General features: G+C 38.5%; 1 protein-coding gene and 1 long non-coding RNA gene across 2 annotated transcripts; one reads left to right on the top strand and one right to left on the bottom strand.

Annotated features, from left to right (window-relative positions):
* The first annotated feature begins 35,104 nt into the window (after nt 1-35,104).
* Nucleotides 35,105-91,208, top strand: LOC123833311. The gene is made up of 3 exons (XR_006788205.1): nt 35,105-35,198; nt 38,020-38,089; nt 91,081-91,208. It is a non-coding gene; the product is annotated as an uncharacterized LOC123833311 (long non-coding RNA).
* CPA6 (carboxypeptidase A6) lies at nt 52,940-302,971 on the bottom strand. Its single transcript, XM_045861448.1, has 11 exons — nt 302,856-302,971; nt 199,682-199,757; nt 126,842-126,966; nt 118,298-118,412; nt 116,144-116,245; nt 113,398-113,502; nt 91,772-91,882; nt 91,196-91,286; nt 62,227-62,429; nt 58,355-58,439; nt 52,940-53,127 (listed from the first exon to the last, which is right to left on the bottom strand). The coding sequence occupies exons 1-11, from the start codon at nt 302,969-302,971 to the stop codon at nt 52,940-52,942; spliced, it is 1,317 nt and encodes a 438-aa protein (XP_045717404.1).
* Nucleotides 302,972-437,369: the final 134,398 nt, after the last annotated feature.

Here is a 437,369-nt window from a genome sequence, read left to right on the forward strand (position 1 = left end):
GGATATTACCTAACTCTGGGTTGCCTGGAGCAAAAGGTAGGGTAAGACTAAAATAAAGCTGATACTGCCCTGACTAGTGTGGCTCAGTATGGTGGGTGTCATTCTGTGAAGTGAAGGATCACCTGTTTAATTTCCAGTCACAGCACATGCCTGCATTGTGGGTTCAGTCCCCAGTTGGGGTGTCCACAGTCAGGGCATATACGGGAGGCAGCTGAGGCCAATATTTCTCTTGGACATTGATGTTTCTCTCCCTCTCTTTCTCCCTTCCCCTCTATCTGACAATAAATAAAATATTTTTTAAAAGCTATAAAATAAAATAAAGCTAATGTCCTTAGAAGATAAAAGGAAAGGTAATATTTTTAGTCTTTTATTCACAAGTGAAGGGGAAGGGTTTGGGGGTACCAGAATCAGGTAATTTTTAAGTAAAATGTTGAGTATATTTCCCTCAGGGGTGTCCAACCTTTTGACATCTCTGGGCCACACTGGAAGAAGAAGAAGTTGTCTTGGGCCACACATTAAATACACTGCAACACGTAATCACAAAAAAGTCTTACAATGTTTTAAGAAAATTTATGATTTTGTGTTGGGCCGCATTCACAGCCATCCTGGGCTGTACGCGGCCCGTGGACCAAAGGTTGGCCACCCCCGCTGTGTGTTTCCATATTATCGTTGTTGCTTGGTGCTTATCCAGCCTATTTAAATAAGAAACTCAGTCTCAGTATTCACTTGCATTTCATTCATTGCTGTTTTCAAAACATTCAAATTCTATATTTTTGAAATGCTTGTCATCCTCTAAATTTAAAAGTAGATTTTTCTTATACATGATTGCTTTTCTGCACCCACTTTTGCTTTCCGGTCTGCAATCTAACTTTACTATCAATTACCCCTAATCATTTTCCTTTTCATCTATAACTTTGCTACATATTAGTTGCCTTGACTTTTCTCTTTGGGTAATATTATCACTTTGATTTTAATAACAAATAATATAAGACTTCAACCTGTGTTTTAGCATCCTGGTTGAAGTGTTTTGTTATCACCCTTTGAAATATAGATTTTAGTTCAGTGTAACATGAAAATTATATAAAATCTGAATAAAATTTTAATGAACGCTGAGTAGATCAGATTGATGTTACAAGCCAATATTAGTTAATATAAAAATAATACCATGTTCACTTGACAAAGAAAAAAACTGATTTTTCAAGTAGTCTTTCACATTATGTCTCAGTGCTATTAGCTTTCAACATATTCCGTAATCTGACCCTTCCCTGACTTTCAAAGTAATTTCTCAAAAATAATGGTAATAATTATTAGTGTTTATATAGAGTTTATTATGAGTCAGGCTCAGTCACACTAATGAAGATGTTTCCATTATTATCCCTGATGTATAGATGAAGAAACAGAATTTAGGTAACTTGCCCACATCATACAGTTAATGGTGGAATCAGGATGACAGTTTGGCAATTCTGGTTCCAGAGCCCGTACTCTAAACAACCAAGCTATATTGCCTCTCTAAATAGTCTTTTCACTGGGGGGAGGAGGGGGGAGGTGGGCTGGGATGTGAGTAAAAGACAGAAAACTGTACTTGAACAACAATTTAAAAAGTTATGAATGAATAAATAAATAAATAAATAAATAAAACTCTAAAAAAAAAATAGTCCTTTCTTGCAACTTCCTTTCCTGCCCACTGCCTCCTCCCTTGAAATACCCTAGTAGGTACTCAAGTTCCAGCTCATTCTTCTTCCTCTCTTTTCTCCACATACCCATACAAGATTTTCTGTACCAGTATGCCTTTATCTTTCTGCAATCCAGAGAACTCACTGCCACCTTTCTTCTGTTTGCTCTTCGCAAAGGCCTCCCAAACTTCAAAGCCTCCTTGAAATTCATCCCCTCCTAAATTTTCTTCCTCTACCTCCAACAGCAACAATCCTTCCCTCTCCATTCTTTTATAGCATCATGTACCTCATACCTAATTATACATCCATGATAGTGTTTAAACAGATTGCAGATTTTTGAAGACCAGGGATATAAGAAAAGACAGAGGCACAACTTAGGAAAAGATGGAAAACCTTGCTTAAACAGAGAAACATCAGTTTTGCTGAGACCACAATAGTGACATGACTAATATGAGAAAGGCCATCCCAAAAGTAAGTCAAGTCTGCTTACTTGCTTTTCTTGTAAGCTAATTTGATATTCTTCTTTTATCAAGTCTGCTTGTTTTTGTCTTGTTTATTAAGGGAAATAAATGAATAAAATGTATCTTCAAACTCAGAGGTCCTACCCATTCTTAGGCAGGAAAAGTATCAATACACTGAATAGGGCAGATAGAGCAGGAGCATGACAGATTAAAGAATTTCATTTAGAAGGAAAACATAAGAGGAGAGAACAAGATTTTATTGAATAAGGGACTATATTGTGGTATCTGATAATTGAAGTGAAGATCCAAAAAATTAGAATGTTGTTGCAGAAAGAATTACAATTCTAGAGCCAGAAGTTGGAGGTAATAGACTTTCCATGGATTTTAATATAAGTACTAATATTTTACAGAACAATAAAACTGAAAGCCTAAGCACTTAAATTTCCTCAAAATCTTTATGTTATATAATTTTCTAGGGTGTTACAAAGTACTTACTTTGAGTCTATGGTACTATTCTCTTCTTTACTGTTTACATTGTTATCATTTTTTCCTATATAGTTATACTAATGATACCTACTACATATTAGGTGCTTACTCTTTATGATACCCTTCACAAGTATTAATTCATTTAATGCTCACAGCAGCTTCATGTGTATATGTTATTATTCTTCTTTTACGAATAAGGAAAAAAAGGTTAGAGAAGTTAATTGCCCAAGGTTACAGAACCAAAGATTAATTGTCACTTGCCGAAGTTCATGAATGCTTTTAACTATTGTTCTAGCCTGTCTTTCTTAGTTGCATATGCCTATCTATCTCTTTGAAAATGAGTTTTTACCAATATTGTACAATAATTATTTTAAACTGTTTTCAACAACTAGTACACTAAACTGAATGTTAAATATTAATTGCTGTATGGCATTAATTTTCTGGCAGTCAGGTTTTTCAAAAAAATTAAAAATAAGAATTTTTGTTAAAAGCTTGCCTTTTAAAGAAATTGAATTGTAGTTTGAAACCTCCACACACAATATTAGGCCCAAATGGTTTTACTTGTGAATTTTAGCAAACATTTAAAGAAAAAAAAACACAGCAATTCCATCTCTTCCAGAAAATAGAATACTTGTTAACTTGTGAGACCACCAAAACCTTGAAACCAAAACTAGATAAAGGTAATATGAAAAAGAGGACTACAGACCAATATCCTCTATGAACATAGGGATAATAATCCTCAACAAAATATTATCAAATAAAATTCAACAATATATAAAACAACAATACACCACAACAAATGGGGGTGTCATGCTGGGAAGCAGGCTGGCTCAATATTAGAAAATCAAGCAATGTAAGTTACAACACTGATGGTCTAAAAAGTTAAAGCTCATGATCACATCAGTTGATGAGGAAAATGCACTTGACAATATTCAGTGTTTATTCAAGATAAAAACCCTCAGCGAACATCCTCAATGTGATTAAGGACATCTTCAAAAGAACCATCTAAAGCTAACATCGTACTCAACTGTGAAAAAATTCAGTGGTGGAAGCCTGAATGCTAAGATGAGAAACAAGGTAAGGATGTCCCTTTTCACTACTCAAATTCAATATCATTCTGGAAGCCCTAGCCAGTACAATGAAGCAAGGGAAAGAAAAGGCACACAGGTTGGAATGGAAGAAACAAACTGTTAAAGGCAGTTGGCATAATTGCCTATGTAGAAAATCCCAAGGAATCTTAGCAACAACTACAACAACAGCAAAAAAGTCTCTAAACTTCTAGAACTTACAATTGATTTTAGCAAGTTCACAAAGGTTACAAAGTCAATACACACTTTTTTGCATTTTTATAAATTATGAATGTATAATCAGAAAACAAAAATTTTAAAATCCCACTTACAATAGAGTCCCAAAATAAAATGCTTAATTGTACATCTAACAAAACATATGTAGAATCCTATGCCGAAGACAACAAAATACTAATGAAAGAACTCAAAGAAGGCCTAAAAATAAATGGAGAGACATATCATGTTCATAGATTGAAAGACAATGTAAAAATGACAGCTAATCTTATAGGTTTAACACAATTCAAATACTGTAGTTATAGAGAAGATTCTAAAATTTATGTGGAAAGGCAATGTATCTAGACTAGTCATAACAGGTTTTATTTTAAAAGAATAAAATTGGATGAATCACAATACTCAATATTAACTTTAATATGAAGTCGTGGTCATCAAGACACTGTGGTACTTACTGGCTAAGGGATGATCAAATCGATCACAGAACAGAACAAAAGTCTGATGCGGACACCGGCCCCGCAGTGACCACAGTGTTATGGATGAGAAGAAATAAATTCACATGGACTACGGGGTCCTGTGGAGGAAAAGGAATCTGCAACTTCTCTCTCAAGAGGAGAACGCCCCACTCTTGCCTTGACAGGCTTTTATTGGATTCAATTTGCATAGGAATACAAGGTGTATACGTAAAGCTCATTAATCATTGTCAGGAAGAAATGATTAAACAATAGATAACATACCAAGAACTCTGAGGGCCTATTTTGAGTCAGGGTCAGATAGCTAAAGGGCCATAAAAGGCCATAAAACTTTGGGGAACAAACTCACTTCCTGCTCAGACCCTTATCATCTAATTGAGAGCATTCTAAACAAAGCAGGTTTCATAGGATTTCACATTTTCTTTCTTAGGCCTGATTGCCCTAGGGAACCCACCCTTTCCAGCACAGGGCTGCACCCACTACCAGCATTGTTTCAGGCTTAAGACATTGCTTTAGCCTTAAGTCAGGCAGGGGAGGTAAGGCAGCCAAGAGATTAGGAGACTTCTTGCAGACAGAATGAGGACTCAGGCTATGTCAAAGCCAAGGGGCAAGGGTCCATCACCCCTTTTCTGTAGCCCCCAAGTCCTTCCCTGGGGGCCTCCCGTGATCATGCCTGTCTTAGGTCGTCCCTCCCTTGAGGAATCTTACCTGTCATTGGCTAACCAATGAAACTTTGGGGGCCAGGCAGGGTGAAGTAAAAGGAACAGAGGCGGCACCCCTTCCAGGGAGATAAGCTCTGTCTCCCTAGTGGCTTATGGTCCAAAGGTCACTCACTCAGCATTAGCCATTGGGGGGTTACAGCTCCTGAAACCAGGCAGGGCAGTTCCCAAAAAAAGTCCATATATAAACCTATAGAAATGTAGCTAGTTGATTTTTGACAAAGATTTGAAAGCAATTTAGGGGAAAAACAGATAGTCATTTCAGGAAATAGTGGTGAAACAATTAGACATCCATAAGTTAAAATTTAAAAAACCCAGTCTCAACCTAAAGGTCATACTTTATATAAAATGAACTCAAATAGGTCATAGATCTAAATGTAAAATGTAAAGCTATAAAAAACTTTCAGAAATAAACATAGGATGAAATCTTCATGAGCTGGAGTTCGACAGAGGTTCTTGGTCATGACACCAAGAGCAGGATCTATTGAAAAATATTGATAAATTGGACTATGCAAAATTTAAAACTCTTGCTCTGTGAAAGACACTGTTAAGAGAATAAAAAAAACAAACTACAAAATTAAGGAAAATATTTGAAAATCACATATCTGATAAACAGCTTGTATTTAGAATACATATTCTTAAAATTTTCAAAACCCATGTTCACATGTATTTATGGAAATTCTATTCAGACTCAGTAGAAACTGGGAAAAACTCATATGTCTTCCTCTGAGTAAATGAATGAACAAACAATGATACATCTATACACTGGAATAATATTCAGCAAACTCAAAAAACAAATTATTGATAAATGCAATGACTTGGATGAATCTCATCCAAGACATTATGCTAAGCAAAAGAAGGCAGTCTCAAAGGTTTCATTCTGTATGATCCATTTCTATGGCATTCTCTAAAAGGGAAAATTATGGGGACAAAAAACAGTTGTCATCAGCTGTTGCATGTGCAAGTAGGAGGTGTCTATAAAGGGATAGCACATAGGTTTTTCTGGAGGGGGAGTGGTAGAAATGTTTTGTATTCCTGATTATGGTGGTGGTTACATGAATTTATACATACATGTGTTCAAATTCATAGATCTGTTCATAGGAAAAAGTCAATTTTGCTCTATGATGCTTTTAAAAAACCTTCTACCTTTAACAACACCAACTGTTAATTTTACTTCTATGAGACTAGTAAATCAGAACCCACTGGGTATAAGGTAAAGATGACTAATTCTGGAGATTTTTAGGTAATTGAGAGAAACACACGTTTGCTATATCAAGCAGTATTGGGGGAAGAAGGGTCTGGTTAGTAAAGAGGCTAAATATTCCAGATTGACCGTGAATGGAATTTTCTAGGTTATTATACAAGACTCCAAGCTATCCATGAACACTTACATATTTTCAAAGCTCTTTTTCATGATTTACTACTGTTTCAACCTGAAAGCATCTGTAATTTCCTAACATACAATTCATAACCCCAAGGGAATCCCTTACATATTAGAAAATGCAAACATTGTTTTCTTTAAAAACAATATTTAAAATATCATCACTGATATGTAAAGGCTTATTTTTTTAAATATTTAAGAAAGAAAATTTTGGTTTTTATTATAGCAATAATAACTATTTATTCTTCTTCTTGTGTATAAATGTTTTTCCCCCAGTGGCTGGAAAACAGGACTGTGATTTGTTTTCATTTGCAGTTTTTAAGAGTTGCCAGTTTCAATTACATTAATTTGAGGCTAGTTCAACTATAGCACATCCATTTAATGGTTCACTATGTAGCTATCATAAAGAATGAGGATGATTTAACATACTGATATGGTCTCATATGTATTATGTATAAAAAAAGCAAACTTTCAATAGTAGGCATAATAAACTATCTTTTGTGCATAAATGGGAGAAATTTTATGCACTGTATTTACTTAAATTTGCTTAGACTATCTCTACTGGTGTTCACGGGTGACAGTTGAGATACATCAATGGTGACCATTTCATATCTCTCACATTTTGAGACCTGTGAATGTATTGCCTATAATAAAAATAAATTAAAATAAAAATTATTCCCTTTTCAAGCAAATAGTATTTATGTATTTTTTTAATTGCCTGAAAAAAGAATAAAATAATCCAATTTGCTTCTTGGGGCCCAACAGTCTCACTCAATAGAAATGCACTGATGAATAAATTTCTCATTGCACAAAATTATCTGATTTTTTTTCTTCACAAAAAGAATATGTAGAATGTGTAGGATTCTTTGAATACTCTAATACCTTGCTATTCAAAGTATTTTTTGAGAACCAGTAGCAGTGGGAGCTGTCTAGAAATGCGGAATCCTCGTGCTCTACCGGAGACATCACAAATCAGAATCAGCACTTTAGCGAAATCCCCCATGGGGACTTATGTGCACCTGAAAGTGTGAGAAGTACTTCTCCAGCAGGCAGGAGGAAGACAGTACCAATAGCCCTGAGATATTAGGAAAATTGACGTTCTATCAAGGTACAGAGAGAAAGGTCACTGAGCAGGCGTTGGTGAAGTTTGTTAAAGAACCAAAAGTATCTTAGGAAAAACATAGAATGTAAAGTCAAAAGGGAAATCCTAGCTCCTGGGTGTAAATAAGATTGTAATACATTTTCTATTTAATCTATGAATAACCCAAGAATATAGAAATTATCATTGGAGATTCCCAAAGAGATGCTGTTTCAAAAGCTAAGTCCAAATAAAAAAACTCTTGATAAGAACCTATCCACTTTCAATCAAGTCTCCTTGCCTCTGGCCTTTCCCCCATCCCACCACCATTTATCTAATAGTAATGGATTTCTTCTCAAATGGGAGTTAAATCATATCACAGCTACATTCAACACCCTTCAGCATCTGCAGTTTTTACTCAGAGTAAGAGCCAGAGTCCTAATGCAGACCCCCAAGACTGTACACAATGCACTGACCTCCACAGTCACTTAACTACTTTCTTCTTGGCTTGCTCAACTCCAGCCATCGTGGCCTTACTGCTACTTCCTGAACTTGTGAAGCATCTCTGCTTCAGATCTTTACATTTTTCCATTCCTATGATCCTCTTCATTCAGGTCTCTGCTCAAGAGTCATCTAATAAGCAAGGCTTTCCCTGACCACACTACATAAAATGACTTCTCCCCACTCCTCTCTCGCTCTGCTTTTTCCTAATGATTACCATTTGTCACACTTTTTGTTTTTATTTATTTATTTTATTTCTTTTTTTAAAGATTTCATTTATTTTTAGAGAGGGGAAAGGAGGGAGAAAGAGAGGGAGAGAAACATCCATGTTGATTGCCTCTCACATGCTCCCTACTGGGAACCTGGCCTGCAACCCAGGCATGTGCTCTAGACTGGGAGTTGAACTGGTGACCCTTTGATTCACATGCTGGCACTCAGTCCCCTGAGCCACACCAGCCAGGGCTACACTATTTGTTTTGATTTTGGAGTGTTTGTTCCTCACTTCTAGAAGATAAACTCCTCAAAGTTCAGGGCTTTATTTTGACTATTGCTATATTGCCAGTGCCTAAAAGAGGGATTGTTGTAACATGAATGAATGAATGAATGAATGAATGAATGAATGAAAGATTCTGACATAGTCTACTTAGGCTAACATAACAAAATACCATAGATTGGGTGGCTTAAACAACAGAAGTCTATTTCTCACAGTTCTCTCTGCAAGCTGGAAGCCCGAGATCATGCGCAGGCTAATTTGGTTTATGGTGAGGACCCTCTTCTTTGCTCACAGATTTAATCACCCAATAGTCACATTGTGAATTAGGGCTTCAAATATGAATTTGAGGGGAACACAATTCAGCCCATAGTAGATCCCTTAACCAGTTCACTCATACAATCATTAAGAAAATTGTCCCCTTAGGAAACATTTAAAAAAGTCTTGTCCCATTTAAGGTTGTATTTAGTATTTATTTTTATGTAATTTCCCCTGAACAAAAATGCTGCAGCCAGGAGATGTCATCAGATATGATTTTTCCTGGTCTGTGTAGGGGTGGCTCTGGAGAGAAGCCTCTCACAGTCGATAGTCAGGTGTCCCTGAACATGTATTTTTAAATACTGAGGGGAAAACAAAGGCCAGGATATTTGTTGTAGCTACCTCTCAATGCCTTATCATCCTTGACTTGGGACTTGAATGAAATATTACTTTATAAAATAAGGTAATTGCAGCTGTTCTGAAATGCTACATGCCTACACCACAGAGTAGTGCAGAAATCTTTCCTGTTTGCCAATTGCTTCTGCAGTTGTGTAAGTATTAGGAACAACCTATAAAACAAATGCATTTAAGCAAACTTTGCCTTTTTTCTGCTATTGTAAATCTCTTTACCATAGGAGTTGGCTTTCAATTGATCACTAGAATTATCTATGGACAAATATCAACATACAGATGCCCAGAATAACAAGAGCTCTCTGTCCTTGACCAAACTCTAGTCAAATTCTTCTTTTCAACTAGGCCTCAACCTTAGCCTGTAAAAACCACAGACTGTCAGCATAAATAATTTCGTCCATCTCCTGCCTCCTTACCCCATCTTCCACATGCACACACTATGAGACTTGAAAAAAACACTAGCATGGTTTCTAGCAGCTCAAGTCTGCATTGCTTGGATACCACCAGACTCCTTAAATTCCTACCTGAGAAAGTTCAAGATTGTCAGAAGAGTTTATTGTTTGTTCCTGCCAAAACCTGGTGATAGGCCCCTAAACCTCTTGGAAGAATTATGCTTTCTTAGCTCCTCTGCAATGTAAATCTGTACTACCTAGATTGGCTTCTCAAGAATCTTAAGGGTCTTTCTTTGAAACACAAACATTCAAGGGTCTAACTTTCCCTCCCACACCCTGTGCAAGAGGGTGGGGGGGGGCTAACTTAGGTGGGTGCAGTGCTTTAACCTGCACTACTGCCTCCTGTTTTAAAAATATCAGAAGTTTACTCCTCCTCAGGATAAGAGCCAGTCAACAGACTCTGATGCCTGGTCACATGGACCCTTCACACCTCTCAATGCCTTTTCTTTAGCATATCCAACTTTAAGAAGTCTCTTGCTTTTGTTTTGACAAAGTTGATTTCTTCATCCTGGGCTCTCTTCCTACTGCAATAGTTATTACTGAATAAAAATCTATCCTTACTGCTTTAACTAGAGGCCAGATTTATTTGTCTTTGACCAGACCAAGCCCAGAGATTCTGTTTCAGTAGGCCCAGGGTGAGGCATAGCTGTCAGGATTTTATCAAACATCCGAAGAAGAGTCTTGCGAATAAAAGCTCTACAACAGTGGTTCTCAAAGTTGGGCATTTGGACCAACAGTATTATCACCTAGGAATTTGTTATGAAAATGCACTTTAGAAGCAGGGCACCTGAAGATATGTTGAGCGCATTCATGAAAGTCCAGTTTTAAGTCCTGAAACGGTTCAGAAGGAGCCTTCCCAAAATGTGCAGCTTTGGCTTGTGGACTATTTTGAGCAAAGGCAATCAAGACCCAGCAGATTAAAAAACAACAACAAGTGTTTACCTCTCCTTTAACCATCTAAAAGAATTTATTGGGTTGGCTAAAAAGCCTGTTTAATGTTTTCCATAAAATAAGAGACATTTTTTAGCCTGGCTGGTGTGGCTCAGTGGGTGGAGTGCTGGCTTGAGAAACAAAGGGTTACCAGTTAGATTCACATTCAGGGCAAATGCCTGGGTTGTGGGCCAGGTCCCCTGTGGGAAGTGTGAGAGAGGCAACCACACATTGATGTTTCTTTTCTTCTTTCCCTCTCTTCCTCTCTCTCTAAAAAGAAATAAATAAAATCTTCATAAAAAAGACATTTTTTATTTGCACCAAAAACTTTGTTGATTTGGATATTTTGAGTGTGTTGGCCATCTCCCATGCATTATAACATTGATTGTTCTCAATTAATGTCTCCATTTGATCGCTATCAACTTCAACTGGTCTACCTGACCATGGAGCATCGTCCAGTGAGAAATGTCCAGCATGGAACTTCATAAACCACTCTTGACACATTCTGTCAGTCACGGCACCTTCTCCACACACTACACAAACCTTTTTTGTGTGTGTTTCAGTTGTGTTTTTACCTTTCTTGAAATAATAACACATGATATTTCCAAAGTGTTGCATATTTTCTTCCAACTTAAGCTACACAAATAGCTTAAGCTACAAAAATAGCTACACAAAAATTCACAAATTTTGGTAAGATTTTTTAATGCACGCTGATATGAGAGCTGTCACAATACAATCTACCAAGATTGTTTTAAGTGAAGTTAATGACAACTAAGCTCTACTAGAGCCATCTCATGGAAGAAAACAAACAAACTTTTTCGCCAGCCCGAAAGAAAGATGGCCTGGCCCAGAAAGAGAGTGATCCCCAGAGACAACTATGAAGAGTGTGGGCCAGGTGTGGGTAGCCTGTGGGGGCTTGGCAGCACCTTGGGAGATCAAACTCCTCTCAGTGCCTCTTCCCTCTGTGTGGCCAATATTTGTTTATCAAACATTTGCTCTCCCCATTTCCTAAAAATCATCTTTCTCTGCATTGAAGTCCCAGACCCTACTCTCTTCTCCTTAGTTCAGGATGGCATAGAATGCTCAAATGCCTGACTGCCTGTGGGTCTCCTGTTCCTATGGAGGCCCTGCATGTATGTAATGAATTTTTCTCTCCTGTTAATCTGCTATGTCAATTTAATTATTAGACCAGCCAAAAGAAGCTGGAAGGGTAGAGGCCCTGCTCCATGTCTACTGAACACCAGACTCTGGGTGTGGGCTCAGTGATGTGTGTTTCAACAAGACCTTGCACTGATTCTGATGGGCTAAAGCTTGAGCACTACTGCTGCAGGTGGTTAAATTTGCTCCATGAACTACAACTAGGACTTGGTTAGTTCACTGTGACTTGGAGCCTAGTAATGTCAATAAAAATTAACATGAAGAAGGTGTCTGCAAAATTTCTTACTCCTGCTCCAGTCCTTCCTTCTCTTGTTTCCACTGTTTTCTCTTAAAAATGAGAGTAAGAAGGATTGTGATCCAACAACATTCTTGGAAACCTTCATTAATCTTGAAGTTATAACATAACTTCTAAATGACAATGAAAAAAATTGACCATTGAAAAGAGTAAGTAAAATGTAGAGCTTGTAAAATGGATTCTCATTCTCCTCCCTGTAAAAATTGCTCAGCATTCTAAAATGTGCCTTTTGGATAACATTTTTGTAACCGAATATATGTTTCAGAGAAAAAGACTAGAAAGAAAAATGATGGTATTTTTATATGATGGTATTTATATATTGCCTCTCCTTTCTACTTTTATAGTTAAAGATTAAGTATGTCTGGTTCCAGAATGTGCAGCACTGGGCTTTTGTTAGCCTTTTCCTTCTCACTACCACACAGCAGAAAGTGTGGAGGGACACTGACAATCATTCCTTCCTGATGCAGAAGAGAAGATGCTTGAAAGCAAAAAGGATTTTTTTTTTCTACTTTGTCTCTAGCCAGTGACAGGGAATTATGGATCTTTTAATCGCTTTATCTCATTTGCAAATAGAAAAACACATTCCACAAAAAGAAGTCTCTCCTGGAAATATTTGTTTCAGGAAAAAAATGGTATAAGAAAGCTTCGTCTTGGGAAGATGTATTTTCTTGTTTTTCTAAGTTAAATAGTATGGCAAAATACAGGATATGGTAAATGAAAAAACTTTACTTTTTTAAAAAAAACCTGATTTGAGGATATTTTTTAAAGTTGATTTTAGTAAGAGAGGAAGGAAGCAAAGAGAGAGAGAAAGAGAGAGATAGATGGAGAGAGAAAGAGAGAGAGAGAAAGGAAGGGAGAAGCTTTCAAAGTATAGAAAATAACCCTTATCTTTAGAAACAAATCTTGGCAAAAGAGATATCTCTTTGTATTTCTTCCATTAGGGTTTTTATTTTGTAAACATGTACTAGTTTCTAGAGCCTTGCCTCACTTAATGGCAAACTGACAACATAATTTGGGGAGATGCTATTCTTGAAAGGCATCAACAATTTCTTTCGTATAAGAATTATCAGACCCACTTTCTCTTCAAACAACCAAAAGCATTTGAATGGAATTTACTTAGTTTTTTACTTAAAAGCTTCCTATAACTGGCTTTGAAACTCTTCAATAAACTGCCTGAGAATCTCAGATCTGAACAGCCATTGCCTCGTTTGTCTGAGCATTAAAGCCAGCAGGTTAAACCAGTCTTCCAGAGTCTGCCCCATCACCCCTCCTCCCTGTCCTCCAACACATTTTACGTGACCAAGGTGAGTTCAGTTGGGAGGGGTGGGGTGGTCTTGAGTTATTTCCCTGTACTTCTTTCTCCAGTGATATTATCTACTACTCCATCTTGAAATCCTTGAGCCATTTCTACAAGCGTCATTACTACACTGCATTAAGCAACTGGCCCTGTTAGCTAAAGCCTTTAAAAAAAAAACAACAGTAGCAGCAAGTAACAATTTTAGTAAAATTAGTTAACTACAGTCTGAGACATAACTGTGAACCTACCATATTAAGAGTGGTGGTAGGGTGGAGGGAAAACTAAACTTTTCGAAACCTTGTGAGTCTGCAAAATTCGTGGGAAGTAGAAGCTGGAGAAGAAATCTTTGCCTTGTAAAAAATACACACACACACGTGTGTGTGTATATATTTATCTATACACACTGCCTGCTTGCCTGCCTTTCATAAAGCCCTACATGCCACACTTCATGGGCATAGGAGTATAAGTAAGAAAATGTATTCGTCTTAAAAAAACTGACAGTGGAGTTAGAAGGGAGGATTCAAACATGTAAAACAGTAACTGTGAAGCAGGATGAAATAAGTAATAATATAGGGATAAATTTTTGTATAACTATGGGAGGAAAGAAGCAAGAGTGACCAACCATGGTTCTTGCTTGAATGGAGTTTTGTGTAGCAGTATCCAGGAGTGGACAAACCCCAGGTTCAAATAAACACTCTCATCTGAGAAAGCAAGACTCAAATGGAAAGGATTCAATAATACAATGCATATGAAAGTTTTGGCACAGGGTTTCAATTATTGACTCAAGAAGCAGTTGGCATTTGAGTTGAGCCCTGAAGTATAAAACAAATTTAAAATGCCGAGAAGGGTATTCCAGGCTGAGGTAGCAGCCTGGAGAAAGACAGGTGGCAGTTTGAGGCTCAGGAGGGAAATGGGGAATGAAGAGTTGATGGTGTGCTTCCAACAACAGGTGCCTGGAGAGAGAAAATAAGATGTGGAAGTTTTGTTAGACAAATCCCTGGTAGTTTTGTGTAACATGTCATGAAGTTGGGAGCAAACAAGGAAAACAGTGGTTATTTTTACCCCTCCACCTCGTCAGACATGTCATCAGCTTTTCTTTGGTTCACCTGTGATCAAAAATTACCAGAGAAGAGTAAGGAAAGCCACATGCCCAACAAACAAGGACATGTTTGGGGTGCTCTGGTGTCTTAATTAAGGAATTGTGAAATAGTCCGTTACACTCTGCTCACTCCAACCCCTCTCCTACTCCTACTGCCACCATCTCTTCCACGAGTCACCATTAACTCCACCCACCATGTCTGACAACCTCCCTCCCCCACCACCTCCAAATGCTGGAGTCACCACCACAGCCACCAAGCACAGCAGAGGAAGCTCATGTGAGAGAGATGTGTCAGACTGTGTTGCACACTGTCCTGCCTGATAATGCCATGCTTCGCTCATTCACAGAATTATGTGGAAAGGATATGTGTCAGCTGAGGGACCCAGGTGGTGTCTTGTGCTCTGCAGATCCTCCATAAATAACTATTAAATGAAGTTTTAATGGTTTAGGAAGTGAGGATTAAAATAAACTACCACTTTGTGTGAATCTTCCTATGTCAATTTTCTCAACAAATGACATTAAGAACTTTAAGGAGCAATCTTGGCATTGTTAGTTTTGAGCCTAAATGCTGAAAAGTTTCTACCATAGCCCTCATTACTATTTTGTATTATATGAAAAAAAATAAACATAAAATTTTCTTAATTATAAAGGTAAAGCATATACATCATATAAAACTGAGAAAGTATCAAACACCTTCCCTTTCAAAAGCAACCTCCCCAGACGATAACCAGAATCACCCATTAGTTTCCTACTGTTGTTATAACAAATTTCTGCAAATTTGAACCTTAAAAAATTTGGTATTTTATAGTTCTGGAGCTCAGAAGTCTGAAGTGGGTCTCAATGGGCTAAAATTAAGATGTCAACAGGCTCTGTTCATTCCGGAGGGCCTAGGGGAGACTGTTTACTTGCCTTTTCTAGCAAATTGAGGCTTGTCCCCTTCCTGCATCTTCAAAGCCAGCACCTTTGTCTCTCATAGGTCCTGGAGATTAGGATGTGGACAACTGGGGAGGGGGGTGGTGATCATTCTACCATACCCTTAATTCAATATTCAGAAACAGTAGTCATAAACACTTCATTATATGACTTCCTAATCTTTGTTCAGTTCACATACATACAACTCTACACTGTATGTAATAGACAGTTTCCCACTTTAAAGTGGGGCAAAGGCCATGTGGGGAATGGAGTTTTCTGAGTCACCAGACTGTTGTTTCAGTTTTCTGAATATCATGTAGGCCATTCTCTACTTCGAGCTCAGTTTATGATCAGTAAAGCTACTCTGAATGTGATAAGTAAACATGGAAGAGTCAATAAAGGAGGCCCCACCTGTTCCCTTTTCCCCATTCAGGTGTCCCAGGAAGTGGAATGAATGTATTAGTGCATGCTGAATTAAGAGCTGGCTGAATTTATCAAGAAAGTTTTAAAAGTTCCATTCTGGGAAGAAGCAGGGTAGTTCCAACGAAAACAGAAGCCACTGGCAGTAGTGAAATGTGGATATGTTCTCACTTGTAACACAGCCTTGCTTTAATCATTCATCAGCCTACCCAGTTGTGAAAAAGAGAACTTGCTTACATACACCTTCTAATAATTTGTATCTGGGCAACTGTTTCCTTCTTCCTGCAGTGCCCTAAGATTATACAAATATAAAGAATAATACTCTTGATATCAGATATTTTTCTCCTGGCAGGTCACCATGAGTCACCACCGAAGATTTTTATAGGATTGTCTTCACCTGCAATTCTGTAAGTATGGAGTTGAAAGCAATATAGCAATTCATGCTCAGAAGAAATTTCAAAATGGCAAAATCTCTTTGAGTAATCAAGTGAAAGCAAGAAAGTCACATGGAGTTTACTTTGAATAACTTAATTACAATTGCAAAGCACATGCTGTTTATTTATAGAGTACCTTTTTCCAAAGGACGGTAAATCACTAAATAACTATGTTATGTCTTAAAAGACAGGTAGGAAGAGGCATTTTGGTAAAGTCTATCTTACCTGATGATAATGGAGGAGGGTCTCTCATTCCAACGTTTTCCCTTTTCTTCCCAATTTTTGTCATCCTTGTAGACCCCTCCAATTCCAAACCAATGAAAGGATGTGCAGCAGCAGTGTGTGATAGTAGTCACTCATTGTTTTAATCCAGATGTGACCTGGGCTCTCCCTGTCCCTTAAAGTCTAGATAAAATGAAATCAGCACCCCGCCAACTCCAAAGCTTGTTTCTGATTTCTGGAAATTACTAGGGAGTTTGTACTCTGAAAGTCACCCCTGGCTTCAGGTGTTTTGTTTTCTCAGTTTATGAACTGTTTCAGTGTTTCATGTGATTTACTTCTGTCCAGCAACATATTGACCCAGGTGTCACATTCAGGCTCTTCCCTGGTTTTTAAACACACCTCAAACACACACACCCCCCACTCCCATGAGGTGGTTTGCATGGTAAATAGACTTTACTAAAGACTCTCTGTTTCCATTTCTCTCTCTTTTTCACCTGCTGCCCCACTTTAATGTCATCGTCAGTTCAGCACCTCCTTCCTCTAGGAGGCAAAACAAATTCCTCTGGTTTTGTCATGCAGAACCAGTCAGCCATTGCTTTCATTGAGTCACTGCCTTCCCACAATCCTCTGGTGCTCACCTCCTCCAAATGGCTTATCAGGGCATTTCCTCAGGCACCGTTCCAGAGAAGAACTCTGGGGCTAGCTCTTAGGATCAGAATTTCAGACCTGCATAACTCATTTTTAACCTCCATTGTTTCAGCCCAGAGATGACTATTATTTCTTTTATTCAACAATATATTTTGCATGCTTATTTTATGCCAGGCATTATTGCTGAAGCTGGAAACCCAGCAAAGCGTAAGACACAGTCCTGGCCCTCACGGAGTTTCATTCAGTCTCCTGCAGGAGAAATGTTTTCAACAAATGGTGATGTGAATAATCATTAACAACTTTAGTAATTACCACAAAGGAAAATTTCTGATTACTAGCTGGAGGGCCTTGGCAGTGACAGTACAGGGTGAAAGGTAAGGGAAGGCTTCCCTGACAATGTTTAATTTGCCCAGGATTAGAAAAGGCTGGTTTACCCCTAATTCAGTTGTTCTTTTCTCTTCAAATTCTGTCTATGAAGAAATAGCCAAAATAGGAAGTATGACATATGTTGAGTTTCAGTCCTGAATTAACTGATAATTCAAGGAACACTTATGGAGGAGCTTCCACGTGCCTGGTACTGTGCTGAAAGCACATGCACCTTTTATGTAGACCAGAGTGGGTGACAGAAAATACACAAAAAACAAAGAAATGTGGTTTTCAGGTACTATGAAGTAAAGTAACTGGAAAGAGGTGGCAGGGTAGATGGTCAGAAGGACCTCATCAGGTTCAGAGGTCCAGAAGACGAGGAGTTTTTAAAGAGTGAGCCTAGCTAAAGGAAAGTTGTGTCCAAAGGTCCTGAGGCAGAAATGACATTGTTGGCTTGTGTGACAACAGAGAAAGGTAAGTGGGACTAGAGCAAGTGACAGGAAGAGGGGTAGGAGGATCTTGGTGGGGAGCCAGAGTCCTGCTTAGGTCAGGTTTTGTGGGCCATTGGAGGAGTCAAAGATCTTTTTAAAAAATTTCCAGCTCCCGCCTCCCCTTTGGTAACATCAGCTTGTTCTCTATATCTGTGGGTCTGTTTCTGTTTTGTTTGTTCATTTGTTTCGTTTTCCTTTTAGGTTCCATGTATAAGTGAAATCATATAGTATTTGTCTTTCTCTGACTTATTCCACTAAGTGTAATGATGTCTAGGTCCTTTCATGCTGTCTCAAATGGCAAGATTTCATTATTTTAAATTGCTGAATAATATCCCATGGCATATTTATACCACATCTTTTATCTCTTGATGGACATCTAGGTTGCATCCATATATTGGCTGTTACTAGTAATGCTGTAATGAACATAGAGATGTATATAGCTTTTCAAATTAGTGTTTTTGTTTTCTTCAGATATATGCCCAGAAGTGGGATTGCTGGGCCATATGGCAGCTCTAGCTTTAATTTTTTTTTTCAGGAATATCAATACTGTTTTTCATAGTGGCTGCCCTAATTTACAGCCCTAACAACAGTGTGTGAGGGTTCCCTTTTCTCCACATCCTTGGCAGCACTTGTTATTTAGGGTCTTTTTTATTGTTCAAGAGTTAAACAAAGTAATCAGTAGGGGAGTTACTTATTTGATTTATGTTTTAAAAAATCATTCTGGGTGCAGGATAGAGAATAGGTTGTTTATCACAGTGGTGTTTTATAATAAACAACCTAAACATGTATTGATGCAGAATTGGCTAAAGAAAATCATAGTATATCCATACAATGGAATACCATGAAGCCATTGGAAATGGTGCATGTCAATATATTGACATGGAAAAATGTCTGTATTATAGTAACTGGGAGGAAAAGATCAGGTTGTAAAATAATAAATGTATGGAAAAGTCTGGAAAGACATAAACAAAAGTGTTTATATTGTTTATCTCTGGGTAGTGACAATATAAAATTGCCTCTTATTTTTTGCTCATACCTGTATTTTCTAGTTTTTCCACTGGAGGAATAAAAATAAATTCATGAGACATAAGATAAGAATGCGGCCTGACAGTAATGTGGCATTTTCATTTACTGAGAAGTATATTTATAGCTTACTTCAAAACTTCATGTTTTGAAACACCACATTTCAAATGTATTCATAAAATTTATAATGAAAAACTGAAAGTGTGATAACTTTAAATATTGTTTCTTAAAATTAATGTTCATAGTATTTATTTTAATCCTGCACATGTTATTGTCTTCAATCACACATTTTCTCAGATTCAATGTCACATTCTTTCCCAAGTGCTGACTTTTGGGAGCACTTCTGTGTTGCCTTGCTTTATTTTTTGAGTTAGGATTAGGAGAATATTTCTATTATTGTTTCACTTAAAATTTCCAATAGAAGCAATTTGAAGAATGGGAAACTAAGCCTCAGAGAAATACAGGGTTCAGCACAAATAACGCCCCCTTTTTATTACAAAATCTTTTATTACAAAATCTTCTATTACAAAATCATAAGCATGTAATTCTGTAACATAACAATATTACACTCAAGCACACCATGTGACATTTTAGGTGAAATGTTCAAATCAAAACTATTAATTATTACACCCTTATTATTACCCTATCAACCACACTCAAGCAGGTGACCCTGCTTGACCCTGGACCCTGGGTTACTTCAGCTGGACCCTGTATATCTGAGCTCCTAGTACCATTGTTGCTCTATTTGTTGCTTTTCTACTTTTGGTCTGAGAGCATTCTGTAATTCTAGATTTACAATTAATTCTTTCTGTTCAAAGGTTTTGCCACTGGGTGATGTTTTAAGTCTCTCAGATATTAACTGTTCAATAACCGTAGCACATCTGGCCAGTACTTACGACTTTGGGACTGCAGCAGCATGGGGTTAAATTCCCTGACATCTTGGTTTTTCTCAACTCCCTTTGTTAAGTTCAAAGGAATCCTTTGAATGTTAAACTTTATGGCATGTTTTACAACAGAAGTTCACTGCAAATGTAATCAGCTTTTTGGTTTATATGCTTCCAAAAGCTGAAGGTTATTTTTTTTCCCCATTGCTGTTCATTACAGTCTTTTTGGAATGATTTTTCTGTCACTGTTACAGAAAATAACTTGGATTTCCGAGATCCTCCAGTACTTTGTATCCATAGCAATTTTAAATGAACTATGTAGAAAATATATAATTTACTAATATGCAAAGGGAAAAGTATAAGTAAAAAGCAATTTTTTCAAGCCAGGCAGCTTTCATACTTTTGGATGCAGTAGCCATGGAGATGCCTCTCCATTAGACTGAAGTGTTGGTAGAGGTCCTTTGCACCTGTTTCTGTAAAAAACAGTTTTTTTTTAACTACACAGCTATGACTGTATTATAATTTGTTTATACAGACTATCTACAAGCTGAAGACAGCTTGATTTCTTGTTCTTGTTCCTTATTTGTTTTTTGCAAACCATGTGTTATACCATGTGCATCAAAGGTACAGTTCAGCTGATATAATCATAATGATGGATTCTGACTTTAGTAGACTATGAACTAATCATAGTCATGAGATTTATTTATATTATGATTTATTTTAAACAACCATGTTTAACAAAGAAGTACATTACTGGACTGCTTAACCATAGAAATGCTATACCCTTGGTTCATCTCAGAATCTCACAGTAACCACTAGCATTTTTGTAATGTTTATGATTTCTAAAGTCCCTTCACATACATCATGATAAAGTGTTTCCAAAGATGTTATTAAACTTTAGGTGGTAGATAAGGTTATGTGTGTGTGTATGTGTGTGTCTGTATATGTGTTATCTCATGAAAACCTAACTTTTCAGCTACCGTGACCAGTTTTAAAGACCATGTGACATAGACTCACTATGCTCATAACTGCTAATGAGAAAAATATCAACTTAGCAGGTTTTTAATCTAATCAGTAAGCACGTGCTGAAGAACTTCTATTTGTAGGCACCTGCATGGAACTTGAGGGATACAAATACAATTAAAGTTAACTTCTGTTTTCAAGAAACTTGCAATAAAATACTTTTTAAACAATTAATCACAACATAAAATGGAGTGAAAAGTATTTAACAGAGGTATGCTTATAGAAATAAAGAGGAAAGAACAAAGAATTTTGACAAAAAAGGTCAAGGAAAGCTTTACAAAGGGGTAGAATTGATCTAAGTTTTGACTGAACAATAAACAACAAAAAAAACTTACCAGAATTTTCGTTCAAAGAGATCTGCTTAGGAGACTATATATATTTTCATTTCAAGGACATGATGAGTAATCAAAATATCTTAGAAATTGCCTCTAGATCCTTTTTCTGAGTCACACTTTGCTTTTTAGTATGCTACTCACTACGCACCTCAGGCAGATAGAGTCTTTCTCCCTTCAGAGGTCCTGATGCTTGTCTGGAGCCTGGGACACCCCGGCTTCTCCTTTCATTTCTTTGTGATTTGTGGAGAGCATCAGAGAGGAGGAATGCTTCTGGCAATTGGCAGACCTTTAAGGGAGTTGCTTTTGTCTGCCATGAGTCTAGTGACCTGTCAACGTTCAGAAACAGTTGATGTGAAGAAGGCAGGCCTAACTCAAGGAGAAATATTTAATCCTGGATAAAATATGATAAGAATATTCAGTAACATGTAAAAGGAGATTTCAGTCATTTTCTCTAAATTTTGCCTCAGGGAAAAGACAAAAGAAAGAAGATCTGCTATTATTTTGCATACAATTAAAACAAGCTAGTCTTCTCAGAGAAGCTCTTGTTGAAACTGGGAAATAGGACAAAACCTAGCTACCAAACTCGATGTTAGATGTGTGTCTCACTATGCCACCAGGGGATGGGAAAGGTTTTTGTTTTTTGTTTTTGTTTTTGTTTTTCTTATTAAGCCATAGAAGACCAACGGGCACATTTAAAGTAAATTGAGAGTATATTTTAATATCATGGAAAGCACAGTAAGGAGAGTGGAAAAGAGGGAATAGGTAAGTAAAAGAAATAGGGAAGGTAGGAGGGAGAAAAAAAGATAAACAAGTAGATAAATAAAATAGGAAGGAGTTAAGCAGTAGAGGGAGAGGAGAGAAACTATAGTAGATGGAAGAAACAGGCTCACATTGAGGATGCTACAATTTTATCGCTGCTTTCAAAAGTGCTAACCTACATAGGATCTTCAAGGTTACTTATACCATTGTGAATGGGATTCCAACAGAAACCCACAATGGGGGAAACATTTCCTGGGATAATGTTTATTGAAGTGGGTTTTTGAACCTGGTGTTCTTGAGGAAGGTGAGTCCTTGGGTCAAATTTGATAATTTCCATTTGGTCATAATCTTCTACAATATTAACATAAGCATGTCATGAATCACCAGGGTCACTTCTTTATAACAGAATAGTGTCCAATAACATCATGGCAATATTTACTTTTATATTTGTTTGGATAATTGTAAAATAGCACTGGGTTACTTTAATTCTCATGGGCTAATAATAAAAGAGTAGTGGTCAAATTAGTAAATAATGTATTTGTTCTAAGTGAAGGTCAAATGAGTCGTTCTGTGCTTGAAGAAGAATGACATTTGAATGGGGAAAAGGAGTGGGAGACGAGTGATCTCTGAGGGAGGACACGAGAGCAGGGACACCAGATCCTAAGAGAGCCCACCTTATATGTGGGTACCACCTTCCTACTGCAAATGGCATTTTGGTTTCAGCAAAATGGCATATGCCATCACATTAATGTTGTTAATTTGAATTTTATTTACTTTTCTAGTTTTGTTGGTATTTACTTTGCAAATTTATTTTAAATTGTATGAAGGCCATATGTATAAGATATTTTGTAACTTGTTTTCTGTTTTTTACATTTTTAAATAATAACAGAGTAAACACAAATTATGGCAAGTCTATGAGTCTGGAGGATTCTTATGTTTTAAAAGGTGTCTGTTCATTACTCAAGTTTGAGAAACTGCTCGAAATTACAGTGGGAGATCAATATTGCCCCAGTGGCTAAATAATATCAAACCAATAATATTAAACTGTAAAGTTGTATGAAAATTGAAATATGTTTGACTATTGGCTTTTACTATTACTTCATAGGCACTTTGTGTTCATATTCAATTACTATTTGGGAGCAATGAGTCTTAATATCTTTGCTTTAATTTTTTTCTCCTTCTAGTAGATTTGAAAAATTGTTAGTGATAAAAAGTATTTGCTGTTTAAAATGTCCATTCATTATTTCAATAATATTTATTGAATGGAAAACATTGCCAGGCAAAATAGTTACATAAATTTATATATACTTTTTATCACATATGTAAATACTAAGATATATTTACATAATATTTTCATATAAGTATAAATATAAATAAACATGTATATTTTTATGTAAACTAATGATTATTGACTGATCAATAGATAGAGACAGACATGACATGATTTTGGCCTTTAGAAGCTCAAAAAATATAGCAAGGGGGATCAGTCTGTGAAAACCTAACAACAAAACAATGGAAATTCTGCTATAATAGGTATGCACAATGAAGCAAAGGGGAGGACAAAAAGGAATTCACTTGCACTAGGACTTATTTGTGTTATCAATTAGGATTTTCACATTTCAGAATAGGAGGAGAATGTCTGTGTAGGGATTTTTTTCCCTAGCGTTATTGAGATATTACTGACATAAAACATATGTAAATTTAAGGGTACAATGGGATGATTTGATACACATGTATTGCAAAATGATTACCACAATAAGATTAGTTAACAACTCCATCCTGTGTAGGGTTTTAAAATTTACCTCATTTTGCAAACAGGCCCACAATAGTGTTGAGAATATGATAGAAGAGTTTGTAACATACAATAACAATTATATAATGTACCAAGGAAATGTTGAAATGTCTCCTATTCCATAAACTATAATTTCATTGTATGATAAGTTATATAAATAAAATACAGTGAATAGCATGATGCATTAGGCATATTATCATTTCAATCATTCATGAATTTAAAAACTGTACCTTCTATGTGCAAGATATTATATAGGTACTAATGAGAAATCAAAAATTAATAATGCATCTTTATTGCCTCAAGGAAATTATACCCTCTAAGGGAGGTAAAAATATACTCAAGGAGAATATTTTATATTCACAGTAGTTTGTGCTAAGTGTTCTAAGAACTATATAACCAAATATGAAAAAGTTCAGAGAAAATGTTTAGTCTAGCTATCAGGGTTGACTTTTTGGGAGAATACTGTGTTGAGCTTGATCAAAAGGGATGAGTGAAATTTGTATAGGTGGCATTCACAGAGAGAGGGTGTGTATTCCAAATGTGAGAATTCTTTGAATCTTATGAGCTCATTTGCAGAGGTGGGGAAGGGTAAGTCATATTTCAGAAATTGTAAGTACTGTAGCTTGGTTTGAGTATAAAGTACATGTGGCACAGTTGTACGAGATAACTTTTGAAAGACTAGTTAGCAATAGGTCATAGGTGGCCTGAACCTCAGAAAAACAAAAAGTTGTGCAAATATCTACTGAAGGTTTGTAATATCTCAAGAGTTGGAATTCAAAGGTGAATGAGGTGAAGCCTGTGTCCTTGGAAACCCAGACACACAATCCTTGATGCCTTGGAGACAGGTAGTGATTATAAAATGTGAGGGTGCATGCTGTAATAAAAAAATAAATGCAAAGGGCAATGAGAACAATCACTGGGGTAGTCAGAGAAAACACCCGGGAGGAGACAGTATTGCAACTGGGTCTTGATAAATGAGTGCAGAAAAAAGAACATAACCTTTCTTCTGCATACAATGTCTTAGACACAACAAAGAGCTGACTTAGTCCGAGTGTGGTCGGTCCCGTGTGACTTAAGGAAAAATTATTGGAAGTTGAGGCTGGAAAGAAGGAAGGGGTCAAAATGAGGAGGGCCTTGTAGATTGTGGTAAGGAATTTGGACTGAAGTCTTCAATTTTTTTGGTTTATGGCATACCACATACTAGAATTTTTAGTAGGACAATGGGAAGGATTACAGATCTGGAAGCACTAAATAATCCAGCAGCACTCACAGCACAAGCAATTGTATGGTATAGTTATGGTCTCACAGTGTCTACAAAATCATCCACAGTTACTTCATTGTTCACTTGGTTGACCTTCAGCATGTTTCTTCGGAACAGAGCGTTTTACTCCCAGACAGTGCACTCTTGAATACTCTGAGGCGACAATGTTCTCACAAGTTCCGGTTAGCACAAGATAGTTCCCTTGGCACAGACTGGATATTGCACTAAGCCTCTTTCCTCTTACTTGTAGCAAGTTGCACTCTAACACCCACATGTTGCTTGGCATTCTGTTCGACAGAAACTACTGTTAAAAGTTTGAATCCTGGAACACCATAATTTACCTATTGATCCAAAGGTGGTAAGATGTTTGCAAAGCATGCAAAGTACAGAGGCAGAGTGCTTTGCTTTAACAAATGAAAACCATTGCTGAAAGAGTTTTAAGCAGATAGACTCTACAACCAAAGTAATGATATGGGCAGATTAATTGAACTGCCATGTGCAAAATGGGTTGGAGGGAGAGGCTGGGAGCTCAGAGACCATTTCAGGCCAGAACTGAAGTTTCAGTAGAAAGGGAGATCAGGGGCCATTTTATTAAGGAAATATAGTATTTAACAACTGATTGAGTAGAGAAGGAGTATCATGATGGATCTGATATTTTTATACCTGGGTAAACAGAAGAATATGCTGTTAACAGAAATTGGATAGTTAGGAATAATGGCTATTTGGGATTACGTGAAAAATCTGGCTCAGGGTAAATGAGTTTTAAATGGCAGTTATAAATTAGCCACCATTAGCGATGTCTTTAGAATATTCTTATCATTCTAGTAAATATCTGGAGAAAGTAAATATTGCCCAATAAAGCAATTCAGTGTATTCTGCCTTTTTACTTTTAGTGTTTTACATATAACTCCCTTTAAATATAATTTTGTTTTTTAAAAGCTGATTTACCTATAATTTTTGGGGAGCCCATTAATATAAAAATGTGGCCAAACAGTATAGGCCTTAAGAAAGAGTATTCTGGGGCCTCCACCTTTGGGGAAGTGGGCAAACCTCTAAACTACTACTGTCAATCTAGGGATTTTAGTAAGTGTACTTCTCCTCAGAAACATGTCTGTAAGTTTGTTTCCATGGTTCCTGCCTTTACAGTCTGGGGTGGGGCATGTGCAGACATGTGCAACACAGAACACAGAAAAGTACCAGCCTCTAGTAGGGAAACTTTAAGCTAAGTGGTAACTAGATGACTCTAATTTTTGAACCCTATTATTTCTCTTACTACAATTGAGGAAGTTAAAAACAACTTTCACTAGTTAGTTATTTCCCCATCTTGAAAAGACGGAAACAAAACTGCCAGAAGAACCCAAACCACAATTTAGTGGACCCAAACACAAACTTGAGTGGCTGGGTAAAAAAAAAAAAAAAAAAGGCTTGTTGTATGATACATAAGAAAACTTCTTAGACTTCTGGTCAAGATAGAGGCATAGGTAAACACAGCTCACCTCCTCTCACAACCACAGCAAAAATACAACTAGATTACCAAACAAATATCACCCAGAACTATCAGAAAATTGAGCTGTATGGAAGTGTGACAACCAAGGAATTAAAAAAGTCACCTTCATGGAGACAGGTAGGAGGAGTGGAGATGCTGAGATGCGCAGAGGCACAGAGGCAGGAAGATGGGGAGATGCGGAAAAGGCCATCCCATATCTAGGTGTGGTGGACAAATATTGGGAGGGTATACCTTGGGAGCAAGGAATCCCAGCCCCACAACAGACCACCCAACCCAGGGTTCCAGTCCCAGGAAGACAAATCCCCACAACTTCTGGCTGTAAAAAACCAGTGGGATGTGAGGTTGCAGAAGAAACTGTGGGATTCTCAGGAACCTCATCTTAAAGGGCCCCAAATGAACTTAGGACTTATGCAAACTCACTCCATCTGGGATTCAGCACAAGGACAGCACCTGAAAGGGCACCTGTTGCTGCCTACAGGGAGAAATTGAAGTGTCTAGCAGCAGGGTGAGTGCCGGGGGGCAGCTTCCTCCTGGACAAAACTCCAGAGGATAGGCAGCATCATTGTCCCTTTTCTGAGCCCTCCCCCACACAGAGCCACAGAATAGTGACACCATATTGGAGACTTCATCAACCTGGTTCACACAGGTTGCCCTGCCCAGGTGATTACTTATGGCTCCACCCCATCCAACTTACAGGTGCACTTTTCTATAATAGGCCAAGGACAGGGAGTAGAATAGGGAGACCTTAGTCTTCTACTAAGGCAGGAAGTCAAAGCAGCTCTACCTAATAGATAGAAACAAACACAGGGAGGCTGCCAAAAAGAGGAGACAAAGAAATATGGCCCAATGAAAGAACAAAATAAAATTCCAGAAAAAGAACTAAACAAAATGGAAATAGGCAATCTATCAGATGCAGAGTTCAAAACACTGTTTATTAGGAAGCTCAAGGAACTCATTTGGTACTTCACCAACCATAAAACAGACCCAGACAGAAATGAAGGTTACACTAAGTGAAATAAATAAAAATTAACAGGGAATCAATAGTGGAGTGGATGAAGGTGAGAATCAAATGAATGATTTGGAACATAAGGAAGAAAAAATTATTCAATCAGAACAACAAGAAGAAAAAAGAATTAAAAAAATGAGGATAGGCTAAGGAGCCTCTGGGACAACTTCAAACACCCAAACATTTGAATCATAGGGGTGCCCAAAGGAGAAGAGAAAGAGTAAGAAATTGAAAACATTTAGAAAGAATAATGAAAGAAAATTTCTCTATTGTGGTAAAGGAAATAGACATACAAGTCTAGGAAGCACAGAGAATTCCAAACAAGATGGCTCCAAAGAGGACCACACCAAGGCACATCATAATTAAAATGCCAAAGGTTAAGGATGAAGAGGGTACTTTTTTCAGATTTACACATTTATTTAGACACCTGAAATTATGACAGTTTATGACTGATAAATGGGATGTGCAGACCCAGGCAGGGGCTCCCTATGAGCTGAAGTGAATAGGAATGGCAGGTAGTACTCAGACAGGTGAGATGAGTGAGAGAAGGTTGCTTTTGCTTATTCCCTCCTTCCCCTCCTTTCACTCCAGTGTGGCTTTATTGTTTTGAGAGCCCCCAAGGCCAATCTCATGGGCATAGGTACAGATCTCACCGTGTGCTAAGGAGGGAATCTTAAAAGCATCAAGAGAAAAGCAGATAGTTACCTACAAAGGAGTTCCCATAAGACTGTCAGCAGAATTCTGAAAAGAAACTTTGCAGGCTAGAAGGGACTGGCTAGAAGTATTCCAAGTGATGAAAACCAAGGACCTACAACCTAGATTACTCTATCCAGCAAAGCTATCTTTTAGAATGGAAGGGCAGATACAGTGCTTCCCAGACAAGGTAAGGATAAAGGAGTTCATCATCACCAAGTCATGATTATATGAAATAGTTAAAGGAGCGTATTTAAGAAAAAGAAAATCAAAAGTATGAATAATTAAAATGACAATTAATTCAAAACTATCAACAACTGAATCTAAAAAAACAAACTAAGCAAACAAGAAGAACAGAAACAGAATCATAGAAATGGAGATCAGCTGGGAGAGAGAAAGTGGAGAATGGGGGAAAACGTACAGGGATTAAGAAGTACAAATTGGTAGGTACAGAATTGACAGGGGGATATTAAGAAGAGTATGAGAAATGGAGTTGCCAAAGAACTTATATGCATGATCCATGGATATAAACTAAGGGGTGGGGATTGCCAGAATGAATGGGGGGTACTGCGTAGAGGGGTGCAAAGGGAGAAAAACTGGGAAAACTGTAAGAGCATAATCAATAAAATAGATTGAAAAAAAGAAAAGAAAACTCCACAGTCAGAGGTTCCAGATTTCTCTAGGTGCTGCGATGATGTCTTTGTCAGTGGTCCTCATTGCATTACCCAGGTACACAAGATGGCACGGGGGGACTTCATTGATATTCCTGCCACTAAATCAATTTGCAGCACACAAAACATCAAAACACACATGCTTGACAGTCTGGAACTGTAACTGTATTCCCTGCAGACACTGCCATGGGGAAAAGGACTCTGACTTGCAGAATAAAAGAGGTGGGTGGGGGAGAGGGGTTGTTGATACTGGTGACTTGTTTCTTTTTCCTGAGTAATTTTGTTTTCAACAGCATTTGCACCTCCCCCTTTCAGCCACTGCTGAACCCCAGGTTCTCTAAATAAACTATCTAATTACTAAAAGCTAATGGCTCAACACAATTGCACTTTTTCCTGGCCCCTGAGCTACCATGAAGGTATTGGTAGAGTAAAAGTTACAGTTTGACACATGAAACTTTAAAGTAGAAGTCATCATGTTCTTCCAACTTTGCAGTAAAAAGGGCAGATGGGTGCCATTGGCAATGACCAACATGAAGACTTGACATTGGTCATTTCTGCATTTCCCAGTCCTCTGTGTCAGTAGTAGAAGCAGCACTGAACTCCTGGGTCCAGCCTCTGGCGATTATCTACTCTCTTCCCAGAGCCCAAGATACAGAGCTCCCAGAGCTCAGACCATACTAGTCTGAGGCACAACAAGGGCAGTACAACACATCTGACAAAAAGTAGAAGGAGAATATATCTATATCTATCTGTATCTATATCTACACCTATATCTATACCTGTATCTACACCTATGTCTCTATCTCTATCTCTATCTCTATCTCTATCTCTATCTCTATCTCTATCTCTATCTCTGTCTCTAATCTCCTTTTCTCCAAATGTCAGGAGACTCATCTTTCCTCTCCTGTTGCTTTGATTAATGGTATTTGCATGGGGCTAGTTTCCTACTTTTCAAATGTAAGATAAAATTAAAGCAGATTACAATAAAATAAAACATACAATGTTCTCTCTAGCCATCTCAAATCTTGAAATGTTCTGACAAAACATCTAGCTGGTTTTTTTAACTTTCCACACAGATTGAGCCCTGGAGCCAGGGTGTGAGGGGAATGATGCTGCTTGGAGCCCAAACCTGTCATACTGTAACCTTGGTGTGGCCTCACAGGTCACTGCCATCAGAGACAGAGGGATGGATCTGCCTCCTTCATTTAATAGGAGTCCATTTCCATCAGGAACTCAACATAGCCCACAGACTATCTGAAAAATAAGATGCATATTTCAACAATATAAATCTGATTTCAACTATTAGAGACTTACTGTTCTAGTCTTTATCTAAATACAAATGTTTGGCTAGTTTTGAACTGAGTAAAATAAGTAATTCCTTCTTTCTCTACCATTTGGACAGGAGGAAGGATGTGGTTCTTGTGTAGCTCATTACTGGGGTAACTGGCTTTTATCTTGTAAGCCAACTGATTGCCTTTGGCTAGAGAGCTGTCTATTGTTTTATAATGTCTTCACTTTTGGGTTTTCTAACAGCTGCTTCTGTTAGTTATTTTGCATTTTCTCAATTTCCTTTCATGATCTCAAAACCCAGTAAGATTCTGTTTATTCATTTATTTTTTTTCCGCTTATTAATGTACTGCCATACCTCCTGGCTGCAAAAAGGTTATAAAATTACTAGGAAAAAGTTCAATAATTAATGAAGGCTTTATTTCCCCTGCTTACAACAGTCAAAAAAAATCTTACTCAAAATCTAGAAATGTGGAGTTAACCTTGAATTCTTGAGAATAGAAAACATATGCTTTAAAAAAAAAAGAAAGAAAGAAAACATATACTGTGGACTAGAGAAAGAACACTTTAAAAGTTGATTTTTCTTAAAGTCTAGCAGTTAACAGGATTATGCTGGCCAAATTTAATTGACGTGAGGAAAAAGTGAAAGAGCCTAATGCTGTCAGTCTTGGATCCTCCAAGGTTTTCAGAACATTAGTCATTTAAGGAAGACTCTCCTCTGACAATGAAAGAGCAGTTTAATTTTGTCAGTTTCATTTAAATAAACCCGCTTTTAGTTAGGGGAAAATGGAGCAGTTATCAGAGCAGATACCTTTAGTGAACTGGAAATATTTTATTTATTTGATTAACATTTTTTCTGAACATCTCCTATATGTCATAACCCATGCCCTCATATAAGAACATTACATTTTTTTGAGAAAATATTATAAGATCACAGATATAAGAGGTCACAGACCTTGTCTAGAGAGATGGGGAAATATCAAAGTCTATGAGGAATCTGGGATTTTACCCTACTTGCAAGCTAACAAGCCAGCCTGGTAATATTTCATGGATGCTGACAGAAGACATGAGACTCCTAGGCCAAGGAGAAATGACTTTACTACTCACAGCACAGTGGGCAGGGCCAACATGATGTCTGTAGCAGGCCCCCTTGCACCTCACCCCACCCCACCAGGTCCCATGGTGCACTCAGGTCCCATGCCAGGACATGCCACAGGTTGTGTTACAGAAGAGGAATGCTAAGCTTCTATAGTGAGTGGCAAGCAAGATGCTCCTTCAGCCCTCAAGATTGCTCTCTGCAAGCGTGGCTGTCAGAGATGGTTGGGGTGAAGAGTACCCAGGGCTTTGTGTCCCTGGCATCCCTGGCCAAAATGTACAGGAGGGCTGGTCAGGGTCCATGATTAATGACTTCTAGCAGAAACTTCACTGAGAAGACATTTAGGTTGGAATGAATCGATATGTGGTAAGAACCAGAAAGACACATTCCAGTCAAAGGAAATAGCATTTGCCAAGGCCCTGAGGTATGAGAGATACTGAGACATTTCAGGAACAGTGGAGAGTCTGGCATGATTGGCATGGTGGCGATAAGGTTGAACCAGCAGGCTGGCATCCAGCCAGCAAGGGCTTTGCATGCCATCGAGATTATGGTGCATTGGCTTTTTGTTTTATTTGTACTTACTAAGGTGGGAGCTTTAAGCAGAGATATGACATGATTGAATTTTGTTTTCTATTATCTAGTGATAATGTGGAGAATAGGCTGGAATCAGAGATAAGGTACCTGAGCCTTTGACTGGGTATTCCTGGAACATCTCACTTATTTTATGTTCTTTGAACCCTTGCCCTTTCTTCCTCCCCAATTTTTCTTAGATTTCAGGCCTTATCTTACCCTATGTCCCATTCTCAGCTGCAAGGGCCCCACACACTCGCCTTCACACCTGGCAGCCCTCTCCCCTCTCCCTTTAACTCACATTGAAAATGTTCACATATTTGCTGCTATACAGTAGGAATATTTCTATTTAATTTAATGAATTTTCCAGTACTTTTAGAGTTGTAGACATGTTGTTTTCTGGGAATTTATCCACTGACTTTTTCATATGTCAACATTTTAGTAAGAATTTTTACTTGGCATGATGTAATTTATAACTCCAAAGTCTGCAAAAAGTAAATTATAACATTCAATTTATTACAATAAAAAACAACAAATACTTTCAAGTAGTATTAATTATTATAAAAAGAAATCATATGAAGATAACTATAAGTATAATATTTAAATAATTAAAAAATGGACTAATTATATTGAACAAAAAATCAAGACACAAAGTGTTTTATTTTATTTTCTGTGTAATTTTAAGACCATTCCAAATTTTGCAATGCATTCTGGGGAAGAAATGATGTCACCATTATTTTTAACATCCTTTCTGTGAAAGTGCTCTCAATCCTTGTATTAGTTTCCTATTACCACTGTAACAAATTACCACAAATTCAGTGGCATAAAACACTATAGTTGTGGAGGTTAGTAGTTTATCATCACTATTTTTAAAAATTTGTCAATTACAGTTGACAGTCAATATTATTTTATATTAGTTTCAGGTGTACATCATAGTGGTTAGATATTTATGTAATTTACAGAGTGATCCCCTGGTAAGTCTAGTACCCACCTGACATCACACATAGTTATGACAATATTATTGACTATAGTTCCTAAGCTGTATTTTATATTCCCATAACTATTTTGTATCTGCCAATTTGTACTTTGCCATCATTTTTACTGGGCTAAAGTCTAGATGGTGGCAGGATTGGTTCCTTCTGAGAGCTCTGAGGGGGAGGATCTGTATTGTCACCTTTTTTGCTTTCTAGTGACCCCTCTCTCCATCTTCAAAGCATTTTGCTATGACCTCTGTTTCTGTTGTAACATTTTCTCTGCCTCTGGTCCTCCTTCATCTCTCTTACAAGGACCATGTGAGTACATTGGGCCCTTATAGGTAATTCAGGATAATTTCCCATCTCAAAGTCTTTAACCTGGTCATACCTGCAAAGTCCCTTTACCCATAAAAGGGAATATTCACTTGTTCTCAGGATTAGAATATGAAATTTTTTTTCATATTTCTATTTTTTTGCGGGGAGGAGGGTCATTATTCAATGTATCACAATCCCACTTCCCACTGAAAGCACCGTTCTTTTCTTTTTCCATAACTTTACTTGATTTGGGGTTATAGATAATTGGATTTCCTAAACATGTCATTCATGCATTGCTCTGTTTTAGAATAGATTTAGAAAAATATGTTCTCAGAGCTGGAGGTTTCTGAGTAAGTCCTCCTTCTCCATGGAATGGCTCATCTTAGAATATGCCAGGTGGGTTGCTAGCTCAGTCCCTCACTAAGTGCCCTACCTGTCTGTGCCCTACCCACACCCCCTCATCCTTCCCATTTCAGGCATCATGCCTCCAGGCTGCTGGTATCTGTATCTCTTTGCCCTGGTCTCAGAGCCTGTTCTGTCTGTTCTGGGACAGGCTGTGCCTGCTGCAGAAATGAACACTCCCAGCCCCCAGCCCCCATGACTAATAAATGGAGCTAGTGTATAAAGATCCCAGTGTCTTCATTTGTTTATGGTAATTTGTTTTATTGAGATATAATTTACATAACATAAACTTCGTATCAAAGTATAAAATTCAGTTCCTTTTCATATATTTGCAATATCATACAACCATCATCACTATCAACATTTTTATCCCCCCCCCCGCCCCTGCAAAACCTCCATTTCTCTTATGGGGTTACTACTCCCAGTTCCTCCTTCCCCATCCCCTGGCAACCACTAATCTACTTGCTGTCTCCATGAATTGGCCAATTCTGGACATTTCCTGTAAATGGAATCATACTCATTTTTGAATGGACAACTTCAGGGCATATGTTCAGTGCTGGTTTTCAGATTTCCCCAGCAGGATTAAGCTCATTGCCCACACTAGTAATTGGTAATGAATTGGCTGCCTTTCCTTGTCTCACTTCCCTACCTACCCACTAATGTGTCCTTGAGTCACCTCTCAAATAAAGAGCTGGAACTCATATCCTTGCTCTAGGGTCTGCTTCTAGGGAAACACAAACTAAAATACCAGGTATATCCAGGTAACTAATCCACTCATCAAATATACATGGAATGTTCACTCTGTGCTTGGCATTATCACTCAACACTGAAGAGTGGCACAAAAAAGCCACCCCTGCTCTCATGGAGGGTTTTTAAGTGGGGAGGAAAGGCATTACACAACTTACAAGTGACGTGAGTGTTCCAAAGGAGTGGGTGCGATCTGAGGAACACACAGGACTTCACCAGGTGAAAAGGGCGGGGAATGTGTTCCTGGCACATGGACCCACTCCAAGATAAGGGTGAACACAGTTCTCTGGGGAATTGTAAGAAAGCCGTGTGGCTCTTGAAGAGAGAGTTGGAGAATAGCTGTGTGAGGTACTTACACATCCCTTCAAGGAAGGATTTAGTGTCCACCTGTGGAGCCTACAGTAGTCAGCAAAACAGCCTACAGCTGTCAGCTGTTTCAGGCCTACTTCTCTCCCAGAGCCACCTTGCCCAAGGTCACTCCCTTCCTGGAGCTGCATCTGGTGGCTGAGTGGAACAGGTGTGTGGAGGCACAGCCATCGGGCCCTGGTGGGGCCATTCTCACAGGCAGTACTCACTCCAGAGCTCCTGGCTCCGTTTGTTGTGGCTGCATTGCAGTTTGATTGCTTCCTCAGTCCAACCTGCTCCTGCTCTCGACTTTCACGGGGGTTCATCCTCCAGAAACATCATGTTCCTCAAACTCTGCATCAGAACTGGCTACTGGAGGACCTGATCTTCAACAGCAAAGAAACAGGAAGGCTGAATGTCATATGTAATAATACTATGAGGTTTCTCTCCTCAGACACGAAGGCAGTGCAGATTGTTGGAACCTGATAGGGATGGACTCCACATCTGGTGAAGTAAAGGAGAGTGACTTCGGAGTCTTTCCTGAAGGACTTGCAGGTAAGTTTGCCTTTGAGACATTCTGGAAATTCAAGAAGAGCTGGAGTAGACTGAGGATTTGTTATGAGCTTTAACATTTTGGGGTACATTTAAAATGCATTTTATTCTTTCTATGTATTTCTCTAAATTTGTCCCAAATGATAACATTTGTATATGTCTATGTAAATTAACCATACCTTGTACTAGTGATATATCTGCTTGGATTTATATGATCTTTCATGCCCGGATCCCTCAGGAATGCGAGCAAAAGAGAACATCGTAACAATGTTTTTTCCATGGAGGAAGATATTAGATTATATACTGCTGGCATTTTACATTTTATGTTCTGTCTAGGTAGTAGACTTTTAAAATGATAATTAGATGCTACTCCAGTGGGTACTTTGAAAAGCACTGAAATATTAAATAACTTGAATGTTTAACTTATATTAGCTAGAACAGGGCTATCTCCATTCCTCTGCCCTTACCTTAGGGTGGACCAGTATGGTCTAGTTTGCCCCCAAGGTATGGATACAGGAGCCCCTGGGAGGTACAGGTACAGGAGCCCCTAAAGATCCAGGCATGTTACGGATATCTGTCTTCATTACAGATGTCTGTGAGAACATAGGCGGTGGCGTGACTCCCATCACTAAATGACTAGAAGCTGTATGGATGGTCATTGCCACGAAGGTAATTGCACAGCACCTGTCTTACACAGCCTGGGGTGCTGGAGTCACTCCCTATCCAACACGGCGCCCACATGCCCCTCACAGGCATCACTTCTTGGGTCTCCTGGCCCAAGGGCTTCTTGATTTGGGGGCCCCTTGCAGAAGGCCATCAGGGGTCCCTGACCTGAGCCACCCTTTCTTGTCCCTCTAGTCACTTCCTCAGGTTCCAATGCCTCCCCTGAGACCAGATAAATGTCCAGTACCCTCCCCTCTCCTTGAGGGAGAGCAATACGGTGCTGCCTTTAGGACTTTTCAGGCAAGTTCAGATGAAATAAATAAATAAAAATACAATATAAGCCCTCTGCCATATAGCAAAACATCTCAAATATGTGAAAATGAAAGCAATTTCAATGAAGTTCTAGAACAAACAAAACTAATCAATAGTGATAAAAATCAGAACAATAATTGCCTCTGGATGGGGGGTAGTGGACTAGAAAGGGCCTTGAAGATCTTTTCTAGAATGAAAGAAATGTTCTTTACTTTCATGGGGTGCAGGGTATGTCTTTGTCAAAATTCACTGAAGTGTGTATTTAAAATCTATGCATTTTATTTTATGTAAATTTAAAAAGAACTAGGATGACAGTTCAAAAATGAAAAAGAAATGGCTGCATAAAATAATTCAGGAAAGATTTAGATTTCAGAATTGTTTGGTTTTAATTTTCTGACTTGAAGACCCACTATCAGCACTCAGCTCTGCTAAAGGATATAAAAACGTTTTAATCAGTAGTTAATTATTTGTATTATAAACAAAGACTCTTGCATGAAACAGAAAAATATTGTTTTTTACATTTCATAAAGTTACCTAGATGAGATTTGGTATGCATTTTTTAGCTTTTGTCTTCAGCTGACACAATATAGCAAGTTCTTGAATAAAGTGATTCGGTCAATATGGTTTCCCTACAACGTTGATGAGAAAAACCAAAATGCTCATCTGGGGCCACTGTCTATTTGCACGTTCTGACCATGTCTGCATGGGTTTTCTGTTGGACTCCAGGTTCCTCCCACATCCCCAAAATGTGCACATGAGGTGAATAGGTGGGTGGCTTTATTTATGTCCCTGTCTGAGGGAGGGTGGGTGGCCCTGGGATTGACGGGTGTCCTCTCCAGGTTGGGTTCTCCCCTTGCACCCTGAGCTGCTGGGACAGGCTCCAGCCACCATGACCATGAACTGGAATAAGCAGGTAGGAAAATAATTGCATTACTTGTTTTTATTCTTCTTACATGTATGTCTAGTTCATATTGATTTGACTGCTTAATATTAGAAGTGTTCTGGGTCTTTAGTTAGAGGTTTGGTAATGTTTTTGTGACTAGAAATATGCTTTAGGAACTTAAAGCTCTTGTTATCAATTGGCCTATGGTAAACTAGGTTTTGTTATATGTCATTTTACTTAAAGTTGCAGTTTCCAAGAACCATTGAGGATGTTAAGTGAGGACTTACTGTATTTCTCCCTACACTGTGGCCACAAAGTTTAGAAAAAATAGGTGACTCTGCTTTATTTGCCCATGTTATATGACCACCAGTTAGTGTATGCTCTTGACAGGCAAGGGAAGGTCCCTTTGAGGCTGACTGTCGCATGACCCTGGAGTGGTGAGAGGGTTGTAGGGTACTTTCTAAAGCTGAATTGGATGGTGCAGTTCTGTGGAGTATGCTGAATGCTGGCCAGACCAGAACACCCTTGGGTGTGGATGCCAGAAAAACTCAGGATTTTGGATGAAAAGTTCAATCAGAGTATCAGATAAGCAACAAATAATTTGTTAGTATAAGTGTTCATGAGGATACTTAGATATCCCTGGCATAAGTGGGATATTACATGGGACACACCTGCAAAGGGTATAATTACACTAAAAACTTACTTTTTTAAAATCCAAAATTCAAATTTAACTGGTGTTCTCCTATATTTTTATTTGCTGAGTCTGGCAATTCTGTGCTTGGGGTATGTTGAAAGTGCAGGGTTTTTGTTTGTTTTTCTTCAGTGAAAATCAGAGACGAATAATCTGAGCCTATGGTTCTCAAACTTTAGCTTGCATGAGAATCACCTGCAGAATTTGTTAAGACAGTTTCTGATGCAGTAAGTCTGGGATAGGCCCCCTGAAATTCTCACTTTTACCATTCCCAGGCATCACTGATACTGCTGATTCCGGAGATCTCATCTGAGAGCTACTGAACGGAGGCGATGCATCACACAGGTACATGCGACAGTTGCTAGAAATGCTGTGTTGCTGTGTTCTGTTCATCGCCATTCTGCCCAGCACACTGAACTATGCATCACTAATGAGAGACAACACATCAAATGCTACATATTGTCATGTAATATCAACAAGCCATTTATTATACATAGTTGCCTCTGTTTCCAGGCTTCATGGACACTCTAGAGGTGAGTTATTTGCCTCTGCAGTGAATGGATTGCCTTTTAATGAGTATGAAATTAAAATTTCATATGAAAATTAGAATAGGATTAAAATTTCCATAAGCCCATAAAATAGTAATAGCACAGAACCTTTGTTAAATTACATACCAAAGTAATATTTAACAAGATGAGACACTCAGGAATTTTATTTATCTTTTATTAAATACCACCACAATTTCCATGGCAAATTATATATGTGCAAAGCATTCATGTAGCCTCAGGACTTTTGGAGTACCCAGAACAGCATTGTCACATCAGGCCTTTTTCCAGGGACCTGCTTTTCTTGGAGGAAGATACGATAGAAGAGGAATTTGCTTGTGCTTTTGAGAGAACAGGAATACACTGAAATTTTTTAAGTAACTTGAAAGCTGATATTTTATATTTCTACATCAAGATAACTGTTTTTTTCACTTTTCTATTTATTGCCTTATTAAAATTGATTTGGATTACTCTTTGAGGGAGAGAAATACATAGGGAAAAATGAAAAATGGATACTAGAATATTTCATTGGACATCTGAGTCCTTTGGCTATTGTTTAATCTACCACATGTACGTGTTAGGATCTAAGGACTACCTTATTACAGATAAATACTAAAGTATTTGTGGATGAAATGACATGATAGCTAAGATTTGTTTAAAATGCTACAATAAGAAAAAGGTTGGAGGAGGAAAGATGAAATAAGTTTGGTAAAATAAAATATTGATAATTGTTAAAACTGGATGATGGAACCATAGGGTTTAATATCCTAAATTACTTTCATGTATTTTAAAATTTCTATTAGTTAAAAAAGAAGACAACTTGGCTTATAGTCTCAGTTTTGCCACTAATTGGACCTAAAAACCATACTGAAATCATTGAAATGTTCTGTGCATCAATTTTTAGAAATGATTACATTGCAATTAATCAATCATTAAGGTATTATTGAGCAAGGCTTTCTGTGTCGGGAGCACTCTAATGGTTCCCAGGGATGTTGTCAGGTTACTGGAAAGTGTTACATACTTTGAAAAACTTAACTTATGTTTCAAGTATTATTATCACAAAATCCATTGTTGAAATTTGTTGAGTACAAATGCTTGTAGCACAGATTTTGGTAAATGAAGGTTCCTGAAGACATTTTGTTCACTTTTAAGAATTTGGGCCCTGGATGGGTAGCTCAGCAGGTTGAATGCCCCTCCAGTCAGGGCTCATACAAGAATCAACCAAAAAATGCATGAATAAGTGGAACAACAAATTGATATCTCTCCCTCCTCTCTCCCTCCCCCCTCCTCTCCTTTCTGCCCTCTCTCTCTTCCTCTCTCTTTCTCTCCCTCTTCCTTCCTCCCTTCCCCCTCTCTAAAATCAATAAATAAAAATTAAAAACAGAATAGTTATTCAGGTTAGGTATCTGCTGAGAGAGTAGCTGCTCAGATTCCTACATGAGACTAGGACAGAAAAAAGATGTTATACATCTTGCCTCTTTCTGTGTTTTCGAAGAAAAAGCAGTGACCTTTAAGACTTCTAAATACCATCTGTATCTACTACACTGTAATATATAATTTAATTTGGACACTTTTGCGGTCAATTCCCCAAAAGGCAGGTAAATGTACAGAGACAACCTTAAACATTAAGAATATGCAAGCTTGTATGTCTCTTGCTGTGTGTGCACTAACCAGCATCAACAGTTTAGAAAATTGAAAACAATCCAGATATGGCTGTGTGGCAAACTGCCAGAATAGGGATGACAATATCTCCCTTTTTAAAAAATTGTCGTTCAAGTACAGCTGTCTCTATTTTCCCGTCACCACTCCCTCTGCCCCACCTATCCTCACTTCCCACCCTCGATCCTACCCTTCTTTGGTTTTGTCCATGTGTCCTTTATACATGTTCCTTGATGAGCCTTCCCCTTTTTTCCCCATTATCTCTCTCCCAACTGGTTACTGTCAGTCTGTTCTTTATTTCTATGTCTCTGGTTATAATTTGCTAGCTTGTTTGTTTTGTGGATTAGGTTTCATTTTTATATGAGATCATATGGTGTTTGTCTTTCACTGCCCAGCTTATTTCACTTAGCATAATGCTCTCTAGTTCCATCCATGCTCTTGCGAAGGGTAGGAGCTCCTTCTTTCTTTCTGCTGCATAGTATTCCATTGTGTAAATGTACCACAGTTTTTTGATTTACTCATTTACTGATGGGCACTTAGGTTGCTTCCAACACTTGGCTATTGTAAAAATTGTGCTGCTATGAACGTTGGGGTGCATAGGTTCTGTCCCCCTTCTTATTTGTGGACTTGAAGTCATAGCATGGGTCAGGTCCAGAAAAGGCTAGTGGCCTGAAGTTTTGGGAACTGGACAGTGTGACTGCATGCCCAGCTGTTAGTGAATTGGTTTACTGCCCACTCCTGAACAGCACTAAAGAAGTGGGAACAAGAAACAACTATAAACTAGGATGAGGATGTGTCTTATACCCAGCGGAGTAGGGTAGACCTAGGAGTCATAAGACAAGTCTAGGGTGTACTTATCCCCCTAAATTATTAGACATTCTTTCCTATGGTTGCTAAGCAATTACTCCCTGCCTAAAAGTGCATTTTATGCAAAGAGGGTTAAACTCCTTTCATAACGTGGTGTGTTTGAGTTAACGGTGTCCCCTTGGTTACAGACTGAATGTTATCCACCCTCCAAGTCCTGTGTTGAAGCCCTAACGCCAGGCATAGATGGACTTGGAGATGAGATCTCTGAGGAAACAGTTAAGGTTAGATAAGGTCATAAGAGTGGGGCTTGTCCTCTCTCTCGTCCCTCTATCTCCCTCTACTCTTCTCCTCCCTTTGCCCCTCCTCCTTGCCCCCTCTCTTCCCCTCTTCTCTCTCTGCCTTCCCCACTTCTCCATCCAACTCCCTTCCACTCCATATCCATGAAAGAAAGACAAGCCAGGAAGAGAGGCCTTAGCATGAACTGAATTGGTTAGAACCCTGATCTTGGACTTTCAGGCTCCAGAAGTATGAGAAAATGAATGTTGTTTAAGCCACCCAATCTGTGGTGTCAATATTTGTTTTGGCAGCTTGAGCAAACAAATACATCCTCCAACAGATAGCTGAGAGCATTTCCTCCTTCCATGCACCAGAGAGATCAGTTTTTATAGGAGGAGGTGGAGAGAGAAGTCTAGAGCGTGACACCTACCTATCTGGGAGGCAACAGAGGGTGCTGGTTATCCGGAGGACATGGAATTTGCCAAGAGAGAAGTCATTGATGCAAGCTTTACTTTCTTTATTTAAAGTTTTGCTTGTGGACTCTCTTGGCAGGAGACAGTACCAACCACACAATAATCACTCCGTAAACCTTTGGGTAAGTACACAATTGCCTTGGAACATAGATTTTTTTCCCCTTTGGCAGATAACTTGTTCGCCATATACACAAAATGGTTAATGTATCCAATTACTTTTTTAGTCTTGTTAGTTCAGGTTTTTAAGAATAATATCTTTATGACCACAGAGTACCACACAGAGATATTTCTTCCTACATTAAAGTCTGTATTTAAATTATCTCTTCCTTTTATGTGAGATATTTATTGATTTTTTTTTTTTTTGGTAAATTGGCTTACTTTGTCAACAGTGTGATATAGGAAAAGAAACAAATTTCTTTTAGTTAAATAAGGGTCCAGTAGCTTGAGTATGAGAAAAGTGGATCAAGAAAAAATCCTTCTCTGGCCATTGTGGCTCAGTGGGTTGGAGCACTGTCCTGTAACCAAAAGGTTGTGGGCATGATTCCTGGTCAGGGCACACAGTACCTATGTTGTGGACTTGATCCCTCGTCTGGGTGTATATGGGAGGCAACCAAGGAATGCTTCTTTCTTTCTTTCCTTTTCTCTCTAAAAGGAATGGAAATATGTCCTTGGGTGAAGATAAAAAATATTTTAAAAATTAAAGGAAAAATCCTAATAATCAGTTACCCATAGTCAATGAAGATGTTTGCATGCTTTGATTATATTAATACTTTTCCTTCCAGTAAAAAAAATGTGCCCACATTCCCTAGTCCATGTTTTTATATGCTATAAAATTTAGAAAACTGTGCTTGGTATGGACAAATGCAGGGCTTGGGCCCTTCACTGATATTTTTCATATGTTACCTCCTTTAATCCACACATTACACCCATAATACGGGTCTTGTTATCCCTATTTTGCAAACAAAAACTAAAGGAGGTCTCCCCTGGAGAATGACATAGAAACCCAGTACTGCTAACCTGAACCTCTTTCTCTTCTAAATATAAAACCAAATATTCTTCTTGTCTTATTGTGCCTTCTCTTGTAATGGTCTCATTTGGCAACTACATTCAGAATTTTGAAAGCACCTTATTCCATGGTCTCTCATGCCATTTTCATTAATATTTTGGAAATGAAACCTTACTTTGAACTAAAAGCCACTGATTAAAATGTACAAGTAACATAATCCAGCACATCATACCTGGGCTAAACATGAAACTACAGTAAGCCTGGAGAAGTGAGCCATTGTTCTCATATGCAACCCCATAAGAGTTTTAATACAATGTTTGTATGGCACCAGAAATTGGTGCTAGCTGATTAAACAGAAAAGTTCATTACAATATATGGATATTAATGGGACAACCAGCTCAAAGCTGAGAGTCTAGGGATGCTGGGCAACTACAGGCTGCAGAACTGGCCAGAGATTAACCATGGCCACCACTGCTACTACCTCCACCCCACCACCACCATTTCTGCAGCATGAACTTGCCTGCCATTTTTGCTACCCATATGGACTCTGTGTGGTGCTTCTTTTCTCAAGTTGCTCTTTCCCTTTCTTTGAAATTTCCTATGTTGATTTAAAAAATTGTGTTATAAACATTCGATATGACATCTATCCTCCTAGCAAGATTTTAAATGTATAATCCAGGATGGTTAACTATAGGAATGATATACAACACATCTCTAGAACTTACTCATCTTGTGTAAGTGGAACTTTATACTCATTGGGTAGTAACTCTCACTTCTGAACCTATTCTTAGAAGAGCCTAAGTCACATTTCTGTATTCTGCAAAAGATACTGGGGAACCACATTTTCTGGGTTTCATCTTGGGAACATGGGATTCTTCTTTTTTAAAGATTATATTTATTTTCTGAGAGGGGAAGAGCGGGAGAAAAACATCGATGTGCAAGAGTAACATCAAACGGTTGCCTCTCTCATGCTCCCAACTGGTGACCTGGCCTACAACCCAGGCACATGCCCTGACTGGGAATCAAACCTGGCAGCTTTTTGGTTTATAGTCCAGGGCTGAATCCACAAAGCCATGCCAGTGAGGGCTGGCAATGCAGGATTCTTAAGATTTCATATTACCTAGACATGGCAAGGGCATTCTAAGGTCCTAGCTATTCAGGAACTATGTTAAATGTCCAATACAGATTTTAATATTTATAAGATTGGGATCCAAATGGTTTATTATCAAATAATGATGTATTTAAAAGAATATGGCCCAGTAATTTCAAAATCCTTGTTGAACATTGCAAAAAATCTTCAGCAATGATTCTTAAAATTCCCTCTTTACTCTCCTATACATCACTCATGCCTCCTGTCCTCAAAGTCCCTGGGAAAATTCCCGTTCCTTATCTAAGGATCCTCTCGCTCCCCTCTGTTCTATCTTTCCTCCCAATTCCCCATGCAAAAGCTCAAGAACTGGGTTAGTAAGGAAGAATCTGCCTTGGGTGGAGGCAAAGGAGAGATTAAGACAGACAAAACTAAGAATTCTCTCTAGCCCTGAAAGGGAAGGAGGAGAAGGGAAAGATGGTGGTGCACTAAAAATTTGTATCCAGTCATAGGGACATTTTAATAGTTATTTTCAGAGCTATCCTTGGAATAGTTGACTATCTTAACCAAATATGCACATTGCTGTGAGATCTGTGGTCAAAATGTTGACTGTGACTCAAATATCTTCCATATGAAAGCAACTAAACTGAAGATAATAAATACATAAAGTAGAATGGACTCCCAAGTATTTTAAAAGAAAGATAAAGGCTAATGTTCATATTTATGAGTCTAAAAAGTCAATAATTTAGTTTTGAATTCCCAGTACAGAATTGATCCTTTAGGGGTCAATTTTCCTTAGAGTTATATTATTATCACAAATAATTACTTGATTCTAGGACCCCCTTAGCTAGCTCAGTGCTACCTCTTCAGTACATCCTCATGTGTCTCCCATGACAGATTGTGACAGGTGCAGTGACCCTTCAAATACTCATTCTTTTATGAAATTCTGTTGACCCTGGCACAAAGCCATTGAACTGTCTATTCACATTTGCTGCTTTACCAAATGAAAATCTTACAGTTTTTCAGACCCGTATTGCTTGAGACAGATAACTACATCTAAACACATCTAGCAATACAATTTCTGCTCAGCAGACAGCAGACAGTCTCCCTCAGAGTATTGAATGCAGCTTTAAATTACTGAAGAATGCTACCTAGTGTATCAGGGATCTGTGCCAAAAGTATAGCTATAATAGAAATTCAATAACTGAACCTAATACCAGTCATTGGGCCATAAATTTTTTTCTCCCAGAACATGTACACTGGGCAGCTGGCTCACTTTCTAGAGAGGCTGGGTTTTCCTGTTGCTTTGCATTCTTCCCAACCTGGGGAAGCATTTACTCTTGAGTCAGTTTGAAACTTAGGACACACTCTTTCTGTGTTATGTGGGAAGCTATCACTTTCGTTTAACTCATAACTAAATTATACAGTGAACTGTACTCCAGAGTCTATACACTATGAAGTCTAGAGTTATCATTTGATGTGCTTCCCTCACCTTGCCTGGCCTGGTGGAACAAGGATGGATGCCCTGGGCAGAAACTCCCACAACTCCCACTGGGGAAGGAAGTTGTCCTAGAAGTCCTGCCTGCAGAAACATGGTGGGGGAATTGGTAGCACACTGAAAATGAGGAGTTCAAGTCTGCTGTAGAAGGTCTTCAAGTTGCATTTATGTTCATGCATTATTCAAGTACCTTAACAGTTTTCAGAGCCACTTGTTTTGTGAAATATATTAGGTATTCAGTATAGCCATTTTCAGGTTTATTATGCAATATTCTGATTCATGAAAATATCCTATTAAATGCAATTGCTCTGGTAATTACTTCACTTAATCTACAGCATACTTTAATTAACATTGCAGAAATCTGATTTAATCAATTAGGTTTGATCTAGTATAACTTAGCTGTAAATACTTTTCATGATGCAGCAGCCCAAAATAATTATCAAGAGCTAAGGTAATACATGACACTACCTAAAACTGACAAATTTCCTATGTTAAGAAAAGGAAGCCACATTTTGAATATAACTTTATTTAAGAAAGTAAACTATAAAAAATAGATAATTTTGTTCCCATTACTAGTCTATTAAAAACAACCTCATAGGGAGTGTTAGAATATAAAAAAATATGCTTTATTTTTGTGACTATTCCCCAACAGTTAGCCTTGAGAACAAATGATTAAACTCCATCAAAAGTCACTGTTTTTTGGCTTTGTTAATAGACTCGTCAATATCAATATCTCATGATATTTGTTTACTGTTGTGGGTTATTGTTAGTTCCCCTCATCCCCCCCTAAAAAGGTATGTTGAAGTTGTAATTCCCCAGTGCCTCATAATGTGACTTTATTTAGAAATTGGGTCACTTCAGATGTAAGAAGTTAAGATGAGGTCATACTGAAGTAGAGTGAGCCCCTAACTCAATGTCTAGTGTCCTTGTAAGAACACCACCATGTGATAATACAGAGACACAGAGCAAGAAGGCCATGTGAAAGGAAGGCTGAGTTTGAACTTGTACCTGTCAGTCAAGGAACACTAAAGATAGCTGGCAACTGGCCAGAAACTAGGAAGAGAAACAGAAGGATTCTCCTACAGGTTTCAGAGGGAGTGTGGCCCTGCTGGCACCTCGATTTTAGAATTCTAGCCTCTAGACCTGTGGGACAAATTTCTGTTGTCTTAGCTACCAGTTTGTGGTAGTTTGTTATGGTAGACCGAGGAAACTAATACACTCACTCAAACTAAGTTGAGAGCTATAACTCAACATAACCACAATCTATAAAATTACTCTTAATAATAGTATATGGGGAGGAAGTATCTTGCTAAATTAATTTTTTTATCCTCACCTGAGGACATGCTTACTGATTTTAGAGAGAGGGGAAGGGAAAGGGAGAGAGAGAGAGAGGGAGAGAAACATCGATCAGCTGCCTCTTGTCCTGACTGGAAACCTCACCTGCTACTTAGGCATGTGCCCTGACTGGGAATTGAACCTGCAAATTTCGGTTTGTGGGACAACACTCCAAACAACTGAGCCACATCTGCTTGGGTTAAACTAATTTTTAAAATGCATGTGCTGTTTTTAGTTTGGTTAACTTACATTCCTGAGCAAGAATCAACATAAATATAATGCTTTTTGCTCCTAGCACCTCTCCACACACATAGCACTGAACAGGGTGTCTTGAACATAAATCATCCAGCAGTACATTTTCTGGCTTATTTTAAAAAGATTAGCCTATAAATATTAAAATACCCACTTATAGAATTTGAGCCTTAAATATATAGTGTTACTAAAATGTGAAAATAATTTACATGAGCTTCATCGAGGCAAATTTTATCTCAAATCTGTATGTGATAATAAGGAAACTATATGCCCAGCTAATTTGTGGATTATTCAGATTTTCTGTTGTCCTCATTTTGAGTTTGAAAAAATATTTTTAGAATCTATGCTATATGAAGGGCAAGAAAAAATAAAATAATATAAATTTAAGTTATTGATGCTAACTTACTGACAGATTTTATTACATAGGGCATAGAATAGATGGAAATTAAAAATATAAAAAATGAGCCCTGGCTGGTGTGACTCAGTGGATTGAGTGCTGGCCTGAGAACCAAAGCATTGCTGGTTTGATTCCCAGTCAGGGTACATGCCTGGGTTGCAGGCCAGTTCCCCAGTAGGGGGCAATGAGAGGCAACCACACATTGATGTTTCCCTTCCTCTCTTTCCCCCTCACATCCTTTCTGTCTAAAAATAAATAAATAAAATCTTTAAAAAATATATAAAAAATGAATTTTGGGGGTTATCTGTAAATTCTTATTTCAAGAGTTGATTCTTGTTTGTTTGTTACAGGGGTGATAATGTTTGACGGAAGACATAAGTATACACCAGCAAAGGATCTGGACCCAGACAGCAATCAGAGCAGGGGCTCTGCAGCTCATTCCCAATCAAAGGGAAAAGCTTCCTGGCCTCAGTGGTCCATGAAGGCCACCAGATGACACCAGTCAGTTGTGTGCATCTTTGTTAGGTCCTTTGACAAGCAGCACTTTCCCAGTATCGGAAGTCTTCATGAACTTCCAGTCCTTCTGGTTGTTCTGAGCACTTTGGCTTTTGCCTGTTCCATGGGTAGAAATAACTAGCTATACAACCCTCCATTCCTGATCATTTCTGAGCATTTACTGCTTGATGGGATGAATTAAAGTTTAAATTCCCAGGTGTACTATTCCTACGCAGGACTGAGTGTCAAACCTACCTGAGATCCGTTCCTAAAAACACATAACTGGAGCCACAAGATAAAAAGATAAATTAGATTTATAGAACATAGAGAGGATTAATACTTCCTGTTTGTCTATGGTACTCTAGGTTCTGTGTTAGGCATTCCACATATAATCTCATTTACTATTGTTAAATTTAATTTTTATTTTTTAACTGAAACAATGTATATGTTATAAACATCAAAAACTGGATGGTGAGTTGTTGGGGAGTCATTAAAAAATGATCTTCCTTTAAGGGGAGTATACTCTTTGTGTGATTAAAAATAATAAAACCAGTCAAATATTATGACAAGTCTCATGTTAAAACCAGCAGTCTTCTCCTCCATCCTTCCTTGCTCATGATCCACTTTCATTAGTTCAATAATTCATAATCTCTTAAATTATTTCTTCTAGTATTTACCTTCTTATTTCTAAACTAAATGCAAATGCTGATATTTCTTGATTGTTTTTTTCAGTTTTAGGTGTTGTCTATTGACTTCCTGCTACAGCAGATAAGGGTTTAACTATCCTATACCTCCTCTCCTTACACACATTTATTTCTTCCTGTCCTTTCAATATATTTATATCATAGTTTTTGGTTAAATTAATATTTAGGGCTAACATTTAACTCTAATATAAATATTATTTATAGCTAAGTCACATGGTACACTATGATTATATTTCTTCCCTTATATTACTCATTGTTTTTATCAAAGTTAACAATTATATATATATATATATATATATATATATATATATTTGTTGTTTCCTTTGTTTCTGTGCTTTTATTACTAGTTCACACCCAAACTGTCTGATGTAAGTAAATATTGCCTCTGAACATGTTTGTGTTCTGTTTCATTTTCATCTTGGAGAATTTCGTCTGAAGTCTTCAGTTCTCCTCCTGTTCCAAGTTAGTTTTACTGTAAGCCCAACATACAGTGGTTATTGGGAATTTTCTCTTCACCATTATCTTTAGATTTTTTTTCATGACTTTCTCCTATGTTGGATTTCTTATTTTCTGAGATCCTACTTATTTCTGTTGATTTACTCCCTTATTTTGATAGAGCATGTTCTTCACAAGTTTCCTGAGAAAGGTAGGGCCTCAATTTTATAAAAATATTCTACCCTGACATTTCATTGATTGTTTTGCTAGGTGTAGATTTTTAGGATAGAAAATGTCCTCAAAACTCCAATATATTTCTTAATAGTTTTCAAGCTTCAGTGGTGCTGTTGAGAAGTTTCATGCTACTCTAGTCTTCATTCCTTTGTGATCATTTTTTTCCCCTCTCTGAATGTTTTTAAGCTTATCTCTTTTGTCCTGGTGTTCATGATACATCAGATAAATCCTTTGAGAGGATTTGTATTTTCTCCTACCAAATACTTGGAGAATATAACCAATCTGGGATTAATCTGAATTAAATTCTTGGTTAGAGCTTTATCAGACCATTTAGGTGTAGGTTTCCCAAGTTATTCAAAAGTAGCTTCTTCCTATGGAACCTTTCAAAAGCTGAAATGGCATTAAATAAAGAAGGGATTTCCTCAGGGCACATCTTGCTAATGGATGCACAGAATAAATGGAGATGAAGCACAGATAATCACAGACACAGTTCAGAGGTCTAGTGGCTTGAGGCTGAGATGTTGAGTGTGGCTCCTTGGGAAGGAGCTTCGTGGGGCTGCTCATGATGCAAAACAAACACAAAATGCTATGTTCACTTTTCATCTTTATTTGAAAATCCTCTTCAGATTTCTTTTGGTTAGTGAAAATGAGTACTAACATAGGTCTTTTGTAAAAGCCACGTGGTATAAAGTGAACTTTTGAAAAGAGGGGGATTCCTGTAGGCTGAATTCGAGCCACAAATCCTGGTGAGGGTTGACGTGTGGTTCCAAATTCTCAGTGGCAATTTTCCCCCTCTTTATTTTTGCCAGAATATGAAATTTTTCATTTTCCATGTGGTCCATTGGAGGTAGTATGGGGGTTATTTGTAATTTATCCTTGGAATTCCCAGAATTCTTGTGGAAGAATCTGCTATTAGACTTTCCACTTTAGAGGAGCCTTGGGCTTTTTTGTCTGCTCTCATTCTCCACAAAGCTGTGAAAATTAGTAGGTACTCACCTGGTGTGACAAATGCTCTCAGGATAATGGTGCACCACTTAGCTTTCTAGGTTCCTGCCTTCACTCAGTCCCTGGCCTGAGATTCCCTTACTTTTTTGTCTGGAGTGTCACAGATGATCTAAAAAATTACATTTTGTCCAGAAGTTTTAGTTATTTCCAGCAGTCCAGATAGATATTTTGTCTTTCAAAACCTCAATTTTCTTATTTGAAAAGTGAGGATAATAGTAGTATCTACTGTAGTATTTGAGGAATAATGTGAGATTATTACATAAAGCTCTTAATGCTGTGTCTGGCACTTCAATTCATGTTTTCTCCTATTTTGAAAGTGGTATTTTTTTCTTTTCCAGTAAGGATGGCAGTGTAGGTAGTAGACATGGCTTGCCTCTGCACAGTAACAACAAAATTACAACTAAAATATAGAACAACCATCACTCAGAACTGACAGAAATTGAGTTGATTGGAAGTGTGACAACTATGGAATTAAATCACATTCAGCCAGATGGTAGGAGGTGTGCAGATGTGGAATGGGCTTGTCCCACTTCCACATGTGGTGGATAAAAATTTGGGAGGGATATCTCAGGAGCAAGGAGTCCCAGCCCCACACAAGATGCCCCAGCCCAGGGTTCCAGTGCCAGGAAGATAAATCTGCACGATTTCTGGCTGCAAAAACCACTGGGGATTCAGTCAGTTGAAGAAACTGCTGGAGCCCCAAGCAGTTCCTCTTAAAGAACCCACACATGGATTCACCTACTCAGACTTACTCCCTCTGGGCTCCAGTGACAGGGTGGTGGCTTGAGGGGCACCAGTGGCATGCAGGGGGAGGTTGAGGTGTCTGGCATCAATGGGAGCAGCGGCTATTGTCCCTTTTCTGGGATCTCCCCCCATCGAGCCTGCAGACTGGTGCCTTTTTTAAGATTCTATCAACCTGGCTAACACTGTTGGACCTGTCTTGGAGATCCCAGAGACTCTGCCCCACCCAATTTACAGGCCCACTCAAGCTGCTTTTCCATATGAATAGCCTTGGCTCATGCTTCACAACTTCCTAAATTCTCTAAAACAGACAACAACTGGCCTCAGTGAGCCCCAGGCCAGGAACTAGCTGCCTAGATTCACAGCTTGGCTTCCCCTGGAAATCTCCAAGGCTAGCACAAGTACTAGCCATCTCAGATTGTTGTATAACTCAGGCAGGGTGCCTCCTGGGTAAAACACGGGTGGGGGCTGACCTTGGCTTTACCCGCCCAGGAAATGCCAGGGGCCAGTACATTCAATAGACAGCTACAGACCACATTGCAGCACCTCCACTCCGTTCCTGCACAGCTGATCCTCCATGGAGCCTGGAGGTTGGTGGTAAGTGGTCACAGCCAATCCTTGCAGCTGACTGGCCTAGGTAAATTCCTCCCATTGATCTGCCAACAGCAACCAAGTCTCAACTACAAGAGGAGGATGTACTCACCCCACACTAAGGGTGCACCTTGAATACCCAGCTTGTGTGATAGGGGAGACTGTGCAACTAGATCCTACAGGACACCTACTACATTAGGCCACACTACTGAGACATGGATTCAAAGCAGATCTACCTAATACATAGAAACAAACACAGGGAGGTGGCAAAAATGAGCAGACAAAGAAACATGGCCCAAATGAAAGAACAGATCAAAACTCCAGAAAAAGAGTTAAACGAAATGGAGATAAGCAACCTATCAGATGCAGAGTTCAAAATACTGTTTACAGGGATGCTGAAGGAACTTAGTGAGGACCTTAACAGCATAAAAAGGATCCAGTCAGAAGCAAAGAGTACACTAATTGAAATAAAGAACAATTTACAGGGAAAAAAACAGTAGAGTGGGTGAAGCTGAGAATCAAATCAATGATTTGGAACATAAGGAAGCAAAAAAAACAACCAATCAGAACAAGAAGAAAAGAGGATCCAAAAAATCAAGGATAGTGTAAGCAGCCTGTGGGACAACTTTAAGCAATCCAACATTTGCTTCATTGGGGTTCCAGAAGAAGAAGAGAAAGAACAAGAAATTGGAAATCTGTATGAAAGAATAATGAAAGAAAACTTCCCTAAATTGGTGAAGGAAATAGACATGCAAATCCAGGAAGCACAGAAAGTCTCAAACATGACAGATGCAAAGAAGCCCTCCCCAAGACACATCATAATTTAATACCAAAGATTAAAGATAAAGAGATGAGACCATGGGTGTGGGAGAATGGGTGAGAGGTGAATGGCTTAAGAGGTGCAAATAGGTAGTTACAGAATAGCCATGGAGGTGTAGAGTACAGTATAGGAAAGGGAGTAGCCAATGAACTTACACGCATGACCTGTGGACATGACTAAGGGTAGGGGGATTGCCTGAGGAAGTGAGAGGTGCTGAGTGGAGGGAGGTAAAGGGGGAAAATCAGACCAACTGTAACAGTATAATCAATAAAATATGATTTTTAAAAAGTGTTATTCTCAGAATCTAAACACAAGTGTTCTATTTTGTTATATTTTTATAGATATATGGTACACTAATACCATGGGATAAAGCTGTGAATACTCCAAGGTCTTAAAAATTTTTTATTTATTGTATTAAGGAATATAGTTCTTGCCATTTCAAAAGTTGCCATTTTAAAAGAACCAAGTGATTGAACATCATTGGTAGATCTGAATTGAGAATAGGTGATTTACTGAAGTGACATTCTCAATTTGTACATTTCATGAGACAAAAATAATTGGAAAATATCCCCCACCTTAATCCAATGAGACTCTAATGGGATATAAAATAAATGCTTTTGCTTACAAAAAACTAGGCTATGCTCTTATTTATTTTTTACCATTTTTTAAATCACCACAGAGAGTTGAATTGCATGGGAAATTCCTTTAAAAGTCTAGAGATATATTTACTCCAAGCAGTTGCCCCTCTCTTTAAAAACAATTTTCATCCATTGTCAAGTAGCTCTTGTGCAAAATCAGCTTTTCCTCTGGCGGTTGACCTGACCCTCAGGTCCTATCAGGGACACTTCTTGAGTAGGTGCACTGTGATATTCTTCACAGCGAGCATGGTCTCCGTACAGGTGGGTTTGATGAGAGCCTCTGGGAGTAAAAATCCAAAATGCCCAGTGTCACGTAGTTCAAAAGCAAATGTGTAGGGTATTCCATTTTTGTAGGCCCAATCCATTGAGCTACCAGAACTCACATCTAGAAGTTAAAAAGAAAAAAATCAGTTTCACTAAAGAGTCTGTATGTATAATTTTCATAAATGTATATATTACTAAGCTACACTGTCCTTTCAATAAACATCATATCAACCAGAATGATTTAACAGTAGTTTGTTGGCATTGAGCTCATAGACCTTATAAGCTGTATCCACCATCATCTGTGAGGACCTAGTCTACGTGTTGATTCTTTCCCAGCATAGTGACCTCAGATTTCTCAGCCTCAGCTCCAGCAATATTTGTCTCCCCCTGCACTTCATTCACCCATCACCAAAACCGTGCCGTGGGCTTTTCTTCCTCTTATCACTCAGTTCTTCACTTTCAAGGCCTACAATATTGAAATTCTGTTCCCCCAAACCCTCCTCATTTCTTGTACTTTCCCTATTTTTTTTTATTCCTAATAAACTTGGTTTTTTGCCTTTGCTTAAGTTTGTAGTTCACAGACTCTTCCCAGCCTTATAATTTCGTTTTACTCTCTACCTGGCCCTGGTTAATTAATTCACTAAATTTCTCACCAGACCCCAAATAAGACTCATCCATTCCTTTCTCTGCCTTGGTTTTGCTAATTCTCAATCTCTGGCCCAGTTTCTCCGCTTTCACACCTTGTGAGGTAGCTGGAGAAAGTCTTTGCTATGAATTCATACCAATCACTGAAGTCTTTCTCTGTTCCCGAAGAAGCTCTAGGCTCCTTTTTCTAGACCTCTACTTATGGAACTTTTCTCATTCTCTTCTAGTCCTGCCCTTCACATTCCCACTGTCCCCATACTCCAAAAGTGCAATTAGCTTATCACCTCCTCTGCTGACATCACAGCTCTCTGACTTCTCCCCTTTAGCTCAGAAGAAGAAATGTTGCTCATCTTTTACACATGTCATCTTTTGATACCATATGTCACTGTCTTCTCTGCTGGGGGGTGGGTCCCTTCTCCAGGCCTTTGTTTCATTAATTAACTGCCCCTCCCCATTTGCAGCTTCATTGCCCAAAATGTTCAAGCACCATTTTTATACAGCACTTCCGTTCTATCATTCCTCTATATGCCATCCTCTTGTCCTTCCTGTTGTAAAAGAGAATTGATATATATAGTTCCTTCTACATCCTCTGTCACTTTCAATCTGGTTCTTGTCTCTACCTGTCTATGTTCTTGAAGGTCAGCAGTGACAGCAGGCCTCATCTCTCCCTCCTTCTCCTCCAGATCCCATTTGCAACATCTCAATAGCATTTAACCTAGTTGACAGTCCTTCCTGACAGCTCTTTCCTTCTGACTCTGGTGACCTCACATGCTCCAGCTTTTCAGCAGAGTTGAAAGTGCAGGCAGCAGAGGTGGACTGTGGGCTTGGCTATATCCAATCCCACCATCTGTGGCTGCTCTGTGCCTCGGTCGACCCTTTTGAAAGAGGGATGATAATATTTACTGCCTAGGGTTGTTGTAAAAATTAAGTTAGTGTGCTTAGCCTACAATAGCTGATATTATTTTGTATCTTTATACCCCTAATGTAATTTTCAGCCTCACATGCTCTTAATAATTTTTGAATAAATGATTACATGCTGCATAGAAGAATCTTGATATACTTTTCTATACTTTTCTTCTGAGATTTATATGGTCTAGCCTGAAATATACTATTACTTTAAAATTTTCAGAGCATGTTCACCTACTCAAATAATACCACTTTTTATGCTATTTTTACCAGGACAAGTTAGAGACAGAATTATTATGACAGTTAGATGACTCTGCTGTTTCTCAGGCTCCCTTGGCTTCCATTAATGACAGAAGGGAGGTTGTGGCTTCATTGGCCCTTTGGGTTAGAGTACAAACAGTAGTCATGGGAGCCAAAGTCAGAGACAATATGTGCCAACAGTTAGCTCGTGGTAATGTGACAGCCTAATTTCTATGGCAACATGTTCTTCTTGGTAAATATCAGACTATGACTGTGCCTTGATATCAAGCTGCAAAGGTGAAGTGTAAGATTTTTAAAAATTAATGTCTTAGAATTGTTAATATGATGGGTATTCATTGGTAATGTAATTTTCCCCATTATTTAAATTTAAAATTTTTTTCTTTTTTCTTAAAAATGATTTTATTTATTTATTTTTAGACAGAGGGGAAGGGAGGGAGAATGAGAAGGAGAGAAACATCAATGTGTGGTTGCCTTTCTTGTACCCCCTATTGGGGACCTGGCCCACAAGCCAAGCATGTGCCCTGAATGGGAATTGAACCAGCAACCCTTTGGTTTGTAGACTGGCACTCAATTCCCTGAGGCACACCAGCCAGGGCAAAATTTAACAAAAATGTTTCAATTACAGTTGATATTCAATAGTATATTAGTTTCAGGTTTACAGAATAGTAGTTAGACATTTATATGCCTTATGAACAGATCCCCTCTGATAAGTCTAGTATCAACCTGGAACAATTACAATATTGTTATAATATTGTTGATTACATTGTCTATGCTGTACTTAACATTCCTGTGACTATTTTGTAACGGACAATTTGTACTTCTTAAACCCTTCCTGTTTTATATCCAGCCCCCAAACTTTCTCTCATTGACAACCATCTGTTTGTTCTCTGTATCTATGTGTGTTTCTATTTTGTTTATTTTGTCTTTTAGATTCCACATATAAGTGAAATCATATGTATTTGTCTTTCTCTGTCCAACTTATTTTACTTAGCATAATATCCTCTAGGTCCATCCATGTTGCAAATGGCAAGATTGCATTCCTTTTTTACGGCTGAGTAGTATTCCATTATACACCTATGTGTGGTGTGTGTGACCTCCTCTTTATCTGACCACCTACTGATGGACACAGGTTGCTTCCATATCTTTGCTATTGTTAATAATGCTGCAGTGAACATTGGAATGCACGTATCTTTTCAAATTAGTCTTTTAAGTTTCTTTGGATAATACCTTGAAGTGGAATAGCTGGATTATATGGTAGTTACAATTTACTATTTTTGCAGAATCTCCATACTGTTTTCCATAGTGGCTGCACCAATTTGCAATCCCATCCACAGTGCAGGAGGATCTTCTTTTCTCCACATTCTTGTCAACAGTTGCTGTTTCTTTATTTATTGAGGACAGTCTTTCTGACAGGTGTGAGGTGATATCTCATTTTGGTTTTAATTTGAATTTCTCTGATGATTAGTGACGTTGAGAATTTTTGCACATGTCTATGTATGTCTTCTTTGGTTCAATGTCTATTCAGGTGATCTGCAACTGCTAGCTGCCTGTGCTGGGCTTGGAGGTGCCTGGGAGAGACTATGCTGTGAATCGAGGTTGGATGCCACTAGCGGTGGGCTTGGGACCACTTAACAATAGATACAGAGCATGCCGAGGCCAGCCACTGCTTGTTTTGGGTTTGTAGACCTTTGAGAGATTTTAGTAATGTCTGCAGTATGAGCCAAGTCTGACTACTTGTGTGGAATAGCCACTTGAAGTGGTTAGGGCTGGTGTGTGAGTTCCATCAGGGTCTCAGGGAATTACCAGGGTGGGGTAAGTGGTATTGGCCAGGTTGGTAGAGACTCAGATTTGTTGCCTGGGTGTACATGCAGGCTAAGCTAGGGTAGGGTTCAACAAAGGAACCACGGCACCTGCCAGCACTTCTGTCCTTGGAGAGAGCTGCCCCTCTAGCCTTTGCCTAGAAGCCAGTCAATTCATTTCCTCCCCATGAGTCCCTGGTGCTTTTCAGCTGCTGTCCCTTCCTTGTTTGTGAGTGTCTGTCAGTGAGTCTGTGTTTGGGCTCTTTAAGAGGATGTCTGGGCCTGCGGCAGTTCTCTGTATCACCTGGACAGGTAGGTCCCTGCTGATTTTCACAGACATATGTTGTGGGGGCTCCTCTTTTTGGCACAGGTGCTCCAGGCTGTGGAGTCCAGTGTGGGCCGGGGACCCTCACCTCCAGCAGTGGCCTCTGCAGCCAGGATATCCTTCCTGACTTGTAACCTCCATACCTGGGTGTGGGACCAGCCCATCTTGTGTCTCCACTCCTCCTACCAGTCTCCAAGTGGTTTCTTCTTTATATCCTTAGTTATAGGACTTCTCTTCAGCTAATCTTCAGTTTTCTCTCAAGGATGGTTGTTCTGTAATTTAGTTGTAATTTGATGCGGTCATGAGAGGAGGTGAGCAAATCGTTTACCTACTTCGCCATCTTGACTAGAAGTCTGTAATGTGATTTTTTAAATACTACATTCCCCCTTTCATGGTGGCTTTATTGAAAAGCATTTCTAAAAAGATCAGCATGAGACCACTGATTGTGGAGTTTGAAAAAAGTTCTGATACTTAAGACATAGTCATTACTAGGATAAACTTACTTGATAAGTAGTGTTAATTGACAAACCAAGCTCTTCTTTTGAAGGCTGAAGAAAGTAAACAGTTATGAACATAATAATAGGTACATTAAAGACATCAGGAAGAATTTGCTACCCCACTATAAAGCATAATTGGATATCACTATCTGTACACATACACTTGACCTATATGTGTGCATAACTTAGCATGCATACATAAACATTCATAATATTCATAAATATTTAGGATTTTTCACTAGAGTTTGGAAGGCTGTGGGACATGATCTAATCTGATTTCTCATTTAACAGTTGTGGATACTACAGCCCAGGACTGACGTCTTGGCCAGGATTGCATCCTGACTAGTGGCAGAATTACGACTAGAACCTATGTCTCCCGATTCGTTGTCCAAGTTCTTTCCATGTACCCAATTGTTCTTAATTAAAATATGTACTTTATGTAAGAAATATTTCAATCACCTTTTAAGGGGAAATTCAGCTGAAGATGTTATGTAAGAAATGGAATTTCATAACAAGAATAGTGGGGGAAAAGAATAAAAGGGAAGCTCTTTTCAGGCTGAAACATTACTTCGTGATTTCCTCAAGGCCTATTTCCAGGCTTATAGTACTTAGAATTGCTTAAAGAGCCTATTTTGGTATTTTATACTGACATAAGAGCTCAGTTCAACTTTATAGTTATTACTATATGACTAAAATATTCTCTGCTTCAAACTTATTTAAATTTGTACAGTGATTTTTGTCAAGCAGTGTAAAAATAATCAGATATAAACTCCTTTCATCTTCCTTGGCTAATGTGGTAGTCAAAAAATTCACTTTAGTGGGGGACACTCATTCTCTCTCTTTTTTAAAGGGAAGTCATTATACAGGATATTGGTTCAAGAAATGACTCCAACATAACATGCACAGGAAACTTACACAATGTGCTGGAGGCGGGTCCATATCTGTACCGTACCCCATATACTGATCGAAGTGCATTCACAGCTTTATAAGCTGCAGATTCCTGTGAGGGAAAAATGGAGAAATCATACCACTTACATCATTGCATTGAAACCTTTGGAAACACTGGCATGTTGTTTGATCATTATCAGTCATTAATTTGAAGAATAAGGATAGACACATTAGTTAATAGCCATATCTAATAATGTTAGGTTACTCTTTGTCACATGCTGCATTTTGCAATATGTTTTAGAACACATTTCCTTCAATTGATCTTCACAACAAGCCAGTAATCAGTAATATTTCCATTTTACAGATGAGGAAAGTCTCAGAGAAGTTAAATGGGCAGGCTGGGGTTACCCAGCAAGGCGGATTGAGTTGGGATGAGGGGATAAGTACTCATATCTTCTGGTGCTGATGTAGAATTCTGTCTTCTTCACATTAGTTCAGGGACACCTATTTCCATAAATTACAAAGTACTTGATAGGGCAGGGCCCCTCTCAGTATTTAGCCATGTACCTGTACATAATAGATGCTTAATCAATATGTTTTGCATCAATGTTGAATGAGCATAGGCCAGCAACAGTATCAACATAATCTTATCGATCCGTAAGTACATACTTCAGTGGTGATGTACAAGGTATTTAAAAGACATGTGGATCAATTAAGAAGCTCTTTAATTCAGTAAAAATGACTTGTCTTATGGTACGTGTTTATCCCTAATGAGAATGGGAACAATTTCAAAATGCTCCATGACTTCTGAAGTTACATATGCTTCTGACAGAGCTAGCTAGTAGTTCCAAGATGTAGAAATATTGAGGTGAAAGTCTTCCTACCAAAGCCTAAACCAGAAAAAATATTCAACACAGTCAAAATCCTAAAAAGTAAGTATTCTAACATGAACTGGAATGATACTGACTACTCCTGAAGACATTTCAAGTGGTATAAAAGTACACATTTCAGTAAGGAGCTAGAGAAGTATTGTATGTCCAGTGGGAAGCAAAGAAGTATGTTGAAACCAGTATACAATGCTCCCATTTCAATTTGCCCATGAATAATTTAAGTGTGTCAGTTGAAGCACTCCGGGCGATAGGGGCTGTGTATTAGACACAGCTTCATCTTACCATCCTCACTTACCTCAGGGAGGCATCAAACAGTACTTGTAGCAAATGCCGCCCTTTGTGGATATTCAGGGACCAGGCTCCAGAACCTGGCAGACAATTTATTATTGATTTCAATGATGATGACATTTTCCTCTCGGGAGCCAACAGAAAAGGAATGTAAACACCATCATGAGGTATCTTTATGGAGAAGTTTCTAATATTTCAACACCATATCCAATGGTCACAGAAATATTCTATAGTGAGGGCAGCTATTTCTACATTTAAGAGATTACTGCATTCTGCTGGTGCAGAGACTTTTGTTCATCATTATTTCAGGTGACTGAACCCAAGGGGAAAAATCTATTAAGAAAATAAAAATATATCCACTGTCTATTTACGTAAAACATCCGCATGGTTTTAGGCTTTTCAACTCACTGCACTTCTTCCCCTTGGTGCGGGTGCATGTGGATAAGAGGTTCAGATATATCCTTCCACAAAAAACTGAAACTTCAGCAAGTGTTCTTACAGAATTATTTTTCCAGTTGGCACAGCTAGACACCTACTTGAGAGAATTTAAGTGCTTCCTATTTTCTCCATTTCCTTCTCTTTCCAATTGTCCAGAAGGGCCCAGGCTTCACTTATCAGACCTCAGCCAAGAAAGGAATATATTTTTAATTTAAATATTTCAATATTTAAAGCAACCTAATGAATGACTTGAAAATGTTAGCAGAAACTTAGACTCCTACATACTGATGGAATGCTTTTGAACAATTTTAATAAAATTTAATGGTTTCCAGTTGACATTCAGAGACTACCTAGCTTCTGAGAGTTGTAATCCTGGTTTCAGTGATTTTGCTGATATGTAACCCAACAACAGGATTTCTCAACAGTGGCACTGCCAACAGTTTGGACTGAACAATTCTTTGCTGTGGGAGGCTGTCCTGTGTATTGTAGGATGGTGAGCAGAATCCTTGACTTCTATTCACTAGATGTCAATAGCATCCCCTAAACCTATTATGACAATAAAAAATGTCTCCAACATTGTCCAGTGCCCCTTGAAAGCACAATTTATCTTTGGTTGAAAAACTAACCTACTCTTTATACCATATCCTCAAACCCAAGGCAAAAAGAAAATAGGCTTCATTCCTAGTGGGAAGATGAATTTTCATGTAATAGTTTTAATGTAGTGCATACTCCATATAATGTTTTGTGATTCCATTAACAGACACTGCCCAGTTTAAAAAGGACTGGATGTTTGCCTGTAGAAACATTGTGAAACAAGGTGGTTAGGGTACCAGACCAACACCAATGACAACAAAATTCCTGTCTGACTCTTGGAGTAGCTAAAGAAGAGCACTGTCAAATCAACAACCACATTCATGGTATTTCTTTCCAAAATTTTTATTTTTTTTTATTTTAGAGAGAGAGAGGAAGGGAGAGAAATGTCCACTTGTTGTTCCCCTTACTTATGCATTCATTGGTTGATTTTTATACATGCCCTGACTAGGGATTGAACCCACAACCTTGACATACTGGGACAATGCTCTAACCAACTGAGCTAGCTACCTGGCCAGAGCCTCATTCACAATATTTCTCAAGAGAGAGAATTTGCTCAGAATTCTTGCTAGGAATGCCAAGAACATACTTCTTCTTTCAGATGGAAACCTTCCCCCAGGCCTTCTCTTGACTTCTTCATGTTCCCTATTCCTTCCAGTCCTGAGCCTCTAGCTCAGGAATTCCTAAAACCCCAAGCAACTGGCACAGGACTTAGAGTTTAAGGTATAGAGAGAAAGGAGATAATTCTCTTTTATAAAACCTTTTAAATTTAAGTATAACATGCATACAGAAGACTATACAGATTTTAAATTTATAGCTCAATGAATAATCACAAATTGCACATCCTTGTGTAATCCCATCCAGGTCAAGGAACAGAACATGGAAAGCAACCCAAGAGCCCTCCCAAGCCTATTCTCAAGCACTGCACTCTCCTTGTTCCTCACCTCTAGCACTATACATTGGTTTGTTCTGGTTTTGAACTTAATAGGCCTTTAGATACTATAGGCTCTGAACAAGGCCCCCTTTAGAAGGAATTATGCCCATAATGGATAGCTTGGTAGGCTACTGAGATGAAGAGAGAAAGGAACACTACTTTTTCATTTTTAAGTAATCTTATGCCAGAAAGGCTGTTGATTCTCAGCACTAACTTGTCAGATACATGCCCAGAGACTTAGTAGCATTAAGCAAATAGCACTTATAAATTAAAACTTTCTTTTAATTAATGAGAGTCAGACCATAATTTATGAGCAATTATTTATTCAATAAAGTTAATCATAACTCTGCACATGTGACTGAAGCTGTAATACCAAATCCATCCTGACATTTTCTGTATAACCTCTGGTAAGAATGTAAATAGGTTTGAAAGGATCACATCTGAGAAGCAGCGGAGCACAGTGGTTAAAAGCAACAGCACTGGAGCTGGATTTGGGGTTGCATCTTGGCTGTGACACTTAGTAGCTGTGTGTTCTTAGTCTAATTAGTATTTAATTTGTCTAGGTCTCAGTTTCCTCCTTGGTAAAATGGAGATAGGAATAGTTTTTCACCTTATATAACAGTAAATGAGCTACTAAACATAAAATGTTGATTAGAATAAACACAATATATGTTTGCTATTTTCATGACTATTTAGCATCATCATAGCATTAGAAAAGCATGAAACCTAGCACACAGGTGTAGAGGTCAAATACTTACCACACAGCTAAAATTGGGGATTGTTGCATATTTGTAAGAATAGGGATACAGCAACATCTGAGCATATGCATGAAAGGAGAGGTAAGCTCTAATGTGCTTCTTGTGTTTTCGAAGGAAGTTAGCTACAGCTTTTACTTCTGGTTCAGATTCTGGGAAAGGTCCACAGTATGTATCATCACAAGGGTGCATAGAAGCTCCTTCAGCTGCAAGTTAGAAAAGAAAATGTGGTGGGTGAGTGGGCAGGCAAGAAGCAAGAAATACAAATATTCATTATTAAACTGTGATTTTTCTTTTATTTCTATAAGCATAGGGTATTACTAAGCAATTTGTCTAGTCATTCATTTATAGAAATCAATTATTGAAACATCCAAGGTGGTTCAAGCCTCCATGTATAATAGGGGGGTGGCCTGAACAGGAAATAGATACTGATTGTTTAAGTGAGCCTGCAAAAACCACTTTAAAGAGATAGCTCTATCAGTTGGAGAACTAGTTCTATGTGCTCCCCTACAGAAGGTAAGGCCTCTTGCTTATACACTCCACAACACCTGTATTTTCTCTCCATAATGCTTAACACAGCTGTAATTAATGTCAACATTTGCTTATTTATCATTGACCTGATATGTACACTGTTTAGGTACCTGGGATACACTGGAAAACAACACAGAAGCACTCTGCTCTAACAGAACCTACATTCACTCTAGAGTCTGTTGGACTGTAATGCTCTGTGAAGGCAGGGACTGTGCCCTTCTTGCAGGGCACCTGGTGATTAGAACAATAGTATGGCAAGTGTTCAGTGAATATTTGTTGAATAAATAAATATCAAATCAAAAGAAAAGGCTAGACATCTATACAGGTGTCTGGCGAGATACAAATATTGATGTAGCAAGAACATGGAAACAAGGCAAATACTTCTGCAGAGCATACCAAACCAATTTCTATTATATTATTAGATCAGCAGTAACCAAACAAGTTTTGTAAAACCCATCTTGGGGATTTGATAGGGTTTAGTTAAGAAATCCTCAAAACAAAATTTTGATAATTTTGAAATACAAAATTATGTTATACAGGTCTATGAAGAGGAAGGAAAAATAAGATTCACTGCAACAATCACACAATATTAAGGTTCCAGCAAATTTTGGAAATAATTATATTTTTCATAGTTATCTGCCATTCTGAGCCATTATTATACCTCCCATACCCCTAGAAAACTATAACTCTTTCCATAAACAAATGGAAAATGTTTGGTGATCTTGTGACATAGTCTAATTCTACTTAACATGAAGAGACAACCAGGTCAAATCAGACTACATATGGGGGCAGTAAGACTAGTTTATGTTATGGGAGAGTTGAGGTGGGGAACTGAAAGAAAAATTGTGGCTTTCCTCTGTTGAGTCTAATTCTGGAGAATCCTCTGAAGCAAAATGGGATATGGATGGAAATGAGAACATAATGTAAAAACTGTAGCCAATACTCCAAAAGGAAAAGGAAAAATAGAGAGACATCTGATGAACACTGACGTAAAACACTGGAAAGCAGGGATCACAAACCGAACAACTAATTCCAGAGGGAGTGGAACTGATGAGCTAGAGCAACAAGAATTTATAATAATCCCAATAAGTATTCTCAAGAGCATATAGGAGGGCATTAGAAACATTAAACAGGGATAACAAGTTATAAAAAAGAACCAATCAGATATAATAGAAATAAAAAATATTCCTGGGTTGAATAAATGCAGTTGATGAGTAAATTAATGAGATGGAGTGGGTTTTGAAACATTCCCAGAGGCATTAATAAGAAACAAAGAACTAGAAAAATTAGAGAAATATTAAAGGGTAAAAAATTAGAGTAACTATCAACATATGATTAATAGGGCCCCTAAAAGAGAAAAAATTAAACAGAAGTTAAATACTTGAAGTACTGCTAATTAAAATTTCCCCACAATTAGAAAAAGATTGAATGAACTTATTGTGTATCCAACAAGGGAAAATATCAACTCACTGACATCCAAAGTGAAATTTTAAAAAAGGAAACAATTCTGGAGAGACAGAAGTAGGTCATCTATGAAGGAATAAGAATTAAATTCACATTTACCTTTTTAATAGCAACACTAGAGTAATATTTCCAAAGTATGTTTTTAAAAGAAATTTGAATCTAGACTTTTATATCTAACTAAACTCTCCTTGAAATGTGAAGCAAAATAAAGATTTTTTTTTGGCATGAAATCCCTCAGAAGGTATACTACACACAGACATAACTTATAAACATCCTGAGAGAAAGTGTTCCAACAAAATGATGAACAACTCCAGAGAAGATACTTGATATGAGAATTACTGGAGAGTAAGCCATTTAGTAAGATTTATTGTCTAAATAAGCTATGTCCCAAGGGAAAAAAAAGTATCAAGTTCTAGAATATGAAAAACTGATGGAATGGTGGAGGGTGAGGGACCAGAAGGAGTAAAAGCATGCCAAGTGGTTAGTGTCTTTCACAAAGGAGATACAGCTATTGATTAAATTTAGAAATTGATGGAGAAAACCAAAGCTAAGCATGGGTTCTAATAAGTTAGGAATAACCACAAGAAGAAGAAAAATAGAACACAAACTTCACAGCTTGCAGAAGTAACTTTGACCCATTCAATGGAAAATAGTAGAGAAAAAAGAAGAAACATTTGAAAATAGAGAACAGGAATTAAGGTGGCAGAAATAAGTAAGTGTTAATGATGAATTAACACATAATAAGTGACTATGAAAAATACTAACAGATGAAACTCACTGATACAATGACTGATATTTTCATATAGAAAAATAAAGATCCAGCAATATCATGTCCACAAAAAAAAGTGGATATATCAGATGTCTGCTTTTATTTTTTAATTATAGTTAATATATTATATTAGTTTCAGGTGTACAACACAGTGATTGAACATTTATATAAATTATAAACTGAATACCAAGATAAGTGTAGTAGCCATGTCTCACTGGACAAAGTTGTTATGATGTTGTTGACGATATTCCCTGTGCTGTGCATTACATCCCCATTATTTATTTTATAACTGGAAGTTTGTACATCTTAGTCCCCTTTACCTTTTTTGCCCATTCCCCATCTCTGGCAACCATCAATTTGTTCTCTTCTCTGTGTCTGTGAGTGAGTCTGTTTCTGTTTTTTTTCTTCATTCATTTGTTTTGTTTCTTTAGATTTGATGTAAAAATGTAATTATACAGTATTTGTTCATAATACATTGTAGAAATATCTATGTTGTTACAAATGGTGAGATTGCATTTGTTTATGGTTGAGTAATATTCTAATATATATATATGTGTATACCACATCTTCTTATCCAGCATCTATCAGTGGACACCTAGGTTTCTTCCATATGTTGGTTCTTGTATGTAAGGAATGTTCTAATGAACATTGGGATGTATATGTCTTTTTAAATTAGCATCTCCATTTTCTTTGGATAGATACTCATCAGTGGTATTGCTGGGTTGAATGGCAGCTCTGTTTTAAATTTTTTGAAGAATTTCCATACTATTTTTCATAGTGGCTACACCAGCTTACAATTCCACTAACAGTGCACAAGGGTTCCCTTTTTCCACATCCTTGCCAGCACTTGTTGTTTGTTAATTTATTGGTAGCTCTTCTGAAAGGTGTGAAGTAATACCTCATTGTGGTTTTAATTTGCATTTCCTTGATCATTTTTATTTTGTAATTTAAAAATTTTTTTATTTTTTTATTGTTGAATTGCAGGTGTCTCAAATTCTCCCCTGCCTCGCCCACACCCCTGCTCCCTCAGTCAGCCCCGACCCTGTTGTCTGTTACCATGGGTCCTTTATACATATTCCTGGACTAGACCCTTCCCCTTCTTTCCCTGTTATCCCTCTCTCTCCACCCCTCTGGTCACTGGCAGTTTGTTCCTTATTTCCATGTCTCTGGTTCTATTTTGCTTGTTTGTTTTGTTTATTAGGTTCCACTTATAGGTGAGGTCATATGGTATTTGTCTTTTGCCACCTGGCTTATTTTACTTAGCATAATATTCTCCAGTTCCATCCATGCTGTTGAAAAGGGTAGGAGTTCCTTCAACCCTTCTGCTGTGTAGTATTCTGTTGTGTAAATGTACAACAGTTTTTTGATCCACTCATTTAATGATGGGCTCTTACGCTGTTTCCAGAACTTGGGTATTGTAAATAATGTCGCTATGAACATTGGGGTGAATAGGTTCTTTTGAATTGGTGATTCAGAATTCTTAGGGTATAATCCAGCCCTGGCTGGCATAGCTCAGTGGATTGAGCGTGGGCTGGGAACCAAAGTGTCCCAGGTTCCATTCCCAGCTAGGGTACATTCCTGGGTTGCAGGCCATAACCCCCAGCAACTGCACATTGATGTTTCTCTCTCTCTCTCTCTCTATCTCCCTCCCTTCCCTCTCTAAAAATAAATAAATACAATCTTAAAAAAAAAAAGAATTCTTAGGGTATAATCCTAGCAGTGAGATTACTGGATCAAAACTTAGTTCCATCTTTAGTTTTTTGAGCAAATTCCATACTATTTTCCACAGTGCCTGTACCAGTCTTCATTCCCACCAATAGTGCACAAAGGTTCCCTTTTCCCAGCATTCTTGCTAGCACTTGTTTCTTGATTTGGTTGTGATGGCAATTCTGACTGGTGTGAAGTGGTATCTCATTGTGATTTTAATTTGCATCTCTCTGATGGCTCGTGATATTGAGCATTCTTTCACTTGTCTATGTGTCCTCTGTATGTCCTTGGAAAAGTGTCTGTTCTGGTCCTTTGCCCACATGGTAGGACACAAAACAAGCCTTAATAAATACAAAAAAATTGGAATCATATCAAGAATTTTTCTCAGACACAATGGCTTGAAACTAGAAACCAACCTCAAGGAAAACACTCAAAAACATTCAAATTCATGGAGACTAAATAGCATACTATTAAACAATGAATGGGTTAATAATGAGATCAAGGAAGAAATCAAAAAGTTTCTGGAAACAAATGAAAATGAATACACAACAGCCCCAAACATATGGGACACAGCAAAGGCAGCCCTGAGAGGGAAGTTCATAGCAATACAGGCCTACGTAAAAAAAAAAAAAAAAAAGAAAACTTTCAAACAAACAACCTAAACTTCCATCTACAAGAACTAGAGGGACAACAACAAACAAAGCCCAGAGTGAGCAGAAAGAAGAAAGTAATCCAGATTAGAACAGAATTAAATGACAGAGGCTAAAAGAACAGTTCAAAGGATCAATAAATCCAGGAGCTGATTCTTTGAAAAGATAAACAAAATCCCTGATCATTTTTAAAAGGGAAAATTTCAAAAAGTTTTAAAGAGATTGAAGGATATTTTAAAAATATATGTTATTTTAAGTAGGTGTTAAATTCACACAATTCAAAATTTTAAAGTCTTAAAATGATTGTATTATTGATATGCAGTGAAATGTTCTACCCCTGGACTATACCCCCTAACTTTACAATTGTATTTTTAATTTTCATAGATTTTTGCCAGATTGCTTACTAAGATTTTTACTATTTACATGTCGACAAGTAGTGTATAAACTATCACCTCTCCTTAATTTCTACAAACAATACCCTTCATGTTTATCACCTTTAAAAATATTTTCAATTACAGTTGACAATGTTATATTAGTTTCAGATGTACAATAGTGATTAGACATTTATATACCTTACGAGATGACCACCCTGATAAGTCTAGTTCTGACATGACGCCATATACACCATTGTAATGTTGTTATAATGTTATTGACTATATTCCCATCAATTTTTATCATCTTAATTTTTGCCAATTTAATGGCAAGATAATTTTTTTGGACATCAATTTCTCTGTTTTGATTGGCCTCTTCTCTGAATAGCTCATTCATATCCTTAGCTCATGTTATTTTCTTGGGCTGTTTATCTTTTCCTTACTAATCTATAAAAGAACTTTGTATAGATATTTGTCATCTGCATTGTATTTTATCCTCAAATTTATAATTTTTATTCAATTGTTTATGGTAACTTTAATCATTTTAGATCTAAAATTTTATATAATCACTATGTTTTTCTTTTTAGATAACTTTTGGGTTTCTTGTGTTAGTTAAGACATTTTTCCCTATTTTTAGAGATTATACATAATGCATAGATTTTCTTTTAAGAACTTTATCATTTTACTTTTTTTCAACCAAGTTTTTAATTCTTTTGGATTTCTTTTTATACATATGTAATATATGGTTATACCTTCAGTTTTTCTATATGGATAGCCAGTTTTGTCAGCATCATATATTAAATATTTTATCATTTTTCCACTGAATTGAAATACTACTTTGGTAATATGTTAAAGTCTATTGCATGGGTGGATCTATTCCTAGATTCTCTGTTCTATTCTCCTGATCTATTTGTCTCTTTCTATATTGTTACCCTGTCAATCCATAGTAGCATTCCAGAATGCCCCGATATCAGGCAAGACAAGTTCCCCTTACTGTCCTTTAATTTTGCAATTTTATTGCCTTTTTAGGATCTACTTTTTCATATAAGCTTTATGATAATTTTATCAATTCCCAAGAGCTGAAAACATAATGAAAAACCCTATTGAGATTCTAATCAGGATTGCATTCAATTTCTACTGATTTTGGGAGGATGTTACTATGTTGAGCCATGTAATCAAAGGACCTGTTATGCCATTCCTTTTGCTCAGATTGTGTTTTATGTTCATTCATATTTTAACATTTTTTAGTATATTTTATTTATTGTTGTTACTGTTGTTGTTATTGTGAATTGAGAACTGTTTTTCAAATGGCCATTTCAGAGTGCTGTAGAAGCCCCTTCATGGAAGCATCAGTGTTCTTCCTATCCGTTCCTTTCTTCCCTCCACCTCTACCTCCATCTAATGTAACTGGAACTAGTTCCTCAGGCTTTCCCCTTAAACTCCATTAAGAGACTTACATGCTACCAAAATAACATAACCCATTGAGTAAGTTTTACATTCAATCTTACATGCTATATAAACATACTGTTCTGATAAGTTTCCTTACAAATTATGCCTACCACATATTTAGGATAATGAGTAATAGCTCTATTGACATTTCCTCAGAAAATCAAATACTCTTCTAAATAACTAAACAGTCTAAGTTGCTAAAGATAAACTATTTGCTTTGTTCAAAGTGTCAAAGGGGACATTTAATTCTTCAGCATTTTCATTTTTCATTTTCTGTGTGGATTGTAACTATTTCTAAGCTACTCCTGAATTTCATGGAGGCTAGATACTTATTTTTTCTCAACTTAAAAAGGGTAGAATTGCTGTCTTTTAGACCTTATAAGGGAAGAAATACAAAACTGAATGCTTTTCTCCTCCAAGACTGAGTTGCAAGAGGGATAATTATTTTGGAAAATGAGACCGCTGCTACAAGTTCCTTTTGGAGTAGGGAGCAGTTAGGGCTAAAGGTAGGGATGCGGGTGGTAGATATATAGCCCTGACAGTGTAGCATCAGTGGGACCCTCCTGGCAACCCAAAACTACTAGCCTTATTCTTAGCATCCTCAGTAGACCCAGCAAACACTAATCTTTGCGGGGTAGGTTTGAGTTTTTTTATAACATTCCATACTAGCACAGGTGGTACAGCTCCAGCATAGGGTGGGAAAAGCAGTGGAGTATAGAATATAGAATAATTCTAGAGATGATTGTGTCTGCCTGTAAATCTGGTAGCACTTATGTTGTGCTGTAGATATTTATTCATATGGACTCTTCTCTTCTTTAGAGGGTGAGCTCATTTGTTTTAAAGATCATGACCTATTATTCCCAAGTACTTAGTAGAATGGATACCTTTGCAATTCTTTAAATGTTGCTGAGTGGATAAGTGATGCTTACCCTACTTAGAGAAGGTGCTTACACCTTGGCCTGTTTCATTGGACTGTTTCTTTGATTAAACAGCTAAACCCCAGTTCATCTCTATGGAAGGCTGAGGACATACTAGGGCAATGAAACCAATAAAGTATCTTCAAATAGCCTGTCAGTCCATGAGAACATTCTATTACCTAAATATTTCTTGAATAATTTCAAATATGAAACTCTGAGTTTACCTTAAGTTATAATAGGTATTTAAACAAATGTAAACAGTTTCAGAAAGGAAATGAGGTCCTTAAAATTCTTATATAGAGGTGATGAGCCCCATATTCTTCATGCACAGGGGTACAAATCCTCTTTGGCCCTCAATAAGATTCAGAGTGATGGCTTCATGAATAAGCTTTAAATAGGTCATAGCAGAAACAGGGCCATTAAATTTCCTCTTAAACTACACAAAACTGTATTTGTGTGCTGGTAAGCTTTCTTCCAAAGAATGAATGGAGACATATTTGCAACTAGAGAGAACGGTTTACAATACAGAGGCTTTGAGGAGGAGACAGAGAGAGCAGAGGTGTGTGGAAGATGGATGTCAGCCATAAAGGGTATAGGCTGGCCAGCAAAGCTGGGCAAGAGGCAGCAGCTTCTAGAGGGCCAGGGGGTGACGTTACCCAACTTTTCACAGAGCCTGACCTCCTGCTTAAAATAGTATTCTCCTTTGGTTTTTGACACCTATATGTTTTCCAGCCACTCTGTTCTTGCCTTCTCAGTCCTCTTTGTGAGTTTCTCTTCCTCTATCAGTCACTTAAAAGGAGGAATATCCAACTGCTTTGACTTTAGTCCATTGTTTTCAACTATTTCGTTCTTCAATGAATATGGCTTCTTCAACAACTACTTACATATTGATACTTTCATTTATTCAACAAGTTTTTACTATGCGCGTACCACACACCACACACTGGGATACACCGCTGAACAAAACAACGGGTCCTGCCTTGTGGAGCTCACATTTTAGTGGTGGTGCTAGGTGTGGGGACAGGGGGAAATAAACAATAAACATAGGAAATAGGTGAATTACACTGTGTGGTAGAAAAATGCTGTGGAGAAGAGGAAAAAAACAGAGGAGTGTAAAAGATTGGGAATTCTGGGGAGGTGGGTTGCAATTATAAGTTGGCAATGAAGGTTCTTCTCAGAAACTGACTTTTGAGCAGACGTAAAGATCACAGGTGTCAGCCAGAGCATCTGGGGAAGAGTGTCCTGTGCCAAAGTTGTCTGCACACCCATCTCTGTACTCACTGGGCCTAGCACAGTGTTCACTCAATATGGGGCACATAATAAAATAAAGCAGCATTTTATTTCCTAATTATCATGTGCAAACTAAACTGCATAATATTAGGAAGGGCCATGCCTCGATTTAATGCTGTTTGCCTAAGAAGCACATTAGATACTGGAATATGCTATAGCATTTTACAGTTTATTTTACGGCTTGGCATCCTGCCAATGTTATTTACCACAGATTAAGTATTGATTCAGCAGAATGGGATAGCACATTCAAAATTCTCTCTGCCTGTGTTTTTCTCTGAGTTTTTGCCTTACTCATCTCTTATACCAACCCTGTCTTTAAAAAATACAAAAAGAATATGAATAGTGGGGCCTCTAAAAAGGAAATAAATTAATTCAGGTGGAAAGAAAGCCACTAAAATGATCTAATTTTATTTATAGCCTTTGGGGACACTATTCCAGCTTTACTAAAATGCAGAGGGATAGCTCACAAGAATTATCGAACAGTATGTCCCTTTGTGATTTTAAGCAGCTGTGTTGGATACACAATTTGAAGAGTCCTGTACAGATCTGGCCTCAATTACACAGATTCTGATCAGAAATATCTGCTGCACTATAGAAGATCAAGATAGCTGAAAGGAAAAGCACTGGACAGCATCTCAAGAAAACAAGTAAAAAAACACCCAGAAAAAGATTTAATACCCTGGAAACTACGATGAAACAGGCTTTTAAGGGAGAGGGACAAGAAGCATAATACCTGAAGTTTTAGGAGCATGAGAATCTAAAGCTGACTTGTTTCCCCCTAGTTTAGAGGAGACAATACATTGTTTCTGGAACTAAGACAAAATTCATTTGGCCATTGTCACATGCAGAACAAGAGCAGAATATATAACAGATCTCTGCTGTGCAGAGGAAGAGATTTTAGTCTTGTCAAATAAAACAGCAAACATCTCTGTTCTGAACATTTCAGCAGTTTAACTTCTGTGCTACATACATCACCTCTTTAGCTATTGAGTACTGAGATGTGAAACTCTACAGGGACCTCATAAATCTAGAAAGGAGACAAGATGCACACCTGGGAGGAAATTTGAGGACAAGGCAATGTAGGTGGAATAGAGTGGTAAAGGGTGCAGTGCAGACTGAGTCCACGGGGCACAGAAGTGGGAGAGGGAGCAGGGGGTTTAGGAGCCCTGAGGAGACTGCAATGGCAGAGACCTGGTGGGACTCAAGATGGATGGGATCTGAAAAAATGGGATCTTAAAAGTAAAGGACAAAACAATAAAGATGTTATTGCTTCTATGAACCTTTGTCCTTCCTTCTCTCTCTAAAACTGGGATTGTCAAATGAAGAAGGATGGTAAAATCAGGAAGGATTGTAAAGTGAGGAGGAAGGGGGTCTTTAGAGGACAAATGGAGAGGAAAGGGGCTCTAGAAGCAGCAACGGACTGAAAAAAGTTACAAGACCGGGCTCCAATAAGAACTCGTATTGCTAAAGAGCTCAGTGGCGGTCATGTCACAGCTCTGGCTGCATTTGTCCAGGGCAGGCCAGGACCTGAGTCAGTGGTTTTCACATGGTGCTGTGTTGCTATCAGTTGTGTTTTCGGGCAGGGGGGTATCATACAGCAGCTAGTCACAGGTTCTAAAATGATTTAACTCAGATAATTGGTTTAGTTGTCCTATAAGTAACTCTTAATTTATTCCAATATGCTCTTATAATGGGGGAGAGAAATGGCTGATTAGAGTGGGTGTGCTCGGAGGTGCCCACAGGAGTACGCTCTCCTCATCAGTTGGGTGTGGGGTAGTGGGGGAAAGAAGCTGAGAACTGTTGGCTAGAGAATGATTGCTAGGACTCTTTCCAGCATTGATAGTTCACGGTTCCAGTCCAGATGAAAAAGAATCCCAATGTAATTACATACTCACTTTTCCTTAACATCCTTAGATTCTGTTCTACGGATGTGAGGGTAAAATTCAGTGATAAATGTTGTGTGACTTGATGGATGTTTTTGTTCATAGAGGCAGTCTCGGAGAATGGATTACAATCTAAAACTTAGCTGGCAAGTTGTTTAATTTTCAGAACATATTGCCCTTAGATAAAAATTTCCCTTACTGCCTAAAGTCCTCCAACCCCTTTCCAAATTGGTTTCTGCTGTTGTATTACAAATCTTGGTGTAGGGCTCCTGATTGACCAAACAGAAATCATTTACTGCATCCAACAATCTTCAAAGAGCTATGAAAGCCATTGTTTTAATTTCTCTCCAATACAGCCCACCCACCTGCTATTGTCTAGTCAAAACTCTCCTGGGGTCTTGTAGGGGGTTCTCTGACTCCAGGTTCTTCTTCAATCTGATCCTCAGAAGTTCTGAATTAATTTTACTGCAAACATTAATACCCAATTTTTTGCCTAAAACTTTCCGATGGCCAACAACTGCCTTCAAGATAAAGGGACAAGATTAGGGGCCTTTTCTCTACAACCCTTGTGGCTGGCTGAATAATGGCCCCCAAAGATGGTGAGGTCCTAATCCGTGGAATCTGTGAATGTCACTTTATCTGGGAAAGTGACATCTGCCTTTGCAGATGTGATAAATGAAAGTTCTTGAATTGGGTTGATCCTCCTGGATTATCTGGGTGGGTCCTAAATGTAACCACAAGTGTCTTATAGGAGGGACATTTCATTACACACAGAAGAGAAGGCTTGTGACAGGAGTGGAGGGAAGCTGAGGGCTGATGCTCCATCACTGGCTTGAAGGTAGAGGAAGAGGTCACAGGATAAGTGCTCCAGGTGTGGCTGCTAGAAGCCAGAAAACACAAGGAAATGATTCTCCTCTAGGACTACCCCTGCTCCCCCATCAAGGAGTGTGGTTTGCCTGACCTTCAGCCCACTAAAATCCATTTTGAACTTCTGGCCTCTAGAACCTTAAGAAAATATGTGTGTTGTTTTAAGCCACCACATTTGTGGTAATTTGTTAGAGCAGCAAAAGGACACTAATATACTCTTATAAGCACCTTTTATCTCTACACAGCATTTATCACAGTTTAATGTAATTGCATTTTTACTAAGCTGTCAATCTTGAAGGCAGGAATTATGTCTTTTTCTTGTTTATATTTCTTACACCTAGCATACTGCCCTTTAAATATTTATTAAATAAGCTAATAAATTTACCAGACTAGAGGATGCCTCCAAAATTCTTCTTTTTTTCTCTTTTCTCTCTATTAACATTCTTTGGTTTGGGGGTCAAAGCTCTTTACCTGGATATGTGGGGGATTTATTTTTTGGGCTGAAGATCTCAGAGTCCTCTTTAACTCCCACAGTGTCCCCATCTCTCCCTGTCCCCCTCCAGTCACCGTGTTCCAAGGCTCTGCCTTCCCGAATCTTCTCCTACCTCTCCTCTCTGTCTCTACCTAATTTTGGCATGCATAATCTCTCACCTGGACAACACCACAGCCTTTCAATTGGTCTCCCTGCTACTACACGCTTTAATCCATCCTTCACACTGCTATCAGGGTACTTTTCTAAACCACAAATAGATCGTGTTAGATCATGTTATCTCCTCCAAACTATTCCCAAACCCTCATTGGCTTCTCACGGGTAACAACATCAGTGTGAACCCCTCAGCATAGTGTCCAGCATCCACCAATGGACTGTTTTTAGGCTCGTGCTCTTTTCTGTATAACCCTCTCAGCAGCCGCAGCCCCACCCCTCCCAGAGCCTGCTTTACTCCATCAATTCCTCCCACACCTTTTTGCCTTTGTTTCTCCTCTTCCTTCAGCCTAGACTGGCCAGTTCCTCTTGAAACCTGTCAAAATCCTTTCATGCCTGGGAGGCTCAACTCAAAAGCCGCCTGTCTGCAGCTTGCCCACTCTCACCCCAGTAGAATTTCTCCTTCCTCTCTCCTCTGTGAGCGTGACACTGTCTCATGCCTCTAGTTGTCAGCTCTCCCTTGGCCTCAGCTCACAGCTGGTTGTTTACATGCCAGGCTCCCTCACTTCCCAAGAACAAGAACTGAATAGTGTTCCTATTGGCCTGGCATTGTGCTTTGCTCATAGCAGGGGCTTGATAAATATTTACTGAGTGAATTGCTCTGTCCTACAGCAAGGTCCCTTATAGTCTGTCACATCAAAATGGCATTTATGTTTTGGAGCTGAAGGTCAGTTTTATTACAATTGAAGGTTATAATAAAAGGTAAGAGCTTGCACAGGAGCCTGATCCACAATGTTGTTTTCTAGGTTTCTGGCATACACTCAAAATATATGCAAATAAAATTATACCCGAGAATAAGAATATACCTGAGAATGATAATATATAAAAAGAAAAGGGAATCAATTAATTTTGAATCATATTACTACTTTGTTGCCAATGCACCTTCCCAATCTAAGGGTGATGAATGAGATAAATTAGTGCTATTTTTGTCATGGAACTTGCTGGAAGGCCATTCTAGAATCTCTCAAAATTGCACAGACTAGAATGGCACGCCAGAACCTCATTTTAAATAGATGCCAATGTAAGAAAACGGTTATTGTATTCTAGTGAAATATGTCACATGAACTAAAATCTTTTTGCTGATATACACTTTCTATTTTTCTATATAATAAAACAATAAATTTTTATAAAATGCTTTGAATCAGTGTAAAACTTTGCTTTTTCTCTGTATTTCATATTCAGCCCTTCTAGGGGAATATCAAGAGAAGTGATGGAGGACAGTGCATTTGGTGTTTTTCAGGTTGGATAATATATAATTGAGTGGGCACTCTAACTTTGCATCTCCCACCCCTGTTCCATTTGGCAGGGGTGGCGAGTGGAGTCAGTGAGGCGTGATGCCGAGAGGATCACAGTGAGACTTCTTCGTAGACCTGTGATCCGCCTCCTTTAGGCCCCACTCCCCCATGTTTTACTGATAATTAAGCTAAATAACAAAAAATAACATGAAAGGAGAAGTGCTTCAAATGGTAATAGTGCATTCTGAACCTTGACTTTAGCTGAAATTGCATTTCTGGTTTTTCTTTTTTAAGAGAAGAATAGTAACTTTTTAGTGTTTTTAAATTTTTTGAGTGGCCAATACATGTACATGGTTATACCATGTAAATTGCTCCCCCTTCACCTGTCTAGCCATCAATTTCTTTTCCCCAAAAGCAGTCACTTTTACTACTTTGTTGTTTTACGCCAGGTTTAGTCTGTGCATTTATAACTAAAAAGCCAGTTTTACTATGTCCATCTTTGAAAAAAAAATTTTTACACAGAGAACAATACTATTTATATTTTTAAATCTTAAATCTTGCATTGTTTAGCGCCATGTGTATAATCCTGGATATTTTTTCATACAAGTACATAAGACAGCTGTATCATTTTGGCTCTTTATATTTTACTGTATAATTGTAGAGTAATTTACTTCACTAGTCCTTTGTTGATGGACACTTGGGATACCTCTAACCTTTTGTTATAAAGAGTGCTGCAATGAGTATCCTGGTATGAGTTCTTTTCTACACATGTAACTATAGCAATAGGATAAACTTCTAAAAGTAGAATTACTGAATTAGTCAAAAGGATGTGTATTTTTTTGTTTTGTTGACATTGCCAAATACTCTTCCACAGAAGTTGTACCTATTCCCACTCTCAAAAGAATGTATGATATTGTCTGTTTTCTCATGAGCCTCTGCCCAGCAGTCACTCCAGCCAGATGAGGAGCCAGCTAGATCCTCCCGTTTCCCTCAGAACTTCATTGTCTGCTTATCGCTGGGGCCTAAGTGAATGCTGCTGTTTCTGAACTCTCCGTTCTTGCCACACCCTCTTGGATGCTGGTCCTGCTGTGTTTACTAACCTGTCCTTTCACTGACACTCCTGCTCCAGTGACACTCAGATCAGTCATTTTCTTCCTGGCTTTAAGAGCTCCTACTTATCCCTCCCTTGAAAGGCTTCTAATTATCCAGTGTTTTTTCAAACTCTTCCATCAAAACACCCCTAACAGGCAAAGTCAACATAGACTGTAAGTCCATAACCTCTTTGAAATCTTTGTTTTACCTTAGAAATCATGTGGATTGTCCACTCCACTCAATTATATGTATGTTTGTTTTAACATCAAATAATTCTCCTCCTGAAATCTTCAAGTGAGATTGACATGGCTTGAAGGTTTGCTATGACTCTTTGTGACTCTCTTTGTGACATAACTCCATAGACATATAGTCCCAGTTCAGTTTGACAAGCACGGCTTCTAGAATAAAATCTATAGAACTCAGCACAACACTGCATCTCAGCATGTCCATCACGAACCTGGGACCTCTCCTGCCTCATTTCTCACCAGCCCTTCCAGCCTTCCTTCCTCCCAGCCAGGCAGGGCCACCTGACATCCTCACACATACCTCCTTCTGTTTCATGCTACATAGTTTCCTCAAGGACACACCTGTTTCACCTACCTGGATGCCCTTTTGACACTGAATCTTTTGTTCTGTTTACCTTCTGACCCACAGTTTAGCCTACTTAAATCTGCAATCATCTCTTCTATGAAGATTTTTCTGACTTTATCAAGTAGAACTGGTCCCTTCTTTCTTTACATTTTCACTGTATCACATGCATTTTTATATATATCTACATAGGTACAGCATGTATATTTCTACACAGTATCTATAACATTTTATTTTATTTTTTTCTTTCTCTTCTTTTTCTCTTCACTCCTTTCTCCTTTCCCTTTCTTCTCTTCACTTACTCCAGCCTCAACAATTTAAATCCTGATGAGGAAAGGAAGTGTGCTGGATTTGCTTCTGTTTCCCAAGTGCCTAGCACAGTGTGGCAAACAGAATGTATGCAGCACAGTTTTGGGTTTTTTGGGGTTTTTTTTGCATGAATGGAAGAATGTTTGGTATTTCTGATGTGTCTGGTCAAATTGCTTTCTAATGCCTCCAGGGATACATATTCTCCCAGTTTTACCATTGCTTCCAGCTTAGGGTATCACATTTGTTAGGTTATCACATTAGGTTAAACATTTTGAGGAATAATTTAATAGATGAAATGTTACCTTGTTTTATTTTAATATAATTTTTCATTAGAAGGGTTTGCCCATTTTATCATGTTGGTTTATTTTCATGAATTGTAATTAAAAAAATGTTTAACCTCTAGAGTCTTGGAGTTTTTTTTTCATATTTCATATGGGCTCAATTATTTTATTATGTAAAGTTTGATTCTGAAGTGTTTATATAAAAATGATAGTAAAACTTTATTTCATATATTTACTGCAAATATTTTTTCTTGCATGGTTGCTTATCTTAGTTTTGGTTCCTTAAAAAAATACTTAGTTCTTTACTTAATAAAGATATATCCACATTTGGAATCTATTATGATATGAGGGGAAATTTATTTATAAAAGATTGTGTATTTATTCTTACATGTTTAAACTTCAGTCACCTTCACAGTACTCTCCATTTGATGCAATACACCTATTTGAGACATTTTCCCACTGCTCTAAAGAGTTTTTGAACTCATAGATTTTGATGCCTTTTAGGGCTTCTCGTTTTTTTTCCACCTCTTCCACATCTGCAAAATGTTTCCCTTTGAGGACATTTTCATCCAGAGAAACAAAAACAAGTCACTGGGGGTGAGATCTGGTGAATAGGGAGGGTGGGGTATGGGGGTCCTGCTGTTCTGGGTCAAAAACTGCTTGCTGACACTCAGCAAGGTATGGGCAGGTACACTCTCGTAAATCATGAAATTGGCAAGTGTGTTGAAAGAGTCTTCAAAAAGAATTCACCGAAGCCAAACACAGCCTCTCACAACAGTGCCAGCTGGTACACTGATGCAGATGGGTTCCTAGAACACTCACCTAGTGAGGGAAGCCTGTACCACAAGGGGCCCACCCTCCAGAAGGTAGTTCCAGGGTTTCTTTGGGTTCCTTCTCATATATGTCGTAGTTGTCTAAAGATGCGGTTAATTTATATTTTGAAAACAGTTCTTTCAAGTGGGAAAGTGATGTGGACTCTGGCCTGCATTGTCCGAGGCATTATGGATGAAAGGGATGGCGGCAACTTCTTTCTTGATGGGGAGCAAGCCTCAGAGCACCTCAGCCACTCTCTCAAGAGGAGAGCACCCAGACCCTTGCCTTGACAGGCTTTTATTGGATTAAATTTGCATAGGAATACAGGGTGTATATGTAAAGCTCATCAATCACTGTCAGGCAGAAATGATTAAACAATAGATAACATTCAAAGAACTCTGAAGGCTTAATCAGAGTGAGGGTCAGATAATTAAAGGGCCATAAAACTTTGAGGAACAAACTCACTTCCTGCTTGGGCCCTTATCATTTTAATTGAAGGTATTAGCAAAGTAGGTTTCATAGAATTTTATTCATTCATTCTTAAGCCTGATCGCCTTTCCAGCACAGGGTGGCACCCACCTTCAGCATTGTTTCAAGCTTAAGTCATTGTTTCAGGCTTAAGTCAGGCAGGGGAAGTAAGGCAGCCAAGAGATTAGAAGACTTCTTGCAGACAGAATGAGGACTCAGGCTATGTCAAACCAAAGGGGCCCCCAAGTCCTTCCCTGGGGGCCCCCCATAATCATCCCTGTCTTAGGTCATCCCTCCCTTGAGGAATCTTACCCATCATTGGCTAACTGATCAAGCATTGGGGGCCAGGCAAGGTGAAGAAAAAGGAGCAGAAGTGGCATCCCTGCCAGGGAGATAAACTTTGTCTTCTTAGTGGCTTATGGTCCCAAGTTTGCTCACTCAGCCTTAGCCATTGGGAGGTTATAGCTCCTGAAACCGGTCAGGGCAGTCCTCAAAAGGAAAGTATCATTTTTTAAAGATTTTGGATAGACGTTTTTATTATTTTGAAGGAGTCTCTCTAATTTAAATGAAAAATGTTTCAATTACAGTTGAAACACAATATTATATTAGTTTTAGGTGTACAACATAGTGATTAGACATTTATATAACTCACAATGTAATCACACCAATAAGTTACACATAGTTATTATAATATTATTGACTATATACGTATAATTTGAATCTAAATATCTGCACTCAACAATCCATTTGGTAGAGTAGCCAGAATGATTATCTTAAAAAGTTAGTTAGATGATATCACCTTTCAATTCAAAACTCTTCAGTGATTTCCTGTCCTATTCTGAAAAGAATCCAAAGTCCTTCCTAAGATGTTCGACATATATCATCTTATATCTGGCTCTGCTCTGACTTCATCTCTCACCCTGCCCTGCTCACTCTGTTGCAGTCACGCAGCCCTCTTGTTCTTCTTTGAACACATCAGAGATGCTCCCAACCCGAAGCCTGGACACTACCATTCCCTCTGCCCCCTCTGTCCCCAGACCCCCTTCACCCTCTCACCTATCGCAGTGGTCTTCCTTACACACATACAATAGCTAACTCACCCCACCCCTGGCATGATCCATTATTCTCCTGTCATTATATTTTTCTTCACAGAATGTATGACAACCTTTGTTTTGTTTATTGCTTTTTCCCAACAACCAGCTCAGTAACTAGTAGCTGAAAAAACGAGTGAATAAATTCAGGCATGTATCTGGTAACCTCAGATGACCAGTATCACAATGTATTTGCTATTTTTTCTTATGATGTAAAAAAACTTTTTTCTTACAACTTACAAATACTACCATCATAATGTCATTTATGACTATGGTTTGAATGTTTGTCCCCCCTGAATTCATGTGCTGGAATTCTAATGCCTAATGTGAAGGTATTAGTAGGTTGGGCCTGTGGCAGTGAGTAGGTCATGAAGTGGAGCCCTTATTAATGGGACTAAAGACCCCATAAAAGAGATTCCAGAGGTCTCCCTAGCACCTTCCACCATAAGAGAACACAGTGAGGAGCTGTCATCTATGATATGGGAAGCCCTCACTAAACACTGAATTGGCTGCCTGGTTCCATGATCCTGAACTTCCCAGCATGCAGAACTGTGAAAAGCAAACATGTGCTTTTTAACAAGCCACCCAGTCTCTGGTATTTTGTTATACCAGCCTGAAGTGACCCAGACAGTCATTTTGGGGGCACCAAATAACTCCTCCTGGACCACTAGGGTTCTGCAGACCACTAGGGTTTTGTGAGGGTTGGGAAGTGCTGCTTTAGAAGACAGTATTATTCAGTGTAGGACAGCATTTCAGGTAATTATAAAAAGCAGTGGATAAAAAGAATATCATGGTTTTCCTATTTCTGTATGTAAGAATAGCATGCAAAAGAGATTGTTTTAATAATAGAAAGTTACTTCAAAACAAATGTGGATTAAAAATAAGCATATAGATTAAAAGGGAATTGGGAATCTGAACACAAGGAAAATCATTAACATTAGTGACCCAGAAGGAACATAAGGCTGCAATGCTTATGAGATGTTAAAAATAGTCACAAGAACCAAAAATTCAAAGCAGTTAGATATGCATGAAATTTACAAAAATAAAAAAATAACACGACTTGTCAAATGCAAATGATATGGCTGGAGGAAAATTATCAGGGCGATGTAGTTTGTTTTTGGTAAACTCAGAAATGCAATAATGCTGAAAAGCAACCAGCATAGTGAAAAAAGAAGTAATAGATAAAAGTTTTAAGAACCTTCCTTGTATGCCCATGGCAAGACCAGAGGCCTTCTCAAGATTGAGCAGACTTGGAATGTTACCTGCTTAAACAGGTGCAATAAAATTACAGGGCTTCAAAATCACTTCAAATTATGTGACCAAATGAAATATCAGTAGCCCAGTGTCCCAGGAGCTGAAGGAGTGATTCTGTGACCTCTATCACTTAAAAATTTTTTAAAATGATATTTACTTCAGTGACTTACAAAAATGAGCTATTTGTAAAAGGTTTTAAAACTCTGCAACATCATTCTGAAAGACTTTAACAAAGATATTTGTTTGTAATGTTGGAATAGGTGTCATGAGTAAACTAAGATATTGTCTTTCACATGACAATTATTACGTATTTACCCACAAGAATGATCAGAGAAATAAAACAAGATATCATTTTGTGTATACACACAAAATCAGTATCAAACATAATTTAATCTGTGGTTACAAAATGCTGATTTTTATAGCAGCACAATTTACAATAGCCAAGTGCTAGCAGCAACCAAAGTGCCCACTAGTAAATGAGTGGATAAAAAAACTATGGTACATTTACACAGTGGAATACTATACAGCAGAAAGGAAGATGGAACTTCTACCCTTTGCAATATCATGGATGGAACTGGAGAGCATTATGCTAAGCGAAATAAGCCAGGTGGTGAAAGAGAAATACCATATGATCTCACCTATAAGTGGAACCTAATCAACAAAACAAACAAGCAAGCAAAATATAACCAGAGACATTGAGATAAAGAATGAACTGACAGTAACCAGAATGGGGGGGGGGAGGGATAATGGGGAAAATAGAGGAAGGACCATTAAGGAACATGTATAAAAGACACATGGACAAAGCCAAAGGGGGTAGGTTTGAGGGTGGGAGGTGGGGATAAGTGGGGCAGGGGCCATGGTGGGGTACAAATGGAGACAGCTGTACTTGAACATCAATTAAAAAAACCCAGAAAGCTGACTTTTAAAAGTATTTGGGTATATCTTGCATAAGAAACATGAAACATAAAACAGAGAGATGAAGAGTTTTTCATATAACCGGTATCTGGATTAGCAAAATGTGTTTCCATAGCAAGAGAAGAAAATAAAAGTGTTTTTTTTTTGTATTTTCTTTGGCTTTAGACACAGAAGGATTTTCAGTTCTGTCTTAAAACCTTCTATCCTAGAAAGAACAAAATTTGCAAAAACATGTTGACAGTTGACAAATTAGAGGAGCACTAAGAGGAACAGACAATACATTCTTTGGCTGAGTAATGCTAAGAAGGTAGAGGTAATAGCTACTAGTATTTCTAATTGGTACATTATTTTATAAGACCAAAATAGTATGGATGATAATTGAATATGAAAAGGTGAGAGAGATAGTAGCAATAATGAAAACGAAGAAAAAAAAGAAAAATTGAACAGAATGTCAGAAAGAGCTTATGAAACTTCTTGGTTGAAGTAATAGGTGTGCACTGGGAAATGAAATATTTCTGAGAGGCTCTGCATTGGTTGGGGCTTCACGAAAGGGCACAGAATCCACTGTGGCTAGTTTAAGCGCAGAGGATTATTTTTTGAAGGTGTTAGGGTCTTTCAGAGCCATTGGGTAAGAAACTTTAGTTTGAGCCTTCGAGAAGCAATGTGCAGGTTACCAGGAGGAGCTTTTCTAAGACGAGGAAGTAGCAGATTCAGGGAAGAGTGGTGATGAGGAAGCTGCCTCAGGTAAACCATACCCCTCACCATGGTGCTGCTCAGCAGGGACAACAGAAGCCACCAGAAAATGACCCCTATCTTCCTTCCATATTTAAAGTGTCACATGAGGGCAGCTAAATGGTAGAACACACCCAGACCCCTAGTTCTAAGGGGTTCTAGGAAGTGTAGTCTTTATTTTTTCTGGCCTCCGCAGTAGAGGAAGTCACACTAGAAAGAGGTAGGAATGGATGGAGAGTGCCAACCAGGAGACATACTACAGACTTCATTACAAGAGAAACTTAAAGAGAAAACACCTAAACCAACGAGAAAACCAGAAAAATCAGTATGAACCCGTTTTTCCTAAGTTTCAACATCCATTGTCAGCTTTTCCCAAATTTCACCAGGGCTATATTATACAAGGATTTAAAAAACAACATTTGGAACCAGAGTAAGAAGTACCTTAAAGACGCATATTTTTATTTGGAAACTTAATTTGAAACTGTGACAGTATTGCTCTGGTGCTACTTGTAGGAGGCAGCAAATAAGAGAGAAAGGTGCCTGGCACTGGTAGATTCTATATGATCAGGTACAGGTGGGATTGTGATGATGATAGAAGGCCTTAAAACCATCACCAAGAAGTCAGGCCAACACTAATTCTCATTGTGTTCATGTCTAAATTGATAGCTGGGTTTTCAGGCAGTGTGGCAGCATTGTGGCAGATATGGTGATAAAGCGCCTGCTAGAAACACCTCTAAGCATTCAATAAATCAATGTAAATACACAGCTGAGTTCTCAAAAATGTTCCTGAAGGAACAGACTGGTAGAGAGAGCTGGAATGAGAACAGCTGAAGCAAAAGCTGTAACCATTCTCAGGCTTGTTTCAATGGCTGAATGCGGTGGCAGAAGGCCTGGATCAGGATTTAGATTCTCAATACGCAGGAGGGGGAGCAAGACCCAAGCATACACCTGGGGCCCTGAAAGAGCGACACTTTCAACTGAAGTGTGGGCTGCAAAGCAGTCTTCCTCTGTGGGAAGATATCAACCTCTGGCTAGGAGAAAAAAGTCTCTCCAGAGAACTGGTAATCATACACCTGACATTTCATGCAGATTCAAGCTACCAGCTTGGTAACGAGGTGTCCCAAGATCATAAATAGTAACTGAGGAATCCTCCTCTCCTTTCTTCTTATCATATATTCCCCATCTCTCTCTCATCTGTGTTTCATCATTTGATTAAATAGGCCCAGTCTTATCATTATTTTGATATCAACTACTCCTTTGTGGACACGTGTTGTTCAGCTCTGACCAAGTGGAGTGACTGATCATGATAAGTTGGTGCCCAAGGATCACACTAATGACTAGAAACAGAGGCACTGGAAACAGATTTGGCTTCTCATACTGGCTCAATTTTTGTGTAATTTGAAGCATGTTTCCTAATTTCTCTAAATATTAGTTTCTTCATCACTAAAATAGGGATAATACTAGCATTGACCAATGGGAAATTCATTTTAAGAACTTAACACATGCTAAGCACATGGTGAATCTTTTTAAAAAAATATTTTATTTATTTATTTTTAGAGAGAGGGGAAAAGAGGGAGAAAGAGAGGGAAAGAAATACCAATGTATGATTGCCTCTCATGCGCCCCTTACTTGGGACCTGGCCTGCAACCCAGGCATGTGCCCTCATTGGGAATCAAACTGGTGACCTTTTTGTTTGCAGGCTGGCACTCAATCCACAGAGCCACACCAGCCAGGCCCACATGGTGAATCTTTAATAAATGTTGGCCATGTATCATCCTCACCAGAGAGCAAACCCTGTATGATTTAAATTTCTAAATCTTTAGGATTCTATGCCCTTTACTCTCTGTTAAGTGAGCATAATAATTTAACTCACTGATTCTCTGATTTTAAAATTTCTCTATTGACTTCTGCAGGAGGTTTTAGGTGATTAATTATTTTTTTACACTGAATTGGTTATAAAACAAATAGAACAAGTCAACAAATTTTTCCCTTTATATTTCTGTAGAATCCCAAATAATTCCTTGGGCATTAGATAAGGACTCATTAAATCTTTCAGAGCTTTCTGGTACAACTTACAGCACCTTGCATTACAGAAGGTGCTTATACATTTATTTTGATTTAACATCAGATTAATATATAATGTGTTGGAATCACCCTTAACAGAAGTGGCAGGAATTTTAGGGGTCAAGTTCAACCATCTAGCTGATATCTTATTCCATCTATCTGTCATTCTCAGACTCAAGTTATCCAACTCCTGTCTGTACATCTTAATGATATAAATTCATTGTCTTATAAGGCAGTGTATTCCTGTTGTGAGTTCTATGCCTCTGAAAATTTGATGAGGGTGAGTTCTCTCCCTGAGCTCACCTGGAGGCCAGTCTCAGCACTTTCTCACATCCCCAAATAGCAGGTCCAATTACACAAACCATAGTCGGTGAAGCAGATTGAACTGAATATTATCAATGATGGTGGGTATGCAATACTGATGAGGATTTAATTAAACATTTAATTAAAATCCTCATTAGACATCTTTGAGTTCCACAGTCCCTTTCTAGATATTTTAGCAATGTTACCTCTCTTTTTTAGCCTCTCTTTTTGCCCCAAATTTAGTCTCTGAAATTCCTATATTTTTATAGCAATTCAGCTCAGGTTTTCAGCTCAAATAGCTCTCTCTAAACCAAAGCCCTTTGTGGGAAGAACTCATCCTCTTAGAAAGATGGCAGTGACCTTCTATTCTTCCACAGACACTGGCTGAAAACAACCTGTATGGAGTAATTTCCCTCATCATCTCAGGTGATCTATCAAAATATTTGTCCAACTAAACAGATCTCCCCTTTTTTTTTGGAAGAGTAAGTGGGTTTGGGCAGGAGAAGGGCATGTGTGGAGAGGGACATAGTAACTGGGCTGTAAAAAAATATGGTTTTCCCTATATTATGCCTAATTTACAATATTAGGTGATTGAGTGTTCTAAAAAAAGTAGTTATATTTCATTAAGTGCCTAACTTGCTCTAAATGGCAATTAAAATTTTTTAGAACAGCTTTATGGAGTCATAATTCACATACCATAAAATTCACTATTTTGAAGCATACAGTTTAATGCATTTTAGTATATTCTCAATCATCGCCACTATATAATTCCAAAACATAGGGGCTGGCAAATATAGGTTTACAGTTGAGAGTACATGAAGTGCAAGTTATTCTTGTGCTATTATTTAGTAATTAGTATAGTATGCATTATTATTAACCTACTTTTTCCCATCCCTGTGTTTCTATTTTCTCCAAAAGAAACCCCTTACCCATTGGCAGTCACTCCCCATTGCCCCCTCTCCCTAGCCCTTTGGTAACCACTAATCTACTCTCTCTCTCTATGGACTTGCCTATTTCAGACATTTCATACAAATGGAATCATATAATATTTGTTATTTTGTGACTAGCTCATTTAACTTGGCATAATGTTTTCAGGTTCTTTCATGTACCAGTACTTATTTTTTATGGCCAAATCATATTCCATTGTATGGATACACCATATTTGGTTTATGTACTCATTAGCTGATAGACATTTGCATTATTTCCACTGTTTGGCTGGTATGAATAATGTTGCTATAAACATTCATGTGCAAGTCAATGTATGACAAATGTTTTTATTTCTCTTGAGTATATTCCTAGGAGTGGAATTGCTAGGCCTTATGGTAACTTGGTGTTTACTTTTCTGAGGAACTATTAAACAGTTTTTAAAAAATTTATTTTTCTTTTATTGATATTTTAGAAATAGGGGAAGGGAGAGAGGAAGAGAGGGAGAGAAACATCGATGTGAGACAGAAACATTGGTTGCCTCTTGCACACACCCCTACTGGGGACCGAACCCACAACCCAGGCATGTACCCTGACTAGGAATTGAACCCATGATCTTTCGGTTTGCAGGAGAATGCCTAACCAAGTGAGCTTCACTGGTCAGGGCTATTAAAAAGATTTCCCAAGTAAGTGGCTGCATCATTTTACATTCCCACCAGCAATTGGTAGTGTTCCAATTTTTCCATACCCTCACCAACACTTGTAATTGTCTTTCTTTTTTATTACAGCCATCTTAGTAAGTGTGAAGTGGTACCTTGATGTATATTGCCCTGATGGCTAATGATATTAAGCATCTTTTTATGCTTATTACTATTTGTGTATCTTCTTTGGAGAAATGTTTATTGAAATTATTTGTGCATTTAAAATTGGGTCATATGTCTTTTTATTGTTGAGTTGTAAGATTCTTTTAATATTTTGAATACAACTCCCTTATAAGATATACAATTTTCAAACATATTCTTTCATTCTGTAGGTTGTTGCAATAGTAATTTATGTTTAGGCAACACTTGATTTACAAAGGGACTAAAGCTTAAGTATGGATATCATCCAAACCTTGCTTCTCTTCTGGATTTATTCCAATTTGGAAAAAAGCATGCCCTGGCTGGTGTAGCTCAGTGGATTGAGTGTGGGCCTGTGAACCAAAGGGTCACCAGTTCATTTCCCAGTCAGGGCACATGTCTGGGTTGCAGGCCAGGTCCCCAGTATGGGGCGTGTGAGAGGCAACCACACATTGATGTTTCTCTCCCTCTCTTTCTTCTTCCTTTCCTCCCTCTGTAAAAATAAATACATAAAATCTTTCAAAAAAAAAAAGAGAAAAGCAGTGTTCACAGCATTGTCTAAAAAGAGTGCAGGAAAAGATGGGAAGAAAACCTACTGTGCCTAGTAGAGAGTATGTGCTCAGTTAACTTTTCAAAATGAATGCATACAATTGATATATTTATTCCTGGTTCCCACCACTACTCTGACTTCAGTCCCTCTGCTGGACTTTCAGAGCCATGATATTCATTTCATGGTCTGAAGGCAGAGCTATGAAGTATTGGGAAGATGTACTTGTTTCCATATGTATGCTCTAAGCTCTCTACTCTATATTAAGTGCACTAAAACATAACACTTATGGGTCAGAGGTTTTGTGGTAAAAAGCAGTTTTGTGTTATACACTTTAAGTTTGAGACTCACTGACTTAAGAGAAAGAAGCAGTTGTTTTCCACAGGCTTGGGCATTTCCATATCATTTATACTACAGATGCTTATTTGGAGGTTCACTTTGGGATTTCACTTATTTCAATGCCCTTAACCTAAGAGTGGTTTCCTCAGTGAAGTTCACTGTCCCCTTGACCAAACCTGTAGCTGTCGGGAGATGGGTCTGATGCTGTGAGGGAGGAAGGCCACATCTGCCTGCCAGCCAAGTCAGCTGAATCTACTTGGGAAATGTTTAGGAGAGATGATCCCAGACAGGCTGTCTGCATTTCCACATCACTTACAATAGTCTATCAAGGTCATTTTGCAACTGACATATGTCATAGTCCCTTGTCAACATCTTGAGTGTTGACTTACAGAAAGAATCAGAATGATTCAAAAATGGGAAGAATCAAAGGAATTCTAGTTGGGACAGCAGTTGAAAGAAATCAGAGAAGGCATATATATGAAGGAAACAAGCTAGGCAAGGGAAGAAGAACCCAGGGAAGCAGGACAGTTATTTGTAACTGGATATAAACAAGAGTCTAACCTTACACAGGCAGAGCTGGCTGGACTGCTAATGTTACTGAGCTCAGTTACCCACTCATGGCACTCAGTCAGATGGTTGTGGGCTTCCTGTGTATGACACATGTATGGGTGTGGGTAGTGGTCAACTAGTGAAACGGGACGCATACCTGTGAGCATGTACAATGGTCCCATAAGAGAGGGGGAAAAGAGAATTTTAAAAAATCAGCAGCCTTAGGGAGTTAATGTGAATAAGCTTATTGTCTCAGTCCAGATTGACGAAAAATATCTTAACACTAAACAGTCATCAATAATGCCACTTTATAGTATCTATGCAATGCTTTTTCTTTCCCAGTGGTTCATCAGTACAATACTCTCCTGAAGGAAAAGGTGATTTTACAGTTGACCTGAGGCTCAGAGGTGAATTGACTATTCTGGAGGGGGAGAAAGGGAAGGCCACTGTTTGGAGCTAGGGCTAAATTAGGCATTAAACATGTGTCCATTCCTTTAATTCCTATAAGAGCTGTTTGAGGTGGGTATTATTATTATTATTATTATTATATAGATTATGGAAAATTATCCAACTCTTTTGAGCAATAATGGTAGAATAAAACCATATCTCATACTCTAGAGCCATATTCTTTTTCTACTCTACCCAATTCTTATTTGCCAATTCTAACTGATGGAGGGAGGTTCCCCAGAGGAAGATGTGGGAGGAGTCTAAGCCCATGTCCATTCTGTCTGAGGCTGGTGGGGACCGGAGGAGTAGCATGTAATACAGAGCCAAAGTGTCACAGAGTGAGTGATTTGTAATAGGCCTCATTTCTAAGAGACAAAGACTTTCTATTATGCAATGGTTGATATTTTGAAGGAGTTAAGGTAGGACTCTGCCTTTTGATACCACTTCTCTTTTCCTTCCCTTCTGTTGACAAGTATAATACCAGTGAAGGACACCAAAATATGTCACCAACAAATATGCCCCCTTGGCCTAAAAATTATTTTGAGCTGAAGACAATGAAGCAGCAGAAACTGCAAGGAAAGATCTCTGTACCTTCCCCTTTTCTGCCTAAAGACACGCTATAAATTCTCCTTATCTTGGTGATAGACTCTATCAGCACCTGTGCACCTGTGAGGAATCTAAAGCAACTTTACTCCCTGAGTTTCCTCCCACATATTTATTTTCCCACAGTTTGCTGCCCTTGGAAGCCTAAAACTGCTTACCTCTGTCCTGCCATTTCTCCTTAAACATTTTGCTCTTTGTTGGAGATGCTGTGTAAGCCAGAGTTCTAAGTTGTGATTTTGAGTTACTTTTCATGAGATTTCTCCCATGTGACATGCATGTACATGTTGATAAACTGTTTTTCTCTTGTTCAGCTGTGTTTCTGTTTAAGAGTCCCAGATAAAAACTCAAGATGGGTAGAGGTAAAGTTTTGCCCCCTCTACACGAGCTATGGCTAATTCTCTCTCTCTCTAGTACTCTACTTGCTTTTTTATTTTGCAAGTTCCCTTTCTCAAAATGACATCATTTCCTTGCTTGAAAGGTATGTACCAATGAAACAGGTAATGTAGCAGAAATATATTTTCTGTGTGTGTGGCGAATTAGTGCAGAGCTGGCAGATTGGTGGGTTCTCAACAGGGATCTGGCAGCTTTGGTCATCATAGACAGATGACAGCAGGATCATTGCCACTCTCAGTGAAAGGATGAAAACAACCAGATTTGTACCGCAAACCAAACTTCTTGTTTCAGCTTCTGAATGACAGAAACTGTATTCCTTAGTTTCCTGCTTTTACATCTGTGTTTAAATTTTCAGTTTTCATGATTGGGTTGATAGATTCTAATCTTTGTTGTTTACATATTTAAAAGCCCTTTCATTTTGTTTTTCAAATTATAGCTACAATGTACATATTCATGTTTTTCTCTGTTAGGTTTCCACATATAGAAAAACATCAGCCGTACATTAGAGCCCTAACGAGCTCATCAGTTCTGAGTGTAAAAGCTGTGGAACCTTCGGATCTGAATCTCAATGAGTCCCGGACTTACCGCACCACTTCACTCTCCAGTTCCGGTTGGCATCCACTCCGCGGCACCGAAACCTTGAGTTCCTTGACCTTGTTTTTCTCCAAAATCGATCCTAGAATGTAATTAAAAACATAGTTGAAGAAAGAATAGTTATAAGATTATTCACAAGCATTTTAGTAGCACAATCAATTAGTGAATGAATCCCAGCACTGAAGGGGAGAGTTCCTTCTGGAACAGACCAATTCAGGGCGTGGGAAGAAGACTGGATGGACACCCGGGTTCAGGCTCCACTCTCTGCCGCAAACTTGCTGTCTCTTACCTTAGCTCAGCCTCATTTCTTTACAGGCAAGTCGAATAAGCTGGACTGAACTAGTGATTTTTCACAGTTTATTTTAAAAGAAATATTTATTTATATGAAATTTATGCAAAGCTACGCATACAAACAAAATCAAAAGGTTGCTATGATGGGGAGGAGTGGAGGTTTCTTTTGTAGCTCTGGATCACTGGGCTGGTGTCCAAAGCTTCCTTCCTGTTCTGTGACAGTTTCCTATGATTTATTCAGTCTCTCTCTTTGATTGAATAGGCAAAGTGACTTACACTGGTCCAGCTGAAATGGTATCCATCAACATTAAACACAGGCATGATATAGAAATACAGATGATTCATCATTTTTCTCATGATTGGATCACTCCTGTAGGTTAGAAGAGCCTAAAAGACAAAGGTGACAGTTTTCTTATAAATTGATTCCAAATACAGATTTAGAAAAAAAGAAAAAGAAAATCCTTTCCATGGAAATACTAAACATACTGGGTTAAAAAGCAACAACATAATATGAACTATACTCTTTGACATCATATACTTGTATTCTTTAATGAGACTTTTATAAATTCTATATTATGAATAATATTTTAGCAAAGGTGGCAAAACATTAATTGGGCAGCCTCTTGCCCAATTAATGTTTTTCAGATATGGCTGTATTTTAGGTTAAGAAAGCAACAATTTTGTATAATCAGTTCTTTATAAGATTCCATTCCATTGTGGACAAAACACTTAAATATAGTTTGATATCTTTACATGATATACAAGCTGGTTATGTATGTCACTTAATTGTCTGTCTAACTGGTGCCAGATTTAAGCCTTAGAACTTACTGCCCGGATGCTTGGTTCTTTCCTGGCTTTTCTATAAAAACCTTGGTGAACAATATAACATCTCTGTCATCCTGTTCTTGTGACTGGGTGTTACTTCTGCTGTATCTGACCTCAGGTCTAAAGATTCTGCTTTACAGATTTTGCCTCAGTTGAAAAATGTTGAATATACTAAGTCAAGTTAAGACATTTTGAAATACCATCCCTTTTTTAAAAGTTCTTTTTGATACATGTTTTTCTATGTATAAAGTATCTCAGAAAAACATGTAGGAATTTTATAGCAATGGCTGCCTCTGGGGAGCAGGACTGGGGGACAACATACAGGAAGGAGAATTACTTTTAATTTTACACCCATTTGGATTGCAATGGAAAATAAAATAATTCTTAAATATTATGTACCTACTTCCTTGGAAAATTTAATACTTAAAATTTCAATCTTCCTTTACACTTAATTAAGTAGAATTTCTGAATCCATAGTAAGCACACTCTGTATTTACATGGTGAGAATTCTGTTCATAGAGAGCAATCCAATAATACAAGTTATTATTAGAAACTATTACTATATTAGATAGGATACTGAAAACATAGGGATATATTTAAGAACATAAGATTTATTAAATACAATTCTATTAAATATAAATATCTATGGGATCATCACAAGTTGATAAACATTAATGTGAATCTCTCCTGTTCTCTGTTATTTAAGGCTCAGTAATAATTTGTTGGCCCAATAGCTTTAGTAGAATTTTCATATATGTTTGAATTTCCATTAATTGTCTAATGTTTCAAACTAGAAGAATATCTCTGAGACATAATCAATTGTCCATACCTAGAAATTCTGTTTTCATTTAACGAATGGAGGCTCCCAAGTGCTTGGAGGAAGCCTGTAGAGGATGGCAGTGACAGAGCTGTATGGTTAGTGACATTCCCCCCCTAAAATGGCTTTCCATGCCTCTTTAGAAAGGAAGACAGAACAGATGGGAGAAAAACGAGCTGGTGAAGCAAGGCAGAAAAGGATAGGAAAAAGTCGTAATTTATCCTACCGGCACTGGAACCTTGGCTCATTTGTCCCATTCCAAACTGGGGAAGTCTCACCTTTCCCAAGCGTGGATTATGGGTCATGTCAGCACCTAACCACCAGGCCAAGCTAGAGATTTTCCTGAGAATGGTCTCTTATCCTGCCTTCTCCTCCTTCAATGCAAGTGACCATTATACTTTCCTATTTAAAAGAATATTTCTAACTTTCTTTTTAAAATTACAATATATTTTAAGTAAATAAAGTACAGAGAAGAATATCATATCTATGTGCCCACCAAACACATCTTTCCATATTTATCAAATCTTTTGAGACATTGTAGATAAAACTAAAGCTTCCTTTTAACCACTCCCTGATTCCATTTCCCTCCCCTCCACCAAGGTAATCACTGTCCTAAATTTGATATCACCTTTCCCATGCATGTTTTGTTTTGCTATGTATATGCGTATGTAGATTCACGAACAATATATATATGTATGTTTTGAGATTTCACACATCAAGATGTGTCTGCGTTCAGTCCGCTGCTCTCCCCAGTATTATATTTTTGACACTAAGTTGATCATTTATTTATTGTAACTAGTATTCCATTATAGGTAAACAAACAACATATTGATCTCTTAATTTTTTTTAAAGATTTTATTTATTTATTTATTTATTTTTTAGAGAGGGAAGGGAGGGAGAAAGAGAGAGAGAGAGAGAGAGAGAAACATCAATGTGTGGTTGCTTGGGGACATGGCCTGCAACCCAGGCATGTGCCCTTACTGGGAATCGAACCTGTTACACTTGATCTCTTAATTTGTTAATGAACACTTAGGTCACTTCTGATATTTCATTATTACAGTATCGCAATGAACATTTTTGCACATTTTTTCTAGATGTGTGAGAGTTTTTGATGTTATATATGTAGGAATGGATTTGCTGAATCATGGGTTTACATACCTTCCACTTTACTAACTTGCTGTTTTCTTTCTCAATCAGAAATACTTTCATTTGCAGTGAATGAGGGTCCCCATTGCTCTACAAACTTACCAACCCTTGGTATTGTTAAACTCTTAATTTAAAAAATTTAAGAGTATGAAGTTGTTTTGTTTCTTTCTTCATATTTTCCTGATTATAAATTATATTAAATAGCTTTTTATATAACAGGCCATTCTAAATATAAATTGCTCACTTATATTTTTACCTATTTTTCTATTAACCTCTTCTTATTTTTCTTATATTCTGCTATTAGTCATTTGGTTATATGCATCATGAATATCTTCCTTTCTTGAAACTTATTGTTTCCTGTTTTCATCATGTCTTTGTTGTACATATTTTTTTAAGTTATCATCACTAAATGTATATGTTTTCTTTAAGAACTTATCTTTGCCTGGAGATCATAAAGCTATCCTATATTTTCTTTCTTTCTTTTTTAAGTATATTTTATTGATTATGCTATTACAGTTATCTCATTTCTCCCCTTTATTCCCCCCTGCTCTGTACACTCTCTCCCACACACATTCAAAAAGTTGTTTTCAAGCTTGTTTTTCAAATGTAGGCCTTAAACCTCCTAGAAATGATTTTTTTTACTTGATGTGAGGTTGGGATTTATTAAATTATTTTTCCTTTAGGGAAGACCAGGTGTGCCACTGTATTAATTTGGATGGTTTGTCTTTTCCTTAATGAGTTCACACATTCTCTGTCAAGTGTCAAGTTTTCCTTCGTGGGAGGAATTGCCCTAATGCACTTCAGTTTACATCCAGTCACCAAGCCACACCAATGGATACACGGAGTCTGTTGAGTCTGGTAGCATGTGTCTTCCCATGTTATTGCATTTCAGAGCTGTCTCGGCTATCTTTTACCCTTCTCTCTTCACATTAATTTTAAAGTCAAGGTTGAGCATATTAAAAATGTTCTGCCCTATCCTAAGTTGTTTTCTAATTTTTTGTCATTAACAAATGTTGAATTTTAGCAAATAATCTTTCTTCATGTATTAAGATCATATATTTGTTGTTATGGTCAATTTTATTAAGTAATTTTTCTACTGTTTAATCGTTCCTGCATGACTGGTGTAAGCCCATTTGGTTATAATATATATTCTGACTACATTGGCTGGGTTCATGTTGCTAGTATTTACATTTATGTTCCTGAGTGAGATAGGCCTATGGTTTCGTATTTTGTCCTTGTCTGGTGTTGGTTTCAGTGTTACATCTCTCTATTGTTACTTGGGGAGTAAACCATGCAGGCCTAGAGCAGAAATTAATTACATATAAAATAAAAATACAATAGGGAAGATATATATCTTTGCCTTCTTTTTCATTGATTTTTCTTTGTTTCTTTCTTTTGTTGACACTTTTTTCTTCTCTAATTTCTTGAATTGAAAGGTTAGCTCATTAATTTGGAGACCTAATTCTTTTCTAGTATATTTATTTAAAACTATACATTCTCCTTCAGTACTATATTAGCTATATACTAGGTGTTTTGATATATAACAGTTTTGTTTCCATTAAGTTGTAAATATTAATTTTTTCTTGATTTCTTTAAACCATGAGTTATTCATAATTTTTTTATGTTCAACTATGTGAGTTTTCTTCTTAAAGTCATATTTTATAAATAATTTCTAACAACCGCATTATAGTCATTATAGTCAAAGAGTATGGTCTACGTGGTACAGATTCTTTGCTATTTCTTAAACCTTGCTTTGTGGATGAGCATGTAGTTAAGTTTTACAAATGTTTCAGTTATGCTTGAAAGGAATATGTATTCTCCAATTATTGGGTATAGATTCTATATGTGTTTATTAGGTTAAGTTTATAATCACACTGTTTATATCATCTATCTTCTAATTAAGAATGTTGCCTGTATGTTGTCTTAGTAGTTGAGTTGTGAAAAAATTGACATTATTAGGTTTGTCAATTCTGTCAAATTTTGTTCTATATGTAATATATTGAGGCCATTTATATGGCTCTTCACTTCCAAATAATATATTAAATAAGGAAGTTGTTCTCTAGGATTCCATTTTAACATGGACTTAATTTCCAAGACTTGCCAGAATGTGTCCTTCCTCTGACAAATGACAGGGTGTCATTGTATTACATATGGCATACTTGTGATTTTTGTAGTTCCAGAAATTGTAGCCGTTCTCCTTCCAGTCAGACAAAGCGAGAGTGGCCATACTATGAAGACTACTCAGTATTGCACAGGATGACTGAGAGACCTCCCTGATCAAATGCTTTAAGTAATAGGACATAGATGATTTCTTTTTTATGGTTTAGGTGGAGTTTCTAGAAAAGAGATGACTATGTGACTTTCTATTTCCTATCCTTCTGACAAATGTTAACCATAAAGGGGTGCACTTTCCTTCTAATGGGTAGGACTCTTTTTACCAATCCATTCACACCACCCATATGCACAGAAAAGGAGACGCTTACTAATTAAGTTCCATCTGGGCTTCACAAGTGTAATGTCTCAACTACTATTATTACCTATCAGGAAGACTTAGGTAGGTCATGATCTGAAAGCCAGTCACAAAACAATGCACCACACGCCTCAGTGTGGCAGTCTTTAGGTATTGCACTCATCTTACTTCAATGTATTTAAAACTTCTTCACTAAAATGGATTTTCGTTTTAAAATAAAAGATATCAAAGAAAGTTTGGAGTATTACCTTCTGCTAGGAAAATGATATATTCACTATTAGGTTAACATTTATTTGGTTGGATGTTGCTTTTTTAGAACCCCATAACAGCCTGGAACATTGGGGCATTTTTTTCATTCTTGTTTAAGATCAGTGTTACTGGCCTTTTAAAGTTAGTTTCAAAATTTTCCATTATTTTTGTTTTTTCTCTAGAGTCATTATGGAGGACCTGAAAATAATAATCACACATTCAGTGGAGGAGAACAAATAATAATCACACATGGAGAAGTAGGCATGCTCCAGTTGAAGCCGAAGGAAAGGCATAGTCACCAGTCAAGTTGAAGAATATCTTCATCTGGACTGGAGTGGAATATAATTATTTAGGATGGAAAGAAGTTGTAGCATCTAAGTGGGTGCATCTTGACACAAAGGACATATTTAAAATTTAATGCTAGGAGAATCAATTAGGGCAGGAGAGTTTCCAGGGAAATTTTTAAAAGGGAACTTAATCTATAAAGGTATTCACCATCATGCCATGAAGAGCTTGTTAAATGCAAGACGGTAACTAAATAATGGTTTGAAGGCAAAGTGAGCAAGAGGCTCTGTCAGTGAAGGATGGAGAACCAGAAAATCACATGCTAATCTTATAGATTCTAGTTTAAAAAATTAAAAACAATTTTAATTACAATTGACATCAAATATTATATTAGTTGCAGGCATACAGCATAATGGTTAGACATTTATATAATTTACAAAGTGATCCCACTGATAAATCTAGTACCCACCTGATACCATACATAGTTACTATAATATTGTTGACTATTTTCCCTATGCTGTATTTATAATACATCCCTGTGACTACTTCGTAACTGCCAATTTGTTCTTTTTAAATCCCTTCATATTTTTCACCCTGTCTCCCAAGTACTCCCAGCTGGTAACCATCAGTTTGTTCCCTGTATCTATCAGTGTGTTTCTGTTTTGTTTATTCATTTATTTTATTCTTTAGATTCCACAATTAAGTAAAATCATATAGTATTTGTCTTTCTCTAACCAACTTATTTCATTTAGCATATTGCCCTCTAGGTTGATCCATGTTGTCACAAATAGTAAGGTTTCATTCTTTTTTAAGGCTGAGTAATATTTCATTGTATGTAAGTACTGTTACAGGGTGCAGCCAAGAGGGGGGACCCCAAATGGGCATTTGAAATGGGGTCCAGAACTTAAGGTGTCCAGGAGATTTTAAGATGTCTTCCCCCTCCCCCCAGGGTGTGTGTTGGGGGAAGAGGCAAATGGAGCAGGGCCATTGAGAGCTGTTTTGCATAGCAACAGCCTTGCAGCTACCCTCTGGCGTGGTCATTTAACATATCTATAGCCTTTGGCTGGTTGCATGGATATGTTAAATAGCTGTGATCATCTCTGAGCCAGGGGAATGGAAGTAACTTCCCCACCAAGACGTGACTGGGGGCAGATCCCCCAAGCTACAGCGCCTGCGTGGGAGCTCGGAGAAGATTGGCTTCAGGACATGGGGCCACACCTGCCCAGACTCATGATGGCAGCCCAGTAAACCTGGAAGGATATGAGTTCTGGCATGTGAAGCCGAGTGTGGGAGGAGTCGGAAATGGGGCTGCAGAGGAAGATTGGCCACGGGGATTTAAAACCCAGACTTGGTGGCCATTTAGGAAGGAGAACCATGCACAGCCCTGAGAGAGAGAGAACCATGCGGCTTTAGCAGAATGGGGAGGACCTCAGCCATTGAGAGGGGAGAACCACGTGGCTTTGGCAGAGTGGGGACTCTCCCCTTCCCTCAGCCATTGAGAGGGGAGAACCATGCTGCTTTAGGAAGGAGAGCCATGCGCAGCCCTGAGGGAGGGAGAACCGTGCTGCTTTAAGAGGAGAACCATGCTGCTTTAGGAAAGAGGGCCATGCGCAGCCCTGAGGAGGAGAGCCATGCGCAGCCCTGAGAGGGAGAGAACCATGTGGCTGTGGAGGTGCAGAGAGGATCACGGCCATTGTAGAGAGAGCCACACAGCTTTAGCAGAGTGAAGACTCCCACATCCCTGAGAGGGAGAACCATGCAGCCTTGACAGAGTGGGGACTCCTGTGACCCTGGGAGAGAGGACCACATGCCTGTGCCAGAATGCGGACCCCCACAGCTTTAGAAGGGGAACCACCACCTGGTGTTAGCAGAGATCCCGGCGACTCAGCCGAGGGTGCCGGGAACCCAGGGAGGTCTCCCAGTCGAGATGGAGGACTAACTGGGAAGAACCAGAGGACTGCCTGAGCCATGGACTTCTATTTCCTTTCCTGAGATACGGTACTCTGGACTGGGCAAAGGGGGAAGGAAGGAAGGACTGTGTGTGTTTGTGGGTGTTTTAAGGGACTTTAGGATTTTTGATAAAGACATTAGGTCACTACTTTAAGTTTGTATAGCATTAAATAAATGTTTCCTTTCCTTTTCACGAATCTCTGGCATTGAGAGACATCTTTCCTCTGGCGGTGGACATAACGGACCTGGGGCCTTCTTTCAATAATAGTATATTGTCTCAGGCCACCCCTTGTTGTGTTCTGTAACAGTACCACATCTTTATCCAATCATTTATTGATGGGCACTCAGATTGCTTCCATATCTTGACTCTTATAAATAATGCTGCAATGAACATAGGGATGCATATATCTATTCAAATTAGTCTTTTGGATTTTGGGGGGATAAATACCAGGAAGTGGAATTGTTGGGTTATAATGTAGTTTTATTTTTAATTTTTTGAGGAACCTCCATACTGCTTTCCACAGTGGTTACACCATCAACAGTGCAGGAGAGTCCACTTTTCTCTACATCCTTGCCAATACTCGTTCTTGATTTAGTGATGATAGCCATTCTGACAGGTATGAGGTGATATATGATTGTGGTTTTAATTGTATTTCTCTGATGATTAGTGACATTGAATGTCTTTTCATATGTCTATTGGCCATCTAAACTCTAGTTGTTTTTATACTTAATTTATACTTAGAACCACACAGAGATGACTGATGTAATAGGACAAGTTGTTGGGAACTGCCCTGCCTGGTTTCAGGAGCTGTAATCCCTGCCCCGCCATGGCTAAGGCTGAGTGACCTTTGGATCATAAGCCACTAAGGAGACAAAGCTTATCTCCCTGACAGGGGTGCCACCTCTGCCTCTTTTACTGCACACTGCCTGGCCCCCAATGCTTGGTCGGTTAGCCAGTGATAAGTAAGATTCCTCAAGGGGGGGATGACCTAAGACAGGCATGATCACGGGGGGCCCCAGGGAAGGACTTGGGGGCTACAGAAAAGGGGTGATGGACCTTTGTCCCTTGGCTTTGAAATAGCCTGAGTCCTCATTCTGTCTGAAAGAAGTCTTCTAATCTCTTGGCTGCCTTACTTCCACTACCTGACTTAAGCCTGAAACAATGTTGGAGGTGGGTGACACCCTGTGCTGGAAAGGGCAGGTTCCCTAGGGTGATCAGACCTAAGAAAGAATATGTAAAATCCTGTGAAACCTGCTTTGTTTAGAATGATCTCAATTAAATGATAAGGGTCCAAGCAGGAAGTGAGTTTGTTTCCCAAAGTTTTATGGCCATTTAGCTATCTGACTCTGACTCAAAATAGGTCCTCAGAGTTCTTTGTTATCTATTGTTTGATCCTTACTGCTTGATAATGATTAATGAGCTTTACATATATATCCTGTATTCCTAGCAAATTGAATCCAGTAAAAGCTTCTCTAGGCAAGGGTCAGGGTGGTCTCCCCTTGAGAGAGAAGCCGCAGCATCCTTTTTCCTCCACAGCACTCCATAGTCCATGTGAATTTATTTTGTCTCATCTATAATGCCGAGGACACTGCAGGCTGGTGTCCGAGTCAACAGGTGATAATTGAAAATTTGTATCTATTAATCTGCATTTGCTAATAAGAGATACAGATAAATATTTAAAATATTTGTGTCACCAGGAAGAATATAATATTAGAAGCACATCTGCCCTACTCTTTCCTAGGTAACACTACTTGACATTTTTAGAACTTATATGCTGAGATAGCCTAATGACAATGGTTGGTTGCATTTACTTAGGACCAACAGAGTGGGGGCCAGGATGAACTCTGTGGTATTGTTAAAATCTACTATGTAAGGATCTTTCATCTACCAAAAGGAAAGTACAAGCATCCTCATTTTGTGTGGCTTTGCTCTACACAAATTTCAGTTACCATGGTTCAGTTAAATAATTTCATTCCTCCAACCAGTACAGTTCAAATTGCAGTTACCACTGATTGATTTTTAGTACACAGACCATTATGTAAATAACAGATGGGCATCAAGATCTGTGAACAATTATATCACTTCTTTTAAAGTCTGTCTTTGGGGCATTGCTTTCTGAGCATCTGCCACTCAGGTCACACGCAGGCGGAAAAGTGTGTAGCTGTATTGCCTCTCTGTCTCCTAAACCTGTGTAGCATTTTACAAAAATGAATGATGGCAAGAAGAAATTGGTCCACCGAGATTAAAGTTCAGCAAAGAAATAAAAACTAATAATGTAGAGGTGAAATTTGAATCAAATATAAATGAAGTTGTAGAAGAAATAGATAACCACAGGAATGTTGGCACTTCCAACATTTAATATGTGCAGCCAGAGGAACTTAGTGAGAACAGACTTGCCATAAAAAAAGAGAAAAGTAGTTGTGATGAAAAGTAGGAAGATGTTCTGGAAGAAATGATGCTATCAACATCTCACATTAAAGAAACACACAGATATTTTACAATGGTGAAAGGGCAAAGGAAAGAAAATATTAGAAGCTGGTCTACAATAAGAAAGGAGTACGGCAATTTGCTGAGGCATAAAAAGGAGGACAGAGGAGGGGAATCTGTAAAGTGTCAGCCACGAAAGAAAGATGCTCACTTCACGTTGTAAGTTATGTAATGAGAATGCACTATCAGAATCACCTGTCGTAAGTTTTTATTTTATAAAAAAATAGATCATTTTAATTATTGATATTTCTAATTGTTTAAATTATAGCATAATAAATATTAGGTTTACTATTTTTTGGTTGTTTCCCTACATATTTATAACAGAGTGAGAGAGTTTTTTAATCTTTTGGTATAAATACATAAAGGTAATAGAACAAACACAGCTTTCTGCACTGATTATTAGAACAGATTTCAATGGCATCAGCTTGCACAGTCACTTTTACAGCCCTGCACCACTGTGCAGAAAAATCGAGGACTGCCTGTACAAACAGTGCTCAGAACATTCTCAAATATTGGGTAGTGGAGTACAAGGAATGAAATGTATTTCAATTTAATTAAATTGAACAAACATTAATATAGACCTTGCTATGTATAAGACATTATAAATTGGATAAAAAGGGAGAAGCTAGGTTGGAGGATGCAGACTATTAAAGGAAAGACTAGGGATGGGGAAAAAGGATGGGAGAATATGGGGATTTAAAGGTACTAAAAGGCTGATAGAAAAAAATAAAAATATTATAATTACTTAGAATGGTAGGGAGAAAAGGAAGACAATTTAAAAAATGCAGGTCAGTTTATATGATGAAGTGTTTTTTGATTGTGCAGTTAAGAACAAAGACTTAATTGCTTACTTAACTGAACTCGTTAAATATTTGTTCTGGGCTTAATAACTCAGTTATTTATTCCCTGTCTTTTGGCATGTTTTATGCATATCATTTAAGTTCTCTTCTTTAAAAGGTTTATTTTATTTTTAGTGATACATTTCTTAACCAAAACTTCAATGGAGTTTTACACCTTTTGAAGGTTTATGTTATATTTTTACCTTTAATAACCAGCAAGACCTGTAAGACTGAAAAAGATGATTATCCAAAAGGAGTATTCCTTGGAAAGCTTCTGGATAGTGGGTCAAAGCTCCTCCCCTTTCTGGAAAGCCTTCCAAGTTGGAGGGCTTCTTTTACAACTGCAGCTCTAAGTCTTCCTGAGAGCTCTGTCCTTTATACACACTCACCAGAGCCTCCAAATGTTATGACTAACCCAGCTCACAATCATCAGCTGGTTCCTAGAAAAGAACTCCCTTCCCTGAAAGTCTCCTATTCCTATTTTTGGCTATTTGAATTATCTGCATAGTACATCTGAATCATATGCCAGATTTTGGTACCAGGATTAGCCACACTGGTAGATAGGAGGGGACATGTAACGGGGGTGGTTTTCCTGTGTAATCGGGCTGGGCCAGGAAGGCTGAGGTTTCACACTATGTAACAGCAGAAGAATATTGTGGCTCACCAGGGAAACAAAGCAAGATTTTTGTTTTTTTTCTGCTCTCCTTCTCCTCTTTTTTTCCTTCCTTTTCCTTTCCCTTCCTCCTTTCTTTCTCTTCTGGTTTCTTTCTTTTTCTCTTTTTCCACCCTGCCTTCCTCTTCCTCCTTCTTGTTTTCTTTGAAGGTACTACCTTTCTGTAACAAGATCAAATTAGATCCACTTCTATATTATATTTAAAAGTCAGGAAGAACTTTCCATTTCAGACCATTACTGTCCCAAATTGCCTCTGGATAATCTTCTCACAAACCCTTGCTTTATTTGTGGTCTACCACTGAAATTAAATAGCACAAAACCACTGCTTCTAAAATACCTGTAGGAATATATGCATCAAGCATAAATGAATATAATTTGAGAATAAAATGTATTCAGTTTTGGCTGGGTTAAATTTTTTTTTAATGATCACATTTGGTTCTGTCTAATATAAAAATATTGCAAAATTGAAAAAAGAATGAACAAGAAAATCAAAATCACCCACAATTCTTTCAGCATTTAATGTATATGTATATCAGACATAGGTTTCACAACACTGAAATGATAATGTCCACACTGGTTTTTATTTTATTTTTTGGATATAGCAGCATGCTATGGATAGTTTCTTATATCACTAATTATTCCTGTAGAATATTTTATGAAGTCAGGGCTATCAATCATTTCCTTTATGACTTCTCCTTTGCTTTTATGCTTGGAAATGTCTTCCTCACTTTGAAATCAAATAAATATTTTCCTGAGTTATTTTCAAAGTATTCTATGAATAACAACTCTGGTCATATTTTCCCCAGCAATGTAAAATAATTTGAGGCAAAAATTAAGTGCTATACATAACTCTGGGCCATCTAGCACTGGCCATGGCTTGAGATACTCAATTCAGGAGATTGGTAATTTCAAAGTCTCAAAAGTGGACAAAGCCCCAAATAGCCTTGTTCAATTGGAGATGATCCTGAGAAATGAAGCAAATGCTATTCCAATATGTACTGGCAACAAAGAATTAAGTGACCTTTCCACAGTCAAAAGTTTTTTAAAAATGGGCTGCTGCTTAAAATTACTTGGCTACTTTATATCAGGTCTGTCTGGAAAAAGTCCAATGATTGTTAATATAATGAGAATTGTTTGCATGGAATCAATGTAACCTGGCAGCCAAGGAGAGTGGATGGAATGTGCATGCATGAACAATGATGACTGCACTGTACTAGTCGGTGGGGAGACACCATTGAGTGAGCATGTGTACTGTGTGACCATCACAGTCAAAATGACTGAGTAGTGCAATGAATCTGTATCAAATTTTGTGTTAAGCTGGCCCATTCTTCCACAAAAATTATTTGGATGATTGAGAAGGCCACAGCTGTGGGCAACTGTTAATGGCAGCTTCATCATGACAAAGTGCCCACTCATGCCTCAAGTCTTGTGCCAAGTTTTTTGTGAAACATCAAATCACCCAGGTAACTCAGCCTTTCTACAGCCCGAATTTGGCACCTTGAGGCTTCTGGCTTTTCTCAAAACTGAAATCACCTTTGAAAGGGAAGAGATTTCAGACCATCAATGAGGTTCAGGAAAATACAACAGGGCAGCTGATGGTGGTTGGGACAACTGTGTGAAGTCCCAAGTGCCTACTTTGAAGGGGGCTGAGGCGTCATTGTCCCATGTACAATGTTTCTTGTATCTTCGTGTCTGTTTTTCATATTACATGGCTGGATACTTTTCTGGACAAGCCTTATATGTCAATATTACTACCCCTGAACTTGTGCTAGAACTTTGATGGCAAACTGATACAATCTCCCATCTTTTCCTGTTTCTTCTTATCAGATTAAGTAATAAAACAAGAAAAATACTTAGAAACAGTTTGTTTGTCTTTTTAATGGTGGGCAAAATCACTGGAATTTATTCCTGGATGTCTTCGTCCCAAATTAAGTCTGTGAATCAGGTAATCAATCATTTGGCTGCTTAATGAATTTCTTTAACCTCTCATCAGAGAGTAGTTCATTCTTTTGGCCCAAGAGGATAAAGTTGTAGGAGAGCAGAGTTTTCGATGGTCTTGCTTCTCCCTTCTCAAAATCCAGTGAGGTAACAATGCCTGGCCTGGTACACGGTAGGCACTTAGTGATTAGTAGTTGAGTAGATTAATCATTTAACCTGATTAATGTGGTGGTGTGTTGGATTCTTCCCTTTAAACTAATGATACTGCCAACACTTCAACTGATGCTCTCCCAATTTCAATGATTTCATCACTCTCTTGGGCATCTTGTCACCTTTGACCAATTTACACTTTTGTCCCCATATTAAGCCAATCACCAGTTCCTAAAAACCTCCTTCATAGGTGCCACCTTTTGTGTGTCTCATAACCCCAGTAGAATTGTAAATACATTTTGGAAAGGGTTAATGTCTTGTACATGACAGTACAGTACTCGTATCACTACAGGACTTAGCAAGCTGCTTTCACAAGAGAAGAAGTGCTCAGTAAGCTTTGAGTAGGATAAATGAAGGAATGAATGATTTTTCCTTTGGACTCTATCTATGCTTTCTTTACTTTCCAGTCCTACGTCCACTCTTCCTGTCCATGCCTAGATTCACTCTGGACTGTTCCTTATATGGACTTGTCCATATATCATTACCTTTCATCTTTAAACTCTCTGACAATGACATAGGCTTTTTACTATATATCAGTGTTTTTTTAAAGTTTGCTTTATGGGACCAAACTCTGTCTTCCAAGGCTAACTATAATTTTTCAGTCAGTCTCATACTGCACTAGAATCTACTCATACCGATTATAGGCTTGGTCTCAAATCTATAACTGCACACACACCATGTTCTCAACATTAGTCTTTTCTCTTTTTTTGGACACTCTTTGATCTCCTTGATCAAATGTTTACTCCATAGTCAAGGCCTAACAAGACTCACCTCCTCCACAAATCTTCTCAAAATTTGTCTTCTTCCAAAACCTCATGGTTTCTCTGGTTCTTGAATTCCTTCAGTTACTATAGTCAGTACAATTTAACCCCCAAAGATACACTGTTTTATGTTGCTTATTATTGATTCCTGTGCATAAATATTTCTCCTTAAATAGAATGTAGACTACCTGAGTGCAGGGACCATGAACTATACTTATGCTGACTTTCATAATGCTAGCAAAGCACTGAAAATGTAGTGCACAATAAGAAATTATTGGACTGATCAATACAGATATCTTCTAGGGAAGCCCTATTTAACTCTAAAAATAACAGCTTTATTGGGAAATAATTTACACATCTTATAGTTCATCCTTTTAAAGTGTACAATCCAGTGTTTTTAAAATATACTCAGAGCTGTACAACCATTACACCTATATAATTCTAGAATATTGTCATAATCCAAAAAGAAATCCCATATATTTTAAGTATCAATTCCCCAACCTTCTCAACTCCTTCATCCACAGGCAACAACTAACTTACTTCTGTCTTTATAAATTCATCTACTTTGGAACATTCCATACAAGTGCAATCATGTAATATGCGGTCTTTTCTGACTGGCCTGTTTCACTCAGCATTGTTTTTAAGGTTAATCAATGCTGCAGCATGTGTCAGCACTTCATTTTTTTTCCATTCAGGTGTAATTAATGTAACACAAAATCCACCACTTTAACATGGATAGGCCAGTGATTTTTGGTATAGTCATAATGTGCAGTTATAATTACTATCTAATTCTAGAATTTTCCATCACCCCCAAAAGAAACATCATACCTGTTAGTAGTCATTCCCAATTCTCTTCCTCCTTCACATCCTGGCAACTACTAATCTACTTCTTGTTTCTATGGATTTGCCTATTCTGGACATTTCTTATAAGTGGAATCATACAATATGTGGTCTTTGTGTCTGGTTTATTTCACTTAAGCGTGTCTTCAAAGTTCATTCTTGTTGTAACTTTTATTATACTCCAGTCCTCTGATTGCTGAATAATGCCCCATTGTCTGGATATACCATGTTTTGTTTATTCACTAGTTGATGAACATTTGAGTTGTTTCCACTTTTTGGCTATTATGAATAATGTTGCTATGCGCACTTATATACAAGTTTCTGTGAGGATATACATTTTTATTTTTCTTGGTTATAGATAGAGGGGTGAAATTTGGGGGTCACATAGTAACTCTATATTTAACCTTTTGAGGAACTGTCTTTCACATGTTTTTTAACTTGGAAGTTTTATTTGCTTTATACTTTAACTTTTAAGTCCATTACTGTTAAGCTTTGTGAGTGTCCCTTTTCCTGAGTATCTACTTGTCTATTTTCTTTCTGCCCTGCCCTCTGCCCTCAGATTGAAGTCTCTACTCTCTGGTAAATACTCTCTGTTCACTTTTGTAGAAAGATAACCTCCGAGTTCTGTATAATTATGTCTTTGATGAATTTTATGCCTATATCAACCCTCTTGGCTCATGATAAACTTAAGAAAACTGACCACCAAAAGGTAATGTTTCTTAAAACTCTTTTGCTTTCATGGTGAAGGGGCATCTGTAGTATACATTACTACATCTGTAGTAAGTCCACCATGTCTGCACCCTCTGCCTCCACCAAAATCCTCACAGCACTGTAAATAGTGATGGTCCTGCTAACTTGGTATAAACAAGCATTGAACAAGAGAAGGACTTTGCAATCCAAGTATACTCCATTTGTTTCTTTTATTTTACTTACAAGATATAAAATTTCATAATATAAATACTAGAAAAAAAGAGAGGTGGCAAGTATTGAAATCAAAACTTATGGCTCTATATTTTTCAACATAATTAAATGATTTTTAATTAAAAGACAAAAACCCAAAGTTCTTTTTTTTAAATTAAATCCTCACCCAAGGATATATTTATTGATTTTAGAAAGAGAGGAAGGGAGAGAGAAACATCAATGTGAGAGAGAAACATCAGTTGCTTCCCATATGTACCCTGACCAGGGATCAAACCTGCAACCTAGGTATGTGCCATGACCAAGAATCAAACTCATAACCTTTTGGTGTACAGGGTGATGGATGACACTCCAACAAACTGAACCACTTGGCTAGGGCAAAGAAAAAGAAAGATAAAAGCCCACAATCTTATTATGCATTTTGCATTTTAAAACTATCTATCAACCAGCAGTTGTAGGTGGAGATGATGAATTCATTTGAGCAATTTTCAAAATAACAAAGTAATCAAGCCTATAGCACCAGAGTAGAAGAGTGGACATCCCTACCTTGTTCTTGATTTTATGCAGAAGCATTAGGTCATTTACTTTAAAGTATAAATGTTTGCTGTAGGATCTTTGTAGATGTTCTTTAAAAGGTTGGGAAAGTTCCCTTCTATTCCTATTTTTAATTTTTTTATCATATATGTGTTGAGTTTTGTCAAAGCTTTTTCTTTATCAATTGATAAGATTATGTGATTTTTCTTTGTTTAGCCTGTTACTATGGTAGATTACACTGATGAACTTTCAGATGCCAAACCAGGCTTGTGTCCCTGAAATAAACCCCACTTGGCCATGGAGCATAGTTATTTTTATAGATTGTTAAATTCTGTTTGCTAATATTTTGTTAAGGATTTATGAATCTATTTTCATGAAATATTAGCTTCTAGTTTTTTTTTAACTGTCTGTCTGATTTTGGTATCAGGGAAATTACTAGCTTTGTAAAATCAATTCAGTGTTCTTCTATTTTCTAAAAGAAATTGTGGTGAATTGGTGTTAATTTTCTTGGAACATTTGGTTGAATTCTTCAGTAAAACCATCAGGGTCTAGAGAGTTCTTTCTGTTCTTTTTCTTCAAGTTTTAAAATTATGAATTCAGTGTCTTTAATAGTAATAGCAATATTCAAATTATCTGTTTCATAATGAGTTTGGTAGTTTGGGTTTTTCAATTTATTGATCCATTTTGTCTAAGTTGTAAAATTTATATACGTGTAGAGTTATTCATAGTATTGTCCTATATCCTTTTGATATCAGCACAGTCTGTTTCACTTCTAATATATGTTATTGGCAACTTTTATCTTCTTTTTTCTTTGTCTTCCTTGCAGGAGTTTTGTTAATTTCATTTACATTTTCAAGAACCATCTGCTTGTTTACTAATTTTCTCTGATTTTGTTTTCAATTTCATTGATTTCTGCTTTTACCAATATTAATTACTTTTGCTTTCTTTCTATTCTTCCTCTAGACTCTTGAGGTGAGAGTTTAGATTATTGTTTTGAGATTTTCCCCTCTTTTCTAATGTATATATTTAATGCTATAAGTTTTTATCTCAGTAGTGCTTTAACTGTGTCCCACCAGTTTTGGTATGTTGTATTTTCATTTTCATTCAGTTCTTTCTGCTACCAATATCTTGGTTGATTTCATTGTGCTCAGAGAACCCAGTCTATATAATTGTAATTATTTTAAATTTATGAAAGTCTGTTTTTTGGCCCATGATATGGTATATCTTGATATATGGTCCATAGGGGCCTGAAAAGAATGTGCATTCTGCTGTTATTGGGTGGCATGACCTATAAATATTTAGATTCAGTTGGCTGATGGTGTTGAGTTCTTTCATATCCTTGTTGATTTTCTTTCTAATTCTCTTCATGATGATTATTTAAAAACACCAAATTGCAGATACTACTACTAAACATTTATGAGGTGCTTATTATATGCCAAGCACTCAAGTCTTCAACATGCATTGTATCATTTAACCTTCCCAGTAACACAATGTGTCACATATTATTATTACTGAGGTTCAAAGAGGTTAAGATCACACTGCTATGAATGGCAGAGCTGGCATTCCAGCCCAGGGCTCTCTATTAAATGTGTGTGCATAACCTCTCTGTAATCTGCTGTTCTATCAGAATCCCAGAGCACTTGGTACATTTTCTTCCAGTTCACATCTGAGTAAGGATGTAAACATTATAGTGGGGGCTGCAGGGAAAGTCCCATCAAGGTATAGTAGGCAGCCTCTCAGCTAGTCTCCATTGATTCCCACTTCTTGGTACCCAAGCTCTTACGTGAAGCCCTCCGTTTGAATATGGTCTGGACCTAGCAGTTCACTTCTAATGGACAGAATATGGCAAAAGTGATGGGATGTCACTACTGAGATTAGGCTACAGAGAGACTGGTGTCCATCTTGGGCCTGCTCTCTCCCCCATAAACTCTGAGAGAAGACAGGTGCTGTACTGTGAGCTGCCATGTAGAGAGGCCCATGTGACAATGAACTGATGTCTTTGGCTTACAGCCAGGGAGGACCCACAACTGCCAGCCACCACGTGAGTGACTCTGAAGTGCATCCTCCCCTGCACAAGCGTCTAGATGACCCAAGCTCCTGTAGCCTTGTGAAGGATCCTGAGCAAGAGGCATCTGGCTAACCTGTGCCTGGATTGCTGACTCACAGAAGTAATCTGTTGCTTTAAGCTGTTGAGTTTGGGTTAAAGCACCCACAAAAAAGAGAAAGCAAAGTTAGGAAGACAATCTCTTGGCTTCTGACACTTCCCTCTCCTTTTGGGGCTGGGACTCCAGGGAACTAATCAGGAGATGGTAGAGACCACTGACAGACTGGAGTAAAAAATGTGAGGAGAGAGGCCCTCTGTCTTATTTACCATGTGTCTGAGAGGACCTCCCCTCAGGTGTTCCTTGTATGCCAGTAAGGAGCAAACACAGGAGGGGATAGTCAGAAGTATATGACTTGTCTCAGCCAAGAGAAGGATAGACATATCATCCTAGAGTCTCATGGGAGGCAGAGATGGAGCCCAGAGATTCCCCAGTGTCCCCAGAGGGTCCTGGAAATGAGATGAGTTGGGAGCCTGGGAACTGGTCATGGGACTTTGGGAGTGAAGGGGAGGTGACCCGTGGAAGGGGTACTGCTTAGGGCCCCCCTTGGACCAGCCACCCCTGCCTTCTTTGGGAGACTGAGGGTTTAACAAGGAACGGAATTAGTGCGTAAGAGATGATGCTCCAGTGCTTGGCAGGTTTAAGGTTATTTAGATCTTTTGAGTCCCTATTCCCTCTGTCCCCAGCACCACCATTAGTGGAAATGGGGACTTTAAAGCAAATGAGACTATTTCTTACCAGCCTGTAATGTTGACCCAATCCAGTCACTGCTACCACATGGCTGTCACACCTTGGCAGCCCCACTGCTTCCACCAGGCCACCAGGACAAGTGGCCTTAGGACCCATTTTTTCATTTCTGGTTGTTATCCTGACTCAGAAAATGTAAGTGACAAAGTAGAGGGGCAAACAGTGGCCATAAACAGTAAGAGTGAGAGGGGTGTGGAAAGGGTAGCAGAGGGACATAAATGGCTGTACATGCCTGCATGCCTGGTAATGGCCCCGTGAGAGGGGGGAGAGGCCTTTCCTTACTTATCTTTGGTGCAATGGAGCCTAATCTTAATTGATGCTTGTTGCTATTGCGCCAAAATCAACTACTATCTATTGGCAGTCATCATAGGTGCCTCATTCTTTTCCTGTGGTTACACTGTGTCTTCCTCTTCCTTGGAAATTCAGTTGAGTTACAGAGCTGAGTTACAGAGCTGCCATATATGGCTGCACAGGTTGCACATTGCAAAAATCCAGGTGGTGCCATTCATATCGCATGAGATGACTTGACAAGTCATCTCTCAGAAATCTTTCCACATCATTACCACTGGATTCTCATTATTCCCATCCAGTAACAAATATCTGAAGATCTACTAGGTGCCAGGTGGTGTTCTGGGTGCTGGGGACTTGGCAATGAACAAGATAAATAGAGTCTCTGCCCTTGGTACAAACAGAGATGATGACACCATAAACATATAAAGTAAGTTTAGGCATTATAACGAAGAGGCTGCATAGGTGGGGGAGAGGTAAAATATTTCAGAGATAATTTCTTATGTCCTTCAATAGTATGCAGGATCATAGTGTATAAACCATTAGTGCTCTATACTTAACCAGTTTTTCCCCCCTTTTGAAACTTGAGACAGCAGACAATATGTTGTGTGCATACGATGGATATTTACTACAAGGTAATAGGGTTAATTTCTTATTAGCTGTTGCATTTGTCCTGCCAGGGTAAAACGGTATTTTAAAGAATAGGCATTGCTCAAAATGCTGAGTGGGAATAGTTTGAAATTTTTATTATTACATAATATTTATAAAATGAAGGATATTTTTATGGGTTTGGTAGTGGCAGAGGCAGATTTTACAAATTTAGTACATCCTTGACATTTGTGAGGGATATTTTCCTAGACTAGGAAAGTCCTCAAAACCCAAACCCCACTACAGGGCACATAATTTCTCCATAGAACGTAGTGAAATAAAACTGAAAATGCAAAATATCTTTTGTATGCTTAATGGTTCTCTATAAGTACAGGGTTAAAAATACTCATAGGGTTATTCTCTGGCTTAGAACCTTCAAACCCTCAGACTTCTTCATTTTCACTACCAGTACTAGTGCTTGTTTTCTTTTAAGAGTTTTTTTAAAAAATAAGAAGTCAAGGTTTAAAAAAACCCATGAAAGTCATTACATTCTTGACAATGGATAGAAAAATATCCAAATATATTAAGGTGTTGGTTGATGAGGCTAGCCCACTCCCGGGATAGGGGCCCACTAGATACACCAACCTACAGAAGCCTTTGGAAAATGAGAAATCACTATGAGTCATTAACAGTTAATCACTGAAAAATGCTGAGATTGAGAATGTTAAACCCACAGAGGTTAAAGGTCTTTCATATCTAAATTACTGATCCATAGCAGGAGGGGAAAAATGCAATCACTTGCTCATCTCCTTATTGTTATAGCCTATGTGAGATCATTTTGATAGAGGAGATAGATGATAGAGAATTTTCCAAGCTGAATGTTATATGAGAAATTGCTCTGGAACACCATAAATTTGATTTTTAGCCTTTTCCAAATATCAGTTGCTATGGTTTGTTCCTCATTTGTCACAAAATCATAAATAGTCTGAATCTCAGGTTTCTTCTCTTTAATGATGGTTGGTAATTCCAACCTCCAAGGGCAGAGGTGAGGATAAATGGAGCCAGGGTTATGAAAGTTCTTTCTAAACATGAAAGCAACCCACAAAATCAAGGTGTTATCATCCAAGCAGGTATCACTGGCTTCGCATTCCCAGTTTTGTTACCTGAGCAGAATAAAAACACATGGGAATCTCCGACTAACTGAAATGGACCTTGAGTAAAGGGTTTAACTTACTTCTTTTACAAACCACTGACAAAAGGCAGGACCAATCCATTCTCTTGCATGAATACCACAGTCCATCCAGACAGCTCTTTTGTAAGCTCGTGATCTCCTGCCCAGCTGAAAACAAGAGTATTCTTAGTAACCAACACAGGCTTTTATTTTTGGATTTACTGACCAGCATAATTTAATAAGGTTTCAGCATAATTCTTCACTATGTTGTTTTATTAGGTAACCTGTAAAAAAGGAGAGATGCCCTATCTATTACAGAAGTCTGGGGTTGTTTATGCAGAAACAATACATTTATTGCCTTAATTACAAATCAAAGAACTGGAAAATACACAAAGAAAATAACAATTCCTTAAATAGGTTTGCTTCTCTATTTTAATATAAACATGAGAGGGGACCCCCAAAAACCCTGGAATTATCTTCTGGAGGGAGGGCCGGTTGTAGTACAGGCTTCCTCCACTAGGTGAGTGTTCTAAGAACCCATCTGAATCAGTGTACCAGCTGGCATTGTCGTTAGAGGCTGTGTTTGGCCTCAGTGGATTTTTGTTTTGAAGGCTCTTTCGATGCATTTGCCCATTTCACGATGGGTGATTTAGGAACACTCCTGCACACAACACTCTGAGTGTTCAGCAGCAAGCAGTTTTTGACCCCAAACGGCATGACCTCCATACCCCACTTTCCCTATTCATCCCATCTTGCCCAGAGTGACTTTTTTTTTCCCAGATGAGAAAAATCCTCAAAGGGAAACATTTTGCTGATATGGAAGAGGCAAAACAAAAAACAGCAGAAAGATGAACAAATTCAGAAACTGAGCAGTGGGAAAAAAAACATCTTGATAAGTATATTACACCAAATGGGGAGTATTACTTTCAAGGGGACCGAAATTTAAACATATAATAATAAATACACAATTTTTTAATAAATCAGTGTTTTTGGGTGCCCCCTTGTATGTGACTGTTAAGTAAAAAGCCAAATTTTCTGTCTCTCCTCTATCCAAGGAATCAGAAGTATTCCCAAGGAATCTTCCACAAAGATTTAGCTCTGTTTTGTAGGTGGACAAAGTCAAATTTGATTTCAACGCAAAATGGAAAAACACAAAACAACTTGAATTGTGGAGCTGGCAAATTTTTCTCTATAATTCTATTATAAATGTTACTTATAACCTGGTTTCTAACCCAGTAATCAATAGGTGGCTCTTAACATATTTATTGGGGCCTAGTTTTTATTTATTCATCAATTCACTCAACTAATATTTCAGGAAAACCTTTTCAATGTCAGACACTGTACTGAGCACCAGAGATTCAAAGAGGAAAATACAGGATTTATATGATAGTGAGGACAGCAGACATATGAACAATTAATCATTATGATGTGAATATGCGTAAATTACTTTGGGAACCTGGGGGTATTCTAGAACATGGGAATGCATCTAATTTTCCTGAGAAATAAAAGGAGTCTTCTCGAAAGAGGAGACTTCTTCTTGAGCACTTGAGTGCTTGAGCAAGACTGGAAGTTTGCCAGGCAGACAAGTTGGAAGAAGGCATCACAAATTTGGAAAAGAATCTGAGCACATCCTATTTGAGGAACTGCTTTTCCATATGAGGGAGAAATGGCAGATGCAGAACACATGAAATTCCTGAGTCCTACATGAAAGAGAGAAGGCTGCATCCTGAGTTCCATGGGAGGAGTGTGTGTGGAGTGGAAGGAGGGAGGAGAGCTCACACTGACAGCAGTATGGAGATAGCTGGGTTAGAGGATGAGAGGGTCTAGAAAGGAAGTTCAGTACTGATACTATTATTGCAATAGTCCAGAGATGAGTGAGGACAAGGAAGAAGGTTGGTGCACATCCAAAAAGCTATTTAGAAGGAAAAAAATGAACATTCCTAGTGGCAGATTTAAAGCAAGTGGTTAAAATAGAGGAGGGGAATTAGGATGGTGCTCATGTTTTTACACTGGGAGCAGAGTGGTGCCATTCTGAGGAAAGGTGCTTTTATCACTGTTGACATGAGGATACAAAGCAGCCAATGATATATGAATTTTAAAGCTCTAGAGAGGGGACTCCACTGAATAGCAAAGTCTGGAATGATGGTTGAAACCATGGAGTGGATGTGTCCATCTCAAGATTGTTCATAGACTGAGAGCACATCTGAAGATAGAATCCTGAGACTGCCAGAGCATAAGGAAAAGCTGAGGGCCAAGGATCCAGAGAATGAGACCTGTGGGATGGTCAGAGAGATGGGGAAAAAACTAGCGGTCATCATTGACCTTGGCAAGAGAAGGTTTAGAGGAACGGTGGGGGTGGGAAGGCCAATTAGTCAAAGTCTGACTAAGAGGTGAGAAAGTGCAGGGTGATGTTTTATTATAAGCCTTTTGGAGTGTTTGGCTGAGAAGAGATGGAGTGCTGTAGACCAGGCTAGAAGAAAATGTAGGGTCACAGGCTAGGAATGACGCATACCTTCTTACATATTTATGTAGCTTTGCATTGGTTCATCTTATGCACCACCAACTCACACATCATTTTGAAGGCCATTATTTTTAGGTGCATTAATAACTCAGAATATGTTAGTATTCTCTGGAATACTCAGTGGTGAAACTTCAATGTGAGTTAAAAACCTAAGGGCAAACTTTTCCTTAAGTTATTGGATAATGTTAAATATTAGACACTATGACACCATTCCATTTCTTGTCCCCACATGTCAAAGTTGGAATGATTGTTTAGTAAATATTTTAGTTAATAATTTCCTAATTTTACCTTTAAAATGAAAAGAGATCTTCCCTCATATGATTTTCCAATAGGGAACATGTGAATGAGGCCTGAATGAGTATTATTCAGATTATGCATCCAATTTTGAATCTAAAAGCAAATAAATAAAAATCATGTCAGACTCTCATAATTACAGAGCTTTCAGAGAACAAAAGGCAAGAAGACAACAATAGGTCTCAGAACTCAAAGAGCACACTTGGAATATAAAGCTGAACAAAAACCAATTTTCTATTTTAATTTTCTTCAGGATATTTAAAATTACCTTTTATTTTCTGCCTTTACAAATAGTAGATTCAAGTCTTTATATTGTTCCCTTTTTAAAGAATACCTTCTATTACCATTTATCATTAGTATCTTGATGGCAGAGTTTTGCAGAAAATTAATCAATGTGTTCTGGGATCCTTTTGAAAATCAAAATTTACTTCCATTTTCCTCCAAGTAGTTAAGAGGAAGAGAAAGAAATTGGCTTCAGGAAAATCATCCAAACTACCTGAAAGCCCAATATATTGTAATTTGCCACTGAACGGAAGATGCAAAGAAAAAGACATTTTTTAACATTTAAAGATATTCACTCTATGCAGCCATACATCAGAGGGCATAGTCTGAATAAATTCCCCAGTAATAGCAATGCATTTACATTGGCCCTTTCACATACGCTTCTCTGTCATCAGGAAAAGGTATATTTGAGATGGGTGAATGAGGCACTTAGGAAGATGGGTGACATTTCTGACTTAAAAGCTGTATGAGTAAGGAAGTCATACGAGAGCATCCCATTGTTCCATGATGTGAAAGAAAGAGTCTGTGCTGAAAAAATAGGTTTTGTGAAGTACCATATTATTTTCTTTCTGTTCTTAGTCTAATGAGTGTACACACACACACATACACATATCTATATAGATATATTTTAAAAATTTGACTTTTTCTAGTGAATGTTAATAGAACTTTCATGTGCTAAATTATCTAAAACATTTCCTTGTTGTAACATAAAATACATAGAAATAATTTTGAAAGGAAAGTAGACCCAAGAATTATCAAGAGAACCAAGAATTCTCTTAAGAATATAACAGGATCTTATGAATGCTTTGTCTGGCATTCCTTTGCTCAATTCAGAAGAAAAATGGAGAATGTATGTACACATTCATTCTGTCCTCTACTATCTATTTGGAGGGCTCTATTTGCTTGCCACTAGGAATACAGTGGTGAATAAGAAGTGGCCTGTGTTCATGGAATTTGCAGCTTATTAGAGAGAAAGGTTTTGATGAAAAAGAATCATACATCCATGTGCTATGGTGCATAAAATATGGTGGTAGTTGGAGGTGGGGAGTGGAGTTCTGATCCAGCCTAGGAGAGTAGAAACAGCTGTCTTCCTCCATAAAGCTGAGATTTGAAGAATGACTAGTTGTTGTCTAGGTGAACAGTAAATGATGTGTTAGTGGGAATGAGATTCCTGTGCTTTCCAGGTAGAATAAAGAGCAGCATGCTAATAGGCCCTGAGGTACCACAGATGAAGCTTGGCCTTTGGGAGGTCTCAGATTTGCAAAGGGTGTGGGGGTAAGAATCAAAGTTTACTCTACCCTTCAACTAAATCATTGTCCTCAAACTCTGGTTAGCCCTACCTTCCATCAATATATGCATAAAGCTTTTAAGTTAAGGTCTTTATAACTACAATTATAACAACATCACTTCACTCTTCAAGTGCACTTCCCATGACCTTCATAGGGGTGAGTGGTGTAAAGCAGATGAATTCAAATTATTTTGCTACTTCTTACATAGCAATTAAATGCTTAATGGAATAGAGGACTGACCTGAGGTGCCTAGACAATATACGGAGCTGTATTTGCCCTGGCCAGGTGGCTCAGTTGGTTGGAGCATCATCCCTTACAACAAAAGCGTGTGGGTTCCATTCCCAGTCAGTGCACATATTTAGGTTGAGGGTTTGATCTCATGTATAGGAGGCAGCTGATCAATGGTTCTCTTTCACATTGATGATTTTTTTTCTTTTCCCTCTCTCCCTTACTCTCTTTCTAAAAATCAGTAAATACATCCTTGGGTTAGGATTTAAAAAGGAAAAAAAGAGCTATATCTATTTTGCATATAGTCCCTGCATAAAAAAATACAATAAAAGCTCCTTTGATCACATACTTCTTCTAAGGAATGATAAACTTCATAATTATATTCAGAGAGGGATCTTCGATTTCTCTGGGCTTGCAAACTGCTTCCCTTTTCCAGTGCTTTCTGAAGATCTTCTATGAGGATCCTGGATTTGAAATGATAGACACAATGAAAATGAAATGGAGATAATATAAAAATCAGGTAGTATCAAAATAAAATTATGCATCTATGAAAGAAGGCAGCAAAGAGAGACATTTTTAAGATTACCAAATGTTGAGAGAGTGTTCATTTTCAGGAAATAAAAGCTGTTAAATAAATTGTGTAGTAAATATAAAATGTACAATTGTAAACAGATGTTTCCTAATAGTAATAATAATAATAAATAATAGTAATGGTAATAATAACCACTGTTCATTGAGCAGCTATAAGAACTGAATGATGGGTACGAGCATTCGTATTTATTAGGTGACTGCCAGGCACTCGGCACTGTCCTGTGTATATCACACACTGTCCTATGTATATTATTACCTAAGATTATATGTAAATAAAATTGTATTGTTATCTCCATTTCACAAGTGGGGAAACTGAGCCTCAAAATGGTGAGGAACTTGCCAATGTCACTCTACTAGTGAGTGCAGAACCAGAATTTGAACTTGGAAAGTGAACCCAAATTTGAATTATTTGACTTCAAGTCCAGTGTGACATTATGAGAACTGAAACAAGATGAAGTCTTCCACTCCATCGCCACATCCTCCTTTCCTGATGCTTCTATCTGTTCCTGTCCTTCTCATCACTGAATTTTTTCATGTCATCACCCAGCAACCTGACCCAAGACTCAGAAAGGAAAGGGAAAGAAAGAAGCTACAGTTCTTAAGAGCAAACTGAAGAAATACACAAAGTGGAAAAAAGTGAATTTCACTTCCTGCCACAATGCCAAGAGAAGAAAAGCTCAGCTAATCAAAGTGGATGCATTTGGAAAGTGAAGGCTAAAGGTGGGGGGTTGGGGGGGATGGGATTCCAGGGTCACTGTAGTGAGTGGAACCAGCTCAGCTATAGTGATTAATGTTCTTGGCGAAACATCTGAGCTGGATACAGGCTTGTCTCCCTAATACTCAGCCCTGTCCTCTATCAGCAGTCCCCAACCTTTTTGGCACAAAGGACCAATTTCATGGAAGATAAATTTTCCACAGACAGGGTCATGGAGGATGGTTTTGGGATGTTTCAAGTGCAGTCTGATGACTTGGGACATTCAAACTCACCTCCTGCTGTGCAGCCTGGTTCCTAATAGGCCTGGACTGGTACTGGTCAGTGGCCCAGAGGTTGGGAACCCCTGTTATAACTAGAGGTAACTAGTCATGAAGTTGTACCTTCATATGGAATGTTTAAAAATGTTGAAGAGCCAGGTTCTAGCCAAGGTGGAGGTGTAGGTAGAAACACTTCACTTGCTTCCTTGCACAACCAAAAGAAGGACAACAATAAATTTAAAAACAATAAATAACCAGAACTGCCAGAATAGCAAAATGCATGGAACTCCAACAACCAAGGAGTTAAAGAAACATTTGTCCAGACCAGTAGGAGGGGTGGAGAGGGGCAGGCAGGCAGGTGGAGAGGACCTGTGGCAGGGCGATGGACCATGGGCAAGGAGGGGCTGGCTGCTGGGGAAACTAAAGACACCAAAACTCTAGTTGTAAAATACTGTGGAGACTGTGAAGGCAGGAGAAAGTCCAAGTCTCACAGGAGAGTTTGTTGGAAAGTGGGGCTAGAGCAGAGAGAGCAAGTGGCTTTGTTATCTGTCTGACCCCTCCCCCACAAACAGTGCCACCAGGCAGCGAAGAGGATTGCTTTGCCCTGGTGAACACCTAAGGCTCTTCCCCCTTACAACTTAACAGGTGCACTGAGACAAAGAAATATGGCCCAAATGAAAGAACAGATCAAAACTTCACAAAAAGAGCTAACCGACAAGGAGATAGACAACCTACCTGATGCAGTGTTCAAAACACTGGTAATCAGGATGCTCACAGAATTGACTGAGCTCAGTCTTAAAGTGAAGGCAACACTGGGTGAAATAAAGCAAAACATACAGGGAACCAACAGTGAAGGGAGGGAAACTGGGAATGAAATTCAATGATTTGGAACAAAAGGAAGAAATAAATATCCAACTGGAACAGAATGAAGAAATAAGAACTCAGAAAAATGAGGAGAGGCTTAGGAACCTCTTAGACAACTTTAAGTGCTCCAACATCTGAATCACAGGGTAGCCAGAAGGAAGAGCAAGAAATTGAAAACTTAAGTGAACAAATAATGAAGAAAAACTTCCCCAATCTGGTGAAGAAAATAGACTTCCAGGAAGTCCAGGAAGCCCAGAGAGTCCCAAAGTAGTTGGACCCAAGGAGGAACACACCAAGACAAAACACAATTAAGTTACCCAAGATTAAAGATAAGGAGAGAATCTTAAAAGCAGCAAGACAGTTACCTATAAAGGGGTTCTCATAAGACTATCAGCTGATTTCTCAAAAGAAATCTTGCAGGCAAGAAGGAGCTGGAAAGAAATATTCAAAGTCATGAAAGGCAAAGACCTACAACCAAGATTACTCTGTCCAGCAAAGCTATCATTTAGAATGGAAGGGCAGATAAAGTACTTCCAGACAAGGTCAAGTTAAAGGAGTTTATCATCATCAAGCCCTTATTATATGAAATGTTAAAGGGACTTATCTAAGAAACAGAAGATAAAAAATGATGAACAATTAAATGACAACAAACTCATAACTATCAACAACTGAACCTAAAAAATGAAAGCAAAAATTAAGCAAACAATTAGAACAGGAACAGAATCACAGAAATGAAGATCACATGGAGGGTTATCAGTGGGGAGGGGAAGGGGTAGAATAGAGGGGAAAGGTACAGGGAATAAGAAGCATAATTGGTAGGTACAAAATAGACAGGGGGCGGTTAAGAATCGTATAGGAAATGGAGAAGCCAAATAACATATGTACAACCCATGGACTTGAACTAAGGGGAGGTGCTGGAGGATAGGGGTGCAGGGTGGAAAGGGTATAAAGGGGAGAAAAAATTTGCTATTATTATTGGGATAACTGTAATAGCAAAATCAATAAAATATATTTAAAAAAATAAAAATGTTGAAGAGTCCCTCAGCAATTTTTCTGGGTCTGGCAGATAGCTAAAAAGTTTTGCTTTCATATCTTATCTTTCAAAAGAACTGTGCTTAGTGCTATAAAATGAACCTGTAATGACATCTATAAATGAGTTTCAAGGTTGATTTATATAAGCCACTTCATAAAAAAAATTGTCTTGAATTACCTGAATAAACACTTTTTGGTCCATGAGGAAGTAGATTAACTTAGGGTCATACTGGGTATAGGACAGTCCTTTTGATTCACTCATATATTTACTAAGTATTTTACCCATAGTGGACAAATACTTAGGAATTTATCATTAGCTTACTGTTCTTTTTGTTTCAATTTTTTACTTCAGAAATAGAATCATTAAATATTAAAATAAGATGGGGTGACACAGAGTTGGTAAACTCGCTTGGTAGCTGCAGTGACTCAAATGTGAGTGGAGGATTAGTCTTCCTTTCTGTATTAGTCTTTCCTTTCTTCCATCAAGGAAAGAAGTTATAGATCAAAGTAGGCTTGTATGGACTAAAAACACCTTCAAATATGGCCAGTGTAGGTCTTAAGAACCATATGAACCTTTATATCAATGTCCAAACTTCCTTTGTTGTGAGAGAACGTGGAGTGATAAGAAAGATACAAGTTCATTTAGAGCTGAAGTAGTTGGTTATAAATTGTCAACACTTTCCAGTTACTGCAGGCATTGTTTAGATAGGTTTCTAGTACTATCTCTCCATTTCTCTAGTACTATCCCTCCAGAAATGGCTACTTTTCTCTATCTCAGGAAACTAGGGAAAAAATGTAAATAGATTTGTCAAAGCCAGCAATCTACATAAGAATCCCAGGTGGTTCAGTTTTGGTTGGAGTATTGTTCCATACACCAAAGGGTTGCAGGTTTGATCCCCAACTGGGGAGAATACAGGAGGCAACCAACTGATGTCTGTCTCTCTGTATTTGTCTCTGTCTCTGTCTCTGTCTCTCTCTAGGAAAAAAAGAACAGAAAAGAAAAAATCAATAAACATATCCTCAGGTGAGCATTAAAAAAAATTTCCCTCTGGATTTTCATTTTAAAAAGATAAAACACATAAATACAAAAAATAAAAAGTTTCCAAGGGTATAAAAATGTTCAGAATGTTTCCAAAATGGAGTTGTAGTGTATTGTTTTTAAGGTATTTCCAGTGAACTGACTTTCCAAACACAAGCAAGTACAGATAACTTGTTTCCTCTCAAGGTAAGAGCAATTCCTCTCAAACATCACTAGAAAGTTTTGAGGTTCTGCTGCTGATATTCTGTTTGTTTGGCAGCTCTTGGTAGAATGAACGTTGTAAAAAGGGGGTGAGAATTAGGACACAAAGACACATACACATAGCAGGAAGACGATGTGAAGAGACAAAGGAAGAAGGCCTCTATGCACAAACCAAAGAGGCCTGGGACAGATCCTTCTCTCACAGCTCTCACAGGGGACCAACCCTGCCACCACCTGGATTTCAGACCTCTAGCCTCCAGAACCATGAGGTGATGAAATACTTCTGTTTTTCAGTCAGCCAGTCTGTGGTACTTTGTTATGGCAGCCCTAGCCAACTAATACAGTTCAATAATTTAGACTGTATCTTAATACAGGCCCTAAGAGACCAACCTGAAAATTAAAATAACTGTGATGTGGCCCTGACCAAGTAGCTTAGTTGGTTTGAGTGTCATCTTGGTACATTAAGGTTGGGGGTTTGATCTCGGGTCAGGGCACATATAAGAATCAACCAATGAATGCATAAATAGGTGGAACAACTAATTGATGTTTCTGTCTCTCACTCTCTCCCTTCCTCTCAAATCAATCAATAAAAATAATAATAATTGTGACATGGCAGGTATAGTCCATTTTCCTCATCAAGTTGTTGATTGGAAACTTGTCAGTTGATGAGAAGACCATTAAATGGAGCCCCCAAATGTTTTTTTTTAAACTGTTGTGTTTTAGTTCTTTGCATCTTATTATTATTCTTACCCTGATTGTGTGTGCTTCTATGTGGAACTTTCCAGGTGATGTCATCACTTAGTACAAAACCACCCCTTCCAAGCTTCCAGGATGGAAGGGGGGCTTCAGAATTTCAGATTCCATGACAAATTTCTACAGGTTTTTAATTTATAAAGTGACTGAAAATTTTTATGGCAGAATGAGTCATTTCATCTGTCATGTCATTAAGAGGGCTTGATCATTTAGGGTGCTAGATGCATGGGGTCACATTATCTTTGCTTTAAAGATGACTCTAGCTATACATTATATATAATTGTACAGAGTAAATAATAGTCTTTTGAAAACACCCTAGGCTATAATAATAAAAGTCAATTAAAATGATCTCTACCTACTGGCTCCGTGGAACTTAACGGACTCTTATGTATTATTATCTTGGCTCTAACAAAATGAACAATTCTAAATAATTGTTCTCTATGAAGAGACAACTGGATTAAAACAATGTTTTAGATTCAATTCTCTGTGACATACAGTGTGATATTTTATTCTATGTTAGTTCCACATGACCTATATTTAATAGCAGGAAATAGAGATTTGTTAAAATAACTGGTATATTCTTTTATACCAAATAATAATTAATGAAGCATGTGAGTTGTTACTGAGCACCTATAGATATAATTACCAAGCTCTTTCCTGCCAGGCATTCAGGAAATCAAAGCTACAGCAATGACTAAAAAGTGTGCAGTATGAAAAATAGTTTTATGCACAGCTGTGTCTCTACCCTATTCTAGAAGCACAGATAAAATGTCTTACTGAAAAAGAAAATCAGTACTTTAATAAGGCTGCAGTGATATTCCTGGCAGGGAAGTATTTGTATGGACCAGGGAGGGATGTCACTGTCACATTATACCCCCTGCCCAGCCATCTACAGAGACTAGAGACTTCACCAGTAACTCCAGAGCCATGAGCCCATCCCAGGCCTTGCCAGACATCATTATAGATCTTTGTGCTTGCTTTGGCAGCATCAGAACTTACTAAAACGTTGGGTAGTTGAGGGTAGTCATTGACAATCATGCCTCTCAGTCTCCTGGGATTCCAAACAAAAGGTAAGTCACTCGATCCAGTCTCATTAATTCACTACACTGCACGTCAGATCCTCCATTGATTACTCATCCCTCCACTACTTTCTTTTACCTTGCACCTGCTGGAATCCCCCTTTCATTGTAGATAAGCTCCCTACACTCTCCAGTCTCTTCAGAGAACTCTCTTCTTCTATTCTTGCCATAATAGAAATTGGACTCTCATAAGGATGCAGATTTCTTTTGTGGCTTTCTCTTCTTCTACCCACCTACCAAGGGGCCAGAAGTGAGGGAGGTCAGCATGCTCCTGGACCCCCATTTCGGCTTCCCCCCTAATCATCTAACTTCCAGGAAAAGCTCATCCCCCCTTTATCATCAATCATACTATTCCTCGTTGTTTTTTTCCAACTTCTGGATATGTCCGATATTCCCCATCCTGTAATATTCTCTCTCTCCCCACCGCTAATCCTATCATTCGCCAAGGAGACTGAAGACTGTTATGATGATTCTCTGGTGATTTGGCTTACCCATTCTTGACCGTATTGGCCTCAGTAATCTCCATTACACTTTGGCCATCTCTCCCATGGCTACCCCCTGAATCTTGCCACCAGCCATACATGTTCTACACCAGAACTCTTAACATCCAGTAGCTAACATTCTGTCAAAACCTACTTCCTTCCAGTTGTCCTCAGTCACACTATACCAGTTTTCAATATAAACACCTTCCTCCCCTCCTCTATTCTTCCATTTTGTCCCATTATTCCTCCCAGACTTTCCTCCTTTCCTACCCAGATTAGACTCGATGGATGGATACTTGAGCTAGTGTCTCCCTAGGAACTTCAACTTCCTTGCAACCTTGACCTTTCTGTGTTTCTGTCCAATGAAATCTCAACTATGTCTCAGGGCTACTATCTCTCTTCTCTGCAACAACTACTTTTATTGGTTGCTACCCTAGTTTTTCTCTTGGAACACTCTTCAACCCTTGTTTTTTCACTTTCATTAGATCATCTTGCTTCTTCATCCAGAAAACTTAGCAATCAGTTATGATCTCTTTTAACTGGTCTCACATTTACCTCTTCCATCTTAGAGGGTAAGGTTTCTTCCTAATATTCAAACTCACTCCTCCACTTTTGCATTTTTTCCTATCTCATCACCTTCTTCTTCTCTTCTGGTCTTTCCTCTCAGCCTACAGACAAGCCCAAATTGCCCCTCCCCAAACAAATCCCATATCTCAAGCAGTCATTGATGGTGCATCTCCCTGTAGTCACTCCTCATTCTCTGCTTCTCTCCTTATTCTACCTTCTAAGAGCAGTTGTTTTCTCTGCGCTCCATGTTCTCACCTCCTGTTCCCTTCTCTATCTCCTGCTCCTGACAATTTAATCCCACCATTAGAGTTACTAACACAGTTTCTACTGCCAAATCCAAGGAATCTGGTTAGTCCTTTTCTTGCTGGTATCACTGCAGCACTTGGCACCACTGGTGCTCCCTCTCTCGAAAGTCTTTCATTTCTTCTTTGACTCCTGTGACTATCTTCCACTAACTCTATTCCTACCACTCTAACTAGTCCTTTAAAAACCCTCAAAATATCCAAATATCCAAATCTGCTTGAATTTACCTCCTCAGTCACCCAAAGTAGACTTGGCATTATCCTTGACTTCTTCCTCTTGTACCTACGCCAAACTAAGTGTGGAGTCCAGGTGATTTTGCCTCTGAACTATTTTATTAAATGCTCTCCTGATTCCACTACTCTGGTCACAACTCAAAGCATCACTATCTCTTACCTGGGCCATGATTGTAGTTTCTTTCCAGTTATATGTGTGTGGCTCCCTTGCTTACATCCTCGACTTATGCAGTGCCACTCTCAGGAAAAAGTCTGAGTTCCTAACCCTGTACATCAGTCTTCCCACAAGCTACCCCACTTCTCCAGCATTTTTTCTTTCTATTCTTTGATTGGCACTTTGTACACTAATAACACTGAACTACATCAGTTTCCTGCATATACACTATGCTGTTCTTCCCTTTGCTGGCATTGTTCCTTTTGTGCGCAGGGTTCTGACTCTCATCCTCGGCCTAAGTAAACAACTCCTGCAGAAAACTTCCTCTGTCCCTGCCTTCCCACCCACCTTCTCAACACCACTAGGCTGCTGTCCTTTCCTCCCCTAGGAAAAACCTTCTGTGTTTATGCTTACCACTTGGTGATGATGGTGAGATAATATGTCCCTTTCCCTGTTACATTAATAAGCTCAAAGGTAAATATAATTGCTATATGCATGTTGGATTTCCCAATTCAATAAACAGTACCTGAAACATTGTCACTAGCACTCAATAGGTAACCTAAATGTAGTTACCGTTCAGTTCAACTTAGTACAAATAAATTAAGCAATGAAAAAATGCTTACTTGTATGGGATGTTGGCTTCCTGTAAGAAGTCTAACAGAGCTCGGGAACCATTTTGGGGAATATGGACATCAGTAACTGTCCCCTTTGAGACATAGGAGATACTGCTGGGCTGCCACAGGTCCACCTGTAGTGCAGGAACCAACCTGTAATTCACATTCAGTGTAGGTGGGGAAAGATCCATGCCACAATGTCAAACATGTTATCTCGTTTGCATTCAGTAACATAAGCACATTATGGAATTAGACTCAATGCTTGCTTCATTAGGGTAAAATTATTTGCTTTTGAATTTGTTCTCCAAATTACATCATATCCATATAAAATTTGATCATAATTTGTAATAGTTTAAAGACCAATTTATGAAAGCTACAAGGTAAAAATGAGATAACATAGTTCTAAGTATTATTTTGATAATTTACAATTACTAACTGCACAAATATTTGAATAATAATGAGGAAAACAAATATAGAAGTTACCCTTTATCCTACTATACAAGCAAATTGTGGCAGTTTAACAACATCTGGTAACTTTAAATGGAACACTCTCCAGGTACCTCCTCCTTCCCCAACACATGCCTTTCACCAGTTCCTACCAGGTGTTCACATATCCATAGAAACATCCCTTTCTCAGGGAGGACTTGTAAGGTAGTTCTCCTTGTTATGGTTCTTAGAATACCTTGTGCTTTCATTGTGTAACTTCCTCTTACCAGAATGTAAGCTCCATGAGGGCAAAGAATTTGTCCACATGGTTACCACCCTATTCCAAGTGCCTAGAATTGTGCTTTGTGCATATTAGCAACTCAGTTGTTATCTGTTGCATGTGCATGTCCCCACTTAACAATTCACTGTGTGTTTACCATGCATTCACTGTATAGCAGAAAAGCAGGAGCCATGTCTATTTGGCTCACTGTAGTGTCCCCTATGTTTTGTCTAGTGCTCTGCACCTGGTAGGAGCTCCACAGTTATTGAAAGAGTGACTGTATGTTTGCAAACAATATCTCCACTAAAGGGCTAATATCCAAAATATATAAAGAACTAACACAACTCCACAACAACAAAGGTAAATGCAAATCAAAACTGCAAAAATGCAATAAAATACAACCTTACACCTGTCAGAATAACTATTATCAATTAAGACAAGAAAGAAGTGTTGGAGAAGATGGGCAGAAAAGGGAACCCTGGACAATGCTAGTGGGAATGTAAATTGGTGCAGCCACTATGGAGGTTCCTCAAAAAGTTAAATTCTTAACTTTTGTTAAGAGCTACCATGTGACCCAGCAATCCCTCTTCTGAGTATCAACTTGAAAAATTTGAAAACATTTATTCATAAAGATATATGTACTCCTCTGTTCACTGCATCATTATTTCCAACAGTCAAGACATGGAAACAACCTAAGTGTCCTTTGACAGATGATTAAAGAAGACGTAGTACGTATATACAATGGAACACCACTCAGCCATAAAAAAGATGAAATATTGTGTTTTGTGATGACATGAATATATCTTGAGAGCACCATGCTAAGCAAAATAAATCAGATGGAAAAGGACAAGAAATGTATGATTTCATTCATGCATGGGATATAAAACAAAAAGCAACAAATGAACAAACAAAGCAAACTCCTAGACACAGACAACAGGATGGTGGTTACCAGAGGGCAAGGTGGGTGGCGGAGGGGTGAGGATGAAGAAGGCAAAGGGGGTAAAATATATGGTGACAAAAGGAGACTAGACTTTGGGTGGTGAACACATAATACTATACCCAGATGATGTGCTATAAAATGTATAATGTGAACTCACATAATGTTATTAAGCAATATTACATAAATAAATTTAATTAACAACAACAATAACAACAAAAGAAAGAATGAATGAATGAATGACTGCACTCAGCTGGGAGGAAGGGAAGCTTTATCTTCTGCATAAGCCTGGAACTACACTCAATTTAGTGCAATTTCTACAGTCATGTCTGTCTTCTCTCTGCTTTGGGACTCCTTTTTCCTACATTTCCAGCCTTGGCTTGTTGCTAAGCTTTTATCAGATAAGGTTGAGTTTATCTTCACTTAGGTGTCAGTGTCTGCATTCAGTTAGGAACTCTGTAAGACTAAAAATACTTTGTGACTCAAGGAAAAATACACCTTTAGTGATATAATTTAATCTGGAACAGGGTAGAGAATCCTTTATTTTGGGGACAAAGAGCCTACCTATTTTCTTTCAAGCTGCTGACTCTTCTGGTAACTGGCAAAGGCAAATCTGACTCAGCAAACATCCTAGCCCAACAATAATAGAAAACAGAACTGTGGGGCTGGTAGGGATGCTGAGAGATCATTTGATCCATCTGTCAGCCCTTGGGCAAGGATACATCTAGGATTCAAACAAACTGTTCCCAATAGATACAACTAAGCCACATCTTTTTAGTCTCCAAAATAGGAGAGTTGGCAACATATTAATTTAACTTATATCCACATCTAATGAGATAGCAGACATTTGTCTTAATCTCTTACATTGCACCCCAATTTCATTTTTTTCTTGTTCCATTCATCAGCTGGTTTCTCGCCTTTAAGACATAAAGGATGTTGGTATCTTTCATTTTTCTTTATATGTCAGATTTTCTAATCCTTTAATCATCTTTGGGAATTACCAGACTTTCTTTTTTCTGATTGTGTTGTTTTCTATTCTTATATCACTAATTAAAAAACTTTGATTACAGTTGACATTCAATATATTAGTTTTAGGTATACAACACAGTGACTAGGCATTTACATAACTTAGGAAGTGGTCATTCCAATAAGTCTAGTACCCATGTGACACCACACATAGTTATTATAAAATTATTGACTATATTCCTTATGCTGTACTTTATATCTCTGTGACTGCTTTTCTAACTGACTATTTGAACGTCTTAATCCCTTCCCCTTTTCACCCCACAACCTCCCTCCCAGCTGACAACTATCAGTTTATTCTACAGATATCTTTTTGATATTAAGGTTTGCTACCATACCTTAATGCCACTGGAGATGAGAAAATAGTGCTATACTCATAGGATAAAGAGCTACAGGAACGTAAAAGGATATGAATAATGACTCTGAAGATGAGTGTGTAAGTGTTATTTTCTGGAGTGCATGCTAAAATAAGAATCCTCATCCCACAGAAGAGAGTGACTTCCCCATAGGAAAGTTCCCAGAAGCAGTGCGCCCTCCAGCATGACCCAGGGATGCCACCTGGCAAACTAACCTGTCGTCAGAAAGCAGCTGATCTAAAGGAAACCAACTAAAAGGAATCTTCAAAATCAGGCATCGTATTTTGTAATATTAGGAAAGTGAATTCTCATATTAGGAAAGTAAATGAAAATGAATCATTACCTTTTCCCCAGTAATATTTGGCAAAGGCTGTTTGGATAAGTGATGTGGATATTTCGGTCTGGGTGGCAGGCATGTGCCTATATCTTGGTATGGGGTAGAAAAATAGTCATGTGAGATTTGTAATGTTTCACCTGCCTTAACAGATGCTTCTAATCTTTTCAATAACTCCTGAAGATAGGAGCTAATTTTAGATTTCTGAATGAGAAGACTCAGGGTCATAAAGGTCAAGTCTTTTCCCTATGGATGATCAGCTATAAAACAGTGACACTGGGTATGCCTAACTCAGGTATCCATAATTAGCTGACTGGGTAAGTGTCTCAGGATCTTCAGATAATATCTCAGAAGAATAAGCCACATTCAATGTCCTGACTTGGTGTTTGAGGGGTCTAGGTGATGGGTTTCATACCCTGCTCTTTTCTGTCAGGGGTTATTTGTCCTATAAATTAATATGCAGATATTTTAAAGTTCCAATCAGTCCACTATGGGCAGGTTACCCTCAGTCATTTCCATATGGCCATATCACAATTGGATGGAGTGATAAACAGTTGCTGAACTGCAAAACTGGGTGACCCTGGATTATGATGACAACAAAGTGTTGCCAACCTTGTCAGGATAGTCTAAGGCTGTTTGCCAACCATCGCTGGCTATGCAGCAAACAGCCATTTAAATCCAAGGAAAGGATGCTCCTTTGTACCACCTTCTAGCCTTGGCATCAGGTGGTTGTTCCCATGAGTTCCTTTCCTATGATTACCTGTCAAATATCGTCAGACCTATTTAAGAGGTGGAGGCAGTTCAGCGTAAAGGTCAAGAGTATGGATTTTGGAACCCAATGACCCTGAGCTGGTATGCTAGCTCTGGCAGTATTGGCTGTGTGATTTTGGGTGTAGTTTTAACATTTCTGAGCCTCAGTTTCCTCATCTGTCCTGTGAATATAATTGAAAAAGCTACCTACAGCCTTTTCTATAGGATTAACTGGAATAATAGAAGTAAAACACATAGCAGACAGTCTGCCACACAGTGAAAGCCACATATTATTTGTTCTTCTTATTTTTATTATTTTTAGAAAGCATAAACAAAGAAAAGCTGGAAGCAGTAAAGATAAAGTTATATTTTACATGTTTTGGCTAAGATGAAGAATACAGTGAGACTGTCCTCTTGTTCAGTGACATTAAAACCTATAACTGGCGTTAAGGAGGATGGTAAAGCAATAAATAAACCACAAATATGAAGAGAGCTGGACTGTGTTCTAGCCCAAAGGCAGATAGCTACATTTGAAGCCACTCTAATGTAGCGGTTAACTCCCTGAACTCTGAAGTCTGAATCCCTGGGATTAAATTCAGGGTCCCCCAGTTAGCATCCATGTGATGTGGGGCAAGTTCCTTAACCATTCTGGGCCTCACTTTCTTCATCTGTTAAATGAAGATGATAATTCTTGGTTAATTAGTATTTGCTAGTCTTAGTGGTTGTTGGTATGTTATTATTATTATTATAGGATTATGGAGATTATAGAAAATGCAGTGATTAAGAACAGGAATTCTAGAACCAGACAGGCTGACTCTGAATCCCAGCTCTGTTACTTATTAGCTCTGTGACTTTGGACAATTTACTTTAGCTCTCTGCACATTGGTTTCCTCATTTATAAAGTGGGGTTATGAACACTTTATTTTTCATAGATTTGTTAGACTTAAGTAAACTAATACATATACAGTGCCTAAATCAGTACCTGGTGACTAGGAGACGTTCATTAAATAAATAATTCAAAATTCAAAAATAATTTTTTTGCAATATAAAAACAACCATAGTACAGTGTGGCTCTAATTTCATGGCTCCTCCTGTTCTTGTCCTATGCCCACTTATTGGCCTGGTGCAGTCTCCATGAAGCACCCACCTGTCTTTTAGGCCCAAGGCTGATTATACACCTTGTTTAGGGGTCACTGGAATGTGATCAGTGTCCTCCAGCAGCTTCAGGGTGAGTCCCGTATGTGGATATGGAAATACACGTGAGGTGTTCTTTCAACTTGGTAACAGATGGCCTGCCTCCCAGCTTCCCAAAGTAACACAGAAGCACAGGATAGAATGGTCTTGTTCTATATTTCCTCTTATTTTTTATTGGTTTAGAAAAGTCTTAGCAAGTTTTCTGAGCAAGGAAATTTGATATTAAGTTTGTTGTCAACTAGTGTTTGATTACATTTACACAATCATATTAATTCATATATTAGCACACACAAAATTTTAATATACTGAAAAGTGTCCTTTCGTGTTTACCCTTAAAATTGTCTTTTTTGGCCTGGGTCCATATAAACTTCTTGAATCTTCTTTCAGAATCTGTGTCTATCAACTGTGGGGAGGCTTCTCTGACCACCAGGTTTACGTCAAACACCTTTGTTATCTCCTTTCATAGAACCTTAGATACCTTACTTGTATCATTAATTGTTTTATTACTTTCCTCAGGCTCCCATAACAAATTGCAACAAATGAGATGGTTTGAATTCAGAGCTTTTGTTTGTTTGTTTGTTTGCTTGAAATTCTGGAGGCCAGAAGCCCAAAATTCAGGAGTCAGCAGGGCCATACTCCCTCTGAAGGCTCTAAAGGAGGATCCCTCCTGGTTCTTCCAGCTTCTAGTTGCTTCAGGTACTCCTTGGCTTGTGGCCACTTTATTCCAGTCTCTGCATTCGTCTTTAAATGATCTTCTCCTGTTTGTTGTGTCTTTTCTTCTGTCTCTTCCAAGGATACTTGTCACTGGGTTTAGGGTGCATCTGGGTAATCCAGGATGATCTTAGGTTAAAAATCCTTAAGTACCTCTGAAAAGACTTTTTCCAAATTACGTCTCATTCATAGGTTCCAAGGGTTAGGGAATGGGCATATACCTTTTTGGAGGCCACGATTAAACAAACTCACTAGTATTATCATATTAATGTCTGTTTTCCCAATTATCTACACCAGAGTAGAAACTGGATTTCCCCACCCTGCCTTCATCATTATATCCCTAGTTCTTAGAACCATGCCTGGAATACAATAGGCACTAAATATTTTGTAGAAAGAATAAATGAAGCCATGCATTTATTTTTTTCCTCTGTCTTCAAATATATATTCTCTTCAAGATTGCTCCAAAGCATTTTTAGGTTCCTAATTCTAGTTCTTTTTACCAAGAAATTGATAAAGTGGCCACTTAAATTTTGTCTACTCACCTGATTCTCAACTCACAAGTCCTTTGTTTTGAATTTTTATTACATTTAAGTGTAATCTAAGAATATGCTGCTTCTCAGGTCACAGTACTGAATCCTTGTGGTTTGATGACCACAGTGGTCAATTCAGCTATACAGTTAAATGCTTGTTTTTCACTGTATCATTTGTTTTTGCTCTACATCTCATGACTTGCCAACATTTAAAATATCCATGGGCTGCTGAAAGGGAGACTTGGCCAGAGAACATGGTCTCCTATAAACCAAAGGCATTTGGTAGGCTGTTAAATTCCCAAGGCTAATTTTACCTAACCCTGCCTTGTCTTTCCAAGCCCTGAGCATTTTTTAAGTTATCACTTCCCTAAAGCACAGCCCCAATAAAGCCAATAAAAGGCCCCAGGAATTTAAGCAATTAAATTTCTTGTGTTTCACCATTAAAGAAAGATGAAAAATACATTAACTAACAACTAATTAGGGATTAAAATAAATTAACTAACAATGAATTAGGGATAAAAATAATAAAAAATTTGTGGAGGCTCCATATTGGAATAAAATTTAAATCGGTTCAAAAGAAAGCACTGCTTATAAATGTTAATAACACAGCAATTAATACTATAACTTGAGTGCTAGTCATCATGTAAGGGGAGGGTCTGGGTAGATCACTGGAGGGTGGGGAGAAATCCCAAGGCAAAAAAAAAAAGTTTGCCCTTCTCGAGATGGGAGGATCCTTAGGAGGAAGCTGTGTAAAGAAGTTAGCAAAGCAACCGAACAGCAGTGTGACACAACTGGAAGCAGCTTGCATAGAGTGTTAGCAAGGCTGAAAAGACCACAACACATGTGTAACAAGGTGATGCCCCAGTGGAGCAGAGACATGGTGCCCCTGTGAGGCTAAAAATCCCTCCTACCCATTTATGGATCATGGCAGTGGGAGGCCGAGACACAGTGCAGGCTGATGTGCATGGTGGACATTGGCCCAAATTGGCTGGGAATTTGGTCAATTCCACCTCATGTGGGACTTTAAAAAGAGCGTGTGGAAGCTTGCTCTCTTTCCTTTCCCTCACAAGCCCAGTCAGGGGTTGGAGGCCAGAGCATTCCTGGGCTGGTGGGCCCTGGAGAATGTGTGGTCTGACAAGCTCCGTGCCCCTCCACAAATGCAAGAAGCAGTGGGAGGTGGAGGAAAAGGGCAGTATGCTGTGAGTAGGTCGCTGGCCTCCTTGAGTCCAAAACATGCCTGGAGCCAAACTGTGACTGGGAACCTGCTAAGTTACCTGTATTTCCCAAAGGACTGTATTTTTTTTAATAGGTGAAGGTATTTCAGGTGCATCCTTAAGCTAAGCTGACAAGAGGTGGTGGGGTTATTTGCCTTCGGGTGATTTAAAGGAAATAAGCTTTGAGGTAGAAGCCCATTGTTCTTCCAAAATTGTGTAGCCTTTAAATAAACAACCCCTTTCCTTTTTCATCAGACCTCTATCTCTGGAGTTTATTGGCAGTGGGCAGCAGAACCCCATGTGGCTATATGGTAACAATCAGAAAAACATTATTTCTACAACATGAGGAAAAGGTGGGAAGCCCTGGAAAACCTTTGTTTTGGTGTCCAAGTTGTTCCTCTAATTCTCTTTAAGGCTAATTGCTGATTGTAATAATTGGATAGCCAGTCTCATTTATCAAAATAAAGCATGCATATTGGAAAAGGGAAAAATTCTTAACATTTCCCCGAACTATTAATTGGTTCATTCACCAACTTGGAAAGACTGTTGAAGGCTATCAGTCAAAGACTCAGAACATAGGGGTAGTCAGAAAAAGTTTGGCTTATTGTATCAGTGCAACAAGGAGTAATCTCAGCATGAGGGTGTTAGAAAGAACCTTTGGGGTTCAGGTTCATGTTAGATGATTTTGTGAAGGGGATAAGGTAGTGGTATTTTTTTTTCTGGATTAAATACTATCCAAAAGAGAGGTAATTCTATCATTGGATAGCTTAATAATTTTATCTAGAAAATGGGGGAAATAATGTGGGGCTAAAGCTGCAATTGATAAAGAAATCATAGTCACTTGTATTAGCCAAAAAGGGTTTGGTCATTCTTCTGTCTGGACAATGTTATTTTTTGGTCTGTTTAGTCATGATCACCCTAGTCTTGTTTTTTTTTTTTTTTTTAATTTTTTAAATCTTATTTCATGGTGGACACAGAGTGGTCTTGTCTGAAGTTGGTGTTCTATAAAATGATTTATATTCACTAGCAGAACACCAAGTCTAGCTGTGGGTGTGTCAGGTCTGGTGGCCAGGAGCTGCTTTCCCGCTTTTCAGGATAATCACCATTCTACCTAGGTTGTGTGATAACTAACAATATGCCAAGTGAGGTCTGGGAACTCTCAGCATTACCAGGCCAGGGTGACTTGGAGGTGATTTGGGGACTAGGAAGTTTGGGGTTATATAGGATGGGGGATGTAGAGTTGTGCTGGTCCACCCAGGAGAAATTAGGGAGTCCATCATACCTGCCTTTGACACCCTGCATCTTTCTATACCACCTATTATTTCATGTATCACCATCTTTTTCATGTAAAAGAGTCAATACTACCTTATTTCCTGCCTTCAAGGTGACTCCCATAGTAGAGGATCTGAAACTTAGTAGACACACAGGAAATTTATTAGATTAGAGGAGTAATATTTCACTATATTTTGCCAGCTTAAAGTAATTCTATACCTGAGAATCGAGTTGGCACTTTTAGCCTTTAGCTTTACAAAATGGATAGGAATTATGAGAAATCACCTGGTACATCACCTGGATATTCATTAATAAGTATATTTGAAACCAAGAGCTCCCAGGCTGCATCCCATAAAGTAATAAAAACTCTCCATCCTCTTTTGATGATTTATGGTTTTAACATTGAGGACTTCTCCATGATACCTGCTTGCTACATTTAGAAGTATTCCATTTGGTGTTTGAATGAGTATGATAGTGCATTTACATTTTAAAAACCTGGTTCTTTTCTGAGACGTAATACTCACTGAAAAGCACTTCAGATTTTGTTGTGCATTTCCTTTTCAGATTCTGGCTCAAGAACTCTACTATGTATTATCCAAAGAAATCAAACAAAACATCTTTGGTTTATTGAAAAAAATCCCCAACTTAGGAAGAAAAAGAAATGGCTTCTTCCTGGTTCTACCTAAATTTCAACATGTCACATTTCAGAGCCTTAATTTTTTAAATTAAAAATTAAGTAGTTAAACTACATGACTTCCAAGTACCTCTTAAACCATAATTCTGCCAAATTCAATGTGCCTTTCTGAGTATAATAGCTTACATTGCCCTAGAAAAATCTTTTTCAAATTTACCCATATTTTCTCCTTATTCTGAAAGTCAGGATTACTCTCTCAGAAATTTAGCACTAGAATCCTCTTTCATGGACTTATAGACCAGTATTGAAAAATAATATAAAGCAAGAAAACTATTCAATTTTTTAGAAGTTATTTTCAACCCCTTTGCTGAAAGCAATTCCCAAAGTGGCTAAGGAGAGGAAATGGAAATCAGCATATTATCTTCTTCAACATTAATTGCCACCTGTATGGTAAAGGCCAGTGAAGGATCCTCAAAGTGGAGGGCTGAATGATCGAGCAACTGGATCATCAACCTTTGAACAATCCGGAGGATCTGGGTGTTGTTCTGTCCCTCAGTTATTTGTAAGAACAGGCTGATTTCCAAAAGACCAAGCTATGGTAACTACCCCACATCCATTCATTTTTTTTCTGAGCAGCTACTGAGACTCAGCCACTGAACTACAGGCTGAGGACACAATGATGAGTAAGACACAGCTCTCCTCTGAAGGACTAAGCAGACATTACATGCTTAGTCTACAGAGAGAAGACACATGAAGACTATTCTATTACATTTGGGGAGGAAGTTTGGGGCATCTTCCCAGGAGAGGTGTTACCTGTGCACAATACTGAATGACGAGTAGTAGTTAACCTGGCAAAACTGAAGGCAAGTGGAGTAAGAGGCATCATTTTGAGGCTTCCATGCAAGGTGGGTTGGATCAGGGATAGGCGAGTGAAAAGAGAGTGACAATGTTGAAATTTACCTGAGCCCTGTGATCCTGGAACTTGGTGAAAGTTACACTGCTCCTCTGTGTTCTAGCAATGGCTTACTGCAAGGGATCACCCTCTGCATAATGACATAAGAAGGGTCCATGGATTCCACCCTTCTTTGTCTAGGACAAGCCCAGACGTAATTCCTCAGATTCCTGTTCTTTGCCTCATAAATAATTAGCTAAACTGTTTTTTCCTACTGGACAATCTGGACAAAATGCCTGCTGCCTTGACTTGACTAGGCATTAGTTAAGATTCTTTCTTTCTGCCAGGCCCCTTAACTTTTACCCATGCTTAGCCTGAGACAAAATACATCTTCTTCTGAGCATCAACTGACCTCATGATGAACATCCTCTGATCTACTGTCTGTTCATCCCAGTTCCCTATTCCTGCTTCTTTCTAGCCTTGTTCACTCTTCTCCATACAACAAAGCCCTTTTGAGACTTAGATATCTTCAAATCAGTTTGTTCTCCCTATGGCAATAGTCTCTCTTTTCCTTCACTTGCAATAATTCTTTTCAATAAAGCCTCTGCTTACCTAAATCAGATTTGTTTTTTATTTGATGCTACTATATAAAAGCATGCTCATGGTTTATTTGGAGAATGAAAGCACAGAAGTTCTTTTAACCAACTTTCATGTAATGGATCCTGATTTAACTAATAATGATCTTCTATATTGACAGGACTTCCTGTTATAAGATGTGAAATGAATATATTGCCATCCCACCACTCCCGCATAATCACCTCCAAAATAATAAGGAGAACCTAACAGATACTAACTTTATCTTTGATGAAACTAGCTGTATACCAAAGCAATAAAATATGAATATTGAAAGCAAATAGAGAATAGTAAATTACTTAACTGATCAGAAAAATTTCAGATTTAACCAGCCAGGGATGAGGTATGGGATATCAATGAAAAGCAAGTTCATGAGCTCCACAGAAGCCTGGGCAGGCTCAGGTATTGGTATTACTGTGAAATATGGAAGGTGGGAATGAAGGAAGGTGATAAAAAAACAGAGACCTTTGAAAATCTGAAAAATGGCTCTAAATTCTCAATGCACAAATATCACTCTCAGGTAATGGGCCCTTGCCTATCCCTCAGAGAAACATTAGGTTGGCCAAAAAGTCCATTTAGTTTTTTCTGTAAAATAAAAGACACATTATTTCATTTTCACCAATAACTTTATTGGTTTGGATAGTTTGAGTATGTCAGCTATTTCCCACATGGTATAGCATTCATTGTTCTTAATTATTGTCTTGATTTGATTGCTGTCAACTTCAAGTGGACTACTCAACTATGGAGCATTGTCCAGTAAGAAATCTCCAGCATGAAACTTTGCACCACTTTTGCTACATTTGATCAGTCACAGCACCTTCTCCATACACTGCACAAACCTTTTTTTTTTTGAATTTCAGTTGCGTTTTTACCTTACCTGAAATAATAAAGCCAAAAGTGTTGTGTATTTTTTTCCATCTTCAATATTAAAATGACTACACAAAAATTCACCAATTTTGATAAGTTTTTTAAAAATGGACGCTGATATGACAGCTATCACAATACAATCAAACAAAATTGTTTTGAATGAAGTTAAAACCAACTGAGTGCTACTAGAGCCATCTTACAGTAAAAAATGAACTTTTTGGCCAACCCAGTATGTTTTCTGGAGAAATTGAAACAGAGAGGCTTTGAAGTGGTGATACAGAGCATAGAAGAGACTGGGGTTGGATGGAAAATGGGTAAATTAAGTGAAAATATACATACCACCTGGCTGCTTTGGGTTGTCAAGGAACATGTATAAAGGACACATAGACAAAGCCAAAGGGTGTTACGATTGAGGGTGGGAGGTGTGGATGGATTGGGAAGGGGAAAGTGGTGGTGGGGAAGTGGAGACAAGTGTATATGAACGACAACAAAAAAATGTAAAAAAAAGTATATGGATAAAGTGTTCGATTTAACAGAAACACATAAGTACTACTAATGTGAACATACCCAAAATACACAGGAAAAATTGACAATATCATAAGGATTATAAATTATAAATCCTCGGTTATTTCTCAGTAACAGAAAGATCATACTTCCTTCTCAAGCACACACAGAATTTCTTGAAAATTGGCTCAGTATCAAGATACAAAACAAGTCTCAACAAATGTCAGAAAATGTATGTCAATCAAATATTCTGTGATTACAGCATAATTAAATTTAGAAATCAACTTCCGGGCAAGATGGAGGCATAGGTACATCCTGTGCCTCCTCGCACAACCAAAAGAAGGACAACAACAATTTAAAAACAAAACAAAAAAAAACCCAACCAGAACTGACAGAAAATTGAACTGTATGAAAGTCTGACAACCAAGGAGTTAAAGAAGACACATTCATCCAGACTGGTAGGAGGGGTGGAGCCAGGCAGCTGGGCAGAGAGGACTCACCACAAGGTGGCAGCTGGATGACAAGGCAGCAGTGGGTGGACCCGGCCAAGTGGCGGATAGTGGACTGGGCAGTCCCACATCTGCACACAGATAAACTGGGAGGAACAACTGGAAGACAGATCATGCAATCCAAGGCCCTAGTGAGGGGAAACAAAGCCTCAAACCACTGATTGAAAATGCCTGTGGGGATTGAGGCAGCAGGAGAAACTCCCAGCCTCACAAGAGTTCACTGGAAAGACCCACAGGGTCCTAGATTGTTCATAAACCCACCCACACAGGAATCAGTACCAGAAGGGCCCAATTTGCTTGTGGGAAGCAGGGAAAGTGATGAAATCTGGCAGAGAGTGGAGCAAGCGCCACTGTTCCCTCTTGAACTCCTGCCCCACGTACAGTGTCACAACGCAGCGACGTGAGTTGCCCCACCCTGGTTAACACATAAGGCTCTGCCCCTTACTATGTAACAGGAACATTAAGACCAAAAAAAAAAAAATGGCCCAAATGAAAGAACAGATCAAAGCTCCAGAAAAGATATGACTAAGTGATGAAGAGATAGCCAACCTATCAGATGCACAGGTCAAAACACTGGTAATCAGGATGCTCACAGAATTGGTTGAATTCGGTCGCAAATTAGATGAAAAACTGAAGGCTATGCTAAGTGAAATAAAGGAAAAAGTACAGGGAACCAATAGTGATGGGAAGGAAACTGGGGCTCTAATCAATGGTGTGGACCAGAGGAAGAAAGAAACATTCAACCAGAAAAGAATGAAGAAACAAGACTTCAAAAAAAAATGAGGAGAGGCTTAGGAACCTCCAGGACATTATTAAATGTTCCAACATCCGAATTATAGGGGTACCAGAAGGAGAAGGGGAAGAGCAACAAGTGGAAAACTTATTTGAACAAATAATAAAGGAGAACTTCCCTATTTTGGCAAAGGAAATAGAGTTCCAGGAAGTCCAGGAAGTTCAGAGAGTCCCAAAGGAGTTGAACCCAAGGAGGAACACACCAAGGCACATCATAACTACATTACCCAAGATTAAAATGAAGGAGAGAATCCTAGAAGCAGCAAGATAAACAGAGACAGTTACCTACAGAGGAGCTCCCGTAAGACTGTCAGCTGATTTCTCAAAAGAGACCTTATAGGCAAGAAGGGGCTGGAAGGAAGTATTCCAAGTCATGAAAGGCAAGAACCTACATCCAAGACTGCTCTATCCAGCAAAGTTTTCATTTAGAATGGAAGAACAGATAAAGTGCTTGTCAGATAAGGTCAAGTTAAAGGAGTTCATCATCACCAAACCCTTATTATATGGAATGTTAAAGGGATTTATCTAAGAAAAAGAAGATAAAAAATATGAACAGTAAAATGACAGCAAACTCACAATTATTAACAACCACACCTAAAACAAAACCAAAAGCAAACTAAGCAATCAACTAGAATAGGAACAGAACCACAGAAATGGAGATCACATGGAGGGTTATTGACAGGGGAGTAGTAGTGAGGAGGGGGAAAAAGGTACAGAGAATAAGTAGCATAAATGGTAGCTAGAAGAGAGACAGGGGGAGGTTAAGAATAGTACAGGAAGTATAGAAGCCAAAGAACTTATGTGTATGACCCACAGACATGAGCTAAAGCAGGGGAATGTGGGTGGGAGGCGATGTGCAGGGCAGAGGAGAGTGAAGGGGGGAAAATGGGAAAACTGTAATAGCATAATCAATAAAATATATTAAAAAATAAAAAATAATAATTTAGAAATCAGTGACAGAACCTATATACATTTAGAAATTTAAAAATGCACTTTAAATAACTTGTGGATTACAAAAGACACAGGGGAAATTAGAACCAAATCAAAACTAAATACAAACTTTCTAAGAGAGAAATTTATGACCTTGAACACTAAAGCTACAAGAGGATACAAAAATTGATGAGTCATATATCTAAATCAAGAAGTTAGGAAAAGAATAGCATAACCTACAAAAAAGTAGAATATAGGGCATAATACAGCTAAGAGATAAATTGAAATGAAAAACAAATGTAATTGTGAGAATCAACAACACACAAAACTTGGTCTTTGAAACATTTAAAATAGAAAAAGTGTTAGCAAATGTGCATAAGAACAAAGGAACGAAGACTCAATCAATATTAGCAATGAGAACAATGTAAACTCAGATTTATCAAATTAACAAAAAGTGGATACTATAAATGATCTTAAACCAATACATCTGAAAACAAAAATGGAAAAAAAATCATAGGAAAACATAATTCACCAAAATATAACTTAAAATCATCTTAAGAATAAATAAAAAATCTGAATGGGTCATTATCAATGAACACACTGAATTAGTAGTTAAATACCTGCATCCTTCCCAGCGGTGGTGTGCCCCCAGCCTCATAAAACAAGACAACACAGCAGCAGGCTCAGGGGAGCTCTGACATGTACACAATGCACAATCTCAATCTTACTTCAACTCTTCCAGACTTTACAGAAAAAAAAATGCTTCTAAAATAATTTCATGAGGCTACTATGAATTTTGATAAGAAAAACCAGGCAAGGATAGCATGAGGAAAGTAATTATAAGCCAATCTTACTTATGAACACAGGTGCCAATCTTAAAAATGTATTTTAGTAAGCCAAATATAAAAAAATACTAAAATCATGACTGAATGCAGTTGTAGTTTAACATTAAAAACCTATGAATGGATTTTGTCATATTAATAGTAATTTACTAAAGAAAAGAAACAATATGATCATATCAGTATACTCAGAAAAGTAACTTCTAAAATTTTACATCTATTTAATTGTAAAATATCTATAGAAATTAGTATTAAAAAGTATATTTCCTTAATCTAGTAAAAGGTATATACCAAACACCTGCAAACATTTATATGCAGCACTAGTGTTCAAAGCATTCATTTTAAAGTCAGATACAAAGTAAAAGTGCTCTAATACCAATTCCATAGACTCATACTAAGGGTCATTGCTAAAGCAAAAGAACAATTAAAAGGTTAGTGGCATTAGGGATATATCAATATAAATACAAAGTTCTGTCCATAAAGTAGCCAGCCATGTACTATGAAAAATAGAGATATTTATTGAAGAAGATTCAAGATATGAGAAACATTGTATGTAGTACAATGATGCCCCAGTCCCCTTCAAAGTAGGCACCCTGGGACTTCACACAGTTTCCCCAATTGCTATCAGTTGCCTTGTGGTATCTGTTGCCTTCCTGAATCTCATCGACAGTCTGAAACCTCTTTCCTTTCATAGGTGATTTTTGTTTTGGGAAAAGCCAGAAGTCTCTGAGTACCAAATCTGGGCTGTAGGGGTAGCTGAGTCACCTGCTGTTTCACCAAAAACTCTGCACAAGATGTGATACATGAGTACATGAGCCCTTCCAACATGAGTGGGCACATTGTTGTAATGAAGCTGCCAATCACTAGTTGCCCATAGCTGCAGCCTTCTGAATCATCTGAATAGTTTCTATGGAGGAATGCTCAAGCCTAAAGCAAAAGTGACACAGATTTATTGCTCTGCTCACTCAGTCATTTTGAATGTGATGGCCACACAGTGCACATGCCCACTCAATGGTGTCTACCACCCCCACTGACTAGTACAGTGAAGTCATCATTGTTCATGCATGTGCATTCCAGTCCACTCTCCTTGGCTGCCAGGTTACATTGATGTCACTCAAACCATTCTCATTATATTAACAGTGGCTGGACTTTTTCTGGACAGACCTGGTATATATACATGTATCAATATAGCTGTGTATTCATTGGCCTTGAAATTTCTTCACAAAAATAACAGTAAATGGAAAAGCAAATTATAGAATAGTAGGAATAGGTGACATCACCAAAATGGTGACTTTAGCCTTTGTCCTCCAACAAAGACTGGTGATTAGACACCCATGAACAGAAACAAATGTGGGGGAACTCTGGAGTACATTTAAGAAAGTTTAGCAACAGGTGGAACAAACACCATGAGAATAACTGCACAAAAAGAGAAAGAAGATGGCTTCGTGTTGCCAGCATCAACCCATCCCCTTGATCAGCATCAGGAGGGTACTTCACAGATAAAGGAGTTCTCCTCACCAGGAAAGGAAGGGCTGGGGGAGTGCCCAGCTTCTTCAGTCTTTTGGGGTCCCACACTATGATCCTGCTTCAGTTTCATCTCAGGCTGACAAAGCTGAGGTGCATAGAAGTGGTACAAACAAGGAAGAAAAGCAGGGGCTACCAACTGCAGCTGTGCAGTGGGAACAATCAGGGCCCACAGTGACCTGTTCTATAGATAAACCCAGCAGCTTTTTCTGCTGGAGAAGGAACCAACTGCCAGCACAGCAGCCACACCTCCTGCAGATTTCACCAGCTTCTGCCCCACAGGGTCACATTTGTTGATAACAGCTGCCTGAGTCCCTCCTTGTCTCCCCTTCTCCCACTGGAGGTTGGGAACTGCACTTGCAGTCAGCTCAGGTCTCTGTGGCTGTGTGAATATAAGGTACCAGCTTATGACTGACCCATAATGCTGTGTATATACTTATGGCTGCACCTCTAGCTATATGCCACTGAACTGACACCTGTCACCAGCCCCTACTGCAATGTGAACACCTTGGGAGAGATTGTGTAGCCATGGGAGAGCACACTGACAACCAGGGCTTCTGCAGCTATTTATGGACATGATTAAGCTCTATCTTCTGTCACTAATCTGTAGTATCATACTCACCTGTGGTTAGCCTCTCTGGCTGCACACCTGCACATCCCAGCCCAATTCCTGTCACCAGCCTCAACTGCAGTGCACATGCCCAGGGGGAGATTGCACAGTCATGGGAAAGCATACTGATAGCCAGGGTCCCTGCAGCTGCCAGACAGCCCAGAGTTGGCCCAGGCCCTTCTGCCTGCCCTGGCCCTCACCACTACGAGTGTGTCTGCATCCGGCCCCTGCCACTACACAGGCACATGCACCCGGCCACCACAGCCAGTGTGTGCCTCCTACCAGATCTGGTCACCACTGCTGACTGCCCTGAACTTTAGCCACTGCACCTGGAGGTACTGCTAAGAACTCCAATAGCCCTTGTAGCCACTGTGGACATCTCACAGCTCCCACCAGGGACCACACAGTTGTTGATGCCATGGACCCCAGTGGCTGGAAATGAAGAGCCATAATGCTGTCCTGCACCTGGCGCCACCACCTGCCCTTGTACTTGGTGCTCTGCACCACTAGACTCAGGGTCACACATGCCCTAGCATACCCGCACTTGCAAGTTAGAATCTTCCCTTACTGAAGTTAGTCCATAAAGTCTGGAAAAAGTGACTGCCTCTTCAAAGGTGCAGGCACCTATGCCTACAGGGATCACAGGGAATTAGGGAAACATGACTCACCAAAGGAATACAGTAAAACTCCAGTAACTGGCCCTAAGGAAATGCAGGTCCAGGAATTGCCCAACAAAAAATTAAAGATAATTATTTTAAAGATGCTCAGAGAACTACGAAAGAATACAAATAAACAATTTAGTGATATTAAGAAAACATTAGATGAACAAAATGGGAAGTTAAAAAAATAGAAAACATAAAAAGAACATATTCCAAAGACCCATGGATGTGAACAATAATGTGGGGATTGCCTGAGGGAGTTGGGGGTGCTGGAGGTGGGCAAAGGGAAAATGATTGGGAGAACTGTAATAGCATAATCAGTAAAATATAATTTTAAAAAATTTTGGAGTTGAATAATACAAGGACTAAACTAAAGAATTCAGTGATTTCAATAGCAGACTTGACCAAACCGAAGAATTAGTGAGCTAGAAGATAGGTCAACTGAAATTATCCAATTAGAAGAGCAAAAAGAAAAAAGAATGAAAAGGAATAAAGAAGGTTAAATGATTTATGGGCTACCACAAAAAGAAATAACACATCACGAGCATCCCAGAAGAAGAGAGGAAGAAAGGGGAAAACATTTATTTAAAGAACAGTGGTTAAGAGATTAAACCTGGGGAGAGATTTGGACATCCAACTTCTGAGTTCATGGAACTAATAGATTACTCCATAATTTTGATCTAAAATGATCTTCTCCAAGACATGTTTAAAAACTGTCTAATATCAAAGGCAGAGAATATTAAAAGTATCAAGAGAAAAAATGTCTCTTAAAAAGGAACCCCATTAGGCTATACTAGTGGATCTGTGGCATAGAACTTGCAGTCAGAAGAGAATGAGATGATATATTCAAAGTGCTAAAGAAAAAAAAAAGAACTGTCAACAAAGAAAACTTCACCTGGCAAACTTGTCGTTCAGATAACAAGGCCAGATAAAGACTTTCCCTAATAAAAGCTGAGGGAATTCATCACTAAACCTGCCTTACAAGAAATGCTGAAAGAAATGCTTCAAGCTGAAACAAAAGGAGGCTAATTAGTAGCATGAAAACATGGAAATATAGACCACACTGTTAACAACAACCATATAGTTATAACAATTATAACTATAGTTAATAATAACTATGGTATTGTTATAAGTATAGTTAACAATAACTATGGTATTGTTAACTATATTTATAAAGTTATAAACAACTATAACTTTTAGTTATAAGAAATATAAGTTCTGGGTATCTAATGCATAGACTTATAATTATAGTTAACAATATCATATTATACACTTCAAAGTTGCTAAGAGACTAGATCTTAAATGTTCTCAACACAAAAAAGAGATGGTACTTATGTGATGTGATGGAGGTATTAGGTAATGCTACAGTGGTAATCATTTAGCAATATGTAATTATGTTAAAAGAACAAATTGTATACCTTAAACTTATACAAAATTCTATGTCAGTTATCTCTCAATAAAGCTGGAAAAAAGAATAGTTAGTAGAGTATGATGCCATTTGTACAAAAGCAAATATATATATAATAAAATTATATTCTACATACACGCACAAATTGGGATGAATACAAAAATAGATAGGAGGAAAAGACCCATAATTCAAGCCATTTGAATCCTACAAGAAGATGTTTGATTTCTGGTAGAGAATGCTTCCCAACTCTGCCATCTACAAGAATTTTTATCCTCACCTGTTCCTTTCAAGTCTTTTATACATTCTAGTTAGAAATCTGCCTGCTCACCGGGGACAAGAGACTGGTACCTTCACAGGAAGATGGGATCAGTCAAATGTAAATTAAGACAGAATAATTTAATATCACAGAGACATTCAAAATTTTTAATGCAAATATGTTTAGGATACCACTATTAAGTTATCTGAACCTAACTACTTAATAAGCATAACTGTTGGGTATTTTTTTTTCCACTTGGCAATGTATCAAGAACACTTTCCAGTCAATACATACAGATCTATTCCAAAGTGTGCATACCAATAATTTGTTGATGAATTTGGGTCCTTAGAAAACAAATTCCAAAAGTGCAACTATTGCCCTCTCTCTGAAATATCTGAAGACAGATTTCTTTGTGGCATATGTTTTATACATGTTTTATATTCCTGAAACTCTTCTAACTCTTTTTTGAAGCACCTAGGCTGGAATAGATGATAAATTTCTGGTACTCTGGTTTTTCCACAGTACATACCTGGGCACCTATTAGATGCCTAGCTTTTCTTGTTAATTGACTAAGCTGGTGCTTCCACTCTGTTGGTGGAACTTTAAATCCAGGAGCCTCTGCTGTTGAATAAACCATATACATTCACGGAAGATCATGCGAGGCTTTCCAATGTGGTGTGGACCTGGTTCTGTTTCCACCTTGCTGTTGCTGACATGCCTCTCCTCCTTCCTGTGCTCTGGATTGTCTCTAAGGTCCAGGAAGACCTTAATGATGATAGCTACACATCAACGTGGCCTGCTGGCCTTACAATGCTGAAGTGAATGCAGTACTCTGGAGGCTTAGCCTATGATGAACAGGCTCCATTGGTATCAACTGACAGTGCTTAGATTCTTGTGTTAAATATTTCTTTGAGATCACCAGCTTAGGGATTGTGTACGACGATGTCCCCTTTTCATTCCTCTACATAAATACATGCTCCCATTAGCTGTTCTTACTCACTGGGTTGTTATTACATTGATAATTTATTGCCCTCTTTCCTATATCTAGTGGTCACCAAATATGTATCATAAAATTCATCTTTTATTGACATTTATTCTAAATTGCATGAGTGAGAAAAGATGGGCACAATGCACAAGCACATATAGACGTTTTTGAGGCTGAGCATGTTGAATTTAATAATTAGATATTTTAGATGTATATTTGTAAATGTAAGTGTTAGCACTCCTGGGTGCTGTTCCTAGCTAAAAAATGACTTATTCTAGGATTAGTAGAAGTTGGGCTTCATTTAGGTAAGATTTTCTTTAGAGAGTAATAGAAATGATGCTTTTGTTAATCTGATTTCTAGTTAAACTGGAACAAAAAAATTCAATCACATAACTTTGCACACTCTGAATGGGACCGACAGTAAGTAACTGGTTGCCCTTACAAGCTCACCTCCATCACTCTATCCTGGAGTCAGATCATCTGTCAAAGGCAAGAAGATGCTGTAGCTGTAGAAGGGGAAGAAGAAAGACCACATACACTGACAGCCAAGTGGTTCTTTCCATAGAAGATAACTGCTAATTTTTAAAATAATTAACATTTTTCAAATGTCCAGCAGTTTAAGATCTTTAAACCACCAAAACCATTCATTTCTGAAGTGATAGTTCCATTCACATGACTCTTACACCTGGGCAATATTAGAAAGTTATATTTTTATAAGAAAAAGAAATAAAATGCATTAGAATCAGAGAGAAAAATATAAAACTATATGTATTTGTAGATGACATATATCTAGAAAACACTGAAGACTGTAATAAAGATCTGGTAGAATAAATGAACTGAGTAAAGTTACAGGATACAAAATCAAAATGCAAAAATCAGTTGTTTTATACACTAATAACAATAAGAAAGAAAAATTAAGAAAATAATCCCATTTACAATTGTATCTAAAAGAATAAAATACATAGAAATAAATGTAACCAAGGAGGTGGAAGACCTATACACCAAAAAGTATAAGGTATTGAAGAAGACTCAAATAAGTGGAATGATATTCTATGCTCACACATTGGAAGAATCAGTTTTGTTAAAATGTCTGCACTACCCACAACAATGTACAGATTCAATGCGATCCCTATCAAACTTTCAATGACATTTTTTACAGAACTAGAGCAAACAATCTTAAAATTTGTATGGAAACACAAAAGATCCCAACTAGCCAAAGAAATTTTGAGAGAGAAGAACAAAGCTGAGAAATCATACTTTCTGATTTCAAGTTGTATTATAAATGAATAGTAATTAAAACAGTATGGTATTGGCATACAAAGAGACACATAGATCAATGGAACACAGGATAGCATGCCAAGAAATAAACCCATGCACATATGGTCAATTAATTTATGACAAAGGAGCCAAAAATATACAATGGGGAAAGGACAGTCTCTTCAATAAATGGTGGTGGGAAAACTGGACAGTCATATACAAGAATGAAACTGAACCCTAATCTTGTACTACACATAAAATCAGCTCAAAATGGATTAAAGACTTTACCATAGACCTGAATGCCCAGTCAGGGGATAGATGCACATCACAGGTCAATGTCTAAGGTGTAATATCCTTTAATAGTAACAGGTAGCACTTGCCTATGTCTATTCCTACAACGCCTTCCTCCTCCCAGCGCCGGACATGGGAGACAACTATTTTCTACTATGTCCATTTATATTATCTAGCAACAAAACTTTATATTACAGCTTCTCAAACTTTAGGAAACATCAAACTCATCTGGATATCAATTTGGACAAAATGAGGATTTTTGGGACCTACTGCCAGATACCCTGACTTCAAGAATCCTGGGTTGGTGCAAGGGAATCTGTGTTTGTAAACAGCTGACTAGGCAATTCTGAAATGCAGTCATCCTTTATGCATTCATGGGGAACTTGTTCCAGAGTGTCCACAGATACTAATATCCACAGATGCTCAAGTCCCTTACATAAAATAGCATAGAACAATGCATACAGTGAGCTCCCTTTATCCTCAAATTTCCAACTGCGGATTGAACACTGTTTTTGATCTTCGGCTGGTTAAATCCCACAGATGTGAAAACTGTCGGTACAGAGGACCAACTGTGGTTGGTCTGAGGACCATGCTTTATGAAAGTCTTCTGCATTTAAGGACTGTTCTTTCATGTAGTCATTAATGACAATACAAAATTTAACTATAGTTCTAAGACATTGAAAGTTTCCCTGCTAACTTTGTACATCAAGAAACCCATAGCAGCACTTAATCACCTGCTCATTTTCAGTGACTCTTGGAGAAAGGTCAAGTCTTGCTATAGTTGGAGAGGAAAACTCATTTATTTGGCTGCAGGAAAGGATTTGCATATGGGTATTACTGTAGCAATAGGAACAAAATTGATTCCCAATTTGTCCTGAATCAAATCTACACATTATATGCATTTTTAAAAATGTTCAAATGCAGATACAGTGTGTTCTAATAGAATGTACATTTCTGTAATTCAAAGTAGCCTCAACATGATTGGTACTTAGCCTATTCAGCCTGCTGTGACAGAATATCAACAGTAATTTATTTCTCACAATTCTGGAGGCTAGGAAGTCTAAGGTCAAGGTGCTGGCCAATTCAGAGTCTGGTGAGAACATGCTTCCTAGTTCATAAAGCCATCTCTTCACTGTGTCCTCACATGGTGATGGGACAAGGATGCTTGCTCTCTGGGGTCTCTTTTATGAGGTCGCTAATCCCATACAGAAGGGCCCCACCCTCAAGACCTAATCACCTTCCCAAGGCCCTGTCACAGTAGGGATTATGTTTCAATATGAATTTTGGGGAGAGGGGACACAAACATTCAGTCCCTAGTGGTAATACAGGGTAATGTCAAAATCCTAAATTTTCATTGGTTCATACAAGATTTTCCCGGTGCACTGCCAAGTGACAGAAGCTGAACACAAAGGGTAGCAGAGCACAGGAAGGCCCAGAGGAATACATGACCACTCACGATCCCACTCACCCCATATCCTCACTGTTGTCTCGGCTTGGCCACTGCTCTGTCTTGGAAGTAGCCTTTGCTTGGTTTTCCCTGATTCTTCTGAATGTTGTCTGAATGTTGTTGCTATAAAGCCCATTGGCTTCAACCCTTCTGTTACCTTTTCCATCAAGTTGCTGTTATTTACTGCAATAAATGCTCACCATACCTATATTAACTGTCATATTTATTCATTAGAAATTCAGTATTTTATTAGGGGTTTTTGTTGTTAGTATTCTGCTTATGAAACTGCATAGGTTTAAGTGGTCTGTCACTAATCCAGTTTATCTCAAGAGCCTTGTTATTTTTAGTGTGTAATTATGTAGAATGAATGAAAAGAATGTAATTTTCTAGAATACATATATTGCATTACAGCAAAAACAGCTACATTCTTAAACAAAAAGGAAATGATTTTTCTATGTGTTGTTTCAAATCATTACATTCTTGTTTATTGCCATGAAGAGGAATGCTGAAGAGTGGACAGGTTCGACTTTGAATTTGGAATCACTAGGCCTTGGTTTCTGCACCACAGCAGGGAGTTTGGTTTCTGAATCATATAGCTTCTTACAGTGGCAGAGTGCTGCTCAGTTTCTGACAAATGTGCAGTTAAAGACCCAAGAATCAAACCAGGTACTTGACACACACACAAAAAAAAAGTATGGAAAGAAAGAGGTAGATTTCTTCGGGGCATCCTAAAGTTGTGAGGATCACAGGGGGTTTCTGGCGGCATCATGTATAAGAATGAGGATTTTTACTCCACTATTATTTTTTTAAACCATTTTACCAGTTTAAGTATAAAGTTTAGTAGCATTAAATATATTCACACTGCTGTGAAATATATTTACAGAAATTTTTCATCTATATCCATTGCATAAGCCTCCTTTCCCCCCACTACTACTATTTAAAAAAAAAAATTCCCGACTATTTGCCAATTGAGCAGGTGGTGACTGTATGCATATATGAAATGACCTTTACATGAGGAGTCATGAAAGATTCAGAAACCCAGGGTAATTCACTTTAACCAGGTTGGGAATAAATCCAGGAAAAGGGGGAGCTATTTTTAATCTTAAGAGCAGAACTGTGGTCAGGATGCACTGTCAGAATTCCAGGTGTATCAATTCATAATTCCCAGAAAGGAACTCGGATGCCTGTGAAGCTGGCCTGAGGCCTTTCCCGGCAACTCCAGAGCATCTGCTGCTTCCTTCTGTTGTGTTCAGCAACGTCCTGGTCCGGCACACAGAACATTAACTTAGGACCAGGGTGCCCTGGCCCTGGCTTTCCTGTTAAACAGCAATGAGTAGGTAACAAAGTTGAACCCATAGTACAAAGCTCACGCACCTAAACTAGATTTCCCTCGCCCTCAAGAAGTTCACTTTTTCTGAATAATGTCAGTGAATAATCACTTAGGGATATTTAGATGACCTTTTCCTTAACACATCATGCTGCTTTAGGCTTTGCTAAATGTCTAATCTGTATAATTATACCAGGACAAAATCTGTTTGGTCTTCTTTGATATGGATTGTACATATAATCCACTCCTTTTGTCATGTATATCTCTGACAGGTAACTTTAAACTTTCTTCCACTAACCCCCAACCTCCACCTGGGTTGGAGCAGAGCTTACTCTTACTCCCCCTCCTTCCCTGCTCTGCTCTCTTCATTTAATGACACTATAAAAGGGGAGTCTTCTGACCTTTTTATGATAGAAGCTATTTGCAGAGACTGTAGAACCATTTTTCTAGCCATCAGAGATGAGGCTAAATTATTTTAAAGCCTTCCTGATTCATATTTTATCAGTAAGGCTGACTTTTGCCTATATACTTAAATCTCTTTTCATGTTCTTTAGAAATAGTGATTTAATTAATGATTTTAGAATACAACAATTTTTAGAATAATGAGATTGTATGATGATAAAGCACTGGTCCATGTATAAGTGATTTTTCTTTCAAATGTGTAGCACTTCTCAAAATGTAATTAATTAGAATTATATATACGGGATGATGGGAGCATAATGTAGAAAAATGCAACATTGAAAATGCTCATTATTTTCTCCGTGAAAACCACAGCTTCTCCCATGTTTTTCTTTAAGTTGTGAGGTGTATTACCCATATTATAATGCACACAAAACACCCAAACTATAAATCTAAAAGTCACTTTTAATGTCTTTAGCTGGTCTATCTCCCAGTTGGTCCTGAGGTAGATTCCCTCTCTGAATTGTCCCTGAGTTTCACTCCCATTGCCTGAATCCACACCTTCACCACTTCCCTGCTGGTCCACTTCATTATGCTGCTGATCCACGTGCCTGGCTCCAGTCTCTCTCTTCCACAATCTGTTGCTTTGTACAGTTGCTACAGTTACCTTTGTTCAGTGCAGGCAAGCGCCCACTGAAAAATCTCTAATGTTTTCTACTGACTAGAGGATAAAGTCCAAATGCCTTGACAGCACAGCCAAGGCCTCTGGTAATGCACCTTGTCAGTCACATACAGTTTAGTCACACCAACAGACTTGTCACTCTCTGACTCTGTCCCCTGGCACATATGGTTTTCTTTAAAAACAAAATGTTATTGTGCTTTTTCCATTACCATTTAGTCCCCTTATACCCACTTTCCCCCATAATCCCATGGACTTTCCCCATGTACTGTTGTCTGCATCCATGAGTCCTTTTTCCTTTTTTCTCAGTTCCTCCCCACTAACCTCTCCACCCTTAGGTGTCATCCTGCTCTCTATTTCCCTCAGTCACTCTCACATGCAACCTAAGAAATAGGTGCTATTACAACCCCCCATTTTCATAGAGGCTTCTGTTACACTGTACTATTCCAACCACTGTTTGTGGGACCTAGGAGCCTGCTCTCTGCAATCACATGACCTGGGTGTAAACCTACTTCTGCCACTGATTTGCAGTGGAGCCATACAAGATTTTCTTTACCGGAACATCCTGCTTACTTCCTTACTATCTCCCTCAGACCCCTAAACGTAGCAAGTGTGAGGTTGATCCCACTTTTGTGGGGGACCTGAGGCTTTCCCAACCTTGGGGTCTAATGTAAGAAAAAGAGTACACACATGTATTCTCATGATTTTGTATGATGACAACAACGGAGCCAGGGCATTGCAATGATTCCTGGCAAGTAAGAGGCAGATTTACCAAGTGGCAGATTTACTACTTGGTAAATCTGATTTATTATTGCTCAGTGCCATCTACTGAACTATTGTTCATTAAACTTTCTCATTCTGGCAGAGTGACTATGATAGTACGGGTTCAATAAAGGTTTGTTGAATCAAAGAATAAAATCTTATTTGTCCTTAAGCTTGGCACAAATGTCATCTCTTCCGTACACTCTGTCTTAATTTTCCCAGTTATTTGCTGTCTCTCCCTTTTTCCAGAGTGCTTTGTAGACACATTTAACATGGCACTTTCAACACTACCTGCTAATTGTTGTTTATTTGTGGACCTGTGGCCCTCAGACTTCAGTGGACAGCAGAATTAGCTTGCAGGGCTTGTCAACCTTGCTCCCCGAGCTCTGGATCCAGTGGGCCTGGGGTGGGGTTGGAGGCTTTACCTTTTAAATAAGTTTCCAGGTGATGCTGATGGGCAACCTCTACAAGAACTACACCCCATTCATTCTAAGCACGTTCCTGGTTCATGGTAGGTGCTTAAATATGTAGATTAAACTGAAAAAGAATTAAGCCTTTACCTATTGAAGGACATTTTTTTTTTCCAGTGTGAGGCCATTGTGAATAAAGCTTTTATGAACATTTGTGTACGAGCTGTTGTGTAAACACAAATTTTCAGTTCTCTGGGGTGAATGCCCAAGAGTGCGATGTCAATTACTCACAAAAGGCCATTTGGCCTTTATTTGAAAATAACCTATATTCCCATATTTGGCATGCAACTAAACACATAACAAACTTATCTGCTATTTAAAGAACTGGAATAGAGGGTATCCATTTGAATAATCTTTCATGTATAATGTAAGGAGTTGCCTTTGCGCACATCTGCAGGCCCCCAGGGCTCGTGAAGAAGCCTGTCACGCCTGCAGCTGATGAAATGGTCCAGTGCAGGGTTTCAGTCGGCATTTCTGATCATCTGCTATAATAAACAGACTGCTCCTTTAAAAATAAAGGCATTTTTTCCTTTCTTTCATCTGTATACTTTATTCACAACATACAAACACACTGCTTTTTTTTTTTTTAAAAAGGCCTCTTAGTTTCCTTTCTTCCAAATCCTTTCAAATTAAACAAACATGGTCGTGCCGTTGATAATGAAATGCTTTTCCCCTGGCTATTAAAACCACCAAGCTTACAAGTGGAGCACTAGAGAAACAAGGCCGCATACACGCAAAAGTAAATGGCAATTCATAAATAGAACAGGAGCAGCAGCAGGCTACTTACTAAAGCCTGGGAGAGTGTGGGTCGAACACAATTCAGTGACTGGTGCTTTGCTAGACAAATGCTAATGGCTTAGTGGAGGCTTTGCCTGTGGCTGCAGGACTCGGATGGCATGGGGATTGCATCTAACTCCCCATCTCATGGCTTTCAGTAGATAATGTTACTCACTCTGAGGAATCAGTCTATAATAGCTGGGTGAATACAAAACACTAATTAAGGTGACACCTGTCTTAGTACTTTTGAGTAAATTGTAAAAGAATGAATAAAAGGCCAACAGAATCTCTGAGGAGAAGGACCCATGTCTCAATGATGTGGCAGGATAAAGGTTATCAATTTGGTTAAAATGATAAACTCCATCAGAAGAGTAATATTTATACATATATTTTTAAATCTTCACCTGAGCATATGTTTATTGATTTTGGGGAGGGGGGTGGAGAGAGAGAATGAGAGAGGGAATGAGAGGGAGCAAGAGAAAAATCAATGTGAGAGAGATACATTGACCAGATGCTTCCTCTACACTCCCTGACTGGGGTGGGAACCCAGAGGGGAAAAGCAGAGAAATCAAACAACTTCAGGTCTAAAGAGTAATGATCTTACGAGTTCTCAAGGTAATTTCCTATTCGTTCAAAACACAAGGAGAAACCTTTTGGCTATATAATTATATGAAGGATATTGATTATACAATAGCTAAAAAGTAGAAGTAGTTTTATGAGCAAACAGGAAATAACCTGTAACAATCCTCTAATTTATTTCTCAGGCACTTGCAATATCAGTCCCCCACAGCCCCTTTAAAGCTTGTCTATTTTTCATGCATTCAAATGGAAAAAAACAATCATTTTCCTCTTGGGTCTCAAGATTCAGAAGTGACCCAATATTCAACTCACTCATTTTTCAAGTAAATATTTTAACATCTTGCAACTGAAATATAATGTAGCCTTTTAGTCCCAAAGGAAAACTGCTAAAAGTAATAAAAGTAAACAGAATAATGACTTGGGCTTGTATCTGATTCAGGTCCCCCAAAGGTTGCTGAGTGAATAAAATAATCATTTGTGATGGAAAGAGAGAGACAATCTTGATCTTCAAACCTGAATCTTTGACTTTCTGCAACCTCTGTTAGATTCCTGTAGAATGTGTGCGGGTACTTATCTATTATGGTGACATATTGTGGTATAATAAAAAAATAAACACGTGATCTTTGTGCCTGAGTCCCAGCCTAGAGCGCCTAAAACGCTCGGAATATGTTGTCTTTTGTATGGTGATGAGAGGAGTTGTGAGTGCGGGAGGAGAGTAAATAGCTTCAGGACTGGGACTGGTACCCACAGAACCCAGTGCCCTGATCCTTGGGCAAGGGAGACAGGCTGGAGATTGAGTTCAATCACCAATGGCCAATGATTTCATCAATTGTGCCTGCTAAAGAAACCTGTATAAAACCCCTGAATGATGGGGTTTGGGAGCTTCCAAATCAGTGAACATACTGAAGTGCCCAAAGAGGCCATGGAATCACCACCTCCCCATATCTTGTCTATACAAGTACCTATTCCTGAGTTGTGCATTTCTCTGTCTTTTAATTTTAACATTTATTTATTTATTTATTTATTTATTTATTTATTGTTCAGTTACAGCAGTCTCACCTTTCCCCCCAATTTTCTCCCCTACCCTGCCCCTCCCTCCCCCCACTCCTATGGTCAATACTCTCCCCCACCATTGTCCTCTATTCATGAGTCCTCTATTCATGTTGTTTGGCTTGCCCCTTCCCCTTCTTCTCCCTGTTAACCCCCTCTCCCCTCCACTCTGGTCGCTGTCAGTTTGTTTGTTATTTACAAGTCTCTGGTTCTATTTTTCTCATTTGTTTGTTTTGTTGATTAGGTTCCACTTATAGGTGAGATTATATGGTATTTGTCTTTCACCACCTGGCTTATTTCACTTAGCATAATGCTATCCAGTTCCATTCATGCTGTTGCAAAAGGTAGGAATTCTTTCTTCCTCTCTCCTGTGTAGTATTCCATTGTGTAAATGTACCACAGTTTTTTGATCCACTCATTTACTGGTGGGCACTTAGTCTGTTTCCAGCAATTGGCTACTATAAATAATGCTGCTATGAACATTGGGGTGCAGAGGTTCTTTTGAATTGGTGATTTAGGATTCTTAGGGTACAAAAAGTCCCAGTAGTGGGATCATGGATAAAAAGGCAGTTCCATCTTTAGATTTTTGAGGAAATTCCATACTGTTTTCCAGAGTGGCTGCACCAGTCTGCATTTCCACCAACAGTGCTCTAGGGTTGCCTTTCCTCCACATTCTTGCCAACACTTGTTGTTTGTTGCTTTGTTTATGATGACCATTCTGATTGGTGTGAAGTGGTATCTCATTGTGGTTTTAATTTGTATCTCTCTGATGGCTAGTGATGTTGAGCATCCCCTCATATGTCTCTGGGCCATTTGTATGTCCTCCATTTTTTAATTGGATTGTTTGTCTTTCTGGTGGGGAGTCATATGAGTTCTTTATATATTTTGGAGATTAAATCCTCATTTATTGTATCATTGGCAAATATGTTTTCCCATATAGTCAGTTCCCTTTTCACTTTGCTGACGTTTTCTCTAGCTGTGCAGAAGCTTTTAAATTTGATATAGTCCAAATTGCTTATTTTTCCTTTATTTCCCTTGCCCTAGAAGATGTATTGGTGAAAGTACTGCTGCATGGAATATCTGAAATTTTACTGTCTGTGTTTTCTTCTAGGACTTTTATGGTGTCACAACTTACATCTAAGTCTTTTATCCATCTTGAGTTTCTTTTTGTGTGTGTATGGTGTAAGTTGGTGGTTTAGTTGTACACTTTTTAATTAATTGGTAAGCAAAATACATTCCTGATTTCTGAGTCATTCTAGCAAATTGTTCAACCTGAGCAGGGGGTCATGAGAACCCCTGAATTTGCAGTTCACTCGGCAGAAGTGTGGGCAGCCTGGGGACCTTATTTGCAGCTGATGTCTGAGGTAGGGACAGTCTTGTGGGACCAAGCCCTTAGCCTGTGGAGTCTGCTGACCATGGGAGTTAGTGTCAGATCAGAATTGAATTGAATTGTTGGACTCCCAGTTGGTATTAGTGAATTGCAGAATTGGCATGGAAAATGACACACATTTATTGTCAGGAAAAGAAAAAATGTACAAAGTAGTGGGAATTGCTTTGGCCAAGGAAGCGTGAGGTGATGTGCTGGGAGTCCCTGCCAGGCAGAGCCTTGGTGTGTTTCCCCATCTCTCTCCATGTGTCATAATAACCAGCAATGTTCTGAACTGAGGCTGCTCCTTCAGCCCTGGTACCAGAGTGGAGACAATGCTGAGCAGAGCTGCAGATGGACCATGAGAAAGAAATAAACCTTGTTGTTAAGGTTTAGGCATAACTTGTCTCCACAGCATAACCTGGCTTATTAGAGTTCAAGGGATATAAAGTAAAGGTTAGAGTAAAGGAAATTAGACTATGCAATTGTGGGAACTGGGGAACCAGTTGCTCTGAGGGTATTGCCTCTGGTCTCCTGGTGGGCCTGGAGCCACCACTGGCCAGCAGGGCTGGGAGGGAGGGGGGACAAAGTAGAACCTTTCCGTCTCTAACTGCCTCTGACCCTCACTACATGGGTACTTGTGGAAGGAGCTGGCATTCTGTGCTACAGATGTGCATGTGTACCTGCACAAAACTTGAAGAAGATGAAGAAGGAGATTCCATGGGATCTGAGAAGCTGTGGGCCAGACTTCTGCTCCCTGAACATGGTGAGGGTGAATGGGAAGGTCAGGGACCAAGTGGGTGAGCTGTGGCCACCTGGGCCTCAGGGCAGGCTGGCTTCTGCTTCACCTCTGCCTTGCTTATCTCCAGAAATTTTTCCTGTGACCAATCATAACTCAGAACTGGATGGGAATTCTGAGAAGCTTAGCTACATTAACAAATAGGAACACACCATTGCTTATGAAGACACACCAGGTAAAAATGCAGCCTCTTCCCGAATCCCAATCTGGACTCAGACTTTGGTGAATGGAGAGGGACCATTTTTGTACGTCAGCCTCTTTTTGCTTCCTTTAGCCCAGGACCCAACAAGAGCAAGGCTAATGGTCAGTTACCTAGGCTCTTGTCAGAGGACTATATCTGATCTTGGCCCTTGAGATTAGCACTTGGACCAAAGAAGAAGAATAAGTCTCTCTCCTCTTAAGACCTGAAGCTGAGCTTTACTAAGCCATCTCTGTCCTGTTTCTTTACCCTGGTTCTGCCAGACCTTGCAGGGGTGTTGGGGGCAGGGAGAGAAAAGGAAATGAGGAAGAAATTTTACTTCTGTTAGGTCCCATTTATGGTTCTTCACCTGTCCCATTAAGCTGGTACCTTTTTGAGGGTTTCATGTTATCTTAACAGGATTCTTTGCTTTTGGAAATAGGGACAAGTGGCGAGGCTTGAGCACCACCAGAAGTTAGAAAGTGTCTCACTGAACTGACTCATACCAAGGTTTGTTGGATGGTTACTCTCAAAGGACATCTGTGTACCCCAGCTCCCACCAGTTGAACTGCATGCTCAGCAAGAATTAGTTGTATTTACTCCAAACCCTGTTGATGTCCATTAGACCAATAAGTTATGAATGGAAGTGATAACTAGAGTTTCCATTTCACTCCTGAATGAAGCTGCTGCTGCCCTTTCTGTATCTCTGACTGTATCAGTTGTTTCTAACAGTAGCAGTTGGATCCAATTTGCAGTTTTGTTCTCCCCTATCAGAATGGGCAGCCTTGTGCAACATCAGAGAGCTCAGCACCATCTGCCCTCAAACCCTCCACCCTCAGGTTTGCTCTCAGCTCCGCAGGGTGTCTGCTCAAAGCGCCCTGGGCACCAGTGTCAGCAGGCAGTGCTCTTCCTCCAAGACTGAATGAATTCGGGCTCTGTGCGAGCCTTCCTGCAAGCTCTGAAGCCTAGTAATCCTAATTTATTCTCTTTGCTCACAAGTCCAGAATTAAGTATAGAATAGACACTAGACTTCTAATAACAGCTCTAGAGTTTTGGGGAAGACCATTTTCAAAACTAGTTTTATGTTATGGCTAAGTCTGTCCATTCCTGGAAGAAAGAATTTTTCTCTAGATTATACCACATCTCCACATCTCTTAATGGCTTCCCACTATCCTCTGAACAAAACCTCAAGGTTTCATCCTTTCCCTCCAAAGCCTTGTGTGAACTTGCCCTGGGTGGTATCTCTCAGACTTCATATCTTAATTGCTCTCTCCCTTCTGTTCACTACACTCCAGCCATCCTGGCTTTATTTCTGTCTATCAAACAACTAAGCTCAGCTAGGCCAATCTGCCTTGCAACTTACAAAGATCTTTGCCTGGAATTTCTCTCTTGAGACCTTTTTACAACAGGTTATAGCATTCTCACTTTTTAAAAAAGGCTTTTTCTAAACTTTCAAAGAATCCCATCCCATTTTCTCTAATTTCATAGCATTTGCCACAATCTGTAATTACTGTCTTCATTTGCCTATTTTCTTCTCCATGACTGTAAGCTCAGAAGGGCATCTCTTTTGTCTATCTCGTGGATTACCCTCTTTAAATATCTAGTGAATAAAAAATGAATTTAGCTTTTGGGACTATCTAAAATATGCAAATAAATGCAAATTGATTACTTTTATGCTTCAAAGGAATCCAGAAACACAAAGTACCTAAATATAACTGTTTTCTTTTCCTAAACCAACTCCAAACAAGTGGACAACTATTTCCACAGGATGGGGCATTCGTGTACTGCAGTCAGTCATCTGGGAAAGACCTCAGCAGCACAGGGGGCAGCACAGCTTTGATGCAAGACCTTGTCAATGCAAAACACCATCAGAGTGAGGAAGAGCTGTTGTAAACTGTCTGCCAATGTGCTTCATCCTAGCAAATGCACAGCACAGATCCTGCAGGCCGATGTCTTCCTCCAGCCTGGTCGGTCACACTTCATCATGAGGCTGAAGGTGTCCACAAACGTGCCCTGAACACAGGCTCAAAGGGGAAAAAGTATAGTCTTCTCAAGTAAGCACAAATTTCAAGCAAAGTATGAGTCAGTAAAGGACCCACAGACAACGGGGTGGGGATTGACTGTGGGAACAGGTGGGGTGAGGGGGTGGGCAGAAAGGGGAGAGCAACGGGAAAAATTGTGGCACAACCGTAATTGAACAACAATAAGAAAAAAAAAGTCAGTGAAATTGGTGAGATTTCCTTTCAACAAAGCTTTGTCAAATTATATCGGCACAAGAAGTTTTTCCAGGTGATATTGACTTACCTTGCTTTCCAAAGTACATGAGGCCCACCTGAATCAGAAGGTTGGCTATTACGGTGTCCTGGCACCAATGCTTGTAGTCTGGTTTAATACATCATGGTTTTGGAGAGTTGCATTTCATTATGAGCCAGCTGAAATTTCTCTTTGCCCTCATACACTGGCACATTTTTGCTATACCATAACTATACAATCAATGACATTTGTTTCTAAACCATTTAATGTTTGTGTATGCATGTGACCTAAGGAGACTGATATGCAACTTTATTTAATTATTCAGAGAATGATTTACCAACTGATATATTCTCCAAGTCTTAGACTTCTCCCACTGAAAGTATTTACTGCCCTCTCCACAAGCACACCTCTAAGGAGACTGTGTGGAGGAAGTGAACAAGACAAGTCTCCCCTACAAACTCAGTCTCAGGACAGGACTACTAGCCTGCCCACAGATCCCTGCACTGCTCCATAGCCATGATGTCCTATAATTGCTTCCTTGTCAGGTAGCAGATTGAGATGGACAGTCATGTAGCACTTGAAGAGGGGAATATGCTCTGAGAAATGAGTTGCTAGCCAATTTGGTTGTTGTGCAAACATCATGGAGCACAGTTACACAAACCTGGACGGTCTAGCCTATTACACACCTAGGCTAGATGGTTCAGCCTATTGCTCCTGGCCTACAAACCTGTAATAAAAATTGTAACACAATACCAACTGTAACACAATGGTATGAATGTGTATGTTGAAACATATCTAAACATAGAAAAGATTCAGTAAAAATAAACAGTATAAATATTACAACCAGATGACAATCTTATGAGACTGCCATTGTATATGCGGTCGTCTTTGACCAGAACACCATTATGTGGCACAAGACTGCGTAAGTACATGATCTTCAGATTTCTGCTCATGTTCTGTCGTAATTTTATAGGAATAGTAGAACTGATTTTTCTCTACTATCAATATAACAAGTCTATTCAAAGATTTCAAGTGTGGAGAAACAAGCCAGCTTTCCTATTTATTCTACTGTTTATCTTTTTAAGGCCTTGATAAACCTTAGCATAAATCCCTTCTGTATCACAGCTCATAGCCATAGACATCATACTCTGAGTCATCCAGAGAAGGTGGAAAAATGGGAAACTTCTCTGCACCCTCATAAACACAGAGTTCTATACTAGGGCTCTCTATTGCTGGTGATTTAGACAAAAAAATTGTCTGTTTCCCAGATGTACTTTTTGGCAGGGCTCTGCTTCTAAACCATCACACAATGAAATGGAGCGAACACTGTAATTATGAAAGAAATACCCTCTAAAGGTGCTTGCTAGACTCCATCATTTATGACACATAGTATTATTAACCTGATTTACAGTCTCCCTCAGTGGGACAAAGCTATACACTCACAAATTGTTTTTCTCAGACTTCCTTATCCTTTAATACAGGTATGTGCTAGGAAGAAACACAAAGCTTTCAAAAGGAAAAGACTAGTTAACAGTGTTCTTTGAGGACTTGGATCTTCCTAGGGGTCCAGAGCAATGGCCCCTCTGGATGGGAAATCTTTATATTATATAATAAACTATGTTGTTATTGGTGGAGAGGAAAGGCTGAAGGTGAGGGGCCCCTAGAATCACTGATCATTCTTTCTCTCCCCACCACTCTTCTCTACTACTAGAAAAGCCCCACATTAGGGAAAAGGGGTTGCAATGGAGGAAGATGAGGTTTGCTGACTTTTCAACTGTCCCTGACTTTTTATTTGGGTGTAGACTGACATCTGAACAGAGCAACTGACACCTAGTCTGTAGGTCAAATGGAAATGGACTGATAGGCCAGGTCCTACTTTCATTTAGATCGCTTTCCTCCTTGTGCATGACTCAGAGCCTTCATGCTACCCTCTGCTCAACCTCATTTGCCCAGATATTATAAACAAGAGCATTTCCCTAGCTATGCTTAAAACAAATAATTATCATTTGGAGAGTACATGCAGCCACACAAACCCCTGATTATTTGAAACCCTGTTATACACAAGCAAATGTGGAAGATTCTACATAGATGACCAAATACTTTCTAAATTTCCACTCTCAATTCTTATTCTAATTCACCTTATATCCTCGTAGAACTATCCAATTAATCATTCTCTCAAAACACTTTCTGTTTCTCCCACACCCCAAAATGTATAATTACTATAAATTGCCAGTAGAACAAAACTCCCAAATTTTAATCTCAGTGATTTACAGCTCTCCATTAATTTAGTGAAAAATATGTGTCAGGAACTCCACTAGGCATTGCCAAGGATACAGAATGAGCATAATAAGATTCCTGCTTTCAAGGAATTTACAGCCTAATTGGGAGAACATATGTACAAAAACAACCCATGAGGCAGACTATATGAGCCACAAAGGAGACATAAATAATAATGACAATTATATACCAGGCATTTACCACTTGCCAGGTAGTCCACACCTTTAACCACAAACCTGCACAACAACACTATTACATGGAGGTAGGTGTCTCCACTTAGAGCTCACATAGCACTATGTATTCAGGATCCCATTTAATCCCTATAAAAACTCATTTTATAAGTAAGTGTTGGTGATTTGCTTGAGGTCACAGAACTAGTCAGTGGCTGCTATGGTCTGAATGTATGTATGGTCCAAACACACGTGTTAGAATCCTTATGCCCAATGGTATTTGGAGATGGAAACTTTGGGAAATATTAGGTCATGAGGGAACAGCTCTCACAAACACAATTATTACCCTTATAATCCTGTCAGAAGGCTGAGAAAGCCCCTTAGCCCCTTTCTACCATGTGAGGACACAGTGAGAAACCAGCAGTCTGCAACCCAGAAGAGGGCCTTCACTAGAACCCACTAGCTTTGAACCCTGATCTCAGACTCCATTTCCAGAACTGTGAGAAGTAAACTTCTGTTGTTTATCAATCACCAAGTCTGTGATATTTTTTGATAGCAGCCTGAATAGACTAAGACAATGGTGGAACCCAGTTTCAAACTCAACTCCAAAGTCTTTTTTCTTTGGACTAGGCCATGTACCTCCTTGGGGGGAAAGAGCTAGAGAAGGTCGGCAGCTTGCCAGGGTTCATCAGACTCTTTAGTGGCAGTGAGGACTAAAAGATAAATTCATCTTACTTCAAAGCACATATTCACTTCCTTTTTCTCTTTTTGCTCTTCTTCCCTTTTCTTCCTGAACAATTTGGCCCTACAGACATGAGGTAGGGCAGAGCAAGGGAGGTTTTCCTGTTTGGGTTGGGATGTGGAAACCCAGAACGTGGGCAGGGTGACAAGGATGTCTCTGTAGGCAGGAGCTTGAGGAGGTGAGGAGGGTGCCACTGGAGGAGGGAGGGGAGTGTGTGGTGTCATAGCCTGGGCAGGCTCAGGAAGGAGTCCACATGGAGGGCTTGGCCAGGCGATGGGTGTTAGAGCCCTAGTGGGGTGAGGGGAGTTCCCATGTGGATGGGTACTCAGTCTGAGTGTCAGAGCTTGGGAAAGCTAAGACGGCTTTCTGTATGGGATAGCAGGGGCCTGGCACAGGGCCCTTATTTGGTATATGTATGTGTTTTGTGTGTGTGCATCAAGGCAGGGGAGTGGTATGAATGGGTTACATACAAGGATTGGTTAAACAACTAAATGTATATCAAATAATGGGAGGCTAGTTTCTTAATATCAATGAAGAGAGTTACAAACATGGAAAAGGAAAAATAAAAATAAAATAAGTAAACATAAAGTAAAATCAAAATAGATATTAATGTAAACTCATGGTTTTAGATATAAAAGTAGATACAGAAGTAAATGTGAGTGTACATGTGAATGCCTGGATGTATATATGTGTGTGTGTATAAGCATATGTTCCCATGCTCTGTCTATCCCAGCTTTAGTGAGAGCACCTGGTGGCCAGACCTCAGCTTCTCAATGCCATTTCCCCCCTGAAGAAACCAGGACTCTTTGAAGAAATGGCTAATTCCAGGGCTGGGCAGGGTAAGTACTAGTTGAATTGGGAACTTTCTCTTTCATCAGAAAGACAATAGCTAAAAAATAATAAGAATATATCAGCAAGACACATAAGCCAACTTAATGGGGCTCCCACCAGCCTCATATAGGAAAAATATGGCATCCATATAGATCATGATAATTGATTAAATCTATTGAATAAAAATAGAAAATATTTAGTTCCTATTAGTACAGATAATCATATACGTAGATAAATTAAAAGCTTTATGAGGAATGGGACATTATGTAGTTTCAAAGCAATTCTCTACAAAGCACTTAAAAATAGCGGAGAAGCCTGGCAGACTCCTCAGTCAACAGACCCCAGTGAACATTGTCACCACGGGCACCCTGACACTTGTCCTGTGATAGGGCACAGTGAGCACACGGTGACATTCTGGTGTTCCTGCCACAGAAGCATAACCAGATTCTATTCACGAGGAAGCATCAGACAACCCCAAATCAAGATATAAAACAGCTGGCCTGAAATCTTAAAAGCATCAAGATCACGAAAGTCAAGGGAAGACCTATTTTCAGACTGAGGGGAACTAAAGAAAGAGGACAGTTTAATCTAATAGTGTGATTCCGTAACCTATGCTTTTACTATAAAGGACATTTTTGGAGAAGTGGCCAAAGTTGAGTGTGGTCTGGAGACTAACTGGCAGTAAGGTGTCAATGCTACTCTCTGGTTTTGAGGGCCCTACTGTGGTTATTAGGAGAAAACCCTCATTTGGAGGAAATATACTCCAAAGTGTCCAGAGTAATGGGACAAACTTTCACATGGTTAGGGGAAAAAGCCCTTTGTATTATGCTGCCAAGTTTTCTGTAAGTTTATAGCTGTTTCAAAAAATTTTTAAAAGTTATTAGAAAGATATATACTCCCTTGTACTATATTGTGCAAATGTCTTTATGGAGGAGATGGAACTTGGGGAGAATTTAGACAGAAGAGAGTGCTAGGAGGAAGCCTTTTCATGTAAAAATAGTGGTGTGTTCGAACACATTTAGTGCCTCCTGCCCCGTTTTTGAACAGGGAAATGGAAAACTGGCTAAGATGGGCACTGGATCCAGACAGGGATTCAAATGCTGAATTTGTTTATAAAAAACTATGTGACCTTTGACTATTTGAGTCCCGATTTCACTATCTGTAACAGAGAGTAAAGCTGATGTTTGTGTGTGTAAATTAATGAGTTTATATATGCAAAGGGCTCAGCTAGTTCCTGCCACATAGTAGTGCTAGCAGTGATGACAAGGTATGACCACTGTGATGGTGGGAACCATGCTTAAGGGAAGGTCATCTGCCTGCACTGTGTAGAGGGGTCGGGGCTGGTTCAGAGTGACCCTGAAGGAAGGCAGAGCAGTTGGGAAGCCATTATCAATCGTCCAGATAAGAGTAGAATAATGGCTGTCAGAATGGAAGGACTGGCAGATGAGTGTTTGTTAGGGTAAATTCTCCAGACTTAAAACAATGATTAGATCCCTGGAAGGTTAAAGATGGCTCTGAGATGCAGTTTCTGGCAGAGAGAGGGGGGCCATTATTGATTAGGGGAACCAAAACTTACTGGGGTTCCTTGCAAGAGGACACTAAGTTCAAGACTCCCCACAAAGACCCTTCTAACCTCAGAAGTGGAAACAAAGATACAGACACACTTGAAGGCTTATTGTGTCTTCTTTCCTCTGGCTGCACCTTTATTCTTTCTGCCCCATACTCTTTTCCTTCCTTCCTGCACATTCCACTTAGGCACTCAAAGCTCTATAGTTGTTCAGGTCTTATTCAGATTCATGCTTTAATGTTGAAAGAATGACATGACTGCCCCAGAAGAGTTTACCGTTGGTGAGACAGAATACACATATAGGAAACAGAAAGAACCATGTAATTGTCTCTAAATCTAGAAGTAATGCATGCTGAAGTCTATGGTGGTCAAACCATGATTTTTCTCTCTCTTTGCCTATTACTCTCATGTTATGTCCCCAGAGCTTATTATTATTTTCTGGAAGCCTGTGCTTCTATTAGAATGCAAGCTACACAGTAGCTGTTCAGACTATTCTTGGGTTTGTGTGTGTGTGTGTGTGTGTGTGTGTGTGTGTGTGTTTTGAAGATAAATGACTACATCTAAGGTGTTAGTTTATTTAATTCAGTTCTCATGTGACAACACACCCTTTAACAAAACTGCATTCTCTTATATGAGTGTGTTTTCAAAGTCATAGGAAGAGCAGCAGAGAGTGGAATCAAGTGCACAGAATGTTCTTGCAACCATCACAGAAGTAAATGTTTACACTCCCATTATCCATTAGAAGGGACACAGCAACAATTTGGTTCCAGCTACAATTTGTACATAAAGCAGGTTTTCCAATTTAAAAAGTTTTAATTCAACTCATTTTACACATTAAGTATGATGCCAATGTATTTTAATTAGTGATTACAATTGCCAATATAATACTGTTTTTTTTTATTGTAAAATGGCCCATCATGCAACAAAATGCACACCCTGACTCAGCAATGATCAGATAATCACTGCAAACAACAATGGGAAACACTGGCCTTTAAAGGAATTTTGTAAGGGTTTTTGACTCAAGGTCAAAAAATATTTACTGAGAGATGAATGGAGAGTCACAGTGCGGTCTTCTGAATCTTTTAGCATATAGCATTTGGTCAGATCAGTCACATCATTGGAATTAAAGCCAGAGATGGATATGTAGAGCAGCATGACCCCCAAACAAATACATTGGATAATGGAGAGCAGGTGGCAGACAATTAGAAGGCCTGGGACCATGCCATGCTTTTTTTCTTCTTCTTGTTTTTTTGCTGGTCTTGCTCTGTTGTTAGGTAAGCTGTAAACCACTGCAGAATCCTCCTCCAAACCCAGATGTCAAAATTGTGTGTAAATACTTCAAAGGGGAAAGAATGGAAGGATAATGGCACATACAAAAACAAAAATGACAAGGAACATTCCGTTGGCGGCGTGTGATTGAAAAACCCCACACAGATCTGGTGGAGTGTGCTTACTTCTGAAAATGACACTCACTTTGAAGTCCGGCCTTTTAGTCAGAGCTCTGGTAGGCAAAGGGCCTCCCTTATTGCTGACATGGCGCATCAAAGGAAGCACCTTGCACTCCATGGGAGGTGTGTGGCTACACAGACCCTGCAAACCGAGCAACAGAGCAGCTAATGGATGTGGAGCCAAAGTCCTACAAAAAACATCACTGTTTTTGTTTTTCAAAGGATGGACTGCTTTGAAAAAGGCCGTTAGGAATGAAAATTCAATGGTGCTTACGTGCCAAATTGCTACTTGTTTTTTTCTCTGGGGAAAACAGAATGAACAAATCATTAGTTGGTATTGATCAACTACCTGGAGTCTATTCTGCAAATGTGCATGATTTGTAATGCAGGTTTGTCTCTGGCACCCTGACTCTCAGGGAGATCATATCTGTCTCTGCAACGTCATCTTTGCTTTGCCAGAGTTTTTGGACACTGCCAGGCTCCTCGTGCATCACCTTGGAGAATGCCTTCTGCAAATACTGGGCTTGTATGGGTCACCATAATAAGTGAACCCTTCCTTTACTGTTGCCAAGACCACATTAAATTTTCAGAGAGAATTTCACTCATAAATGGTTGCAGCTAATTCATGATTTCTATTTCTCTCTCAGACACCCAAATAGATTTTGAACAGCCTTCCAGAAGAAATGCAAATCCCTACCTCTCTAGATTAATAACTCAGATCTCAAGGGGGACAGCAGCCACTGTTTCACTGTTCTGCTTGGCACCCTCATTGCTCCCCACTAATGTTTCAAACTACCCTTGGTTTAGTTTTCCTGTAGAAGAGCATCTTCCTCCAAAGAGAATGCTGTTTGGATAAACCATCATCTGTCTGGACTTAGCTCCCAGTGCTGACCTTGTAGTCATTTCCCTCATGTACTGGGATGGGCACCTCCTCATAGTCTACAGTAGGCACCCCACTTGCAGACAACACTCTAGAAGCTATTATGTCTGTGTCTGACACCCAAGCCTCCACCTTCTCAACTCCAATGACCTGAATTTTTACCCCTCTTCAGATACCCACTTTAAGGACAACACCTTGTAATGCCTTCAAAATCTTTTTTTTAAAGATTTTATTTATTTTTAGAAAGAGGAGAAGGGAAAGAGAAAGAGAGGGAGAGAAATATCAATGTGTGGTTGCCTGTCATGTGCCCTCTACTGGGGACCTGGCCTACAACCCAGGCATGTGCCCTGGCTGGGAATTGAACCAACGACCCTTTGGTTGGCAGGCTGGCACACAATCCACTAAGACACAGGGCTGCCTTCAGCCAAGGCTGCCTTTGAAATCTTACATCTCAATTTCCAACTCTTGGGCTATGAATTCCTAGCTATGCTTTCACCTTTCTGAGTTTTAAAATCATTTAGATATCTAGTCCCTATATCCCTCTGCTTTCTCCAGACTTCTGTTTCCCCCTTAGCTTTGATTCTTTCTTTACCCAAATGGGACATTGTGATTGATAGCACTGCAAATAACCTCACCATATCACTGCATGTTGTTATCCCCTCACCAACAAATCCCAGCTCTAGACCAATCCTCCAGGTGACCCTTTCCATCCTAACACCCAGATAAACAGAGCTGCTGGAGAGATGGAGGGCATACGTAGAGTGGTTTCTCTAATCTCAGCAGGACAATTAATGCTGCCCTCTTTCATAGTCCTCTTTCATATTCACTGGAGATACTATGGAGATGCTCAGGAATGCTGGGAGGCACAAAGTTGTTCCTCACAGAAAAATGGCCATTCGGAGTAGAGGGGGACCACTCCATAGGCTACTCAATAACCTATCCTGTGGCCTGGCATGAAAAGGTGAGTCAGACATCCTGCACTGGAACCTGAACGTAAGAACAGAAAGAATCCATCAGTTGGCATCTGAAGAGACTGAGGAAGGGGCAAGACATGTAGAGAGCAAGAATCACAGCAATAGTAGGACCTCTTCTCTCCCCACCTCTTCCTTTATAAACGTGCATACCATTTGTTATTTAGACAATGAGGTAAAGAGAGGGGGCAACCCAGTGTGACCCCTCTCTCACACTGGGTGTCAGACAGGTGGGCTTCTGGGGGAGATCCAGGTCTTGTGGAACCAGAAGCACATATAGTTCTGAGGTGTCATCTCAAAAAATACAAAATTAATATGGTCACAAAAGCAATTCAAATGGATAAAAAAATTGTTGCTACTTCATATTGAGCTACATGGTTGGGCAATCAAATTATTTTTATATGGCAATCACTGACTTATATATGTATGCATGTATATATATCTGTGTGTGTACGTGTGTGTGTGTGTATCACCCTTAGAGAGAGAGAAATGCCATTGAAATACTAGGCTCTTCAGGTCACTTAACTGAATCAGTGGCAGTTTTGCAAAGCAATTCGTCTGAACCATCAGACTTAATCAGGCAAAAATGCTCTAAGACCAATCAGAGGTGTCCAACCCACGGCCCACAGACCACATGTGGCCCAGGATGGCTATGAATGTGGCCCAACACAGAATCATAAATTTACCTAAAACCTTTTTTTTGCTCATTAGTTTTTGTTAGTGTATTTAATATATGACCCAAGACAACTTTTCTTCCAGTGTGGTTCAGAGACGCCAAAAGGTTGGACACCTCTAGGTGCTCCCTCAGATCTGATATGACACATTGGTAAGCTTAAAGCGCATGACCTTTTCACACAGATATGCTCACTGCTAGAAGTGCTACAGGTTTATGCTCTGAAAACACAAATTCTAAAGACAAGGAATCTTACTCCACATGATTTATATTAAAAACATATGGTACATTTGTCCTTGTATGGGCTTCACTACCAAGCATATTTCTGACAGCAGAGAATGTCTGTTTTGACTAGACATTTGGGAAGTAAATCTTTTGCTTATGATTATACATATCTGAGGAAATGAAGAATATTTTACACAGTAGCTTCTGGTTTCACACATTTCAAACCTTGTTTCTTAAACACTAGTTCTGGTACCGGGCACTATGGGATGAGTTTGTATCACTTTACGTTTCCCCTTGCCACAAAGTTGCTGTGTTGGCATACTGGGTGGAAGGAGACAGCTAGTAGTAACTATAGAACAAATAATGTCAAGTCCTATAAATATCGTCCCACTTAAAGCAAAATGAGTGTATCCCAAATTCCACCTCCCTTCAGGGACTCTCTCAGATGGCGTGGCCTTTCCTAGGACAAGAGGACATGAGTGATAGGGGGGAAATCTAAGTTAAAGTAAGTTAAAAATCTTACTTTTCCAATATGTATGGGCTTGTGAACACATTGGGAATGGCTTTCCAGGTGAGGGATTCCAAAGATTCCATTTCATTAGCTTTGTAGTAAATTTAGCTTTGCACCTGGACTCTTAAGGCTTGCCTAGCACATAATCTGGAGGGTCCTAGTAGGGAAGATTGGCTGCTTCCATATACTGATTGAAGAACAAGCATCTTCCTTTTCCTTGTCAATGACCACAAAGGTAGAAAGGGTATTCAAGATCCAAAGAATTAGGATCAGTGTTTTTTGAGTCACATGACATTAAAATCCCTTGAGACCAAAAGGAAAGGAAGAGATTAGGTATTATCTGGTTTTAGTTCTCACAAGAAAGTAACTTAACCCCAGAACAAACCGATCTCATTTAAATAATGTGGACAAGGTCAAGTATGTATCATCAGGTAGAACCCCTCGGCAGTGTTTGTATTCCTACCCAGGGGCTATATCCCCACCCCAAACCCTTGGCCAGTCAATTGTCTGCCCAGTATATCAACTCACTGGAGGTGATGAAGTTGCTCCACTTAGAGCAGGGCTTGGCCAACTTCCTCTGTAAAGGATCAAACAGGAAATGCTCTAGGTTTGGTGGGCTGTATGGTCTCTGCTGCAACTAAAGGACTCCACCAGTGTGGATGTGATGATGGACAACATGCCAGTAAGTAGGTGCCACTGTGGTCTATTTTGGATGCTGAAATTTGAATTGCAGATACTTTTTATGTGTCACAAAATGTAATTGTTTGCATTTTTTAACTATTAAAAATATAAAAATCATTTTTAGTTTAGAGGCTATACAAAAACAGAGACCAGGTCAGATTTTGCCCCAGACTAGTTTTTGCTGATCTCTGCTCTAAAATGTGCTCAGGAAAGATTTGAGAAGAAGGCGATGGCAGGTTCAGATGGACACCACTTTTCTGACCTGCATTTCTCTGCAGCGGTAATACTGTGTATCAGCTATTCTTTGTCATTATGCTGAATGTCTAAAACACCGTTGTGTGTCTGGTCCCTCAAAGGGCTCAAGTGCAATGTGATCACCTTCCCTACCCATGGCTTTTGATCAGCTATTGGTGGTTTGAGTTGGTTTTGCTATTGCTTTGGATCAAGAGCATATGTTATAGAGACACAGCATCAATGCAGGCTCATGGATGCAACCCAATTAGTTCAACGCCACTGGCAGCTATGTGGGTTGCACCTATATTGTCAAGGTGGATTGGCCACTCCAGTCATCTGCACCTGGTGTCTTCTTCCTGTCATTGTGTTCCTTATGAGTCTCATTGTGAGTATTAAAGTCCGAGAGGCTTTTGCATAGAAAGGATTATTCCTGGTTACTTGCATTTTTAAGATATCAATTTAGTAATGGTATATAATTTAAAACATCCTTTTCAAGGGAACACTAGTGCACTGTTGGTGGGAATGCAGACTGGTGCAGCCACTGTGGAAAACAGTATGGAATTTCCTCAGAAAACTAAAAATGGAACTGCCTTTTGACCCAGCAATTCTGCTGCTGGGATTATACCCTAAGAACCCTGAAACACCAATCAAAAAGAACCTATGTCCCCCAATGTTCATAGCAGCACAATTTATAATAGCCAAGTGTTGGAAGCAACCTAAGTGCCCATCAGCAAATGAATGGATCAAAAAACTATGGTACATTTACACAATGGAATTCTACGCAGCAGAGAGAAAGAAGGATCTCCTACCCTTTGCGACAACATGGATGGAACTGGAGAGAATTATGCTAAGTGAAATACGCCAGGCAGTGAGGGACAAATACCATATGACCTCATCTTTAACTGGAACATAATCAACAAAAGAAAAAAGCAAATAAAATATAACCAGAGCTACTGAAATTAAGAACAATCTAACAACAGCCAGAGGGGAGTGGAGAGAGGACAGTGGGGAGAAGGGTTTTCAGGAACTACTATAAAGGACACATGGAGAAAACGAGGGGGAGGGTGGAAGCAAGGGAGGGAGGTGGGTTTGGCTGGGGTGGGGGGGAGGGGTGGAGAGAAAATACAGACAACTGTAATTGAACAACAATAAAAAAATAAATAAAACATCTTTTTCATTAACTTTTAAGTGTAGCATATAACTCTTATTATTCCATTTATAAATCTGTGTCTAAAATAAGAATTTTATCTTCCCATGTTCTTTGATTGTTTGGTTAATTTGAGTTTCACAGGATAAACATCCTTAAATAATAATCAGCCTTTAATTTATCAAATTAGTTTAAACATTTTACATCATATTTATCAATGTATTCCATAGATTTCACTTCAAATACCTGACCAGCAAGTTTACTTCCTAAAGAAGTAAATCCTTTCTGTATACTTAAGTTAAACTTACAAATTATAATGTTATTAAACTTATAAAGACTCAAGTTCTTCTAAGCTTTCCATTATTATTTATATGTGTAGTTAAATCTCTTCTCAACTTTCAACTTAAAATCCCAAGTCTATAATCAATTACACATTTAAGTTGGAATCTCCCTGACTAATCCATCAGGTTCTCTATCACGTCAAATTTTCTTAAACACCACAAGCACAATAAATACCAAACACATACAGATTATCCCAGTGATTGTAAAATTTATATCTAATTTAATCCCCAAAGTACAGATACTATGATTTGATTTACTTTCATTCATTCTTAATTTTAAAGCATCTAGGGTCAAAAAGACCTTATCCTTTATTTTAAGTCGAGGGTCACCAAACTACACACAGCCCAGTGCCTGCTGCCTGTTTGGGTATGACCTGAAGCTAAGAATGGTCTTTACATTTTAAATGTCAGTAGAAAAGAATAGTATAAGAAGATTTTAGCTTCCATAAGTAAAGTTTTACAGGAACACAGCTATGCTCATTTGTTTACGTATTATCTATGACTACTTTCAGGCTAGGATGTCAGCATGGAGTGGTTTAGAGAGACCATATGGCCCCAAAACCTAACATATTTACTCTTACAGAAAGGTGTTTTTATTTTATTTTATTTTTTTTAGAAGTCACAAGTACTGCTGTGCTTGAATTTCAAAAACTCAAATAAAGGGTCACTGTAGCAAACAGTTTTGCCTGAAGGGTGTTTGAAGACTATGGGTGAAGAGCTCGTTTTAAAGACTATTTAACCTCCTCCCTCCTGCATTTATCCAGAGAACAGCAAACAATAAAGACCAAGGAGAGGAAAGTAAGGATGAGAAAGGGCAGAGCAATATGGGGTGGGAAAAGTACCTGTGTGAGTTCTCAGAACAGACTTATTCCTATATTATTTACTTATTAATTATTGTATTTATTATTATTGTTAACCTACTTTTACACACCGACCCACCAAGACACAAGATATAAAAGTGTGTGCAGCTCGAGGAATGCTGGGGGCCAGTTCTCACAGCGCAGCAGGGAGGAAGTGCCCTGGGACCTGCGCCCTGTGCTCCAGGTCTCACAAGAAAGCACAGGCTCACGTTTCAGTCAAGCCTAGAGCTCCCATGTAGGGGATTCGCTTTCTTTCCTAACTGTTTGAGACTGTTCACCCATCTTCCCCACATGTTACTCATCTTGCCTTGACAGTTTAACTAAATACTTTAGCTAAGCCTTTCTGGGGTAAGCACCTCAAAATTCAGTTTAAGCTTAATTTACACCTTTCCTGTCATCACATCAGGAGGTCTTACATGTAATATTTGATATATGCTTTGATATCAATAGTTTATAATTTGAATTCATAACTTTTCTCATAAGCAATCTTTCCACAGCACTTCTGAGTCAGAAGTAGAGTCATAATGAAGCAAAGTGTCATCCAGATGAGAACAGAGAAAGTTCAAGCCCTTTGGCTGTCTTTAGCTGTGCCTTTCAATGAACTCCCAAAAAGAATTGTTGAAATGCCTCCAGAGCATAAGTTAGAGTCCAGTTTTCATTTCCAGAAAATCTAATATCTTAAAACTAAAGTAAGGAAAGATACTTGAACTAGGAGGGAAAAATCTGTGTGGAGAGGAAAAATAAGCCAGAGGGTTGACATAAATTTAATTCTTTATTATTACACTGAAATCATGGCAGAAAATTTATAGCCCTTCCATTGCTAAAATAATACTTTAAAACATAGTTATATTTTTTTCAAAAAATGCTCAATGAATGGGCAACTCAAAATGCCCTCTGAAATAGAAAATTATTCTCAAACAAAATCATATCAGTTTGCTCACTCTAAATGTCAAAGGCATCTTGCTTTTGAGTTTCCTTCCACTTTAGTTCAGTTCTAAAGTATGATTTGTTTATCAAGATCATGAGTGATGGAGACTGGAAGCCAGAGTCACATTGAAGACTGATGTTGGGGAGCCATAATTATGGGACTCTATAGAGAAACTTCAGGGTAGAGAGCTAGGGATGTGGTAGTTGTATAGTGTAAATATTTTCTAGCCCATTTCAAAAGTTTTATAAGTCAATTTTGCTTTTTGTAATTTTCATTAATTTATTTTTTTGTAGTGAAACATTTGAGATCTATTCTGTTAGCAAATTATTGAGGTGGCTTTGATCAAATCCTTTTTAAAAATTAAATGAAAAAGTCAATTTACTTTTTAAAAAGGGTTTGATCAAAACTACCTCAGTCAGTGGTTCCAGGCAGCCCAGCACACTCGCTGCAGAAGGACTCTGCGCTAATGAGATTACACCCTGGCTAATGGTGAACATACTTCCTTGAAAGGACCATTACACAGCCTTACAGGCTGTGACATGGAGGGGGAGTATAGAAAGAAATTTGATATCAAAGCAACAGCTATGGGGCTACAGTTTATGAAAATCCAGTATTATGAACCTTTGAAAGCAACTGTCTGGAGGGGCAGAATAGAATCTTTAATGGGGGATGGGTGACAGCTTTTCTAAGCCTTTTCTGAACCTCAAGCTTACCTTGTGAAGTCTTTTAGGAGCTGCTGGAGCCACTTCCTCATTTTTATGCAGTATTGATAAGGAGAAACTGATACAATGTTTTCAAGTTTTAAAAACATTTTTCTACAAAATAAAACACCAAAACAAGTGTACAGCTTCTTTAATTATTACAAAGGGAAAATCCATGTAACCATGACTATATTTGGAAGCAAAACCTCTGCAGTACCCCTAAAGGAGACCATTCTGAAATTTTCAGCAATCATTTTTAATTTTTTTGTTTGTATTTTTTAATCATATAACAAGTTCTTTCTAATTGTCTCACCTATTCTTTGACACTTTTACTTAATATTCTTGTCATTTCTCAGGTTGCTTTTTTTGTTGTTTGATTTTTTTTCTCTCCATTAGTTTGGAAGTTATACTTCACTTGAAGAACATCACTGTTTAACATTTCCTCTAGTGAATGTGGTTGATGAACTCTCCTAGTTTTGTCGTACATATTCCACCCTCATTCTTGAAAGATACTTTTGATGGGTATATTCTTAAAGGTTGGCAGTGATAAAGTGAATTTGCATATTGGGACCCTACTGGCCCGGCCCACTTTACAAATGGAATTCTAGGTCAGCCTGCACATACAGGAAGCACTTGTGAGGTGTTTCAAGGAAGCACTACTTATTTCTAGTTCATGCTTACTCCCAGGACAAAGGCTTTTAGCATCTGGACTGGGAGCACAACAGGCTGCCTGTGAGGCTATTAAAGGGCCACTCAAATCTAGCTGTTAATTCTGAGTCAGCAAATACCTCCAGAGCAAAAGTAGCTACAGATTCTGGGCTTACATTTCTGGATTTCATCTTCTCCATGATTTTCACACTGTGATTCCTAACGATCTTGTTTGCTTTTTGAGGTTTGGAGAAAACATTTATTTTTAAAGCAGATTTAGTTGTCTTGTGTGGGAGTTTTGGTTCAAATTACTGGGGCTGCATTACTCAGGTTGTACTTTTCTAGGTTAAATATTTTATTCTAGGTCAGAATATTAAAGTTTATGTATTATAAAATTAGTTGTAAATTCAGCCCTTGGTAATATGTGAAAACAAAACTTTGACATTTCTATATAGCAAGTAACAAAGTCTGCTTAATATAAGCACAAAATAATTTGTTGACATACACAGGGTCCAGCACAAAGAACTTCCCTTTTTATTATAAAATCTTTTATTATAAAAATCATAAGCATGCAATTATGTAACATAACAATATCACACTCAAACACACCATATGATATTTTAGGTGAAATGTTCAAATTGCTGTCCATCTTGTACAAGATGTTCATATACCCTACCAACCACACTCAAGTAAGCCTTTCTTCTGCCAGACCCTGTATATTAAAGTGTTAGATCACATTGGACTTGATTTGGGGATGAAATGCATATTAAAACATAGGTGGAAATTTCTTTCCCTCTTATGGCATCAAAAATAGACAAAACTTCTTTCATGTATTGATATTTAAGATTCTTGAATTTTGCACTTAAAAAGCAATGATTTAAAAAAAAACAGATGTAATTGACATATAACCTAATGATTCAGATGTACAACCTAATGCTCAATATATGTTTATATTACAAAATGATCATCAAGATCATTTAACATCCATCACCACACAGTTACAGGGTTTTTTTTCTTGTGATGAGCACTTTCAAGATCTACTCTCTTAGCTAAGAGGGGAGGCCATAGCAATGAACACCTATGTTAAGATTTCAAACAACCTAATTTACACCTCAAAGAACTAAAAAACTAAGCCCAAAATTAATAAAAGGAAGGAAATAATAAAGATCAGAGCAGAAATAAAACAGAGACTGAAAGACAATAGAAAAGATCAACAAAACTGAGTTACTTTTTTGAAAAGTAAAATTAGCAAAGCTTTAGCTAGACTTATTAAAAAAAGAGGCTTATCAAATAAATAAAATCAGAAATGAAAAGGGAGATGTTACAACTGATACTATCAAAATAGAAAGGATCATAGGAGACTAACAAATAATCATATAACAAAAAATTGGACAACCTAGAAGAAATGAATGAATTCCTAGAAATAGATGATCCACCAAGACTGAGTCATGGAGAAGTAGAAAATCTGAATAGACCAATTACTAGTCAGGAGATTGAATCAGTAATCAAAAAGCTCCTAACAAATAAAACTCCAGAATCAGGTGGCTTCACTGGTGAACTCTACCAAACATTTGAAGAATTAATACCAATCCTTCTCAAATTCTTTTAAATAATGGATGAGGAGGGAATACTTCCAACTCATTTTAAGAGTCCAGCATTACCCTGATACCAAACCAGACAAAGACACTTCAAGAAAAGAAAATTACAAGTCAATATCCCCATGCGAAAATCTTCAACAAAATATTAGCAAATTGAATTCATTAATACATTAAATGGGTCACACAGCCAATTTACTTTTTAAAAAATAATTTTGGTTTCTAAGTAAATACATTTTTTTTTCTAGATAGTGAGATAAGAGATGTTTCAGGCTATTTTTTTTTTACAAGTCCTTTCCTATGTTTAACACATTGCATATATGAATAATCTATATTGCTAATAAAGGAAAAGCAAATGTAGAAAATATTATCATAATAATTACTGTTTTTATTATTATTTTAAAGCACTAGGGCCATTGTAAACTCTTCTATAACATTATTAAAATCAGATATGTGCAATTTATAGACCTGGGGGAAATTATCTTAAAGATAATTTTTATCTGAATTATTATCATTATAATAGTCCACATTACCTCATATTTTAACATCAATGTACTTTATGTTACTTGGCTTTCACTAAAGATTCTTTATATTTAAACATATAATTTCTTGCATTACATATACATATGTAATTACAGACACATGTATATATATAATTATTTGTAAAAATACCATTACATAATCTGTAAGTTTCACAGTGGTCAAACAGCCATGGTGAAGAGTGAGAAGTCACTACATTGTTGCATTAACTATGCTTTGTAACTTGGTGCTTTGACCAGGTTTCTCTAAACTTGATGCTTTAACATTTATCCTGCATGCATGTGCTGAATACACTTTATTCTGGGCAACCTGATAATATGCTTGAGTCACTTTGTGTTGCCTTCCTATCGTGTTGTGTTGGCTTCCTGTCTCCCTGGGAGGAGTTCTTTTCCTGGGGGTGTGCTTTTCAAATACAAACCAACCAATCCAGAGTCTATACACCAACCACTTCCCTTATTGGGTTCTCAAACTCTTGACTGCTTTACAACTATTCTAATGACCCCAGAGCCCGGCACTGGACAACCACAGACAGCCCCCTGTGCCTCAGAGTCTACTGAAATTATTCAAATGAGCCAATTCTAAATTGGTTTATCCTATCTCATCTGTTCTTTCCTGCAAAAACACAATAAACTGTATCAAATGGTGTTCAGTATTATAAGGGTACAAAGCAAGAGGCAGTTTTATGTCATATGAACATCTAGTAATACTAATTTAGACACATTGTGATCTTTCCAATTCAAAATAACAAAAAAAATGTTTCTTCAAAGAACCTCATTTTGTATGAACAAAGATTTTCAAGAGAAGGTCATGAAGACATACCTTTTGCTGATATTACAGTATTAACCAAGAATTTTTATGTAATTGAACATGGTCTGATACTTTAGAATTCTGTCAAACATTACTCTCTATGGAGAACAGCAAGACTTTGGAGCATAAAAGTACATATATGTACATAATGAAACCTCTAGAATATCCTGTAATTGCTGTAAATGGAGAGAACTAATTACAAGACATCTGTGACATAATTTAGAGCTGAGTACAAGCCCTTATTTGGAATATCAGATGTCCTGGTCACACCTTTGCAAATGTTACAGAATGTGTAGTATACTAGTTATGTTGGCCTGTGTAACATACATGTAAACATCTCATAATAATGAATTTCTCACTTGGAAGAAACTCTCTGTAGTTCAACCTGTAATATCACAAACCTGCTACGGATATATACTTTAAATACCACACATAAAATGATATTTTCTACTTTTTGCTAGATTTACATTCCCAAATTTGTGTAAGTGATCAAATCACAGTATAAGAAGCTCCAATATGTTGTTCAGGTTCTTTGATAGAACTGGAAATATTTTGTATCATGTATTTCTTGAAACAGCTTGTTAGCTGGCTGAAGTTTAGAAATCTGCCACACAGAATTATTTTGGCAAAATAATTTACTATGGCCATAGTAAATAGGGTATGATCTGTATTTTTAAGCAATACTATGTTAAGGTTAAACTTTGAAAGTTGTTCTTTTGAAGATATGTACAAATTGTTTTAAATTTGTGGGCCTGTGAAAACATAGGATATACTCTGATACATCAGATATCTCCTTCAAAAATTGGAAAGCATCGAATGTACAGAAATAGAGATTCTCAGACATTTCTGGTGGGAGTGGCAATTGATAAAGTCTCTATGAAGAATGATTTGAAAAATATTTATAAATCAAAGTACGTATCCTCTTTGACCCAGGAATTCCATTTCTGAGAACTTATCCTACTTTTACATACATGAAATGAATTTCTTAACAGGTTCTTGACAGTAACAATGTTCTTAATAGTACAAGATTGGAGGCCATCTTAATATTATCAAAAGAATGGTTAAGGAAAATTTGGTATATCCATACAACGAAAGACTATGCAACTATAAGAAAGAATAACAGATCATTTTCTGTTTTGTATGGAATGATTGCCAAGATATCTTAAGTGAAGAAAGCAAGTAGTAGAACAGTATATGTAGCTTTGTTATAGTTTATGGAAAAAGCCAGAAGAGAAATATATATCCATATATAGGCAGACCTCAAAAATATAGAGGTTCAGTTCCAGACCACTGCAATAAAATGAGTATTGCAATAAAGCAAATCACAGGGATTTTTTTGTTTCCCAGTGCATATAAAAGTTGTTTGCCCTATACTGCAGTCTCTGAAGTGTGCAATAGCATTATGTCTAAAAAAACAGTATATGTACCTTAATTTAAAAAATACTCATTGCTGAAAAATGCTAACCATCATCTTAGACTTTAGCAAGTCATAACCTTTTTGCTAGTGGAGGATCTTACCTTTAATTGGTTAAAAAAACACATTATCTGTGAAGTGAAATAAAATGAAGTGTGCCTGCACAGAGATATATTTATCTTTATCTAGCCCCTCACTACAAGCCCCTCCCAGGTTCGTGTCAAATGTCTCTGTAAGAAATGGGTGACACTGGTTGCCTCTGTGGGAAGAACTGGGCGACTGGAGAAAAGAAGAGGGAGATTTTTTGTTGTCTATTTTCTAAACATTTTGAATTTTAAATATTACTGATATATTGTTATATATTAAAAAATAAAGAAACCTAACTTTTTATAAGTCCATTTTAACTCTACATATGTCAAGACAAAAAGAAATTACTTGTTAGCAGAATAACTCTGTGTATTGAGATCCAACACCTTAAAGATTTATTTCCCTTAAAATAGAGACAAAAGCTGACATCTACGAAAAGGCTTCTCCTCTCCCTCATCTCATCAAGGTCAACACGAAGGTATGTTCATTGCCAGACCTTTGAGAAACAGAAAGAAGAACAAAGTTGGAACATAACTGCCCAAATGGAGAGAGGTAAAATGAGTTCAGGTCCGCACCTCAACTGAATGTTAGGAAATTATAGCTCATTTCCATTTGAAGACTAATTATGACTCATGTTCCTAGCAGAAAATGAGACAAAGCCATCATAATACCACTTATCATTTCTTTACCTGCTTGGGAACCATGAGGATTAAGTTAACTAACATTTTTAAAGAATTTGGAACCCTTTGGTAGCAAAGTGTTATATAGTTTTATAATCTTGTACTTTCTATAGCTTAAATAAAATGCCAAGGTTCTCATTATAAACAAGAAATTACGTGGGACACAAAACGTTGGGTAGCCACACTGGAAAGAGGTAAGTTTTTATTTGTATGGTTTGATCTGGGTTTTATCTATTCTATCCTTAAACAAAACGTTGTTAATTTCAGGGATCATTTCATTTCTATGAATTATCCTTCTATACTGTACAAGAATTGCATTCTTGATATGTTTCCAAACTCATTACAGAGGGCCACTTTGAACTTGCAATTACATTTCTGCACTCTTTACCTCCCAAGTAGAAATGGGCAGGGGCTGTCCCAAACTGTTTTAATTTTTGCAATTCTTTTTACAAAATTCTTTAGGAGAAAAACTTAGAAGTTCATTTAACTCCTCATTAAATTACAAACACATTTATTCTTGAAAGAGTTCCTTCTGCATTTTATTATACTTCTATGATTTTCCAACAGGAATGAAGAGTATTACTAGAAGGAAGAAAGGGTCTATAAACTTAAAATGGATACTAAATGAAACCAACAGTCCCTTAAGCATCTCTGTAAATTTTTGTTAAACAACATTAAAGATAAACATTTGTAGAGTCTTTGAAGAGTACTGGGAACATTCAGATCTGTAATCAGTATTTACTAAGATTTCCTTTAAGATAACCCGGGGTTGTGGTCATGCATATTTAGTAAGATGGTCTGAAAATAATTTCCAGGCAAATCTGATTTGTCATTCCACCCTCCTTTTGAGACTAACCAAAGTTCTTGAATCACTGAGCTTTAAGTCACCTCTAGAGCCTCCCTGCTAACCCCAGATCAAACTGAACCTAAATTTGGTAATTGTTTGGTTTTGCTTTTCTTTTGCCTTACCAGTCTGTACCCTGACTCAACTTGAGCCTATGGGTTTCACTGACATTTGTCATCCATTGGATTAAAAAATGTACTATCTATCTTTTTAAAAACCATATTCTTTGTTCACAAGACATGCAAGTTAGTATTTTTATGTGGAAGGAGTGTGTGAGTAGTGATTTGGTTGGAAAGAGTGAAAGGATGTTGAGAAAATGTCAGTTGTCAATATCAAACATGCCTGGTGATGATGGAGGTTGTGTGGGGTTAAGGCAAAGAGAGCTACAATTTATTAACCTTAGGTCATCCCAGGCAAGTTGGCTTGTTCCCAAATGAGAACATGTGTTTGAGTAAGAAAACCAGAATCTGAGAACAGATTGAGAGAACAACAAAGTTTTTCAAGGGCTCCAGATAGAGAATGAACACACCTACTTGTGGATGTTGTAGAAAGATTTGGATGAGTTAGCATCTGAGACTGGCCCTTTTGACAGGTTGAAAAAGAAGGGGTAGACATTCCCAAAGGTGTGTGAATAACAGCTTACCCTCATCTTTTTCAAACCTTTGCTCAAATGCCATCTTTTTAATGATGTCCTCCCTGACTATTGTATTTCAAATTATACCCTATGCCTCTCAATCTTTTCCCCTACAACTCTGATCCTGTGATATGATATAGTTTTACTTTTTTTTCATTTATCTCCCCTTATAGAATATCTGTTTCATAAGGAGAGGGATTATTGTTGGTTTTATTTATTGCTATAACTCTCAGTTTTCAGAGTGCCATCTGGCACATGGTAGTCACTTAATATTGGAATACATTTATACGTTTGTATAAACAAGGCTTAAGTCAAACATGTAGGACATATTTGGGCAACAGTGGATAAGCAAGTTTGGCTAGATTGCTGAATGAAGAAACTTGGATTAAAGCTGCAGAGGTTCTACAAAGCTATCTCTTTTTTGCTCTAGATGACCTCATTAATGTCTCTAAGCTCCTTGCCCCAAAGTCCAGTTTCTATCCACAGCACAATGTGTAAGTCATGCAATGCCCAACTGTGGTCATCAATGAAGATTCATCGAGGGAATGAGTATGTTTTGTAAGTATGTTCCCAAGCTATACTACTTTTGAAGAATTTAAACTTCTGTGATATTCAGTGGACTCACAGGACTTCAGTATGCCCAGGAGTCCCAGAGATGGGGGTGAGTTTTAGAGCTACTAGTTCTGTCAGGGAACCACTAGGTACAGCAACACATAGACCAGGAATGAACATTGGCTCAAACTCAAAAATTTTCCCTTATTTCTGAGACAGCTGTTCCCTGCTGGTGGGAAGCCTTCCATCATGTGGTGATTTAGGGACCAGGCTCCCTTCATCCTGCGGCTCCACTCCCCACTAAGACCTGGTGACATCATTGCACAGCCTGTGGGTAGGGCCAGAGTGTGAGCAGGGTCACAGGGCCTTGATCTGCTGCATTCTCCATTTCTGTTTGTACTCCACTGGCTGGAACTCATACAACATGTTTGCTCCTACTGGTAGAGAAGCTAAGAAATATAGGCCCTAAAGAGTTAGATTTTTGGTGGCTAGTTAGTATGTTTTTTTAGTCACTAGATACCTGCTTAAGGGGATCGCCCAAAGCCTTCTTCAGTTAGCATAGTCTTCTTCAATAGGCTCAGATGTGGCTCATGACACTTTGAAATGTACAAGTTAAGTGGTGGGTTATCTGCCCACTGCACCTCCTCTTGCCTCAGGTGCAATGGTGAGCAGTGATAGGACATTCACAGTAACATCCCCTTTGAACAGGGGAGAATGGGGAGTGTGTGGAATCACTGGCCTGTGTAATGATGGCATCTACTTGGGGGGCATGGTGAATTGGTGCAGCCACCATGGAAAACAGTATGGAGGTTCCTCAAATAATTAAAAATACAAGTTCTATATGACTCAGCAATTCTACTTTTGGGTATTTATCCCAAGAAACTCAAATCACTAAATCAAAAAGACATATGCACTTTTATGTTTATTACAGCATTATTTATAATAGCCAGAATTGAAAGCAACCTAAGTGTCCATTGATAGGCAAGGAAAAAGTGGTATCCATATTCAATGGCATATTACTCAGCAATAAAAAGAATGAAATCTTACTATTTGTGACAACATGGATAGACCTGGAGGGTACTATGCTAAGTAAAATAAATCAGACAGAGAGAGACAAGTACCACATGATTTCTGTATATGTGGAATCTATAAACCAAAATAAACTTGTAGATAGAGGACAAACTGATGGTTGCCAGATAGGAGATAGTTTGGGAGGATGGGTAAAAAAGGGAGTAAGATGTGCAAAGTGTTATTTACAAAGTAACAGGGATGTAACATATATAGTCAATAATATTGTAATACCTATGCATGGTGTCAGATGAGTACTAGACTTATTCGGGTGATCACTTCATAAGTTATATAAATGTCTAAGTACTATGCTGTACACTTGAAATGAAAATCACATTGTATGTCAACTGTAATTAAAATACTAAAAAATTATGTATTAAAAAAAGACTCTGCTCTGGAGCAGTGAAGGAAGGTCTTTGGTTGTACCCAGGCTCTGCTCAATGGGAGGAACTACTTGTCCTCTCACAGTTCTCCGTAGTCCCCTCTAGGAGGTTTTTCTGTGCTCGTTTTTCTTCATGGCCACATTTGAAGTGTGTATTGATGAGTATGCGCTCCTTGGAGGCAGGTGGCTTTTGCAGCCTGCTTCTGGCTTGTTCAGATCTGTGGTCCTGAAAGTTGTAAAAGGCTTTATCCAGCAAAGTGGGTTTTTCTTGGGTGGGGGTGGAAGTTGGGTCCATGATATTTTGGGTCATCTGTCAGAAACTAGATAGGTTTCTGGTCTATTTTCTTCCATTAAGTTTCATTTGACAGCAACCACATCCGAAGTTTCTCAGGTGTAATTCTCAAATCTGTTTTGTTATCATTTTTTGTCTCCTGGACCTTAGGCACTGCCACCTCTCTTCAAATTAATGGAATCCACTTTGAGGGCATTTGAAACAGCTGGTTTGAGTGGAAAGGTGGAAAAGTAATTCCCTTAATCGAAATCACTTTGCAAACCTAAGAAATCTTAATGTACCTTTTTTTGTTTTGCTTAAGAACTTTTTGAGTCTTGTTTAGAAGAATTCTGGTTTTCTTGCCCTTTTTTATATACACAGTCGTTTTTCATTTTTGCTTGTAAACTCATCAATCCCCCCTAAATTCAGCTCTTTCTTGTAATAATTTTCTGTAAGCAGTGAGAAGAAGCAACATATGCAACTACTTTCCTTAGAACTATAGGATCAGGAGACACATTTTTTGGCTTCTCTGTTCAGCTGATTCCTACTTTTACCAAATGTTACCAAATGTTCTGTTACACATAACACTGGTCTTTCTTTCTAGACTGTGATATCTATGCTCCTTCCATCTACTGCCCAACTGCTAAAGCTAATGCCACATATTTTTTTATTTATTAAGGAAGCACTCTAATGTACCATGTGATTATGCTGAAGGGTAGAAGAATATGCCACCCTAAAATATGACTGTAGGAGCTCAGGACATGCCACTACAAAATGTGCTGCTTTGGTATATTGATACTTTTGAGCTGTACTGCTTGAAAAACAGCAAATGTAGGGAGAGGCTTTCTCTGAACTGCCTTTATTTGCCTAAAGACAGATTCCCTAGAAGGAACTTGACTGTTATAAAGCCCCTTTCTGGGAGTTTCATCAGCCAGGGAAGACTGACTGTTATCACAGAAGGGGAGACTAGACATTGACTCCACATCCAGATGTATTTTGTTACAGACTATCATGCTTCCATTCTTCTAAGGACCTTCCTTCTTTCCTAAAAATTATTTACTCTCCCTTCTTTCCTAAAAGAAAGAAAATCCTGCCTTTTCTTTCTCTAATAAGATAATATTTAAGTCTGAATACTAAACCATCTTGGGGAATTATTTATTTTTCACTGGCTATCTCCCATGTAGATGTGAGGTACACATGTTAATACACTTCAGTTTTTTTCTCTTGTTAATATATCTTTTATTACAGGGGTCTCAGCTAAGAACTAAGAAGGGTAGAAGGAAAATTATTTTTCCTCCCTCCTAATGCTCAAATACAATACAATGACCCAAATACAAGAGAAGTTTATTCCTTGGTCCCATAACAGACAAAGGTGGGTATTTCTTGAGAGTAGGCAGCTTTCCTCTCCATGGCGACTCAGGGATCTAGATGTTTTCCATGTCATGGCTTCTCCATCCTCTTAGGGTCCTGTTATTACTGTCATCCAGGCAACAGAAGAGGAAAGAAAACATGAGGGAAAACTTCCTTTTTTTACAGTCTTGGCCAAGAAATGGCCCATATCACCTCTGTGTACATTGCACTGATTATGCTCAGTGGCATGGCCACAACTAACTAGCTGTAAGGGAGGTTGGAAATAGAGTGCACAGGGTGAAGAAAAGACAGGATTTCATTGCATAACTGTCGACCATACAGAGGAATCTCTGAAAGCCCAAAGTCCTTACATCCTAACAGATACACAACTTATACACTGGTGACTTTACACTGTTTGTTCATTACAAGCTCACATTTTACTGTGATCTTTAATTTTCCCTTCTGTGTGACTTATAGTAAAAAAATTTGTAGACATTACTTTGCACTTATTCTTAAGATAAATTTAATTTCTGAGTCCCCCCCCCCCTTTCTCTTAGGAAGAGGGGAGGAGTCTTGCATGTACCCTGACAGGGGACCAAACCCACAACCTAGTCAAGTGCCCTGACTGGGAATCAAATCAGTGACCTTTTGCTTTGTGGGATGATGCCCAACCAACTGAGCTATGCCAGTCAGGGTTGAAGTTACCAGGAATTTTGATGACAACCTTTTACAATAGATGCTTCCTCCTTATCCACTGATGTCATCTTCTGGCTTCATGGACATTCTTTAGAGACTATTATTCACAGGCTTGATGAAGAAAAAGTTAGATATCATTGGTCAGAGAATTACATTTTATGGCTTATGTCTCATATTTTTCATCAGAGATTAAATCCACTTATGGGTGTATGATATAGACCTTATTTGTACAAATTGTTAAGGGATAAATTACTCTAGGTAATATCCTCTTGTGACAGTCAGCATTTCATATGCTGTGTATTATTCATCTTGATCAACCTTGATCAATAATTGATCCCTGACCAATAAAGGCTCTTATGCTACTGAAAGAAATTGGGTGACCCTAAGATATTTTGTTATTCTAAAATCAATGTTGTGTTTTCTGTATAATATATTACTTATTTACCCTAATATTTTTTCAAATACAGTCATACCTTGGTACTCATTGGCTTCAGAACTCATCAGACCCTGTACTCACTGAATTTTGATGAGAAAAAGATGTTTCAGTACTCAGCGTACTTGCTTGGGACTTGGCGCACTTGCTTGGGACTGGTATGAATGACCTGTAGCCCCACAGAAGAAAATGCTTCATCGTTTACTACTCATGGGTTTTGGCACTCATCATGAGTTCTGGAACAAATTAACAAGTACTGAGGTACCACTGTACATGATAAACAATAAGACCTGTGACATGGAGAGTCACCTTAGAATTGTTAAAATAGAAAAGTCACTATTTCTCCCCCAATCTCTCAGCACCTCCTCCATTATTCACATATTCATATTAGAAAAATATTTTTCTAAAACAAGCTTAGATGGTTTTAACTCATTATTAAGAAATAAAAAAGCAAAGTGGGTTGCTGGAGGTGGCAGGAGAGATGACTGCCTGCCCAGGGCCATACCACTTTTGGACAAAATTGTGAAGTGAGCCCTGTTTGCCTGTGGCATGCTCCTGGCTCACCTCCATCCAGACTTCCCACCTTAGCCCATCTACTTTACCCTTGTCCTTTCTTATTCTCAGCTGGATAATACAGGCACACCTCATTTTATTGGGCTTTGTCTTATTGTGATTCACAGATGTTGCATTTTTTACCAACCGAAGGTAAGACTCCTCACTAAAAAATATTGTGACTTGCTTTATTGTGGTGATCTAGAACTGAACCCACAGTATATCTGAGGTATGTCTGTGATTTCAGCAAAAGTTTTTTTAAACATGATAAAGATTTCAGGTAAAACTTCTTCCTTAGGTTTTCCTCAAAAATTAGGAGTAGATTTATCATCTGATCCAACAACCCCTCTATGGCTATCTACCCCCCAAATTTGAAAACATTTATTTGTAAGAATATATGCACCCCATGCTCATTGCAGCATTATTTATGGTGGCTAAGACATGAAAACAACTGAGCTGTCTTTCCGTAGATGATTGAACCAGCTCTAGCCTGCTGGCACACCAATGAACTTCTCCACTACTCAGTGGATCACTGAATCTGGAGGCCTGAATCTCAGCCAGGAGGGTTGGGTGGGGGAGGGAAAGAAGATCTACCAAGTTCTTAGTCTCCTCCTTTTGTTCTCTTCCTCATTTTCAGACGTAGTAGCTCTTCTCTGAAATTGTGTTTTGTCTCTCATGCCTTTTAATAGTTAGCCATCATTTGCTATTTACTACTACTTTATATTAAAATTTTCCTGTTCAAATTATTGGTGTGGTTTTTGTCTCCCAACTGGGCCTTGACTAATTTTAGTGCTCAATGAAATTTGTTGACTAACTGAATGGGCTTCCTACCCTAAGCTGGGTTCTGGATATGGTGGCTGGAGATTTTGGTGAGGGAGGGATGGGGCCACTAAATGAGAGGAGAGGAATATATCCTGCCCTTCCAGTGTTTATCCTCCATCCACTAACTCCTTGCCTGAGAGCCTGAAACTGCTTTCTCAGTGTATCATCCATCACACTAGTGCCAAAAGGCTCATCCTGGTCCCTTAACACAGATGCATCTCCTGCCTGTGCTGCCAGCATCATCCCTCTGCAGGAGTGGGCAGTCAAGACTTGTGATGCCACCTCTCAAAGATCACCAATCCCTACATTGGGTCAATGTCTTTGCATGGCCAAATAATGTTCCAGAATGTGTACCTTCTCCTTTCTTGCTTCTTAAGAATATAATGCTGATTCTTAGCCCAAATCAGCACATTTTTTAAATGTGACTGAAATTGTGAGAGAAGACAACACTCATGGTCAGATAGCCTCAGAGCAAATGCAAATATCAGGAAGAGATCTAAGAAATGTATTTTTGGGACCATGGGAATTTAAATCACTCCACATTTATACAGCTAGAAAAACAAAATGGTAGAAAATAGAAAACTTCTTTAATCAAGCAAAGTCTTTGTGGTTTTGGCTGATGAATATGCAAAAGCTGCCCTGAATAATTTTTACAGCACAGAGAATTGCCACATTGGCATCCATAATAGCTGTTTTTAGGTTATAAGAAAGAAATGGATTTGTTAATCAGGTAGTATGTCAGAGGCTTAAAGAAATACAGACATTTTTGATTATACAGAACAACAAATTGACTCCTAGGCAAAACACCTGAGCTCTGATTTTCAAATTAAAATATTCTGGTAATTAGCATTATTGTATTCATTGAGTTAGTCAACACTGGGAGGCACAATCTGAAAGTTATTAGAAGTCCTCACTGAAAATTGCAGATCTTAGAGAGAGTTTCCTCAAGAAACAGATCTATCATCAAGCTCTTACAGAAATTCTACTTCTTTCATAAACTTCCTTAGTCATTGTGGGGAGATATAATTTTCTCCACCTCATACCCTTAGTACTATCTTAACTCATCATTTTTCAGTAATTTGTATTCCTAACCTTGATTTTGCTTTTTTGATCTTGTTGAAAATTTATTCAGTCAGATATGTTTTTGATCAGAATCCAAGTGAGAGTTGTTTGTATTATAATCATAGGCAAGTAGATAGATAAATGAATTACATTTGCTCATTTATTCAAGGTTTGTTGAGTGCTGACTACAGCCAGACATCAAGGAAAGATAAGTCAGACATAGATCCTAACCAACGAAGAGTGGTAAGCAACCTTTGTTCTCAGGGGGTTCTCAGTCTAGTAAGACAGACACAACATATGCACACATAGCTACAGTTTTGATAGATGTGTTCAAAGCTTCAGGTTAGCACAAACATGGGAAGATCAGTTCTGGATTTCCCTACTTTACAGATTAGGAAAAGAAGGCATCGAGAAATTAGGTTATTCACACACATTCCTACAACTCAGATGTGGAAGAGTCTAGATATGAACACAGGAAGTACATCTCCAGGGGCCTTGCTTTTCCTAATCACCCTGCTAATAGCTTTCTACATTTGACCTCACAAGACCTCACATAGTTAAATATTTAATAAATACATCTGGATGGTAATAGTCCCTTTGGTCATTAATACTCATTTATACTCTTGTGCCCTGATATCAGCCATTAAGACAGACCCACTTTCACTTCAGAAAGATTACCTCACCTATGGTATGAAGAACAAATAGGAATCAGAGGTGAGATGACAGAAAGCAATTTGGGAGACTGGTTCAATTCAGGCTCAAGACAGTAAGGGTCAGAACTAAGGCAGTGGTGGTGAGAATGCAGAGGAGAAGTTAGGGAGCTGCTGTCTTCCATGCTGGATTTGGTAACTGGTTAACGAACGTGTGAGTGGGGGTTGGAGTGAGGTGGGGAATAGGAGGCATGGAGAATTATAAAAATGACCACAAATTCTTCTCGAGTCTGTGTTCATGCCTTGTCATCATCCCATCAAGAACTGGAGTCTGCTTTTTCACTCCTTGAGTCTGGCTGGCCTTGTGTTGGGAGTGAGTGTTTCACGGTATAGCCTTTCCCATAAACCAGTCTTTGGTCCCTGCTCAGACTGCCCAGCTTTAAGAACCAAAATTGCCACACCATTTGTGTGACCACCAGTACTACAGGTGACACTGGCACCAGGAAATAACAGGAAGCCAACACAGGTGACTATACTGTTCACTCAGCTTTTATCAATGCAGGCTCACTCCAAATCCATACTAACCTAATCACAATACTAATCACTCAGAAACAGTCAGTAATAACATCACACAAGAGAATTGAGGAATAACAAATGCAAGTCCCAGAGTCTCTATATACGGGTCTGGGAAACAGCACGGTAGGCAGGGGAGCTGGCAGTGTCTTGCAAAGAAGAATCTTGAGAACTCAGTTGGCAGCAAGGTAAATGAAGCTCTTGGTCCAGCAGGGCAGAGCCTTCAGCAGCACATTAGTCAGGAGATCAGCACAGTGTGGAGAAGCACTTTGTGTGGAAATTTGCTGTCTCTGTAGTGGTCTGAAACCTGCCTTGGTTGTACCTTTGAGGGTTGTGTACTCCACCCCTATGAGTCTCTTGATAAGTATCTTGGCAACCCTGCTGCCAAATGGGGACTTTCCCCAGGAGCCTTTCTGTGGGTGGTCCTGCTCTGAGACTTGACTCTTCCGATCACATGTGCAGATATCTTAGGTGTGTCTCCTTGCCAGACATGTGTAGTGTGACTTAGATGGTTTCCCTCTTGAACCAAAGTGTCATGGCTGACTGGCAGCCATCTTGGTTCACATGAATGACTCCACTTTGTTTTATATACTTTATACTATCCTGACTGGACCAGTGCCATTTTATTGGCCCTGCTGTCCACTCCCTGGGACCTCCTTTGGCTGGTGGAATGTAACAGATGTGATGTTATTTGAGTTCCATACTTGGGTGCAAGGAGCTTTGTGAGTTTACTCTCTCTTACTCTGAGATCCCTGTGACCCCTGAGTAAATAAGCTGTGCTAGCCAGCTAGACGGCAAGAGACATTCTCCAGTTGTCCTGTCATCCCAGCTTTTTGCCTGTCAACCACTAGACATGTGAACAAGGTAACGACAGATGATGGCAGCTGCATGAATGAGCCCACCTGAGATCACCTTCTGTGAGGGACTCTGATGGACTTGGCCTTTCAAACTGTCCAGTTACACATACTGCTGTGGGAATAGCAGTTACTAACAGCCAGGAAGAGCAACTACTACTTCTAAAGTTTAAAATCTAGTCCCAAAGCAGGCTGTTTTAACAGCAAAACAAAAGTCTTATAAACAGAATGGAAAGTTAAAATACGATGGCATTAGCCCAAGGTCATGTTGTCAGCCTACTTGAGTAAATTAAATAAAGGATCACTGGGGTAATAATAATAATGATAATGATAATAATAATAATAATAATAATACTGTAGAGGATTTTTTACTTTTGAAGGACAGTTTCTAATGTACTTCTTTTTATCCCCACATATTGTTTTGTTTCTCTTAATATGTTTTTTGTTATTGAGTTTACTAACTACTAATAGCCATGCAGAGGGGGAAGATCCCATGGTATATCTGAAATTTATATTTCTGAAGTTTAATCCATAACTGCATTTGGACATTTGCCTTGATTATAAGCAGCTTTTTCTCTCTTTCAAAATGCCAGGGAAATCAAATGTAATGTTGCTTCATTACTTTACAAAGCCTTTAACAAAAAGATATTGACAGATCAAAGTTTTGGTCTCTTCTTCACTTTTCTCTCTCAGCATCATTCATAAGACTTCTGTGTATCTGCAGGTAGCTCTGAATCACTGTTTTTTTAAGGCCATTGTATTTGACTTTTATTGCTAAATTACCATAAATTTAGCAGCTCAGTTTTATTATTTCACCATTTCTGTAGGTCAGAAGTGACTTGATTTTCTTCTCAGAGTGTCATGGGGCTAAAAAGCAAGGTGTCAGCTCAGGCTATCTTCTTATCTGGTACTTAGGAACCTCTTACATTCTTACTGGTTGTTGGTAAAATTTATTTTCTTGTGGTAGTAGGACTAAAGACCCTGTTTTCCTTCTAGTCAGCTGGGGGTAGCTCTCAGCAACTAGAGGCTTCCTAGAATTTCTTGCTACATGGCAGTTCTCTGCATGGATGTTTGGTTTCCTCCAGGTCAGCAGGAGTGCATCTGTCTAATTCCTTCTTTTGCAACCAGCTGGAGAAAACACTCTGTTTTTAAAGGACTAACATGATTAGGTCAGGCCCACCCAGATAATTTTTCTTTTTCAAGGTCAATTGATTTGGGGGCACTCCTATTTACATGTGCAAACTTTTTTTTTTATGGCAGGAACCAGATTGGTGTTTGATGAAATACCTGAGAAAAGGTATATGTATACCAGGGCCAAGAATCTTGAAGGCCTCCATAGAATTCTGACTGCCATAGCCCTGATTAAGACATCCTATAATAGCACAATCAGTTGCTAATGAAAATGGGGACAAGGACTCACACAGCATGAATTCTATCACCCATCTTCTTTCTCACAAGTTTCCCAGTCAATTAAATTGTTGGATGTTGGAGCTTGCCTGCTCCTTGGGGCCATGGGTGTCTGAAGAGCACCAAGGAGGGTCAGAGAAGAGGGCAGTCAACTATAGCACAATGCTGAGAAGGGAGGCTACACCTGGGGAAGGCAGCAGCGAATTTCACATCCAAGCAAAGGAGAAGTGTTGAAACCTTCCTCACATGACTTGAACCTTCACTCAGTGATACCTGACAAGCTAGCTAATATTTTGAGGCTATGTTTTAGTTTGAAACAATGACATACTTTAGAATAGAGGGCAGTTGTTTTTTTTTTCAATCATATAACTCTCGGATGAGAAAAGTGGAAACAGAAGCATCATTACTTTTTCTTTCAACAAGGATGTGTAAATTCTATGACGGGAGCTTGTTCTGTGATCTTACATGAAGCCATTTCTACCCCTTCAGAGCACAAACAAAGGCTTTGTGAAGAAATGTGGGCAGAACATAGTGTTCAGATGCTAATTTTAGTCACCTGCAAGCTGTCCCACTTTCACTGTAACTTTATTTAAATCATGGCTATGCTCTTAATCAAAAATTTAATTGATTATTGCATTCTCAGTCCAGTTCTCTGGGGGCATGGTTTTCTGTTTAACTTTCTTGTTTTAATTCTTCAGCAAAACCACAAAATTTAATTAGGAAAGTAACCAGCTTTGTAACAATTCCACATCTAATTAGCTATGCTTTGACTGTAACTTCTCAGATTCTGTTCGACATTACACATATATTTTGTATTTGTTCTTATTTCAGATGAGATGCTGAATTTACAGCCTATGCATGTAGTCTAATCACTTTTTACTTTTCCAGAGCTCCTTAGAGATAGCCAGTGAAATCAGAAAACTTAAAGCATTCATATGTGCTATTAAAATAAGAGCCATCAAAGGCCGAGATGGAGGATTGTCACCCTACTCTGTGTATTAGTTTGTTATTGCTGTAGAGCAAATTAACCACAGCAGCTTAAAACAACACCCACCTGTCATCTCCCACTTCTATAGGTGAGGGGTTCAGGCACAGCTAGCTGGATTTTCTCTTTGGGGTCTCACTGCACCAAAAGCAAGGGGTCCACTGAGCTGTGATTTCATCTGGACCTTGGGGTCATCTTCCCAGCTCATATAGTGAAGACAGAATGTAGTTCCCTGTGACTGTAGGACTGTCACCTCCATTTCCTTGCTGCCTATCAGCTGGAGTTGACTCTCACCTTCTAGAGGCCATGAGCATTCCTGATTATGTGGCTCTCAAGGACAGTGCACAATGTACTAGTTGAGTTCTTCTTTGAGGCCAGTAGGAGCACTTCTCTGGGAAGAACTGGAGAACTCTCTGCTTTAAAAGGGCTGCCCTGTTCAGGTCAGGCTCATCCCAGGTAATCTCCTTTTTGCCACATCACATGTGTCAAGGGAATGACTGTCCCACCCTACTCACAGCTCCCACTCACACGGAGAGGAGGGATTACACAGGGCGTGCGCACAGGGTGGGAGAAACATCTTGGGGCCATCTTAGAATTCTGTCTACCACACTGTACTTTAGGGAAAAAAAGGCAACTGTAGGCTTCCTGATGAACCCTCCTCCTTTCTCCTGGGAGGCAGTGCACGGGCGGGCGTGCAAAGGAGCTGTTAATAATGGCTCCCATTCTGTCCCATCAGCTCCACAGGGCGTAAAATCACAGCCACTCATATTCTTCTTCTCCACAGGCTGCTTTGTCTGGCTGCCCAAATTTGCCACTTTTAGTAGTGCAGGTGAATCACTCAATGACAGCATTAACATTTAAAAAAACATCAAGTTAATATGATGCTTTAAATCAAAATTTATTTAATGCAATGTCTCAAACTTCAGCCCAAGAAAACCATTTCTTTAGTGAAAGTAAATGAAGAGATGTGTAGAGAAGAGTTAACATAGCAGGCACAAAACTTTTTTCTTCCTATTTTTTTATTGTTGTTCAAGTACAGTTGTCTGCATTTTCCCACCACCACTTTCCCCTGCCCCACCCACCCTCCATTTCCCCCCCTTTGGCTTTGTCCATGGGTTCCTTATACACATTCCTTGACGACCCTTCCCCTTCTTTCCTCCATTACCTTCCTCCCTCCTCCCCTGTGGTTACTGTCAGTTTGTTCTTTATGTCAATGTCTCCAGTTATATTTTGCTTGCTTGTTTGTTTTGTTGATTAAGTTCCACTTATAGGTGAGATCACATGGTATTTGTCTTAAACCTTTACCCTTAGAAAGACTTGCTTGCAAGATGGGCCCTTAGCTGGTCTCTGGGAACCTAGACTTTGGGAGGGTTCTTACCACTCCCACTGAGAAGAGTGGCTAACTGTGCCTGAGCTGTGTGTATAAGCAACATAGTTCATGTTGAGCACCTGCTTTCTTTCTGAGAGCCTGGAATTTTAGTACATGCTAGGCAGAGGGGTCTATAGGACTAGGCCCCGGTAAAAACCCTGGGCCTTAAGTCTCTAACGAGCTTCCCTGGCATACGATATTTCACATGTGTCATTACAACTCATTGCTGGGGCAGTTAAGAAGATCTCGAGTGATTCCACTGGGAAACACTCCTTGGAAGCTTGTGCCTGGTTTGTTCTGGACTTTAGCCTGTGTGCTTGTTCTCTTTGATGATTTTGCTTTGTATTCTTTTGCAAAGTCATAGCTGTGAGTTGGACTATAGACAGAGTCGTGATAGTTCTCCTGCAAATCACTGAATCTGGGGGTGGGGTTGGTGACTCAAAAATAAAGTAAATGAATGCACGATAATATTCACACTGAGTTTGGGCTCCACTGCCCAGCACACTTGACCTTCACCCTTTCCACCATGAGGATCATCAGAGTTAATAGACTAGAGGCAAGGGGCAGCCTCACCTGGGTTCTAGAGTGCTTGGCCCTGTCTAGATGTGTGTTCTAATTCCACACCGCGAGTCAGGGCAAGTTACTTAACCTCTGTCTCTCCCAGGTTCTTCATCTGTAAAATAGCTATAACAACAGTGCCCACATCACAGAGGTGTTAAAATGAGGCAATTTGCAGGAAGCACTTGGCACTGTGACAGCACATAGTGACTATGAGGGTCTGGTTGTAGCTCTGGATGTAATTCTCTGTGGGGTGGAATCCTTAGAGCATTGTTGACATTTTAGTATCAACTCCCTTTCTCCCTTCACTCTCCTCCCCTCTTCTCACCAGCCCCTTTCCCTCCCCTCTCTGAGAGTCATCTAAGCTCCCCCACATCCTAACCATTTCCTACCTTCTCCCCTCCCCTTATTTCGGGACTAAAGGAACACGATATGCAGGAGTGTTTTAAGTGTGTACAAAAAAGGGCCCAGTATAAATGTGTTGTCACATGTCCAGTGTCCCAGCTATATTCAACACCTTTTAGTTCCATCCACTGTAATTTACAAGAGTTTGGAAGTAAACCTCACTGTCCTGACTGACATAATTTTATTGCTTTTGATAATGAAAAATGATCACATATATAATGATGCAATTTCATAACTTTGTAAGGCTTACAAGGTACTATATTTGAAAATTGGGGAGGGAATCCTAATATTGAACCAAATACTGGACCCCAAGGTGTGAAGTGGCTCTTTTATTTTTCCAGTGGTGTATCCAAAACACAGCTGCAATGGAGATGGAAACTCCTACTTGAAACGGGCTTTACTTCTTTGTAATGTTTGAGGCCCTGGTGGACTGTTTAGATAGATAGTGTTCAGATGCTGCTGCTGAAAAGACTGTAATGTGTTGATGATCAGACATGATCAGAGGAAGGTTAAAGTCACTCTCAAGAGAACAGACTCCTTTGAGGGAGAAAGGTGGTTTGGGAGGTGCCCAGCAAGCTCAGTCTCTCTGGAATTGGATAAAAATTCTAACAACTTGGGGATAAGCCCCTGCCTTCTCACTCCAGGCCTTTATAATGAGACACCAACCTTAAATTGAGCATTGCATGGGTAGGGGCTGGGGAGGAGGAGAAAGAAAGAAAATCAATAAACTAGATGTTCAAAACTTTATTTGCAAATAAATTCAATATTTGAAGGGAAGATGTCAAAGAGAAAAATCAAACCAAAAACAGAAGACTCAAAGTCTGATCATTACAAACATTCCAGAAGCCACTGAGTCCATCTCTCCTCCCTTATTCTCCATCCCCTAATGTCTTCTTAGGCACCATCCAGGTGGGATGGTGCTCTAGTCATCCAGGACACGTTTTTCTATTCCATGTTGAAGATGAATAAGTCCTCCTTAACAATCTGCTTTGCTCTCCATGAAAATGAAGTGAAATCAGCACATTTTATGGGCTCACTCTCTTCTTGGAAGGTTGGCATGGAAAAGAGCCTATTACCACACTTCTCGTCATAGCTCTTTAGCTAAAGTCAACGCTCAATTATATGCAGTCATGGGGAATGAGAAACTCTCCAACTCTAAAATCCATAAAATCCATCAAAGATTGAATAATCAGAGCCCTTCAACCTTTGCCAACAACATTTTCTTATCAAACCCACTGAAACATAGCAAAATTAATTAACTTCAATTTCTAGCCTTTATTTTCCTCAAGTCACTTGTGCTTGAAGTTTTAATTAGAAGAAAAGTGTTTAGATGATCAGCAGAGAGATTTGAAGAGGGAAAAGTGAATCTCTGGAAAATTACAAACTAAATTCACTCATTCATTAAAAAACAAAACATTTACTGAGCTTCTAGGATATTCCAGAAATCACTGAGAACACAGTGATGACCAGAAACACACAGGCTCTCTCATGAAGCTTACATCCTAGTAAAGGAGATGGAAAATAAATAAATAAACTAGTATATATAGATAATGGATCAGGTATATAATAATACTTTGACTAACTTAATTACCCTTTACAAGTTCTTTCAGTTCTCTTAGAATTTTCTTTTCTTGGCTAATTAATTCCAATTATTCAATTCTAGTCAGCAAAGCCCTGTAAACACATTATAAACACAGTGAGAAGTGAGTGGACACTCTTACCTTAAGCTGGTGGGATATTTTCTTCAGTACATATACTTCCTCTTTTGTACTGGGGGTAACTCTTATTACCTTATCACTGTAAGAAAGAAAAAAATGGTGATATTTACCTTTCAAAAATAAATATTTGTTCATCTCTATCTTTTTACTTTCAAAAAACTGCCTCTGCATTTAAGAAGAAAAACAGCAAAACTCTAGACTGGCCAACAGGTATTTTATCCAGTTCTTGTTACTCTCTGATTGCACTGGTCTTTTTGTTCTCCTTCTTAAAACCATTTGTTTTTTTTTTTTCATCAGCTTTTTAAGATTAAAAACTCACACCCAGAGAAAGGCCAAAAACACAGGAAGAGTGGCAATAAGGAAAAGAACTTTCATGAATACCTCAGATCAGATACTGAGAAAGAAAAAAAAATTTTTGAGACAGAAAATTCTTGATGACAGAGGAAAATAATATGCTTAAAAAACAATTTAATGATGAAAAGGAATGTGATGTTCGATGAGAGGACATATGGAATCCATAGACTATGGAACATTCCTGGTTTGGATTCTTCCCACACTGAGAACAAAAAAGATGAGCCCATCTCTATGGGGTATCTTGTTTCTCTAGCACGGAGCTTCCCAACTGACATGTGGGACCAAAGTGGAGGGCCACCAATTGTTTACAGGTGTGTCATGTGACACTGATGGCTGTAACATTTTTAAAGTGATCATTTTAAAGCAATTTTACAGCCATTAAAATTTTACCACAGTTGAAATTATTTTTGAACACTCTCTTGGAGTCTTCCTGTAAAGATCCTGAATTGATTAAGGAGACAGGAGGTGTCATGCTATCCATTGGGGAGTTGTCTTTGGTAGTGACCTCTCCCTCAGGTGTGCCAGACAGGAATTATCATTCTGTAGCATGTCATAATAAAGACCGGCTGGGAAGTACACTCTAGTGTATAATAATCACAGCTGTCAGTGTGTTTTGCATAGAGTAGACACATTAAATACTTATTAACAATTGGTACAAAGGAGATCATTGAGGATTCTTGGCTTCCAGAAAAAATGTAGGAAAAACTAAATGAAGAACAACATAGGTCAATATTTTTCATAACTATGGCATTTTACAATGACTGAAAATAAAATAGAACATCATTAAAACCATACACGTAAAGCACCAAACAGAAGCTCCAGCCATTCACCCCACGACTTCTCTATCTACCTGAAAGGTGTACCAGAATCAGGATGCAATTTGCATGCTTTTCCATCCATGGTTTTACTTAGATAAATAGCAGTCTCCAAGGTGAGGTAACATTAATAGTTAGGTCATTGGTGGAGGTTACCAGATTTTATGGACACTGATTCTTTAGGGCTATGTGTTCATTTCCAATCACTTTAACTTTGTTATTTCAAATGATCCTGTTAAACCTTTGGTAGGCCTATGAATTAAAAGGTCTTTGGCTTGCTGATGATAATTTAGTATGTTTCAGGCACTATTACCCTAATTGGCTTTGGAGCTTTGGTTTCCTTAAAGCCACGCAAAACAACCTTTCAGTATTTTTTTCTGGAAAGAATGAAGTAAGTAGAAGGAAAGAAAAAAATCAAGTCACTATAGTACAACTCCAAATATGACCTTTAGAATTTAAATATAATTGTACTTTTTCTCTTTTCCATTTCCGATACACAATACACTGACCCTTGTTTGTCCTGGCTTCATCAGGCCCTGGTCTTTCCTGCTCTCCTGCTTGACACAATGTAATTCTTGGCTGAGAAAGACATTTCCTCTGGGTAATAGGGTTGTTTCTGAGGGATGGATCACGTGACACCTGGTGGGAACAGACCTCCATCCGGTCCCTGTCAGCTCCCCAAGAGTGTGAAGAAAGCAATCTGTAGCTGTTTTACAACCGTGGGAAAATTAAAAAAAAAATTTAACCCTGAAAGTGATTACTAAACCCCACATTTCTCATTTTTATTAAAAAAAAATCACTTCATCTCAGCTTGTAGAAATTCTCAGGTACAACTTGAGAAGTGTGTTTATTACTGTTTGATTTCTTATGAAAGAACAGAGAATAAAGAAAGCTATTTAGAAAGATCCATAAAATGTCTTACTCTTTTGTAAGCTAATAAATTACAGGAGTAGACTAACCAGTAACCAAAACCCAACAGGAACTCTTCATACAGCTGTCAAACCAAATGACCCCCAACTGCCCACTTGTCTCACGAAACGGAAAGCTTACTCTCCCTAGATCTGACAGTCAGCCGTTTTAGAAGCAAACGATAATTTGGTACAACAAATAGGTTTCAGGTAGTGAAATAGCTACTGGAACTTAGAGAAACTAGCTGTGAACAGGTATCAAAGAAGGTGAACTGAGAGGCTTTCTAATTTATCAGTTTTTTCAACCTCTAGGTGGCAACATAAATTTATGACCCCTTGATTACCCTTTGTGATTAAGATCAAAGGTCTGAGTATGGCTGAGGTTAGAGAGACTCTGGGCAACCAGCTGCTCATTCCTACGTGTGTTTGTAACTAGATATTTCTCACTCAGATAGCCTAGAGCAAGTTGTCAGAACAGGTGTTTTTAATTACGGTTTAAGGATGCAGTATAGAGGCAGGATGTCCCAAATAAGTAACCTCCTAGTAATTACATATTTGAATTTACTCATGATACACTTAGATTTTGTCCCCTTTCCTTACAGAACAAATGTTGTTGTGTTACTATAATACTAGCACCAAGTCGGTTTGAAGTTAGATTACTAATCGTTATGTATGGTAGGAACAACACAGATAAGATAATTTTAAATAAATGCAATCAATTTAGAAAGTGTGGAATGAGAATGTATGCATCCAGAGAAAAGAATGTGGCAAGAGTACACCGTCTCTAACTTTCTGTAGTCTGTCTGGGCCTCTGTGTCCCCATGGAGGGATGAACTCCCACTCGCCTTTTCATTTGACAGCACCCAGCGGTTTGAGTTTGATGGCTTCCACATTCACTGCTGCGCCTGCACTGTGGGACAGCTGTGGGAGAACGTCTGTTACTGGCGACGCTAGAGTGCTCCTCAGCCTGCTTTTGAAAGACCTGGATGTGAAGCTCCAGAGTTTTCCTCTGGCTCTGGAATGACCTTTCACAACTGATCCCATCATTAAACTTGAAATTTCTTCTCTATGAATCCATGCTTGTAAATATCAAAATGTTACAGAGAATACGAAATAATGAAGTTCCCCCCCACTGCAGTTGTCTTCCAGCCTAGACCTTCCATCCTCCCCTAGAGCCTTGTTAATACTTCCTTGTGGTTCCCTCCAGGCTCTTTACTCTGCATTGACCCAGTACCCACTGACATAACAGTCTCTTTATGGCATTTTAAAATAATATGTTGGTTTTAAAATACTACTTTTAAATAAACAGCTGGTTCTATATACTAATAATTTATTTTGGAGTTTTATACCTACATTCATGCAGAGTTTCTTGTTAAAATGAACTTTTCATAAACTTTAAAAAATGCTTGTTTGAATCACCCTTGTATGATTTTGGTGTCAGCATTACGCTTGCTTCATGGAAATAACTGGGAAACTTTCCCTCCTTGTAGTATGCTTTGACCTTTTAAATGACACAGAAATTATGTTTCTGATGGTTTTGTAGAATATACACACAAAATTTTTTAAGATGGGAGTTCCTCTTTTTTTTTTTTGTAATTTGGGGGCTAGATATCTACTTTCTTAATTTTACTGTGGATATTAGTCCATTCAGTTTTTTTCTCCTGGGCATTTGGAGTTAATTTTGGTAACTTACATTTCCTGGAAAATCATCCACTCACTTGTATAAAATAGTAGTTAACATAAACTACTAGTGAACATATTATCATTTAAGGCATCTTATCTTTGTCTGTAGATTTGTCTTGTTTTGGTGTCCTAATGTTACCTGTGTTCTTTTTTAAAGGCCTTAATCATAATTTCCATTTTTTTATTTCATTGGTTTTTCTTAAAAGAATCATTTTGTTTTTATTGATTGTCTCTTTAGGTGCATATGTCATTAATTTCAGTTTCTATCTTTGTTCTGTACTTCTTTCTTTAGGTCTACTATATTACTCATGTTTTAATATGTGACATTCTTATTGATGTTCATGGGCAATAGTTCATTAATGTCAGTTTTTAATTCCTATTTACCAAAAGTTATTTTATTTTGAAGAATGTTAAAAATTCTACACATACCTATTAAATATTTAATTATGTTATCTAGATCTTCTCTCTCCTTATTTCTTATTCACTAAAATTGATAATTTTTCATAGAATTTTATTTAACATACCTACTGGGATTTTGGTACTGTGAACTTATTTTTGAATTCAAACACTTTGATTCGTGTAGTTTGATGATATGTAGCTATATAAGCATCAATAACTACTATAGCCTCTGGATGAAATAAAACTTTTATTCAAAACATAACATCTTTTAAAAAAATCCTGCTTTGGCTCATTTAATACTCTTTCCTTTGAATTCTGTTTTTTCCCAATATAATTACTTTTTGCTTTCTTGTTGTTTGGCTGCACAGTTTGCCTGTCTCTTGTGCTTTTTGTTCCTGATGTGTCTCTGGCAAACATCACAATGCTAGATTCTACTTTTTTTTTAAAAGATTTTATTTATTTATTTATTTTTAGAGAGGGAAGAGAGGGAGATAGAGTGAGAGAAACATAGAGAGAGCGAGAGAAACATCAATGTGCAGTTGCTGGGGGTTATGGCCTGCAACCCAGGCATGTACCCAGGCTGGGAATCGAACCTGCGACACTTTGGTTCGCAGCCCGCACTCAATCCACTGGGCTACACCAGCCAGGGGTAGATTCACTTTTAAAAACCCAATGAAAGACTCTCAGACTTTTCACTGCAGAATTTTACTTATTCATATTAGTTATAATACCTGATTTGAGTGGATTTATTTATTTATTTATATTTGTTATGGGTTCCTGTTTCCTGTGTCTCACGAAGTGTGGATAGCTGAATTGTCTCTCTTCAAAATTCATATTTGAAGTCTTAACCCCAAGAATCTCAGAATGTGACTACATTTGGACAGAAAGTCTTTGAAGAGGTGATTACGTTATTATAAGGTTGTTAAGGCCGACCCTAGTCCTATATGACTGATTATCCTCATAAGAGGAGGAAATCTGGGTACAGACATACACAGAAGGGTGGCCGTATACAGACACAGGGAGAAGGTGGCCATCTACAAGCCAAGGAGAGAAGCCTAAGGAAAAAAAAACAAACAAAATAGCAAAACAAAACAAAACCCCCCAAAACAAGCTTGCTGACACCATGATTTCAGTCTGCTAGCACCAGAACTGTGAAAAAATAAATTCCTGTTGGTTTAAGTCACCCAATCTGTGGTCCTTTGTTACCAGAGTCCCAGCAAACTAACACACCCCCTGATGGTCACAGCTTAGTGGTTATGTCCTGGGGAGCTATTCTTTGATACCTGGTTGATTTTATTCACCTCATTCTTATATTTTGTCAATACTCACTGTATTTGTTTAATGCCAGTATCTCTCATTAAGCTCTAAAAGCAGGACACTCAGTACATTTTGGTTAGTTCTGTGGGAGTCCTGCCTTGTGATAGTGTGTTTATAGCACGGTTCAGAACTTGTCTTGGGGCCCCAGAGCCAGTTTTTTGCTTTAATTGCAAATGCTGCATCATGCAGAGTGTAAATTAGAAGCCCTGGCCCTGCACGGTAGAGGTCTGGGGCATCCTCTTTCATAAGTACCTCCAACCTCTAAATCTCTAGAGGACTAAAACCTCCTTCAGTTTTTCAATGATAGAGCAGAATTTTCTTGACATTTTGAGGCCCCCTGCTTTATGTAGAGACTTGCTTCTAACTCTGCCTTCTCCCAATACAGGCATTGGAATCCCAGCCTCAGCCTCGAAGACCCCTTTCAGAATCCAGACTCCAGAATGACAAGGCTTCAGCCTTTTCTTTCCACTTTAGTTCTTTTCCTCTCCCTAAGTGTTTGGCATCTTCCTTCCTTCCTTCCCTCCTTCCCTCCTTCCCTCCTTCCTTCCTTCCTTCCTTCCTTCCTTCCTTCCTTCCTTCCTTCCTTCCTTCCTTCCTTCCTTCCTTCCTTCCTTCCCAGCTCAGTTATCCATTAAAACAAATAACAGATGGTAGAAGCACATGCTGTGCTCTGGAGATAAGTTGCTGGTGCCAGCTCTGTGACCTAGTACAAGGTTTTAATTTCTCTGTGTTTCAATCCTTCTAGCTATGGATTGGGGAAACTGATACTTAACTCAGGGGTTATTGTGAGAATTAAGTGAGTGTGCATGTCAACTGCTTAGAATAATGCCTGACACATAGTAAAAACTATATAGATGCTTGATATTATTATTACATTTTTTCACTTTATCTTGTATTTATACTTTGAAGGTTCCTGACTGTATCAACTCAGTTCTCCATATTCTCTCATATTCTACCCTATTGAATGGAAGAATAAATATGATCTCCTCAAGAGGAAACTACTTGTAACAGACATCCTGGGAGGCCTCTGAATGTATAACATGTCCATAGCCCCTCTTCAAGTGTCCTTTGTTTGATGTATTGTAAGTCCTTCCCCTGCGACTACAGCTAATTTGACACCTGACTTAAAGGGAGTCAGTGGCCCTGACCAGTGTGGCTCAATTGGTTGGAGCGACATCCTTTAAACCAAAAGGTCACGGGTTCAATTCTCAGTCAGGGCACATGCCTGGGTTGCAGATTCGGTCTCTGGTCAGGGTGCTTGCAAGAGGCAACCAACTGATGTTTCTCTTGCTCCCTTCCTCTCTCTAAGCATCTCTTCAGGTGAGGATTAAATAAATACAATTAAAATTAAATTAAAAAGTCTGGTCAGTTGGCCATAAGGTGGAATGACAAGTGACTCCATCCCATTCCGGCTCATTGTACTGCACAGTGACTGGCAGCTGAGTTTGCACTTGAGACATAAAAGAAAATAATCAGTGGCTTTGCAGTATCAGGAGTAGTGGCCATAGATTCAGGGCCAAGTTCCCATAATCGCAAAATTCTCAAGCAGGGAGCACCAGCACTTTGCCCTGGTTTGGAAATAGTCCCCTTTCTCCCCTGTGTTTCCTGATAGAAAATGTCTATCATCTCATGCTTGCCTTTTCAAACTTAATGAATGCACTCTTACTAAGGACGCTCGAACTCCAGGCATTTCAGTTTTTCATTCCTATCTGCGAATTACTGGGTCTATATTCTCTGAACCATTCCCCCCCCCCCCGCGCCCCCATTTAGGAAAAAAAGTAAAGCAAGGTGGGATTCTAATCTGGGCTCCACCACTTGCGGTATGCTCTGGGCCAAGGTGCTGAAACATTTAGAGCCAACGATTCCTAATCCTTAAATTGGGAAAAAATCAATACATTGTTGCTTAAGGTTTTTGTGAAAATTATTTCATTTGGTCACATGTATTAAGGTCACGTAAAGTGCCAAGCATGGTGCCAGGTGCTAGGGATATAGCAGTTCTGCCTACGGTGGGCTTACACTCACATTCCCAATGGCATTGCAACCTCTCAGTGCACAGTAGCTACTGTTATTACCTCTATAGGGAAGTGTTTTTCTCATTCTCTAGAACTTAAAGCTAAAAGCAGATGCTTCTCCAAGTGTGTTTCGCTGTGAACATCAGAACCAAGAAAACATGATTTTATTATGGATATATTTCACTTTTTTTATTGTTTCTTGTGTTTTTGTTTCTTAACCTTTTCATAAGCATTTAAAATCTCATTATTGATCAGCTTCCTGATATGGGACTCATTATTCTATTCCTCTCTTCTCAAGCATCACTTTGGCATCTGAGAAAGACACATTAGTCTTATTCCTAAGATAGCAAGCAATTGAGGGCATAGGACACTTTACATAAAATAAAAATATTGAACATCTTTTCATATGTCCATGAGCCATCTGCATGTCTTCTTTGGAAAAGCATTTATTCAGGTCCTTTGCCCATTTTTAATTGGATTATATATATTTTTGGTGTTGAGTTTTATAAGTTCTTTATAAATTTTGAATATTAACTCCTTGTCAGATGTATTGGCAAATAAGCCCTCCCATTCTGTGGGTTGTCATTTTATTTTGTTAATGGTTTCCTTCACTGTGCAAAACTTTTTAGTTTGACGTAGTCCCATTTGTTTATTTTTTCTTTGGGTTTCCCTTGCCTGAGGAGATACATCAGAAAAAAATATTGCTATAAACAACATCTGAAATTTTACTGCCTATGTTTTGTTCTAGGAACTTTATGTTTCTGGGCCTAACATTTCAGTCTTTAATCCACTTCGAATATAGTCTTGTGTGTGGCATAAGAAAGTGGTCTGGTTTCATTCTTAAGAATGTATCTAAATGCAAATTAAAACCACAGTGAGATGTCACCTCACACTGGTCAGAATGCCTATCATAAATAAATCAACAAACAATAAGTGCTGATGAGGATGTGGAGAAAGGGGAACTCTTTTACACTGTTGGTGGGAATGCAGATTGGTGCAGCCACTGTGGAAAGCAGTATGGAGATACCTCAAAAAATAAAAAATGGAGCTGCCTTATGACCCAGTAATTCCACTTCTGAGAATTTATCTGAAGAAACCTGAAACACTAATTTGAAAGAACATAAGCACCCCTATGTTCATTGCAGCATTATTTACAATTGCTAGGATATGGAAGCAGCCCAAGTGTCCATCAGGAGATGAGAGGATAAAACAGCTATGGGACATTTCCACAATGGAACGCTACTCAGCCTTAAAAAAGAAGAAAATTTTACCCTTTTTGACAACATGAATGGACCTGGAGAACATTATGCTAAGTGAAATAAGCCAGTCAGTGAAAGACAAATACCATATGATTTCACTTGTATGTGGGATCTAATGAACAAACTGAACTAACAAGCAAAATAGAGACAGTCTCATAGATAGTGAGCAGGCTGACAGCTCTGGCCTTGGGGCGGCAGGACTAGGGAGAGGAGGGGTCAAGTTAAAAGGAAAAAGGATTCATGGACATGGGCAATAGTGTAGTGACTGGGGGTGTGGATAAATGGTAATGGAAAAGAATACAATAAAAAATAAACAAATGTTTTACCACTTAAAATTTTTAAAAAATAATTTAAAAAGAAAAATAATTGCAAAGAAAGCCCTGCATAGATGTTCTCTCTATTGGTACAAGCTGTACATGTTCAATTTTCAATACTTCTACAGACACAATTTATCTGGATATAGAAAGGGATCTCTATGTGCCTTGCCTTTCACAAGGAACCAGGTTAGAGGACATTGTAGTAGCTGCTTTTGGCTGTGCCTCCAAATCCACTTCTCCTTCTTAAACCCTGACAGGACTGATTTGCTCAGATATTCACTCCAAACCCACATTAGGAATGAGTCTTGATCAGCCAGTCAGAGCTTAGATATTTCTGGCAGTTTTGTTAGTCTGAGATGAACATATGTTATAAGCTGGCCTAATCAGATTTAAGGGAAGAATTATCATCCTATGGTCGGGGGCAAAAATTCACTCTCTTGTAGAACGTGAACAAGGAAATGTGTGGCCCTTTACACACAGGGATGGGCAAAAGTAGGTTTGTGGGTATGTGAAACAGAGTTTATTCTTGTATTGTTATTTAGTAATTATTGTGTTATCTGCATTACAACCGCAAACCTCCCTTTGTCCACCCTCGTGTAACTCTCACCACTGGCAGCAGTGAACCGTGGAGGGAGTGGGCCTTAGGGTAAGGCAGGTTCCATGGGCTGCTGAGTAGACAGACAGAAAAAACCTGGGTCTTCGGTGGTTTTGCTGAATCAGGCAACCTTTAAGCTTTTCCTTCCTGCCTCTGGACTTTCTGTTATTTAATATAATAATGTCTTCATTGTGTAGGCCAGTTTGAGTCAGGTTATCTATATGTAACCAAGAGCACCCTGCACAGTAATAGTAATTTTACTTGGCTTGGCTGGTTTAAAGGAATGGGATAAAGAAAACCAATGGAATAAATAAATTTACTGTCAAATCAAAGTCTTCCCAGGTGGGAAAACACACACTTGGCATTCTTTCTTTCCTCTTTGAATACCTTTCTCTAAAACACTCTTTAATTTTGATAGCCACTTAAAATGCTGTAAGCTTTCAGAAGGGAAGATTTAAGCCGCTCTATAGCTAAACTCATCTCATATTCTTGAGAAAAACGGACCATTTAAAATATTTGTTGAGTTTTCTAAAATCTTGTATTCCATGGAAGGGTTAGTCACAGAATGTTTACTTAAAAAAAATCTCCCACCCGAGCACAAAGAAACTCATTAGGTAATCCCATATAGAAAAAATTAATGTTTGCATGTAGATTCTATATTATAAAGTGCTTGGGTCTCAGAGGTGCATTTCCTTTGTAGCAAGATTGTGTTTTGAAGTACATGAAAAATTTCATTAAAAAGCAATAAATAAGAGACAACTTGGATGAGAATCCTCGAGAGATAAATGGACTCTCCCCTCTTTGGTCATGGTTTATAGTTGCAATATAAAGTACTCAGAACATTGAAGAAGCTCCCTGTGACAGTTTGTTTAGGGCATGATTTAGACTTCACTCTTGGATTAAGGTTAGGCAGAAGTGATGACTTTCTCCCCCACCCCCTTTGGTTGCTGCAGCTATTTTAATAGCAGAGAAAAGAAAAACACACCACCTCCTAAGCCTTGCTGGTGAACTTCACTTTATAAGAGGAATTTTCTCAAGAGGTTGAACACCTGCCGTGGTATCTCACATGTAGTGGATGATCAATAGATACTTGCCACATTACATTAAAATTTCTTTTTGTAAACTGCATTTTTTAAATTTCTGAAATTGACTTGCACTCTCAGGTTTGAGAATCTCCTCTCCCAGTAGCACAGGTATGGAAGGAGAAAGCAATAAAATAGAATGCTGTCTTTGCATTAATTTCTTACAGTAAGATAACAGCTTCACTATGTCTCAAGGACTTGAAATATATTGTGTGGGATCATTATATGATACTTCAATTTAGACCTTTCTTGTAGTATTTAAGAACAAACCATTTCATTCAACAGATATCTATAAAGCAAGTCCCTGGTGGGGAGAAAAAAAAAAGAAGTTACAAAGCATAAGGAAACACCTTTCAAAGATGTATAAGATAGTTGGTTACATAAAACATAAATAAAACCTTATATTATTATAGTAATATAAGGTAGCATATAATAAATGTTTAATAAATTACATAGAATTATGTATAAAAACATATGGTCCTCCTTGTATAAAAGAAAGTATAGCTGTGATCAGAGAAAACCACAGGGGAGGCCTTTGATAATTGAAACTGAGAAGATTTAGTTCCCAGTGGATTGATAGCCATCGGCTCATATTAGTTTAGTAGTTTTGAAATTTGAGTGTGCATGAAATTCGCCTGGGAGTCTATCTGCCAGAATAATTTGATGTGTTAAATATATTGAAATCACCTTCCCATACAAAACACTTACTTAGCAATACTGGAATATGTATATGTGTGGTGTACTTTTTAAAGGTTTTGTTTATTTTTTAGAGAGAGGGAAAGGGAGAGGGGTATAGAGGGAGGGAAACATCGGTGTGTGAGAGAAACATCCATCAGTTGCCCCTTGCACTCCCCTAACCAGGGACCTGGCCCACAACCCAGGTATGTGCCCTGACTGGGAATTGAACTGGAGACTTTTCGCTTCGCAGGCCTGCACTCAATCTACTGAGCCAAACCAGCCAGGGTGTGTGGTGTACTTTTTAATGTGCAGGGGTAGGGTGGCAATAGAGGAAGTCAGGTTAAGCATAAGAAGCCAAAAATGCTGAGATAAGCTAACACTGAGGCTAGTGGTTGCTCTGGCTAAGAGACATTAATTCCTGATGCCCCAGGGTTTGAGCAAGGTGGGGATTCAGATCAGAGACCCTTATAGAAAGCCTTAATGATAATAACCTCAGTGAAAACATAACTAGAAAGTACTCCCTATGGAAGGAAAGAGTAGAAAAACTTGTGTCTTGAACCTAGATCTGGATATAAAAGAAAATATAGTCACCACTGAGAGGTTAAAACCACACACTAGTTATCTAGTAGGGTCTGGAATGAAATTCAAACTATCTATATGGTTTAAAAATCTACCAACTTTATTCTCTCAGCTGTAGAGTGTACCTGCTGATGGTTCAGAGTTGAGTCCACTTTAAGGAATGGTCTTCAGCAGAAGCAAGGTGCTTCACCTAAGATTAAAACCCTTTCCCATGGGCAACCCTTGTGCAAATGCATGTTTATGCTGTGGCACGAAGACCTGACTGCTGGTCTCAGTTTGCGAGGTTGCTGAAGGGCCGACCCAGCTTTCCTGTTCCCCATGAAATCTGTTATAATTGGTGCAGTCCAAGTCTTCCTCTATTCTCAGCTTCCTTTGTTTTCTTAGAGATGAAAACTCTTTTTTTTCAGAGATCATTTCCTAGGGGATCTTGATCAGTGACCTGACATGCCCCTGGGGTCCTAGCAGAACAAATACAAATCCTTTCTAGAGGAATTCATTTTAAAATTAGTCCTCGAGGAATTTCCACTGCTATTGGCAGGGGGATGTTAGGGGGTGGAGGGATGGAGAAAAAAAAGTGACTCATGGACAATGGACAACAATGTGGTCATTGCAGGGGGGAGGGGGTATAAGAGGGTTAAATGGCAATGGGAAAAATACAATAAAATTTTTTAAAGAATAAAAAAATATAAAACAGTCAAAAAGAATTCCCACAAATAAAGTGGCAAAAAATGAGCTCACTATCAAAAATTATAAAGCACATAGGAAATGAACCACCAAGAGCAGGAGTCAATAGAAACAACCAAGAGCAGCATAAGACCTGATGTTGAAATGATCAAATAGAGCAAAAGCAGGAAAAGTTTTCCTGTGAAGGCCTAGATGGTTAACATGTTAGGCTTGTAGACCATACAGTCCCTATTGCAGCTACAGGCATATCTCATTGCATTGAACTTTGTTTTTTTCTTTTTAAATATATTTTTTAATTTTTTAATCACAGTTGACATACCATATATTAATTTTATGTGGGCAACATATTGATTAGGCACTTATATAACTTACAAGCTTTTTTACATTGTACTTCACAGATATAGTTTGTTTTTGTTTTTATTTTTACAAATTGAAGGCAAGACCCATCAACGTGCTTTATAGCTGTCCTAGCTTTACTGTGGTGCTCTGGACCTGCACCTGCTGTGTCTCTGGGGTACACCTGTACTCAATTCTGCCACTGTAGGGTGAAAGCAACCAAGACATTATGAAACAAATGGGTATGACTGGGTTTCAATAAATCATTATTTACAAAAACAGATGCAGGCTACAGTTGGGCCTGTGGCCCATAGTTAGCCAACTCTGAGATAGAGTAAACACATACATTTAATAGTCTAATGAGATGAAAGAGGGGGTCCAAAAGTAGGACTAATGAACAATAGTCTGCAAAGATGACTAAACTAAGCTTCTATAATTGAACCATATAGTAAATAGAATTAGAAACTTAATTCTTAATGGGCAGTTAAATAGCATATTAAATACAGCTGAAGGAGAATTAGCATACCAGAAAGTATTACCTAAGGAAATTACTAAAAATTTACAGAAAGAAATAGTTAAAAAATATGAAAAAGTTAAGAGATAGTTAAGATAAAGTAAGATGATTTATGTTTCTACTCTGCACACATCATACTCGGCAGTGAAGTGCTCTAAGCTTTTTCCTTTGATTGTTTATGGTCATCATTTCTATTCAACAGAAAGAGTTCAATAAGAACAAAACACAAAAGGTAGGGAAATTAAACACAGGGAAAAAATCACAAATTTTCATAGACGATACAAACAACCACAAAGAAAACTGAAAAAATCTGTAGTTATACAATTAGTGAGATAATTTAGCATTGCAAATCAATATATAATTAAAATTCAGAAAGTCATTTGACTTTTTATAAATTATCAATACAAAATATTATGTCAAAATATACCATCTATAAAAATATAAGGTAGCTAGTAATGCATACAACAAAACATATACAAGTTATTTATGAAGAAAATTATAAAATTTTGATAAAAGAGATTAAAGAGGACCTAAATAATTAGAAATACAGATGCCCATTTATAAGAAGATAATATTATAAATATGTCTCCCTCAAATTTAGGTTTAATGCATTTAAATCAAAATGATGCCTCAAACAGGTACTGAATTGTGGGGCTCGTTTTTTTTCCATTTTTTTTTGTCTCTGGCTAATTATGTACAATGTCCTTTACTTAAAAGTCATGAAAGTATATAATAACTTAATATTTATAGTGTTAATGGTTAAATTAAACATGCTCTTAATAAAAATGTTAATCCATCTGCAACTGATAAAAAAGATTTCATCTTTATTTGGTGTGTGAATTGGGTAAGTTAAATCTAAGCTATATTGGAAGAGCAAAGGATCACGGTTAGACAAGTCACTTCTGAAGAAGAGTAAGGTGAGTGATTTGTTCTAACAAATATCAAGACTTCTTATGCAGCTATGGTAATTAAGACAGTATGAAATTGGCATGAGAATGGACAAATAGATTAGAAATAGATCCTTACTTGTGTAGAAACTTCATCAGTGACTGAGGTGGTGTGGCAGGTCCGTGGGGAAAGGATAGGCTCTAATGAATAGAACTGGGACAACTGGTTATCCATGTGGGGAGAAATTAACCTGGGCCTTTATCTCTCACACACACATCATGTCAGGTCAAGCTGGGTCAAATCAAGCTGGACTAAGAAGTTAACTGTGAAAAGTAAAACCTTAAAAGATTTAGAAGACAAAAAAGAGAGAGAGAAAGACTTAGAAGACAAAACATCTTCATGAACTCAGGGTAGAAAAGGATTTATTAAACAAGATGCAAAAATCATAAAGGTTGATTAATTCGATTATATTAAAATTGGAAACTTCTTTTCATCAAAATATACCATAAAGAAAATCAAAAGTCAAGCCACAACAGAAGACATTTAAGTATCAATCAATTTTGGAATATGAAAAAGATGCATTACTTATGAAAAATGGGCAAAAGATATGAAAATGCAATTAACAAGAAACAAATGACCAAAAATATGAATAGATGCTCAATATCATTTGTAGACAGGCAAATGCAAATTAAAACCACAGTGACAACTACCATTAAAATCATTTCAAAACTACCAGTTTTTCAATTAAGTTTGATAGTATCAAAAAATGGCTATTGAAACTCACATCTTTGCTCGATAGAGTATAAACTAGTGTAGAACTTTGGAAGAAAACAATTATGTGTTAACTGGTGAAAGTTAAACCTACCCATTCCCCATTTCCCAACAATTAAATCCTTGAAAACACATGTGCATGTACAACAGGAGAATCACACAAGAACGTTCACCATAGTTTTATTTCACAATCACAAAACAAAACTAGAAACAACCCACGATCCCATGAACAGTAGAAATGATACATTGTAGCTCTCCAAAAAATGGAGTTCTATACAGCAGTTAAAATAGATGGACTGCCTTGGCTGGTGTGCCTCAGTGGTCTGAGTGCTGGCCTGCAAACCAAATGATCGCTAATTCAATTTCCAGTCAGGGCACATGCCTGGGTTGCAGGCCAGGTCCCCAGTAGGAGGTGTGAGAGAGGCAACCACACACTGATGTTTCTCTGTCCCTCTCTTGCTCCTTCCCTTCCCTGTTCTCTAAAAAGAAATAAATAAAATCTTTTAAAAAATAAAATAGATGAACTATGACTATGTACACCAACATGGATGAATTTTGCAAACATATTGAATGGGAAAAGCAACTTAGAGAGGAATTTCTAATGTGTAATAAATTTTTCATAAATTTCAGAATATGGCTACAGAGATTATATGTTATGGAGATATGTATATGTGGTAGTTTTTTTAAAGCAAGGGAACAGTGAAAACCAAGGAAGAGGTAACCTCAGAAGAAAGGGGAGATGAAAGAGACTGCAAGCAGAGTGGGGGTACTCATGGGAGGATTCAAATGCACTGGTAATAGTTCACATTTTAAGCTGGGTAGTAGCCTCACAGGTGTTTGGCAATCATTTGTTTAACCATACATATACTTGTATGTTCTCTTTTACATATGATATTTTATGAAAGAGAAAGACTAACCTGTGGTACTGGTGGGAAATGTGGATACTCAGGCCCCGTTCCCATAAATTTTAATTCAACAGTTCTGAAAAGCGTCTCTGGTGACTCCAAAGCAGATAAGTCCATGGACCACAGAGACACAGTATAACAAGGTGAACTTTCCACACTGAAAGAACTAACACCAATCTGGACAGAGAAAATGAGAGCTGGTGTAGCATTATGAGCAAAAGCAATATTATTCACTCTTCATATCAAGATGCAGACAGAGAGTGGGGGTGGCATCCAGAGGCTAGCATGGGTGCTAGTGTAAACCCATTTCAGAATAGCCACCCAGGTGCTGCAGGTGTGCCTGAGGTGAACTAAATGGCTGGTTATGTGTTGGAGCTTGCACAACACCCAAGGGTAAGGTAACTCTGGTATGTGAAGTCCTGGGTTGAGACAGGTACCAGCCAGCAGTATCCATCACTGCTGCAGATGCTCGAAACACGAGAAAACATACACACGGATGACGAGTCCTGTGGAGGAACAGGGATGAAACGGCCACTCTCTCTAGTGGAGAGCACCCCGTTTTCCCACCTGAGCAGGCTTTTATTAAGAATACAAATACAGTTTGTGAATTACAGTCTGGCTGGGAAGATAAAACAAGTAGTTATCTTTCAAAAGGGCTGGCAGATCTGCTGCTGGGATTCTGGGCTGAGATTTTGGGGTTTTATCATTTAAAAAGACTAAAGGATTTAAAGTTTAGTTTTGATTCCTGCCTGTGCCTTTATGTTCTAATTAAAGAGCACCCTCCAGCAAGCAGATCTCACAGGATTTTGCATATTCTATGTCTCAGGCCTGATTACCCCGGGGGTCCAATGACTCTGGTCTGGACTGCACCACCCCTGTTATTTCCACAGGCCTGAGTCGGGCAGAGGAGACAAAGGCAGCTGGGAGACTTGGATTTCTCAAGGACTCAGGCTTTGACAAAGCCGAGGGGGCAGGGGTTGATGTTGATCACTCCTTCATTTCCACAGCCCCCTGAGTCTCTTCCCTCAGGGCATTCCCATATGATCGTGTCTGTCCTAGATTCATTCCCTTTCCTAGAGAATTGTTACCCCTCATTGACTGCCAATCATGCAAAGGGAGCCAGGCATTAGAACAGGCAGCATTCATGCCAGGGAAATAAGTTTTGTCTCCTTAGTGTCTCCTGGTTCAGAGGCCTCTTACTCAGCCTTAGCCACAGGCGCTTACAGTTTCCTGAGACCAGGCAGTGTGGACCCCAACACTGGGCTCTGTGTGATCTGAGGCAAATTCTGTGCCTTTTGCACAGCAGAGCTCTTGCAGTCTTGTTTCTAGATGGACCAAGTTCAGGTCTCTGTATCAGAACTTGAAGAGAGATTGCAGACTGTGGGGACTTTTAGGTTTGGGGGATGGTATTTGCCCAGGAAAAGCTAACAGTGAACAAGGGGAACAAAACTTGTTAGGTTGCATGTATTAGGTACAATACGGTGAAATTGTGATGGCAGCAGTAGCAGAAAATGAACAGGGCTTGTTGGCCCACCTGACCTCAAGCTGGAGTACACACACCCCTAGGAGTACCTTGAGACTGTCCAAGGGCATAAGGACATTGGTGTTTTCAGTGGAATGAATTTCTAACTTTTTAGCATTTATATGTACTCTTTTCCAAAACAGGTCTGCCTGAGAACACACCTGTAGTTGAGGGTAAGTTGCTGATCTAGTTTTTCCTTCATACCCCATCCTTCTGCATCATCACACACCTCCTACTTTTCAGAATAATGGCAAAACCTTAATCCATCCTTTAACTCAGTACTGCTCTAAGGGAGGGGATGAGGCAGACTCTGGCCCACAGAGTCTGCGTGTTGTGACTGAAGATGAAAATAAATGCACAGGCTACAGCAATCTTGTGGAGAAAAAGGGATGGCATGGCCACTCTCTTAAGGGGAGAGTGCACTGACCCTTGCCTAGACAAACTTTTATTGTTTTTCTCAGGTTTTACATTAAAGAAGGATTTATTATCTATTACATAGAATATTGTTGCCTACATTTTAGGTTCAATCAAAGAAATGAAAATAACACATGCAGAAGGGAAAGGTGGTGAGCTGATCAGCTCCATCCTTGGGAAAATTCACACAGGCTTTGGAAACTACCTTGAAGATAGGCAATAAACATCTACTGTTTCAGACCAGGGTGAGGGAGTTTTAGCAAAAACAAGCCATAACAGTCTGTATGCATTTTTCTAGGCCTGATTCCCATGGGAAAACCTGGTTAGAGGGTTTGGCTCCTGCCTACCACATTGCTTCTGTAGGTTTTCCATACAGAGCTGAGTCACATTTGCCAGACATAAAACAAACCGGTCCCCTACAAGGGGAGAGTTCTCAGGGTCATCCAATAAAGCAATGTGCAGGCACCATAAGGCTGTGGTAGGACCTCATGCTTCTCCCTCTCATCATATCAATTATCATGACAGTAAGTAGGGCATTAGAGATAGGATGGGACAGTCTATATTCAGATATATCATAGGGTGAGGAGCAGGGGCAATGACAATCTGCCTCTAACAACCTTGTTGCCTCGGTCATCTGTTAACAACCAAACGCATTGCTCCTGAAGAGGGGATCCGAAGAGTAAACAAAGAGAGCATTAGTCAAACTTATTGAATATGAAGGCATAAATTTCATCCAGGTGACAAACTTATGGCCAAGCTTTGTATATTATCTACTAATATAGTCTAGAATTCAACTGAAGAAGGGAGAGGGTCATGAAGGGGCTGTGTGTTAACAAAAAAGTACAAATTGAAAGATTTGGCTGATTGGGTTGGCAATGAAGTTCCCCTTTGCCAATTAAGGATACAGCACACAGCTTCCTATGTAAGCTATATCTGTAGCTTCAAGGTTTACAAAAATACTATTTTAAAACACATAACACCTTTTCATCAGATACTGTTGCATTGGCATAGATGTAATGAAGTTAATATTTCAACTTTCCTAGGTTAAACAAAAATGTGTAGGGGACACACTATTTTCCTAAATTCTTTTCTTTTGGAGGGCACCAGCAGAGAGGTCAGGAGACACCTTCCTTAGCTATCCAGGCTGGTGTCTTCTCTTGGTGAGGATGGTAGCTCCTCAGGCTGAGCATGCCTCCCTAGTTGTTGTGAAGTTGTCAGGAGAAAATCAGAGGCAGAAAGGAAGACATTCTTGTTGAAGGTGAGAGAGGAGCTCATAGTTCTTACTTTAAAATACTAATATTTGGTCCATTGGGTGAAGCAAACATATTCGATCATTGACCAAATACCCATTACTGCCATTTTTCTAGGTGCTGGAGATACAGCAACAAATAAGGCAGGTTGTTTTCTGTTGTCATCTAGCTTACATTACAGTGAGGGAAACAGATAATGAGAAAACAAATTAGTAACATCATTTTAGGTTGTGATGAGAGCTGTAAATAAAACATGAGGTGATTTGGCAGTAGTTCGAGATGGTGGGGGCTGCTATTTCAGATTGGGTGGTCGAGGAAGGGCAGGTTGGTCCTCTGACTCAACTTCTGAATTAAAACCTGGGTGATAATAAGCCACATGGCTCTAAGCAAAGAAAACCCAAGTGCAAAGGCCCTGGGTTGGAACACGCTTGGCCTGTTTGAGGACAGGAAGACAGTGTGTCTGTAGCAGAGAGAACAAAGGGACAAATGGAAGGAGGCGATGTGTGTGGCCAGGAGGGTGGGTCATATGGTGGAGCCTTGTTGGTGCCGTAGGGAGTTTGGCTTTTACATTCAGTACACAGACTCTCCGAGCTTTTTAATCAGAAGAATGATATCTGATTTATATTTTCAAATGCTCACTCTGGCTGCGGTGTGAAGAATGGACTAAGAGGGAAGGAAAGAGAGTGGGGGTCGGGGGGAGGGGGGCAAGGTGATCAGCAGGATGACTGTCACAGTCTAGGGTAGAGGTGGCTTGTCTAAAGAAGCAGAGCAGAGAAGCTAAATCCGGTGTATGTGAGGTAGAGCCCACAGATTCACTGCTGAATTGACATAGTGAAAGGAGAGTTAGGAGTCACGGGTGACTCTCAGGTTTTGCCATTAACTGAGATAGAAGAGACTGGAGGTTGGTTTGGCCAGAAATATCCAGCTCCTTTTTCTTTCTGGATCTGTTAAGTTTGAGATGCTATTCGACTTTGATATGGTGATGTTAAGGAGTCAGTTGGTTGTATGAATCTGTGGCTCAGCAGGAAGCAAGGGCCAAAGATATAAATTTAGGAGCCAACAACATATGGTTAGTATTTTAAACCATGATACTCATATCACTTGTATTGCCTGTCTAGGTACTACATACACTGTTTAGAGACTAGGTGAAATCTCATAAATAGAATTCAGATCTCCTGGAAGTTGTTTGCCAGGCTTTCTCTTTTCTAAGTTATTCCTTTATTCTGTTTGTGAAATCAGGCTGTGAGTTTTCAGCAGAGATCAGAGGAAGCACTGCAATGTCTGGCAGACAACAACACAGCCGCCGTGTCACGAGACATGCTCACACGCAGAATGTGATTTTGGCGTCAAGGTGCCCCTCCAAATGACTCAACTCCAAATCTCAGTCTTGAGCAAGTAGAACCTAAATCACATCTGGGACCCACCCAGGTTCAAAGGCTGCTGGGGTTTTCATAGCCTCTGCTGGCCAAAAAGTCATACTAGAAGGAGGTTGGAGTAGAGACGCTGAGTGAGCCAATGCAGTGTTTGCCCCACTGCTGAGAAAACTGTGGGCACTGGCTTTTAATAAGACTGTAATGCTCTAAGAGATTTTAAGTAATTTTGGGGAAATTTTTCATGCAGAGTTTTTTTCTTCTGGTGTGTTAAAGGGATGAGCTGGCTACTGAAAGCAATGGAAAAGCTCCCTTGGAAGTGATGCACCAGCTTCTAAATCAGCCTTTTATTTATTGACCAAAAATCAGAGTTGATTGAAATGGCCGTGAGAACAGAACTGGAGGCTATAATCAATGAAACTGGGAAGACAAACCAGAGCCTGTTTACATTCACACCAAATGTGTTCCTGATTCAGAGAGTTTCTTTTCTGATGGTTTTAATTTGGGTTGGTAAAGACATTTTTTTAATTTGTAAGCACACTCATATTGTGGTATGTGAATTGTCTTTACTTCTTTGGAGGTGACTGTGTTTTGCTGCTTGATGGCTGTACAGTTGACACGGAATGCACAATGGGAGCGCAAGCTCCTGTGTTCACTGCGGCTCTCTTCACAAGAGCTGAGACTTGGAAACAACCTGAGTGTCCACTGGCGTGTGAGTGGGGAAACAAAATGTGGTGTGCTTATGTGTATGTGCACAAATATACCTTTAGTATATATACACATGCCCATACATATACATACATATGCACACATGGAACATAGTTCAGCCATAAAAAGGAAATCCTGTCATTTCTGACTATACGGATGGGCCTTCAGGGCATTATATTAAGTGAGATAAGTCAGACAAAACAAAGACGAATACAATAGTATTCCACTTGTACTCAGAATCTAAAACAGCCAAACTCATAGACACAGAGAGTAAAATGGCGATTTCCAGGAGCTGAGGGGTGGGAGAATGGAGGAGATATTAGTTAAAGTGTACAAGCTTTCAGTTTTAAAATAAGTTCTGGAGATCTAATATGCAGCATGGTGACAATAGTTAACAGTACTGGATTGTGTGCATAGCAATTGAAAATTGCTATAAGAGTAGAGCTTTAATGTTCCCATCATAACAACAACAAAATGGTAATTCTCTGAGGTCAAGGACATGTTAACTAACTTTGTTGTGGTAAATCTTTCATAATATATATGTGTATCAAATCATCACATCATACACCTTGAACTTAAGCAATGTTGTATGTCAATTATATCTCGATACAGCTGGTAAAAATTGGAAGTACAAGCATTGAATTTTTTCAAGCAGAGACTGAGCTGCATAAAACTTTAATAGCTTTAAATTCCTGTATTTTCTCTGCTTAAAAATTTAGGGGGGGATGTTGACAAAGATGTCTGGAACTTAAATCATATTGGAAATATCTGAATGCAATGTGAATATGAAATTATTTTTGTTAAGAGTAATTAGGCTTATAGTAATTGTCCAAGCTGAACAGTCTGCAGGGAACTTTTCAATTATAATACTTGATATATTTATTTTAATCCCAGAACTAATAAGTTATAATGATGCCCAATAGTTTCTGAGTTATTACCAAGTGTTTTCTAAATGCTGTACATGCATGATCTCATTTATTCCTCTTATGATTTTTTGGTAATTGGCCGTATTTCAAGGTAGCATATTTAATTGTTTCTATTTTTTAAGGACTGAGTAAACAAGAGCACTGAGAATTGGGGTTGAATTTCGTTAAGGGTTAATTAGTGTCTTAGACACTAAGAAGGACACTTTATCAGTAGTTTGCCCAAAATTGTTTATTATGTCTAGAAACAATAGCTGACATGAGAACTGTGTACCTATATCACTTGTGATATCACTTGTTCTTTTGACTCTGAAAATTTCTAGGAAACAAGAGCCACCTTGAAGTTTAAGCCTAGTCTAACTAACAAAAAACTCCTTGAATGGCAATGGTGGTAGATACATAAATGGAACTGACTGATAGGAGAGGGGAGGAGAGAGGGGGATCATGATGGAAAGAAGAGGAAGGGACTAGGTAAAGAGCATGTATGAATGACCCATGGGTGTGGACAGCAGTGTGGGAATTGACTGTGGGAGTGAGGGGTGTAATAGGTGGAGGAGGGCAAAAGGGGGAAAATTGGGACAACTGTAATATAGTAACAATAAAAAAAGACTTACAGGAAATGGCAGATCTGTAAACAGTCCTTAGAGAAGGGAAAGCATCAGTTGCGGGAAAATAAGAATTAGTAAAGTTTAAAGAGGGAGACAGGTTTTGTTATTTCCCCATGTAACCCAAACCCGAGATCTGCTCTTTTCTTTTATTTTTATTTCCTCTATTAAATTTATATGATGACTCTATGTTTGTATGGTTTAGATTTTTTGAGTTTCTTTCCTGTGGGAAATACTGAACTTACTTTTCTTTTTTGGCAGTGGGATTATCTGGTTCTATAAATGTAACCAATCCCAGAAAACTTCTGTTAGGGGTTAAAAAATATGATTATGTGGGCTCTGGTTGGTGTGGCTCAGTGGACTGAGTGCCCGCCTGCAAACCAAAGGGTCACCTGTTCAATTCCTAGTCAGGGCACATGCCTGGGTTATAGACCAGGTCCCCAGTAGGGGGAGCCATTGAGGGGAGCCCATTGCACATCGATGTTTCTCTCCCTTTCTTTTTCCATCCCTTCCCCTCTCTAAAAATAAATAAATAAAATCTTTAAAAAATATATGATTGTGTAATTACCATATCAGTTAGGATGTTTTTTGTTTCCAAATTAACAAAAAATCCACTTCACATTGGACTGAACCATAACAGGAAGTTATTTGCTTAGAAGTGAAAAGTCTAGCAACAGGTCAGCCGAATATACTCAGGGCTGTAGCTTGACTTCTCTCCAGTTCTCTTAGCTCTGTTCACTCAAGCCAGCTTCCCTTACTGTCACAAAAAGGCTGCAGCAGTTCCAGGACTTACACATCTATCCAACACATTGCCAAAAAGAAAAGCATACTTTCTTTTCCAACTACTTAAAGAAAAAAGTCCTAAACTTCTCTTGATTTGGATCAGGTAAGATACAGAGCCTGACCTTGATCTAATCACAGTGCCATAAGAATGCTAGGTGCTGACTGGTTCATGATATCAAGACTCACTCCTGCAGCTGGGGAGCTGGTGGTAATGATGGGGGAGATACCAAAATATCCATAGCTGCTTCACAACAAGGAAATGCAATGTTCACGTATTTAAACCAAGAGATGATCCCGCATGCATTTGCTTTCAATGCTCTTGTCCAATTACCCTTCCCTAATTGTGCACAGGATGGTGGGGCGCCAGCTGGGAGTTGTTTGGTAGGTTTTAATGTACAGTGGTGGCAGCCTGCAGGGGTAGGAGTTGAATAAATCTTGTCAGACTCCTACAAAGCCAAAGCCTTTTGGAAAAATATACTGAGGATCCAGATTTTTGGCATTTAGCAGAAGCTCAGGAATAAGTTTAATTAAGAACAATCAAGGAGGGGATGTTAATATTAGCAGTCTAAAATTACCACACAGAGGCTGAAGACGCATAGAATTGTCAGCTGTGTTTGATGGCAAAAACTAAACTCCTCGTCTTTTCTTTGTCTCTACAGAAGGAATTGGCCTGAAGCTTAATGGCTTTGTGATTATATAAAGGCCTTTATTTTTTATTAATACCTATTCTTCAGACTGTATTTTTTAGTGCCTTGTTACTAGGTACTTACTTTTCCCATTGGGTAAGTAATATCTGTGTGATGTAGGACTTTTTGGTACATGGATACCAGAGCCTGAGAAGAAACCCAGGTGTAAGATGTTAGGAGACTGGGGAAATCTGGAATAGTAGTCGGTCTCTGGAATGTGATCTGCTTTATTTGGATTACAGCAAACATCAGACCTCAGCCTCAACCCGCACTAGCTCTCTCCTCCCCACACCACTCAGCTCTTCCTTCTACAGTGTGATGTGGGTTGGAGCAGGATTGAGGACAATGCAGGCAGAGCGTTTTGTACAGGATGGGGGCCAATCTATACAATCTGTGACAATGTCCTTTTCCAAGCAAGGCTGAAAAGAGTCCTGTGGGCATTATGAAATTACTTTGACACATCAAAATTGGCCTCTTCCTTCTTTATATGACCCCCAGGCCTGAAGGGCTTACAATAATAGGTGGCCAGATCCATCTAATTTTCTGTTTCTGCACTTTGGTTTCCAGTACTGGCTTTTTTTATTACTAGCCCTGAAGCTCGAGGCAAATGATTTCACTTCTGTGGTCTTTCTATAATACGTGGATAATGCTGCCCCTTCATAACAGCACCATCAGTAGGATCAAATTAGATAACATAGAGGCATTCCTTGAATATCATAGAGTCACACCATGTATGGAGTTATTCTTTAATCTCCCAAGCGCTTAAAATCATCTGGAGTGTTTCAACTGTGCAGTTCTCCGATGTGCCCAAGGGGTTCTTTGTTCTAACAGTAATTCTCATTGCAGTGTGATAAAATTTGATTATTCTAAAAAGCAGAACCTGGTGCTTCCACTTTATAAAATGAGATACTGGGGAAACAGCATATAAAAGTCCTTGGCTGTTATCATCCAAGTGGAATAGTAGTTAAATTTCTGATAATAGGGATCTGACTTCACCATTATCACAGCTTCTATGATTTTACTTTCTCTAATGAGCTAAAGAGAGATAACACCTACAGTAAAATATGTAACTGTTAGGAATCAGGAGAAATGGATTTTGGTGGATAGACATGGGGACATGTGTCTCTCTTGGGATTAATGCTAAAGCCCCATTTTGGTAGGCCATGAAAAACATTTAAAGTCCTTACTCTAAACTGCTTCAAAACAACATTTTATGCTGCTGTAATTCTTTTGTTCTGCATCAGTCAGGATCTCTGAAAAGAAAGATAGCCCTCCTCTCCATCTAATCTTGTGAGAGATCAGATAGTCTGGCTCTGACGCTGTTCAACAGTTCCTGACAGAGTGGAGGATGAGCTCAGCTGGAAATGGCAGGGAGGTTCCCTCGTGACTCTCTGTAATGGTGTGACTAAAAGAAATGTTTAATCTCTGCAGTCCTGACTGTAAATGACCACCACTGTGTAAAGTGAAAGGCAGAAACAGTGCTGAGGAGCTCATGGTGGCAAAAATGGAAGGAAGTGACTAAAAAGGATTTTTTTTTTAAAATTATAATAAAGCCTCTTTGTAACAGAATCTTTCCCTTAGTTCACCCCTGGCTCCATTTCCCCCGAGGTTATTTCTTATCCATCTGCCTTCCTGGGCATAAAATTCTTGACACTGATATTACCACAAGGCATATGGGCTTTGGTAATATGTTGGAATCTCCCTCCTAGTCACTGTAGAAGCTGAGAAGTGAACAATCGCAGGCAGTTGGAGGAATTATTATGATTACTGTTATTTTTTATGCCTCCTTTGCTCAGACTATGAACAGGGTTGGGTGAGAAAAGGAGTCTGGAGAAAAGCTGGCTGAGATGTTCCTTTCTAATTCAGATCGACCAGAGGCAGAGCTGACTTTTCCTCGCGGCCCGTTTGATTTTCCCATGAAACCTGTGCCCCTTCCAAACATTGTTGGCTTGAAGTAGTTTGTCTGAGACATTTCTATGGCCAGTATTCCATTCTTCTCCCTCTGAATATTCCCACAAATGTGGGGGGATGGGAAACATGGGTTAGTACAGCAGTTAATGGTTATGCCTGAATCTAGGTCATTCATAATTTAACATTTATCTAGCGCACATCATGACAAAGAACTCAGGGGACTCTTGCTGAGAGATACCACCACGTGTCGACTGTTATAAACCCGACCTCATGCCATCAGGTCATCAAGATGGGTTTTAAGGCTTGGCTCTGTCACTTAACCTCCCTGATGTCTGGTTGTCTATGAGACGGTGAAACCTCACCTACATGACTGAGCCTGGGGGGGACTAAATGGAAACAGAAATGAAGTCTCTTTGTAAAGCAATCAAATGCCACATAAAAATGAGGCTCTGTCTGGGTCTACAACCTTTATCTTTTTAAGGATGATCTTTATGAGCTCGGCGGTGTTCCTTAATGGTCCTTCATGGACATACACGTTCCTGAACCTAGACCTCTGGATCTACGTGACTGTTCCCAAGTAGGCTGGCCTCAAAGACTGGATTGGGGAAACTGAGGTAATATGATGCCATTTCCTCCTTTCCTCTCAAATATTAATATAAAACCAAAAAACAAAAACTACAAGCTCAGCTCTATGCCATCTCCCTCTCCCCATTTCTTATCACTAGATTTATTTGCTCAAACAAATGGTGTCTCCAGAGGATGGCACAGATCATGACTGCAGACCTGGAGGAGGCTGAGGAAGAGGCCAGCAGGGGAAGGATGAGTGAGTGATACAGAGAGGCCAACCAACACCTGGTTCTTTGCAAAGATAAACAAAATTGATAAACCTTTAACCAGACTCATCACGAGAGGTCAAGAGTACAGGCCTCTTCTTTCATTTGCCTCCATGAAGAATAGGTGAAATCAAATAAAAAAGTAACATAAAGATAGTTAATGATAGGAAGTCACAGTGGTAAAAAAAATTATATTGCATATAATCCCATGTTGCTGAATAGTACCATATTTTGCCATGTAAAATAAGCACATTTTTGCCCAAATTTTTGAGGGGAAAAATAAGGAGGTGCATTATACATGGGTATAATGATTACATACCATGGGTATAATAATAGGTATAATAATCCCATGTGTAATGCGCACAAACTGTGCGTGTGCATTGTACATGGCAAATATGGGTAAATATAACCAATTTTTTTAAAGAATTTATTTATTTTTAGAAAGGGAGACCAGAGGGAAAAAAGGAAGGAGAGAAACATTGATTGGCTGCCTCTCACACACTCCCAACTGGGGACCTGGCCCACAACCCAGGCATGCGCCTTGACTGGGAATGGAACCTGTGACTTTTTGGTTCTCAGGCCAGTGCTCATCCACTGAGCCACACCATCCAGGGTGCAACAGTTGTTAAACAGGACAAAGAATTTTAAAAAAACCCACTGACTGGCCAAATAAACAAACACCACATGCATAATGTATCTAGTAATTTTAAAAATACCCTTCCTTACTTTCTCTAAAATGTGAAAAATATCAGAAGAGCTAGCTTTATAAGCAAACAGCAAACATAGACTCTTCCACCCCGTCTTCCTTGCTAAGGGTAGGCTGCCCCACACCCAATACTCTGTGGTTCACTGGTGTCTCCAACAACCAGCCCCACTCTCAGTTCCTGGTAAGCCTTCAGCAAGTATATTTGTTGGATCAAAGTTTCTTTAAACCTTGGGAGTTCTAAAAGTGTTCTGTTTGCTTTTTTTAGAATATCAGTAATGCTCAGGATAACTAAATGGCTCTTCTATATACCCCACCTTGTCTGTCCCATCCTCTGTCCCGACTCTATACAAGCCTTCATGGCTCAGTTGCATCCACAGGAGTCCTCCTAGTGGGCCTCCTACTCCACTTCCTACTAATGCCTCTCTGCTGTCAATAGAAGGGTCTTTGTGAAATGCAAAGTGGGCATGCATTCCTTCATTAAGCCAATATTCACTGAGTTCCTGCGTCCTACCAGCCACTCCTCTAGGTTCTGAAGATCCCCTCTACCGACTTCTCACGACTCTCATGATGTATGGAGTTACATAGTAACCGGCCTCCTCTCCTGCCTTCTTTGCCCATGCATGCACTGACTCTTTAGCCTTATCAGACTCCTTTTGTTTTAGAGAGTGGTGTGTGGAATCACCCCTTTGTTGCTCCCTCTACAGTGAAAACCCTTTCCTGCCTTGTTGGCCTTGTTACAGGATGAATAAGGAATACCTATTCTTTTCTTGCACCTCTCACCTCCTCTCTTTTTGGTCCAGACATACAGGCTTCCTTTTTGCTCTGGAATGGGCCAGGACTCTCCCTACCAAATGGAAGCAGATACATAACAGAGTTCAAGTTCAGATTACACAAGTTATCAGGGGTTGCTGAGATTCCCTTGATTATATTATGACTGCCAGTCATCATTCAAACTAGAGAAATTGCTAATTAAGAGATAAAAATGCAATCTATGTGTAACTACCTAAAATGGGGAAAATATACTGACCTATTGATTTCAGTTAAAATTAGCTGGAATCTTTTAGGATGTAGTTTATCTTGGAAACAAATGGGATAGGTTAAGCTAATATGGCTATTCTAAGATAAATAAGTCTTTCTCCTTGATGCATACTAACAAAATATTATCACTTTCTTCCCAATCTCTTTCAGAGAGTCTCCTCACACTTGGATTATTATTGAAAATACATTATACATCAGAGAATGTCAAACCCACACTTTAATAAACTACAAATGTAATTATGTTTGCAAAACAGCCCCAAGGTCCTACTCTACATTTCAACAAGGTATTCAACCAGCTGAATGCTAGAAGCAAGACTTCACATTACCCAAACAGTCCTATTCATGAATTCTACCAAAGCAATTTATTTTCACATTTATCATAAGTGATAAATAGATCACATGTTGTTATCAAGATACAAAGCACATTTTATGGTACATTGCCTTTTCTTTTCATTGCATTTCTTTTATTGCTTGGAGATTTTCCCTACTGATAAGCCAAGATGACTTTCTAAAAATGAACTGGAAAGGATAGCAAACTTTAAAATATCATTTCCCTTTACTGTGGGAAAGTTTTATTTCTATGTCAATGTTTTAATAACTCAGGTAGGAAGCAGTTATAGAGGCTTGATAATTTCAAACCTAGTTTGGGGTCAGTAAGAAAGCCTCAATTGTCTGACTTTATTTCTTATGGAGGCAGTATAGCATGATAGAAAGACTTTGATTCAGAGAACCTAAGTTTGAGTTACACAGCAGCATAAACTTGGGAAGATCACTTCTGAGCCTCAGATTTCTCTGAAGAATAACACATCTAGTAAGAGAGCGGTTAGGTTTAAATGACCTTACTCACCAGTGTAGTGTTTGGTATGAGGTAAGGATTAAACATTTAATGAACTATAATGATGAAAAGCTTTCCACCTTCCCCTGATCTTACTTATTTGCAAAGGAAGAGGCCAGACTGCCTTTGTTACTCATATCACTGAGTAGATGAAGTTGATAGGATGACTTGATTTCATTAATTTCCCAAATAATGGGGGTTTTCTGGAAAAAGGCTTATCATGGTTCACTTGAGAGTTTAGTGACATTGGCATTAGTATTGTTGCAGTAATCTGGATTAACGACCCCTAGTTGTCACAGAATTCTGAGATTGCTGGGGACCTATACAGCTTCCACACATAATTCCATTCTAAAGGGAGAGAGCTTTTTGTATAGCTATATTACTTCAGCTATTCTGGGAAGCAAACACTAGTTTACTCTTGTATTTGGTAATTTATTCAAGTACTCCTTGCATGTGCACCACATACCACACACTCTTTTAGGCAAAAAGAAAAGAGCAGTGGTCAAAAATACAAAAATCCTTGACCTCTGTCAGGGAGCACATATACATGCATAACAAGTAAAGCTTCCAGTCTGCAAGATGGCAGGGAAGCTACATGTCAAGAGCAGGATTTTCTCACCTTGGAATGTGGAACTGGGATGAGCTCAAGTGGCCAGCAGAAACAAACCCCAATTCCACATTCCAAGGTGAGAAAATCTGACTCAGTTGTTTCGGGTCAGGTGTCAACCCAGCCCTATCCTTAACATTGGTACAGGACCCAAGTCAAGAGTATAAATATTAAAAGTTACAAATCAAAATAATAAGATGAGGTTTTGTTCTTTTACCTTGACAGGCATACCTTCCCAATAGCCTGGAAGTCCAGGTTCAAATGTAGAATTACTGGACTCCATGGGTCACTATGCCTGAATGTAGCGGTACAGGGAGAGCTGGCCCCCTAACCTGTTGCCAGTGTGCTGCCTTCTCCCACCCCTGGACCATAGATATACAAGCTCTGAGCCCATACAAATACCTGCCCCTTCTTACCACTTAAGCCTAAGGATGCAAGGATCATGTAGGCCCTACCAGTGGGCTTAAGGCTATTTGAGCTTGGGTCTCAGGACTGTGGATTCCAAGATAGTCAATGGAAAAGGCATACTTTGAGTGAGATTTGGGTGCAGGTGGAGATGGGCCAGAGCATGACAGCTCAGGCATGGGTCCTCTTGCCTAGGAATTAAGATGTAAAACCAGCTGTAATGCCAGGAAAAATTATTACTCAGTTGTACTTAAGTAACTATGATTCATCCTATTACAAAGTTGGTTGAGTGTGTTAAAGAAAAGCAAAGGAACCTTATACTCAGAACTTTAGTTTTACTGCACACTAAACCAAAAGAGATAAAAATTCCCTAGGTACTACCTGTGAAAGGGGAAAACAGAAGGAAAATGGTCAAAATAACACAGTAAGTCATAAATAACTTTCTTTGCTTCTGAAGTTAAAACTGGTTATTCTTACCCTCTCCCTCCCCAGTGAGCAAAAGGTTCACCTTTAAAGGTCAAGTATAGAGTATTGATGCCAGTTCTGTGGCTTTGTTCTACAAGATTGCTATTTCTTCTCAGGAAAACAAAACAAAACAAAACAAAATAACTACAACACCTGAAAACAGTTCAGGTTAAAAGTGTGTGCTTTCATTCTATTACTTTTCACTTCAGCTTCCTTAATAGGCAAGTCTGTGCACAGCTGAGATCTCCCAGACCTTCCTTGACTGATTCTTTACATGAAGCTGTAGTTTCCTGTTCTCTGACCTCTGTTCCTACTGCTGAAATTGAAGAGTATGACACCAACAGAATGAAAAAGTGACATGGGAACGGATCTCTCAAGAAAGAGAACAAATATCTCCAAGCAGAAAGACTGAAGAGAGGGAAAAATACAGTTTGTATAAAACTACTTTGAAAATGTTTTAAAAATGATAATGAGATATTTTCAAAGTAACCATATGCTCCTGTGGTTTCTCTTTGCCTAAATGATAAAGTCCAAATTCATTGACATTTTCCTGTTTTTGATCTTCTTGCTTCTTTCTAGTCTCCCATGTATATATTTTTTCCTGTTATGGATCTGTTTTTATTGCACAATTCCTTTCATTTTAGAACCTCCGGTGGGCATCTGTTTGCTACAGCAATAATTCTCAAGTATACAGGCCATAAAGTTTGAATATAAGTTTTAGAGCTGAAAAAATATGGGTCTTCTGCTACTGACAAGCTGTGGGATTCTAGACAAGTAACAAAACCTTCCTAGCTTCCAGTTTCCACATATGTAAAATGAAAATAATAATGGTGCCTATCACATTGGGTTGTGGATCAATACATGTAAACTCTTATGGCAACACCTAGCAGTTGGCAACCTTCCATAGACAACTGACAGATATACGTGACCTCTTGGGGTTTGTGCTTGTCCCCCACCCCTATAGGCTCATCTTTTGATCTATCATTTTTCCAGTCTTACAATTTGCATTTCAGAACTACTGAACTACTTAGTTTATGGAACATGCTATACTCTTCCTTTAAAGATGGCAGACTTATATGTTTAAAGAACCAAGCTACATATGACCTCTTCAGGTGTTCTTTCTGTTGCTCAAGCACAGGTGACAGTTCCCTCTTCAGTGCTAGTTCTGTACATCTCTGCTACACTTCCCTAGCAGAGAGGACACAAGTCCTTGCTTGGTCAGGAGAGTCACAGAAGTGGGCACAAGGTTTGCAGCAAGCCCCCCAAAGTAAGCTGTTACCTATTCTCTCAGGAAAGCAGGTCCAAGGAGACCTCAGGAGAGAGGGCTAAAGAGGGTCACTCTTGCCAGTGAAGGCCCTTGGTAGTGACCAGTGAAGCTGGGCAGAGGGTGGCAAGGCCTGGAAACTCACAGCCTTGGAACTTAGACAGAAAGTTCCTGTTGACTCCTCATTACTAGGGATGGGAGCGAGGAAGCATCTGGTGTTGGTGGTTCAACAAGTGGCAGATCTTTGAGGGACACTGAGGGAGACCTTTCACTCCAGAACCCAGAGTAGCACTGCAGTGAGGCAGCTGATGCTGTGGGGCTTCTTGCAGCCCTGCTGGGGAGAGGTGCTGCCTGGTGGTGTGACTGTGACCTAGGCTTGTGTCACAGAGGACCCAGGGGAGGACTACAGCCCTGCCATCCAGGGCAATGGCGGAAAGGGAAGGGCCAAGTTCAGGTGACAGGATTTGGGATCTATGGGTCTGTAAGAATAGTTGCAACTCTTGGTTGTTCTCAAATCCCCAAAACATTCCACTGGTTGGGGCCTTAGGCCTGAAAAATATACTTACTGCTATCTCTAGAACAGCAGGGCCTGAGGAAATAGCTGATATACATGGCATTGTGAATTATAGGGTTTACATGTCTGTATTTCCTTTCTTTTTATACTGTAGGAGCCTTGAACATAGTATGTGGTCATTACTGTCACCAGTGCCAAGCAGAGCAGGGCCTACGTTAGATGTTCCATAAACATTTAATTATTTGGAATCAGAAAAACCTATCATCTGGCACCTGAACAGGCTCTGGATTTAGTGTACTTTCCTATACAAGGCTTATTCCATCATGGCTCAGCCTAGAGGTCATTGCCTTTTCACTGTTGAGACCCTATATATTGTTTCCTTCAAGGAAATCAGATTTTGAAAAATTTGGTTTACCAGACTATAATTACTAGCCATCTGTTTCCTGTTTTTATTAGACACATTTAATTGCCAGCAAAATCTTAACAGATAAATCTTCTTCTAACCATTTAACATAAACTAGTCATGATATACCATGAACTAATCAATTACCACACTTAATAGCCAAAAGAAGACTTTGGAACTTTGGTCTGCGCCGTTTCGGATTAGGCATTCTGAAACCCTGAAGCCTGATGGTGGACTCCCATTTCTGCTTTGACAGCGTCCGAGTACAACCACCAGCTCAATGTGCCAAGGAAGGGTTTGCGATGCCCAAATCATTTTGGATCAGAAGTGAAGACCTCCTATTCAACAGTGTCACAGGTGGCTCGGCAAGTGGGTTCTTGATTCTCAGAAAGGACTCAGAGCTCACCTAGTTAAGCCCCTTGGCCCCCAAGTCCTTCCAAAACAGGCGAAGCAGGCCTGGGTGGACACAGGATCTAATCATTATCAGAGCTAGAACAAGGATGCAGGTATCCTAACTCCCAGCCTGCGGGAAAGTATGCTAGTATTACCCAAATTTCCTTTCTAATTCCCTCACAAAAGTTTATAAATAAAAGAATTTGAAAGCTGTATAAGGTCTTAGAGGACTATGGGTCCACATTCACACTTCCACTTTATAGGCTTATAAAGGGAGACTGTGAGGTTAGGTGATTCATCCGAGGGGGAGCCTCAGAGTTAGGAGTGAAACTGGGGTTAGATTTCCAGTCCTCCGACCCTTCCTCCAGTTTCTTTTGGTGTGAGAATAATTGTAAATCAGTGTAATCCCAACTGAAGACAAGGTACTCTTCAGCTTTAAATGATGGCAAGTTGCTTGAAATGAAGATCAATACGGCATGCCCAACCCCTCCTCCCACCATGGCTGCCATAATGGGCTGCTCTCTTTTAGAAAGAGCTCCGTGGGTGCCAGGCATGAGGGGTAGAAAGATGAACTGAGTTGGTTCCTGTCTTCTAGGCCCCTGGGAGGACATGAACTTCTTAAGTAGTAACCTGTTCAGTCAGCCATTGTTACGACGATGAATCAAAAGGTAGTTGTTGAATGGTATGGACATGGTGCTCTTCTACACACTCAGAGGTTCTCCAGTGTTTGAACTGAGTTGGCACAGGTCATGCACACTTTTCCCCCCCGCATATTTGCCACATTACTAAAATCGCCCTCCTTGAAGACTTATTGCAGAAGACTCTATATGCATATGCATTATTAATTAACATTAGTAATCTAGTTAAAAAGCCTTTATTCAGCATGGTTTTCCCCATGGTTTTATAAAATTATAAAAATTTTAATTTATTCATTTTTTGGCTAGGAAATTGTTTTTGTTGCAATATACTGGTGTGATGTATTTTGTCAAAGTACTTTCAATAGCTTCCAATGGATTACTATATTCTTTATATTCACTTCCACAGTTCATATAGCCAGAACCATAAAAACACATTCACACCCAATAAAGGCATTAACATTACAGTTCCTCTTCTGTTGTCCATCACTTACACACTCAAGTAATTCTCTACTGCTTTGTGAGTGTGAAAGAACTGCTCCAATTAAAATGAGTTAAACAGCTTCTCTAAGTTATGATAGTTAGGATTATTTATAAATGCAGGGCTAGCTATTTCTTCAAATTATAGTAGCTGCACTTCACTTACTTCTTATTTCAAAATGAATGTGCCTCAGTGATATACAGCATAGCCCACAAAAGATATGCTCCAGTAGGAAAAAAAGATACCTGTTGGAAGGTGTGATATACTTTTGTTTCAGAAGTTCCTTTGGAGATTTATGATCACAAAATCGTCCAATATTCAGTCATTTAAAAATATTTCTAGGAGCATTTGAGATCTTGCTTTTCAACAAATGTCATCAGTTTTGGCTCAAATTAGCTAATAAAAATTCAAGATAAAGTATTTCTAAATGTTTACTGGGCACATGACATTTTACCATGTATGAAGTGTGCACTAACAAAGCACATAATTTTGAGAGGAAGTGAACATGCAAATTCACAATTACATTACAATATGTTTGCTGAAATAGCTTACTATGGGAGCAAAGGAGAAAAGAAAAGCTGAAAGTTCCTGGGAGGGAAGTTTCTTCAAAGAGGCAGTTTGAGCAAATGCTGGAAGACTAGGTGGCTGCCTGCCTGTAAAGGATGGGGCCATGGTCCTGGAGGAAGGATCACTCTTGTCAGTGAAAGGATGGATTGGAGGCAGACCCTGAAAACCAATACCTTTGTCAATCAGCTTTCTTCCTTGTTGACCAAAGATCTATTGCCAGATCCCCTAGGAAATCACCCAGGAAAGATACTCTGAGTTACCATCTAATTTATTCCAGTGCTAATTACAAATTGACTGTTTACTACCACATTCTTAAATAAACATATTTATTATTTACAGCTAAAACTAGCCCTTTACCAATATGATTCTTCTTAAACACGACAATATTATTTAACCATATATTGACAAGTGATTATTTTTTCAGAGGTTTATTTGCATGAAGACTAAAGAAAGAGGTGGGTTTAAGAAATGATTAGATGGATAATTTGATCCATTTATATGCGTACACAGACCCCACAACTCAGCCCAGGAATGAGAAGTAGGCAACAATCATTTTCAAGCTGCCAAGAGCAATATTATAGAATCTATGCTGAGGTAATAGACCTCTTCAGGAATTTAATTTAGAAATAATTTTAATTATTAGTTTAATAATTAAACTACCTTAATAATTAAAATTATAAACTAAATCTAGTTGGTCAGCTAATAACATCCTCCCTCCTTCCCTCCTTCCTCTCCTTCCTTCCTTGTTGAGCATTGATTACTTCCTAGAGTAACAGAAGGGCAGACATTCAAAAGGGACTAATGAGTTTCCCACAGACATTAGTGCTTCTTGCTTGTAGTAGTGCAACTAAGAGCAAAAACGAAATACAAACTAATATAAGGACAAAAAACATAGCACCTGGGAACCATATAATGTGGAAACCAAGAATGCTCAGCATTTGAGTGTCTCTAAATAATAACTGACAACAATTATAGTTGCTCATGCTCACAAAAGGCTAAATATTGGCCTAGCATTTAGTTAGGATGTGTTACATTTAGAATGATTTTGTACCAAAACAGCTAAAATAAAAATATTGATGTTTATGTTGTTCTCAGCTCCTGCAAAACTAGTCTATGTGGAATAACATTGTTTGAGGGGTCTGAGGAATTGCTCCAAGTACTTATCCATGATACAAAATATATACTATTAGCAAAGTTAACATAATATTATTAAAACCAAGGCTATTAACATATGAAATCACTGACAAGCCATTGATTACTGGTGTAGACAAACCTCACTCTCCCAGATATAGAGCTTCCTGAGATATGGGAGTGCAGTAGGGACAGTTGAAGAGAGAAGAAAAAAACAAGAATATCACAATTACAAGAAAAACCAGTACAGATCAGAATATCTATTAATAGTTGGATCAAGGTATTATTTTTGCCTACTAGCAAGGATGTGAATAGATACCTGTGTCTTTGTGTGTATGTGGGTGTGTCTACTCTACAGAGAAACAAGTCAATATCAAGTATCTGTTGTTACCCACTGTTTTCCTCAAGTTACCTGAATTGTTTTGAGAGCTGGGAAGCAATCTGAGGTATCCTGAATGAACATGGGAATAAAGGCAGGGGAAGTAGCAAAGAAATCTAGTAGGCGATACTGGAAATGAAACGTCAAATACCAATTTTCATATATACATTTTATCTGCATCGTCATGGTTCTGAGTGTTCTGAGAAAGGAAACACTTGTATGTTAACAATTCATCTATATACACAAACACAAACCCACACATGGTTTACCCTCTTTGTCCTTTTTATAATCCAAGAGGATAGTTGGGAGATATCTTCAGTTTTATTTGGTGAGGAAAAACAAGAGTTTTCTATATTTGATGTGAGTTCTTATTCTGACTGGTGGTTGCAGTTGCCATGGAGTCCAGAGCTGTTTTCAGAATGATCTATCATGTAATCATGAAAACAGGCACCTTGAAAACAATCACCTCAATCTTGCTTCTAGCTCACAGTGGTGCCCAGCTCATAAGAGGTGCTCACTTAATATGTATATGTATGTGTGTGTGTGTGTATATGTAAGTATATATATATGTATTAAAATCTGCCTGCATATTTTTTCATTTGTCTATAACCATGTACCTCCTTCCTCAGCCTGGGTTTTATGTTTCTCTGACACCCTTTTACCTCCTTCATCAGGCACTACCCCTTGCCCCCCAGCTTCTGGGACTGCAGTGGCTCTTCAGGAAGATCCTTCCCAGTGGCATCACACTGCTGTATGCATCTGTCTAATACTAGCAGAGAGACAGTGTTTTGGCTCCTTAATGTCAGCTAGCATTCTGTAGGGTTCATTGGTGATGCCAACAAAAATGACTAAGAATCAGGCTGAAGTACTTAAAGTAAAAAAATAACATAAGATAGAATACTGCTGCTTTGTTATATGCCTTCATTCTAGTCTCATATTTTATGTATTTGTGGCATTAGCTTTGCCAGCTGATTAAAGAACATGATGTCCTTGAATCTGAAACCCACCAGAGTATAATTTGCTATAGAGGAGACTATGGGAGAATTTTTTTTTTTTTTACTTTTGCATTACTAATAAGACCATTAACAGCATTATTTACAATACCCAAGTGCTGGAAATAGCCTAAGTGCCCACCAATAAATGAGTAGATCAAAAACTATGGTATATTTACACAATGGAATACCATGCAGCAGAAAGAAAGAAGGAACACCTACCCTTATCAACAGCATGGATGGAACTGGAGAGTGTTATGCTAAGTGAAGTAAGCCAGGCAGTGAAAGACAAATGCCATGTGATCTCACCTATAAGAGGAACCTAGTCAACAAAACAAACAAGCTGGCAAATTATAACCAGAGACATTGAAATGAAAAACAAATTGACAGTGACCAGAGGGGAGAGGGGAGAGGGATAATGGGGAAAAGAAGGGGAAGGGTCAAGTCAAGGAACATGTATAAAGGACCCATGGACAAAGACAATGGTGGGGGTGGGGAGGATTGAAAGTGGAAGGTGAAGGGTATGTAGGGCAGTGGAGAGTAATGGGGGAAATATGGGGACAACTGTAATTGAACAATAAAAACATTTTTTAAAAAAATCATTTGACATTAGAGCTTCTCCCTTGTGTGGAGCAGAATATTATCTAGGCTTTCTTCAGCACTGCTCTTCAACATGTGTGCTTACCTATATTCTAAAAGAGTTTTAAAGAACCATCTGCTTATACTTTTAAAAGTTAGTGCCTCATAGTTTTCATCATAAGTTTAAATAGCTGCAATGGATATAGTTTTTCAGTGTATTGTAAATACTGGAATTTAAAAATACATCACACTTTTAAATGTATCAAAAGGAATCCAAATTTCATGTAACTGAGAAATTTTACACCCTTTTTCTTTTTGAACCCATATTTTCATTCTATTTCCTGTAAAAAATCTTTTTCTACCACCTACAAATCTTCTAGATCACCCTTTTATACTTCTGTGCAACCCAAAGCATTTCATTTCATTCTTTTCCCTGCTCATTAAAAGGCACTGCTATGTATCCACATCTCAAGCCAGTAACCAAGAAGTCATCCTTTCTTTTATCTTCCTCATTCATCCTTTCTGTCATTAATTCCTTGTTACTCTGCCTCCAGTATCAAGCCAAAGTCTCTCCAACTCCCCCAGGGGTCTGCCAGAATTCCTGAGAGGAAGTTTGCCAGAGAGCATGTCTCATTTAGAAAGCATCATTGATGAAATGCCAGTAACCTAGGCACCAAACCAGTCTGAAGTTCAGCTTGGAACAAAACTGAGATGCTTTATTCCAAGTCCCATTAAAGGATGTTTTGCTTTGAAAATTGATGAAATGCCAAACTAGAGTCTTCCTTGAACAAATAAGCCCTAAATGCCTCATTTACATTAAACATATAGAAGTTTTTAGGTACTGCAGAGGAAGGCATTATTTCATTAAGTTAAAAAATATAACTTTTTATGTAACAAAGGGAGTTTCAAAAGTTGAAAGTGACTTGGGAGCTATAGCAAATTCTGCAGTAAGAACAATTCAGCTAGATGTGATTTGAAGGTACAGGTACACTGGGCAGCTAATGAAATGGAGCCCAGCAGGAAATATAAAAAGATGAACTGTGGAAAAGGCAAAAGGAGACTGGGATGAAAGCAGGGATATTATTGCAGGTCTTAATTTTTTTGTCTTGTTTTCCTCACATCCGTCTGCTTTTCTACTCTCTTCAGCAGCAGTGAAACAGATCTTGAAGGGGCAAAATACAGGATACTCAACTTTTCTGATACTAGCGTAGAAGACAATTTCCCATTTGGATCTGAAGGGTCAAGATTATATCAGTTTAACTTTGCACTCTCTTTGAGTTATTTTATTATTTTTATCCTCAGAAAATAATAGCATTTTAGCACAGGGAACAAAATAGACTTAATTCAGTAAAATTCATTTAACAAAGACAAATCGAGTGCCTCCAGTGCACCAAGGCATTGAGAGGCTGGTGCTGACTAAAGACACTATAAGGAGGCAAAAGACATACACAAATGCCTTTCCCCTTCAGAAGCTTTAAATAAAATCATTGTATAGTAAGTCCTCACTTTACATCATTGATAGGCTCTGTGACTTTAAGCGAAATTATGTGTGATGAAACCAGTTTTACCATAGGCTAAATGATATAAACTAGAGTTACTGTGCTATATTATATGTACCATTTTATATAATTCTCAGAAAAACCCCATGATGCAGGAACTGTGAACTCCACTTCATATTGTGAAATCTGACACTTGAAGGGTTAAGTTCAGTGTTATATAGCTTGTGAGTGGTAGAGTCAGGATTTGAACCGATGTCTGATTTCATGGTTCAAGCTTAGGAGATAGGTTGTATCACAGATCCTAACAGCATTCTCCAGAAACACAGTAGAGAAGGTGCCTGCCGTGGCTACAAGCTTATACTAGAACTCCAAGATCACTTTAATGCGTAAGTCCCACAGCTGCCATTAAAGCAAGAAGCCGATTATTTTGCTAAAGAATCTAAACTGAAAAACTACTTTTGCCTGGCATCATATTCATACCAGGAATTTGACTCCAGATAAGTTCTTGTGAACCTGGATAGAGACTATATGACTAGCTTTCTCTGCTGATTTACTGAACATTTAAAGCTTCCATGCAAAGATACAATGACAGTGGTGCTGGCTGTGGGTATGTTTTCCCACCAGACACAGCCTGCTCATTGCTGGGTTGGCTGCCCTCCTCATTCCTGCTGGGACCCTTCCCTTTCCCCACCATGGAGGGGAAGCATGCCTGCAATTCTGGAAGCTACGTTAGTGACTGGTGTCCACTGGAGCTGGTTTTGCTCCTCTTTCTTCTTATCTCACTCTCCCTCAAAACTTATATTCTAGTTAAATTCTTCCAATTCAATTCTTATCATCCTAGTAACTTGTCCTTTCACCCCTCCCCTGCTCCACCAAAACCAACTCCAACCTGCCCACAAATTCTTAAGGATCCAATTGCCTAATTCCCTCAGCACTGTCAGGAAACCCTTCTCTGGGGCATTTGTCTTAAAAGAAGAAATTCCTCAAACCACTGGAATGGCTTTTTATTTATTTATTTATTTATTTATTTATTTATTTATTTTTGCAGTGATAGTTGAGTCTAATTTGAGCCATTTTGGGGTTTGGGAAAGGGACTTTGTGCAAATGCTCCAATCACTTTCCATCCTGAGACTGCAAGGCCTCTTTGCCCTGAAACGTATTTGCTCCTTTGGCAAATTCAAGGTCTGTTCACTTTAAGATGAGCAAACTCTTATTTTTCTGCTAAGAGCCACATTCCAAAATTACAGTGCTCTCTCTCAGGTATGGCATGACACACTTCATTTCTATGTCAACTGGATCACTAGATGAATATTTATTGGTCTTTTGCTTTTTCATTGGCTTATGGGAGTATTAGCAGGAGGAAGTGAGAACATTCCTTATTAGTTCATCGGCACAGATATGGTTCTTTCGGATAGCTCACAGACGCAGGGGGGCAGCTCTCCTTTCACTTCGCACCACATGGCATCCCACAGGGTCTGCACTTATAAGGTTCAACTTGCATTCAAATAAGGCTGAAAAGAAATCACATCTCATTTACTAAAATACCAAGCTCAGACAAGTCTACATCTTTCTTTAAACCCCTGCGCTTAATCTCTGTGACTGTTTGGACATGTCAGATATTTTATTTTTTAAGATGATATAGTAACTCTGCAGGAACTTCAAAAGAGGGGGGTTGGCTTGTGTCAGACCACTCTGCTTTGGAGAGAGGATTACTGTATTGCCATTTAGTTTGCAACTTGGACACTCAGTTACATTATAAAACTTTTATAGATTAACTGCACAAAAATAACTGGCACCAGTTGTAATAGATTCATTTGAGTTATTTTTCCTAGACAGGCTTTTACATGCCTAGTGGACATTCCTTTAGAGCACTGAACTTTAGCACCAGAAATAGCAAAAGAGTTACTTAAAGAGTTATAGTAGTTATGAACTATTATAGAGTTATGAACTCTATTTTATAAAAGTATATTGCTATTTAAAATGTGTCCAGTATAAGAGATTTTGAATGCTTTGAAATGCTTCGAAAAGACTTTGAAATTCATATTTATTACTATTAATAAAAGTATTAGATCAGAGCCCTGGCTGGCATAGCTCAGTGGATTGAGTGTAGGCTGCGAACCAAAGTGTCGCAAGTTCAATTCCCAGTCAGGGTACATGCCTGGGTTGCAGGCCATGACCCCCAGCAACTGCACATTGATGTTTCTCTCTCTCTCTCCCTCCCTTCCCTCTCTAAAAATAAATAAATTAATTTAAAAAAGGCATTAGATCAGGAGTATTTGACATTCCAATTCTAGCAACACTTCTTCCCTAGTACCAAGGAAGATGGGCATGGCATGTATCTGTATCTACATCTATGAATCTCCATCTCCACATACTGAACTGCACTGCACTACTCCTGGGTATCACTCACACTGAGGTCTGTCAATGATGACCCCTTCCCAGGAATTGTGTAGGATATAATCTTCTTAGTTTTCCATAGAGGACCTGGAATCTTCCAATATAATTCTTAGTTTTTCACGAGAGGTACTTACTATTTATCAATTCAGAACATTTGTGAAGAGAGAAATACTTTGCCATCCATAAATTACCAATGAATGAGTTATTAGTGTTCAATAGCAGCTACTCCACTCCTTCATACTCATTCCTGTTGAAGGCCTCTCTTTATTCACTCTCAAAGCACTGTTTATCTTGCTGCTAGTGAAGGGTAAGGTACACTGGGGTCCAGAACTGGACTTCGACTGCAGTTTCAACTGTACCGGTATAGTGTGCTTGGAGCAGCAGGAGCAAGCTGCCCTGGAAATCACTGTCAGTGACAACACTGGGTACATGTAGAAGTGTAAAAGCCAACTCACAAACGAATGTTTGGAGCACAATCTGCATCTCAATATCTTTCTGTGTGTTATGTGTCACATGCATGTGATATACATTTGTTTGTGTATTTTTGCATATATATGTACATATGTTATTGTTTGGGAGTTATTATCATTATTCCACTAGAGAAAATAATCAAGTGCCCAGGGTGGTTAATATCTAGACAACAATGGATAGCCATCCAGAACACATCAGTCTTGACTTTCTATTTCACATAATGCACAAAAATTAATTCTGTGTGGATTGTAGCTGTGAGGAAAGGATAAGATTTAAAAAACAACAACCCTTAAATATTCCATATACTCAATAGAAATGCATCAAAATGTTCACCAGAAGACCCAGACCAAGATGTATTAAGCAGTAATATTTGTCATCGCCCCAGTCTGGAAACAAGCCAAGACCCGTCAACAGCAGAATGCACACACTGTGGTGTGAGAATGAGTGAATTCCAACTACGTGCATGAACACAGACACCGCTCCACACAATGGCAAGTGAAAGACACCCAGACATAAAAAGTATGGTTCTGTTACTATAAAGTTCATACACAGATAAAAGTATGCTATGATAAATGTTAGGATGCTAGTTATTCTTGGGAGGAGGGGCAGAGACTGCATGAAATTCAAGGGAGCTTCTAGGTGCTGGTTATATTCTGTCTTGGTCTGATTATTAATAACACAGGTGTGTTCACCTCTTGAAAAGTCATTCAACTGAACATGTATGGTTTGCACCGTTTTTTGGTATATTATACTTGTGTATTATATCAATAAAAAATTCACGTAATAAGCAGCCCCAAACATTCCAAGAACTAAAAGCATTTTATGTACATTCAATCCATGAGAGCTTATTATCTAAAAGGTCCTTGGTGTTAACCTGCTTTTTACATTTAGAAAGGACATTTTTGCCCAAATTAAACATATACTTTTGTGTTAAAAATCTTACTTGATATTTGGAAGGGAAAACACTCTTGAGACATAATACTTCTAGGCATCTGTGTTGAATGATTTTAATGTCTCTGAAAGTCTTTTTATTGATAATGTGCTAAGCCAAACATTTTCAATTTTATATCATGGACTCGAACACTACTATGCCTTTTACTCCTAAAAGATCAACAAATACTTACGCTAATCACTCTGAAATTTGGGATGTCAGAGTAGAAATCACTGTCTTTGTATATAGTGAAGTTGCAAAATGCCCAGGGGTATCCACAGCTGTCATGCTTTCAATGGATAAGAAGCCACAATCAAAAACTGCTTAGCTAAAACAGCCTCCCCAAATTAAGCAGCATGCTACTGAGTTTTTGTTTGTTTTTGTATAGTTGGCTGTCTAGTTCTTGGAGAGCATTTCCTTGTATAGTTCAGCCTAATATTAGGCTTAGATCCAAGGATGTTAGGACTTAATTGCTCATTTCCTCTGTAAGTGGTTCAGCATGTTATTACTTGGCTACAATTGTTGATAGTGATCAAAACATAAACTTAAAGGTGGGGTGTGCTAGGGACTATGTATTGTTTTTGATGGTAGCCATGGTGGTTGAGGCACACATATAAACTGACTTGCATGCAGGCTGGACTTAAAGCTATTCACTGTCCTGTTCTAAAGATTAGTATCTTTATGCCTATTTTAGGTCAGTCTGAACAGAGGGCTAGTTTAGATTTGAGTTAGGAATGTCATCTGTATCCAACCACACCAAATGTAATTTAACTTAACAAATGTTTTAGTGTTTGCTATTTCCAAGGCTAAGAAGTAACCTTATAAGCTTTTATATAGTTATATAAAACCATGTATATATATGTATGTGTTTCATATGAAGCTATAAGAAACACATACATATATATACATGGAAACATCTATCATCAAGAAAGAAGTCATTTGGGTATAGATTCTTCTTTATGTGCTTTTATTTTTAAAAATATTTATCCAGACACGACTTGTCTCCCAAGTTCTAGTCCTATATTTTCATCTGTGTGCTAGGTATTTCCACTCTGAATGGTCCTCTCTTACCTCAAAAAGAGCATATCTAAAACTCAGCCCTGTACCCTCAGACCTAACTGGTTTCCTACTTTAGCAATCATATGTACCGTCAATCTTTCAGTTACCCAAGGTCCAAAGCTTTGACTCTCATTGTAGTGTTAGTTTGCGTTTGTCTAATGGTTAACCATGTTGAACCCTTTTTCACGTGCTAAGGTGACCATTTGTATGTTTTCTGCGCCTCAGTGTTTATATCTTTTGCCTTTTTTGGCTGGGTTGTTCATTTTCTTATTCTTGAATTTTAGAGTTTTTAAAATATTCTGGATACAAGTCCTTTATCAAATACATGTTTTATAAATATCTTTTCTCAGCCTGTGGCTTGACTTTTAAAAATCTTAACAGTATTTTTCCAAGAGCAGAAGTTTTTAATTTTAATAAAGTCAATTTTGTTCTTTCTCTTTAAATAGGTGGCACTTTGGTATCAGATATAGAAAACTTTGTTTAGTCCAAGGTCACAAGGATTTTCTCCTGTGTTTTCTTCAAAAAGTTCTATAGTTCTAAATTTTGCAGTTAGGCTTAAATCTATTTTGACTTAGTTTTTATAAATGGTACACTGTATGCTTTTTAATTTTTCTGCACCAGAGTATCCAGCACCATTTATTGAAAAGACTTTCTTTGCACCTTTGAAAAAATTCAGTTGACCATATTTGTGTGGTTCTATTTCTGAACTGTGCACAGGGTGCTATTGTTTTAATCATTTGTATCTTCCCCAATAGCACATTGTCTTGATTACTATAGCTTTTTAAAAAGCCTTGAAATCATGTATCATTAAGTCCTTCAACTTTGTTCTTTTTTTAAGTATGTTTTATTGATTATGCTATTACAGTTTTCCCAATTTCTCCCCTTTTATCCCCCTACCGCCCTGCACCCCACAACCCTCCAGCATTCCCCCACCTTAATTCAAGTCCATGTGTTGTGCATATAAATTCTTAGAATTCTCTTTTTCCCATACCATTTTTGACCTCTCCCTGTCTATTTTATACCTACCAGTTATGCTTTTTATTCCCTGTACCTTTTTCCCCTATTCCTCCCCTTCCCCTCCTCACCGAAAACCCTCTACATGATATCCATTTCTCTGATTCTGTTCCTGTTCTAGTTGTTTGCTTATCAACTTTGTTCTTTTCTTTTTTTTTCTTTTAATCATTGTTCAAGTACAGTTTTCTCCCTTTTACTCCCATTCCAGCCCACCCACCCAACCCTCCCCACTTCCCTCCCATTACCACCCTCCCCCTAGTTTTTGTCCATGTGTCCTTTAAATTTGTTCCTGGAAACCCTTCCCATTCTCCCCTGAAACTCCCTCTTCTCTCCCCTCTGGTCACTGTTAGCCTGTCCTCTATTTAAGTGTCTTTGGTTATATTTTGCTTGTTTCTTTGTTTTGTTGTTTAGGTTCCTGTTAAAGGTGAGATCATATGGTATTTGTCTTTCACTGCCTGGCTTATTTCGCTTAGCATAATGCTTTCCAGCTCCATCCAAGCTGTTGCAAAGGGTAGGAGCTCCTTCGTTCTTTCTGCTGCATAGAATTCCATTGTGTAAATGTACCATAGTTTTTTAATCCATTCATTTACTGATGGGCATCTAGGTTGCTTCCAGCACCTAGCTATTGTAAATTGTGCTGCTATGAATATTGGGGTGCATAGGTTCTTTTGGATTGGTGTTTTAGTGTTCTTAGGATATAGTCCCAGCAGTGGAATTGCTGGGTCAACTTTGTTCTTTTAAAAAATCATTTGGCTTTTCTAGTTCCTTTCATTTGAACATGAATTTTAGAAGCAGCTTGTTAATTTCTTTTATTTTTTTTTAAAGATATTTGCTAGGATTTGATTGGGATTGCACTGAATCTATAGATCAATTTGGGCAGAAAAAAATTTGCTGTCTTATTCATTATTCTATACATAATACATTTTTTTCCCTTGAACCTCTTTGAGGATTTTCTCTTAATTCCTGGTTCTAAGCAATTTGCTTATGTTGTAACTTGGATCAGTTTCCTTCATGCTTGTGCTCCAGGTTCATTGAGTTTCTTGGATCTGTGAGTTTAAGTTTTTATCCAGTTTATAAAAGTGTTTGGCCATTATTTCTTCAAATATTTTTTCTGCCCTCCCTTGGCCATTGGGAACTTCCATTACATGTATATCAGGCTGCTTCATGTTTTCTCCCAGTTTAAAAATTTTCTGGTCATATTTTTATTTCTCTGTGTTTGTCCTCAATGTCCTCAATGTAATGTCCTCAAATGTAATGTCCTCAAATTTATTAATATTTTATTCTGCATTATCTAATTTCATATTCATCCTATTCAGTGTATTCTTTTAAAATTATAGATGCAGGTTTCATCTCTAGGATTCTAGTTTGTATCTTTTTAGTATTTTCTATGTCTGTAGGTATGCCTGATCTTTTATTTACCTCCATGGACATATGGAATACTGTTATAATGACTGTTATATTCTTGTCTATTTATTTGATCATTGGTAGCATTTGTGGGTCACATTCTATTGATTATTTTTTCTCCTTATTATGGCTCATATTTTCCCACTCTTGCACGTGTGCTAATATTTGATTGGATGTCAGACATTGGGAATATTGCATTTTTGGCTCCTGGACATTTTTTGTATTCTTGTAAATATTTCTGAGCTTTTTCTTCAGAAACTGTTAAGTTACTTTGGAATAATTTGATTTTTTCAAGTCTTGCTTTACAGCTTTGTTAGTCAGGATTAGAGCAGCCCCCATTCTACAGCTAGCTTTATTCCACTACAGAAGGTAGAACCTTCTGAGCACGCTCCTTGATGTTCTGTGAATTATGAGGATTTTCTACTTTGTTCCTTGGGAAGATAAAGTAGAAAAACTATTCCTTCCCTACCTGAGATACAAGGATTGCTTTCTTCTAATCCTTTGGGTGGTTCTCATTCCAGGTTTGGGTATTTTCTTCACATACATTTGTTTATTAGTACTTACCTGAACATTTAAGGGACCCCTCTGCCGATCTCTGGAACTCTGTCTCTTTCTTTCCTATACTCTTCCTTGTACTTCCTTTCTTATACTCTTCCCAGTAAGCTCTTGCTGCCTTGGACTCTGTGGTTTCCTCAACTCAGGCAGACTGCTAGGCTCACCTGGTTTCCTAGTTCTTAAGCTGCTGCCTGGAAACCACTGCCTGGCCGATGAGCTGGAGCAATCACAGTGCTGGCCTGTGTGTGTCCTCTCAGTGACCACTGCCCTGTCATATCTGATGTTCAATATAGGAAAACCATAGTTAATATCTTGTTTTCCTTAGTTGTTTTAGGCATGAGGTTATATCTAATCCCTGCTTCTCCATCTTGGTCAAAAGTAGAAGTTGCCGTGCTTTTTTATTTATTTACTTTGTACTGTGCCTTTTTAAAACTTTTGTGTGAATCTTTGTTCAGCTCATTGATCACACTGTATCATCTGACACCTGAAACACTGACCATTGTAGGGTATCTAGTCAGTCTTCCTGTCCTTGGATTTTGCAATTAATTCACTCCAACTCAGTCACAGTAAATTTTATATACTTTCTCCTAAACTAGTGAAAACTCCCTTGTGCCTTCAGAATGCAATTCAAATTCCTAGTCTGGTATGCAAGATCCTCCACAATCTGACCTCCACGTATATTTCCAAACCTACTTTGTGCTATTCCAGCCAGGCTGAACTAAATAAGGCTTCCCAAGATTCTTTGTACATAACAGTCTCTTCACCTTGTTATTATATTCCCCCCAAGAGGAATCCTTTCCTTTATGTCTATTCTTGGTAAGCAGAACAGTAATTTAGTAAGTAACTTAACAATATATCTAAGTAACTTAACAGCTTCTCATAACAAAGCTCAGGAATTCAGGTTCTTTTCATTCATAAAAATTAGTTTTTGATGAAATCTGATTTTTTTTCTCACTAGGTGATATATACCATTTGTTATCAGAAGTTTGTTCTACACATCATTACCCTCATGCTTAAGTTTATCACTGTGTCCTGCATTTACTAAGCTCTTGTAGGAGCTTAGTAAATAGCTCATGGTCATTCTCTGTCTCATTCATATTCTCCCACTAAAAATGCAAATATAAGCTACCTATCCCTGATAACCTGCCAGCTCCACAAATTAGCTTCAAAGGAATGAGCTATAGGGACTTTCCCTTTAAGATCTCAGCTCTCATTTGCAACAACATGGATGGACCTAGAAGGTACTGTAGTAAGTAAATTAAGTCAGACAAAGAAGGACAAATACCATATGATTTCACTTCTACATGGAATCTATAAAAAACAAAATGGACAAAACAGAAACAGACGAAGAAATACAGAGAAGAAACTGATGGCTGCCAGAAGGGAGAAGGGAGAAGGGTCAGGGGATAAATGAAAAAGGTGAAGAGGAATAAGAGGTACAAACTTCCAGTTATGAAATAAGTATCATGGGAATGTAATGATGTACAGCAGAGTGAATACAGCCAATAACACTGTAATCACTTTGTACAGTGACAGATGACCACTAGACTTATTGTGACCACTTTATAAGGTATGTAAATGTTGAATAACTATGTTGTATACCTGAAAATAATATAATATTGTATGTCAACTATGCTTTAAAAAAAAGTTCTCACCTCCTTTACCATTTCCCCCTCAGAAACAGATCACGAGTAGCCTCACATATGGAATGATTTTACGACAGGCTGTGGAATGCCAGTGAAACACTTGATTGCCGATGACACAGCAGAAACACTTCAGCCTCTCTCCATCTCAAGACTGACCTGGTGCCTGGGAATTCAGGACTCTAGTACAGGTCCCGGTCAACTTCAACCCCAGTGAAACAGGAACTTGTGCACTCTCAGCAAGTGTGGACACCCCAAAAGCAGAGGCCTTTTTGGTTGGGGTATCCAGATATAGCAAGCAGTCCTCAGTAGCCTAAAGAGATTTTTTCTCTTGCTCCCATGCTGAGATTCTCAGCCATCTTCCTAATGTAGCTAGCCCAGTGGCTCATAACATGTTTTTTTTTTTATTGTTGCACGTATTGAACAATTAAAATGGTTAACTACCATGATGAAATTACAGCTCATGGCGACTGTAAAAGAATCCACTGTTGTCATTCTTACAGTCCCTCCTAACTTTCCTGGTTTGTGGTGGATGCCATCACCTCCTCGAGTTCCCCTGAGATGACCCAAGGCACTGCTCTTTATCCTGGCCATTCCATCTGCCTGGAATGGTCTTTCCCCAGACACAGGCATAACTTCCTCTCTCACTTTATTCATAGCTCTAATCAGCTGCCATTTTATTGACAAGGTCTTTCCTGATCTCACCAGCTAAAATAGCCCTCATCTTCCACCATTTCCCTTTATTTCCTTATCCTGTTGGATTTCAATTTCATTATAGCATGTATAGCCACTTGAAACATTTATTGGTTTGTCTGTCTCTCCTTCATCAAAATATAAATGAAGTCTGTGTTCTAGAATAATGACTGGCATATAGTAGATGCTCAAAAATCTACGTTGAATTAATGAATGAATGACTGGCTAGAATACTTTTCGCTGATCACTCTCATTTAGATTCATGAAGCGAAATTCTCTGGTTAACACACAGTCATTTTGGTTTCAGCAGAACATTCCACAACACCCTTAAACCTTCTGACTTCTCTCACCAAGTAGCCAACATGAGTGGTTCAACTCATGAGTGGTTCATGAGTGGCTCGACATGAGTGGCTCAGCTCAACTACCTGTTTGAGAGATAACACCATGACCTCATAGGAAGCCCTCGGGACCTTCTGTTGGTCACATTTTTCCTTTTGCCTGGCTGCTAGCACCGATCTGTCATTTACTGTATTTTGCCGTGAATAATGTGCACTCACATTTTCAGCCCAAGCCTTCAGAGAAAAAAATCTTTCATTTTAATTAAAAATTTATTTATTTATATTTAGAAACAAAACCAATGATTGTATTCCAGGGCATTATTTTTGATACAAATATAGTTCTTGCTTTCTAGAGTTACACTTTTAATGCATAAACATGAATAAAAGAATTTAAAACATTTATATAGATACAGAACTACTGATGTATAATGTGCATCCTTATTTTTCCTTCAAAAATTTGGGCAAAAAAGCATGCATTATATGTGGAAAATACTCAACTCTCATATAAAAGCTGGTCCAGAGTATACGAACGTTAATTTTTTTTTTACATATAGATACATGTGTGTAGACAAAAAGGAAGTAAGAATTACATACATATAATGGGGAGGAGGTTAGTGAGGACAGCAGAAATTATGACCTTCTGGGTCCAGGGTCAAGTCCTGCCTGTCCACAGCTCCAATCTAGAAGGTGCCAGAGCCTTCGCCCTTGAGAGTGTGTAGATTCTCAAGTAAAACTGTAATAAAACAAAACAACTCAATTTTGTGTTTACATGTTTGACAGTTGTGCTCCAAGTGGGGATGCTGTGATTTCAAACCATATGAAAGAGCAGTTTACATGCAGAGGTGGTTCGTACGGGACATGTTGGGTGAGGAATAAACTTATGAATCCAAGTTTAATACATAAGGGGATAGGCTGGGAGTGGTTTTTCAAAATATACAAGATATGGTGAAATCTAAGAGGTTGGGACAGGAAAATACATGGAACTGACTTTTATACAGTATTGAAGAAGTCAGAAAAGGAATTCTGAAGAACAAAACACAGTTAAACTAAATTCTACAGGTAATGGTTATCCATGTATGTTTTTACTCTGGGCTTTCAGCCTCCGGGTCAGAGGCCAAAAGAATCCTATTATTTATTCAAAGTTGCCTTTACCTCTCTGGGCTCCAACTTCTCCTGAATTCACATAAATAATAGGAATTTCCCACAAGATGCCTTAGTGGACAGAGGGTACCAGATAATTACAGTGACCAAGTTATCCTGGAGTGTGCAGGACTTTTCAGTACTAGCACTAAAACTCCCCTGTCAGGGAAACCACTCAGTTCTGAGCAAACTGGGATGATTGTCACCCTTCAGATATCGACCTGTGGGCTGACCAGCCCCAAGTTAACAGACACAACCCAGGAAGGTTTTCTGGGGTTTTATGATCATTTCCTGATGTACTGAGAGAAAAACAATGACTCTGAGTCAGAGTCAGAGGATCTGAGCTGGTGGGGTAGCTTTGGGGTCTGGCAGAATTTTCTTTTCTTTTCTTTTTTTAAAGATTTTATTTATTTATTTTTAGAGAGGGAAAGGGAGGGAGAAAGAGAGAGAGAGAATCAATGTGTGGTTGCTTCTCACATGGCTCCCACTGGGGACCTGGCCTGCAACCCAGGCATGTACCCTGACTGGGAATCGAACCTGCAATGCTTTGGTTTGCAGCCTGCACTCAATCCACTGAGCTATGCCAGCCAGGGCTAGAATTTTCTTTTTTATCAGATTCTATTTTTGTTGTTTTTTAGCCCTGTGACCTTTTGCAAATCACTTGACTTGTTTGACCCTTGGCTAATAGGGTTGTTGGTTGTACAAATTAAATATGCAAACATGGAAAGTACTTAGTGCTGTGCCTCATATTTAGTAACTACATATTTAATAAGCTGTGACAGATGGAACCTCATCATTATCATTGATGTGGGCTTTGGAGGCAAGGGTTCAGGTTCTGGCTCTTCTGTTGTCTATTGCATAAGCTTGGAAAGGTCATTTCACTTCCTTCAGTCTCAGTTTCCTTATCTGTAAAATGAACATAACTATAGCAGCTGTCCTTGTTCCAAAGGGTTATTATAAAATCAAGTGAGACAATGTGGGTTCGGAGCAAAGTAAACAGTAAAGCATGATTATAATGCAAGATTCAGGAGGTACTACTGTGCCCATGCTGAATAAGGAACTGGGCCTCCTGAAATAAAATGGGTAACAGCAGTTATATTTATTTTAAAAGCGATCACTTAACACACTATGTGTAGTTTTGGGTTTTCCACTTCAATAAAGACAAAAAAGACTTCAATAGGTCTAGAGAAGGGCAACCAAGACAGCCAAGAAGACAGAAAAGATGTACGATGACCAGATGACTCATGTCTAGGAAATTAATGAATGGTGTAAAAAAGTTAACTCTAGAATTGTTTGTCAATGCCCCACAAAAGAGAATACTCCTTGATTTTTGAGACAGCTTTTAGGGCACATACAAGTACTCCTCCTTAATGTGGCTATTAACTCACAGACTCATTAACCCAGGATTCAAATCCTAGAAACAGGAACAATCTCATGAAGTTCTGATTATCTTACTGTAGACTTCCTTCCTATGCATGTGTTAATTAATCGATTACAGTTTGTCCTTAATTCTGAGGTTTGTCCTAAAGAAAAGACTTTCTTTTTTTTTTTAAGATTTTAATTATTTATTTTTAGAGAGAGGGGAAGGGAAGGAGAAAGAGAGGGAGAGAAACATCAATGTGTGGTTGACTCTCATGCATCCCCTACTGGGGACCTGGCCTGCAACCCAGGCATGTTCCCTAGACTGGGAGTAGAACCGGCTACTCTTTGGTTCACAGGCTACCACTCAATCCACTGAGCCACACTAGCCAGGGCCAAAGAAAAACACTTTCAACATCAACTTGTTTATTTCCAGTCCGGAAACTCTTTCCTATCCCATCTTTCATGACATTGTACAATCCTATCCTAGTATTTTTTATTTGTTCAGATGAATGAATAAAAGAATAAATAATTCTAATATTTATTTTTCTGTTTGATCATCCATCTATCACCTATCCATTCAACCATTCATCCCTAGAACAAATTCTTGTGATCCTGGCATAGTGCTAGACAGTGCAGATAGATATATAAGATCCAGTGATTAAGGAGGCCCCAAGTACAGGCCCATCTTAGAAGGAGAATATTATCTATAAGGACCCAAACATGAACTAATAAAACAAAACTCCAAACAAATCTTTGGCCCCAACTCCAAGAGTTCTTTGGCTGGTAGAGAATAATTCCCTTGTGAACTAGTTGCACTGGAGTGTTTAATTAGCACATCATATTTTTGTCCTAACAGTCACTTGTGCAGGGATGAAAACAAATTTCAAGAATGAGAGAGTGGTGAAACTTGAGTGTGATGAAGGCATATTTCACTTGTTAAAGTGTGAACTAGTGCTGGAAGCTGCTTGAAAATATCATTTATTTTCATAAGCATAAAATAATGCATTTTACCACCGTACTTTCATTAAAAATGGTCTGTAAAGCATTTTAATGACAAATAGTGAACATTTTTCTCTAATTAAGATTTTAACAGTGAAGCTTATCTTTCTTGCTATAACTTAATTACAAATAAATTATGTCTCCCTTATGTATATTATTTCAAAAGTGAGCATGCTAAATGATCTTTCATTAAAGTTAGTATCACACAGAAATGCTGACCCTTAACTGATGGGCTTACTAAGTGGCAAGAGCAAACATGGTCCTGTTAGTTAGGAAGTTACTGTTATTTCTCCACTATTAAATCATAGGACTCCATAAAAGTGTTGACCTCATTGCCACTAACTGGAACACAGATAATCACTGCAAATTAATATGCAAGGTAGTTCACATGTAATCTTTATTATCTGATCAATGCTGGAGTTGTAAAAGCAGATAGATATTCACTGCATCATACCAATTAGCTTAGACCCACAAGCCTAGGGCACAAAAGACTCAGTGAGGGGCCAATTCACACAAGTAGGAATAGGAACCTAAATGAAATCCTCATGATGATGCAGAACAGCACCATTATTGTCTCTCTCTAGTTAGAAAAGCTAATGGCTGCAACCATATCAGTGCATTGGTGACTGTGAAAAGACTGCCCTCCAACAGGAAAATAACTGATACAGAATTCCTTCTGTTTTCCATGTAGCATTTGTAAACTGGGTAACCCAGGACCACTGTTATTTTATTCTGTAACAGTACCTTAGGGAAAAATGATAAGATGCTGCTACAGAATAAAATAAGAGATGCCCCCATCTATGTCTTTGGTAAAGCAAAAAAAAAAAACAAAAAACAAAACAAAACCAAAAAAACCTTAATTAGGACTATTCTCAGTCCCCCAGTGCATAAACTACCAAGGAAAACAGGGCAAGTATAGAATGTAGAACATACCATGGGCCATGTTGGTTTACTTTTGGGAGTAGTGGAAGGTGGTAGAAGGACCCTGACACATTGCAAATCATCAAAGTTACTGACTGAATGGAGGGTCTTACATGTAGATGAGTTCCTGTTCTAGAGAACTTTGGAAAAGCTCCTTAAAAGACTTGTTCCAGAAGACCTGTTTGAAGACAGATCTAGAAGACCCAATAGAGACCTACTCTGGGATGTCCTCTACAGTATTACTTTCCAAAACTTCCCACATCATGGCACACATAGAAAATGATGGTATTTGTATGAGACATTTGGGTAAACTGAGGAATTTGGAATCCTGGGTGAGGCTGAGGTGACAGCCTGAGGATTGGTGAGCTAGATTTCCCAATACATAGTTTGGAAACTCTGTTCCAGAGGAAAAAAATGAATGAGTGATACTGAGGGCCCAATGAGAGATCTAGAATATATTAGGTAATATAACAATAACAGAAATAGCCATCATTCATTGAGTACTATATGCCAGCTACTATACTCAATTTATTTTCATCTTTAAAATAATCCTATGGTCTATATTCTGGTAATGATAGTATAAATTGGTCATGTGATTCTTCTCCAGAGAAACTGGACAAAATTTTTAATGTCAATCATTTCAGGGTACTGGGAAATAACGAAAGATAGGCAACCACTTGAGAAGTGTTTACTCATGAGAAACTGTTACTGTATTGACTGAGAACTGTGGGTTTGCAGGGTTTTTGTCTTTTGGTCTGGGAACATTTCCATCCTCTACCAGCTACCAGAATCCAGTCAGCAACCTTTTCGTTTGCAGAATGATGCCCAACCCATGGAGCAACATCAATCAGAGCTCACTCTGTTTTTAAACCAAAGATTGTGAGGTTTAATAAGTGAAAAGTATGACATGTATTTAGAAAAAAGGCAAGTCATTAGAAACTGATGTTGAATGGGCCCAAATGTTGGATTTAAGACAAAGATTTCAAACAGCCATTTTAAATATGTTCAAAAAATCAAAGAGAGTCATGTTCAAGAAAATAAAAAATATATACTAATAATGAGTAAAAATAGTGAATACTAAAAAAGAAGGAAACTATAAAAAAGAGCCAAATGAAAATTTTAGGGGTGAAAGTATAACTAAAATGAAAAATACATTACATAGACAGACTCACAAACAGATTTGAGATGATAGAGAACAAAAAAAAATCAATGAAGTGAAGATAGATCAGTAGAAATTATTTACTAAAAAACAGAGCAAAAAGACTGAATAAAAATAAACAGAGCTTCAAAGATCTGTGGGTCAATATCAGATTTTGCAAAATACATGTAATTAAAATTCCACAAGAGGAGAGAAAAGATCAGGAAAAAATTGAGGGAAAAATGTCTCAAACATACCCAAATTTGGTGAAAAACATTAACTTACAAATCTAAGAAATTCAATAAACCCCAAATAGGGTAAACCAAAGGAAAAACAACTGAACATATAAGAGTCAAACATTTGAAAACCAAAGATAAAGAAAAAATCTTGAAAGCAGCAAGATTAAAATGACTCACCACATATAGGAAACAATAATATGAATAATGGCTAGCTTTTAATCAGAAACAACAGAGACACAGATACTGAAATGGCACATTCAATGTGCTTAAAATAAAAAAAAAACTGTCAATTAAAAATTCTCTTTCCAGAGAAATGACTTTTTGAAAATGAGGGTGAAATAAAGACATTTCAGATAAATAAAAACTCAGAGAATTGCTAACGGACCTGTGCTACAGCAAATACAAAAATAAAAACCAAACCAAAACAAAGCAAACAAAAAATACCCTTAGGCTAAAGGGAAGTGAAACCCAGAGGTAATTCAGATCTAGAGGAAGGAATGTAGAGCACTAAAAATGTGAAACTATAGGTATAGGAATATGTGATATGTATGTAATTATACATGTATATATATACACAAATACACATGTCTACATACATATATTTCTACTCTCACACAGTATCTCTTCCTTTCTGAAATTGTTTAAAAACTATATGACTTCTTAGAGAAAAAAAATTGTATTATTGGGTTTAAAATTTATATACATGAAGTAAATATAACACTATAACAAAAAAGAATGGATGTGTTCATCTATACCAATGTCAAGTTCTGTATTTTACAGTAAAAAAAAAAAAGCCAGTATTACTGGTAACTTGAAGTAGATTTTTAGAAGTTAAAAAATGCATATTGTAAAGGCAACAGATTAGAACTACAAATTTAACACAGAAATTAAAATGGCATTGCCAGAAGTTAAATGGCATTTTCTTTGTCTAGTTCTCTATTTTATAGAATAGAGAAATAGAGAAAGAAAAGAGTGATGAGAGAATTATAAAATAATCAAATGGCAGGGCTAAATCCAATCTTTTTTTTTTTTTATTAATCATTGTTCATATACAGTTTTCTCCTTTTTACTCCCAATCCAGTTCCCCCTCCCACCCGCCCCCCTTCCCTCCCATTACTACCCTCCCCTTAGCCTATGACCATGTGTCCTTTAAGTTTGTTCCTGTGAACCCTTCCCACTGTCCCCTTAAATTCCCTCTTCTCTCCCCTCCGTTCACCATCAGCCTGTCCTCTATTTCAGTGTCTTTGGTTACATTTTGCTTGTTTCTTCGTTTTGTTATTTAGGTTCCTGTTAAAGGTGAGATCATATGGTATTTGTCTTTCACTGCCTGGCTTGTTTTGCTTAGCATAATGTTTTCCAGCTCCATCCACGCTGTTGCATAGGGTAGGAGCTCCTTCTTTCTTTCTGCTGCATAGAATTCCATCGTGTAAATGTACCATAGTTTTTTGATCCATTCATTTACTGATGGGCATCTAGGTTGCTTCCAGCATCTAGCTATTGTAAATTGTGTTGCTATGAACATTGGGATGCATAGGTTCTTTTGAATTGGTGTTTTAGTATTCTTAGGATAGAGTCCCAGTAGTGGAATTGCAGGGTCAAAAGGCAGATCCATTTTTAGTTTTCTGAGGAAGTTCCATATTGCTTTCCATAGTGGTTGTACCAGTCTGCAGTCCCACCAACAGTGCACTAGGGTCCCCTTTTCTCCACAACCTCTCCAACACTTGTTGTTTGTTGCTTTGTTTATGATGGCCATTCTGTCTGGTGTGAAGTGGTATCTCATTGTGGTTTTAATTTGCATCTCTCTGATAGCTAGCGATATTGAACATCGTTTCATGTGTCTTTGGATCCTCTGTATGTCCTCCTTGGAGAAGTGTCTGTTCCAGTCCTTTGCCCACTTTTTAATTGGATTCCTTGTCTTCTTAGAGTACAGTCGTGTAAGTTCTCTATATATTTTGGAGATTAGACCCTTGTCTGAGGTGTCATTGGCAAATATGTTTTCCCATACAGTTGGTTCTCTTTTAATTTTCATACTGTTTTCTTTAGCTGTGCAGAAGCTTTTAATTTTGATGAGGTCCCATTTGTTTATTCTTTCCTTTATGTCCCTTGCTCTAGGGGACACGTCATTAAAAAAGTCTCTTCGTGAAATATCTGAGATTTTCTTACCTACGTTCTCCTCTAGCACTTTAATGGTGTCATGTTTTATATTTAAGTCTTTTATCCACCTTGAATTTATTTTTTGTATATGGTGTAAGTTGGTGCTCAAGTTTCATTTTTTTTGCACGTGGCTGTCCAGTTCTCCCAACACCATTTGTTGAAGAGGCTATTTTTATTCCATTTTATATTGCTGCCTCCTTTGTCAAATATTAATTGACCATAGAGACTTGGGCTTATTTCTGGGCTCTCTGTTCTGTTCCATTGGTCTATGTGCCTGTTTTTATGCCAGTACCAGGCTGTTTTGATTACAGTAGCCTTGTAATATAGTTTAGTGTTGGGTATTGTGATCCCTCCTACTTTACTCTTCTTTCTCAATATTGCAGCAGCTATTCGGGGTCGTTTATAATTCCATATAAATTTTTTGAAGTGTTTGTTCTATGTCTGTGAAATATGCCATTGGTACTTTAATAGGAATTGCATTGAATGTGTAAATTGCTTTGGGTAGTATGGACATTTTGATGATATTAATTCTTCCAATCCATGAACACGGTATATGTTTCCATTTGTTTGTGTCTTCCTTGATTTCTTTCTTCAGTGTTGTGTAGTTTTCTGAATATAGGTCTTTTACCTCTTTGGTTAGGTTTATTCCTAGATATTTTATTTTTTCTTTTTGCTATTTCAAATGGGATTTTTTTCCTTGATCTCTGCTTCTGCTGTTTCATTGTTGGTGTACAGAAATGCCTTTGATTTCTGGATATTGACTTTGTATCCCGCTGTTTTGCCAAATTCATTTATTAGGTCAAGCAGTTTTTTGGTAGAGTCAATAGGATTTTCTATGTATACTATCATGTCATCTGCAAACAGTGACAGTTTTGTTTCCTCCTTTCCGATTTGGATGCCTTTTATTTCTTTTTCTTGTCTGATTGCTGTGGCTAAAACTTCCAGTACTATATTGAATAGAAGTGGTGAAAGTGGACAGCCTTGTCTTGTTCCTGATCTTAATGGAAAAGGTTTTAATTTTTTGCCCATTGAGAATGATGTTGGCTGAAGGTCTCTCATATATGGCCTTTATTATGTTGAGGAATGCTCCCTCTATTCCCACTTTGCCGAGTGTTTTTATCATGAATGGGTGCTGTACCTTATCAAATGCTTTTTCTGCATCAATTGATATGATCATGTGGTTTTTGTCTTTGCTTTTGTTTATGTGATGTATTACATTTACTGACTTGCGAATATTGAACCATCCTTGCATCCCTGGAATGAATCCCACTTGGTCATGGTGTATAATCTTTTTAATGTATTGTTGGATGCGGTTTGCCAGTATTTTGTTGAGGATTTTAGCGTCAATGTTCATCAGTGATATTGGCCTGAAGTTTTCTTTCTTTGTTGTGTCTTTATTTGGTTTTGGAATTAGGATGATGTTGGCCTCATAAAAAGAGTTTGGGAGACTCCCATCTTTTTTGGATTTTTTGGAATAGTCTGTGAAGGATAGGGGTTAGCTCTTCCTAAAATGCTTTGTAGAATTCTCCTGTGAAACCATCTGGTCCAGGGCTTTTGTGTGTTGGGAGTTTTTTTATTACTGCTTCAATTTCTTTTGTTGTTATTGGTCTGTTCAGACTTTCTGCTTCTTTTTCATTGAGTTTTGGAAGATTATATTTTTCTAGAAAGTTGTCCATTTCATCTAGGTTTTCAAATTTTTTTGGCATACAGTTCTTCGTAGTAATTTCTTACAATCCTTTGTATTTCTGTGGTATCTGTTGTAATCTCTCCTCTTTCATTTCTGATTGTGTTTATTTGGGTCTTCTCTTTTTTTTCTTGATGAGTCTGCTTAAAGGCTTGTCTATTTTGTTTATCTTTTCAAAGAACCAGCTCTTGGATTCATTGATCCTTAGAATTGTGCTTTTAGTCTCTATATCATTTAATTCTGCTCTGATCTTGGTTATTTCCTTCCTTCTGCTTGCTCTGGGCTGTCTTTGTTGTTGTTCCTCGAGTTCTTGTAGATGTAGGGTTAGGTTGTTTGTTTGGAAAGTTTCTAACCTTTTTAGGTGGGCCTGTAACGCTATGAACTTCCCTCTCAGGACTGCCTTGGCTGTGTCCCATAAGTTTTGGGTTGTAGTGAGTTCGTTTTCATTTGTTTCCAGAAACCTTTTGATTTCTTCCCTAATATCATTCTTGACCCATTCATTGTTTAATAGCATGCTATTTAATCTCCATGATTTTGAGTGTTTTTGTTTTTTTTCCTTCGGGTTGGTTTCTAGCTTCAGTCCCTTGTGGTCTGAGAAAATGCTTAGTATGATTTCAATTTTCTTGAAATTCTTGAGGCTTGTTTTGTGTCCTATCATGTGGTCTATCTTTGAGAATGTTCCATGCACATTTGAAAAGAATGTATATTTAGCTTCTTTTGGATGGAGGGCTCGGTATATATCAGTAAAATCCATTTCATCAAGGGTATTGTTCAATGCCACAATATCTTTGTTGATATTTTGTTTAGAAGATCTGTCCATTTTTGATAGTGGGGTGTTAAAATCTCCCACTATAATTGTGTTGCTGTCCATATCTTTCTTGAAGTCCTCTAAGATTTTCTTTATGTATTTCGGTGCTCCTATGCTGGGTGCATATATATTTACAATATTTATGTCTTCTTGATGGATTCTTCCCTTGAGTATTATGAAGTGACCTTCTGGGTCTCTCTTTATGGACCTTTTTTGGAAATCTATTTTGTCTGATATGAGTATTGCTACCCCAGCTTTTTTTTCTTGACCATTTGCTTGGAAGATTTGTTTCCAGCCCTTCACTTTCAGCCTGTGTAGGTCTTTTATCCTGAGGTGGGTCTCTTGTAGACAGCAGATATGTGGGTCATTTTTTCTTATCCAATCAGCTATTCTATGTCTTTTGATTGGAGCATTTAATCCATTTACGTTTAAGGTTATTATTGATAGGTACTTATTCATTGTCTTTTATGTATGTGTGTTCCTCTCTCTCTCTCTCTCTCTTTCTTCTCTCCTCCTTAAAGCAGTCCTTTTAGAATCTCTTGCAGAGCTGGTTTGGTCGAGGTGTATTCTTTTAGACTTTTTTTTGTCTGGGAAGCTTCTTATTTGGCCTTCAATCTTGATCGAGAGCCTTGCTGGATATAGTAGCCTTGGTTGCAGACCTCTGGTTCTCATTACCTGAAGTATTTCTTGCCATTCTCTTCTGGCTTGAAGTATGTCCATTGAGAAGTCAGCTGTTAGCCTTATTGGGGCTCCCTTGTATGTTATTTCCTTCTTCTCCCTTGCTGCCTTTAAGATTCTCTCTTTGTCTTGAAATTTTGTCATTTTAATTATGATGTGCCTTGGGGTGGGTCTCTTTGGGTTCCTCTTGATTGGGACTCTCTGTGTTTCCTGGATTTGTGTGACTTTTTCTCTCATCAAATTAGGGAAGTTCTCCTTCATTACTTGTTCAACTAGGTTTTCGATCCCTTGCTCTTCTTCTTCACCTTCTGGTATCCCTATTATACGGATATTATTACGTTTCATATTGTCTTGCATTTCTCTTAATCCCTCCTCATTCTTTCTGAGCCTCTTTTCCTTTTCTTGCTCTTTCTGGATGCTGTTTTCTACTTTGTCCTCCAGCTCGCTAATCCGATCTTCTGCTTCATCGATCCTGCTTTTCATTCCTTCTACTGTGTTCTTCAGTTCAGAAATTGTATTCTTCATTTCCTCTTGACCTTTGTTGAGAGTTTCTATTTCCTTTTTCATGTTTATATAGTTTGCAGTGAGATTGATGTAGTTTCCCTCTAATTTCTGAAAGCTCATTGTGAGTTCATTGAACTTCCTGGTAATCATTGTTTTGAACTCACTATCTGATAGTTGGGTTGCCTCTATTTCATTTAGCATTTTTTCCTGAGGCTTCCTCATTTCCCTTCAGTTGGGGGGTTGTTTCTTTGTTTTCTCATTGTTCGTGGGTTTCTTTGTTCTTTTTGTTTGTTAATTTGAACTGTTCTAGTTCCCTGTATTTATGGTGTGAACTTCTGTGGTAGAATTTTTGTGTGTTTCAGTGGTGCAAACTCCTTCGTGTATCCTGGTGGTCACAGCTTCCCCCTACTCTTTTTTGGGATCAGTTGGAGGAGTAAGGCAAAATGGTTTAAAACAGCAAGATAGTATACTATGATATTTACTTTAGCAGCCAGTAGAGAAGAGATGGGTTATCCTTTGGCTCCTTATAGTGTAGCCGTGATCCTCCAACCCCCTATCCACGTTTTAGAAAGGATGGAAAGAAGGTAAGACTCTTATTGGGGACAAGAGGATTGTTAGTTGGATCTAGAAAGCTGTGAGGCTGTGGGAGGTCAGCTTCTAAGGTAGGGTTGGACTAAAGATTAGTATATAGGAGTAGTGAGTAACAGAATAGAGACAACCCCCCACAATAGTATAGTTCAGAAAATTGCAAAGTGGGCTGAGATCAGGTAGGGGGTATTGAGAAGCATTTACACTTGTATAGACTAGGTCTTACTAGCAGTAATAGTAAAGTGACAGTCTTGTGGCAGAATCGATGAGGTCTAGATAACAAGAATAAAGAGTATAGAACCTTGAGAAGTGTATTAATGGAACGCAGATGAAGGATAGTAACTTATCAATATCTTGTGACTGAGATACCAGGGGGAACCTATCAAATGACAGTATAACCAGCTAAGCAAAGAAGATTATACAGAAAGAGAAAGAGTACCAAAATATTATTAAAATAAAAAAATGTCGTAAAAGTGAGAAAAAGATAATACAAATTTACAGTAACTTGCAAGATTAAAACAAAAGGAAAGAAAAGCAGAAGATGTGGTGCAGGAGAGCTAAATTTGGAGTGGAAAGAATAATATTAGGTTGAATGGAAGAGAAACATAAGGGATTGCGATATAAAAATAATGAGAATTGAAAAAAAAAGTCACATAAAACACAAGATAAAATCAGTCAACCAACAACAGCCAGAGAAACCAATAAAAACCAAACAAAACCAAAAAAACAAACAAACAAACAACAAACAAAAAAAACCTCTTGTTGGTTTCTAACTGGCCAGATCAGTTTTTCTGATCTTGCTAGCTTCAGCTGGCTGAGGGGCCTTTGAAATGCTTCTCTCTCTCACAACCAGAACTCAGCAAGTCTGTCAGGTACCCAGGGCGCTCCAAGACACACTGGTGCGAGAGAGTGTCTTCCCGATGAAGGTGCAGGAGCCCAGCCGTTTCCAGCTCAGTGTTCCCCGCCAAACGGCTCTCTGACGGAATGTTGGCGCCTTTCCCGGCTCTCCGGTAGGGCTGGCTGGAAATCTCTGAGCCACCACTGAAGGAACGCGCCCAGCCCCTCGTCCCTCCTGGGATCGCAGCGCGCGATTCCTGCCTCCCTATGGGGCGCAAGCCGAGCGCAGCCGGCTTGTGCTCACTACTGCTCTGCACTTCCACCGGGCTAAAGATGCCCCTGGTCCTGTTGGCTAGAGGCTCTCACTTCTCAGCCTCTGGGCGGGATTTCATATTCCCTGGGCGATTTTTTCTCAGTCCAACTGGCCAATCTGTTCCTTCTAGCAACCCGTTCTCCCCTGGAGTTGCTCACCCCCGTATTCGGGGGGAGGGAGGGAGCAGCAACTTCCCTCTCTCGGGATCCCTGGGGCAGAGCCCGGAGCACCGGGCGGGCCTGGGGTCTGCGCACCCCAGAGCCCGCGCTGATTCTTGGGCCCCTTTTTGTCCTGTATCCGTCTTCTTACCGTCTGGTTTTCCAATAATTTCTGATGTCCTGCTTTCAAAAGTGATTCGGCAACCCAGCCCACTTGCTCTGCCTCTCCACCGATCCGCCAGTTTCCCCCCTCTTCACAGAAGCCGAGAAAAACGCTGCCTACAGTAAGGCCGCCATCTTCCTCTCCCTAAATCCAATCTTATAAAGAGTATATTAATATAAATAAACTGAACATTCTAGTCAATAGGCAAAGATTGTATGAGATTTAAAAAACAAAATACAGGCAGATGTACTTATAAAGACACTTTAAATTCAAGATACAAATGAAAAAAATAGACTTTAAAGCAAGTAAAATTACTAGAGACAAAGACATATATTTCATAATTTTGAAGGGTTAATGTAGCAAGAAGATATAACAATTATAAATATATAGATGTCTAACAACAAAGCTCCAAAATACATGCAGCAAAACTGACAGAATTAAAGGAAGAAATAGACAAATCAACACTTATAGTAAAAGATTTCAAAACTGTCCCCTCAGTAATTGATAAAATTAGTATAAATAAAAATCAATAATAATAGAGAAGACCTGAAAAACAATATTGACAAACTTGACATGTATAGAGAGCTCCATAAATCCAGAGTAGAATGTGCATTCCTTTGACATGCACATGGGATCTGCACCAATATAAACATATATTAGTGCATAAAAAAACTCCACAAATTTCAAAGAACCAAAATAATACAGAATTTGTTCCCTAATGACAATGGAATTAAATTAGAAACTAATGACAGAACAAACTTTGGGAAATGCCTGCATATTTGGAAATTAAGAACAATCTTATAAATTACAGAGAGAAGTAGAATGTAATCTTGAACTGAATGAAAATAAAAACACAGTATATTGAAACGTGGCATAAACCTAAACTAGTTCTTAGAAGGAAATTTAGAACTTTAAATGTTTACTTTGAAAATAAAAATGATTTAAACAAATGATCAAAGACTCAAACTTAAGAAGCTAGACAAAGAAGAGCAAATTAAATCCAAATTAAGTAGAAGGAAGAAAATAATCATGAGGTGAAAATAAGTGAAAAAGGGAAATGATAAAAATCAATGAAACAAAAGTTGCTTTTTTGAAAAAATCAATATATTAGATAAATGTTTAGCTAAACTGATCAAGAAAAAAGGTATCAGGAATAAAAGAGGGTATATCACTATAGATCCTACCAAAAAGAGCCTAATACAAGAATATTATGAATAACTTTATGCTGACAAGTTTGACAATTCAGAGGACAGGAACAAATTTCTCAGACCAAAATTACCAAAACTGTCTTAAGAAGAAACAGAAAATTTGAATATATGGGGTTGGCAAAGGTAAGTTTACAGTTGTGATTATGTGAAACACAGAATTTATTCTTGCATTATTATTTATTAATTATTGTATTATTTATTTGGATTATAGCTGTAAACCTACTTTTCCCCACCCTTTGTACTTTTATCAAACAAATAAGTTAAATTAGTAATTAAAAACCTTCCCATGAGAAAGGCCAAAGCACAGATACAATCACTGGTGAATTGAAACAAATATTTAAGAAAAAGAATACTAATCTTAAGTAAACTTTTTCACAAAACAGATTTATGAGGTGAGTATTGTCTGGATATGAAAACCAGACAAGGACTAAAAGAAAAAAGAAACAATAGACAAATATTTCTCCTGAATATTGATTGAAACATATTTTTAAATTTAGTAAGTCAAACAAAACACTTGAAAGAATAATATACATGACAATGTAGGGTTTATTCTAGAAATAAAAGGTTATCTTAATAGTCAAAAAATCAATGAAGAGATCCTATCAGTAAAAGAGAAAGAGTAAATGATTACTTAAAGAATGAGGAAACTTATTTGACAAAATTAACACCAGTTCCTGATTTTTAAGTCTTAACAAACCAGAAATAGATAGGAATTCCTCAACCTTATAAAAAGCACCTATGAACAGCCATGTTATGATAAAAACTCTCAAAACAGTGGGTACAGAAGGAAACTACCTCAATACCCTGAAGTCCAATAATAAAAAGCTTAATGCTTTTCCTCTGAAGTCAGGAACAATACAAAGATACTCACTCTCATTACTTTTATTCAACATAATACTGGGAATTCTAGCTAGAGGGATTAGTCAAGAAAAAGAAATAAAAGGCAACCAAATTGGAAAGGATGAAGTAAAAAAAAAAGATGCAGTCACTATTTGCAGAGACCATGATAGTATATCTAGAAAACCCTAAACACTTCACAAAAAAACTATTAGAACTAATCAAACAATTCTGTAAAGTTGCAGGACACAAAATCAGTGTACAAATAAATCTGTTGCATTTCTATATACTAATAATGAACTAGTAGGAAGAGAAATTAAGAAAACAACCTGATTTAAAATTGCATAAAAAATAACATACTTAGGAGTAAATTTAATTAAGGAGGTAGAAAAACAAAGAAATAGATCAGCCCTGGCTGCTGTGGTTCAATGGGTTTAGTGCCCGCCTGTGAAGCAAAGAACTGATGGTTTGATTCCCACTCAGGGCACATGCCTGGGTTGTGGAGAAGGTCCCCAGTAGGAGGCAGTCAAGAGGCAACCACATATTGATATTTTAAAAAAAGAAATAAATCATATTAACTATTGCACACTGAAAGCTATAAGATATTGATGAAAGAAATAGAAGAGGAAAGAAATAAATGGGCAGATATTTTGTGCTTATGAATTGGAAGAATTAATGTTGTTAAAATATTCATACTACCCATAGCAATATACAGATTCAATACAATCCCTATGAAATTTTCACAAAATTTTTCACAAAAATAGAACAAACAATTCTAAAATTTGTATGGAACCACAAAAGACTCCCAATAGCCAAAGCATCCTGAGAAAGAAGAACAAAGCTGAGGCATCATGCTACCTGATTTTAAACAATATTACAAAGCTATAGTAATCAAAACAGTATGGTATTGACATAAAAACAAACATAAAATATGGAACAGAATAGAGAGCGTGGAAATAAGCCCATACATATTTGGTCAATTACTTTGTGACAAAGAAACAAAGAATATACAATGGAGAAAGGACAGTCTCTTCAAACGAATGGTGATGGGAAAACTGAGCCATGTGAAAAGAATAAAACTGGATCTCTATCTTACATCGTATACAAATATCAATTCAAAACACATTAAAGACTTGAACATAAGACCTGAAACCATAAAACTTCTAAAAGAAAACATTGTCAGTAAGCTCCTTGACATTGGTCTTGACAATGATTTTTTTGGATTTGACACCAAAAGCAAAAGCAACTAAAGCAAAGTAAACAAGATGACTTACATCAAACTGAAAAGCTTCTGTAGAGCAAAGAAAACCATCAACAAAATGGAAAAGTAACCCATGGAATGGGAAAATATTTGTAAATTATATATTTGATCAGGAGTTTCTCTGGAAAATATTGAGAGAATTCCTACAGTTCAAAAGTTGGAAAAGGCAGAGAAAAAGATTGTCCTTTTGAGCCTCCAGAAGGATTCAGAACTGCCAACACCTTGACGTTAGCTCAGTGAAATTGATTTCTATGACTTCTGATCTTAAGAGAATACATTTGTATTATTTTAAGCCACTTACCTTTAATTAACTCAAAATAGATCATAAGTCTAAATGTGAGAATTTTAAAGCTATGAAATCTCTATTAAAAATACCTAGGGAAAAAAAATTGTGACTTTTGGTTAGGGAAAGATTTCTTAGATTTTTTTTCTTTTCTGACTGTGCTTATTATTGTATCATAGAAGAAAATGTTTGGTAAATTGAACTTCATCAAAATTAAGAGCTTTGCTCTTTGAGACATACCATTAAGGAAATGAAAAGGCAAGCGACATTTGGGGAGAAATTTGCAAAATACATCTAACAAAAGATTCACTTCCAAATATATATAAAGAACTCTTAAAGCTCATAGAAACAAGGCAAACAAGTTAATTTTAAGTTGGACAAAATATTTTAACAAGCCTTACCCAAAAGAAGATATGTATCTTTTATGAATAAGTAATTCATAAAAGAAGATATATAATTTGAACAGATGCTCCACAGGAAAAGGCATATGAATGGCCAACAAGGCACAAAAAAGCACAAGATCACTGATCATTAAGGAAATAAAATTTAAGCCAACATTGAGAAACCACCACATGCCCACTAAGATTGCTCATGTTAAACAGACTGGTAATACCAAGGTTCAGTGAGGATGCAGAGCAACTGAAGCCTTCATGTACCGTTGATGGGAACACAAATGGTAAAGCCACTTTGAACAGTTTGACAACATCTTATAACATCAAACATACACTTATCATGTAGCCCAACAATTCTATTGATATGTCTAGGTATCTATCCAAGAACAATAAAAACCTATGTTCACAGAAATATTTATATGCTTAGTAGTTACAGCATCATTATTCACGATGGCCAAAAATGAGAACCCAAATGTCCATCAACTAATGAAGAGGTTTTTAAAATGCAGTTATATCTACACAATGAAATACTACTTAGGAATAAGAGGCATGAACTACTGGTACAAGCAACAAACAAAATGAATGGACCACAAACATCGTGCTAGGTAAAGACATTAAGCACAAAAGACTATATACTGTGTAATTCCATTTATATGATATTCTGGAAAAGAAAGCAGACAGATGGTTGCTGGGACCAAAGGTATGGTTGGAGACTGACTGAAATAAGGCCCCATGGTATTTTATGGGATGATGGAAATGTTCTAAAATGGGATTTGGTGGGTTTTGACCAACTGAAGATATTTACCAAGCTCACTGAGCTATACATTGCATGTAAATTATACCTCAATAAAGCTGTTAAAGAAACCCACACTATTCTATGCAAGTAGACATTACTCGCATTGTACAACTGAGAAAACAATCTTAGACTGGGTAATTTACTTAAGGTTAAGCAGGTGGTCATTGTCAAACCCAAGTCCATGTTGGTAATCATTGCTTTATGCTGCTCATTGGGGCACGGGAGGCACTAGGGACACCACGATGCTGGTGGGAGCTCCCAGAGTCAGCAACCCCCACTGGAGCTGAAGCTGCTGGGGGCTGCTACCCTTTGTCTGTACCAGGAAGTAAGGAGAGTCCTTACTCTCCTTAAATACACTTTGAGGTATTGCTGAGGCAAAGTGTATTTCTGCAGCTCTCTACTGTGCTCTTATGGAGAAAAAAAAAAAGGTACACGAAGAAGGTTAAAATTCTGTTTTTGCCACTTAATAGTCATAAACCCTTAGGCAAGCCATTGAGCTTCTTTCAGCTTCAGTTCCTTAATCTATTTAAATGACATAAAGACATACCACCTTGCCTTTTGAGTTGTTTTGGGTATTGCATTAAATAAATAACATAAAGGACAAGCTCCTTTGCAGAGCCTGAGTAAAAGTGAATTCCCTTCCCTTCTCCCTCTTGAGGAAAAAGCACTCAGTCCCACTGTTTAATAAGCAGAAGGAGGATTTTGATTGATTTTTAAAAATGTTCTTCACATGGGAAAAATAAATAGAACTTTTGTTTTTTAATCAGGGACCCTCCTGGGCATTTGAGTTAGCTGGCCTTCAACTTCTACCCAGGATATTTCCGTCTTGGAAAAAAATGTGCATGAAACTCATTTTATCACACAGTTATTTCCTTCTCTTACTTCCTTTCTATGAAGTCTGACCTATAAAGCTATTAATACTTCACAAGTGTCAATAAAAATGGGAAGAAATTACGCACTATGTGTGTGTAACTTGCAGGTATACAAAAGACCTCATATTATTTGAATCACGGCTTCATGTTAGGAAGTAAAAGAATACTTGGATCCCTATACTAATAAAATGAAATCCTCAATGACTGTTTCAGAAATGTCAGGTGTTCATTCTGTTAGGCCCGGCAGATGACATCCTGGGAGAAGTCACTAGGTGCAAGATCTCAGAGGTTCTCAAGTTTTGAGATTAAACTTAAAGAGCCCAAAGTATCTTATTATTTAGTATGATTTGAGTAGATAGTAATGAATGCCATCCCTCTGCATTATGTGTGTTCTATGGGGCTTCTCACGCCTGACTTTGTGTGAAGATAACCCGAGGTGCTGTTAAAATGCACAGAGCCAAGGTCCCCACACCACAAATTCTGATTTCATGCACCTGAGGGAGGGCCCAGTCATTTTTTAAAACAAATAACCCCTGGTGATTCTGGTGCAGGTTGTTCTGGACCATATTTGACTCACATCCTATGTATTTCTCAAGATCTTTGTTCCTCAGGGAAATTTTTCATGATAATTAAAGTTCAAGTTTTCCCAGTGTGCCCTTTGAAATAGTAATTGATGTTATAAAATAGGATTTATGACCAAATAAGTTTGGGCACACACTGAGAAATAATCATTAAGTTTATAATAATCTAATTTTACACTTGCTTTTGTAACCAGTTGGCACATGTGAATATGTTTTCTTATTGTGTCAATACTGAATAATTATTTTCTTGTTTTACTTCCTGTTTCTTCTGCAGGTCTCCTCTCTCCAACTGGATTTGTAAGATTCTGAAGACAGGTGTATATATTTGTAAGTTCTTTATGCCACACGGGGCCTACATGATAACTGGTGCTGCCTAAGAGCACCCTGTGCCCAGGAAAGGCGAAGTCCCTGATACACAGGCTGTTTGAGCTAAACGATATCACAATAGGATTAGCTGCAAAAGGCAAGGATGGTGCCCAGACACTTTATTACTACATTCTAGGTCCAGTTCCTTTTCGTTTTCCAAACATGGCTTCAAATCAGTTTCCAGAGGAAACCACAAAGACCAGAAGCTCATGGCAGGCCATTCCACCTGAAGTAGGCAAAGCAAGCTGATCCCTTGTTGAGATAAAAAGGGAAAGACCTGAAAGAATGCCATAGTATCAAGTACTATGTGACTATAATAACTTTTCCTATTACAGCATGATGGCTTCTGGGCACTTGGAGCCACATATGTGTAATAAAGAAGGGGTGAAATAGACTAATTAATTAGTTAACTAACTAACTAACTAACTAACTAACAACTAACTAACTAACAATTTTAAGTCAAAGCAGGCTCCTGCCTAAAATTTGAAGTGATATTTATACTCTTACCTGAGTTGGACAAGCTTCAGAGGATAGAGAGTCCTCTAAAACCGTGGGTAAAAATTTGTATTTCCACTTTGGAGGAGCAAGTACATCACATTCATCAGAGTCACATAGAGACCCACAACTCAAAACACTTACCACTCTCTGATCTAAATATTTTATTTTGGCTCATACTATGATGAGGCCTACAAAATTAGGGTTTTTCTCATATATTTCTCCACATGACTTTTTTAGTCCATTTTGAACACTTCAGTATAGTAGTTTTAATAGAGAGCCATTGTTTATGGAACTGAAGCTGTGACGTCTTTGCGGGTCTTTGCAGCCAGATATTTATATATTTACTTAAAGTGGCTCACGGCACAGGCATGGTTACAAGTTGAAGAGCACACATTTTTTCAGTTTTATAAATGCCAGGCAGTTTATACGGTCTGAAAGAAAAACTATTTCTGGTGATTAACCTCAAACTCTGTTTTTCCTAAGCTAATATAAACCATTGTTTTGAATCAATACAGCTATTTTCTTCAGCAATCATTGGGTGGCATTGCCCTGGACAAAGGAAGTCTTTTGCAATCTGGGGGATTCACAGAAGACTTAATGGAATAGATGTTGAAATTCTTTTGGTATTTTTTCAGAGACAAATGAATCATTAGAGCTGCAACTCCAAGGTTTGAAACAATGTGTTATAATCAACAAAATGTATGGTGAAAGTCAGGGCAATGTTTCCTAAAGGATGATTTTTACAGCACAGGTCCTCTGTTTTCATCTTCCCTTCCAGGGACTTACTTGTTATGGTATAAAACATCAACAACTAAACATATGGACAAAAGAAAATGTACAGCAATTTTATTTCAAGTGAGCTGCATTGTATACGTTATCTGGGAATGAAAATACCACAGAATTAACAGGTATGTTTTAGTGGCCCTAATAACAACACACTACCATTCAAACATAAAATTCTGATCACCCCTTCTCTGCAATCATGGATTTGTGATGATTTGTCTCCACGTTCTCCAACTAGCCTTCTTTAGCCAGGAACACATAAAGACAAGACGATGGCTAGAGATATACATATATTCTATGACAACAGAATATTGTAAATGTGTTAATTAGTGCTAGTGGAAATGATTATTCACTCAGACACAAAGCACATCCCAGGGGAATCTCAGAGGAAACCTGGTGTACAGGAGAGGGCATAGACTTTTCAGTTAAAGTCATTCATTTATTCTTTACTCATGTATTTATTGTAGGCCCCTTTTGTGCTAGGGAATATGATAGGAAATTCCAGGTACCATCCCTGCTGCCTGGAACTTTATAGCCTCCATTCTAGGGGTGCTGTTGAGCACTTACACATCAAAGCATTTACTTTGCTGAGCCTCAGTTACCTCCCCTGTGAAGGGAGAGAATATTACTCATTTCTTAGAGGGTTATGAAGAGTATGTGCAAAAACGTTCCTGGTTCAGTATCGTACAAACAGGTAATATTTAAATTTGAATTGTTATTAGAGAGCTCCTTCTTAGTTTTGAAAGGATAGCCAATGACTGTGAAAATCAGTCAGAGAACTGTCAGAGAACACATTTCCAATTCTTTGAAGAACAAAGAATGTAACAGCCCTGCGTAATTGGCTCCATGAAAGTATTCTATAGTTTAGTGAGGGTTTTATTTTGAAAAACTGCACCTAACCTCAAATGCCCTATATAGTAAGAGAATGCAAAAGCACCCAGGGGTTTAAATGGACCAAAACCAGAAGTTAGGAATGTGTGAGACTGTGGCTAGAACCAAAACCACGGGGGGGAAAGAAGAGAAGGCTCATTTATGAAACTTTTCCTGGGAAGAACTGTAACTCCCTGTTAAGAGTGGAATGTTTTTACTTCTGCATCGGGATTATTGCAGACTCTGAACTGTGGCTGAAGACTTGGGTTAGTGGCTCCCAATCTTTTTTTGACACTCGAACACCCACTTTTCCCTCTTCCATGAACACCAGGCTTGGAAAGATCATGTCTGCCATGCTCAGGAGTGTGCAGGCACACAGAGATCACTGTGTAAGTGTTTGCTCTTATTGCTACAGCTGCTACCACACTGAGTTTATTCAAATATTGTCTCCATTGTTTATCAAAGAAAATTATATATTACAAATATTTCTCATTTTGACAAACAAGGAACATTACTACTACATCAAGTTAATATCACTTTAGCCCAAATCACAGAAATACAAGGTTCTCATAATCTTGTGCAGCTTTACCATGGTAAATAAACAAAGGCCTTTCAGATATACTAGAGCTTTACAGAACATCTGGAACCACTGTGTGACCTCGATGGGTCCAGGAAATCCAAGTTCAGAACCACTGGGTTTGTTGTGAAGGTTCCGTTCCTTTCTGAAAAACATTTCAACTCATGATCATTGAGATTACTTAAAGAGTTGCAGTCATTCAATCATTAATGTTATCGTAATGATTTTAAAAAAAGATGAATAAATACTTCCTACAGTAGTTAGTTTATTTAGAGTCTGGTCCACAGAGAGCCCCATCTCTGCACTTTCTCTCTGGGGCTTGGTCCAGTCATGTGATCTGAATTATCTGAAACTGTGTCCCCAGCCTTAGCTGGTTAGAACATGGTCAAATAGACACCAAAGGCTTTCTGCCCAGAATTTAGGATTTCAACTGTGATGCAAAGAGACTGCAAACAAAGGTTCAGAGAGCACAGGGCTCTAAGGAAAGTCCGTGGTCATGCCTTGCGGTCCCCAGAGTCCTGCCTGAATCCTTGCAACAAATTCACCATTTTGGTCTAAAGTAGCTCATATTGGTTTCTGTTACTTGCCAACAAAAAACCCTTAACAAATACACAATTCACATGCTAATTTGTTAGAAAACCCAGACTATCTATGATAAACAATACAGAAAATATCAGATCCATTAGGTTTTCTACAGAGAATCTGAACCAAATGTATGATAAGTAAGAGCACTCATTTTCAGAGCCCCAGGATACAGGAGCAGGGGCTGTTTGGGCTGGGATCCCACTCACATTAATCCAGTTTGTTGAAGTGGGCACCCTCTCTCCTAAGCACAGGTATACCTCAGAGATATTGTGGGTTTGGCTCCACAGCACTGCAATAGAGTAAGTAACGCAATAAAATGAGTCATAATCTTTTGCTGGTGAAGGGTCTAGCCTTTAATTTGCAAAAAAAATCCAAAACATCTGTGAAGCACAATAAAGCTAAGTGCAATAAAATGGGGAGTGCCAATATCTATTTGCATCAGCTCACTGACACAAGCCCAAGAAGGCTCCCGGTCTGGAGTGGGGTGGGATCCGAATCGTGTACCCAACAGCAGTGTGTGTGCATGCCTGTGTACACACACACACACACACACACACACACACACACACCCCTGAAAGAGAGGGAGTCACTTTACATAACCTGTTCTCAAAGAGGGATGTCAGATCCCAAGGAGAAAACTCAGAAGAAAGGGAAAGCATGTCTGTCTGTTGAAGAGCCAGTCAGGAGTGACACCCCAACATCAGGTGGGAAGTGGTAGTTGAGGGAAAGATACCCCAATCAAAACCCTGGTGATATGGTTACCCCAAGGAGAAACAGCATGGTAGACAGATTCAGAAAGTCAGGCAATACTTGGGGGTCCAAGAGGACCTGAATTGGGACAGATTCTAGATCTCTCTCTCTCTCTCTCTCTCTCTCTCTCTCTCTCTCTCTCTCTCTCTCTCTCTCTCTCTTCCTCCCTCTCCCTCCCTTCCCACTGCCAGTCCTTTTGACCTGGTGAGTGTGCAGCAACCCACACTGACACACACATTTGGGTAAGTACCTGGAGTTGTGATGGGAGCGAATCCCAGCCCAACCTGCATGGAGATGGCTTGGTAGCAGGGAGTGGAGTTGTAGTCATTCTGGGGCTGAGACATTTCAGACTCAGCAGGAGCAGAGCTCCCTGACCCAGGCCTTGGCACAGCTCAGGTAGGGAGAAACAGTGCACCTGGACAATTAAAGCTGCCACCTTATGCCCTGGCAGGTCTGGCAGCCTCAGGAGAGCCACTAGTCTAATTTGCAGACACACATTTACACCCTCAGTGGACTGCCAGTATTGTTGGGCAGTGGCAGGGACAATTGTGTCAGGAACTGAGGTCAGCAAAACACATGGATCAGCATGGCTTCCCATGTTACTGCAAAGCAACGGGACACCCAAAATACATTTCCGGTGCCTGCAGATTCACCAAAGAGGAGGGCATTATCTTGCATACAGGAACAAAAGATAACTAAGATCTGTTTTGGGAAGCTTAACCTGGGAGCAGGAACCCTCCTGAGGGCTATGAAAGGTCTTTCTAGCAGGCCAGAGGGTGTCACTGAAACAGAGATGTTAGGATACACGGAAAAACTCCCCCCCATCCCGAAAAGTAAACTCATTTTATAGACTAGCTCCTTTTCTAGGGGAAACTCACTTTTCAACAGCCACATTGATTATTTTAATAGAGGAAATAGTTCTACCTGAAGTTGTTTTTGGTTTGTTTGTTTGTTTGTTTGTTTATACATGAAAAAGCCTGAAAACAGAACCTAGTGAGTAACTTGTCTGCAGCTATATTTGGCCATGTTATTTCCTCATTTAAAGTTTTTATGAGTGACTACTAGAAGTCATGTACTCCATGAATGAGCTCATGGCTCAGCTTTTCAAAAAAGAGGAGGGAAAACAATCCTTTCCCTGCTCTAGCATTTAAGCTTGGTGGAACCTGGCACATACACATTTGGATAACAAGAATTAGATAGTTCTAGGCAGTTTATAGGCAGCCTGGGAATATTTCATCCATTGTTTCTAAGGTACAGATTTATAATTGCAGTTTCTATCATAAACATTGGATACACTGAGCATTGCTAAAGTGCTTTCCAGCCTCCAAATGGCATCATTCAGTTTATCTTAAATTTGAAGAGAAGATAGATTTCACAATATACTGGCTAGTGGAAGGCTACTATCACTGTCTATATTAAATTAGCTTCTGTATATAATTCCAATGTAGAGCTGCATTCAACTGCTATTTATTTCTGTTTCTCACTCTTAGCAAAAGGACAAACATGAAATTCAGGATGTGGTGATTATTAAATGCTAGCCACCAATGAATATTAATCCTGTTGGTTTTACACAAGCTCCACATTCAAATAATTGTGATCTCAAAATCATTTTAAAATCTCTAGGTTAAAATTGTTGTCTAGGAATGGGGGTTCTTTAGAAGGCTGTCCTTTAATTATTCAAAAAATCCCTGAGTTTGAATCTGTCCATAAATATTGTACATCTGCTTACTATTCATGAACAAGAGGCATCATGGCAGGTGGTTGGGTACACAAGCTGCCCAAGATCTCATCACCCACCTCCATTCTAAACAGAACAGGATTATCCCATAGGTGGAGGACTAGGGATATATCAAAACAGAAGAAAACATTATTGAAAGGTAATTCACTCTGACTGAGGTATCATGTCCAGAGCATTGGGGTAGAAGCACCATCCTGATGGTGAGGACAGACAAAGCAGGTGTGTTTACATGGTAAGAACTTCCCAAAGGTCTTAGGGTTTCCCTTTATTCTAATACTGAGCTTTAACCTAAAATCTGCCATAAATCCCTGTTAACATTTAAAGCTTAGAATTAAGTGCCTCCCTAAACTCAGTTATTTTATTGGCCAAAGTGGCAGCTTATGATAGACTGGGCTTACTGGAAATACTTTACAGAAATACTTTACAGAAATATTTACAGAAAATACTATAAAAACAGAGTCATTATATTCAATTAGAGATGCATTTGTTAAATATTTAATATGCATCCAGCACTCAGAGGATCCTGTTTTTACTCTTAATGAATTGATAGTGTCATTTTGGAATTTAAAAATATGTACATTTTTAAAGTCCAGACTAAACCGAGCACCTAACAGAAATGAGGAGCTACTGTAGACTTTTGATATCAGACAGCCACCTTCTCTGGACCAGAGCCTCTTTTAAGTCGCCAAAGAAAATACTACCATTTGGCACCTAAGAAGAGAAGATATAGGGGCTTCAAACATTTTAGAGCCACGCTGTGAATTTTCTCTTGAGTTCACAAAAAGCTGCGGCCCTGAATAAGTTCACTGACTCTTCTGGGTCTTGCTAAGACCAAACCCTGGGGTCTGTGAGAAAGGTAGAATCTTGGGTCCCAGCCCAGCCCCACTATATCAGAATCTGCATTTTCAGAAAATTCTCAGGTAATTTCAATACACATTAAGTTTGAGAAGCTTGGCTATATGTTTTCCATAATTCATCTACCATAATTCATCTAATTCATTTCTCTCTTTTAAAAAATATCTACTCTGTTCCTGTTTTATTGATGAAAACTAGCCTCTCTCTGCAATATTTAAAGTAAACAAAGGGAAGAGATTATTGGCAGCTTTTAACAAATTTCCCACTTCTGTTTTCCAGAGTATATTCCAACCAATACCCATACCAGCTATGTTTATCTGATTAGACAGGATAATAAATGTACCTAATGATAAACAAAGTTGATTTAATTAAATGCCTGATTACCAATACATGTTAAAACAGTTGATTATTTCAACATGGAAAATGTCCTATGTCACACAAAACTGCAAATGCCTTCTTTGCTATGGCCAATTTGACTTAAAATAGTGAATATAATTCCTTAATACACTTATAGAAAAGTTATGGATTTCCAAATTTGTCCTTTAAGATAAATGAAATCTGCATTGGAAACAACAGTCTTGTTTAATTCAAAATGTTTCAGTTTGGTTATCTGACATATGGCCTCTTTGACCCTTCTGATGAAAAAACTGAATGTTAGAGAAGAGAGCCATGGAAGAAATCACTAGTCACCAGTGAACTGGATGCATCTTGACCCAGTGATACTAGAATTGGGCCACAGATTGAGGGGAAAGTGGAAAAATGGACACTGCAACTTTCGAGGGCATGGTCTTTATCTTATTCATAACTATATCCTCAGCCAACTCTTTACAACTCCTTGAAAAATAGCAACTGCTTCAAAAATATGGGTTGAGAAAGTGCATAAACGATAGCCATAGCAACAACAACAACAAAGCCCTTCCACGAATGGCAGAGAATTAGAAACAAAGGAGGAGCTGACTGGGTCCCCATGGAGCAGGGCGCTGCAGCCCTCACCGAAGGGAGGAAAAACCCAAACCAAAATGATCTCAGAGCACAGGTCAATAAGAAATATTCTCTGCTCCTTCTGATTCCCCTGTTTGTCCCTTTCCTTCTGGAAACTTTTCTTTGGTCTTTGAAGGACGAAATTAGAAAAAATAGCTTACAACAGAGGGAATGGCGGGGACTTTGAAGCCAAGCAAATCCGAGTTTGGATGTAATTGCCTGAAGGGTGTTTTCAATCCAAATTGCACAGATGAGTGAAAGGAGAGCAGCTGTGCAGGGAAGAAAGCGGGGGAATGCTGGAAATAAGCACCACAAAATAAGAAATAATAAAGATACTGAATTGCCGGAAGTACCCTTTTTTCTACTTAATCCTTATTGCTTTATCCCTAAGCGCAAATATATCAACCACATGCTCTTTGAAAAAGAGTAAAATGCTTCAAAAAGCATGTAACACTGACAATGAAAACTCCCCACCAACCCACTCCCCAGAGTTATCCATTGTAAACCGTATGGTAAATATTCTTCTTAGAATATTCTTGCTGCTTTATAATTTAACATTTTAATTATGTATTTGATATAAACAAAGTGCTAATAGTTAATCATTGAATAGTGCCTCTTCCCACAAAGATGCACACTTCCTACCCTGGAATTTGTGAATACTCCTTTGTATGGCAAGAAAGGACACTGCAGACGTGATTGAGTTAAGGATCTTGAGATGTGAGATCAGCCTGACTGTCTGGGTGGATCTGAAATGCAGTCACAAGTGTCCTTCTGAGAGAGGGGCATGAGATTTGACACGTACAGAAGAGTGGAGAAGGTAATGTGACTATGGAGAAAAAGTCTGGAATGAGGAGACCACAGTCCAAGGTCACCAGAAGCTGGAAAAAGGAAGGGCAAGATTCTGCCCTGGAAACTCCAGAGGCAGTGGAGCCCTGTTGACACGTTGGCTTCAGCCTCGCTGGCCTACTGTCAGTAGAAGCAGGCCTTGGGGAGGTAAACACTTTTGGGACTTGTAAAATGTGAAAAGACACAAAGAGATGGGATGTATGTAAGTGTAACACTCATTAAATTCTTTTGCCTTTCAGAAGACTTATATTTGCATTCTCCCAAGAAAGCCTACTTAGGTTCAATCTCTGAGTCTACCATTTTCTAGAATATTTAACCTATTATTAAAACTACACAATTCCTAATCAATCCTAGTTGGCATAATTAAGAAAACAATGTATCTATTCTAAAACTCAATTAAGGGTTTTAAGAATTTTCTTTCTTTCTCTTTCTTTCTTTCTTTCTTTCTTTCTTTCTTTCTTTCTTTCTTTCTTTCTTTCTTCTTTCTCTCTTCTCCTTCCTTTCTTTTTCTCCTGTTCTTTCTAAGCTAATTTGGGCTAAAGAAAACACAGCTAGATAAAATAATAATTTATTCTTCTGGATAAGAATCAGGAACACAGAATCTGCAAAATCTTAGGGAAACATTTAGGTCTAAGGAGGACCAGGGGTTATGTACTGTCTGTGGTAAGGTGTAGGTATGCACGTTAGAAAATCCCTCTAAAGAAATTTATCAAACTGGGAAGTCAGAAAAATTCCTCTGGCAAGAGTCTCTTCTCTATATCACTATCTGGGCTGATACCTTTCCCTAAATATCAGATTATTTGAACAAAGACAGGTAAGGGTTAAATTCTATTCACAGTTCTTGTTTGAACCCTCCATGGAGGGCAAAAAATCTGAGCCCAGCTTTCAAATTTTTCTTTTGGCTCTTTTTTTTCTTTTCATTGTTTTGGGCAAGTTGAACTGAGAATCATGTTCAGACAATAGACCAGGCTCTAAATCTAATCAAAATCTTTTTTTTTTGAGAATTTACTATTTTTGAAGCACTGGGAGAGTCATGAAGTAGTTGAAGTTTTGCTCTAAAGATGCTTTGCTCTAAAGATGCCTTGAGTTAACCAAGAAAAGCTGGTAGAGGAGAGAAATGTCTTTGTGGGCGTGTTTGGTCATGATAAAGCTAGAACTTAAAACTAGAAGCTGAAGGGCAGGGCCTTTCAGATAAAAGGACCCAGGTGAGGTAAACAGTGTGGGCATGCTATGGTCATGTCTGGGGAAACCAGAAGGCCATGCTGATCAGAACAGAGATTTGTTTTGAAGTGAAAAGAGTTCAAGTAGGAAAAGGAAAGAGCTGTAGAGGGCCACGTTGTAGGTAGCTCTGGATCCCAGACAAACGGATTTTGACATAGTTCCTGAGATGGCACAGCCCACGGTAGTGTTCAGAATCATCAGGGTGATATAACAGAAAGCCATTTCAAGGAGATTAATTTGGTACTGAAGCACAGAATAGATTGGAGGGAGTGAAACTGGAAGCAGAGAGGCAAGTTTTGGGTTGTGATGGCCACACACACATAAAATAATGAGTATGGTATTTGAGAAGTGAAACCATGGAGGAGCTTATGAAAACCAGGAGTGAAAGGACTTGGCGAGCCACTGAACTAGGGGAGAAAGAAAAGTGACAGAGGTTTTCACTCAGGGTGGTTGAATTTCTGTAACTTCAATGAGACTGGGGAGAAGAGGCAGGAAGATTGGTATGTGGACTAAAGAGGATAAACTGCCTTACAGAGGTTGGCATCCACATGGAAATGTCCAGCAGCCAACTAGACATATGTGACTGAATTATTGGTAAGAAGCCAGAACTGGAAATAAAGGCATGAAACTCATCAGAACACAGGCAATAGCTGAAGCCACGAAAACAATTCACGTCTTTGAGACAGGTTGTACAGAGCTCATGGAGACAGCCCTGAGTGAGAGAACCTAAGCCAGGGGGAAGGGTGGGAGTGGATTGGGGCAGGGGCCCAGTGATGGAGACTGAAGAGACGTGGTCAGACAGAAGTGAGCAATACCACATTTAGATAATCTGACCAACTTCTAGGAAATAGAACTTAAAAGAAGGAAGGCATGATCTTTGGTAACGTTATAATTGTATCTCTGCATTGTGCTCCTTAAACTTAACAAATGTCTCACTCTGATTTGTTTGAATTAGGGATGTTGTGCTCAGTTACAACTTTGCTCTGGCTTTTCTTCAGACTGTTGATCATTTCCTGGATGACTTCATTCTCTAGTGGAGCAGAGCGTGCTTTGTGCAGCCTACTCAACTCAGCAGACGTCGACTTCAGCTGATCTTTCCTTTTTTAACTGCACAGTTAGAAGGTAGCAGGTAATACTGTCACCAAACATTTGCTAAGCACCCTACTATGTGAAAGACCTCATTTTAGGGGCTGAACAAACATCTTATTCACTTATACTCTCCCTTTCAACACAAAAGGTAAGCATTACAAATGTTTAAATAAATCAAATGCAGGCTGGGAAAAAAGTCTTAAATCTCACATATGGAGTTAATGGTGCCAAGTGGCTTGTTTTTATAAGCCCAAGAGCTTTTAAAAGCTGAGCACTTGGGCTACACCCATTAGGTTACACAGTCCCCTCAGACTTTGTTGTATGACATGTGGTACTTTACTGCCTTCGAGGCTAACTAGAAATACCACGCGTGCCATTTGCTTTGTCTCTGTTTTTCTAAAAGGTTCCCTTTCCATTTGGTCTTTCTTTCTCTTTAAGTGGTGATGTTCTTCAAGGGTTTCAGATATTGAAGGTCTGGTGTCAATAGACTTTTCTTTTGACTTTTAAATAAGTCACACATCCATTACCCAGAAAAGAAGGGGATATATGCTCAGATGTGGACACCAACTTCACTTGCAAAAGTTTTAAAGGGTAGTGTTGCCCAGAGGACTTTTAGTTTTTGATACAGAGTATATATTATGCATTGTGGCTAAAGACTAGGACACAGCCAAAATCCGGACACTGACTGAGAGGGTCAGGTGCAGATTAACAACAGAGGCTCAGGGTGACACTTTTTTTAATGGCAAAGCTGGGTATGTTACCTAAACAAAAGCCCGCATCAAAGATTAATGGCTTCAAGTGTATGAAAAAAAATGAAATTTTGCAAACATGCTTGAATTTTACACATCTGCTTGCTGTGCAGGAGGGCTTAGCCCTAAAAGGCTTTTTTTATGTAGGAGCTTTACAAATGTTTGCTGCCATTCCTGCCTATGTTACCTTCGGCAGGTATCTTGACCTTCTTAGTTGATAAATTTCATCAGTGGTTCACAGACACTATTCTATAGATGAAATGCATCAGAATGACTTGGTAATCATTTTTAAAAATTGATTCGGGGGTCCAGTTTCTGGATACTCTGATTCAGTATATTTGGGATATGTCCAGGGTGTTTTTATTTATGTTTGTTGAATCTGCAGGTAGTTCTAATAAGCGATCAGCTCTGAAGTCAGCTCAGTTCTTTCTAGCTGCATCATTCTGTGACTGGGAGATTCCGTGATGTAAAGCAGGCTGTGATCCAGGATGAGCTCACGTTTTCCATGTGCTAAGTGTGGGCCTCAAGGCACTGAGTCTTTCCCAAATGAGAAAATGATGGTCCTTCTCTAGTGGGCTGAATCAGACACTAATTTATGGACTTTAAGTAGAGCAAATGGAAAAATTGCAGGGGGAACATCATCACCTTGCCCCGTGATGCCCTTAATTTCATGGGCATTTGAAGCATTTGATTTTGTCTTCTTTATTTTCCCAACATGTGTTGGAAGGAGAGATGTCATGAACACAATGGCATCCCCAAGACATGTTAACCTAACTGAACCCAGGTGTCCTCTCCCCTCATCTAGCTCTTCTGACATACATAATTACATAGCAAAATTAAATCTTTCATGTTGCTATCTCAGATCATTTTAATATTTAAGGGAGAAGGGAATATACCCTCACAAAAGACTACTGCCACCATCTCTTACCCATCTCCCAAAAAAGAAAAAAAAGGAAAAGAATCAACACAAACAACATCCCAAACAAATATCCCAGCAATGCAAAAATTAGCTAATTTAAAAAACAGGAGTATACACATTACTCTAAAACTTTGTTTTCTTTTTTTAAATTTTAATTGTTGTTCAAGTACATTTTTCTGTCTTAAATGAAAACATAGTTTTCATTTAATAATATGTCATGCACATTCCTCTAGGGCAGTATGTGCTCATAACTCATCCTTTGTAATAACCTCATAATAGTTGTTTTGTTCTAGAATCTAACTTGATTTTATTTGATCCAGGGCATAATAGGACTGCAGAAATAGCAAACTGAAGAGACAAAGCAGACAAGACATGGTTCTATCTAATTTAAAATTAAGCAACAGGAGGGCTAGTCGTTAAATGACTAACAGAACAGTTGCGCTTGATGGAAGAATATTCTTTTTCTAGTGCCCATACTTTTGGAATTCCCACTCTCTGGTGTCTGCCATGTTTTGAGGCAGTGAAAGATGCCATGGAAGTGAAAAGCATGGTTATGGACTGTTCACTCAACAGTGCGCTTGTCAGAAGTGGCAAAAGCCTGGTTAGTCTAACTTTCTATGCAAAGGTCCATAATGTGGTTCCTGCAGATGATACCGCTATCAATCACAATGGCCCAGATCCAGGGCATCCACATCCATTGCTGCCACTGTTTAGGCAACTCACGATCTGTCAACTGCCACTGCGCCTGCGCACCAGTGCACTTCATGCTCCCCTTCTGGCTGGGTGCCTAGTCCTGCACCCTACACCTTACTGCTCAATAATATTCCACTGTATAGACAAATGAATATCAACATTTTTCCAATCATTTTTTAAATCAGTGGACGTTCAGTTTGTCTTTTTGTAAAATCACTACATACAGTGCTGCCATAAGCATTGTAACACACTTGCGAATTCTTTTATTTTGGACTGCTATTTTCCAGTGAATGAGACTGCTCAGCACAAGGGTGCCAAGGTCTTAACTCTTATATTCTGCTGCATTATTTCCCAAAGAATGTGTAGCAATTCCAAGGAATGTGTAGCAATTTTACATTTCTCATACCAGCACTGTACGAGAGTTCTAATTTCTCCCACACCCCACCAGCACTGAGCATTTTCAATCTTTTAAAGTTTTGCTAATCTGATAGCATGCAAAATAGCACTTTATTGCTTTAATATGCATTTCCTTCTGCAGGAAATGCACCTTCTAATATACATATTGGCTCTTTGCATGTCCTCTTCTGTGAATGACCCTCTGGGATAAAATTAAGTTATACTCTTCCTCACACCATGTACAAAAAAAAAAAGATTCCATATAGATTAAAGGCCTAAAGAAAGGGACTGCAAAATCAGAAGAGAAAAAAGCCCACATTTTCATAAATTTGGGTAGGAGAGATATTTGACATTTTAAACAACATATATCTAAATGCCACGAAGAAGGAAAAATTAACAATTTGAATTTATAACTATTAAAATTGTTTATATTGTCTTTTGACTTATAGAAAAAGTCAAAAGACAAATGATAATTGGTAAAAGAAAAAGCATATGTGTAGTGATACAAAAGATTAATAGCCCTAATATATGGTGCTCTAAAAAATTGACTTAAAAAAAGGCAAAAGGAAAAAGAAAGAAGCAAAAGAAAAATGAGCAAAAGACACATGTCCAGTCATACCTTTTTACTCTCACACACTGCCTATGAAGATTCCTGGGAAGACAAAATGTTATATCAGAGTATTGCATAGAAGGTATTATCTCCCCCCATGTGACCTTCTCACATGTACATCCTCCTCTGCCTATAGAGGAGCCTGTTGACAGTGGTTCTGATTTCCCCGAGGTATGTTGCCTTTGGTAAACTTCACATACCTAATAGTCACATCTGAAGTTTCCTTTTGACATTTTCCTCCAACCTCCTCTTTCAACTCTGCAGCCAATTCACAGCAGCCCAACTGCCTCTTGAAGACAACAGCTAATATTCAGAAGGCTCCATACACAAAGCAAAGGGCCCTGCTGAGCTCCAATTCACTAGTGCAGGTGTGCTTTACAATGGAAGGACCACAACTAGGTCTATCATTTCGCAACTGAGTTTAGGAAAGGCACCTGCGTTGTTCTTACACACATCAGAATTTAAAGTACAGTTCTTGTATGTCACACATGCAGACAGGGAGTAGCTGAAAACATCTGATACACACAAATAATAGCAAGCAATTATGCCAAATTTCCTTGGGAAAACACACAATTAAAAGTCATCATTGAATAGTGTAAACACTGTATACCCATTACTCCCTTTTCCTTAGATGGAGAGAGCACATTACTCACCATCTCTCATCTGCTATAATAACCATTCCCAGTAAATGGAATGGTCCTGCCTTAAATTCAAAATCCTGCCTTAAATAACATTCCCAGCAATCCCTCTCTTATCTTAGATTTATCCCCCAACTCAGCTGTCAATTCCTTCTGACTTGGTAGCACTGTACAACTTCTTTATATCTTTAAACACAGTTTCAATGAACATCTGCCATGTCAACTTGAGTGTAAACTCAGTGAAAGCAAGCACCACGCCTATTTTGTGCAGAATGTTCACCATAGTACTAGGTACATAGCTGATGATCAATAAGCATGTCATTTAGTCATTCAACAATGACTAAATGAAAATCAAAGTATCTTGTGTATTTATGTCCTACCTGTTATAAGAAGCTGTGATTATTATTAGTTGTTCATTTGTGCATTATCAATCTCCCTCATGAAAATATGGGCTTTACAAGAAGAGAGCCTTTGCCTGCCTTATTCCTCACCCAGTGTGGGCTATATAGGTACTCCATGAAAATTTGATAAATAAATAAATATAGGTTCCAATAAATAAATATGCAGTTGTTGGCTGGCTGAATGGAAGGAATCCTGAGACAATCATCCCCTCCATGACTGAATATTGTGAGCACTCCCAATCTATACATTTAAGTCATTTACATAAATTATTTAATGTATCAACATATTACCTATATTATAAACATAAAATTAAAATAGGGAGGTGATAAAATAAATGTTAGACATATAATGTTTTGGGGGCATCCTATTTTGGAGACCTATTTTTATGGATGACAATGAGTCACCTGGCATTAAACTGCAATCAGTTTACACAGATGCAAATCTTTTTGCAAAAGATGCTCATCTGTTTCAATATTCTTTAACCAAAAGTCTTGGTTTTAAGACAAAATTCTCTTTAAACAAGGTTCTAGAATGCACAAGAGGGAGGCAAATAAAAGTGATTTGCAAGATATTGAAATGTGGTTTTTATTCAAAAGTTCTTTTTCTTTTAGTTTTAAGGTTGAAGTTTCTGGTTAGGGAGAGAATCAACCATCCACAGATACTAGGTGATATCTACCCACAAAGTGAAAAGTTCAGAGTACCAAAAGTCAAGTAAAAATTAAGGATATATGACCTTACCTGGCAATGGAGTGGCAGAAAATTTATGCAGACAAATTTTCCTTTCAATCCATGCCCCACAAAAGCAAAATAAAATAGCCCTTAATCTTTTTTGGCAAGTTAAAAGATATTCAACCTGGACTAGATTCTGATTGTCACTATTATGGCAGCTTCACAAAGAAATTGATGGTGTGGGAAACTGCTAGCAACTATTTTTCCTGAATTTCTTTTCAAAATATTAATGGGATAGCTCTGGCTGGGAAAAATATATATCATAGAGGAATATATGTAAAAGCATAATGGATTCTCTCTTCAGTCACTTCAAGTGCTTTTTCCTGACCCATTTTATTATTAACTTTTAAATGAAAATCTGAATATAAATTTAATCATACTGTGGTATCGAATCTACTAAAGGGTTTCTATTTGAACACACATCTGCTTAAACACACATATCAGCATGACGCTGGCTGTTTCTGGTATTATTCTACACTGGAAAGCCTCAAGCCCCGCTCCTGTGTTTTACAGAGTCCCCAGGATCTACGTGATCACGCAGTGAGGCAGCCACTTTGGCCATTTGATGCTTCTTTGGAATGCCCCCAAATCTCATTTTCACTGAAAAGTAAAAAATGAACATGCTTTAAAAATGTTTAGTCATTAGTTCGGCCCTGAGTATTATACTTATTAAATTTACTGACTTTTGATTCTTGTTTGCAATGCTTCTAGAGCATTTTGGCATAAGGCACCAGGGAAGACAAAATCCTTGTTATAGGGTTGATTTTTTTGGCAGGGTGGGGTGGGGGTGGGGACTTACACATGTTTCGGATTACTTTTTCTTGGAATATAAAAACTGTTTATGCTTCATGTAGAAGGAGTAAATACAGAGAAAGGACAACAGAAAGAAAAATATCATCTATCATGCTATCACTTGGTCATAATAATTACTTATAATTTGGGGGGCATTTCCCCCAGACATAGTGAACTATATCATACGTAAGAAACCACGGTTACACGGGCTGCCAGTCAATGCAGCTCTGCCCCGTGTTCTCTCCCCGTTTCACACTGTGCCTCGAGCACCCAAAATTATTTGTAGACACTTACAATGGGCACAAAGTTTCCATAATATGCATTATAATTAACCTTTCCCTTATTGTTGAACATATAGGTAGTTACTGAAATTTTAATTAAGTAAATTGGTGAGAAACATCTTTCCCTTCACTCTCAATCTTTCCCCACAATTTCAGATAACTCCCTTAGGAAAGCTTCTCAGAAATGCAACTACAGGAAATATTCATGCTTGGAAATGTAAAGAGCTTACATTTATGGAGTTTTAAGTGTTATATTCTGTCCTAAGCAGTTTACATATATAAGCTAGTTCAATATTAGTTCAATTTTACAGATGAGGAAACTGAGACAGTAACTCTTTCCAAGGCCATAGATAGCATCAGCAGCACCTGAGCCTGTTAGAAATGCAAAGTCTTAGCCCTGCCCCGCCCATCCCAGCCAAGCTGGGAGATGAACCTGCATTGTTAACAAGATCCCCTGGTAATTTATTTGCACACTAAAGTTTGAGAAGCTCTAACAAAACACTCGATAAGCTTAATAGATCTTTGCTACTTTAATGAAAATTTTGCACATGAGCTGCTAGTAGTATTCCAGAGCATGAAAAATAAAAAGTCCTTAATTAACGCTTATGTTAGGCAGAACCACATAAAATTGTCATTATTTTAAATTTTTTAAAAAGTCAAATACTGGCAGCTTACAGCGGTACAATGTCAGTAGGTAGAAGGGAAACAATGATAAAACTCACAGGGGTCTGCAGTCTGTGCAGAGATTGGATTTGAGGAAGGAAAAGAAGGGGTTCCTTCCCCTACAGAGTAAACAGATTAGTCAGGAAGACTAAACAATTAAACAGGCAAGTCAACACAAAGTGATTAGTGCTACCTAAGAGCATTCTGAGAGCTCAGGGTGAAGTTAAGTGATATTCTGGAAGATAAATGTTATGAAAGAAAACGGTGATTTGCCCCTTTTCATGGCAAGAAAGACAGGCCTGAAAGTCTTAGCGAAATTATTAAAAATGGGTCACCCAGTAAACGGCTCGGAGTCTAATAAAACAAACAGGTAAAGAATATAAGGTGTTCCACAAAGTGTGGGAGATGTGAATTACCACTCGAACTGTGAAAGCAAGGTGACTGTGTGTCCTTGCTGGTGACAACAGGTAACGAAAGTTACAGGACTTACCACTTAAGATACATTATTCTCATGGGCCCCCACTTGGCCGTTTATATTTTTTTAAGTTAATGGATATTTTTAGGCTGGGTGAAATGAAGACCTGGCTTTCCACTGTGCTACAAAATGAACAGAAGAATTTTAGGAGTAATTAATCCTTAAAGATACAGTATGTTAAACAGAAGCTGTGCTTAATAACTTGCAAATAAAGTATACAGCATTTGTAAGAGTACAAAACCTTTGAAATATTTACTCCCCCCACCCCCAGTTTTTCATTCTCAGTACATTATTCTTTTGAGTATTTGCAATTCACTTTTAGAGAAATGAGACTGGTTCCTCTTGTTGATTTAGCAACTTCCCACTGGTTGGTTTAGAATGCTTAATTCTGGGGTAGGTGGTTGAACTGGCAATAATTCCACTTTACCATTTCATCTTTATTCCTCATTAAGATCTCTTTCCAAGAAAGAACTAACTGACCAAGGGTTAGGCCCATGGTGAACTATTCATCTGGTAGTTAAGCGCTCTCTATGTAAGTTACATTAAAGAAAAAAAAAGCTTTTCACATACAAAAAAGAGGCTAAGCTGGTGGCAAGTCCTTTGGCATGTCATACATTTTTTTTTTGAGAAACTATGCATTAGTGCCACACCTAGAGAGTGATTCTCCAACCTTGGGACCTTTCTGTTGCTATTTCCCAGCTGGTCCTCGTCTGCCCTTCTTCAACAGCTCCTGAAGTCAAGGCTTTCTGAGACTATGCCTTTCTCACAGGGACCAGCTGATTTCACATTTCTGTCTGGATATTTACAGATTTTACTGAAGTTTGCTCCCGTGGCCAGCACGCTGAGCTGCAATCATGAAAGGCTGTAAGTCTGAGGACACTTTAAACTACATAGCACTCTATTTGATCAATTCTGTCTGTTCAAATTTTTATTCTTTACTTATTTTAAAGGAAACTGCCAATTCTTTCAAGGACCGTTCTGTTTCTGTGGCACCTGGAATGCACATGGTGATCTGAGTAGGGGAAGTGAGTATAAAAATTGCAAATAAACTTAAGTTCTTACTGCAAAAAAAAAATCGAAAGTGCTAGAAAAAGATGAACCAAATAAAAGAACATGGACAATAAACTTCTGAGGGATAAATTGGAAGGACTTTGGTTTGTAAAAATTATTCAAGACTAGAGAAGATGTTAAACTCCACATGAATTGATAAGAAAGAAGCGATTTATAATCTCAGATGAGTTCATATGTATTCCTTAGAGAATAAACAACAATGATAAAAAGGCTAGGTCGCTTCTCCATATTTGGTAGAAGACAATGGCCAATAAATATGATGACCAGCTGATGCCCATTCTGGCCATAGACAGGAAACAGCAGCTTAGGCTCAACCTCAGAAATCTTCCCAAAGCAGAATGCTGTTCAAAGCAATTTGGGGGGCCTGAGAAAGCAAATATCTGAGACCAAATTTGGATGACCATGTGAGTGACACCTGAAACACACTTAGTAGTGGGAACATGACATGAGGGTGGGGAATATCACACTTAGGCCCATACAGTTGCAGCTCTAGGGGCCCCCACATTCCTCCCACAGCCATAAGGGGCAAATGGTTTCTATTTCTCATGACTTGTCATTGGTGAAATCTAGTCTGGGAAAACTGCCTGCAAATGTCGGCAGTTCGATTTCCTAATTTATCAGTCTCTTTCCTTGCCTGTCTCCCATCTTCTTACTTCTCTCCCTCCCTCTTTTCCATCCATCTAACTGTTACTGAATATGTCAAACACTGCTAGGGGACTGTGAGAATACAGATAAGAATAAGATACAGCACCTTTCTCTCAACTTGTAACTGAAAAGGAGAGCTAGGACATGCATGAACAACCATAACACTCAGCAGTATGTGGTGATTGTGATAAGTGACAGAGAGTGCACTATGGGACTTCAGAGAAGGGAGCTGTCACAGACGATTGGTGGCACCATCAGGGAACTCTTGCAGGAGGCATAGTATTTGAAGCAGCTCGTGAAAAGGGGACAGGTGTGGAGGAGGAAGGGCTTCCCCAGAAATGTGCCACCTACACAAAGGCACAGAGTAAGAGGAGTGGAGGTGATTGAGATATTTCACAATGTGAAAAGAAAACACAGAGAGGGCATCTGCAGGGGAGCAGCAGGAACAAAGAGCGAATAACTGCTCGCCTCAACCACTCACCCCAGCCTCTGTGTCACTGGGTGCTTGTCCTCCACAGCTGTTCTCAAACTTTAGCTTCCAACTTGGGAAGGGCTCCTTAAGCCCAGATTGCTGGGCCAGCCCCCAGAGTTCCTAATGAGGGGGAGGTTGTTGCCCAAGAATATGCCTTTCTAACAAGTCCCAGATGCCACTGAAGAACCAGTTCAGTGGTTTGGGGACACACCAACCAGGCTCCTACCACCTGGTGGTCCCCAGGCCTGGCACTTTCTGCCCTCAGATATTCACATGGCTCCTGGTCTCACTTTATTCATTTTTCTTATCTCTTCTTCTGACATTCTTTATCCCCTTTCTATGCTTTGTCTATCTTCATAACCCTTATCAGAACTTAACACTGTGGTTCATTAATTTCCTGTCATCCCATCAGAATATAAATCCCATGAAAGACTATTTTATTCACTGGTACCTAAAGCAGTGCTATTTTCCCATTGCCTAAATCCCTGTCTGTCCCTAGGCCTTAAAATAGTGTGGGCACATGATAGGTGCTCAATAAATTGTGTTGACTGAATGAATGAGATATTGTGTTGGGAAGAAAGGTGGGATAAGGGACCTGTATACAGGTTTGAAATAGAGATGATGGAAGCCAGGACAACGTGGATTAGATGCTGCACTGCGTACATCTTATCAGTAGAGATACATTTCTTTGCTTTTATTAGTAACGTGTTTGGGGTTAGGAGGAACGGAGTGTTAGGCGGGCTGCGTGCTTGAAGTAATCGAGGAGTTTTTAGAAGCTATATTGTGGATGGCAAACTAGGTTTCCAGGAAAAAAAAAGTCCTCATTTTGAAAGGGAAACTCAAGACTTAAATATTTTGGCCTTAGTTGATAGGCTTAAGTGACTAACACTTCTGCAAAGTTGTTATTCCAGGAACTGGAATGCCTGACCATGTGACTCCAGGAGGTGGACAAGCAGTTCAACCTTTGTACCCTGGGGAGTCTGCAAGCCACGGAGACTGTATCTGATTCCTTGTGGTTTAGGGAGAAAATGCCCTTTGCCTGTGGTGCAGGTAGAGAATTGTTGATCAACAGATAAAGAAGTCTTAGGAAAATTGCTGCTAGGCTGCAATTCTTATTCAATTAATCTTTTTTCCAAACCCTTTACCTACCCTTCTATCCAATTAACCTTTTTCCAAACTCCATACCCACCCTCTCTTCTCCTTATAAAAAGGTTGGCTTGAAATGAGATGTTAAGACAGTTTTTGAGGGTAGATAACCCTCTGTCTTCTCAGATCCTTGGTCATCTGAATAAAATGCCCATAAAGATTTAATTCTTGTCTCTATTTATTGGTTCTGATAGTGACAGGACACCACTTGACAAGTGACAGGACTTGACACTTTTCTAGTGTCAAGTTTACACAGAGGAAATGAGGCAGATTATATTGACTTCTCTAGGAAATACCAAAGTGGTTTTCCTATCAGATATATTAAGATGATTTTCTACTTATCTCTTACAATCATTTCCCTTTGTTTCCACATAGAGATCTGAAAATTTAGAGAGCACTGAACTCTCCCATACATGTCCTCCTTTTCTATTCTGTAGGGCAAGAGCTGAAAGTCTTCTTCAGCAGCAATTTTCTAACTACTCTAAAGAGTTTGCTACGCAGGTTTGTCTCAAATGCCTCTAACCTTCCCCTTGTGTACCAATTTTGATGACAAATGCATTGCTGTCACATCATCATGCACATATTATATACATTCCATGGAACCATGATTGGTAAGCTATCACAGGACCCCAACCCTATCTTACTACTAGTCTTATGTCTTCATTACATTCACAAAAATCACAAAGAGGAATTTAAGAGACATTTAGGCAATTCATAAATCAATCTGATAAAGAGAGGACAATCTGAAGGTAGATAGGGGAAATTAAAATATGTCAATGAGGTCACATGTGCAAATGGTTACAGATTCCGTAAGTGCAAAGGAGACCAGGATGCTGATCTGGTGATAAAGTGTGTGATCATGTAGAAATTTCATCTTTTAGCAGTTGGTCATCTAAAACTAAACCGCTATAAAGAGACAAAGAAAACAAAGGTGGAGAAAGAGCAGGAAGAGGGTGTGCTGACCTAATAGACTTGCACTGTCAGGGTTTTTGCCAGTTTAAATCAATGGATTAAAACAAGCCCTTAGGAGGTAGAGGCTCTGCCTCTGTCTCTCTACTTTGAGGATTCCTAATCCTAGTTGAGAATAAAGAATGGTGGCCAGGTGGTCATTATGGTACTCCTGGTCCTTGGTCAGTAGGATGGGAGGACTGGAAAGACGGAGGAGGAGATAGTATCTCCAGTTCTCAGGTAACTGATAGGAGAAGGGAGGAGAGGAGGGGAGGCCCATTCATTTGACCAAGAAGACACTTAAGCATTTTCATAGATCTTTTACTTAATTTCCCAGACAGATAGGAGGTAATGGAAAGGTAATCAATTTTGTAACAGGATGTGTCTACATGAGAGCTTTTCCAACTAACATTAGACATTAATTTGCTGAATATAATACCTTATATTATATTCCAATTTACAAAGTACATCATCATTTCAGTTAATGCTAGAGAAATGCAAATCAGTGGCAGCCTTCCCTTATCCTCTCTTTCTCCCACTGCTATTTCATTTCAGTCCTCTTTCATTTCATTTTGAGTTCCAGCAATTGCTCTAACACAAATTTTCAGAGTGAAGTGTGTACCCTTTCTGCTTTCAATTCCAGCTTAGTTGTCCTATCAGTCATGGTCCCAGAAGAAATAGAATTCTGCTCAGATGATGCAACTAAATAGAATTTAATGAGGGAGCTATCTGCAGAGATGTGGGCAAGTAAGGGAACAGACAAGAAATGCTGAAGCTCTCAGAGATTAGGGATTCCTGGGTCTGAAGGGACAAAAAAAAGGAAGGAAATGATCTCTCAGAGGGCAGGAAGAGCTGGCCCTTGTGGGGGCTAAGCTATTACCAGAGCTGTCACTGAAACTAGGAGGGAGGGAGGGATGGGGAAGAAAGACCCCTGCCTTTCTCTCCTGCCCTTTATTCAGGAAGGGAGCCAGACACAGGCCACAGAGGTGCATCTCACAGGCACAAAGTAGAGAAAAGCAGAGAATGCATGGGGGATTTCCAACATCAATCTTGCTTGACCTGCTTTTTGGCTTCCTAAGGGTTTTATTTGAAGATATATCCTCTACCTTTTGTGGAACTGTACTAGATTGAATGATGAGGGTCCACAGTGACATGTTTCATGTAACATGTAACATGAAGAAACATGGAGTGATCCTCTAAAAAATCATGGAGCTGGGTTCATGGTTTCATTACAGACTCATCTCTACCATCAGCTGGACCATCAGAAATGTTTGGTGATCCCTCTGAAGGTCTAAGTCATTTCCTTCAGGAACATTTTAAAACTAAATCATCTCTCCTTTTATCAGGTCCCCTATTCACTGTCTCTTCATGGGACCAGGACCTCTCATCTTACTTTACAGAGAAAAGAAAGAGCAGCTAGCTTTTGTCTCTCCAGAGACCTAGCTTCATCACTTCACTCCTCTCTCCTCTTTTACAGTCTCTCCCTCCCTTTTCAGCCTTACCACTTCCCAAACACAGGAAAGATAAGGCCAACTTTTAAGAAGTGAAAGCTAAATAACAAAACCTTTCGTCATCTCATTATTGACTCTCCACTGGCATCATTGCTCTCCCTTCCTGAATAAGTTTCTTGAACTTATGGTCTACACTCTCTGCTAATTTCCTTACAGCCCAATCATTCCTCAACTTACTGTGTTCTGGTTTTAACTTACCACACCAACAAGAGCACCTTTGATAATAATGTAATTGATTCCTTAATGGCCAAACCAATGATATTTCTCTGCAGTACTTGATGTGACTGACTCCTTTCTTGGATGTCTTATTTTCTAGGGTTTCTGACAATTCCTGTGTGTCTTACTCTATTTATAGGTCTTTATACTACTTTCCTCTCTGTTCTATTTAGTTTGGGGTTCTCTATTCTTTTCATGTAGTGAGCGCTTCCTGGGTGCTCCATTCTACACTCAAAGTTTCAAGAAATTCTGTTCACACATCACTTACTGGAACCTATTTCACAGTCAAGATCTCTCTCTCTCTTGAAGTTCAGTCCCATCTATCCTATTTGTAGGCACCTCAAACTATACATATTGAAGAAAAGTACTTAAGTTCTCTGCAAAGAGCTCAGGCCAGTTACTCAGTTCTAAGAATCACTTTACACAATTTCTTCTTTTCTCTCCTCTTCGATTACCTAATTGCAAAAATCTAGCTCCTAAATATTTAATTGGTTCCCTCCTTTCCCTTCAGTTGTCACTTCCATAAGCCAGGCTCCAATGCCTCTTACCACAGTCACTAAAATATGGTGATCTTCTTGGGTTGAATTTTCAGCCCTCAAATCTTCCCTTTTCAATGATGGCAAATGGAACTTAATGACCTAAATTCCCAGTTTAAAATTCATCATGAGCACTCTGTCACCTTTGGGAGAATTCAGATAGGACATAAGCAAGAAGTCTTACCTCACCTTTCCTTATGGCCATCGAGAGAAATACTGTTTCTTTTAGCCATACATAATTGCTAAAGTTTTCTAGACTTCACCAAGCTCTCTCACCTGTACTTCTTTGCACATGCAATATATTGCCTGCGTCTGGAAAGACTTAATCCAAATTCTACTTTTTTTTTTTTATGACTGAGATCAGGGCTATGTCCTTTGAGGATGAATCATTTAAAAGAAAAATGTAAAATACCTTGGCTCTGTAAGAATATTCTCAAATTCTTGTTTGTCTTTTAAGACTCACCTCACACCCAAAAAGCTCTCTTTGACCTTCTCTTCACCCTTCCAACTGGATGAAGTGACCCTCTCCTGCATTCACCCAACATGAAGGGTTTCCTCTGTGGGCACAGTGATCCCAGGGTTGGGATTGTTTGTTTACTTGCCCACATTACTCATTGCGACTGTGTACATGGACTGCTCCTTTATCTCTGTAGTTCCAGACTCGCAGAGGGCCAGTCTGTTCCAAATATTTATAGAGATGAAATTAAATCTGCCCTCATTAAACACTTCTCAGCCTTGCCAAATCACTTTATTTCAACCCCAGCAACTCTAGGGAATAAGAAAGAGTAAGATGATTTCTGGATTTACCAAAGACACTTTTGTCAACTGGAAAGAATGCTGTGCACTCGGCTGACCTGGGTTTTAGTCCTAATTCTACCACCAGCTTTACCTTTTCAGAGTTTTTCTTCCTCATGTATTAAACAAAGAGATTGGGCTATGATTTTTCTCTTTGGCTCCTCCAGTTCTGACACTTTATGACATAAAGAGACCATTTATAGAATAAAAGTGCACACTTTAGCTTGAACTGTTAATCTAAAAGCCTATTTGGATGGACTGTTTCTTTGGAAGAGCCACCTGGAGGGGAGAAGGGACTGGTAATCATTAAATAGCAGAGTAACCACTGAGAGAGAGAGATTGTCAGTGATTTCCCAGAGTGTTCTCCCAGATCTGGTTTCCTGGCTAACGACCATTATTTCATAGCCTCCCTTGCAGCTAAGGCCATCAAACTGATTTTGGCCAGTAGGAAGTGACATTTGAACCCCTGGATTAAAGGAAAGGAGAGTGACAGTTGTTTCTCCGGAGCCACATTTGGGAGTTGAGTGTTGAGCATGGCAGAGATTTAGGGAATAGGGAGCTGGGTTCCTTGGTACTACCCACTATACCTGCTCCATGTTTTTACATGAGAGAGAAATAAATTTATTTTTTAAGCTTAGAGTTTTTGGGTTCTTTGTTATAGCAAAAAGACAAACAAAGAAAAACAAAACAAATAACCCTATAGTATCTTTAATAACATAGTAAAACATTAAAAATTTTAGAGTTATTTTCAAAGAACAGAGAATAAAAGAACAAAGATGGTAATTTTATTGAAGACTACCAGTTATTAGAAGTTTGCTCAACCTTTAATAAAATAATTTTTAAGGAAATTTACTGTACTTCCTAGAATGAGATCCTAAAGCTTTATATTCTTCATTCCACTTTATCATTAAGAAGCTAAGGCCCAGAGGCAGATGGGGAAGGCACTTCTTGGGCAAAGGAAATTCTAATCCTACAAACCAGTTATCTAGTGATTGATTATAATGAAGACTCTAAAACAAGTCTCCAAAAGGGTTTTATTTTCTGTTCAGTAATCCCATTTAGAAAGACAGAAAAACATGTAATGCTTTTGTAGCTTGCACAATGTGAGCTGTGAAGTTATGAAACATTAATATCCTTCATTGCTTTTCAAGGATGGAAATCATATGTTAATGGTATTACCCAGAAAGTATCCTGGCGCCACAAAACCAAGGCTCCATTATCAGATTGGGCTCCAAGGAGAAAGTGGCCCCGAAGCATTTGAAACTCCCTTCCTCCCACTAGCTCGGTGGTGGAGGGAGTGCTGATCTCCAGGGAGCACAGTCTGCCAGTGACTTCAGGTCAGAGGAGGAGAGAGCTGCAGCACTGCACGTCTAACAGGCAGGAGGCCCCAACTCAGAACACACCACAGGGAGGAAAGCTTTTGTATAATCAGCTGGTAAACAATCAGTAATTAGGGGCTGCACTTGGAGTTGGTGCATAAAGAAAACTAAAAATATTCTACCATTAATAAGAGCCAAGAGCTAATTGAAACTTCCACAAAGCACTGGAGAACGATTCCATTGACTATACACCAACTTGTGGGAGAAAGGTTCAATGGCAAACAGAGACTCTCTCACACATCCTTTGAGGTCCCTAACACCCCAAATTTGTATCTCACATATTTCAACCTATTTTCATAATCAAGATGGCTCCTTTATGCTTTAGGCCCTTATTATGAATGGGGCCTGCCTGCTTTGCTTATTAAAGATCAGCATGGCTGAAGTTTCTTCTCTGATCTGACCTCCTAGGGCTTTCAGGGCTGAAGAAGAGGGAAACAGAGACAGGAGAATCAGAGAGTCTGATTACAGAGGCCTTGAAAGCCAGGCAGAAGATTCCGTGTTTGATGGAGCTGGCAATAGGGAAACAAGTGGATCTTTAGCTAGGAGTAATACAACAAAAGTCTTATTTTAGTAAGAGCATCAGAATGGGAAAGGACTAGAGAAAAGTAAATCAGTTAGGAGAAAATTACCTTAATCTAGGCTGAGATAAAGAAATCCTGAACAAGGCTGGCAGGAGAGGAGAAAATAGGTCACTCTTTATAAGAATGGAAGGAACCAGAGATAAATTTGCTCTTTAGGAGTGACATAAGGGGATAGTTGAATACTTGAAATAAAGCTCATCAAAGCAACAGAGACAGTAAAGAATAAAAAGCTTGAACCCACAAGTTACCATCCAAATGAGGACCTTTCTCAGACTGAAAGGACACATTACCAATTACTGCACCAGGACAGCAGGTGCAAACTCGACAGTCTTGGGAAAATGACAATTTATAGCCATCCTACCTGAAAAGAACTTTAACTATCAACAAAGAAGATAACTCCCAGATTCATACAACAAGCCCTAGGTTTCTAAAAGTGGGAACATTAAAAGGAAGTCACCATCAAAGAATAACAGAATGCAGGGTGCCGATGCTGTTTTATTGACTTGCACACTCGAAACCAGAGTGGTTTTGAGAACCAATGTCACTCCAGTAAAATTTTTAAAATATCTAAATATACACTGGTACCTAGCCTAGTGTCTGGCACTTAGTTGCATTCAATGTACATTGACTAAGTCGATAAATAAAGGTATATATATATATATTTTTTTTTTTTGAAAAGCTGCTGTTGAGAGGGAGCGGATCTAGCCAAAGAGGTAACATGGAAACACATCTGGTTCCGTGAAGTTGAATCTGATCTACTGTCACTGTATTTCTCACGGTCCTCTTCTCTTCTATATGTCACACCCCAATTTGGGGCCTCTTTGTCTACAGGATTTTGAGAACAAAGTGCTTTTTAAAAAGTCTTACTTCTTTCAAGTCTAATTTCTGAATATTTATATCCCATGACCATGGATAACAAGGTAAGTTGACAACTGACTGGGGTGTGTTGGGGGGTAGTGGCAGGTGAGGGCCAGGGGTGGGCATGTGGTACAGCATTGACACTGACCAATCAGAGCAGACCAGCTGGCTAGGGGCTGGAATCAGCCTGAACACACCTGAGGTCATGAGGCAAAGGCTGAGCCATGGGAGCTGCTCCCCTGAAAAGGAGAAGAAATTGCTCTGAGACATGAAAGGGGTCTTCATGAATGCAGGGCTGGGTGAGGAAGGAGACAGGAAGCCTCTCAGGCAAATCGATTACCAGTAGGTTCAAGTCCCCAGAAGTAGCCCTAGTGGCAGGAAGTTAGTCAGTTCTCTCTCGAAGTCTTGCTGAGACACAGCGGGGCTGGGTGACTACAATAGGTGAGCCTTGAAGGGATTTCTACCCCTGCTTCTTGGTTTATGGAGCTTCCTCATTTGGTCCATGGTGGTCTGTCCTCTGTTCAGCACTTACATGTTGTGCACTGCTGTCAGGTGTGCAGCTCTTTTCTGCAAGCTCTCAGAGGACATTGGCCCTGCTGGTCAACATTCTTGGCACAGAGCAGGCATTTGAATAATACCTGTTGCATGAGTGAAAGCACATGCCCACATCTGCTTTCTGTGCAACCTTTTTTGTGTGACAATCTTAAGTCCCTTCATTTTCTGTTTTTCCATCCCTTGTGGTCTCTGTCTGCTTTTCTAATGATTTACCATCAGTGACTCACCATAACCCTAGAGAAGATGACCAAGGTTAAGCTTCCAATTTTATCTACATAATCTAATCCTTTCCTTTATTATCTCAAAGGATCATTTTTCTAGACTAGAATAAACATTCAGTTTTTTTAAGCTATTCTTTTCTATACCTGAATGGGTGTTCAAGTGAGAAGTACTAGTTTGTGGAGTCAGGTGGAGCTGGGTTAGTTAGTGCCGAACTTGGGTTAACCCATCTGCACCTCATTTTGCTTATCTGTAAAATGGGGATACTAACAATTATATAAAGTGGTTGAGAAAATATTTTACACATGTTTATACTATCTATTAATAAGGATTAATTATGTTAACATACTGTGAAATGCTTAGTAGGAGCCAAGAACCATGCACTACCTGTGCTAGTGAATTTAATCCTCACAAGAACTTGGTAAAGAAGTTTCTAATATTATCTGTATTGCACCAGGGGCTCAGAGAGATTAAGGAAGTTGCCCAAGGTAACAGAGCCATGAAGTATGAGAAAGCAGAAATTGAAATCCAGGCAGTTGAACTTCAGGATTTATTTCAAGAACAAGTAGTTCTTGAAAAACTATAGTTGCTGTGATTCCGTAGTATTGGTAGAATTTATTGCTTTGTTGTCTTAGATCTCTCTTTTACTATCACTAAAAAAAAATCTACCCCAATTTCATGTGATTCGAAAGATCCTTATGTTTTTGCCCTGAGAATCACAGTATAGTAAGTAAGTAGGTCTGCTTCCAGGAATATGAGGAGAGACAAGGAGAGAACAACAATGTCTGCCTGTGCCCACTCACTGATGACATTTGTTTACTCAAGAAATGTTTGACTTGCATTTGTAGAGCTTAAAGCCCTCTGAGAGTAGAGTATCAATAATATTATTTGAAGTCAAATAATTTTCCACAGTGAGCTTAATTTTTTTCTATGTGTTTTACACTTGATTTTAGCCAAAAGCTCAAGAATCCCTTAATTGTGTGATTTCATATAGCTGTCTAAAACATTAAATTTGGCATTTAGTAATCATCTATTATAAAACTGGGTCTAATTTATGTAGAAGGACTGAGCTGACAGCTGCTCTAAGGGGACATGCTGGTCTGCCCTCACTGTTCTATATTTTATTTATGTGCAGAGTCCTGCAAATGATAATCCCATATTATTAGATTCAGCCAAGACCTACAAAAATATTTTTTATAAGAATGCAAGAAATAGGGATGCTCCATAATTATTAGCAACAAGACCAGAACAAATTATATAAGGGCTAAAAAGGAGGTGGTTTAGAAATGTAACTTTGGATGAGCAACAAAAATAATGCTAAATACTATTCCACTATGTCATCCCAGCAAGTTCTGTTCTTGTTCACTGAAGGACTAGACTTGCAGAAAATAGTTCCTGGGTAAATAAAGCAAAATACTCCTAAACTTATGCAGCATTTGTCTTTGGTGATGAGAGAATAACAGGTTAAGTATTGCAGGTAAGTAAAATCCTCCACTTCAGATGCTGAGTGTGCTCTGAAACATTTCTGGTTTGAAGAAAGCTCTAGGCTTCTACTGTGATGGACAGGTAAGGCTGCCTTCTTCACTTTCTCATTGGTGCATCGTTTTCTTCCAGTTTTCAGGTGTCTGGTAATTTATACATTTGGGACTAAATTATTATGTAGCAGCCAAAGAGAAAATAGCAATTATTATTTTCATTGCAGAATAGAAAAGGTAGTGCAGCTTCCTCCAGAGAGTTTCAGTTGCTGGAAATTCTAGAAGAAAGGGTGCCAGCACTAGCCTCATATCCTTGAAAAATGCCCACACCTGCTTAGCTGAAGCAGGCCCAGTAACTTGTCGTTGAGGGGTGCCACACGCTGAAATAATTATGGAGAGGACCACAGCCACATGGAGGAGTGAGGTCCCGTGTCACAGGGTGTACCTCAATTTGTGAAATATGTTTGTGACATGGCCTGAGTCAGCCAGGGCAGTCAAAGTGGTTCCTCCACAATCTTCACCTGTACCATCAGTCATTAAACATGGGCCTCTTTATCCAGATCTCCAAGGACAGTGACAAATGACAGGATGTAAAGCCTGGACCATGTGTGTCTTAGAGACCAAAAAGCAGCCCTCAGATGTTAACTCCTTTCTGTTTCTCATGGGAATATTGGGGTTGAGAAGTATGGAATTGCATTACCATCTACAGTCCCCATCTTAACCAACGCCCCCACCCCCAGCCTGCATCCCATAAAACTGAGGACATGTTTTGAAAATTTCCTCTGTGAGCACTGTGTTCAGGGCAACTCAGAATTCAGAGCCCAGATTCTTCGGGAGAAGGTAAACACAATTATCTTGTTCAGGGTCACACTTATAAATTATTCTTTATACTATTCCTAGAAAGAATAACTTTGCTTTAAGACACAGGGCACTCCCTGGTTATAATCCAGACCTCTACGAAAGCTTTCCTCAACTGGTAATTACTGAGTGATAGAAGACTATTTAAAAAAGATTTAAGACACTGGTTCTCCTCCTCTGCAGAAAGGAATTGAACTAGAGCAGTTATTTGTTTTTTGCAGCTTTAAAATTCAGGAATGCCATAACTTCCAGATTCAAAGAATGACCCTCTGCAAATTCGAGCAAAGCACATGCTGTAGACACACATTCCACAGCAAGCCTTTGGGACAATAGGATGTGCAGAGTCACACACTGCTCCATGTGCCCTGTGTCTCCTCATGGAAGGCATTTAAACACAAAGCACGCTAACCTACAGAGGGGAAAAATGAATTGTCCCCCCACTTCTATGTTTCTTCCTTCAGAAGAACACCCATAATTCTATAACTGGCTACTTTTATTCTGCCTCTGTTGAGTTGACTCATTTGCATCACTCAGATTTGAAAACTTTGCTAATAACCATGCTGTAGGCTACCTAGCAGTATAAAAAAAATTTTACACAGCTCTTAAATTAATCACCGGTGAATTGCATCCCACTGCTCCTGCATACGATGCTAAAAGGAGAAGCTTTAGTTCCAGGTCATAATTCACGTGGTACAGCAGCATCCTTCCCGCCCAGCATCCACTAAGGAAAATACTGCAAATACTGACCGTATCTACTGCAAAGAGAATCCCATTCAACACGGGTCTGAAGGGAAAGTTGACACATTATTAAAAGTACGGAAAGCTAGACTCGCACCCACTGCATTCTCTCAGTGAGCTCAACCAACGAACCGGGAGCATACGTATACTTTAGGTGACCAGGAGAGTGTACAGATTCACACAGATCACCATACTCAAACCACCCCTTCATCCAACTAAAAGCCGTGCAGGGCATAAAAGTTGCAGCACTTACCCAGCGTAGCGGTTGCTGTAAAGGTGGCTGTGCCCTGGTTGCAGAATGTTCCAAATGAGCAAGCAAATAGGCAGAGAAACAGCTGTCTGGCTCCTGGGCTTCCCGAGGAACTTCATAGTGTTACAGTGTAAGGAGCTGAAAGTTAGTTAGTTCCAGCAGCCAGTCACCGGAGGCTGGAGGTGGCTCACAGCACCCCCTCCATATGCTCAGGGTCTCTGGGAGGGGGTGGGAGAGAAGGGTTGGGAGTGAACAAAATGTGACACTTCTTTCCAGCCACAGGATAAAAAAAAAGTTTAAGCAGCTGAGGGAGGAAAGTTGCTCTTTAGACTTGGTCTTGGGACTAGAAGCAGCAGCACACACAGCGCAGCCCAGCCCAGCCGAGCCCAGTCGCTGAGCCGGATCCTTCCCGGGGCTCTCCTGGAAGGGGCTGGGCCTCCCCTGAGCTGACTCACCGCAGGGGGTTGCTGGGTGCTGCTTCCTTTGGGTAACTCCTGTTTTTATTTTTTGTTATTGTTTTTGATTTTTGCTTTCCAACTTTAAGTTCCTAACTTTTTTGGCTAACCTTTCTCCTATTACCTTTGCCAGCAGAGGACCCTAACCTAATTGCAAGCGATTTGTTTGAGGATGAGCTAAATATGCAGGCCTAGGACATCCCGGGCTTAAGGTTTTGATCTACCACAACAAATTTCTTCACGAATTCCACACCCTAAAGTGCACAGGGAAGGGCCTTGATGAGTATGGACGCAGAAGTAAGCTGGGGGATGTGGGCATGAACAGCCAGCCTTGGTGTGCGTGCTTGTCTGTAGCACAAAGGGGCAACTGCTTTCCTGTGATTCCCTGTAGTCATTCCACAGCATCAGCACCCAGACCTGCGGCTATTTCCAAGATTCTCTTGGGGAACAGGAGGCCTCCAAGTGCTTGCCCACGTTCTCTGCACATTTGGAATCACTTAGGGAGCCAGACTATTTAAATCAGAATTCCTGAGGGTGGGATCATTAATTTAAAAAGATCCTCAGGTGTTCCAATGTTCAGCCACCATGCTGGTCTTGAGTGCGCTTCTCAAACTTCAACATGCATGCAAATCACCTGGAGCTTGTTATATTGCAGCTTCTGATGCAGTAGGTTGGGGCTGGGGCCTGGGATTCTGCATTTCTAACAAGCTCCCAGGTGCTGCTCATGCTGCTGGTCCTTTGGCGGAATCTGGAATAGCCAGGCTTCACTTTATAATGAGGTCTAAATTTTCTTCTCTTTCTCAAAACTATGGGTACAGGAAACCCTGGAACAAACCATCTCCTTCTCATTTTTCTAATGTTGGTAATAAAGAATGTTTTTTTTTATCCATTTGCTCACATCTCAGTATACCAGAACATCCATTTGGGGGCTTTGCTCATCTGGGTGGCAGAGAGCTCTGCAGATGCCTTGGAGCCATGGAAATTCCAGGGTCTCCTGGTTTTGCTTCTTGTTGGTTTATGTTATTGTTTTCTTCTTCCTGACTTCATGGCCCAGCACTTTGTAAATTGGTGAAGCTGTTCTGTAAGGCTCACAGCGATGCTTCCTGAGGCCTTTTTGACGAGGCCCAGAAAGCCTATATAACAGCCAGTGAACTGTTGAAATAAGAGGTTACTGTGTAAATAAAACACTTCATCTCTTTGCATTTCATTATGTCAGAACAATGTATAAATCTGTCATATTATATCACAATATTAAACTAGGAATGTTCACTCTCTGACTGGGGATTAAACTCATCCTCAAATCATTCTGAAGGCTTGGATTCAGTGAGCACGTTCATTGAAGACTCTCTAGACCCCAAGACCAAGGTAATAATTTCCTGCACCATCAAATATGTGAGAGACCCTGGCGACATCCTATAACCGTCCTAAAATTTCAGATCAAAGGGAGGTTCTCAAACAATAGAAGCAATTCCCTGCAATCTTCCTCTGCTTTTCTACAGACCAGGTTATCTGATCAAACTTCTCTCAGAGTAGATAAGCTCCCATAAAATGAGTAATAAATGGCATCCATTTAGCAAGTGGGAGGAGAAGAGAACAGTTTTACAGATGAATTCAAAGATAAAAGCTCCATTTTTAAGGCACTGAGAGGGAGTGAATTATTAAACCAGTTAGAGATTTAGAGATGGAAAAATGAGGATTTCCATTTACTGGCTATGCCTTTCTCATATTTTAATGAAAGATTGAATTTTACTAAAAGAAATATTACCATGCAGAGAAAAAAAGGAAATGATGGTAGGGAAAGGAAAATATCATCCTTGATTTGGGTTGATTGTGTTGATGATTAGATAATACCTCTTCTAAATCTGAAATTCTATGGTGTTAGGGAAGATTTTGCAAAACTACTTCTTAAGTATATGAGTGAGTGCCATGTGGATTTAATTGGGTCATGATATCTGGAGAAGACAAACACGTGTAGTTGGCCATCTCTATCCAGCCTTCCTATACTCTACTCAGCCAAATCCTTCCATCCCTTCAGGACCCAGCTCAGGTCAGTGCCTTCCATGAAAATCTCCCAGCCCACTCTGTCCACAAAGCTCACCTTCCAGAACAGACAGTATTCATTCATGTACACCCCCATGTTCTAATGTGTGTTGACACTTAATCCAATATTACCATTTATTGTAGACTACTTGAGGGCAGTCACTCTATTGTGTTCATCTTCTTATTCCACTGTGCCTGGAGGGACAGCTGGGTCCACCGTTGACATCCATTAACAAAGTTGTTGGATTGCCTTTCATCCAAATGCTTATAGGACCTTTCAGCTGTTTGGGGAGTCCTTGTCTAGAATCCAGACTGCACCCTTGTCCTTGGATAGGTCTCTTATAAAATATCTTGTTCACTCAGATTAAAGAGCAATTGGAGGAGAAAATGTTGTTTATGGACAAGTCTACTATTATATTTTAGGCCCTTGTAATTATGTTTCATAGACTATATAGAGCAAAACCAAGGTATGTTTATGTAGGAAAGTGGGAATGAGTTGTGCCGCTGATTCTAAGCAGCAGAATAGACTTCCCCATCTTCCATCTCTCTGCTTTTTCTTCTTTCTCTCACTCCCTCTCTTGCATTCTCTCTCCTGCTTTCCCTTCCTTCCTGATACATATCCCCAAGGTTCTAATGAAGAAATAAAATATGAAAAACATAGTAGATAAAAATACTCTGAAGACTACTATTTCAAATGACAGAGAAAGGATGTTTGTGTTATACTATTTGTGACATTAAGCATTTTAATGAAAATTAAGAGCAATTTGAGATATAGGGAGCATGAGACAGAGATTAAGAAAGTTTGATTAGAATGAAGTTAAAGTAAATATTAAAGCAAGGATTGAAGGACTACTCTTCTACCCATTTGCTTAACGCAGCAAGAAATTGATGAAAAAAGACAAAAACAAGTAAGAACAGAAACAATGAGTTGACAGAAAAAACTGAGATGTAAATAAAACTTTTACAAAAGAGTAAGTAGAGGGGAAATGTCAGATACAGCAATGATCAAAGGGATGGGTGATGGATCCTGTCTTAAGAAAGAAAAACTTGTAAGGAATGGGAAAAGTCAGACAGAGGATAGAATATGTTTTATCTTCAGACATATTAGACCTTCATAAAGGTTGAGGGAGAAGGATGTTCTCCTGGTGCAGAAGGACAGGGAGAGAGTAAATAAAAACTAAAGGAGCTCTGTTTCTGTTGGGTTCTAATGATAAATAAGTATACTTTGAATGTTCCCCAAATTCCAGGATAATAGAGAAGTTGAATAATACTTTCAATATGCTACAATTTTTCCAAAAGTACTCTTGCAGAAGCTAAGAAACATTTTCAGAATCCAAGTTCACATAATTAAAGTAAACATTTGGCAAATAAGACTAGTTGAATGATGTTGATAAAATAAAAGACAGCAATATTTTCTCTGATTTATCAATAATAAGTAAAATATAAAAGCACATATTTAAAAATTTCATTTGGGCATGCTTTCTATAAACTTAAACAGCTGTAGTGGTTGGTTATGAAAGATTTGAACTGTATACAACTAAATTGAATCATGATTTTGACAAACATTTTATTTTAATAAGAATAATGTTTTATAGTATGTCAGCTTGAAGATAATTTCCAAGATCTTTAGAAAACTTACCAATAAAAATGCAAATACCAAGTTGAAAAATGGGCAAAGGATCTGAATAGACATTTCTCCAAGGAAGCTATACAAATATCCAATAAGTACATAAAAAAAGATGCCCAACCTCATTAGTCATTAGGGAATTGCAAATCAAAACCAAAATGAGATCCCGCCTTACTCACACTAGGATAGCCGCCATCAAAGACAGACGATGACGAGTGTGGGCAAGCATGGAGAGAGCCCTCGGGTGCTGCTGGTATGAATGCAAAATAATGCAATGGCTGTGGACGAGTTTTGTAGTTTTTAAAAATTAAATACAGAGTTGCCATATGATCCAGAAATTCCACTCCTCCTAGGCTCTAGTCAAGAAAGTTCAATCATATTTTTATACCAAAACTTGTACACAAATGTTCATAGCAACATTATTCATAATAGCCAAAAAGTAGAAACAAACCAAGTGTCCACCAACTGATGAATTCGTAAACAAAATGTGGTGTATGCACACAATGGAATGTTATTTGTCCATAAAAAGGAAGGAAATACTGATATTTGCTGCAGCATGGAGGAACCTTAAAACCGTTATGCTAAGTAAAAGGAGCCAGACACATATGGCCACATATGTGATTATGTTTGTGTGAAATGTCCAGAAGAGGTGCAATGTACCAACATAAAGCACATCATTAGTTGCCAAAAATGGAGAAAGGGGAAATTGGGGAGTGAATGCTCATGGGTATTAGGTTTTCTTTCAGAGATGAGGAAACTGTTCTGGAACTGGATAATGGTGATAATTACACAATATTGTGACTATACTAAAAACCACTCAAATGTACATGCAACATGGTGAATTTGATAGTATGTGAATTATGTATCAATTTGAAAAAAGATCTTTAGGGAACTTGAGACCTTAGACTGATTAAATTAATTAATGGTTAATCAATGGATACCTAAATTATTTCTAAGATAGAACATGGCACATGGTTACTAAGTATAATTTATGTTCATATGATTTTGTTTTAATATGCTACAGAGAGGTATTTCTTTGGTTAGTTTTGCCACTTTCAGAAGGCATATTAGACTGTAGCAGATATGAGTCTGTCAAATGTTGTGTTATATGTATATATGAGTTTTACCTATTGGCTCAAATGCTAATTTGTGACAGACAGTTCTCCATTATTCACCTCCAAATTTTCTCTGTGAAATACAAGTTAGTTACTTAAGTTAAAAGTTTTAATTAATATTGGAGGTTAAGACTGTAGGAGCAAGAATGACAAAGAAAATACAACTATGTATGCAGTTTTGTTTTCCTAGGAAAAGAGTAGATTTTTCCTGAAACAGTATTTCCCTGTTTTTTAAAATTTTGTTTGTTTGTTTGTTTTTGTTATTGCTCTTCAGGGCCAATTATACTCATAAAACTTACTGAGGACTCCAAGGAGTTTGTTTATGTGGATTATAGCTACTGATACAAACTGTATTGGAATTAAAATTGAGAATTTAAAAAATTATTTATTACTTCATTTGAAGATAGTAGTGATGAAAGCCTTGTATGCTAATAACATCTTATGAAATTAGTCCTTGTGGCCTTGCAAGATTTATTCTGAAGTGCCAGTACGTTCCAGAATATTAAAATGCACAATGAAAGGCAAAACTGGGAAAGTAAGTTTTATTTGCTTTGGTTTATAATACCCGAGTCTGAAAAGATGTGGGATGTGGTAATAGCTCAGCAAAGTTTGCTCACTGTGGTGGGGTTGCTTCCTTGGTTTCCTGTTCATTGCTTTCGCTCACAGTATGAGGGGTTCATCTTTTTGTGTTGCCTGCCTACACGGCAAAGATTGTGCTTTATATTGAGTTGGTTACATCCTGGATTACTTAAGAAAACAACAAAAACTGAGAAAAACAAAGAATCATTACTTCAGAAAGAACTAACATTTTACAATTATGTTACCTTTTATATTTATTTTTTAAATTTTTTGGTCAGTTCAGTCAAATAGGAAACAAGTATTATCTCTGAGGCATCCATGGCTTTATCTTAATCAAGTGTCTAAATATTCTGTGATAATATTTTTTATTTTTGTCTCCCCAAATCAACCCTCAATATAGAAAAAAAATAAAGTTAAACTTTTAGGATATTTTTTGTACCTAAAACTGTATTTGTGATTTACCATAGGGCCCTGTGAAATTACAGAGACTTACTCGTTTACCTTGTAAAGTACTAGAAATAATTAGGTTTTAAAAAATATCAATATTCCTATTGATGGGTTGCCTGAGAAGAGTTGCCAAATTAAAAGAGATGTTAATGCTTAGGCAAAAGTCTTTATAAGTAAAATATATTAATATCAATATTTCAGAAATTGTATCCTATATGGGAAGTTCCTAGGGACTTGCCAACATCTTTGATGTCATACATTACATGTTTCTAATTATTAGAGTCTTTTTTTAAAGGTGTTATTTATTTATTTATTTATTTTTAGAGAGAGGGAAAGGGAGGGAGAAAGAGAAGGAGAGAAACATCAATGTGAGGTTGCCTCTAGTACATTTCCTATTGGGGACCTACTCTAGTCAGGCATGTGTCCTGACTGGGAATTGAACCAGTGACCCTTTGGTCCACAGGCCAGCACTCAATCCACTGAACCATACCAGCAAGGACTAGTTATTAGAGTCTTAATGCTGTTTTGCCTGATAATGTTAGGTATCAACAGTAAAGTATTATTAATCATAAATTCCAGTTATTATTTAAAATCTTATTGTCCACAAGCTCATTCTTCATTTGAATCTAATACCTTCTAGGCCAGTGGCTCTCAGTTGGGGGTATACATCATATACAAGCATGAAGTTTTATAAAAATACAGATTCTACTTCAGACTTATTAAATCTCTTTTCTTGATAATCTTGGGATATTCTTAGCATATCCTTTGCATGTTGTTGGTATATTATGTGTCTTACGTCTCATAATTTTTAGTTATATATGAAAATTATTTTTATATAAAAATTATTTCCTCTGTAAAAGTATGTTCATGTAATTTTATAAATCTGATATAACATTTGCTGACTTCCTAGAAAATAGGTTTAGTCATGGTTCTTACAGACATTTTACTGAAGTGTTTTGAAATAGCTTTATTGTCTTATATGAAGACATCTGTGCAACTGAATTTGTTTGTAGTTACATCTTTTTCTTTTTTGAGATGACTTTTATTTTTACTCTTTTTAATATTATTTTTGAATAATTCTTGTCATGAACACTATCAGACCTTTCACATTTGAAAATTATTAGTAAGAAGTGAACCACAAGTATTTTAATCTCTGTCATCTTCAGGTAGTTTTTTTTTTATCTTACTCTGATGCTTTTCTGCTTGCAGGTATGACTACTTGAAAGCCATCAATGATGGCAGAAAGCAGAGAGTCTAGTCCCCATTCCTCCCTCACATCAGAAAAGGAGCAGTCTTCTCCCAGCTTCTGCCCTACCCACCTTCATTGTCTGGTCCTATGCATTCCCTTTTCCTATCCCACCCCAAAGTTTTCCAGGTGAACTGGCCTTCTTACTCCTTTTTCCCTTGTTTGAGGGACCCTCTTCTTTGCTGGTTTCTTTTGTTCTTATCTCTCCTGTTCCCAATCATTAGTTCTTTATTATTTGATCTACCTCTTCTCTCTGATGAGGGATCTCTTTCCTCTTTTTTTCCCAGATATTTCCTTTCCAGTTGTCACCCATGTTCCTGATCTTTGACCTCTCTCTACTATCCTGTCCAGTAAGGGCCCTCCCAGCTGACTTCCCTGCCCTCCTACTGACTCTATTTTCTCCAGTGTGAGCTTAATGCATAATTGTTTGTCCAGGATGCATTCCTAACTCCATTTGACCTGATGGCTAGAACAGAAAACATTATGGAACTGTTTCCAAGTTGTGGACATGGGATTCCCAGATTGAAAATCAATCCAGTGCTCCCCCTAAGTGTGTTAAGTGCTTTTCTGAATTAAGGGAAGGCATCGAATGACCAACCAGAATTTCAACACCAAAGTTAACAGCTGGTGTATAAAGACTCTCTTAGAGACTCTTGTTATCTGAGTTAGGCCTTCCTTCATTTAACTTTATTTGAAATGTGCAACTTCGAATTAAACTCACAGCTGTGAGATTTCTAGGAAGGAGAAAAAATAGTGTGGGTAGAGTTACATTAGCTACAGAAGAAATCAAACCTATTTGTGATCTTAATTCTCCAGGCAGCCTGAAGTGATAGCAGGAACCGTTTGCAGGACTGCTTGGACAGCATCACTCAGATCACTGCTGGGACTGAGGCTACTCTCCCCTGGTGTTTTCAGTTTGTGTTTTGGCCTTGCCCACCATTTGAAGGTGTAAGTTTCACTCTCAGAAACATTGTCTTTGTGTCTGTCCAGCAGTTGCCGAACAGAACTAAATACCTATTTAATTTTGATGTCAGGACCACCATTTTTGGTGCACCAAATGAAGAAAAACTGATGTAATTACACTCGCAGGGGCAGGAGCGCTCAGTTTATATAATCATGCTCTTCACCAATTTGTCAGTTTCACATGGGTTTCCACTCCTTTTCTCCTCCAAATCCTCTCTCTTCCCCCAAGCTTCCTCAACTTAATATATTCACAAAGCTTTCTATGCACTTGAAATTGTTCTAGTGTGTCCCAAAATTTGCTGCTCATTAAAGTTAGTTGGGGAGCTTTAAAAATCCTAATCAAGGCCCTGACTTGTATGGCTCAATGGGTTATGCATTGTCCCGCAAACTGAAAAGTCCTCCTAACATGGATGTGCTACAGAATTTGGTTCTTGACCATCTCTTGCTTACCTTACACTTATTCCCTCGATGAACTTACCAAGTCTCATGGCTGAAAATACCATGACATGATGACAATTCCCATATTCCCATATTTATATTCCAAGTTCCAAATTTCCTCCTAACTTCCTGACTCCTAAAACCAACTCCCTCTTCAATGTCTGTACTTGGATGCCAATATTCAAAACAGAGTGTATGGTTCTAGTCTAACCACTCCTCCAAACTTACTCCTCCTTCAGAAATTTCCATTTCAGTTGATGACCATCTCACTATTAGAGTTGCTCAGATTAAAAAGAAACCATTCATGACCACTTTCTCTAGCACACTGAATCTGTCAGAAAATCCCGTTGCTTCTATTTTTCTTTTTTTTTTAATTAAAGGTTTTACTTATTTTTAGAAAGAACAGAAGGGAAGGTAAAAGAGAGGGGGAGAAACATCAATGTGAGAAAGAAACAACCATTGGTTGCTTCTGCACACACCTCGATCAGGGACCAAACCCACAACCTAGGCATGTCCCCTGACAGAGAATTGGACTGGAGAATGTTTTGCTTTGTGGGATAACACACATCCACTGAGCCACATGGGTCAGAGCTGTTGCCTCTGTTCTTCAAAGTATCTCTAGTATCCAACTACTTCTGATCACTTCCACTATACAGCCCTGGCATGAGTTGCCATCATCTTTCACCTAGATCACCATAAGCACCTTTTCACTGTTCTCCCTGCATTTATCACAACTCCTTGTGGTCTCTTCTCCACACAGCCACTGGAAAGGGTCTTAAAGACATAAGGTCAACTGTGTCATTCTTCTGTATGGCTTTCCATTTAACTTATGGTAAACCCCATAACTAAGATGGCCTATAAGAAGGCCCATGTGATTTAGTTCCTAGTCACCTCTCTGACCTCATCTCCAACTACCCTTGCCCTTGCTCACTATGCACCAGTATGGTTAGGCTGAATAATGTCCCCCAATGATGTCCATGTCTGAATCCCTGAAACCTGTGCATGTTACTCTATGGAGCACAAGAGACTTTGCAGATGTGGTTAAGTTAAAGGTTTTGAGGTGAGATCATCCTGGATTATCTGGGCAGGCCCAATATCATCACAAAGTTCCAGAATCAGATTGAATCAATGGAGATGTGACAATGAAAGCAAGAGGTTGTGATGTGACTTGGGGCAATCAGTAATTTGGCAAACCTCACTTTTACCATCTATAACATGGCAAATACAATACCCACATCACAGGGTCTTCCTGAAGATAAAGCAAGAGAACCCTTGTGTATTTGCTTTTTGAATTGATGTGTAAAATATTCTATCTACATTTCATAAATTTCGTCTTATTTATTTTGGACCCGATTTTTTATTAGTTTGAGAAAAAAGGCAAAAATCTATTAAAGTAGTTAATCTGTATATTAATGAATTAATCATGCAATTGAGATTTATATGCCTTCTTGGTGTTCATTCAGGTCATTGAAAACATATAGGAATAAGTAGACCAGGTACAATTCCCCTTAAATATCTTTCTTTAACATTATTCAACTGCCCGTGAATTCACCTAATTGAAAAAGCAAGTATATACCCTTGCTTGGTTCATGGAATTTTTTGAGAAGCTTTTAAACTGCATTGCTAACATCCTAGTCTACAGCATTTGTGACAATTCCTGAATTGCTGGGTAGTTGGACAATCTTCCCCTTTGGGAACCCATTTGGATTCTATGGGTCATCTTGACCACCTCTTTGCTCCATAAGTATTGGCAAGTCATAGACCATTCTAGGACTTTTCTAGCTATACACATGCAGTTTATTGTTTGGTAGTCTATCAGGCTTACCTTTTGGAAAAGAAAAGCATTTTTTGTCGTCTTAAGAGTTCTGTATTTCTCACTAGTAATCTCTTTGGGTCCTTGATTGTACCTGCACATTTCTTTTGTGTCCTAAGATACGGAATACCTTGGTCTGAAAATACAGTGTTTGCTGTGACTAAGTACTCTTTGACTCTTCTTTGTATTTTGGGATTCAGTTCTTAATAATGCTGGAGCTGTCTACACAGTTGAAGATCATTCTTCTCAGTCCACCAGGTAGTAGTTATTAATGTTTTTAGAAAATGTTGTACTCTCAATTTTTTTTAAGGCATCAGTTTCAATACAGAGTAGGAAGTATTGTTTTCTGTTATGATTGCAGACAATTTCACATAGACAAATTTCATGTTTTTCTATACAAATTTTAATTTTATTCATTAGAGTTCATGCTTTTTTGAGGGTAAGCAACATATCCCTTCCTTGGCCTTATTTTTATTTTTATAAAAACATTAGAAAGTTCCACTTCATTTAACTTTTCGATCCTTTATATGAAAAGAGTGATTTAGGATTGTTAGTATGTAATCCTAGAATTGAATTAGTTCCCATATTTTAAGATACTCAGCTTCTAATATGTGAAAATGTAGAATGTGTACCTGGCAGAATTCCTCCAGGCAAAAACTCCCTGAAATGTGTTGATGTCCCCCGTTTTCAGCTCCAGAAATAGCTGCCGCATGCTCCTTCTCCCTGTGTGAGAAATACCAGCCCTCCCCCTGCAGTCATCTCTAAGGACTCCAGCTCTGTCTATTGAACAGATTTCATTAACTGGACTGCCTGGTTTTATCAAACAAGGAAACCATGAAAATAATGACAGAAAGGGAAAAGTTCTTGTTAATTCATTCTCTCCAACATTAATATCAAAACAGTGATATTTGGCAAATTTGATTTTGCCTTACCAGTAAACTGAGAACAACTTCTCAACAACTGTAAATTTTCTCTCTTTTGCTTCACAAAAAGATATTCAGCTATAAAAAAGACTAACTACATGGATTTCCTTCACTCTATGGAAGGGAAACATCTAGAAAACTAACCCTTAAAAATACTGATTTACATTGTAGATTTGGGAATGTTATCACCAGGATCTCTACTTCTGGATGCCTTGTCCTTCCGATCAGGAAGGGGAAAATGGTGTCATTTAGGTGACAGTAATGGTTGTAGTCACTAACACTGAATGTGTTACCATGCATTAGGGACAGTGCGAAGGACCCAGGTGTCCTTCCATTCAATCCTCATGGCAACACCGTGAAGCAGGTACTGTTGCTACCCTCATTCTATAGAAACAGAAGCAGAGGCTCAGAGAGTTTAACACAATTGGCCAGTGCAGACAGTTATTAACTGCCAGAGTCTAAATGTTAAAGCCAGTGTGCCCAACTTAGAGTCTTGCTTTTATCCACTATGCAATATATTTTTCTGACTTTAACCACCATCAGAGACATCCCTGAGGTTCAGTTCTCTTCTAGCAACTCTTGCATTTGTTCTAGGAGTGTCTAAAATGTGCCCCATGGGTACTCATTACTGAAACTCTAGAGTTAACCCTCGGAATCTTTCATTTCACCACTCCCACTCAATCTTTTCTCAGTAATAACTATACCATTGCTGAAGTCTACACCATTCTCAGAAATCTGTTGAAGGGCCCTCTCCTCTTCTCCCCCTTCTGGACAGGGACTGAGCCACTTCATGGGGGCTGTCTTCCTATGCTTACTATGGTACAAGGCTGTCTACCCTGTGTGATGGGGCTGTCTATACACCAGCTGGGTGGACAAGAGTCCTGGGCTCCATCACCACCTGCATGAGCAAAGTGAATGGGCCCTATCATGGGGAAGCAAGTGTGCTGGAGCAGCAGGAGCCCTTTGGATGCTGGGAGTTCCCAGTCTTTTCTTTGTTCCTCTATGTCTCCCAGCAAGTGCCTCAACTTAGAATACCCTTTCTCCTTCCAACCCCTTTTCACCTGTCAAGGTCTTCTTCATTGTTTAAGACCAACTCAGGAGCCAAACATGTCTCAGAACCCTTTCCTGCTTATTCACCACAACTTAATGGTTGCCTTCCACTGTTTTTCCATAATGCTCCTTACTTGCCTGGAATGCTGCCCTAACAAGCTGTATTATGAGTATCATCACACTTGACAAGTGAGTGTAATTTGTCATTTGAGGGCAGAGATGATTTTCCATCTTTGTGTCCCAGCACACTGTCATGCAAGTAGTACCAGGTCACTAAATGTTAAATAATAAACCACTCCTGTGTTTTTAGCTAGAATAGCTAGGAGGATAAAGGATTCAATGAATTTCCTTTAAAAGTTTCTGCTGACCATTCTCCAGTCCATACTTTTGTCCTCTATTCCCTGGACCCCTGAGGCAGTTTCTCAACTCTTTTATTGTGGTAAAATATACATAATATTACATTTACCATTTTAGTCATTTTTAAGGACAGGAAGCCCCTCAACTCTTAACTCTTATCCCTGACTTTGGTAAGTCCTCCTCAATTTCACCGTTCACTTGGTTGCCCAAATGAACTAAATCCACGTCTGCCTGTTATTTAAAAATCTTTCACTCACTCCCCTTTGCCTATAAAATAGAATTAAATCAATGCTTTAAAAATGTCACATAAAACCCATCTTGGCAACTCCTCAGGCCTTGATAAATACGTTAGAGCTGGCTTTCAGTAAGTCTCTGCGGGATTGCTGTGAATATTCGTAACTGCCTCCAGGTTGTCTCTGTGGGAATGTCCAGTTACTGCATCCAAGCCAATTTTTCCCACACATTCACAGCATCTCTCAACAGGTTGACTCCCAACTTTCTCAGTTTCCTCTTTCCTATATCAGAAACCTGAAAGTCATCTTTGTTTCTCCCATCCCATTTTTATAATATCCTTTCATTGAGCGTTCATTCCCCCTTTGAAATATCTCTTGTAATTTACTTAATCTCTGCCACTTCCTAGCTCTGTGACCTTGGTTAATAGTTAATCTCTCTGTATCTTAGCTTCCTCATATATAAAATGGGATAAAAAGTATTGTTTTCCTTTAATCCCCTAAGCCTGGGTTGTTGTAAGAATAAGTTAATACATTAAAACACTTCAAACCATGAGTGGCATATAGAGAGTGCTGAATAAATACTAGATATTACTGTTACTATTATTATTTCCAATGATATTACATCAATATGGGAACCAGTCTCCCCTGTCCTGGGGAAGGTCCCACTGGGCCAGGCTGTTCGCTCCGCCATGGAGGTGGAGTGTGGCTGGGCTGTCCCCCGCACATGGGACAGGGGAGACTGGTTCCAGGCAGGAACTCACTGTCAATATGCTGTCCTAGCTGATCTCCTTAACCATACCCTATCCTTTTGAAATAAAACTTCCCAACCATTCTTATAAAACCACTTGAATCATAGTTGTATGACAAAGAACATATAAAGGTTTCATGTTACCTAATTAATCAAACATAAATTTTTCTGCCTCATTTTTCCCACAACATGGCCCTGCCTTCCTTATCATTCATTCATTCCTCTATGCATGCATGGATATATGCATGCAATAAACATGGGCTGGACACTGTTCTTAGCATGAGGGATGAGATGATGGATAAGGATAAGACATTTTTTCTGCCCCAAAGGAAATCACTGCCCTGCATCAATTAGTTATCAGATAGCTCCAATGAAGGCACATAAGACCCTGCAGGCAATGGAAGCCTACAGGAGGATACATAGCCCAGCTTTAACAGAGCCTCAAGGTATATAACGCAATTAACCAAACAAAGATAAGAGGTGGATGGGAGGTTGTGGGTGAAATGTTGGAGAGTGGTTCAGGGAAAGACATGCCAAGTAGAGGGAGTAGCTTGTACAAAGGCATGGGGTTGTGTGGGGGGAAATGCTATGCTGAGAGAATAGCAAGTGTTATGAATGTTTGTGTCCCCCCACCTCAAATTCCTATGTTGAAACTCTAACCCCTAATGTGATGGTATTTTGAGATGGGGCCTTTGGGAGGTAATTAGGGTTAGATGAGGGCATGAGGGTGGGGACCTGATCTAAAAGAACAAGTATCCTCATAAGGAGAGACATCAGAGAGTTGATCACTCATTTTATCTTCCTCTTCACCCACATGCACCAAGGAAAGGCCATATAAGTGTGTAGTGAGACGGTAGCTAACTGCAACCCAAGGGAGGGAGCCCTTACCAGACACCATCCTGCTGGCACCTTGATCTTGAACTTCCAGGTTCCAGAACTGTGCAACAATTTCTGATATTTTAGCCACTCAGTTTCTGGTATTTTGTTGTGGTAGGCTAGCCTGACTATGACAGCAAGTAATTCAGCAAGCAATGGTTGTGGAGGAAGATATATGAAGGGAAAGAGTGAGAGATGAGGCTGAAGAGGAAGAAACAATGATACTGGAAAACATCTTAAGTCCCATGGCTGAGCTTTTTCCTGGAGGCAATAGGTGAGTCATTTAAATGTTCTAAGCGGGGTTGGTGACATGGTCAACTTGATATTGGGATATTTGTGGAGGCTGGATTTTAAGCAGGCAATAAGAGAGGTAGGAAGAGCCATTTGGTGGCTGCAGCAGGAAGAGAGGTGAGCCTCGAAGAGGTCCTGAGTTGGGGTGCAGGTCTCAGGGGTCCAGAGAAGTGGATAGATTTGAAATTTGACGTGATGAGAGCTGTAGCTCTAAGTGGATTAGTGGGAGATATGGGAAGACTCTTCAAAATACCAGGGGCAGCCTCAGCCAGCTGCACTTTGAAGGAAGCCTACCCCACTCCAACATACTTGTCTCTGTGACTCACACCTGTCAAAACCTTCCCAACCTGGAGGTCTCCCCACCTTTACAAAATGTCCCAAGACCGATAGAAGTCATTCCTTATCACATGGCACTTTCTCCCACTTCGGTAGTCTAAACTACATAATTTAGCCCTTCATTATATTGTTTCCATGTGGTTATCTTATCTATTCTGCTAGTTATATTGTAAGCTCCTTAAGGACAGAAACCATATCTTAACTTTCTCCTTATAATTGTCAAGGCCAACACATCATTGCCATGTACTGGGACAGCTGTTTCCAGCCCCTTTCTCTCTGTGACACTTGTGAATGGTGATGTTCACATATCCCTCATGAAAATCTAGGTGTTACTGTAACTCTACCCATTTCCATTCCACTCAGGAAATCCAATTTGAATGATCACATGCTCCATTGGGACGATTTCAAACATGATCTAATTTACAAAGAAGAAAGTAAATCATCCACTACCTCCAGTAATGGTCTTATTGATGGTAACAAATTACTTCATAACCAGCGATGCCAGTATTGAAAACTGTACCAAGAGAGCATGTTCCTTAAGGGCAAGGACTGTGTCTCATTTATCTTTGTAAGGCCAATGTCGACACCACACATGCCTGCTGTAAAGATAAATGCTTGTGGAACCCAGGATGGGAGCCCAGCAATAACCGAGGCTGGTGTGCTGCTTGAAGAAACAGGCATCTCTGTTCATAAAAACTGCACTGGTGTATTCCAAGTTCCAGCAAAAAATGTGTTCTGATTTTAACAACTTTTCCAGAACATGTGTAATTTCTGGGAGCCTGATGTTGTACCTAGCAAAATTTATTACCTGAGAATTAATTTCAAATAGGAGAGAATTTTTCTCACTGTGAGATGGTGGTGGAGACTGTATTAAGATTGTTGTATGACTGCAAGGGGTAATAACAGGTTTTCTGAGAGAGGGAGAGAGAGAGAGAAAGAAATTTTCTCTTGTTCTTTCCACCCGCCATCCCCACCAAAAAAAGAAAAAAAGCTGAAATGGTGAACATGGGAAAAAAAGCTGGAAGTCCTCTTCCTTTTCCAGGGTTTAGATGTCAGTGATGAATTTCTACACTGTTGGTGTGTTTTTGGCAGTTTTACAGGGAGAAGAGCATCTGGGCCATTTTGCCTGTCCTTTCCCAGGTGAGTGTGGCTTGTGGCCCATCCCCAATGCAGGAAATGGAGTCGGGAGGCCATTTGAAAGGATGACTAAGGGGAAAATTCTAACTTGAGTCCCGTGGAGTGAGGAAAGATAGATTGTTCCAGAAGTTGTGATTAAGAAATTGACAAAACAAACAAGCAAGCAAAATATAACCAGAGACATTGAAATTAAGAACAAACAGACAGTAACCAGAGGGGAGATGGGAGAGGATAATGGGGGGAAAAGGATGAAGTGTTTTCAGGAAAAACCATAGGGCCCTATAGACAAAACCAAGGGTGGGTGGGGGGTAGAATCAGAAAGGGAGGTAGGGGGAAAAGGCAAAAAACTGTACTTGAACAACAATAAAATTAAAAAAAAAAGAAATCCTAAAACATAAAGAGTCGTTAACTTTCTAGAAGGCAGGTCCCACAAAACAAAGCACTCACAGGAAATGTTACAGACACTTATGAAGCCCCTGTTTGAACTGCCCTCAGGATGGGGTGCTCAGTGTCTGAGAGTCCACATCAGGAAGTTAAAATCCTGGAGGCTAACCACCTATAACTTTTTCAGGGGCTAAAATCTCCCAGGAGGACCAAGAATGTTATACAATACTATCATTTTTAAAATGAGTCATATTGTAATAATTATAACAGAAAGGACTGTAGAATAAATGGGGAGTGGATAGGATATTGAAGCATCTGAACTTGAGGAGAGTTGGGGTGAGGATGGGGTCCATTCAACAGTAATTAACAAGAGTTGAATTTAGGTGTAAGAGAGGGTCTACAAAGTACCCAGGTGTTGCATTTCCCAACACCTTGTTTGCTAATGCACAGCTCTGCCACATACATTCCTTCATTTATTTAATTCTCAACAACCTCCAGTGCTATTGCTGTTATTTATATATTTTACACACGTGGAAATTGGAGCATTGGGTGTTTTGCCCAGAGTCAACTTGGAGAGGAGACTGATTGCAAATCAGCTCTCTGGATTCCAGACATACCAGGGAGTGGGTCTCTGTATAGTATTGGATACATAGTAGGTGCTTAGTAAATACTGGGCACTGCACTGCCTTTTAGTAGTTCCCTACTGTCTTTCAGTACTTGGGAGTGAGTGGTAATGAAGAACTCCTCAAGGACTTGAAGATGGAAGAAATAATGGGTTCTGTCAGCTGTGGGTTGGTGTGAGCCATGTAGTGACATAACAAGGAAATGGTTTGTGATTGTGCAGAAGAAGAACAGAAGGTTGGCAATTTGCCAAACTCTCACCAAGGCAATCTAGAGATAATAAGGAGGCCAGGCAGAAAAATGAATTTAGTTCAGTATATAATTTTATTATACCTAATTTGGAAAAAGACTGTATGATGGAGTCAGGATGTAGAGGATCTTAACCCAAGTGGAATGAACTAGGTTTCATTATAATTGGTTTCATTGGCCATCCTATGTATTATTTGTAGCATTTAAAAATTCCAAGAATGAATTCACATGTGTGGTCAGACTGCCAAAGGGGATGGTGAACCACAAAGTTCTAGGCTTTATCACATAAAAAGGGGCCCTGAAATGCCACAGCCAGGGGATGGTACTCATACAAATCCTGCTTAGAAGAGATGGTATCCCATTAGGCCAGTGCGAGGGACCATGTGCCTGGTGGAACATGCCCATGTTAGAGAGAATCATTGAGATAACAGTTCTGGTGCCACAAAGCATAAAAGTGTATATTTTACTACCCTTCCTTTTATCTGTTCAAACTCAGAAACCTCTGGAATAAGGCTTTCCATGCACTCCCTTGGGAGGCCTTGCTCAAGTTGATGTGAATTGTCCCAGCACTGGGTGGTTACCTTGTTAATGTAAATCAGTAGGTTGGCATTTTGTAAGTTTCTACACATCCACTCATGTGAGTCTGAAAAACTGAGTACAAAACCCTGCTGTTGGTGAATTTGGCACTCACTGTCAAGACATGAGTGGCTGGCCAACCAGTCAGCCTTCTGATGAATGAAAACTGCTTCCATTGCAAACCACAAGGCTGCTTCTACAAAGACATTGGTGAAAGTTATCCTGTGTTTGCTCTTCATAATGAGGTTTTGTTGACAGTTATAACCAAAAGAGATTACTCTGTTATTTCACTGATTTACAGGTGGAAAAATTTCCCAACCATAAATCCCATGCAATGCTGGTCTGTGGTCACGCCTACCTAAACACTGGGCCAGGTGCCTTGACAACCCAGGCTTTAGAAGTGGTGGCCAGCATCACACAGTCTGATAGGTATGCCAGGTTCTGCATTGGCACCAACTGCTCTAAATGCATTTCTGGTGCTCAAGTTGCCCAACATGTAGTTGAGTTGGTATAAATATTGTGGTGTTATGCTTAGTAGAAATTAAAACTCCAACAGTTCAGATTTCTTCCAAATTATTTGCAACAACTTTCCTAAATTTTGACCACTTGTGTCCCAGCACATTTTCTGGCACATAGGGAGCACTCAGCTGGTTTGACAGAACTGAAATGCAATGATGCTTTGCTGTTAGAAGTGAAGTTCCCCCAAGTTCTTATACTCATCGTTTGGTGTCCTACATGTGACAGAAGAATGTTCCTGATGGGAATGACCTTCAGGTGCAAAATGTGGCTTCAACAAAAAAATCTCCTGGGTTCAGCCTTGTTTTGTTTTTCTACTTCCAAGGCACAGAGACATGAGTATGTTGCCTCATGATAGGAATTTTTATAAGGATACAGAGGGACATGGTACTAGCAATCTCACAGGTAGGCACTAAAGAAGTTAAGCGCCATCCGTGGCTGAGCAGGCTGCCACGGAAGCAGCAGTGGAATCAGGCGTCCATCTCTCCCTGCTTTCTTTTGAATCGCACCACTATTCTGGAACCTGTTTCTGTTGCTGCGCTGTATACCCAACAACAGCTTCTCTTCCTTCTTTGCCGCCTGCTGCTGCCATCTTTGCTATTCTCCTGCACTCTGGATTATGACTTGTGCTGACTCCCGGATGCTTCCGCTGCTTGACTTCTGCTTCCATTGAGACGTCTCTTGAGAGAATATGTAATAGCCTTGGGTTGACACTCTTTAGAGCAGAGTGCCTCTGCGGGGTCCTCAGGCAGACCCAGCTCATAGTTGTCTACTGAGACCCGAGGCTCTGATCCCATTCACTTGTGGCCAAGATGATGGGGCTACATAATACAAGGTCTGAAAATTGCAGGTGAGAAAATACTGCTGGCTGCTTGGAGGCTGGTGGGAGTGGATGAGGATGGCGTCTGTAATTCAGAGGCTGTCATTACAGTCACCAAAGCATCGGTGTTGCCTCAAACCAAAGCTTTGCCATCTCTGATTCTGTTCCAGAAGGTACCGTGCAGCCGAGTACATGCAGATTTAGGCGTCATTACCAAGAAGCTGTGTCTTTAATTATAGACTTCATGCTGCTAATGTGCCACACCATCTGTTCCAAAGCCAGAACTAAAGCTGTCGGTTTCCACTTTCATTCAAACGTGGCTCCCACTGAAGGTTTCCCAAGGGACCCGCTGCCTGGTGTGTAGGTGATGATGGCTCCCTAAAAACCTTTGGATCGAATAAAGGGCTTCATTTGCTTCTGTAATTACCTACTCTGGGACTGAAAGAAGAATTGAAAAGCTGGGAGAAAATTGTTCAGCTGTGAAGTCCATATGTGATGATTTGCAACCAAAGTGATAATAATGACAATAAAAATAATATTCCAGTCTTGACATTTCCCATGTAGAATGTATGAAATCCTTTAGAAAAAGTGTTTCCCTTTGAAACCTTGTCTGTCGCCTTTCAGGGAAATCTTCTCAGGGCTCGAGGCCTGCAGGAATTGTTCACTGCCTCGAGGGATGACTGGGCTCCTCCTGACCTTTGAACTCAAGGCTTACCTTTGGGGGTGCACTGTACTCAGTTTGACTACTTTGGGCTATGTAAATGAGAAGTGGGTACACTCTTCCTCTGTCAGATGTGGTTAAAACTGACCCTCAGGGTCAAGGTGAGGCTCTGCACTTCCCGCAGGGTGATGACAGGATGGAACTGCCCAAACTCAGGTTGCTCTAATCTTATTCCATCTGTGTCACACCACGTCAGAGCTCTGGTAAACACCAGGCTGCTAAAAGGCACCTTACTTCTTGCATTCGGCTGAAATTGAGGGTGCACAAAATGTTTCAAAGGTGGTCTTCAAGGAAAGGTTATCTTTGTTCTGCATTAGCCAGCTCTTTCTGCTCAGGGCTGAACGTTATATACTGTGACTGATGAGAGAAGGGTGGAAGCTGCTTAGATTGTCATTGTTGAAGTCCAACCTTACCAAAATGTGTGTTATTTGGTGAGTATGATGATTATTCTGTCTCCCAAGGTCGTGGCCCTCTTTGGTTCCAAGAAAGTCTCCCTCCCCTCACCTCTCAGGCATATGTGTGGTAATGGTTTCCAGCTACTGCTGGTCCTTGAGCATGCTTCAACAGCCCCTGTCAGTTCCCTTAGCCCTGTCTACAGCACTGCGAACAACTCCTTCACCAAAGGCCTTCTCAAACATCCCAGTCAATGACATCATCTGTCTTATTCCAGAATGGTGAGTGAAACATCAAGGATGCAGACATGTGCATCATAAGATAGTTGGGTTTCTAAAGTAGATAATTTCCATTTCCATTTCTGAGATTTATCAGTATGGCACACCTTAGGCTTATAAGCTTAAAACAATTCCTTTAAAATTTTAATAGTGTTTTCATAGAAAGCCATCATTTTATTCCCAGTTTTGATCCTGGTTCAAATGAAATGAATTCCTTATGGCCTGACTGGTGTGGCTCAGTGGGTTGGAGGATCATCTTGCAAACCGAAGGGTCTCGGGTTTGATTCCTGGTCAGGGCACCAACCTAGGTTGTGCTTGGGTCCTGGTCAGGGCACATACAAAAGGCAACCAATTGATGTTTCTCTCTCCCATCAATGTTTCTCTCCCTCTCTCTCTCCTTCCCTTCCCCTCTCTCTAAAATCAATAAGCATGTCCTCCTCGAATGAGGATAAAAAAATGAAATGAATACCTTATGAAAGTTCATTGTAATTCAATCCCTAAAGGTTTGATGTTCTTTACTAACATTTTTTTTCACTAATAAATCTTTTCTTAATACAAATTAGTTGCCTATTTAATTCATAATTGTTAGACATTGTGCATTTATAATTTCATGTTGTGCGAATCAACATAAAAAGAAGCAGAAAAGTCCAAATTTTGCAGATAAGTGGAATAATGGAAACAATATAACAAGAAATGAGCACAAAGTGTAAAATTTTGTGAATTATGTATTTTCCATTCAGACTTTCTGATCATCATGACAGGGGATGAACTAACCCCTTCTTTGCAAACCCATAATTCACAGTGTCCAGGTTTGCAGGACTTCCTTCTCCCTGGGACTCCGGTCCTTTCCATGGGCCTCAGCTGCCCCCAGCGACCCTGCCTTTGCTCCTTGTTGAAACTGACTCATGCCCTAGTTCTGGCCCATCTTCACTGCTTTTTCCTCTTAAATTCATGTCTTTATCCAGCTTAGTCCTGATTATGGCAGGGTCTTCACTCCAGTCTCTCTGTGTACTGGTCTCTTCCACCATTCATTGCCATGAACGCATGTTCTGTAAGCAAACCACGCACTTTCCCCACTAGCATTCCACCCCTCTCCCAATGATTGATAAAGGGCATCTCACTAATCTCTTGGTCAAATGAAGTCTAGTTTTCCTTTTTGATGGGGGTGTTTTTTTCTCTCTACAACCCCACAGCGGTGACTGGTGGGGGACTGTGTGTTTTCCATTCCTCATTGCCAATTCCAGGCCCTGTTCCAATAAAATAATGTTTGTCACCACTCAGCCACTCAAAGGCAAGTATAAAACACAGACCAAAGGACTTGGGATTATTCTAAATGGATGTTCTTCTAGGCTGAATAATGGCCTCCAAAGATTCCAGGTGTTGGTCCCTAGGACCTTTGAGAGTTACCTTTTATTGCAGAAAGAAACAACAACAAAACCTCAGGACAGTACAGATAAGATTAAATTAAGGATTATAGGTGGAGGAGAGATCCTGGATTAGCGAGGTGGGCCCCACATACAATTGCAAGCATCCTTGTAAGAGGGAATCTAACCATCTTGGGGAGATGTGAAACCAAGAAGGAGGGCAGCGTGGCCATCAAAGCAAGGTGCTGCACTGCTGGCTTTAAACAGTGTGAGGAATGAAGCTCTAGAAGCTGGAAAAAGCAAGGAAACAGTTTTCCCTCAGGCCTCTGGAGGGAGTTTGGCTCTGCTAACACTTTGATTTCAGCCCAGAGAAACTGATTTTAGGCTTTTGACCTTCAGAACTGTGAGAGAATAAATGTGTGTTGTTTTAAGCCACTGAATTTGCGGTAATTTGCTATAGCAGCCATCAGAAACCAGTACCCAATACAGACTTCTTGGATAACTTCTAATAGGGAAATTTGGGAGGGAGTTTGTATTAAAGAGAGATGGTAATTGACCTCTTCCAAAACATTGCTGCTGAGTTAATCTCTCTAAAAATGAAATACCAATCATATTCTTAATCCTTCTTAAAACCATTTGTAGACTTTTGTTTTTTTGCTAACTGTTCAAAGACCTAATTTCCTCCAAATTCTGGCCACACTTCCCTTTCAGCCCTAGTGCATCCAGCTCATCTTTGTACATCAAACCAGGCACACCTGCCTATCCCTTGCATCCCGCATGCAATCCCAATGCTACCTCTGGACCTTTAGTCATCTTCTTCCTTCAGCCTTGTCCTTTCTCTCAGCCACCATACCTTGCATGTCCATCAAGCTTAAGCACATGCCATGTCCTCATGAACTCTTTCCTGATTCCCTCTGCAGAAGTTATTTTTTCTCTCCTCCAAATGCCTGAAGTATTTTGCCATTTCTCCCTCCTGACCCCTATTATACTCAACTTTTCCTGAAGTCGTAGGTCATAGTAGTTAAATGCATATGCTCTGGAGCTAGATTTCCTGAAGTTGAATTCTTATATGAATATTTATTAGATGAGTGACCTTGAGCAAGTTATATAATATTTCTGAGCTTCAGTACCTTCATATGAAAAAAAGCAGAGATGAACCATGACTGACTCAATGGTTTGTTCTGAAGATTAAAAGAGTTTATAAAATCAGTGCCTCACACATCGAATATGTTCAATGAAAGCCATCTATTTTTTTAACTAAGCATTATCTCACCTTTTCACTGTCAATTCCTTAATGGGAAGACCCTATGTCTTATGTATTTTTGTCTTCTTCCTCATTCCCAATGTCAGTGCACTGCATTGAGTAGGTGTTCAGGACAATTTAGTTTAATAACACAGGCAAGATCCTATGTGCTGGTAAGACAATGAACAGATGTCAAAGCTACAATGCAATCAATATTAAGGAAGAAATAACACTCCCTTTCTTATGTGCTGTAAACTCCTCATTTCACTGTAACTTGCTCCAGTTTTGCCTGTGCTACTGGGACTGCCATCAAAGATCACCAATGGCTTCTTAAATGCAGAATTCAAGGGCATATTATAGGTCTTACTTTACTGCTGGTCAGTTCTTTCTGGAATCTCTCTTCTCTTTTTTACATTGTTTATACCACATTCTGTTGCTTTTCCTCCAATCTCACTGACATTTTCTTTTCTGGTTCTTTGTGGGTTTTTCTTTCTGTCACAGTTCTGATATTATGTACCTGAGGGTTTAATTTGAGATTATATCCTTTCATTCTATGTATTCTTTTTGGGAATGGTTACCACTCTCATGATATTCAATACTCCCCATGTGCCAGATGCTGGTAACTTTCTTATTTATATTTGACATAGATATCTCCCTTGGATTTCAGACTTAAATATCCAGCTGAGTGCTGGACAGTGCATCCTCGATATATCCCATAAACATATCAAATTCCAGAGCATCTACCAAAAATAGCATATTACCTTCTTTCCCACTAAACAGCTCTTCCTTTTGTATATTTGCATCTCTGTTGGAGGTACTACTATTTACTCAGATCCTGGGACTTAGTCATGACCCTGCCTTTCACTCAAATCCCACATTTAATAAATCACAAAGTTCCACTGATTTCATGACCTAAACACCTGTTGAATTCATCCTCAAACTGCTGTCCTTCCTACCATTGTCTTAGGTCAGCATCATATTTACCTAGATTTCTACATGAATTTTCCAATGTTTCCTTTCCCTTGAATCCTATTTCCTGACAGCTTCAGGAATGATCACCTATAATAGGAACCTAATGAACAAAAACAAATGAGCAAAATAGAACCAGAGGCATGGAAATAAGGAACAGACTTACAGTGACCCAAGGGGAGGGGTATAAGAGGGGAAAGTAGGGGAAAGGTCTAGTTAAGGAGCATGTATGAATGACACATGGACATGGACAGCTGGGTGGAGATTGACTGTGGGAACAGAGGAGTGGGTGGGGCAGGGGAGAACAATGGGAAAATTGGGACAACTGTAATAGAACAAAAATAAAAAAATGATCACCTATGAAGCACATGCTTAAACCTCTAACAGTCCATGAATGGCTCCCCATTGCCTACAGATTACAGTTGTATTTAACATGGTGTTTCTTCCCCTAGTTTTACCTTAGCCTGCATTTTCAGGCTCCTTTTCTGTGCTCCCTGCCTCACTTTATGCTGCAAACACCAGGGCACCCTTCAGTTCCTTCCCACACAGCATACAATTTCCCATCACTGTCCCTTCTGCCTGAAACAACTCCCATTTCTGTTTGGCTAACTCCTCCTACAAGATTCAGTTCAGGGGGAGTTGTGGGTAAGCTCAAAAAGCGGGGTATGTTCCAGAAACTGGGAGCGCCAAGCCAAGCTAAGGCACTAGATGGGATCTGGAAGGGGGAACTCGCCCATCGCCTCAGCAGTGGCCAGGTGTCTTTGTTTCCTAAGGTAGCCATAACAAATTCCCACAAACATCGTAAGTTAAACAAGACAAGTAAATTATCTTACACTTCTGTAGGTCAGAAACCTAACACAGGTTTCATTGGACTAACATCAGGTTTTCTGCAGCCTGTGTTCTTTTCTGAAGGCTCTGCCCTGCTCCTTGCTCATTCAGACTGCTGGCAGAATTCTGTTCCTTGTGGCTGGAGGACCACAGGCTGCAGTTTCTGGCAGCTGTCAGACAAGGCCCATTCACAAGCTCTAGAAGCCACTCATGTTCCTTGGCTTGTGGGCCAGCTCCCACATCTACAAAGCCAGCGGTGGTGGGGTGTTCCCTCTCACCCTTTTCATCTCTCCTCCTCCTTCCCTCTCCTCTCCCTTGCCCCTGTTCTGCCTCCTTCTTCTGATTTTAAGGAAAATCTCTCCTTCTCCATGTCCTTAATGTTAATCACCTCTGCAAACCCCTTTGTCATGGAAGGTGGCATATTCACAGGTCCCAGGAGGCCATAATTCTCCCTACCATACCAGGGTGGGACAACTGATCAGTGAAAGCCTGATTTGAATTTTTTGTCCACAGAATTCATATTTTATTATTTTCCTTTGTATTAGTTTCTTATTTAAATTTCTAACTTAGCTTTGTATTTTAAATCAAAGTATAGGAAGGGACTGAGCTCTCTTTGATTCATTTAGTGGTTAATTCAAGAAATGTTAGGTGTGCAAATACCTCTCACAGCATTTACCTGGGGGTCTTCTGCAAGGAAACATTTACAGGTGTGCCAGTTATGGAAGAGCACCTGGAAAGCCATTCAGAAGGTGACTAAAAATCAACAGAGGGAGTCCCTTTATTCAAAATTTAAAACATTAGCTAAAGATTTAACAAGATTAAATAAACTTCTGAGAAAGAAACCCACTGTGTGATGGATAGAAGAAAGCAAGAAGGGATTTTTTTTTACAGCAAATAAAAACTACTAAACAAAAGATATGTTAGGAGAAATATTTATTCTTAAGATTATCATCCAGTAAAAATTAATATTTTTCTATAAACATTATTAAAGCAAAACAATTGAGTTTATTATTTGTTACATTTATTAGTGCTCATTAATTATTTACTGGGTCATTATTTATTTACTAAATTATTTCCTTATTTTAGGAAATTATTATGATTTCCTAAATATAGCACCTTTATCTTTAAGGGGTTTAGAAAGTAATGTACTTTAATTTTCTGCCCTCTAGTGACAAAAATGATGCACTCATGCTTTTACAGTGAATGAACTATATGCTTTAGTATTAGCAAATAAAATTATATTAGAGAATTTGGGGATAGAAAATATGAAGAAGTCTGGCTATAATCAATGTGCTAAACTTTAGTACAATAAATACCATTTTTATTGGCTTTTTTTTATTCAGAGTCTGATGAATGACTTAAAATTGTTAAATGAAAGTCAATGTTTTCTTCCTGGTTATGACTTGGCTATCTATGACCTATATTTTTATAATTAGAGGGTGTGTACTACAGAAAACTGATAAATCCAGAAAATTGATAGTTTTAGTATTTTAATTTTAAATACCAGAATTGAAGGAATTCTTAATCCTAAAAATGACTCCCAATATTGTATCCATTTGAATTTTAAATCCAACCAATAGTCAGACAACCAGCCTGAGAGTTTAAGCCAGAGATGAAAATAATCAAAGTAGCTGATTTTTGTACTAGGGCTAAATAATGTCGAATTGCCAGATTTGATTAAGTGTGATGTTAAAAGTTTTTGGTATTCTAATTACTGACTGCATCATTGTTTTCCATTTCTAAACATTTTGGCACTCCTAGGGTGCCAGAACATACATGCCACTAATTTATCATCAACAAATTTATTGAGTGTCTCTTCTGTGCTAGACTCTCTCTTTGGTGCTAAATGACTGAATTCAAAGATGAAGGAGCTCATTCAGCATGCCATATTCCCAGGCCTTGTCGGGGCTCTGGGTTTCTGCATCCTGAATGGTGACAGGAGGGCTTAGATGGCAATGCAAGCTCTTGGCTAGTTCTTCCTGTGGCCACTATTCACTGCCAATCACAACAGCTCTGCAGCGCCTGTCTTTCCTAAGCACAGCCAGAATGATCACTTAAAAGTGTATGAGTTCTCCACTGGCATTCCATGTGACTGCCCCTGTGTGAAGTGTGTGTGTGTGTGTGTGTGCGTGCACGCACACGTGCAGGGGGTGGCACCCTATCCAAATGTGACAGGATATGAATTAGGGACTGGCACACTCCATGGTGAGCTCTCACTCATTGCACATTTGCTGTGTGCCAGGTTCTACATCAGCATCTCTTCCAACAGCCTTGTCAGGTGGGTGTTAACATCCACACTTACAGAGGAGGTAGCTGAAAGACTACCTAAGGGTATGCCCAGAACTCAGGTCTGTCTAGCTTCTAAGCTTTAATTTAGGATTTCAGAACAGAACATTTCAATGGTATTACATTCAGCACATCAGGAGAAACATAACATATCACTGATGGGGAAAGTGAGGGAAGTAAAAAACCAAATATTCCTCCCAACAAAATAAACTAATGATTAAAAAAATAGGAAAAAACCTGTCTAAGGTAAGGTTTATTATTTCCATTTAAGAGCTTAGGAAACTAAGGCTTAGAATAAAAAAAAGTAAAAAGAGCCCTGGCTGGTGTGGCTCAGTGGATTGAATGTGGGCTGTGAACCAAAGGGTCACTGGTTCAATTCCCAGGCAGGGCACATGCCTCGGTTGCAGGCCAGGTCCCAGGTGGGGGGTGTGTGAGAGGCAACCACACATGGATGTTTCTCTTCTTCCTTTTCTCCTTCCCTTCCCCTCTCTAAAAATAAATAAAATCTTAAAAAAAAGTAAAAAGAAAATATTAAAAATTTTGCCCAGAGTCAATTGCTAAATGGCAAAATCGGGACCCCACACAGGTTTGGCTGGATCCACACTATTCCCACTATACCACATGCCCTTTTATCTTAAATCGCCATATAACAAATATACCCTCCTTACTCCTAGATATATAAAAAGGTGGGATAATTTTAATATTATAGTATGATTTAAAGAAATTAAAATTTTTAATTTATTTAGAAAGCTTGGCTCTATCCGCTCTGTTTAAACAATTTCCATGATTATGTTTCAAAATAGGAGAAAACTCTCAGTAAGTTACAACTTCTGATGAGAAGATTTCTGAAAGCAGTTGTTCTGTTTAGCTGTCCAGTTATTTGGCCACTGGGGCTTCCTCTGCAGGCAGTCCTTCTTGGCCACTCCATCTTTTTACAGGGTAATGGGAAGATGGTTTCTTCTGAGGAGGACCACTGTTTTTGCTTGGAAAGTCCTGGTAAGAGTTGGGGACAGAGGACATCCCAGCAATGGCAGGACCAAGACTTCACAAGAGAGTGGATGTAGCTCTCCTGAGACTTGGCAGGAATTCTCTTGGCTCTTGGAAGAGATTAAATGGGTGGAAGAGAAAGAGGAAGGATGTAGAGCTGATAAGATAGCATCTAGGACAATCAGAAAGGACAGGAAAACTCCACATTGGGGAGTGGTCATAGACACTTGAAGAGCAGTGATGTTTAGGGTGCCTGTTGACACAGTTTACATCTCTTCTAAGAAGCTTTGGTGAGTCAGGGTTACACCTGCATGCTTTGGGGCATGGAACTTTCTATAATCCCTCTCATGGCTCTTCTCAGGCAGCCCCTATAAATCTTCCGAGTTTGCATTGAGCCAGGCCCCCTCCCTGCCATGCCTGTTCCTCACCTGCTGACCCTTGACCCAAGTTCAGACTAGATGCAAAGACAACATGGTTTCGTGGAACAGCTCTCATGACCAGAATAGGACAGTGACACATACACCTGCTTAAACACAAACAAACAACAGATCTCACTTAAAGGGAACATTGCTCATTGAGCAAAAATGTCCTGAGTAACATTCAAGGAAAGAGGAAAGGAGAGTGATAAGCCATAGACAATGTTTTGTAAACCAATTCAAAACTGGCACAGGAGCAAGATATAATGACAGCAGGGATTCTGCCCATCTGGACAGACACTTGCCAGGGCTCTTTTCCTGCCAAGAATGGAGCATTTGAAAATGTATTGATTTTTTTCTTAATGACAGTTTGATCTCTCAAAAGCCATAAGAAGCAGTAAGAGAAACTGTTGCTACTAAATTAATCCTGGTCAATAAGAAAGCATGTGAGTGGCAGATCTAATGAACTGCAAATGTGCCTGTCTAATGCTGCCTCCCATTCTGTGGAACTCTTGGTATGAAGACTGAGGCTTTGGGTTGGGGTGGGAGTACTGAAAGGTACTTTCGAAGCTTGGAGCACTTTGCGAGCAGGGGATAAGGGGGGCATTTGGAGTGCCACCGAAGCTAGCCAATGACACATGGTGGCTCTAAAGAGAACAGTCCAGACAAGGAGTGGAAAGACACTACATGGGAGAAGAGAGAATGATCAAGAAAGTCTTAACCTATTTAATGTATAATAATAGTAATCCTAGAAAAGATGAAGCAAACCTTGCTTTATCTCCTTTCCTCCCACTCTACCAAAAAGACTTTGTTGCCTGAACCCAGAGTCTAGGCTGTGCTAACGGAACTATGGGTGAGGTGTGTCATGGCCTCGCCTACCTGGTGTAGGCAGTTCAGGGAATTGTCCACCATTTACGTTCACAAGAGGATGCGCTCTGAGTTCCATTGGCCAACTTTCCGAAACATTTTTGGAATGCAGTCAAATTATAAATTGGGAACTCTTTGGAGCTCTCCTGTGTGCCAATGCATGTAATCCTTTTTAAAATGCACATTACAAAATCATTCAGCAAAAACTTGAAATTCATGTGTACTAAAAAAAGTTCATTATATTTATCAGATTTTAGGGGAGCATGGAAGATGCATTGATTGGGCTGGTATTTCTGGATGAATAGTTAAAGGAGACTACTTCAGTGTAAAATAATTCTAAAAGGCCAATTATAATTTCAAAATTTTGAGTGGCATGTCTATTCTAGTTTTAAGAGTTTCCTTATGTAGCTGCAGGACTGAATTTAGTTCTGCACTTTTGGAAAGTCCTAGATTTTTCTTCTTTGTAAGCTTAACACACATTAGTCTCTCTCACTTCTCTCATTGGCTCCCATTCCTATATGTTTTGGCTCAGACTTTCCCATAGTGTAGAGCTATGGTTATCAAAATCATCTGTAGTGCCTCAAAAATTTTACAAGGAGATGTACAATATTAAGTGTAATATTTTATCCCATTCTGGGTTTCCAAACATTATATTAGAGAAATGGAAGACTCATTACTAATTTTTAAATTGTAGTTTGTATTAATTCTTTTTATCCTATTCATTTGTATTCTTTTACATCTGACATCTGCTGATAATCTATATGTCAATTAAAGTTGAAGTCTGTACTTTCTTTAAGCACTGTCTACTGCCGGTGTTTGCTATTTCCAAACAAGTAAGAATGTTGTTCTCCCAAATATATTTTTTATTTAATAACATTGCACCTCATTCTGTTAGAGGTATAAATTTTTCCTAAAATCATTTGAGAAAACAGGGTTATATGAACTGCAAGATGTTTTAAAATGATATCTTAAAACAACTACTTCCCAAACACAATGTCAGGGCAGTGTGGTGGGGGGGTGAGGGGGGTCAAGGCCAGTGCTGGGGTGGTGGTGACGCTGAAGCACATTCTCCCCTGGGGTTACACCTAAGGCCTTGGGTCACATTATCTCAGAAAATGATAGTTTAAGTCTTCCAGTTGCAGTAAGAGAGGTCTAAATTTTTAGGACAACACACAGGTTTTCATAACTGGCCTTGAGCTAGTTTTTTGTTTTTTTTTGTTTTGTTTTGTTTTGTTTTGTTTTAGTTTTACTTCCAGATGCTCTCATCCATTTTTCTCATTCCTTTTCCTGTCCAGTGTCTCCATATGGACTTCTGCACACATCTCTTGTAGCACTTGACATTGTGTGATAGTTTTTCTTCAGATAATGTTTTGCTGTGCACCCTTCCTTCTAGCTAGAAGGTAAGCTTATTCTTACATGCAGAAAGCCTGTTTTATTCATCTTTGTAGCATAGGACTTCATTCACAATAAGCACTTAATAGATGCTAGTTAACTAAGAAAAATGAAAAAAGATGAACTACTTTCCAAGGAAAGGTAAATTAATTTATCGGTGCCTATTAATTTCATTACAGTTTTTGTCAGAGAAGCAAGAGGATACCGGGCTTTTAAGAGGTAGGAGTGAGATAGAATGTGTAATACTTGACTGCATTTATGAGGAGAAAAGATAACCTTTCTTATTCAGATAAGCAAATGTTATTCAGGAAGGACCAGTGCACAAAGAACGACCTGGCAACCACCTCAGCTGTTCGAGAGCTGTGTGTCATCTTCTGTGACAGGAGGGCAGGACGGGGCAGCCTGGAAGGAAGGAGAGCTCTGAAGTGCAAAGAGGGAAGGTGACCGAGAAAGATCTTACCACTCTCACAGTTTTCTCTTGATTTAGTCCTATTCTGCCTGAAGTCTATCCCCCCCCCCAAGTTTTATTTTAGGGTACAGTTGGGTGGAAAACCATAGACAATGACAGTTTGTGCCTGTGCTTGTATGTTTTCAAATAAAGTGACTGGAGGTGGGAGACAGGATGACAGGATAGATGGCCTGGCCCAGGACAGCCATGAGGAGGTGGGCTGGGCCGGCCTCCCCCACCTCCTGTTTCTCCTGTTGAGTGCACGCACTTGTCACAGTATACAAAGGTGTGAAGAACAATACCATGGAGGATGCTTTAATAAAGGTTGAAAGCAGACATATAATGATACTACATTAAACTGTACCATGTCTCCATTGTAAATTTGAAGTCCCGCAGGCAGATGCACGTGTTTGGTTTGTGACTGTGTGGCGAGGTGGAGGGGGAAGGCCACTTGTTAGGGAACACTGAAAGTCACCAGCTATCTTTATTTTTTAACTGTATTTTATTGATTATGCTATTACAGTTTTTTCAATTTTTTCCCCTTTATCCCCCTCCACCCTGCACCCCACAACCCTCTAGCATTCCCTCATGTTAGTTCATGTCCATGGGTTGTACATATAAGTTCATTTCCTTTACCACTCTTTATCTCTTATCTATCTATTTTCTGTCTATCAATTATGTTTCTCATTCCCTGTACCTATCCTCCCACTCTTCCCCTCCCCTCCCACTAAAAACCCTCCATGTGATGTCCATTTCTCTGATTTTTTTCCTATTCTAGTTGTTTGCTTAATTTTTGTTTTCGTTTTTTTAGGTTCAGTTGTTGAAAGTTGTGAGTTTGTTGTCATTTTACTGTTCATAGTTTTTGATCTTTTATTTCTTAGATAAGTCACTTTAACATTTCATATAATCAGGGCTTGGTGATGATGAACTTCTTTAACTTGATCTTGTCTGGGAAGCACTTTATCTGCCCTTCCATTCTAAATGATAGCTTTGCTGCATAGGGTAATCTTGGATGTAGGTCCTTGTTTTTCATGACTTTAAATACTCTTTCCAGCTCCTTCTTGCCAGCTATCTTTAAACAGGGCAGAGAAGCAGCACCCAGTGTCTATGTTCCTTCCCCACAGGTTCTATGAGGTGGAATTCTACCATGAGGATTATGGAGATAAAAGCAGCATTCCCTTGAGTTTCTACCTGTGGGATCACAATGACACACGGCCGGACGATTGGAGAGCTGGGGTGAAAGGGAGTGGGGGACTCTGGGAACACAGAGCAAGAACCCTAAATTCTAATTCATGGAATGCAGCAATTTAACCACTGAGTTATGCCCAGGAGAAGTGGAACTAATGGAACTACCATCTTTTTGACAGATCAGGCAACTGCTCTGTCATTTTAGAACTTGATGAAATGGAATGGGGCTATTTAGTCACCGAATCCAAATTAAAAGTCTGTTATTGTAAAGCATGTATTTCTAGGGAGAATTTTTAAGCCCAATATTTTAGTTTTTGCTGTAAGGATCTGTTTAGAAAGCAGCCCTGAGTCTCCAGGTTTTAGTTGCCTGGGGAGAAAGGCACACAGAGTTACTTCTTTGCTCCTAGATTGAAATAGAAAGCCACGCCCACGTTGAAGGAGCAGTATGTGAGTCATGGCCCTTGCGACCTGCTGTGGGGCTGCACTGGTGATTGCTTTCTGGATACAATATCATAAGAACAGAAGCAAATGCCTCATGGATAAATTTGTTCTCCTGTGAACCTAATTGCAAAGATTGTGTGACATTCATTTAATAAAAGCAGACTGCAGCAGTCCAAAGTTGTATCAGTCTGGTGTTAGTTCCATTGGAAAACTATTTCCACTCTTATTAAATTATTAAATGTGTGTTCTTCTCATTCTGAGCAAGTAATCTTTTAAATTAATTATGAGGTTTAACTTTTTGTTATGCTTACTGGTGTTTGTTCTTTTGTGAACTTCCTGTTTTTTGGCTTTGCTAAATTTCCTACTGGGTTTGTTTTACATATTTTTGTCCTTATTGAGTTGTAAGAGCTTTTTCTATATGGAGGATATTAACCCATAGTTTGACATATATATACTGCAATCTCTCAACACCCTAAATTTGTTTTTTAATCTTTTAATTTATAGTGTTGTATCATATAGAAGCTTCACAGTTTAAGTAGTCAAACAATCTATTCCTTTTAGAATTCTGCTTTTGCATGCATAGTTACTTTCTGGTAGCTCTTTTACTGTTATCTTTCCAGCCTGCAGTATATGTTAATTTAGATCATTGCCCTGTCTCAGATAATGTATGAGAAGACATTATCTCATTCAAATGGCCAGTTAGCTTCCTTTCTCAGGTTCCTGTGTCTGCCCTTTACAGTGAGGTGTAATAATAACAATAATAATAATTAGTATTAAAAATGACCCAACTCACTTTGATACCAGCATCATCTTTTAGTACAGCAATGAACAATCACTATTTTGTTAAAGCTTGCTGCCACAAAGTCATGTTCAGATTATAAAAATGAGTGGACTTAGTTAACAGGCAGACCCTTTTTAGTGAAGATTAAAGGGAATCTGCACAGCTTTCTCTGAAAGGCGATCTTGCCAAGGGAAATGACAATGATTGAAATAAAAGGCCTCTCCCGCATCTTCTGGGGCCCTCAGCTCAATTCAATCGTAATTAAAAAGAAGTCCAAGAGAGTCTTCGCAGAAGGAGCCGATTATAACCACAGCTCCATATGGAACACATTCAGGGTTAGCATTGCAGCTGTGGAGCATTATTGCATGAAATGCACACTGGAAACATCTCTACACAAAACATACAGTGAAAAATGGCTTATTAAGCATGGCAGTATGGGCGTCCTTTAGTGTTTCTTATACCGGGAGACCCCCTTATTCTGTTAAGCCTTGGTTGTGCATTTTTTTATGCACTGGTATTGTATGAAACCTTTTGAGTTGTTGGAGCACCCTAGTGATCCGTGAGAGGGGCGTAGTAATCGGTTTTAGATTTTTATCTTTGGGCAGTGGGCTTGGTTATTGACTGGGTGAAGTTAGAATTGAAAATCCATTGGCTTCTAGGTCACACACTGCTGGGAGACGGTGAAGTGCATGGTGACAGCAGGAAGCCAAAGGGCATTGGGGGTGAGCACAATTATCACTGATGTCCACTCAGAACTAGTTGGTATGATACCGGCATTCACAACAGAGATCATGACCAGGGGGACCAGAGATCTGCTTGTTATTTCGAAAACTGAATAAGATTTTAATGTTGCCTTCACAAAAATATGAATATCTTAATGGTTAAGACTTTTTTTTATCCTCTTACTAGTCTGTGTAACTCACACACAGTTTGCACCAATAGTGACCCAACACAGTAAGGACCAATACAAAAGCACACAGGAGGGAAAAAGTACATGTCACTGAAATCTAAATACAATATCACATTCCATTTTGGCTAATATTTCCTATTCCACTCCAATTTAACTCTTGATAGCTGTGCAGCAATAATCGTCAGTTGCAGCTCCAAGGTAAAGCTGGTGCCAAGGGGAGTGAGAGAGCCGGCATCCTGGATGCCCTGCTTCTCCCCTGGCTGCTCAGTGTGCCCGCAGATTCAAGAGGCAGAGAGGTAGAGACAGCACCCGTGGGCAGTGGCGAGGGCCAGGAGACCAGAGGGCTTGCTGTGATGCCCTCCAGGCCCTTGAGGGAGGATATCCATAGGGGGACCTTTTATTCTTCCATGAGGCTTTGGGCTCCAAACCCATTGTAGTCTTGGGGGGAATTTGGTACCTGGGAATGTTGTGACTGGCTTGTTCAAATTAGGCAGGTCCCAGTGGCATGGATGAAGCCCCTTTCCCTAGGCTATCTGCTCCCCACTTGTTATTTTTGCATAGGAAGGGTCATGTGAGAACCTCCCAAGTGTAAGGTTACATCCTAATTATAGGTTGGGACAATTCCAAAGGACCTGGAGATGCATTGTTATTGGGTTAATAGACACAAAGCTGGGAGACATTTGAGACTCCAAAATAGCTCTGCCTGTGGCCTAAAATACTGTGTGATGCCACCAAATTCCTAAAACATGAAAAGCTGAGGTTAGAGACAAGCAATTCAAAGTTTTTATGTTCATCAATGGGAAAGGGGTAGTGGTAAGGTGGGGAGAAATTTTCCTCATCGGTTTCCATTTTAAATTAGCTTCAGAGAGTCTAGTCCAAAAAATATGCTGGCTTTCAGAAGGAAGGGGTAATGGGAGGGGTAGAATAGCCTTTAGGGCAAAATTCGTGAAAAAGTTCTTTATTTGTAAGAATTACATAGCTGCTCATATAGTGTATCATCCAGAGGCAGAGAGATGGGCAGGAAGGATACATTGTATGGTAAATTTTGAGCTACATATCACTAAGTACTAGGAAAAAAAAGGAGAAAAGGACTGAGAATGGATAATTTGACAAATATTTGTGGAGCCTCAACTAGATGCCAGTCACTGTTCTAAGTGTGTAGAGGTTTCAATGAATGAAGGAGACAAAGATTTCTGTTTTCATGGGGTTAAATTTTTGTGGGTGCAATATATTTAGAAGCAGGTGAATTCCATAACATGGCAGAGAGCAATACATGCTATGGGGAAGAGTAGAGCAAGACGATGGGGGGCAGGAGTGCCGGTGGGGGCGGGGCAGCGTGTCAGCAGGGTCGAACTGACGGTGGCTCCCTTCTGTATCCTGGCGTGGTGAAGAGAGAGTGAGCTGGCTCTCCCGTCTCTTCCAATACGGACAATGATCCCATCATGAGGAGTGTACCTTCCTGACCCGATCCAAATCTAATTACCCCTTAAAGGCCCCGCCTCCAAATAACCATCATGTTGGCAGTGAGGGTTTCAAAATATGAATTTTGTGGCAACATAAACATTTAATCCATAGAAAAGGGGTATTTCTAATTGTAGATAGAGACCTGAATCCTCATTTTGGTTAGGAAGTGGAGTTTCAGTGATGCCGGAAGGAGACAGAGGTGGCCTGAGCAGCAGGTACAGCGATGCATCAATTAGGTGACTCATCCCACTGACAGACAGTTTTTCACTGTGAGCTACGTGAATGTGAATGCCCTGAACCACCTGCTGGTTTGCTGAAGCCTGTACTTGCGCCGCTTGAGCCTATTATTGTGGGAACTGTGCTTCTAAACACCATCCTCGTGTCCCAGCATTACTTGTCTGAGATCAGACAGATGTTGGATCTCTCCCTGAATCTAGTCAGCCAGAACCTGTCAGGATAGAGCTCAGTGCAACAAATTCCCAGATGGTGCTGATGCACATCCAGGTTTGGGAGACTGGAGCCTTGGAATAAATGCCATTGAAATAATACCTTGAATCATTTCAGAGGCTTCTGAAAACAATAGCAAAGAAACACTAGTCAGGACACTTAAGGAGACTAATCAGAGTAATGGCAAGGAATGGAGAAGTGCCTGAGAGAGATTTTTAGTAAGTCATGGTCATGGAGTATACCATGACTATGCTAATACCCAGGAATATGCAGGCAACATCAATTTAAGTGTTATCTTCATCCTGTAGTTGATTTAGTCCATTAAAATTAGTTCCTAATTATATTTGTGTCTTTGGAAACTAAAAATTGAAATACTGAGTAAACACTATTAGTCAAAAATGAATAATTTACAAAAATGAATATTATGCTAGAATAAAAGACTAGATGAAATTTTGTGGTACTTAATAGAAAAGCCTTCGATGTAAGTTACTAACTTAAACTTCTTAAAAAGACTATTTTAAGAAATCTTTGACACAATTATTAGCAGGACATTTTTTGCAATTTAAAAAATTAAGAGTTTCATGTAGTTTTAAAAACATATCTTTAGGAAATAAAATTGAAATGCCTGGTGATATTTTTTTAAAAATTCACTTGAATAAATGTGAGAGGAAAGTAAAATCATCATTAATTGCATTAGTCAGAGTCGGCCAGAGACTAATACAATTATGGTTCTCTAAAACCGTAATATAATATATATATAATGAGGAATTAGCATTTGGGATTAAGGAGGGCTGTGTTCTCATGTCTGCCCTTCTTGGGGCTTTTCAAGGCTGCTCTACCCCATCCTCACTAGTAAATGAAAGACTCAGGCTTATAAATTTAAAAAGATATTATAAAATTATATAAAATGAATGTTTTAATCTGTAGTGTTATAATTGTGATGCAGTTATGACATCTGACACCAATAGAATCTATATTTACAAATATTCACAATATTTTCTCCAACAAAGATTCCCCACATAGCCAACATCAGAAGATGTTGGGTGATTAAGTGTGGCTCAAAATTCTATACTTTTAGCTCAAGTTCTTTGAAGTAGGTCACCTCTGTACTTCACCTTTTTGCCTCACTAGGAACAAAATATCAGATAATTTTGGAATTAGAAGAGGCTGAATAATGATTATGATAATAATTATAATTATACTAAATAACACATATAACACCATGTGCCAATTACTGAATATTTCCTATATTTTTATGCTTACTTAATTTTACAGCCCTATGCATCAGGAACCATTATTATCCTTATTATTAGGTGAGGAAGTTGAGACACAAATAGGTTAAGTAACTTACCCAGGACACATAGCAAGGAAGAAAGATGGCAAGGATTCTCTGAGATTATCTTTTTAAATACTCTTTGTACACTCATCTCCATTTACTTCTGTGTCTCCTCCTGTATGGAGAAGCTGGAAGAGTAAAAACTACATTTCCCAGATACTTTGCAGCTGAGGTTCTGGGTACACTCTGTCTTGGATCATCAGCTTCACAGACCTGAAGTAGCTTAGTGGCAGTTACTACGGGTAGGAGCAGCTGTTTCCTGGCCACATCTAAGGTGCTGGGACCTTAAAACCAAAACTCTAGTTCCAAAGTTCCAGTCGCAGCTCCTCCAGAACTCTCGGAAATTTGTAAGAACAATTTCTGTATTAATCCCATTCTGCTTTAAATGCGTAGGGTGGTTTGTTTCCTGCACTAGACTTTACAGAAGACAAAATTGAAGCTGAAGTGTGATGAATATGACTTTTCCAAGGTCATAAAAAGCCAGGACTAGAATTAAACTGTTTTGGCCTGGTAAAAGTTTCAAAATATAGTGGAAAGTTGGATTTGAGTTTTAAACTTAGGTTTGCCACTTACTGGTTCTGGAAACATGGTAGGTTTTTAAACATTCCCTGCTTTGTAAAATGGAGATAATAACACTTCCCTTTTAGGGTTCTGGTGAGGATGGAATGGTTTATTAGGAGTTGGTTTGGTGCTAATGACAGATCCAAAATAATAGTCACTTAAACAAGAGGAAGGGTTATGTCTTGTAATGCGTAAGTGCTGCTGTGCAGTTCAGTCTTGATCTGGCACCTGTTTGAGCTTCAGAGGCCCAGCTCCTACCATGCTGCTTAACAATTGCCAACATTTAGCTTTCACTTGTCCTCTAAGATGACTACAGTCATGCACCACGTAAAGGCATTTCCATCAACAAAGAACCTGGAGGATGGTGGTCCTCTAAGATTATGATGGATTGAAAACAAAAGATTTGTTTGTGACATTAAAAGAAATGCTGAACCCAAGTATGACGGTAAAGTTCCTGTGAGCTCACAGTGGCTTAAATAGAGTAAGAGGCTCAGCATGCTATTCACCCGCCATGTGCACAGATAAGGCTGGGGCCAAGTCCCCGAGTCCCCAAGTCCCCATGAGGGAGCCAAGGGGCTGGCCTGCCCCACACTGGCTCATGTACATGCACATGCACACCCACATACACATGCATTCACACTTAACTTCCCTTTGGTTCTCTTTCCTCCCAGTCCCATTCCTTTATCTCATTTGTGCACTCTCTCTCTCTCTGTCTCTCTCTGTCTCTCTTTCTCTCTCTCTCTCCTCTTCCCTCTCTCCCTTTTATATTTCTCCTCTCAAGCTTTATCTTTCAGGGTCTCTTTTGACCTTTCCTCTTCCTTTTTCTTCCCCTTCTCTATCTCCCCCTCTGCCTCTACCCCTCCCCACTCAGAACATCTACTCTCCCTTCATGGCCCCTCACCCATGCTTGCACACCCACTTTTATCTTTTATACTGTACTTTTATTGCACATTTTTTATGTTTAGAAATGTTTAGGTATACAAATGCCACTGCATCACAATTGTCTGCAGTATTCAGTTACTCCCACTTTTTAGATGGAGGAATCCCTTATCCCAAAGAAATGAAACCTAAATACCTGGGAGAAGGTGCCTGAAGTATTTGGGATAGGAGACTCTCCTTTGTACCCATAAACACATACCATGTTGACAGCTGGTTCCCTGATGGGGTGACGACTGGTTAGATTTGCTGGAAATGAAGCACTTCTATTTTTCACAAAGAAAGCCAGAAATGGTTGAGGATAAATAAGCAAGGACCACTTGTCCTGCTTAATGAGACTGTTATAATATTTCATGGTTTTGGAGTGGACTTTGGATTACAATTGTTAACATTGTTATTCTAGATGAGGGTGGAAAGAAGACTATACCTCCCTGAGAATTTTCTACTTACACGCAAATGAGCTCTTTGAAGTGGCTCTGTCTAGAGAAACAGCACATGTCACAAAGAAGGTACAACAGGTGTCCAAATAGAGTTGTTTTGTTCAATGGCATTGATGATTGTCATTAATGTCATTATAGTGATGACATGCACTATAATGTTGCTGAGGGAACAAAATGGACTCCTGGCTGGGGCCACTGTGTACATGTGGTCTGCACATGGTCCTAGGTCTGCATGGGTTTCCTCCCACATCCCACATGAGTGCACATGAGGTGACCAGCGTGTGCACATTGTCCTGGTCTGAGTGAGTGTGGCTGTGAGAGGCCCTGTGATGGACCTGCGTCCCTGTCCAGGGTGTGTCCTGCCTTGTGACATGAGCTTCTGGGACAGACTCTTGCCACCCTGTCCCTGAACAGGTTGGTAAATTATTACTTGTTTTCATTCATTTTTCTTAAATGTATTGATTTCAATGTTTAATATCAGAAGTGTTTGGGGTCTTTATTTAGAAGTTTGGTGATAATTTTGTGACCAGAAATATGCCTTGAGAACTTCACTCTTGTTTGTATTACCTGTCAGGGGTGTCCAACCCACAGTCCATGGGCTGCACGAGGCCCAGGATGGCTATGAATTTGGCCCAACACAAAATCATAAATTTATTTAAAACCTTTTTTCTTACTCATCAGTTTTGTGTATCTAATATGTGGCCCAAGACAACTCTTCTTCTCCAGTGTGGCCCAGAGATGCCAAACGGTTGGACATACCTAATCCTAGCCTAAGGTGAATTTGATTTTGTTATATGTTGTTTCACTTAAAGTAGCAGGTTTAAGAACCTATCTTCAACTTCCAGCGAAGACTTAATTGTATTTACATACCTTCCCCCTGCTTCTGACACGGTTAGCTGCCTGTAAATGGGTGCAGCAGTGACTTCTTTCTCCCCAGCACTTGAAGCTACTGAGAGCAGCTGCCGTTTGGGAAGAACTGTGGAACTCCCTCAGCTGCGTCTGAGGGAATGTGGGTGTGAGTGGCTCTGCAGTGTGGCCCTGGGCCTCACGAGTCATTTTAAAGTTTTGTTTCAAGTTCCACACTTTTTACTTAAACACTCATTTTAGAAACTAATAGTGCTGATAAATTTTAAAACCGCAAAAATCTTCTCGTTTACTTGATAAATAACTTACATAGATATTTTTCTTATATACCACTGTTTAGCTCTGTCAGTTCAACCATTCCACTGTTTAGCTCTGTCAGTTCAATCATTCTCCCAGAGCAAGTAATGATAGAGGAATGTGTCAATACAAAGAAAAGCTCAAGATGTTTCCAAATTGGGCAAAAGTTGGAAAATACAACAATCAAAAAAAGAAATCCTCTAACAGTGGAGCTTAGACCTTTCTTAAATTAAATTGGCTGTCAGATATGGCTTTGCTGCTGCTTGCAAGAATGAAAGAGAACTACAGTTTATAGTTTAAATTGAAAAATAAACAAAAGAGGATAAAATTCACATTTTGTATCAAGATGCCCAGACTAAAACTCAGTTCTTAAAATCAACCAATGAACCAAACAGTCGATCAGTAGAAGCTATGCTAAACTGTGACTTTAAACTTGCCTGCCAATTATATTTCTCTAGCAAAAGAGAGAAACTTGATTTTGGACTGTGCTTTTGTTTTTGTGGACAACAAAAACAAACTCTTTCTTCACACAAATATTTATAATGCACTCTGCTATTCTTAAGGAAATGGTGTAATTTGAATGCAGATGTTTAAGGGTAAATACCAGGTTGTTTACTTCATAATGTGAATTCTTTTTGGTTTAGCCAGGGTGCCATTCTTGCACACGGTAATTCTTTTGGAAATATTGCTCTTCTCTGCAAACATTTAGCCTGGGTGCGAGGTATCTATAATGTGGAGACCAGTCACCCACAGGGAAGCAAGACAGTACAGGCAGGAGTTTTACCCCACACTAGAGAAAATATGCTCAGAACTGCCTGCTCATTTTAGCCTGGGATTATGGTCCAAATTCTTCCCTATGACAAAGAATTATCTGGCTCCACATGTCAGTAGCCCTGTGAAACCCTATTAGAAATAAAAAAAAACTAGGCCTGAAAAGGTGAAGTAATGTGTGCAAGGACCCGCTGCCAGCAAATGGCTGAGCAGCCCTTACTTAGCATCCAGAGCCTTCATCCAGCCTAGAATGCAGCCCACCACACCTGGGTCATAATGATGCATCCAAATTTGGCCACTTTTCCCCTGTAAACTAAGCAGGCATTTAATTTTGCCCCACTAAAATTGAGTTCAGCCATTGTATAGAGCACAAAGGGCCTGAATTATTTTTTTCCAATACAATTTCATTTAAGAATTGAAATTGAGCTCATTTTATTTTATGTTTGATCAACACCAGGTGCTTTTATAAATGATTCTCAGGTTAGCTCTTGTCTAATTAAGGGTGAGTGCATTGTGTTCTAGAATGTCTTCTGCCATCATGGAAGAGCTGGAGTGTTATCCTAAGTGTTGCCCATCATCATTATTTTCTATCAGTTTTCCCCCCCACTAATTCCTGTAGCAGAGATTTTTTTTTTGCCCATGAATAATGCTTTTAAAATAATTTAAGAAGGGATAGGATATACTTGAGAAGGCAAGATTCAGACCTGATTATAGATTTCAAAATTTAGAGACATGAGCAAAACCAAATAGGTATATGGCATGATGCCCTAAGAAAAAGAAGAACAATAAGCAAATATGAGTAACAACCACTTATGTTAATGATATATAGTCACATTTCTGATTAAAAATTCACCTCTATGACATTTTTTACCTGAGAAACGATTTGATATGATTTATACAAATGCTCACTTTAGAAAATGTATAAAAGTGGGAAAAACATAATATAAATTTCTTGACTTACTTCACTGGATTTAGTGCCCTCTTGGCTTTGCATTTCTCACCATCTCACAGGTGGATTACCCCCCAATCCGCTTCACGGGCTTGCTCTCAGCTAATGAAATGCCCTTCACAATCTTAATTCCAGCAGAGTGAACTTTCTAAAACTAAAATCTGACCATGCCATTATACTGCTTAAAATTCTTCAATGGTTTTATTAGTTTTCCAAAACACCTGTGGAAACACGGAAGCCCTGCAGCCTGCCTTACAGCCTCGCCCTTCCCCTGCAGGCTCCCCAACTCCAGCCGAAAAGAACTGTTTGCGGTTTTCCTCACAAGCCACCTTTCTGGTGCCTGGCTGTGTTTGCATTTGGAGAAGCCTCATTGCAGCCTCGTGTAGCCAACAAAGTCACGTATCGTTTACGATGTAAATGATGCTGCTCCTGTAAAACGTCCCCACTTGGAGCTGGGGACATTTCTCATAAGAACCCACGTGTTCTCATAAGAACCTCTACATTCCTCTATTACAACACTTATCTGTACTGTATTTTAATGATCTGTTTACCCATGTGACTTTCCCACGAAATGTTGGGCTCTTGCTCAGCTGGTCCTTGTCTTGTTCTTGTTTGAATCCTCCATGTATCACATACTTTCTGGTGTATAGTAGATGTTCAATGAATATTTTTCAAGCTGAGAGTGAATAAGTGAATACACGCTGAATATATAAATATTACACTAGAGTCAAATTTAATCAATCACTTTCAAGAGCTCCTGTTAATCAACTTACTCTTTTTGCTAAAGTATTCTGTAAAGATATTTATCTCAAAGTTCAGTTGTGGCCTATTCAAAATGTGATCAAGGTTATTATTATAAGCTAAACAGATAATTTCCTATGCTCATTTTTCTAAGTATTGAGGAAATATTTTTGATACGCAAACAGAATATAAAAGTGCTTTTAAAATAAACTCAAATAGCGTGACTTAAAGCGCTGTGTTATTTCAAAATTTCATTAGATAGCAAGTACATTTTCAGTGTCCAATAACCTGGTGGTAAATTACTACTAGAGCAATAGTGAAATGCCACTTCTGAAAAGATCTTTTACTAGCTAGAAAAAAGGCAGTTACATGGAATGCTCTTCTTTCTTCTGTATATATTCAAGAGAACTAAATTGAGCTTAACTATAGCCATGCTTACTGGATCAGAGAAAAATAATAGCTTTCTTCTAGAAATATCCTTCAATCATTTTATTTTCCTACAAATTATTTACCTGCGAGAGTCTTGCTATTTAGTTAGTATTCATCATAAATTTCTGCCCTGAGAAAATCTCCTGTTTTTAATCCCCATTTCCTTGTGGAATGTTTGCTGTATAAGGGTTACCAAAGACAAAGGAGGAAGATAATTACCTTATAATGAACAGCCCCACCTACAGGTACTATTTTAAAACAAGAGAAAAAGTTATGGTGCTCAGATACTAAAAAGGAAGTTGCAAGAAACAGGGTAGACACCAAAAGACAGGAAATATTTCACCAAACCAAATTCGGAATGGATCAGGTCGAATCACGGTATGTTGGAAGTCATCTGGCTGTTACCGGAACTTCCTATGTCCAAGGGTCAACTGGAAGGGGGAACATCTAAGTTTTAGCCTAAATTTGACCATTGATTTGTGACTTTCATCTGCAAAATGAAAATAGTTGTTTGCTTACCCAGTAATGTCAAGGCAGCATTTAAAGGAGCTATTGGAGTTTCTTCTGACAAATACAAAGTCATTTTACCCAGAGTGAATTTAGTTAGAAGAAATAGTTGGTTCAGGACCCACTAACGTGATGGGCCAAACTAGAAATAAACCAGCACTGTGGCAGCTACTGGGGGAAGGTCAAGTTCTGGGGGAAATGAACAGGGACTTTTTTTATGTATTTTCTTTTTTTCCCCCTCTTTTTGTTTTTATTGTCATTCAAGTACAGTTGTCTCCATGAACTGGTACTTTACCTTAACATCAGATCATTTAAATACAAGGCTCTTTTTGAAAAAAAGTTTTGAGGATTATTGTGTAGTATTTGTAAGAGCATTTTTAAAGTTTCTATTAAAGATTGAACATCACTGCTAAAAGAAAGCTTGTGCATAGGCTTTTTAAAATTTTTCAGAGGTTTTGTCCATCACCAATCCACTGGAGGGCAGTATACAGTAAGAGTTATGGCTGGTTGCCTGGAATATCGATTGTCTTGAAACATAAAATGCATATCACATTACAGCTTAATTTTTTCTAATGACATGCAATTCTGTCTGTTTTCAAGTTTAAAAAGATTTCCCACACTTAGTGCCTGGATAAGTCTGGGTACTTCCATTTGGTGTGAAGACGGAGGAGGCTGATTATATGTTGAAAGCATGTCTGTCTTGGTGATAAATCAAAAAGTGTGAATTCAAGTTTCTGCACTCAGTTGAACAGTGATGCATTTCAATCTGGCTAAACTATAATTTATACTCTCTTTCCCTAAGGAAAGAAACCAGAGACAGTTGCCATTAATTGAAGTTATGTCTTATTGCCTCACATGCCTTGACCCCGGAACATTGAGTCCAATGTGCTGGATCCTATCAGCTGCCTGTTAGCACCAACGCCCTCAGTGAAATGGACTTGACTTGATTTCCGAGCATTAGTGACACATCTCTGAGATAAAGCTTGGAATTCAACTTGTTCATTTAACTGTGGAAAAAAATACTACATTTGATTAAAAACAGTCATCTTTTGCTTATAATAATACTTGCCTCCTCATTTTTAGTTCCCTTTTTCTTCTATCCAACCTTCATTCACCCATCCAACCATTAATTTATTCAACATTTATTGTTCTCCTTCTATGTCTGTGCTGGGGTTATAAGGGGAGTATGAAATTTCAGTTCAGAGATGGAATAGAAACTAAGCTCACAAGAATATAAGGGCTTGGGGAAACTTGGGTGTTCCTCAAATAATAATAGCTGTTGTGTGTAGCTCCATGAACCAGACAGGCCCTTGTTAGGAGCTCTTTACATAATATCCCTGTGAGGTATGTTCCATCATCATCATCATCATCATCATCATCATCATCATCATCACTACCACCATCCCCATTTACAGATGAGTACATTGAGGCTCAGAAAGATCAAGCCCCTTGCCCATGGTCACATGGTACAAATGGCAGAGCCAGAGTCTAAGACCTGCTCCAGATCCCATGTTTTGAGCAACCAACCAAGCTACACTACTCCTTAAGAGGAGGCATTACAAGTGAAGCAAAAGTCAGCTGGGAAAATAGATAATATAAAGCTGGCTTTTTCATTTTGTGAAAGATACAATGTACTAGACAGTTAAGGAAATGTTTTATTCAGTCTGTTGCAACAGAAACAATGTTCATGACTGAATGTCACAAAGAAGAGGAAGAGAATGCAGAATTTTAAAAAACAAGGAAGTCTTTGAGGAAAGGTGGGTATATGGCATGTCTTTGCGTCTTCGAGGGTGGACTTCTTTGCTGTTAGCTGGTTGACCAGTTTCTGGAACTCCAAGAGGCTACTAAACGATGGAAGGATTTCTTGACCCTGTTGCTGCTTTCCAGGAACACAGGGCTCAGACAAAGTCAAACACTGTCAGCCCCCACTTTTGTTTAAGACAATTAATATTATTGCATGCCGAACAGCTGAGAGACAGTCATAAACCTCCCAAAGAGGGGAGGAAAGTAGGAAACAGTCCCTCGAGGACCCTTGTTGGCCTAGTTCCTGTTAAATCTACAGAGCCATCAGATGGAAGTGGGGGACAGAGGCTGGCTGTTTGAGAGTGCTGGAGGGCTGGTTCAGGTACAGAAAAGAGGGGCACCCAAAGGAAAGAGAGAACTATTAACATCAAAGGTTGAATGAAGATGAAAAGCCAGGAGTTAAATCCTGAGAATAATTAGATCAGCGGATTCCAAAATGGGGTGGGAGGAAACTCTTACTAGAGTAAGAATCACTTGTCGAACTTCTCGGAGCTGGGGAGCTAGAATGATAACGCTCGTGACGCTGTCCACATTTGTGGTTACGTTTCTCATAAGTGCGTGTGACCACACGTGTGATGCGACTTCCTTAGTGGCCAGACAGGGCTCTCCCTTAGGATCCAGGAGAAAACCTGGCCCATGCACGGTCGGCGGTGGTAGTTAGTCTGTTGAGGTTGATATGAAATCCTTGGGCTTCAGCTCCCAGAGTTTTTCATAAGCTGGGGGAAGGGCCAGCTGCCAGGAAACCTAGAGTCCTGATAGGGATGTGGGTGGCTATCACAGAAAGCAAGACTAACATTTCACAACCACTTCTCCCAGTAGGCCCATGATCCAAGAAAAAATTTTCACTATTCTGAGTTTGTATCAGTATCATATCTGACAGAAAACTGCCTTTTGAGAATCTGATGAATTCATTGTGCTAGGCAGAAAAATGGCCCCTCAAAGATGTCTGCTTCCTAATCTCTGAAACCTGTGAATATGTTACATTACACAGAGAGAGGAATTAATTCCATTGCAGATGGAATTAAAGTTGCCAATTCTGTGACCTTAAAATAACAAGATTATGCCCTGGCTGGTGTGGCTCAGTGGATTGGGCGTGGACTGCGAACCAAGGCATCGCAGGTTCGATTCCCAGCCGGGGCACATGCCTGGGTTGCAGGCCACGGCCCCCAGAAACCACACATTGATGTTTCTCTCTCTCTTTCTCCCTCCCTTCCCTCTCTACAAATAAATAAATAAAATCTTTTAAAAAAAATAACAAGATTATCCTGAACTAGCTGGTGGACCCCACACAATCACAGCAATCCTTTAACTGTGGAAGAGGGCACCAGAGGAGTCAGTGTCAAAACGATGGCAGGTGAGGAAAGCCCAGCTGGCTGCTGTGGTTTGGGATGGAAGAGTCATCAGCCCAGGGATCCAGGCAGCCTCCACAGGCTGGACAAGGCAGGAACACGGGCTCTTTTCCGGAGCCCCCAGCAGGAATGCAGCCCTGCTGATACGCTGATTTTAGCCCACAGCATCCCTGTTGGACTTCTGAACTGAAAGATGATAAATCTGGGTTGTTTTAAGCCCCCAAGTTTGTGGTAGTTTGTTACAGCAACAATAAGAAGCTCACATGCCTATCATTTTTTTGTGTCATGTCAGATTTGACTGTGACAAAAAAATTCCCTTTCAGCAAAATTTTCTCAACATTAATATTCACTCAGGTTCACCCTACATTTTTCTTTTCTCATTGGGAACAACCGGTCCTTTTCCTTTAGGACCAAACCTCTCCTGCTTCCTTGACACAAACACATCCCTTATAGTACACCTTCTCAGCATGGCAGAGATGGATGTATTCTTTAACATGCTTTTTTATATCATAAAAATAAGAGGCAAAAATATAAAAATTTAAAATTATGCAGAGTAATTAATGGCTCAGTAGTCTACCTTACTAGAAATGATCTTGCCATCCTGGCAATATTGATTAACTTAACATCACCACAAGTTTTAAGTTACCTAACAATCTTGGAAATGATGCTCACCTTGACATACCACAAACCGTAAACACTGTTAGTAATTAAGAGTCTGCCTATGTTGATGTTTGACTACTGAGGACTTTTAAGCCTCACCTTTCGCTCTCCTGTCCCGCATTAGAGGAAGTTGGTGAGAAAGCTCAGGTGCTTCCTCCTTTGGTGCTGGTGAGAAGTTCAAACCACACCAGCTCTTACTTGCATGTGGGGAACTTCACTCTGGCCCCACCTCAACCTTCATAATAATCCCACACTGCTCTCCTTTCCTAGTTCACTTTCAAGACATTTGGACCTGGTTGGGAAACCTGTCCTGCTCTCTCCAGAAAGCCTCCTTATGTGAGTAATAAACCTTTTCCTACCTTTTTGGTGTTTATGAAACATTATCAGTCTACAGTCAGAACCACATTTTGGGCAAGTGTCCATCCTTTCTTTGGAGAGCGTCCACACAACTGTTGCAATAAAATTTGTCAGAATAGTGATTCAGGTTTCATTAAACATATCTACATTTGTCATCAACTTAAACATCTGGTAGAAGTAGTGCTATCTTATTCAATCAACAAACCTGCATATGTTTAGGAATGACGTACCCAAGTAGAATAAGTCTACATGTATATTATATTTAACGTTGATCTAAGGGAAAATATACAGCTGTTTTTAATTATATCAAAATGATTAGACAAGTCTTATTTGCCAAGAATTTACTTAAATCATGTGAACTTGAATTCTTTAAACATTTTTTTAGTTTATTTCTATAAGGATACCTCTTTTTTTAAACTGAAAATATTATAGGGGGTTCAATTCTCTCACTATCTGGGAATTTTAGGGATATTCAATTCATGTAAATGTTTTTTATTACAAACTAAGCCAATCAGAATAGGGCTCCTTTAAGAGATTTTATAACCTAATTTATTAATACCATGAAGGGTAGGAAAATATATACTTTCATAATGAGACATAGGCCTTCTGAATTACAGATATATAACCATATAAACAGACACAAATAGAGAGCTTTATTTAAAAATTTTTAGTCATGCATCAAGTATAATCATAGAAGTACAAATCTCATTGGTTTAAATCAAAGAGGGTTTTGTTTCCAGTGGCTACAAATTCTTAATTGTAACTAAAATAGACAAAAAGTTAAACAGAAAAGACTAACATCAGATTCTTTGTTGCCTTTCAACTGAGAGAAACAAGATCTCCTCAAGCCATTAATACACGTACAGAAGTCGTGAAATGATCAGACCATGAAGCCAAGAGAGGCCAGCACCAGGTATGAAGCAAGTACTCAAAGAGAATTAAATTCAGTCTTTATCATGCTGTGGCTGGACAAAAGTCCAGAACACAGAATCGGGAACTGAGCTCACACTTGCGTCCCTGGATCACTACTCAGGAATGGAGCTCCAAGAGGCCTCCGTCCCTCTTGGTAGGAGAAAATGGAGTCCTAAGGCAGGGACCAGCACTGAGTCACAGCACCAGTTTTCCTGAAGGCAAAATGCACCAGACAGTTAAGGAGATGGTTTTATCCAGGCTATTGCAACAGAAAGAACATTCACTAATGATTAGTGTTTCAAAGAAGATGGAGAAGATTTGGGTATTTTTTAAACATAAGACTCATCGAGGAAGGGTTAAGGTGGGTCTATTTCAGAATATGCTGGGACATGGGGACCCTTTGGAGTTAGCCAGTTAGCTGCTTAGTTAGCCATTTTGCCACTTCTTAAATATGACAGAATTACATAAGGGTAAAAAGGTTTCTCAACTGTCACTGCTTTGTAGGAGCACAGGGCTCAGATGCAGCTCAACAGTGTTACTTTGTGATAAACTCTGCTTCATTGCTTCTTTGGCCTTGGGATGCTGATACACACAAGGAGATGGTATCATCATCGAGAGGACATTTTTTTTTACTCTTCACCCAAAGATATGTTCATTGATTTGAGAGATAGAGAGAGAGAAGAGGGTGGAAAGAGAGACAGAGAAATACCGATGTGAGACAAAAACATGGATCAGTTGCTTCTCATTCACCCAGGTCCTGACGACGGATGAGACCTCCAACCTAGGTTTGTGTCCTGACTGGGAATCAAACTCACAACCTTTTGGTGTATGGAATGACACTCCAACCAAATGAGCCACCTGGCCAAGGCACAGGAGGACTTTTTATGCTTTGTAGCATTAGGTACTATATCAAAATTTTAGTGTCATTCAAAATGGTTTTTAATGTCCTAAATGACTCTGTATTTCAAGAGTCATTCAAAGGACTCTTCAAAACATATTTAGTGCTTACAAAAGTTTTTATGGACAGTGTGAAAAGTAAATTACTAAACAGAAAACCATCTATTAATTTAGTTTCCACTGAACTTGCAAGATGGGGAACTTAAGTGATTTTAAGGACAAGTACACATGTTCCAGAAGCATCAAGAGGGACAAACACTAATCAGGATTTCCTGGGCATCTATTTGAAATGTGCAATTTTAGCTTTCTCTGAAAAGCTTTGTAGAAGCAAGGGAAGAGGAAGACATTGTTTAGACTTGTGAGAACATCAGAGACCTGGGGAGATTAGATATTATGCTAATAGTTTGAGAAATGTTGAATGAGTTAGAGTGCTTAGTGTAGCATTTTAGTTTACAAAATAGCAGAAACAACTCAGCCAACTGATAGAAACTATAGAATCCTACCAGAGCTGGCTTCTGCTGTAGCATAATAATTCAAGATGTAGAAATTTCCAGAAATGTTCCCTGTGGGAGGAATATAGGTATCACCTAATTATGGATTTAGAGTGCTATGCACATCTATTAGATCAAGCTTGTTAAATCATGACATTCATAGTAATTTTTACCTATTTTTAAAATATGCTTGTTCAGCCCTGATGGGTGTGGTTTAGTTGGTTGGGTGTTGTCCAATATAGCGGAAAGTGGTTGGTTCAATATCTGGTCAGGGCTCATGCCTGGGTTTCAGGTTTGGCTCAGGTTGGGGTATGTGTGAGAGGCAACTGATTGATGTTTCTCTCACACATGGATGTTTCTCTCCCTCTCTTTACCCTCCTTTCTCCTCTCTCTAAAAATAAATAAAATCTTTCAACATTTATAAAAGAAATAAAATCTGCTTGTGCTATCCATTATAAGACATGACAAAATTCTCCTGTGATGGTGTATTTGCCCATTTCTCCTAGCACTTTTTTTGCTTATATTTTTGAGATTCTCCTATTAGGCAACCTCAAAATATAATGAATTTAGAATCGTTTAATCCATCTGGTGAGTTGAAACTTCTATTATAACATAAAGAAGTATTTTTGTTGCTGACCAAATGTTCTATTGTTTGGTATTTGCCTTCTGTAACTATTTACATCTTTGTATTTTCAACCTTTTTATTTATTTATTTTTGGTTCCTATGTGTCCCTTCCTTTTGGCTGATAGATAAATTCTGACTCCCTATGTGAAAGTTTTTGCCATTTTACTGAAGAGTTCATCTCTTCCCATGAATGCATTTATATTTATTATAAATGCCAACATGTATGTGTTTACCCCTCCATTTTACTTTGTGCTTTTCATTTTTGTTTGTTTGTTTTTCCCCTTCATTTGTTGACTATTATTTAATTGGTGGGGAGCTCTTTTCTCCTTCTACTTTCCCTCCAGTGATTACTCTTAAACTCATATCATGCATATTTAACTGAGAAAATTAAAATTTAATCAATATTTTTATCATTCTGGGTTCAGCCAAGAATAGGGAACCCACTTTCAGCCTCTTGATGGAGGAAATTTAATGCCGGGAATTGGTTACAGAGGCACTAGGAATGCAAAGAAGCTGTATAGCAGATAGTGAATCACAGTTGAGCAACATCGAGAAGTTGCTTCCACCTCTAGGTCAGAGGCACAATGGGAAGGAGCCCAAGTTACACACAGTAGTGTATACTGTGTATAACTACATAGTACATTTCCCCTTTGTCTGTGGTTTCAGTTAGCCATGGTAAACCATGGTCTGCAAATATTAAATGGAAAATTCCAGAAACAAATAATTCATAAGTTTTTAATTGCCTGATTTCTGAGTAGTGTGATGAAATCTCACACGTTCCTGCTTTGTTCCCCCTGCATGTGAGTCATCACTGTGCAGCATCTCCAAGCTGCAGATGCTCCCTGCCCGTTAGCCACTGATTAGCTGTCTCGGTTATCAGATCCACTGTCTCAGCATCTTAGGGCTGGTGATCCAGTCACCCTTATTTTACTTAATAATAGCCTCAAAGTACAACAGTGATGATGCTGACAATTGGGCTATGCCAAAGAGAAGCTGTAAAGTGACTCCTTCAAGTGGAAAATTATGTATGTATAGGAAAAGCTATAGTATATATAGGGTTTGACACTATTCCCAGTTACGGAGATCCACTGGGGGTCTTGAAACTACCCCCTGCAGATAAGGGGGCACTGCTTCAACGTTACCTTTTTACTAGGTCTTCACTTCTTATTAATCTGCTTTCAGTACTCCTCATCTCTTTGTTGTCTCTGTTCTCTGTATTCTGTGTAAATTTGTTCAACACCCTAAAGTTTCCTGGTTCTCAATTATTATATCCTTCATTTGTAGAACTTTTTTTTAGGTCTTAAAAAAAATCTGCCTGTTAATATGTTGGTAGTATCTTGTTTCTGCTTCATTTAATTTTTTTAATTTAAGCACTTTTAACATAGTCAGTTTGTATTCTACACTTGAAGATTCTAACTGTCTTATGTTTTTGCAGGCCCCATTCTGTTGTTGCTGTTTTTTTCCCTCCTAACTCTCGCTCATGATGACTTATTTCCTTATGGTTTTATTGAGTTTTTTTTTTATTGTGAACTTATATTTGTTGGAAATGTTTCTCAGAATTTAAAAAATCTGGGCATGAGCGTGTGTTCCTTCAAGGATATTTTGTGTTTGTTTCTAACATTACCCAAGGCATTGTAAACTTGCATACACTTTAAAGTATAGACTTTGGTTTACAGTATGTAAGGCCATGAAAATACTGTCAATATGGCCCTAACTCCACATGTGATCTGGCCAGTGATACAGAATTCTCAGAAAATACTTTTTTTAAAAAAATTTCCAACCAGAACCAAGACCAAGACTAAAAACTCTGTTGACAACTGATTTTGTAGACAGGTTACCATATTTTTTCCTAGTTTGCCGTTCCTGAGAGTGTATTTCCTCCAGGATCCTGACTTTAAGTGAATGGCCTTTTCCCCAGCTCTCTTTTCTACCAAGGCCCAAAACTTTGTCCCCAGCCCCCTTTGTGCTCCAGGCTTCAGGGTCGTGCTTACTACTGAGCGTCCTGCAGATTTAGTGCTTACTCACACCCTTCGTCTCTTACCTCTGCTTTGCTTCTCTCTCTGTGTTTCCTTCACACTTTCTCACAGGCTTATTCAATCTTCTAAGAGTCTAAAGTCCTGGCCAGGTGGTGTAGTTGGTTGGAGCATTATCCTATACACCAAAAGTTTGCAGGTTCAATTCATAGGTAGGGCACATACCTAGGTTGTGGGTTCAATTCTTAATTGGTACACATGTGGGAGGCAACCAATCCGTGTTTCTCTCTCACACTGATGTTTTTCTCTCACATTGGTGTTTTTCTCCCTCATCTCTCTCTCCTTTCCTCTATCTCTAAAATCAACATATCCTCCGGTAAGGATTAAAAAATTTTTTAAAGAGTCTTGAAATATATTTTATTAAGTATTTTTAAAAAGATTTCATTTATTCATTTCTAGAGAGAGGGGAAGGGAGGGAAAAAGAGAGGGAGAGAAGCATTGATGTGTAAGAGAAACATAAGTTGGTTGCCTCTTGTCCAGCCCCAACTGGGGACCTGAACTGCAACCCAGGCATGTGCCCTAACTGGGAACTGAACCAACAACCTTTTGGTTTGCAGACTGGCATTCAACCCACTGAGCCACATCAGCCAGGGCTTATTAAGCATTTTTAGTAGTTATGTCTAGAGGGTAAAATTCCATTCATAAAATAAAGATATGGAAATTGCAAATAAATAAGGATAGCAGCTTCACAAGTTATCTTTTGTGATAATGTAGAAATACTATTCAGAAGGTATTTTTTGTGTTTGTTAATATTGTTCTCCACTTACTGTGTGTCAGCCTCTCTGCTAAGCACTTTGCTTATGTTACCTAATTCCATCCTTGTAACAACTCCATAAAGTAGATATTATTGTTACTAACCCATTATATACCTTATAAAATGAATTTCAGAAATACTAAGTAACATATTCCCAATTTTGTGAGTAATAAGTGTTAGAAGTGCATTAGAACCCTCATATCTCTGACTATAAAACCCATGTTTTTAACTTCTCTCTATAAAGTTAAGTACAGATAGACTAGGTGGACTTCTGTGGACTCAATAGTCTTCATAAAATCTTCATAGTCTTGAGCCACAGGCTATTTAGTACATTTTTAATATATGATTAAAGGGTATAGTGGTAAGACTTTGAAGTTGAAAATTTCTAAATCTACTTTATTTGTTTGAACTCCACTTATGTCAAAAACTTTGGTGGAGTTTGTTAAGCTCCCGTCAACTTTATGCTAGTATCCATTCTGGCCTTTTTGAAACACTCACCCATAAAGCATGGAGTGACAGATGAACAGGTAGAAGATAGAAGGAAGACAGATAAAGAATCAGACAGAATGTTATATGCCATTAGACAGTCATACTTGCGACCCTCTCCATAGCATATTTTTTAGAAGTATGATTATGACAGGGACAAGTCTTTTTTCTATGGCCATGAATACAAGTTAATATATGACACATTGCAAATCAAAAACACACCTGAAAAAAGACATTGAGAAGGGAGACTGAGTCGATTCCTGAGAAAGAGAATGAGTCTCCATCGGAGCCTGAGGTTCCTGCAGCACACTTTTTCTGTGTGACCATTATGAGCAGTCTGCAAAGCAGGAGAAGGCCAGCTTCAAACAGGAAGGAGAAAATAAAGAAATAGAGTTAGAATCTTCCTACAAGGTTTTTAAAAAAGGAAATGTGAACTAGAGAATGGACAGTATTGGTGGTTAATCACTATAACAGACATAATGCAACATAAACAGATGACAAGCCTGAAGGGGAGCCTGAGGAGGAGGGATCCCATCTCCACCCTTCCCTGTACAATGAAAGCAGGATAGTTCAGCAATTGAACGAGTTTTGATTATTATCAAATGTTAAAATTCCTTTTCTCCTTGTGCCTGTGAAGAAAAATAGCTTTCACTTCCCAGGATCTTTCAGTTCTTAATAGCTAATGCTAAAGAATTGAAGTGATTCTACATGAAATCCCTAAAACTGAATTAAAAAATTATAATGCTATTACAATTGAATGATCATTGAGAAATATTCAACCTTCTCCTTAATCTAATAAAGATGTTTAAAATGTAGTATTACTGCTACTGATATAGATTGGCAGTGTCTGGAAGTAGGTGAAGCAGCTTAGTATTTTTTTTTTTAACATCTGAATCCTGAGGCTAATTCAGTGCAGGAGACTCTACTTTATATACGAAATCATTAAGTATAGAGGACAGATATCATTAGTGTAGTGAGATAAGCCGAGTTTTCAGGTTTTCTCTGTGAACAGAAGCATTGGAAGTGGGAAGCATAGGGGAATGAATTCCTGGTTTCTGCTTATGGATCTGTCATCATTCAAAGCCCCTTTAGGTTCTAGGGTGGTGATGTGGAAAGTTTGTGGCCTATATAGGGGTGAGCTTACTGGAAGAGAAAACATTCTACTGGGAACCTCTGAACCAACCAGGACAACCAAGCCAGAGGTTTTTTTCATTCTATTATCTCTTCTCTCTTCAATGATTTGTGTCTCCACCCTGCAGCAGAGCTTCCAACATAGTTCCTGTGAAGCACAGTTACTCCCCAGGGTGCAAACTCTCATGAACACTTGCTGTAAATAATGCAGTCTAACCTCACCCATTCATGCAGAGTTGGTCATGCTATCCATGCTCTAAGGACAAAAAGTTATACAAACTTGTCTAGGTACATATTCACATTGACCTCTGTTCCCTGCATATATTCTATTGAAATAACTATAAGGAAATTTAAAATAAAATTCATCCATGATAGCCATGGGAAGAGAGGGGAGAACACAAAATATTGGATGGTGAAACCAATTTCTTGAAGATGAAAAACAAAAAGATAACATTAAAAGATCAATTAGAGCAGAGCTAAATTCCTAAGATCATCAAGAAAGTATCTACAGTGGAGGTAGCAGCAAATGCCCCTGCCATGGAAAGACTACAACCAAGAGCTGGTGAGAAAGAAGATAAGAATTGGCAGGTGATGAGAGTTATCTAAAAAAGTGTTTTGAGCTTGGGCATTTAACCCCATCCTTGCCATCATCTTCTCATTGCATTGTGATTGTTTCTAGAATGAAACTGGAGCAGTAATCTCTAAAACTGTCAACTGATGTATGTTAGGAATTCTAAGGATCTGAATGTGCATATAGGCACCCCAAAGGAAAGCCCTTTTTGTTGTTGGTGGGCAAGGAAGTGGGGAAGTACTCTGTTTTGACAAATGACAGATAGCACCCATGTACATGGATATTACATTCAACCTGCCCATTCAGGTAAGGAACTTATTAGGGAAATTAGATTCTACATCTTCAGATTCTACATTCATGCTGTATATCCATGTTAACAATTTATCCCTTTATTCATGAATGAGAATGGGTAATCAACAACCATTTGTTTTCAAGGACAATAAAGGCACAAATGGGAAAGACAGCTGACCCTAGAGAAAACAGACAATTCAAAGATGCACAGGAAAAAATTTAAAAATCTTTTTAATATTGTCTAAGAGATTTGGAATGTATTGATCCATAAAATAAGAATAGTAGTTAGTAAAGGGGACCAGTTAGAAGAGATACAGGAGGGAGCCACATTTTTATGAGCATATCTTTTGGAATAATTTTGTCTTTTTGAACTCTGCTACTGTTCTACATATTAAAAAATAAAATGAAATCAACAAAGATGGGAAAGAAAAAAACTAAAATAAAAAGTAGGCTGATAACAACAGAACCAACTGTATTTCAAATGAATAACATAGCCACATTAAAGAAGGGGGTGATAAATTTTCATAATTTTTCAACACAGTGTTTGACCATGTATCCTCAGTATTGGGAGGTAAAGTGGTGGTGATGGTGCAGAAAGGGCAAGTAAATACTTTATCACTTTTATTAGGTTATTTTTGTTGTAGTTTTATGGATGAAACAAGTCTGCAACTACTTCAGTTGTATTATGGGATTGAGCAAATGAGTAAATGTGTTGATATTTTGGGGAACCAAGGTTCTCACAGTGGATGGAAGATCATACCTGTATGGAACGAGAGAAGACTGGGAAGATCCCTGTGGAGACAAACTATTGTACAATGGGAAGTATTAATGTGAGCTCATGAATTCTAAAATGAATAGGTATGAATTTTTGAAATATTTGTTCTAAGATCTATGAAATATACCATGGGTATTTTAATAAAGAATGGGCTGAATCTATGTTACTTTGGGCAGTATGGAAATTTTAATTTATATGGAACCAAAAATGACCATGAATAGCCTCAGCAATCTTGAGAAAGAAGAACAAAGTAGGAAGGGTCACAATACCTGATATCAAACTATACTACAGGTCCAGTGTAATCAAAACAGTCTGGTACTAGCATGAGACCAGACACATAGATCAATGGAACAGGATGGAGAGCCCAGAAATAAACTCCTGTCTCTATGGTCAATTAATATTTGACAAAGAGGGCAGAAGTATAAAATGGAGTAAAAATAGCTTCTTCAATAAATGGTATTGGAAGATCTGGATAGCTACATGCACAAAAAAAAAGAAAGAAAGAAAGAAAGAAACTAGACCACCAACTTACACAATACACAAAATAAATTCAAGATGGATAAAAGACTTAAGTATAAGTTGTGACACCATAAAAGTCCTAAAAGGAAAACATTGGCAGTAAAATTTCAGATATCCCACGCAGCAGTATTTTTGCCACTATATCTCCTAGGGCAAGAGAAATAAAGGAAAAAATAAACCAATGGGACTACATCAAATTAAAAAGCTGCATGTCTAAAGAAAACATCAGCAAAATGAAAAGGGAACCAACTGTATGAGAAAACATATTTGCCAATGACATATTAGACAAGGGTTTGATCTCCAAAATATATAAAGAACTCATATGACTCCACACCAGGAGGTCAAATAATCCAATTAAAAAATGAGTAAAAGACCTAAATAAACACTTCTCCAAGGATGACATACAAATGGCCCAGAGACATATGAGAGGATGATCAACACCACTATCCATTAGCAAACTAAAATCACAATGAGATGCCACTTCACACCTGTCAGAATGGCCATCATTAACAAATCAACAAACAAGTGCTGGCAAAAAGAGGTGGAGGAAAGGGAACCCTAGTACATGGTTGATGGGAATGCAGACTGCTGCAGCCACTGTGGAAAACAATATGGAGTTTACTCAAAAAAACTAAAAATGGAATTGCCTTTTGACTCAGCAATTCTACTGCTGGAATTATACCCTAAGAATCCTGAAACACCAATTCGAAAGAACCTATGCATCCCTATTTCATTGCAGCATTATTTACAATAGCCAAGAGCTGGAAACAGCCTAAGTGCCCATCAGTAGATGAATGGATCAAAAAACTGTGGTACACTTACACAGTGGAATACCACACAGCAGAAAGAAAGAAGGAGCTCCCACCTTTTGCTATAGCATGAATGAAACTGGATAATATTATGCTAAGTGAAATAACCCAGGTTGTGAATGACAAATACCATATGATCTCACCTATAAGAGGAACCTAATGAACAAAACAAACAAGCACGCACAATAGAACCAGAGGGATGGAAACAAGGAACAGACTGACAGTGACACAAGGGGACTGGAGAGAGGGATAAGGGTGGAAAGAAGGGTAAGGGCGTAGTCAAGGAACATGTGTGAATGACCCATGCACATGGACAATGGTGTGGGGATTGACTGGCTTTGGGCGGTGGCTGGGTGGAGGAGAGGAAAGGAGAAAAAACTGGGACAATTGTAATAGAACAACAATAAAATATTTAATTAAAAACACCCCTGGCTGGCGTAGCCCAGTGGATTGAGCACGGGCTGCGAACCAAAGTGTTGCAGGTTCGATTCCCAGTCAGGGTACATGCCTGGGTTGCAGACCATGACCCCCAGCAACCACACATTGATGTTTCTCTCTCTCTTTCTCCTTCCTTTCCCTCTCTAAAAATAAATAAAATCGTAAAGAAATTTTAAAAAACCTTAAAAAAATAGAAACATTACCTCCTTGGATGAACAGTTAGATTATAAGATTTATCCCAAATCTAAAAATTTAAAATATAAAAGTAAAAAATAAAGTTGTCTTAAAATATAGGAAAAAAGATAGAAATATATATATATTTGTTTGTTTTTGTGTGCATGTACATTTATATGCATACCAGAGTGTGTGGAGGTGTGTATGTGTGTTCCATCTTTATCTGCCAAAAAGTCCTAGAAACAGACACATTCTAGGAGCAATGGCTGCCTCTAGCACTCAGGTCTTGCTCTCTATGTAATTCCATTCCCAACTGTAAGTACTCAGGATCCTCAGAAAAATGGTTGACTTCAAAGCTGGGGTAGGAAAAGTACACAATGAACTTAGAATACCTTTTAAAAGCCAGGAACAGGGAAGTTTTGTTTTTTGTTTGTTTGTCTTTAAAGATGCAAGTCTGTTAAAAGGACACAGGTGCCAAAATACGTAAATGTGCCCCAACTGACTAAATATGCAACATGGCGATGCAATTGGTTTGTCTCATGTCAGCTGTGACTCTTGCCCTGACTCAGTGGGCAAGAAGTAGAGGGTAAAAGCTTTGTCTCTTAATACTTACAGACCACATCTCTTGACCATTTTAGTTACACCTACACTTGCAAATACTAAATTGTCATTCTGACTCTTGTTACTTCAAGCCTGATCTATCACAATATACTCCAACTGTTTTCTCTACTCACTAATCCACTGTCAGCCTGCCAAAGTTATCCTTCTAAAAGAAAAAGGTATTTTCTGCTGAAAGCTTTCTTTTCTGCTTCAAGCCCACAATGGTTTTATATTTCTTGTATCCAGAAGGGATCATGAATCCTTTTCTGAAGTCAATGTTTTGAGATCCCCACTGATGCTGACTTAGACCTTCTGTTTCTAAAATGTATTAACAATGCCACTCACAGCGAGCCTTCGAGGGAGATGCCATATGAAAGTTGTTTGGGGACTTTTGATCATCTCAAATGTCACAAAAATATCTAGCAATACCAACAGTAAACATACCCCTGTTTCCAAGGAGACGCAGTTGAGAATTGACCTTCACTGCAATATCTGGAAGAAACAGATCTTGTCCTTTGATCACAGAGCTCATCTTTCCTGTCTAGCACATCTCACTATAGTGTCCTGGGAGTGCTACGTGCCTGTGCTTTAATGTCCTAAAATTCAGTTAAAACAAAGGGTTATAAAAAGAGTGATGAGACTCTCTAAGTGATAAATGCAGTGTGTCCATTGTGGAGATAAAGAAGAAATAAAATATGCACAATTAGTAGCATTGGCAGAAACTTTCTTTTATGTTAGATGTTTTATTCTTAACAAATTTGAACCAGATGCATAATGTATGTACATTATCAGTTTAATATGAACCAACTCTGCCCCTGCTATACTTAGTGTGAGTTACCATTGGTCCTTGATGAGGATGATATTATTAAATCAAAGTTGTTTTTGAATGAGGAAAATTTTAATGTATCAGCCATGTAAAATGAATAAGGATAATTTATCATGCCTATTCTGTCTTTTGATTCTGGAATATTATTTTGGTTTTCATGACATTTATCTCTTGAATAAACTAAAGAAAATATTAGAACTAGTCACAAACAATTTGCTCAGATACTATGTAACAAATATTTTCCAGACAGATTAGTAGCTCTGACTCTCTGATGCAAAATTCATGAACTTGTATTTTTTTGTGCTTTTTAAAAGTCTTTTGCCCTGGCTGGTGTAGCTCAGTGGATTGAGTGTGGGCTGCGAACCAAAGTCTCGCAGGTTCTATTCCCAGTCAAGGTACATGCCTGGGTTGCAGGCCATGACACCCAGCAACCACACATTGATGTTTCTCTCTCTCTCTTTCTCTCCCTCTCTTTCTCTCTCTCTCTCTCCCTCCCTTCTTTTCCTCTCTAAAGATAAATAGATAAAATCTTAAAAAAAGTCTTTCATATGTTCCTGACCTTCATTTTGACTTAACTCTACTAATTCCATGATTTTGAACTATGTACTAATTGTCAAGTTGAAGAGTTTCTTCTCATACAACAATGCTTATTATACAGTATCAAGTGAAAAGAGGAGACTATAGTTTTTATTTTTTAACTTAGTTGTTTTTAACTTTACTTAGGAATAATGTATATACAATAAGATCAACCCCTTTGGAAAGTATAGTTTTATGACTTTTGATAAATGGTATAATCATCATCATAACCAAAACAGAGAACATTTTTAACTTTTTTGATGTAACTCCAATACTGCTTTCCACAGTAGCTGTACCAGCCTGCATTCCTGCGAACAGAGCAAAAGGGCTCCCCTTTCTCCACATCCTCGTCAACACTTGTTGGTTGATTTATGGATGATAGGCATTCTGACAGGTATAAGGTGATATCTCATTGTGGTTTTAATTTGCATCTCTTTAATGAGATCTTTTCATACATCTATTGGCCATCTCCATGTTCTCTTTGGAGAAGTAATGCCTATTCAGGTCATTTGTCCATATTTTAATTGGTTTGTTTGCGGGGATTTTTTGGTGTTGAGTTTTATAAGTTCTTTATAAGTTTTAGATGACCCAGTGATTCCAGTTCTGTGAATTTATCTAAAAAACCCCAAAACACTAATTCAAAAGAATATATACACCTGTATGTTTACTGCAGTATTATGCACAATAGCCAAGATGCAGAAGCAGTCCAAGTGCCCATCAGTAGATGAAAGGATAAAACAGCTATGGTACATGTACACAATGGAATGCTACTCAGTCATAAGAAGAAAATTTGCCTCAACCAGTGTGGCTCACTTGGTTGGGTGTTGTCCTGCAAAGTGAAAGACTGTGGTTTGATTGACAGTCAGGGTACAAGCCTATGTTGAGGCTCCTGTCCCTGTTTGGGATACATATGTGAGTCAACCTGTCAATATTTCACTTTCTATCTTTCTTCTTCCCTTCCCTTCTCTTAAATAAATAAATAAATAAATAAATAAATATTTTATAAAACCAGAAAATTTTACCCTTTCGGACAGCATGGTGGACCTGGAGAATATTATGCTAAGTCAAATAAGCCAGTCAGAGAAAGACAAGTACCATATGATTTCACTTATGTTTGGAATCTAATGAACAGTTTGAACTAACAAGCAAAATAGAGACAGTCTCACAGATAGAGAGCAGGCAGAGAGCTCTGGAGAGGTTGCAGGGGAGAGGGACTGAGTAACAAAGGAAAAACCAGAGGAAGAACACATAGACACAGACAACAGTGTCGCGACTCCAGGGCAGGGGAAGGTGGGTGGGTGGAGGTGGAAGAGGATATATGGGAGATAAGTTATAATGGGCAAAATACAATAAAAGTGGTTTACATTTAAAAAGGAGAGAGGACATTGCCATCACCTTTTTACCTCCAGCTGTAACACCCACTAATCTTTTATATTTAATTTTTACATTTCATATAAAATTTCATATATTTCATATAATTTCATAAAATATCAAAAAATTTCATACAAAAATTTCCCAAAATTTTTAATTTAATGTATGATTTCTGTAAATCAGGTTTTAGATTTCTAATTTCTTACAATTGTCTGTGTGTGTATGTGTGTAAACATTTTCATATAAGAAAATGTTAATGGCTGTTCTCTTTCAGTGATGGTGTTACAGCAGCAGACATCTGTGATTTGTCTCCCTTTCCCATTTCTTCCCCTTTGAGTATCAGCTCCAGGTCTCATTTTGGCATCAGACTCTCCACTACTTGCAGTTCTTGTTGCCTGGGTGGCAGGTGTCACCCCTGGCCCCCAAGTCAGTCAGCACACTGAACCTGTGCAGGACTCAGGGATAAGCCCACTCAGAACTGACTCAGTTCTGAAGCTTTGGTTTCAGCCATCAGGGTGCAAAGTCTTTCTTTTCCCATGTGATTTGGGACTGGAGGGAAGGTTGTGTTAGGGTTGCTAGAGTAAAGCCACACTTCCTAAGAATGGAGCCAGCCTCATGGATGGCAAAACCAGAGGTAGTGAGATGGAAATCTGGTTCTGGAAATACCATTTGACCTCAAATCGACTGGTGTCTGAAGCTAGTTCAAGCCCTGCTCTGTCAGTTCTAGGAGCCTATAGCTCTCTTTGCTCAAGCAATTTGGATTGGGTTTTCCTGTTACCTATGGTAGAAAGTGTCCCAACACTTCAAAATTATAGATATTTTTTTCTTAGTATTTTAAAAGTATTTTCTATTTTTCTACGATGCATGTAATAATTATAAATAGAACCCCCCAAACATTTCAATATTATTTTTAATTTTCCAAAATAGTATTAACAAAATCTTCCTTTTATCTTTGGTGTTGAAAAGCTTAGCTATTTTCTTAATGTTGCATCTGAATTTTATTTTGCAGATAAAGAATACATTCCCTTAAAGAAAGAACTTTTTCCTAAATCTTGTTCAAGCTATTTTGGCAACTGATTATACCCAGGATGGTTTTAGAATAATCTTCTTAATTTCTTTGAAGCTAACTTAGATTTAAGAAAGCCCCAGTTTCCTTTATCTATGTCAAAGTATTATAGACGACAGTTATCATTCTGTAGTGATTTCCATCCTAGGCTAGGAAAACTTGGACACCTCTTTTTCTTTTGGGACAACTCTATTTGCAACTTGTTGGTATACATTTTATTAATGCAAGGCCCTAAATTTAACATAAACCCTCACAGATTAATTTTGATTATTGAATATTTGCTAAGAAATAGTCTGAGCTCCCAATGATCTTAGGTTAAAATGCACTGAATTCAGGGAAGCTGAAGAATAGCAGTAGGATAAAGGTGGGTGGGGATATGTGTCACCCTTAAATAAAAGGAGTCAGAAGGTCTGCCTGGAAATCTGGAAAAAATAAATTATGTATTGTCTTAGTCCTGTTAAGCTGCTATAATAAACTGCCATAGACAGGGTACCTTATAAAAATCAGAATCTGTTTTTCACAGTTCTGGAAGCTGGGAAGTCCAAGATCAAGGCACCAGAAGATCTGGTGTCTAACCTGTTTCCTGGTTCATAGATGGCCGTTTTTTCACTGTGTCCTCATGCAGTGGAAGGGTGTGAGAGAGCTTTCCTGGATCTCTTTTACAAGGCACTAACCCCAATCACGAGTGTTCCACCTCATGACCTAAGCACCTCCTAAGGGTTCCGCCTACAAATACCATTAAATTGGGGATTAGGTTTTAACATGGATTTTGGGAGTACACGAATATTCAGTGTATAGCATGTTATGTTTCAGGAATTTGTTTCGGATGTTGAGTATACATAGATGAAACACGTCTTCAATCCTCCCCTGGAGGACCTTATTTTTTAGTGAGTGGTGACATTCTGGGTGACTTTAGCTAGATCACACATGTGCGAGGGCTTTGTGTCAGTTTGGGCTCCTGCTAGAAAATAAGAGAAAATGGCTCTGGAAACTTAAGCAAAGCATTCACTTTTGGAAGGATCTGACGTGGTTCACTAAACAAAAGGTCAGCTGAAGAACCCAGCTGGAAAGGACAGGAAGCGGGGGTGCTCTGGGCATCCTGTAGCAGGAACTAATCTACAATTTCAATAAATCAGCTCCATATTTTTCCTTCTCTTTGTTTCTCTACTAAAAATATAGAGTCCTGGGAAATAAAAAGTCTTAGGCTGATAAGGGCAAAGCACCTTGTCTAGATAGATTCATCAGTTCTGCTCTTGCCAGAAGAATGGCAACCAAAATTATGTTTACTATATTCAGTGATGATTTAACAGTGGGTATAAAACTTGTCCACTCAAAGCCCCCACTCAAGAGATGGATAATTCATGTTTTAGGATAACTCCATATGGATGCCTCCTGTCTTGTGAAATAATTCTGTAAAGTACTGAACACAATGCTTGTCACATGTAAAGCTGTCAATAGATGGTGGTAGTTACTATGGCTTTTGTCATTCCAAAATCATACATTTAATACTTCTTTTATATATTTCATTGTGATGTCCTAGGACAGTTTTATATTTAGGTCACTCCTTTAGATTATCTGAGGACAGTGGCATGGCAGTCTACTATCACATCATGGAATCAGGTCTGGACAAGGCAGAAGTATGACCTTTGACCTGGAGTGAGACCTGAACTAGAAATAGAGCAAGGGCTGGGCAACTGACCTGGCTGAGCTGCAGGGTTTGCCTTTAGAAACATATCCCAGTGGGACAAATACAAGATTCACAGTTCAAGGGAGCATAATTGTCCTCATTGGCCATTTATGGTGGATTGACTTTTCGGTCCCAAAGCTTCATTCTCTTGTAGTAGAATTAGACATCTACATTGTTGCTATGGCCTCACTTTCCTCCACCCTTGGACTTTGGGCCATGTGGCTTGCTTTGGCTAATAGGATTTTAGAATGTTAATGAATGGAGGCTGGAAGTATGCTTGCACTTTTGAGTTTTTTAATCTTCTGCCATTCTCATGAGAAGAACAGAATGAGACAAAAGGCCCTGGAATGAGTTACATGAAGCAGAGCTACCTCATCTAACCCTCAGATGCGTAATTGAGAAATAGTTGCCTAATTGTAATGTGTCACAAAATTTTAGAGTGGCTGGTGATATCATATTGTTGTGGCAATAACTGACTTACATACTACTTTTTAAATTTCTTTGTATGTGACTAGGAGATAGAAGATGAGAGGATGTGCAGTGATCTCCAAGAAAACAAAAATTGTTAATGAATTGAGATTTGATTGACATGATTGTTATAAAAGATCTGTACTTCACAGAAATAACTTTCCAGCATTACATAATGTAAAATTCACACAGAATATATATTTTTAGTTTTTATTTATTTATAGAAAGAGGGTAAGGGAAGGAGAAAGAGAGGGAGAGAAATATCAATGTGTGGTTTCCTCTTGCATGCTCACCACTGGGGACCTGGCCCTCAACCCAGGCATGTGCCCTGGCTGGGAGTCAAACTGGTGACACTTTGATTCGCAGCCTGTGCTCAATGCACTGAGCTACACCAGCCAGGGCCACAGAAAATATTTTATGTTGTTGACATTAAACAAATAGGCAGATATTTCTCCAGCAAAATAAGTTCCTTTTGTAATTTGGGACACACAGTCCAATAGCAAATTACACACAAGTCCAGAGAAGCAAAGGAGAATAATGTTCTTTTATGGACTTGGGAGCAGCTGTTATAAACAAAGACTGTAAAGGAGAAAATGAAAAGTTTGAAGCATACAGACTTTTCATTGGGTGCATTATGGAAGTCTCCCATTGACTGAGCTATTACTGAGCAAGGAGGAAATATTTCTTCTTCCTGCTGAGGTAGTAAAGTACTATCACTTTCTGTTGACTATGCAAGGTGCTCTCTACCTGTTGGGGTCATGTGCATTGAGTAACACATGCTTGAGAGGTCTCTTCTAGCCTCTCAAGTCCATTTTCAATAAGGTTTCTATTTATTAATATTCACAATCTAATATGGCTAAAGAAGTTATCATCATGTCTGTCTAAATAAAAATTATGTGGCTCCATCAATTACCTAATTAACATTCTGTTAAGTGACTATGAAAGAAAATGATAGTGGCATTTGTATGCTATTTTTAATTTTAAGAAATAAATTGCATTATGTCTGAATAGAGTAAATGACAAAGCAGCATTATCACATCTGCTCAATAGTATGTAGAAGGCAAGTTCCATTTTTAATGCTATTTCAACAGAAGCAATAGGTTAACATTTAAATGAATACCATTAAACAACAAAAAAACTAAGTTTTGTACTTACAGTTATGATAAAATTGTGATATTATGCCTTAATTTTTCCTAGTGTTGTATTTCTTATTCTTTTGTAAACATGTCGTGCAGAGCTTTGGAAATAAAATGTTATTTTCATGGAGTTTTTTTTTCTAGAACTTTGTAGAGTTAACTTAAAAGATTATAGAGTTACTTTGAGTTTTTCCAGAAGCAGATTTTTCAAAAGATCAAAATGTGTTCAACTGATACCTAGGACAAAGGCAAAGCCTTTATGTCAAAAGCTATTTCTGCCATAGATAAGGTAACACAATTTAAAGTTTATCAAATAAGTTAAGTAAACATTAAGGGCCTATCTTTTCAGAAGAGGATAAAAATAAAATGGAGCACCAGTAATGGCAGGAGTTACCACCTGTCTCATCTGTTTCTTTAAAAGAGCCGCCTGAACTTAGCGGCACGCAACAACCATCACAGGCCATTAGTATCTCTCGTGGAGCTGCAGGCTGACTGAACTCAGGTAGGTAGTTTCACTGAGAGTGTCTTGGGCAGTAACAGGGCAGTAACAGACAGTGGCTGGGGATGGAGTCATTTTGTTGTTTTCCATAATTCTACTTTCAGCACTCTGGTAGGAGTACTTATTTTCTTATGGTGCCTTTATAATTTCATTTTGTTTTCAAGTCTTTCATTTATTGACAATTTTCATGATATTAAGAAGGGCCTACACTTTTATCTAACTGGTCTTAGATAAGCAATTATTGATTTATCACACATGCTTTTAATCTTTTATACATTCGGTAAATCCCAGAAAGAACTGAGGAAAAAAGTTGGGAAAATAACTTGTTTTGAAGAAGCTAAAGGTAATACTTTATAGAAATTATTGTATCTATTATTGTGTTACTGAGATGCTAAAAAAATTGCATGACACCTCCTCTGACTCTGATTTGTCTCTATGAAGTAGACATAATTAACTCCATAATGCTGACTTTTTCACAAAAGAATCATTTCAGTATCTAATTTATGTTCAGTGCAAATATTGAAGGAAGTATAAATGTTTTAATGCTAGTTGGCCTGCATGAGTTAGTGCTAACTTTCTCTTATTTATTCAGTTTTCTGTTAGATTATAGTGTAAAATCTTAAGAATGAAGACTTTATTTTAAGATTTCCTAGCTTGAGTTTGATTTGATTAGAAATGCCACTGAAAATTGGACTGCGTGGGAGTCTAGAAACATTTCTATCACAGAATAAAAATAGCAATGACAAAGGAACATAAAAATAAAAGTGTAGAACATCATCTGAGTTTTTGAACATTGCTTTAGATATAGTTTAGATTTCAAATGAGATTTGGGCAGAATTTCAGAATATTTTGATACAAAATTGAAGTTTTTGAATTTATTTATTTTTTATTATATTTTATTGATTATGCTATTACAGTTGTCCTGATTTTCCCCCTTTGCCCTCCTCTACCCAGCAACCCCCACTCTCTTAGGCAATCTCCACACCATTGTTCATGTCCATGGGTCATGCATGTAAGTTCTTTGGCTACTCTATTTCCTATACTGTACTCTACATCCCCATGACTATTCTGTAACTACCTATTTGTATGTCTCATTCCCCTTACCTCTTCATTCATTCTCTTCCCTTCTCCTCCCATCTGGTAACTTTCTGGTAAACTAATTCCTTTTCTCTTGCTTTTAAGAGTCTCTCTCTATACTTAACCTTTGGCCTTTTCATAATGATTTGTCTGGGAGTGGGCCTCTTTGCATCCATTATAATTGGGATTGTCTGTGCTTCCTGGACTTGTATGTCTATTTCCTTAATTAAATTTGAAAAGTTTTCTTTCACTATTGTTTCAGATAGTTTTCCAATTTCTTGCTCTTTCTCTTCTTCTGGCACCCCTATGAGGCGAATATTGGACCTCTTAAAGTTGTCCCAGAGGCTGCTTATACTATCCTCATTTTTTGGATTCTTTTTTCTTATTGTTCTGCGTGGTTGTTTTTTGTTCCTTATGTTCCAAATCATTGGTTTGATTCTCAGCTTTATCCATTCTACTGTTGTTTCTCTGTAGATTATTCTTTATTTCAATTAATGTATCCTTCATCTCTCACTGCATCTTTTTTATGCTGCGGAGGTCCTCACTAAGTTCCTTGAGCATCCTTATAACCAGTGCTTTGACATCTGCATCTGAGAGATTGCTTATCTCCATTTCATTTAGCTCTTTTTCTGGAGCTTTTATCTGTTCTTTCATCTGGGCCATGTTTCTTTGTCTCCTTGTTTTGGCAGCCTCCTTGTGTTTATTTCAATGTATTGGAGAGACCTGCTTTGACTCCGTGTCTTGGTAGTGTAGTAGGTGTCTTATAGGGTCCAGTAGGTGTCCTGTAGGGTCTAGTGGTACAGCCTCCCCTATGATCCAAGCTGGGTACTTGAGGTGTGCCCTTGGTGTGGGCTGAGTACACCCTTCTCTTATAGTTGAGCCTTGGTTGCTGTTATTAGGTCAATGAAAGGGATTTACCCATGTCAATCAGCTGCAAGGACAGGCTGTGACCACTGACCACCAACCGCTGCCTTTATGGGGAATCATCTGTGCAGGGGCAGGGTGGTTGTGCTCCAATGTGGTCTATAGCTGTCCACTGGGTGCACTGGCCCTAGGGTTTTCCAGGTGGTGCTGGCCAAGGTCAGCCCCCACCTGTGTTTCACCTGGGGCCACCCAGCATAAGCTGTGAAGAAATGTGAGATGGCTGCTTGAATTGAATTTTGAACTGGATTCTTATTCTGATGTCTTAAGAGGGGATTTTCATTTTAATAGACCTCAATTATAGCTTTGTGTAGCTTGTATCTCCATCCCTAGGGTGACTGAGATACTCCTTGTGTGTGCTTATTAACACTCTGTCTGTAAAACTCAGTCTCAGCCTTCATTACAGAGAGCAGTTTGTGATGTGTCTGTCTTCCCCATCAGTTCCTAAACTGCTTAATGGCAAGGTCCATTATGTGTGTGTGTATAATCCATACATTTGGTGGAGCAAAGACCAACTTTCTAAGCTTTTTCTTCTATTATACTTTTATTTTTTAAATTAACATCTAGTACCATACTATACTTTATTGATTCCATGTTTCTGTGTTCTGGTAACTATCTCAGTCCACTCAGGCTATTAAAACAAAGTAGACTGAGAGGCTTATAAAATCAGAAATTTATTTCTCACAGTTCTGGAGGCTGAAAATCAGAGGTCAGGGTGCCAGCATGGTCAGGTGAGGACTCTCTTCCAGACTGCAGACTTCTTGTGTCTTCACATGTTAGAATGAGCTAGGGATTTTTCTGAAGGCCTCTTTGATAAGATATTAATCTTTCAAGAGGGTTCTATTCTCATGACTTAATCAACTCTCTAATGCCCCACCTACTAATACTATTACCTTTGGGGGCTAGAATTTCAACATACAAATTTTGGGGGGACACAAACATTCATACAATAGCAGTAACTTAGCACAGTGCCTAACCCATGGAGAGGGTCAGCAAATACTTGTTGAAAAACATAGTGGTAATCAATATTTATTCATTCTACTTAATTGAATTTCTTTGGGTCATATATTTTTCATAAACAAATAAAATCATTTTAAATTAACCTATTAAATTAATAGTTTTTCCTCCTTAAATATTTTAAACAGTTTCTCTACTGTCTTTCTTCTTAATTGGAGCTATCTATAATAATTTTTTTCTGAATTAAAATAAACTTCACCTTTGTCCAAAGGAAATAATTAGAAATTTGGAATAAGTGATTTGAATTAATGAGTTTTTACTGTGTTCAGTATCATTCTAGAATATTAGACGCAGAGGAGAACTTAACTTTCATGTGTTAGTTAAAGTCTTCCATGTTAGCTAAGGAGATGGGAGAGGAGAACAGAAAAACCTTCACCAGGCCACAGGGGCCTGAAAGGAAGGTCATTTGAGGACAGAGAGGATGGGGCCCAGTTTCTAACAGCAACTCTGTGGTTAAACAGCTTCTAGCTGTCTTCTCCTGAGTGGACATTCACTACTTTCAGGGCTGGAGCTGCTATTAGAGAAACCTGGCTGCTCCAACTGCTTCTTGTTCACGGCTTATCCTAATTCGTAATTTCTATCACTGTTCTCTCTGCGTGCTTTATGCTTCTGCCTAGACTAGCAAGTACTGATGCTCTCTCTAGGCTGCAAATTCAAACCAAATTCAAATTCAAAGGATATGGTTGCTTCAGATAGTCTCTCTCCTTCTGCCTGGTGGAGATCTCCTAAAATGCTGGCCATCCTATACATTAGTTGCTCTGGACATCAAGGTTTACCTTTTTAAACAGCCTGCGGGCATGGAATGAGCTCAAGTTACACCACTGGCAGCTCCCCTGTGACTCAACAGAAGTAGAAAGCAAAGCCTGAGAAATTAGGTGGATCCTCAGACAAGGGTTTAATCTCTAAAACATAAAGAACTTACATGGCTCCACTCTAAGAAGGTAAGCAACTCAATTACAAAATGGGCAAAGGACTTGAACAGGCACTTCTCCAAGGAGGACACACAGAAGATCCAGAGACACATGAAAAGATGCTCAGTATCGCTAGCTATCAGAGAGAGGCAAATTAAAACCGCAATGAAATACCACTTCACATCAGTCAGAATGGCCATCATAAACAAAGCAACAAACAACAAGTGTCAGAGAGGTTGTGGAGAAAAGGGGACCCTAGTGCACTGTTGGTGGGATTGCAGACTGGTATAACCACTATGGAAAACAGTATGGAATTTCCTCAGAAAACTAAAAATGGATCTGCCTTTTGACCCAGCAATCCCACTGCTGGGATTATATCCTAAGAACCCTGAAACACCAATCCAAAAGAACCTATGCACCCCAATATTCATAGCAGCACAATTTACAATAGCTAAGTGCTGGAAGCAACCTAGGTGCTCATCAACAAATGAATAGATCAAAAAACTATGGTACATTTACACAATGGAATTCTATGCAGCAGAAAGAAAGAAGGAGCTCCTACCCTTTGCAACAACATGGATGGAGCTGGAAAGCATCATGCTAAGTGAAATAAGCCAGGCAGTGAAAGACAAATACCATATGATCTCACCTTTAACAGGAACCTAAACAACAAAACAAAGAAACAAGCAAAATATAACCAAAGACACTGAAATAGAGGACAGGCTGACAGTGACTAGAGGGGGAGAGGGGAGCGAATTTCAGGGGAGAATGGGAAGAGTGTACAGGAACAAATATAAAGGACACATGGACAAAAACTACAGGGGGTGGAAATGGGGTAGAGGTGGGGAGGAATGGGTGGGTGGGCGGGGATGTGAATAAAGGACTGAAAACTGTACTTGAACAACTATTAAAATGTAATTTTTTTTAAAAAAAGAAGTTAGGTGGATCCGATGAGGATTTCTTTCAAAGTCTACCCTGATTTAGGTGTCTGAAGTACATCATTTCCATGACACTGAGAAACTTCATCTCTTTGTCCCATTCCTTTCAACCTTCTCCAAATGTTTGAATTAAGCCTGCAAATCTTGGATTAATAGACATATCTTGTTTATGGAATGTTTAAATATATTGCCAATGTATGTTTTATTAGAACTATGCTTAAAAATTAAGGATGGCTATGCTTTCCAGTTCAGCATGTAATGACATTAGAAGGTGCCTGTCTATCTCAACAACAAATAAGAAGCTGAACAAGCTGTGAAATCAACAACTCTTCTGAGACTGGTAAGAGAATTGAGGTCATAAGGCAAATTGGAGAGAGAGGTAGATACAGAGAATCACAACATACTGGGGCAGAAACATTCCCAGGAACCAGTGTTGGAGTAAGACGACCTAAATTGTTATTGACAAATTGCTGGAGGCTAGGTGTGAATAAATCCAAGAGTTTGAAACTCCAGGTGAAGTCATAGGGACATCTCACACTTTTGTGAGATCTGTTTTCAGAAGAAACTAGTTCAGCATAGCCTAACCTAATAGAAATGCTAGGAAAAAATAGATGAATCCACTATTATAATTGGAGACTTCAGCACCACTCTATCAGATATAGACAGATCCAGCAGGGAGAAAATCAAGAGGGATAGATTTGAACTCAACATTGCTATCAGTCAGCTGGATATAATGAGCATCCATAGCCTATTTTATCCAACAGCATAATGCACATTATTCTCAAGTTCATATGAGACATCCATCAAGATAGACCCACATTCTAGACCATGAAACACACCTTAACAAATTTAAAAGAACAGAATTTATACAAAGTCTGCCCCTAGACCACAGTGGACTTAAACTAGAAATCAATGATAGAAGGATAACTGGAAAATACCAATACACATAGAAATTTAAAAATATATTTCTAAGTAACATGAGTTAAAGAAAAAAATCTCAAAAGAAATAGAAATTTTTAAATATTTTGAAAATGAAAACACAACTTACCAAAATTAGTGAGGTACAGGGAAAGAAGTTCTTACAGGAAAATTTACAGCATTGAACATATTAGAAAAGAAAAGAGATCTAAAATCAATCCAAAGTAAAGAGAAGAAGAAAACCTAGTAAGAATCAGAACAGAAATCAATCAAATTGAAAACAGGAAATCAATGAAACCAAAAGGAGATAGTTGATCAGTAACATCAATAAACCTGTAGCCAGGTTATTAATAAAAAAGAGAGAAGATACAAATTACTAATATCAGAAATGAAAGGAGGGACATAACTACAGATCCACAGACATTAAAAAGATAGTAAAGAAATACTATGAACAAGTATATGCCCACAAATTTAATAGCCTAGATGAAATGGATTAATTCCTTGAAAGGCACAATCTGTTAATACTAACACAAGAAGAAATAGACAATCTGAATAGACCTTTATCTACTAAAGTAAGTACAGGTAAGGAAGACATTATACCATTTTTCTACACTCTCTTCCAGACAGTAGAAGCAGAGGGAATATTTCCTAACTGTTTCTGTTAGGCCAAACACATTACAAAAAAAGAAAACTACAGTCCCAAAGCTTTCGTGAATGTAGACATAAAAATTTTCAACAAAATACTAGCAAACTACAAAATATATAAAAATAATTATATATCATGAACAAATGGGATTTATCACAGACAGATGGGCTGGCTCAACATTTGAAAATTAATCAGTAAAATCCATTTATATCAACAGGCTAAACAAGCATAACCACATAATCATATCAACAGATTCAGTAAAAACATTGGACAATATACAACATCTATTCATGAGAAAAACTCTCAGTAATCTAGGGATAGAAAGTTTTCTCAACCTGATAAACAATATCTAAAAGTATCTCCAGCTAACATTCTACTTAATGATGAGAATCTGGAAGTTCTCCCACTAAGATCAGGAACAAAGCAAAAATGTCCCTTCTTACTACTTCTTCTCCATATTGTATTGGAAGTACTAGCTAAGGCAATATGAGGAGAAAAGGAAATAAAAAATATACAGTCTGGAAGGAAGAAATACAAATGTTTTTGTTCATAGAAAACATTATTATGTATGTAGAAAATCCAAAAGAATCCCCAAAAAATCCTGGAACTAACAGATAATTATAGCAAGATAGCAAAATATAAAGTTAATACACATAAGCTAATTGATTTTCTATACACTACCAATTAACAAGTGGAACTTGACATTAAAAAATACAATACCATTTACATTAAAATCCTCAAATAAAGTACTTAGGTATAAATATAATAAAATAAGTGTAATATATATGTATATATACATGTATATATAGACAAAATTGTGATGAAATACATCAGCTGATATAAATTAACAGAGATACTCCATGTTCATGGATAGGAAAACTTAACATTGTCAATGTCATTTTTTCTTAAGTTGATCTACAGATTCATACAACCATGATAAAAATCCCAAGTTATTTAGTGGATATCAATAAACTAATCCTAAAGTGAATACAGATACAGAGTGGCAACAGATCCAGAATAGCCAACACAATATTGAAGGAGAAAAAGTGAAAGGACTGATGCTGCCTGACTTCAAGATTTACTATAAAGCTACAGTAATCAAGACAATGTGGTACTGGTGAGAGAACAGAGATGTAGGTAAATGGAACAGAACAGAGAGCTCAGAAATAGATAACACAGATATAGTGACCTGATTTTTGGCGAAGGAGCAAAGACAGTAAAATGGAGCAAAGATAGTCTTTTTAACAAGTGGTGCTGGAACAACTGAAAATCCACATGTAAAAAAATGAATTTAGACACAGGCCATAAACCCTTTGCAAATTAACTGAAAATGTATCATAATCCTAATGTATAACTCAAAACTATAAAACTCCTAGAAGATAACATAGGAGAAAATCTAGATGACCTCGTGTTGCCAATGACTTTTTAGATATAATGCCAAAACACAATCCATGAAAAAATGAATTGATAAACTGGATTTCAATAAAATTAAAATTTTCTGCTCTGTGCAAGATACTTTCAAGAGAATAAAAAGTGAGATAAAAAATTTATAAAAGATATATATGATAAAGAACTATTACCCAAAATACATAAAGAACTCATAAAACTTAACAGTAAGATACCAAAAACCCAATAAAAAATAGAGCAATGAATTTAAAGGCACCTCACTAAAGAAAATATACAAATGGCAAATAAGCACATGTAAAGGTTCTCCATATAATATATCATAAAGGAAATGCAAAGTAAAATGAGATACTACTACACACCTACCAAGATAGCCAAAATCGAGAACACTGACATCAAATGTTGGCAAGGATGTGGAACAACAGAAGCTTTCATTTATTTGCTGATGCAGATGCAAAATGGCACATCTACCTTGAAAAACTGCTTGGTGGTCTTACCATACTCTTACCATAAGTCTAGCAATTGTAGTTCTTGGTATTGACCCAAAGGAGGTGAAAACTTACATCCACTCAAAACTCTGCATTTGGATGTTTATAGCAGCTGAATTCATTATTATCAAAACTTAGAAGCAATCAAGATATTCTTCAGTAGTTGAATGAATGAATAAACTGTGGTATATCCTGATAATGAGATATTATTCAGCACTGAAAAGAAATGAGCTATAAAGCTGCAAAAAAATGTGGAAGAAACTTAAATGTACATTACAAAGTGAAAAAATCCAATCTAACTTTTTAGTCATATGGACAGTATGACCCCAACTATATTCTGGAAAAGGCAAAATTATAGAGACAGTAACAAAATTGGTGGTTGCCTGGAGTTGTGGGGGAGGAAGAAATGAATAGATGTAGGATTTTCCATCAGTGAAACGACCTAAACTAGTGAAAGTAGCGTCTTCCTGGAATCATTAGCAAAGATTAATTATTAGATACCCGAGCACTTGCTGAAACATCTGTATTAAGACACACAAAAATAGAACTACTTACTATTTGTGGTGTGAGGGAAATGAAATGGGTTATTTTCCATTAATTCTAGATGTTGAAGCATTCAGTTTTGGTGTCTCCCATATGTAAGGTAAAAGATCTGAAACATTCATTAGTTTATAAATGTCATTTAAGGGGGGAGGATTTTAAGTGAATGATCATTCACACATCTACTTCTGGCTTGTAATTTAAGGAGATGGGAAAAGCATCTTCATTTTGGGCAGGTACCTCTGAGCACAATATATTAATGACACAAAGTCTCAGAATACATTCTTCTTCCTTTCTCTAGAATGGCTTATTATTATTGAGGGCTTTCTCCTTTGTATATTCCCATCTTTGTAGATGATATCATGAAGTTTTTCTAATTCCCTTTTTAACAATTGGAGCTGTGTATAACCCACATAGGTGCACCTGCTCCTGAGTTGCTGCTCATATCTTCCTGCCCAGGGATCAGTCACTGTGGTAGGTCCCCTGAGTTGCTGTGTGCTCTAGGCTTCCATCTTTAGACCATCCCCAGACATGAAGGACAGAGATTTCATATAGGGAGGGACTCAAGCTTTTTCCAAAGTCAGACTGCTTGGCAGTCACTGAAGAGTTCTGGAAGTGTCCTTTATTGAAACTTTCATGGCAGAGTTTATTTTTACATGTCTGCTAGATCAATTTGTGACTCTTATGATATGGACTTTCTTCCTGAATACGTCTAGCACAGTGCTTGGCTCAAAATGGTGCTCAATAAATAGTATTTTGTATTTTTTTTCCTACAAGGGAGTTACAGAAAAATAACTGCAGAGGAATTTTAGAAGAGGGAGAGACTACAATATATAGTGGAGATCAATACATTTTGTGGATGAGGCTGACTTGAACCAATAACTAAGGAGTGGGTTTCTTCATTCATTCAACAGGTGCTGTAGCCTGCCCACGATATTTCAGGGTACTCCCAGGGAAAATCATGCTGCCCAAGAACAAACACAAGAGTTTACAAACAAGCACTTGTGAGGCAAACAAACACTCATCAAATAATCGCATAAAAATAATCACATTAACATGGCAAGCCATGTGAATAACCAAAAGGAAAATGGTGAAATAAATTATGTTCCTTTGATTTAATCTTATGTAGTCAATGAAATTGTCTGGACAAATTGTATAATGATTATAATAACACTATTTTAACAGTGGTAAATAAAAATATAGATATAATTCCTATTTTATAAAAACCATGCATATTTGCCTATGCTTAGGAAAGTTGATTATATGCCACATCAAACAGTGATTAATCCTGATAATGAGATTTTGAAGCATAGAGCATGTTCTCATTAAGAGTAATGTTTTGCCAGGAGGCAAGTAGATTTGGTTTTCCCTTGTTTGAATTTACAATTAGAGTCTTTTCATGCTTTACATGGGGAACTAAAATTTTAACATGTTTTCTGTCTTTTGGTTGTTTCTTTTTTTGTTTTAGTGGAGGCAGGGAATGAGGTGAAGGTCCCTGAGAGAATAAACCTTTAAATTCTAAGTAAAATATGCTTCCAGTGGTCTTATCAATGTTATAATGTATTGATAAATTATTACCCTGCATTTTAGTCTGAAAGAAGCAAAGAATGTTTGATTTTGCACTAGGAAGAAACCCAACTTTAAGGAAAGTTTGTTTCATTGAATTTTTCCTTTGAATCCTGGATGGATGTGACTAATATTACTACTGATAACTGATATCTGGTTCCATTCACTTTCTGAGGTATACTCAGGGCATTGAACCTTACTGACTGCTTGTAGTTAGGCACATCCATGTGACTAGTTCTGGTCAGTGCAGAGGATCCTTTCCGATAAAAATTTATAAAATACCAACAAGAGACCTACCACTTCTGCTCTTCCCTGAGAGGCAAATGCAGACACATTTGCTGAGATGGGGACTCCTTCAGCTTGGGTCCCAGAGTGACTACTGAGCAGAGACCCTCCAACCCTCTTCCCCCTCCCACCTATGGCCACTCCCGGTCCATGCTGGACATGTGACTTAAGTGAAAGATACATCTTGGCTGTGGGAGCCACTGAGATTTGGAGCTTGGGGCCACCCCACATAACCTAGCCTATCCAGAATATAACACAGCGGGCAACTCAGCTCCTGACAGGCCCTGGCTTCCCCAAAGATCAAAACAGCCTTCTAAATACTCAAGTTCTCTCTTCAGACAGATTTCCATGCTGCTGCTGCTTTCCACACACTGGGAACTTTCTTTCAGAACAGAAAGCAACATTGTAGGGCACATTGCACGAAATGCCTGGAGAATGAGTTCCTTCTGTGATTTCTAAAGACTGTATTTAGTGCCAAATACCCATATGACAGATTAAAAATCCAATCAAACATCTATGTGTTCCAAATGGCATCTGGATGCTTGATATCAGATAACACATCTGCTCAATTGCTGGATTTGGAAAATTTTCATGGGATATTTAGCATGTCCATAAATAGGTCTAAAGTCAAGGATTCAGTCTGAGTTTGGGAATAGAAATCCTGTGTTTGGTGAAGTGGACCCAAGACAGAGTTGGGCAAAAGCAGATTAGATGTTTTATTAAATGCTTTGTAGTATTAAAAGGGAGAGAATCCAGGTTCCTCCCTCAAGAGATACCCCTTAAAAATACATCATTACTGACATACCATTTCCTTTTTTGAAATACAAATTTTCTCTTTCAAAATGCAAATAGCACTGGGGTAGATACAGCACTTTGTCATACATATACTTCAAAATCATTGAAGAAAAGGATGTTCAGGTGCTTAGGTGAGCTAGGGCAGGCTGTGTAGTAGGAAGTGAGATAAGTAGAGAAAAACATGAGGAGGAAGAAGCATTTTCAAGGAGTGGGAAAGAGGTCCTCAAATGAGGGGACCCTGAGATCTCCCAAAGTTCTTTTCTTGTCTACCAGAGGATTCTTTTTTTTTCTAAAATGGGATTTTAATTAAAAATGTGCAAGTGGATTCTGGAATCTGAGAAAGAGAGAAGCTATTTTCATGATCACAGAATCTATATGTAAGCTATGAATTGAGAAAACTCAAATTATCCTTGAAGATCAAAGATCAACATTATTTTTTTAAAAAACCATCAAATATCATATATTTGTTTGGGCCTGTTTTACACATTAAATACTACTTCAGTGGTAGCCAATGATTTCCACTTGTCATGTTCTGTTTTTCATAAAGTGGTAAGTTTAGCAAGGCAGTGGCTATAACCCTGGTTCCATCTCTCCTCTCCAAAGCGAGGAGTCCTGGCCTGCTTCATAATTGTCAGTCTTGTGTCTTCCTGATGTCAGCTACTTTTGTTCTGGGAAATGCTGCTTCATTGCTGTTGGCTTCACAATAGGATCACAAAATGCTTCAAGGTCATGTTCAGTGCCCTCTGGAACTGAGGTGGAAGTAAAGGAAACCCAATTTCCTGCTAGAATCAGTGGAGCTTCTGGTACAAAAGGTCACTGTTGGCTATAACATCTTGTGTGGCTCTGGAACTCACTGAGGGAATTGGGCCAAGCAGACATGGGTGTGGAGCAAAAATTGGCCTTCCACTAATTTACTTGGCCTCATACTGATGAATAATAATGACTTACATGTCACAGATTTTTATCTAATGAAAGCATGAAGGGTTTTAAATCCCCATACTCCCATCAACCTCGATGCAGCTAACTGAAACTTAAAACAGGCATTGTTCCTATTGTTTCTATTATGATTTAGGAGGGATGTTTAACAAAAAATATGCAGAAATATCTGGAAAGAGATAACATTTCAACTCCCATGATTATGATCAGATTCCTGCATCTAACATCCTTTCCTTCAAATCATTAAAGATGAATACTCAGAATGATAGATTTACATTGCAGCTCTCAATGTAGGTAGTCCAATCTCATCATTGTTAACAAATATTAAAACTTCCAGAGACCCATTCCTCTTCCCCCCATCCCTTTGTTTCCTTGTAAGCAATCCACAGCTGACTTTAGAGAAAAGTTGGTAATAAATTTGTTATGAGAGTAAACAATTTTTTTGTTTGTTTTGTAGCCAATGCCAACATCAATTCCCCTTCCTGACTGATGAGTGCCCTGCTACTTTGGATGTTCAACCTTCAGTGGTGTTGTCACCTGTGTTGATCACATGACTTTCTGCCTACATTGGGAGAAACATACACTTACACTTCTTGGGTGTCTGGCTGGATGTGCCAAGACTGTCTGGCTGGGTGCCCAAGACTGTAAAGCCATCCCTCATGTTTTTGGATTTTTTTTTAATGCAGATGGTAAACTTGGAGATAAGTAATGTATCCCTTCTTGGACAAAGAGCAGACGGGTTTGCTTTTTGCTAGAAAAGCTGCGGATCTCCCAAGCTCCACTGATGCTTGCTGTATTGTGAATGAGAAGGTCCTTTGTTTCTGACCCAGGATCTCATGTTTTCTGCTAAGCAGCCAGAAAACTGTTATAGGCTAATTTCGTAGCTTATACATGGAATAAAACCAAAATCAGATCCAGCAGTCTATATTACCTGAGTTGTTTATATATATATGCATTCTCCACCCCAATAGTAAGCCTCTTCAGATCAAGATTCTGAGTCCTCTCTGCATCCTCTTTGGTAAAGTGGTAACAACTATTCAGTTAATGTCTACTGACCGTAATGATGAGACGAGCTTATGTCATGATGGGGTGAAATTTTGGCATCAGGAAACAAGAAAATCATTGTGGCAACTTGTAACTCCTTAAAAAAAATGCCACTCTTTGCTCACATCTTACTCATGCTAACTTATGATGTAGGTAATACTCTTTTCTGGAGAGGTTCTTCTGTAGGAAACAGATGTGGAGAATTAAACTGTAATGTGGAGGTGCTGAAAATGTTGCAGACATGGTTACTCAGCCCTTCTGTCCCTACCCCAGTGACAAATAGCTTCAGGCAGAATAGTCATTTGTCATGAAGAAGAAAGGCTCACTTCAAGAAAACAAAATAACAGAGCTGTTATTTCTCTATATTTTTGCAATAATACATTTTTTCTCCTTTACCATTTACTGAGAAGGAAGTGGCAACTTTGATTGAACTAAAAACTGTCAAATGGCTGTCTGAAGAGCACAGTAGGTACAAAGATTCTTTGAGTAATTAATTCATTTATCTTTTGGAGGTAGAACACACTCATTTCTCTACCAAGTATATACAAATCAATTTTCCTTCTAATTTAAACAGACATACTTCTAATGCTAAAAGATGAACAAATGTACATGTGTTATACTAAGTCTATGCCTTGTGAGGCATTCCCAAAAGAGCTGACTCTTTGGTGAGACTACAATGAGAATTCATCTCTCCGACCTCCTCCAACTGCAGGGACCATAACTGACCTAAAGCCCCAGCTACCTGGCTCTGAAATCCATCCCCACATTTGCACCAAAGCCACACCTCCCACGTGCTGCTCTCAGTCATTGACTGAGTGTGGCAGGAATACTATGGCAGTCTCATCCCTGGGATATGCGGAACTCTTCTGATGAGTGGTTGTGGTTGAGGACTCCTCAACAAACTTGTGGTACTTGCCTTACAAGTCACTGCAGTCCAAGACACTTTCACCTGAACATCCTTTCTTCTTTCTATTTTCCACTTGGGGTCAGACTTGTGTTACAGTCTAGTGGCTCTTCTAACCTCCCCTCAGCTCCCTCTGCATTTTTTCTCACAGAAAACACAACCTGTTGGTTGAATTGCATTTTATGAATATCTGGGTTTCTCTTTTAACAAAGGAACAGATCTGTGCCCAGCTCATAGTATGGGTTCAGTGAGTAATTATGGAGCTGAATGTCAATACGTTCTTAGTCACCAGCTATTTAACAGGGAAGCACTTGGACATTTGGCGAATTAGACCCCACCAGTTGGAATCGTTTCTGCTTTTTGTCTGTCTCTTACTGCTGAGAAATAGTGTTGCCCTGACTGGTGTGGCTCAGTTGGTTGGGTGTCGTCCTGCAAACAAATAGGTCACTGGTTTGATTTGGTCAGGGCACATGCCTGGGTAGTGGGCCAGGTTCCTGGTTGGGGCATGAGGGAGAGGCAACCCATTAATGTTTCTGTCACACATCGCTGTTTCTCTCCCTCTCTTTCCTCCCCCTTTCCCCTCTCTCTCAAAATAAATAAAATCTGTAAAAAGGAGTTAAAAAAGAAATAGTGCTAATTATAAAATTAGATAATGTTTTCTACAATACTCTTTAAAAAACAAATAATGATTTAAACCAGCCAATTGGGTCTTTAAAGTTGAAAATATGACTACGTTCTGCGAGAAACCTATTTTCTGTGAGCACAGAGAAAGATCTCAACTCTGGCTTTTCTCTCAGTGAGAATGATCACCTCTACATTCCATTCTCTTCAGTATGTTGCAGCCTTGTCCTTATCTCAACATATTCTGCCTCATGCTGGATTTGTGAAGATCCATTAGAATAATTTGTGTTTTTGTGTGGAAAATCACCTTGCTCTTCCCTGGGATTCATGAGCCTTCTGCTAAAGACATGGGGGTGCTAGAGATGGAATGATTGGACTCCTTTGAAGTGAGAGCAGAAACCAGGTTCTGGCCTTTCATCTTGACTTCTATAGAGCTAGCATATGAAGAGAGAGGCTTCTGACTGCTGCCAGATTTCTGTTAGCTTTCATCCCTTCACTCTTGCCTGCATCTGTGTGTCAAATTGCACTGGGGATATAGAAGCAGATTAGAGAATTTATTTGCATGCAACAGTGTATCAAATGATCATATTATGCCTTTGCAAAACATTATATGAAAATATTGGTGTGCTTTTAAAATAAATGCCCCTAATAAATGTATTCACCTGCATTTAGTTGCCAGCTGCTATGGAGTAAGTTAAATTGGCTAATCCCCAAATTACAGTAGTAGGTTTAGTGAGCAACTTCTTGTCACCAGGTGAGGCAAGTTTTGAATGTAAACCTCACCTGTATCTTTTATTCCTGCAAAATGTAATAGCTTACTGTTGGATGTATGCAATTTTATTGGACATAAATAAATATGATTTGAGCTTGAATTTAAAGTCATTGTATCAGAAACTCTATATTCTTATGGTGATTTGCACTGTTTCATGTAAGAAGTTTAGCATCTCTCTATGCCCCGTGGGAAGGAGGCTCAGCAGTTATTTCTGAGGTTTTTCACTGGTCCATGTGTGCATGTGCAGTATACAGCCACCTACTTTACTATTTGTCACCATGAGGATGCCTGAAACTGTCAGTGAGGCTTGCAGCCTCTACAAGTAACCAGGTAGGAAGCATAATACTCTCCCCTTGGCTTTCAGGTCCCCTCAAAATATGGAATTCTATCTTTCTCTTTTGCTAGGAATCAGCCTAGGAAGTGAGCACAGATTTCGTTTCTCTGGGATGCTCCCTGATCTAAAATCTTCCTTCTAATTCCTTTCCTCTATTCATCTTGAAGCATTTTATCAAGTGTGGGGGATTGGTGTGTGTAGATGACAGGCAATTCAAGTTGTACCTAATTGAACCTTCAAATATTTTTCTTCTTTTATGCCAGAATCTAGTCTTCTGCACACACAAACAGAATTACTGTTAACTTTCTTCTCTGCTTTCTTTATTACTTTCTTCAATTTAGAGCAATCATTGATGCCCCACACAATGGAGATGAAATTGTGTGCATGTTTCTGGGTTCCTACAATAACCCACATGTCACCCTGCCACCCAGTGCAAGATATAATCTTCAAAAACAAATAGGTAACTCATACCATATGCAAACTTAATTCAAAATGTAGTAACAACATAAATATAAAAACTAAGCCTGCAAACTCTTAGATGTAAACATAGCAGTTCATCTTATAAGCTTAGAGTTTTATGGTTTTAGTTCTTTTATTTATGTTAGCAGTGAATTCTTAGATCTGACACCAATACATAAGCAATGAAAGAAATGATAAATTGAACTTTATCAAAATTAAAAGCTTTTGTGCATGAAAGGAGATTATCAAAGAAAGTTAAAAGACAACCTACAGCATAGGAGAAAATATTTACAGATAATTTATCCAATAAAGGTTTAATATCCAGAATGTATAAAGAACTCCCAAAAACTCAACAACAAAAGATAAACAATAAAAAATGAACAACATCTTGCATAGATATTGGTCCAAATATATACAAATAGGCAATGCACCTATAGAAAGATGGTCAATGTCACTAATAGTTATGATAATGCAAATCAAAACAATAATGATACTCTAATTCACACTCACTTGGATGGATATAATTTAGAAAAATGGAAAATATGTGCTGATGAGCACGTGGGGAAATTAGAACTCTCATTCACTGCTTGTGGGAATGTAAAATGGTACAGCTTCTGTGGAAAAGTTTGATGGTTTCTCAAAAGGTTAAATACAGAATTACCAAAAGAGCCAGAAATTACACTCCTAGGTATGTACCCCACATCATTAAAAACAGGGGCTCAAACAGATTCTGGCATGCCAATGGTCATTGCAACATTATGCACAATAACTAAGAAGTAGAAACAACCCAAGTGTTTGTCAACAGATGAATGAATAAACAAAATGTGTTACACATATACAATGCAATATTATTAAGCTATAAAAAAGAAACGAAGTTCTGATAAATGCTGCAACATGGATGAACCTTTAAAATATAATGCTAAATGAAATAATGCAGACACAAGAGAAAAATATCGTGTGATTCCACTTATATGAAATAGCTAGGGTAGGTAAGTTCGTAGACAGAAAGTGGATTAAAATGTGCCAGGAGCTGGGGGAGGGAGAGGAGAATGGGGAATTATTACTTAATGATTACAGAATCTCCAAAACTTTTGAGGAGGATGAAAACGTTTGAGAAATTGATAGTGGTTATGGTTGCACAGCATTGCAGATGTTATACCAATAGACCAGCAGATTTGAAAGATGGGTTTAAGTGTTCATTTCTGACAAGTGGACATGGATACAGTATTTCCCAGGAAGGTAATTAGGGTGATTGTAAGAGGCTAAATGGAGACAGCAGTGTTTCATAAGAACCGTGCAAAGGAAGGAGTACTGCATCCTTTGTTCAGTAGGTTCCTGCTCCTAGAAGGGAGTTCTCTGAAAGAGGCAGAGGAAAGGCCCCTTGAGCCACGTTGTCACTCACAGCTGATTAAGGCAGCTCACACCAGAAGGTACTTGGGTTGGTGGAAGTGTCCCATTAACTTTGCTAGTTTTTCTTTAGGAGGTTAAAAAAGTTCATTAAAAATATTCATATTCATATATGCTTGCTTTAGGTGCTAAATCTTATTGTCTCTGTTAATAAGTTGATTACTTTTTGGTCAACTTTTCAGCCTTGTTTTTTTGTTTGAAGTTATTAATAGGATCTACTGATATCTTAAATAACAACTTTAATTTGTGCTTGAATGATTACTCTGAATGGAACTAAAACCATAATGGTATAACTTTTTTTCCAGGGAAATTTGAAATCCTTGGACTTATTTCTGTTTCAATTTGTCTTGTAATCTTAACCCTTTTGGAGGATAAGGGAGGTGGTAGATCTGGAGATAAAGAGCAAAAATGCCTCAAACACTTCAAAATAGCCCACATGAGTAACCAGCTCAGGATACAGCTTTTTCATAGCTTTTGCTTGTCCTGTATACACATGGGAAGCATTTTGGGTGCACCCATTTATGGTGTGCAACATGAATGTGTTCCACATGCTGCTCTCTGACTAAAAACTTGTTTAGAGAGAAACAATAAGCATGTATTTGCCTGAAATCATAATGGTGAAATACCGTTTCTTATAGCATATTTATTTAGTGTCAAAATCTTGTTCTTCTGAGGGAAAAGGAGTCATCGTCTAAAAAATAGAATTACTTTTATTTTTAGAGAGAGAAGGGAGGGAGAAAGAGAGAGAGAGAGACAGCAAGAGAGAGAGAGAGAGAGAGAGAGAGAGAGAAACATAAATGTGCGGTTGTTGGGGACCATGGCCTGCAACCCAGGCATGTGCCCTGACTGGGAATTGAACCTGCGATGCTTTGGTTTGCAGCCTGCGCTCAATCCACTGAAAAATAGTATTACTTTTTAAGGTACATTTTGCTGAAAAGCCATTGACTAAGCACTCAATAAACAAAGTTTTCATGCATTTACACGGCAACTGACCAGTGCATTAAAAAAATTTCCAGAATTGTTCTTGATGTTAACAAACACCTCCTTGTAATTTGCAATAATATTCTTGCTAGAAATAAGAAATCATTTGTAGTTCATGTCTGTGTAATCATAAAAAGCTTCCATAAACATAAAGCGATGCACTTGAGATAGAGATATGCACACAAAAACCAACGCCGGCACATCACAGTCCCAGATAGTCTCCCAACTTTGTCCCTTTAGAGCCTTTGACAGGGACATAAGGGAAAGAGAGGGGGGAGGGAGATACATGTTAAGTAGGTAAAGTATTTACAACACTAGAAATTGGGTGACAATCAACAGAGGAGTTGCTTAGATTAGTACTAGGAAGGAAACAGCTAGGGTGAGCATAAAAGAATGCATAAAGGAAGATAAGAGTATAAAACAAGGCCACATAAAAGGAGGGAGAGGGGCTGCTGGTGCCGTTCCCACACACTTTCAGGTGGGGGGAGCATTGTACTGCTAGCTGACAGGGCTCTAGCTTTTCACACTGCTCCTTCATTCTGCCACCCCCACAGGTTCACCCTCCAGAATCCATAGGTGTCATGTTCACATGCCTCTAGTTTCTTCTCCAACATTGCTGAAAACCAGTGTGAGGGCTCCACCATATTCCAATAAGGCAAACACACCTCAGATACACAGGGATAAGTAGCCTTTGTAGCAAGTTAAATATTTTGGAAGACACTTAACCATTGCAGTCAAAACAACTTCATCAGCAGCAATTGAACAATTTGAGTAGTGCTTTACATAGTTTTCTAATAAGGCTATTTGAGGAATAGTGCTTTGTCATTGATTAACTATTCATTTTGCAACTACATGCTTTATAATACACTCTGACCTACCTCACCTGATGAGGGCTTAGTTAATGACTTTTCAACAAACCTACTAAAAAGTTACCCTATTTTTTGGACAATGACTCTTTTTCCCCAGAAGAACAAGATTTTGACATTAAATAAATATGCTATAAGAAGTGGTATTTCACCATTATGATTTTAGGCAAATACATGCTTATTGATTCTCTCTAAATAAGTTTTCAGTCAGAGAACAGCAGGTGGAACATATTTAAATTGCACACCATAAATGGATGCACCCAAAATGCTTCCTGTGTGTACACAGGACAAGCAAAAGCAATGAAAAGGCAGAGTTTTGAGCTGGTTACTAATGTGGGCTATTTTGAAGTATTTTGAGACATTCTCATTGTTATGCAACCTTCATTTTGCCCTAATGGTGTGTTTCTGTGCTGCACCTGTGAGTGTAGATTGGAGAGCAAGACCACCATGAGACTCACAGAACACATCTCTCACGCCCTTCCTCCACCACCTGCCAACCACTACATCTTTTGTTATATCACATTTTAAGTATAAAACATATTTATTTACTCCAACTGTTTATTTATTAACTGCAATAACTTATTTTTATTGTTCAATTCATATATTTTTCTAAAAAATCATTTAGATAGTTGGGCTTTGAGCCCAAACATCATAAATGCATTGTAACTTTTCCTGTTAAATTCAATGGCTTTTCTTTTTCCATTTAATAGCTCTTCACTTGGTGGCAGCACTTCACAAATGAATTAAAGTCATAAGCACAGGAATACATTGGTGGGATAAAAGAGATAAATAGAGTATAGTCCTAGCTTTAAAGGATTTTGTAATCTTTCAGAAAACATGAATTGATTTACACCTAAGAGTATATAACACTGAAAAATTCATGTGAGCTGCAAAGAAATAGAATTGATTTTTTAAAGAACAAATAAGCATATTTGAGATTATATGCCAAAATTAGTGTTGTTTCTTTTTTAAAAAATCCCCTAGAAAGTTTACTCTCACATTTCTTCAAAGTATATTTCATTAAAAAATGAGTTATGATGATAAAATGATGGGAGTGGTATCACTGAGAGATTTGGGATATAAAATGTCCTGAATAGGAATGATGGTCCATAGGAATCCTTTCCATGATCTACTTAAAGGAGAATAGTCTCTGTCAATACTTTCTGCATAAGACAACAACCAGGTTCAGAATATCTGACATGAAGGGAGCATTCTGTGGCCCATGTCCTGTTCAGGAAGTTAGGCCAGCTCAGCATCCCACAGATGTGGACATTTTGGCAATGAGAAACTACCAGACACTAAAGGAAGTGACTTTGTATAGTAAGGCCAGCAGACGTATTCTCAAAATGAGTCTTTCCCCGCTTAAAACCATTGTGGGCAGACGGTGGTGGGAGTGAGGTAGTCTAATACCTCCCTATGTTCAGCAGAAACAAGCATTTGCAGAGAATATTCATGAGCATTCTAGGACATTTGAAAGGAATTTAAACAGCGAAAGAGGTAGGGCCAATCAGCTCTGTTTGAGAGGGGTCAACTCTCAATCACAAATACGGACCAAGTCGAGATTCAGAATAAGTGAGATTAAGGATAGCACTGCACCAGCACACAAAGAGGTTCTGGAAAGGCATTCTGTTATGCTTCTGGCCAGGCTCTTCAGCATGTCCCATGATTGTGCATTGGTGGTTAGCATCCGTGTCCTGTATAGACACACTCATATATGATTTGCATATTTTGGTATGTTTATTCAGTATATGAGTGTATTTCTACTCAACCAATTTCTTTCTCATCTCAAGTTATAAAAGAAAAAAAACTTAAAGGCTTTGTTAAGAGGAGTTTCTTGAACTGAATGGATATTGTGAATGGACATTGTATTTCTGAATGTAATGGACACTGTATGTTCTTATATCCTGATTTGCTGACAAGCAGATATCATATTGGCCCCCTTATAAACAGCCCCATTATTACATTAACCATGTATTAATCCACTAAGGATTGCACATTGTTAGTGCTTAAAAATTTTTTTCCCCACCTAGGCATATAACGATTTCTTCAGTACTATACTGCATGTACAGTGGTACCTAAGTACTTGCGGTTAATTCATTCTGGAACTTGTGATGAATGCCCAAACTGACCAAACAAGCAAGGAATGATGAAGCAGTTCCGCAGGGTGGCATTGTGATTCATACAAGTTCTAGCAAGTGTGACAAGTCCCAAGCAAGCGCTGAGTGCTGAAACATTGTTTTCTCATCAACATGTGATGAGTACAGGGTTTGAGGAGTTCGGAAGCCAGCGAGTACTGAGGTATGAATGTACGTCATCTCAGTTGCATTGTAATTTCTAAATGAACCATAGCAAAGGAATAAGACTTTGTAAGTCCCTGCCAGTGCTGGTTACTCCATGTGTCCCTCTGCTGACAGTCTTTGCTCTTCTCCATCCTGCCCCAAGAAGTTGGCTGGGAAGGTCTGCATCATTCAGACTCACCTGCCCTCTGGTGTTCCACTGGCTGTGTGTGACAAGTGCAGAGCAGGAGACTGGAGAGTGAAAGGAGGGACAGGTTAGGGTATTATTCCTGCTGCTCTCTGCCTGGTCTGGCAGTGTCTGTATTACTTTACCAGATGGCCTCAGCTCTTGTCAGCTGGCTTCTCTCCCAGGGTTCCAGCTCTTGCCAGGCTCAAGGCCAGCTCCCTCCCTTGTGCCTGTAGTTCTAGGAGTAGTAACAGGTCTTCCTGCTGCTGCATCAACATCCTTTGTTGGCTCTTCATCCTCTGCAATCAGCCCTACATCAAATCACCTGCAATTCTGTTCTTTGAATGAGCTGCCTTTTTCTTGCCTGAAACACTATGTACCATAAATTATTTTACTTAATTGCCACATAGGCCTGTGAGAGGTATCACTGTAAAGGTCACCAAAAAGAGTACCCTACTAACACTTATAACTTACATTTAAACTTATGTTTGACTGACTATAAGCCATTTCTCTTTCCACAGTATATAATTTCCTTCTAGAAGGATAGTTAGTAATAGTATTTGTTAGTACTAAATAACCTTTAGTGCCATCACCCATAAATTTATATTATTATTCCCATTTTGCAAATTAGAAACTGAGAATCCTAACCATGTACCTCCGCCCCCCCCCCACACACACACAAACACAGCTTACTGTCCACATTATGGTGATTCTATTCTGCCACTGTCTTCTTTATCACAATGTCTTAACTATTTCAGGAAATTTTTATCCAGAGAGATAGAAGTTAAAAGTAACTTTAATGTTCTTTTCAAGAACTTTCTGAAAAATTTATTTTTAATGAACGTAACAGCTCTTTTTCTAAGACTCTTCCATAACCTTAAATCAAAACCCTCATTTTGCTGTGCCCACCAATCCTAAGGTATTCTGTGTTAATCTTTACCCAATCCTAACCAAGCCCTAACCCTTGCCTTGGAAGATTTGTCTTAAGCCATACCCTCAAACTTCATAAATATCAACTTTGTTCTCTCCTCTTCAACATGCTACTAGTTCATTGTGAAAGCGGTGTTCTCCCTTACTGAGGTAAGCAATAAATTCAGACCTAAATAGGTTATTTTGGTGATATTTTCAAGGATCCAGCATTTGACAACACTAACATTTATAGAACTTAAATACTTGCTGATGTTCATCCAGACAGGAAGAAATGGAGCTGAGAATGAAGCCCAGGAAGCCTGACCCTGAAACCCCGTCATACATAGGACACTATTTTGCCTCCAATAAGCTATAATGACAAAGAAAAATAAATCACCCAGCACAAATATTGCTACTTGTCCCTAATGTCATGTGGACAAGAACATTATTATCTTTTCAGCTATTCAGAAATAAAAATTACTAAATTAGTCTTTTTATCTTCCAAAGCTTAACTTTTAAGGATTTTGTTACTTGGATTTACAAATATGTCATGGAGGTAATTAGCAAAAGTAATAGAATTTCTCTATAGTATTATCTTGTCACATGAAAATGTTCTGTTTTATCATTACCAAACAGTGAAAAAAGGGACTCCCCAGAGTACCTATTTCTGAGTTGTTTTCACCATGTAGCATAGGTTATTTTATCATCTAAATAGAGCAGAATTTTACTTAAAAAAATAAATGTTACAAGGAAAGTAGATACTTTAACATTGCATGTTTTTAGTCTCAAGATAAAAATGGATGTAATTTACAGAAACTACAGTGAGAATTAAGAATTTTAAATGATATATTTGAAGGTAATCATAGAAATAGAAACTATAAATATGACTGAAAGGAATCAAGAAGATTTCTAGAAAATTCTGGAAGTAAATTCTCTTCCTCTTCTTGTTTACTTTGTTTTTCATGGTAATCTGTGTCCTCTAGGGACTCAATAAATCTGATGCAAACATTTAATGTTTAATGTCCTTTTAGCCTGGTGTATGGAGAGCAACTCCCTAAGCAAACTGAATTAACTCTCCCAATTAATGGACTCTCTCCCATTCCTCTGTCAACCATACTGGCTGATTCCCACAGCAAACTGGTCCTCAATGCTGCTATATATACTACCCTACATTCAGCCTATGTACTTGTGCTCCCACAAGTTCAGTTGTATGCTTCCCTAGACTCAGTTCTGTTTGATCCCAAATGTGGTCAATGTGATGATACAAAACTACATATGGCTTAAGATGACAAGTTTTGTGGTAATGTGAGGGGGAGGTAGACATAAAGCAAGATGGCTCATGTCTTAGAACTCTGGAAGAACTTGGGAACTCTGGTATCAGAAAACTTTGAAAGATCAGTAGAACATCTGTTTATAAAACAGGAAAATGTTGCTGTGAAAACTAAATCAAAGAGTTCAGAAATCAAATTACTTTTCAAAAAAATTGTATCAAATCAAAACCCTGTAACAGAATTGGAAAAAAACTTTCAAGGTCCAGAAAAATTTTGCTCTTAGATTGTCCTCAACAGGTCCTCACATCTGATCCTTTGATCTCCAGCTTGAGAGAGTTGAGTTACCTGTCCTCATGCCAGCAGAAAATGGAAGGAAGCTCACTCTCCAGAATGGTTGAATCTTTCTCCAAACAATGATGAGAATGCTCCTAGCCTCATTTGTACACACCAGGTTAGAGAAGAGAGGATGCCCTTCAGGGACAACTGACTGGCCTGAGATTTAAAAAAAAATAGAGATACTTATATTTGTGTATCCCTCAATGAAAAATCTAGATGACTTTCAAGTGATATTCACCACTATCTAATCTGCTTATACAAGTAGAACTCTTAACATGAAATTCAGGAAAAATTAAATGTACAAAAAAACATAGAGAAAATAGAAAATACAACAAGGATAAAAAAACTTAACAAGATATCTTAATAATATTTTCAAAGAGTTCCAAGGTGATCTTGTACCCACAAAACAAAGGCAGAATGTTATAAGAAGTAAACCATCAAAGTACAAGAATGCTCTTATGGATATTAAAAATATATGAAAACCTCCCTGGCTGGCGTAGCTCAGTGGATTGAGCACGGGCTGGGAACCAAAGTGTCCCAGGTTCGATTCCCAGCCAGGGTACATACCTGGGTTGCAGGCTATAACCCCCAGCAACCGCACATTGACGTTTCTCTCTCTCTCTCTATCTCCCTCCCTTCCCTCTCTAAAAATAAATAAATAAATAAAGTCTTAAAAAAAAAGAAGGTCATTCTCCTTTAAAAAAAATATATGAAAACTAAAGGAATCAATAGGTTGGAAGGCCAAGTCAAGAAAATCTTTCCAAAAATAGATGAAAAAGAAATGTACAATAGAAGAAACTTAAAACAACTTTAGATCTGTGTTCTGGCTAGTGTAACTCAGTGGACTGAGCATGGGCCTTTGGTTTATAAAACCAAAGGCCCCCAGTTTGATTCCCAATTAGGGCAATGTCTAGGTTGCAGACCAGGTCCCCATTGGGAGGCAACAACACATTGATGTTTCTCTCCTTCTCTTTCTCATTCCCTTCCTCATAAATAAATAAATAAATAAATAAATAAATGAAATCTTTAGGGAAAAAAAGAAGATCTGTGTAGGACGACCAATATCTGGATAATAAAAGTTTCAGAAAGAAAATAGACAGGAAAAGTTGATGGAACTAAAACACAAAATTTCTTAGATATGAAAGATAGATGTTTCTAGATTAAAATGGACTATCCAGCCATTTAAATGAAAAGAGGCAAATAAGAAAACAAAATTCTAGCATATTCTAGAGGGAAAAAATAAGGCCATGTCCAAAAGCTAGACTCTGAGTGGCATTCAAAGGAATTCTAAACAGTGCTAGGAAACCTTTGGATCTAAGGGAGAGCATGTTAATACAGAGTGCTCTTAAGAGAACTCTCAGATGGTGAAGGGAAATCCCTACATGATGGCTGTTCAGCAAGGAAAGAGAGGATGTGGAATGAGTCAGGAGCCTTGACTGCAGGGAAACCTGTGGTAAACAAAATTGAAAGGCATTGTTCCCTCTAAGACCTCTCCCCCACATACAGCACCACAATGTAGCAACATGGGTTGCCCTCACCCTAGCAGATACCCAAGGCTCCACCCCTTACAACATAACAGGCACTTGGAGACAAAGAAATATGGCCCAAATGAAAAAACAGATAAAAGCTCCAAAAATAGAACTAACCAATGAAGAGATAGCCATCCTATCAGATGCAGAGTTCAAAACACTGGTAATCAGGATGCTCACAGAAATGGCTGAGTATGGTCACAAAATAGAGGAAAAAGTGAAGGCTGTGAAAGGTGAAATAAAGAAAAATATACAGGGAACCAACAGTGAAGAGAAGGCAACTGGGACTCAAATCAATGATTTGGACCAGAAGGAAGAATAAACATTCAGCCAGAACAGAATGAAGAAACAAGAATTCAAAAAAATGAGGAGAGGATTAGTAACTTCCCAGACAACTTTAAACTTCCCAACATCTGAATCATAGGGGTGCCAGAAGGAGAAGAGGAAGAGCAAGAAATCGAAAACTTATTTGAACAAATAATGGAGAACTTCCCCAATCTGGCCAAGGAAATAGACTTCCAGGAAGTCCAGGAAGCTTAGAGAGTCCCAAAGAAGTTGGGTCCAAGGAAGCACACTCTAAGGCACATCATAATTACATTACACAAGATTAAAGATAAGGAGAGAATCTTAAAAGCAGCAAGAGAAAAAGAGACAGTTACCTACAAAGGAGTTCCCATAAGACTGTCAGCTTAGTTCTCAAAAGAAACCTTGCAGGCAAAAAGGGGCTGGTAGGAAGTATTCCAAGTCATGAGAGGCAAGAACCTACATTCAAGATTACTCTATCCAACAAAGCTATCATTTAGAATGGAAGGGCAGACAAAGTGTTTCCCAGATAAGGTCAAGTTAAAGGAGTTCATCATCACCAAGCCCTTACAATACGAAATGTCAAAGGGACTTATCTAAGAAAAAGATGATAAAAAATATGAACAGTAAAATGACAACAAACAATAACAACTGAACCTAAAAAAAAAAAAACAAACCAAGCTAAGCAATAACTAGAACAGAAACAGATTCACAGAAATGGAGATCACATGGAGATCAGCGGGGAGGGGAAGAGAGAGAATAGGAGAAAAAGTACAGGGATTAAGAAGCATAAATGGTAGATACTAAATAGACAGGGGGAGGTTAGGAATTGTATGGGAAATGGAGAAACCAAAGAACTTATATGTATAATCCATGAACATGAAGTAACAGAGGGGAATGCTGATGGGAGTCATGTACAGGGTGGGTAGGTGGGAATAAAGGGGAGAAAAAATGGGACAACTGTAATAGCATAATCTATAAAATATACTTTAAAAAATAAAAATAAAAATAATTTTAAAAAGAACTCAGGACAAACAGGAAGGCAGACAATCAATGAGCCTGGCCCCAACTTAGACCATGGTACAGGGGGCCATGGCCAGCGGCTGTCTGTTCCTCAGCTTCTACTGGAGCAGATGGGAGAGGAGTACGTGGCAATGGAAGCATGTACTTGGGCTACCCAACAGGAGTTATCCCCACCTACAAAATACAGACTTCTCTCAAGTGTTATTTATTTAGTTTCTGAAAGCTTTTTTATCTGTGACCATCAATTTTATTGAGAATTTCCTAAGGTGGGAGACTGCTTTATAGGCACAATGAGCCTACAAAAGACAGTTTCAATAATTTCAGGCTACATTGAATAGTACTATTATATAACACAAGCTTTTAAGCAATTGGTTGTTCTCCTTTGTGACAAATCTACTTATTTGAAATATTTTTGTGATGTAGGTATTGGATTTATTTTCTTAGCAAATGGCACCAGAATGCCTTTTTGGGGAGGAAACTACCTTTGAGGAAATGCATTGATTAGCCACTGGATAAATGATGGGGCCTGGTGGGATGTGGTCTTCCACAGAGTCAAAGTTACCAAAGAGGCTGGTTAAATTGCCATTATGAGAATTACAGAGGCAAGTGAGGGAACCAAAGAAGAGAGGAGAGACAGCAAAGGATAGGAAGAAGAAATCGTGATGTGTGCTGAGCGAGAGGAGATAAAAGAGCCAGGGGGAAAAACAGAGTGGCCAAAGAATTTTCTGTGAAGAGAATTGTTGAAGACTCAACAAAAACTGCCTGCATTCCTGCAACTAAACACACTCTTCTGCTGGGTGGTCCTATAGCATATCCTACAGTGGACCACACTCAAAATGGGTGTCCATGCTGACTTGAGAAAATGCCTGGATCAATTTGATGTTAAATAGACACCACAGACCCAGAAGTGTGAACCTAGAAATGGATTTGAGCCTGCGAAGGTTTGTTCTCCAAAAATGGGCAAGCTTTGGATTTCTGCACTGTGCAAAACGAGAGTGCAAGCCTGGAACTATTTAGATCTCATAGGGTAGAAGACCAACCCCAGCTGATACGGAGATTAAAAATCTAGCAACACCTCACTTCTGTGAACCAAGTCCTACCTGTGATTTTTTTCTTTAATAGCCTGTTCCTTCTCATATTATTTTGACTTAAAGTATGTTCAGTCCAAGCCATGGCCTGGTTTTGATTTATTTACTTTCAAAAAACCCCGTGTGAAATTAATTACAGCTAATGAATGGTATGTGTTTTTTTTTGTGAGTTTCTCATGCTATGAAAATGAGGCCAGTTCCTTATTAAATAAGGCCTTTGAAAAAATCTGATTCCATTATGCACAGTATGTACCATTTCCCTTATTTTGTGATGCTTAATATTACCTTAGGAACACCATTCCTATGTTCCACATATATGCTATATTTGTTCCTCTCTCCACACTCTTGATATATATAGTGTTTCCTGTTACCTGTCTATTATCCAGTTTCTCCTTCCCGTAGCTGCAAATTTCATTTATTGGCAGCTGGCCATCATAGCACAGAAGTGAAATTATACCTTAACTGATCTTCTATTTCCTTTTCCTACTTCTTATTTTTCACTGTCAATTTTTTTAACCAGACTCATTTTCTTTTCTGCTGACTGTCATAGATTAAATTGAAAGTCTCCTCTGTGGTAGTTCAAGGATTTTCCATAGTTAACATTGCTTCCCTGAGCTTCTGATCAAATCAGTCCCCATAACAAAAGTCATCTCCATTAACATGAGCTAATTAAGAAAAAACAAAACACAAAAAAACAGAAGGCATCATTTTACTTTTGTCTCCAATATCCCGGCTTGATTTTTAAATAAGCTGATGGTTATCAGTGCATTTACCACAGCCTGTGATAACAGGCATCTTTTCTGAATTAACTCATCATTTATTTGGAAGGTTCCCGCCTGACTTCCAGAGCTGGAAGTTAAACACAGTTAATGAATCTGTTCCTAGAGCAGAATGAGCAATGTCAAGCACGACTTCTAATCTCCCTATCTCAGGATTCAGTTCATTTGTGAAAAGAACACAAAAATCCCATTAAACTACCACCAGTTAATGTTCTTAAATAGCATAATTATTACAATCTGCACATAGCTGAGATAATGGTAAAAGATAAAGAAAAAAAATAAAAATACCACTTCTCTAGTTTTTACATTGTCAACAGATACACTTACTCTCTACTTTTTTGTAAAAATAAATTGAAACCACCAGAAAAAACTCCTTCATTCCCCTTGTTAAAAAAAATTCAACCAACTAAATACGAAGGTCTAATTTTTTATATTAGTGATTTAGGATTCAGGCAGCACCCCATCTAGCAACCAGAAGGGCACCCCAGGGGTTGTATAAGACGGAAGGTTTTTATGGAAAAGAATGGTGCAGCAAGGAAGCTATTAGCAAAAAAAAAGAGAGGATTGTTTTTACATTAGGACATCTTCTTCCGGGGGCGGGGTTGGGGGTGTAGAGGAAATGGCAAGTGTTTTTATTGCGCACACTGCTTCTTTTTTCCATGGAGGTGGTGATGGGGAATGGAGAGGGCCCATGTGCCAGATTACATCATTGGTATTGACCAGAAAATCCCAGACTGGTTGATTAAGATTATGTTTCTGGGAGAGGTAGAAACAGCAATTAGGTCAGGTATTACCTAGGTTGGGTGTCATGTACTTTAAAACTAGTGATGTCATTTTTGGGCCTGTGATTTTCTCTTCAACACCGTATTTGAGCGGTAGATTCACCAGCCTCTTTCTCCAACCTTTCCTCCTTTTTCCCAAGGGTGTCCGTTTTTTCAAGGTTGGTGTCTCCATGTGCACTTGGGATCCTATCCTCTCTTACCTTTGAAAAAAAGTCAGCCTACTAAGTGTTTCCTTCTTTGCCTATATTTTCAGTTTTGATTCATCCCAGCAACATTTAAATACGTTCTAATCCTCCTACAACCATTTTAGGATTGTCCTTCTTTTTACACTCAATCACTAAAAAGTTCTCTACGTTCACTCACTGCCTCTGTTTGTCTCTCCATCCCCTCCATCTGGCTTTGAGCCCCATGATTTCACCAAAATGACTCTCCTCTAAAATCAACAGAGACCTTTATTATTAAGATAAATGCACACTCTGGAGCTTTCATTTCATCTGGCTTCTCATTGCTTTTTGACACAATTTAGCATAGTTCCTTCTGTCAAATACAATACCTGTGGCTTCCATTACCACCTAGTCCTCTGGTCTTACACTTACTTCCCTGGCCACCCTTCTTAGCCTCATTTGCTGAATCTCTCTTTCACTCTGAACTAAGCTATTTATGGCACCTGCTCAGGGCTTGGACCATGTTTCTCTCTTAATTCTAATCTTTCTTCCTTATGGATTCATACATAACCAGAGGTTTTACTTTCCATCTTTTCTCAAAAGATTTATTCAAGTGCCAATTAATTACAAGGAAGGTCCTGGTGACTCTTGTTTCTGGAAAGCCTTTCTCTTTCTCTTCAGCGAAATATTCACAGAAAAGAGGTATGTCAACAGCTGACATTCTGTCATTTCTACATGGACAAATAATCAAAATGAGGAACTCTTTAACAGATTGTGAGTTCTTTGAGGAATTTTGACAGATTTATAATTTTGTCTTTCCTCACAACTCAGTGTGATAGCTTTCAAATTACCTTTGGCTTGTTTTTAAAGTTCTTATTTAGCTTCAAAAAAGGTTTCTTACATTGGATTGTTGCTTATTTCCTCCCAAGGACAGGACATATTTCTAGGCTCTTGAAAATATGACTTATTTTTACTACCAGGATACTTGATAATGATCTTACTTTTTTCAGGCATTTCTTAATCAAGATTAGCTCCCTGTTAGAGGAACTATTTATAATATTTACTGTAGAAAATTCCTCAAAGCATTTTAGTTCAATAGAATTTTTGATAGTTGAATGGATAAGGAAAATGGTTACTTCAGGCAACATGATTACTTCAGTTACTTCAGAAAACTTTACCAAACTAGAAACATTTCTTAGAACCTGTGTGTTTGAATATTGAGAAATGTCAGTAGAGTGAAGGAACCTTTCCTTATGGGGACAGTTTACCCCTGAATCAATAGATTGAAAGTCCTAGTTTGATGACATGTTAACAATGTGCCTTATTTGCTTCTTGATGGGAGATTTCTTTAAGGTATGTAGAACTTCTTCATTAGTCAAGTAAAAATCCCACACTAGTATAAACAATTATGTAGGACAGTGGAAAGTCGTATGTTTTGGCCCTGTGTGCATTGCTCAGTTGGTTGAAGCATAGGCCAGGGCACTGAAGGGTTATCTGTTTGATTTTTGTGAAGGCACATGCCTGGCTTATGGGTTTGATCCCTGGTTGGAGCATACAGGAGGCAACCAATTTATGTTCTCTCCCACATCGACGTTTCTCTCTTTCTCCCTTCCTCTCTCTTTCTCAAAAATCAATGGGAACCTGTCCTCAGGTGAGGAATAAATACATAAATAAACAAACAAATAAATAAATAAAAATTACAAAAAAAAAATCATGTGCTTTGGACCTAGGCCAGCCTAGGTGTTCTGCTGCTAGTGCCAGGCCTAAAGTCACTTAGCAAAAGGTACAGGGGTTGGGGGTTCATGGAGGCTGCTGTTGCTTGTTTGATATGATCTTTTTTTTAGGAAGTTGTAAAGCATGAGCCAAGACCAACTATTTATATGGAAAAGTCACAGTTAACAGCTTTGGTGGGTCCTTAAGTTGGGTAATGCAGAGCCTCAGGAAATCTCCACAGTGGGGCAAACAATGTTAGCCAGGTTGATGGAGTCTCAGATATGGCCTCCACCTGCCAGGTCTGTGGCTCTGTGGAGGGAGGGTTCAGAAAAGGGGCAATGGCTTCTCCCCCAGTTCCTGCCTTGATGCATACTTCAGTTCCTCCCTGTTGCCACTGGTGCCTTCCAGTTGCTACCTCAGTGCTAAAGCTCAGAGAGAGTGAGTCGTGGTAAATCCGTGTATAGTTTCTTTAATAAGCACTGCTTGGGACTCTGAAAGTTTCTTCCACATACTCAGTCCCTGCTGGTTTTTGCAGCCAGAAGTTATGGGGACTTGTCTTCCTGGCACTAGAACCCTGGCCTGGGGGGCCTGGTATGGGGTATGGGGCTGGAATTCCTCATTCCCAAGATATTCCTCCTAAAATTTTATTCACCATGGGTTGACGTGGGACCAACACATTCTGTATCTCTGCCCCTCCTACCAGTCCAGATGGATGTGGCTTCTTTAATTCTGTAGTTGGCAGACTTCCATTCAACTCAATTTATGATGGTTCTGAGTGATGGTTGTTTTATATTTTAGTTATAATTTTGATGTGGTTGTGTGAAGAGGTGAGCAGTGTTTACCTCTGCCACCATCTTGACCAGAAGTCCTACATTAATTGACGTGCAAATATAAACCAGCCTTGCATACTTGGGATACATTCCATTTGACCATGGTGTATAATTCTTTTTATAACTTTTTGAATTTGATGTACTATTTTTGAAGTTTTTGAAGTTTTTTGAAGGATTTTATAACTATATTCACAGAGATATTGGTCCATAGTTTTCTTTTCTTGGAATATCTTTTTTATAGTTTTGGTATTACGGTAAGTCTATCCTCATAGAATGAGTTAGAAAGCATTTCCTCTACTTTGATATTGTGAAAGATGTAGAGAGTTGGTATAATTTCTTCCTTAAATGTTTGGTAGCATTTTCCAATTAAAGTATCTCATCCTGATGCTTTATGTTTTGGATAAATTGGTTTTAAATATGCCTTTGTCAAGGAGTTATTAGATAAAATAATGTACAGAAAATGTCTGGTAATAATAATAAATAATAATAATAATAATAATAATAATAATATCCCAGGTCAGGACCAAAAGCTTCCTCTAGATATCTATGACTTTTTGAACTGTACATATTTCAAATTAGATATCACAATTAAAATGTGGATAGAATTTTGTGACATTTTTACATATATGTGGTATATTTCTATTTTTGAAATAACCATCTGCTTGGAAGGCAGAGTGTGGGAACTGCTGGGTACCTTCTTCAAGTCCACCCAGCTAGATTAGTGCCAGAACCAGGCAGTGAAATCAGAGCATCATTACCTTACAGTGTCTTGATGGGCTAGACCTCTTTGCTTGAAATGAATCTTAAATCAACTGTAACAATATTAAACATCCTGCCTTGCAGATCAATTTTTTATGATTGTCAAGTGAATGCATCCCCCTAAAAATATTACTAAGTGTGGCAGAAGTGTAACACTCCTTTAACGTTTTTTATTCATGATAGTTAAAGTAATTAAATATTAAACCTATTTGCAGTACAAACTAGAGGAAAGCTGGAAGATACTTAAAGTGCTAAATCATTTTTAAGAGTTGAAATAACTTCTGAGAGAACAAGGAGAGTTTTATATTATTTCTCATGTGATAAATAATTTGGCTTTTCTGATTCTTCAGATGGGTTATTTTAGAATCTCTATCATTGCAATATGCCAATTTCACATCCTATTCCTGTGTTTTTAATATCTAATGTGTAATCAATTTCTTTTTCTTTTTACCCCAAACACGCACATTTACACACACATGCACACAGAGTTAAGTTTCACATCAAACTACTAGGTGGAATTTGAACCTTTGTTCAGCACATAGACAATATCAGAACATAACTGAGACTGGACGCTATTTGGCCAACTGGACAACTTATTGTTTTTAACCAGACTATTGCAGCGTGAGGAAATGGATTTGATTAGTTTCAATGACTGTAATCGAGAATTATTTAAAAATCATAGTGTTGCATTAGAGAAAAGTTTTATTTAAAAGGTCAAGTCATGATTCTCATACAAATATAAAATGACCATATGTTAAAGATTTTATTTATCTCATTAAATGAGGAAACAAAAATGTTACAACTGGTGCAATGATGCCAAGAAGTAGAGGCATTTACAGATCAGAAGTATTGAATAAATGTGCCAATAAATACAAAACTGCTTTTCCCCTCCTTCTGTCTTCTTCCTGAATGAGGTGTAGGGGAGGGGCTTTCCTTCCGGCACAGAATGTATCTGTTTATGTATAGGCAAACCTCACTGCACTGCTATGAGTGTCTGCCATTTGCAGAGTGGTGAAACAGCCCTATGACAATGAAGTCCATAGAACCCCCAAGGAAGCTCAATCAGATAACCCTGAAGGCTGTGCTCTGAAGCTGTGAGCAGTGCATAGTGTTCTACTGGAAACACATTTTTCTACTGAAATTGCATGGAAAATAGTGACAGGACCTTCCATCTTATGAAGCATTAAAGTCAGGTTGTGAATATTCACTGTGTTAGTGTAGCTTATATTAAGACAAATTTTTGTTTACTTCTTAGAGGAAACCTGCATGTCGAAAGAATTCACAGAGATTCCATATTGGCATGGGAGAATGGGCATGGGGTAACTTCTAAGCTTGTATGTTTTGACAAAGTCATGGAAATGGCCTTTAGAAGATCTTTACGGATTATTCAAAACCTATGATTCTAAGAAATTCTTGCAAAAGAATAATTTGTTTGTATCCCAACCCAGCCCCAATCTACTGAATTGGTCTTTGCAAGATGAATGAGAGGCTCCCTGAATTGGGCACTTTTCCAGCCCTTGAAGGGGAAATGAGCTCCTGAAGAACTTATTCTAATTTGCACATTGCTCCATGCTGTTCACCAACTTGATGAAGAATCTTATTTTGAAGCTCAGCAAGAGAACACAACTCTGGCTTTTAACAAGCATCAGTGACTGGACTTAGTAATGCAGTTACTGGAGGCGTCCCAACACCGGGCACAGCTGGCTTCTGGTTGGAAGAGCCTCCTTAGCAGCTTTGTCTGCAACTGCCAGCCAGGAGGAAAGCAAGCGAACATGAAAGAGGTGGAGGAAAAAGTGGAGATTTGCTCATTTTTGGCAGCTCTGTTATATTAGTTGAGGAATTTTGGTATCTTCATTTTCCAGGGCTTTTAAATAGTTGTTTCTCACTATGATCAATGTATTTGGAGAGTTAGCTTATAGTATTTGATGGAATTTATATTTCTCTGTTAATGAGAATACAGTTCTCATTACTATTGATGACAATTCTACATTGCTCTTAAATTCACAACCCTGGTCGGTAAGTCAGTTGGTTAGAGCGCCATCCCCATATGCCAAGGTTGTGGGCTGGATCTCTGGTCAGAAAGCAACCAATGAATCCAAAATTAAGTAGAACAACAAAATGATGATTCTCTCTCTCTTTTTTTTTCTTTCTATCCCCTCCTTTCTCTCTCTCAAATAAAAGTAAAAATAAATGTATGTATGCTATGATTACAACTACATAAAATTTTAAAAAGAAAAGAAAAAATACATATAATAAATAGTTGCAACAAGGTGTGTGTGTGTTCATGTCTCTGTTATGGATTCACAAGATTATTTTTGTATAAATCGTAAATGTCCTTTTGTGGAAATCAATACAGAACGACAAGGCATATTTTCTCCAGACAATAGTTATTCTTTAAATGAAAAGTACCCTTGGCCAGTGTTTCATTTTTAAAGGTTCAAATTATTTTACTATGGTTAATGAGAACAGCAGTTTCTTGATACCTTTAACAACATATCCTGTTAGACCTCACTTTGCCTAGTTTATGGTTAAATGCTCTCATTACAGTTGAATGTAATGCAAATAGTTCTTATGCTTCACTATGACTGAATTTGGAAGCTATAGTTTTGATCAAAACAACATCCTCACAGAGATGAGAAAGAATAAATAAGGCTCTAGTCTACTTACCTTGTCTGTCATCTGGCTTTAGTTTCAGTTTTACTGACTAAGCTGGGGTGTTATACCATACAAATCAATAATTGACAGAATCTCAAAATGTTCAAATGGTACAGGTTTTCTTAAGGAAAACACCTCCCCAGTGCTTATTCCCCTCATTCTTGGTCTTTTTTACATGACTGACCCTCCTGAAGAAGAAAACAACCTGTTTAAGTCATGACCAAAACCTTAGTGCCCTCTGCCCTCACTTGTCTCTGGAATCCTTAGATTCTTGGAACCTTTGTTTGGTGATGCACTAGAGTCCCCTCTCTAGCCTCATTGCACATTTCTCTGACTGGTTTCCTCCAAAATTTCAAACAGGAAGCTGTCTGTCATCTGTCAATGACCCACATCTTTCCTCCGAATTACTATCAAGGCCAAAATTAACCTTCCATTTTGCAATTCTACTTTATTTTCACTGCATCCAGAATAGTCCTTCTTAAAACCCAAATTCCAACTTCTTCTCTGTCTTCAAGCCTCTTTCTCCTCAGCTCCTTTGGGAAGGGACAGAAGCCCAGTCATGGCTCCAGCCCCCACCCATGCTATGACTCACCACACAGGCTTTGTTCTAGTCCAGGGATTTCAGGGTAGTCCCCAGGCCAGCAGCATCTGCACCACCTGGGAACTTGTCAGATGTATGGACTCCTCAGAGTTCCACCCCAGACATACAGAATTGGAAACACTGGATGGAAACCAACAATTTGTAGTTTAATAAGCTCTCTAGGGGATTCTGAGGCAGGCTCAAGTTTGCAAACCTCTGCTGTCATCTTACACTCTTGGAATTCTATGGCCTGTTTTCTCTTTCTCGCTCACAGAGTTCCCACCCTTCTATGCACATTTCCACTGGACTAATTCCTATTTGTCCTTCAGTACAAGACATAATTTCCCCTGAGTATTATGTAAATCCCCAAAGTCGGCCCCACGTCCCTTCTTTGTGTTCCCATGCAAACCTGTGCTACTTATGTTAGCCTTTGCCACCTATCAGCCTGATGCTCTCACACGGCCATGCTCCCTTGTCCTCCAAGACTATAAGTACTGTAAGAGCAAGGCAGTAAGCAATAGTTCATTTAATTCTCTTTTCTCGGCTGAGCATAAGCAAAATATGTCAGTATGAGAAACATGTCTATTGGATCAATGCCCCATCTATTTGCTTTACATAAGCTTCTGATGGTCATTTAAGAATGACTTGATGTCATTTCATACATGTGTATGATGTTTTCTTAGTTTGATTTTAAGATTGAAAAAAATTCTCAAGTGTAGGCATCATTTTTTGATATATCCCCCCTTGCTTTCTTTCAATAATGCTAAAGCAATATGTTCTGCCCATGGGATTTTATTTCAAAGCATTACTTGAAATGGCATACCACACCAGTAAATTCTTAGCATCACTGATTTTTTTTTCAAAAAAAGGATGAGAGTGTGGGCAGGATGCTGTCTAAAAATAGGCTTGGATTACTTATTTATTCATTTATTTATTTAATAATCCTCGCCAGAGGATATGTTTATTGATTTTAGAGAGAGAGGAAGGGGAAGAAAGAGAGAGAGAGAGAAACATCAATGTGAGGTAGAAACATCGATGAGTTGCCTTCTGTATGTGCCCCAACTAGAGATTGAACCTGCAACACAGGTATGATCCCTGACTAGGGATCAAACCTTGCAACATTTGGTGTATGGGACGACACTCCAACCAACTAAGCCACCCAACCAGGGGACTAAGTTAATATTAAATGAGCTTTTATTAATTCATTTTCTTCATATATGTTAATATGCTGATAAAAAGTACATAAAGTCCAAATTAATAGATGTAATATACCACATAACCAAAGTGAAAGATATCAATAATGCAGAAAAAGCATTTGATAAATTCAGCATCCATTTATAATTAAAACTCTCAGCAAAGTGGGAATAAAAAGAACATACCTAAACACAATAAAGGACATGTATGACAAACTCACTGCTAACATCATACACAATGAGCAAAAACTACAAGTGTTCACCATAAGATCAGGAACAAGACAGGGATGTTTGTTTTCATCTCTCTTATTCAGCATACTACTGGAAGTCCTAGCAATAGCAATCAGATAAGAAGAAGAAATAAAAGGCATCCAAATTGAAAAGGAAGACATAAAACTGTCTTTGTTCATAGATGACATGATATTGTACATAGAGAACCCTAAAGATTCCACCAAGAAATTACCAGAACTGATAAATGAATTCAGTAAAGTTGCAGGATACAAAATTATTGGATTGCCCAACAAGTCTATTTAGTTTTTTCTCATAAAATAAAAGACATATATTTTTTTATTTTCACCAATAACTTTATCAATTTGTATATTTGAGTATGTTAGCTATCTCCTGTGTGGTATAATGTTGATTGTTCTCAATTAATGTCCCAATTTGATTGCTATCAGCTTCAACTGGTCTACCTGACTGAAGAGCATCATCCAGAGATCTCCTGTATGAAACTTTGCAAACCGCTTTTGACATGTTCAATCAGTCACAGTACCTTTTTCATACACTGTACAATTTTTTGTGTATTTCAGTTGTGTTTTTATCTTCCTTCAAATAATAAAGCATAATATGCCAAAAATGTTGCATATTTCTTTCATCTTCAATATTAAAATGGCTACAGAGAAATTCACCATTTTGATACATTTTTAAAATACATGTTGATATAACAGCTGTCACAATACAATCTAACAAAATTGTTTCAAATGAAGTTAAAGACAACTAAGTGCTACTACAGCCATCATATGGAAGAAACAAACAAACAAACAAATTTTTTGGCCAACCCCATAACATCCAGAAATCAGTTGTATTTTTACATGCCAATATGCCAATAATGAACTATCAGAAGAGAAATTAAGTACATAAAGTCCTCTGAAGTTTTTCAGAAAGACTGAATTTTTTATTTACCTAGATTTTGAAAGTATGTTCTCCCACTGCCAAGCCTGTAGACTTTTTATGTAATTATAAGCATTTATTCCAGAACAAATGCTAGAAGACATTGAAAAGCTAGTGAATCACCTTAAATCCCTGAATGATTTCTACCAAATAGCACCCACATGGGTAACAGAAGGTAAACAGAGAAGCTTCTAAGGAATATCTTAATGGTTTCCAGGTTCATGCTTAATAAAATCAATGGATGAATTGAGTCAGGGTCCCATCTCTTTTTGTTTAAGGTAATGGATTTACAATTATTTTTATTGTTATTTTCTTTTTTTATTGTTGTTCAAGTACAATTGTCTCCTTCCCCCCCCCCCCCACACACACATTTTATGGAACAGTTTCTGAAACTCTAATTCAGAGATGGTAGGTGAAGATAATCTAAAAGTGATTTCAAATACAAAGTTGCTGATAATGTCAATACTGTCAAATATCACTATTCACTTCCATGTTGAAGCAAATAAGAATAAATATTGAAATATAGATCTTAGGCAGTCTAGTTCCAGTCCCTGGAGTATGCAATGTTCAGTGTGTGAGAGAATAAATTTATAAGAATTTGGGGATTTTAGTAGTACTGAAAGGTCTTACTCTTCTTTTCCTGAAAATAATTGTCTCCTTGTAGGCTACTTCTGAAGTTTATATGGGATAAGATAAAGCCGACTTACTGAATTACTTCTTGAGAAACATGCTCTGGATATCTCTAATTGAAAACAAAGGCTTTGCTGTGGATCATATGGCTCGTTACTCATCTTCAAGGATAGTATTGCCTTGGGGTTTTATATAGATGCAGAAGGTCCTAGAGACTAACTGACTACACCTTAGGATTTTGAAATTGAACCATTGTCTTTCATATTTAAAAAAAGAGTGTGAGGTGTGGTTATCTCTAAGCATCCGAGCTACTTTTCTTAAGTGGAATGTTGCCTAGTAAGAAGAAAATAGGCTTTGTAGTCAGGCAGCCCTGGAGTTATTATCTACTGGCTATGATCCTGGAGAGTTAGTTATTCTGTCTCTGTGAGACTCACTTTATACACCTGGAAACTGAGAGCACTAATGTCTATATCATAGAATCATAGTACAATCCCATTCATAGTTACTGAACCTACAGTACATAGGATACAGCCTAGCACAGTGAAGATGCTCATTCATGAGAAGCATCATTAATTAGGTATGGTTCTACCACTGCCAACAAGGAAATGTGCAACTTTAGGAAAGCCATTTAAATGAAAGTTCCTATCAACAGACATACCAGGATTCTAAAGTCTAACAGCTACTACAGTTGTGAGGCTCTTGAAAAATAGGAAGTGTCTTTGGGTGAGAATATCAACCATTTTCAGGCTGACCTATTGCTATTGGGGAAAAAATCCATGGTTATTATTTTCCTGGGTGGTTTGCTATTTAAAAATCAATTGCTTTGGAGGAGAGGGGTAAATGCTAAAGAATGCCTTTTCACTGAATTTGAAAAACAGTTTTGCCCTGTCTGTCATAGCTCAGTGGATTGAGCACCAGTCTGTGAACCAAAGGGTCGCTGGTTCAATTCCCAGTCTAGGGCACATGCCTGGGTTGTGAGCCAGATTCCCAGCAGGGTGCACATAAGAGGCAAACACACCTTGATGTTTCTCTCCCTCTCTTTCTGCTTCCCTTCCCCTCTTTCTAAAAATAAATAAAATCTTAAAAAAAAGAAAAACAGTTTTATAGCTCTATACACACTCCTTAAAGCAGTTAGTAAAAATGGTGCTTGATGTTGTATCCCTTGGCTTAGCGCCTCCAACTTCCCATGGGCATATTGAAAATAACACAGGAAATACCTTATTCAAGAGAAGTTAATTTATCCTTTCTTGAGGCAGCCTCATCTGTGCCAAATCTAAACCATGCTTGAAGGTCTATGTATCAAGCTGCATTGCTTGTGTTTTAAGTGAAAAGGAATATGTTGTCCTGTGTTGGGCTCCAGGGCAAGTGTATGCTGTTGAATCAACAGTAAAACTAAAGCCAGGTCATGTCTTTCCATTGCTCAAAACCTCTTTTTAAAAAATATTTTATTTATTAATTTTTAGAGAAAGGGGGAGGGTGGGAGAGAGAGGGGGAGAGAAACATGGACACGTGAGAAACGTTGATGGGTCGCCTCTCCCCCGAATCCACAACATAGGCATGTGCTCTGACTGGGAATCAAACCAGTGACGTTTTGCATTGCAAGATGATGCCCACTCAAACGAGCCACACAGGTCAAGGCAAAACCTCTTAACAGAACCCATCTCACTCAGGTCCTCACTCTGGTCTACACAACCACGCATGACTGGCCCTCGTTTATCTCTGAACTCATCTACTACTATTCTCCTCAATCTTCATCTTATTTCCCATTAGCCTCCCCAGACATACTCCTGCCTCTGGGCCTTGACACTGTCTTCACTTTGACCTAGAAGGCTCCTTGCCCAGATATCTATCAATCACTCTCTGCTTCACTTCCTCAAGGCCTCCCTTGACACTGTCATCCTCTCATTGTGAACCTCTCTGGCTACCCGTGCCATTCCTTCCCCCTTGCATCATTTATTTATTTCTCCTTAGTAATTATTATTAAGTTACATGTTATATAACATGTTATATAACAGGGTGGGGCAAAAGTAGGTCTATAGTTGTTCACATGGAAAATGATATAATAATTAATAATACTATAAGAATAAACTCCTTTTCACTTATAAGTATAAATGTAGCTTTGCCCCGTTCTGTTTTCATTAATTTATTTTGTTAATTGTCTTTTCCCTCCAATATCTTGTAAGCTACAAGAAGTTAGGTGTTTTATAAAATGTTTCATATTTACCACTTATATTTCAAATAGGACCTGGCCAAGAATAGGTTCTCAATACATATCTATTGAATGAATGAATAAATGAATATTGAATGTCTGACTAAGAGAAATGATTCATCAGGACAAATCATCAGAGATCTTAGAGTATAAGCTCCCAAGAAAAAGACCTTGTCTTGTTAATTCTCTACCATTCCTCAGAGATTTGTGCAGCTCTAGAATATAGTGGGCATACAATTAACATTTATTTTATAAGTCAATTAATTTTTTTAAAGTTTTATTTATTTATTTTTAGAGAGGGAAGGGAGGGGGAGAGAGAGAGAGAGAGAGAGAGAGAGAGAGAGAAACATCAATGTTCTGTTGCTGGGGGCCATGGCCTGCAACCCAGGCATGTGCCCTGATTGGGAATTGAACCTGTGACACTTTGGTTCACAGCCCGCACTCAATCCACTGAGCTATGCCAGCCAGGGCGTCAATTAATTTATTAATGATTGAAGCCTCCTCATTGTCACAGGGTGTACTAAAATAAAACATAATTCTTTGGTTGACTGGTTTCTTATAATTAGGCAACCAATTTTATTTTAGATACTTAAATTTCTCATTTCTGAGCCACAATCTTTTTATCTTTAAATAGTCCCAATATTATTTTTGTATTTTAGTATATTGCATTTTAGTATATATATCCAAGAATTAGACTAGCTAAATTATATACAGTGTATGACAGATAATAGTTCCAATACACATGTTATTTTTCCTTCTTTTTAAATCACTGTAGCTGTAAATGATTCTTATAGTACAATTCACACATTGTTCTCTTTGAGAAAAAACTTAAAATCTCACCTGCAACACAACCAACAATAAAACAAATTGTAAATTTATATTCTCTCCCCTAAGTTTCTTCCTAAATTTCAAGCTACACCTGTGCAGGAAGCATTATAACACATAAACAAAGCCTTAATCATTGACTACCATCACAAAAGAGAAAAAGAGGGAAACATCTATGACTTCCAGAGGAAATTCCAAGCCCAAATTCTCACAGTTGCCTCTATTCACTTGTTGTTACTGCTTTGACCATTGTTTTAACTATGGCTCAAAAAGAGACATTAGTTTCATGGTACTTTTGCCTCCTTAAAGCAAATTACTTTCGCTGCTCTCCAGTCTTAGTATTTTTATCGTATTTTTTCCATTACCATTTATCCCCCTTATACTCTCCCTCCCCCTCCACAGTCACCACACTGTTGTCCACGTCCATGAATCCTTTTTCCTTTTTGCTCTATTCCTTCATCCCCTCCATCCAGAGCTGTCAATCTGCTGTCTATGAATCTTAATATCTGTAATAAGTGTACTAATCAGCCAGGCTGAATTAAGTTAAGTAACCAAGGATGTCAATGATTAAATTCTGGAAGTTAAATGTAAAGTGGAAATTTTTTAAATCTAAATGTCATAAAGCCTGTATATTGTCCCTTCAATTGTAGCCCTAGAAAGCAGACTCTGTTGGAAGGTATGCTTCATTAACTTTCATCTAGATAAGCCTGAAACAGATGAGCATCATTTAGTAAAATTAATAGTATGGCTATAATTTTCTTTTTTATTATTAGAAATAGAAGATTTGAGAAATTATTTTAAGAGACTCTTGATAAGGGAACTAATATAATACTTCAGAGAGACTTCTAAATTTATCCCAGTTGTGAACTTACCCTATTGATCTCAGTTACTGGAATTTATTTTTGTTTTGTGCTGACCAGCCTTTGAGTCATTTATCTCATTAGGCCTTCGTTGTTAAACATTAATTAAGTTTTAAGAGACAGCATGGTTACAGAGTAGCACTAATTATATGTGGTGTAATTCGTTGTCTAAGCTGATAAAAATGTCTCTGTTTTGGCAAATTTTAGTCATTTTCTGACACTCTTCAGGGTGGTTAAAACTTTAAGCAATGTTTTAAGTAAATAGGGTAAATTCACAATTAGAATAAGTGTAGAAAATAGCTTATTTCTAAGTGTAAACTTAGTGTACACTTAGTGTAAACTTAGTGTACACAATTAGAATAAGTGTAGAAAATAGCTTATTTCTAAGTGTAAACTAAGTGTACACTTATTTCTAAGTGTAAACTAAGTGTACACTTATTTCTAAGTGTAAACTATTTCTAAGAAATAGCTTATTTCTAAGTGTAAACTAAGTGTACACTTATTTCTAAGTGTACACTTATTTCTAAGTGTAAACTAAGTGTACACTTATTTCTAAGTTTACACTTAGAAATAAGTTTAGAAATATTCTAAAGAATATCATGCATATTTTTGGGGTAATTTACTTGGAATAATAATATTTTATTTACATCTCATTTTAATCATTATATATAAGATTGTCTTTGAAAGATCATTAAATTCAAATACAATGGCTCCTTAGCTCCATGTGAACTAATTTTGAGCTTAATGTGGCAACATTTTGTAGAGTGTGCGCTTTGGTAAAGACAACACATCAGTTCTCTCATGTCTAAACTGAATCTTGATCCCCCTTCAGATCCAGTGGGGGAAAATAATAACACTTTTCATTTTCAACCTCCTCTGGGTTCAATTTTTCTCTCACTAGTCCTTTGCTGTACATGTTTGACTACATAATGCTCTTAGAAGGAAAAAAAAATGTGGTATTTAAAGAATTATAGTTGAGGTAATAAGTCTAAGATTTTAATTTATGTACCCTGCAAACAGTTGGTGAGCACTACTTTGTTATCTATTGCTGAATAACAAGCAACTTCAAAATGTAGTAGCTCAAAAGAACAATCTTAGTTTGCGGGATTCTGTGTGTTGGTGGGGGCTCGGCTGGGTGGTGGTTCTGCTGGTCTTTCCTGGGGTCTCACATGAAATCACAGTCGGGTGGTAGGTGGAGCCAGATCATCGAAGATGGCTTCCTCCCTGACTTGTGGGCGCACTGGGTGGCCTTTCTCTCCAGTAGGCTGCATATATTTCTTACATAGTGGCTGGCTCAGGACTCTATGAGGCAGTTAGTGGAAACTGCCATTCTTCTGTAAGTCTGGTCCCAAAGTCCCACATTGTAGCTTCTATTGTATTATAGCGCTCAAAGCCAATCACAAGGTCATTAGCAATTCACAAAGATTATTAAAGGAAGGAAATAAGAGTTTCAGCTCAGAATAGAGACCTGGATAAAATATCTCATACACATCTACAACAAGACAAAACCAGGACAAACTATACACTTATGACATTTTGTGAACCCTTCAAATTGCTAAGGTCACTGGACAATTACTTCAAATCTGCAGAGAGATAGGGATCCACAATAAGAAATAAAATGAGTGTTTGCTTACCTTGGACAGATACCACCATGCACCATAAAAGCTGGTAAAATATTCATCTAGCAAATTTTAATAAGTTGCTAAAACCAAGTATAGGGGATTGAATCTTTTTGCTGGTTTTTCCTCAAAGAACTCTACTAGGTACTCATAAGGAAGACCAGGTAGAATCTTGAGAAAATGTGCCCAAGATGCTGGTTGGGACATGGAATAGCAACTATTGTTACAGTTCTGTCCAGATCCCTCTCCCCTCTCTCCCTATGAAATGAAAGTCTTAATCAATAGGAGAACAGACAACAAAAATTGTAGCTTGAAAGTACTTATGGAAACCCATTGTAGCTGGCAGAGGGAAGAAATATGTTCTGGGCCCAGCTTTACATCTGAAGAAGGTGCAGTAATACTTGTAAAGAGCATATTCCCAAGGTTCATAGAGTCTGCCTAGGACTGAGACTTAATCAGAACATCAGAGCACAAGACTCTCTGTCCCACCACACTAACAAGTGTTGAGTATAAATAAAAGTGGAATGTACAGTGGGAAAACAGTATTAATGGAAGACCCAGTGCTAAGCAGTGAGCAAGTGTTGAGAAAACACACTGGCAAATACACCCATAGTTTAAACATATGACATTATTAGAAAAATTTGAAGCTCTAGTGCCCTGAAGGCAATGATAGCAACAATAAACTTCAAAACCAGCCTTACTTCTGACTATATTAACACAAAACTCTAACCTAAAAGCCTTAGAGAAGGGAAAGCAGGCTCATCTCCAAACTTAAGAATTATTTCCTTCAATATTTACTATCTTATGCAACATGACCAGATTTTAACAACAACAATAACAACAATAAAACTGATGAGACATACAAAAGGGTAAGGAAAAAAACCTGAAAAGGTAAATCACTTGCCAGAATCATACTCAGGTATGACAAATGTCAGAACTGTCAGAATTTAAAATAATTGTGATTAATTTGTTAAAATCTCTAATAAAAAACAAATATGCACAATACGAGAGGCAGTTCAGCAGAGAGATGTCAACTATAAGATGGAATCAAATGGAAATGCTAGAAGTAAAAAACTTAGTAAGAGAAGTGAAAAGTGACTTTGATGGGCTCATCAGTAGACTTCATATGGTCTAGAAAAGAATCAGTGCACTTAAATATAGGTCAATAGAAATTACTTGAATTGAAAAACAAAGAAAAAAAAGGTGAAAAACCAAACAGAGCATTCAGTATCTGTAGGATAATATCAAATGGTATGTCATATGTGTAACTGGAATCCCAGAAGAGAAGAGAATATGGCAGAATTAATATTTGAACAAATAATGACTGAAATATTTTCAAATTTACTGACAGACATCAAACCATAGATCTAAGAAACTCAAAAGACACCTAGCAGAGTCAATTTCTAAAACAATCCTCAAATTAAAAAAAAAGCAAACCTAGGCACATCACATTCAAACTGTTAGAAACTGAAAACAAAGAGAAGATCTTGAGAGCAATGAGAAAAAGCTTATCAACAAAAGAACATTAGTGAGGTTAATAGCAGACTTCTTATCAGCAACCATGCAAGAAAGATGACAATGGAGTGACATCTTCAAAGTGCTGAAGGAAATTTCATATCCAGTGAAAGAAACCTTCAAAAGTGAAAGTAACCAACCTAAGTGAAAGTAAAGGCTTCCTTAAACAAAGAGAAAATAAACTGCACTTCTAGATTTGAGGAGTGGCATGTGCATATTGGAAAAGAGAAAAAATTGGTCAGAGGACACCTTCAGAGGTCAGCTCCAAGCATTCTCTGCATGCAAGGTAAATGTTATGCTATTTGGAGAAAGTCCATGTTATCTCATTGGAAAATTTTTTCTGATTTATAACATACTTGTATTGGTCCATATGATTTCCATGGTTCATTAAAATGGCATGATTTATTTTGTTCATAGTTGCACATTGTTGTTCAGTCTTCTATAATCTGAGAATAGGTATTTTTGTGTTATTAAAACAGTTTATTTTAAAGTTAAAGCATGAATATATTTAAGACATTTGAGAATGATTGGCTACATATAGTGAGTGACTATAGCTGATTACAATCAACCTATGGAAATATAACTATCTTCACATAAGCTGATATCCATATTTTAATAATAATAAATGTCAATAAATAGTCAAATTGATTTAAAAAGGTCAAAAGTGAATTTTAATTTTAGAATTATTGTTTCTTAACATTATCTTTCAAGTTTCTTTTTTCATCTTACAATATGTTAGAAAAACTCTGGAGATTATGGTTCAATTTTGACAAATATACAATGAGACATGTCTGGAAAAAGTCCAGCCATTGTTAATATAATGAGAATGATTGTGTGACATTGATATAACCTGGCAGCCAAGGAGACTGGACTGGAATGCACATGTGTGAACAGTGATGCCTTCACTGTACTAGTCAGTGGGGGTGGTACACGCTGTTGAATGAGCCTGTGCACTGTGTGGCCATCACATTCAAAATGACTAAGTGAGTAGAGCAACTAATCTGCATCAAATTTTTCATTAAGCTTGAGTATTCCTCTGTGATAATTCAGAAGGCTGCAGCTATGGGCAAGTGGTGATTGGCAGTTACATCATGACAACATGCCCACTCATGTTTCACAGCTTGTGCCCATTCATGTCTCACATTTTTTGTGAAATATGAAATCACCCAGGTGACTCAGCCTTCCTACAGCCCAGATTTGGTGTCCCGAGGCTTCTGGTTTTTCTAAAACCAGAAGCTTCTAGTTTTCTAAAACTAAAAACTAAAATCACCTTTAAAAGGGAAGAGATTTTAGATTGTCAATGAGATTCAGGAACATACAACAGGGTAGCTGATGGCAATTCCAACAAACAATTTTGTAGAGTGTTTTGAAGAGTCAAAAAGATGCTAGGAGAACTGTGTGAGGTCCCAAGGTGCATACTTTGAAGGGGGACTCATGGGTCATTGTCCTATGTACAATGTTTCTTGTATTTTGTATCATGTATGTGTGGTAATTTTAAAATTATTTTACTTCCACTTATAAGGGTATTTTGATTTTATGTGAGCTGTGACTGAGCTATACAACCTCTAGATAGTTTGAGCTTAATATAGTTGTGCATATTTGTGCATATAGTTGTGCATGAGTTAGATAGTTGATCCTTAATATATTTGTGCATATTTGTTAAAGAAAAAATATTCAGTGATATTTGTTAAAGATGGTGAGAGAGACTTTACTCAGGACCATCAAGACAGGTATAGGGACCACTGCAGTGGGATGGCACAGTGTGCGAGAGAGCTGGCGCTGAACCCCAAATGCAGTATGGATGAGTGAGAATTTATAGCCAAAGAGTAAGGTAGGGAGCAGTCAGTGGATGGAAAATCACTAAGAAGAAACATCAGGAGTAAAAGGGGTTCCAGGTAAACTGGGCCTCACAGGATTTTTGCAGAAGACAGGCCAGGGTGATGAGACATCACGTGGGGGACGGTGAAGGATGAGCAATTTGATCATATAATGAAGGTGATCAGATATGGAGCAGGGAGGATGCTGGTTAAACTGACTTAGTTTCTGGCCATAACTAGATTTTACAAGAAAGCGCACAGACAGGCCTAGGAGAAGATTTAGGGGCCTGAGTAAAATTTGGTCAAGTAAAGAATCTTTGTCATATTCAATTAATCATAACATGATAGTCTATATTAAAGGTAGAATAAAACAAAGCAGTGATTCTCAAGTTTGACCAGGTATCACTATTTCCCAGGAGCTTGTTAAAAACCAGATTGCTAAGCTTTACCCTCAGATTTCTAATTCAGTAGATGTAGGGCAGGGCCTGAGAATGTGCATTTCTCACAAGTTTCTAGATAACGCTACTATTTTTGGTCAGGGGCTCACCATTAAAAACTCCTTGCAAAGATGAACAAATAAGCTTTCAGGTCAGATACACTTGAGTAATATCCAGATCTGCTACCAGTTCACTCTGAAGAAGCTGGGTATAACCTTAATGTTTTCATCTATAAAATGGAGTATTAATAACATAGTAGTTATTAATTACATGTTAGCCAGTGTCTGGAACAGAGGATGTGGCCAGTACAGGGAAGCTGTTTATACTATTTTGAATGTTTGATGATGAAGATATCATTGGACTATTGTTATGCTTTTTTCAGTGCATTTACTTAATTTATATCTTCACACATACTGAGAAAATTAAGTAAATTGGGTGAATATTTTGATCCTGATTACCCTAACAGAAAAACTACTTCTGAATTTAACATGACTCTTTCAAGACTATTTCAATTCTGTCTCTCAAGAGGGATCTCTATTTTTCAAAGTAAAAATTGATCAATCAACCAATATTTATTGAGTACCTTTGTCCCCAGGCAGAATACACACATATAGAACATGCTCACATATACACCTATAAACTTTAAAGTGGATCCTTGCCCTTGTCATTTTACCTCTGGAGTTGGTGCTTCAGTGAGCAGGTTGCATTCATTTGTGCCCCTACCCCATGCTTCAACAGGCTCATCTTGCATCAACTGAGTACCTACAGCCAGAGTGGCTAACGTGTGTGGGCTCCGTTGTATTTTGGTATTGTTATGTCCTATTACTGAAAAAAAATGAGGAGTATCACCAAGGAGTCCAGGGGGATTTTCGGACTAGCAATGCCTTTAAAGTTAAAGAATATTTCAAGACAGAGGTTTTTAATTGCAAAGAATCTTAATCATGTAGAGAAGTATGCCTTTGAAGTTTTTTTCTTTGAACAGCACATTTACCAGTTTAGGAAGTTCACTTCTAGGAAGTGATATGCTAATTTTAATGCATTTACTTTCTTACATTGCTACAATTTTATTCTTAGTCTTATTGATTACACTCTGAAAATAAGGTGACTTGCTTTAAGCTATTCTACAGGGTCCAGCAGAAGTAAAGCCTGCTTAAGTGTGGTTGTTAGGGTAATAATATGGGTGTAACAACTTATAGTTTTAATTTGAACATTTCATCTAAAATGTCATAATGGTGTGCTTGAGTGTGGTATTGTTATTTTACAGAATTATATGCTTATGATTTTGTAATAAACAAGGGGTGTTATTTGTGCCAGACTGTGAATATGTTTCATTTCCTGAACCAATGATTTTAGAGATGCAATTTTAGCCTTTAATTGAAGAGAACAACATAAAGAGGCTCTGATGGAAACTTTTCTGGGTTTATTCTCCTATAATTTCTGAAGGGAGCTATTCTCTACTTGAAAAATCTGAGAATTTTCACTAATGTTGATTCTGGGTATAAACTCATCGATCTGGAGGAAATAGAGACTTTACTTCTAAATTTAATTTTCCTAACTAATTACATTTGCCTGAAGTTTGAATAAACTGGATTCATCTTAAAATAGATATTTGATCATGCAAAAGCCAAAACAAGAGAAGTGGAAGGCCTGTCATTTGTTTAAGACTGGAGAATGATACTTTTCAAAGTTTACCTGAAAAATACATTGTCCTAAATATTCTAGTATTCATTCCAGTTAGAAGGTAAGATCCTATGTAGTATATACACCAATCAGAAACATATTTTGTCTTTGGTTATAGTAACACACACACATACATACACAGAGGATCATTGGAGCCCGAATAAAATGACATTGAGTAGGAAACCACACTCTTTTGAATTAAAATAAATGTTTTAAGTATAGACTCTTTACTTAAAACACAATCACTAATTGCAAGTGGATGAGTTGATATCAACCTAGCCTGATAAATTATCTACCATATTTGTAAATATATTAATAATTATTATATATGTATGTATGTATATGAGTATTAATATATCTTTGGCCCCAAGGTCTCTTAAGATCTGGGTTGCAGATTTAGTTTCTGGGTTGCTTGTTCTGCCCAATTTTTGTCTTCATTGGTATTAGCATTGCCATTAGTAAATTTGATTTTTGACTAAAGAAAAGACCTACTATTATGTTCTTTTATCTTTCCTGCCTATGCGTGTGGAGTTAAAACCTCTGGGTAAACAATAATATTTGCTCATCACAGATGAAATATGAGGCAAGGAAGACTGTACCAGGTAATGCAAGTCAGGTGAGGTCTCTTGAGCTGACCACAGTGGCAGCCTTACATTTGTGTAAAGGAAAGCTTACAGAGGGTGAATCAGATAGGAAGGAAAAACTTGGGGACCTTATTATCTAGAAGCTGGTCTTACACAGCATGTTACACGGAATTGAGAAGACAAGTGCATGTAACAAAGAATGGGGGTGGGGGTGAGGAGGGGTGTGGTTGTGTCCTCAATGATAGAGATTATGGTTATGGTAAAGCTAATCTAAAAAAAGGTAAGTATGAAAATGGCAAGTTGTGGTGTCAAGAATATTATTCTTTCTTAGCTGGGAGACAAACCACTCAATTTTGGGAAAATAAGAATCATCTGGACTTCCCAAATATGCTTTCATCTCCACTTTAGTGAAAAACCCAGAAAAAGGCCTAAAACAGCTTATTTTTGTTTTTTTAATCCTCATCTGAGGATATATATTCACTGATTCCAGAAAGAGAACAAAGGGTGGTGGTTGGGAGAGGAAGGAGGGAGAGAGAGAAACATTGATGTGGGAGAAACATTGCTCAGCTGCCTTCTGTATTTGCCCCAACTGGGGATTGAATCACAGCCTAGGTATATGCTCTGACCAGGAATCGAACCTGTGACTTTTCGGCTTGTAGGACAGCACTCCAACCAACTGAATCCCGTTGGCCAGGGCCTAAAGCAGATTATTAAGTCATCAGTTTTGGTTAAAAACAAACAAGCATACTTTTTAAAAATCTCACACTTCACCCGTTCAAAGTTTTCTTAGAGACTAATAACCAATATTCCTTTCAAAAAGGAACATGTAAAAAAACCTTTCCTTCATGTACCATGAGCACTAGATCCTATGAAAATAGGAATACTAGAAATTTCTGATTAAAATCAAGGGCAACTTTTCCATGATATTTAATTTGGCTATATTTTTCCCCATTTTTTAAAAAGGAAAGTTTGTACTAAGAATTATCTGGTCCTCAAATATATCTCCAAAGAATCTATTAAATATACTTCGTAATGCCTGTAATATTTGAAAGGCCATGCCAATCTAATCAAAGTAGTCTTTTCCCATTTAACAGATTATTTTGAATTCCAGAAAAAGGATATTGATTGAAAAATGCATTCCTTTATTCGTAAAGATTAGGGACTAAGGTCAACATGGCTAAGTAAATATCTTACTTGTGGCAACAGTTAAGATATATTTTGATTTTAAAGCACTTTAGAAGCATTTTGCTTAAAAAATAAGGGCATTTTTTTTTATCTTCAGGGTCTATAGTTGAGGACCCAAGGACATGATTCTAACGCCAGTTCCAGTGGGTGTTGTTTTTTTCGCACACCTAGAAATTCTGTGATACCTACTGGATGTCCTGCCATCCAGCACTGACACTGTCTACCTGGGGCGCTGTCAGATCTCGCAGGTTAAGGGCTTGGTCATGGAAGATTGCCCTGGTCACACACACACATTGGTCACTAGTCCATGTGGCTGCCTGTGCTTCTGACCCATGAGCTATAGACTGCAGGTCCCCAGAACCTCCTCCTTGAGTTGGATGAATTTGCTAGAACAGCTCACAGAATTTAGAGAAACATTTTACTAACCAGATTAACAGTTTATTATAAGGTTATAAGTGAGGAACTGTTGGATGGTATCAATGCATAAGGCAAGGAATGGAAAAGGGGCGTAGAGATTCCATATCCTAACCAAGCATGCCGCTCTCCCAGAACCTCAGGGTGTCCGCTAGCTTGGAAGCTCTTCAAACACCATCCTTTGGGTTTTTATGAAGGCTTCATTTGATAGGCATCACTGATTAACTCACTGGCCTCCCTCCCCTTCCTCTCATCACTCCATCATGAAGGCCCCATCCTGATGATCTCATCGAAACCTCATTACCTCCAAAAGGTTTCATTTCCAATGATTGGGATGGGGGTAGGGCTTCAGCATATGAATTTTGGGGGAACACATTTTAGTCCATAGCAGTGAGCTTCTTAGATCTGTACATTTGTAGTTTTTATCAAATTTGGAAAATATTTTAGCCATCATTTCTTCAAACATTTCTGTCCCCCTGAATTCCCTTTCGTGTCCTTGGGACTCCAGTTACAAATATAAGTCAGGCCATTTGTTATTTTCTCACAACTCAAGAGTGCTCTGTTCAATTTCTTGTTGTGTTTATTTATGGATAAGTTCTACTACTCTATCTCCATGTTCAGTAGTGTTTCCTTCTACAATGTCTAATTGGCTTTTGATTCCATCTAGTGTATTTCATTTTAGATATTGTATTTTTCATTGATAGGGGTAAGATTTGTCTCTTTTTAATATATTTTCTTTCTCCCCTCCTTACCCCACACTTTAACTTCTTGAACATAAGGGGTTTATGTATAACATCCTTGTCTGCTAATTCTAGAATCTTATTTCTGGGTCTGTTGATGTTGATTGAATTTTCTCTTGAAAAATGATTAAGGCTTATTTTTTCCTGCTTTTTTGCCTATCAGTTAATTTTTTTCACTTTTAGAAAATACTGTATTTTATTTTAGTTTAGTTTTTATTTTAATCATTGTTCAAGTACAGTTTTCTGTCCTTTACTCCCATCCCAGCCCACCCACCCATCCCTCCCCACCTCCCATTTTCATCCCTTCTAGTTTTTGTCCTTTATATTTATTCCTGTAAACCCTTCCCATTCTCCCCTGAAATTCCCCTGAGATTCCCTCCCTTCTCCCCTCTGGTCACTGTCAGCCTGTTCTCTATTTCAGTGTCTTTGGCTATACTTTGTTTGTTTGTTTGTTTTGTTGTTTAGGTTCCTGTTAAAGCCTATCAGTTAATTTTTATGGAGTGCCAGATATTGCAAGATTTACATTATCGAGTGCTGGATATTTTTGTATGTTTTTACATATTTGGGGGCTTTGTCCTGGACAAATAAGATTACTCAGAATCAGTGTGGCCCCTCAGGTTTGCTTTTAATCTTTATTAGGCAGGTTTAACATAGGGATGAATGGCCTAATACTAAACAATACCCTTCTGTGTACTCTCCATGATTGCTCATCTATTAGATCCTCCCACTCTGGCTGGTAGGATCATGAATTATTCCCGGCTCCATATGAGATCCAAGTGTTGCTCCATCTCATCCTTAAGTAGTTTTCTTACACACACACAAAAATCAGTTCTTAGGAAAAATTCTGAGAGGGTCCCTCTGTAGATCTGTGAATCCTTCCCTGTGCATTTCTCTCCTCCCCAGCCCTCTACCCTGAAAATTATACTTCTTTGGCCTCCTAAGTTTTGTCTCCTCAATCAATGAGGTTGCTGGACTATTTGAGCTCCCCTCCCTAGATATTAGCTTGAAAAGCCTCTGTGCAGTGAGCTAGGTCACCCATGGGTCTCATCCTTCTTGTTTCCCCTTTCTTCGGAATCACTGCTCTAAGCTTCCTGCAGTGCAATGTCTGAAAACTGTTGTTTCATATAACAGCTCTGCTCTTCTAGTTGTTTAAGATGAGAGGCTAAATCCAGTCCTTATCATGCCATCATGGCCAGAAGTAGATGCCATTTTCCTTACGTTTGAATGTTGCCTTTGTTAGATATTGAATTTGTACATACATTATAGTATATATTGACTGTTTTCTGTTACTCTGATATAGTTGTCTATTTATGTGCTAATAACACATACTTTTGATCACAGTGATTTTATGTTAAACTGTGAATGTTTGCAAGGGAAATGAATCCTGTACTTTTCATACTTATTTTTTACTGCTCTTGGATATTTTTTATGATATAAAGACTTTCCCTTTTTAAATCTTATTATAGGATCTCAGATAATAGCTTACAGTTACATTCAATTAAGTTATTTATCTTTATTGTTAGAAATAAATGTTATGCTTTTAAACCACATGATAAATGACTTGTATTTTCTGTTCATGTTTCTTGCTCATTATTTCCAATATAGAATAAAGCTACTATTTTTTGCATATCTATCTTTTAAGAACTAATCAAATCTCCTTTTTACAGCATATCAGCAAAAAGATAATTTAATTTCTTCTTGTTCAATATTGAATGATATTTTTGTTACTTTACTGTAGTATATCCCCTCGAACTGCAGTTCCCTAGAACTGTAGAATCAATGTTAATGATCATACATTTATTTCTTGTTCCTGATTTTGATGGAAATGGTTTTAGTGTTTCACCATTTGGAATAATATTTGTTGCCTCATCATATTTAAGCCACTTATTTCAACGTTTTCTTAGAGCTTTTATTAGAGTTTCTGCTATATTTTATCAAGTGCCATTCCAGAATATATATTGAAAAGATGAAAAAGTGTTTTCCTCAGTATGTTACTTTGTGAATTATGTTAATTGAAATATTTTTATGTCAAATCCCCTTCCATTCCTAAAATAAATCTTCCTTGATCATTTTGATACACTGTGAGTGGACCAAATTCTATACTTAATGTTACATACAGTTAGATTGGATTAAAAAGCAACAGGCTTTTTTTAGAATTTGCACCATAGTCGTAACAGTGAAGGATGAGTAGTTTTCCTTTTCTGTGTTCTTTTTAACAAGTTTTGTTATTAAATTTAACTGTTTTTTTTAACATAAATGAAGAGGTTACTAGAAAATAAATCAATGGTTTGGATTGAAAATTCTAAAAAATAAAATTATATCAAGAAGAATCCAAGTGTTGGCACCTTATTTATTTTTTTTAAAGAAAATGTGACTTGCAACACATACAGATGTGTGAGGAGAGAACGTCAGAGCTAAGAAAAACCTGGCCAGGATATGCATATTTTTTAAGATATGCATATTGTTTATGGGTAGCATTTCCTTCCTCTTTTTCTTTTTCTTTTTCTTTTTCATTCCTCCCTCATCCCTGATAATGACTGCCCATGTGTCAACCCGAACTGGGCTCAGCTGTAGAGCAGTTTTGTACTTTTGCTACAGCCAAACCTACGAAGTTGGAATATACAGTCTCTTAGGGCTTAGCAGTTGTTAGAGTGAGAAAATCATCTCTGGCAACTGTTGAGGGAATGCACGAATGTCAGGGAATGAGGACATCTGGAGGCAAAGAGCCACTCTTCAGAGATGAAGATGTGTGACTTGCAAGGCAAGCCCACTCCTGACTCTGTTGTAGCAGCTGTGGTGGGTGTCCTGGAACTCAGAATACTTCCTCAGACCCTGGATCCTAAACTGTAATGAACATTTCTCTCTTTCATAGCTGATTCTACAGTCAGAGCTGTTCTTGCAACTTCTAAATCTGCTGCAATTGTAATGGAAGGAATGTGTGGCCTTTCCCATCCCATCCATGGGCCCTTTGCCTTAGCAAACTATCCTTCTCTGCTGCAGTTTGTTCCTTATTTCTGCCTCATATCTTCTGTCTTTCCAACTTTACATTTACCCCCTCCATACATTGTTCTCAGCTCAGTTCAGGCTGGAATGTGGTCCAACACATTGACTGTATTTGCTGCTCACTTTGAATGCCATGCTCACTTAGGATGTGGAGTTGTTTCATAATGTTGGCAGCAATAAGCTTAGAGTAATGACATTAGTACAGTGGACTCAGAGGTGGCAGTTTTGATGGTGGCAGGATGCAAGCAGTTTCCATGGTTACATTGTTGGCTTCAAGAGAAGCAGGACATGAATAGTGGCCAGTTGTGACCCTCCCTCCACCTGTCATGGATGTTGTAATTGCCTCTCTAGCATCATTTCACTCCCTCTCCATTGGCTTGGCTGAGATTAAACTCACCCTCACTTCTAGGACTGGGACCTGGTTTGATCTAAGCCAGTCATTACAATTTCTTGCTGCCACAGCTAGTTCAAGGTTAAGCAAAAACTCAGTCCTAAGCTGCTTAGTGCACAGAATTACTTCAGCCATAGTGACTGTTGAAGAGATGGGCACATGCCATTAAAATGGTCCAATTAAAGACAGTGTTAAGAACTTCTGTTAGATATTATTGATGTTGTTTCAGGAATTTATCACTCAAGACAAAAAAACACTCCAAAACTTAAATCATCAATGATTTATTATTTATCTTAATTTTATGAGTCAACCATATGTCTCTTCTTCTGGTCTTGCCTAAGGTCATTCATGTGTTTGCAACTATATAGCAGTTCACTTGTGGCTGGAATTTCCAGATGGTATCACCCTCATGTCTGACAATGGATACTGACTGCTGGTTGGAAGGGCCTGGCTATCCTCCATATGGCTTGTTATTCTGCAGTAGGGCACCCTGGGTATTTGTCTGGTATGTTGCTCTTAGGTTTTTAAGAGGGCAACAGTGGAAGTTAAGGTTTTTTAAGACTTAATCTCAGGCACTTCCATCATATTCTGTTGGTAAGTGCAATTAACAAGGTCAGCTACATTAAGGTTAAGCTAGAGAAAAAAAATAGACTTCATCTCTTCATGGGAGCAGCAGAATTGTCAGATTACTAAGTGATGTGAACACAAAGAATCATAATTCATTAAAGGTCATTATCTACCCATAATGGTAAATAAGGCTAGTTATGCAGGGCAAGTTACATATGTTGCATAATCCATTGTCCAGTATTATCTTTAAAAATTATCATGTAGATTCCTTTATATGGTATATTCCAGTTTTCATAACTTTCTCTTCAAAACTGTCTTTCTGTTCTACTACATCTTAGTGTGGTATGCTTATTTTAGTGTCAAAATATGAAGACACCACTGATTTTTTTTCTTTTTAGATTATCATAACCCTTTTATTTAAATGTCCCGCTGACAGGTATATTGTATTGAATTTGAAGCTTCTAAGTAATGATGGTTCAAGGTAAATGGTCTGGGGATGTATATTTTTCTGTATCTCTTCACCACCGCTTCCTGCGGTCACCACAGTTAGATGATAGTAAAAGGAAACACCCATTGCCATAAAGAGAAAAATATGTATGAGATTTTGACAAATGGCTGAAAGATAAAAAGAGGATGGAAGGTTTTGACAAGAAAAAGAGAACAAGACAGTGTGAGAGCAGAATAACAGGAGAAGGCTGAAGAAAAGGAAACTTGGTGGGGACAGGGTGACAGAGGGGACTAGTGACTTCCTTCAGAAGTCTCTCTGCAGAGCAAGTCATGCTTTCTTGCAGACATGCCTCTGTCTTCATTTCCCCTCTCTGTGTTCTCCAATGATTAGTGTAGGAACCAATCATCAATGTCAGATTGAAAATACCTAAAGATTCTGTTCTAATAAGATGTACATATCTGCACAGGCAGAATTAGAACTTTTAGTGCCAGCACCCCAGAGTAAAGTTTTCCCATTTTGGCAATTGGAAGCTCCCTAACTAAGGACGTGCCACCTGCCTGTTCCCATTGATGGTTTCATTTCATTTAGACAAGCCTTGGACACAGCATAAAGTTCCCAAACAGTGTTTCTTTTCTTTTTTTTTAAGATTTTATTTTTTTATTTTTAGACAAGAGAAGGAAGGGAGAAAGAGAGGGAGAGAAACATCAATGTGTGGTTGCCTGTTGTTCACCCCTGACTGGGGACCTGGTCCACAACCCAGGCATTTGCCCTAGATGGGGAATCGAACCAGCAATTCCCCTTTGATTTGCAGGCCAGCACTCAACCACTGAGCCACCAACCAGGAAAACAGACCTGTCTACAATAGTATAGGAAACACACCCCTGCTACAGAGAGAAATTATCCTCTTCCCCTCTCTTAAATAGAGGGACATCCAAAGACTATCAGCATTAGAAATGGACAGGATTAAAGACAGGATAAAGTAAAGAAAGGATAAGATTAAACAACAACAACAATAACAACAAAATAAAGTAAAAAAGCAGAAAAATTGTCTCTACAAGAAATACAGAAACTTCAGTGAAAGATTTCAGAAGGTAGTGCCCCTGGAGTACAAGAGCAGAATGCTGTGAGAAAAGAAGAATCAGAAAGCAAATTAGAATACTACATGAATAATCATATGCCAAGTGAAAAACTTAACAAAGGCTACAGTATAAAGTGAGTATGTCTCCTACAAAATAGAGAAAAAAGCCAATGGAGATGGAACCAAACAAAGAGACAACACCAACAAAACAAAGAGATTGAACACCTTTAATATTACATACAGAGAATAATTATAGGAGATCCAACTAAACTAATAAAAGTTCCAGAAAAATGGGCATACAATAATAGAGAGGAAGAAAATATAAGGAAATAATACATTTTTTCCAATCACTAACAAAAATGGTAGAAGAAAAGTAAGCAAAGCATTCAAACTTCTAATGGGCAATAATTCTGAACCTAGCATTCTTACATAGTCAAGCTATTAATGAACCATAATAAACAGGACTCAGACAATTTACATCCCATGCACTCTTTCTAAGGAAATCTCTTAAGGTATAATTCAGCAAAATAAGTATAGATATCAAGTATTGTCAGTTGAATTGTGTGCCCCCAAAGATATTATAATTGTAAGCATGTGACATTATTTGGAAATAAGGTCTTTGCAGATTATCAAGGTAAGACAAGGTCATCAAGGTGACCAATATGACTGTGTCCTTCTCTAAAGGGGAAATTGAAACACAGAGACTGACAGGAATGTCTGAGGGTACCAGGCAGTAATAAAGAAGCATGCACAGATTCTCCCTCGCAGATGTCAGGAGAAATCAACCTTGCCGACACCTTGATGTTGGATTTCTGGCCTCCAGAACAGTGAGATATGAGTATCTTATTACAGTAGCCCTAGAAAATTAATATACACAGAGAACATATTTCTGATAGAAGAGATGGTGGAATTCACCAGGAGGTCTTGGAAAACAATCCCAGAATGAGAGTTTTCTATCAGTCCTCAGCAATCAGCCCAGGTTGGAAATTAAATCAAAGGGCTCCAAGAACAATGAAGAACAGAATAAAAACAAAATAAAACAACAGATAGTACCTAAGGGGCTAGATAATGTGAGTGACTTTGTGTATATTTCTTCTTTTCATGAAAAATATGATTTCCACCAAAAATGGAAAACAAAAACAAAGCAATATGTAATAAAGTCATGGCTCAACTATAAGGAAATCAAGAGATGTCAAGCCCGTCTTTCAGTAACTGGTGGTGTCTTATGAAACAGGAATCATTTAACTTAGAAGTGGTCCCTGGAGTATCATGAGTGTTATGACTTTGGACCCAAAGGGAACGGGAATGAAATACAATTTTACCAACTTATATATTTAGGTAGTAAGAAATCCAAAACACTGACAGCACCAAAAGCTGGAGAGGATGGGGAGCAATGGACCTATCTTTCATTACTGGTGGGAATAACTTTGGTAATTTGTTATAAAGCTAAATATACTCTTATTAAATGATCCCACAATCACACTCCTTGGTATTGACTCAAATGAGCTGAAAACTTATGTCCACACAAAAACCTGCACACAAATGTTTATAGTGGTTTTATTTGTAACTGCCAAATTCAGAAGCAACTGAGATATCCTGCAGTAGGTAAGTTGCTAAACAAAAGAATGCATCTGGACAATAAAATTTTTTCAGTGACAAAATGAAATAAGCTATCAATCATTAAAAGACATGGAGGAAACTTTAAAGCATATTGCTTTAGTAAAAAAAGCCAATGTGAAAAGGTTATGTGCTGTATGATTCCAACCGTATGACATTCTGTAAAAGGAAAAACTATGAAGATAGTAAAAATATCAGTGATTTCTAAGATCTTGGAGAGAGGGAGAAATAAGCAGGTGGATTTTTAGGGCAGTGAAATTATTCCATATGATATTGCAATGGTGGATACATCACAAATGTTTAACTAATGTATGACAAAGACCTGTCTTTGTTTAGAGATGGAATGATTAAGTTCTGGGAGGCCAATAGAGTTCCAGTGTATTTTATTCTTCTATTTATTCATTCATTATTCAACTGGCAAATATTCATTTAGCAATAATTACATGCCAGATTATCAAGAGGCACAGGGTACACATGGGTGACACAATCTTTTTCCTCAAGACACTGTGGTCTGGTAGCGAGTTCCATCAATTGATCTGGCAATCATGATGAAGTCTAATCAGTGCCTCCTTGGGGAGAGGGGACTGTACTATGGGGCTTGGCATTGTAAGAATCCTGAAAGTGCTCCAGCATGGCTGAGGTACATTTGCACAGTGGGGAGTGGCATGGAATGCAGCCAGAGAGGTTGACCAACAATGGCATTTGTCTTTATCTTTAAGTGTCTGAAACACGATCGGAAACCCATGGAAAACTTCTCTTGACCTCTTCCCTTATTTCTGAGGATCATGGAAGCAGTTCCTCAAATGATTAGACCAATCTGATACAGGAACAGTCCAAGAGTGCCTCACCCTTCTCGCTTCCTGACTCAAATCTTATCTGCGAAAACATCTAGACACTCATGCATGGGCAGCATGGATGTACAGGGACCAATTTATGCCCTTCAGGACAATCCCTGACCAACTGAGAGTAGGAAATGATGAATAGATGTTTCCATTTTTCTTCCTCCAGGTGGGTAGTTCTGAGATGTATTTCACAAGGCTTCTCAGAAGGTCCTATAGGATAGAGCATCCAGTTTCTCAAAGGGGCAGCCAACTCTATTATATACTCTTGTATTGGTTTTCCCACTTTCTCTGTTTGACTCTTCCTTTCCCTTACTCTTGCTTCCTGGAGTAAGGGAAATAATAATATATATTATCATATACGTTATCTTCACATTAGCTTTTGTCTCACACTCTGCTTTCTGAGGAAACCAGGCTAAGTCAAGTAGAGAAAGACATATGTATATATGAGTATGTATTTGATATATAATACATCATGTATAGATAATAATTAGAAAGTAATATACATTTTATGTATATTAGAATGATATAATATATATTTCATGTATATGAGAAAGATAATCCTGGAGAACATATGAGAGTGTTAATATAAGATACAGGGCAACAAAGTAGAGATTTTCACAGGGAGGAGATAATAGGATATAGCTTGAGGTGTGGGAGATTGGAGAGGATTTTTAATGGAGATGATAAGGGAAGGCTAAGCAGGCAGATGGTACAATCCAAGGATGTATCAAGTCTCTTCTGAGACTAACCACAGACAAGAACTGGCTATTTATTTCACAGGGATGGTTGTAGGTTAAATTTCCATAATAAAAAAAAGTGACTATCTTTACATGTTAGACTGTGGCTATGAGAGGTTAGTCAAGCCAGTGTGGAAACGACCACATCTTTGAGAACTTCAGAGTCTTGCTCTTGCTAAAGTAATCCTATTGAAACATTTATTTACTTTTATATGCCATAAACATTGTAACTAAAAGTAAAACATATTTTGTCCTTTCAGGCAATATATATTTTAAAGTCCTTGAACTGGTATGATAGAAATATTTAATTACATGCTCCATTACATCCCATGCTTGTTATGACTAAAGTATAACTGAATTAATGAGGGTTTTAGAATTACTTCTTGTCCAAGACTCTTAATTATGCATTATATAGCTCAATGTATCTGTAATATTTTTAAACTGGTATAATTTAGAATCATCTATCATAGACCAGGGTAGTGAAGGAAATACCAGGCTTTTACTTGTAAGTAAAAAATAGTCTGACTCTTTTTTTTTTAAAGAGTTTATTTATTTATTTTTTAGAGAGGGAAGGGAGGGAGATAGAGATAGAGATAGAGATAGAGATAGAGATAGAGAGAGAGAGAGAGAGAGATTGAGATTGAGAAACACCAATGTGCGGTTGCTGGGGGTCATGGCCTGCAACCCAGGAATGCACCCTGGCTGGGAATCGAACCTGGGGCACTTTGGCTCCCAGCCTGCACTCAATCCACTGAGCTACGCCAGCCAGGGCAAAAATAGTCTGACTCTTAGAATTTTCTATTTAACTAGATGGACATACAATCAACCTTTCCATTTTTCTTCAAGTGCTATTATCTTAATAAATGTCCACATCAAATTTGATTTATTACTTTATCTAGCATTGAAATGACAGGAATGTTGAAATGATCTCCATCTGAAACAGGACCAAGGAAGCTGTCTTCTTACAAAGGGATAGCATTGGCTTTCTCATTCAGCCCAGGAGTCCTCTCCCCCGTGTGCTTTGGCTCTTTGAACTGTATGATAATGGACTCTAACTATGCCAAGTTCGTGCATATGAAATAAATTTAATAGCTGAGCTAGTTTACCACCCAGCAGCCTCTTCTCTCTATCTCCTTTTCTTCCATCTCCTTTTTATTGGATGCTTCAACCTCATTAGTATTTCAGGAAAAAACTGGATCCTGTCCATCATTTTTGTTGTTGCTTTCCATTCCCTGGCAGACAGGGCCTGAAATTTCAATAGAGGAAGTGGGGAGGGACACAACACATTCAGAGTTTATGAAAGACCTTATTTACCATCAAAGTGAAGGTTTCCAGATACTCCAGCCCTGTTTTCTTATGCTCTTATGTCTTTGATGAGGAATTAAGAACCTCAGCCAGGGCTACAGAAGACTCTGAAAGTTGCCTGGCAGAAGGCACTACCCAGTGTCCTGAAGCCGTTCATTACTTACCAATGATGTTGAGTACACTGAGGAGCAGGAGAATGGGCAGAAACTATTAATAATTCCTACACTGGGCACTTCTGAGAGAAGACTGAGTCTGCACACTTTAAGTGACTATTTTTCTGCCAGCTTCGTTGCACATTTTTTTTATTTTTTGCAAAGCAATCATTGCAGTTTGTCTTTTGATAGAATTACTTAAACATGTGACACTGTTCTACTCAATTGTTAATCTTTAGAATGGTGGCTCTCAGGTGTTAGCATGTCTAAGAAGGATCTGAAGATCTTGTCAGATTAGTTTAGGGCTCACATCTTTGAGATTCTCATTCAACAACATTGTGATGGGGCTCGAGAATATTCATTTTAACAAGATCTTGGGGAATTGTCCTATAATGATCTATGACCCACCTTAAAAAAATACTTGCTTGGAGGTCAAGATCTGTATGGTCTCAGGCCTTGGTACTAGGCAACACACAAAGAGGTCCTCAGCACACGTGTGTGGAACTGAGGCGCGTGCTTTGGGTGAGTAAAACCCCACTGATGATTTAAGCTCACTGCATTGCTCTCAGAGGTGAGACTGAAGTTTTAGTGGGTTGTGTATAAGTTCATTTTTTGGATAGAAAAAATTGCATAAACAGTTCTTCAGTTGGGGACAATTGGTGAGAAATATTATTTTATCTGGGAGAACATCTGATGCAACACATGCTTTATTCACTTACTTTTTACACTAGAAGAGGGTGCAGACCTAGGGAGGAGGAAATGCATCCAGTCCCTGCTGCCTGTAGTACATTGTGAAAGGTTCAATCGCGTTTGATTTCCATTTGTTACTGTCCCAGGTCTTCTGTTTGTTTGTTTATTGTTTACTAGGTGCTGTGAGGTCTGCTCTTTCATGTGCCTTGTCCTTTGTTCTTCTGCCACAGGGTGTGAAGCCATTTACTTATTTGTCCTTTGCTCATAAAAACCTCCAAATAGCCACGTGCAAAAGAGGGGAAAATCACATCTTTTCTACTGCTTCCTCACACATTATTCAAACTGAGTCCTCAGTATAAGAAGAAACGGACAGTCCCCATTCACTTCATTACAGAGGGACACAGTGATTCATCACAGACTGTGCTCTCGAAAGACATCGTCTGGAAAACTGATCACTATTTTAATGGCAATAATTGGAAAGTATCTTTATTTTTTAGAGTTTTGCTAATGTTTTCAACTATTGGAGCAAACTAATGTGCCACTTTCTTGCATCAAAACAATTCATTCTTCCATTTATTTAAATGTCATTTATTGCAGACTATTCAAAGTTGTTGTAAGTAGGAAAAATGACTGAAAAATACACATGAATAGTATCAAGACAAAATGTATATGGATTATTTTTGCTTGCTTGTTAAATTAATTGGAAATATTTAGTGCTCATTAGGCTCTGGATCTGTTTCAAGTGAGAAAAGGCAATAAACATAAACATTAAAATCAAAGACACACTCTCTGTTTCTCTCCATTTTCAAATCCTAGGAAGCCATCTCTACTTTTTTGATGAGCATTTGGTAACAACTTTGTCTTTATAATTAGCGACACTGTCTTAAATTATACCAGCTCTTAGAAACAGAACTGGCACAAATATTCTTGCCTCAGGTTGGGTTTACAAGCTAGACGTTGAAAAGAAGTTACAGACTTGCTAAAGGTCTCCCTTCAGAACAGCACAGGGCAATGGTGATGCTTATTGTATCTGGAGCTTATTGTATGGGCCAGGGCGGTCACTTTCCCATAGTGTCTCTGTTTATTATGCTAATTGACTCTCCCAGGGGCAGGCAGGACGGTGTCAACCCTGTGGAATATTCTCGGTTGGGGGGAAGTGGTGAAAGCAAACCTGTTTTGTGCCTTAATAAAACAAAAAAATCAATGTGTGTTTTTTTTTTTTTTTCAAAAACGGGAGGGTCAATACCATGGTTGTTTTTGTTCCCATCCAGTTATGTAAGCCTGGGGACTTGTCTCTCTGCCTTCAGGGTTTGTACAAAACACATTAAAGTTAAACAATAGGCGGGAGACACAGGGGCAACCCTGGAGCTGTGTCCTGGAGTGTGTCCTCCTAGGTT

Source organism: Phyllostomus hastatus, unplaced genomic scaffold (assembly GCF_019186645.2).
Source record: "Phyllostomus hastatus isolate PE091 unplaced genomic scaffold, TTU_PhHast_1.1 phas_scaffold_21, whole genome shotgun sequence".
NCBI classification, from domain to species: domain Eukaryota; kingdom Metazoa; phylum Chordata; class Mammalia; order Chiroptera; family Phyllostomidae; genus Phyllostomus; species Phyllostomus hastatus.

Coding starts and splice junctions, on each gene's coding strand:
- CPA6 (XM_045861448.1), bottom strand. CDS start 302,971: ATGAAGTTCCTCGGGAAGCCCAGGAGCCAGACAGCTGTTTCTCTGCCT. Junction 91,287..91,771: donor ACCATTTCAGCTGGACCAGT/GTAAGTCACTTT, acceptor ATTACATTCTAG/GATCGATTTTGGAGAAAAAC. Junction 58,440..62,226: donor TCCCCAATTTTAGCTGTGTG/GTAAGTATTTGA, acceptor TTTCCCTCACAG/GAATCTGCAGCTTATAAAGC.